Source organism: Phascolarctos cinereus, unplaced genomic scaffold (genome assembly GCF_003287225.1).
Source record: "Phascolarctos cinereus isolate Bilbo 61053 unplaced genomic scaffold, phaCin_HiC Scaffold_4;HRSCAF=312, whole genome shotgun sequence".
In the NCBI taxonomy this organism is placed as follows: Eukaryota; Metazoa; Chordata; class Mammalia; order Diprotodontia; family Phascolarctidae; genus Phascolarctos; species Phascolarctos cinereus.
In genome coordinates this window covers 496,550,785-497,127,500 of record NW_027555847.1, presented here as the reverse complement: position 1 = coordinate 497,127,500, position 576,716 = coordinate 496,550,785, and the positions used below count along the sequence as shown (strand labels likewise).

Below are 576,716 nucleotides of genomic sequence, written 5' to 3'. Positions count from 1 at the left end.
GGCCACCTGCCTCCTGTCACACTGATTACCTGAGGAAGTGCTGGACTCCCTTAAGGGCCAACTGAGTTTAGTGGAAAACAAGAGGTTGACAAAAGAAGGAGCAGAGGGAGCCCTGAAGGAGCTCTCCTAGCTCAATAAGACAGGCAAGGCTGTTCCAAAAGCAAAGCCTTTCATTGTTCCCAAGGAGCTCCACTTTAAAGAATTAAGTACATCAGACATTGAGGAATGTGCTGGAATGAAAGAAGTTGCTGGCATTACCTGAATAGTTCTTAAATGTTAAGGTCACAGTGCCCTAGAGAATTATCTCATGATGTATGGCTATTGAGGTCTCAAGTCAATTGGGATGTATCTGAGCTAAGAAGAATAGTCCTCTCTATCTCTCAGACACACACTCCTTCAATGCCTTTTTATTCCACCAAGTGCTTAGTGATAGGTTCCCTGTGATGTGAATGGTGCATACTATGCTAACCGTAGGCTCCAATAACTAAGGCAGGCAAGCAGCCAAGAATGATTTCCCACATGGAGTTCTTCAGGGGATAGCAATCAGTCTTTGGTTACCATTTTCTTCACAACTGGGATTATCTTAAAAGTAAATGTGTTCTAGTGGCAACATGGACAATGTTTAGATTACCTTTCACAGGCTCCTTAACATGCTAAATAGTTGTGCTCTCCCTTATTCCCCTCAATCCCAACCCAAACTCCTTTGGGCATATTTTTCCCAACAGCCTAATCAGATGTCCTTCTAATATGGTCTGGCACATTCCCTTTGTTCTCAAAGCTTTACTGTCAATAATTAGAGTGATTTGATAGCCTCAGTATCTGCTGAACAATCCTGCCACTCCATGGCAAAGATAGTACGTCAGTCCCATCAATGGTCTGCCTTCAGTTTCCCATAGCACATTCAATGGAGGGTTCACTCTGCTAAACTCAAAGACAGACAGGTTAAGTTCATAGTACACTCTGCCTAGATCTTAGCTCACAGCTTTACGTCACTGGAAGTTTCTAGATCCTCCACTTAGAAAGCTAAAATCACCACTACCCTTGCATGAACCCAGGGTCAAATGATGGGTGATGTTATCACCTTCAGCTTCCCCCTATGGACAAGAGAGGAAGACACCAGAGTGTGTGAAAACACAGGAAAAAGGGGTTGGGGGGGAAGAGTCAGGCTGGCTGCCACTAGGCCATATATGATCTATGTAGAGGTTGACATAGAGAAATGCTTTTGAGAAATCCCCCTTTGGTAGTGTGGAAGAAACTTTACATCTTTCCTAAAATCATTTGCTGAGCTATTGGTGCTCTGCCACAACAGTTTCCATCAGTAGAAAGGACAGCTGGGAATTTGGGCATGAAAATATCACTTTAGGCTCTGTTGGCTATGAATTACAGCAGACGGGAATCTCAAATAGCCCGAGTTACTCTTCTTAATGAAGTATCTGATTTGAAGAGGAAAGTGAAAACCCACGACACCAATCTAATGGACACGTATTCTGAGCCTCATTTTCCTCCTTGTCACCATGGGGCTAATACTGGTATTAGCTACCTCATAGAGTAGTTGTAAGGAAAACACTTGGCAAAGCTGGAATTTACAAAGTGCTTTCTGCATCACAGCAACACTGAGTTGAAGAGTAAAAATATTATTATCCCCATCTTAAAATGAAATAACTGAAGTCAAGAGGCACTAAGTGATTTACTCGTGGCTCTACACTTGGTGTCAGAGAAAGGATTTGGACTCTAATTCGATGATCGTAGGTCCAAGGCTCTGCTATGCCCCAGTGATTTCAGATGATGCAAAAGGAATTTCAATATGGACACAAGATCTTTACTGCCACTGTCAGGAACTGCCCATTGTAGGGAGTCACCACACTGTAGCGAGTCACCACACTGTAGCAGCCTCTGCCAGGATCTGCCAGATGGAGTTATAGGTAGGTAATTCTGCAATACCCTAAGCTTCCCACACTTGTCTGGCCATGACCTGTGAAATCAGTCATTAAGTCTTATAACAACAGAAAGCATGTATTTGTTCCTATTGAGAGAGAGGAGAGAAAAGAGTATTATGCAATTGAAATAGCCCCAGATTTTTAGTTAGATAAATTGGGTCCAAATCCTAGTGTAACCAGGCTTTGCACATGTTCAGATCACCTAAGATGGAGGCACATATGTGGGTGATGAAAGAGATCTGTTTCAGGAAAAGATATCCTGCATTTCCCAACCACATGGGTGGTAGCAACGAACCTCTTTCCATTGGTTGTGCAGCCAAGCTGGGTCAGTCTCTCTCTCTCTCTCTCTCTCTCTCTCTCTCTCTCTCTCTCTCTCTCTCTCTCTCTCTCTGTGTGTGTGTGTGTGTGTGTGTGTGTCTTTTCCCAACTCTCTTGAAGGAAATAAGCTTTTTTTAAACACCTTCTATGTGCCAGGCACTGTTCTAAGCACTTTACAAATATTATTTCACTTGATTCTCACCCCAAGCCTCACTCACCTACCTGAGAGGGAGAAATTATTATATTTTATAAATTAGTAAACTGAGGCAGATAGCGATTGAGTGACTGGCTCAGAGTCATATAGTTGATGTGCCTGAGACCAAATCTGAACTCAGATCTCCCTGAGTCCAGGTCTGATGCTTTATGCACTGTGTCATTTGGCTGCATCCCCTTCCAGGGGGTGAAGGTCTTGTTTGCTCACAGCATTGGTACCATACCCCAAGCTGGGTATGCGGGAAGGACTACCCCACGCCTTGGATCCTGTGGTCTCCCAAGGTGGGCTTGAGCTTTTGGTCTGTTCAATTTTTCCTTTCCACTTCTAGGAGCAGGAGGTAGAGTCCTTAGAATTTGAACCATGGTGGCCTTAGAAGTGAGAATCCAGTCTGGATGTTGCTGCCAGCCCAGCAGAGGAGCTCTGCAAAGCCAGAGTACTGGGAATTGAACCCAGGGGCCTTTGGAATTGGAACATGGGGTGAGGTGAGGTTGACGCTATATAAGAAATAAGCTAAAATGTGAACCTAATGCCTCTCCACTTCCCAGAGACTGAAACAGAGGGGAGAGGAGAGGTGGATTATGCCTCCTGGTGTTGGGAAGGGGATGTTTGTATGGTTTTTGTTGTTATTCTTTTAAAGTAAATATCCTTTGCAAAGCTAATCTAACTGTTTAGTGGTTAAAAGGAACTAGTGTACTAGAGACCCTTAAAATTGAGGAGCCATAATCAGTGAAAGATTGAGCCAATGGAAGAGACTAAATACCCTCCAAATCTCTTCAGAGTCCTGAAGAAACATGGAAGGGGTGCAATGTAACATGCATGGCGTTCAGGTGGCAGGGTACCAGAATAATCACTCTTATATCAGCATTGCCATTAAGTAGTGTATCACCCTGCATAAGTCATATGACTTCTCAGAGCCTCCATTTCCTCATTTGTGAAATAAGGGATTTGACAAGGTTTTGGGAAACTGACCTCTGCAGGCAGAAAGCAGTTTTTGCACATTATCTGTGGGCTGCTAGGTGGTACAGTGGGTAGAGTGCTGGACCTGGAGCTTAAAACTAGCCTCAGACTATTACCAGCTGTGTGACCCTGGGTAAGTCATTCAACCTCTGCTGCCCCTCACTTTCCTTATCTGTAAAATGAACATAATAATAGTGTTTACTTCCCAGGATTGTTATGAGAATAAAATGAGATAATATTTGTAAAGCACTTTGCAAACCTTAAAGTGCCACATCAGTGCTAACTATCATTATTATCATCATCATCATTATTAACATTATAATTATCAATATCATCATCATTATTAAATATACTCCAGGCTGACAGCTTTGTTCTTACTATCTATATTTGGACATGAAATATTGCAGGCTGTTATACCACATCAAAGGATAAAATGAAACCACTTTCATGTCTAGCTTCCTAAAGCAATGGTAGTCAGATATTTGGTGCTAGAAGAATGGATTTCCAGTATGATGGAATGTTTCAGACATGCTCATTTTGGCTGTCTTACCTCCTTGGAGCTCTGAGAGGCTAGCAGGGGTGGGGAACCTGTGGCCTTGAGGCCACATATGGCCTACTAGGTCCTTGGGTGTGGCCTTTTGACTGAGTCCAAGTTTTACACAACACATCCTTTTGTTAAATTTTGTTCCAGAAGTTTGGATTCAGTCAAAAGGCCACACTTGAAGACCTGGAGGGCCACATGTGGCCTCGAAGCTACAGGTTCCCCACCCCTGGCTAGATATTAGCACAACCCCTTGATAATTTGCTTTTCGGATAATATATCAGAGGCATTGAGGTTTGATTTTGGGGTGGGGCAGTGATCATTTATTTTATTTGTATCAAAATATATTTCATTGATATGTCTTTGTATCACAGGCATTTCTAGGAAAATCGAAAACAAAGCTTGCTGTGTCCCAGATTGTACCCTCCCTTGTGACACAGAAAAATAAGCAAAAACATCCAATGCAGTAATTGCATCTCACAGTGTATAAAACATTTTGTCCCAGCAGTAGTGCCTTGCATCATTGTTGCATTTCTTTATCTTTTCTCTGGGACTTTACATTAGAGCCTACATTTGCCCCAAGCAATTGCCTGCCAACCCATCTCATAGATACAAAATACTCAAATATATGACCGACCAAATGAAAGCCCCCAAGTAAATGTGAACCTGTTCCATTTACCAATAGTTAACTTTAAAATCCAGAAACAGGTTCAGGTAGGTAAGAATTAAATTAGAAATTCAGGTCAGGGACAAACCTTGTCACATTTCACTTTGTATGATCTCATGACCACCTGTGCCAGGAAAGTTCTCAGAGGAACAGCCAAGGAATAGGATTAGTCAGATTCTTTCTCTACTTTTCTTTCTCTTTCTGTTACCTCTTGAACCAATCATAACTCTAAAATAGCACAAAATTTTGATCTCGAAGTGGAAGTAACAGATAATACCTTGTTTCCCACCAATCACCAACCTAGATTCCTAAAAAGCAAGGAAAGATAGTTAACACACATCTGAGATGGAACTTTTCCTATGTTAAGTAGGGAAGGCGAGAAGCACTCTCGGGAGCTGGGACATTACCTCCCCAAAGTTTGCATAGATTTGCAGCCCTCCTCCTCTGTCTAGCTCCGGCAGTTATGATCATTTGTGCAAAATATCCTTTAATAAATCTCACTTGTACACACGAGTCTTTTCTTTGCTCTATGAATACCTCAAACAGCACACAATTATTCACAGAGAGGTCTTCGCCACCAAACGTAGGAACTGAAATATTTTGGAGAAAATTGATCATCTTCTCATTTTAAAACTCCTATAACTCACACAGAGAACACATTTGAAATGTTTTAGTGAGCAGCCATTATTTAGAGCTTCATGAGTTTTTTTTCTTTACATAGATCTCAACTGACTCAGTGATTACATTTATATGGTTATAATTATTGTGCTTATTATTCTTTGTTTTTGTTTATTTTACTATGCATCAGTTCACACACATCTTCTTATGTTTCTCTGAATTACTCAACTCTTACAGCCTAATAATACTCCGCAAACTTCATATGCCATAGCTTACTTGGATTTTTCCATGGTTTTTCTAGCCATTCCCCAATGATAAAAACTCACTTTATCCAAGGTTCCTTGCTACCACCAAGAGTGTTGCTATGAATATGTGAAAATAAACTGGAACTGTATTTCACCCTCTGACTTCTTGGAGGTTGGGGGTTGGTCAATAATGGGATCAGTGGGTCAAAGGACATAGACAGTCTAATTATTTTTTTTGGTGTTATTTCACATCCTATCCAGAATGATAAGGCCCATTCACAGTTCCATTAACAAGGTAAGTGCTCCTATCTTCCCACAGCAGCAAATATTCCCATTTTTTGGGTCACATTTGCCAATTTGCAGGCAGTGAGGTAAAATCTGTGGGGTATTTTAATCTGCATTTCTCTTATTCTTATTACTAAAGATTTAAAACATTTTCACATAGGTGCTCATAGTTTGCAATTCTTTTGAAAACTATTTATTCTGTTTGATCATTTATCCATTGAGAAATAATTGTTTATATTATATATTTACATCAATTTCCTTTGTATCTTGGAATCAGAACTTCTCTGTGATATTTGATACAAATATGTATCCCACTCTACAATTTCTCTTCTTATTCTACATTCATTGACTTTATTCATGCAAATGATTTTTAATTTTATTTCACCAAAATTTTCTTTGTCTCATAATCTTCTCTATCCCTTGTTTGTTTAATAATTATTCCCTTACTCATAGATCTCACTTCTCTTCTAATTACTTTATGATATGATCTTTCATATTCATATCATCTAACAACATGCATGTGCTATGAAATCTTCATCTAAACCTAGTTTCTGACAAACTTCTTTCTTATCTGGCCTGTTCTGCTTTTCTGCTTTTTAATTAATATGAAATAGTTTTGATAATTGCTATTTTACTTTAGACTTTGAGTTCTAGAAATGCTATGCCCTTTCATTGGCACTTTTTCTCATTATTTCCCTTGTATTCTAGACCTTTTATTTTTCCAAATGGATTTTATTATTTTTCCTAATACTATAAAGTATCCTTATAGCACTAAACCTATAAATTATTTTAGGTAGTGTTTTTGTTTTTGTCATATTGGTATAGCCAACTTTGAGCAGTGAATATCTAGTCAATTATTTGTCTTTTTTTATGTCTGCAAAGGCTGCTTTGCAGTTGCATCTATGTAAATTTGTGTGCTGGTTAACTACCACATTTTGGGGGCATTTTGAAATATTCTGAATATAATTTCATTTATTATCATTTTTTCCTGATTTTTGTTTATACTGAGAGAAATACTGATATTTTGTGTATTTTGTATTCTGCTGCCAGCTATTAAACATCTCAATTAGCTTCTTCACTAATTCTCTAGAATTTCCTAAGTGTGCCAACATTTCATCTGCAAACAAGGATAATTTTGTCTTTTCTTAATATGAGAGTTTAAGTACCTACATTTTGATTATAGATTTTAAAAGTTCATTCACTGATTTCAAAATGAGGTTAAAAAAGAAGAAAATGATAGGCCTTAGGGAGGAAGAGCCCCATTTTAATAATGTTTATAAAAATCAACAGGTATTATGAATATAATATTTTCACACTAAAGGTTTGTTTAACTCACCATATGACTTGGGAGCAAAGACAGAGCCCGAGTTTTCTTTCATGATGTTTGTTTTCTGTCTGAAATTCTTTAGAAAAGAAACCAGAGAGAATGGTGACAAAGGGCTTTGGGCCCTATATTTCAACAGAAGCTTTGCCATCACCTTCCTTTCTTAACCTCACATTTTCAAACTAAAAAAAAAAATTATGGGCTTTGGTTTGACCTGACATTTTCTGTCTGTTTGAAGTGGCTGCACAAGAAGTCAGTGTTAAGTGATGAGGCTACTGAAGCAAAATATTAGCAAACACCATCCTACAAAAATGCTTTATTTGTCTAACATTTTCCCTTACTTTCTTTCAAGCTGACAATCCAGTCAGACCTGTCATCTGCTCCCCTGACTCATCATCCATTTTCCTTCTACAAATTCTGATCCAACAGTGTACCTGGCATTGAGCAAGTATTTCCATTGTACCTAGCCATTAGTTACCCTGGTGCTTACGTGGTTAGTCCTTACATGGATCAGATTAACATCTTTCTTGCTATGCTTACAAATACATATTCAAGATTACCAGGTATGGCTGGAGTAGAAATGAACATAGGATATTGTATCCTCAGAAATGTAAGTGATAACACCAAAGTAGAAAAGGAAAGAATAATTTTCTCTTCCAGATTTCTGAATCTCTGATTCACTGTGCTATTTCCTAATCAATCTCAAGCATTATTAAACACCAATTACATGTTAGGAGTGGAAGATACAAGAACAAAAGTAAAATATCTGTCCTCAAGGAATATGCTTTTCTTTTTTTCTGGTGTGGCAATTAGGGTTAAGCGACTTGCCCAGAGTTACACAGCTAGTGAGTAGTTTTTTTTGTTTGTTTGTTTTTGTTTTTTTTTTTTTTAATGTGTCTAAGGCTGAATTTGAACTTAGGTCCTCCTGACTCCAGAGCTGGTGCTCTATCCACTGTGCCACCTACCTGCCCCAAAGAAATATGCGTGCTTTATACTATATACTAGCTTAATTTAGTATCCTCAGCCATTATTTAAAAAAAAAAATTAAACAGAAAAAAAAGAAACCCAATGCATTAAGGACCTGTGATTTTGTTAATGTGGGTATTCTATCCACCGATAGAATTCACCTTGAACGCGTATGCTCTAAAAGTTACTGTAGATTCAGAGATGTACAGAGAATTACCTATTGGACAGAAGCACGATTTTAAAAACCTTGTTGCTTCTTGTTTTATATCACTTTTTGTGTATATAATTCACCCATCTCTATCATAAGTGAACCCTTCTTTGTTACAAAACAAAGCAGATAAGCAAAGCCATCCAAAGTGAAAGAACCTGACTGTGCAATCTGCCACTCTACCAAAAGCAAGGAGGTGTTATATCATCTCTTCCCTGTGGTCAAAATGGGTCAATTATTAAGCACTGGGCTTCAGAGACAGGATTTGAACACCAATATTCCTGATTGTTGTTGGTGCAGTGGATAGAGTACTGGGCCTAGAGTCAAGAAAACTCATCTTCATGAGTTCAAATCTGGCCTCAGACACATCACTAGCTGTGTGACCCTGGGCAAATCACTTACCCCTATTTGCCTTAGTTTCTTCATCTGTAAAATGAGGTGGAGAAGGAAATGGCAAACCACTTTAATATTTTCCCCAAGAAAACCCCAAATGAAGTCACAAAGAGCTGGAGTCACAGCTGAAATGACTAAACAATTCCTGATTCTAAGCAAGGAATCTCTCTATACACTGCCTCAAAGTAAATACAAATAAACCCAACTGTGACAGAGGAGGGATGAATGGTTATGTAGTATTTTTGTGTAATGTATGCACACACTACATGTCTTTGCCTTAAAATTAGAGCCATTATGTAAAGTGTTTTCAATATAAAAATAATAAAAGAATGAAACTGGTTTGAGAAAATGGGAGGATTTTTTTTGTAGTTGCAGTTAATAAACATACCAGAACCTATATCTACAAATGAGGTCGCTCCCCTTCAAAGTAATCACCTTGATAAGCTCTGATTGCTGCAGTGATGGATATTGCTTGACAAATTTTGGGGACTCTTTCTGGACTAACTTCAAAATTTGAATCTTAATCACTTTTATATCCTTAAAATGGGCAAATCTTCATCTTTTCTGGGTCAAATGAGTTTTCAGAACTAATCAAAAGGCATTTGGAGGCAAGTCTGGTGAATAAAGTAGATTATCAAATTGGGCAATACTATTTGGGATTCAAAAGTGGGTATAACCATAAAGTAATGAACCTGATCTTAGGTGCTTTATAGTTTGACTGTAACAAGAACATCAAAGTGAGAATTAGAACAGAATGTGAATGATGAAAAACATTGATTGAATAAATGTGTAGCATCTCAGGAGGACTACCTTGAACAAGTTATATGTGTGTATATATAAATGTATACATATTTGCCCACACAAATATACATACATACATGCAATATACATAAATATACATTTATACATGTAGGTATGTATGCGTATATACATTTACATATATACAGCTATTGGGGAAATTTGTTTTGCTTCACTGTGCATGTTTGTTATAAGAAATTAACATTTGTTCTTTTTTTTTTCCAACAGAGTAGGAAACAAGGATATATGCTAATATTTTTATAATAGAAAGGTGGAACAGAAGTAGCATAGCATAAACTTTCAGATGAGGTCATTTTATTATGAATTTTATTTAAGTATTTTACCTTGTTTCAAGGGACTGAAAAAATCCATCTTATTCTATTATAGTCATACTTCTCATTGAGATTGACATATTTTACAGTGTTTTGGTTTTTTGCTGCAATGTTGTTTTCTTTAATTTTTTATTGACACGTGGTTTGTATATCACCATCATTTGCAAATATATCTCTCCTCCCTCACTTCCTTAAAAAACAATCTCTATTTAATGGCACGAAATTTTAGTTCTTAGAGCATGTACAGTATACTTTGCCTGTTTAAAATTCAACAATTGGAGGATTGGGAACCTGCTTCCAGAAATCCAAAATGGAGGGGTCCTTTCCCCAACTTCAGGGGATAGGCAGGTAGGATCTGATTGTTTCTTTTTTAAACAGTGTAGTGATTAAAAACAAAACAAAACAAACAAATCTTTTAATTGACTTCTAAACCAGAACCAAGTATAAAAATTTTTATGTCTTGTTCTATTCCATGTTAACTTTAAAATGAGAACTGCTGGGGCCCCCAGCTTGGGGAGAAGCATCTGACCTTATTGCCCACCCTGTCCCCACATGAAAATGAATCCAAAGTGCCCATGTTCCTTCAGTCTTTTTAAAGGAGCTAGCCCAGCTAAGCAAGGAAGTACTTATTAATTGACTATGCCACATTCAGAAGTGAACTTGGTAGAGTCTCTGAAAAGAAAAAAAAAGGCATCCCAAGGCCAGAAGTGGCCCCTTAGCCACACGTCTTCCCTCTAACAGTGCGTTAGTACTTTTATTCTTCAAGCCTGAGCCCACTCTCCCTAGAGAGGAAGTGTGAGTAAAAGGTACAATGTGCCCCAGTTTGGAGAGATATTTTTTATAACTTCTGTCCTTGTTATACCTTTTCATTAACTGGCCCTTTGTAAAAGCCAATAACTACTTTATTGATATGGGGAAGAGTAGATTGGAAGAAATACTCAGAGACCTGAGGGGACCAACTTATCAATAGGAATGGGAATTAGGAGAGTGAGCCTAGAGGAATGCTATATTTGTAACAAAAAGAGAAAAGAGAAGGAGAAAGTCGTTAAGTCAAACTAAGCAACATATCAACAGAATCTGGCAACATAGGAATGCTCTATGGGGTTGGTTATTTATAACTCTCAACCTTAGGTTAGTTTAAAATTACGTAATTAACTAAATAGTGTTGTTATTCCCCAGCTAATGTGTTTTCATCCACTGACAATACTAACTGATTGCTGGTTACATTATTAGTGTTGGACATATTATTTTCCTTAGCTACGAAATGTGTAGTAACTTTATTCAGACAGTGGCCATAGTCACTACCTATAAGGTTTGTCAGGGTGGGAGTTGCCAACATGTCTTATGGCTGAATGGTTGGAATGAGTTCACTGTCCAGCAACACGATTATCCTACTATGGAATGTCTTGGACCTCCCTTTTCTGCCAACAAACATCTCTTCAGGCATTGATGTCTATACCCAACCTGAAGTTTCCTCTAATTCCTTATCCTACTCCTAGATGTTTAAATGTCTTGCTATATCAGTAAATTCTACACAAGTGTTCTAAGTTCCATCAACAACAATCTGTGATTTCAAGTTATCCTTTTGTCTCTGTGCATAGGAGGTGGCAGTGGTGGACAGGGGAGCAACAGTTGTTCTCAAAGTTCAGGCCAACTCAATGGAGAGGGGAGACCTACCAAGGACCTTCTGCTTGTTTTCCCAACTCTGCTGTTATTAAAGGTCTTTAGATACTTTGTTTCATCCTTCAGTAATCACTGAGCTGGGTGATGACATTTCATCTTGGATGTCTAGAGGCTTGTTAGCAAAGACCCTGTCACAGCAAAGGATCACAGTATTTTTGTGCTGGGTCCTCAGGGCCCTGATCTCAACCATATAGCTGGACTCGGCAGCAGATTCTACATGGTCTAACATGACAAGCAGCTGGATCTCAAGCCAACCAGTGGGAAGTTATTTTCTTAGACTGAATAGCATTTTTCAGAGCAGAACACAAGAAACTGGTTGGGTTTTCCCCCACTGTCACTGATAACAACTCAACTTTCAGAAAGGAAAAGGTTCGGTTTTCCATGTAAACTAAAAATGACTACTCAGTGAAGACAGAACTTAGCAGTGGTATCTGCCCAGCTTATCTTTGCTGAATGCAGTGTGCTTTGAAAGCAGCAGCCTTATTGAAAAAAAAAACAGTGGAAAAGGAAAGGAAAAAGCCTAAGACCATAAATAGATGGGCTGGTATTTAAAATAATTTCATAAGAAGCAGTCTGTAAGGAATCTTGTCTGCAGAGCCCATTTTCCAACTTTCCTGGGAATTTCTGGCCTGCTGCAGAACAATCCTAGAGTCTCTGAGAATTGTAAATCACTAAGTGAGTAATAGAATGCTGTGGCTTTAAACCAGTGTTTGATAGACTTGTAACTATCTAGGAAATGGCAGGTTTTGTTTCTTGCCAAAGCAGGTTTCTGCCTTATTAGCAATAAGAGAAGTGCTATTGAAAGTTTTAAGGGACAGCTCCTCTATTACTTCGATAAAGAAGAATGCCCACCAGTCAGAAAGGTCTCCAGGCCTCCTTTTTCTTTTTTTTTTGGTAGTGATTGGTTTGTGACAGTTTAAGCCACCAGGGAAAATGAACAGCACATTATAACTTCATGTCTGGGAGAATTGGTTGACATTTCTGCAAGTATTTCGAACTTCTAGGGCTTTCATGTCAAATGATGTCTCCATGAGTGAATATGGAAGAAGGATTTTAAGAGTCACATTATTTAATATGTTGATTTTTGTTTATATAATCTAAATTTGATTAGAGTTACAAGCAGATTAAGGAAATAGAGGTAGAAATGGTAGTCTTTGCTACACAAACTCAGCAAGATTTCCAATCTTGAGTAATCTAATAATGTGCTCTCTCTCTCTCTCTCTCTCTCTCTCTCTCTCTCTCTCTCTCTCTCTCTCTCTCTCTCTCTCTCTCTTTCTCTTCTCTGTGTGTGTGTGTGTGTGTGTGTGTTGTGTGTGTGTGTGTAATGTGCATGTATGTTTGGGGTGGAGGTGCTTCTGCTGTTTATGAAGTCTGCCAATAAAAGGAAACGTAAATCACACTTGACTTGTCAAAAAGAGCAAAGGATTTTGTTTGGTTGCAATAAATGTTCACTGATTGATTGAGGAATGACCTTCCTTTTTGTACTTGGAGCAAGAATGGAAGAGGAAGAATAAGCATTTATTAAGCACTTACTTGCTGGAGAAGGAAATTTCCCAGAAAACCACATATGGGGTCAAAAACAGTAAAACACCACTGAAACAGCTAAACAACAAGCACCTGTTATGAGCCATGTACTTTGTTAAGTGTTTTACATATATTATCTCATTTGAAATAATTTGAAAATTATACTTTCAAATCACCATTCACCCTAGAATCAATGTAGCAGAAAGGTATGCATATAGTTTCCAGCACCTACACCCACCCACCACCTTAAAAATGAGGCTGGAAGAAGCTGAGAGATGGAAGAAGGCAGAGTGAGAGAAATATGCTCTTGGTGAAGGAGTGAGGACAGCAAGAGAGAAGAAAAAAGCAGGTTGTTTTGTTTTGTTTTTATCCTCACTTTCCTCTGTGGAGATTACAATAACAGATTAGAAGATTCCATAGGGACTCACCAGTCTGCCCCCAGCAGAGATAAAGGGGGGAGGGAAGGAAGGGAAGGAGGGAAGAGAGAAAGAGAGAGAGAGAGAGAGAGAGAGAGAGAGAGAGAGAGAGAGAGAGAGAGACAGAGAGACAGACAGACAGACAGACAGACAGACAGACAGACAGACAGACAGACAGACAGAGAGAGGGAGAGAGAGGGAGAGAGAGAGAGAGAGACTGGCAGAGTCTGTGCTTTACAGCATGGACATTAACAGAAAGTCAGAAAGTTGTGGAGAGAAAAAAAACTTGCCATTGCCACCTCTCTCTGATCCAGGGCAAGGAGATAGAATTTGTGGGCAGGGTCTCTACCAAAAAAAACTATAAATGACTCTGGGGAATCTCTAATCATCTGTTAGCTGCTCAGTAAAGTATTTTTTTGTTTTGTTTTCCTCCTTTTCATGAAACCTTATGATATATATTGTGAATGTCATGCCAATAAGAAGCAAGGGATCTAGCCTTAGGGTATTGGGGGTGGCAGAAAGAGGATCCATTAGGACACCAATTCCAGAATTTCTGGAAGGAGGTCATGAGCCAAGAGAGAGAAAATCTCTGATGTCTATCTGACCATGTGTGTTATGAAAAAGTCTCTGACACATGAGTAGAATACAACTGGAGAGGGAAAGACAGGAACAATAGAGATATTGCTAGCAAAGGAAACTAGGCTTTCTGGGACTATTACTGGAGTGCTTGGCAGGAACAGTACAATCCTAGACTAGTAGAGCAGCATAATGCTATTTTTCTTTTTACTATTAGGGAATAATTTAAGAAGTGTAATCTTTTTTTTTTTAAATCTGGGCTTGTGATTTCATCAGTGTAGAGAAATCCAAGTGTAGATAAGCAGATGAGCAACTCATTTCTAATATAGTTTTGACCTTTCTGGATGGGGCACAGAGGTTCCAATGACTTGCTCTTGGTCATACAACCAGCAAGTGTCAGAGGGACAGCTCAAATGTACATCTTCCTGACTCCAAGGCTGGTCCCCTATAATGACTCTCTGAATTGCTTTATTATAATTCTAAATAGTAAGACTACAGTAGTACATAGAGAAAAATTTAGGAATAAGCTAAACTCTTCCTTTTTACATATCATCTAACTAGTTTTGTCCCAGTACCCTGTTTACAAATGATTAGAACACCTTCCTTAACATTAGGACAATACATGTTTAAAACAGAAATGGCACAAAAACACTGAAATACCTTACTCAGTCAAGGTTAATATATCTATGACTCATTTAAATTATACTTCTAAACAAAGTCTCAAGAAAATAGAAAAAAAACACAGTTAGGTTTCAGTATTCTATCATAATCATAAATTTGAAAAAATGTATAAAACGTTTCAGGTTGCTTCAGTAAGCCTTCACCGTCAACTGAAAAAGAACAGCATTGTAGCATAGTAGAATGATACCTTAGAGTTGAATACAAATAAGAAGACAAGGATTTGAGTCCCAGCTCTACTGTTAAATAGCTGTGTGACTTTGGACAAGTCACTTAACCTCACTGATCTTTGTCTATTTAACAGAAAAAAAAAGACATTGAATTAGATGATCCCTAAAGTGCTTGTCACTCTCACGGTATCTAAATCTAAGTAATATTTTCTACAAATTCCACATTAACACCATCATCACCCTTGAGTAAGTACCAAATCCTTCTGCCTTAGTCTGCCTCTGACAATGGTTATCAGCATGTTGAAACAGTCATCAAGAAGAAGAAAGAATTTCACTTGCACCTACATTGAGAGATAGATAGCATTTGTGAACACAGCACACAGTTCAGTCCACCTAATACATTTAGTATTTATTCTGCTCAAAAACCCAAAAGGAAACTTGGACGTGAAGTTGGCAAGATCTGTCTCTTCTTCAAATACTGAAGTGTTTTAAAATGTGTTTATCTAACAAAATGGCATATTCTAAACTACTGCTCTATTCTCCCCAGCATCTGAAATTGGGTTTCTTTGTCAGGACACTGTTTGGTGAATTCTAAACATGGTACCCTCAGTGTATTCAGTAGACCTGATGAAAGCATTTCATATTCAGTGAGGATCTCAGCCTGAACCTAAGGTGGCAAAATCAATTCATTGAAGATTTGATAGCTGTCCGAGTGCTCACTGCTTAGATGAAGATAATTGTCCCCACATGCATTCCTGTACTTTTTGGACAAGACAAAATAGGTATCACTCAGTAACTCATTTTTCAATGGTAATTGTAAATAGATTGGGTGATATATAAAAATGACAGGCTCTATTTTGTATTGGTCTTCAATCATTGCCTTTGTCAACTCTTCTTCCCCCTTCTTTTTTGGCCTTTTTCTCTATTCCTCTCAAATTGTTTTTGTTTGGACAATCTCCACAGGGGGATGTACTTAGGGTCTAATTTTTGCATCGAATGATAAATGTAAATGGAAGGACCAGAGGCTCTAAGAACTGAAATATTCACATGACTGGGTGTAGATAAGCTGCTACACAAATAACCAAACTTGTAAGATGAAAATGGAGGGGTGGTATTACTGTTTTTAAAATTACAATCGGGGAGGCAATAAATGCTTCTGGTAGCCGAGGCTGCCAATAGCAATTTGTAAGATCAGAGATATATCAAATCCCTGGGCTAATTTCCCAAACTAGTCCTTATATGGTGACTAGAGATGTGTCTCTCTGTGTGTGTATCCTTGTGCTGTCTATTCTTGGAAATGATGTGCATTCAGTGCTTTGAGTTGCTTGAGGTCTTAGGTCTTGGGTATAGTAGGGATAGGTATAGCAGCCTGTAAGCCACATGTGGTCTTCTAGGTCCTCAAGTGTGGCCTTTTAACTAATTTCATCAAAGGGCCACACTTGAGACCTTCAGGGCCGCATGTTTTTGTGGCCTTGGGGCCACAGGTTTCCTACCGCTGGATAGAGTATGTAAGAGTGCTTGGTACCCATGAATCTGATTCACAAAATCAGTGACAACTTGACCATATTTTCTGGCTCCTGCTATATTGTTTCAGGCTTATCTGAGTGAGAGCTATGAGATGCTAAGAGGTCGTACAGGTTTTTCACATTAGATAATTGATTATATCTTATACCCTGATAATTGGTTATATCTTGTACTCTGAAGGGGGTAGAGGAAAGATTCACAGTATATTTGGATATATAATATTTAACTTACCCCAGTGTAAACAGATGAGACTCTACAAGTATATCAAATAGATTTAAGTTTAAGTTTAGTTTATTTTCCTCCTCTTTCATTGATGTCACTGGAGGTAAAGAAGTATTCTTTAGAGACAGTCAGCATTTAAGTACAGAAAACAGTCCTCCTTCCTTTGTATAAATATTACCCTAATCAAGGACATTGTAATCATCTGATAAAAATGCAGAGCTTGACAAAACATATAGTTCATAGAAAATAGAATCCTAAAATTGTTTTTAAAAGAACAAATTATAAAAAGAGATCTAGACATCTTAACTATCATTTATATAGTGTTTTAAGGTTTGGTAAGCACTTTGCAAGCATCTCATTTTATTTCTGACAATATCCCTGGGATAAAGGTGCTATTATTATCTTTATTCTACAGATGAGGAAACTGAGGCAAGTAAAGGTTATGTGACTTTCTCAAGGCCACACAAATGGATTTGAACTCAGAAATTTGATAAAGAGCACCAGAAAGTGAATGCAACCAGAGGTTACATTAAGAGAAGCATAGTGACCAGAATGAGAGAAGTAATGAGTCTCATGGTATTCTTTCTCAGTCAGACCACAACTGAATTCTATGCTCAATTCTGGGCATCCCATTTTAGAAAGAATATTGGCAAACTGAAGAGTGTCCAGAAAAGACTTCTGGTTGTTGACAGGAAAAGTCCATTTATCCCCTTTTCCCAACAAGCACCCCAGCACAGACGTGAAAGGCAACAAGATAAAGCAGTGATCAGTAAGACTAAAACTAGGTTCATGTCCCACCTATGGCACATGCTAGCTGGGTACCTGATCAAATCACTTAACTTAGCATAGTGCCTGTCACACAGCAGGCACTTAGTAAATGTGTCTGATTGATTGACTGATTGATAAAGGGAAACACCAGCAAATTCCTTTATGTAGTCCAGGACTGCACAGGAAGATGGCCAGAGGCTAGCCCCGCTTCCGGTTAAAAAAAAAAAAGCCTTTATTTGCTGAAAAGAGCACCATCTTTGGTAAACAAGATCTAAGTCAGCAGCATCTCAGCCCTGGCCTATTGCGCCCTGGGATTTAGGGTGAAGGGAGTTGGGATGGAAAATCAGGCCCTGTAGGTCACTTCAAAGGAAAACAAGGACAAGGTAGGGCACATGCCTAGGGGCTCTCCAGGAGGGCTAAAATCAGTGGTCCTGACCAAGCCACAGCAATAGACAGAGCCAACTCCAGGTGGATGAATGCCCAGGAAGGGAAACAGCACAATGCATGGACAGAAAATGCAGGAAGCCCTCTAAGAGGCTTGAGATCACCTCACAGCTATGACATTTGGTTGAAACTTTTAAATACTGCAGCCTGGGAAGGAGCCTACCCCTGGTGGGCTACTGGGCATGGAAGAGACAGAAACTGAGACAAAGCCACCATTGGCATTAGATAGTACTGACATGAAGTCTACACATACCCTGAGTAAGTATGTTAAAGGTGGAGAGGAGTGGTGTGAAACCAGAATTCAAGGGCAGAAGCCAAGGATTGTTGTACGGCATAGTCTCATCCTAGCCACCCCTTCCAGAATTGCAGAGCTTGACTCATCCAGACTGAAAAGAAGATGGATCTAAGCAGAGCCTACCCACTTTATCCAAAAGTAGAGGAGAGAACAGAGCTAGTCGTTAGCACAGCCCCAATCTAGTAACTGAGACTGAAATTATGATTATAAAGAAGAAAACTCTAAATACTGTGAAGAATTACTATGGCTTAAGAAAAGTCCAAGAAGGAAACACAGAAGAGAGTAAATCCGCAATAAATTTAAGGAGAGGCTCAGAAAAAAAAAAAAGAATTGCTTGACCAAGACTGGAGGGAATAAATGAAGTAAGATGTTTGTAATGAAATTAAAGCTATTGTTTACATATTGAAAGACAGAAATAGTTTTGCACAAATGAAATCATTACAGTCATAATTAGAAGGGAAAGAGCTAATTAGCAGGTGCGGAGGAAACTTTGTATTAAATTTATCGGCTAAAGTTCTGATATCCTAGTCAGCACTTCAACTGTGGGTCGAGACCCTATATGAAGTTGCAAAAAAATTGGCAATAGCAAAAAGCTTCTGAACACACAACAACCAAAAATTAATTAGAAGTCAAATGTGTAATGAATCCAAAGTATTTCTGGCAGCACTTGCCCACGTAACATCACACAACTTCACTGCAGCCTTGGTTCTGAACACAAAACATGTGCACTTTGCACTGTGCGTGCCCTCCAGCCATGCAACGACAACGAACACTGCCAAAACCAAAAAGGGGTCTCCAGTGGAAAAAGTTTAAGAAGCCCTGTCCTAGATGCATAGAGGATTGTGAGGCAGGATGATGCAGTGGGCACAGACCTGGCCTTAGAGCCAAGAAGATTTCAGTCCCTGCCTTACCTGTGATATGCTGGTTGTACAACTGGGCAAATCAATTAACCTAACGTTCTAGGCAATTCTCTAAGATTATAAATTGCATAAAAACAATTTGCCAGTCAGCATTGATAGTGGGATTTTCCTCAGCAAGAAATTTCCTATGCCAGTGAAAAATCAAAGCTGTAGTCCTTATCCAATATAGGAAATTGATAAAAAATATATAAAAACAGAAGCCAATATCCAAGTGATAAATTGTCAAAGAATATGGACAGAAGTTTTTCTTTCAAAAGAATAATTGCAAACTAACAACAATATGAAAAATGTTCTAAATCACTAGTATAAGAACACAAAATAAAACAGCTCTGAGGTTCTATTTCACACAACTAGATTGGCACAGATGACAAAAAAACAGATTTTAATAATTGGTGAGGGGTTATGGAAGGACAGGTAAACTAATACAATTCAGGAAAATAATTCAAAACTATTCCCAAAAAGTCACTCTGCATATCCTTGGACTCAGATATATCACTACTGGTCTTGTACCCTAAGAAATAAAAAGACTCATGCACAAAATTATTTGTAGAAGTACTTTTTGTAACAAAGAACTAGAAACAAAGAGGATGTCCATCAATTGGGGCAATTGATAATTTGAGAGAGAGATAATTTGGGATAATGGATAAACAAATTAATGAGGCAAAGTTACTTCAAGCTGCAAAAGAAGTATTAAGTGGCATCCTCTGGCCTGGGAGACTTAACTCAAGGTGCCCTGGCTGTGTCACTGTCCTGGACCACAACAAACTCCAATCAAGACTCCAAAAGGCTGATGATACAGCATGGTCCAGTCTCTTGGTAAAGAGACAGTAGACAAGAAGTACATATACATCGTTAGATATAACCGTGGGTGAATTTGTATTGCCCACCTATACTCATTTGTTATGAGGGAGATGTGGTATTCAGGGGGAAAGTTTTGAGGAAAATTGGTGGGCAGTGATGATGATGTCAAAAAAGAAGGAAAGAAAGAGAAGAGAATTTATGAAACATTTGAAAATACAAAAAAGAGGTGGAATTTCAGAAAGAGACACCAGCAAGAAGCTTCTTGTTATTGTTCAGTCATGACTGACTCTTTGTGATCCTGTCTGAGGGTTTTCTTGGCAAAGATATTTAAGTGGCTTGCCATTTCCTTCTCCAGGTCATTTTACAGATGAGGAAACTGAGGCAAACAGGAGACTTGCCTAAGGTCACATAGTAAGTGTCTGAGGTCAAATTCGAACTCAGGTTGTCCTGATTCCAAGCCCAACACTCTATCGTCTGTGCACCAATAAGAAGCACAATGGTGTTAATATCATGTTAAACTTAGTGTACACCGTAATAGAAATTTATGATTTAATATACAGTCCTTTTTCTGTTACCTGTATGTTGAAATGTTCGTGTATGTTGATGTTGGTTAGATTCATAAGAAAAAAAAATAATTATTTTTAAAAAAAAATGTTTTAAGTCTCCTCAGGAGGACAAGCAGCATAATGAAGAAACTTGGGATGTTTAACAAGGTCGAGAAGAGTTGTGTTGGGGGTGGGGAGAAGGGAGAGCATGGTAGGAGCAATATCCTAACCCCCACTCCCATGGAAATTAGACTAATTTTCCTTAAAAAATATTGAAACCATGCTTGAGACTTGACTGGCTCAGTGGTCTAAAAGCTAGGCACCTAAGTACAAAAAGCCACAAGAAGGTCTATTTACTCTCTGGTGCTTGGCTGCTGGACCATGGCTTCTCCCTACTGAACCAACTTCCTGTGACCCTAGTGTCTATCCTTTCTGAATGTCTTTCTGCTATGGCTAAGTAAATCTCCTCAGGGGATCCTGGCTTGAGTGAAACCCAGCCTGGAGCAAGGAAGGAGGTGAGGAGTAATAAGATAGCCATCTTAGAGTGTTTGAAATACTCTAATAAGAATAAGGAAGTAGACATTTGGTAGGCCCCAAAGGACAGATTCAGAAATAATGGGTGGAATTTTCAGAGAAGCAAATTTTGGTTTGAAATTAGAGCTATACCAAATTAGAGCTATACCAAAAGGCAAATAGAATGGCCAGCCTCAAGAAATAATAGTCTCCAGATAAGGCCTAGATGACTAGATGAATTCTTATTTAAGTACAAACTTTCATTCTGAACAATTCTAAGATAAAACATAAAGGATTACTTTTAAAGAGAAATTTACAGTGGAATCCTAAATTAGGTATTACTAACATAAAAAGGAATGTGTCAGCTTGTGAGGACAAATGTTTATCTATACACGTTAGTTGATTGTTATAGAAGAATTTTATCTTATGTGTGACAAAGTTGACAAACAGTATATTGTTTTTCTAGCCAGAACAGGGAAATTTAGAATGTGTGAAGAGATGTCCAGTGAATCACACTGACACTTAGAAAGAGGTTACTTTCCCATCCAGGTTCTTTCCAAGTCCTACATAGAAAAGATCATAAGATCATAGATTTAAAACTGAAGGATATCTTAAGAAGTCAGCTAACACTTTATAGATGATAAAAATGAGGTCCATAGAAGTTAAGCAACTTGACCAAGGTCATACAGGTAGTGTCAGAGCAAGAACTGTACCCAGGCCTTCCTTCTGACTCCAGTTACAAACACTTGTAGCACGTGACTCATGGATTCCAGCATTAACGAAGTTCAGTATTAGGAAATAGTTCCTGATCTTTACCTCGTTTTTTAAAATTAAGTATTCTATTGATGTCTAAACATCTCTATCATTTCCTAATACAGTTATTCTTTCCACATCACAACTTTTCTACTCACAGTTTCAATATATCACAGGTTGGCATAAGAAATTAAATGGGAATTTTTGGGGAAGTCACAAAAAACACATGAAGGTCAGCAGCTGACACAGAAAAGTTTAGGAAATCAGAAATGCATAAAATACATGTATTTTATCTTCTAATATTTCATCTTCCAATACCATAATAATTCAGACCTCTTCTCTGGTAAGAAAGGAGGGCCAAAAAGATTTAGACGGATTTTCCAGATCACAGGGGTTCTATACCCACCAGTATAGCTCTTACTTATAACAAAATACAACTAAGCAAAACGTCAATTAAGTGGTTGGGTCTGACAACATATGTCCCATTCCATACCTATAATTGACCTTATCTCTCTATTGAAAAAGAATTCACCATCGATGTTCTGGAGTAAAGATGGTCATCATATTGATTAGCTTTCTGATATCTTTCAGAATGGTTTTCTGATATATATGGTTGTAGTTCTTATATAGATCACCTTCTTTTTTCTACTTACCTCAGCCTGTCAATTCATAAAAGTCTTCCAAACTGTCTCTGAATTGTTCATATTTTTTTCTTACAGTACAATAATATTTCATTATATTTCTATACCACAATTTGTTTGATTATTCCCCAACTGATGGGATTCATTCTGTTCATGCCTTTATAGGGGATAGGGATTAAAGTTATAATTTAGTTGACAGAGTGAACTCACAGATGAAGAAACTACATCTACCAATGAAGGTCACAAACTTTGCAAGTTAGAGCCTAAGAGATCTGCCTAAGCAGATTTGGTGATTTGTCCAGGCTTACATAACCACTGTATGTTAAAGACTAAACATGAACTCAGTTCTCCATGACTCCTCAGACAACACTCTACATCATCTTCAATTTTTTCCACAAAAAGTGCTCATATAAAAAAAAATCTGTATATGTTGTCCTTGTAGCATAGATCTAGTAGTTTAACCCTCATATTTTTGTCAGGATCAGTTTTATTCATAGGCAGAATAAGTAGTTGTATTTGTGGTACAATTTGAGGGTCTTGGGGAAAGGTCACCTATTTAAATATACACCCATGTTGAACCCTGGTCCTTCCATTTCCTATTTTGCTCATTCTTTAAAATAAAGCTCTACAGATTTCCATTTAAATGGCAGGTTCCTCCTCTTCATGAATTCTTTTTTCTTATAGCACTCTCTTTCCTTTCTAAATCCCATAACCCTGACTGTTTATATCATACATTTTGTCACTTAATCTTACCCTTTATTGCACTCTAATTAATTCATGATGTAAGTTTTGGCTCCTGAATTATAATTGTAAATTCCTTGAAAGAAAGTACCATGCGGAGATAATAAAGTGCTTGGGAACCTTTAACTGTTACATAAATGTCAGTTATCATCATCATCACCATCACCACCACAGTGCTAGGGAGAAAGTGTTTGGCTGTTGGTTTGTCTTGAAATGAGCTGGGTAGATTGATAATGCTTTAAACCTTTATCAGCCATGTAGTTTAAATCATGAGATTGGTGTGGAATTCACCTAGCAGACACCTGAAAAAATAGGATACAAGACAGATAACTTTTGCTTGGGTGAAAGCAGAAAGCACCAAAAAGTTACCATAATCAGAGAGTGATGATAGTTAAACTGTAGGAACAGGAATGCAGCATTTAATGCAGGCAATAGCATGTCCCCTAATCTGAGGCTACGTGGAGGCAGCATATAAAGACACGCACAGTTTCAGAGCCTCTGGGTAATGCTCCTAAACCAGCCTTTATACTGTGGTTGTAGACATGATGATTTTGGACAGATGGAGAAAAAGAGAGTCAGGTGTATCATCTCTCTGGCAGAATCATGCCACTCTGGGGAGTGTGGATGCCTGGTTGATTTTCCCCATGTGTCTGTATCTCTGTGTTCGCCAGATCATAGAATCTCAAAGTAGTTAAATAAACTGGAGAAACTTTTTTCCCCATAAATGTTTGTTCATTTACCTATATACCAACCCTACACCCAACTCAATCTCCTAGGCTTAAATAAACATCGATGTTACTTTCTATGCTATTTATTAACAGTGTAACAAGCAATAAAGCAAAATTATAACTCTTTACAATGCATCAGCTGTGAGAAAGAGCATAGCCAAAGTGACCTTTAACCATCATTTCAGCTACCGACTTCTCAATTTTCCAAACTCAGCCCTAACATTAAATTTTCTCAGTATACCAATTAAAATCTCTTTTCAAAAATTCTCTTTCATGTTTCTGTGCAAGATAAGGGTTAAACTCAATTCTCTCAGAAAATAAATTACCTTAGTTCTCTTTCTCTGTCCTCACTTCAGCCATCGCAGTTAATAGTCTATCTAGAACCACAGTTAAAACTCTCTATCTCCTCACTTACTCCTCACAGAGTGACAGTTAAACTGTCACTCCAAGATTCCATTGCCTCTTAAAGATAAAGTAACAACATCTACAATCTCTACGGGAGAGGCTATTGAAGCTGGTGTTGTAGTAAGAAGGGACCTCAGAAGCCATTTAGTCCAAACTTTAACTAAATATTGGGATCCGTTATAGCATTACTGACAAGTAGTTATCCAGATTCTGCTTAGACACCTCCAGAGAGAGGAAATTCACTTTGCTGTAAGGGCCCTAATAGCTTCATCCTCAACAATCCCATTGAGTACTTCCCTATTTGGTCAGAAATGCCTATAACCATGGCTCATGGAACATGGCTTTCAAATATACTTGACATGCTTCTTAAAGTCTGGTTAGACCAGTCCTATCTTTCTTCTCTCTTATTTTCATAAATTGCTATTGTTCTTTCGCATTAACAATAGAGACAGTGACCACAGATGTAGGCCTAATGAAGGGGTATATTGGTTTTCAAAAGCTGATCATTAAATTTTCAGTGAGAACATTTATTTACACCCTGGAAATTGACAAGTGCTATAAATCAAGGTTTGATTTTTTTTTGATTGTTTAAAATCAAGAAAGTGATGAAGAAAATACTTACAATGTTAAATATCATGTGTGTTGTGTATTTTTTTCAATGAGTGAGGGAGAGGGGGACTGCTTGTTAGACATTTACCAGGGCAACCCTGGTTCAATGTTCTGAGAATAAATTCTGGGGCTACATCAAAAGTCCCAGAAAGGAAATTTTTAGTAATTTAAAAATAAACAAAATTCTAGCCAAAACTGCCTTTTCTTTTTGAAATGCAGCTAGCTGTTCCCCTCTCTACCACGATCCCACACACATATCTACGAATAATTAGGTGACATCAAAGGTGATCTAGTTATTCATCTGTGATATAACTTACTAAAATTTCTAACTAACGAATTTGAGAGTTGGAAGGGACCTCAGAGGTCATCTAATTCAAAGAGAAGCCTAACTATAACATGCTTGAAGGCTTCCAGTGAAGATGACCCCATAATCTCACAAAGCAAGTTATTGGCTACATAAGCAACTTCTCTGTCCCCTTCCAATACTCAGGAGTAGACTAGTAATGAATCCTTGGGGAGAATGAGTTGAAGGAAAGGGGAAAATATTCTCTGCCTCCTCCTTTATCATCCTATTATTTTAATCTTTCCCTTTGGGGCTTTCTTTTTTCCCACTGTAGATGCAAATAATAACACATGGCACCTGATTCAGCAGGATGCTGAAAAGATTGATCACCTTCTAGCATTTAAAAATCCTCAGAGAAACATGCTGGGCACATTCTAAATAAAAGATAATGACAGCTTGGATTCTATCAAGGATTGGCTGTTACATTAAAATGTTTGCTTCAGGTTTCTCTATAATTTTTTTTTTTTTGCTATACCTGATCATAGAGGTATCATAAACTAGGGATTAGGGCAACTTACCCAATGCTGTTCACATTCCCAGTGATTTTCTTCTCATCTGTGGAAGTTTGTGCTCCCTTCCCCCAGGAGTCAGAAAGACCTGAGTCCCATCTATGATACATACTTGCTGGTGATTGGGGCAGCTCACTGAACTTGTCTGTGCACCACACTGCTAAATGACTATATGTTTTAAAGCAGGCGCTGATGTGGCCTAGGAAAAGGAATTTTCCCATTGGGAATCCCTTATGCTAATTAGTCTGTTCCAAAAAATAAAATCACATTGACTTAATACATGAATAATTTATAAAATTTATAAAATAACTTATAAAAGTACCTTTCACAAAACAACCCTGTGCAGTGGGTAGATCAAGTATTATTGTCTGCATTCAACAGATGGAGAAATTTGAGCTCAGAGAGGACAAGCAGCTTGCTCATAATAAAGTGATGTAAGGGTAGTTTACAAGGCTCATAGGTAGCAGAGCAGGAATTCGAACCCAGGGCTTTTGAATGATGCAGTTCTCTGGTGTTCCACCATACATGTTGAAACGTTCATTGGTTTGCACCACAATCATTTTATTGCCAATAACAGTTGTTGCACATCCTTTTAGTTGTTCTTACCTACCCTCCCAACTATAATCTACCCTCATGAACTTGAGGACGTGATCATAAGTATTTTAATAGTAATTTACCTAGTTATCTTGACTTACTTTCTCCAACTTGGTTCAGAACCTGAGAACATTTGAAGGTAACGCAGTTCTGGGTATTCAGTTGCTCACAGTGCTGAGGCAAAGAAGAGCATTTAGGATCATAGATCTGAAGCTAGAGGGACCCTAGAGGCCATCTGGTCCAACCCCTCCCCCACATTTTACAGATGAGGAAAGAAAAGTCCAGGGAGGTTAAGTGATTTGCCTGAAGTCATACTGTTCAATTTGGCCCCCAACTCCTGAGCCCATGGTCTTTCCATTAGCCCATTTGAGATGCGCATAAATGAACAGCAACAGAAAATGATCAGCTACATTCCCAAAAGAATTCGTTTTTGTCCTCTCATGCCTTATCCCACTACAGAAACATGATCATACAAAAGACTGAAAGGACAATGCATGGGCCATGTTCTTTTCCAGGCAGAGTGAGGGCTATGAAATGTCTGTATTGTCAGATTTGCATTATTGTTTGGTAACTGTCCCTTCCTTTATGTGTTCATCAATGCTCATTGCTTACCCAACCACTTCAGAACTCAGATGGAGCTCTTGGCTTGGCTTACTTCAAGCAATACTAGTTTCTCCTCAGTGTCATCTCTGTTTTTGACCTGACTCATCTATCTTCCATTGTGGTCACAAGCTACGGCAAACCTTCATCTTATTTGTGGGAAGACTTTTTTTTTCCAACAGACATTTTATCAGAAGAATCAAGGGCAGCCCTTCTCAGCTATTTAGCCAAAAAAACTTCTTCTTCCACACTCTACAGGTACACAGCACGCCTCTCTCATTCTTGAACAAAAGAAGGAAAGATGGAACTGCACATACGCCATCTCCATCCTTATTCTCAATGTAGAGGTACTAGCTACACATTCAAGAAATTGTTACTAAATATATATTATTTACAGAGCTCCCCTGATATCTCTTACAGGTTTAAATAAAGCATAGTCCCTGCCCTCAAGGAGTTTACAGTATAGGGAGATGACTTCTAATGGGTTAATTAATTAAATACTTCTCAGATACAAATGGGAAAAGAAACCAGTGACTGAAGAGTAGGGAAGGGATTGGGGAGGGGAGAGGAAGAGTGGCTATTATTTCTTAATTATTTTTATGATGGTTCCTAAGGCACTGTTCTCAAATGTTGTCTTCCTTAAGATAGTTCTGCCTTACTTACCAGTTTCCTCACAGTTCCTTCCTTTATTTTATCTATATTAAGATAAACCATTTTGTGTAGCTGCCTTAACATCTGATAGGTTCAATGCAACATTGGTACTGGGTGATAAGCAAGGGTACCAATAAATATAAAATGCTCGTGTTTTTTTTTCTCTTGCCCTATATTTTCTGGATTAACAAAGGTATATCAAAGCATAGTGGAGAATTTCTTAGAAAATAAACAGCACCAAACAATATTCTGATAAGCTAAACTTATAGCTAGACTTTCCTTCAAAATATATAAAGATTTGGAGTTAGGCTTTTTGTGTTTTGTAGGAGATGTTGGGGGAGTCATTGGTTTCTCTCAATTTTTGAAAAAAAAAACTTGTATTCATTTGGAGTGAATCCAAAAACCAATTCCGGGATGTAACTTCTATGATATATTTCCCCAGGAAACTTCAGCCACCAAGAGTTGGGTAAAAAGAAATAAAGTGCAAACAAGATTAGAAGGGAAGCAGAAAAGAAATAATTTTTACAGCCAGTATCTCCGATAAAGGCCTCATTTCTAAAATATATAGAGAACTGAGTCAAATTTATAAGAATGTAAGTCATTCCCCAATTGATAAATGGTCAAAGGATATGAACAGGCAATTTTCAGATGAAGAAATTAAAGCTATCTACGGTCATATGAAAATATGCTCTAAATCACTATTGATTAGAGAAATGCAAATCAAAACAACTCTGAGGTACCATATGTTAGATTGGCTAACATGACAAAACAGGAAAATGATAAATGTTGGAGAAGAGATGGAAAAATTGGAACACTAATGCATTGTTGGTGGAATTGTGAACTGATCCAACCATTCTGGAACTGCCCAAAGGGCTATAAAACTACATACTCTATGATCCAGTAATACCACTTCTAGGTATGTATCCCAAAGAGATCACAAAAATGGGAAAAGGACCCCCATGTAAAAAATATAACAGCTGTTTTTGTGGTGATCAAGAACTGGAAACTGAGAGGATGCCCATCAATTGGGGAATGGCTGAATAAGCTGTGGTATATGAAAGCAACGGAATACTCTTGTTCCATAAGAAATGATGAGCAAGTGGATATCAGAAAAACCTGGAAAGACTTACATGAACTGATGCTGAATGAAGTGAGCAGAATCAGAACACTGTACACAGTAACAGCAACATTATGCAATGAACATCTTTGATAGACTTAGTTCTTCTCAGCATTGCAATGACCTAAGACAATTCCGAAAAACTCATGATGGAAAATGCTGTCCACATCCAGAGAAAGAACTATGGAATCTGAATGCAGAACAAAGCACACTATTTTCTCTTTCTCTTTTTTACTTTTTCATGGTTTTTCTCTCTGGTTCTAATTCTCCTTTACAACATGCCTAAAGTGGAAATATGTTTAATATGATTGTACATGTATGGCCTACATCATATTACACACCATCTTGGGGAGAGGGAAAAATTTAGAACTCAAAATCTTCTAAAAGTGTGCATTGAAAACTAAAAAATGACTAAATAAATTTAAAAAATAAAATAAAAAGAGATAAGATTCCCTGCAAAGCAGAGGGATGTTCGACCCATCAGCAAAATTCAATATTTTGGAGCTAGTTGTTATTTCCCCTTTTATTCAGCATTCAAAAAACATTGAATACCTACTATGTGCTTGGCTATGCACCAGATGCTGAGCATAGGGACAAAAGTGAGCAAGTATTTCCCCCCAAGAAGCTTGCATTCTACTAGTGGAGACACAACATGCATATAGTTAAGTCAATATACAAAATAAACACAACATGATTTTGGTGGGAGGGACTAATAAGGACAATTAAGAAAAGCCATTTGAAGAAAATAGAACTCTAGCCGTATCTTGAAGGGAGCTAAGAGTTCCAAGAGATGGAAATGAGTAAGGAGAGCATTCTAGGCATATGTGACAGTGTGCAAAAGCCAACATGGATGAGAATGGAAACCTGCTACCCCTTTCAAACTATAGCAGCTGCTGCTCTGCTTTTTATAGAAATGTCCCAGAAGGGACAATCATATAGATTAGGAAGCTTTATTATCCCAGATCACCCATTAGTCTTGTTTTCCATGAAAAGGAAGTGAACACCATGTGAGGCCTTTGCTTCCTACTTCTCCATTAAATTACCATAGTCATCATTGACCATAGTCATCTTTGAGTATTCCATCAATTGGAACATTCTACATGGTGATTGGAAACAAACATAAAGCATGGAATGGATGCCAATGGGCTCTATCTTTGGCTTCTAATTAGCTACATGCTAGAGATCACAAGCATTTGCTAATTATTGACAGGCACACATTCCAGTTATTGAATACTATAAATCATGCAATTATAAATTTTGTCATTACCTCTGGAATTCCTTTAACCTTTACCTCTGTCCATCTGTTGAGTTGATGATTCCCACAATTTCACATCTTTTTCCCACCCTGATACAGCCTTGAAAACCACGGAGCTCTCCTGCTTTACTCCTTAGTGATTTTAATCCTTCTCATTATTTGGTGGTTTCTACTACTGTCCCAGCCTTCCCCAAATTGGAGTATTGGCAAGGAGAGACAAATTCCATTCAGTTGCTTGAAAAGGACTGTGTTACATCATATGGATGCTGTTGTTATTGCTTGTCCTTCATTTTCAAAGAGAACCATGACATCCCAGGATGATGTCTTGACTTGTGAGTGAATTGGATTTAAGTGCAGCAGAGTTGAACAAAGTCATCAGCCTCACTTTCTCTTCCTGAGTCATCAAAGTCCAGTGATAGGACAAAAGTCAAGATGACTGGTGATGACCTGGAATGCAGTGGATAACCTTGATATCTTCCACATCTGACAAAGCTTCACATGCTCCACAGTGCCTGCTTCAGCCACCTTCACGTCCATTAGAACAAATTGTTCTCATTCACCCATTCTGCTGGGGGAAGACTTCACATGCTTGGGATAGACACTCCCCTAACTCACCAACAAGTATGAGGGCCATTGGTTACCCTCAACCTGGTTTAGCTCATTTGCTGAGATAGTTTACTGGGATGTGATTGCTGGGCATACTGTAGCTTCTTGGAGCCACAGGTGAGAGTTGAGTGCCAGTTGGACACCAAAAGTGAATGAATAGTGCTGAAAAGGGCTCAGGAAAGCTGTCATATCAGAGGTGCTAGTCCTTCTTGACACCCCATATACTCCCACATGCATACTGTAACATTGATACAATAGCACTGAGGCATTTTTAAGAAGTGAATTTCAGGGGTAAAAAATTCTTTTACTTAATATGTAAATGTGGCTCAGGAATGGGACCAATAAAAATAATATATGAGTTTTCCAGGGCCATCAGTCATCTAGGTTTTGAACAATTTTTAGAAGTATTTTAGTATGAATAAGTTGGAGAAATACAACCATAGAGATGTTGCTGATATAAACTTTACTTGTGAAATCTTGTTGATTTTAGAAAAATAGATGGCTAAAAATTTTTCAGGAAAATTAGTGTGGAAAAAAGAAAGAATTTGTGCTGGACATAAATGATGCTGAAATATGTAAACAAAGAACCAAGAGTTTCATCAAAACACAACCTTCATCAGGAAGATGACCTTAAACAAACAGGAGAATACCATCTTATTCTTTTATGCTTCCATACTGCAACGGAACTTTCATAGATGTGGGTACTTCATTCAATGATACAGAATGCCTGTTCTCTCAGTTCACGTAGAGATGAGCAAATGACTTAACCTGTCTTTGCTTCAGTTTCCTCACCTATAAAATGAGGATAATAATAGTGCCTACCTCACAGGGTCAAATCAAATGAGACAGTACTTGTAAAGTGTTTGACACAGTACCTGTCACGTAATAGATGCTGTATAAATGTTAGCTATCATTATTATCATTATTATTGTATATCTTATGTTGATATGCCTGGAGGATGGTTCCCATATCTATCTCAGTACCCCTAAATTAAACTGGGTCCTTAGCCTCACCCATAAGCAAGCTATCTGTGGATACCGATTATGGATGATCCAAGGTCAGGATGGGGCATCCTATAATGACCCAAAATTGAATGAGTTATGTATGACTCAATTCAGTAGTAAACTTTTGAAGCCAGAAGTAATCTGCACCATTTGTCTAGTTTTCACCTGTCATATTTCAGTTAAACCAGCTTAGCCCAATATTATATACCTCAAGTCTTTTATGATTCTCCCTCCCAAGTGCATGTCCTGCTTCCCAAACTCCCATATGTTTAATTATTTATTTTCTGTATATTTAACCTGTATATACTTATATATGTACTTATTGTGCAGATATTATATTAGAAATTCCTTTTGATGGGACAGCTAGGTGACACAGTAGATAGAGCACCGGCCCTGGAGTCAGGAGGACGTGAATCCAAATCTGGCCTCAGACACTTGACACTTACTAGCTGTGTGACCGTGGGCAAGTCACTCAACCCCATTGGTTAGGGGGAAAAATACTTTTTAAGTAAGGATTGGTTCATTCTTTGAATACTTAGCCCTGTGTCTGGTACATAGTAGGTGCTTAATAAATGTTTGTTTGTTGCTTGCTTGATAGATTGAAGTCATCTTACTAGGTACAGCTTATAGTCTAACAGACTCAGACTCTTACTCGCTGTGTGATACTGGAAAAGTTACCTAATTTCTGTCGGCCTAGGAGGCAGCTAGGTGTCTTAGTGGATATAGTGTCAGGCCTGAGGTCAGAAAGACATGAGCTCAAATCTGGCCTTAAGTTACTTAATCTCTGTTTACTTTAGTCCACTGGAGAAGGAAATGGCAAAATAGACCAGTATCTTTGCCAAGAAAATTGCACAGACAGCATTGGCATGCTATGGTCCAAAGGGCCACAAAGAGTCAGACACAAATGAACAACATAATCAGAGCAAACATCAAGCCTGCCACTCTTTAACTGAAGTGCTCTTCTTTTAATTCTTAGATCTGGACAATGCCACCATTAGAGGTAGGTGTGATCAAGTGGAAAAGATACTTGATTTGACTCAATTAGAAGATCTGGGTTCAGGTAATGACACTAATATTGTTAAGTCTTTGGGGCAGCTAGGTGGTACAGTGGATAGAGCACTGGCTCTGGAGTCAGGAGGACCTGAGTTCAAATCCAGCCTCAGACACATAACACTTGCTAGCTGTGTGACTCTGGGCAAGTTACTTAACCCTATTGCCTAGCTCTAAAGAAAAAAAGTATTTTTAAGTATATTTCCTTACCTGTAAGATGGAGCAATAAGCAAAACTGGTCCTGCCTTAATGAGCAGGATCATTGTGAGGATCAAATGAGATCATGAATAACTACTATTTGAATAGCACTTGACAGTTTACAAAATTATTTCCTATAAATTATTCAACTTAGTGGTTTATAATAAATTGAACAGGAGGCAGACATTGTCCTAGATCACATTTGGGAAATCATAAAGCATTTGTAATAATCCCAAGCTTTCAGCTGACACAAAAGCCCATTTTTCAATCAGCAGCACTCTTCAGGTGATGTGGTATATACGGCAGTGATGCCTGAACACCGTAACTCAGAAAATAACCATTTACAAATATCTGGGCCTGGAGTCTGAAAGACCTGAGTTCAAATCCAGGTTCTGTCACTTACTAGCTATGTGATGCTGAGAAGTCTGCCTCAGTTTCCTCATCTTTAAAATAGAAACAATAACAGCACTTACCTCCCAGGGTTGTTGTGGAGATAAAATGAGATAATACTCATAAAGCACTTTACAAACCTTAAAGCAATAAATAAATGCTAGTCATCATCATCATTACTATTATCTTATTTAATCCTCACAATTGTGTAAAGTAGATATCATAGGTAGTATTATCCTCATTTTACAGATGAGGAAACTGAAACATAGAAAGTTTAAGCAACTTTCCCTTGGTCATATAGCAAGTGACAATTGGAGGCAAGATTTGAACCCGTTTCTCCCTGGTACCAAGTCAATGTTCTGTCCATTTCATCATGTTGCCTCTCAGAAAAAGAAAATCTCAGGTGACTCAAAAGGTAATAGAAAGGAAGGCTGCACAATAGTGATGTTTTCAGTCCTGTCTGGCTCTTCATGACTCCATTTGGGGTTTTCTTGGCAAAGATATTGGAGTGGTTTCCCATTTCCTTCTTCAGCTCATTCTACAGATGAGGAAGCTGAGGCACATAGGGTTAAATGACTTGCCCAGGGTTACCCAGTGAGTGTCTGTGGCCAGATTTGAACTCACAAAGATGAGTCATCTTGACACTCTATCCACTGCATCACCAGCTGCCCCTGTAATAGTGACATATGTGCAAGTATTATTGTAAAATACATCATTGAATACATACAGAACCAGGAAAATAAAGTGACCTAGGCATGGAGTGAAGGGGGTGGTGGTGCATAATTGTCAGACAGATTAGGTATTACATGGTTTTTTCAACAAAATATTAAAAGAACTAGAGGAAGTCTTCCAGAGCATTGGTTAAATCCATTACGTGGGAAGATATGGAAAAGAATTGCTTAGCATAGTAAAGCTTGCAAGGAGTGTAATCTGTACTAATAGATGGAGTACCCACATGCAGGACAGCCCAGTTTCACTAAAACATAGGAGTAAGGAGTGATTTTTAGCTTTTTATTATTAACTAAATCTTTGTAGAATTACTACCTTTATGATTAATACATCGTAAAATAGATAGATACATAGATAGATAGATGATAACGACTGTTTTAGAGGCCACACAACATAGTTGATAGAAAGAAAGCTAGCTTTGGAAAAAAGAGGGCCTTGGTTAAGTACAGCCTCTGACAAATATTGTGAGACCTTGGACAAGTCACTTGACACCTGAGTGGCCCATATAACTCTCTACAACTATGAGTCATCCACAAATTACTGATTTTTATTGTTAGAGGTAGTTTTCTACATACTAGGAGCTCTATATACTGATGTAATAACAGGACCTCCCTAACCACCACTCCCAACACATAATAAAAGATCAGAAAATGCATTTGTAAAATGTTAGAGCAGAAAGGCATTGCTGCTAGTGTCTTCTTCTAAAAAAAAAGAAACCATATATTTATGTAATTATTTTGTGCAAACGTACATGCACATTATCTCCCCTGATAACTGATCAACAAGAATTTAAATGCTTACTCTGTGCAAGGCAACTGACTTCAAAGAGCTCACATTGTGGCATGAAAGCTCTTTGAGGACATGAAATGTTTCTTTTTGTCTTTGAATCCCCAGTGCCTAGCACAGTGTTTGACCCAGAGCAGGCTCTTAGTAAATAGTTGTTGATTGAATGGTTGACTGAAGGGATCTGACAAATCATCTGTTTTATAGAAGACAAAACTGAATGAGAAGCAGAGAAGTAGTGGGACTTTTCCAAGGTTACCCGTCTAGCTACGTGATATATCTTTAAGTAGAAAGAGTAGAAGACCATCTGAGGGCTATTCCATTCAGGCTGTGCTGTCATTAAAGCAATTTCAGTTGCAATCCTGAGTGGTTTCATATCTGAAATCAAAGGGAAATCCTTCATGACAAGAAAATGCCAACTGGGGTGGAGAATGAAGGCAGTTTGGATTAAACAGGTAGTCCATAAGCCAAAGCTGTCCTGCTGTGTCTTCGGTGGCGAAGAGTAGATGGAAAGGGTATCCTTTTAGTCTTCAGTCCTGCCATAATACGAGAGCTCAGACTGCATGCTGCAATCAGTTCAACGCAAAGCAGTGCACTTGCTGTGGACACTTTATTCCTGCTGTGGGCACTTTATTCCTCCATGCCTCCTCATTGTTTTCTTATGTGGTGGTTGGAAGAAGAATTGCTGGTGAGTTCATTAACTCATTCCCTTATGACCTCAAGGTGAAGAGTTTCCCCATCTGCTGATTGTGATGCCCCATGCTCATTTCTAACTAGTATTCCCCACTTGCGTTTTTATCAACAGCTTTATGTCAGAGTTGTCATTACTTTCTTCTTTTTATATTTGATGTTAAGGACCAGTTTTAAAACACTTCCCTGTACAGCTCAGCTTCTTCAAAATCACTGTTAAATTGGACTTTAAATTGAAAGTTGCCTACTGTCTTCTTTATTTTCCTCTTGACCTTCTCTCACCCCTCTCCAACACTGACCACCATCAATCCCAAATATGATTGAATAAGCCCTTCCTGATTTCTCGTTTGCTTCCCTTTGGTGATTTACCATTTGTTCAGACCAGATAAGGATCATTACCATACTCGTTATCATCATCAACAAATGATTCCTGAACCCTAATGTGAAGGTAAACATGGACTAATGGATGGAGCACTGAAGAGAGCTTCAAAGAACACATACTCTATTAATTATAAGTTGCCTGATGTTGAGTGAGTTGTATAATTTCTTAAGATACCTGGATTCCAACTCTCTAAATGTAAACGATATCAAAGGTTAGCTTGCAAGGAATTCTATGAGAAATATAGGTGAAGTCTTTAAAGCTCCTTAGGAATAAATACAATATCAACAGGAGATGTAAGCTGTTTGTATATTTGCATCATTTCTTCCATTTCCATTCCAGACCCTAATTCTAGGTCCAGCCAGCACCATTTAAGAAAATAAAATTTTTTTAAAATGTCCAGATCTGTGCTTTTCGTGGCATGGAGAACTCCAAGGAACTTCACCAACTCATCTATTACTCACAATCTTAGAGAGTTTCCGGGGACAGTGAAAAGTCGCGTAATTTGCTCTGGTACAAACTTAGTACGTGTGAGAAGCATTACTTGAACCCAGCATTTCCTGATTCTATAACCAGTCCTCTATGCTAATGACAATGTATGAAAAATTTAGCCTAACAGCTTGAGGGTTTGGTATCTACATGATGTCAAATAATTGGTTCGAATGAATTTTCCCACTGATTTAAGCAGCTGTTTGATCAATTTGACCGATTGATTCCTGGTGTCAGGTGGACCACCTTCAATAGTCAGGAAACATAAACAACACCAATGGGTAGTCTTCTGTTTCCAAAACAATTAATATTGTTTAATTACTATATCAGGCAGTTTGTATCAAATGGCAAACTAGTCAGTAATTTAATCAAATCACTTAAAAAATCAGTTAATGGATTATTAGCCTAAAATATGGGTCATTTTAAACTTTATAGCCCATTATTTTTATGTTTTTTTATAGATATAAGGATCCAGCCTTTTTTCAACATTTTCATTTTTCAATACTTACGATGCAGTGCTCACCAGGTACTTAAATTCCTCTACATTAACTTTGTTCTGAAACATGTGCCCACACAGCTTTGTGATTCCATAGCTTCACTATCAAACTTGAGGTCATTGACCTCGAGGTTTCCCATAACCTTCACTTCATTTAATGATTCTCTCCACTTCAAGGGAGCATCTCCATTTTTCAGAGTAGTTTCTTTGTATAAAGCCAGAGCCACTTTGATGCTTAACTTTTTGTTGCCCAAGTAAATTTTATATCATTCTTAGCTTGATTTCTGACATTCTTGTTCTCTATGTTTCTCCATCTCCACCTTATATTTTCACCTAGGCAAGGTATATATATATATATATATATATATACACACATCTCCGCCATATATCATTGGGATATGATAGAGGGAGAGGAGGAGCAGGAAGGAGGAAGGGAAAGAAGGAAGGAAGGAAGGAAGGAAGGAAGGAAGGAAGGAAGGAAGGAAGGAAGGAAGGAAGGAAGGAAGGAAGGAAGGAAGGAAGGGATTTGTGCTGCCCAACTAGAACTGGCCAGTAGAGCATTTACTATTACTCACAGGTTGTTGTTCATCATTCTTCAACAGGACCATGACATCAGAAAGGAGATGTCATGGCTTGCAAGAGAATTGGATTTAAGGGAGGGAGCACTGTGCAAAGTCACCAGCCTCACTCTCTCCTTGAGAACCATCTGGGTCCAGGGGCAAGATATAAATCAGGACAACTGCAGATGGCCCTGGATGCAGTGGGAGGCCTTAGTCTTTTTGAGCTAAGGTCTTTCCCAGTTCTCAGTTTGTCTGAGGCAATGCCCATTCAGTGATTAAGTCTAGGTAAAAATGAGGCAAAGAATGGCTTCTTTTACCTAGTCAAAAAAATCAGTGTGAGAGGGGAAGACCCAGGATTTCTGGCCAAAATAGAAACAATTGCTATTTACACTCAATCTGAGCATCAGAATCCAAACAATGACCAAGTAAAGCTTGGTCTGGGACCATTTGGCCTGTTGGCCAATCAATGAGAGCCAGAGTGATTTGGGTTTAAGGCACAGTCAATAAAAAATAAATCCAGCCTATAAACCTCAAGATATCTTGCTAGGTTTCAGTGATCAAAATTTATATTGCCTTGGGCAAAGCACCCATCCTATCCTTACTTGTGAGTAACAACAACAACAATCACTTGGATCAGCAGATAACAAACAATGTAGTCAGTACTATCTTCTATTCTGGGTTTAGGGTTTCCCCATATCCCAGTTTTATAACTAATGGAAATGATGGAGTCTTATATAAATATGTATGATAATATGATATAGTTCTACTAAGTTTCCTCACCTTTTCCCAACACATGAGTCTCCTCATGTTCTCAAAACGTACATTCCAGGGGAAATTGCAGCAATATCTAAAATCTTTACTGCTAGCCTGAATAGCTGATTCCCTTCTTCCTTTCCTATCCTCATAAACTGGGAGAGACAACCTAGAAGGAAACCTGAAGGTCCTCTTTTCCTTAAGCCTTGTGCAAATCTTAAGCAGCCATTGTCAACAATACACTGACACATTCCAATATGCTGATAGCTATGTGAGGTCACATTAGGAAGAGAGATATAGAAATATAGTGAAGTAGAGAAAGTACAAATTTAGAAGCTTGGCTGGGGGAAGGGAAGCAGTGGGCATCAGGCAGCAAGCAATGTGCTAGACCTGTGAGGAGAGGTGGGAGAGGTAGGTCAGGAAGACCTCAGTTCAAATCTGACTTCAGACACTTATTAACCATGCAATCTTGGACAAGTCATTTAACCTCTGTCTGCCTCAGTTTCCTCCTCTGTAAAATGAGCTTAATAATAGTACCTATGTCACAGGTTTATTGTGAGGATAAAATGAGATATTATTTATTAAGTGTTCTGTAAACCTTAAAGCATTGTATAAATGTGGACTATTATTATCAGCAAGCAGCTAAAAGAGGTCCCTGCAGCTGGTACTTCCTCCAATATGCACCAACCCTGTCCCCCCATCCCACCCCCAACATCAAGAGCCTAAAGCTGGTGATCTTCCCTGGCTGCTGATTTTTGCACATTAAAAACAAGTTATCATTGAGAAACTGGAAGACTCACAGCAGCCAAAGGGACCAAAAATCTCCTCACTTGTAATATTGTATATTGTGGCTCATCTTCTAAGGAAGGGAATGTGTCTTTTTCAAGAAACTAACCCTAAGTGTGGGTCCGTGGAACAATGTCATATGTGGTTTCCCTGGCGAGGGGAACGATCTGCTTCCATACAAAAGCAGAATTAAGTAATCAGGAGAAAAGCCTGTATTAGGAAGAGTAACTACTGATGAGATCAGACACAGGCTAATCTAATTTAACTATTTTGTGATACTTTAGCTCTTAAGCATCCTCTGGGCCTTTTCCATTAATACTATACCTAGGGGAGAACTATTACTTTAAGAACCAGCTGCCTGATTTATCTCTCCTAGATCCCATCCAGGCTGGCTATCACTTCCCAGCCAATGTTCCCTCTCAACTGAAGTAAAAATAAATAAACAAGCAAACAAATAGATAAGTAAGTGAATGAATATATTTACTTACATACACATATGTATGTTTGTGTATATATATATGTGTATATATATATGTATGCGTGTATACATACAAATGTGTGTGTGTGTGTGTGTGTGTATAAAATCTGTTCAAAGGCCACAGAAATTTCACATACAGCCCAAGACTATTGGGATAAATCTCAGGAGCCCTAAGACCCCAAAGCCCAGAAGCCACTCCCAAAGTCCATTACTGTCTCTAAACCTTATACTATGTTCATTTGTCTGGCAATTTTCTATCCTTCAGTCTTGCTATATCTGCTCTTAAAGGAGAAGGCAGGAATGTCTATGCCCTTTCTGCCCCAGTATGGGAAGTTATTCCATTTCTCTGAATATATTTATTTATATTGAATGTATTTATCTCCTTCATTGTTCGGGCTGATTGAATTTCTGTGGCAGCTTCTTCTGTATTTAAGCTCGACTCAAACTGATCCAAGTCTGTTACTCTGAGGATAAAACCACAGCAATCCCCAAAGGAACTATTTGCACTGATCATATTCTTTTCCCTATAGAAATTGTTAAATAGTATACATTCCTTCACTGCATGACCATGGTGCTTTTTAGTCCATCTTCATGATGGGGCTAAAGTGAGTGGGGCAAAATAGGCGGCCTACTATCTCATTATGTCACTCTTAATTATTGTAGTTTGTCCTACTGGTTTGGTAATATTTGGGGGTAAATTGTCATACAACTCATCTGATATTACTCTTCTCCTCAACCCTTAACCCACAAATATTAGTATATGAATTATGAAAAAGATCCAGCTAGATTCTGAAATGTTGTAAAAGATTGTATTAGGCATCATTCAGTGTCACTTCTTCCTTTACCAACTCTTTTTCCTTCCTCTCTGCATCTGTGCTGAGCTTACTAAATTGCATGAATGCATACTTTTGAATCACTAACCTTTTGTTCCATAACATACCCTTCTTGATTATAACAAAAATTGTAACTCTTTGCCAACTCAAGTTAAAACTGCCTTAGTTAGAGATAATACCTTCTTTTACATGAGGATGAAGCATGAAGCCAGTTATTAAAACTGTCTTTTTCCTTCTGAAGATTTGGGAATTTTAAACTACTAACAGGTAGAACACATGATTATGAGCCTAGGTTTAGATCTGTCCTTGAATAAACATGTAAGTTAGGGCAAACTAGTCTTCTTAGATGCTATATTGAGAACTGCTATGAATGACTCAGTATCCTCTTATGGGAATATATCTGATAATGTTACAAGGGCACTTATAAGGATTTAATTCAATTCAACAAACATTCACTAAGTATGTCCTCTGTACAGGGCATTATACTACTATGAGCTCAGTGACATACAATGGCTAGGTCATAGGATCAGAGATTTAGAGATGAAAGGGACCTTAAAAGTTACCTAGTTCAAGACATGGCCACACTTATGAAATGAAATATTTATTTCATTTTATTAGGAGAAAATGACATTTATTCCTATAAATTCATAGAATGGAACCAAACTACTAAATGTTGGGGATGAGGGAAAGAGTGGTCAGGATTAACTAAGGATAATGAAACTCCTTGGAGACTTCTAGATTTCTATCCATGACCTGGGTAATGAAACTTAGGACAGTTTTCCTAAATTTACAATAGAAAGAATGGCACTTTGGAGAATTGAATTTTCATTCAACGTTAGAGGTCCGACTGTTCTAAGGCTATGGAAGTTTTTGAAAAAGAATCTCCTCCAGATTCGGGTACAACTGGAAGTCACCTCTAAAGGACTCCTGGAGCGGACAGCTCCTAGAGGGCACATCGGCATGCCATAAAGAGCTATGAGTGAAAAATTAGTGAACAACATTGATACTTAATAAATGTTGAGTTGAATTGCTCTAACACCAAAACAATGAAATTGAGTAGTGACAGGAAGGGAGAAAACAAAAAGTTGAAAACAAACAAAAAAATAGGAACAGCACCTGAGAAAGAAGATAGAAAACTATTTTAAAATGCAACTAAAAATACCTGGGAACCATGGTAAGCTACAATCTGAGTATCAGTCAGTGATGTCATGTTCTAGCTTAGAAGGATGTAGAACAACTAATTAACCTCCACGACAGGAACTTGGCATGAAGAAACATGATCCTCTCATTATACTCAGCAATGGCTAGATTCTTGTTCAAACATTGGGTATATTTCTAGGCTTAAGCCTAATTCTAGATTTAAGAGCAGTCAAAAAGAGTTCAAAAAGGAAACATAAAAACAAGGCAGTAAGAAAACAAGCATTTATTAAGCATCTACTATGTGCCACGCACTGTGCTCAGTACTTTACAATATTATCTTATTTGATCCCCACAACAACCTTGGGAGGTAGAAGCTGTTATTATCTCCATTTTCCAGCTGAGGAAACTGAGCATATAGAGTCAACAAACCTCTGTTAAGTGACTTGCTCAGAGTTATACAACTAGTAAGTATTTGAGGCTGGATTTGAACTCATGTCTTCCTCACTCTAGGCCCAGTAGTCTATGGTGCCACCAGCTAGTCTAAGCAGCATAATACCTTGAGCAAGTGATTTTACTTCTCTGAGAATCATTTTCCTCATCTTTAAAACAAATTGATGGGACTCTATCGTCTCTAAAATCATTTCTAGCTCAGATATTTGATGAATCTATGATTAAAGTTCTCATTAATTACATCTATGAGGAAAGAACAAGGATGCTTTGGACTGGGAAAGAGAAGGATAAAGAGAAAGTAACGGACTTCAAGCATATAAGAATTATTATGTCAAAGATGATAATCATCTATTTTTTTCTAAGAACTGACCTAATAACTGTATGGGCAAGCTGCAGCACCAGAAATTTGGTAGGCTGTAAGGAGAAATTGTCTTTTGAAGTTGGTTACATCGTCCTTCAATTCTACGAGTTCTTACCTCAAGTTTTTTTTAATATGTAAAATAGAAATATGAATTATGACTTCAAAAGCCTTGGAGAAATGCTTTATAAAGGTTGGCTCCTGTGAAATTGCCTTAACTAAAAAAAAAAGTAAATGAGGCAATCTAAATTATAAATACTTGGAGAACTTTAAAGTAAACGTATTATACAACTATACAATTTCACTATATTAGTTTTCATCTTTATTACTAAGACTCTCAACAGAACTACCAAATTTCTCTACCATCATTCTTCTTTTTTTTAGGGTATACTTGAGATCAAGAGACCCTTCAAGTATGTCATCAGTGTTAACCTTTTAATTTATTTGACCAGATTCTTAAAGTTGTTTAATATTTACTGAGTTGCTTTTCACTTTTTTGCTGGCTTTTCACTGCCCTGAAATGAGCAGAAACATTTTAAAATTCTGCCATGTGCCATAAAACCCTTTGGCATCTTTCCAAGCCCTTAATTCCTCCCCAAAACATCAGTGGCTCATTGGAACATTCTACCATCCCGTAAATGAGAATTAGGTCATACTTCATTCTTCTACAATTTTTCTTAGATTTCATCTTCTTGGCATTCAATTACCATGACTTATTCAGTAATCATTCTATAACATATTCAAGAGAAAGAACAATGGGGTGGCTAGGTAGCTAGAATCATAGACATATGAAATTTTAGAGATGGAAAGGACTTAAAAGACTGTCCTTTCCAAACTCCTTCATTTTATAAATAAGAACACTGAGCTAACATGGTGAATTCACATCCAAGGTCACAGGGTAATTTAGTTGTAGAACGGGGATTAGAACAGGGACAGCTAGATGGCTCAGTGATTAGAACACTGGGCTTGGAATCAGGAAGACTCATCTCCCTGAGTTCAAATATAGTCTCAGACACATACTAGCTGTGTGACCCTGGGCAAGTCACTTACCCCTGTTTGACTCAGTTTCCTTATCTGTAAAATATGAAGGAAATGGCAAAAATCCCCAAATGGGGTCACAGAGAGTTGGATACAACTGAGAAAACAATTAACAGCAAAGAGACCAGAATGCAGATTTCCTGTCTCTCAGGCTAGACCTCCCCCTTCACTGCACGCCCTAACAGAACCATGCTGTTGGAGATTCATAAAGAAAGTCAGAAAGACAAGGAGATAAGGATTAAAGAGAATTAGGACACTAAATAACAGCTACTTCCTGAAAAGTATGCTTGATTCACTAAAATATGATAACCTTATAAAAATCAGAAAACTTGATTACAATAATACTTTGGAGTTACAAAGCTCTCTGTATAAAATAGCTTATCTGATCTTCACAACAACCATGTGAGGTATTTCATGGGAGTATTATTTTGCATTTTACAGAGAGGAAACTGATCCCAGATAACTTGGTTAACAAAAGTGACAGAATTGGAATTCAAACCCATTTTACTCACTCTCTTGATCATTTTTTTTCTTCCAGTGATCAGTTTACTGTCTCATTTCTTACTCTATTTGAGAGGGGGGAAAACAAAATAAAATGAGTTACTTAGCTCACCTTTTCCCAGGCTTAGATACTTCATGCTACAAATTACTAAATGTCAGAAGGGAGAATAAAGCTAGAAAAACTCTTGAAAAAACTGAGGGAAATGGGTTGAGGGCAAAAGTCACAACAATAAAGCCATTTCTGCAGCATCCACTTATTAGAAAGCAAAGTAAACCTGATACTATATGCTGGCTTCCTCCTTGTTAAACATTCATGCTGGAAACACCTTATCTACAGTCAGGATGTGACCCTGCTGCGGGGGGGGGAGAAAGGGAGTAGGGCATTGGCTTATTAATCTGTCTGATGCACTATAAGACAAAACTTTAGGAAAGCATTGCTGCAGAGATTCTGAGAATCTGTTCCCCTGAGCAATCTGGTTCTCCAAATGTTGAACTACCTTGAAGGAGAACTGAGAGGCCCAGGAGAGAACCAGAAAAGAGAATGAATTAGCTTGTTCTCTACCATGCAGAGGCATGTAAATAAAAATCAAAAGTGGCCTTTTATGCTGCTGACATTATGGTATGTGAAGCCACTTGGTCTAATATATTAAGAGGATTAGCACTAAAGCTGCAGTGAACTTTAAAATGGTTCAACCAAGCTTGTGAGTTTTTCAGTTTTAAATGGGCACTCAGCAAGACATCTGTGATCATTAGGAATTTGGCAGTCCTAGGTATTCTCTCTCATACTCTGAAGCAAAGCCAACCCCCCCTAGGTACCAATTCTGTGGCTTCTCTATTCATTTTAGGAGAAAACTAAAAGAAGGGGCTGGATCACCAAGGAGGTCAATTCTCTGTGAAAGCCAGAATCTAAAATATGGATCTTTTCATGCTTCACTCAAAACTCACATGGCTTAAGCTTGTCAATAAAAATATATCGGTGCTTTTTTGCATGACTTCAAGAGATCTGTATCCCCTACTGAAAGCAAATGTGGCTTAGAAATGGAACACAGAAACTCCCTGGCTGGACTAACAGGGGGCAACTCACACTCAGACTAGACTTCATATCTATTAACTATAAGGGACCCATTTGGAAGCCCAGCTTGCCAAAGAAATGAGAAGCACTGGATGGATTCACCCATCCCAGGGAAAGTGACTGAGACTTTCATGAAATCTCAGTATGGTAACAGGACAGCAAATGAACACTAATTGAAGCCACCAATGTTAGAAGTTTAAGCTTGAGAGAATTGTCAGTGAGGGAGATAGCTGCACAGAGCAAACATTCAGAGATATGGAATCATGTGGATGTTGTACTGCATTGTTCAATTTTCCTAGGGATGTTTGGCATCTCCTCAACATAGCTACGGAGTCAATGTATGACTCATTGTCCTAGCAAAAGTAGATTTTAGGGCAGTTATAGGTAGAAAGTTGAGAGAGAGGAAAGAGAATAAGGATAGAGGGAGAAGGAAATGGAGAGGGAGAAGGAGAAGGAGAGGAAGGGAGGGAGAAAAAGAGAGAGAGAGAGAGAGAGAGAGAGAGAGAGAGAGAGAGAAGAGAGAGAGAGAGAGAGAGAGAGAAAAGAATGAAGGAAAGAAGGGAAAAAAGAAGGAAAAAGAAAGAAAGAGAAAGGAAGGAAGGAGAAAGAAGAGAGCAAATGAATGAATGAACGAAAAAAGCAATTATTGGGCACTCACTATCTGCAAAGCATTGTACTAAGTGTTATGAATACAGAGAGAAAAGTAAGACAGAGAGAGAGAGAGAGAGAGTGAGAGAAGCAATTCTAGATCTAGATTTCATGGAGCCCTTTGTTGCATGATGTCAAAGACTTTGAAACCAGACCATAAGAAGTACAGTGTTGAAGGAGCATCTGGGGAAAATAATTCCATGTGACTCTCTTGGGTCTACTCTGAAGCTCAAGCTTTAGCTTCAAGGGTGTAGGATGACAACATCCACTCTCTGTCTCCCTCAAGCAAATCTCCAGATGAAAAAAATATACAGCCCACATAAGAATTTGAACCACTTTTATGCCACAGTTGCTGCAAACAGGAGCTGAGAATTTCTAGGCAATTCCTGGCCCACCAGAAAACATTTTTAAAAACTAACGAAATTTGTCAGGAAAGGGGAGAAACCTCATGGATTCAGAAATGATTCTTCTTTTCAACAAAGGAAGAGCAATTCAAATGATTTGTGGTAACAGAACAAACAAAAGGGAAAGTGAATTGATACAAGAAGCCAGGCCAGGATTGAACTGAAAACAACGAGGCTGAGTATTTATATATCCTTTTGGTCTTTTGCCACAACAAATCTAATAACTCTGTTGTGTCCATTTTCTACCATTCTATGTTCATTCACCCCTACTTAATGCATGAGGAAAGCAAGTTGGTTTGACAAAAATAGCAAATCAGCTGTTGATGTGGAATTTCCCTCCATTGGAAAATATTTTGTGTTTTTAATAAACCATAACTTCTCAGCAGAAGAAGACATTATTCAGGAACAATGGTGTGGACTGGAATATTTGCACTTACCACAGATGTATTTCCATTTATAATGATGTCATGCAAAGAGCATTGGGGGTAGAGGGGAAGGCGGCACATAGTCTGTGCAAAAGAGAACACCCCTAGAGCAGAAAGACACAATGAGACTGTAGGCCTGAGCTGGGTCCAATTGTAGTTACCCTGACTCTTCTGGGATATTTTAAGCAAGGCTTTTATTATCCAAAGTCCCCAAACAGATTTTTAAAAGCATATTTCCCAGAAGTTCCTAGAAATAGAGAAACCTGTTCAGGTCCCTCAGATCCCAATTGTGCAGACAACAGTATTCTGGAAAAGAGTTTAAGTGTTGCCTCATCATTCTGTGAATTCAACTTTCCCTTTCTATGTTTACTTTGGCGGTGACATCATTACAAAGGAGGCTGGAGACTTGATATTGTTTGTTTAGTTGGTTTTGGTCTGGACTTGTGATTTTATGGTTGAAGGGAACTGTTCATGTAGAAAGCGCTTTTACTAAAGCCAATTAAGTAACTGCTCTGTAATTTACAGTCTTAGAGAATACTCCCATATTTAGTATGTATCAAAAACAGGATGTAAACCCAGGTCTTTCTGTCTCTGAAGCTAGCCTTCTATTTACTGGACTATGCCACCTCTGGTACAAATTATAATATAGGCACACTATATATATAAAGAGAGATGTAGATATAAATGGATATAGATATGGATATAGTATATAGGTTTAGATACAGTGTTTATATACATATATACATATTATAAACTCCATGATGACAGGGACCTTGAGTCTGTACACGTATCATGTACAGATAGAATATTTGTTAAGCGTTTACTACCTAACAGGCACTGTGCTAAGTGCTAGAAATAAAAACAAAACCAAGTACAGTTCTTGCCCTCAAGGAAATAATATTCTAATGGAAAAAGATAACATATAAAGGAGAGCTGGAAAGTATATGGGGGTGGGGATTGAGGAGGTGAAGGATAGAGATAGACAAGCGATAGCATGCCTAGAGATGTCCTGGAAATTCAGTGGAAGCTCATATCCTAGCAAGACAATACCTGTTAAATCCCAGGGTAGCTCCAAGGACAGAGTCCAGTTCTCAGACAGAGAGGGAATGAGGATATAGCCTGAATGGAATGAAATATATGGATGGAGATGTCCAGGAAATCTATACATATGCATGCTAAAACATATATATTTATACATTCATTTCAAAGAGGAATTAAATTCCATTAAAGGAGTAAGGTCTATATTCCGGGGTTGTCTATACTTGGACTAATAAAATTCCTAATTCAATCCATGCCTCCTCCTTATTAATTGTTCCTGTTTGGGCATTAGAAGAGAAAGGCCAAATCTCTTTCTGTAAAAACCATCACCATAATGTTTGTAGCAAGTGCAAATTAGCCTAAGGTTATACATTCAGGACCTGCAAAAGCCAGATAATTTCATTTTGTTCCATAGTAATAGACTTCTACCTCAAGGCTTATCTGATTATAATAAGTTACAGAGAAGGGGGGAGAGAATGTAGGAAATCTATCAGTCTTACTAGGAAAAGTACCACCAATCCTATGATCTAATGATGAGTTATGAGTCAGTAGTATCATCTTAAAAGACAGCTCTTGGTCTGGGTGTTAAATTTTTATTTAATTACCTTTGTGTCTCATCAGTTTCATAAAAGTTTAAAAGACTTTCTTTTGTAACCATAACTAACACCATTAATTTAATTTAATTCAATTTAGCAAACGTTTATAATTAACTGTGTGCAGAGCCCTGGGTTACATACTTGAGGAGGTACAAAGATTAGGACAGACTCAAGGTCCCTGTCATCATGGAGTTTATAATTTAGTCAAGCCTTAATTAAATATTAATCCCCTTTGCTTATCTGTAGCCTGAGAGCCTTTATAATTGTTTCTTGGAGCTATCCTTTATCCATTTTAGAGTCATTACACCAGATTAAAGCATTACTACAAAGGCATCAAATTTTTAATTGAGACCTGTATTCAAGTCCCAGTTCTAATAGTCACTAGCTATGTGACACAGGCAAAGAAGTGCTGATAAATGTTTAACAACTGGCTCTCTGGCAAGGGGGGAAGGAGAGGAATGTATGCACGACACACTTTTAAGGTTAATCTGCATTATTAGCATTTACTCTATCTCATAAATCTTAATCAGAAAAATGATAAATCAAGCCCTAATTTGTAGTGTTTGCTGATTTCTGAGGTGTAAATGCTCACACTGAAAATTTAACAGTCACATGCTGGTTCAAAAATACTCCTGGACTCAGAGTAAGACATTTACTTCTATGACCCTCAGAACTTCACATCTGCAAAAAGTTCATCATTTTGGCACTGTCCACCAATGACAGCAGTTGGGAAAGAAGTACTTTCTTAACCAAAAGTACTATATATGTGTAGTTCTTATTAGTATTTCTTCTCTGCCCAACCCAACTGATGTTTGTTCTAAAGACAATCTACTAAAACACAGAGTCTATGTCTTGCTTAACTTGAAGTTAGACACAGGACAAAAACTGCTGCTAGTGATATAGGATCTTCCTCCCTTTCTCCCCTCATAGCTGTCATCATTTCTAGGCTCCATCAAAGGACACCATATAAAGAAGACTGGCATGTCAAGATCAATCTTTCTCCAGAGACACTCCTTGCCTGAACATTGACTGGCAGTGCATTTGGAAAACTTTACCTCTGAGACCAATTATCTCTCTTCTACAATGTATTCAGCCTTCACCAGTCTGGCTTCTGGAACCAGCTGCTTTCTATGAGGCCATATATAGGTATGGTTTGGCTCACAGATGTGATTATTTAAATGGACTAAAGTCTCTACTTTAAAAAAAAAATAGGTATCTTTATTAACCCTCTGGGAACATAATCCCTGGGCCCTTTTTCATATTAAGAAAATCATTGTAAAATTACAGAAATGGGTAACTTATTATGAACCTTAGTCTTCAACTTATTCCCTAGCCTTAATCACTGAATGGGCATTGCCTCAGTCAAACTGAGATCTGTTAAGGACCTTAGCTTAAAAAGGCCAAGGTTTCCCATTGCATCCAGGGCTATCTGCAGTCGACCTGCTCTATATGTTGTAACTGGACCCAGATGGCTGTGGAGGAGAAAGTGAGGCTGGTGACTTTGCACAGCCCTCTCTTATTTAAATCCAATTTACTTCCATGTCATGGCATCACCTCCCTGATATCATGGTCCTCTTCAAGAACAAAGACAAACAACAGCTTGAATGAGATACCCATTCTTCATTCAAAAAACATGGTGACACCTGAACATACACCACTACCACTCCACTTAATTCTTAGAAGTAGGTAAAACTAGTAAAAGCCTTCTTAACATACCATGTTGTGTTTAGAACTCATTAAAGAGTTTTGTTCTCCAACTAGCTTCGTGTGTGTGTGTATGTGTGTGTGTGTGTGTGTGTGTGTGTGTGTGTGTGTGCTGTGTGTGTTGTGTTGGTAGGTAGGGGAATGTTATTCCTTCAATTTCTACCTTCGTTAATCGATCAACAACTAATCTGAAGCACCTGATATGTGCTAGACAATTTGCTAGGCACTGGGGGTCCAAATACAAAGAATGAAACAATGGTTAACGAAGATCAATTACAAACATTCAATTCAATATCTGTTGAGTATCCACAACATACAAGGATTTAAAATCCATTGTGGTTCCTCAAGAAACTTAGAACCTGGGAAGAAATATAGCACACACACACACACACACACACACACACACACAGAGAGAGAGAGAGAGAGAGAGAGAGAGAGAGAGAGAGAGAGACAGAGAGACAGAGAGAGAGAGAGAGACAGAAAGAACAAACTATAAAATAAAATATAATGGGATAAGTACATAAGAAAGGCACAATCAAGTGTTCTAGGAGCTCAGGGAAAAGACTATTTTGGTGGGTTTTGTTGGGATAGGTCTCTATGTAGTCCACTATGTATTCTAGTTACAAAAATAAATCATTTATTTTTCAAGAACATAAACTGATAGAGCATCATAGAAAACAACAAATTAGAGAAATCTAATCAATCAGGCTACATTTATCATGAGGTTAATGGAGTCTTGTTCTGGGTGTGAGGTGGGAAGAGGACACTGTCGTTCTTCCTACCTGATCTCCTAGAGCAGTGAGGCTCTAATTAAGATACTGGGGGATAAACTGCCCTGCCCTGGCACAATTATGCCCACAGTGGAACTATACTCCGTTCTGTACCACCTATGGGGTAAAACCACTTGAAAGGGGAGGGTTGGTGCTAAGAATAATCCTCCTGTAAGTATATTGTACCAAGAAGGATCAACCCATTGCCCAATGAGTTTAACATTAGCAATTGTATCCCCACCCCACTCCTGTCCAAGAGACAGCGAAACAGGTTATAGCTAGATAGGATTCTCATGAAAAAGGAATTCTATTTCCTTTCCCCCACCAACATACTCATCACTTATGAATTTGTTGCCATCAGTAAAAGTGGCATGAAACAACAATACTTTCTATTCATATTGATCATTAAAGGTCAAAGTGCTTTTTAAATTACTGCACATCTTCAAGATAATTCATCTATGTAACAATCTTATCAAGTAAAGAGAAGCTAGTATTATTCTTATTTCATAGATATGAAGACCAAGAAACTGAGGGACAATGAGGTTAGGTTGGTTAGAGATACCTTGAGCTGGCATACAGAACAGAAGTTCACTCCTCCTTATGCACTAACCATTATAGTTATGATTTCTTTTTATGTATTTTATGAATTTTGTTAGAATCTACCAGGACAGAAGACAATAAGAGCCTTGCCCAGATACCCTGTTTACCTGAATGATAAACTTTATATTTTCTTTTGACTTTCTGGTCTCAAAAGTATCAATTTAATTCATCACAATTTAATTCCTTGCCTATATTACGTTGAGTTCCAACAGTACCGATATATTATATGTTTGTGTTGTCCAAAAGCAAAGCACCACTTTATATAGATATGTTTGTAGGATTTTGATACAAAAGAGCAAAAAGGATGTTGTTCTCTTTCTTTTTTTGGTTTTAAACTTTGCTTGGCTGGGTTTGGCTCCTTCATCTGAATGTCTAATCAGGAAGCCTTCATCCCTCAAGGGTTTTCATTTAGCACTGTTACATAGCAAGCAAGTGTTTTCTTTTTAAAATTTCCATGACACCAACATAATGCCTGATCACAAAACGTGATGGAAATGGTGAGAAAAAAATTAGTTCTTGGTGGGGTAGGAGGAGGGGTTGGGAAGAGGATTGAAATGTATTATGGGTACCAATTAGCAAAAACCTGGGCTAACTGTGCACCTCAGAAGCAGGATCAAAAATGAATGGATCTCTACAAAATGGCAGAAATGACTGCTTCCTCAAAATCATTCATTTGGCCATAATGAAAGAAGAGAAGTTTGAACCCGAAGAGCAGCATTGTTTAGCAGGAAAACTTACCCTGCTAATACCAATTCAAGCACTGAAGTGTAAGAGAGAATCCTAGCAAGAGAAATGTTGGGTTTCAGATGTCTTGTATTCAATCTCCGCCAGCCCAAACCATCTGCCTGCCACTCATTCTTCCTCAGGAATTAAGATTCTAATAACTTCAGGATTGACACACTAGATCAAACCAACAGCCAACTTCATCCTGCATAGCTCTAAAAAGAGGGGGTTGGGATAAAAGGCCTCTAGGTCTCTTTCAGCTTCAAATCTATGATTCTACGATCCTTTATCATCTCTAACAACAGCACTGACAGTTTGTAGGGGCTTCCAGTTGTCTTCCATATTGTCAAATTCCAGAGTTTAGGAATGCAACTCAAACATCTTTAGTTTCTTTTAATAATGTTTTGAATTAGGAAGCACAGTGAAGAAACACAATAATGAGATTTAACATTTTTGGTGATCAAGTATACTTAAAAGGTCTGTAGTAAGGGGAAGTTAAACCCCTTTAAGAGTATGTTTCCACAGAAAGAGCACAAAATTTGAAGTTCAAAGACCTGGGTTCAAAACCTGTTTATGCTCTTGTGAGACCTTGGACATATCATTTAAATAATTTGAGCCTCAGTTACCTCACCTATAAATTTAGGAGTTCACACTAAGTCCTTCCAGCAAAAATACTATAATATGATTTGAACCACCTATGGCCTTCATAAGGCCTAGTTAAGGCCTTATATGCAATATTTGCTCAAAACAATAATTCAAAAAGATTGAGTAAGTATTTATCTCGAGCCTTGATAACAGAAAAACTGTCATACTGTTTGGAGGAAAGAAGCCTGCATTTTCTACTTCTCACCTGAAAAAGGACATGTCATAACTCAAAAGGATTTTAGAGACATGAAAGTGATCTAGCTAAACTAAGATAAGTGGAGGAATAATGGACATTTCTCTCTAACTAAAAAAAAAAAAGGAAAGTCAGTAAGGAAACTGGAAGTATAGATTGTCTTTAATTTGAATAAGTTTTCACTCCAAGTTTCTTCAATACTCTGCTCCCTTACTAACAAGTGGCACCCTTTTATGAGTTAGAGTTATGAGTTAGAAGGGAAGCAATCTGCCCATATAGAGCTTGATCCCAGATGTCCTTAGCATTATGTTTTAACTCAGCCTAGTCAGGACAATGATAGACTAGGACAAACAGAATACACATTCCTATACCTGACTACCAGTATTTCTTCCAGCCCTAGTGGTAGGGAAGACATTTATGGGTCAAGGGAAAAGTAGTTTCTGCAACTAGTTTGAAGCCTCCAATGGGAGCAAAGTAACAAGGTAATTAGGCAGAGGGTAGGGGATAGAAGTTGCAGATTTGCCTTAAATGAACAGAGTACTTTCCAAGAAACCAGGGGGGTTTGCTACTCAGGGGAAAGCAGTCACTCTGAGATCGAAAAGGTTTCTTGGTCTGATAGAAAATTTCCCCATAGCTCATTCATCTCATCTGCCTGGTCAACTGAAAACAGTTGACATAGATGGCAACAATGGCAGGACTTGACAAAGAAATGATGGTGGAAATGGAAGACGATGGGGGATAGACAGGGTAACAGAAAAGGATGATCTAGGAAGAAGGACATATGGCAGAAGGGTAAAGAGCACAGAGCTAAAGTAGGAAAAATGACAGCTGCTTCTATTCACCTATAATAATAGTAACCATTCTTTATATATCCCAAGCCCTTTACATATACTATCTCATGTTTGCCTTATAATAACCCTGTGAAATAGGTATTACTATCCCCAGGGGTATTGTCAGTCTCAAATGAAATAAAAGATGTAAAGCATTTTGTAAACCTTAAAGCACCATATATTATATGTTATTATATTATTATTTATTATTATTATTAGCCTATAGTCGCCAGACCTCCAGTCTGGTGGCGACTTCACTTGCTGAGCCTTCTGCTGCACTTTTTCTGAACTCAAACAATATATAAAGAACAATACTGGGGAGTATTGATAATTTTTTTAACAACAAGGCTCTCAGGAAAAGAGAAATATGTGAGGTTAAATCTGCATCATTAATACATTCTTGAGTCTCCACAATGAATTAAACAATAAATAAAGCCCTGATTTGCAGGATTGCTGATTTCTGATCTGTAAATGCTCACAATGAAATGTTAACAATCAGTCCTCTCCAGTGAGTTAGAGCTGGCTCCAGCACACCTCTGGCTTTCCCCATTTTATAAATGAGGAAACTGAGTCTCAAAGAGATCAAATGACTTGCTTATGATTTCATTACTTAGTAGCAGCAGAGGCAGTATTTAAACCAAGGTCCAATGTTCTATCTATTATGAAGCACTGTCTAATCTATGAAAGGGGCTTGATTCTAATAACCTAACTTGTAAGACCACTTGCAAAAAAAATGTTTATTTTTTCTCTACTAGCTATTGGATATGTCTATCTAATATTCTCCCTCAGCCCCAGCTGCTTCTCATTTTCTTTGCTCCTTCCTGCTGTGGGCGAGGAAGTGGGAAGGAGAACACAGACTAACGAGGATCCAGCTGTCACTCATATAGTTATTTCCCTGGTACTGGGCAAGACATCTCTGATTCACATAACAAAGTCATTTGCACACAATTTTTTAATTCCACCAGGCCCTGCCTCATTACTAATGTGGAACTGACAGCCTCACTGGTTTCATAGAGCTCCTCCTGTCTCTTCAGTGGAGCAAAGCTTTGAAGATGCCATAGGTATATCTGACCAGAGGGGTGAAGATCTTCTCAGGCCAATTCCTTTCTAAGACACTGACATCCACATAATTTTCTTCATACAACTTTGTAGAAAACCAGTCTGACTACCTCTCAAGAAGACATCTTTTATTCAGTACAATTATTTTTTCTTGAGTACAAGAAATGGTACCATTTTGTAAAATAGTTTTGAAATAGCGTTGTACAGCAAATCTCATATATGATACAATGATATTAAACGACAATATAATCTAAAGATATTAAATGTTAACTAAATTAAGTGAATGCTTTATAAAAATGTTTGTTCTCAACTCTAGTACTTACCAACCATGTGACCATGGACAAATCATTTTTCTAAGTGTCATCTTTTAAAAAGGCATAAAATCTGTACTATTTACCTCACAGTGTTGGTGTAAGGAAAATGTAAACCTTAAGGACATAATATTTTATTATGAAATATCATTATATATTTACATATAATATATTTATATAATACATTATATATTCATCATATATTTATTTTCATCATTATATAACCACATAATGAGTTGTCTTCTTGTGATTATTTATTATCATTATATTTATTAAACAGAAAGATCATCTGATATTATAATCACAGAACTGTAAAAAAGTGGAAAAGACTTTAGAAATCATCTCTGACTCCAGTTTCCAAGTGCATTATGCTAAAATTGAAGCACAGAGAACAATGACTTGCTTAAAGTAACTGCTTTTAGCACCACAGGATTTCCTTGTCTTTAAACAGTCAGCTCAGCTAGAATGCCCTAAAGCAGCAGTTCTCAAATTTTTTGGTCTCATGACCCCTTCACATTCTTAAAAATTGAGGACCCTAAAGAGTTTTTGTTAATGTGGGATTTATCTATCAATATTTACTGTATTAGACATTAAACTTGATAAAATTTAAATATGTATTAATTCATTAATAATAAGGATAATATATCTATTATATGATCATACAAAACAACATTTATGAAAAATAGCCATAATTTCCAAAACAAAAATATTTAGTGACATTGCATTTTTTTCAAAGCTCTTTAATGTCTTACAATAGAAAACAGCTGGATTCTCATATATGTTTCTACATTTAATTTGTTACAATATGTTGATTTGGTTGAAGTACATGAAGAAAATCATACAGGTATGCAAGTTGGAAAACGCAGGAGTGTTTTAATAGGCAAATAATGCCTTATATAAGTAGAAAATAGTTTTGATGAAAATAGTTTCAACATCAAGACCCCTCCTGAACAAGACTCAGGGACTTCTCACTGCCTGTGAACCACATCTTATGAAGCACTGCTCTACAGGAGAAATAAGCACCATCCTATTGCCCGTATGACAGTTATTTTTTTAGATGGTGGAGGGCACAGTGTAGATCAATGATGGCCAACCAACAAGAGGTCAATTTCTTTACTGTCTCTAATTCTAACCTTTACCAATAGCATATGGCCACCCCCAGACATACTATCCCTGAAAACTCTGTTCAGGTGCCTGATATCATTAGAATTTGCCCCACTTGCCAAGCAGATGTAACTTTATCCTGTCAATCATTACTTATGGTGTAAATTGTAAGACTGAGACTGTATATTTTATGCAAAGTTTGATGATCTGCTTTAACTCATGCTCAGTGTAACTGGAAGTTTAAATATTCTAATGTTGATTGAAGAGGGTAGCATGACAGATCATGCCAAGTTTTATTTATTTGTACCTTCTGGTTTTCACTGTTTTGTTAAGCTTCTTGCAGTTCAGTTCAAAGGATGACAAACCCACTGCATACACAAGAAGGAAAATGCTGGTCTTGACTAGCAGATAGATTTGGTTGATTGAAAAGTTAATTCAATGATACAAGCCTTCATTCACTTGGCCCCCTGAATGTGCACAGAATATTTCTCTGACCATTTTCCCCATTGTCAGAGTGGATAACTTGAGCTCCAGGCATCTAATCATCTTCCCTAACCCTTTGCCTTCTTGTCCTACTCTCTGAAAAAAAGAAAGCATCTCACCTGTCTGAGACAGGGATCCTGCCTACATGCTAATTAGATCAGAGCTGTGCTTTTTTTTTTTTTGCTAGGCTTTGCTCTGGGCATATCTTTTTCTCCCACCACTATCTAAATTCCTCTCAGTTACAAAAATTCAGTATCCTTGAATTCTTTTTGCTAAGGCATTTAACATTGCCTGAGCTGAAAGCTGATCTTGTGTGGATTGGGTGATGGAAGAGGAGAGAGGGAATGGGAAAGAGAGATGAGTTGTAAAAGATGGAGGTTTTGTTGCTTAGAGACTGAAACGACCATCTCATTACCCCAGTTTCCAGTCCACTGGCCTGTAGAATAAGAGTTCTTTGGGTCACTCTCAGTTCTGGGGCACCAGCTGGGTTCCTTGCTCTACCCTTTCAGTTGCTGGGCTGTTTACTACTCTTGAGACATTTTTTTACCCAGATAAGAAGAAACCAGGACTTCATGTTTTTCAGTGAAGCGCATACACATAGTCTGGGTTTATGTGTTTGTTATGACTGAAATGAGAATGATCACCAAAAACCAAAATAAAACAAACAAATAAAAACTCTAGCTCCCCTGTACCTGTACCTCAATTATGGATTATTTACTAAGATCTCATCTTAATATATGCAAGAGCTTCCAAGATACCCTGGTGTTAGCAAATGAGATAGCTCACAAGGTGATTTATCATTATTACAGGTCATTAGTTCTTTCCATGTTTAAACTTGCCCTTTCTCTAGTCCATGCCTTTGCTGTGGTGTTAGGGTCATGAACAAACACAGAAAGCTGGGCTTTATTAAGAAGGTATTCTTCAGATCTTGTTTATGCCTGCTACAAATTATATGGCCAAAAAGCGACAAATGAGAATGAAGAAACTTAATGAGACAAGTTCGACTGATATCTGGGTTGAGGTGAAAGGGGGTGGGTAGGAAGGATTCTTTCTAATATATGAAGTTATAATACAATGCAAACATTAAACTTTATTCCTCTGTTGACATTTCCCCGATAAAGCTTCATTTTTTTTTTTTACTGGGAGACTTGAATATCAATCATCCTTAATAGGGAGGAAATGAAACTGTTTTGTGGCTCTTGTCACTTTCATAATAATGCCCTATCCAAGGAACAGTGGAGCATATATGCTCCATCTAGCACTAGGGTAGGAAAATGTTACTGCACTGCCCTCTGATGGTGCTAGCCTTCCATGCATCCAAGGACAGGACAGTTTAGGTTGAACTGTTGAAGTACCATTTCCATCAGCCCCATCAGAGATAAAAAATGAACATTCCATAGGAGAAGAAAGAGTCGCTACTATAGACTGCAAGCTTGAGTCATCATCTAAGAATACTGGGTATTTTAAGAGGAAGCTGCCTCATGTAATTTGTGTAACAGATCCTAGGTCCATGAGGACATTGATTGGTAGAGCCAGTATGAGGTATCTTCATTGAAACAAAATGGATCCTCTTGGGAAGGAAGCAAGACAGAGAGTGGTTTTCTGTTCCTTTAAACTTCCTAAAGCACTCTTTTTGTTGTTGTTGTTGTTCTTTCAAGCTGGTAGAGTCATTACTCTGAACCACTTAATCTTTTCTCAGTAGTTTCCTTATGCTAGCTCACTTAGTGTCGTTCTCAGAACCACTGAAACTCTGTCCAAAGTTAAAGTCGGCATCTTCGTCCACACTGACAGTTTGAGCTTCCAGATTCCCTCCTTACAGGCCAGCATTTTAATTGACTCCAAAAGACCCAGAGGAGAGGCAGAGGAAGCATTAGGTCTTGGCTGCATTCGGCATATTTTCCAGCTCTCTGGCCTGACCTCCCACTGCCCCTGAAGTTTGACAGGGAAAGGAAACAGCTTCATAATTACGACTGAGCTAAAATAAGGAGGAGACTTCTCCCACACAGCCTAGGGAGGACATGCATCAAAACCAAGTGATCAAGTCCCATAAATATTAATAATGCTGTTTAAAGTGACGGGGGGGTAGAGGTGGGGAGGGGGGCGGCTCTCCGCCACACCTCAACCCAGCAGCTTGTAGAACACAGCTGCTGCTTGCTGTCTTGGAGTTCCATTTATAAATAATTAAAATGTTGTGTGGGAAATTACCACCCTGCCCGTGAAAGCTCTCATTGTGTGGGTGCCCATCAAAGGGGGAATCCCAAATTAGTGTGAAGTGGGAGAAGATGGGGTGGGCTGTGTTATTTGGGTACATATGTGCTTGTGTGTGTGTGTTGTGTGTGTGTGTGTGTGTGTGTGTACACACTCATGATTAAAAGGAGGCTGGGGGAGGAGGAGAACACTGGTCCATTTGCTGCTTCAGTTTCTTTAAGAGACTAATCTAGGTCAAAGCATTGGCTTTAACCCTTGTCTATTATGCTTTCTCCTAACTGGGAAAACCAGATGGGAGTGGGGAAGTCAAATGAGAAATAGGAAATGGTAGGACCAGATCCAGGGACAGAAAGGCATGCTTTGAATAGCTGAGGACAATTTCAGTTCATACAAAAACATACATTACCAAATGAGGGGGTTAGGATGGAAGTGAAAGTAGATTGGAAACAATGAAAGAAGAAAAGCTCAGTAATTGTATCATGGCAGAAATAACAGGGTCTAAAATGAAATCAGGTTTCACATGACATAAACTCCTACACGTTAGTTGAAATGGCAATTTTTTTCTTATCCTTTTGTTTTTCCTAGAGGTAACAACCATCAGCCTGTGTGTGGTTAACAGCTGCCAAAAGCAGACTGAGTTACTCTGCTTTGCAGATTTTGAAATTTCTCTACTCATCTCCCAGAAACAGACTACATCTATTCTGAATGGGAGTTTGACAGGAAATTTATTAATAAATAACATCTTACAAATACTAAAAAGAAAAGATATTGATGAAACTTGTTTTTAAAAGTTTGGTTCAAGAGATCTAAAACTATGATTTTTTTTTTGTTTCCTATTTTAAAATTTCCTATATTCATCTTTTTTAAAAAAAAAAGAAGCTCATTCAAAGTAAGTTTGCTTTTTTCCTTTCATTCATTATTTGAATCATTCATCTAAGAAATATTTATCTAATGCTTCTTATGATATGCAGATCATCTAGGTGGCACAGTGGATAGAGTGCAGGGCCTAGAGTCAGAAGACTCATCCTCCTGAGTTCAGATATGGTCTTAGACATTTGTTATCTGTGTGATAGTATCTGGGCAAGTCACTTAACCTTATTTGCCTTGGTTTTCTCCTCTGTAAAATGAGCAGGAGAATGAAATGGCAAACTACTCTAGTATCTTTGCCAAGAAAACCCCAAATGGGGTCACAAAGAGTCAGGCAAAAACGACTCAGACAACAACTGAAACACCTCTATACAAGAGACTTGGGAATACATACATGTATCACATACACATATGTATACATGCATAGATGTGTGTGTTCATATGTGCTTGTGTGTGTGTATGTGTGTGTGTGTGTGCGTGTGTGTGTGTGTGTGTGTGTAAAACAGTCAATGTCCTCAAGGAATGTACAAACTGGACAATTTTTTTTAAACAAGGAATAATTGGTATCTCTACTTTAATGTTTATAGTTATACCTAATTAAAAATTTTAGACATCTCATTTCCCATAGACTATCCAGATGCTATAGAATTACAATTATGATCATTGCTAGGATAACTTGCTATAGAGATTACACCAATTTTTTAAAGAATGTCCAAAAAAAGGGTACTGCTTTATTAACAACTCAAATTTATATATTGCTTTAAGGTTTACAAAGCCCTTTGTCCAAAACAACACTGTGAAGTAGTTAGTGCAAATATAACATTTTAAAGATGAGAAAACTAAAGTTCATATAAACTCTCACAGCAAATAAAAATGAATTTGAAGCCAGGTCTTCTGACTCAAAGTTCAACATTCTTTCCCTGGAATAAATTATCTATAATGAGAGTCAGAGACCCCAGCCTAGCCAGATATGCTACATGGGAGAAATAGAGTAACATAGTAAATAAGAACATTCTCAAGCTTTCCTGAAAAATATGAAAGATCAGCATTTTAATCCTGATTTTGACTCTTTCTAGTTATGTAATGAGTAAGCTACTGTACCTCATCTTGAAAGTGAAAAGAATATTATCTATATACCCCAACAAGGTTGTTTTAAAGCCCAAATGAGATAGTATATGTAACCCCTTTGTGCATTTATATATGTATTCTTTCTGTGTATATGGGATCATAGGATCAAGTTAGAGCTGTAATTCAATGATTTCAGTCACGTCCAATTCTTTGTGACCGCATTTGGGGTTTTCTGGGCTGAGATACTGGAGTAGTTTGCAATTTCCTTCTCCGGCTCATTTTGCAGATGAGGAACTGAAGCAAACAGCATTATGTGACTTGCCCAGGGTCACACAGCTAGTAAGTATCTGAGGCCAGTTGAACTCAAGAAGATGAGTCTTCCTAACTCTAGGCCCAACATTCTATTTGCTGAACCACCTAGCTGCCCATAGAAGGGACCTAAAAGAATGATCTCCTTTTCTAAAGAAGGAAACTAAAGACCCAACAAGAGGTGAAGTGCCTTGCCCAAGGGAACATAGATATCAAGTGGTCAAGTGGCAGAAGTGAATTTGAACTCTGAAATTCTCTGATTCCAAATCCATTTTTTTTTTTTGCCCACCATACCACACTGGCTTCCACAAGTTGGTTCCACTCAGGAGATCATAAGCATTGTTTTGTTTTTGTTCCTGTATTCCCAGCACCTAGCATGCTGCAGGTGCTCAATAAAAGTTTCTTGAATTTCACTGAATTCAACTTTAAAGTGTTATATAAATAGCATTGATTATTTTATTACAAAAATCTATATTTGACCAACTTACAAACCTCCATTTTTTCAATAACAGAAAGTTAGTTATAAAGAATTCTGGAACAATGATGAATTTGATTATTTCACAAAAATCACAGAACCCATGACTTGTCTTGGACCATGTCCCAAGATGAGTAATAGAAAAAAGGTCCTCAAGCATATTTCCAGGAAACATAAAACTTAGAACAGAGAGAATTTTTAGAACTCAACCTAGTCCAACATTTTTGTTGTACAGATGAGGAAAGTGAGGTAGAGAAGGATTGAACTACCCAAGGTCACACAGGTAGTGATTAGACAAGTCGGTGATTAAGTGATTCAGTTTTCTGAAATTGCTGAAATAAGTTTGCACTATGATGAGACAGCTGCTATCACCAAAACAAATCTCATTTGCATCAACTCACATACTAACTTGGAGCTGGACTCAGTAACTGAGTTAAACATTTGTGCTACCAATCCTTCCTCTCAGAGTTCAGACAGACTGTTTAGCTGACACATTTCTAGGTTTCTTCACATTTCTATGTCCCATGAAAACCATGGGGGTGGTACGCATTCTTTCCTTGTATTCAGCCTTCCTTGAGACCAGGAGCTGCATTTTGTGACATGTTGTGGGAGGTGAGGGTGTTGTATCTAGACAGGCAGCTGTGTAGTACTTAGACAAATGTTTCTGTCTATAGAGTTTGTTCAACATAGGAACATAGAGGCAGAACCCTAAAAATTTAGAATCCCATGGAACTCTTGAAGTGAAAGGGACCTTGGAGGGCATCTAATCAGACATTCTGCAAAATATAGAAGGAATCATCCCTAAAATATCCCTGAGAGGTTCTTAAAGTTGAGAGGCCTGGGCTGGAACCCTAGTTCCAATATTTATTAGCTGTATGGTTATGTCACTTAATCTCTGACAGGCTGGTTTTTTGACAGAATACAAACTTTTTGATAATAGAGATTGTTTCATATATCCATTTATCCCCAACACCTAGTACACTGTCTGGCACATAGTCAGCATTTAATAAGTGCTTGCTAAATGACTGGTTTGAGCCTCAGTTAGTACTTATACTATATACTTTACAGGGATGTCCTCAGGAAATTCTTCCAAGGACCTTAAAGCAACATAAATGTGAGCTATTATTATGATGATAATTATTGTTTTTCTCAACCCTTCTCTACAACATATCCAGGGATGAAGAACTTGCCACCTCAAAAGCAAGACCAAGGGTGCAGGGTTGGGGTTATGGGGAATAGAGAGGGAAGAGGAAGGAAGGAAGGAGATAATTCTATTTTTTTTTAGGCAATTGGGGTTAAGTGACTTGCCTACGGTCACACAGCTAGTAAGTGTTAAGTGCTTGGTCTGAGACCAGATTTGAACTCAGATCCTCCTGACTTCAGGGCCGGTGCTCTATCCACTGTGCCACCTAGCTGCCCCTGAAGGGAATAATTCTAAAAGAAAGTTCTTGTTTGTTTTGATTCAAAATCTGCCAACTTGCAACTTCCAACCCATTCTTCCTAATTCAACTTTCTGGAACTAAATACAAAGACTCTCTTCCATGTGGAGTACTTTTTAATACTGAAGGAAAGCAAAACCTGTCCCTCTCCTCACCTCGGCCTGCCAAACATCAGCACTTTCTTTAGTCATACTTCCTACAATAGGGTTTTGTAATCACCATCTTGATCACTCTCCCCTAGGTGTACCTTGTTAAGTCATTGCTTTTTTCAAAAATAGAGGGACCATAACTGATCACAATACTCTAGATATGCTATGAGTACTCCAAGGGAGACAATCATCTACTACAATGAAACTATAATCTCCCTTTGTCAGGGCAATTATTGCTGCTATGGGGAAAGGGTTTTGTAAACCTGAAAGCATTCTATAAATATGAGTTATTATTATTATTATTGCTACTATTAATGCAACCTAAAGTTTCATTAGTGTTTTGTATCTACTCAATGAATTTGTTGATTCATTCAACATTTACTTTGTGTCTTTTATGTGCAAGATGCTGTGCTATGTGCAGAGGGAACAAAATAAAGAAGACGTCCTCAAGGCAAGGAAAACAATACATCCATGAACAAAAAGGAGTGAGTGATTTAATGAATAAAAAATGTTTATTAAGTGCCAAGCACAGGACACATAGTAATAATCCTACAAAGTATAATACAAATGGGTTATGATAAGTGGATTAAAGAATTATGAAAAAACACTAGGAGAGTTCAGAAGGAGAGGATTGTGTCTGGCTCAGGATATCAGGGGCAGCTTCGTGGAGGAGGAAGAGACATGGGATGTAGACTTCGAAGAAAAGATGGGACTTCATTTGGGTTTGGGGGTAGGTATACAAGGTTTATGGGAGTACAAGAACAAAGACACTTGGGTGGAAGAGCCCAGGAACTATCTAGGTAATGGATGTTCAGTTTGATCAGTGCTTAGGATAAGTGAAGGGAAGGAAACTGGTTAGAGGATTCATTAGGGGAGCCTGATTAATTTAATGAGTTTCAAGTAATAAGGCCATTATTTGGGATTATGTGTCTACCTCCTTACGGAAAGTTTGGATATGGCTGTTGCCACTTTCCTTAAGAAAACTGAGGACATCTCTTAGGCCTGGGTACTTGACCCATTCAGACTTTATTGAAGATAAATAATCAAATCACAACTTTCAGGAATGATTTGATTAGCTCAGTTACTGTATATTGGAGCCACCCTTTTAAATTGCATTTAGAAAGACAGAGCATTCGGGGGCCTTTCAGGAAGTCAGGGCAAAAGAACTGAGGGAGAGCAGACTTGGATCCCAGTGAGTGTGGGATACAGTCTTTGTATCTGCACTCTCCCACACCTGGAACATCTGGAACATCTGGCAGCCTTGGAAAGACAGAGGGAGAAGCATGTTGCAATTGCAAATGTTCTCAAATATATGTTCCAGTGAGATGTGGTGGTATGGTTTCTCAAATATGTGGCCCTAGAAGAGAACTGGGCCAAATGACTCAACTTCCTGGGTAAAGAAGAGGAAGTTTTAGTGATGAAGTCCTGGAAAGTTTCTGAACCCAACATTCTAGAGAGGGAAGAAAGTATTCTTTGACAGTGCAAGACTTGGAAGAAATACAAATATAGACATTGTCTTGAATACAGAAGCATTGTATCATTTTATGAGATATTGTATTTTATGATTTTTTACATTTTCTGCAGAGTGAAATGAAGTTTCTCCTATGTCTGATATGCATGTTTCCTTGAATATTTACATGGGCTCTGGCACCCTAAGTCTTTGGAGGCCCAGATAAGAGTTATATTTAGGAATTCTGGGAGGAACCACATAGAGATGATTTGAAGGCACCTTCCAGAGTCAATGTAAACCCAGTGCAGGTCCATGAAAGTCCAGAGCTTGGGAGCTGAACCATAGATTATACTTGACTTAAAGCTAGAAAAGTAAACAGACTGGGATGGATCCTGAATGCCAGGCTAATTCAATTCAATTCAACAAACATTTTTTAAACCTACATACAAGACTCTGTCCATCCATTCAACCCATTTATAAACATTTATTAAGCACATACTGTGTACCAGACACTGTGCTAAGTGCTGTAATAAAAAGGACAGTCCTGGCCCTCAAAAAGCTTGCAATCCAAGGGGGTGAGACAACACACAAAAGAAAACACTGTGTTAAGTGGTAATTAGCACAATGAATAGAGCATTGCACCTAGAGTTAGGGAGACCAGAAGTAAAATCCCGCCTCAGATACTTCCTAGTTGAGCGACCTGCATGACTGACAAGCTCTGTTAGCCTAAGATTCCTCATCTGTACAATGGGGATAATAACAGCAGTCAGTCAACTAGCATTTATTAAGCACTTACTATGTGTCAGGCACTGTGCTAACTGCTGTGGTTATGAAGAAAGGCAAAAAATCATACCTATCTTGTGAAGATCAAATAATATGACATATTTAAAGAATTCTGAAAATCTTGAATTCTTTATAAATGTTAGCTACTGTTGTTTTTATTAAGAAACACTGAAGGTACAAAGACAAAAATGAAAAAAAAAAGATCCTGCTCTCAAGAAGCAGGTGACCTGATACTAGATGCTACACACATAAACAGATATATAAATACAAAATAATATGAAGAACGAGAACCCTGTCTTTTTTTCTAGTTTAACTTTTTTTTAGTTTAGCCCTTGTTGTAATAGAGGGAAGAGAAAAATAACACTCCAAGAAAACTGTAGGAAGTGAGAGCCCAAGGATTACAGGGTATCAGGGCAGCCTGAAGAAAAAGGATGGGGCCTCCTCAGTTATAGAAGGAATAGTTATGACAAAAAAAAAACTACAAACATGTAAGAGTCCTCCACAGTTAGTCATGGTGATTGCATTGGTGGTCATGCCACTGTGGGAGCCAGACTGCTCCCTGGATTCTCTCAGTTGCAGCATCACAGAAGAAAAAGTGAGAGTCATTTGTGTTGACTCAGCATTTGCCATGGACAAGATGCCAAAGCGTGTCCTGAAAGAAGCATGATGTTCTCATCACCAAATTTCTCCTCATAGATGGATTTGTTACCAGTGCCATTGTAATATAAAAGGTCACCATCCTGGTGTTAAAACCCAGGCTGCAGGGTTTGGATTTTACTTAGTGATTGCTAACTACTGGCATTTATATAGTACTTTCAGGTTTGCTAAGTACTTTACATATGTTATATCACTTAATCCTCAAAACCACCCTCTGAGGTAGGTGCTAATATAATCTCCATTTTACAGATGAGGAAACTGAGGAAGAAAAGTTAAGTGACTTGCCTGGGGTTAAACAGCTAGTAAAGGTCTGAGGCAAGATTCAAACTCAGGTCTTCCTGACTCCAAGTCCAATGTTCTATTGACTGTGCTACCTGGCTGACAATAAATAGACTATGGGGAGGCATTAGAAGTTATGGAGCAGTGGGGTAATGGGATCTAAATTCTGCAACAGAAAGAATATTTTAGCCCTGGATGCAAAGAATAGATTGGATAAGGGAAAGATAGAAGGGATAGCTATTAAAAAATACTAGGTAAAGAAGAGAGGGGGAAAGGCCCTGAACTGGATGGTGCCAGCAAGAATAAAAAGAATGAAAGGAACAAGAAAGATATAGTGAAGGCAGAATCAATTCCAAGGTTTCAAGCCTGGATGACTAGGAGAATGGTAGTGTCATTAACAGAAATAGGAAAGTCAAGAGGAGGAACAGATTTTCAGGGAAAGATGAGTTCATTTTTCAAAATGTTGAGTTTCAAGTGTCATCAAGATATCCAGAGAGATATTTCCAGTAGGTAGTTATACATGTGGGTCTGGAACTCAGGAAAAGGGTCAGAGTAGAAATATAAGTTTAGAATTTTTTTTTTTACAAAGAGGTAATAGTTGGAGTGGAATGAGTGGTTGAGAGAGACAGAATAAAACAGAAAAAAGGACAGAGCTTGGAAAATGGTCACATTTAGACTGTGGGAAAGGAAAATACATAGAACAAAGGAGTGAGAATGAAAAATTAGACAGGGAGGCAGAGAAACAGGACAGTTGTGGCATCATCTCTGACTACAAGATCACGCATTAGAATGTGGTGGCCAGATGTCAGAAGCAACAAAGAGATGGAGGAGGAAGAAGACTGAGAATAGGTCTGTGGATTTGGTGAATAGGAGGTAAATCATTAACAGCCTTCAAGAGGACACATTTAATAGAATAATGGAGATGGAAACTAAATCACAAGAGGGTAAACAGTGAGTGTTACGACAGGGTAGAAAATGGGTATAGATTACTCTTACCAGAAGTTTGGTGGTAAAAGGGAGGGAAGAAACTGTACAGCAGCTGAAAGGTTTAAAAAGGGTTAGAAAAAATCCAATTTGGGTATGTTCAAATGTGGAGGTGTGCCTGTAGGCAGAGGAGGAACCAGTAAAGAGGGAAAGATTGAAGTTGACAGAGAGACAGAGGGAGATCCAGGTCCTGGAGGAGGTGGGTGGGTTTGAAATAAAGCACACAAAGTGAACAAGCCAGGCTTGGGTGGTAGGAGGAACATTTCTTCCTCTGAAACTGGGGTGGGGGGGGAGGAAGGTAGTACATCTGTGGAAAAATTAAATTCTGAGGCAAGTTGTGGAAGCTTATTTCTGATAGGCTCAATCTTATCAGTAAAATACGATTCAAAGGTAACTGCTAATGGTGAGAAGAGAAGAAGTGGGAGCCTTAAGAGAGGAGAAAGGTCTAGAACAACCACTGTGAGGAATGTGATAGAAAATCAATGACATAATAAAAGGCTATCCATGTATTAGTAGGGGTCTGGTTAAGGTTAAATGCCAGATATAGCATATTATTGACTCATACTGAGTTTGCAGTCAAGTAAAACCTTTTTTTCTCATGAACTACTATTAAGACAAGCCTTCTCTACCTTCTACTTGTGCAGTTGTTTTGTTTTGTTTTACTTTTAATCTAAAAGCATTATTTTGAATTTATTCCTATCTAGGAGGCAGTGCACGTCCTGGAGTTAGGAAGACTTGAGTTTCAAATGTGACCTCAGACACTTACTAGCTGTGGGACCCTAGGTAAGTCACTTAACCTCTGGCAAACTACTCCAGTATCTTTGCCAAGAAAACCCCATAGACAGTGTCATCACAAAGAATCAGACATGATTGAACCACTGAACAACAACATTCCTATCTAAATCCACATTGTTAGATTTGGCTCACAGTTCATAGAATTACAGAATCTTAGAGCTGGAAGAGGTCTCAGAGGCTACATAGTGTAACCCACGCTTGAACAAAAAATACTCTACAATGCCCCCTGAAACTGATCATCAGGTCTCTACTCGAAGACCTCCAGAGATATGAAACTTACTACCTTATGCCAGCCAGTAGTGTGCTACTAAATGTTTAACAACCAGCTTTTGGGGGGGGGATTGAATAGTAAACATTTTTCCATTGCTTTCTTAATTCTAGATATCAACAAAATAATAAATCAAATACTGATTTGGCACATTTTTTGTTTTCCAAGGTGTAATTGCAAAGACTGAAAATTTAACAATGGGCTCTCCAGGGCACCATCCTGACCTACATTTGAACAAATATGGTTGTTAGGAAAGCATCTCTATATTAAGCCTCAGCCTCTCCATAATAACATCTAATTTAACATTCATTAGATCCCTACTCAGTGTGAAGGTCTTCGCAAGATACTGGAGATAAAAAGATAGACATGTCTCTACCTCTGGACTCAAGGAATTTATAATCCAGAGGTTAATAATCTTGGCTCTATTTCTTATTTTTCTAGATTTCAACAAACTATGCCCCAGTATACAGGGTACTACCCCCACCCCTTCCTTTGTTGTTTAACTCCTTTTTGTGTCTTCTCTCATTAGAAAGTAAGCTACCTGAGGGTAGGGACTATCTTTTTTGCTTGTGTAACACAACTAATACACTTGTATTTGTATCTCTAGTGCTTAGCACAAAGCCTAGGACACAGAGAGCATTTAAATGATTGTGGCCTTCCCTTCTTTTGCCTTGCCTTCCTGCCTTGCAAAAAGTAGAGTGGAGGAGGGAGAGGGGAGATAGGTACACGAATAGCTATTACAAAGAGAAACATCTGCCAAGTTCAAAGGAAAGTACCGAGCAAAGTAGTATGAGAAATTGAAGGTGGGATGTGGAGGGAGCAAGGAAGGCCTTCTTGGCCGGGTGACTCCTGACATTAGCTTTAAAGAAAAGGGAAGAAGTGAGGAAATTTTCACGTCAAACATAAGGAGATATTGTGGGGGAAAGGTAGAACAGGTTGGGCAAGAAGAGATAATAAAGAGCCAACAGTCTGTAAGCAATTATTAAGTGCTTACTATGTGCCAGGCACTGGGCTAAGCCCTGAGAATACAAATACAAGCAAAAGGAAAGATAGTCTTTGGCCTCAAGGGGCTTACATTCTAATGGGGGAAGAAAAGCTGAAAAGCTAGTGGGAGACATGGTTGGCTTGCAAGCCCTCCTTAAATGGAGGTTTTGGATGGAGCTATCCAGTCAGAAGGACAGGCTACAGAGGCAGAGAGTACTTCCTATGTGTGAATTCCAGGGTCATCTTCCAGGTACAGTCAGTTGAGAAATGAGTTGTGCAGTTTGATTGGAATAAGGGAAAGAATATGAGCTAAGGCTGGAAGGTTAGCCTGAAAATAACATTGTGAAAGACTTACAATGCCAAGAGAATGAGTTTATCCATTTAATTTAGTAGGCAAAGAGGAGCCACTGAAGATTATTTAGTCACATGATGTAATCAGAGTGATGTCACAAGCAAATTATTTGACCCTAACTGGGCAAGTCACTTTATCTCTCCCAACCTCAGTTTTTACATCTATAAAATGGGAATAGTACTAGCACCTAATTCACAGGATAAAGGAAAGGATGAAATGAAGTAATCTATGCAAACCTTCAAGTTCTATACAGATGCTAATTATTATGTTTGTTGTTGTTATTATTATTATTACTTAGACAGGGGTAGGGTAAAGGAAGGTTGGAGAGGGGAGAGTTAGAGGTAGGTAGACACTTTGTATAATGCTTCAGACAGAATATTAGTCGGGAAACCTGGAATCCTGGCTTTTATTGATGGCCACTGTGTGACAATGGGCAAATCATTTAATCTCTCTGAGCTTCATTTTCCTTATTTCTAAAACAGGTATAATGACAACTGCACTACCTTTCTCACTGGGTTCTGATAGGGAAAGTTCTTGGCAAACCTTGCATTTCTAAATAACAAGAGTTACCATCATCTCTTTACTTTTCAGTCCAATGGTCTTTTCTAAGTCTCCATCCATTTTGAACTTTCTGCAGTTTGACATTGCTGATTACCCTTTTATCCTGCAGACCCTCTTTGCTGGGTTTTTGTAATCCTGCTCTCGTGATTCTCCTCTTCATTGTCTGATTGCTTCCTCTTAGTCTCCTTTGCAAGATTATTTTCCATCCTGTGCCTCTACATATATATGGAGTGCTTCCAACAGCTCTCTCCAGTTTTCCTCTCTCTCTCTCTCTCTCTCTCTCTCTCTCTCTCTCTCTCTCTCTCTCTCTCTCTCTCTCTCTCTCTCTCTCTCTCTCTCTCCTCTCTCTCTCTCAGATTTTCCCAGATTCATCAGCTCCCAAGTTTCAACTATCAACTGTAAGCAGATGATCCCCAGATCTACATATCTAGCCCCCATCTTTCTACTAAGCATCAAACCCACATCACCAACTGCCTGATGGGTAATTTTACCTGAATATGCCAATCTCAAACTCAGCATATCCAAAGTAGAAGTTATTATCTTTCTGCCCACTCCTCTAAACTTTCCTATTTCCATCCAGGACACTACCATTTTTATAGCACCCCAAGGGGGCTGGTCAGGAAATTTGGCATATGCTTAGGCTACTGTTACCCACCATCCACTACTCATCAAATGCCCCTTCCCTCAACACACACACACACACACACACACATACACACACACACACACACACACACACACACACACACACAAAACCCTTTAATATATACAGCATTATCAAGGATGATTCAGGTGTCAGAAAATCGTGGCATCATAGAAGCTCAGTTGGAAGCTAACTCAGAAGCCATGTACCCCAAACAAAACAAAATCCCCTCTACATTTCATACCATCTCCTAAGGCAGCTCTAACTCTTAGTTTTTCTTAGGTCAAGCCTACATTTGCCTCTTCCAATCTACCACACTTTGATTTTGTCATGGAGTTACAAGCATAATTCTAAATCCCTCCTCCATAGGCCAGCCCTTCAAATACCTGAAGACAGTGATCATGCTTCACTTAAGTCTTCTGTTTCTCAGATTAAACATCCTAATTCATCCAAGCGATCTTTCTGGGGATACAAAGTCCTTTGCTATATTCTAGGTGCTGCTCTCTACATGCACTCTACATATACTAATGCCCTTTCTAAAGTATAGTGCCTGAAATAAACACTTAGACTGAAGATAAGGTCTGACCCGGTCAGAGCAAAGTAGAATTATCATCCCCTGGACTCTGTCTTTTACTTAATACAGCATAAGATTACATTTGTTTTTATTGACTTCTATGCTGTACTACGTAGGTAGCTAGGTGACACAGTGGATAGAGCACCAGACCTGAAGTCAGGAAGACCTGAGTTCAAGTGTGACCTCAGACACTTACTAGCTGTGTGACTTAAGCAAGTTACTTAATAACCCTGTTTGCCTCAGTTTCCTCATCTGTAAAATGAGCTGGAGAAGGAAATGGTAAACTACTCTGAAATCTCTGCCAAGAAAATCTCAAATGGGGTCATGAAGAATCCAACACAACTGAGCAATAAAAATTCTATACTATTGACTTGTATTGAGTTTCCAGTCCACTAAAACCACACATCCTTTTCAGATGAATCTGCGACTTAGCTATACTTCTCCCATCTTGTACTTGTACTTGTATTTTTATTTCAATCTGAGTATAAGACTTTATATTCATTCCTACTAATCTTCCTCATTAGATTTGGCTACCATTCTAGCCTTTAATGAATGAATAAATAAAAAGCCTTTTCTAAGCATTCACTCTGTGCAAAGTACTGTGCTAAATACTAAGGATACAGGCAGAAAAGCAAGATAATCTTTGCTCTCAAGGATATCATATTCCACTACAAGATAATACACACAGGATGTTCCTGTTGCAAGTCAGATGGAAAGATCCTACAATCCTTAGAGTATAGCAGCAAAGCCAATAGTACTTTATCTTCTTTAATATCATTTCCATTGATTAAAAGAGTATGCATTTTCTGATGTTGAATCATTGGACCCGGCTAAGGACTTTGTTGGTGAAAACTTCTCCAGGTCTTCAGTAGTGGTGGTTGTCGAGAAGCCCAGAGTCACATTACCTGCAGAGCTACTTACCAGGGCACATTGATGAAGGCTGGAAGGGTGGGGCAGAAAACAATGCCATTTGTCCAGCCAGGGAGAATGAGAGTTTGGGGGGAGGGGAAGAGGCACTGCTATTCCCAGTGCTCCTGGGCTTTCCTGTGCATCAGTGATAGTTGGTCAGCAGTTGGCATCTGTGATATTGAGGAGGGAAAGTTTATTCTATGAAGGTGTTGTTCTCCTTGATGGCACCTACAGGGGCCAGGGTGGAAGCAGGGCTGGTGGTCTAATGGTACTACTATTCCCATCATTCTTGAGGCCATGAGTCTGTGCTATTTCCTGCAAGATCTGAAGGGAAAAGGAAAGGAAACAAGCATTTATTAAGTACCTACTATGTGCTAGGCACAGTGCTAAGCACATTATAAATATCTTATTTGATCTTCATGGCTACCCTGTGAGTTGTGTTATTATTATTCCCATTTTACAGTTGAGGAAACTGAGGCAACCACAAAGTGATTTGCCCAGTGGCACATAGCTATTAAGTATCTGAGCCTGGATTTGAAATCAGGACTTCCTGACTCTAGGCTTAGAACCCTAGGTGGTAATCGTGGTTTCACACATGCCATCTCTTGTCTTCCTCAGAGTTTTTGGTACTTCAGCTATGCTGACTTTTCAGATCTTTTTCTTTTTTTTTTCTTAGAGAAATAAAACTTTATTTGCAAAAGACAAGGTAATGCCCATTTTCCTTTTACATAATGATTCAGCACCACATGTATGCTGGGTGTTCTGACAGTACGCTACATCATCTTCTCACGTTTCAGTTCCTAATTTCTGGAGTTGATCCAAGAGGAGTGACGACTGCCTCCCCTGCTAAAGCTCCTTTGCCACGCCAGTAGGTCTTTTTCAAATGACATTATGGCATGTCTTAACTATTCCTCCTAGTTGTGGGTTTTTTGTTTTCTCTTTCTGTTGTCATTTGCAAATTTGATAAGTATGCTATCTCTGAGTTTAGCCAAAACATTGATAAAACTATTAAACAGGACAGGGTCAAATAGATCCTTCCATTTCACTAGAGGATTTACTTCAAGTTTATACTAAACTATTAATGACAACTCTTTGTGAGTTCAATCATTCAATAAGTTCCTAATCTATTTAATTGTATTTTATTCTTGGTCACAATTCTACATATTTTCTATGAGACTAGCATGAGAGACTTTACCAATGCTCTGTAAACTCTCTATAAACTCTATGCCTGCATTATTCCATTAATTTATCAGCCTAGTAGATCTGTCAAAATAAGGAAATAAAATTGGTCTGGCATGATCCGTTCTTAATGAAGTCATGACCTCTTTATTTTTAGATTCTCATTAACTATAAACTTTTAATAATATATACTTTCCAGAATTTTGTCAGGATTCACACTCAAGTTCACTAGATGACAGTATACAGACTGAGTTCTGGGCCATTTAAAAAAAATTGACAAATTTGCCTAATCCTATGGAACCTTCTACAAGAAGCTACTCCCAGTATTCTTTAATGCTAATACCTTCCCCCCGAGATTACCTGCAATTTGTCCAGATGTATCTTGTCTACACATTACTGTTTACAAGTTGACTCCTCCACTAGGCTATGGATTCCTCAAAAGCAGGGGCTGGTTTTTTTGTTTGTTTGTTTTGTGTTGTTTTAGTTTGGTTTATTTAGTTGATTTGTTGGGTTTGTTGCTGCTGTTTTGGTTTGGTTTCATTGATCTTTTTTTGTTGTTTTTGTTCTGTTTTGTTTTTGCCTTTCTTTGTCTCTCCAGCACTTAACCCAATGCCTGCATGGAACAGAGGCATTTAATGAAAACACTTAACGAATGCTCGTTGACGTGTTGCCTTAACTTGAATTGCCTACCTCACCAGTTCTCCACAGTCTTTTGACAGCTCTACACTTGCCATTACTTTTAGTACCTGAAGGATATGATACATCAGGGTCAAGGGATGTGAATTCATGAAAGGAATCTTCTTCATCTGAGGTTGATTTTTGCAATTTTTGTTCAGCTATTTCTAATTCGAAGATCATTTTCCCTGGCAAAGAAAACCAAAGCAAAATATAAGCTGAGCAACTCAGCCCTTTTTGTTAGCATTATCCAGTCTGTACCTAACACCAGTCCTATTTCTTCTTTGAAACTACTTTTTTTCTCCAATATAGATTAAAAAAAAACTTTTTGTTAACTTTTGTTCTCTTCACCAGCTTCAGCTCATTCTGTGATGAATGGTAGTAGTACCATTCTTACAGTAATATGCCATTTTTGTATTTTTCTTCTCTGACCTATCTTCATTTCTATCTTGTTTCCCTGTCTTTTAAAAATGTTAAGTTGCTTGATGAATTCTCTGAGCACCAACATCAGTATCTTAATATAACCTCTCCCTCTCTCCACTCCACTATTCCTTCTTGCTGAAATGGTTTCTCCCTCTAAACACAGAATCCCATTCCTGAGACCTTCCCATCCTTCTTAGGCTGACATCTCTGGTAGTATAAAGGTGTTGCTGTGCAAATACTACTAGCACTTTAATGTAATGATTGACTCCAAAGTGAGGCAGACGGCTGTTTGCAAGCCTGTTTGTTCAAAGACCTCCAGGATAACCAGTTTGCCCCTTCTCCCTTGGAGGCCATATTTTATATTGTTGCAAAAACCACCAGCTTCCCTAGTAACTTAGACTATCTGTGGTCCCACTATGCCCTGGCATCATTCATTTAACATAACATCTATTCCAGTTACCCCACAGAGAAACTCAAGATCCAGTCAGTCAAAAGCATTCCTTAAGTACCCTACTGTGTCACCATACTAAGATACAAAGATACAAAGAAAGGCTACCCAGGCCCTTTGGCAGTCAAAGGGCTACACTTGAGGACCCAGAGGGCCACATGTGGCCTCGAGACTGCCTGTTCCCCAACCCTACTGGACAATCTCTGCTTTCACAGAGCTCGGAGTCCTAATTCCGCTTCCTGACCTTATCCTATTGATATAACCAGCTTTCCAGTGCACAGAACAGCCAGCAGCTGACCTGACCACACATTATGCAGTGAGGAAAAGAGACTAGTCATGCAGAGGGTCTGGGGATTTCACTTAAGGATGGTGATTCAAGATCAAGAGGGAGAAATAATGGCTGAAAGAGTCTGTCTCCATATTCAATTAAATTGTTCAATCATAACTATACCCTTGCACTCCACCTGCCAATAATAAGCCAAAAGGCTCAACCAGAGTTGTATGCAGCATAGCCAGGAAGCAGGTGAACAGAATCAGACGTTGTTGCTAATGACATAACTGTAAAGGAGGAGGAGAGAGAGGAGGGCATAGCAGCTGGATCAGGAACTGGTCCTTATTCTCAGAATTCTCTGACAGACTTGATTGCAATTCTTTGAGCAGTCAGGAGCATGAAAACTGACGGGAGTCTTTGAGCCTAATTATGAAACCATGATGGTTATTGGCAAAGTCTAGCATTAAGGACACTTGCAGGTCTCAGTGGTAGTGACTAAATTTAGGCATCTGAACTAAATGTAAGAAATCTTGGATTTACCTATAGGCTGTCTGAAACTAGAAGAAGCTAAGGGCATGCAGCCCAAGTAGTAGTTGTATTATGTTTTATGGCATTTTTTTTACTTTGGGGGTCACATATAAATGCTATACACAGTTAAAATATGCTTGTAAGATTGACAACATTACAGTATGTTTCCATGACCAGGGGTTCCTTGAAATAAACCACACCAGGGAGAAAAATTGAGTTTTTCCAGTGGTCCTTGGCTCAAGTCAAGGTTCTAATTAGATAAATCTACATTGCATAACTGTCTAGAGCCCTACAATGGACAAAAAGGCAGGGCTGTGGAATAAAGGTAGGAACAATCTGAGGACCATTTTATATATAAAGTTAAACTCAAACTACAATTAGGTGCATAAATCAGATTTGGTTCCACCATAAAGTAGTTTAAAAGCCTCAGGTTAAAGATTAAACTCTCCTGATAAACGACCAGAACCTTAATTTTTGCATTACCTGATGCCTGTGCCCTTGAATTATCAACTCTGCACATAGCATTAAAAAGGCCAGACAAAATCATTTTGTGGTTTCTTTTGAATGTAAAAAGAGGACAAAAAGAAGCTTTTAGAGAGTACTATTCTTTAAAACTACAATCTTTGACAATAGCCCTTCCTGTCCCAGAATGTGTCAGTACAAAATGTCTGAGTTCTGAAACTCATCAGGTCAAAATGTTATCACACAAGCAGATTCCTTGCTCTTCTGGGAGGGACTTACCTTTCCTTGGCTTCTGTCTATATTCAACCTCAGTGCTACATCTATAGGATCATAGGATTTAGTACTAGGGGAAACCTTAGAAATCTGTCCAACTCTCTTATTTTACAGGACAGGAAACTGAGACCTAGAGAGATTAAAGTGATTTACTCTGAGTCACGTGGTCCAAAGTAGTAAAGCCAGATTCACAAACCGTGTTTTCTGACTGAAAATCCTGTGCTGTTCCCATTACATAACCCAGAGCTTCTCAGGCCAAAATGTATATGCAGAATATTTTTAAATAGGTGAAATTATCTCTCTTAAGAAGTAAGTGTCATAAAATCAGGATCTTGGAATACACAGACTAGAGACTCAAGATTTATGAATATGAAAATGTTCAGGATAATTGTATGGTATGCTTTCTAAAAGTTTTATCATATCTAGAATATCTTGGATTTTGCCACCACCAAAGAAAGATAATTCAACAATAACAAATAAAAGTACTAATTATAACTAGCATTTATTTAGCTCTTTAAGGTTTACAAAGCATCTTACATGTCATCTCATTTGATTTTCACAATAACCTTATAAGGTAGGTGCTATTGTTATCTCCATTTTACAAATGAGGAAACTGTATCCAAAAGGACTGGTCCTTTTTTTAAATTTTTTTTTTTTACAGATGAGGAAACTGAGGTCTTAAGCGACTTGTTCAAGATCACAATTTTAGGAATTTCCAACAGAACCTTCCATTTGTTAAGGCAAATTCATGTCATGTCACATCCCTTGCAGCATCTGTAAGCGCTCAGGGCACACTAAAACTAAATTTTCATTCTTTTTTCCTCCATTTCCTTTATTATAGTTTCCAATCCTGAAGCTAGAGAGCAGAAATACACATGACACAATAGGCACTGGAAAAAAACAGGAGGAGAGCAAGAGATGGAAGAAAAGGAGTGACAGCAGTCCAGAGGAGGAGAGAGATTAAACTAATTTTCTTTTCCACACAGGTACTGTTTAAATCTTTTTTTATTGATGACTGATTACTACAAAGTTTCACTATTTTTTCTACAGAATGTTTGTGAACAAAAGATTCACTTTGTCCAGTCCCATAAGTACAAAGACTGAATAGATTTCACTGAAATTTTCTCCCCAAGTTCACTTCTGAAGTTGAATTGAAGCAATAAATATATCGGCCCAGCTGTTCTGACATAGAAAACAACAGAAAGATAATGATGGGAATGTGGCTTTGAATTTCACCAGACTGCTTAGGATTCATTGTGGCATTCACAGTAGTAAACAAGGCACCAAAAGAGTAGCTTGATGATGTAGGAAAGACATACAGCTTTAGCCACCAAATTAACAATGAAAAGTCAGTTCTGTAGAGAACCTGGGATACAGCCCAACCCTTAGGTTGGATACCAGCAAAACAGATTTGAGATTCTTCCTGGGGAGGAGACAACTGGATGATCAGGGGGAAACAAAACAGTTTGTTTCAAAATTACCTTGGAATAAACATTCTTTGTTATCAAAGGATGAAACAGTAGAGCCACAGATTTGTGGTGAGAATTTATTCAGTAAGGGTTAGCTCAAGAAGAGAAGAATAGAAATGGTTGTTAGTGATTTCTTGCTCGGGTATTAAGGAAGCTATTTGTCAACCTGATAACAATGGACAAATCTGGTGTCTTCCTAAAGCAGGTATCCAAGACATAGCAAAGAACTTCTGAAAACACATCAACATGGATGACAACTACCTACTTATGGTGATTCACATAATCTGACATTCACATAAAATTACAGTCAGAGGAACCTAAAAAGTATTTCCAATGGTTATGAAGTTTTGGGCAAGAAACTAAAGACTACAGGGGCACAGGTCATGTTTTCCTTACTGGTGCCCATTGACAGCAAGTGATACAGAAGAAAAAATAATAATAATTTAATATGTAAACAGCTGGCCAATATGGTGGTGATTGAAAATGAGATTTGGATTTCTATGGAATAGACAATAAAGGCTTGTAAGACTATATTTGCCAGGTGCTTTGCATATCTAATCAAAAGGGATTTCAACTACATAGAATAAGGGGAGAAAGAAAGTTCCATGTGTACATCCCTCAGATTAAATGTCATAGAAGGTGGCAATGAAGAAGAAGTAAAATAGAAGGTGAGACACCCAGAAGTTCTTAGGATGCAAAATCCAAGAAAAGTGCTAGTGGTAAAACTCACAATATCAAGAGTCTATGAACAAATGTCCATAGTTTAGACAAGAATAAAAAAAAATGGAACCACAGGATCTAATTCCTAGAAGCAGCTATGTGGGGCAGTTGGGTCTGGAGACAGGAAGTTGGGTCTGGTTGGGTCTGGAGTTGGGAAAACCTGAGTTCAAATATGACCTCAGACACTTACTAGGTATGTGATTGCAGGAAAATCACTTAACCTCTGTTTGCCTCAGTTCTCCTGGCTATAAAATGGAGATAATAATAGCACCTATCTCCCAGGACTGCTGTGAGGATCAAATGAGACAACTGTAAAGTGCTTAGCACAGTGCCTGGCACATAGCAAGCTCTATGTAAATGTTAGCTATAATAATAAAAATAATAATTCAAAAATGGAAATTTGACCTCACAGGTGGCAATGAGATGTGGTAGGATTGGTAGGATAAAACCTATTTCTAAATCAAGGCTTTAAATGGGCATATTTTGTTCAAAAGAAACAGACTAGGTAAAGAGAGAGGGTCAAGTTAATACTCTGTGTTAAGCAGTCATATTCATGTGAGGAAACCCAAGGACAAGGGGAAAACATGACATAGATGAGAAGGAGAAAAAGAAATGATTTTGTCATTGGAGTGTACTACAGACCACCAGGACATAAAGAGGAAATAGATGAGGAGTTTGGGAATTTGACCAGAAATCTGACACAGAAGCATGATGCAATGATGGGGGATTTCAGTTATTCAGATATCTGCTAGAGCACCATCCCTTTCCTTCCTTCCTTCCTTCCTTCCTTCCTTCCTTCCTTCCTTCCTTCCTTCCTTCCTCTCTCTCTCTCTCTCTCTTCTCTCTCTCTCTCTCTCTCTCTCTCTCTCCCTAAAATACAGAACGATTAATAATCTCTTGACTTGCTTTAGTGATAATTTCATCATTTAAAAGGTGGAGGAAATAAGAATGAGAAATTCTATTCTAGATCTTATTCTCAGTAATAGGGAAGAACTCATTTTGGGGAATAATAAGAATCTGGGAGGGAGTGGCTACACACCCCTATAATTTGTGATAAAGAAAAAGAAAAAATCCTGTCATAGACTGACAAGTACCCTAGATTTCTGAAAGCAGATTTCAAAGAGTTAAGAAAAAAGATAGATATGATCTCACTGAATAAAATTCTAAAGGCAAAGATGAGAGATATTTAAGAATGTAATTCTGAAGATACAAAGAAACACAATTCTAATGAGAATGAAAAATGAGATTTGTCTGAACAGATCTGTGTGGATGCTCAAGTATGCAACTCAGAATTTTTTTAAATGTACAGGAGATGCCAGCAAAGCCAGACAACAGAGGATGAATATAAGAGCATGGCCCAGTAGTGTAAAGATTATATCAGGAATACTAAAGCTCAGAATGAGCTGAAGCTGTTGAGGAAAGCTAAAGATTAAAACAAGGAGAAAAAGAAGACTCAAAGAAGAGGTTAGACCTTAGCTTGGGATAGGCAGAATGATAACTGACAAGAGAAAATATGGCTATAGATTGGACATAATTTAATTAAATCAAGCTCGTTAGATTTATTAATGCTTCAATGACAACTTGGCAAGAGGCCTCCTGTAGAGTACCCTTGTTATTTGCTCTCTGTCCTGTTCTATTTAAATTTTTTATTAATGACTTGAATAAAGGCAAAGACAGCTAACACATTGCATGACAAGTTAGGATCCAAAAGAATCTTGACAGGCTAACTTCAGGCTGAATCACATCAAATAAAATTCATTGAGGATAAATGTAAAGTTTTATACTTGGGTATAAACAATCAACTTCACAAATACAAGATGAGAAACAAATGGTTAGACAGTAGATTTTTAAAAAAAAAAGATCTGGGGGTTTCAGTGGATTGAAAGTTTAATATGGCTTAAGTATGAAATGAGGCAGGCAAAAAATACTACTGTGATTCTGGACTGAATTAAGAGAGCAATAGCTTCTAGTAACGTGGAGGTAACAATCCAACTATACTCTGCTCTAAACAGACCTTATCTGTGTATGATAAATCCCCTGAAGGGGTCACATATTCAAAGTCACGCTATTCAAAGTTATGCTTATGTAAAATGTGGCAGTTGATTTTAGCTCAGTGGAAATATTGAATAGGAATAATTTGTTATTCCCACAAATTGGTACCTAGCTGTGTTATATTTAGTTTTAGATGCTGTGATTGAAGAAGGATATTGATAAACTGGAGAATGTCCAGAGTAGAGTTACCTGGATAGTGAAAGACCTTGAGTCTTTATCATATTTCACATTAGAAAGAGGAACTGGAGACATATTGAGAAGAAAAAAACTCAAGGAGCACATGATAGTGGTCTTCAAGTATTTGAAGGCCTGTCATGTAAAGAAGGAATTATTTCTTTTTTCCGTTAGCTCCAGGAGCAATAGTCTTCATAACTTCCTAGGAATGAGATCTGAGAAAAAAAATGAGCTGCCTTGAGAGGTAGTGGGTTAACCCTCCTTGGAAGTCTTCAGGTAGGGGCTAGATGGACACTTATCTGGTTTGTTATAGTGGTGTTTTATTTTGCGGCTACTGAGGTCCCTCAACTCTCAAATTTTGTGATTCTGTCATTGCCACAGAAAAGTTTATCAAGTATCAAGGTCTTTTATTGGTTCACATTCCTTAAATCCATAGGTCATGAGTCCTCACTAATATGCTTATCTCTAATAGTTAGCCAGAGAGCATAGTAAATGTAAACAAAGGCATCTATTGAAATAAAATAGTAAGACAAATTATAATAATATATTCCCTCCTCAAACCTGGCGTATACTATCACACAAACATATATACCACATCAGGGAAAAATGGGTTTGAATAGTGCATACACATTGAGGGGCATACAACAAGGGAAAACACATGGCCAGGACAAAGACTTGTAAGGGCAATTTATTTCTTTAATGCTACAGGCAAACATGCCATCTATGCCATCTAGGATGTCATCATGCTGTTCCCACCAAGGTCATGCTAGAGATTGTTTTACTGAATATTGCCCTGCTGGATACCACTCCATTGAATATGAAATCTCCACCAGATGCTTCTTCCCTGATCTGATGGATCTTGCTACTATGGACGCTCTTCCATTGGACGTTGTTCTGCTGGATGCTACCCCATTGGACGTATGGTCTCTTCCAAATGCTACCAGGCATTTAGAATGTCCCCACTGGATATACGACTGTGAAACTTTTCTCTGTTTCTAGCATTTGACTTCAGCCAATGTCTTTTACTATGGTGCTCTTTCTTCTTCATGAGAAGAGTAGGCCCAGTAATATCCTTTTAGTTCAAAAGTGAAAGGTGTCTTTTTTATGGCTCTTTTAGAAAAAAAAAAAACACCACCCTTGCCTCAGCCATAGGTTTAGCAATAGCTCTCCCCAGAAATGAAAACAACAAGAAAATATATTTCCATTTTCCCCACCTTTATGAAGTATCTAGTCTATTTCCTTGTAGAGTCTTGGCTAGCAGGCTGTCTGCCCTCAGTAGATTATCTGCTCCCTAGGCACCAAGCTCATTAATACACCAAACAGAGTCATACCTGTTGTTGTGGTGCAGCCTTCATTTTTGAAGAGGACCAATGATGTCTTCAGGATGATGCCTTGGCTTGCACATGAATTGCATACAAGTGAGGCAGAGTTGCACAAAGTCATCCACCTCACTCTCTCTCCCTGAGTCATCAAAGTTCAATGGCAAGACAAAAATCAAGATTAACTGGTGATGTCCCAGAATGCAATGGATGATTTTGGGGTCTTCAATGGTCAGAACCAGGCTCTAAGGGCTCCACAGCACCTGTTTCAGTCGCCTTCGTGGCCATTAGAACAAATTGTTCTCATTGACCCATTCTACCAGGCGAAGTCTTCACATAATTGGGGTAGATATCCCCCCAACACACAGACATGACTGAGACCTGTCAGTTACCCTCAAGCTGGTTTAGCCTATCTGCCGAGATGGTTTTACCAGGGTGTGGCCACTGAGCATGCTATAGCTTCTTGGAACCACAGGTTTGAGCTGGGTGATAGGTAGATTCCAAAGGTAAATGAGCAGCCCTGAAAGGAGGCTTTTTAAGTCCTCACACCAGAGGTGCTACTCCTTCCTTAACACTCCCCACTCCCACCCCACAGTGGATAAAATACAGGGCCTGGAGTCAGAAAGATTCATCTTCGTATGTTCAAATATGGCCTCAGACACATACTAGCTGCGTGATCCCGGGCAAATCACTTAACCCTGCTTGCTTCAGTTTCCTCGTCTGTAAAATGAGCTGGAGAAGAAAATGGCAAACCACTGCAGTCCTACTAATTTCCTTGAGCTTGCTAATTTCCTGAGGCTTACTCTTTTCTTTAGACTAAACTTCTTTGGCACTGGGTTTGTTCCTTCCATGGGTAACCTTATTCTAACTTCTGGTGAGCATTCCATATAACTGCCAGTTATAGTCTCTGAATGCTTAGGATAAACCTAGGTGTCAACCATGTGGGAGCACTCACCCAATAACTACCACAGAGCTCTTGAATTTGATTTTTTTTTTCAATTCCAAATCCTTTTTGTTCTCCCTATATTATAGATTAGCAGGCTAAGGGAAAGGTAGAGACAAAGTTACACTGGGGACAATGTCATTGACTCTCCTACTTGCTTAATCACATATGTAACCTTTTATATGCAAGTGTGCACATGTATAGTCAAAACATAAAAGAGCTTTCAGGTCACCATTCCATAAAGTTAATTTGTTTTGTTTTTAATGTATCCACAAGGAAAACTGACATAAACAAACATTTTCCTACATTCAGGTATTATGGAATGCTGCTTATGGCTCCAATTTAGACATTTTATCATTTATTAATAGGTCTAAAGGAGGTGAATTGAATTGTACTTAGCTATAAACAATTTATCTTTTTATTTGCCATGCTAGGTTTTCTTACTGCATTTCCTTGTTAATCTTTAAAAATGCTTATAATTCAGACTAACTGAAAACCCAATCAGGTTTCGTTTGAGATTTGGGATTTAGAACCTCCATCAATATGTCCTGTAGAAGAGCTAGGGCACCAACAAGCAGCTCCCAACATACAAAAGAAAGAAAAGAAGAAATCTCAGCAGCCCAGACAGTTTAAGAGCAATTTTTTTTTTCAGTTACAAAAAGAGACATTTTCAGACCTCTAATTGCTCCAAATTTATCTGCTAAAGAGTCATTATGTTCCATTTTTAACCCCTTTCTGACATTAGTAACTAATGCTGTAATTGAACTGTGTCATCATTGATCTCCATTCAAAAGCCTTAAAAAAAAGTCCTGTTTTTCCCGTTCATTATGGTTGCTCTACTCTCTCACTAACCACTCCAGTGCCTGCAGACATGGAGTAGGCATATAACCAGGGAAAAATTGTTTCCTCCATAGCTTAATGCAGTAGATGACAAAAAAAAAAAACCTGTCCTTTAGAATCAGTTTTGCTATTTCTGTGTGCAGAGTAATGAGTGGGATAGATGGTCAGACCACCGCATTGTTGAAGTACTTTCACTATTTTACCTTTTTACCAGATTTTTTTGTAACAGAAATAAACAACAAAAAAAACTTGCCTATATTTATGAGAATCTTATTCCTATTTTTCAGAACATAACATCAATCTCATCACAACTGTTCCTTAAGGGATGTGAAATTTGCATAAGATAATAATGTATTATGATGCAAAGGAGAGGAGAAAATGGGGCCTAGAATTACAGGTGGCCATCAAGACAGTTCTCTGATACTCCCAGTTGTGCTAGGAATTTAGCAGGGCCTACAGAGCACCAGTCCAACCTTTGATAAGGGCAAATGGCAATTGTGATTCAATGGTTTTCAAGATATCCAAAATATTTAGCTTTAGCTCCAGTACCACAAATGAAAGGTCATTTTTCATCCAGGTAACATGTTATCTAGATGAGCCTTGTTTTTACCATTACTTGTAAATATAGTAGATGTAGGGGGTCTTAGAGATAGAATTTCTTCTGCTCTCAGCAACTATAACAGGTACTAGCAATACCCAATAATTCCTCTGCCATGTAAATAATTCTGGGACAGTTGGGGTGCTGAGACACCTATTTGTTAACCTGGTATCCATCACTTCCCTGATCCCTTGGTCCTCTTTGAGAACAAAGGACAAACAAAACAACAATAACATGAGGTCTTCTGATTTCCTGGGGCACATGTCTAGGATGTGATAAAACTTACCTAAACTTGTCAAACATGATGGCAATTTCTGATCATTCATGTGGGGGCAAAAGATAACATCAGAAGGGCCCTAGAAATTATTTCTAAAGATTACGAAGTCTTAGACAAGAAACTAAAAATCTCAGGGGCACACATGATGTTCCTATCACTGCTACTGTTGGAAGGCAAATGCTTCGGCAGAGGACAACTTCGGTTAAGAAGATAATCTCTGAGAGGATTTATAGGCCATGACTTCAAATTGAAAGAAATAAAAAGTAAGCTCTTCTTGTACAGGATTTGAATATGTATCTAATGAGGACTGATTAAAATATATGTATTTGCTTAAAGTCTAGAAAATCTAATCATAAGAGCCTTAAATCGAAAAGGTCAGGGTGGAGGGTGGGAGAGACTTCCTACTTTTATCAACCAAGCTAGATACCATAGAAAACAGCTAAAATGTAGGGGGTAGGGGGGAAATCATAGCAATAGAGAAGATCATTAATTTATAGAGAACAAAATCTAATAATTGAATTGTCAATAACACTTATGTCCTCAGGTGACTATACACAAACCTACAAATTGTATGGATTTCAAGGTGAAATGCATTCAATGGGGCAAATGTGATTCTGTAAGTATCATTGAAATTTTCTGGGATGGGACACATGACTGGAATATGGCTGCAGAATGGTATACTTTATTCACAAACAACAGATTTGATGAGGGGTGGGAGGGTAACATTTTCTATTAAGAAGGGTTTACCCATATGATGAAATTCACAGTCAAAGCAGGGAAGCAGAGAGAACTTTTATGTGAAAGTCAATGGAGATTAAAAACAGAAGCAATATTGGTATGAAAGTATACTATACAACCCCTTGAAAGAAGGAGGAAATACATGAGGAGTTTTAGAAATAGATCACAGTCTTATACAGAAGCATGGTGCTTAAGTGATCCAGGGGCTTCAATTATCTGGATGTCTGTCTGCTACAGCTCTATCTATCTCTCTCTGCCTCTTTTTCCATCTGGCTCTGGCTCTCTATGTCTCCCAGTCTGCCTATCTCTCTCTTCTCCTCTGTCTCTTTCCCTCATCAAGCAGATAAGCAAAAAAATGTGCTGGTCTTAATGATAGTTTCATCTTTTAAAAGGTGGGAAAAGCAAAGAGGAGAATTACTATTTTCAACCTGATTCTCACCCACAGATAGGAACTGGCTGCCAAATGAAATGAGTCACTTTAGTTGGAGGGGTGGGGTTAGTGCCCATTCCATCTTAGACTTTGTGAGAGAGGAGAAAAAAGCCAGCCACAATCTAACCTGCCCCCCAGATTAAGGGAAAACAAAATTCAAAGGGTTCAGGAAAAGACTAAGTAGGATCTTACTACTTAAAGCTATACAAAGAAAGTTAGATCAGGTGGGGTGAGGATTCTCAGTAATAAAATTCCAAAGAGGCAAAAAGAAACAATTTTGACCAGGATGAAAAGCATGGCATAGTGGAAAAAATGCTGGGTTTAAAGTCAGATGACCTGGACACCTGGGTTTGAATCCTTAATTTGTATTAAGTTTACAAGTCACTTAACCTCTCAATTTCTTTATCTATAAACAAAGGGTGTTGGGCTAGATAACCTTTTAAAGTCAACTCCAACTCTATCTTTATGGGCCTATGAGTTGCCTAAAGAGACCAATGTGTATTTATGGGAAACTCAGTGACAAAAGGATTTTTTAAAAACTTGTACAAAGATTAAAGCAAGAACACTTAACAGAAGAATGTCCAGTCCTATAAGAATAATGTCAGGAACACGAAAGTTCATAATAAGAGGAAGAAAACAAAGAGGATTTCTTTTTGCTCTGTTGTTGGAAGAGAAGAATCATAGAAGGGATTAAACCCTTCTTGGGGATGAGACAGACCATGATAATGAACCTCAGAAAGAAGTGAGAAAGACTAAATTCTTGTTTTGTTTCTATTTTTCATTTCAAAGGGGAATAATGCTTAGATTGTAAAGGATAGAACCAAATGTTTAATCCCAAATTAAAACCCAAGATAAGCAGAGAGATAAACAGTAAGAAAACCCCTAGCTGGCCTTGATAAATTCAAGTCACCAGGCCCAGCTTCTTAAAGTACTGGCAGATATAATGCAGATAGACAGAGAGAAAGAAAGAAAGAAAGAGAGAGAGAAAGAGAGAGAGAAAGAGAAAGAGAGAAAGAAAGAAAAGAAAGAAAGAAAGAAAGAAAGAAAGAAAGAAAGAAAGAAAGAAAGAAAGAAAGAAAGAAAGAAAGAAAGAGAAAGAAAGAAAAAGAAAGAAAAGAAAGAAGGAAAGGAAAAAGACACATAGAAGATAAATAGATAATAGCATTTAATGATTGTTTACTTTGCTTCCAGGCACTGTGCTAAGTGACTGGGATACAAATACAAGCAAGCAAGATATTCTCTGTCCTCAAGGTTTTGTCTATATTCTAATGGAAGAAATAGCACATAATGTAAAGATGAAACAAGAAGTAAGGAGGGAAACTTAAGCTAGTATCCTTCCTGAAAAAACAGTAATAGTTAGCACTGGTGTAGTGTCTATTATGGGCCAGACACCATTCTGAGCACTTTATAGATATTATCTCATTTGCTCCTCTGGACCAAATGGATCCCCAAATGAAAGGTTGGTGCTATTATTTATTCTCATTTTACAGTTGAGTAAACTGAGGCAAATGGAGGCCAAGTGATTTGCCCAAAGTCACATAGTTTCTCCAGGGTGTCAAGGAAGAAAAGAGAGTGGATTGAGGATTGCTGATCCATTTCAGAGATTTTGGAAGACTATGGAGAATGGGAGAGCACTGGAGAAAGGAAAATGATGTCCCAATTAAAAAAAAAATAAGAGAATGGAATGTGCAAAATAAAAGCCAGCAAACCTGACAGAACTTCACAGACTGATGGTTCCTCGGTGGAGACCTAGTCCAAACTGCACCTGTAAAAAAAAAATACCTTCTACTGGGACATCTGGATGGTGCAGTGGATACAGTGCCGGGCCTGGATTCAGGAGGACCTGAGTTCAAGTCCGGCCTCAGACACACAGCACTCACTAGCTGTGTGACTCTGGGCAAGTCACTTAACCCCGATTGCCTCACTTAAAAAATATACTCTGTATTCAACAAATAGTTACCCAATATCTATACAAAGACCTCTAGTGAGGGGAAACTCGTTATTCCTGAACAAGCCATTTCACTTTTGGACATATCTAATTCTTAAGAAGTTTCTCCTTAGATCAAACTTTTATAACTTCTGGCCATTTATTTTTCTACTTCTGCCTTCTGGAACTAAGCAGAATAAGTCTGACCCCTTTCCTTGTGAGAACCCCACAAATTCTTGAAAGCAGCCATCATATACCCCCTAAATCTTCTCTTCTTCAAGGCAAAACATTCCCAGGACCTTCAACCAAACCTCATACAGCATCAATTCAAGATCTCTCTCTCTCTGTCTCTGATCACAGATGATCAATGTTCTACCTAAAATGGAATGCTCAAAATTGAATACAATATTCTAGATATGGCCCGACTAAGGCAGAACATAGCCTGGGCTCTAATCTCCCTATTCCTATAACATGCATCATTAATGTATATTGAATTGGATCAAATTATTGATTGCAGACTGCCGTCCAGGCATCTTATCTATACTGAACACACCCAGAGGGCAAAAACAAGAAGAATTAAATTTCCTAAACATTGCTACCCATTAAATAGAGCTCTCCATTCCTATTGATGGGAGAGCTTACATTCTACTCTCCAGCAAAAACAGTGACACATTTTGAAATGCCTTTTAAGCCTCAGGAGGATGTATATGAATTTAATCTCTAAATTCCATCTGCTTCAAATAATAATACTTTTTTTCAAAGTGTTTAAGAAAAATCCATTATGTCAATGCTAGTAGGCAGTACTTTCGGATTCAATTCCTGGCAAAACACTAGTTTTATCAAAAGGATAGTTAGTAAACATCTAGAAAAGTAAATGATGATTACAAAAAGTCAGTATGCCCATTCTTATTGTGTATAGCTCAGTTTTTAAGAAGTGTTGTTGGGTGTTTTTGTTTGTTTGTTTTTCTTTAATATATAAACCCTAAATTTCCTACCCATTCTTTCCAGTTCTGCCCTCTGGCGCCAAGCAAAAGCAGTCTTGTCCCTTTTCCTTTCTTCAAATACTTGAAAACAAATTTTCATATCAATCCCCATCCAAGGCTTCTCTTTTACAGGCTAAACATCCTCATTTCCCTCAATTTTTTTTCCTATGGTATAAATTCTGGAATGTTACCTGTCCCAGAGGCTCTTTGAGCCTCATAACACAATAGTCACATGAAGTACATAGTTCAAATACGAAGTTCAGATGAATGAAATAAGATAAAAGGTAAAAACCCTTCATGAATTGTAAATCACAAGTAAATTGTTTTTGCTACTGATAATTAGCTAATAATAAAAGCTAGCATTTACATAGCACTTCAAGGTTACAAAGTGCTTTACGACTATTACCTCATTTGATCTTCACAACAATCCAAAGAGGCTGGCACTGCTATTATCTCCACTCTACTGCCTTACCTAACTGCCAAACTGGCCTCAGCCTTAGGATTGCAGGGCTCCACCACTCAGCTAGACGATTTGGAGCTATTGACTAAAGTTTATTTCAATCTAAAGAAGGGTATACCCATAAAACTATTCAGTTACACATGAAAGAATTTTAACTTTTTTTTCCTTATTAGCCCACAGATGGATACCAAAAAGATGTTTTTGACTAAAATGTCTGCCTCAGACACAGCTTTAATGCAACACCTTCAGTAAGATCCTTAACTCTTGCTAACTCCCTTTCAGTGAATATCAGTCAAGAATTCAATCTCTTTATGTTTCAGTTTCCTGGTCTAAAAGATGGTAAAAACCAAAATCTTTCCACAGGCAGTCCTTGGTGGGGAGTTACAAACTCTAGTGATTGACATATGTTATGATCATATGACACATTTTTCCATGGCCTCTTTATCATAAAGAAATTCAAACTCAGATACTTTGAGAGGGTGTCTATTCTGTTAGTTCAAACTGTTATTTATTATGCCCAAGAGTTATAAAACTGTGTATCCTCTCTGACCCAGCAATATCACTAGTAGGTCTGTTTCTCAAGGTGATCAAGGGAAAAAGGGAAAGACCCTACGTATTCTAAAATACTTATAGCACCTTTCTTTGTGGTCGCAAAGAATTGGAAATTGAGGGGATGCCCATCAATTGGAGAATGGCTAAACAAGTTGTGGTATGTGATTGTAATGGAACACTATTGTGCCATAAGAAATGATGAGCTGATTGATTTTAGAACAAAAAAATATGTTGAAAGACTTACATGAAATACTTAAAAGTGAAATGAGCAGAGCCAAGACTACATTATATACAGCAACAGCAATATTGTTCAAAGAATAATTATAAGCAACCAAGTTAATCTGATACTGTAAATACTCAGATCAACTATATAGGACCTATAAAGGAAGATTCTATCCCCCTCCAGAGAAAGGTTTTGCATATATTTATAAATCTGCACCAAAAGATGGCCTTCTCTAGTGTAGGATGGGAAAGAAGGGAGGGAGGTAGTTCTCAACTTAAAATGTAACAAAAATAAAGAGAAAAAATGTTTTAAAAACCCCTGTTATTTAGCTTTCATGGAATATTTAAATAGAAGAGGATTTTTTTTTGTAAATACAAATGAAAATACTGAAAGTGCTAAGTATATTCATGGAGTAGATTGATATTTTCCATGAAATTACATTAACATGCTTTGACCTATGTAGCAGCACCATAATTAAAACTGTTGACATTTCCATTTTAAATAAAGTCATAGAAATCTCCTTGGAGCTACAACTTGGCATTTGAAAATTCAACACAGCAATCCAAAAACGCTAGGGCAACAATATTTTAGAAAGCTTTACCAGCGGTCAAGTACTAATGGGTTAGGCTCTTAGGAGTTCTCCTGTCCATCCTATTGCCCCCATACCCCAAATACATACCTGCCCTCTTACAATATATTCGCTCCATTGTGTACCATATCTTCCCTGAACAGCCTCATGATATGGGCAACATACTTTTTTAAGTTCAATAACCATCAAAGAAAAGAATGTTTAGTAAGTTTCCTGCTTGAGTCCCTGGCAGTCTGCCTCATCTGTCAGTGTGTCTAGTCACTTAGGACACTCTTTTGAGACAGACAAGACCCAGAAGCTTTTTCTTTATAAACCAACCTAAGCCAAGGACTTAACAAAACTCAGCAGGGTGATGAAGACTAATGAGAATGCATGGAACAGATCTAATCTGAGCTTCTCAAAGTTTATTTTTGAAGGCCAAAGCACAGGAATCATTTTAGTTTGTTTTTAAGCAGGAACAAATTAGAACAGTTATATCGAGCTGTTAAATAGGATGTGAGTGCTCAGGACATTTCATTTGACAAAGATTAGTATATCATTTTATGTCATAATCACACATCATAATTATAGATTCTAATTTAATTGTGTGATTGCACATATTTATTTACTCTAGGAAATGTAATGTATATACAATAATTAGACACCATAACAAGCCAAAAAGCTAAGCTTAGTGGGAAGCAAGGGCTCCTAAAAGAGAACGTTAAAAGATCAAGTATGCGCTTTAAAAAGGGGGAGGGGAGCTTTTCAGAATTAAAGAGTGATTATAGCTAGATCATTGCTCTCTCTCCACCGCACTGGATAGCAGAGCTTTCGGCAAAAAAAAAGAAAACCATAGGAAGAAGTTTTAAGCCTGAATTATCTTTGCAGTTCAGCCAATAATCAGCACGTGCCTGATGATGTTTTTCTAGTCCCCTTCTTTATAGAAATAGAATTATTTGAGTGCTTATTAATCTGTAACTGATACCTATCTCTGTCTTTTCATGAGATTTTTTTTTTTTAGCCTTAGTATTTTTCAATTCATTCCTGGTACTGAAAACCACAGGTTTTTGAAAGTCTATTCCTATTTTAAACATATGAAGGCTTTTTTTTTAACATGCTGATTTTCCAAGAAGATAATTAAATCCAAAGAAATTAGTGAGTTTTTTCCCCCTTGATTAGTCACTATAGCAGAAGTACAAGCATATCACTGTATTCTTACTCTAGCCCAATCCAATGGATTTTTAAAAAAATAAAATTATAGATATGCCTCCACTTTTACAAAATCCAATATATCATGTGAATATCTGAACTTGTAAGACAGATATATTAGTGTGGTCATTACAAAAGAGTCCTTTACAAGAAAGAATTTATATCAGGTTTGCTTTAAGTAGTCAATCTTTCCGCTTATGACACAATATGCAAATTTTTATTTAGATTTTAGCTTTGGAGGAATCCATCCATTGCATAACATAAACCATGTGTCATGCCTTCCCCTTCTCATTCCAGAGAACTAAGATCCGTCTCATTTACTAATAGACATTTCTGCAAAGAATTTCCTCCAAGGAGGTAGAAGGGCAGTGTTAACATCTCAGCTGTTCACTTTTTGGTTGGTCCCTACCCTGAATTGTTGGGAATGGTGGTCCTTTTCCTTTACAACTTCCAATCCATCCTAGCTTTGGGGTACCTGGGTTTTCCAAATTCTCCTAGACTATATGAAATGCTAACTTTTTTCCCCCTTAGTACAGCAGGACAAAGGTTCAGTTTATCAGAAACCAGCAACCGCAGTCATCCCTCTGCATTTGAGGTTTCACATTCAAGGTTTTAGTTATTGGTGGGTTGGTCATCAATAATTAAATGGAAATTTCTGGCGATTTTGTGGCATATTTTAGAAAATAGCAGAAGATGCATGTATGTAAGGAAAACTTTTTTTAAAAAATTCAACAAGTCATGAATGCATACATACTGTATATTATTAATCTATTTTATCATTTACTACCACAAGTATATAGATACATACATACATCAAAGTTAAACGTTCAAAATTTCAGTGCGCTAAAGAGCTACAGATGATACACTGTCTTTGGGAAACCCTCTTGGTCTCTGTACCAGCCAGACTCAGTCGTGAGATTTTGTCCCACAGTAATCCTTGCATCCCACGCTTTTTGTAGGAAAAAGAAACCCATAAAGCCATTGCTATAGCTTTGCCTATACTGTGAAGAATCTGCATAATGTGGAAGTCACTAATCTCTCTCACATAGACACTGCAACTTTTTTTTATGGTTGTGGTGTCTTGTTTTACTTGCTTTGTATGTTTAAAAAATGTGATAAAAATTATTAAAAAATAAAGGTTTGGGGTGGGGCCTAGAGTTATTTGGCTCTTTCACATTCATTGGGATCCTGTGCCCCAAACCCTGGAAAATGTCAAGGGGTGACTAGATGACAAAGTACAATAAAACAGTTTACAGAATATGGGATTGTTGTTATTGTTGTTTTTGTTTTGTTTTGTTTTGTTTTTAGGTAGCACAGAAATCTCATACTTCAGAAGACTGAGGTAGAAGTGAAAGTCCATTATATTTGGTTCATGGTAGAAGTGAAAGTCCATTGCATTTGGAAGCAGAAGACCTTGACTTAAATCCAGAGTCTCTTACACACTTCTTTAGTCTCTCCCAAATGCCAAATGCACTGGTTGGATTCCAGATCTATAATGTCCCTTCTATCTTAAATACTGTAATGTTCGATCTATATCTTTAATCTACCAACGGACAATGACCAGCACAGCTTCCTAGGGATCATTTCTGTTCCCTTTTATTTAGTACCTTTAAACCTGTTTTCTTTATGTATGGTCCATACACCATGTATTTGACTGTCCCCTATCAGCACCTCCATAAAAGTTCTCTCTCTTATCCATTTCAAACATAGATCTTCCACCAAATTATGGTTCTGCTTCTATTTAGCCATTTCAACTCCACCAACAGTCATAAGTGCTTAGTGGTAACTGTTGTATGCAACATAGAAAGAAAAGGGATGGAATTTGCAGCTCAAACCCAGACTCAGATCCTTTTATGCTTGTTTATTTATTATTACCACCAAAGGTGCAGCACATGATTAATATTTCTTAATTGGGTCTCTAAAAGCTTCCAATTCATTCTCATTTTGTCCCCAAGTAGAAGGTGCAAACATATTCCTGTCATTCATATTAAAGGGTTAATTCCAATTTGGTCTTCTATTAGTAGGCAACAGACATTTTATAAACACTTCAGTGAGTTAGAGAACATGTTTGGAGAAAATGCTTAATTAGGCAATCTTGTGAATTTTGACATTCTTCTTCATGGTTCAGAGAATGTTTTCTTGCTGACACATGTCTTCAACAGATTGATGAAACATAAAGTATTATTTTCCAAATACTATAAATAGCATTTCAGGGTCTGAGTGGGGTAAGAAATATATATTTTTTTCTATAATAATCACATTTTTTCATTAATAATTATTTGAGAATCTTATAAAATGGAAGTTGCACTGAAATGTACTGCTCATAAAAAAAATGCTGTCTAAAAATGACTAAATTTAAAAAATCTTCACTTTGGTTGTAGAACCAGCTTGGGGCAGAAACATCTGGCTTCAGAAAGAATGGTCTGGTTCTTCCCATTCCTAAAAGTCATGCATAGAAATAATATATATGAAACACTTTGCAAACCTCAAAGCACTAAAGAAATGTCAGCTGTTTCCACCACTATTGCTATTACGGAGATTATTCTCAGATGATTTTAGGATAATTGCTGACTTGGTTATGAGTCCCTTTCTGATAGTGAATGCAATACCATTGACAAATTATATAGGTCACTGAAAAATTATCACATGGTAACTTTGGCTTAAAACGGAGCTGAGTTTCATCATCTTTCATTTTCTTTTTTGCAATATGTATGCTATAGAAAATATATTCATAGGAATGACCAGCATGGCAGTATAATTCTCAGCAGTGCATCTGCTTCATCAGAGGTCAGATTTGGAAAAAGGATTAGTGTTTGGCTTTAAGAGTTGTGTATGTGTCATGTTCCCCTAGAAATCCAGGCACACATAGGCCCAGGGTCACATAAAGCCAGTTCTAAGTACCAGGATAGAGTTGCTTTCTCAGCTTTATTGAGCCATAGACCTAATGAAATGAGTGAACAAAACTGAAGAGAACTGAAAACCACCATCATTATTGTTTGACTAAGTGATCTCTATGCACAGTGACTAGCAAAAAGCCAGGCCAGAGGCACTTAATAATTGTTTGTTGAATTGTTACAATTAATGCACTCTTATGAAGACACAGGTACTCAGATAGGCTTTTCTTATTCAGAAATTTGGACCTGTTGCTGAAATAAAACTCTCTAGATGTGAACTAATTGCCATAAATGACAAGTCTACTATTTTCTACAAATTAAAAAAAATATTAACCCATATCTTTAATTTCCTTCTTGCTAGAGTAGAGCAAGTTCTGGATTGAAAGTTGCAGGATCTGGGTTCAAATTTTGCTTCAACCATTTACAACCAGAAGGGCATGGGGCAGATCACTTCATCTCTCTGGCCTTCAGTTTCCTCATCTGGAAAATGAGGGAGTTGGATTCAAGGCTTCTAACTTGCCTTCTAGAAAGCTTGGTGACGCAGTGCATAGAGCACAGGGCTTAGAATCAGAAAGACTCATCATCATGAGTTCAAATCCAGTCTCCGACACTTATTAGCGGTGTGACCCTGGACAAATCACTTAACCCTGTTTGCCTCAGTTTCCTCATCTGAAAAATAAGCTGGAGAAGGAAATGGCCAACCACTCCAGTACCTTTGTCAAGAAAACTCCAAATGAAGTCATGAAGAATGAACATGCCTGAATAATAAAATATGCCTTCCAGCTCCAAATCTATAAACCTGTGATCCTTCCCAGACATCTTGTTTAAAACAAAAATCATCTGCCAGAAATTGAAAAACATTTATTTTTAAAGTAACTTGCTGCCTTCAGGAGTCTATTTTCTTCTAACAGTTTAATGACATTGTATAGCCCAAACTTGACTTTAAGAAAGAAAGCAGCTCATATTTCCATCTTGGAGCTGTGTGGTTCACTGACCTTGACTGAAATCTCCAACTTCAGTAGTTCAGTTTTAATAATCTGGAAACACAATGAACATATTGGAAAGATTATTTTCTCCTCTCTCACAAGCCAATTGAAAGTGCTTTATTCATAACATTTAATTTTACACTAAAAAATAGTGTAATAAAGTTAAAGCCCTCTAGACATCAGGGGGTGCACTTGACTGTCACACCCCTCACTTTTAGAAAGCTAGTGCAAAAATGATTGATGGGAATACAAAGAAGTGTTGATATTTGAAAGACATTGAAGTTACTCAGATACTAAGGCCACAATCTCCTCAGTAAAACAGAAGGCAAAATTGTTAGTTGATCATTATTAGAGAGCAGAAGGGAAGGAGGGAATAGAAAATTTTTGGAGTTGCAAACGTAGAACACAAGAGTTAATTCAAGAGCTACTGTTACAACTATATGGAAGTCAATCTCCTAGGCACATCTATGCAAAGAAACAAAGCATCTCTACTCAGGCCCACAGTTAAGTGGTCTCAGAGCAAAGAGAAGATATGCCAAAAATGTAGCTACCTTAAAAGAAGGTTCCAGGTAAGAAAGGCTGTATGGGATAGGACGTTTACAGGAGTAATAGAACATTAGATTTGGAGTCAGAGGACAAAGTTTGAGGGCCAATTCTGCTAATTACTACCTGTATGATCTAGGACAAGACATTTAACTTCTCTAGCTCTTGCCCCTAAGACAGGCAAGAAAGAAGATTTCAAGTAGGAAGCATAGTAAAGTGGGGAAAGCACTGGATTTGAAATAATGAAGATTTGGTTTCCTCTACTTTTTACTACTCTTGAAACCTCAAGCTAGTCACTTGACATCTTCAGTAAAGACTCTGTTTCTTCATTAGTAAAATGAGAGGTTTCAACTAGATGTCTGAGGTCCCATCTAATCCTAAATCTTTGAACCTGTGATCCATCTAGCACTATATCCTATGATGCCATGAGCTAAGTGGTTAAGAACAATTGATGATCTGATGAACAAATTACTCTTTGTGGGAAAGAAGGCTCTGGCCAACCTGTGTCCCAAGAGAAAATCAGAGCACATCCTGGATCAAGCCACATTTCACCAAAGTAGCAAGACCAGCAGAATAGTCAAGAAGTTGGAAATGCATCTGAAGTAATAGCTTAAACTGAGCAAATAGCTCCTAGTCAGGGAGAACACACAAGGAGGAAAGCGTTGAGTATCAGCAAAGATCTGTCTTATGTAACCTCCTTATGTGAGATAAGGGGGGAGGTAACACTACCTCCACCTCCCTCCTTGCTCTGCTACAGTGGGCTTGAACTATCCCTGCCCCCAAGCTTATAATCCATAGGAAATAGGAGCACAAATATAAGAAAAATAGAAAGATTACCAAGCAATCATTAGAGCCCTTCTAAGGTTAGATAGTATACATACATAGTGGACCCAAACATTTCTTTAAGTGTCTCTTTATATTTTGGAAGAAACGATTATTTTCTAAAAGAATTTGTTCTTTTTTTTAAAGAACTAAACTGCAATTCTGATAACTGTATTTCATTATACTTGGTTTCCTTTGTATTCCCTCTATGTGTTTAAAAAAATCTTTCTGAGAAAGGTCCATAGGCAAAATCAGGCTGTCAAAATGGGTCCATGACACACAAAAAGATTAAAAACTCCTGCTCAGGAAAGAGTTCTGGGCATGTACCCCCTTGTAATATATTATATGTCTAGATTGTAAGTGTCTGCCTGTATATGACTTTAAGTCATTTTGGGGGTGTGAGGCCTAGGACAAATATCTCAATTTGCTGTACCCCATTTATATTTCCTATTTTCCCTGAATTTTGGTGCAAGAAAGAGTTTATATAATGATGCTCTTAACCTTTTTTGGGTCATGATGGCCCTCTGGCCATCTGATGAAGACTATGAATCCCTTCTCAAGATAATGTTTTTAAATGCATAAAATAAAATACATGCGATTACAAAAGAAACCAAATATATTGAAATATAGTTATCACAATGTTTTTTTAAAAGCCAAGTACATGGACCCCAGATTAAGAATCCTTGGTTTATAGTTTGAGGAGATATATATATATGTATGTGTGTGTGTGTGTGTGTGTATGTATGTATGTATGTATATGTGTATATGTATATATATATATATATATATATATATATGTATATATGAAAATATCATTAGGGAAGTGATAATAGCAGAGAAGTCGGTGAAAATCTATTCCACATGCTCCTGCCAGTTTTATAAACAGATGGGGTTTCTTAATTCCTAGTCTCTATTTAAATATACACTCACATGATTAAGAAGGCCTGGGACATTTTTTGAATCAAAACAGGAATTTCAAAAAAGGACTGGTGTCAGCCTACGTTAATGTGAAATTTGTCCTTTATCTCTAATTAAAAATACACTCACACAAAACCCACAGTTCCCTTTCAATTGCTGTCAGGATTGATTCTCTATTAAATTTCATGAAAACTTCAACTTTAGAGCAACGAGTCAAGAAACCAAAACTTAGAATTCTATAAAGCCTTCAGAATTAAATATAACATCTACCTATGTTTGCCTTCAAAGCAATCTATTGGATACTGAAATCCCTTTTCTATAAGGAGGAAGCATTTATTAGGCAAAAACTACATGCCAGGCACTGTGCTAAAGACTTTGCAAATATTATCTAATTTGAACCTCACAACCCTGGGAGGTAGGGGCTTTTATTATTCCTATTTTGCAAATGAGAAAACTGAAGCAGGCAGACATTAAGTGACTTGCCCAGGGTCACATAGCTAGCAAGTGTCTGAGATCAAATCTGAACTCCGGTCTTCCTGCCCCCAGGCCCAGTGCTTTATCCACCCTACCACCAGCTACCTGTAGGTAGACACAAGTCTGAATGTTATTTCTGTACCCCTAAAGATAGATTATTTTTAAAAAATTAAAGGCAACTGAGAGATCTCACATTTTAAAATAGTTAATGATTCATCCTTAATCATGCTTCCCCTACCCTGATTTATATTTCCTTCGCATACTGAGGGATTTTGTGTTTACTTATGTAGGCACATGTTATATGCACACGCCAGTAGAATTTAAGATCTTTGAAGGAATCTATCAATCCACATACATTTATTTATTTAGGGCTTCCTATGTGCTGGGTCCTGTGCTAAACACTGGGGAAAACAAAGACAAAAATGAAACAACTCCTGCCTTCAAGAAGTTTATATTCCACCCAGGAAGACTATATACATATATAAGTATATACATGACACATACCAAATGAAGACTGAGTATTTTGGGAAAGAGGGCACAGGCAGGTGGGGGTAACAGGGAAGGCTTAATGTAAAAGATGGTATATTACTTGAATCTTGACGGAAACCAGGTAAGGACAGATCACATTGCAGGTGTGGGGGTCAGCCAGTGCCACGGACTGGCGAAAGTGGGTGCAGAACAGCAAATAGGCCAGTAGGCCCAGATTGCAAGGGACCAGGAGAGGTGTAAAAGGTAGGGGGTAGGAGGAGGCCAGAATGTGAAGAGATTTAAATGTCAACCCAAGGAGTTTTCATTTTATCCTAGAGGCAGTCACTGGAGTTTATTGAGGGAAGAAGGGAGGGCAGGAGAAGAGAGTTAGATGGCATGAAAAGACCAGCCTGACCTTTGGCAAAATCGCTTTGGAGGCTGTGTAGGGGATGGATTAGAATAGGAAGAGACTTAAGGTGGGAAAAGTACAGTCAGTTCTGGTCTGACACACATAAGCATTACTAAAAATTACTGCACAATGCAAAATCAGGCAATAATATCCACAGGGCTTATGGGGAAAATTGGGTCAGGGTACAACACTTCTAGGGTAACTAGGTGGCACAATGAATAAAGAGCCAAGCCTGGAGTCAGGAAGACCTCAGTTCAGTTCTGGCCTCACACACTTACTAGCTGTGTGTCCCTAGGCAAGTCTCTTAACCATGCTTGCCTCAGTTTCCTCATCTGTAAAATGAGCTGGAGAAGAAAATGGCAAACCACTCCAGCATCTTTGCCAAGAAAACCCCAAAAGGGGTCACCAAGAGTCAGACATGACTGAAAAAGACAAAACAACAAGACCAACACTTCCAGCTGTAGATGTCTCTTCTATTTTTACAGTGTGATCTCTGATGGTCCCCAGTGTGGACTGATTTATGTCTGTTTCTCAGGAGATATCACATATTTTCTCATTTCTTTCAAAATGCTTTATTATTTCAAGCTTCTCCTTGATTCTCAAAGCTTTCTTTCTACACACACTGCTTGGTCTTTTGGAACCAGGACGCTTAGGCGTGCTTGGGATGTTGTATGAGTGTTTTTTTTTTCATATGGAAAAGTTCACAAATGCAAAAGATTAGAAAAACACAATCTGGTGGGATGACACACACAGTGAACTAAGGTAGTTGGTAAAGGTTTGAAGTATGTGTGCATTTTGCATTTTCTTGTTCAGTTCACTTCAGCTGGACACAATGCTCTACACTGTGTTCAACTAATGTTTCTCATGGAAGAAATCATGCATAAGCAAATACAAAGTTTGCATTAGGCTCAAATTATTCCTTGATATATCAATTGTGTTGGAACAAATTAGTGTATTAAAAAAAAAAAGCACCATAGCAGAACTGACTGTACTGTTCTGGTTTTGTCCTTATGTGTTTGTACAGTGCTTTGTATGTGGCAAGTGCTTAATAAATGTTTACAGAATTGAACTGAATTCAATATATGTATGTTTGGTCCAACTATTATTATGCAATACTTAATAAGGGAAAGGGGTGACAAGTGGTTAATGGAAAGGAGGGAAGGAAGGAAGGAAGGAAGGAAGGAAGGAAGGAAGGAAGGAAGGAAGGAAGGAAGGAAGGAAGGAAGGAAGAAAGGAGAGAGAGTTCCTGCCCTTGAGATGCTCATATTCTAATGAAGGAATACAATACTTAAAAGGGAGCTTAAAGGGGGTGGGGGACAGGAGATAAGCAGAAGAGGGGATGGTAAAGAAGTCCTAAAAGTCAGGGATAGAGCCAGGTAAGGAGTGAAGGAGTGAACATGGCTGGCCTGGGCACTTCCTTATAATCAAAGCTCTGGAATAAACTGTTCAATCAGAGGAAGAGGCCACAGGATCAGGAGAACCTTTCAGGCTAAGAAAGCCAATGGAACATAGTGGAAAAATCCACTATGAATCAGGATGGAGACAGGGGAGGAGCAGCCATAAATGCTACATTTTTCCCTCCGCTTCCATTTCTCATTCGCTCAGTAAGTGTCAAGTGCTCCAAAGCTATCCTCTGGACTTTCCTTTCTATCCTTCACATCTTCTTTCCTTTCCTTCTTATTACCAGAAACAATTAAAAGGGAATTGATAGGAGGAGTCTATAATTAACTATGAAAGGTCTATGACCAGGTTTAGAGGGTGGGGAGGGAAGGAAAGGGAATGGAAAACAACCATTAACCACTCCAGCTTTTTTTTCTGCCTGTGCCACTACTTTAAAATGTGCTGTAACTATTAACTTCTGACCTAGAAGAGATAGGTCCTGATTAGTGCAAATCCCATGAAGTGGTTGGATACATTCAAATAGTAACTATTCAAAGTTATGATTAGGTAAAATGTGTTAATCGATTCGAGTTCAATTGAAATACACAGTATAAATTTGAATAATATGACCACTTCACAGGATTCATTGTTTACATGGAGGATGTAGCTGTATTATAAATTAGTTGTCAGCAAAAATTATTTCAAACTGATTAGAAAAGGGAAACATATTGCAGTAGTACCTACTAGATAATTAAGAACCAGAAGAAACTGAAAGTAGTAGCCCGCTTTTGTTAAACCAAAGAAAATAAGGGGGGAGAAAGGGAGGTATACCTTTTTTTTAACCAAAACTTCTGAGAAAATATTTAAGTAATTTAGCAGAATTATAGTTAGTGCAAAATCTTACACCAAAAATTCAAAATGTTATGTCCAAACTGAATATAAAAAAAAAATCTGCATTATAAAACAACTAGAAGATAATGATGCTGGAATCATAGACATAGATTTAAATGGGACCTTAGATACCATCTAATCCAATCAACCCCCTCATTTTACAGATGAGGAAACTGAAGCCTGAAGGGGTTAAATGACATTTCCAAGATCACACAGGTGGTAATTTTTTTTCTTTTGAACATTTTTATTGTTTTCATCTTGCTGAACTACTTTTTTAATTTTTTTAAAATTTTTAATATGTGTTTTTAAAACTTTGAGTTACAAATTTTCTCCCTTCCTCTCTCCCTACCCTCATTGAAAAGGCAAGTATCTCAATATAGGTTATAGATACATAGTCACGTAAAACACTTCCATGGTGGTCATGTTGTGAAAAACTAAGTATATTTCCCTTCATCCTATCCTACCCCCATTTATTCTATTCTCTCTTTTGACCTTGTCCCCCCTCAGAAGTGTTTGCTTCTGATTATCCCCTCCCCCAATCTTCCCTCCCCTCTATCAATCCCCTGCTCTCTTGTCCCCTTCTCCCCTTATTTTCCTATAGGATAAGATAGATTTCCATACCCATTGTGTATGTTATTCCCTCCTTAAGCCAAATCCTGTGAGAATAAGATTCACTCATTCCCCCTCACCTTCCCCCATTTCCCCTCTACTGTAAAAGCCTTTTCTTGTCTGTTTCATGTGAGATAATTTACCCCATTCTCCTTCTCCCTTTCTCCTTCTTCCAGTATAATCCTCTCTCACCCCTTAATTTTATTTTCCAGATATCACCCCTTCATCTTCAACTCATCCTATGCCCTCTATCTATCTATCTATCTATCTACATATATATATATATATATATGTATATATATATATATATATATATATATATATATATATATATATATACATACATATAATTTTTCCCTTCCACTACCCTAATACTGACAAAGGACTCATGAGTTACAAATATCATCTTTCCATGCAGGAATGTAAACAGTTCAACCTTAGTAAGTCTCTTATGATTTCTCTTTCCTGTTTACCTCTTCCATGTTTCACTTGAGTCTTGTATTTGAAAGTCAAATTTTCTATTCAGCTCTGGTCTTTTACTCAGGAATGCTTGAAAGTCCTCTGTTTCATTGAATGACCATTTTTTACCCTGAAGGATTATACTCAGTTTTTCTGGGCAGGTGATTCTTGGTTGTAATCCTATCTCCTTTGCCCTCCAGAATATCACACTCCATGCCCTGGGGTCCCTTAATGTAGAAGCTGCTAAATCTTGTCTTATCCTGACTGTGTTTCCACAATTCTTGAAATGTTTCTGCCTGCAATATTTTCTCCTTGACTTGGGAATTCTGGAATTTGGCTACAATATTCCTAGGAGTTTTTCTTTGGGGATCTTTTTCAGGAGGTGAATTTTTTTAAAAGGCAGAGTTTGAATTCAGATCCTCTGACCCCAAAGTGAAAATTTCCCCCCACTCCCACTGTACTGTGCATAATTAATACTAGGGGAGAATTTTAAACCAAACAAGAGGTAGAAGATATCACAAAAGACAAATCAGATAAGTCTGATTACATAAAATTAAGAAAATTTAGTACAAATAAAACTAATGGAGATATTTTTTTAAATGAAAACTATATAGTAGGAAAAGTTGCATCAAATAGCAATGATAAAATTCTGATATTGAAGATACAGGAAATTTATATAAATGTATAAAAGAGCAAGAGTCATTCTACTTTAGACATAACTACAATTTATAAACTGGCAAAAAAAATGTCACCAAATTGGTGGGGGTGGGAGAGCAATCAGTGTTGGAGGGACAATGAAAATAAAGGCACATAAACACACTCTGTGTGGTATCAGTAACTGATCAAAAACCATTCAGGATGTCAATTAAGAATTAGGTGAAAGATGACTAAATTATCCATATTCTTTGACTAATCAACACTCCTTCCTACTGAGCATACAACTCCCAAAGAAGTCAAAGACAGAAACAAATGTTCAATATATCAAAATATACATATATTCTTTGTGGTAGCAAAGAACTGGAAATAAAGTGGGTATCCATCAATTGGGGAATGGCTTGCGGGGAAAAACTATGATAAATTAATATCATGGAATATAGTTGTCCAATGAAATGACAAAATATTAATAGCAAACTTTGTTTTAAGTTTTATAAAAATATTTTGCATATCTCATTAGATTCCCACACTGACTATGTGAGAGGTGCTATTATTATCTTTTTTTTTTACTGATGAGGAAATTGAGGCTGAGAGTTTAAGTACTTTGTCTTCCAGATTCTAAATGTAACATCCAATCCATTATACTTCTGAGACTATAAATTTGAGAGGTTCAGAGAAACCTAAGGAGATGGCCAGCAGTACAGTACAGTGGAGAGAGTACTGTAATTGTAGTCAGAAGACCTGGGTTCAAATACCTGCCTTGGATTTTTACTACCTGTGTGACAATGGGCAGGTCAGTAACCTCCCTGGGCCTCAGTTTCCTGGCTTGTAAAATGACAAGTTTGGACTAGTTGGCATCAAGGTCCCTTCCATCTCTAAATCTCTAATCCTATGATCTATATTAACTGATGCAGAGTAGATTAAGTAGAAACAAAAGAACATATCCAATGACTATAGTAATGCAAATGAAAAGATCACTAATTGGAAACTGAATTCTGAGTAACTGGAAAAACAATGATGGATCCCATAGAAAAGAGAATAAAATAAATCTACCTTCTCTTAGCAAAGAGGTAAGGGACTACTAGAGCAGAAAGTTATTTACATCATCAGAGGTAGTTGCTACAGTAAATATTTTTGTTTAATAATTTTTCTCAGTTATTAGAAAGGATTTAAACTATATACAGGGAAAAGGTTTGCTTTTGTGTTTTTTCTTCCCAGAAGTGACTGGCTGTGGTGATGAAAGACATCAAGAAAAAGTGTTTTTTAAAAATAAATGTAAAAATAAACAAAAAAGAAAAGAAAAGATGCTCTGGGTATATGGCAAGAGTTAGGGACAACCTGTGGACAGTCATACTGCACAGGTGCCCTCGAGATTTCGTGGGAAAATGGGAAAGACTCCCAGCATATTGGTTGTATGGACCCTTCCTTCCTGTACCAAACTCATGAAAAAAAAAAGAGATAAACTTGTATAGAATAGCCATGCACAGATAGGTTGTGATCTGTACTCTTGGGACAAAAACTCACTTTGATGAGACCACTGGAGCAGAAACGTCAATGTCCTCCAGCCACACTCAGGCTATAGAACCCCTGAGTACACTCCTGAGTGTGGGCCAAACCAGCTTAAATTGTAATTCAGAAGGTTTAACAAAATAAGTAAAAACGCAATACAACCTAGTTAATGTTAATTTGTGCTTTTCCATGTCAGTGTGCCACCAGAAGAGCCTTTTCTATATTAGTTGGACAACACTGCTTTCCGGATTGGGAGAATGCAGACATAGCCATAAATAGGATGGTATTCTATAAAATGTTAGACATGGAATCCTTTTAGAACTTTTTTATTGGCAGTAGGCTAGAGGATGAAATAAAAAATGGATATTCAATCTGGCCTCAGACACCTTACACTCACTAGCTGTGTGACCTTGGATAAGTCACTTAACCCCATTGCCTCTCCAAAAACAAACAAAAAAGAAATGGATATTCAGCAAACACTGATGAAGAAAAGATTTGCCACCCAATGACAGTGCTTACTCAGCCAGACGCCTGCAGTTAAGCAAAGTAATTATTCTTGAGAACACCAACCTCATATTTCTATAGTGATATCCTCAACCAAATCACTAGTGCTTAGTCTTAGCATTAACAATAGTAATGGCTAACATTTACATAGTGCTTACTCTGTGCCAGACACTGCGCTGAGTGCTTTACAATTATTAATCTCATTTGATCCTTAATGAAGACCTTGAGAGGTAGGTACTGTTATTATTCCCATTTTATAGATGAGGAAAGTGGGGCAAACAGAGGTTAAGTGACTTGCCTAGGGTAACAAAGCTAATAAGTGTCTGAGGGCTGATAAAACCAGAGTTAGAAGAAATGAAGAATCAGTAAACTACAAGGATATCTAATATTTAATTTGTGTATATGCATATGATATATGTACCCACATATATGTATATCTATCTATCTATCTATCTATCTATCTATCTATCTATATATATATATATATATATGCTTTCTTTTGTATTAGAACATAAGCTCCTTGAGGGCAGATATTAATTTACTTTTTGTCTTTGTGTCTCTGGAGCCTAGTACAGTGACTGGGACACAGAAGGTTCTTATTAAAAGTTTCTCGGTTAACGGAGTCAACAGAGGCTCCTATTGTAGGCAACCAGTGTAAAGGAAGCCAGTCAGTGTGATGAGAGAAATAGCTCGCCTCTTAGACAACCTAAAATCTCAGGTTCCATGAGTATTTTCCTATCATTTGTCCTCCACTGTCAAAGACTAAACATTTTGGTTTTATGACTATATTGTCTCTGAGAATTATCCCACTCCATTTCTGGCCAGCTACATTTCAACTTTGTATTTCTCCCAAATACATAACTGTTAAAAGCAATGTCCCATTTGGCTGTCAAAGGGAAAACATTTTAACTACTCTGGGCTTTCAGAGTTAGTTTGCACTTGCCACCCCCCCTCCAAGTTATCCATGTTTCTCATGGCACAGTGGAAAGCGTGTTGAATTTTAAATCAGAGATGCTCTCTCTGCTCTGTTATTTACTCCTCTGAAAGTCACTTAACCATCAGGACCTCAGTTTCCTCAACTGTAAAACGAGAGGATTCAGGGATATTGCCTCAAAGGTCTGATCCAGATCCAATTCCAAGATTCTGTGACTCAGTTCAGACTTTGAATATGTATTGTTGTCTTCTCATGAGAAAGCAGTCACTTCAGAGAGGATGCTTCCTGCTCTGGAAGCAGGGAGAAAATAAAGCTAGTCTTGTACAAGATTTTTATTTTTATCTCCCTTACAATTGGTGCTCTCCAGAATACATTGTCCTATTTTACCAGATCTGGGCCTGCTGTACTCAAGTAAATCATGGAAAATATGCCCAGTTTCCAAGTCTTTCCAAAGCATACATGTCTTCCCTTTTCTCTTTATGCCTGTTTGTTCTCCATTACAATTCCCTTCAGCACTTTACAATTGTGGGTACCAAACCTGAAACACACTAGGCTGTTGGAGTGCCTGACCCCAAACTGTCTCACATAGGCACTATGTTGCCCTTGCAATGCCATAAAAATATAATATCGATGCCCCCAATAAATGAAACACTAACTGCCTCTGGGTAGAAAAAGGCAAGGGAACAGAGAATCTACTATACCTACATGGAAAAAAAAAATGCTTTCAGGGAGAGGATGTGAAAATTAGATATGCAGCCTCCTTCAGATTAGTTTTTCACAATAATTAAATGTGAGATGATAAAGGGAAAAAAATGTCAGCTCCCATGGAGCTAAAGTACCTAACAACTTAATTTACCAGGAAAGAAACTTTTGCTACCTCTGTTTGAATTGCAACTGACAGCTGCAGAATCTGATATGAGCCCATCATTCATCTGGCTTTTTGAGGAGGCAACTCACACTGGGATGGCCATGAGTGTTACATAAGGACAGGATGCTTAGGTCAATGGTCCAACCAGCCAGCCTGTGACTTCTGTAATTTATAGAAGAGAAACTCAGGAAACAACAGTCAGATACTGTCCTCTATAAAAGATCTTAAGGGCATCTCTTTTACTTCTTGAGAAATTAAAGACAGTAACAGATATCACATTGTCTTCCCAACTAGGGAGGGACAATTCAACAAAATGGGCCTGTGTTGGAAATAGGAAAAGCTGTGAAATTATCAGAATCAAAATTCCTCTGTGATGTGTCAATGGGCTTGCATGATTCTTAGAAACTCTCAGACCAAAAAGCCAAAAAGGAGAATTAGAGAGAGTGAGACTGATTTTTGTGATGGAGTCTTTTTTTTTTTTTTGCAGGGTGCAGGATATTCACATATAATTTTCTTGCACAAGTTTTAGAGTCAACACCGAAGTCCTCAGTGTTGCTTTCAAGGATTTTAATACTTTAAAAACAAAAAGTAACAGATCTTATATTTCTACATCTATCTAGATTTCAAAGTAACTAATCTGGGAGTCTCTGGGAGTCCACCTGATTTAAACCTTGTTGTTTATATCCTAGAACAAATAACAGATTTGGACCCTCTGAGTAGTGAAATTCAATCAATGAAACCAATTAAATATGTCAAGATGACCTTTCTGTCCTATATCAGCATCACCTGACCAGCAGGAAGCAGGTCTCTCTGAGTCAAGTTTGATGAAATGCCTGTAAATTAACTTCCTTATCAACATAAAACAAGACTCTGTGGCAGTGGGGAGTAGTTAGAGAAAGAAGAGGAAGAACACCCATAAAAATAAAACAGTTACAGTTAATATTTGATTATAAGATTAAATGGGAAAAATGACAGAGAAAGCCTTCTACTGCATCTTTCTCTGTAATCTGAAAGCTGAATGGCATATCTTCTAATTACATCCTTTCTTCTATCATTTCTCCCTGCCTTGGGTGAAAATAATGGATTGTAAGAAGATATGTTCATAATGCTCTGCCTAAAATCTAGAATATCTCTAGTGGCTAAGGATGTTTAACTAAACCCACCATAAAGATTCAGGGGACAAGAAGCAAAGAGGATTGAGTGAACCAATTCGACCTTCAGGGCTTTGCTGATTTTATATACATTCGATCCTTGTTTTGTTGTTACCTAAGCCTCTGGATTAAAGTGGCATATGAAGTTCTCGTAGAATTGATGTATGAGGCAAATTGTTTTCTTCCCCTGGATAAGCTGAGAGTTTACTCTGAAATGGAGAAGAGCACAAAGTCTAAAAGCCACGGCCATGTCCTGAATAGTGCCTGTAAACATTTACGTAACTTAACATTAGATGTTGCTTCCTAGATAGACACAAAGGTACAGAGATAGACTGAATAGTTTATTCCAAATGGAAGAGGCAGGAAGACTGTGGAGAATCTTCAAATATGCTGTATCCTACTGCAGGAGAGTCACAAGTGGATGTGATGTAACTAATAACTAGTAACTAAGGGGAAATGCTGCACTGCGCTCAGTAGATGATGGCTGTTTTCAAATACATCATGTTAACCTTGCTCATGGGGACAGAGTAGATATTAAGGAATGAGTGAGGAGTGTTTTCCAAATACTCTGAATGTTCTTTAGGAATCTAATATGATTTCTCCCAAATAGGTCTGGGTCAAAAGGATACACACACACACACACACACACACACACACACACACAGACTTAGGAGGTATCGGAGAGTCCTCACACAGCAGAAATATGATTCTTTGAGCATCAGGGTCTCAAACCTAGAAGAGACCTTAGAAATTATTCAATTCAACCAGGTCATTTTTCAAATGATATTCAAAAGCTTCTCCAAGGTTTTATTGGTCTGATAAAGACCTTCAGATATCCAATCCAGGAAGATTAATGTTGGAGAAGAACCTCAACTGAAGTTAACTAAAGCATTAAAGTCTGTGCAACATTACCACCACAGAGAACTGATTCAATGCCTTATGGAACAGATGTGACTTTAGCTTTTGAAAGTGAGGCCACAGAAGCATAAAATCAAATAGGTTCCACCAAGTTGGAAAGGTTCTGAGTATAGTCATAGTAACAGACTAGACAACACAATTACAAGGAAGCTCATCACCAGCACATTAGCTACTCAACAATATGTTTTGACCATGGTAATCCATGAAACAAAGAGAAATTCAAAATGGCCATCAGTTACTACACAGCCACCCTTACGCTTCTTTGGCAATAGAAAAAGAGGGGACTGAAAGGGGGCACAGGGTATTAATAATCACACAGTTTTTAATGGGTAAATCTATTACTGGAAGAACTGGATTATACCAATCTTGGTATCCTGAAATGGTATTTCTAAATATGTATTTCTAAAATGAAACAAAAAATAAAAGGAAGTTACGTCCAAATGAAAGGAAGATTGATAATTCTCCTTGGAGAAGCAAACAAAGAAGGCATTAGCTCATTTATCCATGCATCCAAAGGCAAGAAGAAATATAATTTCATAGGCTGTTTGGTTATCTGCTCATAATATGTATTTGTAAAAGGAGTGCTATGAAAATAATCAGAACTTATGCTCCCAACTTCTGCAGAAAATGAAGATTGATACAAATTTTACAAAAACTTGAGAATGACCTCCATTCCAAATCACCATATACTTTCATAGTCAATGACTTTAATGCAAAGGTAGGATTATGTAATGATGGTTTAAAAATGTTAGAAAATAAAGATTAAGAACTTGGAATGAAGGAGGCCAAAGACCTGTACACTATATGGAAGCCACATGAATATTTTCTCCAAGAAAAGAATTTGAAATTGCGGGACGGAGTACTAAATAACATCATAAAAAAATTAAATTGATTGTATTTTAAAAGACAGGAAATGGCTTATGACTGACATGGGATTCATTCCAGAATCAGTTGTCTGTATACAGATAGGCCACTGAATAAGAACAAAGCTCAAAGAAAGAATAAAAATGAGAAAAAAAGATATAGCAGACAGTTAAAACAATTTGAACCTGACCTACTCAAATAAGTTTATGATGCCAACCAATTGGATATGGATGGAAGAAAGGATAATAACACTTATTGCACTAATTTCAAATAGAAGTTTAACTCATATAAACCAGCTGACATAAAACTGAGCAAGAGAGCAGTTACTTGCCAAGCAAAATGATATAGCTGCCAAAGGCCACATAGGTCAAAATATAAATTCATTTGTAAACTCTTTTGGAGGAAAATGTTAGAAGATTATGAGCAGCATTGCCTTATGAAACAGAAAGAAGCAAGGGAGAATAAAACCAGTTTAAAGAAAATTTGGCAAGACACCCAACTAATTAGAAAGACACCAAGGGCATTTAAGGACTAAACTAGAAGGACAACGAACAGAAGAAATATTTAAAAGATTTGCAGAAATTTTTACAACAAATACTTTTCAGCATCAAGGATTATAGGATTACATATTTTAGGGTTAGGAGAGATCTTCGGAGAACATCAAGTCTAAATATCTCATTTTACAGGCAAGGAAACTAAGGTACAGAGACTTTAAATTACTTAGTAAGTACTCAAATTACTTGCCCAGGTACTAAGTGTTTGAGGCAACTTATAAGCCTGTCTATGTCAATTGACAAAGTATATGAAGGATGAGATGTGTACAAGGTCATAGAAAATATATCTAATCTCATTAATACAAAAAAAGTGACTGAAAGAACATGGATGACTACTGTTCTTTATGCCTGCTTTCACATCCCTACATGACTTATTAAGCAAGGAATCTAAACATACTATTTAGGGCATTTAAGGTCATATTTAAGGTCACTGGTAAGGAACAAGCCAGCTTTCACAAATAAATCACAATAGACAACATCGTTAGCACTACACAATTGAGAAAAAAGATGTAGAGAATATAACATTGCACTGTGGCTATTGTTTATTAACCATTAAATGAAGAATAACTGTTGCCCCTATTGCAACATGCACTTAGACAACCTACAACCTAGGAAGATTATCCATCAGTCTCTTCTCTCTCTCTCTCTCTCTCTCTCTCCTCTCTCTCTCTCTCTCTCTCTCTCTCTCTCTCTCTCTCTCTCTCCCCCCATCTGTCTCTCTCTCTCTGTCACACACACACACACACACACACACACACACACACACACAGACACACACACACACACACACATACATATCATGAACAGGTACTACCAATTGACAATGAGCTGGATACAGGAATAAACAGTCAGTCAATAAACATTTATAAGTGCCTGCTATGTGCCAGGTTCTGTGCTAAGCACTGGATATAGAAAGCAAAGGAAAAACAGTCCATTTCCTCAGGAGAACTCACAGTCTAATGGACGAGACTGCATGCAAACAACTATGTATGTATGTATGTGTGTGTATGCATACATACACACAAATATACATATACACGTATATATACAGACATATACACACAAATATACATATACACGTATATATACAGACATATACATATACACGTATATATACAGACATATACATATACACGTATATATACACACATATACACACAAATATACCTATACACGTATATATACAGACATAGACATATACACGTATATATACAGACATATACATATACATATACACGTATATATACACACTATATACACAAATATACATTACACAGTATATATACAGACATAGACATATACTTATAACACAATATACATAACATATACCGTATATATCAGACATAGACATATACACGTATATAACACAAATGTACATATACACGTATATATACACAATATACAAACAATATACATATACACGTATATATACAGACATACATATAACGTATGTACAGACATATACATATACACGTATTATACCACATATAAATATACATATACACGTATATATACAGACATAGACATACGTATATATACAGATATATTCACGTATATATACACATAACACACAAATATACATATACACGTATATAACAGACATATACATATACACGTATATATACACACATATACACACAAATATACATATACACTATATATACAGACATATACATATACACGTATATATACACACAAATGTACATATACAATATATACACATATACACAAATATACTACACACAAATATACATATACACGTATATATACAGACATAGACATATACACGTATATATACAGACATATACATATACACGTATATATACACACATATACACACAAATATACATATACACGTATATATACAGACATAGACATATACACGTATATATACAGACATATACATATACACGTATATATACACACATATACACACAAATATACATATACACGTATATATACAGACATAGACATATACACGTATATATACACACATATACACACAAATATACATATACACGTATATATACAGACATATACATATACACGTATATATACACACATATACACACAAATATACATATACACGTATATATATATATACACATACACATATGAGAAATTGGAAGTAATATCAGAGGGAAGGTACTAGCATCAAGGTAGGGCAAGAGAGGCTTCTTGAAGGAGAGATTTTAGCTAAGACTTGAAGGAAGCCAGGGAATCTGGGAAGGAGAGAATTCCAGGCATGATGGGAGAGGAGGGACAGCCAGTGACAAGGTATGCTGTCAGAAGGTAGAGCACATTGCGTGAGGAACAGTGAAGAGGCCAGTATCACTGGATCAGGGCATATAAAGGGAAGTAAAGTGGATAGAGGCGGCTCAGTGGATAGAGAGCTAGGCCTGGAGTCAGGAAGACCAGAGTTCAAATTTGGCCTCAGATACTTACTGGTCACGTGACCTTGGGAAAGTCACTTAACCCTATTTGCCTCAGTTTCCTCATCTGTAAAACAAGCAGGAGAAGGAAATGGCAAACCACTCCAGTATCTTTGCCAAGAAGCCCCAAAAGGGGTCACAAAGAGTTGGACATAACCGGAAAACAACTAACAAAAGTAAAGGGTAAAAAAGGAAGGGGCTAGGTTATGAAGAGACATAAAATCCAAACAGAATATTTCATATTTGATCCTGGAGTTAGCAAGGAGCCACTGTACTTGAGTGGCATGGTCAGAACTACGCTTTAGAAAGATCACTTTGGTAGCTGGGATGGACTTGAATAGGGAAAAATTTGAGACAGAAAAACCAGAGGCTATTGCAACAGTCCATCTATAAGGTGGTGAGGGCCTGGACCAGGGTGGTGGCAGGGTCAGAGGAGAGAAGGTGATTTATATAAGAGATGCTATAAAATTAGAAAACATTGAACTTGGCCACAGATTGCCTATGAGACACAGATTGTCTACAGAGAGGTCAAGAATCATGAAGATTGAGAAAAAGTTATTAAGAGAAAGAGTGGCTGGCCTGTATTGCCTTTGAGAAATTCCAAAACTCCTTTAATGACCCTATACTTCTTGAAACAAAAGACCATCTTTTTAATACCAATATTCTACCTATAATGTTGCATGATTACATATCATAAAACATTACCATTTCTGAAGAATTAAAATTATCATTTTTAAGAAGGCAATGGAAAAGCACATGGTGGGCATAAGGAAGCTAGAACACATAACTTGTAAGAAACTTCAAAGAAGAACCAGGATAAAGAACGTCATTAAAAAAAATGCATGATCAAAAAAAAAGAAGAAAGACTTCAAATGAGCAGAGCAAGATACCAAATGAACAGGCTGTGTACTCTAATGGGGTTCTTGTGGTTTCAGGAGAAATTGAGGGAGGTTCGCAGCACATGAGGTGCATCCTCTATGACTTTATGGGAGGATATGGACATGAGTCACTGAGGATGGATAGACATGGATGAATTGCAATATGAATTGTTGAAGGGAACATTTTCACTGATGAGTGCAGAGATCCGCTTAAGTATTTTTATATTAAATACCAATTACTGAAATACCAGTGCTCTAACCGTCTCTGATTATGCTCATCTTTCTCCTATTTGTTTGTAGGCAGCTGATAAAACTGGAACCTCTGTATCACTGTCCTCGGCTGGGCTACAGGTCATAGGCATGCATAGAATGTAGGTGGGGTGTGACCGCTCATTAAGAAGGCAAGGGTAAACTTTCACAAGTTCCACACCTGCTTATGCTGGAGGTTTAGAGTTAACTGAGGAAAGGAAAAAAGAAAAAAAAAGAAAGATGAATGCTACTAGAGAGTTTGGTTTGTTTGGTTTTTTTAACTGTTTTTGAGGAGTATATTTTGTAGGAGGAGGCTGTTGGGAGGTTTGGTAGATGTTGCCTTTTGTGAAAATATAAACAAGTTATCTCAAAACTCTTATCCAGTTTCAAGTTGATTTTGGTGGTGGCTGAGAATTGGAAATTGAGAGGATGCCCATCAACTGGGGAATGGCTAAACAAGCTGTGGTATATGATTGTGATTGAATATTATTGTACTATAAGAAATGATAAGCAGGATGATTTCAGGAAAACCTGGAAAGACTTACATGAACTGATGCAAGGTGAAATGAGCAGATGCAGGAGAACATTGTACAGAGTAATAGCAATATCGCATGATGAAGAACTGTGAATCACTTAGCTATTTTCAGCAATACAATGATCCAAGACAATCCCAAAGGACAAATGATGAAGCATATTCTCTGCCTCCAGAGAAAGAACTGATACTGTCTGGATACAGACTGAAGCATACTATTTTTCACTTTCTTTCTTTCATTATTTTTTTATTTGAATCTTGTACAAGATGACTAATATGGAACTGGTTTACATGATTGTGTATGTATAAACTATATTGGATTACTTACTGTGTCTGGGAGGGGATGGGGAAGGAGGAAAGAAAGGATAGAATTTGGAACTCAAAACTTTTTTAAAAAGTTTAAAAATGGTTTTAACATGTAATTGGGGAAAAATAAAATATTATTTAAAAAGTTTCAAGCTGCACTAAGACTTTTGGGAAATCCTGCATGCCAACAAAAAAAAATAGTAATAAATTGCAATAAATCAATGGCTGAGATCTTTAGGGAACAGGTGCTTTTGAATGACTTCCCACATGTGTCCATGTTCACCCATATTACAGATGTATTCCTGAGGAACTCTTCTGGCATTCTAGGCTATGTTACAAACTGCCTTAAGTTTTGGGCACAGAAACTACTAATGGACTTAAGCCATGATGATTCTGGGGCATAAGGTCGACTACAGATGCATCTCCAACAATACTTTCTGCCAGTCAGCCATTCCCATTTCCTTGGATACGCCTATCTCAGAGGTTGTAATATTTTGGCAAGCAGAAGCTTGAAGAACACACCCACCTTTAGTTTGGAGGAAGACAGGTAAGATTTATTTTCTCAGTATAATTTTCTCCCTTGATGGACTGTTGTTGTCAGCAGCAGTAAGCATATAGTAAATCTGAGGTACATGCTTTGCTTCTCTCTTTTTTCTGAGGATAGCTCACCACAGGAGCTCAGTTGATCTTTTTTTTCTTGTACATCAAGAGCAATATGTGACAATTATTTATATTTTCCTTTCATTTAGAAATGAAAATAGTTCCAAAATCCTACAGGAGTCTTTGATATGCAAATGTAGGTCTAAACTCTAGAACTGTGAAGTATCATACAAAGTTACAACTTTTTGCTTCCAATCTTTAAATGAAGACAAGTTTTCCAATAGTTTACATCACTGGTTGTTGTTCAGTTGTTCAGCTATGTCTGACTCTTCATGACCCTATAGACCACAGCACACCAGGACCTTCTATCCTCCACTATCTCTTGAAGTCTGTCAAAGATAATGTTCATTGTTTCCATGAAATTTTCTATGCAAATCATCCTCTGCCATCCCCTTTTCCTTTTGCCTTCAGTCTTTCCCAACACTGGGGTCTTTTTTAATGGGCCTCATCTTCTCATATGGCCAAAATATTTAAGCTCCAGCTTTAGTATTTGACCTTCCACTGAATAGCATGAATTAACTTCTTTATGTATTGACTGATTTGATCTCCTTGCTATCCAAGGGACTCTCAAGTCTTCTCTAGTACCACAATTCAAAAGCATCGATTCTGCAGCATCCAACTTTCCTCATAGTCCAACTCACAGCCATACATTGCTACTGGAAAAATCATAGTTTTGACTGTACAGACCTTCACTAGCAAGGTGATGTCTCTGCTTTTTAGTATGCTGTCCAAATTTACCATAGCAAGGAGCAAACATCTTTTAATTTCATGGCTGTAGTCACCTTCTGCAGTGATCTTTGAGCCCAAGAATATAAAATCTGACACTGCTTGCATTTCTTCTCCCTTTACTTGCCAGGAGGTTATAGGAGCAGTTGCCATGATCTTAGCTTTTTTGATGTTAAGCTTCAAGTAAGTTTCTCTACACTCCTCTTTCACCCTCATGAAAAGGCTTAATTTTTCTTCGTTTTCTGCCATCAATATGGTATCATCTGCATATCTGATAGTGTTCATATTTCTTCTGGCAACCTTAATCCCAGCTTTTGATTCATCCAGCTGGCATTTCACATGATGTACTCCGCATATAAGTTAAATAAATGAGGTGACAATGTAAAGCCTTTTTTCCAATCTTAAACCAATCAGTTGTTCCCTCAAAGTATTAGCGCACACATGTTTATCTTTAAACTTTAAGGTTCGGTTTTCAAATACAGAGAGCTTCCAATGAAATGTATACAATGTAAACATGTAAGCTAATGGCCCGAGTTATGGAAATATATTTATGAAATTGAGATGTCTATCAATTTATATAGAGCTATTCCTGAAATTTCCATTGCCATTCAAAAGTTATCAGTTTATTTCCTTTTCATTCTTTGAGAACAGAGCTGCCTCACTTCTTGATTTATGGAGGTTAAATTTAGAATCAGCATTAGTTATATTTTTCTGATTCCTTTTTAAAATTTCAAATGATTGGTATAAAATGTTATTTAATAAAGTGTGGTTAAATTCAAAATAAAATTTCAAATGAAATTCTTTTGTGTCTTAGTTGGGGGGCTAGCATGGTTGATATAGTTCTAGAACAGAAAGTCTTAACCTTTTTTGTTTGTTGCATGGCACTCTTTGGCAGTCTGGTGAAACTTCTGAAACTGTTCTCAGGGTTAATTCATAATGGAAGGAAATGATAAATTTTAGGTAGCAGTAACTGGAAAACGGTATCTAACTTTTTCCCTATCTGCGTTCATAGATCCCCAGAAATCTATCCACAAGCCCAAGTGTATGAACCTCAGGTTAAAATTCTCTTTTTAGAAGGAATAAGACAGTGCTGTGAAAATAACAACAGAGAGGCAGTCAGTATGATGGAATGAGAGGTCACAATTTTGCCATAGTTCCCCCAAAACCTCCTTCACAATGAACTACAAAGCACACTAGATAGAATGCTGATTGGAAAGCCAAGAAAAAGTCACAGGGCATCATTGTTTAAGCCCAAGGCAACTTAGACATTCAGACAGAGAGGTCTTCAAACCCTGGAGCAGGGGCTGAGAGCTCAGTGGAGCAGCCTCATGGCAGAAAGCAGAAGCTGTATCAAGCTACGGTGCCCCTACAGGTAGGGAACAGCCCAGTGCCCAGGAAGAACAAGGGCAATGAACACCTGAGCACAAAGAGATCCCAGGAAACCCCGGGGTTGTCACTGGGAACAGACACTATCTGGCAACTCCATGGACCATTACTCCATTCCAGGTCATAGGTCTAGGGAAGAGAGAAATGGTGTGGGTTGCGAGGGAGTGGGGATACCTGTGTAAGGAACAAGGAACAAGTTCCACAAACATAGCTAGGTGACTTTGAGCCCAAGAGCAGAGTTGGCACTCAGTTCTAACCTTTAGCCTTGTAAATTAGCCTGCAGTAGAGCAAACCAGAGTAGGTGACCAAAGTGAGGCAGAAGTTTAATGGATCTGAAACTGCAGATCAATTAACAAACGTCCAAGCAAGCTGTGACTGAGTATAGCAGCAGTCTATGGCAACTCAATCACACACAAGCTAACGAACCCAAACTGGGTCAGGAATTTGTAGACCTCAGGCAAAGAGGGCAGTGAATAGACTTCTCCCTGGATCACAGCACTTTGGAAGCATCAGAAACTCGCAGGACCCCAGATTGAGAAGCAGAAGTACACAAAAGAAGCTCAGGCCAGAGATCTCACACACATACACACACACATACACACACACACACACACGTGGGTAGAGCTCAAAGAAGTCCAAAGTCAAGAAGTAGGCTGGAAACACGAGAAAAACAAACAAGCAAATAAGAACAAAACACACACACACACACACACACAAAGCTAATATGGGGACAGGAAAGCTTAGGACACAAACACAAAAGAAGATCATGACTTGAAAACAAGTACAAGCAAAAGCCTCAAAGAAGAATAAAGCTTAGACACAAGCCCAATGATAACTCCTAGAAAAATTCAAGGAAGAACTAAAGAGATTTTTTTAAGTGAAAAAAAAAGTAGTGGAAGAAAAATTGGGAAAAGAAATTAGAGCTATGAAATGGATAAATGTAAATTGGATAATTTTGATTATATTAAATTTAAAAAGTTTTATACAAATTAAAGCAATGCAGCTAAAATCAGATGAAAAGCAGGAAATTGGGGGGGAAGATCTTTGCTGAGAATTTCTCTAATAAAGGCTTCATCTCTCACATATAAAGGGAACTGAACCAAATTTATGAAAATAAGAGCCATTCCCCAATTAAAAAATGTTCAAGGGATATGAACCGGCATTTTTCAAAGTAGAAATTAAAATTATCAATAATCATTTAAAATGCTCTAAACATTAATAATTAGACAAATGTAAATTAAACAACTCTGAGGTACCACCTCGTACCCAACAGATTGGTAAGATGACAGAAAAGGAAACTAAAAAATGCTGTAGAGGATGGATGTGGGAAATAAGTACATTAATCACTGCTGTTAGAGTTATGAACTGGTCCAACGTTTCTGAAAAACAATTTGAAACTATACTTAAAAGGCTATTAAATTGCACATACCCTCTGACCCATCAATATCACTACTAGATCTATACCTCAAAGAAATCAAAGAAGGAAAAAGGGCCCATGTGTACAAAAATATTTATAGTAGCTCATAGTATCATGGCAAAGACTTGAAGACTGAGGGGATGCCCATCAGTTGGGAAATGGATGAACAAATTTTGGTATATGAATGGGATGGAATACTATTGTGCTCTAAGAAATGATGAAGGGGCATAGTTTCAGAAAAACCTGGGAAAACTTATATGAATAGGTGCAAAGTGAAGTTAATAGCAAACCAGGAGAAAACTTTACACAGTAACTGCAATATTTTAAATATAATCACCTCTGAAAGACTTAGTAACTCTGATCAACACAAGGACCCACCATAATTTCAAAGGACTCATAATGAAAAAATGTTGTTCACCTCCAGATAGAAAATTAAGAGAACAGATTCAGAGTACAAATTGGAAGGTATTTTTTTCCTTCCTTTCTTTTTCTTTTCCCTCCCTCCCACACCCCAGAACATGACTAATGTGGAAATTTGTTTTGCGTGACTTCATTTTTGTATTTCTTGCCTTCTCAAAAGTTGAGGGAGAGAGATAATTTGAAACTGAAAATAAAATAAAATTTATTATTCTTTAAAAGAAACAACGCCACATTTGGAGTCAAAGAACGTAGGTTCAAATCCTGGCTTTGCCACTTCCCTTTGTGACCCTTAAGTAAGGCACCCTATCTCTCTAAACCTTAGTTTCCACATCTTTAGAAAAGTATAGTTGTACTTAAATTACCCTTCCAGCTCTAAAGCTATGATCCTGTCATGTAAATGTATACTGGGAAACAAAGCTTGGTGAAAACTCCCTTTGGGAGTAAATGGCTTAACCAATTAGCTGGTCTTCAAAACTGTTATTGTCAGACCCCTAGATTCTTGTTATGAAAGTGTTGATGCCAAGTTAAGTGAAGACTGGTATAGAGGACCAAAGTCTAAGGTAACAAACCAGGCTGGCAGAATGAAACAATTAAAGTCCTGAGTATGAGGTTCTATGAGCTGAGCTCATAGAAATCATAGGTATCATAAGATTTAGAGCTAGGAAGGATTTTGGAAGTTATCTCATCTAATTACCTCACTTTACAGATTGGGAAGGGTGAAATAAAAGGGGAAAGAAATAAGCACTTTTATAGTGTCTAGTACATGGCAGGCACTATGCTAAGTTGTTTGTTTGTTTGTTTGTTTTTTTAACAAATATTATCTCATTTGATTCTTACAACAACCCTGGGAGGTCAGTGCTATTATGATCACCATTTTGCAATTGAAGAAACTGAAGTAAATGGGGGGTGAGTGACTAGCTCAGGGTCACACAGCTAGTAAGTGTCTGAGGCCAGCTTTGAACTCAGGTTCAACCACCAGCTGATATCCCAAGAAGGGAAGTAACTTATCCAGTGTCACACAGGTATGCAGAGACTAGATACAAATTCTGATCCTCCTGGTCCTCCTATATAATTATGAGTAAAACCAATAAGGAGGAGCTTCTAAAGAAATCAATGTGGCTACACAAGTAACTCTCTCTAATGAGCCTGGATATTTAAAAAAGATGTTTACTAAAGGCAGGAGAGGTATATATATATAAAACCCCAAGAGAACACAAAAAAATGGGCAAATGACCTGTCAGAAATGACAAAGCACCTTCTGATCTGTGGGAAAATGATGAAGAAAATGAAAAGAGATTTTTAACTATGTTTATAATTGGAATGATGTTATGATGAGGACGGGTCTAGACCCCCAAAAAAGGAAAAAACCTGGACTTTCCCACATGGCCAATCTCTGGCTTTCGCCTGAGGCTATAATTCTATCAACTGGCCTTTCATTATTCCCTATGCCCAATCTCCCAATTCTGTTACCTAGCCCTCTGCTGTCTATTACCTCCAAATGGCCCTGACCACTTCCCACCCTTAATCCTATTTAGATTCTCTTCTTCTTTGGCCATGTGGCCCAGGTTCCAGGGGTTCTGCACCCCAGCATACTGGCTGTTCCCATCTAGATGCTCCTTAGACCCCTCCTCCAGTCACCCCAAACTACTTGGCCACTCTTATATCCCTCCCACAATCTTTCTGTACATAAGGCCCATCTTGTCTCCATTAAGGTGCTCAGATTCTTTAAATCTGTCCCACTTGCATTAGCTGTACAAATGCTTAGATTCCTTAAGAGTCTGCCCAATATGACAGATATGCTAATAAACCTTGTCTTTAGCTGAAAGAAGGGTTGGGTCAAATTCATTTGGGCAGGACCCACTTGTTGTGATTTTGGGGTACCAGCACCCCTAAACCCCTAAACTTCAACAGTTGTAAGGTTAACAAGTAATAGAGATAAAACAGAACTACTCAGTTGCTATTTCTGTTCTATGAATTTCATCAAAGAGAATCATATTTAATCTGGAAAGGAGAGAAGAAACTCTTAAATGGAACTGAAACTTGAGCTAAGAGAGGAGACAATAAGAGAATACTTAACTGGCTTAAATGGGTTCAAACCTCCAGGCCTAGAAAAACAAAATGTATACTAGGATTCTGAAAGAGTCTTGAAATTGCTATGAGTAATCTTTGGGGAATCGTGGTCAAAGGCAGAAATGTCTGAAGAGAGGAGAAGAAAAGAAGAAATATATAAATTCTAGAAACAGGAGTGGTTGCTGCTGTTCAGTCACTTTAGTTGTACCCAGCTTTTCATGACCCATTTGGGGTTTTCTTGGCAAAGATACTGGAGTGGTTTGCCATTTCCTTCTCCAGCTCATTTTACAGATGAGGAAACTGAGTCAAACAGGGTTAAGTGACTCAGCCAGGTAAATGTCTGAGGTCAGCTTTGAACTCAGGAAGATGACTCTTTTTGACTTCAGGCCTAGCACTCTATCCACTATGGTACCTAGAAACAGGAGACCTGTGATCATATCCAATCAGATGACAAGTTTCATCAGTTTTACTTCAATAACATCTTTCCCATCCATTCCCTTCTCTCTGAGACTCACATTGTCACTACTTTTGTCCAAGCCCTCCTTATCATTCACCTGGAATATTCTAACTATTTGGTTCTGTGCCACTAGCTGCTCATTTCTACAATCCATCCTCCACAAAGCTGCTAGAATATTCTTCCTAATGCCAGGTCTGACCATGTCACTTCTCCATGCAACAATCTTCAATGATATAAGTACTGGATATAAAGTACAGACCTCTTGGGCTGACATTTAAAGCCCTCCACAGTCTAGCCCTAACCTACATTTCTAGGAATGTCTCATATTACTACCCCTGGGGCACTCTACATTCTAGTCCAACAGAACTCATAACTATTCCCCCAAATCAGCATTCCATCTCTATCTCCTGTGTGTCTTTGGTTAGTATGCCCCTTGCCTGGCAATACTCTTTCGTCTTAATGCTTTGGAATATATTTCTTCCTTCAAAGTTCAACTCACTTTACCTCCTCCTACCCAAAACTACCCTTTCTCAAATTATCTCGCATTTAGTATCTCTGTCTATGTTAAACCATGTTTCCCCTCCCACCTGATCCCATCTCTATTCCACCCCAAAATAGGACATATGTTTTTTTTAAGAGCAGGGACTGTTTCATTTTTGTCTTTGAATTCCCAACACTTAGTCTTGCATATAGCAGGTGCTTCACTGAATTGAATTAGGGGGAACAGAAGAATAAATCATGTTAATCTTACCTCATTTCCTTTTTTAATGTGGTTACAAGCCTGGAAGGGCAAGAAAATGCTGAAAACATATGAATGCTTTGCTAAAATCAAAATACACTAATTCTCTATTGAGAATCTTCTGAACAAGGTGGAGAAATGTGGGCTCACTGATAATAACTAGTTGAATAACCTGTGGCTGTGACACCACATGTGGCCCTCTAGGTCCTCAAGTGCAGCCCTTTGGCTGTATCCAAACTTCACAGAACAAATTCCCTTAATAAAAGGATTTGTTCTGGAAAACTTAGACTCAGTCAAAAGGCCACACCCAAGGACCTAGAAGGCCCCGTGTGGCCTTGAGGCTGCAGGTTCCCCCCACCTGGACTATACCAAACAGTAGGCTGAAGTGAACCTAGAGGGAGGTCCCTACTTGACCTATAGGAGCATGAAACTCAGGGTGAAAAGACCTTTATTTACAGCTAGTCCCATTCCATCATTTTACAAGTGAGGAAATTGAGACCCACCTCTTCAACATTTTCATCAATGACTTGAATTACTTGAATGAAGCCTCAGAGAATATTTTTATCAAGTTTTCATATATAAATAGCTAATATATAATATATAAATATATAAACAACATATCTATTCCATAAGTAATGCATTTATTTATGAATAACATATTAATATTATATAATATTAGATTATTAGATTATATTAGATAATGAAGATATTAATATATCTTAAATATATAATAAATAATATAGCTAATACTTGGGACAATAAAATCAAGACATGGAAAGATCTCTTCTCTTATATTACATAATTTTACTTAGCTGAGTATATGTTGCTGCCCCAAGTCCAGAAAAAAAATAAATTCAGATGGGGTAAATATAAATTCCAGACTTTCACAGAGTCACACAGCTAGGAAGTCTTCGAGACTGGATTTGCATCCAGGTTTCCCTGACTCCAGGTCCAGGTACTATCCACCATTGTATCACCTGGCTGCTTCTAGAGTTTTGTAGATGTTTCTGAGAATCATACTTTTAGAAATCTATTGACAAATGTTAATGTGCACAGAGAAGAGCAATCATGAGGAATGAAGGAAGGAACCAGGCATATTCAGCCTATAAAAACTAGGTCTTTGAGGAGAAATAAGAGATGTCTTTCTGACTTTCAGTATTTGAAGAGTTGCCATTTGAAGAAGGGATTATATTTACTCTATGTAACTCCAAAGGTGAGAACTAGGACTAGGAAGAGGAACAGATTTTGGTTCAGTAATAGAAAGGACTTTCTAACAATTAAAACCATTCACAAATAGAATGGACTGTCTTATCGATCAATAAGCTCTCCATAACTGAAATAATTCAGGTAGAAAATGGATATAATCTCTCAGGGATGTAGTAGAAGGGATTCCTGCACTGGGTGAGAGGTTGGACTAAATGATCTCTAAGGTACATTCAGACTCAAAATTATATGGTTTCATTATTTATCTCCGGCCTTCAGTTCTGTCAGGATTCACAACTTTAGAACAATATTATCAAATAATTCTGCTTATTTGTCATTCCACAACTTGTTCTACCAGGTAAATATCTGTAGGAGGAATTCTACATGTTAATACTGTAAATAGTATACCTGATTAATCATGAGCTATGGCTGTAGCAGAGGAAGAATAAAGAGGCATTTAATGCCCAGGTTTGAAGGAAAGCAGTGGAGTTAAGTGTTAGAAAGCATTTTCAGAGCATCTCAGGGCAAGAGAAATAGATGAATGTGAAATATAGGGACAGAGGATTTTGAAAATACCACAGGATAAAAGAATTAGATGCAAATAAGTTGTTCTAAACAATATAAGATAAAGGAATGTCCTTTGCCCATTTTAGAGGGGAAAAAAGTGAGATATCATACAAATTTTGGCATTTTCTGAAAGACTGACTAGTGCATTAGATTATGAAGTACTTTCCTCCTCATTGGGCTTCAGTTAGAGAGCCTTTCAAGAGGAAGACTCCCAAAGGCCTCCAGGATGAATATAAATATTTGCAGCATCAGTCCAAGCGGCTTTTACTGGCCCCATACCCATGACTCAGTCTCCACACATTCTTACTTTAGAAAGCACAAAGGATTCTGTTTGTCTTTCACTTCAGAAATCCTAGAAGAAACTTTATTGAGGGCAGCTTGGGTTAGTGCTGGAAAATGCATCAGTTGAGTGAAACTTACTTTAAGAAAAAATAGACCAGTGACCCATTCTTCTCTGCTCAGTCCTAAGAAGCCCCTTTGGCATCCCAAAAGCATCCAGTATGCTACAAGGCCACAGTAGGCAGCTTGTATAAGGAAAGAAAATGCTTTGGCCTCTTTCCTTGCCTTTATGCTTAGTTTGAGATAGAGTGACTTTGTTGGTATTACAGCAGTGTGTTTATAAATGATGTATGAAATGAAATCCCCTTGCCCAAAGCACAAAGAGAATATCATCAAGGAGCCTCATAAGATCCAGTATTCATCTCCCAAACATCCATGTAAAATCAAAAATTCAGTTCCCACTCTACCCTACCCCTCTCCTTCTCCCTCTCCCTCTCCCTCCCTCTCTATCTCTGTCTCTCTCACTGTCTCTCTTTCCCTCTCTCTCTCTCTTTCACACCCCCACACACTCACAAAACTCCCTCAAAAGTACAACTATTTTATCTAAACACTAACAACATTTTAAAACTGTATTTATCTCTTCTCTCCTTAGTCCCTTTAAGAAACCGGTTGTACTGACCCTTTGGGAGAAAATTCCTTTCATACATAATAATAAGCTCCTCAATTCCATAAGAGGTACTCTGCCCTTTCTTCTCACAAGTATTTTCAAATTGTATGGTAAAAAGAATGAGGCAAAAATGGAAATATCATTGTATATTGCCATTTGATCCTTTGGTATATTTTGTGGATATATTGAATCTCTCACTTGTCTGGCGGTGTCTGGTCAAGCATCCAATCTTTACTCCAAATTTAATTAAGCCAGTAGCTTACCTATACAGAGAATGATATGTGCTTTATAGCTTTCAAATGGAGAAAGAAGGCACAGAGGGCTTATGACTAATATCAGGTCGCCCAACAAGTTGGTGCTAGAGACAGAAATTTAAAATTGCTTCACTGAATTCCTTCTCCCAGCCACTAGATAGAATCATGCACTTCAGGTGATGTAGGATCTGATCAACAAGGAGAAAGTCTACCCTTTGGCCCTGGTGCTTTCCTTTTGAAGGTACTGCAGGGCCTAGCCTTGTGGGTCATTATAGCCTACTAATACAGAAATGAGTTACTGAACAATTCAGGTTTCAGGGAAAGAAAATCCCAACTTTTCAACAGGGCTTGTTTGTCACTGAGAATTTGTCATCAGCTTTTCATATCATTTGCTCTGACAGGTCCCTTAGAACCTAACACAATTGTTAATATGCACATCTACCCTTTCTTCCCACCTCCAAATGCCAGCAGACAAGTATCTACATTAAAAGAAAAAAACTTACATTTTAAAAACATAGGTATTATCAAACCTGCTGATAGGTAGAATCATTTGGATAGCTGAAGGAATTCTAGGTTTTTACCTGAATGTTTGACACTGCGTGGATGACTACACCAAGACTCTCACAAGATGCTGCTGGTCTTTCCATAAAGAATTTGGTTATAAAAACTCACAGTTTGAAAAGTAATATAACTTTTATTATCACACCTCCACCTCTTGGAATCTATATTTTCTTTCACAACTCAGCTCAAGAGCCAACTTTTTCACGAAGCCTTCCCTCTTCTTCCTACTTTTTGGTTACTTATCCCATAAAGTTACCTTTCTGGGTTTTATATATAGCTACCTATGTGCATGCTGTTTATCCTATCATATTAAAAGCTCCTTGAGGACAGAAACTGTTTTGTTTATTGGTTTTCTGTCCTCACCCAGTCTAGTGCCTGGTCTGTAGGGGGTACTTTAAAAATACATGTTGATTGGTTGATTTAATCCAATTGGGGCAAATATTAGAGGCAATTCTCTAAAACTATAAGCTGATAACGTATTGGCAAAGGGAGTTTTTTCATCTGGAGTTCCCTATGCCAATGAAATCCCACGACCCCCCACCCTAAGCCCCCAAAAAGTTGGTAACAGATCTTATCTCTATTTTGCAGTTAGGAAACTGATACTCTGAGTGGTGAAGTGACTTAATATAGTGTGAAATTTGTATAGTGCTTCAGGGTTTGCCTTTACATATATTATCTCATTTGACTTGTCCAAGGCCATACAACTAGTATGAGTAGCAAATCCAAGATTCATACCTGTGTCTTCTGACCCCAATTTCAACTTTCTTTCCACTACACTCCAGTTTACATCACACCATATACATACATGCATATACATATATACTCACATACATTCACAAACACATGCACACACATACACCTTTTTATTGAACCTGGAATGATGGGTCATCTTTTGCTTTACACACCATTAAAAACTATTATTTCCTGCAAGTGATTATTTCTGAGTCACATATTACCCAGTAACTCATGTGAGGTCAGAAGTAAATAAGAGGGAAAAAATGGCAGCTTTTCAGTAAGCGGTGCCACTTCTTTAATTAGGAAGACCCTCCATGACCAGTCTTGGGTTTTCTTTGGCAGTTAATGGCCCAAAAAACATGAAGTCAATTTCGATAAATGCCCAGAGCAGTAAAGATCTATTTTCCTCAATTCAGAGGAACCTCAGAAAACTATTAAGACATATAAAGAATGCCAACTGAAATATGAGAATATTACGTAAACGTATCAGGGCACTTATTTCAGAGAGTAGTCAATTCACAGCAACTATCCTCACCTCTATTTTCGGGGGGGGGGGGAACACCAACTGTGAAGCCATCAGCATCTCTCACCAACCTGCCAAAAATATTGGACAATCTTTGGGTACCTGGAAAGGATGCTAACAGCAGTGTTGCTCTGTAATTGTTTCAGAGACAATGAGCTGTGATCACTTTGCACTAGGTCCCCACCTCGGCTGCTTATCTTGAGACTCACTGACTTTATTCAGAGGTTGAGAATTCTAAGAGGCTTTCAATAAGTTGGCATGATAAGGCTCTGGTTTATCTTTCATCTATAAAAAATAATTCAACTCATATGTTGGACACTGCCATTTCTATTTTGGGTTCTGAGATCAGTTTTCTTATTCATTAAAATAAACCTGGAAGTCAAATCTCCCAGCAGAATCCAGATGTTTAAAGCATGTACATGAGAGGAAGGATGGTTTCTCCATGTCCATCTTCACGTCCATATGCTTTGATGTTGAAATTGACTTGGTGAGGATTTAATCATACCTGGGGAAACATGTGTTTGGGCTCCTTTTAAAATGAATCATTTTGACAAGCTAGGAGATGACTGCAGTTTAGATGACTTTACATATGTCACTGAAACCAAAATGTGCTCACTCCCTCTCAATTGGACAGTAAGCTAAGTTGAAAAGATTCCCTAGTTTATAATCTTTGGCATCCTATAATTGGGCAGGAAATTGGCATAATTTGAAGGCTATAGAGATCAAGAATTCTTTGTGAGCTTAAGAACCATTTTACTCTGAATATAAAAATGTGCTTCTATTCATTTTTCCCGGGTAAACTCACAATAGTGTTTGAACATCTGAAACTGATATCAATGAATTTTAATTTCTGCACCATTAAATGGGCAACAAGCTGGTTTGGGATGATGAAAATATGAGCTGGAAGATAACAGCACCATATGGAATGATGATTATATAATGAACCAGGAAACCAAATCTGAATGAGTCAGGGCTGTTTAAAAACACAAAACATGGTTCTACAAACCCTCTTTGAATCGGCTGCACTGCACAAGTGGTAAAAGAATGCTACCCTTCAAACTTGGCATTATTGCCTCAGCTCAGTAAGTCTTATAATGTCCCTAAATTGTTCCCTAAGGGATGCAGGCAGCTCTTATTAACTTCAAAGAAAACCATATAAAAGTTAACCCTCTCTTTTCAATAAAGGGCTGAGATATATCTTTTTGTGACTCATGCTATTTTTAGCCTGGATGTCATGATTTATAGGACTATAGTATCATAGATCCAGAGCTGAAAAAGATTATGAAGGTCATCTACTCCAATCCCCTCCTTTTACAGATGAAGAAACTGAGCCCAAGGAGGAGATGGTAGATGAAAACAAATGGCATACATTGTTCTTTATTCCACTGTCAATGTAAAAAAAAAATTAGACTTTTAAAATAATTATTGCTATCTTCTGTTTTTATATTCCCTCAGTTCCTGAATCTGTTCTTTCTCTTCCCTTCCTTGGCAAGCCAACCCTAATAACAAAGGATAAAAAAGAAAAAGAAAGAAAGAAAAAGCAGTTAAGCAAAATTAACCAATGCATCAATCAAGTCTGATGGTGTATGTAGTATTCCATGCCCACAGGCGCTCACCTCTGCACATAAGGCAAAAGGGTACATTTCCTCATCTCTTCTCTAGGTCCAGGCACTAAGACTTTTGGGACACCTGTATAAAACTGTGGCATAAAAGAAAAAGTGACAATGAGCCATATTATCTCAGTGCATAAACTTCTCCAAGGAAATAAATATTAGATGCCTTTGGAGAAGAGAAACATGAATAATTCCAGGACAATGAAGAATGGAAAGGCAAAAAAAAAAGGAAGGAAAGGAGGAAGGAAGGAAGAAGGAAGGAAGGAAGGAAAGAAGGAAAGAAGAGGAAGAGGGAGGGAAAAACTAATAGAAAAATTTATTAAGCATTTAATGTGTGCAAATCACTGTACCACACCCTGGGAATACAAATAGGAAAACAAGACAATCTCTGCTCTCAAAGAACTCCCATTTAGGAGGGTTCCGTTACAAAACAAATAGAAAAGACTATTGATATTTCGATCAAATCTTCTCCTAATCACTCCATATGGATATATCTATCAATGAAGCATAATCAAAATCTTTTCTAAAAATGTGCCTATTCACTCAATTCAGGAGGAACATTCAAAACTATATAGGGGGCACAGGGGCCTTCCTAAATAAAGTCCCAAACAAACAATTACCTTAATTAGATCTTGTACTTTCTGAACTTTTTTAGTTAACTATGTGACCATTAAAATGCATTGCTATGGACAATCATTATGAAAACCTGCCTCTTCTCATATGCTCATCATGTCCACATGAATACTGTATAGGAAAAGAAAGAAGATAGTCCTAGAAGCTGAGAAATGCAGACACCAGTAACTAACCTCTTTGTCCTGCCCCACAAAGGACTGTCATCCTTAGATGCCTGGTGTCAGCCAGGAAGCTCTGGTTGGTTAGTACCTAGCCACCAATTTCTACAAACAGGACTGGGGAAAAGAAAAGAAAACACTGACTTACAATGATTTATCAAGCATGGCAGAAGAGTCAAAAGCATTTCATTTTCTTGCAGATATTTTACCAAAGAAGATTTTAGACAGTATCTAAAATCATTTAAAGAGAACAATGGGAAAGGAAAGGAAGAGTAGAAGGAATAGGAAGGAAATGATGATGAAAATAAGGATGAAGAAGCCAAATTAAAAAAAAAAAGCTTTATAATTGACCTTGCCTCTGGGCCTAGTGCCTGTCTCTGAACCTAATGGCTGTTCTACTAAAGCGAGTGCAGAGGGCCGCTAGATGGCACAGTGGATAAAACACCAGCCCTGGAGTCAGGAAGAGCTGAGTTCAAAGCCAGCCTCAGACACACAAGCTGTGTGACCTTAGGTAAGTCACTTAACCCTGATTGACTTTCCCCCTAAAAAGTAAAAATTAAAAAATAAAGTGAGCACAGAGCTGTTGAATATTTAACTCCTTGACTTTTCTAGATCTCCAGATAGATTGTATTCTTTCATAAGTAGGCTTTTATATTCAATGCATCTATCTATTCCATGCATAGCCAAAAAAGTGAATAACAAAAATAAAAGCCTTTAAACTGTTTGGCCTACATTACATTTGAAAATCACTAAGCTGCTTAGAGTTCTTCCAGTACCATCTTTGTGGTTTCAGAGATCTACATTTTCAAGGAAACCAAAAGATGAACTACTCAAGCCTTTTCATTATTATATATTTAAAGCTCTAGTTACACTAAATATTAATAGCCGATGTAAATTAATTATTTACATGCTTGAAATTATTTTACTTGTGGACCATACTAATTTTTAGTTAAATTTACAGAAGATTCATTTCTTTATAGCAAGAAAATAATCTTTAACTGTGGATGATTTTTCCATTCTGTATTTTTGATTGTACAACATTTTTTTGATAAAATATCTTCTAACTCAAAGAAAAATGCATATTTATTTAATGATTGAAAGAATGAACAAATGCATCTCACATTTTTAGTACCATCTGTGGCAGGTACTTAGCAACCCTAGTTTAATTTCCCAAGTTATACATGGTAACATATACCTCTGTAAGAAATCTTCAAAATGTTTTAAATATAGAATTGCCATATACCATGAGATTTTCAGGGGTGCAAGAGAAATACAATCAGAAAAATGGTTTGAAAGCAAAATATGTTCACTAATCATACATAGGGTTGGAACCAAAATAAAATATCAGACATGCAAACACATAGCAATTAGGAAAATGCTAGTGATATTTTGTTATTTCCCTGGTAGTTTCATCAATTAAAGATTTTTTGCACTATCATAAAAAAATCCATTTGGACATCATGGATACATCAGGTACAAGAGATAGCTAATCAGATCTTAAGAATAGTCTTTGAAATTATCCTTATGATGTCCTTTAGGAAAAAGTAGTTCATAACAAAATCCTATAAGGAAATTAGAATAAGTATCCAGATACTATAATGGGAATAATTAGAGGTATGCTGATTATTAAATATTTACTGCATACAACAATAGTACCAAACATATTATGAGACATGGTCTAGGCTTACTGAGCTAAAATTCCAAATTCTAAATGGCAAGAAGCCATATGGGAAATTTATTAAAAAAATGCATTTAGAGGGTTGCAAAATTTAACAATGTAATATCCAATAAAAATATTGTTATTATAATAACTTGTTCAGTCATTTTCAGTCATATCCAACTCTTCCTGACCCCATCTGGTGTTTTCTTAGCAAAGATACTAGAGTGTTTTGTCATTTCCTTCTCCGGCTCATTTTATAGATATGGAAACTGAGGCAAACAGGGTTAAGTGACTTGACCAGAGTCACACTGCTAATAAGTGTCTGAGGCCCGATTTGAACTCAGGAAGATAAGTCTTCCTGACTCTAAGCCTTGCACTCTATCCACTGCACCACCTAGCTGCATTTGTATTAACACTTTAAGGTTTGCAAAATGTTTTACAAATACTTCATGTGATCTTCACAACAACCTTAGGAGACAGATGCTGTTATTATCCCCATTTTATAAAAGAGGAAACTGAGGCAGAGATCCAATGATTTTCCAAGAGTCACATATCTAGTATCTGATGACAGATTTGACTCCAACTTCGACATTTTATCCATTGAATCACCTAGTTATGTTATCGAGAAATGAATTAATATAATATGAGAGAACACTGGACTTAAAAGTCAAAAGAGCTGGGTTTGGATATCAGCTTTGTGACTGACAAGTTATCTTTGGCAAGTCACTTAACTGTTCAGTTTCCTCCTCTGTCTGAAGGAGGTTGGGAGTCGAACTTGGACTTACTGACCTCTCAGGTCCCTCCCAGCCTAATATTCTGTGATTCTGATTAACAAACATGGATTCAAATATATTCATAGAAACAAAAAAGCAAATGGCCTTAGATCAAATTCCCAACTCATCAAAATGTGTGTTGGAAAGGCAGCATAAAGCTGCTCTGTTCCTCATCATGTTTTATAAACAAGGGCAAATTAATACTAAGCTACCTCAAATGGCTGTTGCTATGAGAGAAAATAAAGAAATGAAAGATATTGTTGACTAATTGTCATGTGAAACTTGCTGTTCAAAGGACTCAGAAGGATGGATTCATGAGATGAGGATCCCTCTCAAAGACAGCATGGGATAGACAAAGAAACACTGCATGGCGTGCCAGTTGAGAGATCAAGGTTCTCTTTTGAATTCTACCACCAACTAACCATGTACCATTGGGTCACTCTCTGGACCTCAATTACCTTATCTGTAAAGTGAGGGGTTGTTCTAGATGACCTCTAAGCTCTAATATTATATGATCTAGAGAAGGATAGCAGAAGTCACTTGAGGGCAAATGCAGCACAATGACCTGAACAATGACCTCGAGATCCCTGAGCCTCAGCTTCTTCAAACCTAATCCTATTTTGGGATTAATGTGTTTCTGCAAGAAAGCTGGGGTGGAGTGGAGAAATGGGGTTTCATTATCGCATCCATAAAATTAGAAGAAAAAAAGGTTAATGACTCCTCAGTCTTGTGAAAAATAACTCCAAATAATTGAAGAATATTTTAATTAATGTAAATATGTGCTAGAAAAATGAGTGAGATTTTAAGGTTGAAGGGATGTTTGGTGAGAGACTAAAATTTATTTGTTGAGAAGAAAGTTCTTCAAAAGGACACATAAGTGTGATTCTTAAAGATTAAATTAACAGAAATTTCTGTAGTACCTTAAAGTTTGCAAAGTACTTTATATACATTAGCTCCCTTGATTCTTGCAACATTTTGCTTGTGCAGATACTACTACTACTATTACAGGTATGCTTTGGACAACCACTAGTACAAGGGACTAGTGCTAGAAACAGAAGGGAAACCTCTTCCAGGTCTCATCAAGGTAATTTTTTTCTTTTCTTTTTTTTTCTTTCTTCATTCTTTCTCTTTTTTTCTTCTTCCTTCCTTTTCCCCTTCCTTTTTTCTTCTTTCCTCTCTTTTTCTTCCTTCCTTACTTTCTTTTTCTTTCTTTCTTCCTTTCTTTCATCCTTCTTCCTTTCTTTTCTTTCTTTCTTCCTTTCTTTTTCTTCCTTCTAACAAGCACTTATTAAACACCTACCACGTACCAAACATTGCACCATGCCTTGGAGATACAAATACAAAATAAATAGTCCTTGCCTATGAGGTCTTGCCTTAAATTCTATTGGGAGAAAACATGTAAGCAGAAAATTAAGTATAAGATATACGCAAAATGGATACGATGTCATTTTGGGTAAGGAAGGCACTAGCAAGTGAGGAAACTGGGGTTCCTGAGAAAGGTGGAACCTGAGTTGAGCTTTGATTACTTCAGGGATTCTATGAAGCAAAGAACAGCTAGTTCAAAGATGGAAAAAATGAAATGTCATGTATGGGGAATAGTAAGTGGCCCATTGGTTAGAACATGAGACAGCATGTAGAAGGGACTGATGTACAATAAGTCTGGAAGGTGGACTAGACCCAGGCATGAAAGGCTTTAAATGCTATTCACTAACAAAGGGATTTGCATTTTATCCTAGGGCTAGGCGGAGCTACCAGGATTCTTAGAGCAGGAAAGGAATATCATCAACCTTGAATTTTAGGAATATGTTCTTGGTAGCTGGGTAGGGGAGGCATTGGAGAGTGGGGAAGTGGTGAAGAAAAGAGGTAAGGAGGACTTGAACATAGATGGTGGCCAGGTGAGTAGCATGAAGGGTGTGACATGTCACTCAACACTGCACAGAGTACACCAAAGATGGTCTGATAATGGCAGAGTGCAGTAGGATCATCATCTTCCTAGTCCTGGACACCATGGTTCTCTCAATACAATAGATTACGTTAGCTTTTAGTGGTGCCAGGTAATACTATTGATTCTTATTGAGATTGCTGCACACTAAACCCCAAGATCATTTTTTAGAGCAATTGCTACCTAGCCCTCCCTCACCTAAATTGTATTTATCAGTTTGTTTGTTTACTTAAATGTATGACATTGCATTTACTCCTCTGAAATTTCATCATATTATATTTGGCCCTAAGTTTTAGACATTTAAGAGTGCTAACTTGATCACCCAGTAAAGACCAGAACCTATGCTTCTCCCTGTAGACAGGGGCTACAGTGCCTGGGGGCACCCTGGTGTTCAGGGGCTTGAGTACTGTTGCTCCACAGGCCTCTCATGTGCCTGGCTCCTAACAGGCCGATGGATGAAGGGAGTTGTCATGGCTAGAGCAGGAACAAGACTGAAGAGGGTTTCTTGAAGGCTAAGTCTCTGTTTGAAGGTGGAACAAAAACCACACATCTTTCTCCCCCAGTGGTTCCTGGCACAGAGTGCATCCTTGAGGGAATATTTAAAGATTGTAGGGGCCACCCCCAACCTAGGAGGTAGCATGGTATGTGAGGACAAGCAGTCAGAGAGAATTTGGTTCAAATCCTGCCTCAGGTATTTTCTAGCTGTATAACCCTAGAAAATCCATTTAGCTTTTCTGGGCCTCAGTTTCTTCATTTACAAAACAAGCAAAATGAAGAAATTGAAATAGATGATGTTCAAGGCCCCTTCCAACTCTAAATCTATCATCTTATGACCTTATATTTTACCTTTGGGAGGAAATAAGGTACAGTGGAAAGAGTATTAAGACTTGTGGTCAGAGGACATGGGTTCAAATCCTGGTTTTGCCACTTACTACCTGTATGAATTTAGAGAAGTCACTTCACTTATACAGGCCTCAATTTTCTTATCTGCAAATTAAGAAACTTGGATAAGGTGAACTCAAAAGTCCCTTCTATCTCAAAATTTATGATACCATGACAGTATTATTAGCAGAATGTTATCTTATTATATGTGATTTGAGTATTATTATTAAAATTATAATAAAATCCTCATTATATTTGAATAAAATAATGAGCTAAAAATGTGGGAATGCACAACATTTTTTTACAGTAAGTAAAAATGGACAGGCGTTGCTACATAAAGTTTGGAAAACATTGCCCTAAAGTTCCTATCATTTCCATTCCAATGAACTCTTGGGGAGCTTAAGATCCAGAATAAAATGTTGGGTTCTTCTACCTTTGAATAAGGAAATTATCATTAAAGCACCTGAAGAAAGTATTATCTTTTCTGCTTTGGGGATAGAAAGAGCTCAAGCTGGTGTCTAGATATGGAAGTCATAGACATTTTTATGCTCTACTTTTATGCTAGACAAGCAGTCTGATTCCCTGTTTCATCTCTGTCTAGCTGCTCTACAGTACTCTGTTGACAACATTCTTCGATCTTTACTCAGTTTTTTTCTACCAAACTTCCCTCATCTGGTTTCTAGATTTCCCCAGATGATTAGATCTTCTTAAACTACATGACTTCTCTGGCCCTTTTCATCTTTTTTCTGTTTCTTATGAATAATGTATATGCTTACTGAACCATATCATAGTCATGGGGTCTCATCCTATCAAATCTCAATACCTATTGAGAGTAAATCTATCTTTTTTACATTAGCATCTCTAATGAACAAATAAACAAAGAAGCATGCATTATGCACTTACTATGGGGCAAAACACCTTACTAAGCAAATCTTAGCTGAGTTCCACACTAAAGTTACCTAAATGTAACCCTTTGACATACATGATAAAACATCAAGCTAAAAATGACTGAACCTTCTACTTAGAATTACTACTTTGAGTGAAAGCATTAATGTAAAAAATTATTACATTTTTGTGTGTATGTCAGTATACATATTTTTTTTCTTTGAGGGACAATCCATGAATATACTAACTTGAGTTAGTTAGACTGATTATGAACATCAGGAGAGGCATACAACAGAGAGATATATGTTCATTCAATGTTTTTTTCCGGTGTGATGGAGGAAATCCTGTGCAGAATTCTTATCAGTGATAAAATTCTCCAATTGTTCCTGTTTAAAGATGATTTCATAGATCACTTTAAACCTTGGGACACTATCAAGTCTCCTCAAAGAGAGATCAAAGGTAATTAGGAAGAAAATAGCCGGCTCTAAACCAATAAAAGCAAAATTGATTAAAAGTATATTAAAGATAACGTTACACAAATTGGACAAGTAACTTATTGAATTCATCTGTCAACATGCGTATATAGGACAGGCACTGCATTTGTATGATAAAATAGGCCAACGATTGAATAGGAGAATGAGGAGATCACAAGAATTCATATTTGAGAAATTATGGAGTGCTTTCAAATGGTCTCAATCTCTTTACTGCCACAAAACCCTCCCTATTGATCACTAGTATCCTTCTTGTGATGGTTTAAGACTCCAAACCACAGAAAACACAAAAAGACACGGAAGGAAAAAATTATAGATGATTTAAAGTGAAAAGGCAGTCACATGATGAGTATATGTTAACTGCAGCATGTTACCAAGGCTGGTTTATATGTGAAGTGGTATAAAAGTCATCATTGAGGACATATATGACCATGCACTAAGTTTAAAACATAACAGAGAATAGAATCATAGATTTAAGGCTGGAAGGTACCTTAGAGCAATGGTGTCAAATTCAAATGGAAAAGTATCACTGTGGGTCCATACTGACTTAGAAAATCACAAATTAATGTTATCTATGTTATATTTTATTTTGTCAAATATTTCTTAATTATAATCTAATACTCCAGTAGGAGTTTTATGACTCTGCTTTAGAAAATATTAAGTCCTCTCCCCCTAATTTTATAGAGAATAAAAGTAGGCACAAAGAGGTTAAATTACTACCTTCATCACTGTTGGAACAGATTGTTCTCATCCACCCATTCCACCAGAGAAAGCCTTTACATACTTGGGATAAACATCCTCCTAACTCATTGACAGGTTTGAGGCCTGAGGGTTACTCTCAACCTGGTTTAGCTCGGCTGCCTAAACAATTTACCAGGGTGTGGCAGCTGCCCATACTACAGCTTCTTGGAGCCTCAGGTGAGAGTTGGGCAATCAAGTGGAAACCAAAGGTGGATGAGCTGCCCTAAAAAGGGCTCTCAGCAAGCCATCACCCCAGAAATATTAGTCTTCCTAAAACAAACAAACAAAATAAAACTGGATACACATAAAGGAAAGGTAGGCAGTAGACAAAGTATGTCCTAAACATACTGAAAACCTCCTCTTAAATAAATATTTACTGTATTGACTTGATATTTGTTTCTGTAGAAATATTAATATATTTCCCTCCTTTCCAGACTCCAGAGAAAAGCCCTTTGTAAAGGTGGGTGATAGATGAGATGTTAAAAGGCTTTTTGATGGGAAATGAATTAAGGATGGTAACATCTCCCCACCAACCTGAAGAGATTGGCGGCTAACACTTGTCCTTCTCCACTGAGGAAAGATTAAGATATGCATGGAATGGAGAAGATTTCTTTGTTTAACTCTGGAGCATTGAGTGAGTGATCTAGGAATGGGACATAACTTAGTTAATCAGTTCTAGAATAAAAATAGCATTTTAAGATTTTTTTCCTTGTTCAAGACTCCAATAGATGCCATTTGAAATCTTGAGGCAGAGAGTTATGTTGAAAGATGTTGGGAACTCTAACAGTTTGGTAATACCTCTCTCCAATCTAGAAATGACTTAAGTATAGATTAATAAGTTAAATAAACTGTTTCTGGAAGGCCCCAAATCATGGTAAAGCATAGTATTAGCACAAATTTTTTTGTTGGCTACCACAGTGATGGGATGGGGAAGAATCTGAGTAAGTTGGGCATGTATGAGGAAACTTGGATGGAAGAAGATGGAACAGAAATTTTAAAAAATTAACATTCCCAGCATTTATTGCTTCATTCTTAGGCATATAAGCGATTTTCTGTGGAATTAAAATATGAGGGACCTAAATTTGCTCATATATTTAAGGTCAATTCTCTCTTCTGTGAACAATAGGAGAGTGGGAAAGCCAGTATGATCTACTGGGACTACCTCTGCAAACTTCATAAAGTAAACTCTCCTGTAGCACACAGATGGAGCTGGTACCTCTACCAAATCCTTCTTATTTCACCACCCATTTCATCTTATTTGATGCAAATGAGAAAGGACAAAGCCACGTGGCTGTGGAGTATATGCCATGGTATATCCCAATTCCCCTTATTTTTTTTTTTTTGGTTAGGCAGTGGGGTTAAGTGACTTGCCCAGAGTTATACAGCTAGTAAGTGTTATATGTCTGAGGTTGGATTTGAACTCAGGTCCTCCTGAATCCAAGGCCAGTGCTCTAACCCTTAATTTTTTTTAACTAAGAAAAGGTTGTTGTTGTTATTGTTGCTGCTGCTGCTGTGGTTTTTCTCAGTTGCCTGAACCATTAGAAACATAGTTATATAATGCTGAGCAGTTGCAGAGGATAACTAGACGTAAGCACACTACCAGGAGGGAGGCAGTTATCAGCCTATGTAGTGTGACTTCAGGGATTTTATTAGGATGCGAATACTCCTGTTAGAGGTAAGGCTCATAAGCAGTTGTTCACTGTGGTTTCATATTGATGAGAAAAGCATTTGAGAGCAAGACATGATAGGATGAATAAATGAATGAATGAGTGAAAAAGTGTTTATTCAAAAATCTACTCTATGACACCCAACAAGCTGGGTCCTATAGGCACACATACAAAAATGAGACAATCTTTGCCCTCAAGAACTTTACTTTCTATTGTTGCTGTTGAGTCATTTTTCAGTTGTGTCCCACTCTTCATGACCCCAATTTGGGTTTTTCTTGGTAAAGATACTGGAGTGATTTTCCATTTTCTTCTCCAGCTCATTTTACAGATGAGGAAACTGAGTCAAACAAGGTTAAGTAACTTGCCCAGGGTCACACAGATAGTAAGTGTCTAAAGCCTAGTTTGAACTAAGGAAGTTGAGTCTTCTTGACTCCAGGCCTTGAACTGTATGCATTGTGCCACCTAGCTGCCCATTCTATCATACATTCTATTAGAAGGAGCCAACATCTATATCTATATCTATATCTATATCTATATCTATATCTATATCTATATCTATATCTATATCTATATCTATATCTATTATATCTATATATGTCTGTATCTGTATCTATATCTATGATCTATGTCTATATCTATATCTATATCTATATGCCAGATGGAATGTAAAACATTGTCTGTGGCTGGCTAATTATGATAGGTTTCCATTCATCCACTAGTTAGGACAGCTCAAAGGGTAGAGTTTTAAGGTAGAGTAGATTAATTTGTATACCAAGTGGGGCATGGTCGGTGGAGATGAGGTCTAGTGGGAGACCTGGGATGGTAGGAAGGAAGATAGAGTGGGCATCAGTAAATATGATGGCAAGATGCCAGGAGAGAATCTGGTTTCAGATGGCTGAATAGTAGGAGGGAAAGAGAATATTAGAATAGGAAAGCACTAGGCACAAAAAGTGGGGTGGCCCCACCCAGGGGAAAAACAGCCACTCTAATTCTATAGTCACAATTTATTCCTGGTCTCATGTCTTGAGAAAATCCCATGGGAGATGCCCCTCCTTTGCTCAGCTTAAGGTGGGTAGAACCAAACCACTAGCAATATACAATTTTTCAAACTGGCCAATTTTGTTCTCCACCAGTTTGCAAAGTCTCCACATGTTAGATACAAAAGTCCTGGTATGAGTAAATGCTGAACTAATAGTTGAGGACTGAAACTGTAGAAGCTGTGAGATTTGTGACAAGCAGTAATGAAAATGTCAGATGCCACATGGATGAGGAACTTGGTGAATAAGAAACACATGTTATTTAACAATCTGCCACCAAGTGAACAAAAACCAGCTGAAATCAAGCTAGAGACAGCCAAAGACGAAATGCTGAAATCATTAAAGAGTAACGAAGTGATTGGCTCACATGCAGTAGATTAGTTAACACCAAGCTTGCTGCAGAAGGCAGCTGTAGACATTCCTGCACGAAGTTTATCTCACACTTTCATTTTCTCACTAAGTCTCATCACCGACTTTGCATGCTTGGCCTTAGAGCCCAAAGGACTTGGGAACATAATTGCAACACAAAACTTGAGTTTTACAAGCAAACAATGAAAATTTTCAACAAATGCACAGTGAACTCTTTATAAGAATAGGGTGAACAAGACCAGTGAAGCACCTAATAGAATACCATCCACTCCACAAATTTGCCATGGCATCTTTCATATTTTTCTCTACTGCACAGAACCATGAATGTGCCAGGTTGCCAACATAAAAGTGAAATGAGGTTACTGATAAAATCACACCAATGTTTAAAGTTGCAAAAGTCAATTGTCTGAATGTTGATGATTGACTGTATTCATAAGAGTAGGACAGTTTGGCCGATTTACAACGTGCTGTACAGGGAGAAACCATAGTGAGCATATTTTGGCTTATTGATTTTGTTTAATCCTAGTGGGAGAAGCCAGAATCTGTTGAGAATAAAGGATGAATTGATTAATGCTTGGGTGTTTCTGTCAGCTTGGGGTAACAAAAGCAGAACCTTCAAGTACCTCTTCACATGTTGAGTAGGTACCCAACAGGGAATCATCTCTGGGGAAGAGTACACAATACACAATGATCTTCCTGCCCAATGAAAAAGAATGGTGTTGACCGAAGCATGATTATGCTCCTTCGCTCCCAATAAAGCAATAAGCATTTAGAAGGCATATACTCTGTGTCAAGTGCTGTGCTAGGCACTAGGGATACAAAGACAAAAATCAAACAATCTTTGCCCTCAAAGAGCTTCCTTTCTATTGGGGGAAGCAATATGTACTCATATAAGTATGTAAAAATAAGTATATTTAAAAAACATACAACACAAATACGAGGTTATTTGGGAGGAGGGAGGAATTTTCAACTAGGGAAATTAGGAAAGGCCTCATAGAAAGTGGTAGTCGAGCTGAGTTTTGAAGAGAACTAAGAAGACTTAGAAGCATAAGGAGGAGGAAGGAGGAGAAAGGAGGGAGGAGAGACTACCTTCCACACATGGGAGATCACCTGTTGCAAAGCTTCAGAGATAACTGCTGAAATACCATGCATGAGGGAGAGCAAGTCAGTTTGGTGGAGCTGAAGAGTTGTGAAGGGGACTAATGTATCGTAAGGCTAGAAAGAGAGACTGCAGCCTCACTGACCAGCTTTTTCTTTTTTCATCAGGAAGAAGGTGGCTGAACTCTTTCTGTCTTCTCTTTTTGTCTCTACATTTCCTTTCTTACTTGAATTTAGTCAAGCTTGGGGAAACAGATTTCTCTTTGTGGGGAGAGGGAAGGTTCTCAATACTTAGCTGCGTGAATTCCTGGGAGACTTAATCCCACCAGAAAAAATCAGTCTTTCTCTGAAGGAGAGGCAACTAGAGACTCTTATAAGAAATTATGTAGACACAGAGATTTCAGATTGAAAAGGCAAGCAAAGCATACCTGAGTTTGAATTGAGTGCTTAGTGGCTCTTCCAGGACCATCATTTAAGTTTTGCTTTCAGTTGGGATTTGAATAGAGTCAATTTAGCAAGAATGAGAGAGACACTTAAAATGCAGAATAAAGGGGCCAGCTACATCTGGTGTCGAGTGCAACCAGGCTTCACTGTGTGCTCTGACTCCCTTGTCTACCAAGGTAGACAGTTCATCTGAGGCAGGTGTGTGGGTAATGTCCAATCAGTGATGAGATTTCCCTTGAGCAAGAATCTATGCAATAGGTTAAAATCATTTCCCCCCTAATACCTTTCCTTTCTTCCCAAGAGAATGGATATTTAATCCAGAGGTGTTTTTCCTTCTGTTTCTTAAAATAGTTTACTTGCTGTTTTAGTTAGTACCAAAGCTGGCTAACCATTGTTCGTTGTGTCCCTCATTATCTAAACCTGCAGCAGTGGGGAACCTGCAGCCTTGAGGCCACATGTGGCCCTCTAGGTCCTCAAGTGTGGCCTTTTAACTGAATCCAAACTTCACAAAACAAATCTCCTTAATAAAAGGATTTGGTCTATAAAACTTGGACTCAGTCAAAAGGCCAAACTTGAAGACCTAGAGGGCCATAGGTTCCCTACCCCTGAAGGGGGAGGACAGATTGAAAGGGGCAGTAAATGGCCTGTGATACATAGAGGTAAAGGGATAGAAATTAAGACCTTCTATCCAATGCACAGATACTCTCCTGGCTGAGAACTTGAGTCAAATTAGATTCTTATTGATGCTGATGACAGTAAATTTTATTGGGTAGCAAACAGGGTGACAAAACATGTGATACAGACTATTTTAACCTAGGCAGTATCTGAGCCCTGAGTTAGTAGTAACCTTAATTGGTGGAAGCAGCTGGGTGAGTAAAGACTAATAGATGTTCCCCTCAGAGACAGGCACATCAGAAAGCATCACTCTTTACACTGTTCTCTCCAGGATCACTGGCCTCATCTGACTCTGAGTGAGGGGCAGAATGAAGACACTGATGAAAGAAAAGTCACATCCTCAGGGATGCTGGAGGGAGCAATTAGGAAAGAGTGGTTTCCCCACCTACACAAGGGTAGGGAACCCTCCAAGAGGGAGTAGTTAGTATTATGTTATCTTCAACACTTCCAACCTTATGCCTAGTTATATTTATATTGTTATATTTGTACCATTAGGTGAATTACCTGTCATTTCACTGTTCATAGGACCAGATAGGTTGACTAAGTTTACAGAAAGTGGAGGTGACCCAGAGAACCATTTAAGTAAGAATGTGGAGACAAAAATCACCCCAAACAACTAAAAGAGAAACTGAGGGAGAGCTCTGAACTAAAGCATTTTATTAAAGGGATCTGGCCCCCTCTAATGAAGTGGACCCCAGACCTTCCTCACAATCTCAGGTATCCCCTCTTTCTAGTGCCTTATTTTTATAAGGCTTAATACCAGATTTATTACCTGAATACTCTAAAGCAGCTATACAAAATACAGAATCCCATTGGTTGACATGTGACACACAAATGTCATACATAAAAGCTAATCTAAGCAAAAGATTATATGTCAGCAGGGTCATGGGTTGGTAAAGCAAGGAATATCTCTATTGACTAGGTGGCCACAGGATGGATGGGCTCCTCCTTAGGTTGGGCAAGAGGAGATAGTACAAGCTATACGTGTACTCCAAGAACATATTAGGGGTGAGGAAATGGACTTTCGGCCACCCATGCTTGGTTTGGTCATGGAATCTGAGCAAAACAGAATACAGAAATCTGTGTCAGCACTCTTGTGGTTACACAAGTAGGCTCCATAGCTGGTAAATAAGTAATGAACATTACATTAAAGTTTGAGGCCTGTCATAGAGCCCTCCTATTAGAATCTATATTCCTACATGACAACAAAAAATGGATTAATATTTTGCTTATTCTAATGCCTTTATTAGATGACTAAGTATGTATTACTAGATAAGTATTTTGAAATAATTGCTAGCAATCATTATCCCTTTCAGAATCATAATGAACCAACAAATACGGATTAGATTTTGAGCAGGGACACTCAATGAATCATCTTTCTCAAGAGTAGGTGATCAAGTATCTGTGTCTTATTGGAGAAAAGGGTTGACAAAAGGTTATCAATAAAATGGACTCAGATGGGTAAGAATGCATTTTTCCTGCAGTCTGAAGGTATCAATACTTAAATCATTTATACAGAAATATTTGAGATTGCATTTGGAAAGACGATCATAAAATCATACAGCTATAAGAAAGCCTACCAATTATAATAGCCAGAAAATGAGGCCCAAAGAGATGTTGCCTATGGTCATATAGGTAATCAATAGCACAGCTTAGATGAAAACTCAGATTAATGCTAACCAAGTATTTTCCCCTCCACTATATCACATGAAAGGGTAAAGAATAGTAGAGGGAAGAAGAAAGACCAATGATTCCTGAAGTCAGAGGATCATCAGTTTATAGCTAGAACGGTCCTTAGATAGCAACTGATATATCTACTCTTCATTTTACAGTCAAAGAAACTGAGGGTTGGGTTCCACTTCCAGGAGCCAAGACGGAGGAGTAAGAAGTAAGTCACTCTCACCTTCCCTTATTGACCTCTGAAGACCCAGAAAACATTGCCCCGAGAAAATCCCTGGAACAGGTGAACCAGCAGAAAGATGGGGTACAGCAGTCTTGTAGCCCAGGAAGCTTGGGGGATTAATAGGAGAGGCCTCTCTCACTCTAGAAGAGGGAAAGCAGTACAGAACCAGGAGGTGTCCAAGGAAGCTAGTGGAAAGCCCTTCCTCAGCATACCAGGAGGAGATTCTGAATCCCAGGGTGGTGGAGCAGGCAAGCACCAACACCAGGACTCCCAAGTGTCTCAGTATAGGCAGGGAAACCAGCTCAGAAAACCACCATGTGCCACAGCATTCTCCAGCAACAAGTCCCCCAGTGCCTCAGTAAAATTCTGGGAAGCACAACTCTAAGAGGTAAAACTACAGGCTCAGAAACATCCTACAGCAGCAGAACATACTGGTGAAGGCCTGGGTGAGCAGGAGCCAAAGAAAGGAGAGCCAGGCCCAAGTGAGCGGGCATCCTCCAGGGGGCAGACTCCCCACCCATACCCTGAGAGCTCCAGTGTTGCTGATTCCAGCCCAACACCAAGTAAGCTGCCAGAACCCTACAGCCTCCAAACTGCCAGCACCTGGGGCCCCAGCACACAAAGCCAGGGACCAGGCCCCAGGCTCCCAGCACAAGAAGTTTGAGTCAGTGCCCCATGCTCCCCAGCAGGAAAGCTCAATTTTTTTAAAGATCAGGAAATAAGTCAACACCATGAGCAAAAAGAAATGGACAATGACTATAGAGTCTTACTATGGGGAAAGGGAAGATCAAGGCAGAAATTCAGAAGAGTACAATATTGTCAACATACCCACATCTGAAACCTCAAAAGGGAATATGTACTGTTGTGAAGCCCAAAAAAGGCTTCTTGGAAGAACTCAAGAAGGATTTTTAAAAGTCAAGTAAGAGGGGCAGCTAGGTGGTGCAGTGGATAGAGCACTGGCCTTGAAATCAGGAGGACCTGAGTTCACTCTGGCCTCAGACCAAACACTTGACACTCACTAGCTGTGTGACCCTGGGCAAGTCACTTAACCCTAATTGCCTAAAAACAAAACAAAACAAAACAAAAAGTCAAGTAAGAGAGGTAGAAGAAAAATTGGGGAAAGAAATGAGAGGTATGCAAGAGGAAGTCAATAACTTGGAAAAGGAAGGAAAAAAAAACTGTAGAAAACAAGTCCTTAAAAAATACAATTGGCCAACTGGAAAAAAAGTGCACTGAAGAAAACAACTCCTTAAAAAGCAGAACTGGCCAAATGGAAAAACTCACTGAGAAGAACTCCCTAAAAAGTAAAATGGGCCAAATGGAGAAGGAGGTACAAAATCGAACAAAAGAAAACAATTTGTTAAAAATTAGAATTGGGCAAGTGGAAGCTGATGACTCTATGAGAGAGCAAGAATCAGTCAAACAGAAACAAAAGAATGAAAAAATAGATCAAAAGGTAAAATACTTTACTGGTAAAACAACGGATCTAGAAAATAGGTCCAGGAGAGATAATTTAAAAATTATTGGTGTACCTGAAAACCACAATAAAAAAAGAGCCTGGAGACCATCTTTCAGGAAATCATCAAGAAAAACTGCCCTGAGGTCCTAGAACCAGAGAGTAAAATAGTCATAGAAAGAATCTACCGATTACCTCCTGAAAGAGATCCCAGATTGAAAACCCAAGGAATATATAGCCAAATTCCAAAATTGCCAGGTCAAAGAGAAAATACTGCAATCAGTGGGAAAGAAACCATTTAAATATAATGGAACCACAGTCAGGATTACACAGGACCTTGCAGCTTCTACATTAAAAGATCATAGGGCATGGAATATGATATTCCATAAGGCAAAGGAGCTTGGATTACAACCAAGGATCAACTACCTAGCAAAAATGAGCATAATCTTTCAGGGGAGGACATGGTCATTCAATGAAATAAGAGACTTACAAACTTTCCTGATAATAACACCAGAGCTCAACAGAAAATTTGATCTACCTAAAACCTTCAGCAAGCATCATATGTGTAATGGGGACAAACTAGAAGATTGGGGGTGAAACAAGGATGTCCATTATCACCACTGTTATTCAATATTGTGCTGGAAACATTAGCTTTATAAGTAAGAGAAGAAAAAGAAATTGAAGGCATTAGAATAGGCAAAGAAGAAACAAAGCTATCACTCTTTGCAGATGATATGATGATATACTTAGAGAATCAAGTAAAAAACTACTTGAAATAATAAACAACTTTAGCAAAGTTGCAGGTTATAAAACAAACCCACATAAGTTATTGGCATTTCTATATATTACCAACAAAGCCCAACAGCAACAGATAGAGAAATTCCATTCCATTCCATTACAGTAGACGTTATTAAATATTTAGGAGTCTACCTACTGAAACAAACCCAGGAACTATATGAACATAATTACAAAACACTTTTCACACAAATAAAGTCAGATTTAAATGGGAAAACATCAGTTGCTCATGGCTAAGCCAAGCTAATATAACAAAAATGACAATTCTACCTAAGCTAATTTACTTATTCAGTGCCATACCAAACTGCCGAAAATTATTTTGTAGAGCTAGAAAAAATAATAACAAGATTCATTTGAAAGAACAAAAGGTCCAGAATATCAAGGGAACTAATGAAAAGAAATGTTAGGGAAGGTGGCCCAGCCACACCAGATCTTTAAAATGTATTATAAAGCAGCAATAATCAAAACTACTAGGTATTGGCTAAGAAACAGAGTGGTGGGGGCAGCTAGGTGGCACAGTGGATAGAGCTCTGGCCTTGAAGTCAGGAGGACCTGAGTTCAAATCCAGCCTCAGACACTTGACACTTACTAGCTGTGTGACCCTGGGCAAGTCACTTAACCCTGATTGCCCCACCATAAAGCAAAAAGAAAAAAAAGTAAAAGAAATAGAGTGGTGGATCAGTGGAATAGGTAGGTATGCAAGACACAGTAGCCAATGACTATAGTAATCTACTGTTTGATAAACCCAAAGATCCCAGCTTCTGCAATGAGAACTCACTATACGACAAAAACTGCTGGGAAAACTGGAAAAAAGTATGGTGGAAACTAGGAATAGACCAAAATCTTACACCATATACCAAAATAAAGTTAAAATGGGTCCATGATTTAGATATAAAGGCTGATACTATAAGCAAACTGGGAGAGCAAGGAATAGTTTACCTGTCAGATTTATGGAAAACAGAAGAATTGCTGACCAAACAAGAGATAGAGAACATTATGAAATGCAAAATGGATAATTTTGATTACAAAAGAAACTGAGGGTTATAGAGATTAAATCACCTGTCCAAAGTCACACAAGTCATAAATACAGAGGTGGATTTGAACCCAGGTCCTTTGTCTCTTTCCACAGCACTATATAGTTTGGGTTCTAATCCTGATTCTGCAATTTACTAGCTGGGGGATTTAAGCAAAGTTTTATTTCCATTTCGGGGCCTCAGTTTCCTCATCTAGAAAATGAGCAGGTTGGACTTGAGGATCTGTAAGGCAGATAAGTGGTGCAGTGGGTAGAGCACTAGATCTGGAGTAAAGAAGACCTGAGACCAGATCTGGCCTTGGACACTCACTAGCTGTGTTACCCTGGGCCAGGGTAACTTCTGTTTGCCTAAGTGTCCTTATCTCAGGATAATAATAGCATCTACCTCCCAGGGTTGCTGTGAGGATCAAATGAGATAAAGCACTTAGCACAGTGCAGGGCACATAATGTCGTTGCTATTTGTCCTTTGTTTTCAAAGAAGACCAATGATATCACAGTGTTGGAGTCCCAGGTGGATAAAAGAGTGGATGGCAGGTAATGTGTGGACTTGCATATGAATTTGACTTAAGTGAGACAGATTTGGCAGAATTGTCAGCCTCATTCTCTCTTCCAGTCATTGAAATCCAATGGCAAGATAAAAGTCAAGAAAAGTGGTGAAGGTCCCAGATTCGGTAGATGACCCGAAGTGATCAAGTTCAGACATGGAACAAAATTGTTCTCATCTCCACAATCTGCCACAAGAAACCTTCACGTGCTAAGGGAAGCATTCCCCTAACTCACCAATAGTTTTGAGGCCTGTCAATGCCCTCACCTTTGTTTAGCCCATCTGCCAAGATGGTTTTAACCAGGGTGTCACCACTGTATATGCTACAGCTTCTTGGAGCCACAGGTAAGTTAGGTGACAGGTGAACAGCAAAAATGGATGACAGCCCTGAAAGGGCTCAGCAAACTCTCTCACCAGAGGTACTGGTCCTCCCTGAACACCCCATACACCATAAACAAGTGGTAATTTACTGACTAATAAACAAGGCATTATTTTCTTTGATCTAGTGTAAATGCCTGTGCTAACAAGGATTCATTCTTCTCTTTGTAATAATTTAAGCATCCTTCTTTGTTAAATGAGGACTTTCCCCCTCTATCTGCTGCACTTGCTCATGGTAAAACTGCTTTGTAAAAGCACATCTCATCTTTGTTAATCTCTGGAGAGAACATATGCGTGTGTCTATACATTTATGCACATATATACCCATATATGTATACATCTGTGACTATATACATATTTAATGCATATGGATATATATCGCATGTATGTGCTATGTGTGTATGTGTGTTTCATCTGTGGATGTCTCACACACACACATGTTCATCACTTACTGATGGTGTGTGTCACACGCTTGAAGGAATAAATTGGGAAGCGTGGGAAAAGTGAGTTCTGGGGAAAGTCGATTTTTTTTATTATGGATATACTTAATTTGAATTGTTGATAGGACAGCCTAGGACAGATGTTTAGCTGACAATTTCTGATGCAGAATTAAAATTCAGGAGAGACATTAAGGCCTTGTAAGTAAATTTAGAATCACCTGTTTGGAGATAATTAAATCTATATTGGTGGAATAAGATAACTAAGGAAAGTATGTAGAAAGAAGCAAGTAACTTTGGAGAAGACCTCTGATTATCTAACAGGAGGTAGAAGACTGAAAAATGAACATTTTTTTTGACAGGCAAGATCCAAAGGTAGAGAAGAATATGTCGACAGAAGGGACTTGTCAACAACATAAAAACATGGGAGAAGTCAAAGAATATGAAGAATAAAGAAAAAAGCCATTGGTTTTTAGCAGTTGAAAATGTTGGGCATGTTGGGGAAACTACTTTTTTGCAAGGGATGGTGACAGAAGCTTGATTGCCAGGTGTTGAGAAGTAGTTGTGGAAGCAGCATGCACAGTGATTGTTTCTAGGAATTTAAAAATGAAAGGGAGGTGCTGCTAGAATTTTCAGAGCTCTTCCTAGCTACTGCTCAAATAAGCCAGCAAAATGAATACAGACAGGTAAACTACAGTTTATTCAATGGCACATAATAAGTAATATATAAATGTTAGCTATTATTATTATCATTCTTGTCTTCCAACTATTAAGTCTATACAATGGGACATTTAATTTTGAGTGAATTTGGCTATATACTAAGACACAGAAAACATATATTCTAGGAATGATCATTTCTCAAAACAACTAAATATATATATATATACATTTTTAAATAAGTTATATCTACATACATATATATATTTACATCACTTATACTTCCCACTATATTCCTTTCCCTACCACCTCCCAGAAAGCCACCCCTTATAATAAGTAATGTTAAGGGGGCGGGGAGAAAAGGACCAACAATGTTTGAGCAAAATTAACATAATAAAAAGGGACAATTATAAAGTGTTGCACACCCATGATTTTCCCACCTCTTTGAGAAAAAGTAGAGTGACTGTATTCACAGATGTCTCTTTGAGGACATAACTTGGTTGTTATAATTTCACAACATTCCGTTTCAACAGTATATCGATACAATGTAAATTCCATTTTATATCATTGCAGTCATTTTATGTAAATTATTCTCCTGGTTCTGTTACTTCACTTTGCATCAATTCACATAAGAATTTCCACGTTTCTTACAGCACAGTAATTCTCCATTATATTCATCAACCACAGTTTGTTTAAATATTACCCAAGTAGCCTGGGATTTAAGTCATTATATCAAAGCAGGACCTACCTTTCATCAGACATGGTGATAAAGGTGCACTTGCTTGCTTTTAATGACTTTTAGCAGGTATCTCCTCAGGGCATAGAAAAGTGTCTTCTCTACCTCCATGTGCACTTATGGAAGAATTAGAAAGTATCATGAACTTTCAGATAAGGTTACAATCATAGATTATTCTTCCTCACTGGCCCTTGCCAGGATAAATTTAGTAACTCCTCCATCCATGCAAGCTAAGCTAGCTCTTCCTTAAAAGGTATTGAAAGATGCCTCAAGACTTGACTGATTCAGAGGACTGAAGATTCAGACTACTGATGTTACTTCAGCACCAACAGCACAAAACAGCCATAAGGGCCTCCCAAGGCTTTGTTCATGTACCATGATGGGAACTCAAGCAAGAAAGCTTCACTCAGTTGAGTCAGCTCAAGGTGTCCTAATGTCTATCTTTGTTTTATATTCTGCTATATATCGCTAGGTGAATTTCCTTTTGTTAAGTGTTGAATGATCTATGAATGTTTCACTTTGTTCCAATATCAATCATAGACTAACAGGAAATTAGTCTGAATCGGGCCCAGACCAGAATACTTACTTTGGGACTTCCCACTGGCTCAGGTTCAGAGGTGGCTGCAACAGGAAAATAAGATCATGATCTATCAAGTTAAGCCACTAGATGTTTGAAAAACAAAAGCACGGCAGCTTTGCTCAATTAATACAGAAGTCTTCTGAGACCCAGTCCTCCCAACTTACCCATGCTAAAGTGGCATTTCCTAAATCGCCTTTCCTTTTGTCCAATGAAAAAGGAATTTATGAGGAAAAGTTAGTAATGGAAAGCACTTTAAGATCAGCTCAGTTTAAGTCCTGTTTTTCTTTTGTATTAATGCTTTTTTTAAAATATCACAACTATTTAATGGTACAAAATTTTCAAAGATAAAAACAACAGTTGAAATGCAAAAAAGCTATTGAATCATCTAGACAAGCCTGACTTTTGACTAAGGTCTGACAGAACAGAAATTGCACATTGTGGAGGTGCGAGACCCAAACTTTAACCTTGTCTTTGTATAGGAAATGTAAGATGTCACCTTTGAATTCCATGCCTTCAACCCAAAATGACTGTGACATGAGGAATAATAGTTTTTCTTTGACATTTGCTCTCACATCATAACTTCAGATGTGTGGATTCAACCTTTAAAAGGGGTTGATGAGGATGAGGGGGATAGGAAGACGCAATACAACCTGATATTTATGCACGCTGCCACCAGGAGGGAAATGCCTTGCTCCTATAGTCTAAAGTCAGATAAGTCTGTGGGTATGTTCAGTGAAGGCTGAGATTATTCTGTTTCCTCACTTTTAGTATCAAAATATAGTTATTATGAAAATATTAAGTGTACCATACGATTCACATTTCTGAGTAACTCTTTTTTAAAAATTCCCATGCATCACTTGGTATATGTGCACCATAATCAAGATTATGCTGTAGCCACACAGCCCCTAATGGGAAGCAGCCAGCAGCCAATGGAATGCTGAACTAGGAGATAAGCAACCAAGCACAAATATAGGAAGAAAGATCAGCACAGCAGGTATTACTGGACTAATATATACCATGTTTTCCATCCTACTCTCTCCCCTCCTCAACATGGGTTGGGCTCATGCCTCCTCCTCCCTATCCTCAACATGGCTTAGTTTTTCTAAAAAGCAATAATGCTGTCCCCAAGACCCATCTCCTACCTTTCTGTAACTTCCTGGTAGGGTCTGGCCATACTGGCTTCTTGGTCACTTAGTTAGGAGTCCTGGACCCTTCAACTTGGTGGTATGTCTGAAGATTACAGGAGTCACCACATCCTGTCCTGCTGAAAATATGTTCACTTGGATGGGGTTGGGGGGACGGGAGGGTGGAGGGCAGGCTGTGTCTATATACTAACTTTGTTGATTATCCTTGCTATACTAGGGCTAATAAACTTGCTTTTCTTAACTGTTCAATGACTTACCAGTGATTTACTTTGTCCCAACATTACTTTGAACTCAGTAATAACAGTAATAATAGCTAACATTTATACAGCACTTTAAGATTTACAAAGCACTTTACAAATATCTCAGGTTTTTTTTCCTGAAACAACCCTGAGAGGTAGATATTATTATGATAATGATGATGATCCTCATTTTACAGATGAGGAAACTGAGGCTTACAGGGGTTAAGTGACTTGCCCAAAGTCCAATGACTAGTAAGTGTTGCAGATGAAATTTAAACTGAGGTTTTCCTGACTTTCCACTATGCCACCTAGGAACCAAAGACTAGAAGGATATGATGATCTGAGGATCAAAAAGGCATAGAACAAATTAGCTATTATTGTGAACCTCTATCTGTCTGTACTGCAACTGCAAGTCATATAGTCTTTTTTAGGTCCAGGGGTCAAGATCTACCACCTAATAATACCAAGTCACATAGAGTAGACCATAAGTTGGAAAAATTATAGGGTGAGTTTTGTTGCATTTTTTGTTTTATTTTGTTTTATTTTTTACTTTCTGTGGGCTCTGGTACAAGTTCTTTCTTTTTGTTGCATAAATAAGTCTTTTTTTCCAGGAAACAAAAAAATCTAGACACAGAAGTTCTCAGGGTTTCCCTGAGAAAAAAGACACAATCTAGAAAAAAAAATCAGAAAAAGCAACACCAGAATAGTACCTAGGCTTCACGTTAGGGAGGACCACAGGTCATTTCCCTGAGACTCAAAGCTGAAACCTCCTTCACTTGTCTTCCTCATTAGAATATGAGCTCCTTAGGAGTATGCACTGACCTGCTTTTCTGTTTGTTTCCCCAGGACTTTGCACATGGTAAGCACTTAATACTTTTCTTGTCATTCATTCATGTCCTCAAGTTGCTGCCACAAGATCTGTTGCTTACTGGTCACACGTGGAGTGTAGTCTCTGCTGGGTGTACGTAATGGGCTGCCTCTGGGAAACACAATGTCCGGGGCAATCAATTTCTGCCAGGTGTTGCTTCATACTAGTGTCCTGTAATCACTGCTTGATGGTGCTTCACTGGTTCCATGGCTGGTGCTTGTTATTATTAGGCAAAATTCTACTGGCCACAAAGTGAGATAATTTTTCTCTGTTTCCAGCTTCTGGCTTCAACTGGAATCCTCAGCTGAGGTGCCACCTCTTCCTCATATGAAGGCAATTTTACCCAAACTAATTTATATATTCAGTACTATCCCAATTAAATTACCCAAAATATGTTTTTACTGAATTAGAAAAAAAACCAATAAAATTAATCTGGAAAAACAAAGGCAAGAATATCAAAGGAAATAGTGGGAAAAAATGTAAAGGAATGGTTTAGCAGTATCAGATCTTAAACTATGTTATAAGGCAGTAATTATCAAAACTATCTGGTACCGGCTAATAGAAAGGTAGATCAATGGAATAGAGCAGACATACAATTTACAGCAGCAAATAAACACAATAATCTTGAATTTGGCAAACATAAAGACAAAATTTGAGGATAAGAATTCATTATTTGATAAAAAATTATTGGGAAAATTGCAAAGCAGTATGGCAGAAGCTGGGCATAGACCAATATCTTATACCATTTACCAAGATAAGGTCAAAATGGATACATGACATAGATATAAAGAGAGATTTTATAAGAAAATTAGAACATGGAACATATTACTTATCAGACTTATAGATAAGTGAGTAATTTTTGAATAAACAAGAAATAGAGAGCAAAGTTAGGTATAAAATGAATAATTTCAATTACATTAAATTAAAAAGGTTTTGTACAAATAAAACAAATGTAACCAAGATCAAAAGGAAAGCAGAACTGGGGGGAAATTTTATAGACAGTTTCTCAGATAAAGGGCTTATATAAAAAATGAATTAAAAACTTTGTCAAATTTATGAGAGTATGAGTCATTCCCCAATTGATAAATGGTCAAAGGATATAAAAAGGCAATTTTCCAATGAAGAAATTGAAACAATTTATAGTCATATGAAAAAAAGTCTGTAAATCATTATTAATTAGATAAATGAAAATTAAAATGACCTTGAGATATCATTTCGCACCTACCAGATTGGCAAAAATGATAGAAGGGAAAAGTGGCAAATGTTGGAGGGGATGTGGAAAAATTGGGATACTAATTCATTGTTGGTGGAATTGTGAATTGATCCAACCATTTGAAGAGCAATCTGGAATTATGTCCAAAGAGTTACTAAATTACCTATACCATTTGACCCAGCAATACCACTATTTTATCTATTTCCAAAAATGATTAGGGAAAAAGGAAAAGAACCTATATGTTCTAAAATGTTTATAGTAGCTCTCTCTGGCAAAGAAGTGGAAATTTCAGGATGCCCATCAATTGGGGAATGGATGAACAAGTTATGGTATATTATTGTGATAGAATATTACTCTGTGTGTGTATATGTGCATGTGTGTATATATATGTATATGTATATGTATATGTATATGTATATGTATATGTATATGTATATGTATATGTATATGTATATGTATATGTATATGTATATGTATATGTATATGTATATGTATATGTATATGTATATGTATATGTATATGTATATATATGCATATGTATATATGTATAGATATATATGTATAAATATATATATTTATGTACATAAATATATGTATATTTATATACACGTACATTTATATCTAATGGCCTCCAGGAAGGGGGTGGGGAGTTGAGGGAAGGGGAAAAAAAAGAAATTTACATGATAATTTTGTTGTATATTTGAAAGAAATAGCAAATTGTACATAGTAGATTTGCAGTTTCACATGCAATCATCTTTTTTATTGTACTATGTTATGGAAATGCTTATTTTATTCCATAAATTATATTTTTTAAAAGACGAGAAGAAGAAAAACGATTATATCTCTCATATTAATAACCAGTTAAAATCAGAGGAATCCAGGCTTTTTTCTCCCTGTTACTTCATTCAAAGTTCAGTCTTTCAAGGAGATTTCTGACCTTGCCCTAAAATTTACCCCAACTAGACCATCTTATCTAGGTGGAATTCTTACCCTACCCAACTAGAAAACCTTACAAAGAGTATCTAATCTAATTCTGGCCCATTGTGTTCTACTCAGAGGGGCTTGGGTGGGCTTTGTCTAGGTTGCCCAAGGTTGGGGGTGGTCTGGCTAGAGAGGAGTAGGAGTCATGTCCCCCAGGGGCTCATTAGAATAGATCCATCTCTCATTGTAATGCTAATTCTCTCAATAATTGTTAACCAATTAGAGTTGATTTCCACCTGTCAGGAATACCCACTCTTCCAAGAGCATATAAGTGTTGAGAGGCTTCCATAATTCATCTTTGCTTTACAAGAGAAAGCTAAATGACCATTCTTTTATTAATTATTCATTAACCATAATTAATAAAGTGATTAATTATCCAGAAATTATGTCTCTCAGACTTTTCATACTTCATAAGAATATGCTCAGCCCTCTTTCTTTTAGCAGAAATCTCAGAGATTTTCAGCTATTGCTCTTTTAGTTCATTCTTCCTCAAATCTGTCATGTGTCCCCCCTCCTGCCCCTCTAAGCTGAGAATCTTTTCACACATTTCCCTGAATTAATCAAGGCTATTTGCCAAGAGATATTGTTTATCCCTTACCCCTTCTTCATATCACTCAGATACCTTCCACAACCATCTCCTCCTTCACTCCTATTTTTTTCCCCTTTTACAACTCAATCCCTTGAGAAGGCCATCCACTTTCTTTCTTCTCACTTTCCTCTTAACTTATTGAGGCTTCCAGCCTCATCATTCTACTAAAACATCTCTCTCCAAAATTAATAACAATCTCTTAATTGACAAATCTGGTGATCTTTTCTCAGTTCTCATCCTTGTACTCTGTAGCCTTTAACACTCTTAATCACCCTCTTCCCTTTGATACTCATTTCTCTAGGTTTTCCTGAAACTTCTCTCTCCTGGTTCTCTTCCTACCTGTCTGACTGTTCCTTCTAAGTTTCCTTTATTGGGTCATCATCGAGGCCATGCCTGCGTGAAAGTAGTAGACAAAGCCCTTCATCCTCCTGATGAATCCCAGAGATTGACTTCAGTAAGGATCCTGAGGTAAATAGCTTCCAGTGAGTACCCTTTCAATTCCCTTCCCTTAATATCCTTTACCAAAACAACTTGGTATTGCATTGTGCATTTCTTTCATGTTTGTATAACACAAAGCCCCTCCCGAATTCTCCTCTTTAGAAACAGCACTATTTCAAGACAAACTGACTTCAGTTATTTTTTTTGTAAGTAAGCTTAAGGATACAGCTGCAGTACCTTCAGTACCTCTTATCAGTACCAAAAAACTTAGCTGCTGAAGGCAGAGGATTCCAGAATCCTGGTAAAATTCTTCTCCCTGTCTGGCCCAATGGACAGATTTCTTTGATTTTAAGATCAGATTTGTGAGACTCAGATGACAAACACATATCTGTCTTTTATTTGTTGTTCAGTTGTTTTCAGTTGCGTCCAACTGTTGCTGTCTAGGAGTGTTGGGAGCCCTGAAAGGCAAGGGTACAGGGCAGGAGTCTGCCTCAAAAGAATTCAACAACTCATGCCTTCTTTCAGTCCAAGCAGCAAGTTTATTAAGACACCAGTTGGGGTGAGCAAGATTCCTAGTGAGTCTGCCATATTTATGATGCCAATAAAAGTGGACCAGATTTTTAAAATCTATGCATTTGATGAAGATAAAATTGGTACTTTTTTACAGAAAGAATGTGGGAAGATCTAGATGGGATCTAAGAGTAGCAAGTAGGCTGGAGTGGGCCAGTTGTAGATAATGAGGGCCACAATGAAAGGGCAGTTAAAAGGATTATTGACTGAGATGGGCTGGGTACATCAGGGGAATGCCAGGGATCTGGGTTCAGGGGCTGGGTTCCTGAAATTTGTGGGAAAGTTCAGGGCCTTTTAGGGGTCCACCATTAGCACCCCATCACAACACTTCATGACCTCATTTTGGGGTTATCTTGACAAAGATACTAAAGTGGTTTGCCATTTCCTTCTCCGGTTCATTTTACAGATGAGGAAACTGAGGCAAACAGGGGTAAGTGATTTGCCCAAGGTCACACAGCTAGTAAGTGTCTGAGGCCAGATTTGAACTCAGGAAGATGAGTCTTCCTGACTCCAGGCCCAGCGCTCTATTCACTGTCCCACCTAGCTTTCCTATCTTTTATATATAAAAATATAGCTTGTTCTCTAACAAATATGTTATTCTTTTTGTATAACCACCTGTATTTTATAGTCACTGAATAGTCACCTTCCTTTTCTTTGTTTCATACACTGTTACTTTGAATAAGGTTTACCTTGTGAATGCTGCCCCAAAATTTGTATACATGGAGGCTAATGTCAGACGCCAAGTAGATTGCGATCCATTTTGCAATTTGCCCCACCAAAATAAATAACAACTAACCCCTTATTGTTACTATCCCAGCCCAACCTTAAGCCTGGTAAGTGATGACTGTCTTGGGTGGCCCCAAAATTCCACCACACCTAAATATGAGTGATTCCCTAGGTTCTATCCTAAGCTGTCTTCTCTCCATACACTATTTTGCTTATTGATCTCACCAGCTCCCATGGATTCAATTATCATCTCTATACAGATAATTCTCAGATCTATTTATCCAACTCAAATCTCTCTCCTGACTCCCAATTCTACATGTCCAAAAATGAACTCATTATCTTTCTCAGATAAACTTCCCCTTTCCTTATTACTGTGAAGGGTACCAACATCCTCCCTATCATCTGGTCTCACAATACAAATGTCATCCTGGACTCCTCACTTTCTCTCACTACCATCCCCCACCCTATATCTAATCTGTTGCCAAGTCCTCTCAATTTTATCCTCATTATCTCTAATGCTCCCACCATCCTGGTGCAAGCCCTCATCACCTCACGTCTGGACTATTGCATAGCTTAATGGTCTGGCTCCCTGCCACAAACTTCTCCCCACCCTAATCCAGTCTTCACTCAGCTGTCAGACTGATTTCCCTAAAAAGCAGGTTTCACAATGTTACCCTGGACTATAACCTCTGGGATCAAATAAAAATTTCTACTTGGTATTCAAAGCCATTCATGACCTGGCCCTTTCCAGCCTTCTCACACATGATGCAAGTGCTCTGGCATCCAGTAATCCTGGCCCCCCTACTGTTCCTCAGACAAAACACTCCATCCCTTGACTCCAGGCTTTTTAACTGACTGTACCGGAATGCCTGGAATTCTCTCCTTCTTCATCTTTATTTCCTGGTTTCCCTGACTTCCTTCATGTTTTAGCTAAAATCCCACCACCAAGATTATCTCCCATTTATCCTTCATGCATCTTATTTGTACATAGTGTTTACATGTTGTCTCTCCCATTAGACTGTGAGCTACTTGAGAGCAGGAATTGTTTCCTGCTTTTCTACGTATGCCTAGTGCAGGGGTGGGGAACCTGTGGCCTCCAGGCCACATGCAGCTCACAGAACAAATCTGTTCTGTGAAGTTTGGATTTAGTCAAAGGGCCTCACTTGAGGACCTAGAGGGCCATATGTGGCCTGGAGGCCGCAGATTCCCCACCCCTGCCCTAGTGCTTAGCACAGAGCCTGGTACACAGTAGGCACTTAGTAAAACTTGCTGACTTGACTTGTTGGCTTAGAAAAGCAGAGGCCATCGCAAACCCAGTAATCTGACTTGATGGCTTTTCACCTCAAAAAAGAGTTTGGTCTATTGTCATAACCTTAGCTAAAATGAAAGGTTACCTTTCAGAGATTTCTCATCACAAGCACAAAGTTCTTTGGAACACAGAATAACCTCTGACCAGGTGGCACTTCTAGATTTACCTATTTTTAAATCTCGACTTTCTACTTGGTATCAGAAACCTCACTCTGATTTAGAGTTAGAAATTCTTTGTGGCTCCCTCCTTAATGTATTATTGCTAAACTGAACCCAGTCAGGTCAGTTTAGAGGATGCCCTTTTCACAGACCACCAAGAGCTCTCTGAGTCTAAGGGCCTTCCGATATTTCAAACCCCAAATTCTTTCTGTCTCCCATACAAAGGAATGGTAAAGAGAAACACTGTTGTCTTACACTTCCACATATGTCTCTTTGTCTGTGTGGTCAGCAACAGGCCATAGGCCTGAGGATTTTAACTCTGAGGTAGTCTGTCAACAACTACCCTATTTACACAGAGATTTGCTCTCAGGAGGTAAAGAAAAGTTAATCTATTTTCCAAGAACTGCACCCCCTTTAATAACTACTTCCTTTCAAGTCTAGGTCCCCTAGACCTTTGCTTAGTGCAAATATTGAAAGGCTCTACTAAGTGTAGCTGGCAATTGAGTTCATTTATCTCCTATGCCCAGGGCTCAGGGTGGACATCTGTGAGAATACTTGGGGACAGTTGCAAGTGGAACAGTATGCATATCACTTAATGCTACAAAGCAGTGATTAACAATAGAGACAGGTTTACCAGAGTAAGTAAATTCTATTCCCATCAAGGTCTGAGTTACTCCTCTTTACTTATCAGGAATCTTTGTCACAGATAGGGAAAAAAAGAGAAAATAAGAGGAAATTATTCAGGAGTATATGATTTTGGAATTCAATTCAATACAGTTCTATACTCCTAAGACAGCACAACACATGAATTTAATGTATATTTCTCCAAACAACCATTAATGCCAGATAGTACATGCACTGGAAAACTTGGTAACAAAGGAAATACAAATGAAACAAAATTAAATAAGAAACAGTGGACAAAATTGAATGTGTAATGGGCCTGAGGAGGAAGGAACTTCTGAAATTAAATACAGGTGACTCGGTGGCAAATAGAAAACTCTGGACAGTCTAACAATTCTTTTGCACTCTAAAATAATTTACTCGAAAGCAAAATATTCAGAAGCAACAAATGACATTTAATTAAGACAAAAGAAAAAGATAGAGAAGAAAGTAAAGCAGGAAGTCAAACATTCATTATTTCAGTGAAATCTGCCATGGGTCAGGATATCAACACATGAGGAACAGACAAAAGGAGACAGAGGCAGAAGACATAAAGCAAGAAGAAAAGAAAAAGAAAGCCAGATGGAAAAAAAAATAGCGCTTTGAAAAATCATAACTCATGTTGGTTCAATTTTACAGATCTTCCAGAGATCATCATACCTTTATTATTCTTGTCTGAGATTTGTAATCTTATGCTAAATTTGGACATAGAACCTATGAGAAGTGTGGGACAGTACAAAGCAGTTCCAACACCATGAAAAACAATCTTTTACTACTGAAATGTTGGTGTAAACATGAAAATTTTACATACATTACAAACATTTCTGAAGGGTACCATTGACTCAGGAGACTGTGTAGTCAATGAGAGGAATATTGGAGTGCCTCACCATTTATGAGAAATACCACTTCTATATGGGCTCTGCATTAGCCATCCTTTTGAGACTACATATCTCCCCATTCTAGGCTTTGCTTGTCATCAATAATTAGAGGGTATCTTGTTGAGGACTATCTAGGATTCAAAACATTGGACTTCGGGTTTTTGTACAATTTCTGTGAACCTTGATATAATTGTGTTTTCCTCATGCTTCTAATGTTTTGCTTTGTTGTCAAGGGCTATAGAATCAATAAGTGGAAATAAATGAAAACAAGTGAACACAAAATCAGACAAGGGCAGCGCCAGCACACCAACCTTTCAAAAGATACTCCCTGAACTAGCAGCCTCTGCATTGCAGGAGAATCAGCAAGAGAAAGGAGTTCCTTGGCAGGGTGAGATGCTTGTGTTGAAGTTAAAACAATTGTCAGGAATGCATTAAGAAATAATTTCCTCCTTAAAACCATAATAATATATAGTGTGTTGCAGAGACTTTGGAGAATAAGGGAGAGAAGGAAACAAAATCCCATCTTAATTTCATCAAGGATTTGCTAAATTTAGGCTACAGCTATGGATGGTAAATAAGCTGCTCATACTTGAGTTCAGCCCTTGTTGCAAATTTTCTGGATGAAATAAAGCATAGAACGTCCACCCAGAGCCTAGTAAAGCTGCTAGTGGCACAATGGGTAATATGTTGGATCTAGTGTCAGGAAAGCCTACGCTCATATCCAGCCTTACACACTTACTAGCTGTGGGATTCTGGTCAAATCACTTAGTCTATTTCAGCCTCAATTTCCTCATCTGTAAAATGGTGATATACTAATGACACCTACCTCACAGGATTATTGTGAGAATCAAATGAGATAATCTAAGTAGAGCACTTTTAAAATCTTAAGTTGCTTTATAATTGCTAGCTATTAGTTGTCGTAGTAGTCCTGCCTTTAATCCATTGAACAAAATACCATATCCCCATTCTAATCTCTCTTCTACACAGCTGCTAATTGATATTCCTAAAGCACGTCACTATCCTGCTCAAGAAGTTTCAATGGCTCCCTATTGCTCTTAAGATTAAAATACCAACTCCTCTACTTGTCATTTAAAGTCTTTTGTGATCTGGCGCCAATATAACTTTCCAAACTAATTATACATTATTTCCTTTCATATGCTTTCTGTCCCAACCAAACTAGTCTAGCTGTTCCCTACATACAATTTTACACCTGCTGTTTCTGTACCTTTTTATATGTGACTCATTGCTTAGGCACTCCCCTACCCTCAATGAACCAGGGTTGTACAGACTAGGTATGATTTTGGAGAACTGACCCTAAGTGTTTCGGTTTCTTTCCTTGGCTCTTTGTCTGCACCTGGAATTCATCCAGAAAAATCTCCTAAAGAATGCTTAGTAAGTATAGCTTACATGTAGATTGCCCCCAAAGTAGGCCAAAGGGTCCCCACATTCACTTCAGTACATAATCTATAGCATGGGTATCAGATATATGACATAGCCTTTATTTTATCCACCACAGGAAAGCCGTAAATCACAAAGGACTAACTTGTGACCATGTGCAGAAACATCAGGCAAAGTAACTCACTAGACAGCCCCCCACCCCCAAAGTACAGACACTTTAGGGTACTCCTGAGCAAATACTCCCCTTTTGCCTCGCGCCCACACTGTCTGAGCAACTCTTGGCCACAGTGGATTGTGCAAGGTGCAATCTCCTTGTTCCTGTCTTCCTCTGCAAGGTGGAGGTCATTTCCTCCAGTCACCCTGACCTATATCTGGCCACTGGACCCAGATGGCTCCAGAGGAGAGAGTGAGGCTGGTGACTTTGCACAGCCCTCCCTCACTTAAATCCAATTCACTTGCATCACCTTCCTGATGTCATCATCATCTCCAAGAACAAAGGACAAATAACAACAATGTTTCTCTTCAACACCTACTACATGCCAGGTACTGCACTAGGTTCTGGGGATACAAGTACAAAGAATTAAACAATCCTTGCCCTCAATGAGCTTACATTCTAATGGGGGAGATAACAATAAATAAATACATGTATGTTCTATACCTATATACATATACAAATACAAATATATTCAAAGTGAATAAATACAAGAATTGTCGTTGGGAAAGAAGGCACCAGTAATTTGAAGAGATCAGGAGAGGATGCATACAAGAGATGGTGCTTGTATCCTCATCTATAAGTTGCAGCTTAAAAAAAGAGAATCACACTACGAGGTAGAATCAGTCAGTCGACAGTATTTATTAAGCATCTATTATGTGTCAGGCACTATGCTAAGCATTGGGGATACAAAAATAGGCAAAAGACAGGCTTTATTCTCAAGAAGCGTACAGTCTAAGGGGTACAACAATATGCAAACTATGTACAAACGAGATATAGAATTATATAGGATAAATTGGAGGTAATCAATAGAGGGAAGGCACTAGCATCACAGAGAATTAAGAGATTTTCTCTGGGACTTGAAAGAAGGCAGGGGAGCCAGCACACAAAGAAGCGGAAGGAGCGGATTCCAGGCATAGGGGACAGCCAGTAAAAAAAATATCTTTAGTCAGAAGATGGAGTATCTTATTTGAGGAATAGTAAGGAGGCCAAAGTCACTAGATTGCAGAGTATATGGGAGTGAGGTGTAAGAAAACTGGAAGATGAAGTGGTTATAATATATAATTATATCACCATTACTGTCACCATCATCATCATCATCATCATCATCATCATCATCATCATCATCATCATCATCCCCTATGTCTGCAGTACTCTCTTCTGCCCCTTGCCTCTTAGAACCCATTTTTTTCCCTTCAGGTCTCAGTTCAAATACTATTACTGGCATGAGACCTTTCCTGATCACCTCAGTGTTAGTGTTCTTCACAAACACTCAACTTCAGTAGATTTACATTTATTTATCCATGTACACTCTAACTGTGGAGATAACTAAGGTTTCACCCTGGACCTTCATCTGTCCATATACTGTTTCTTTATGAGATAGTGTCAGCTTCTGTCAGTTTAATTATAATTTCTATGAAGCTAATGCTCAGAACTATATGTCCTACCCTAGTCTCTCCTATGAACTTCAATCCTGTATTACCATGCCCCACTGAATACCCCACTGGCATCATAGAGTCAACACGTCCAAAACAGAAGTCATTAGTTCCTCCCACATGCACATGCATACACACACACTCACACACACACACACACACACACACACACACACACACACACACACATTTTCTTAACTTACCTATTTTTGTTGAAGCTCTCACCATGCATCCATGCCCTCAGTCTAGTAACTTGGGACTGATCCTCAACACTTCATGCTCATTCACCCCTTAAATCTGGTAATTTGCCAAGCCTTACTGATTCTAATTTCACAACATATTTTTCATCCATCCCCCCATCTCTCTATTCATGTGGTCACCACACTACTTCAGGGCCTCATCTCCTGGACTATTACAATTACTTCCTACAGTAATTTTTCTTCCCATACCCAGTCTCTCCCCTTTTCAATCTATTTTCCACACAGCTTACAAAGTAATATTCATAAAGCACAGATCTGATCACATCATTCACCAGATCAAAAAATTCCTCCAACATAATCCCAGTAACATGACCCTGACATAGTGATGGTCATTTTGGTCCTCTTTGAACATGAAGGATAACCACCAATTGCTAGATTAACATAACTTACATTCTCCTCCGGTCTTCACCATATTGTGAAGGTCGGCACTAGCCTACCTTTCCAGACTATTACTCATATGTACCTCTCATACACTCCATGTTCCTATCAAACTGGCCTACTTGCTATTCCCTTCTCCATTATCCATCTTTGCATAGGCTTTTCCCTCCATGTCTGGAGTGCACTCCTTTGTTACCTGTTCTTCGTAGAAGCCCTGTATTTTTGTCAATGCCCTACTCAAATGTCAACTCCTACCTGAGGATTTTCCTGGTTTCCTCAGCTACCAGTGCCTCCCAGAAATTATTATATCTTTACCTATATGTGTACACAGACTATTTAATTTTGTCTTTGTATCCCTAACACCAAGTACAGAGTCTGACCCCTAGCAGGTGCTTAATAAATGCTTGATTAATTGATCTTTTCTCGCAGTAATATGCAATCTCCTTATAAGCAGGAATAGTTTCATTTTTGCCTGTGTAAATTCAGTGGCAACCCTATAGTAGATTGCAGGGTAAAGCATAAATACTTGTTGGATCCAACTGAATTGACTGCTCAGATATAAAATTCATTACAACCCCAAATTATCATTCATTTTGAAACTTTTTATTAAGCACCTACTGTGTGTGTGCAAGGCATTGTGCAATGTGCAGCAGTCTAGATAAGGGACCTGGTTCATTGCCCTTGGGGAGCTAAATCATAGTCGGATTAAATCCCTGGCAAATCAAAGCTGTGAGATACAACTGCCATCCATCTTCCTCAGCCAATATAGCTAAAGTTGTTCCCCTTGACAAATTACATTTTTGTGAGAATCCTAAGGTCCTAAGTAGCAGTGAAGTAAGGAATTGTAGCAATAGGATGACTGCTTCCAAAATATGGTTCAGAAAGGCAAGGCTTAGAGGTTTCAGAGGGTAGGGAGAGGTAGAGAAAATGGGTAGATTGGAGGAATGTACACTAAGTTCCCTAAAACTGAACTAAAAGCCCAATAGGCTTTTTTATGGTTATGATATGGATCAAGCAGGATCCCACAACAAGGAAAGGGAATAGGGACCCTAGACCTGCTGTTACAGATCAAGATTGGGGGACTGGTGGTGATTCATGCTGAGGGAAGAGCCTGGGGGAACTGGCAGCTACTCAGTGTTATGTTAGTAAATGTTTAAAAATCAGCTCACTTAACAATTGGCTGGTAGGAGCCGGCTTCAGCATAATCCTGGTAATTGATATTCAGACTTCCCAATAGTGGGAAATGGGACTTTGAGCTATTACTTCAGGCCTTCAGGTGGGGTGATTCAAGGTATTTGAATGTCTCCAGCAGCTTCTTCATTTAACAGGGCAGGAAGCTACAGAAATCCTTACAGTGGTCATCCAGTGTCAAGCACAAAGACCTTCAATAATGAAAATCTCATGACCTTCCAGGGCAAGACATTCTACCATTGTGCAGTGAGGCAGCTGGTCATTTTGAGATTCGGATGTTTGGGGTGCTGGGACCCCAAAATCACGACATGAAGGTCCTGCCCAAATGAATTTGACCCAAGCCTTCTTTCATCCAAAGACAAGAGTTATTAAAGATCAGCCATATAGGCCAGACTCTTAAGGAATCTAAACATTTGTGATGCTTGTAAAGGCAAGTAGTCATGAGGAAGTCTTAGCTGCTAAATGGCAGCCAGGATGGATGTTATATACAGAAAAGACTATGGGAGGGATCTAGGAGTGGCCAAGTAGTTTGGGGTGACTGGAGGAGGGTCTGAGGGAAGGGGTGTCTTGATGGGAGTGACTGGTAAGCTGTGGTGACTGAGGGAGGATCCTGGGAGAATCTTGATGGGAGTGACTGGGAGGTTGAATGGGGTCTAGATCAAAATGGGAAGTATAAACAGGTGGCCATCCTGCCAGTAATAGACTAAACTAATAAACCAAATAAACTAAAATAGGGCTAAACTCAATTAGGGTAACAAAGAATTGGGAGTTTGGGCATAGCCAATAAGGAAAGGCCAGTTGATAGGATTATAGCCTCAGAAGACAGCTAGGCTTCCTTGACCAGGTAAAAGAGTTCAAGTAAAGTTCAAGGAAGGGGCTTTTGGGGGCCTGTCTTGGACCCATACTGCATCAGTCATACAGGATAAAGTTACAGAATTGCAGTCAAGAAAACATGGGTTTGAATCCTGTCTCAGATATCTACTGTGTACAAGTTAATTAACCTCTAAATACAATTTTGTTATTTGTAAAATGAAGGGATTGAACTTAAATCTAATGATCATAATTACCTATTTATCATTATATTGAGCTAACTTTTGTCTTCGGGTAACTTCAATTCCTTGATCCTAGTTTTGCCTTCTGGGTCGAGCAAAACTATTCAGATGCCTCTATAAGATTATAACTTTCTAATATGTGAAGCCAGATCATGATGCACACTCCACAGTCTTCCGTGGTGTTCATGAAAATATCAAGAATTAACTCAAATGCATAATTGCAATATCACAGCCAAAACCTTGCTTGCTTCTCTTAGTTGTTGTGGTGGTGGTTTTCTATGTGTTGTAGCCTGATAGACAAGCCAATTATTATTCAGATTTGAATTAAGACTTGAAGGAAGTGAATATGTGAAGACTAATAGAGAGGAAAGTGAGACTTGTTAGAAGAATACATAGAACAAATGCCATTCAAGAGCCTCTTTCCCCTGTGGATTTAGTCAGGGCAGATCCTGTGCATACAGTTGTTTAATGGAGTTTAATACATCGAATAGCAAATACAATTCATTAATCATGACAGCCTATTTGCATTTTAAAGTAGACAGTTTTGCATGTATAATTATAAAAAAAAATACAAGTAAAGTTTGATCATTTAAACTCTAAACTAAAGACCAAGCCATTGTGCTTGCTTGCCTTTTCTATTTGCATCATTGGTAAACTGCCTTCTGCTGTTTATATTTTATCCAACTCTCTAAAATAAGTAGTAACAAATTTGCTAAAGCATCTTCAATAATTCCCCCAAGCCAAAAAAAAAATACAGAACAAAATGAAATTTGCTCTTTGAAAGATACATCTGGAATATAATTTATCCAGACTGCCTCTATTAATATGTTCATGACTGTGCTGACAATGGTGTTAATAATATCATTCTGCACATCTTTCATTATGAAATGAGCCCTAGATGATGGTCATGGTAGATCATGGATAGCGAGAAGGTGGGAAACCATGAGAAAGCTCTGATTTGGGGTATGGCATTCCAGACAGGTGTCAGGCCTTCCAGATTGGGGCCTAGGCGTGAAGGAATGAGAATGTATCTTATTCTCCCTCACACAAATGGGAATACATCTGGAGCATATTCTTTCTCATAAATGAAGTAAAGTTTTTCCTTTCCTTTCCTCTCCTCCCTTCTCCTCTCCTCTCTTTTCCTTTTCCTTTTTTTTTTTTAGTAGAGACAAGGGTACTTTATTTACAATATACCATACCTTTTGAGAGAAATAATTATTTCTCTCCTATATTAATGGCTGGTTACTGAATTAGGACTAAGGTTTTTCCCCTTCCTTTCCTCATTTAGAAAGCAGCCCCTATAAGTTATTCAGGCAGCCATTGAAATTCAGGGTTCATGATGAAAAGAAATCTTCGGCGAAACTGACCCAATGGAAAACTCAGATCTGATCAAAAGGTAAAAAAATTTTACTAAAAAAATTTACTAAAAATTTACTAAAAGAAAAAATTTTATTTTAGGTAAATTGATGGATTCCAGTCCATTATGTTTTACTGATACAGGTCTGAGTAGAAGTATCTTTCTCCTTTTGTTTAGATTACCCTAGATGGGGCTGTATGGTTATAGACCAAGATCAGAGTCACATTCCCCACATGCCCTCATTAGAATAATCCCACCTCTCATTATAATATTCATTCCCTCATTACTTGTTAACCAATTAGAGTTGATTTCCATGTTCTAGAGCACCTACTCTTCCAAGGGCATACAAACATTCAGTGAGTTCCATAAGGAGTCTTTGGCATTTAAGAGTGCTACTGACCCCTTTTATTAATTATCTGCTAGCATGATTAATAAATGATTAATTACCCACAAACTATATCTTTCAAACTTTTTATAGGTCATACTTTTCTACCCATGGAGACTGGCCCTGATGGAAGTCATAATGTCTATAACATCAAAACAAATGACTGCAACTGATGGATATAGTCAAATAACCTGTGTACTCAGTGAAAAACAGTCTAAGCTGCTGTTGGATTTATTTTTAACATTTTACAACTGGCTATTTTGGCAACATGCAGAAGAGTTCTTTGTTATACACACACGCATGTGCACGTGCACACACACACACACACACACACACACACACACACACACACCTCTAAACATGCTCTACTCAGACATACCAACTTGGCCACTAGCTAGACCTGTCCTTACTATATTCATTTATATTCTTCTGGACTCTCTGAGAGATTATATACTATTGATAACTATTCTATTCTACATTCACATTCTTCTTTAAAATATATTTGTATTCATTTCATTAAATATTTCCCAATTATACATTCTTTCTTTTAACATTCATTTTTTAAAATTTTGAGTTCCAAATTCTCTGCCTCCTTTCCAGCCCCTCCTTCCCTCTCTTCCTTTCCTCTCCCTTAAGAAGGCAAGCAATTCTACATTCACATTCTTTTTCTTTTTTTTGGTAATTGGGGTTAAGTGACTTGCCCAGGGTCATACAGCTATTAACTGTCAAATGTTTGGTCTGAGGCCAGATTTGAACTCAGGTTCTCCTGACTTCAGGGCCAGTGTTCTATCCACTGCCCCACGTACCTGCCTCATACATTCATATTCTTAAGAAACTTTGTTTTTTTCTGACAATTTCCAGGAAATAGAGAAGAATGCAACATTTTTTTCTCCCAAAGAGGGAAGGTATCATAAACAGCTTTATCTTAAAAGTAACTAGTTTGTTTGTTTTTCAACAATCTTATCATGCCTCCCTTGTATTCAGTTTAAATGTCACACAACAGCATCTATAAGTGGGCAATTGTCAGTGACCTTTCTATTATGTCTAAAGAGCTCTAAGAACTTTTCCCTTGCCTATTCAAAGACAGAGGTGGAAAAAGACTTACGCCCCCACTCTTTCACTGCTAGATGCCCCTGCCAGCCATGCCTAGTAACACCATTCCCTGGTGTGTGACATCACAGATGCAGTCAGTAAATATTGATAGCTGTGGCAAATCATACAGAATTCTTTCAGCCCTAAGCCAAAATTCAAAGGAATTGTAAAATAACTCTCTTTTTAATATGTTTTCTATGAATAGCTACAGAAAATGGTAACCTTGACCCAGAGGCCAGTAGATTCATAAATAATACAAAAGAACCATTTAGCCATAATATAAACATGTGTCCTAAAGTGTTAAAATATATATATGAACAATTTACACTGCATTGTAGATGAACCAAAGAAAATGTTAGATAATTAAATGCTAATGATTCAAGCTGGGTGCTTACACTTTGGATTACTTGTTTAATTGTGTTAGCATTTAAATGGTCAGCTTTGAAGTTAACAAACAGCCTATTAAGATGCATCAGGGGAGTCCTCAGTTTGTGTATGTGAATATGTGTGTGTATGTGTGTGTGTGTGTGTGTGTGTGTGTGTGTGTGTGTGTGTGTGTGTGTGTGTGTGTGTGTGTTTCAACCACTGTTTTAATCTGGCTGGCTGCGGGCTCAATAAAATAAAAAAGAAGGGACTTAACTCTGGAAGGCTATTTTTGTAAATAAGAGGGATGGACCTTTTAAAAGTAAATAAATAAATACTCAAGGTCTTGAGAGCCTGGATGTGGGAAAGACTAAATTTACTATTTTTCTTTCTTTCTTTCTTCTTTTTATCCCTCAGACATGGAGATTTATATTGTCCCGTCCTGATTGCTTCAATGCAAATTTTCTGTTTCCAAGCAATTGCCTGGTGTGGTACTCCAACCATTTCAGCATCTCTCCCAGTCATTATGCTGGACTTTCTGGGATTAATACCTAAATCCTCTCCTGTGGCAGTTTAAGTAAGAGGAAGAATTGAGGTGCAAAATGCTCAAAAATTCCTGAAGGCATTGTCTATAGAAAGGAGGGCAATAATTAGGAGAGAATGTGAATGGGGCTTGTACATTCTTTCACGATAATGGGCTCCTGCTGCTAAAAGAATGCCAAGCCCAAGCCAGGGCCCATTTATGGAAAATAAATGTTTCAGGGAGAGAGGCCAAGACATTTTCTTTCAAATCACCCAAGTCAATCCCATGCTTAAGTCCTATTATTAAGTCACTTTATCTGGAAGATGTTCTGGCAGAAGAGGTTATAAGGAACTTATTTTCTGAGTGTCTGCAGAAGAAATGCTTTATTAGCTGGTTTTGACCAGCTAACTTGGCATAGTTTTTAACATGGCCCTACCTAGACTTCTATGCATAAAGTGATGTTAACTGGTTGGTTTTAATGCATTACACTAACACAGAAGAGAACTACAACAAAAGCTTCTTGACTGGTCTCCTTGCCTCCAATCCATTCACCTCTGCCAAGGAGTAGTCACCTTCCCAATGCCAAGGTGTAGTCATCTTCCTTTTTAAATAAGCATTTATTAAGCCCCTATTATGTGCCAGGCACTGTACCAATCACAATTGGTATCGCATTTTGTCCTGCTCTTTTCACTACTCCACACAAAACCTTTGCTACTAAATTGTAACTGAGTCTTATAATTTGGCACCAGCCCATCTTTGCAGATGTATGTCACAGAACTTCATTGTAGGAATTCTATATTTCAGTTAGATAAGACAATTGAAAGAGAAACTGCTCCGCCCACCCCACCCCCATTCTCTATATCTGGGACTGCTTCTCCAATCTGCCATCTCTATCAGTTCAGTATTTCTTGGGCCATCTCAGGGCCTCCCTCCCTCATTAAGCTTCACTAGACCATAAGTAGGGCAGCTTAGGTTTGTCAAGAAAACTCCAAATGGGGTCACAGAGAGTTGGCTATGACTGAAAAATGACTGAACAACACCTAAAAGGCCAGAAATAATCCCTTCCTATAGATTTCTCATTTGTTTGTCTCTGTCCTGTTTCCTTTAAATTATAGGATCATAAGATCACAGATTTAGAAATGAAAGGGCCCTAAAAATAGAGGCTTTAAAAATAATAGCTAATGAGAGCCAGTATTTATATTGTACTTTAAGGTTTGCTAAGCGCTTTGCTGCTATCTCTTTTTATCCTCACAATAACTGTTGAGGTTTAAGGGATTAGGGGTGCTGGGACCCCAAAATCACAACACACAGGACCTGCCCAAATGAATTTGACTCAAGACTTCTTTCAGCCAGAGACAAGGTTTATTAAAGATCCACCATATTGGGCAGACTCTCAAGGAATTTTAAGCATTTGTATAGCTAATGCAAGCAGGCCAGATTCTAAGAATCTGAGCACCTTAATGGTAGCCAGATGGACCTTATATATATAGAAAGACTGTAGGAGGGATCCAGGAGTGGCCAAGTAGTTTCAGGTGACTGAAGGAGGGATCTAAAGAGGATTTGAATGGGAGTGGCCAGTATGCTGGGGTAAACAGGAGGCCTGGAACCTGGACAATGTAGCCTTGGGAGAATGGAGTCTAGATAGGATTAAGGGTAGGAAGTGGCTGGGGGCCATCTAGAGGTAAATTAGGCTTTGGGGATAATGAAAGGCCAGTTGATAGGATTATACCTTCAGGTGAAAACCAGAGATTTGGCCTTGTGGGAAAGTCCAAGGTTTTTCCTTTTTGGGGTCCAGATCCCACCCTCATCATAACCATGGAAGGTAGGTGCTATTATTTTCTCCATTTAATATATGAGGAAACTGTGGCAGACTGAGGTTAAATGAATTGCCCAGCATCGCACAGATACTTTCAGAGGCTGGTTTTGAACTCAAATATTTCTGACTTCAGATCCACTGTTCTATCCATGTCTTCATTTTTCAAATAAGGACATTGAGGTCCAAAGAGCTAAGTTCATTGCCCAAAGTCACACAGGTATCATATTCTAATATGCATGTTCTTCTTATTTCCCTAATAGGATGGGTTTTATTCACCTTTGTATTCCTAACAAATAATACAATGGCCTACAATGTGCTTAAGATATGTAAGCTTAATTGAATTGAACAGTAGGTTACTGGAGAAGTTGACTTTGTTTTGTAATCTTGCTTCATTTTTTAAAAGAACAGATGATATCGCAGGTGATGTCTTGACTTACATGTGAATTGTATTTAAGTGATGCAGAGTTGCACAAAGTCATCAGCCTCACTCTCTCCTCCAGAGTCATCAAAGTCCAGTGGCAGGACAAACGGTCAAGATAACTGGCATGGCCTGGGATTCAGTGGATGACCTTGGCATCTTCAATATCTGACCAAGCTCTAAGCATTCCACAGAGTCTGCCTCAGCCTCATTCATGACTGCTAGAACAAATTATCTTCATCCACCCATTCTACTGAGGGATGCTTGGAGTAGGTTTGAGATCTGTCAGTTACCCTCAACCTAGTTTATTTAGCCCATCTGCCAAGATGGTTTTACTGGGGCATGGCCACTGAGCATGCTACAGCTTCTTGGAGCCATACATTTGAGTTGGGTGAAAGGTGAACACTAGAAGTTGGATAAGCAGCCTGGAAATGGGCATGGCAGCCTTCACATCAGAGATGTTAGTCCTCCCTGCACACACCATACACCTCATTGTCAGCCCTACTGTTCGAGATAATGGAGTGTCATGTTGTTGTCTTTGCTTAGTCAAAAAAACCAACTCTGGCCTTTTATCAGTCTCTTTTCCTAGGCCTGTGAGGTACCTTTACATTTATTTGCAATTTTGTAAAAAAAAAAAACATGACTATAATGCTGAGGTTTACAGATCAAGAGCAGAAGGTTTTTTGCTGTGTTTGTTTGTTCTGCCAGTCTCATACTGCACTCATCCTCAAAAGGAAACATTTTGAACTTGATAGTATTGTGAATTGTAAAGGATATATTAGGGTATGTCTGGATGGCCAAAAATGAAAATATGTCAGTGATAATTGATTCAATTTTTTTTTTACTATTAGAAACTAAAAGAAATCAATGATTAAATCAATTTTAAGAAAAAGTCAAATGATCAGAGTTCAATGTCATGCCCTAGAGGGCTTTTAAGTCAGCCATTCTGAATTTTAAAGTGAAATTCCATAATTTTATATAGAATTAACTCAGGCTTGGAAAGTAACATGGAAACTGAGGGTAGATGTCAAAAATTATATGAAGAAAAAGAAAGGAAGTTAAAGTAAGGTAATGGAGATTTAGAAATAAATATTAACAGTGTATTTTAGAGTATATTTGAACTCTAATTAGTTTATAAATATAAATATTAGTAGTTAGCATGAATTTTATACTTATTTTACAAAGAATATACCTTGCCTAGGCTTAGGAGACTTAATAAGGCTCTCCCTAGTCTCTAAAAAAACCAATAATAACTTATCTGTTGATTTCCCTTCAGTTATCTTAAAAAGTTGCATAATAATGTTTTCTTCCACCTTTAGCCAGAACAATAGGCCTCGTTAGAGGGGACCGTGAAGGCCAGTACTAGACTGAGATGTTTTCTGTTACTGATAGGTCTGTGTCTTTTAAATTCAAAACATACCTGTTTTTCCACCATTTGCAATTAGTCTCAAATCCTGCCTGTGAGAAGAATGTGTGAATATTTCGGTCAGTCTTCAAGAGTGATAAGGGACCTGCTATAGATATGCTTACACAACACAAGATACACAAGTGACCTTAGATTGGCAGCTCTTCCAGGGCAGGGACTATATTTTACCTTTCTTTGTATTTCCAGGGCTTAGCATAGTGACTGGCACATAGCACGTGCTTTAATAAATACTTATTGACTGACTGACCTGACTAGACCCAAATTAATGGGAAGGTTAAAAGGAGAGGATGTGCACCCAGAGCTAATCAGGGGCCTTGTGGCATCTCTAGCCCTTTCCTCTCTGGATTTCTTCTTAGACTGGCATTCTGCTTTTTGTTGTTGTTGTTCCTGTCTCTTTCTCTTTAACTTTGCCATGTGTGTGACATCATGTCAAGTCATAATAACAGCTAGCATTTATCTAGATTTTTAAGCTTGGCAAAAAGCAAAAACTTGACATATGTTATATCCTTTGAGTCTCACAGCAATCCTGTGAGGTAGGTATCCAAGACACAGTATCACTACCCCTATTTTACAGAGAAGGACACTGAAGATTGTAGAGTTAGGTTAACTGCCCGTGGTCTGCTTGGTCTGTCTGTCTGTCTGTCTGCTGTCTATTTTTCTTTCACACCTGATCTCACATAGGGTTGTGTGCTGGTATGCACCCATGTAACACACACACACACACACACACACACACACACACACACAGAGTTAGACATGAGATTCAAACCACACCAAGTTGTTCCTGACTCCAAGTCTTATACTCTACCCACTAGGACATGTTGCCTGTCAGGTACCAACGTGCCATCAAGCTGTACACTTATTTGAAGGAAACTTCACGTTCCTTACAGGGATTGTGAAGTTTGCATACCACATTTTCAATACATTTACAAGTTTCTGTTGAACATGAATTTTCCCCCAAAGCCCATGTGCCGGCAAGTCCTCATCAAATACTCCCTCTCTTTCTAAAAGTTGTGCCTGTTTTGTTGAGTGAGCTTCAGCTCAACACAGCACCTTATCAGCCACCTGCTGAAAGGGTCTAAGAATGGCTGTGTAGGAAAATATTTCTTTCCTGAAATACTGTCATAAGAAACGAATGTAGAATATAGAGTGATGTTTCTAACAGAACAAGTGAAATGAAGTGAATTCCTACTAAGATGGACTTATTTTTTAATAGATATAGAATTGGATTATTCAAAGAGCTGATGAATGGGGTGGGGGAGAAACATCCCAAAATTTTAGAGTAAGATATTTTGTTTGTGGCAAAAGCATGATTCTCCAATATTATTATAAAGGCATCACCTCTCAATTATACATATTAATTAAGAAAGACATCATAATGACTCTCAAATGACACTAGGTAGATTGTATGGGCATGGATAGTGGGAAATACTCCAAAGTCAGGTTAAAAATTCTAAATAACATTCCCTATTACTGCCTTCATTAGTCTAAGTAGCAGAAAAAAGATGTGAGTGCGCAGCTAGAGGATAGTTTCAAGATTACCAGCCTCTCAGGAAGCAAATAGCATGATAAATACTGATATTTAAAAGTTTGGGCGCAAAACTTCATCTTGCTTCATAGAAAAGTGCTTCAGTTTGCATAGGTCCTTAAGTCTGACAGGTTTTCCCTGTTTAAGAAGCAGCAGGAATGAGACTGAACTTGATCCAACCCTCCATTAAAGGATGGCTTAGGTTGAGAGAGTCGAACTGTCTGATAATGAAAGCTATGAATTCCTATTTCAGTCTGGCTTCCTTGCTTACCAACCACTCATGCTTGTCTCTATGTTGTGATCTCTCCTCAGCCGCTGTAGCTGGCTGCCCTCCTGTGTATCCTGACCTATCTTGAATTTCTCAGCTCTGTTTCTGCTGTCTCCACGGGCCTTGTGATTCCTATGTACCCTCTCTCTGGTTTGATTCTCTCCCTCATTCTGGGATTACTGCTTCTTGCCAGCAATGACTAAGAGAAGAGCCCCCCCCCCCGGGATTGTCACAGGACAATCTATTTCCTTTACCTTTATACAGATGGACGATGGAGGCATCCTTGAACTCCCGGGGGATAACCTCCTCTTGCCACATAACTTAGAAAATTTCAGTCAGCTTTTGTATGAGCAATGGACCCCCTACCTTGTAAATCTCAGCTGGAATAGAATCAGCACCAGGTGCTTTGCCACATGAAAGAAGCCTAATGGCATTCAAAACTTTTTCTTCAGCTAGAACTTCACCTAGGGAGGGATTGACTTTAACATGAGGTAAATGGCAAATGGCCTCAGCATCGATAGATGATGGTCTGTTGAGAATACTATGGAAGTGTTCAGCCCATCTCTCTAGAATTATGTCCTTATCACTAATCAATGTGGCTCCATCAGCATTGAGTAGATGAGATGCACCACAGTTCTTTGGCCTGTAGATAGCCTTCAGGGCATCATAAAAGTACTTTGGATTGTTCCTATCAGCATAAACCTGAATTTCCTCTGCCTTCTTACTGAGCAAGAAACCTGCATCTCTCTAAGCTTTGCTTGTACTTTATTTATTTATTTACTTTAGTGAGGCAATCAGGGTTAAGTGACTTGCATAGGGTCACACAGCTAGTAAGTATCATGTGCCTAAGTCCAGATTTGAACTCAGGTCCTCCTGACTCCAATGCCAGAGCTCTATCTACTGCGCCACCTAGCTGCCCCATGTACTTTATTTTTGATGGAATTGAATGCTGCCTTCTTAGAGATGGATGAACTATCCTACTGGAAAACCCTATGGAGTTCTTGTTTTTTCATTTAGTAGCTTCTGAATTTCCCCATCATTTTCATCAAACCAATCTTGATGTTTTCAAGTGTTCTGACCCAGAGGAGCAAATGCAACTATACACCAAATCTCTGAAAGCTGACCACTCCTTTTCTGTTCCATTATTGCCAACTGTATGTTGGCAGAATCCTCCTTAATAGGCTGATCCTTCACTTGGAAGATGGTCATCTACCTAAGAGCCAGTGTGGCTTCAGAAAGGGCTGAGGAACAGTCAATATGGTGTTTGCTGCCAAACAACTCCAGGAGAAATGCCAGGAGCAGAACAGAGGTCTGTACACAACATTTGTAGATCTGACTAAGGCCTTTGATACTGTCAGTCATCAGGGCTTATGGAAAATTATGTCAAAATTTGGTTGCCTGGAGAAGTTCATCAGCATTGTACGTCAATTTCATGACAGCATGCTTGCCTGAGTTCTGGATAATGGACAACATTCTCATGCTTTCCCAGACACCAATGGAGTGAAGTAAGGCTGTGTGCTTGCTTCCATGCTTTTTAGCATGATGTTTTCATGTTATCAAATGCTTTCAATGAGGATGAACATGGCATCAAGGTCAGCTATAGCACTTATGGTAAATTCTTCAACTTGAAAAGGCTATAAGCCAAGACCAAAGTGGAGGGAGTATTGGTGCATGATTTTCTGTTTGCAGATGATTGTATACTCAGTGCAGCCTCTGAAGCTGAGATGCAACAAAGTATGGATTGACTCTTTGCTGCTTGTATTGATTTTGGCCTAACAATTAACACCAAGAAAGCACAGGTGCTCCATCAGTCACTACCACACCATCCATACATGGAACTATCAGTTACAGTAAATAGAGAAGTTTTGAATGCTGTGGATAAGTTCACTTACCCTGGTAGTGTACTTTCCAGGGATGTACACATTGATAATGAAGTTGAGGCATGCATTGCCAGAGCTAGCTCAGTATTTGGGAGGCTCCAAAGGAAAGTATGAGAGAGAATAGGTATAGATTGACCACCAACTGAAGGTCTATAGAGCTGTTGTGCTGACCTCATTGTTGTATGCCTATGAAACCTGGACAGTATACCAGCGCCATGCCAGGAAACTGAATCACTTCCATTTGAATTGTCTTAGGAAGATTCTGATCACCTGGCAGGATAAGATACCAGACACTGAGGTCCTTTCTTGAGCTAAACTGCCAAGGATTCAAACCCTTGTTCAGAGAGAGCAACTCCAATGGGCTGCCCACGTTGTTTGAATGTAAAATGTACACTTGCCAAAAAAGACTATTTTATGGAGAACTTACACAGGGCAAGCCTTCACATGGTGGTCAGGAAAAGTGATACAAGGACTCTCTCAAGGTCTGTCTTGCTGCCTGACAACTCCAGCAGAAATTCCAGGAGCAGAACAGAGGTCTGTATACAACATTTGTAGATCTGACAAAGGCCTTTGATAGTCAGTCATGATGGCTTATGAGAAATCATATCATGCTTTCCCAGTCACCAATGGAGTGAAACAAGACTGTCTGCTTGCTCCCATGCTTTTTAGCATGGTGTTTTTAGTCATGTTGTCAAATGCTTTCAATGACGATGAACATGGCATCAAGGTCCTCTTCCAGAATGAAGGACAACAACCAAGCAACCAGGGATTACTGCTTTGTAATATTTCCTCCTGTTGTTGTTTGCATTGCTTCTGAAAGACAACCAATGATATCACAAGGGTGATGTATTGACTTGCATTCGAATTGGGTTTAAGTGAGGCAGAGCTGCTCAAAGTCATCAGCCTCACTCTCTCCCTCAGAGTCATCGGATTCCAGTGATAAGAGTCAAGAAGACCGGCAATGGCTCAAGAAACAGTGGGTGCTCTTGTCCTTTTTAAATGAAGGTCTTTCCCAAGTCTCCGTTTGTCTGAGGCAATGTTCATTCAATGACTGAGGGTTAGGTAAGAATTGAGACAAAAGATGGACCAGTTTACCATCACAGAAGTATCAATGTATGAAGGGAAGACTCTCAGAGTTTCTAGCCAGAACAGAAGACAATTGCTATTTGCACTCACTCTTGGCCATGAAAACCAAACAATGAGCAACAAAGGCTTGGGCTGGGTCCTATTACTGGGTATTCAATGAAAGCCGAGTGATTTGGGTTTAAAGTCAGAGTCCAGTAGATACATTTGAATCACAATGGGCTTTTTTAAAGCCTGTTTTACCAGAGCTGTACTTCAAGAAATCATAAATGAAAGGTGCACAGGACAAACCGTAAATTGTCCCAACTTTTTTAGAAAAATAATAATAATAAAAATAAGTAGATTTTTAAAAACTAGCCTGCAAACCCCAAAATATACAATATAAACAACCAAAAGTTGTATTCCTTTGGACAGAGCACCCACATGTAAGAGTATGACACCTCAACTGAAGAGAGGTAAGGAGAAGGAGAAAGAGAAATAAGAATAGCAGCATTCCCCAACTCAGAGTGGTAGAGTGGGGCCCCAGAAGACAGCTGCTATTACTCACAGATGGTTTTTCATCCTGTTTCCCCACTTTACTCAAAATCTCTTACCATCATTATTCTAAACCTTTTTAAATATCAGGAATCACTTTTAATTAAAAAAAAACAAAAAGCCTATTGCTTCCACCTAAGAGTTGTATTATTAATACTCATTAATTGAGAAAATACATGATGACAAAAAGCTCTATGTATTCAGTGATTCTGTCAGCTGAATGTATTTTTTTAAGCAGCATACACTTGAAAAAATTATAATGTGAATATACGTGAAACATATTAATTATTCAGTATGCACAAGGTATGTTTGCTTGTTTACTATAACGAATCACACTCCATATTTTATTGGCACTAAATAGAGATCAAAAGACAATCCTCAACGCACACATGGATTCAAGAAACCCTTACAATAACTCTGCAATGAGAATTGGGAATTTTGTGCTTGGGAACTTTTGTGTCCTTACAAGGAACATATTCTGTATATCTTAAATCTCCTAGTACCCAATTAGCAAGGTGTTGGACACATAGCGAATATTCGACATTTACGGATATGAATTAAATTGAATCACTTAGGATATGAAGAAAAACCATTGTGACATAAGCTATTGTACATATATCTGTGAACAATATGTATATTATATGTATATTTCTTAGTAGAAAAAAATCATTTTTCATTCTATGTAATGGTGGACTTTTGGGCTTACTTCACTCTGCACATGCTGCCTGATTTTTTCAACTCTATTAACAAGATGCCCCTCCCAGGTTAAGCTCATCACTTCTAATCTCATCACCATGTTGCTAACTCAAGCCTTGACTAGATACCTCCTCTTCCCTCTGTTTGGAGGGCTGGAGGTCACAATACTGGCTTCTTATCAATGCCTTCTTTATAAAGGGCAGAAACTGAACCTTTCAGCACACTACCCTGTGCACATCTGCTGCTCTATCTGGTTTCAAATCCATGGACTAAGATATCCCCACACTGGATACGCCTCGATCTTCCCCCAACTCTTTCCTTCCTCCTTTTGTGTGTGGTCTCTCCTGTTAGTTTCTAAGCTACTTGAGGTCAGAGGCTCTCTTTCTTTCTATTAATCATATCCCTAGCACTTAGCACATGGTAGTTATTGGATTGAATTTTTCATCTGTTATAGCAGCAGATGGAGTTTTAGTGATAAAGCTTATTATAGGATGGTAACCTTTCACTTTTCACTCATTACCTGACCAAGAATGAGCAGTCCTCTTAAGAAAGTTCCTTTTACTAACAACTTTTTAAATTATCTAATTCAACTAAATAATTTCATTCTCTAGTTTTCCATTCATATTTTTACTTCTCATGAAGCATAGACTATTAGAACTACTCACTGTTTCCATTTATACAAATATACCTCCAGTGTAATGCTTGCCAAAGCCTCAGTTAAGAAAGTTGTTTGGATAAATTGAATCAAAACAAGCATATATTAAGCACCTTCTATGCTCAAAGTATAGGGCAACTAGGTAGCACAGTGGATAGAGTACCAGGCCCGTAGTGAGAAAGATCTGAGTTCAAATCCAGTCCCAGATATTTACTAGCTGTGTGACCCTGAACAAGTCACTTAACGGTTTATCTCAGTTTCCTCATCTGTAGAATAAGCTGGAAAAGGAAATGGCAAGCCATTCCAGTTTTGCCACGAAAACCCCAAATGGGGTCACAAAGAGTCAGACACAACTGAATAACGACAACATGTGCAAGGTACTAAGATGGGAGGTTGAGATTCAAAGGCTTCTCCTGCCTTCAGAGACATTACATTCTGGAGAGGGAAGTTTACATGTCAATCAATAAACATTTACTAAATGTTTATTTAATTCTATGTGCCAGGCACTGTGCTAAGCACTGGGGATACAAAAAGAGGCAAAAGACAATCCTTGCCATTAAAGAGCTCCCAATCTTATGGAAGAAGAAAACAAGCAAACAAATAGGTACAAATGAGGAAATAATGAAGACAGGAAAGGCACCAGAATTGAGAGGGGTTGGGAAAGGCTTCCAGTAAAAGAAGGGATTTTAATGTAAAACAAGAATCTACTCAGGAAAGGTGCATCATTTGATTTCCTATCTTTACACTGCTTGGCCAGTGAAACCACATTCAATGGACTCCCTGAATTTAGTCTCCACGTATTTTAACTTCATAGAGAGCTGAGATCTCTATGTGTTCAAAAACCCATTGCTTGCCTCAATATGACATTAGCCTGAATAACAAGAGAATGAGATAATAAGGCAATAAAGAGGCAATTTTCATCTCAATTTCTACTCTTCCACAAACTTAGTAAAAATCTTCTAAGTGCAGTATGAGCTGGAAAGTCATTGCATGTCATTTTCCAAGGTCTCTCATGGCCTATCTGTAGCTACTGAATCATGAATTTTATAAAACATCAGAGCTCAGAGTTAGCACTTCAGAACTGTAACAACATTTTCCACTCACAGTTGCATTATTCTGTGGAGTATGTAATATGCCTCTTAATTATGGGAAAAGCATATAGCAACAATATAGAGCTTGAATGGCAGCTTGCTACCTTTCCCCCAATTTGGCCTATCTCCCAGAATTTGCCATAGTAATGGTCATTTTGAGAGCTGTGGCTGTCTATTTCTACATTTTCATACTATGCAGAAGACATACTGGGTTATCTGACTTGATTTATGTAAACACTGGCTTGACCATTTGGAGAATGGACTATTTTTAAAACATGTCCATATTTGAGGTCAGGGATCATTTCATGTTTTTTCTCATTTTCTTCTCAAAAGTTTCCTTTTGCCCAGGACCCATTAAGTCCAGTTTACTACAACATAGGTATCTTTGGTTCCCATTCTTTGTCTCTGACCTACCATCCCTGTCCCCAACACACACACACACACACACACACACACACACACAACACACACACACACCACATTCATCAATGAAGTGACACGCTTCATTGTAATACAATACCAAGGAATTTCAATGTAGGTCACAATGCTTAATCTAATTGTATAATGTTTTTAAATTATGATTTTGAAAAAGGCAATATGAGGTAGTAAACAAAAAGCTGGATTTAGGGAGAACTGGATTCATATCTTATCTCTGACACTTACTAGCCATATGACCAAGTAAGCAAGTCATTTAACACTGAGCCTTAGTTTTCTCATTTTTAAAAATAATAATAGCAATAAGATTTACCTCAGAGAACTGTCATAAAGCTCAAATAAGATAATAAATGTAAAAGTGCTTTGAAAACTCTAAAGTGCTACACAAATGTTAGTGTTATGATTAAAAACCATTCTGAAATATTAGAAAATGAATAATTATAGAAAAACTTACCTGAAAATTACACTGATCTGTTTTGCTCTGGAATGTAATGAAATATATTTTTATTACTCTCTGAGATGCAAAGAAGAAACCACTACCAAGTGCTCAGAAGCTTCTTGCAAATCCACACAGTCACCCTGAATGTTAGTGTTCACACCTCAGTCTCTGAACAGCTGAAAAAATATGTAAAGTCAGAACTAAACTGACAGGTCCCGGTTGACTATTTATCTAAGAAGACTTCTGTGCATTGTTTATTCCAACAAGAAGAAAATAACAAAATGTTTGGCTGAGGAAATTTGACACAGATGCATTTTGCTTCTGATGAGAGTATGGAGGAAAACTGATATTAAAGGCTAAAACTTCTCATCATTTAAAGAAATCCCCTTCCCAAAAATCTTACAGTATTAAACAATGAATGGGTTATAATGTTTACTTGTCCTCAGAAAGTGTGTCATGAGAAACATGACAATATTCTTTCCTTTCAATACATATGATCTTTAAATTACTCTCCATTCCTCCCCCTTCTCTTTAGTCATTCCCATTAGGACTAGCCTTGTTCAGTACTTCAGTCATAGCTGACTCTTCATGGCCCCTCTTTGTGGCCCTGTGGACCATAGCACACCAATACCGTCAATGGGGTTTTCTTGATAAAGATACTAGAATGGTTTGCCATTTCCTTCTCCAGAAAATTAGCCTTTGTGTGGAACAAATAATCAATCTATTTAAAACTATCTATCCCATTTGCCACATCATTCTTATCATTAATGTCATTGCTTCCTGACTTATCATCTTAAAGTGCATTATTATTTCATTATATACAAAGTGTATATATATCAAAATTATTAGTGCATTTTTAAGTTATTAAAGCTGTTCATTTTAAAGTGTACCAAGACTTTTGGGATGTGCTGTAGAACAATAGATGAAAAAAAACTTATTATTGGAAGGTAGGAATATCTATTTCTTTTCACATCTATTTGCTTCCCCCTTCGTGTTTCAACTACAAGTGTTCTTAGGAGTGTCTAACTTAGCTGTATTTCATACCAAACTTTTTATAGGGGCAGTTAGGTGGCACAGTGGATAGAGCACTGGCCCTGAAGTCAGGAGGACCTGAGTTCAAATCTGACCTCAGATCAAATACTTGACACTTACTAGCTATGTGACCCTGGGCAAGTCACTTAACCCCAATTGCCTAAAAAGAAAAAACCTTTTGTAGAACCACCTTCTGTTCGAATAGTTTCTGATATTTTGTGAGAGAAAATTCCAGTTAACTTCTATTCTTTTCAGAATTCAATTCAAACTCAACTATGCTTCACAGAAAGTATATAATAACCTTTAAACAAGCTACATAGAATTCATGGAATAATATATACATGTATACACATATATAGCAATATTTGCATAACATATATAATATGTATTTTTCCGCATATATGTGTATGAAATATATATACACACATCAGATGAAATAATCAAGAACTTTAAATAACCTTTTAATTGTAATTTTATTTGTAAGTTAATTGAATTTTTCTCCCAATGGTAGAATAACCAATCTTCCTTTGAAATTAATTTCTATGAAAAGAGAATTCTTTGCCTTTATACCTGTATGGACCTACTTTCCTTACACCATTCCCCCACCAAATAACTCTCCCATTATTTTCTACAGAGCTATGATCCTACAAATGTCAGTCCTGAGAGGTAATGTTGACTGCTACCCCTTATAATATCTTTCCAAATTTGCTCATGCATTTTTATCTCTACTCCCTAAGCCCTATCAGAGGCACCAGTGAACTTTTCTTTAGATAATTGCCACTAAGAACTACCACCAGATATATTTTTTCTCCTCTAAAAATCATAAAAAAAAACTCCTTAAAGCTCACAATATAAATTTTCACACAAAATGAGGAAGCACAAAGCTTTTCAAAATGTTTTTACATTCTGTGCATGGGTGTCCCCATTGGCAAATTAAACTATATTCATAACCAACTACACTTCTTTCTTCTTTTGCTTTCAAGTAGATTATTTAAAAATTCAATTATACCTTTTACTGACACCACTGTGATCAGGTAATGTGGTACTGATTATAAGATAGCTACTCAAAATAAAATGGCATGCTTAGTTTAAAAATAAACACATTCTCTGGATGAGCCCTCCTTGCTGGGGAAGCAGAGGAGTGTGGGGGTTGGAGTTATGAGGGTGAGGGTTAGGAGAGATTTATAAGAAGCAATTAAATAGAGCACTGTTTTAGATTCTCTAGTAATAATAGGGCATAAGCCTGGGTCCCATGGGGAGTCAGAAAGGAGTCAGGCCTCTGGGGAAGAACTGAACGGAGTATAAGTGAATTTCTAAGTAGAACTGTTTTTCTAAGTGTGAATACACACATACACACACATACAACGTAAAGCTATATAATTATATAGCATAGATGCTATAATATGTTTAACTCTCTCTCCAAAATATGTTATTGCAATTTACCCAGAAGACTCTCCCCAGATCTCCTCATTAAGAAAACAACCGAGAATTCTCCACATATTCTATCATCTATATCCATTTTCTGCTTTCTCAATACTCTCCAATGGATAAAAATCCAACAAAATATCAGCTGTCTTGTAACTAATTCCTCACAGAGCTCTTTGCCGGGCAGTCAAAATGCCAAAGCCCCTTGACTGCTTGAAACATGCTTCATGTACCTTTGACAACTTCTTGCTACTACTGCCTCCATGGAGACAGAGATACAAGGGAAAGAGACATTCCCTTCTACTGGGGCTACTCATCTGGGAAACAAAAGGAACGTTCAATGATGGGAAGGAGGGAGCAGAGGAGGTTCCAACAATTCAATTATTTGGGGAATGGTGGAACGATCTGTGGGATACCATAGTAATAGATTGTGACAATGGAATTAAGAATAATAATATGAGAAATATAAAAAAACTAATCTGCATTGAAAAATCTCCAATAAAATGCTATACCTAAGCCTCATAATAGCATTGATAGGTATTGTTCTGTAATTACATCAGGAGGAACCTCACTGATAAAATCATACATCCATTAAGTATTAAAGCATAACATTGGAAATGAGGGAAGAAAAGGAAAAAGCACACACAGATAAGTAAATTGAGGCAGAAGTTAAATAATTTGCCCAGGGTCACCCTGGTAGTAAGTATCTAAGACTAGATTTGAACTTGGGACTTTTTGACTCTAGGCCAAGTGTGTAAGATCCACTGTGCCACTCCTGATTCTGAAAAGTTAAAATTTTATTTGCATAATACATGGTAAGATACCCAAGAAATCCAAAGGTCACAAGAAAATTAATTAAAAAGATAAATTAATTCAGCAAGGTTGCAGAATAGAAGATAAACCCAATTCACTTTAATTAAAAAAAAAAACTATCCTCTCCCAATGTATGTGAGGTACTAGGAATACCTAGACAAAATATAATCATTTGTACCTTCAAGGAGCTTAGAATCTACTGGGAGAAGGCACTAATGCTAGTATTATATCATACTTACTTATAAATACTATTTCCTCTTATTAGATAGTAAGCTTTTTGAGGCCTAGTACCACCAGATATAATTCTTTCCTTTTGTAGGCATTTAATAAATGTTTGTTAAACTGATTGTTTAAATTCAATGTTATTTAAAATGATGATTGACTAAAATGAATACTTAATTCTTTTTTCTTTTTTTTTTTTTGGTGAAATAATTGGGGTTGTGACTTGCCCAGAGTCACGGTTAATAAGTGTCATGTGTCTGAGGCCACATTTGAACTCAGGTCCTCCTGACTCCAGGACCAGGATTCTATTTACTGTGCCATCTAGTTGCCTTCTGAGTACATAATTGTTGAGGAAAATTTCATTTCAAGAACAAACATGTGAAACTACAAGATTACACCTATGCATAGGAAATTTTAACACTAATGTGGAAAATTCAAGACAGTTTTACAACATAAAATGGAATCTCTGAGCTGGATTGGGACAGAGGTGCTAGCTAGTCCAACCTGTACATGAAGAATACACTGAACACAATACCTGAAAACTAGTCATTCATTATTTTTTAAACTCCACCTAGGAAAACTTACCACCTCCCTGAATTCCCAGGTTACCACTGGATAGCTGTAACTGTTGGCCACTTCCTTCTACAGAAGGGAAACTGACCTCCCTGAGGCTTTGACTCACTGTTTCTAGTTCTTCCCTCTGGGTACACACAGAAGAAGCCTAATCCCTCTTGTACATGCCAGCCCTTCAACTACTTGAAGACAACTATATAATTTTCTTAAGACTTTTCCAGACTAAACACCCAGAGAAATAGAGAAAGGTCAGAAATTCATTTTCCAAAAAGCAGAAAGAAAGCAGCCTTTTTTGGCTATTGATGAAATAATTGGCTATTCCTATTCTCTAAAGACCAGGTTTAAAGAGGATCATAATTGGATTGACCATCAGGCAACGAATGTTTTGGGTCACAAAAACTCATTAAAATATCTACTAAAACACACAGGAGGTGTGATCTGTATCAAGCACCTACAATGAAGAAATATTGAGTCATTTGAAGTGTACAAGTAAGAAGCCAATCACTCCTTCTGGAATGTGTTCATGAAAAGTTACATATTAATCAAAAATTTTAAGTTAGACAAAAGTTCACCAGTGTTTACATGATCAGTCACTATAAGATTGCTTAGCCTTCACTTCTTATTGAACTTAAATCAATTAATGACTCTTAATATCCCCTTGGTAGAATATAAGAGCCTCAAGGATAGAGGCTGTTTGAATTTTGTCTTTGTGTCTCTAGCTCTTACCAAGGTATCTCATAAATAATAGGTTCTTAAAAATTCTTATTGAACTGAATCAAATCTTTTTTCTGTCTCTCAGTAATCTAATTTCTTTGGCAAGTAGAGATCTATGCACAAAAATTTAAATGGAACAGAAGAGTTTCCATTTAAAGGACTACTTGTTAATCATATTTTGAACTTAAAAGACATATTAAAATATTCAAGAAATATGTACTACTGACTCATCATTATAAATTACATTTGTTTAGCACTTTTATTTTTATTTATTTTTTATTCTTTTGTTTAGGCAATGGGGTTAAGTGACTTGCCCAGGGTCACACAGCTAGTAAGTGTCAAGTGTCTGAGGCCATATTTGAAATTAGGTCTTCCTGAATCCAGGGCTGGTGCTCTATCCACTTAGCTGCCCCACACTTTTATATTTTTAAACAGGACTTTCCATCGATTATCTCAATCAGTCCTCCCAATAATCTGTCAGGGAGATAGTACCCATTTTCCAGATGAGGTAACTAAGGCTTGAGTCTCACAGGTTACATGACCTTTTTGTTATCCAGTCAGGGCTCTAAAGTGAAAAGCTTTGTTAGTATCTCATGCTTCCTTTCACGGTCAGGGTAGAGTCATGCTCTAATTTATCTCTCCCCTATATCACTAGGCCTTAAGTTCTTTCTCAGTTAAGGGTATCCTTACTCATCTCTAGTGCAAATCATCCACCCATTCACTGCGAGTGCTTAATTAATATTTCATAATTTCAATGTTGACATTCAAGTTTCAATCATCCCTCTCAAAGGTGTTGCCTTTTTTTCTTTTTAAACAACTTTGAAAATTGTCATTGTTGGAATTTCAACTAACAGATTTTTTTTCCAGGAGTGAGAAGGAAATTGTATGTGAGAAAAAAAATGTGACAGGGAGGGTGTAAGAATCTGTTTTAACTAAGTAGAAAGACAAATTAGAAACTGGTGATAGAAGATATAGATAGAACAACATGATATTAAATTGGCAGCAGCCTTCTAAGTCTTTGGTCAAATAATGCCCTTCCTGAACTTAAAAGATACGTGATGTGGTTCACTCATTTGCCACCAGTGAAAGTGGAAGCATCTAAATTCAAATCAGGTGAATGTATTCAAGACTAGCATAAGAGTCACAGGTGAATGGGGATTTATATTACCCCAGTGTGAACTCGGCCAACATAACAACACCAGAGAAAACCATAAAAACAAGACTGGACATCACTGCAACACCTGCATTTTTATTGCTATTTCTACCCCCAATGATCCCAAAGCATTTTACTTGCTTTGCAGGAAAGGTTCAATCAGTCACCCTTGAAATGCTGCTATCTTTAGAGTGAACTCAGGGAAGCCATCACATTTGTAACACCCAACTCAAAAGAAATGAGGGAAAACATCAACTTCTTCCAGAAAACCTGCAAGTATTTTAGGCAGACCATATTTGGTGATAAAATAAGTTTAAAAAGAGGTTAGTCCATGATTTGGAATCAGTGTCCTCTTAACTTTTCCCAGACGAAGGGATGGAAAACAGAGGTTTATATGTTTTGTTTAAAAAATATGGGGAGAGATCATTTTAAAATACAGAATTCCACTCTTGTGGACCCTCTCCCAGCCCTTACTAAGTTACTGATTTATAATCAGATCAGAGGGAGAAGCCCTGCTCAAATTCCTAGAAGTACTTATACTGCATCTCACCAAGAGAGTCTGGGCATCTGCCATCCAGGTGCTGGCAAGGTCTGAATGTGTCTAATTTATGAATCTAATGAGACTGTAGCACAGAATGATATAACTCTAGGGTACCCTAAGCACTTGGCTCCTCTTTCATTGCATGGATATCCTGGCATTGTCTTCTTCACTGATATTATCCTAAAAATATCATATGCTCGACATCTGGGACATGTCCCCATTTTTTTTCATATTCCTATCTTTCAAGGCAGAGCCAGCATATGTGATGAGATTCTTCTAAGTGGCTGTGTAATTCAATTTGAATTTGAAGGATGGTAGGAAACCATATTAGCCATAGTTGATGAGGCTGATTTCTCCCCAGTGACTGTTGCTGTCTAAAGGATACCACAACTAGCAGCCCCCTTCTAAAAAAGTAAAACATTCCATCAGTCAATTGTTTTGTCCATCAACCGATCAATTTGACTAATTTTTCCCCTGCTCAACTGAATGATTTGTTTTTGACAGAATTTATAGATCGTAGGCAATGACTAAATGCATTCCTGGCTGTAAATCAGAAAGGTAGGGTCTGAAAGAGTTAATCTGCCTCCCTAAGCACCTGACAACACCAGGAGGGTTCCTAGAACCTCAATGCCTTTCCAGTAGGAGCTGGATTTTATCTAGTGAAAGTTGGTCAGGCACTCTCATACAATGAAAGAAAAGAAAAATCCAGGATGGTGTGAATGAACATAGGATATAGAAATCAGGGCTAAAAGAGCCCTTAGAGGTCATTCAATCTAACCTCTCATTTCTACAGATAAAGAAATAAATGTCCAGAAAGATTGATTAAGTGACCCATTCTCACATGGGTCATTAGAGGTTGAGCCAGGATCAAAGGCAAACCCTGTGTCTCCAAATCCAGAATTCTTTTACATTATACGATGTTCATAAGTAACTGGAAATAAACAGAACCAATAACTCTTAGTTTTCCACATTGCTAGATAAACATTGGATATGCATGCTATTCTTCTTAAGACTTTTTTACCTCAGTTACCTAAGCATGACAATATTCATTAAACTAGTGTCCTGGGTCAAGTACTGAGGGGGACTGACGGCTTCACAAAGAACAACTTATCTCCAAAATATGGCTGGCTGCCTTGAACCAGGCAAGGGAATGCTACTAATTCGGCCCCTAAGCCCTGCTGGCAAAACACCAGTTTTACTAATGGAAAGTCAGTCACATTATCTTTACAGATGAAAGACAGCACATTTGTAACCCTGCAATATGCATGCTGTGGTATCAAGATATTATAGAAACCTCTCTGAGTAAAGGTGGGAAATGCCTTCCTTAATGACTAGCCATATGAGCTTAAAGGTTAAGTAGCAATGATAGCAAGCTTGACTTTCCAACCCAGAGTTGGGTGCTTTCCAGGTTTTTGTGGCTGGAGAGAATATCTACACACATACAACAAGCCTACAAGGAACAGTCCTCTGAACTGATCCTTGGGTATTTCTCTCATCTCAGGGAACTTATCCAGGTAAACAAGTAGGGGTTTATCAGGAAGCAGACACTGTAGGGCACAGCTGCCCCATAGAAAGTAAATGAACACACACAAACATGCATACATACATATACACATATATGCACAATGAAAACCATACCTCTGTGTAATCGCAGTCTATAGAGTGGGCTGACACATGGAGAGACTAAGAAGGAAACAGGAGAGTTGCAGGCTTGGAAAAAAAAACAGTCATGCAAGGACACACTAGAGAATGTTTTCATCAGCTATAATCAGCATTAGTCTGAGCTGCTGAGAATTGGGCTGCCTCCCTAGCTCCACTCTGCTGAGAGTAATTATAGTATAGAGTAGCAACCCTGAACAATTTCATAGCCAAGATAGCCACGTAAGATCATGCATGGCAACAAGGAAATCCTTGTAGGACATTTGAGATCTCTCTCTCTCTCTCTCTCTCTCTCTCTCTCTCTCACATGAGTTTTAGTATGTGTCTTTGGGTCAGCCCATTTGGTATTTACATAAGAGAAAATACTTCCCATTAGAGCCAGGATGCATGTGGACAGAGATGGCTATTCTGCACCTGTCTGTGGTTAACAGGGAAGAGAAACTAACTCTCTCTCTCTGGTCAAATTGCTAAAGATGATGACTACTGATAAAAACTAGACCCAGACTAAGTTAATCAGGCTCTTGTCTATGGTGCTGCTCTGAGGCTTCTTCTGTTTCCTCTCTCAAGAGAAAACATCAAGGGAAACCTATCCTGCCCTCTTGATGTTTCCGGCATGGATAGGCCTTTCCAAGTTAGTTTTGCTGGGCTGGTCTAAATGGTGCAACTCTTAGAACAGGCCAGGAAGCTCAGGCCACAACAATACAGTTAGCTACATGACAGATTTCATCATAGTACAGTGAGAACAGCGGCTCTGGAGTTAAAGGACTTGTTTTAAAACACCACTTCTGATGCTTACTACTTTAATGTCCCTGGGTAAGTCCCTTAGCTTACATGGGCCTCAGCTATCCTCTTGCAACCTTTCTGATACCTGTTGTGAATGCAGTTGTCCCAGTAATCATGGGGACATGACCCTAGGAAAGGGACAGTACCCTTTGTGTTCCCTGAGCCACAAAACCCTGGATGAAACTGGGGTAACATCAACTGTGTGGGCCACCAACATCCTCTCAGTTCAATATGCAGCTAAGTGGTGTAGTGTACAAAGTGTTGGAATCAGAAAGACCTGAGTTCAAATCCTGCCTCGGACACTAGCTGTGTGACACTGGAAAATTCACTTAGGTCTTTTTCACTATCAACAAAATGGGGATAATATTACTACCTTATGAGGTTGTTGTATAGATCAAATGAGATAATATATGTAAAGTTCTTTCCAAACTTTAAAGTGCTACACAAACACTCATCATTATTATCTACTATAGTAGGTCTGGGTCACTGTTGTATAACAATTTCTATTCTACTTTTAGAGCTTAGTGGACATATGGTAGAGTTAATAGTCCCCCGGGCCACTGACTATGAGTTAGTCACTAAACTTGCCTAACCTTGCCTAAAGCTAAGAACAAACCCTAAGTCATGCTGAAGCAATGGGAAGAGGCTTCAGAAGAGGGCACCTATTTTTCAAGGCAGATGGAAGATGAATTTATCAGAATAAAGGTAGCAGCCATCACAATATCAGTAATTAGTATTCAGAGTCTCCAACCACAGAGATGGTAACGTTTTCCCATCCTGAACTAATTAATCTATACCACAACTCTGGGCTGCCATTATTTAAGATCTTTCCCTTTCTGCATGTAGGGTGACCTGCCTGGACCCCTAAATGTGCTATTGACAACTGAGTCAGTTCAGTGGTCATTAATAGTCTCTTTGCTTCGATGTCCTCATTAGTGAATGTAGATATGCTCTCAGCTCTCCACCTACCTCAGAGTTAGGAAAGGATCCAAAAAAAAAAAAAAAGAATTCAACATAACCAATTCGTGGTCCAGGGTTGTATTGAGAAAATGATGACAGTTTAATGGTCGGATAAAAGCTAAGGGAAAAGAGAAAGTTAAAAAGGACTGGAGTTGGGGGGAAGGCAGGGAAACAAATGTTTCCTTTTTAGGAAGAGAAAACAATGGGACAAATTCATTTTGAGGTAAAATTCTGACAGACTGTTCAAGGATGCTTCATTCTCAGCCTTTCTCCCAGCCTTCCCTCACTGCTTGCCTGCCCCTGGCCATTAAGCCCTCATGATACTCTCTTGAGCACGGGTTAAGAGGGAAACAGCAGAAGGGAAAAGAACACAACCAAAAAAAAATTAGTTATATATTTTATTTCTGGTTCAAGGGTGGGGATAGTCTGGGCACACTGACTGCTCTGGGATTTGCTAAGCCTATAGCCCGAAGAATCTCAGGCCTTTTCCTCTCTATCCCTCACAGAAGCCCTCCTCTACATTCTAGAGGGATTAAATACATGCTGTGCCTGTAGCAAGGGCATCCTAGCTAAGTTTACCATCAGCTGGTATTACCAAGATTCTGAACAGGCCAGGAATTTCATAAATACACCAACGAGCTTCAGGCTCAGTAGAAAATGATTACATTAAAAAAACAACCCACATCCAGCCACCTGCCAATCCAATTATAAAAACTATAGGAGTTTTACTATGAGACTTAAATGAATAGGATTAACACAAAAAATTTCTCAGTTTAGGTAAACTCAATTTGTAGGCAAGTACCTACAGTATCCGTATTCTGCACTTGGTGGCACTACCCTCTCCTCAACCCTCTCGCCCACTACTTTCATGCTCATTTTTCTCCTTTTCAAAATACATTCTTATGCCCTTCATTTACCAAAGCATAAGTCCTAGACTCATACAATTTAAGAGCTAGATAGGGACTTAGTGACCTAATTAACAATATAAAGTATTGCCCCTCCTAAAAGTATTCACTTCTTAACATGGACCACGGAAAGCTCTCCCACTGCATCCTGGGTCATGGCCAGTCATCTTGACTTACATCTTGCCACTGGACTCTGATGACTCTGGAGGAGAGAGGGAAGCTGATGATTTTGCACAGCCCTGCCTCACTTAAATTCATTGCAGATCAAGACATCACCCTCATTGGTCCTCTTTGAGAATGAAGCACAAGAAGATCAGAGTTACAGAATCTCAGGGCTGGAAGACACCTTGGAAGCCATCAAGTACAACTTGTTCCCAAATAGGATTTCTCTCTATAATATCCTTGATATGTAAACTTTCAGCTCTTGCTATAAGACCTCTAGCGAAAAAGAACCAGGGGCATATTAGAGCCAGCTCTTAGCTTACAAGAGCTGATTGCTAAATACTCAATACTAACATTTACACCAAATGCTACACACCAGAGCTTAATTTATTGTTTTGTTGATTGTTTAGATTTAAGAAACTAATTGAGAAAATGTTAAACAGCAGATTACACTTAGATGTCCTTGTTTGTTTTTTCAAAAAGCTGGTTGTTAAATATTTATCAGCACACACCTGGAAGGAACCCACAATCTCCTTCAGGTGGTCCATTTTACTTTTAGATCTAGTTGATAAAAGCTCAGTGCTAAAAGGGATGATTTTTTTAGTGGTAGAATTTTAGAATCAGAGATTCAGGATGATTTGGAGGGGTGGCTGTTAAGAGATAAGGGAAGAGTGAATTAAGAAGTTCTCAGAACTCTTAAAATTATAATACTAAGCAGTTGCTTATTCTGCTTATGAATAATTCTAATCCTGTTTGTAGAAATCTTCTTTGTATTTTTAAAAAATAACTTTATTGATATCTCTTGTTTCAAATATCATGTTTCCTGTGATTCAGTTTATCCCTTATATCAAAAAAATAAAAAAGAAAAAGAAACTGGAAAATTCAGCTAAACTTACCAATACAGACAGATAAAGATGGCAGGGGAGTAGGAGGAAGCAACACAGGCCAAATCGCTCCCACAATTACTCTAGCAAACATCAAGGAAAAAATACCAGACCAGGGAGTGATCAAAAAATCCAAGAGAAAACCATTGTGGGCCCTTTTTTTAAGCCCATGTGAGCAAAGAAGAAAGTCAGAGGCCTATGGGCATCATTAGAAAGCAGATCCAAACAAGAAGGCCTGTGTAGAGCCTTTCACAATCGGGAGTAGGCTGAGACCTCTTGCTGCAGAACAAGGAGCTAGAAGACAGATCCAATTTGGATGGGGCCTGAGGCTACAGATTACGCAGAGCCCAGGAATAGGAGCCAGCTGACAGCTGTGCTGTTCTCGCTCTTGCAGCAAAATCTCTGATCCAGTGTAGCCTGAGGTTGGGATCTCTTTCTACAGAAACAGAAGCAAGAGACAATTGTGTGGCTCTGACAGTAAAGCTGAAGCAGCCCACATATCAGGGACTGGGCCTATAGCTGAGTAGTCAGGGTGGGGAGCTGGGACCAAGGGGGACCCTGAAGTTCTAAGAGTCTGACTCCACAGAGCATTCCAGCTAGCTAACAGGGGTTGGGGCCAGCAGTAATCTATCAGAGCTCCAACCAGGAGCAAGCCTGCAGACGTGTCCCCCATACCTAAACTGATGGGGATGGTATCTGAATCCCTAAAAGGAAAAGACCATGTCTTTGGGATCTGGACTCCAAAAAAGAAAATCCCTGGACTTCTCTCAGATCTCCCGCATTTGCCTGAGGCTGTAATCCACTCAACTGGCCTTTCTTCCTAGCTACTCCCAATCTCCCAGTTCTGTTCTGTTACCTCCCAATTGACCCTGGCCACTTCCCACCCTTAATCCTATCTATTCTTGGCCCCAGGTGTTCTATTCCCCTTAGTTTACTGGCCATTCCCATGCATATCCTCTTTAGACTCCTCCTCCAGTCACCTGAAACTACTTGGCCACTCCTAGATCCCTCCCACAGTGTTTCTGTATACAAGGTCCATCTCCTCTCCATTAAGGTGCTCAGATTCTTATCATCTGTAGCTCAGTAATGTTCAGATTCCTTAAGAGTCTAGCCAAAGTGGTGAATATTGTAATAAACCTTGTCTTGGCTGAAAGAAGGCTTGCATCGAATTCATTTGGGCAGGACCTGTATGTTGTGATTTTGGGCTCCCAGCACCCCTAAACCTGAACTTGCAAAGCTCAAACTAATACGATGGTATCCAGACTTCACTCCTATATAAGACACTGAAAACTTGGAAGTCCCTGTCCCAAGCCACCCTGAGATTCTGGAATATCACAGCACTCAGAGTTGGAGAAAATAGCAGTAGGATCCCAAAGAATACAGGTAAGTACTAAACAAGGACCTTCTCTCTGGAAGTGTGTAAAGCCTGGCTTTAACACAAAGTTCTAATTCATCAGAAATGACATTGGAAGGATGAGTAAACAAAGAAGACAGCCACCATAAAGAATAACTATGGAGCTATGAATATCCAAGGCACAAACCCAGTAGAATAAAATAACTCCAAAACACCTATATGCCAAATGTCAAAAAGAACGAAAACTCCATTTAATTCTAAAGTTTGAGGGGAAATACAAATCAATATCCATAGTGTCTTAGGGAGATGTGTTAGGAGCTGGTTATACTAGGAAGGATAGGTGGCTTAATGACTTGAGTTGAGGACAGGCTTCTAGGAGTTTTAATTCATTCATTCATTAATTCACATAATGTATTTAGTATGTTCTTATTCTATATAACTCATTGTATTAGGTGCTGGGGGAAGTTTAAGGATAATAAAACCTGTTCCTGCCTCTACGATTTTCTTTCCAGTGACCACTCTGTGATAAACTCCCTGTACCTCAGTTTCCACATCTGATAATACTTACCTGTCATCTGGGGCTGTCATGAAGCTAATGAGCCAGTGTCTGCAAAGCATATGAAGACCTTCACATGAAAGATGTTACAGAAGGCCACTGAATTAAGCCTGGCATTTGCTTCAGTTATACTATCCCTCAATTATTATAGAAGGGAAATTATTTCCATGTAGGTCTCATCAGTTTTGACTGCCATAAATCTTAAAACCAGAAGAAATTTTAACTTTAAAATGTAAATCTATCTAATTAAAGATAAAGGTTGTAGAACTGAAGAAGGCCAAAGGCTCTGGTAATATCCGGTCTCAAACATTAGAGATAAGATGAAATGCTTATTCTCCAATATAGTAGTCCCTAGCAAACCTACAGTCTCCTTATAAACACGTGGACAAAAACCTCATCAGCTCTCCAAATTAGATGAACTGATTAAATCTGTTATTTATTTTCTCTGGCTACATTTGGACTTCCTGCTCAAACTACTGTCTGGGCATCATCCTCACTCTCCTCCCCACAGGAACCTTGAACTCAGCCCCAAGAACTACCTTGGGCTCTGCCTGTTGAGATGTTGCCTTATCTTGCTTTGAAACGAGGTATCTATCTCATTTCCATTTCCAGAACTCCTGCTCCAAGCACCTTGTCATTTTTCTAGCTACCCTTTGTGTGTGGCTTTCTCCAATTCTTGAGGTAAGGGACTATCTACCATTTATATCCCCAGTGCTTTATAAATTTATTCTCCCTCTTTCTCACTGTCTCTGTCTCCGTATCTATATCTCTCTTTCTCTCTCATATTTCATGAGGGGAAGGGATTAGGAAGTTTTCTTAAATCTTTCTAAATTTCATCACGAAAAAAATGCTAGTATTCACCCCTCACCTCTAGCACATGTCTTTGGGAAAGTTAAAAAAAAATTATTTAAGCTGTTTAATGTTCAGTGTGAAATATAACCAATTTCATTATTTGTGAAGAGAAAAATTCAATGAAATTAAGCATTTTTTTAAATAAGCCTGCTTTCTAGTTTTAGCAGATTAAAAGGAGATAAACAAAACCTTTTTTGAAAGTTCCCCACCCTCCTCACCCAACCCAAGGTGTTATGTTTCTCTACATTTTTGCATTTTCATTTCACACTTCAAATAAATTTTTTTTTCCATAAAGGCCAGTATAAAAACCAGAACAGCTATCACAAGAAAAGTGCCATTAACGTTAACATTTATGTAGTCACTAAACAGTTATTAGTCAGTCATCCTAGCATCAGTCAAAAAAGCCAGGCTTTCTGGCTCACTCTAAGAAATGCATCATAGGCTAATTACATAAGCAAGTTGTGAGAACAAGACAGTTGAACAGTAACCAGAGAAGAAGGTAACATAAGAGGATTTGTGGTCAGAAAGGATTGAGAGAGAGAGAGAGAGAGAGAGAGAGAGAGAGAAAGGAGGGAGGAAGGGAGAGACAGAAACAGAGGAGAGAGAGAAAGAAGAAGACAGAGAGACAGAGACAGAGAGAGAACACACAAAATGCCTATTGTCATGCAGGGAATAGACTCCACCCTTCTTTTTCTTTTGCTAGCCAAATACATGATTCCCAACCCTTCTCCTCGTGCCTACCCAGAAAAAGGTTGTCATCAGAACTAAGGTATTCATTTGAGTACTAATTACATCTCAGTCAATCATTTCCAAATACACAGCTAGTTCATGTTTTTCATTTAGCCTCTAACAATATAGACTGTATTTGAAAATCCATATTATTATTGTAAAAAACTAGTTTTCTGGCATTTAAATAATTGGAGAAAACCAGTGAATTTTAGGGTCAAAACAACAACAACAACAAAATGCCTACAATTGTTGTTGGAATTCTCTTGAGAACCATTAAGAACGGTCGGTGAAGAAGGCATTTATCCTTGGGGACTGTGTCTGCTTCTTTGTATATTTTTAACTTCAAAGTTTAGTGGAAAGGGTGAGACTAATGTTCTAGCGTGTTAATGGTTGATGTCTGAGACCATATATTTCTTTTCTCATTTTGGACTAGTGGAAGATATTGGGAGAAGAGGGCGCATTGTATCTATTTTTTCATGTCATTATTGCATGAAAGTGCCACTACCATAGTAGTTTACTCTCCAGCTATGCTTTTCTAACTAAAAGGATTTTTTATAGTGAACATCTACATTTTCAAAGGCTCAGTCAGTTCCCCTTTTTGCTTATAACATATGCATAGAATTTAGCATCCATGAGACTTTTACATTTTTTTCTCTTTCAGTTTGAAGTTCATCAAAGAATTGTGGTTTTTACTAAGAAGGAAGTCTCTCCTCATCCCCCTTAGAATCAGTTCAATAACAGAAACATTTATAAAGCACCTACTATGTACAGGACTTTATCCAAGGCTCTGGGGAGACTGACAAAAACTGAAATAAGTAAATAAAAAATACAAAATCAAAGTAATTTCAAGAGGTAATTAGCACAAGCAGCTAAGGGCCTCAGGAAAGGTCTTTAGTAGGAAGGAACCATGTTTCAAAAGAAGTTAGAAATTATAATAGGCTGAGGTGAGAAAGGAATACATGCCCATCACTGGGACCAACTTGAGCAGCCACATAGATGCTAACTATGGAATATCACATATGGGGAATAGCTGGTAGGATAGTGTGACTGAACTCCACAAAAGAGAATAATTATGAAATAAGACTAGAATGGTAGGTGGGAGCTAGGTTGTTAAAGGCTTTAAATGCCATCTGGGGATTGTGTATTTTTTGAGATAAGGATAATACAACATATCTTTCAGTGTCATGGACTGTAATTGTTTTTTGTGTTTGCATCTCAAGTAACTAGCATGTCATCTTATCCATACTATTCGCTTAATAAATTCTTGTTGAATTGAATTGAATTGACCAGGACCCATATTAATCTCAGAAAGAAAAGAGTTTCATGCCTACATATTCTTGGTCATGTCTGCTCCATAACTGATGATAAATGATTACTATCTAAAGATCCAGAGGTGCCTAAAAACTCCAGCACTCAATCAATAATGCCTTCATACTTGGCACATGTGAAAGCTGAAATTTGCAACTGTAGTTTCAACTGCTCTTGGATTAGCTCGATATCACTATCTGGCCAAGACTCCCAGACTATCTAGAACTTTTGCTCAAGAAAAATCACTTTATTTTAACTTTGATCTTTCCAGGTTTCTTTGGATTCCACTACAGTTTCCCAGATGCCCTAAGTCCAGAGTTTTCAATCAATCAACAACTTATTATGCTCCTACAATGGTGCAGGCACTGAGCTATGCTGTCTGTCTTCTTCAAGTATTTCTACTATTGTCCCTCACTTATTTTATTCTACCCAGAAACATTGAAGGGAGGCATTTGAAATGCTAAAGATGTATTCCTTACTCTTCTATTACAAACTACATTCAAGAGCTGAATGAGTGGGCCAAAGTGGGAAAACTTAAAATTTGAGTCATACTTTGTTAGGAACCTACCTGTGATATGGGAGGGAAATGGCATAACTTACCTCTTTTGAGTCAATAAAATTACTCAGAACAGCAATTGAAAGTAAATAGGTCTCCTTTTATTGAGCACTTATACATATAAAATATGTTATGTCATATGGGATAGGACTGGAGATACAATTTCATTAGAATAGGGAAACCTGGGGTAAGGAAAATCCCTCTACAAGTACAAGTTGGTACCTTCTCTGCAAGTTACAGTATTAAAAAGTAGCCCATACTATTGACAGGTTAAGTAACTTACCTAGTGTCATATGCTTAGTATGTCTCAGAAGTGACTTGAATGTGATCTTTCTGGTTTTAAACCCAGCTCTCTATCAACTATACCACGATGTCTCCCATAGTATAAAAAAGCATAGCAGAGCATAGCACATTATACATTAGTGTGTATTTGATATCTATATCAATATAGAAGCACATCTCTAAGCTGTAGAGAAGATGCTGATTTATATTGGTAAAGGAATTTCCTCACCATGTGCTCTATAAATCAATAAAATCATATTTTGAATCTGTATGTTTATGTGAGTATGAGTATTTGTACATACATATACATATGTATATATAAACACACATAAGCTAACATATCACTCATGTGCATTTAAATAATTATATATATCATATATGCTACATATAACAATCATACTATATACTGCTATATTAGAATATATTAATATGTGTGTATACATATAGATAAAGTAAACATATATGCATGTGGAGTGGTAAATCAAGCATGAGACTTGGAAATCACAAAGACTCATCTTCCTGAGTTCAAATCTGGCCTCAAAAACTACTAGCTATGTAACCCTGGGCAAGTCACTTTTCCCTGCTTGCCTCAGTTCTTCATCTGTAAAAATGAGCTGGAGAAAGAAATGGCAAACCACTCCAGTATCCTTGCCAAGAAAACCCCAAAGCCCAAATGGATTCACAAAGAGTCGTATAGTGCTGACACAACTGAACAGAACATATATGTATACTTGTGTGTATATATACACACAAATACATGCACACATACATATATACACACATGCATGTATAGTCTGTAATTTACCTGTCTATGCTGTCTTGGTAACAAAGGTTAATATGTGCATAGGAAAGGGGGCAGGATAGGAAGAATCAATGATTTCATTGAAATAGGTAGCAACTAGGCTAGAAAACTCCTTCTAATCTTCTAATGTAGCCTAGTACCTTATAATCTACAATTTGTGGTCTTAGACTGCTGCCTAGAGAACTGAGAAGTTGCTTGGCCAGGTTACCCAGCCAATTTGTGTTTAGGATGCTTCCCTCATACTAAAACGTGAAATCTGTGTGGCATCAGAATTTCCAAGGCCACATAACCTGTATAGCTCTGTCAAGAGAAGGGGGAAAATTATCTAGTACCTACCTGGGTTTAGAAGGCCTTACACTACCTTCCATCTATGATCCTAGGATGGCTACTGCTGTTAAATCCCTCTTGCAAGTGCAAAACTCTTTGAAAAATTATCCCTTTAAGGTACAATTGATTTTACCATAAATAAGTCCTGGAGGGAACACTCTGCTCTTTGCCAAGATGACCAGTGTGCATGGTGTTCATGTTCTTTCACACAGCAATATTTGATAGGGCTGAGCATTAGCTGGAAAACGTAATTTGCTCAGTGAAGGATGCTCATTCCTTCCCTCTGATTACTCTGTACTCACAATATGAATGTACCAGTCTCCTGCAACTTGGCCTCAGATGGTGCTGATGTTATGCCTTTCACACGTTATTTATCAGACTGGTAATTATGTTTATAAGAAGAAGAAGATATTAAGTCCAAACAGCTATATCGATATAATGCTAGCTATTTTCCCATTCCACCCTTCTTCTACTTTGGCCCTGTACAAAATTCCTAACTGAGCAATTACAAGAACTGTCTTATAAGATTCAATGAAACTTCCCTGGGTACCAGACATATCTTATTCTTTCCTTTGATGGGTTTTATTCTATGATAGTGCAATCACTATAGTAGTTTAATCTACATCAGCAAGACTTCAATTGAAAGGACATTTGCACTCATTGCTTCCTGCTATCACTTCTGGTGAAGTCAGGATTTTGTCAGGGAGTTTTTGGAAGAGGACTATGGTTTATATACACACAAAAATGCGCTAAAATAAAGTGTCATTTGGCCTCAGAGTGAGCCATGGAGTGCAGCCAGTCTCCATCTATTTCATGCCTATTTACTATTGTTTCTTTTGAGCATAAAAGGAAGAAAAATATGAAATGGCCCTCAATCTCATATGGCCTTCTTCTGCTTCTGAGTGATGGAAAGGGGTTGAAAAGGGGGCAGAGGGAGCTGAGAATCACAGTTTTTAGACCATCTATAAACATTAACTTAGCTATTGGTTCTCTAAATGGGAGATCCATTTCCAATGACCAATGAGTTGACATAGTGCTAGAGGTACCGAATCATATTAATCTAGACAGTCTTATTATAAATGAAACCATAAGAGAAAAGGAACTTGTAGCTGAATAAAAGGAGAGTTCACAGGTTCTCCTTGGAGAAAAAGAAAAGGAAATTGGCAGCATTGGTCCAAAGGGAATATGAAATATAATTTTTTGGACACATAGTCTTCTTGTATTGCCATGCTTCATGAAGTGCATTTTGCAAAAACCAAAAATATTACGATGATAATTACAGATCATGTGCCAACGTTTGTGGAATAGGATGAAGACGGAGAGAAATTCTATGAAAAACTTGATGGGTTGAGGGATGTGAATAAACAATTTTCAAAGAAAGAGATAAGAACCTACTAACCACCATATTTAAATCAACCAACATATTTAAATGCTCCAAATTACTAATAATAGCATACATTAAAACAACTCTAAGGAATTATCTTATACCCATCAAATTCTCAAAGTTGATAAAAGTTAAAGAAAGTTCATGTTCGAATAGCGCAGAGTAGATTAGTTATACACAATTGTTAGAGGTATCGATTGGTCCAAACATCCTGGGAAACAATGTAGAATCACTCAAGAAAATGTAATAAATTTTTCTTACCCAATGACCCAGTTATCATTCTGAAGTGGTTTGAAAAGTTCAGGGACCCCTAAAGAACTGAAGTACAGGACAGGTTCTTCTGGAATGAATTCATGGAGGACTCAAGTATTCTTTAAGGCAAGTTGGCAAAGGTTAGTATAACACTAATATGGTGAGCAGAGCTCCTTAGGGAACTTGCAACCTAACAGGAATGATGCTAAAGCTTCATATAGGAAAAATAGTAGATTATGTGCCAAGTATGCTACTTAGGTGATAATACACAACCTTAGTCACAGGTATTATTTACTACTGGAAACCAGGGAGGGGGGTTTCTAAGTAGTGTATTTTTGGTTTGTTGTGTCTGTGACAAGATAGCTTTGGGAAATGATGTCCATAACTTGATCTCTGGATTGTACATGATAACTGTGGGAATCAATCTGATAATTTTGTTAATACAAGATAGTACAAAGGGAATTCTACAGAGGTCAGCTTGTTCTTGTAATAGGGATAGTTTGCCTTACTGTGCCCAGTCAGGAGTTATTGCCAGAGAGGGGGTCTTGGGCTGGGAAGAAAACCGTCAGGGATAGTGTTTTGAGGCTAGGGAAAAATATGATCTTGGAAGTGGGGTCCAAGTACAGGTACTCAAGCACTCCATCAATTATAATAGGTATGTACGTCAAGGAAGCCAGTAATGTCCCACATATTCCAAAATAGTCATAGTAGCACACTTCATAGTAGTTAATATCTGAAAACAAAGAAGGTACCTATTAATTGGGCATATCATGGTATGTAAACGTACTAAAAGAGTACCATGATGTAAGGAATGATGAAAATGAAGAATTCAAAGAAATGTGAGAAAACTATGAACAGTTCAAATAAAGCAGGAGAAAAATATAGACAACGATTATAATAGTGTAAATAAAGGTGATTCTAAATGAGAACAGAATTCTCAGATCAAATGCAAACAGCACATTGGGCCCAGATGACTGGTGTTGGAATATATTTAGTTCGTTGAATAGATAGGCAGTAAACTACAGAGGTAGGATGTTACATGTTTTTTTAGACATGGTTGCAGTATTGAATAGTTTTTTAGAACTTCTACTATTGGGGAGAGGAGTTGTTGGGTTGTAACTACGATGAATGTACTGACAAAAGTCACTAAATAATTTTTAAAAAATCTATAATATACCCTCTCCCTGCAAAAAAGTAACTTGATAAGATCCACTCATTTAAATTAATACTTAGTGATTTCAGTGTAAAGGTTAATATAACAAAGTATGAAAATAAATATGTTGGAATATACGGCTCAGGATTATGAAACAGAAGAGATCTTATAGACTATACAGAGGGCCTTTGCCTATACATTGCAGGTATCCTCATTGAATATATCAGAAGGGAAGAATAAGGCTTTCAGAAATTATTATCTGTAGCAGACACCATTTTTACAGTCAAACAACTGACTGCATGGTGAAAATAATATCACATCCCGCTTTCTTCAAGAAAAAAGTTGGGAGCCAGTAAACATGACAAACACATAACAATAATCTCCTTCCTGTCCCCGCTGAAAAAAAAAAACCTAACCCATGATGTTTATTGCATATTAGATAGAAGGTCAATGATTAACAAAGGGGAAATCATTCCTCAATGAATTACCTTTGTACAGTCAGACTTGTTAGAGCAAAGATTAAAAAAAACAAAATTAGAATAAAATTGCAAAGAAATTACAAAGCATAATTAAAACATTTCCAACCTGACCTATTTGAAATACTTATTGATGCCCCAGCTGGAAAAGGTATGAAAGAAAAGGCCTCAACAAACTACCATCCTCCTAAGGAAGTTTAACAGAAGCAAAAACACCTAGACATAACTTCAATCAGCTTCCGGCTGACTTTTGGGAAGGTACGGCAGCCACGGACAACAATGACTTAGAATTTAAAACCAATTTTAAAATTTTATGGAAGACAGCAGATGACTATGAAAAATATCACTCCAGAACAGAATAAGAAGTGGTGGAGGGAGAAAACAAATTAACAGATAATGTGACAGGAGACGCAATGAAGTCTGATAACCTCAAGAGCATAAATTTTTATTATATGCCAGGCACTGTGCTAACCACTGGGGATTCAGAAAGAGGCAAAAGACAGTCCCTGCCCTCATGAAGCCTACAATCCAATGCGGGGGGACAACCAGCAAACAAATATATTTCTGTTGTTCGATTGTTTTCAGTCATGTCCGACTATAATTTTATCACTGGAAATGACATTAAAGAAGAGGCATTAACATCCTCTTTACTTCTATACCCCAATGAAAATGGGACTGTTCTTCTGATTTGTAGCTGAAACTTTCTATATATGTTTTCTCTGCCATTTGAATGTGAGAGAAGGGACTGTCCTATCTTTCTATTTATATCCCTAGAGCTTAGCATAGTGCTTTGTATACACTAAGTGCTTAATAAAAAGTTTATTAATTAATTCATTCGTATCTTAGACTGACACTACAGATGGACATTTAACAAGGCTAACTGAATAGGAAAAAGGAGAGTTGCATTCGAAGAACCGCACAATTCTTTAAACAACTTCAAGCTTCTCTCTGAAATTGGCCAGCCTTCTTTTTCAACACCAACATTCTTGGAACAACGTTACATAATTTCTGAAAAATTAGAGATTTTGGTCACCCAAAGAGCAAGAGCAAGACACGTGGCTGGTATGAATATTTTGTCATATAATTCCAGTTAAGAAATAGACATCAGAAGAGATTAAAGAGATACACATTAAAGAGATATCATTAAGGAGATAAATGTAAAACCAGATTTTGGAGGGAGGTGCAGTCATGTAGCACAAGTGAGACGTAACAGATGTATCTTCTGTATCCTCCATTGGTATCCAGGTAATGTCAAGAGATCGAGAGGAAGGCCTCCAACAAACTGGGAGGAACCCCTAGGGGATATTGAGAAGATGACCTGTGACAGACTTCCATAAGAGGAGAAAATAAGGATGGTTTGTAATCTATTCTAGTTTAGAGGGAAGACCTACATTGATCAGATTACTGATGTCCAATGTCACTGTCCTCAACCTGTCAGATAAATAGAATCAGTGGCATTGCTACAATTTTTGTATCTACAATTATACAGTACACACAGTAAGTATATATTGTCTATTGCATTACATGCTATTGTGTTGTGAATTATTGTTGAGTAGAAGCAGCTGGAGGTGAGCTGCACCTCGCAGATCCTGTCTTTAGTCCAATAACCCTTTTAATCCCACACATCTGAGAACAGGACTTCCTAATATTATTCCTAAATAATCAGATATTTCAGCTCACTTTGGGGCTTTTGCTCTAGCCTAGACTTAACCCAGATCTGTGCTCTAATTTTTTTTTTACTTTCACTTCAGACATTTTAGTGCAGACTCATAGAGCAAATATTATGAGGCATATTGAAGCTTTTATGCAATTCAACTAATTGCTTAACTCAAGACTTTAAGTGCAATAGACTCTTTTGTTAACATTAATGCATTATACTAACTGAGAGTGGGAGAAAGTAAAAAAGCAAACCCTGTTACTCTTGGAAGCAAAATGGAAATGGGAAAAGAAGGGAGACGGGTTTTCTATTGCTTTTGGTAAAAGCCATGTGGGCAGAGGCAAGGTGGTAAGGAACAAACATGAGAGTAGAATGTGAATTCAACTGAAAAGCACTGGTTCTGAAGTCAGAGGACCTGGTTCAAATTCTGTGTCTGCTACTCACTACCTAAGAGATATTGGACCACTCACTTAGTCTCTCTGGGTCTCAGTTTCTTCAATCACAGGATGTTGGAGTTGCTCTTTATGACTTCTGAAGTCCATTCCAGCATTAGATCTAGGAACCTTCAAACCAAAACATTTTATTTACTCAATCCTTTTCCCTACTCTGAAGTGAAAAAAAATGTAACTCCTTTGGAATTGGCAAAGAATTTCATAATTTCTTTTATTTAAAAATTATAAAAAAGAATCTTTCCATTGAAATTTGACAGTGTTTGTAATTTTCCCAAGGGAGAATGTTAAACCTCCCTTAAAAAGCTATTTAAAACATTCTGACTCTTCCATTCATATTTTCTTTGTTCAGAGTCTGATGCAAAGAAAAACAGCAGGCAAAAGACACTCTTAGAAAGTCGCTAAGTACTTTAATTTGAACAGTCAGATTTTTGAACTCTGGGGAGGAGATAATGTTTTACCCTTCCAATTGTAAGGCTACAGAAAGTCCTTGAAATCAACAAATATTTATTTTATAGGTGCAGAAGAAATTGAGTTTCAGTTTCCTCAACTGTAAAATGGGAATAATAATGTCACTTACTTCATAAGGATGCTGTGAGGAAGAAATGATAGTATATATAACATTCTTTGCAAACCTTAATGCACTATATAAAGTCTAGATATCATTATTATCTAAGCTAGGCATATGCCCCAATTTTTTTTTTAAAGAAACGTCCTACTGTATAGATACTGTGCTGTGTAGCACCACTTTTTGTAGTGTTGAGGAACTAGAAACAAAGTATATGCTAATCAATTGAGGAATACCCAAACAAGTTATATTCCTTGAACCTAATGAAATACTAATGCACTGTACAATGAACAGGATGACAATAGAGAAACATGAGAAGACTTAGATGAATAGATGAAAAGTGAAAACAGAGGGAATAGGAAAAGCTGTTAATAGGGAAACTGAGACCCAGACAGATTAAGTGAGTGGTCCAATATCTCATAGGTAGCAAGCTGTTACATTTACAAAAACGTAAATGGAAAGAACAGCAACAACAACAAAAAAATGAAATTGAATTATGTGAAATTATAATGATGAAGATTGGCCTCATGAAAAGATATAAGAATACACTTCTCTCTTTCTTATAAGAAATGGTTTGCTGAGAGGGAAAGGAGAGACCACTGTATTGAGAAATCTAAGTGATATAAAAACAAAAGCTACCAATAAAAATTAAAAACTAGAATAGAAAAGAAATTAAGTATCTAAATATTTAATTACTCATCTTTTCAATCTGGCACTATGATTTCATCAGTATAAGGAATTCCAATGTGGAAATCTCTTTTACTTCATCTGTAACTCAGGCATAGAATTTCCAGGAACCCTCAGAAGTTTAGCGACTTATCTATGATCAAGCAGCTAGTACATTTCAGGAGCATGACTTAAACTCATGTTCCCCACTCCAAGGATGTCTCTCCCCTCCAGGCTAACCCTCATTACTTATCTTATTATAGACTATTTGATTATTTTCTCTTTCATTGCAAGACCACACCATTCTCCCTACTGTAGATCTGTTACATAGGCACTGTTTCTTTGGAGAGAACTCAATGCAAACTACTTAAAGTCTTGAATGACTGACTACTTTTCTAAAATTGCCCAGTTCTAGGCCATAGCTTTAAAGTTACTTGAAAACATTAATTTGGTTTTGTGACAAAGTAGAGGGTAACTTTTCAATGTGCTAGAGTTGCTACTAAGTGGTTGTTTGTCCTTTATTTTCAAAAAGGGCTAATGACATCACAGGGTGGTGTCTTGATTTACATGTGAATTGGATTTCAGTGAGGCAGAGTTGCACAAAGTGGTCAGCCTCACTGTCTCTTCCAGAGTCATTGAAGTCCAGTGGCAAAACTAAAGTCAAGACAACTGGTGATGGCCCAGGATACAGTGAATGACCTTGGCATCTTCAAAGTCTCCAAGTACACCAAGGCACCTGCTTCAGCCACCTTCATAGCCACCTTCATGGCCACTGGGACAAATTGCTCTCAACTGCCCATTCCTCTAGGGGAAGTCTTCATGTGCTTAGAGTGGACACTACCCTAAATCATGATGGGTTTGAGGCCTGTCAGTTACCTCAATCTGGCTTAAATTGTCTGTCAAGACAGGTTACTGGGGTTACTAGTCTCCTTTGAACATCCTGTACACCACATCTTAAATGTATGCACCAGTCATTTCAGTAGTCAGTGACAAAAAAAAGTGAAATCAGAGAGAATAGGACAAGAATATACATGCCTACAATAATATAAATGGAAAGAATAGCAACAACAAAAAATGAATCTGAATTATGCAAAATTAAAGACCAAGATATAACCCCCTTCTCAACTAAGTACTTAAATCTACATAAATACTATTCATGGAATTTAGAGACAAATGAATTCTCACTTTAAGTGATTAGCATTCATAACAGGCCCATGAGGGCAGGTGGAACCTAAAATGGGAAAGGAAAGAGTAAATATATCCATGTGAGATATATCCACTTTTGAAATTATATCTATATTCAGAAAAATCTGCTTAGCAAAATAACCCACCTGCAGGTTTCAAAAACAAGAGGGCCTTTTTGAGTCTAAAAAAAAGACTCATTATAGTATGTCTATTTTTAATATTTCATGGATTCATGATATAATCCAGTCTTTCTATACTTTAGAGTATGGTTTTGCCCAACCATAAACTTTTGTCACCAAGTAACCGATTTCTTATCAATAAAACTCTTTAAATTTAGTTTGGATAGACCTTAGAGGGTGGACTTTCAAGTATCAATGGACTGATACTTGAAATCCTTTTAACTTGGTAAGTCCTACCAGAGTTCATACTACATTGGAGTACGGGCCTTGGAGAAGGAAAAAAGGAAAGGAAGAAGGAAGAAAGGAAAAAAAGCATTTATTAAGTGCTTATTATATGCCAGGCACTGTGCTTTATGGTATTATTTCATTTGAGCTCCACAACATCCCCAGAAGGTAGGTGTTATTATTATACACATTTCATAGTTGAGGAAACTGAGAAAACAAAGGTTAAGTGACTGGCTCAGGGTCACACAGACAGCAAAGTTGGATTTGAACTCAGCTTTTCCTGACTCCAGGCTCAGTGCTGTATTCACTACTCTACCTAGCTGCCAAGGTCATCCATGTCAACAGTGAGTTGTTGAAGTAGGCCTTTAGTTGCTTTAATTCACATGTAGTGCTAATATTAGTAATTTTAACATGCAAAAAATGTCATCTGTATATAATGTAAGGAATTATTTTCTTCAGTGAGCTTTTGGACCTCCTTTTCCATTTGCCCAATTCTGCTTTTTAAGGCATTCTTCTCCTCATTGGTTTTTTGGACCTCTTTTACCATTTGGCCTAGTCTGTTTTTCAAGGTATTATTTTCTTCAGTATTTTTTCGTGCTCCTTTGCCAAGCTGTTGACTCATTTTTCATGATTTTCTTGCATCACTCTCATTTCTCTTCTCAATTTTTCCTCTACCCGTCTTACTTGATTTTTAAAATCCTTTTTGAGCTCTTCCCTGGTCTGAGACCAATTCACATTTTTCTTGGAGGCTTTGGATGTAGGAACAAAGACTCTGTTGTCTTCTTCTGAGTGTGTGTTTTGACCTTCCTTGTCACCATAGTAAATTTCTACCGTCAGAGTTTGTTTTTGTTTTCTATTGTTTGCTCATTTTCCCAGTCTATTACCTGACTTTTTTAACTCTTTGTTAAAGTAGGACTCCGTTTTCAGGGTGGAGAGTGTGAATTGTCCCAAGCTTCAGGGGTTTTGTGCAGCTGTTTTCAGAGACACTTCTAGGAAGCTATAAGTTTTCAGTTCTTCCAAACTGGTATGATCTAAGGAGAAGTGTTTACTATTCTCTTGGCCTGTACTCTGGTCTGTGAGTGATCACAAGCCCTGGAACTATGAGGAGGGGTCCCCCTTCCACTGTGGCCACAAGCTCTGCTGTGTTAGTGCTCCTCTTGACCCTGGGACTACCACCCAGGACTGCAACCTGGATCCGAGTATGTGCAAAATAACAGAGTTTTGCCTCAGTGCTAGCAAAAAGACCTTTGTAATCTCCTTCTGACCAGTTGTTCAGCCACCTTACCTAAGTCTATGGGCTGAGAGGTCCAGAAGCAGCTGTTGCTGCTGACACTATTAATTCAGTCACTCCCAAGGCCTGTTCCTGATTTTCTGGGGCTGGGGCTGGGGCTGTGTTGGCACAGCCTGTTATGGACCGTGCTACACTCTCCCCCAGATGCAACAGACTGTTCCTGCTGACCTTGCAAGTTGTCTTTAGTATCTGCAGGCCGAGAAGTCTGGAAACTGCCACTGCTGCCAGTGATTCAGTCACCCTAAGGCCTGCTCCAGGTTTGCTGAGATCCAGTCTACACTGGTGCTGCTTACACTGGACTGCACTCCTCTCTTACTCTGGTGCAACAGACCTTTCCTGCTGACCTTCCAAGTTGTGTTGGCCTGGAAATTTGTTTAGAGTTCTTTTTAAAAGGTATTTGGAGGGGGTTTGGGGGAGAGCTCAGGTGAGTCCCTGCCTTTACTCAGCCATCTTGGCTCCACCAGATCCAAACATTCTGGAGAACAATTTGGAATTATGCCCAAATGGCTTTAAAACTGTGCATATCCTTTGAACCAGCAATACCACTGTATCCCAAGGAGATTTTTTTAAAAATTAAAAGGACTTATATGTACAAAAATGTTTATAGCAGCTCTTTTTGTGGTGGCAAAGAACTGTAAATTTAGGGGATGCTCAGCAATTAGGGAATGAATTCACAGGTTGCATATGATTGTGATGGAATACTATTGTGCTATAAGAAATGATGAGCAGGACAGTTTAAGAAAAACCTGGAAAGACTTAAATGAACTGATGCAAAGTGAAGTGAGCAGAACCAGGAGAACATCATACACAGTAATAGCAATATTTTATGATTTGAATGACTTAGCTATTCTCAGCAATACAATGACTCAAGACAATTCCCAAGAATTTATGATGAAAAAATGTTATCCACCTCCAGAGAAAGAACTGATAGAGCCTGAATGCTTTTTTAACTTCATTTTTTCTTCTTTTTTTTGCTCTGTGTTTTCTTTGGCAACATGGCTAATATGGAAATATGTTTTGCGTGATTAAACACGTTTAATGTATATCAAATTGCTTACCTTCTTAAAGAAAGGGAAGGCAAGGGAAGAACAGAGAAAACTTGAAACTCAAAATTTTTAAAAGACAAATGTTAAAGAGGCAGAACCAAGATAGTGGAGTAAAAGGGCAGGGTCCGTGCCTTAATTTTGTATGTTTCTCAGCAGACTGTTGCAATCAATGTGCAACACTCAAAAACTGAAGAGTCTGAATGAAAACAAATTCAAACCAACTCCTTTACCTAGCGAAATGCCTGGCATTTAATAGTTGTTTAACAAATCTTCATTGACTTAACATCTTTACCATTTCACTGTTAACTAAAAGAAGTAGTGAATATAAGATCCTGTTGTGCTTAATGTTTGTTGATAATGGGGGGAAATTGATAGGGTAGAGCAAAACACTACTTCTCAGGATCTTTTTTAACAAAGCTTCTCCCATCTAATCACTAAAAGCATTCAAGATTCTTTGAAATATATAATAAGAACAACTCTTTTCTATGACATTCAGAACATCAGGCCAGGCATAAAACAGGGAAATACATACTCACAACAGGGGTTCATCACTGTGATAGAGGAGACCTAGAAAAAAGTCCAAGTTGATGAGGGATTTCCTATAGGTGTTGAGGTCTCCCAGATGCTTCTGTTTGCAGATTGCATTAGGCTAATCACATAATGCTTTGGAATATTGGAGAACCTCCCAGAAAAGAGCTATAATAATTCAAAGGAGATTGTCCTAATCATTCACACAGGAAAGATGAAAAGGATAAAGAATATCTATTGCCAAGATTATAATGTGCATTTGGATGGACAATTTATGAATAATCATCAGGAAATATATCTGAGAGAGAAAGTACAAATGGACAAGTTGGTCTCAGAGTTGAACAGGACGAAACTGGCCTGGATTGACTGAGAAATCACGAAGTTACTTACTGATCCCAAGCTTTCCAGGAAAGTAAAACTTGTGTTGCTCTATGGCAGTAAGACATGGAATATAAGTAACTGAAGAATTAAAAATAAATCTCACAGAGGGCAATAGAGAAGCCCAAGGTGGACATGATCATGTTACAACATATAACCAGTGCAGAACTCCAAAGAAGAGGTGTAAAACGCATATAATAGGAAAAAAAAATAGATTGGCCAGGTGATGAAGGAAACAGAAGACAGATGGACAACCAGAGTAATGCACTGGTTCTTTTGAGATGTCAGGAAAAAGCAAGGAAGGCCTTCTGCATGTCATGTGTCTCACCACTCTCTGGTGATTTTATGGGTTGACAAGGACAAGAATTATACTAGATGGGCAAGCATGAAGGGATTGTGATCACCATCATCAAAGGAAACTTCTAGAATGATTACATCATAGATCTATTTGAATATTCTTGTATCCCCCAGCACCTAGAAGTACTTTGCATTAGAAGGTACTCAATATACATATACATATAAGTGTGGTGTGTGTGTGTGTGTGTGTGTGTGTGTGTATGTTTTTTTGAGAAAATAGTCCATGGTTTCTTGTTACTGCAAGAGGTCTTTTGTGTTGTTCAGTCATGTCTGACTCTTTGAGACCCTGTTTGGGGCTTTCTTGGCAAAGATACTGGAGTGGTTTGCCATTTTGCTCTCCAGCTCATTTTATAGATAACTGAGGCAAACAGGGTTAAGTGACTTGCCCATAATCACACACACAGCTACTAAGTGTCTGAGGCCAGATTTGAACTCAGGTCGTCCTGACTCCAGGCCTGGCACTGTACCCACTGTGCCACCTTCTACCACAGGTCACTTGCTTAAAAAAAATCTTCTTCTTCTTCTTCTTCTCCTCCTCCTCCTCCTCCTGAATTGCTAGTCCAATTCAATAATATTCCTTCTAGGGCTGGGCAGCTGCATTTAGAATGATGTGTTTATGGCCTTAACTAGGGAGTATGCATACCATTGCACAGTTGAGTCAATGAGGATTTGTTAAGTGCCTATTAAATGCCAGGCATTTTGCTAAGTGAAGGAGTTGGTTTGGATTTGTTTTCATTCAAACTCTTCAGTTTTTGAGTGCTGAGTATTATTGAAAGTTGGTCAAGTAAAAAACTACAAAATTTTATTTTAATATTATGTATATTTTCTATGCACAAATATTACCTTACTTAATACCTAAATATCTTCTAGGATATATTAAAGGAAATTAAAATGTTAACAATTCCAGAATCTTAAGATGAAAATGAATGCTAAGAGTTCCTCTGGGGGCTATACACAACAGTACCGACTATATTCTCATTAAGAGGGCTCTTATTCCCTCCTGCTTCAAAAGAGAAAAAAAAACACAAATAAACAATAAAAAAAAATGAAAAAGCTCCCTTTACTTATTCCTTCTTTCTAGTCTAAGGACATGTCTGGCTGTCTGGAAGCTTCTCTCCTCCCATCATTGCAACCCAACTACTATGACCAATAATGTTGGTGTGCAAAGCTACCTTTAAGCATCGTGGGATGCTTATACCCTATCACAGTTAGGCATGATGTATCTTATTTTAGGATCTTAATCTCAGGATTTTCCGAAGCCAAATGTCCTTTTTAAGACTTGTGTTTAAATCTATTCACTTCTTTAAATAGCCTTTCACCAAATTATAGACATGTTTGGTCACCTTAAGTGAGATGTCCCCAAATGTAGCTCCAGGTATAAGTACCTGAACAAGAAATATACTTGGTGATTACCTATCCAGCTATAAACATCTATGATTCTACTAAAAAAATTTTGGATTTTGTAGTAATGTTTTCCACTACCAGTAGTCTTCTCAGCAGCATTAACTGTATGTCATTTGTAGTTGCTATAGTCACTAGGATAAGCCTTTGATGCAGATGCCAATTGTGCCAAGGGCCTTAAAGAAATGAAGCAGTAGGCCTCATGAGAATCGGGCAATGGATAGAAGATTTCCTCATTTGTAAAAAAAAAAAAAAGGATGGACTAGATACTCAGCTATAAAATTTTATGAATCTATGGAATAATATTTGAAGTATTCTGTTTCTCTTTTCTATTCTGTTTTCAGTTTGGGTTTGAATAGAATCTGCATTTTTGTGGGAATTGAGTGTTTTTTGCATCAAGTGAGACGGAGAGAAAGGAATGGTCACTAGAGGGATGTGGAGAGTATCAAACATGTAATCCCCAACAATATACATTTGTAAGCCTCTTAAAAAATATTTACAAGGTATGTGAGTATGTGCGTATATCATGGTTATGGTTAAAGTGTTCTTTTACCATTTTATCATATATTACCATTTTACCATATTATCATAGCAGGATATATGACTACTAAAGAGCAAAATCTTCATGAAGGTCTTTTGGGACATCAAAAGGCTGTTTCAAAAGAAAAAAAAGCAGGATGCTAATATAAACACAAATATACTTGATGCCTTTGATGATCTCAATAAATATCTTTTCTCTCAGTGAGAGTCTCTAAATTTGACAAGTTGCTAGCTAAACAAGCAGTCCAACTAAGAACATAAATGCAAACAGAGGTCCAGCTTACTAACTTACTAATCCCTGATGGACATTAACCAGTTCGTGGTCAGATGGAGCAGATATATGGTAAAAGCCACAAGTACTTTTTCATATGGGCTTAATCTTATTTCATCATGTTCTAAACATAATCTTAGCAATGGAAAAAAAAAAACCTCTTCCTAGTGTTCATGCAGAGAGCAGATGGCTTTCAGTTCCTATCTGAGTATGGGGCTAGGTCTCAACTCCCCGCATGACATCACTCTTCCCAGGGAGCAGCACACCAGGTGCGTGCCATGTTCGTATCAGTTTCCACAGAGATCCCTATGTGCTTTTTTGCCACATTTGAATAAAGGAGCCCTTCCCTGACTTTGCATTAGTATAATCTCTTTTTCCTCCTTCCATTTGCATCTGTATGAGAGCAAATAAACACATGGGAAAAGGCATGAACTGGAACATGTAGTGCTTGGTGAGTGGTGATGTCTCAACACGAGAACTAGCTCAATCCTCTTTTATGCCTTGGTTTTGTAACATTTGTTTCATCAGAATTTTTCTGAGGTAGCTTAAGGTAGACAAAGAATAGGCAGAAGATAAAGAGAGAAGGAAAAATATCTGGAACTAAACAACTAGGAATTTCTTATATAGACCTAGATCTAGTGTGTCCTACTGTGTTTTGAATTTATCTTCACTGAAATCCATGTTGATAATTGTTCCTTCTCAATCTTGTTAGGATTACTTTGAACCTTCAAATAACAAACCAGTAAGTAGATGACAGCTAAAAACTCAGTTAATTTTATATCTATTTGTTATTATTATTTAGAGAGGCAGCATGGCGTAATGGATAAAACTAACCTTAGAGCCAGGAAAACCTGAGTTCAAGTCCTTGTATTGGTCCAGGCGACTCTCCAAGACTCTGAGTTGCCAAGAACATGTCAACCCATACATTGTTAGAGGTTATGTCCTCATCTTGAAATTCCCTATGCTAATGAAGTAACAGGTACAGTCTCTATCCCTATCTATTGTTCAGCCATGATGATGCTAAGCCATGGTGGAATCAGTACTGTTTCCTAAAACTTACTACCTCTCCTGGATGATGGAGTGGACTGCCCTTTAGTTGCCAATATAAGAGATAGATGTTTTGAGATTTTAAAAGTATTATGTGTGATAACTGCAGCATTTGTATTTTATATGTGAATCTTTCAGCTCTACTATCTAGGATAGTAGATCTCAAAGATCCCTTTGATCTATTTAGTTTCATATCAAAACAGATTCACCCAGAGGTCTACATATGCTAAATGACCAAGTGCTTCCTTCTGTTTCTTATAAGCAATGTAGACAGTTAAACTTTGGTTTTTCAATGACTCCGTGTTTTCTACCGTGTGAGTACTCCTTCTAGTATAAAAAGCAGTTCCTCCACCATCAGAAGTCTTTCGGTTAATGTTTAACAATTGGCTTTCTGGAAGAAAATGTATGCATGACGCAGTTTTCAGATTAGTCTGAGTTATTAACATTTTCTGCATTACTTTTGTAAGTCTAGACAATTAAGAAAACAATAAAAAGCCCTGATTTGTAGCATTTGTTGATTTCTGAGGTATAAAGGCTGATACTGAAAATTAATCAATCACTGAGAGCTGATAGAAGTCAGCTCCAGCCCACCACTACTCCATACCTTCTCATTGTAGACAAATCTTGTATACGTTGCTCCAACAATACTCCATAGAAGATCCATGCAATGTACCAAAGGCCATTCTCTGGTCTTTTTAAAAATTTTTTATTAATTTATTTTTATTTATCAACAATCGCTTCCATAAACTTTTGAGTTTAAAATTTTTCTGCTCCTTCCTCCCCCCTCCCTTCTCAAGACGGCGCACAATCTGATATAGGCTTTACACATACATTCCTATTAAACATATTTTCACATTAGACATGTTGTAAGGAAGAATTAGAACCAACAGAAGAAACCACAAGAAAGAGAAAACAAAACAAAACAGAAGGAAGAAAATAGCAAATAGTATGCTTCACTCTGCATTCAAACTCCATGGTTCTTTCTTTGGATGGGGATAGCGTTTCTGGTCTTTTTTTTAAATATTATATGAGTACCAGTACTACATTCAGGCTGTCCATTTATTATCCCTCAATTTTACCCACTTACTCTTTTTTCAGCAGAGCTGCAACTAGGGTCAGGGTATCAGGTCTGGTACCTAGTGTGCTGAAATACAAAGGAGGTTTACAGCCTTGCATTCCTACATCAGCCTAGAAAGAACTGCACTTAACACCTAGGTAACAAGAATAATTAGTTAAAATCACAAGCAGATGGCTGTGTTTCCACCTTCATCACCACACCCCAGGTGAATCTCTCCCTAGCTTGTTACTTCCCTCCACTCACAACCCTCATACCACCAACATCATTTAAGAATGTGTGTTCTGCCCCGTTCCTTGGGCACATTTTGTGCAACCTGCTTGGGAAGCAAAAAATTGCTAGGTAAGTATGAGCTTTGCAGACATTTATATCCCTAATGATACCTTTTATGCCACTTCTTATGCACGAGTCGTTATTGGTAGCATACTGACACCCACCACACATTTTAGCATTATACTTCAGGTTGCCTGCAGTTTTGATTCTTCACAGATCACAGTGCTTCCCGAGTAGCAACCCAATACCATAACCAGGAAATTATTCAGTACTTAAATTGATCTATGATTTTATCTATGTGATTGTTTCTATCAAAGATACAGATTACATTCTATACACGTGTGTTTTGCTATATAGTACACGTGTGTGTATATGTGCATGCATCTAGGCAGCGCACGAGATAAAGCACCAGACCCAGAGTCAAGATGATCTGAGCTCAAATTTGGTAAGAGACAACTTACTAGCAGTAGGACCCTGGGCAAGTCATTTAATCCTTCCTTGCCTCAATTTTCTCATCTATAAAATGAGGATAATAATAACACCTACCTCTTATAGTTGTCCTGAGGATAAAATGAGATAATATTTGTAGAGCACTATGAAAACCTTAAAGTGCATATGTATGTATTTATGTAACATAAATATAAATATATGATTATATATATATATATATATATAATTCTGTGTATATGTATATATGTACACAGAAAATTAATTTGCTTAAAAATTTATGTTCTTTAAGGAAATCTGCTTTTATCATTTTACCTAAAATTTCAATAAAAGTACCATGTGTTCTGTGGTCAGACTGGAAGTTAATTTGAGATAAAGCAATTCAGACAATATTCACAATTCTCAGTTTAGTATGAGTTGACCTTCTCTGGATTAAGCATCACTATGGCTTCTCTTACTAATCTTGTCCACTACCCAGATTTCAACTGATAATCAAAAAGTCTGTACATTAGGATCTAAACACACAATGCTTTACTTGATCAAAAATCAAGCTCACAGCTCATCTAGCTCCATGTTCTTGTTGAATTTGATAGTGTTTTTCCTTCAGATAAATTCAATCCTTTACTAATAACCATTCTTTCCAAATCAGCAAATAAGAATAACTTCATTTAGAAAAGGAAAGAGAGAGAGCTAATTAGATAAACATGATATTCCCTCTGCCCAGATCTAATTGCTTTCTTAAACTTCAAAGATATTTATTTGGACATTTTATAAAGAGCCAGATAATTGTCTTCTCACCCTCAGAAAAATGAAAACAAAATAGCAAATTTTCGATTCTTAGTCTCTTACCATGTGCTTCCAGCATGTAGCAAGGCTGCCGTAAACTAAGATGAATTCCATGTTTTATACTCACATTTTAGTTTATTATAAGCAGCAGAGCAGTTGCCCATTTGCACTGGTGAAGGGAGTCTTCCTCACCTAGAGTTCTCCACTCTCCACCCCCCGGCCCCCAATCCATTGTTTCACAGGAGACTACATAATTTCTAATTGCAGACCAGGGAGAGGTATCCTGGTAATGTCCTTGCAAAGCATTTTCCCTCCACTACTTCCCTCTTCTCAGGGAAAAAAAAAAAAGATGAAGAAATAGACAGGTGCATGTAAGTTGGAATTGGTTTGTAGCTGACCTCTCTGAGCTAATGACAGAGGCAGAGCAGAACCTGTAGGTCTATTATGCAGTTTGGAATGTCAGTTAGAGCTGTACATTCTGAAGCCACTACATAGTCCTTGGCTGGCCTGAGACAATAGCTCAGGGGATACCTTCAAGTACCACCACATAGATTGACAGCTCCAGATTGGAAGCAGTCAGTAGCAGGAGTCCAAGTCAATAAATCAGGCAACAAATAAATCCTGGATTTAAAAAGGCCAAGGCCAAGCAACTCAACTGAGAAATGTTTCCTCAGCTGTAAAATGGGGATAATAATACCTGTGCTTTCTCCAAGGGATGTTGGAAGGATTAGGTAATGTTTGGAGAGTGGTTTAATCTTCTTATATTTAAAAAACAAGATCCTATGGAAGCAAAAAGTATTTTTTTGGTCTCAATAGACATCTAGGAGCAGAAATTTTTGTTGCTGTTTTGTTTTGAGAGAGAATGAGGTATTTAAAGGAATTTTATTTGCAGATCTTATGAGAAAAAAATAAAATTAGGTCTGCATGATTATATTTATCTAAAACTTGTTAACTTTTCTTCCACAGTTTATCTAAGTCACAGAATAGGAGGGAAAAGATAACAGCTGGTATTGGCTAGGAATTATTGTGCTAATTAAAATTGAGATGTAGATACTGGCAGCTAGTAGTGTGTAAGTATACCTGTCCTATCCACCGAGAAGGATTTAAAATCCACTTAGTACAATCAGCACATCAATATTCAGGTGTTTTATTATAAGCCAGCTAGGTTGCAGGGAGATGGATACCTCTTTTTCCAGCTTGGAAGGAAGCTAGGTTAATAACTACAGTATATAATAATCATCACACAATAGGTAGTTTGTGTATGGGTGACACTTTGATTGAAGTCAATGTCAATTCCAAGGCCAAAATATATTACATGAGGTCTAGAAGCTAGCTCATGGACTCATAGGAATACCTGTGTGTATGTTGAGTGTGTGTGTGTGTTAAATGGATGTTACGGTCCTTGCTCTCATTATGATCACATAAATGAAGGACAGTTAAGCCTTAGTTGGCTCATTCCACCATGGCAACACAGAACCATGAAACAATTTTTTAAAGGAACTAATTAAGGAGAGTCCCTGAAGAGAAGCCAGTTTTGATAGATTCCAACAGTCATGCAACTAAATAATCAATCATCACAGGGTTAGGAGGAGAGCAATACTTCTCACAATTGCATCTGATCTTTAAAAGCAATATGGTTTCTTGAAACAAACCACCCAAAATGCCCTTTCATAGACATATGTGCTCACAAAGTATTCAGCCTGGAAATTAAGCTTCCTTTTATTCGGTATAAGATTTCAATTGATTATTTAATTTATTAATTCCATCTTTTCTAAGTTGTTTATTAATATTAGTACAGCATAGTTCTGTGGTTTATTAGCATAGCAAACTCCAAGTGGGGTAACACACTTGAAATGTAAATTGGCACCAGCTCTACACTTATAGCTTTGAGAGTTACCTGGGATAAAGAGGTTAAGTGATTTGCTTAGGGTCACACAGCCAGCAAATGTAGAATCAGGACTTGAACCCATGTCTTCCTGAATCTGAAGTTGAATCTCTTTCCATTGTCTCTCTCTCTCTCTCTCTCTCTTTCTCTCTCTCTCTCTCTCTCCCCCTTTATCTTCTCCCTTCTGCACATATATATGTGTGTGTGTGTGTGTGTGTGTGCGTGCATACAAACATATACATATGTATGTATGTATATATACACAATCTTATAAACAAAGACAGACGGGATGTACAAGCACCAGAGATTTCTGGCATTTCTCATTTCTATTACAACTGTGTACATACGGTAGCCAAGTGATAATTTTAGATTGTTATACATTCACAATATCTTTAAGATAAAATTAAAGTTATATTAATGATAAAACAGAAATACTTATAGTATAAAACATATATAGGCATATATGTTTTATCATTTATATTCTATAGGAATATTTGGTCTATATAAATGTATACAGGATAAACACATATATGTGTGTTTGTCCAATAGATATATTTATTATAATTATTTTTATCAAAAATATAAGTTTAATTTTTATCAAGGATATTTGCGAATGTGGTATAATGATCTAAAATTGTCACTTGGCTACTGAATGTACACAGTTGATAACAGAAATGAGAAATGTCAGAAACTTCTGATGTTTATACATTCCTTCCATCTTTGTTTATAAGTCTGTGGAAACACAGTGAGGTTAGCATTCATGGCTATTGGCCAATCGGTTTGAATTAGATATAATCTATACTCATCTTTCAAGAAGTAATTGGCAAGGATAGCATAGATAAGTAAGTCCACAGATCATTCCAAATCTTATTTTAGCCATTAATTTTAATCTCTTTTCTCATTAAGCTTTACCAGAACAGAAAACAAGGAGGAAACTTGGCAAATTTTATTTTTAACTCTTTTCTCTTTCTTGGCCCACTTTCCATTTAAAATAATTAATGAGTAGTGCTGCAAAATTATTCTGTCAACAAGCTTTTGTTAAGTACTGCGTTACAGATACCATACTATGTGCTACAGATATAAATTCAAAAAATGAAGCAATTCCTATACTCAAGGACTTTATATCCTAACTGAATAAACAACAATTAATAAACAGTTAATCATACAAATAAAACTATCAAAGAATAATTTTACAGGTGTAGAAAAAAAATAATAACAAAATTCATCTGGAAGAACAAAAGGTCCAGAATCTCAAGGGATTCAATGAAAAAAATGTGAAGGCAGACTAACTACCAGATTTCAAACTATATTACAAAGTGACGATCATCAAAACAATCTGGTACTGGCTAAGAAATAGAGTAGTAATTCAGTGGAATAGATTAGGTACACAATCATAGTAGTAAATGACCATAGTAATATAATATCTGACAAATCCAAAGATCTAAGCTTTTGGGGCAAGAACTTATGATATGACAAAAATTGTTAGAAAAACTGAAAAGTAATTTGGCAGAAACTAGGCATAGACCAACATCTCACACTGTATACCAAAATAAAGTCCAAATGGGTACATGATTTAGACATAAAAGGTGATATCATAAGTAAGTTAGAGGAGCATGGAAAAAATTACCTGTCAGATATATATAGATAAGGGAAGTTTGTGACCAAACTAGAGATAGAGAATGTCACAAGTAAAACAAAATAATTTGATTACATGAAATTAAGAAGGCTTACATAAGTAAAACCAATGCAGCCAAAATTAGAAGGAATGCAGGAACCTAGAAAAAATTTTAGAACAAATTTTTCTGATAAAGGCCTCATTTCTCAAATATATAGGAAATGAGGCTAAATTTAGAAAAATAAGAGTAATTTCCCAATTGATAAATGGTCAAAAGATATGTACAAGCAGTTTTCAGAAGATATCAAAGCTATTAATAGTCACATAAAAATGCTCTAAGTTGCTATTGATTAGAGAAATGCAAATTAAAACTATTCTGAGGTACCACCTCACACTTGTCAGATTTTCTAATATGACAGAAAAAGAAAATTATGAATGCTGGAGGGGATATAAGAATAGAGGCAAACTAATGCTCTTTTGGTGGAGTTGTGAACTGATCCAACAATTCTGAAGAACAATTTGGAACTATACCCAAAAGGCTACAAATGCATGCCCTAGCAATACCACAATTTAGGTCTATATCCCAAAGAGATCAAAGGAAAGGGAAAAGACTTATATGTAGAAAAATATTTATAGCAACATTTTTGTGGTTTCGAAGAATTGGAAATTGAGGGGATGCCCATCAGTTGGGGAATGGCTAAACAAGTTGTGGTGCATGATTATGGTGGAATACTCTTGTGCTATAAAAATGATGAGCAGTATGATTTCAGAAAACCTGGGAAGATTTAAGTGAGCAGAGAACCAGGAGAATATTGTATGCAGTAAGAGCAATATTGTATGGTGACCAACTGAGAAAGACTTAGCTACTCTGTTTAAGACAATGATGCGAGACAATTCCAAAGGATCTGTGATAAAAAAAAAATGTTACCCGTCTCCAGAGAGCAAACAGATGAACTCTGAATGCAAATCGAAACTATTTTTTTTGCCTTTTTTTGGCAATATGGCTAATATGAAAATATGTTTTGCGTGACTTCACATGTATAATTGATATTATATTGCTTACCTTCTTCATGGGTCAGAGAGGAGCAGGAAGGAGGAAGGGAATTTGGAACTGAAAATTTTTTAGAAAGGAATGTTTAATATATGTAAATAATTGGGAAAAACAGTCAATCAACAAACATTTATTGTTTGTTATATATGTGCTTGTTATATAGTATGCCTACTATGTGTGAGGCACTGTACTAAGTGATAGAGACACCAAGAAAGGTTAAAAAAAAACAGGCTTCTCTTTAATGAGAGACAATATGAAAAGAACTGTGTACGAACAAGTTACATGCAAGAAAAATTGGAGAGGATTAGCAAAGGGAAGCCAAGAGTATTTACGGGGATTGGGAAAGTCTTTTTGTAGAAGGTGGAATTTTAGCTGAGACTGAAAAGCAGCCAATGAAGTCAGGAGGTGGAGATTAAGAGGCAGCAGAGCTCCAGGAATGTGGACAGCAAATGAAAATGCTTAAACTGGGAGATGAAGTGTCTAGTTCAAATAACAGCAAGACAGCCTTGGATTGTAGAGTGTGTGGGGAGGAAGAAGTAAGAAGACTTGAAAGATAGGAAAAGGCCAGCTTAGAGGGAGGGTGGGTTTAAAAGTCAAACAAATGATTTTATATTTGATCCTGACGGCATTAGGGAGCCACTGGAGTTGACTGGATGGAGGTAGGTGTGGTGTGGAGGAGTGACATGGTCACACTTGTACTTTTGGAAGATCAATCTGACAATTAAGTGGAGGATGAACTGAAGTGGGTAGAGAGTTGAAGCAAGGAGACCAACTCGAAGGCTATTGCAGCAGTCTAGGCAGAAAATGATGAGGGCTGGAATCAGAGCGGTGGCAGTAGCACCTAGTATGTGCCCGTCACTGTGCTAAGCACTGGAGACTCAAGTACAGCTAATGAAACATTCCCTACTTTCCATGAGTTTACATTCTAACTGGGGAGAGAAGTACATATAAAAATATACAGCATAAATGTAAAGTCAATAAATACATACATACACAAATAAACAAAGTGAACAAATAAATAATGAATGAATAAATAGATGAGTGAATGAATATGTAAATTAATACTAGATAGAACAGAGAGGAAGCATCAGCATTTGAGAAAACCAGTGAAAAGCTCAATGTAGAAAATGGAGAGTGAGCTGTGTCTTAAAGGAAGAGAGGTAAGAATGGAGCACATTCTAGGCACAAGGAACAGCCAGTGTAAAGGTATATATGGTACATAGAGTGTCTTGTAAAAGGAACAGAGAGAAGGCCAGTCTGGCTGGATTATAGAGTACACAGAAAAGGAAGTAATATATAACAAGACTGGAAAGATAGATCTGGGGTGAGTAATTTTTTGCAAGCCAAACAGAGGAGTTTATGTTTTATCCTCAAGGCAATGGGGAGTCACTGGACTTGATTGAGTAGAGGAGTGATATAATCAGATTTGTGATTAAGGAAAATCACTTCAGCAGCAACATGTAGGATGGAAAGCAATAGCAAGAGACTTGAGGAAGGGAGATGAATTAGGAAACTATTGACTAATCATTCTAGGGCAGTGGTGATGAGGGCCCAAATTAAGGTGATAGTGGTCTTGTGAGCTGAGAGAAGAATCTGATATGAAAGGTAGAAATAGCAAGATTTGGCAACTGATTATCTATGTGGAGTATGGGAACATACTTCTTCCTGTCTCTTCCTCAGGAATTCCACAGGAATTGCTTCCTCAGATGATTGCTGCAAAGGCTGTACTAGAGTAGTGGTCCCTTACGTCTGAATATATAGATGTTTGAATCATCTATATAGAAATGATAATAATATCCATGAAAACGGAGAAAGTCATCAAGAGAGTATAGAGAGAGAAGAAAAGGTAGCCTAGAATAGAGCTTTGGGCTGCATCCACCGTTGGGGATCAACATATGGGTGATTAGCTAGCTGAGGAGACTGAGAAGGCTTATGTAGATAGGAAGAAAACCAGAAGAGAGTAGTATCATGAAAACTCACAGAAGTCCGAGTATCTGGGAGAGAGTGGTCAGCAGTGTCAAACATAGCAAAAGGGTGAAAAAAAGGATGAAGACAAAAAGATCATCCTATTTAGCAATTAAGAGATTTTTGGTGACTTAGGAGAAAGAAATTTCATTTAACTGATGTAGTTGAAAGCCAGGCTACATGAGACTGAGGAGTGAGTGAGAGGAGAGAATGGGGAGGAAATGAAGGTATATAGTTTTCTACTAGTTTGGCTATTGGAAAAAGGAGGAGAGATAGAGGATGATAACCTAAGGATGTGGTAGGGTCTAGTGAAGTGTTCTAATGATGAGAGAGACTTGGGCATATTTGATGGCAATAGGGGAAGAACCTGTAGATGCGGAAATGTTGGAGAGTAGAGAGAAAGATAGTAATTGAAGCTATAATATGCTGGAGAAGATGGAGGACAACGAATCAAGGGTACAGGTAAAAAAAGCAATTCTTGGCGAGGAGGAGGGAAACCTTATTGTCAGACACTGGGAGGAAAGAAGAGTGAGGGCTTAGGCAGGAGAAGAGAAGAAGGAGGCCAGGGTAAATGAGCCCAGTTTTTGTTTTTGTCTTTCAGAAAGGTAAGTGGTGAAGGTCTCAGCTGAAAGAAGGAAAAGAGGAAGAGACTTGAAGAAAAGAGGTTTGAAATAGCTTCTGTAGGGACAAAGATAGAGAATCAACTAATGAGGAACAAAAGGATTGCCTTGATGCAGTGAGGGCCTAGTTGAATTTGAATAACATGAATTTATGAAGAATTAATCGTCATGGTTGTGTGATTTTCTTCCAAGCATAGACGATGATGTACAACTGAACTGCCTCACTATAGGTGAGTGTGGAACGTATGGAAAGAGGAAAATGATGTCAAGAGAGAAATAATGCTTAAGAAAATATCAAGGGGTGGAGAACTGGGAGTGGAGATGAGGGCTAAGAATAGGTGTAGGAGGTGTAAAGCATAGAGAGAGATGAGATGATAGGACATTATGGTCAGAAAGAGGAGTGTCAGAGATTTTTTTTATGGGAAAAGTGAAATACTCATGAATATGGCTGAAATGACGTGTAGAATGAGGGCATGGGATTTAAACAGATTTAGGGATTGAAGATAAGAGACTTTGGTAGAGTATCAACATGGACGTTGAAGTCCCCTGGTATAAGGACATGAATTGTGGAGGACAGGAGTATAGTCAGACACTGAACTCCTTGAGAAAGGAGAGAGAAGGACCTGAGGGCTGACATACAATAGCCTGGATACAATAGATCTGGACTGGGCAAAAATGTTCCATTGGATGAACCTCAAAGGAGGAGACACTGCTGAATGATGTGGTAAAGAGAGAATCCAGAAATAGCAGAAAGGATTGAAGAGTATTCCTGCTTTCCTTCCAGAACTGTTGGGTCAGGGGTGGGGAGCCTGCAGCCTCAAGCCCACAAGTTTGGATTCAGTCAAAAGGCTGCACTTGACCTAGAGGGCCACATGTAGCCTCAAGGCCACAGGTTCCCCACCCCTAGTTTAAGCATTTGAGTAAAGGCAGAGCTAGTGCTAGAGAGGATGGTCTGGGAAGCAGTATTGTCAAGAAAACATCAAGTGTCATCGAGGGCTAAGAGAAAGGAGTGTTAAGAGAAAGAGGTCCAGAATAAAAGGAAGTTTGTTCACTACGGAATGGAAATTCCAAAGTGTACTGTGGAAGGAATAGGCAGAATTACAGTGGAAAATTGGTGACACAAGGTTAAAAAGAGTAATGAAACAATCAGAGGTGAGGGCTAGAGACAATGTTAAGTCTAAGTATCTGGGGATTCATTAATGCTGATAGAGAAATAAGTGGTAGAAGCATGTTATCTATAAGGGTAATAGTAGGTGGCCAATGAATAATAAAGTTTACAGTTTCCAAGAGATATTCCTTTTTTAATTTTATTTTTCTAAAACTTAAATATATAATAAGAAAAGAAAAATAAACATAAATTTAAATATCAAAACTTCAATACAAAATAAGCAAGGAAAAAAAAACGTCATGTGCGTAGCAGAACGTAAGAGAGGATTCAAAATATATCCAATAAATATCCCAAGAAAGCCTATGTAATAAATACTATGCAATGCATTGAGAGTTGTCCGTCTTTTCTTTGCTTCCTTATAAGTTTTCTTTTGTTCTCTGCTGTGCGCTTCTTGTTTTGTTCTTTTTCTCCCTCCCACCTCACCCCCCACCCAGAATTAAGCATGGATATATTTTTATGTAGATATAGATATATACATACATATATACACATACATACATAAATCCATACACATATAAACATATAACTTTGCCTAACTAATTCTACTCATGATCTTTGTTTTATGTTTAAGCATCTCTCTTATTTCCTATCCCTCCTGACTCCTCTACTTTACTTGTACCCACTACTTTGCCCTCCTATTACTTAACCTACCTCCCCAAAGATCCCTCCCTTATCCTCCCATTCACATTAATCTAAACACCCTTCTATACCCCACCTTAACCTATTCCTTCACTCTCCCCTCTAGAGATCCTGCCCTTATGCTCTTCCCCCTCCCTATCCCCTTAGCATTTTATTTCTTTCAGAATTTAGATGACTTTTATACTCTTCTACATATATATGTATTATGCCCCTCCAAGAGGTATTCATGAGAGACAAGGAGTACAGGGCTTTAGTTACTTCCTTCTGCTCCTCCAGGGTTACTGGGAGAAGGTTGTGAGCAGATGGGGCTACATCCAGATACCCTTGACCAGCAGAAGGCCCTGGGCAGGACCTTAGAAAGAAAAAAAGGGCAGGAAGCAGAAGGGAAAGGACCTTAAACAAGACTAAATTGCCTAGATAATAAAAAGTGGATAATATTGTACCTGAAAATTGTCTAGATAATAGCCCCCTGAAATATGAATAGAGAGGAAAGCAAAGAAGAGATATACCGGGAAGAACATGATATTTGGAGTCAAAGGACCTTATCTGTGAAAAAGGAATAACAGTGCTTCTACTAACACATAGATTTGTTGTGAGGAAATTACTTTTTAAAATTTAAAGAGCTACAGAAATCTCAATTGCAGCTATTGTTATATCATCATCTGTCTTTTCTTCTTGAACAAGAGGCAGCATGATAGAGTGGAAAAAAGAAGGGATTTGGAGTCAGCTTATTACTCATGTGACCATGAGAAAGCTTCTTAACTTTTCTGTGCCTCAGTTTCTCACCTCTAAAAGGAGGAGATTGAACTAGATAAACATTTCACAATATTTTTTTTGTTCTGGTGAAATCCTTTCAACAACTGCAACAATCAAAAATGTGTTGTAAACCCCCAGAGTAATTTAATATACTACTCATCTTATTCATAAGTAATTATTTGTAGTGTGAACCCAAAATCCCACGAACCCACAAACCCTAATCTGAAACAGACAAATGAAAGAGACCAATGAAATTAATTTCTCTCAAGGTGGCTTGACATGCATTGCATGGGAGATCAGTCCAAAACTGGGCCTCCCAAGTGGGATTCAGAATTGACTTGGTTTGGGATTTGGGGACACAGCATGATATGCCCTTCAGAGAGTAGGACTGGCATCCCAAGGGGGTGCCAATCAACTGTGATTGGTCAACATACTAGGAAGTGAGTGGATTCCTTAGATCACTCGTCCACAGGGGGCAATATCACCTGCCATCAAAGGAAATACCACCCCCAGTCTTGGAGTCTATCTCCACCCAAACCTGAGTAGGATAATTCAGGCCTAGGTTGGAGTTTGACCAAAATAAGAAGATTCAATGCAATCTCATTATCAGAGATGTCCTTCTGAAGAACTTTGGTCAGAAGGCTGGCAAGGTGGATTGGTGGGGGGCGGGGAGCTCTGAATCTCCAAGACACAGATTAACAAGAGAAATTATTTTTAACAGTAGTTTAAGGTACTATTAAAGAATTTCAGTGCAAACCCTTTGGACCATCATTGCAGATCCTCAAGTGGTTCAAGAACTACTAAATGGGAACCACTGGACTATGTCAGTGGCTATCTGGTGAAGTCAATAGACCCATTCTCAGAATAATAATTTGTTGTGTTTTGTTTTAGTTTGTGATTGAAGGAAATGGTACATTTCAATTAAAGATTAATGAAAATAAAAAGATATATATTTTCCCATCCAAGTTCCTGTTCTCCCTGAAATCTGTCCATGGACATTTTGGGGTCTGTAGACTCATGGTTAAGAACCTCTAACCTAGTTAGTTTCTAAGATGCCTTTCAGTTCTAAACCTATCATGAGGAGAATTGTGATTACATTCCACATGGCCGTTTGATAATCATTTATTCTGTCCCTGTAATGTGGTAGGCACTTTGCTACCTGTCTGGGATACAAAAACACAATTAAAATAGACCCTGGCTTCACGAAACTTACATTTTCTGAGAGAAAATTGGCCAGAGAGAGTCAGTCATGTGGGAAATGTTAACTTTTCAATGTTAGGCAAATCAAAATTTTTATTAAATGAATTTTTATAAGTTTTCTATAGATTGGTTTCTCATTGTTTAATTTTAGAGTGAAATAGGAGAGGTATATTAACTCTACTAAGGTTACCTGTATCATGAAATCAGAATGCCCAGAGAGTGTCATAATTAAATTCAATTGTCACGATTATATTTAACTGTTAGAGGCAGCCAGTGGTGAAGTGGATGCAGCACTGGGTCTGGAATCATGATAACCAGAGTTCAAATCTGGCCTCAGACATTTACTAGCTGTGGAACTCTGGGCATGTCTCTTCATCTCACTTTGTCACAGTTACCTTCACTGTAAAATGGGGATAACAATAGCACCTACTTCACAGGGTTGTTGTAAAGATCAAATGGGATAATTGTAAAAAGCACTTAGCACAGTGCATGACATATAGTAGGCATTGTATAAATGTTTATTCCATTCCTTTTCTTTCCCTGTAGGGTTCTCAGTACAGGACACCATGAGCTTTTACCTAAACATTCATTGACCCATTTATTTAGAATGATCACTACTATAAAATAACATCCATTCCAGGGGCAATCAAGTATTTCTCAGAAAAGGGAAACTAGTGCTTTTCTTTGTAGTGCAGGTATCTCTTAACTAGCTACAATGTGTAGTTTGTTCATCTTTTTTTAATGACAGAGACTTCTGGGAATGAGTGACTGTAATTTGGGAACTACTGAGAGAAAAACCTGTTTGGTGGCATAGAATAATCATGTTGCATTTACACAATCAAATCACATACCTTTCTTTTCCTCAATCTCTCAGGAAAAAAGCAAAAAGGGGTGGTTAGCCAAGAAATTTCCTATGGATTTTTGCTCCTCAACTTTGCCTGGCACAAAAGCATGAAAAAGATGAAAAATGGTGCTATCAGAAGAAAATATTTATTGCTTGAAATCTTTGGCATATGAAGAGCTGAACACATCAGGGGGAACACAGATATAAGTGACAGTCACAAAGGTCTAATTTAAAAGATTTCTATCTCAAAAATCAGGAATTTTATATGTCAGTTTAGTTGGAAATCCCATTCTTTTTTAGAAATAAAATGCCAGTGTCTCTTCTCTTCAGTGAAATAGAGAAATAACAGTCTCTTAAAACTAGATTCTCTATAATCATGCCTATTTAAATGAGTCTCCTTGAGTACAGCTGTGAATACATGCTGTTTTGTAAGGAGGGATAAAAATGCTATTTCTTGTTAATGAATAATTTATGACATTTAATTTCTCTTACATTTACAGAAATCATTGTGGTTATAAGAGTCATAATAGGAGAGACATTTGGCAATTCATAACTAAAAAATGGCCAAAATGGCTACTTGCTCCCTTCAATTTCTACCCTCACTTTTGGATCACACCCTGAAAACCAAAATAACTACTATTAAGAAAGGCTTGGAGATGGTTTTTGTTTTGTTTTGTTTTGTTTTGTTTTCCCCCTTGGGAATGAGTAGCCTTTCGTTTCTGAATTGGACATGGAGAGAGTTCATGTAAGCGAGGAGAATTTGACTTGTGTTTGTCCCATCTATTTTGCTTTGAAAATGTCACTATAATGTTGAAATCACTCAGGGAAGATGGGGGAGGGATAGGGAGCATTGGGGTTACACCTAATGCCCATGTCATTATACCACATAAGTGATCGACTACCCCACTAATACAGAAGGCCCGTCCTAATTTGTGAACGTGGAATGCAGATTCAGAATGAAGACATCTGACTCAAATAAAATGCTGCACTAATATAAGCCCCTCTTCTTACCCACAAAATTATTGCTTAGCTTCGGATCCATATAATTAGCTCTCTTTAGGGATGCTGGGTCTACCCTCTCTGCTGTTTCCTCATCCAAACCACATTCACTGTAGGACAGAAGCCAAATATAGCATTTCAGTTCCAACTCTGCTATCATCCTATTCTGGAGCCTCAGATATCCATTTAAACTGTCTGTGTGTCTGGGAAGTAGCAATGGAGTTTTTGTTATATGCAAAAAAAAATACAGAAACAGGTTTTAATGACTTCAGATGCCTTATAAATAAAAAGCACTATGAGAATGGGGATGTGTGTAATATCTTTTAAGTAGTTTTTCCCTATAGATTTTTTTTGCCCATTTCATGGGTGATGATTGACAAAAAAGCACCACTAAATACCCACTCTTCTTAGTAAGGATAGGCCACAAGATTTTTCACATCATTCAAATCTGTGGACATGTGTGCTGTACTAGCAAAGCCTTTCAAAACCCAAGAGTAAGAGAATTGTCATAAAGGACAATATTAAATATGCGTCTGAGCTGAAAAGGAGGTAGGCCAGTCACAGAGACAGAATAAATAAAGAGATGGGCAGCCTATATAATACATTATTACCCTAAGGATGCTAGAAGAATCAGGGGCAGGTTCTAGTACATTTCATAAAGCATAGAATTGTAGGTTAAGAGCTAGAAGCAAGCCCACAATCTGTCTAGTCCAATTCTATCATTTTACAGACGCAGACACAGGTAAAGTAATTTGCTCAAGGTCATGCAGGTGGTAAGGGGCAGAGCTGGGTTTTGAATCCAGAACCCCTGTTTCCAAATTCATTATTCTTTTCGTTGCACTATGCTTCCTATCAAAGACCAACTCTCCTAAAAGAGAAACTTGAAGCTTAAATTAAAAAGCCTAATGTTTTATTGACTGAGCTATCTGAGCTTCTAACTCTTCCAGAGAGGATCCAAAGACATGGAGAAGAGCTATATGGGATAAGAAAACAGCCAAGTAGCACAGCAGTTAGAATGCATGACTTGGAGTCAGGAAGACCTTAATTCATATCTGCCTCAGATGCTTGCTAACTGTATGACCCTGGGCAAGCCACTTAAACCTGCTTTAGCTTCAATTTTCTCGTGTGTAAAAGGGGACAGCTAAGTGATGTAGTGGGTAGAGCCCTGGGCTTCAGACACTAACTGTGTGACCCTGGGCAAGTCATTTCACTCTGTCTCAATTCCTCATTTGTAAAATGAACTGGAGAAGGAAATGGCAAACCACTCTAGTCTTTTTACCAAGAAAACCCCAAAACGTGGTCACAAAGAGTTGAACATGACTGAAACAACTTAACAGTGGCAACAAATGATCCTGGGAAAATCGCCAAACTTCTCTCATCCTCAGTTTTCCGATTTGTAAAATAGGAATGATAATAGCACCTACTTCACAGCATTTCAGGGGCAGCTAGGTGGCACAGTGATAGAGTGCTGGGCCTAGAGTCATGAAGACTCTTTCTGAGTTCAAATCTAGCCTCAGAAGCTTACTAGCTGTGTGACCTTGAACAAGTCACTTAACCCTGCTTTCCTCAGTTTTCTCACCTACAGAATGATCTGGGGAAGGAAATGGCAAATCGCTCCGCTATCTTTGCCAAGGAAAGCCCCAAATTGGGTCATAAAGAGGTCAGACACAAGTGAAATGGTTCAACAACAACGACGATGACAACAAATGGGGATATTAAAAGAACCTACTTCCCAGGGTTGTTGTGAAGATCAAATTTTTATATATGTGTGTGTGTGTGTGTGCACGTGTGTGTGCAAGTGTGTGTGTGCGTGTACACACATGTATATATGTATATGTATACATGTATGTATATATAATCATATATAATATTTATTATTATATCTAGTTTATTATATATATATATGTATAAAATGCTTTGCAAACCTTAAAATGCTATATAAATGATAGCTGTTAAGTCAGTTTACCAATCTGAGCTCCAGTTTCCTCATCCATAAAATAATGATGTTAGACTAGGTGATCTTTAAGGCACCTCCATGTTTAAATCTATGATCCCTTGATCCAAATATGTAACTGATAAATATGTTGGCTTAATATGAAAAGTCCAAAAAACATATTGCTAGGTTTTGGGGCTTTGGGTTTATTGTTGTTGGTTTTTCTGTTTTGTTTTGTTTTGCCCAAAAGGATTTCTTGATTAAAAACTTCAGCTTACACATCCCAAGAATGGGAACCACACAACTTAGAGGTTCCAACCATCTTCTTATTTTAGAATCCTTACAACAATTATATCTTGTACCCTCTTGTGGATGGGATGGGTAGATTTTTTTTTTCAATGAGTCTAAATGTAGCACTTCAAAAGTATACCATCTCAAAAAACCCAAATCCTGCCCAAGACAACTGATTTATAGCAACAAATTGTTGAGTACTTCCATGCTGATTCCTATTGAAAAGCACTACTTTCTCAACAGTTTTGTTTTAGTATGTGGGAGAAGATCATTCATCCATTCAACAGATTTTTAAGTAACTAATGTGTGCAGAGATCACTGAGCTAAGTGCTGGTTGTGAAAAGAGTTTTAGTTAAGGCATAATTCAAATCCTTAACCTCACAAAGCTCTCGGGTTTTGTACTTTTCCACAATCAAAAAGTTTTCATTTAGTCAACAGCTTGTTTTTTTTTTAATGACTCTTTATAGTTGACTGAATTCAACTACTGTATTTCCCCAAACCACTTGGTGTATACAGACAGAGAATAAATTAAACATGTCAAGGTCTAAAAGAAACAGTACCTATATTCATACATTTATTCATTAAATTAACCTCAAATGCCTAAAAACTACTTATCACTATACTAGATACTATAAGGAGGCATAATTCTACATTCAAGGCATTTATAGACTGCTAGAAGAAGACAAAATAAGTTGCCTAAATGTTTAAATATTTACAGTGTTGAATATTGACATAAACATCTGCTTGTGAAAAGGGATTGAAGAAAGAAAAGGCTGAGTCCCACGAATCCCAGTACTTTTCTTGGAAACAGACCCTGATAAAAAGGACAGGGGTGTAACTTGATCCTTGAATCGAAGTGGAGGAAACATCATTCAAAGCAAGGGTCATTTTGTGAGAGAAAACAGGTCTATAATGAGCATGGAGTGTTTGGGACTTTGCCCCAGGTGCCTATGTAGGAGGAGCTGTGGTTCTCCTTCAAGGGGCACACTTCTCTCTGACCATACCCCCTCTAATCTGCTTTGGTTTGACCTACCCCTTCCCAGGCTTTCATATTGCCATGTCCTTCCCTCCAACCCCACCAAGATCTGCCTCACTCTCCTCTACTGGTTCTGGATCCATGCTGGGACAGATTGTCTGAGCTTCTCTGCCTGGCCACAGAATGTCCAGAGCAGCAGCAACAGAGTATTGCTTTGAAGGCTACCTCCCCTGTATCGCCTCCCTCCAAGTTCCCTTCTACTCTGCCTTCCCTTTCTATTTTATCTCTGGGATACTACTCTATTATTCAACTCCCTTTCATCTGAGGTGACTTCCTCTCACTTTCATTCTTTCCATCTTCTGTTGTTGTTTTTGCTGTAGTTCAGTCATTTCAGTAATGGCTGACATTTCATGACCCCATTTAGGGTTTTCTTGTCAAAGATACTGGATTACCATTTCCTTCTCCAGCTAATTTTATAGATGAGAAACTGATACCAACATGGTTAAGTGAGTTGCCCAGGGTCACACAGCTAGTGAGTGACTGAGGCTAGATTTGAACTCAGGAAGATGGGTCATCCTAACTTCAGGCCTGGCACGCTGTGCATTATGATGCCACCTAGCTGACCTCATCTTCTGGTGCTTACTGAAAAAATAGCTTTCTCAAGAAATCATCTCTTTTGGAACCTTTGTTAAGGCTGACTGAACCTATTATACCCCTTGACACATATGGCCAGAGAAGGAGCTGCCACATTTCTTACCACCCAATGCCACTTTCAGACCCTCCTTCTGCTACCATTACTCAATAAGTATTCGACTCTTAAAATGCATTCTAGCTGGTCTAGATCTTTCTTCCTCTCAAATATGGACTTCTGGCTCATTCTCCTTCCTACCCATTAGGTTCAGAATTTGTCTCATGTTCTTCTTCTCTCCTCCAGGCCTTGTCACCTTCAATGTCATGTCCTTCTAATTCCTTAACTTCCCTTACTCCCACAGCTTTTGTTTTCATTCTCCCTCAGACATGCATAGCAGTGATTATACCATAACATCTCACCTTCCGTTCCTCCAGTTCAAATGAATTTCTTTCAAGTGATAGTATTTTCAATCACGTGTTTAGTAGAAAATACCTCTACAAGCTCCATCTTTCCAAATCCATTATCCTTTCCTGCATTTTTATGCTAACACAAATCAGTATAGGGTTTTTTAATTATTATGGTAGTTCAGTGCTTTGTCCCTAATAGGCACCTAATGAATGATGAATCAATCAATAACATTTATTAAGCACTTACTATGTGTTAGGCATTGTGCTAAGTTCTGGGGATGTAAAAAGAGATGAAAGACACTGCCCTCAAAGAGCTTACACTATAGTGAAGGGGACAACATGAAAAGAAATATATATAAACCAAGCTATATACACAATAAATGGGAAATAATTAAGAGGGAAGGCATTGGAATTAAGATTTGGGGAAGGCATCCTGTAGAAAGTGGGATTTTAGTTGAGACTTAAAGGAAGCCAGAAAGATCAGTAGTTAGAGCACTCCAGTCATGGGACATAGCCAGAAAAAATGCCTGGAGCCTAGAGATGGATTGCCTTGTTTGTGAAACAGCCAGGAGGCTCGTGTCACTGGACCAAAGAATATGTGTTGGGGAGTAAGGTGTAAAAACACTGGAAAGGTAAAAGGGAGCTAGGTTATGAAGGACTTTGAATTCCAAACAAAACATTTTTTATTTGATCCTGGAGGCAATAGGGAGCCATAGAGCTTATTGGGGAGGTGGTGGGAGTGACATGGTTCTACCTCTGCTTTAGGAAAATCACCTTCATGGCTAAATGGAGAATGGATTGAAGTGGAGAGTGAGTTGAACTGGGCAGACTCACTAGCAGACTGTAGCAATAGTTATGGTGTGAGGTGATGAGAGCCTGCACTACAGTGGTGGCAGTGTCAGAGGAAAGAAGAGGCATATACACAAGAGATGCTGCAACGGTATGATCAACACTTTGGACAGGGGGTGAGAGGTAGTGAGGAATCCAGGTTGTGAGTCTGAGGGATTGGAAGGGTAGTGTTGCCCCTCTATGGTACTAGGGAAGGTAAGAGGCAGGGAGAGTTTAGGGGGAAAGATATTATTTTCTGTTTTGGACATATTGAGTTTAATATTTCTACAGAATATCCAGTCTGAGATGTCTGAAAGGCAATTGGAAAATGTGAGATTGGAGGTCAACAGAAAGATTAGAGCAAGAAAGATAGATTTCAGAATCATAAGCATTGGGATGGTAATTAAATCCGTGGGAGCTGATGCGAACACCAAGTGAAATAGCATTGAGGGAAAAGAGGAGAGGCCCAGGACAGAAAGATGCCTGTGATTACACACCTATGATTAGAAGGCATGGTCTGGAAGAGGATCCAACAAAGGAGACTGCAAAGAATTGGTCAGACAGAAAGGAGGAGAATCAGGAGAGAGTGGTGCCCTGAAAACGTAGAGAGTAATCAACAACGTCAAAGGCTGCAGAGAAGTCAAGGAGACTGAGGACTGAAAAAAGACCACTGGATTTGGCAGCTAAGAGATCATTAATAACTTTGGAGAGAGAGAGGCTTTGGTAGATAAGGTAAAAAGCCATATTACAAGGGATTAAGAAGCAAGTAAGAGGAGGGAAAATGGAGATACCTATTATAGATGGCTTTCTTGAGGAGTTTAGCTACAAAGGGCAGAAGAGATATAGAATGATAGTGAGGGTGGAGGATCAAGTGAGCAGAACATGAGGAGACGTAGGCATGTTTATAGGCAGTACGGAATAAGCCATTGGAAAGGGAGAGATTGAAAATAAGTGAAAGAGTAGGAATGGCAGAAGGCGAAATCTGTTGGAGGAGATGGGATTGAATAGGAATGAGTAGATGGAATAAAAAAAGTAGAGGAGTTACCTCGGTAAGGAATAAGGCAACTTCATCAAGTGAAACAACAGTAAAGGATGAGAAAATGGTACAGGCACCTGATAGATGAGAAAGAGGGGAAAAGAGAGTTCCCAATAAATGGCCTCAATTTTTTTCAATAGAATATAAGGGAAGGGTCTCACCTAAGAGAATGGGGAAGGAGTGTCATGAAAGCTTTGAGCAGGGATAAAAATGTTTGGCAGAGCCACTACGGAGAGGGGGATAATGAGTTCATCAGGAAGGTATAGTAGTATTACCTAGCAACAGTGAGGGCCCAGCTGAGGTTATGTAACATAAATTTGTAGAATTTATGTCAGTCAGAATGGTTGTATGATTTTTCTCTACCTTCATTCAACAGTACATGTGTATGAGCAAAAGAGACAAATGGTGGCAGTAATCCAAGGCTGAGACTTGGCTGGGCATAATCAGTGATATGATGAAGGGGCTACGGATTCAAAAGAGGAAGATAGGGTAGAGCTGAATTGTTTCACCAAGGGGTCAAGTTGGGGAGAAGAGGAGATAGTGGCTAGTGCAAGGGGAGATGGTTATGGAAAAGAATTGAGGGGTTAAGGGACAGGAGGGAACAAAGAGTAAGGTTTTGTAAGGGAAGGCAGAGGGAAAAGAGAAAATTTAATAGATTATGGTCAGATTACAGGATTTCAGAATTTTTAAATAAGATGTCACATTTGTGTGTGATGACAATATCAAAGATACGACCATCTTTGGGTGTGGCTGAGGTTGAGTGGAGAAGTAGGTCACAGGAAATGTATAGGCTAAGGAACTGACTGGTTAGGGCATTTAAGAGAGAATCAATGTGGACAGGGGTTGGGAAAGAGAGAAAAATTGTGAATTAGATACCAAATCATTGGAAAAAAGGGGAATGATTTGGTGATCCACAGACAACAGCTATCAGGATTTTGATTGGGTGGTAGATATGAAATGATCCTCAAAGGAAAAGAGGTTACTGAGTAATGTAGGAAGGGGGAGAACCTGGAAGTGGCAATGGGGAGCAAGAAGTATTCCTGTGTACCTGCCTTGACCAGTAAACTGAGAAGAATCAGTGAAGGCATAGCCAGTACTGGAAAGGGTGGTTAGGGAGGCTGTGTCATCACGGGGAAGCCAGGTTTCAGTAAGAGTTAGTGGATGGAAAAAAAAAAGAAATAAGATGAAAGAGAGTTTGTTGTTTATGGAACAGGCATTCCAGAGGGGAGAGTGGAAGGGCAGGGTAGACTTAGGTTGAAACTTTGGGGTGGGAGAGTTGTGGGAGAGGGGAATAAAAAGAATCAGATGGGGGTGGTATGGAATGGGGTTTGGATGGTAACCTACAGGGGTTTAAAGTCACTGGTATGTGACAGATAGGACCAGATGTAAGTGTTCATCACTGAGGGGAGGGTACTACTCTCCTAAACTCAACAGACAGGTGCAGCAGGAGATGGGAGGTCTAAAGAAAAAGGGAAGATTGCTCTTCTTTGCACTAGAGATTTTCCACATCCCAGTTGGGGTATTGGGCTGGTAGCAGGAGGTAAAAGTTGCCTTGTGCTGGCACAGATGAAAGTGGTTGCTTTGGGACAGATGGAAGATGGCTGGCTTGGCCTTCAGCAGCATTTTCTTAGGGGATAACATGTGCCCAGGAGGAGATGGAAGGCTCAAAGCACTAGCAAATTATGAATAAATGGTAAGCTATGGATGCATTCTTTATTGTGCCTTCAATTGAGTTACATAGAATTATCAAGGTCATAGACAAGAAGTTAAAATTGAAGCGACAAATATGGATGCAGACCATCCCAGAACAAAGGGATCAAAATATGCTCTTATCTTTACCTATCCAAACACTAAATGCATTTTGGAAATTACAAAAAAAAATTTATACATATATATTAGAAATTATATATATACATTTTTTTTTTAGTTTTCAAAGGTTAGCCAGTTTTTGAATAGGTAAAGATATGAGTATATATATATTCAGATATGAAGATTTGAAAGATATGTATCTGAATAATTTAAAATTACAAGAGCTTCTTATATAGGTCACTTTTGAATCTACTTAAGTTTTAAAATGTGAAATTGCAAAAGAAAGTGAGATAGAGAAGGACCTAGACAGTGGCCAAGACGGGGACCAAGATAGAGACAGATACAGAAAGATACAGAGACACAAGAGAAGAGGGGGGAAAAAAGAGAAAAGAGAGAGAGGAAATAAAGGAGGGGAGGGAAAAGGAGAAGAGGGAGAGGAAAAGAAGAGGTTGTTGAGCACACTTTAATGTGCATTCTTTAAAACAACAGCTCTCAAAGTGTGGTCCAAGAACTCCAGACGGTCTCCAAGATCCTTTCAGGGGATTCATGAGATCAAAACTAATTTCATAAAAAGAAGTTTTTTTATAAAGAGAAGTATAACTAAGAAGTTGTTTTTCCATTAAAATACTCTTCCCTTTTCCAAATACATATCTGTGAGGCCAGATTTTCTTCATTAACCTAAACCAAATACGTTAGTTATTTTTCATAAAATTATGTTTGTTAATGTGTAATATATATGTGAGATTGACAGTTAAAAATAATTAAGAAATAAATATTTTAACTTTTCATCGGTCTTAACTTCTAATTTGATAAATATTTATAGATATAACCCACATTACAAAAAAAAAACTCTTTGAGGTACTGAATAATTTCTAGGCATGTAAAGGGGCCTTGAGACCAAAAAATTTGAGAAATTCTATAAAAATTTGGGAGAATTCTAAAATTTTGTAATCTTCCTATTTTCTCATCTTTCCTTAATCTTACCCCTAGCCTACCAAACTCAGTAACTCTATAGTCCGTAACTCCTAGCCTTGCCTCTGATGAGACCTGCCCTAGATGTGGCTTGATGAGGGTACAATACTTCAGCTGCCTTTTTCATATTGAACACTATGCTTCTTTTAATGTAGGCTAGGATAACATTAATTTGTTTGGTTGCTATATTCCCCTATTCCATAGAATTACAGAGTTGGAAGAGAACTCAGAAACCATCTAGTAGCTAACTAAACAAGAGTCCCCCTCTAACATTCCTGACAAGGAATCCATCCAGTTCCTTCAGCTGAAGCTTGTCTACTATGGCCCTCAGTCTCCTTACCATCTTTGAGATGTGTTAAAGCTTATTTATGTCCTTCTGAAAATGTGGCACCCAGAACTTAATACAGTGTTAATGATACTGGGGATTGGAGTTAAAAATAAAGTCCCACCTCTGCCTTATGGTAACTCTTGAATCTACTGTGCCTCTCAAATATGTTCCAAGACTCCTTGGACCTTTTTGGTCCTGATCTTGGTGAATCCACAAAATAGTTGCATAGTTTTGCATAGAAAAGGGTATTTAATGGGGACCATAATATAGATGATAGTGAAATTTTTATCTCATTAACAAACATATCAATCTAGTATAATTTGAACTACTAGACTCATGGAAAGGGAATCATTAACTCAACAACATAGAAGTCTACAAATAATAACAAATTTAATAAGTATAGAATTCTTAGCAATACTCCTAAATAGATATATGACATAATTATTTCCATAAAGAAGATGGCACTGGATTATCTCTCCTAGATCCAGTTGGACATAATCTGCAATGAACTCATAAAGTGCAGAACAAAAGCAGGGAAAGGGTGAAGAGAATGACTACAAAGCAGGCTTCAGCTATTTGGTTCTCAAAGAAGAAAGAACACAAAGCAGGTCTAGGGCAGAAAGCAAGATGGGAATGGATAAAGGCCCAGAACTCTTCTGAACCCCCAGAAGGAGTTGGAAGAGAAGTGGGAAGAGACAGACAGACAAACAGACAGAGGGAGAGGAAAAGGGAGAGAGAGCTAGGAAGCAAGGGCAAGGGGAAAATTCTACTAGAAAGACCTATCTATCACTTCCCACCAATCTTAATCACCTATCCCATCTCAGCAATTTGGAAGAGAATGTAACCTTTATTAAATGGAGATCCACAAATTTCCTCCAGCTACACTGTACTGATTCAAGAGGGACATGTCCTATGTCTACTATAGGAATCTATCCACTTGCTGTAGGGCTAATATTTAGCAGTGCTTCTCTGATGCTTCTTTCCTTCTACCCATAACATGGGATAGGCCCTGACCCCACTGCTTTCTCTCCTCCACCAGTGATTAGCCTTCCCTAAAAGGAGACAAAGATGTCCGTTGAATTTGATTGATTCTTGCTGTCCAAGAGCAGTTTCCTGATTACCCAAAGGCAACAAAAATACTAACCACAGTTGAGGCCCTCTGAGTTGGTGGAGTTCTGAATAGTCACAATGTCCTTACCCATATATGGCACTGATGATCAAACAAATTTCCATATGGAGACAAGAGGGCTGAGTCCAGAGAAACCAGTGCCTCTGTATTTTTGCTGCATATCCTTGTGGTTAAGGCAAAATAAAACTCTTTTTTGTTAACCGTTCAGTGACCTCTAAGGGACTCATTTCATCCAAATATGGTGCCTGAACTGAGAAAGTATTGGTGTTAGAGCCATTTCCAACACCTCCCAATCCAGGATTCATTTGGGACCATCACTACTGGCTGGAGCTAGGTGGAAGAATGGGCCATCCTACCTTTTTTCATTTATATTCAAACAACAAGAAGATAATAGCTGCTAGCTGAGATATTTCAAGAGCTAATGACTCCGGGGATACCACATAATAATAATATCCTAGATGTGACCTGATGAGGGTACAATACTTCAGCTGCCTCTCTCATATTGAACACTAGGCTTCTTTTCATGTAAGCTAGGATAGCATTAATTTGTTTGGTTGTCGTGTTCCATTGTTTGCATTTTTAAAAATATATTTATTTATTTTTCCATGATTCTTTTTTTGACCCATTCATTACTTAAAATAGCATTATTTATCCTCGATCTGTGTCCTTTTCTCAGATTCCCTTTATTGATTACAAATTTATGTTATTATAGTTTTTAAACACATTAATATTTCTGCCCTTGTATTTATTTATGACTTTTTATGCTAAACATGTTGTCAAGTTTTGCCAAGGTACTATTCTGTGCTGAAAAAATAAGTGTACTCCTAAACTTCCCATGCAATTATTGTAAAATGTCTAGCACATTTACTTGTTTTCTATTCAAATTAGAATTCAACATTCTATCCGTATCCTTAATTCTTTTCTTATTTATTTTACTATTAGTTTAAAAGAGGAATGTTGAAATAAATAATTGTTGTCTTGCTATTTGGGAATTCTTATAATCTAGTTTGATTTTCCATTAAGTACTTAAACATGATGACATTCAGCCATATATATTTAATATTGACATTTTCATTATCTTTTGTGCCTTTTTGCATAACATACTTTCTACCTCTCTTGACAATATCTATTTTTATTGTTGCCTTACCTGTGATCACAATGACTACTCTTTCTATTTGGGATCTTGCTACCACATGAGAAATTTAACTATGAATTTTTATGTTTTAAATATTTTGTTCATATACAGGAAATTATTGGGTTTTGATTCCTACTTTATTTTTCCACTCTCCTTTATTTGGATGAGTATATTCCATTCACATTGATAAATTTGTTTTTCATCAAATGTTATTATACTTTTCCTTATTTCTTTCCTTCTCTTAAAACCAGAACTAGGTTTAACTCATAGATCTCAAGAAGATCCAAAACATATTCAAACTGAATATAAAAGATCACATCTTTCAAATGATTAGAAGATAATAGGAGGTACTTTTTACAACTGTAGGGGAGAGGGAAGGGGAGGAAGTAGTTATTAACCAAACAAGGGATATAGAGGTGATCATAAAAGCAAAATAAGCAATTTAATTAATACAAATTTAATTGTATAAACAAAATCAATTAAAATCAAACAAAAGGAGAAATTGTCAAGTTGGGGGGAAAAAAAACCTTTGACGAATGAAAGAAAAAGCACCTTTTAGGCACCTAACTGTCCTAAGCACTAGAGATGCAATAACACTGTTTCTGCTTTCAAGAAGCTCCTATTCTAATAGGAAAACAACATATGTAGAAGGTTGCAGTGATAAGTCGGATAGGAAGGTACCATGTTTCTTAGAGTGCAGCAGCAAAGCAGATGGTAATACCTCTTCTTTAATTTCATTTCCACTGATGCTGAACAATTTGGAAGTGCCAAGAACTTCTGTGGTAAGAGCTATCTTTTTCTGGGTTTTCAGTAACTATGACTACAACACATGTTGAAATAGTTGGGGAGTTGAGGGGTGCAATGGAGAAAGAGTTGCTTCTCAGGATGTGATGGATGCAGGGACTAGACTGGAAGGATGAATTATGGGGATTTAGAGGAGGCAAAGCTAGGGAGAGAGGTGATGCCACTTCCAGGACTCTTGGGATTACCTACTGGCTGGTGGAGGTTGGCTGGCATTTGTGTTGATGGTGGCTAAGAAGGTAGACTCTCTTATCTGCAATAATTTTCCCCTACAATTATGACTGTGGATACCAGGCTAGATACAGGGCTTGTGGTCTAAGGGCATTGCAATTCCCAAGGTATTGGATTCAAGTTTCTGGGATGTCTCCATTAAGATCTGAAGGGAAGTGTTTTTCAGTGTTCGTGATGGTTTAGTTTGCCTGACACATGCTGCCTTCATGTATCCTTCGTATCAAACATCACTGATATTCCTGATATGTAGGGAATTGATCCAAATATAATGAAGAACATTTGCCAATAGCTGCTCAACAGTTTCTAAAAGTTGAATCTCAAATTATGAGTAACCATGGGAAAGCGTGGTCCAAATGACTAATAATAACATAAATACAAGTCTAACCTTCTGCCTCACACTCAGTTAATTGTCAATGATGACAAGAAATGAAACTCAATATTGGGGGTAGGGCTATAAAAAAACAAGCATAGTAATACATTGATAGAGTAGTAAATTGGCCCAAATGTTCTGAAAATAATTTGGAATTATATGAGAAAAGTGACTGAACTATTCATTCCCTTCTTGCCCAGGAATCTTACTATTGAGCATAAACTTGAAGGAGGTAAAAAATAGAAATAAAGTCTCCATAGCAAAGAATTGAAAACAAAGTGGATATCCATCAATTAAGGAAAGGCAAACAAAATATGGTATTTGAAAGTAATGGAATATCATCTTACAATAAGAAATGATGAATATGAGATATTTAGAGAAATATAGATACATTGATGAAAATCAAAATCAGAATATACACGACTATAATAATATACATTAAAAGAATACTAAGGGGAATGGAACCTTGACTAATTGTAATAACCAATCTTCTTCCTAGAGCACAATGAAAGACACCTCATTCCTTGTGTCAGAAATGGGGACTACAGAGGCATCTTCCACTTTGTCAGATTCACTCACGATGCTGCTTGTTTTTGCTTAGTTGCTTTTTGTTACAAGTAAGGGTTAAATCTGGGGAGATTGGGAGCAGGATGTTGACATCCAAGAATGTGCTATGATAACAGAAAATATCACTAAAACCTACCAAAAATAGCACTTTGTTTCGACTAGGGAAATCGGATCCTTATCTCCTTCCTTCTTCCACCCTTCCAGCTCAAACCAAAATCTTCCTCTCCTTACCTCTTCTTATCATTTTCGAAATCATTTGTCCATAAATATAGCTGGTTTGGTTTGATTGGCTTGGTGATATTTCCTCCTTGAATGCACTCTCAGGATTCAGATACCCTGCCTCCACCTCCTTGTTCCAGCTTTGTCATCTCCTTATTTTATTTTACTTTTACAACTATAATATTTTAAACTTTTTAAAAATCTATCCTTCCTGGGCCAGGCAAGGATGAAATTCATGAGATTTTCTCTAAGCTCAAATATCTTTCACCTCTGGCATCCTAATTAAAAGAAATACCAAGTTCTTATCTTCACCTCTCTTCACCTTTTCCAGACTATTTCTTTTCTGAATACCCTAGCCCAGAGTTTTTCTTTCTTTGTTCTCTCAAAAAACTTTAGATAAGGTCAGCTTATCACCTAGCTCTTCAGGTCTTTTAAAGCTTTCTTTTTTTTTAACCTTTCTTAAGTTTCTTTTGTTGACTACATTCATACTTAAAAGACTCTCTCCAATTCTTTCTTTCTACTTTTTCCAAAAGGAATTCTTGAGAACATCAGTTCTGTGTGAGACCTTTTTACCCTCTTCTGTCTGTGTGCAAATATATATACAGTATATATTTCTCTAATAAGGGTTTGGTATCCAAGATATACAAACAACGTATAATACAATATACATATAGTTACACACAAGTATGTGTATATCATGGGTACTATGTACACATAGATGCATGCATCTATATATATATATATATATATATATATATACACACAAATATATGTGTTAGTATGTATCCATAATACATGTACACATATGTACATACACACATACATGTTTGTATATCTTGGAAACTAAACCCTTACTAGAGAAATACAATAACAAGACTTTTTTTTTCCATTTGACCATTTCCCTTCTTGTGCTAGGTGCATTAATTTTGTTTGCTTAAATATTTTTCCATTTCATGTCATTATAGTTATCCATTGTCTCTTCTAATTCTGTTCTGTCCCTTGTTTGGTTAAGAATACATCTTGTCATGCTATGAGGGGTATATAATTTGCTTCTTTTTAATGTTTTTTTTTGCAGTATGACCTTTGTTCTTTAAGTGTGTTTTTTGTAAGCAATGAATTGTACAGTTTTGAATTCTCTTCCCTTGATGCAGAATGAATGGACTCTCTAAGCACCAAATCACTACAGATTATATCCATTGTAATGCCCATCTCCCTTTATAAAACATCTCTCTTCCTCCACGTGTTCATCACTAATGTTCCCTCTCACCACTAAAACAGGATTTACCCTCTTTCTGCCTCTTTTTCCATTCCTCCCTTTGTCACCTCACCAGTTCTCCTAGAGCTTCTCTTCTTCCTGAGACTCTGCAGGAGTTATTTTTGTTCCCCATTGTTAATCTTTTACTTGATTAATAAACATCACATATTCTCTATCTTCTTCCTCTCTCCTTTTATTCAGCCTCTCATTCTGCAATTGAGTCCCACAAAAAAATGTTTGACTCACCAGTAGACTGAGTGACCTGAGTTTTAGTCCATGATGTTTCAAGCTTGCCTCTGTGGGATCACTTCTATTTGGGTCACTAGGTGGCACAGTGGATGGAGTGTTGAGCCAAGAGTGAGGAAGACCTGAGTTCAAGTATGGCCTCAGACGTGTAATAGCTCTGTCACTTAACCTCTCAGTTTCTTCATCTGTAAAATGGGGATGGAGCAGCTAGTGGCACAGTGAATTGAGTGCTGGGCCTAGCGTCAGGAAGATGCATCAAATGAGGTCAAATTTGGCCTCAGGCACTTACTAGCTATGTGACACTGGGCAAGTCATTTAACCCTGTTTGCTTCAGTTTCCACATATGTAATATGAGCCGGGGGAAGGAAATGGCAAACCACTCTAGTAGCATTGCCAAGAAAATCCCAAATGGGGTCACAAAGAGTTGGACACAACTGAAAACGACTGAATGACAACAAAATGAGCATAATAACAGAAATTGCTTCCCAAGGATGTTGTGAGGATCAAATGAAATAAAAATTGCAAAGACCTTAGCACAGTGCCTGGTATGTAGTAAGCTCACTGTATTAGCCCTTACTATTTTAATCACCATCATTATTATTATTATTTGCCTTCCATTTTGTCCATATCTACTTGTGTACTTTTAGAAAGAAATCTCTCCTAGTGGTCCCTCCATTGTTATTTTGTTGCTGTCCTTGGTTGCTGCACCTGTTTCTCTTTCTTCTATTTCTATTGTCTGAGGTGTTTGAATAGTCAATAATTTGTTCGGGTCTGGTTTTATTTCTAAGAATGCTTTGAATACCTCTTTTTATTGAATATATGTCTTTTTCCACTAATGGGTAGGCTCAGGCTTGCAAGATATATCACTTAGGGGTGCATTTGGAAGTCTCTTGCTCCTCAGAATACATTATTCCATTCCCTCCTATAATTTCTGATGGATATACAATAGTCCTGTGTTACTCAGATTTCCTTTCCTTTATATTTGAAAGTCCTTCTGTTGGTCGCTTGTGGACTTTGTTGTTTGTCAGCAGAATTGTTATATCTAACGATTGTATGTCTTGGAGTTTGCAGCATGGAATATTTTTCTTTGGAAGTAATCTGCAGATTCTTTCATCTAGCACTTTGTTTTCTGTGTTCAGAAGTCCTGGGTAGTTTTTTTTTTAATGTTATTTCTTTCATTGTGATATACAAGGTTTTTGAATTGTTGTATGCTTCTGATCAACCTGTAAACCTTAAGTTGTCTCTACACATCCTATCTTTGAAAACAATATGTTTTGTTTGTGTGGAGATCATGTTTCTTTTTAACATTATTGGGTTTTTAATCCTTTTTTGCCTATTTTCCTTCCCTGCTGTGCATTTATTTGCATTCCTGATCAGTTATTCTTTTTTGTTTCTTTAGTAAGACCTGATCTGATCTGATCTTATCCAATCCAGCCAGTAAACATTTATTACCTACTATGTTCTGAGGGGGGTGAAATCAATCACGGCTTCAGTTAGTAGCATGGTGGTGAATTTAGAAGTGATGACTTATGCTGGGAAGGGCATCTTGTTCTATGGAGTTGAAACCAGGCAGGACAAAAGATGTAAAATGAACTTGCTAACGTGACTCCAAATTTTCCTATTCTGCCAATTATTTCTGTTGTAAAGGCCAAAGATCTACTTTCAAATTTTGTATTTCTCTTTTAAACCATTCAGAAACATTCTGTTATTGTTCATACATTTTGGAGAATCCACATGCCTCATTAGGTGGTGGTTCATTTTCCTTTGTCATCTAATATACACAGATACATACATACATATATATATATATATATATATATATACCCCTACACAAATGTGTATATATTTACATATACATACACATGTTTTCACAATACACACATGTGTTTATATATTAATATATGTGGACGTGTGAATGTGTGTATATACACATATATGTATACATACATACATACATACATACACACATACATACATACATACATACATACACACACATTCATGTAGCTGACTTGGAGGTCATATTTTCTTATCTCATTAATATTGCCCCTGTTACTTTACCTGCTTATGCTCAAAGTCTTTAACTGAGGTTTATTCTTCCTGAAATCTTTTGGTAATTTCAGTCTTTTCCCCTTATTGCTCATTTCTAACTTCTTCCCCTTTGATTACAGCTTTCTCTGGACCCTGAGTTTAAAGGGGTCTCAATCTCCTCCCAAAATGGGCAATTCAAGTTTCAACAGCCTCAGACTTTACTCCAGTTTCTTCTAATCCTAGTTAGGCACTGAGCTTTTCTCCTCAGTCTTAGTGGAGTGCTATACAGGTACCTATGCTGGTGCCATGCTTCTGTTCCTCAGTTCTCTGACAGTTAGTTCCATCAGCACAAGACTCTGCCTTTTGTTTTACTACACCACTCAGAATAGGGGAGGTTAGAACTGAGTTTTGTTGTAAGCCTCAGGGATGGTTGGTATAGCCCTGATAGAGTTTGGTGAACTGTGGGAAAGGGGGTGCTGGGTGAGCTTGTGAGGAGTTAGGAGGAGACTGGCCCTCACTGCTATTCGTTCCTTGGGTTTGTTGGCCTTTTTGGTGTCTTAAGCCATGGGGGCAGGTGAAATTGCTTTATCTCTTACACATAATTCCTGTTTTCTAGAGGTTTGAGAGTTTGGGAGAGCTGGAAAAAATGTCTAGTCCTACATCTTGTTGGACACACGGCCTGGAAGTCATATTCAATTATTTTTAGTATGTTTCAAGAGAGGCCACTTTTTTAATATTATCTATTATTATTATTAATAACATCATCATTGTCATCATCCTCTTTTTAGAAAAATGTATTTACTAAGCAGATATGGCAAGAATAGTTGTTTAAAAAAAATTTCCTTAAACCAGTGTTACAGTCTTGCTTTTTACATATGAAGTCTCTGTGCTCAAATTTAGAAAGCATATACAGCCAATGGATAAACTCACATCTCCTGTTTACCAGAAGTCTATTTCTCCTTTTGTGGGGTCCTCAAGAATTTCCTCTGAGGTGTACCTCCCTGCTGGCTTCTGAGGTTAGGTACCTCTGTAGAGTCCTGATTCTGCCTTTCTTCTGTATATCTAGGTTGTCATTGCTGAATTTTCAGCTCACCAGTGCAGATGCTACTGGCAGCCACTATTGCTCTGGAGGCACTGCTTTTGGCTCCAAGGGATACCAAACTTTCTGACCTTTCAAAATTCACAAGATCCTTACTCAGTTAAAGTGGGAAGGGGAGAGAAACTTGATCTTCACCTCTAGCAATTACCTCTCAGCAGTCACTCACCTGCTAGGTGGTGCAGTGGATAGAGCACTGGGCCTGAAATCAGAAGGCTCCTATGAGTTCAAATCCAGCCTCAGACATTTACTAACTATATGACCCTGGGAAAGTCACTTAACCCTATTTGTCTTAGTTCCTCACCTGTAAAATGAGTTGGAGAAGGAAATGGCAAACCACTTCAGTATCTTTGCCAATAAAATCTTAAATGAGGTCATTATGAGTCTGAAATGACTCAAAAATAACAACAGTCCATCTGGATTTGGTAGATTTGATCACTGCTCAACTATCACTGCTGGAATATTTGATTCTGAGCTGACTTATGTGTTTTACATAGGTCCTTCTACATATGTGTCTGATTTCAACAGCCAGTCACAAGACATATCCTATGTGGTATCATCTACCTTTATCTAATGATCAAAGCATTTCACTGGTCCTCTGTTGGATTAGATTTGTTTGTATTCAGTTTATATATTTGATTGACTCACTCTAGAAGTCTGGGCCTTATCTGTTTACATTAATTGGGGTTAAGTGACTTGCCCAGGGTCACACAGCTAGTAAGTGTCAAGTGTCTGAGGCCGGATTGGAACTCAGGTCCTCCTGAGTCCAAGGCTCGAGCTCTATCCACTGCACCACCTAGCTGCCCCAAGACATCTTGAAGAAGATGTTCAGTATACATCTTAAACTCAATGTGTCCAAAACAGAACTCTTTATCTTTCCTTCAAATCCTCTCTCCTCCTAGCTTTCCTACTGAAAAGGGTAACAACATCATCCCAGGCCCTCAGGCTCACAACCTACACATCCTCCTCAACTCCTCACTCTCTCTTACCCCTAATCTGTTGCCAAGGCTTCTTAATTTCACCTTTGCAACTTTTTATGTATATGCCTCCTTCTCTCCTCTGACATCACCACTTTAATACAGTCACTCATCACCTCACAGCGGGAATGTTGTAATAATTTGCTAGTGGGTCTGCCTGCCTCAAATCTCTTTACACTGTAACCCACCCTCCATTCAGTCACCAAAGTGATTTTCCTAAAACATAAGTTTAACCACATTACCTCCCTACTTAGTAAACTACAATGGCTCCCTATTGCCTCCAGGATCAAATAGAAAATCCTCCATTTGGTGTTCAAAACCCTTTTAAAAAATATTTATTTTTAGCATTCTTTTCTTTTTAAATTTTGAGTTCCAAGTTCAAGCACTAAGAAGGCAAGCAATATGATGTTGTACATCAAATAATGCAAAACATATTTATATATTAGCCTTATTTCTTTAAAGCAAGAAAAATAAAGAGTGACAAAATTATATTTCAATTTGCAATCAGAGTTCATCAGTTCTCTTTCTGGAGATGGACAGCATTTTTTCATCATGTATCCTTTAGACTTGTCTTATCATTGTATTGATCACAGTAACACAGTCTTTCACGGTTGATCACCATTACAACATTACTGTTACTGTGCACAATGATCTCCAGGTTCTTCTCACTTCACTTTGCTTATACAGGTCTTGCTGTGTTTTTTGAAACCACTCCCCTCCCAGGCTATTATTGCAATAGCCTATTGATTGAGTTCCTTGATTCGAGTCTTTCCCCAATCTAGTCCACCTTCTACATAGTTGTCAGGTTGAGCTTCCTAAAGCATAAGTCTGACCATGTCACCAGTGCTCTGTCTAATGAGCCACCTAGCTGTCTCCACCTGGAACATAGTAGATGCTTAATAAATGTTTTGTTGACTTACCTATTTAAAAAAAAATAATGGGAAACTGAGTTTCTACAAAGTCTCACAGTTATCTATCTTCCCAGAAGACCCATTCATCCATGTCTTTTGGGGATTGAGGGGGGGGGTTGTAGAATCAATAAATTAGGTCATGTCTGTAAAGTGTTTGGCACCTGAGAAGATAAGAAATGTTATTGTGTCCTATTAGTTTTCATTGTTTTCCTTAAAATGTCTGTACAAGTAAGCCATCCTATAGCTGAAATCAATCCATAAATACTTAATAACACCATTCTTTGCTATCGCAAAGGGAAGTCTATTTCATCAGAGCAGCATAATTTAAATCATGCTGAATTTCACAGCTTTCCTCCACCAAATCCACTTTTGCACTAAAACTAAACAAGATAAATTATAGCCCCAAAGGTATTTTTTCTGAGAAAATTATTAAGGAATGAAAACTAGAGGTTTACGTACAATAGCCCCTACAATTTTATCTGGGGCATCACTACTGCAGCCCCTAAAATTAGTTTTTTAGAGAGGTATGATTCTTGTACCCAGGGCTTAATTTTAACACTGTGTATGCTATGTAATTGTCTAGAGCATAAGAATAAACAATTAGATCATTTCATGTGCATTCTTAATTTAGTTCTAAATTAATCAAAGATTTTTGGTACCTAGAGTATCAATACTTAACTGCAGCATGAATTCTGCTTTCTTTTTAGCATTCTTAAGGGGATACTTAAAAAATGAAGGTACAAATGTCAAAGAATATTTGCACATTGCAGGAGCTAGCCCAGGGTCCTTGGGGCTATCTTTTGTGGTTACACAATGAAATTTGTTGTGTGTTCCTAATTAGGTGGCAACCATGAAACACAGATCAGCTTTCACCTCCAACTGCATCTGCAAAGGAAAAGAAAAGTTGCTCTTGATGCCCAGATCAGGTACCACTTGATTTCCATGAATCTCTTCTCCAATGTCTTAAGCCCTGATATTGCAGGAGCTGTCTTCTGTACTTTTTATACACTACATTTCAGTATAATTGTTTATCTATCTGATTTTACAGGTCAGCCTAGAGGCTTGCTAGTTTTCTAGACTGCCAAACTGGTCTTTTCTGGGGCTGTCTGTTAATTACATTCCTGATCTGAGTTCTGCAAGTTCCTGACCCAGGTTTGGGTTTATTGGCTTATGCATGGTTGAGTCTCAGCAGACTGCTGCTGGACTCAGCCTACTGGGAGGTTCTTCAGGTTGGCAGTGACTGAGCTGTTGACTCCCCTTTGGTCTGGAACTACTGTCCTAGTTATTCTGCTACAGACTTAGATACTGGGCTAAAGGCCAGAACTGAGTGCCCGTTGCTCTGCTCCTAGACTCAGAGTCACACTGCTGCATTTTTGGACATCGTTCCTTGCTCAGTACCCAGTTAGGGTGAGCCCATGGTCCCTTTAGACCTCTCTTATCCACCATGAATTCACAACCCATAACTGGGCAATGGACATCAGAGCCAACAGCACCCAACCAATCCTTCATTCCTGTTCAGGGATCCCCTTGGATCTCCTTTTGCCCCAGTGCTTCCTGACTTGGCCCTCTGTCTGTCCCTGAGCATTGGCATGCTCCCCACTTCAGCTGCCACGTTGAATACTCCTGGACATCTCCTATATCAGTATTCAAAGACTCTTCTCTTTCTCTATCTCTGTCTCTCTCTCTCTGTCTCTCTCTCTCCCTTCCTAAACTGCAGTAGGCTGGAAAAATGATTCACTGTGAAGTTTTCTTGGTTTTTCCAATCAGAATTTGGTCTGGCCAGTTTTCTAGATTGTTGTAAAGGTGTTGTGCTGGGTGAGCTAGGCAAAAATTCTTCCTCTGACTCTGCCATCTTCTATATCTTTCTTTATATCCCCTAGTCCCTGCCTTAGTGTTTTATATCTAAGAATTGCTTGATAAATGCTTTCCATTTAATTAAACTGATGTCTCATCAGTTTCCATAGTTTGGTAACCATTGGTTCTCACTACTTCCAACTTTAGATTCATTTCTACACCATCCCTAGGGATGCACCCTTGTGCATAGCCTGGAAATTAAAAGGCACCTAGGGTTCAAAATGCAGAGTCTTTTTCATCTCAATTAGTCTCCTTCCAAGTCAGAAAGGAGAAAATAACTAGCACAATAAAAAAGATTTTCGCACAAAATTTCTCTTTTTTGACATTACATCAATGAATTCATTTCTTCCAGAATCAGGAAAATATCAAATAAATATGAAAATGTCCAAGTCTAAGTGGTGTCAAAAGAACGTTGAAAATTGAATATGATTAAAGCTTCCTTTCAGTATCCCTCTCTCTCCCATCTCCCCTTCCCAAAGTGTATATTCTACAACCATGGAGTTGTTTGTTCATTAAATTAATTCTGGAATATGATTTTAGCCTCTCATATGAATTAAGATGTTTGCATTTGTTAGTTATTTTTAACATTCTTTTCTTTTTAAATTTTGAGTTCCAAATTATCTCCTTCCCTCCCATCCCTCTCCCACCCACTGAGAGGGCAAGCAAAATGAAATCAATTAATTGTACATATGAAAATCATGTAAAACATATTTCCATATTAGCCATATGACAAAAAATAAAATGAAATAATTTTAATTCAATTTGTATTTGGAGTTCATCAATTCTCTCTCTCTGGAGGTGGATAGCATTTTTTTTCATCATGAATCATTTGGAATTATTTTGGGACATTGTATTGATCAATGTAGCCAAGTCTTTCACAGTTGATTATCATCACAACGTCGCTATTACTGTGCATAATGATCTTCTGGTTTTCACTTCAAGTACATGTAAGACTTCAGTACGTATAAGACTTGCTATGTTTTTTTTTCTGAAATCACTTGATCATTTCTTATTATACAATCGTACTACATCACAATCATTTGCCACAACTTGTTCAGCCATTCCTCAACTGACAAGCAGCCTCTCAGTTTCCACATCTTTGCCATCACAAAAAGAACTGCTATAAATATTTTTCTACACGTAAGCCCTTTTCCATTTTCTTCCATCTCTTTGGGGTACAGATTTGGAAGTAGTATTGCTGGGTCAAAGGGTATGCATAGTTTTATAACCTTTTTGTAATTGTTGCAAATTGTTCTCTGGAATGGTTGGACCAGGTATTGTGTACCTAATCTATTCCATTGATCCACCACTCTATTTCTTAGCCAATACTAGATTATTTGGATAATTACTACTCTGTAATATGGTTTGATATGTGGTACAGCTAAACCACCTTCTTCCACATTTTTTCTTTGGTCCCCTTGATATTCTTGACCATTTATTCCTCCAGATTAATTTCATTATTTTTTTTCTAGCTCTATAAAACATTTTTGGTAGTTTGATTGTCATGGCACTGAGTAAGTAAATTAGTTTTGGTAGAATTATTTTTAATATATTGGCTCAGTCTAGCCATGAGCAGTTAACATTTTTCCAATTGTTTAGATCTGATTTTATTTGTGTAAAAAGTGTTTTGTAATTGTGTTCATATAGTTCCTGGGCTTATCTTGGCATGTAAACTCTCAAGTATTTTATCCTGTCTACAATTTTGTATATGGGATTTCTCTATCTCTTACTGTTGGACTTTGCTGAGAATAAATAGAAATGCTGACTATTTATGTGAGCTTATTTTATATCCTGCAACTCTGTTAAAGTTATTAATTATTTTCACTAGTTTTTTTTTAGTTGGTTCACTAGGATTTTCCAAGTATGCTATCATATTATCTGCAAAGAATGATAGTTTTGTTTCCTCATTTGGTTTCCTCATTGCCTATTCCAATTCCTTCCATTTATTTTTCTTCTCTTTTTGCTATAGCTAGCATTTCTAGTACAATATTGAGTAAGTAGTGATAATGGGAATCCTTGCTTCACCCCTGTTCTTATTGAGAAGGCTTTTAGTTTATCCTTACTACAGATAACTCTTGCTTATAGTTTTAGATAGATTTATCATTTTGAGGAATGCTCCCTTTATTCCTATGCTCTCTAGTGTTTTTAATAGGAATGGGTACTGTGTTTTGTCAAAAGTTTTTTCTGCATCTATTGAGATAATTATATGATTTCTGTTGGTTATATTATTGATATGGTCAATTACGCTGATAGTTTTCCTAATATTGAACCAGCCCTGCATTCCTGGTATGATCCCACCTGGTCATAGTGCGTGATTTTCGTGATACACTGCTGGAATATCCTTACTAGTATTTTATTTACAATTTTTGCATTAATATTCATTAATGAAATTTGTATATAGTTTTCTTTCTCTGTTTTTGCTCTTACTGTTTTTTGGGAAAACCCCAATAAAATGGTTAAACCATTAATTAATTTGATTTTTAAGAAATAACAGTATCAAAAATGAAAAGGGTGAGTTCACCCTTTTTAGTTATCAGCACCATATTTGTATCATAAAAGGAATTTGGTGGGACTTCTTCTTTGTTTCTTTTCCCAAATAATTTATATAGTATTGGAATTAATTGTTCTTCAAATGTTTGATAGAATTAACTTGTGAATCCACCTGGCCCTGGGCATTTTTTTCTTAGGGAGCTAATTGATTGCTTGTTTAATTTCTTTTTCTAAGTTAGGGCTATTTAAGTATTCTATTTCCTCTTCTGTTATTCTGGGCAATTTATATTTTTGTAAATATTTATCCATTTCACTTAATTTGTTAGGTTTATTGGCACATAAGTGGGCAAAATAACTCCTAATAATTGTGTTAGTTTCATCTTCATTGGTGGTGAACTCACCCTTTTCATTTTTGATACTATTATTTCTTAAAAATCAAATTAATTAATGGCTCAACCATTTTATTGGGGTTTTCCCAAAAAAACAGCTTCTAGTTTTATTTATTAGTTCAATGGTTTTCTTACTTTCAAATTGATTAATCTCTCCTTTGATTATCAGAATTTCCTGTATGCTCTTTAATTGGGGAATGTTCTCTTTCCCCTTTTTTTTTTAGTTGCATACCAATTCATTAATCTCTTCTTTCTCTATTTTACTGATGTAAGCATTTAGAGATATAATTTTTCCCCTAAGTACTACTTTGGCTATGTCGCATAAATTTTGATATGTTGTCTCATTTGTTGTCATTTTTTTTTTGTAAAACTATTGGTTGTTTCTATGATTTGTTCTTTGTCTCACTCATTCTTCAGGACAGATTATTTAGTTTTCCAATTAATTTTAATCTGTGTTTCCATAGCCCTTTGTTGAATGTAAATTTATTTTATTATGAAAAGGACAAATTTAATATTTCTGCTTTTTAACATTTAGCATGAGGTTTTTATGTCCTCATGCATGGTCAATTTTTGTGTAGGTGTCATATGCCACTGAGAAAATGATATATTCCCTTCAATTCCCATTCAATTTTCTCCAGAGGTCTATCATATCTAACTTTTCTAAAATTCTATTCTCCTTATCTTCTTTCTTGGGTTTTTTTTTATTGTTGTTGTTGTTGTTAGATTTGTCTAATTCTGAAAGGGGAAAGTTGAGGTCCCCCATTAGGATAGTTTTACTGGCTATTTCTTCTTGTAACTTATTTAACTTTTCCTTTAAGAATCTGGATGCATATGTGCTTAGTATTGCTATTACTTCATTGTCTATGATACCTTTTAGCAAGATATAGTTTTCTTCCTTGTCTCTTTCAATTAGATATATTTTTGCTTTTGCTTTGTCTAAGATCACAATTGCTACTCCTGCTTTTTTTTACTTCAGCTGAAGCATAATAGATTTTGTTCAAGCCCTTTGTTTTTATTCTTTTTGTCTCTCTGCTTCAAGTGTGTTGGGTTTTTTTAAACAACATATTGTGGGATTCTTGTTTTTAATCCACCCTGCTGTCTGCTTCCATTTTATTGGGTGAGTTTATCCCATTCACATTCTTCATTATGATTATTAACTATGTATTTCCCTCCATCTTGCTCTCTCTCTCTCTCTCTCTCTCTCTCTCTCTCTCTCTCTCTCTCTCTCTCTCTCTCTCTCTCCTTTCACCCTGCTGCTCTTCAAAAGTGTTTTGTTTCTGATCACCACCTCCCCCAATCTGCCCTCCATTCTATCAGCCCCTAACCCCTTGTCTGATTCCCTACTTGTTCAGTTTCTCTGTAGGGCAAGATAGATGTCTATGCTCAACTAAGTATGTATGTTATTTTCTCTTTGGGCAAATTCTGATGAAAGATTCAAGTGTTGCCCACCCCATCCTCATCCTCCCCTCCATTGCAAAATCTCTTTCACGCCTATTTTATGTGAGACAATTTACCTCATTCTTCTTCTCCCTTCCCCCTTCTCCCAGTGCCTCCCTCTTTCTCATCCTTTAACTTTATTTTCTTGGCCATCATCCCATCATAGTCAACTCACATCCATGCCCTTTGTCTATATACACTCCTTCCAACTTCCCTAACAGTGATAAAGTCTTAGGAGTTACAAATATCAACCCATGTAAGAATGTAAATAGTTTAACCTTATTGAATTCCTTACAATTTCTCTTTTGTGTTTATCTTTTTATGCTTCTCCTGAGACTTTTATTTGAAAGTCAGATTTTCTATTCAGCTCTGGTCTTTTCATCAGGAATTCTTAAAAGTCCTCAATTTCATTAAATTTCCATTTTATACCTTGAAGGATTATACTCAGTTTTGCTGAGTAGGTGATTCTTGGTTGTTATCTTGGCTCCTTTGCCCTCCAGAATATCATCTTCTACCCTACCCCATCCCCTGCAATTTTTTAATGTGGAAGCTGCTAAATTTTGTGTTATTCTGACTCTGGTTCCACAGTACTTGAATTTTTTCTTTCTGGCTGTTTGCAATATTTTTTTTTCACCCGTGAGCTCTAGAATTTGATTATAATATTCCTGGAATTTTAATGTTGGGATTGCTTTCAGAGATTTGTAAGGTTTAGAGAAAGGGTAGGTAGAACCACATGGCTTAAAATTCTACAAAGCAATTCAGTCCAGTAGAGATAGAACACTCTTCAGAATGAAATTCTGATAATATCAAGAGAAACAATACCAATTGCCAGGGAAAAAGTCTGATGCGGAAGCACTAGAAACTCATTGATCAGCTTGGATTTTAAAAACACATGAACACAAAATGAAAACAAAAGCAAGTAATGGAGGATCAATACAAAAATGTAGCATAATATATAAGAATTGAAAGAAGATATTTAAAGCTCAGAATTACCTGAGGCCAATAAGGACTGTTAGAGACAACAACAATAAAAATCTTTGAACTTATGTGGGGAAAAGAGGAATTTAAAAAAGGATGGGGCAATTTCTAATATCAGTTGGGATGATGAAAATAGATGTTAGAAAGTAAAGCTTCTTTTGCTTCTGATTTCTCTTACAAAGAGCATAATCTTTAGCCTGGAAAGGACTAAACAAAAATGAATATTACGGAGCTGGTACAAAAATGGACATGACGGTTAAAAAAAAGTATCTAGCTATCTTTGATGAGTTCAAGTCAGCACAACTCTGGTAACTACATCTTGAGTATTGGAACACCTGGCAAATGGAATTACCGAGCCATTTTCAAAGATCTTTGAAAAAACTGTGGCAAATGGCAAAGGTGCCATAGGACTGGATTAGGCCCAATGTTAATCCAATTTTTTTTTGAAAAAGGGAGGTTCTTCATTCTATAGGCCAGCAGACTTGACATTGATTCCCGACAAAGTTCTAGAACTTATTAATTGTTAGTTAGTAAACATCTTAAAAGGAAGAAGTAACCACAGAGCACCAGCGTGGCTTTATCAAAAACAGGTCAAGCCAGGCTCATTTAATTTCCTTTTTTTGTGAAAGTGTTCTAATATAAACATAGAAAAATGCTGTATATGTTATTTGCCTAGATTCTAGAAAAGAATTTAACAGTGTTTCATGCTATTCTTGCTATTTAAGATGGTGAGATATGGGCTAAATTACAGTGTAGTCAATAAGCTACAATCCTGATTGAATGACTAGATCCAAATCAAAGTTGTTAATGGTTTGATATAAACTTAGAAGATCTTTAGTACACAAAGGTCTTGATAATTGAGATAACCACTGGGCTAACTATAATACATTTTAAATAGTAAAATACTAAATTTAGTCAACATAATAACATGTCTTAAATGGGTTTCACAAAATCATTTTCACCGGTACAAAATGGGAGAGTCAGGTCCAATTAGAATTTTTTCTGAGAAAGACCTGAGTGATTTAGTAAGCAGAAAATTCAATGATTCAACAGTGTCATCTTCAGACAAACAAAATGTTATAAAATGTTAGGTTTTATTAGTAAAGACATGGTTTCTAGAATTTTGCAGCAAGAGTCCAATGTACTCTGCCCCGTGCCTACCATATATAAAATATGAGAGCATGATGTCTAGGGTTTTATCACATTTCAAGGAAAGCATCAATTAGTTGAGAGAGAATCCTGGAGAAGGTGACCAGGATAGTCAATAAGGATTTATTAAGTGCCTCCTATGAGTCATACACTATGCTAAATGTTAGGATACAAAGTGGTATGTGGATAATGGTATTTTCTGTTATGTTTTATTTTGTTTTTTAGGCATTCCATTAAGAATTGGAGGACAAATATAATCTGTCAGCAAAAAAAAAAGGTGGCAGAGTCTCTTTTTTGTTTTTGTTTTTTGTTTTAAGTATGAGAAATGGCCATTTTTGTAGTAAGCAGGGAAGGAACAAGTAGATAAGGAAAGATTGAAGATGAGGGCGGTAATTGTGAAGGGAATCTGTACAGCATCCAAGAACATGTAGAGAAATCGAACTTGGTAAGAAGAAGGGTCATTTTATCATCAGAGTAAAAGAACATAGAATGAGAGAAAATATCAAGATGTTTTGAGACATAAAGACGAAGAAAAGAGGACATTCATTGCTTCCATTTTCTCAGCATAATATGGGTAAAGATCTTTAGTTAAGAGGGTAGGAATAGGCAGCAATGTGGAAGCTTGAGAAAAAGGAAAAGGTCTGGAATGACCACTATAGAAAACATGGTAGAGAATCCATTAGGGAAAGTAAAATAGTTCCCACAGAACTATTGTGTAAGGACACAACTAATATTAAATAATGTAATATTAATTATTAATTAATCTAATAATAAAATTTGCATTGGAATCTGTCTACATAGTTGTGTAACTTCCTCCAGCTCCATTCAGTAGCATATAAATAGGAGCAGAGGAGGCAGATGATGGGAGTAATCCAGGGTTAGGGTTTGGCAAGGTGTGAGAGACAAGAGGGCAAGAGAGTATGAGGTAGGTTGGAGTTGAATTGCTTAACTAAATAGTTGATATTGGAAAGTCTGACAGAACTGTTGTTACAGTGTAATGATAATAGGTATGGTGTCTATGGCATGTCCATATCCAACATCTAGGACTTCACACTTTTCACCTAGGCCTGTGGACACCTATTTCATATCTGGGTTGGTTGACTTATTCCAACCTGCTTTCATACTAATGAGACCAGGTTTCCTAAGAAGGATACTATCACATGGTTACACTCAGAATCTCTCAGAGCCCTTGCAGTAACCCTGTTGAGGGCAAATATATTCTCCTTACTCACCAGCTTACCTATTGAACCCTAACTGATACATCTCTATTTAACCAAACTAGCTACTTATAGTCATCTCACTTTTAAATCTTAGATATAACCATTTACTTAGCAATAAGGCCAATAGAAACACTAACATTCCTGGTACTCATATATTAAGTAAGTGAATGAAGAACAAAATGTAACACAATCCATAACTAAACCTGTGTCACACTCTCCTGCTAGTACATTCAGTATCTACAGGGGAGAATAGGCAAGCATATAAAGGCATATAATCTGTGCGCTTGGGCTAACTCACAACTTTGAACTGCAGGTTTTTATTTCGTTGGCCCATTCAGGAATATTTGTGCCACACAAAACCACTTCTCTAGTAACTATGTGTTAGTTCTTCCTGCTTTTCACCTGGACTAATCTTCTCTTCCAAATTAAAATTGGCATAACATCCATAAGCTCTTTCCACTTATAATAGCCCTTAAAAGGGGGTTGAGATGAAAAGCTTATCTAACTGGCTATTTCTGGGATATACAGACCAAACCAGACCCCACAGTCTATTTTACTTAGCTTTGTATATTCAATATCTTCCCACCTTCTTTTCCTGTGACTGGAGGGATGGGGTTGGAGCACTAAACTCTTCCCTAAATTTTCCTTTATAGAGGGCAGGGATGTGAACTTTCCCACTCACTCTGTTCTTCCCATCTGCAACTGTACAGTTATCCTTTCCACATCACAATTTTCCCCATCATAGTTTTGATATATCTCGAGTTGGCATAAGATACTAAATGAGAAATATTTTTGGGGGGAGCAGTTTTGCAAAAGCCAGTGTACAACACAGAAAAAGCATTTTTACTTAACATTGACCTGCATATAGCCTATGACCAAATACTCAACCCAAACTTTACAGTACAGTACTGTAAACATCCCATAAAGGAAAAAGAAAAAAATTAGACTTCTTCTCTGGTACAAAGGGAGGGCCAAAACATTTTATGTGGCTTTTCTAGATCTCAGAGGCACCATGCTCCCAACTCTCAAGATGAGGAAGGGTTAACTGTACTTGGTTTGAACTCCATCTGGTGACCCTCCCCCCCCTTCCAGCTTCCTTCCATGTTTTGTCTTCCACTAGAGGATTGTAAGCTTCTTTAGGGCAGAGATTGCCTTTCTTTTTCTTATTTGTATCCCTGGGATTAGGTGTGGCATGTAATAGGTGTTTAATAAATGTTATATTGAGTTGAATTATTTATTCAAGATGATATTGTGTCATACAATAAGAACCACTGAGCTCCCAGGAAACAGCTCTGTTTGACTTTTTGGATAAGGGAGATCAGCCTAACTAACTCTTCTTATAAAGAAAAGTAAAGCATTTTTCTTTTTCTTTGTTTTCCTTCTCAAACTAACTATTGTTGTTCAGTCATATCATATCCAACTCTTCATGACCCCATTTGGGTTTTTTTCAGCAAAGATACCAGAGTGATTTGCCATTTCATTCTGCAGCTCATTTTATAGATGAAGAAACTGAGGCAAACAGGGTTAAGTGTCTTGCTCAGGGTCACATGAGTAATAAGAGTCTGAGGCCAAATTTGAACTCAGGACTTGTTGACTCCAAGCCTGACACTCTATGCACTGTGCCACCTAGCTGCCCTCAAACTAGAGGGGGCACAAAATGTCAAGATATTTCTGAAAGACTTTACCTACCTTAAACCATAGATGGTGCTAAAGAGCACTTGCAATCTTTCTTCAGCCAATCAGGATCTTGGAGCCAAAGTCCTCTTATCTGCTATTGATGCTGTTGTCTTTGAAGATATCCCAAACAGCTGAGCATTCTTTTTCCGCCATTATCTAATCTCCAGCTTCAGTCTCCTGCCTCCTATTTCTTAAACCTTTCACTTACATATATCACATATCTTTCACTTAATTAGAGTCTCCTGGCATTCAGTGAGTCACTTTTCACATAAACATATCAACTCACCAAATTTCCCATATGATATGATATGATATGATATGATATGATATGATATGATATGATAGGCCATGGAGGGAAGGCCTTACCATCAGGGAGAATTTTTTAAAGCTTCTTGTAGAAGGTGAGCTTTTACCTGAGACTTGAAGGAAGCCAGGGAAGTAAGAAAAAGGAGGTGGATAGGGAAAGAGTTCCAGGAATAGTAGACAGCCAGTGAAAAATGCATTTAATTAGAATCAGGTGTAAAGTACCACAAGGAGGCCAATATCACTGCATTTCAGAGTATGTGGAGTTGAGTAAGTTGTAAGTCTTTTTCCCCATCATATCTCAGTCTCCAAATGGATATGTGATTTCTCATTTTTAAAGTTTTGCTCTCTTTGGTCTTGAACCAGCTATATGCAAATGAGCTGACATACCACAATACCTAACTGCTCAAGAGTTCTCAACAGTCTTTCATTTAATTTTTTTACCTTAAAAATGTTTGTACTAATTTTTCTCCAGATTTTAATAAATAAAAGGTTTTTTCCTTTGTCCTATTTAACAAATTGTTCATATATAAAACATCAACCTCTATCTTTCATAAGGTGATCTAACCACTTATAGTTATGTCACTGTTTTCCATCCTCAAATGCTTAAATTCCATTGTTTCTAACCCTATCTTGCCACATAAAAGAGTGGTTAGACTTTCATTTGGCTCCAGAGGGCAGAATTTTGAAAAATGACATAAAGCAAAACCAGAACAATTTAATACCATAACATTAATATTATAAAAATAAATATTTTAAAGACTTTTATAAATTGAAGAATGAAATGAACAGAACTAGGAGAACAAGTCATAGAGTAACAACACTGTAAAAACAAACAACTTTGTTTTTACAATAAACAACTTTGAAAACTATAGGAACTACGATCAATACAATGACCATCCATGATTTTGGAGGATCAATGTTGAAACATGGTATCGATGACAGAGAGGTGAAAGATTTAGGGTTCAGAATGAGAAGTATGTATTTTGTATACAATCATTGAGGGGATTTGATTTGCTTAACTATGCATATTTATTAGAATAATTTTGTGGGGGTTTTTCTTCCAATGGGATGAAGGGTTACAAAAGACCTTTTATGAATTAGGAATAATTGGGAATAATCTATAAATATTTGTAATTTAAAAACAAAACATATCAATTAAGTCAAATAGATGGAGGGAAAAAAGAAATGGCAAAAAGTTACAAAGAGGCAGATTCAGGCTGATTGTAAGGAAAAATTCCCTAAAATGGAATAGGTTGCCTCAGGAGGTAATGATTTCCATCTCCCGGGAGGTTTTTAAGCATAGGTTGGGTAACCACTTGTCAGGTATATTGTTGAGGTAAGGGTGGGTATTTTTGTCCAGGTAAAGACTGTACTAGATAGCCCCTGAGTTCTCTTCTAGCTTTCGGATTCTGTGAATCAGGATGTAGAGGAACAAAAGATGGTCAGATGAGAGAGTGACTCAGTGATGGCAGAGATAGAGCAGGAAAGTCGCCATTGAAAGAATAAATGGGAGACTTGCATCATTTGGCTTATTTCTTTGTTCGTTATTCTCTACAGATGTTTTCCTCTACAAATAGTTAATTCTTTATTTTATAGGGTAAGATGATCCATTTAAAAACAATTATCCATGCTCTCTCTTTCTGCTCATTCCATTTCATAGTCTACATGGGAACATTTTTCAACTTGTCATGACATCTGCCCAAGAATGGGCAGAGAAATGAGATGAGAACATCAATTCTGTCAATTCTGCTAAGTAAAAATAACTGGGAAACAAATCATTTTAGGAAATTTTAGGGGGAAGGTTATCTATGTGTTCTTTTCGCTTTCAACAATGATAGGGAACAGGCTTCATTTTAAGTCTTCTCTACACATGATATGACTAAAAATGCCTGGACTCACAAAACTGTAAGAAAGCAGGGAGCCAAAATGCTTTTTGGCATTTAAAGAAAGTACTACCTGGAGGTGAAACTGAATGATCTAATGAATCTTTTCCAGTCTTAGTAACCAAGACTATATTACCCCACTGCTGACAGAACGCTTGTTCTTTGATTTGTGAAATACAGATCTGGAGGAATTTGTTTCAGAGAACAATGTGCTTGCTGGAATGTAACTCATTGGAGAATATGCACAAATTAAAATCCCTCTGTCTCCTTGGCCTCAGTAAGGCTCTCACAGATGTCTGAGCTATTGAATGTTCTATGTTTAGGGAGCTTTGTACTAAATCACCAAGCAACTCTGTTTCTAATGGTGAGGGCATCAGGCACAGGCCCACAGGGCATCAACTCAACTATTCAGGACTTAGGCACAATTCAGCTAGAATGCATGCCCATAACCTACCCAGAGGGGTTGTCATTAGCAAAACTGATCATGCTTTTAACAATGAGAAAGTGTGTTACTTTAAAACGTTCGCTGAAGAAAAGTGGAGAAGCATGCTTTGCAAGTATTCTTTTCACTGGCCACCTTGAGGTAAAAGGACAGAATCTCCTTTTTTGAAAAGAGTCATAAAATAGTACTAAAGATAACTGACATATCATTCCCCCAGAAAAGACTGACTGCATGTGTTCATCCCTGTTAATCACTTTTATCTCCATGATAAAAGGCACATATGTACATTATCCTTATGAATATTTGATAGGCTGGAACCTCTTTGTTTAATTAAAAATGGAAACCTTTTCAACAATGGGCTTTCAAGGGGTTAGGGTAGCTAGAGGCTTTTTCAGTTAAAAATAGCTAAAGTAAGGCCCTGAAACACAAGAGAGAAAACTGTGGAAAAATGGACTAATGTGCAAGGAAGCAAATTCTGGCTTTTATAAAGAAAACCTGCTAAAGATTGGAGCCATCTGAAAACTGAAATATGCTGTCTCTGGAAATAATGGGTTACATCATCCTAGAAGTCTTCACATAAAGGCTGTTAGGGATGGTATAGAGGGCTTTTTTTTTTGTTCCAGAACAGGTCAGAATAAAGATCTCTGAGGTCCTCTTGGAGATTCTGTGTGCTCAAGAGTGACAAAGGTATATTGGGTTGTCCTAACATATGCTCTATGATTGACAGTCAGGGCACATTTTCAAAAGATATTCAGAGAAAAGGACACATCAGTCTCTTTGTATCATGGCTCCTCTAATGCATAGGTTCCCAAAGTGGGCAATACTGCCCCCTGGGGGTTGCCAGAATGATCCAGGGGGTGGTAGTAGCCTTGGGTGCAATTGAGGGACATTGGATAAAGGGGTGGTGGAAGCGTAAGGAAAGAAGAGAAGAAAATTTTGAAAAACTGTTCATACATGTTTCATCTATTGTGTAACAGAGTTAAAGTCATAGTGATTACATTATTTTCCAACTAAACACACAAAATGCAAGTTATAACCAATCAGTGGTCAAATCTGCTGACAAGTCTTAACAAGTAAGTGTTGGCAGGCAAGCTTGTTGTGCATTGTCAGGAAGTCTAGCATGCATCAGCAAGAATATGTGTGTGTAATGACTTGTTTACAATATGATATTATACAGTTACATGGTGCAATATTGTGTTATCTAAACTTCAATGCAGGAAAAAAATCCACAAATTTACAATAAATTATTAAATTTAAGATGTGTCATTTTTTAAAGATATTTTATATTTTTTGAAGTGACACAAATTTCAAAAAGTCTATTAAAGGTTTAAAGAAAGTAGATTTCCAGGGGAGGGCACTGAGTAATTTTCTAAAGGGGGCAGTAGGCCAAATAAGTTTAGGAACCTCTAATGAGCTCTTCCACCATACTAAACTACAGGTTACCTGAGGGCACAAACATTAATTCAAACTTGGTGTCATCCCCAAAGCCTACCATAGTGCTTTATACAGAACAGGCATTTAATAAACTAGTATCAGAATAAATTGGGGAATAGATGTATCTTCACAAGTAATGAAAGAACTCTCAAAAAAATGTAGGGAGATGCCATTTGACATAATTTCAAAATAAGAGGAAAAAGAATGGCTTTAGCTGCATAATTTTCAATTCAATTCAACAAATAAGCATTTAGGTCCCTATTATTTACAAGGCTTTGTCCAAAGTGTTGGGAATACAAAGACAAAAATAAATCATTTCTTGCCCTTGAGTAACTTCTATACTGCTGGAAAAATCTTGGAAATAATTTACTAAAATCATTTGGTTCACTAAATTTCCATTTAGCCTGTTGTATTAACCGTGTTTATGTTTACCAATATTCATCCCTTTCAAAGAGCATAGTGGCCTAGTGGATCAAGTGTTGGGCCTGGAGTCAGGAAGACCTGAGTTCAAATCTAATCTCACACAGTAGCTATGTGCTAGCTGTGTAAGTCATTTCAACTTCTGTTTGGCTCAGTTTCCTCAACTATAAAATGGGGATATTAACAGCACTAACCTTGCAAGACTGTTATGAAGATCAAAGGAGACAATTGTAATAAACACTTAGCAGAGTGCTTGGCATATAATAGGTTCTATTATAAATCCTTAGTCCCTTCTCCTTCCTTTCCTTCAAATATCCTTCCACTTCTACTCATCCCTTCTTTTTTCTATTATTTCATATCATTAGGTTAAAAGGAAGAAAGCCTTTGACTAATAGCAAACACTCCAGAGTAGGAGAACAGAGAGCCAGCACTGAAAATATGTTCTGTTGGGCTTTTTTTTCATCCTTTTGGATTCTAGGTATTCTAGATCATGGAGACAGATGAAGTTCTTTTATCTTTGGCACAAAATTTCTGTTTTGGAGAGGCTGAGAAGTTGTAAGGATCAGAGATAATGTCTAGTCCTCCATCTTATTGTTCACATGTATGTGAACAGAAGTGGAGCTTACATTCTAACAGGGGAGAGATCACGTGAACAACTGTAGTTAGAAAGCTCAGGTTCACTGTCCCAGAACCAGGCAAGTCACATCTCCTTCAGGTTTCTAGCATTGCCTGAGAGCTTTGGGCATTGTCTCTCTTCCCTAATGCTCTCAGGTTGAGTCTAGAGGCCAGTGACTAGTGCCTCAGTTCCATTTAACTACTTAACCTTGGTAGCTTTTACAAAAGGATATTTATTTGAAGATATAGCAAGAACAAAGTATAAATATTTCCTCTAATAACTTGGGGTAGACCCTTCTTATACCACTTTCTTCTCTGGAGATCGTGGGCTCCATTTAGACTCAGTTCCTACCTAACATTGGTCTCCCCAAGTTCATGTTCAGAGGCAGCAGAGGAGCTCTTGTCTCTGCTACAGCTTAGCTGGGGACCAGAAGGACATTCCTGAAGATCATTTCTTGCTCCTCTAGGCATCAATGCTTCACTGGCTATTAATCTGAAAAATGCTAGAATGCAAAGGAAGGTTCCGATCCTTTTGAAGGGCTTTAAAAGCTAAACAGGGGGCAGCTAGTGGTACAGTGGATACAGCACCGGCCCTGAAGTCAGGAGGACTTGAGTTCAAATCTGACCTCAGACCAAACACTTGATACTTACTAGCTGTGTGACCCTGGGCAAGTCACTTAACCCCAATTGCCTTAAAAAAAAAAAGCTAAATAGAAGGTTTTAAGGTTTTATTTTTAATCCTTGAGGTAATAGGCAGCCACTGGAATTTATTGAGTAGGGGAGTGACATAATCAGATGTGGCTTTAAAAAGATGACTTTGGCACCTGAGTGGACAAGGGACTGGAATGAGAGAGAGACTTAAGGAAGGGAGACTAACCAGCAGGCCATTGTAATGACCCAAGCATGGGGTATTGAGGGATAATACTGTCATATATCTCAAAAGATGTTGCAAAAGTAGAACTGGCAGAATTTGGCAACAGATTTTAATATCTAATATACACATACACATATATACATATATACATATATACATATATATACAGATATATACATATATATCTGTATATGTGTGTATATATAAATACAGATATAGATATAGATATAGATATAGACGTAGATGTAGACAGACATAGACATAGACATAGACATAGACATAGACATAGACATAGACATAGACATAGACATAGATATAGTTATAGATATAGATATAGATATAGATATAGATATAGATATAGATATAGATATAGATATATCTAGCAGAGAGTGGGGAGGTGGTGTGATAGAGAAAGGAGTCAAACATAACACCTAAGTTGAAGTAACAGGGAAGTTAGGAAGAAGGAATGGGTTTTTTTGAGGGGGAGGGAAGATAATGAGTTCTCTTTTGGACATGTTGAATTTAGAATGTCTATAAGATATCCAGTTAAAGCCATCAGTTGGTGATGTAAGTCCTAAAGTCAGGGGGGAGATTAGATCTGGATAAATATATTAGAGAGTCATTTACATAGAGATAATCATTGAATCCATGGGAGCTAATAATCTCACAAAGAGAAATAGTATAGAGAGAATATAGAAGAAAGGCAGAGACAGATCATTGGGGGCAACTACAGTTAGTGAAATTGCTTTGGATGAAGATCAAGCAAAGGATACTGAGGAGGAGCAGTCAGACAGGTAGAAGAACCAGGAGACATCAGTGTCACAAAGGCCTGGGCAGGAAAGGGTATCCAGAAGAGAATGACCAACAGTGTCAAAGACGGCAAAGAGACTGAGACTCTGTGCCTTGTTCTCGGTTTGGTCCTCACTGCTTTTAGGTACACTGCATATGAATCAGTAGGAATATTCACAGTCGTTTTATCATCTCATAGTTTCCATATGTGAAGGACATCCACAAGCCTTCCTGAGAAGTTAAACAATCATAGGTTTTCAAACTTGTAAGGGGCTTGAGCAGCCATGCAGTTCAACCCACGTCTGAAAATGAATCCCAACCTCAAAATGCCAAATAAATGGTCACCATCCTTTGCTTAAATGCCTCCAATGAGAGTGAATCCATTAATTCCCTGGGGGAAACTATATGTTTTTGCATAGCTCTAATAATTGAGAAGTTTTTGCCTTATATCAAGCCTACATTGTCATTCGCAGCTGCCAATTAGTGCTTAGCTCTGCCTGCTGGGGCCTAACCAAACAAGTCTCATTTCTATTGTAGCACTTATCAAAGTGGCTGGCACATAGTAAGCACTTAATATATGTTTGTTGATTGATTGATATGAACTCTATATTGTATATAGAGTCATGCATATGTGAAGTCAGGAACAGCTAGATGGCACAGTGCCAGTCCTGGAGTCAGAAAAAATTATCTTCCTGAGTTCAAATCCGGCCTCTGACACTTATTAGCTGTGTGACCCTGAGTAAGTCACTTGATCTCTGTCTCAGTTTCCTCAACTGTAAAATAGGCATAATAATAACACCCACTTCTCAGGGCTATTGTGAAGATCAAATGAAATAACACCTGTAAAGCGCTCTGCAAATTTAAATGTGATATATAAATGTTAGATATTATTGTTCTTTAGAGACAACAAATTGAAAGAGACAGAAACAGTCAGCAATAAGGAAGACAGCTCAAGAAGTGTCAGGTCATATATACCCTAAGGGCACGATCTATTTCTTCCACATAAAAAATACTATTTGAATCCCCCAAGGGAATCTTCAGTGTTCTTTTCCCCCATCAAGCCTTCTGTGTTTACAAACCCCATTTCGCCTTTCTTGGATTTAAGACCTGCGCTGGACCTAATGGTGTTTTCATCTTCTTGCCTGCTTCCTTTCCCTTTTTCTGCTGATGGTAAACTTGTACCAGCAAAACATTGCCCTGAAGCCCTTGTGTGGCTGTAGTACTGAAGCTGGGCATATTCCCAGTAGGCAGTTGGAAGCAAGAAAGGGAGTCCTACAGGATCAACCATTGGGAGAATGCCTGTGCACTGCACCCTGGGGGGATTTATCAAAACAGTCTCATCAGAATCAGTTTGCCCCTTTGCTTTTTTTGTCTGGATTGGATAAAACGATTTCAATGAAATTATTTTATGCAATCTTTCTTGCATCATTTGCTTTGTTGCATGACTGGAAATCTTATTAGGTCAGCTCCCCAAATACCTCAGTGTGGCTTATGCTTTCACATCAACCTACCTGAAATGGTCTGCACAGTCAGAGTTTCACAAAGTAAGTAGCTGAATTGGGAATGGAGTTCCTGACTCTTTAGTTTGTATTTTCCTGAAGGCTCCTAATTTTTAGTTTTCAATAAAACTCTCCTGGCTAATTAGTAGATTAGAGGACACAAGACAGGATAAAAACCTTCCCAAAAGCAGCTGAAGGTTAAAGGGGATGAGGTATGCTACCTATCTCTCTCAGAGGTCAAAAAGTTGGGTTTTTTCCTTCTTTCTTTCTTCCTTCCTCCCTTCCCTCCTTCCTTTCTTTCTCTAGTTCTTTCTTTCTTCCTTTCTTTCTTTTGTTCTTTCTTCCTTCTTTCCTTTTTTTCCAGAATGTGTTATTTGCTAACGATAGACCTTTACAATGAATCTCCACCCTTGGAGATTAAAAGACTCCCAGGAATGTACAAATAACAATAATCAGATCAGAAACTGTTAAATGCATCAGGAAGATAAACTCAATGAGAAACCTTCGGAGAGACCTAGATAAGCATTGCATCAGAGTGAAAATGTCAAAGGTAGGGAGACACATTTGCTCTGAAAGCTATTTCGTTTTTTCCCTCATAATAGAGAAAACTAAAGTACTGATTAGAAACAGGAAAAACATGTGGATTTCAAACAGAAATATGTCTCCCACTGAAGGAATATCTGTCTGATAGACTGTTTATCTCTGGAGTTTTTTGGCTTCCTTTGAGCCCTGAGTGTCTGGCCACTTGGGGGATCTGTCTCACTCTGTGGTATGGCAGCTATCCTTATGTTAACCATGTAGAGATACTGAGACCTTTAAAAACATCATGCTGCAGCAACTAAAAACCAAACTCGGAAGCTGACAGCAAAAATGTTATTTAGAAGACAGTAAGTCAGTTAACCCTGTTTGCCTCACTTTCTCATCTGTAAAATGAACTGGAGAAGGACATGGCAAATCACTCCAGTATCTCTGCCAAGAAAACCCCAAATGAGGTCATGAAGAGCCAGACACGACTGAAACAACTGAACAATAACAACAAAAATATTACTTTCCACTAAGTGGAAAGCAAAGGACCTTCTCTGGAATACTCTCAATCTCAAAGTGAAGTTTTGGTACTTGACTTGTCAAGTCCCAAGAATTACTCATATTTATAAGCATTTCAAGGATTAAAAAATTTCTAGGTCAGTGATCACAGTAAGACAATTAACCTTTCTAGAGATGGTTGACTAGATATCCTCCAAAGTCCTTTCAAGTTCTAAATATGTGATATTATAATGCTAAATCCTTGTTTCACAATAAGTTTGTAAGGTAGGCAGCATAAATAACATTCTTATCTTACAGATGAGGAAACTGAGGCTCAGAGAATTCAGATACCAAGTGTTAGAGCTACTGACTGGCTTGATCCCAAAGTTGGTGCTCTGTTCACTGCAACGTGCTATCTCTCGATAATTCACATTTATGTATACATTTAAGGTTAGACACAAAAATATACATTGTCCTATTTGGGCAGCATTGGTTAAGTGTGAAAGGTAGAACATGTAGGCACACTGTTTCAGAAGCTACCATCTCCAGCCCACACCTTTTTGTTTTTAATGTAGTCCCTAAAAGGTCCATTTTTACCTAGCAACAGCAATATAGCATGATTTCATGGTGCAGGTGAATGTTAGCCATTCATTTTGGCATCAAACTACCTGAGACCTTTGAATCCTTGAACACCTAACTTATTCCCAGATGATTACTTCCTATTTCCCATAACCTTCCCTGTGACATTGCCATATGGTTGGTTTTCCTTTTGTGATGATCAACACCATAAATGTCCCATTATAGTAAATTTTTAGGGATTCAGTCATGCTCTGAAAGTCTGTTAGATATGCAAACCAGTTTGCTCAATCAATTCTAGGATTTCTGTAAAGGCTAAAGATTAGAGTCTTGGCTATGACTTTAATCAGCTTCATGATGGGACAAATGTTCACTGCTGGTTAAACCCCCAGCATACTTCTTTGTGCCCTTAAGCTAATCAGAGCTTAAGTGATATCCCTGACACAAAGAATGAGGTTCTGACCAACCATAGAGAGCATTTCAATTTAAAACTAGTCTCATCTGAGGCAATGTAAAGACACATTGCATTAAAAAGGAATGATCTTAAATAGGCCTTCTGGTATTTCAGGGTACAGTATTAGGTTTGATAACTCTTAGATCTCCATGACCGTAATATCAATTGGCTTGCATTTTAGGATAACACACATTTGGCAGTAATGCATTTCAGTAGTGAACATGATATCAGTGAAGGAAAGGAACAGTTGGAAAATTTGCCTTTGGATAGAATTTTTAGAACAGAAAATGGATGGAAGTGCTCATTGGCACATCCTGAGAATATTCTCCCTGCAGTAAGTCTCAGGATACCCAATTAAGATAAACTTAAATCATGCAAATATTGATCTAGTTAAATTTGCCAGAGGTAAGTTTTATTATCAAAGTACTTTATATCAAATACCAATGAATTGTGGAAATTTTTATTTTTGTTAAGGGAGACAGGAATTGAGAATGGCATTTAATTTTTCTTATATGATTTCCATTAATCATTGACTTGAAATTTAGCTCATTTTATTAATAATTCAATTTAGTAAATTGGACTTCTTTGAGAAAAATGACATTGTACTATCCTCAAGGAACAACAATGTCATTTGAAAGAATACTTATGTTATTCATGTTCTACATGACCATAGGTGTTCACTCTGTCTTCATTCTACATCTAAGAATTTTTCTTTTTAGTCTCTGCTCAGGTGTAATCTCCTCCAGGAAGTCTTCCCTGATACACCGTCCTTTCTCATTTGTAATCCTCTCTCTCTTTTCAAATTACTTTGCATTTACTCATTGGAATATAGGTGATATCCTCCCAATACCATATACTGCCCTTAAGAACATTTTTGTTTTCCCATCACCACCAATACCTAGCACAGTTCTATGCACATAGTAGGCAAGAGGTGTATGTTGATTTCATATATTGCTTTCCCTACTCGATGGTCCCTATAGTTGTTATGTTGCATTATTCCTCTCCTTTTGGCTTTCTTTAGTGTTCCATTGCCTTTCTTCTTTCCACTGTATTCTTTATATTATTCTTCATATGCATCAATACCCACTTCTTTCCTCATTGTGTATAGCTTTTATCCTTCTAGGGTCCATCACTGCAAATATGATGCAAAATGGCGTCATTTCCCTGTATTACTTTTCAGCAGTTACTTCATGTTTTTATCTGGGTAAAGAAAGCATATCATCCAGACTATCACAAACAATTATTAGAATAACCTATCTGGCTTGTCTATTAAAGAATTCATGCAGATACTCTTCAAAAGACAAATGAATCATACACAAAGAGGAAAGAAGACTGGATTACTTATGGGGAAGTATAGACCTCCTTTAATGTTCTCAGATTTCTACTTGAAACAATGGACCATCTTTTAAATATCATGTTCTACTGTCATTTTTATAAGGCCACAAATCATAGAGTGAGTCAGCATTTATTAAGTGCTTACTACATGCCAGGCACAGCGCTAAGCATTAAGGTTACAAAGAAAGACAAAAACATGGTTTCTGACCCACATGTACAAAAATCTTTATAGTAGCTCTTTTCGTGGTGGCAAAGAATTGGAAAGTGAGGAGATTCCCATCAACTGGGGAGTGGCTGAATAAATTGTGGTATATGAATGTAATGGAATACTATTGTGCTATAAAAAATGATGAACAGGCAAACTTCAAAAAGACTTGGAAAGATTTACGTGAATTGATGCACGGTGAAATGAGCAGAACCAGGAGAACATTGTACACAGTAACAACCACATTATGGGATGACTGACTTTGATAGACTTGGCTCTTCACAGCAATGCAAGAATCTAAGACAACTCCAAAAGATTCATGATGGAAATTGCTATCCACACCCAGAGAAAGAAATAGGAGTCTGAATGCAGATGGAAGCATACTATTTGCTCTCTTTTTCCTTTGTTGTTTTGTTTTATTGCTTCATTCTCATGGTTCCTCCCATTAGTTCTAATTGTTCTTTCCATCATGACTAATGAGAAAATGTGCTTAACATGAATATACATGTAGAGACTCTATTGGATTGTACACTGTCAGGGGCAAGGAGAAAGAAGTGGGAGGGGAAAAAATTTAAAACTCAAAATCTTATGGAAGTGAATGTTGAAAACTAAAAATAAATTAAGTTAAAAAAAAAGGTGAGTGACAGATCATATACAAAAAAATGTGGTTCCTGCTCTAAAGGAACTCACATTCTAATTAGGGATACAGCACACACACACACACAAAAAATTGTATATACATGATATATATAATGTTAAGTGGAAGGTTATCTCAGGTGGAAGGCACTAGCAGTGGGGATGGGGCATTAGGGGAAAGTACTGGGTAGAAGGGGACCAGAAGTGGCCTCCATGACCTCTGTGACTGGAAAAGTCTTTGAAGAATTCAAATGAGTATCCAAGAGCAAAGGAGTGGTGCATGGTGAACAAGAACAGTTACAAACTGTAACAGTAAAGGAAGTATGAAGAAATCCAGAATAACGGATGCCCTCAAAGAAATAAATGATAGAAAAACATAGGCTGGGCATGTTGTGGTAATGAATGATAATTATTGGATGACATTGTGTGTTCCACTGGTATACTTGTGATAACCATAAAAAATGAGAAAGGCTCCCTATATGATGTGGGGGCTTTATGGGAGGATATGGAGGCATGGATGGGTTACAATGTGTGTGACTAAAAAGAATAATCACAATAATAATGAAATAATAATAATAATAGCTAGAATGTATGTAGAACTTTAAGGTTGACAAAGGGAGATAGATATATGTGTGTGTGTATCTATATCTCTCTATATAATCTCTTTTAGTCCTCAAAACAACCAACAATCCTATATAGTAGATGCAATTTTACTCATTTTACAGATGAGAAAACTGAGGCTGAGAGAGATTACATGATTTGCCCAGGTTCATACAACTAGTAACCAAAGCAGAATTCAAACTCAGGTCTTCATCACTATGAAATCCACTGTGTCACCAAACTGCCTCAATAAAATGAATTACAGATCCATTTGAGTTTAAAAAAAATTGATAAAGAAGAAGTATTTTCTCAAAAAGATTTCATACTGGAGAAATCAATTACTTGATTTAAATGTCAAAGCAAAGACATACTCTTAAATATGTGTGTGTCTATAAGTACTTACTGAACAATTGAGAATTTCCTTACAATTTCTTCCCTGCCCTCTATTTATTGTCAATTTAAGGTATATGATATATACCATGTAATAAAGGCATATGTGAAGCTAAATGAAAGTCCAGCAATTAACATGAACCATTATGCAATATTCAACATAAGGAAAGAGAAAAGAACAAACTGCAACATTATTATAACTTCTTATTATCTTCCCAGTAAAGACATTCAATCAGTAAACAAGAATTTATTCCACGTCTACTATATACCAGGCACTGTGTAAAAGTCTGTTTCCTGAACAGTGAAAGAAGTAGTGTGTCAATCAACTCTAGCACTTCATGTATGTGCCATACATACTCTAATGGTTCATGCTTGTTTGTGGCTAAGAGATAAATAAAGATGACATTTTTAGGGAGTTGATCCATTCTTTCAAAATTATAAAGACAAATCCTTAAAGACAAACATTCACCACAGACTTTGGTGGGACAGGAATAATAAACTTAATTTAACCCTTCTAATTTTCAACGTAATAAAATCCTTCAGGTGGGGCTCAAACACTGCATCCAATACATATGTTGGTGAGTAATACCACATGTGTGATTTATATACCTTAATTCTGGATGCAGGTAATTTCCCCAAGAAAGACCTATTGCTGTTCTCTACCTTGTTAACCTGTAACCTAAAAGCTGCTCCGATAACAAAAAGACCACCCAGTATAGATGACACTTTCTCAGTGAGTAATATCAAATACAAGGTCTGATTCAAATTAAATCCTTTGCAGGATTGTTCTATAACACAATTTCCATTCCATTCTCTTTCTAGGGCATGTTCTTATTTTTTTCCTCCTTTACTTTGCACATAAGGAACTTATTTGTGGGGTTACAGAGAGCCCTTATTTCTAGGACCTTCCTTTTGTACCTTTGCTTCTCTCTACCTCAAAGTTGGTCCAAAGAGTATTCTATAAAACCTAAATGGATTTTAATAGTGACAACTTTAGCAAGAGCTTATTTTTCAAGGGATGGTTTGAAAAATCTCATAAGTTAATGTAAGTACCATATTGTTGTTGTTATTATTGAAAATTCCCTCAAATTCAGGTATTCTGGGCCCAGATATAGATAGAACTGGATAGGTGTAAGTTAACCATATAGTCCTACAATATCACCAACCAGGACTGTTGCAGGCAAGGAAACTATGATGTAGACCTGGGGCAGTAAAGCTAACTTTGCCCCTGGGCAGACCAATTTGGGATCCAGCTACTGGGCCTTTGCACAAGTGGACTATAAAAGTAGTTTCTGAGATGTTAGCAGGAAGCTCCTGAGACACCATCCAGGGAACTTCCCGGCTGATTGCTTTTTAACCTTCTTACAGCCAACTTTTATTTGTTTTTATCCTCTGCACTCCTTTTAAACTGCCTTGAGAATTGCTTCTACCTGAGGGTTGGAATATGATTTTAGCAGAAGGACTGTTTGTTTAAACCCTCTGGCTTTGAGTGATCCATTGCACCAAATGCAGGGGAGTGACTCTGACATTAGGCATCTGTCCTTCTCTCTCTTCCCCTGCAGATGAGTTTCTATTCAAGTGCCCTGATGACCGTGGTTGTTCCATTGCTAACATAAATTTTGGCTTGAAGGAATCATCTTTTCCTGGAGTAGGAAGCAATTTAAGCCTCTATAGCATCAGTCCATGACTTGTCTTCATCTGGCTGTCAACTATGTTGAATTACGTATAATGATAAATTGATGCGAATTGCTGTCCATAAGGAAAAGAATTGACATTGTCAGTCTTATTTCATCTAGGTCCTCAGGTTGTAAAACCTTTTGAATGGAGGAGAAAGGACTTTTTTCTTCCTTCCTTTTTTTTTTCTTTTTGGTCTTATTGAGCCACTGGGTTTTAGAAATTTCTTTTCATTTTGATAACAGGTATAGTGAAAACCACTTAGCAGGTCTTAAAGCACAGTTTTAAATACAGTTGTGAAAAGCAGCATTTTTCCCTACTTGAAAGGCAACAAATAATGATATCTCTTTGACACTTCCAACCTCAGTCTTACTTTTTGTCCATTATTTAAATACTTATAAATGGTTGCTGTTGGGTATTCCATAGGACTTGCTCTAGAGAGATCTGGTACAAATTTAAACCAGCATTTCTACTTCAAACTTCAAAAGAGCTGGCACTTACCCAAGAACAGGGAAATGGAAGCCAATAAAAGGAGAGATTGCTCCTTTCTCCTCAATGCCTGTATGAGCAAGTGCTATTAACAGTAATGGTAGCTACTCATTCGCATTGAGAGGACAATATATGAGTAAGTGCTCTCCAATCACATGTAGGATTTGGTTGTTCCTAATGTCCTGATTTATATAGTGCCTTATTCACTGTGTAACAATATCAGTCTCTGAAGTGCATCCCATAATTACACCAGCGGTAACCATTTTATATTTGTTTACAAAAATAACAGCAGTAGGGAGCTGAAATACAATTTCATATAGAAAAAACTCTCCAAAAATGGTTAGGTGTTTCATTTTATTGTGGCAGAAACTACAGGTCCTAATAGCTTACATTTTTGCAGTCACACAAGGTCAGACAGAGAGTCATCACTTGTCTTGATTTTCAAAATGTATTGCTCATGAAATTATTGGAATTGTACTGGCCTTCAACTCTACTCAAGGGTCCAGAGTATAATAGTAAAAGTACAACAACAGTTTATTTAACCAACAGTGTTTGGGAATAAGGAATTCTGGCTAATTGAATATCCTGGTGACCTAATTTGCTGACTTATTTATGAAATGAGACTTCCTGAGGGTGTGGGTACCAGTCTTGGCCAGAAATCCATGTCTCATTTACCTAGGATATCCTCTTTCAGGTACACAATTATATTCATGTATCATTTGAAGAGAAAAGATGTTATAAACCACAAATGTTCAATTTAGCATTCAGCACATCAACCATAGCATGACACTGTTTGAAAGTGGTATTATGTCACATAATGTAAAATGTGATTAGAGGTAAGTGGTCAGAGAGAGCAAATCTTTCCCTGACTCATCACACAGGCAGAAGGTTCAGAAGTCCATGAGAAATGAGGGGAGGAATAAGTACTGGGTCTCTGATTTCATTTGTGTAAGAAACACCCCATGAGGAAGTTGCTTCTATTAATGCAGGTTTGGCAGCTACTCCATAAATTTATATGGTCTTACAGAATTGCCTAGAGGAGAGCACTGAGAAGCTGTTACTTCCCCAGAGTCACATAGTCAGTATGTGTCTGATGGGGACTTAAACCCAAGTTATCCTGCTCTAAGGTCAGCTCTATCTGCTATGCTATATGCCTCCCAAAAATAAGCTTAATTAAAAATGCAAAAAGCCAAAAAGCATGATTCTGGGGAAAAAAAATGGAACAATTTGAAAATATTAACTCAGTTTTCTTCTTCGGAGGGGGTTTCAAGATTCAGACCAATTTGCCAGTACTCTTGTTTTTATGGTCCAGCAGAAAGAGTACTAGACTTGCAGTCAGAAGACTGAAGTTCAGTTTCCATCTGTCACTTTCTACCTTGGCGATCTTGGCTAAGTAACATAACTAGGCCTTGGTGTCCTCATGGGTAAAAGGAAGGGACAGGACTAGATAAACCAAGTCAACAAGTCTTTGTAAAGTGCCAAGTACTGTGCCTCTTCCAGCTCTAAATCTATTGTCCTGTGCTCTATAATCCTCTAATCTGGACTTCTAAAAAGGTTTCCTATTTTATCTCAAGGTTTCACATGGACATCTCTGGGATCTTCAAAGAAGAGGAGGGCCTCTTTCTCACTTCTTTCTGGGACTTCCAAGTTCACCACAATGTGTGGGAAGTTAAATGAGTAAATAGGTTTTAGGGTTAATCCAAGTACTATTTATTCCTTTTTCTTTACTTACCAAGGAAGAATCAGACTTTATTTAAATCAATATAATTCCTGTTCTGAAAGAATATTTGAATTGACAGTGATCCAAATCCATAACTACTATATATCGGTATTTATTATACGTGGAAATTAAGAGTATTAGTCCATTGAGCATATTGGGTTACAGATATTGTAATGCATAAAATCCTTTTATTGCAACCAAGTCATAATTAAAGTAGTATTACTGAAGATGAAACTATTACAGAGTATTCTAGTTATTCCATTAAAATATTAAAGAATTATTCTTGCCAGGTGCCATATAAGTCATGTTCAGCTCATTAGGTGAGAAGTCTGGGCTGTTCAACTTAGTTGCTGAAGTCATGGTGTCAATGAAGTCAAAGTCAAAATGAAGATTTATAGATCAATCAATTTTGTCCAGGAAAAAAAGCATTCTAAAGATCATACATTACATTCCTAATCTTGTCTATTCCTCTTATGAATTCATCCCCTTACTCATGCTGGGGACTGTGTGAAAGTATGTGGAGGGATGGGGCCTGATCCAACACTGTCACTTGTGGGAAAAAAATATATGTAAATACTCCTTCCTTGATGGTAATTTAGTAGTATCATCTTCACAAATGTCAGATAGTACTTAAAAACTGACCCAGACTAAATCTTGATCAACTGAATCTATATCAGGATAATTATTGTCATTATCTGGCATAGTAAGTATTGAAAGAGCCTTGTCTATGTGCAAATATGGGAAGAAACTAGCAGTTTTCTAGTCATACAAGATTAGTAGATGATTCAAATGATTTATTCATGAAGCTACATGTTATTTCTGCAATGTGGCTATTGTTTTGATAGAATCTATTTTTCAAGAACTAATTGTCTGTGTTGATTAGCTCATTTTGGTTCCTTACTAGCATGCTATGCACACTAAAAACAGATGTCTTGAGAGGAAGAATGTGTTTTCAGGGTTAACATTCATTTTGACTATGGCTATATCAACTCTGAAAGCCTCACATATTATGGAATACTCAGGATCCCTAAAAATAAACTTCAAACATACTGAATTAAATTATTATCAAATTACCAAATTAGTAGCAGAAGTTTTCTGGAAACAGAAATTTTATTTTGTCATTTTTATGTTAATTTGATGTTAATTTCATGTTAATTTGATAATTATTAAACATATATGTTATATATGTATAATTATAAGTTGATAATTGTTAGTAAGTTCAAAATTTTTTAAAGAAATCCAATCTTTCAAGACACCTGTTTTGTACCTTTAATAGTGGAATTAGAAGTTAACAGCATGGTTTCAGCATCACTGCTATTTCTCTTGAAGATTTGCGTCAATTCTTATCTAATCCTTTGCAAACTCCATTTGGTTTCACACACTCTTTGGTTTTGTTTCCATCAGGTATTAACAGGTGCCAGAAGGGTAGCTGTGACTGAATGGACTAGCTGCTTCAGGATTCAAGTGTCCCAGAAACACAGATAGATAGTGTAAGTTGAATACAGAACACTACTAGTTCATCAACATAAGTAAAACTGTTTATAAACTTTTTTAACAAGGGTGGTTAAACTAAGTCCAGAAAAAAGATTGCAAATGAATAATACCTATGGTAATAATTAATAAAGAAACTAAAGAAAAGCTCTCTAGGACTAAAATACATAAATCGAATTAAAACCTCTCTTTATTAATGATGTCCTTTACTTGTTTCAGTCATATTAAAAATTATTTTACACAAATATTATGGAGCACATTCCAAGTTCAGGATTTCATGTACTTATTCATTTGATCTACTACTCTTGGACCAGTTTGTTCTCCCATCGGCTTCTTCGTCCAGCTGATTAAGCTGGCAATGCTGTCCATCAACAATAATTCCATCTCCCTTCCTCTGCCTTTGACAGGATTGTAACAGCAATCACTATGTCACTTATGTTATGACACTCAGATTTCCCCTTTAACCCAGTACAGCTTCCATTAACTTACCTAGGCTAAATAGATTTCTTTTCTCTTAGAATCAGTCTACAAGCCCAGAGCTTTCTACTCCTTGACATTGCTGAGCTTTTGCTTCATAGATCTTTTCCAACTGTCATCTTTCTCAGCAGCCTCAGCCAGAATTCTCCCTTCTGCCATAAAACACAATTCCACTATAAAATGATACCTCCTGCAAAAGGTCATACACCGTTTTCCACTACACTTTTAACAAACAGCACATAACTATGTGCATAACAACTGATCAGCACCTACCTATTTAGCACGTACTATGTGGGGATACAAAGGCAATTAAACAGTTAATTAAACAATCCTTGTTCTTCTAGAGTTTACATTCCATTGGGAGGAACATTCCATTGGTGGCACAGTGCATAGAGCCCTGGGCCTGAAGACAGGAAGAATTGAGTTCAAATGTGGCCTCAGTCCCTTACTAATTGTAAGACCCTGGGCAAATCACTTAAGCTGTTTACCTCAATTTCCTCATCTGTAAAGTGGAGATAACAATAGCACCTACCTTCCAGGGTTGTTGTGAGGATCAAATGAAACAATAATTTAAAGTGCTTAGCATAGTGATAGGCACACAGTAAGTGCTATATAAATGTTAGTTATTTGTATCCTATACATAAGCATATATGGAATAGATACAAAATAGATGCAAGATCAGGAAAGACTTCATGTAGAGACCGGCCCTCGAGTTGAGCACTGAAGAAAGCCAAGCATTCTGTGAGGCAGAGGTGAGGAAGGAGCATGAGAGATTGCCAATGTAAAGGCACAGAGATGAGAGATCGCTGGACCATAGTGTAGAAAGGGAAGTAATGTATAATGAAAGATAGTCTTTTAAGATAGGTTGAGGCCAAGTTTTCAAGGGCTTTAAAAGCCCTTTCAAGGGCAGCTCTGGCACAGTGGACAGAGTACTGGGCCTGGAGTCAGGAAGACTCATATTCAAATCTGGACTCAGACACTTACTAGCTGTGTGACCCTGGGCAAGTCACTTAACCCTGTTTTCCTCAATTTCTTCATCTGTAAAATGAGCTGGAGAAGGAAATGACAAGCCATGTCTCTACCAAGAAAACCACAAATGAGGTCAAGAAAAGTTGAACCCAACTGAATAAAAAGTCAAAAAAACCTTTATATTTTATTCTAGAGGCTTTTGCCCCTAGGAGTCATCAGAGTTTTTAGAGTAAGGGAATGACATGGTTACATCTGTATTTAAGGGAAATTATCTTGGCGGATTAAATTTAACAACTGTTTATTAAATGCTTACTATGGGCAAGGCATTGGTATCATTTGTACAAAAACAAAATGAAAAACAGCCCCTACTCTCAAGGAACTTACATGCTTTCTAGGAATACTTCAGTCATATTAATTTAAGTAAATACAGTAAAATAACACAAAACTTAGATTTATGTTAACTAGCCACAGAGTTTTTAGGGGAATATGGGGTGTAAGATGTGACTCTTAGAAAACAAGTGGGGGGGCGGAGTCAAGATAGCAGAGTAAAAGCAGGGACTTGCTTGAGCTCTCCCCCAAATCTCTCCAAATAGCTGTAAAAGGGGGCTCTAAACAAATTCTAGAGCAGCAGAACCCACAAAAAGACAGAGTGAAGCAAAATTCCATCCCAAAACAACCTGGATGGTTGATTGGAAAGGTCTGTTATTCCAGGCTGGGAGAGGAGCACAGTTCAGACTGAGCCACACAGGAAAAGACAGGACTTCAGCAAACCTGGAGCAGGCCTCAGTAGACTGAATCAAGGGAAGCTGTGGCAGTTTCCAGACTTCTCAACCCACAAATGCCAAAGACAACTTAAAAGGTCAGTAGGAAAGGTATATCAGACTGCAGTGAGAGAGAAGCTCAGTCCCAGCGAAGCCTCAGGACAGCAGCTGCTTCCAGAGCTATCTGTCGACTCACAGACAGTGGGGGGATCAAGTGTCTGATCAGATGGGAATCGCAGGGATCTCTTTGCTGATGCTAAGACAAGATTCTCTTGCTTTGCCCGGGCTTGGATCTTAGTCGCAGTCTTGGTGGCGGTTCTGAGGTGAAGAGGAACTCTGGCAGGGTAGAGCTTGTGGCAGCAGTGCATAAGGAATCCTCCTCATAGTTCCAAAGCAGAAAAGAGTGCTTGTCATCACTCATGGACCAGAACACAGGCCAGAAAGGAGTAAACACCTCACCTTTGATTATACCACCTTGAAAGAACTGAAAATTTATAGATCCCTAGAAGTATCTCTGAAAATAACTGCACAAAACTCCGGAAGCTTGGGAAAGTACATTCTCCATACTGGAAGCAGACCCTTACCTTAACAAAGAGTTTAAAACTCAAATAATTGGCTGGGAACATGAGAAAACAGCACAAAAAAGTCAGACCATTGAATCTTTCTTTGGTGACAAAGAAGATCAAAACATACAACCAGAAGAAGACAACAAAGACCAAAGCCTCCAAGAATAATATGAATCAGTCCCAGGCCATGGAAGAGCTTAAAAAAGAATTTTGAGAAGCAAGTAAGAGAAGTAGAAAAAAAACTGGGAAGAGAAATGAGAGTAATGCAAGAAAATCATGAAAAGCTAGTCAACAGCTTGCTAAAGAAAACCTAAAAAATAGTGAAGAAAATAGAACCTTAAAAATAGCCTAACCCAAATGGCAAAAAAGGTCCAAAAACCCAATAAGGAGAAGAATGCCTTAAAATTGGCACTGAGTTCACAAGATTTTGATACATTCTTTAATTCTCTATCATGAAATCATACTTTTATCACAATGACTACTAAAGCCTACCTTTGACAAACAGTCCATTTTTTCCCAATCTTGACTAGATTATAGCCCATATGTTTTCATTAAGGCTTAAATCAAGCATTCTTTGAGATTTAAATTAGGGAAGATAGATCCATATCTTGGATAAATATCCTAACTTTTTTTGAAGTAGGGCATGGTTCAGGGTCATTTGCAGCATTCCAAGGGCATTTGGGAATTTCTGTAACACTGGAACAATTCTACTGCTCAGTATATCACTATAGCCAGTTTATCATCCCCTCAATGGAGACAAGACTTTTTGGAAGAAAGAAATCCCCAAAACATTTTTGGGTAGATGTTTTATAATTGGATAAAGATGCTCAGATCTTACAGGTTCCCCTGGATTTTTTTTACAATAGCTTTAATGTAAACACACTTGAGCTTTTAGTGTTGCTGCCATGGGAAGCTAAGTGGCAGAGTAAATAAAGTACCAGGCCTGGAGTCAGGAAAACCTGAGTTCAAATCTGGTTTCAGACACTTGCTAGCTGTGTGAACCTGCATAAGTCATCTAAACTTTGTTTGCTTCAGTTTCCTCAACTGTAAAATGGGGATAATAATAGCACACAACTCCTAGAGGTGTGTGAGGATCAAATGAGATAATAATTGGAAAGTGTCTAGTATAGTGCTTACCACATAGTAAGCACTATAGACATTTTAGCTATCATTATTATTGTTGTTGAACAAAAAATGCTTATTAGTAAAAGTTACCTTTATCCAATCATTAGTACTCAACCTTTTTATTGTTTTACCTATGACAAATATTTTTCTTTATAACAATAAATCTTATTTTAACTAGTCTTTGTGATGTTCTATATTTAAGAAACTTTTATTACTCTGTAGAAGACTCAGGTTTCCTTTAAAGTTTCCATGTTCCTGTAAAGATCTTTGCTTGTTTTTCTGAAGATTAATTAATTAGTGGCGATAGTTTGTTAGTTACTGGCATTTTGGTATTATTTTCCACCATATTTTCCTTTGTGCTTCATTGCAGCTGATGCTGTTTCATTGCGGGCTCGAATGATTCTTAAAAGGCTTGAGTTCTTTATATGAATAGCTACTACAATATCTCTAAGAGTCATGATGTGGTCTTTAAGAACTATAACTTTTGCATGTTTCCTTGAGTAGTATCCATTCTGAAAAACCACAAACTTAAAAAAAATAAAAGAGCAGTGGAACATATGTATGATACAAAGTCTAATATTTAAATAAAGGAAAACCAGCTAAAGGCGAGGAAATCTGCTCTACTGAGTTTCACCTGGTCACAGTCAGATGTTCTGAGTCAGCCTACTATCAGCAGAAGCACATGCCTGACCACTGTTTTCACAAAATGAAATCATATCAAAATTATGGCTTTTCCCGAATAATTTCCCCATCATTGTAAGTACTGAATTTAAACCCAGTTCTTCCTGACTCTGAATCTCATGACACATCCACACCATCACGCTGCCTCTCAGTTTTTACTCCTGTTTCTGCCCACCAGGGTCAAGCAAAATAAGTCTAATACTTATTAGAAATGACAGTACTTAAACTACATGAAGACAGCTATCATTTTTTTCCCTTAATTCTCTTCTCCGGGCTAAATATTCCTCCTTTCTTCATTTGACCCTAAAATGGCATGAGCAGTTTGGTCTGTCACCATCTTGATGGCTTTCCTTTAAAAGCTCTACAGCTTGTCAATGTCCTCCCTAAAATATGACTCCCAGAACTGATAAAATATGGACTGACCAGGGTAGAAGAGTGACTTTCAATTCCCTGGTCCTGTGCATGATGTGTCTCATAGCTAATGGACCCTAAGATTACGTTAGAATTTTCAAATGAAAAGGGTTTATAGTAACAACATTTTGATGACATCTTAATGTGATGTGTGTGCCTTTGGTTTAAAGATGGGAACAGAAGTAGAGACACATATCCTTTATGCTCTGTAGTCTTGTTGCATAATTCCCATGGGTTTTGGCTCTTCAAGGTTGGTTTCATTTTTTAAGATGTTTGAATTAACCAAGCCATTCTAACAGAAACTGTCAAAAATGGCATTAAAACCACATATCTTGGATTTATCCAAACAACAACAAAATCACTGTCAGCTGTGCTTAGAATTCCCAATGCCATTTTGATCACTATGCCAGTTATATTTGGAAGAGAGCTTATCTGGAACAGTTTAGTCTTTATTTACTTGTGGGCTCAGTGTTCTAATTTAACCATTACCACTAAGCAACAGAGAACTGGATTGGAGCTATCAATATCCTCTAGCCAATTAACCCATATTTTTCATTACCATTGGTAAGGACTAGATATGAATCTATAACACAGAGTTAAAGTTAATTTCAACCTATTATTACTGGATGATCTAGTTCTCATTATTTTATAAAATGTGATAGGAGAGACTAAAAGAATGTATACTATACTTATTTTCTTGGGAAAAAAAATTATCTTATTTTTAACAAGTCATAGAATTTTTGAGGTAGGAAATGGATATATTATTGTGTGCTTTAAGCCAAGTAGCAAACACCAAACCAGAGCTTACAATCTTAAAGTCTAAAAGAGTTTATTTTTTGGTATTATTATTTAGTTATATACTAGATGAGTACTTGTATTCATTCAAATGAGAAATACACAGTAAAGTAATACTCTCTGCTTCCAGAGGGTGGGATGGTTATACAGGAAGGGAAAATAAGGGATAAATAGCGGACAGTATATATACGCCAAGCCTAACCATGCAACGTTGAACATCTGGAGGAAGGCTCCTAGAACTCTGGGTGGACCCCTGACAGAGGATTTATGGAAGGACATGGGCAACAGTCACACAGGATGAGAAGGAATGATAGGCTGCTATCTACATCACTGGTAAGATTACCTACATTAGTGAGATCAAAAATCCAACAAGTGTCAATTTTTTGGTTGAAATGATTTCACCCTAAGATTGAAATTCCATCAGTTTTTAAATATTTTAAATATTTGCTCTCCAGAACAATTAATACAATACAAGGTCTGAAAGTTCACTGAAATCTGTTGTCTTGGGTCATTGAAAATGGGTCTGTAAACATGTTATGATAATCAAAGTGGTCACTCATATGAGAGGGACAAAAGCACTATTCCAAGATTACCACAGAACAAGCTATCTTTAAATATTCAAAAGGCTTCATAAAAGTGGTTATGGGCAGCTGCACTTAAATATAAAGATACATCCAACTTCTTGATGCTGTAGTACCATTCAACAAGCTTTAACACTCAGCACTAGACTAAGTAACAGAGAGGAGACAAAGAAACGGGAAGTGTGTTTTCCACACAACCTCCACTAGCAACTTGGTACTTTCAGTTACCAAGAAAATGTACTTCTTAATCACTACTGATCAAAAATCTTCCATGTTCCCCATTGCCTATGGAAATCCAAATTAATGCCTTAGCCTTGCATTCAAGGATCTTGGCAATCTGCCTTCCGCACACCTTTTCAACCACGCTATTCTCCATTATGCGACTTGTTCCAAGACTCTACCTCTTTGTGTTTCTGCTCAGGGCAGTTCCCTATACCTGAAATGCTTCCCTCCTCCCCCACTCATGACTCTACTTGTTCTTCAAGACCTCCCTCAGATGTCACCCTATCAAATTATTATCAAATGAGATATTTGTGAAACACTTAGCATAGTACCTGCTACATGATAGTTCCTTAATAAATGCTTATTCCCTTCCCCAAATCTTCTGGGGTCTTCCTTGATTCAGGTTCTGTTTTCCCTTGGAGCTCTCATGGAACTTTATAACTATCTAATACAGTTATAATAATCTATTTGATGTTATAGTTACTTGTGTTCATTCTGTATTTATTAGATTAGGTAAGTCCTTGAAGAAAGGGATCCTGTCTTATTTATCTTCAATTTCTCCCAGTGCCTACATTAGAATCTTTCACATACTAGGACATTTATCAATATCTGTCAAATTAATATGAAAACAAAATATTTATTAAGGAATTTTAGACATTGTTTTATATTTTGAATAAACATTTGTCAATCATTTAATTAACTATAGATGCATTAATACATATTTATTTTCTTTATGGATATTTGTATACTTGAGCTTATAAGAAGAGAAACTGAGGAAGAAGTACATTACAGGTATGTGGGCAGTGGGGACAGAGACCCAGAGTTAGGAGAAAAAAATGTCCTGTTTCAGGTCAAGTCATTTCAGCAGCCCATCAGTCAATAACAAGCATTTGTTAAACACCTGCTCTATGCTAGGCATTGTGCTAAGTGCTAGAAAAAGCAAAAAAGCCCTTGCCTTCATGGAGCTTTCAGTCTAATGGATATGGCATGCAAAGAACTACGTATGAACAAGCTGTGTCCAGGATGAATTGGAGATATACTCTAAGGAAGGTGCGAAAATTAAGGATGATTAGGACAGGTTTCTTGCAGAGAAGCCAGGAAAGCCAGAAGGCAGAAATGACATGAGAGAGCATTCTAGACAGGGAGAGACAGGGAAAATGCACGGAGTCAGGAGATAGAGAGTTTTGTGCAAGGAACATCCAAGAGGCCAGTGACACTGAAGGAGGGAATTGGAAAGTGTGTGGAGGGGAGTAAAGTGTAAGAGGATTGGAAAGGTAGGAGAGGGCCAGGTCATGAAGGGCTATAAAAGTCAATGGATTTTTCATTGGATCCTGGAAATAATAGGGGAGCCACTAGAGTTTATTGAGTAGGATGGGGTATGGGTTGTGACATGGTCAGACCTGTGCTTGAAGAAGATCACTTTGTGAGCTGATGAATGAAGTGGGTTTGAGATCTGAGTCAGAGAAAGCAATGAGAAGGCTATTGAAGAATAGCAAATTGTCCAGTTTGGCTGGAATATGGAATCGTGAAGGTGATTAATGTCTAGCAAGCCTAGATGTGGAAATGGAGTTTATAAAGCTTTTTTGAGCTGGGGAATGAAATGGTCAACCTTGTTCTTTAGGTACATCCATTTAGTAGTTATATATATAAAAAAGAAGAGAATCAGTTAAGGAAGGGAGATAAATTAGGGAGGGGGTTAGGGGAGCATGACAAGGGCTTGAAGTGTTGTGGTTCTTATGTGAGTAGAGAAAAGAGGAGAGTTTCAAGATGTGGTAGAATAGACAAAAGTAGGTAGCTGATTCCCCTCCTGAATCACTGCTTTGTCATGGCAGAGGGGCTTGCATAGCTCAATGAAAGTATGAGCTATGTCAGGTAGGGTTACCAAAGATAGGTCATAGCAGAGAGTTCTGACAAAAGGTGATCCACTGGAGAAGGAAATGGCAAACCCCTCCACTATCTTTGCCAAGAAAACATCACGGTCAGTATTAAAATGACAAAAGAGATGATACCCGAAGATAAGCACCTCAGGTTGGAAGGTATTCAACACTTACTCGGGAGGAGCAGAGGACAACTTCGAGTAGCTCCTGTACTAATGAAATGACTGAGGCAAAGCCAAAAGGAAGCTCAGCTGTGAATGCATCTGGTGAGGAAAGGAAAGTCCAATGCTGGGAAGATCAATATTGCATAGGAACCTGGAATGTAAGCTCTATGAACCAAGGTAAGCCGGATGTGGTCAGGCAGGAGATGGAAAGATCAAACACCAACATCTGGGTGTCAATGAACTTAAATGGACAGGAATGGGTAAATTTAATTCAGGTGATCACTATGTATACTATTGGGGCAAGAATCCCTTAGAAGAGACGGAGTAGCCCTTCTAGCCAATAAAAGGGTGAGAAAAAAGTACTAGGGTGTAATCTCAAAAATGATATCTGTTCAAATGCAAGGCAAATCATTCAAGATCCCAGTAACACAAGTCTATGTTCCAACCACTGATGCTGAAGAGACCGTCAATCAGTTCTATGATTACTTACAATATCTTGTAGAAATAACTCCAAAAAAAGACGTCATATTCATCATAGAGGTTTGGAAAGCTAAAGAAGGAAATCAAAAGATAACTAAAAGACCTGGAGCTAACTGTGGCCTAGATCGCAAGCTTCTTATTGCAAAATTCAGACTTAAATTGAAAAAAGTTCATACCATATAGGTATGAACTAAATAACATTCCTTATGGATATGAAGTAGAAGTGATGAATAGATTTAAGGGATTAGATCTGGTTGATAGAGTGCCTGAAAAAACTATGGACAGAGGTTTACAAGAGGCAGCAACAAAAAACATTCCAAAGAAAAAGAAAAGCAAGAAAGTGAAGTGGCTGTCCAATGAGGTTTTACAAATAGGTAAGGAAAGAAGGAAAATGAAAAGGAAAGGAGAAAGGGAAAGATATATCCAACTGAATGCAGAATTCCTGAGACTAGCAAAGAGAAACGAGAAAGTTTTCTTAAATGAGCAATGCAAAGAAATAGAAGGAAATAATAGAATGGGAAAGACAAGAGATTTCTTTAAGAAAATTAGAGCCATCAAGGGAACATTTCACACAAAAATGGGCATGATCAAAGACAAAAATGTATGGATTTATCAGAAGCATAAGAGATTAAGAAGAAATCCCAAGAATGTACAGAAGAACTAGACAAAAAAAGACAAAAAAAGAACTGGGCAACTAGGTGTCCCAGTGGATAGAGGACCAGCCCTGGAATCAGGAGGACCTGAGTCCAAATCCAATCTCAGGCCAGACACTTGACACTTACTAACTGTGTGACCCTGGGCAAGTCACTTAACCCCATTACCTAGCAAAAACAAATAAACCAAAAAAAGATCTTTACATTACTTATAACCACAATGGTGTGGTTACTGATTTAGAGCCAGCCAACCTGGAGGTCAAATGGGCCTTAGGAAGTATTGATAACAATAAGGTGATAGAATTCCAGCCACATTATTTAAAATCCTAAAAGATGATGCTGTTCTGGTGCTGCACTCAATACGACAGCAAATTTGGAAAACTCAACCATGGCCACTGGATTGGAAAAGATCAGTTTACATTCCAATTCTAAAGAATGACCGTGCCAGAGAATGTTCAAATTCCCGAACAAGTGTGCTCATATCACATGCCAGCAAGGCTATGCTTAAGATTCTGCTAGCTAAACTTCAGGAATATGTGAACCAAGAATTAGCAGAAGAGCAGGCTGGTTTTTGAAGGAGCAGAGGAACTGAAGACCACACTGACAACATTTGCTGCATAATGGAGAAAGCAAAGGTGTTCCAGAAAAAACTACCATCTACTTCTGCTTTATTGACTACAATAAAGCTTTTGACTGGATCACAACAAAATGTGGCAAGTCCTCAAAGAGATTGGTGCACCAGATCATCTTACTTGTCTCCTGAGGAAATTGTACACAGGCCAAGAAGCAACAGTTAGAACCAAACATGGAACAACTGATTGGTTTAGGGTTAGAAAAGGAGTGTAACAAGGCTGTATAGTGTCACCTTATTTATTTAACTTATAAGCAGAGTACATACTGCAAAATACCAAGCTGGGTAAATCAAGATTGCCGGGAGAAATATCAACAATCTCAGATATGGAGATGATACCACTTTTATGGAAAAAAAGAGAAATTAAGAAGCTTCTTGATGAGGTTGAAAGAGAGAGTGTAAAAGCTGGCTTGAAGTTTGACATTAAAAAAAAAAACAACTAAGATCTTGGCAACTGGTCCCATCACTTCCTGGCAAACAGAGGGAGAAGAAATGGAAGCACTGTCAAATTTTATATACTTGGGCTCAAAGATCATTGCAGATGGTGCCTGTAGCCATGAAATTAAAAGAAGTTTGCTCCTTGGAAGAAAAACTATGGCAAATCTGGACAGCATACTAAAAAGCAGAGACATCATCTTGCCAACAAAGTTTCATGTGGTCAAATCGGTGGTTTTTCCAGTAGCAATGTATGGCTATGAGAGTTGGACCATAAAGAAAGCAGAATACTGCAGCATTGACACTTTTGAATTGTGCCTGGAGAAGATTTTTGAGTCCCTTGAATAGCAAGGAGATCAAAGCAGTCAATACTTAAGGAAATTAATTCAAACTATTCACTGGAAGGTCAAATACTGAAGGTGAGGCTGAAATACTTTGGCCATATAATGAGAAGATAGGACTCCTTGGAAAACACCCTGAAGTTGGGAAAGATAGAAGGCAAAATGAAAAGGGGACAGCAGAGAATGAAATGGATAGATAGTGTCTTGGAAGCAACAAACATGAGCTTGGACAGACTTTGGAAGATAGTGGAGGGGCTGGGTGTCCTAAGTTCCATGAGGTCACAAAGAGTCAAACATATTTGAAGGATCAAGAGACAATAAAACAAAAGGTAGTTGATTGGGTGTGAGGCAGGGCAGTGAGAAAGAGTAAAAAGTCAAATATGACTGAGCTCACAATCCTGGTTGACTGGAAAGGCTGCAGTATCTTTGACAGAAAGAGAATAGTTAGGAAGAGAGGGCTTAGAAGAATATAATTATTTGGGTGGGTATTAAAAATGTCTTACTTATTAATGTTACTTATCGATCTATGCTAAATATTCATTGCATATGTGTTCAGAAATAAAATCCATCTCAGAATGTCCAGCTCTGACACTGAATTTCTTAAGTGGTAAAAAAAGGTAAAGACAGTCTTCTCAAATCTCTGGGCTTAAAACTAGTCTTTTCCATTAAAGCAAAGCAAAACAAAACATTGAAATCTTTTGTTTTTATATCAGTTTCATTTCCAAATATAACCTTTTCCATTTACCTTCCTGGAGAGTTATCTCTTCCAACAAAGAATATGAAAGAAAGAAAAAAATGTCAACTCAGCAAAACTAACACATCGACTGAGTCTGACAGCACATATCATCTTTCATACTCAGGGGCTCCCACCTCTTCAAAGAACAAAAGGAGTTGTTTTTTCTCTTTATACTCAGGATGGTGATTGTTTCAGTTGTTTTCAATTGTTCCTCCTAATTTTGACTCCTCCCTCTTAAGTCATTCCACATATTCAACTGGTTGCCAAATCTTATGTTTTTTACATGTACAACATCTCTTTTAACTGTCTGCTCTTCCTTCACATGGCCATCGTCCCAGTTCAGGCTCTCATTTATCACCTAGAACATTACTACAGCCTCCTCTTTGGTTTCCCTGTCTCAAGTTTCTCCCTACTTTTCACTTCATTCACCACACTGCTGCCAAAATGGTTTTCCTAAAAGCACAGATCAACCCCCTGCTCAATAAACTCCAGTATCTCCCTATTACTTCTAGGATCAAATACAAACATCTTTGCTTGCCTTTTTTTTTTTGGCTAAACAATGGGGTTAAGTGACTTGCCTAGAGTCACACAGCTAGTGTCAAGTGTCTGAGGCTGGATTTGAACTCAGGTCCTCCTGACTCCAAGGCCAGTGTTCTATACACTGCACCACCCACCTTCCCCTTTGCTTGACTTTTAAAGCTCTTCATTATTCTGTCTCCAAATTCTTGTGCATCATAACATACTACTTTTTTTATATATTCTTTTTTAGATATATTTTTATATATTTTATCTTTTTATATATTTTTTATATATTCTTTACTGGTCAAGACTGGTCATCTTGTCATTCCTCACACAAAGCACTCAATTTCCCAATTCTGTGCCTTTGTACATGAAATCTGTATGATATATACATATATGTGTGTGTGTATACACATACACACATACATACATATATACAGGCACACACATTCAGTGCATGGGATGCACTCCATTTTGACATGTCCCTTTTTTTTAATTCCTTGTTTCCTAAGAACTTTCCTGATTTCCCTAGCTGCTAATCCCTCCTCAACAAATTACATTTTATTTATTCTTCATTTACTTGGCATATAATTTCATGTGGGCAAGTTTTCTGTCTCTATAGAAAAGCAGGGACTATATCCCAAGTACTTAAGGGCAGCTAGGTTGCACAGTGGTTAGAACACCAGGCTTGACATCAGAAAGTCTCATCCTCATAAGTTCAAGTGTCTGACATTTGCTAGCTGTGTGACCCTAGGCAAGTCACTTCACTCTGCCTCAGTTTCCTCATCTATCAAATGAGCTAGAGAAGGAAATGGCAAATCACTCTAGTATCTTTGCCAAGAAAACCCCAAAATGGAGTCATGGAGAGTCAGATACAATCAAAACAACCCCTAGTGCATAGCACATAGCAAACAATGCATGTTTGTTGATTAACTGATCAATAACCAATACATGATATACATTTAACCAAACTTCTTCTAATACATTGGTAATGTTCTCCAGTTGTAATGAGTGATTTAATAATGATATGATACTGGGTTCTTTTAAAGAATATGTTTTGGATTATTTAAAAATTAATACATTTGGTTCCATATTACACACATCCATTTATTAAAGTTTAATGTTGTATGATGATATTTTTTAAACCCTACATGAACATTCTAAATGAATGAAAATATTAAGCAGCAAAATACCAGAGAGGAAATAGATAAGTAGATACATCTGGTGAAGAAGACCAAAATCGATGACAGTTTTAAAGTAGCCATGGTATTATATCTGCATTTATCAAGACCATAGGGCAAAATCTCAAATTAATGAAGCCTAACATTTTCTGGATTTGTCAGATGATAACCTTCTATGGGAAGCTATCTCCAGGGCATTTAATCATTTGCTTCATATTCCTCTGGCTGGTAGCCCCTGGATATTCTTGCTGAATTTATCAAATGGCATCTGGCTTCCAGAGTTAGGGTAAACTAGCCTAGACCTAAATATTTTCACAGCATAGTGCCAAGCAAAGAGGAGTGCATGCGTGAGTGTGTCTGTGTGTGTGTGTGCGCGTGCTTGTAGGACAAAATCAATACCTTATTCATTGAGATTTTAGGCATATATTTTTGAAATTTTGTAAAGTTAATTTTAGGGGTAAATATAATTGTCATCCCTGGCCCAAGGCCCTTTAAGGACTCAGGACTCTTGTAGATTTATTTGATCAGTGAGGCCTGATTCTCTAGAGGTTAGGTTCTGTTTCTGGCTCTGCCCCTATTCTAGAGTAAAACTCCAAGAAAATCTTCACCACACAGCTTAGATATGGTGGCCTATATGGAGAGTTACCTCATATATGGGTAATTGTGTTCCTTTCCACAAAGGTACTCAATGTACAATATGGGTATTGAGTGTAGGACTACTCCACTACAAAGGATTCATAAGTAAGCATAAATACAGAAAGTGTAAAATACTCAAATATCCCTTTACCTTCCTATTGTCCCCTTGTCACACATGTCTTCCCAAACCCTAATAAACACTTGATATGAGACTGCTGAACAGGTATTCCCATTCCCCTTAGACATACCTTGTTTAAGCAACTCACAGCAGCTATCATGGATGGTTGGCAAGGTCCTGATCTCCTGGCATCTTGTGGCATGGCTTTAGTCTTTCGGCTATAGAATCCTTTTATCCACTGAGAAATATGTTCCAAAAAAAAAAAACCTCACTGAGATTTTTGTCAAAAATTTTTGTCAAAAAGAAAAATTTCACTGGCCTGAGAGGCCAGTGTTGATCAAACTCAGAGACTGAGGTACCACCCTACCCCCAAATTTGGAGATGTCCATTCTCTGGATCATTAGTCTAAAACCTATGCTGACAAAAGGAAATAGAAAGGCAGAGATAGCCAGGAATTGGAGGTCTATAAAGCTAGACTTAGGCTTGCCTGGGCAAGCACAAACCATTTGCCACTGCTAAGTGTTTCTCTTACAAAAAGACACTTTCTGCTTGGGGTTGGGGGGAGGGGAGGTGGAAGGGTGGAGGAAGGGTGTTAGAAAGATTCCCCACCCCACTATTAAACAACTTGGAACAACTTAATATGTTTGATTAAATATCATGTAATACATTTACTAAAATTTAATGTGCCTTCAAGTCCAATGGGAAAAGGGTTAAAAGATGGAGCTGTTTTACAGTTTACTCTGTGTGTGTGTATGTGTGTGTGTGTGTGTGTCCAGGGGTCCTCTGCCGAGAGTTTCTAGTCCTGGGCCTCCACCAACTAAGCGGCACCTCCAGGCAATGAGGACAAATCAGAAAAATTCCCTTATGTCCTTTCAGCAAGGGACTAGGCACAGGGGAACCTCCACATGTGGCCTTCTAGGTCATTGGGTGTGGCCTTTTGACTGAGTCCAAGTTTTACAGAACAAATCCTTTTATTAAGAGTATTTGTTCTGGGAAGTACTTGAGGACCTAGAGGCCACATGTGGCCTTGAGGCCAAGGGTTCCCCACCCCTGCACTAGGGAATATGTCTTACTCGGTGTAAGAAGTCCCTTTTTAGGCCCTCAATTCCATCAAATTAATTGTGATACTCGTGAAATTGACCAGTTTCTCCTGATCAGCTTCCATTAGATACATACACACAACATAAACATATATGTATAAATATATATAATATTTATTACATAAAGGACACAATCCTTTTTATAGGTAGCTGCCGACAAAAGGTAGAGCAAGAAATAAGCAATTATTTAACTAATTTGAACAAATAAAGGGGGGAAAAATTACCTCATCAAGTCAGATATATACATGAGTGAATAAAGAGAGCATGTATGCTACAATCTCAAGGGTTCATATGAATGTTTGGACTGAAATACTGGCAATAACACTTACAAAATAACAGCCTAAATTGGAACCCAATGATGGGGAAATTAAAATGCCTCCCTAAAGAAAGAGAAAGAGAAAACTGGACATTTGTCAACTGTTAAGTCTCATTTCCATTTCCAGCGGAATCAGTTATAAAAAGAAAAATCTTCAAATACCTTGGGATAAGCAGTAGTGGCTTAATGAATGAGCAACATGTCCCCAAGCACATGGAAGCTGCACTATGCTGGCAATGTACCGGGGGCCTTATATTTTCAGCGCACTAAGCAGGCCCCTTGTGGCAAGGAAGTGCAACTGCACCTTCCAAGAGCGCCGTACAACTAGAGAACAGTGTAGGTACCAGCGCAATTTGGCTCATTAAATTAAGAGAAAATGGCATCACTGTTCAAAAGATCGAATCACACAACAAACGCATACAAGTATTGCAGTAAATACATCCAAATAGGCCAAATTATTCACTAATGGAATCTCAAAAAGTAATTTTAATTTGCATTAGATATGAAATGGTCCAGGGACCTTCCAGGCCCATGTTTACATGACAGACTATTGAACTGAAACTGTTCAGGAAGACACACAGTCATGTGCCCTGTTACAAAAGGGGAGACAAGCTCATTTGCCAGATTTTCTTCTTGGGCTTTAGAAAGACAATTCTGTTTGAATCACTCCCTAGAACTTCTGGCATTTGAATATTGAGGTACTGAAGCGAAAAGTCCATGGAGGAACATGAGGCTAGTAAACAGGAGAAGGCTTTGTTCAGTCTATAGTTGGAATCATATCTGTATTGAACCTCGTGGCCAAGACAGCATGAAAGCTCTTAAGATTAAGGAAGGGGGAAACCTCTGAGTTTAAAACATAGATAATTCTCCAAATCTAATGAATAATGAAAACAAGGCAATGCTATTTAACACACAGTCCTGAGCAACTAACTACATTATAAACAGTAAGACAATGCTCCAGAAAAGCTAAAATAGCCATGTGCATAAAATGTTCCTGTTTATCCTCTTCTACTGTGTAACATGTATTATAGAACAAATATTTAATATCAAAGTTATTTAGTAGGTGGGAAATGATGCCACTTTAATATGCTTGTTGACTGACCTACTGACAACATAAACACTAAGAAAAGTATTAAACACATTCCAAGAATCAACATTCTTCAATATGATTTTTTCCTTTTATAGTAATTTATATTATAGTCTTTTGTCACACTGGACAGAAGATATTGTCTGTTTTATATTTGTGTGGAAAAGGGTCTAACAGAAGGAATATAAAGCAGAAGCAGATTGATGCTCCTCAAACAAGCTGATTCTGTGACTGCAAATGGTAGATAAAGAAGTAGAAGGGAAGTTCAAGCTCATACGAGCCAAAGAGCTCAAAAAAACTGAGGCCCAAGGAGGCTATGACCTCATCCAAAGTCATGAGGCAGAGACAGGCCTTGAATTTGTTCAGGTACTTCTTCCTCCAAATCCAGTATTCTTGTCAGTGAACCATATTTCTAAAAGATTTAATTGAATGAAAAAAGTGTTTTTTTTAATTAAAAGAATTGTAATTGAATTCAACTAGTTTATTTCAAATAGGCTTCTATGTGTAGTGTCTTTAATGGTCTGCACATTCTATCAGAGGGGAAAAAACAAAAACAAATTTAAAGAAAGCCTAGAGATCCAGCTAAGTAAAGTCACCTCAAGGACACTTAAGGATGAAACTAGAAGGAAAACAAATAGACAAATGGTAAAAATCTGTAAGGCCTTTAAAAATAAATGCCTTTCACCATCGAGGATGTTGAAACTGAAACATTTAAGTTTTAACATCACAGTGTTGGACTTGTTTCTTGAGGAAGTAGAAACGGCACTGAAAGAAATAAAAATGGAAAAAGTAATTCAACAAATCCAATTATAATCAGAGTAGGTCTGCGCTGGAGGAAATAAAATTCTAAAGACAGTGAGGGACTGATTCTCCTAAGACAAGAGAAGAAACCAAGGGCATTGAAATAACTTCAGCCTTTTATTCCCCTGGAAGCCATTCAACCAATATCAACAATTGCTGAACAATATGCCTTCTTCCTTATTTACATAACGTTGTGTGAGTGAAAACTTTACATTGAATGAGTCTTCTCTGATGATATATGGTGAATAGACCAGACTTTTCTCATTGACATTATACAGCAAATCCTGCCTTTACATACAACTGACTAAAAGGTGTAGAAAATAGAAAGTTCCAATGTACTTGTTTATTGACCGTTTGAAAACAAAGTAACTTTATTCAATAGAACAAAATACCATCTTACAGGAAGCTCCAAAAGAAATGTCTCCCAAACATGAATCAAAATCGTACATGATCCTTTGAAAGATGTAAAACACAAAAAACCCCCCACAAAACTTTGTTTTATAATCCTCTGATCATTACAAGTAAAGCAGAAAACAGGACAATGTGCATTTGCCAAAGGTCTTCAGCACTGTCATGGAGGAAGTCCAGAGTAAAGTCCAAGAGGAAAAAGGAATCCTAATTCCCTTTGAAATGAGGTCCTTTAGATGCTTCTTTTAGTAGATGGCATTGTACTAACTGAACCAAGCCACAGAACGCTGTTAAGTCTGTAATTATTCAAAAGTTTTCCCTAACTATGCACCCAGAAAAAACAAAGTAAATGAAAAATACCTGTTGTCCAGACTATAACATTTATTTGGATGAAAAACCATATTGAATTTATTAGAACTTGGGCAAACGCTGCAAATAGAAAATGAATTGAGCCTAGAATGAAACATGGCAGGGTGAGTGATAGAGATTGCCTTTGGAAGACTATACAAGCTTCTCTGAAACAAAAACTCACCTTTTTAAAAAAAAATACCAGTATTCTTCCAGGGATGTTATATGGCTATGAACAAAAGGACTAGAGTTGAATGACATGCCAAAAGCAATGGAGAGGTATGTGTTGGGTGTGAAGAAGTCATAATACATCAAATATGAGGAATTATATAGAAGTGGTATAAAGGACTGCATTGGAGGAATATATGATTAAAAAATTCTAGGCTGGTCACATAGCAAGTGTTAATCAAAGTGGGTTACACAAGAGTGAGGGATAACCAACAGATGGCTCAGATATTCCAGTGATATCCACACAATGTCAAGAGAACGTGCATGAGAAGTGGGATTATGCCCCAGAAATGGGATTGTGACAGGTCACGGACCATAGTCACACTGTATGGACAAGGGTAGAGGGAATGAAGACAGTGAGGACATTTCTTCATCTACATAAATATTAAGGTCCATAAACCATCTATCTGGAAGTAGTTATTCTGGGACTCATCCTTGAGTGAGTGTACTATGTTCTTCATTTCACTAAAGTAAGCTTTCCCTCCACATGTCTGTCTATATTACATATATGTAATTACTGGGGATTTGTTTGCCTAACCAGGGGAATAAACCTTCACTTCATGTTAGGCAATGAGATATTTTCTGACTATAAAGATGAATATTATTTCCCTCTCATTTTAGAATTTGTGGAAAGTATAGGAGAAACATCCAGATATGGGCTCTCTCCCCTCCACGCCTACTTCAGAAAAAAAAAATTATCAAGATAAAATGTGTATTTCCAAAGTTATTCAACCCTAATTGACTTAATCCAAATTTACAAATTTATTATTCTTAGCAATGTAAAACCAAAAGATATTTTAAAGTCACCAATAGTTTTCAGACTTTAAGAACTATCCCAGCATCAACTTCTCAACTACCAAAATCTTCACTAAGTTGGCCAACATGAAAAATATGTGGATTTTACTTTTTTTCCCTAACAACCTCAGGATCATAATGCAGGTAGCCATATAATGGAACATTTGGTTTTCAAAACAATGAGTTGATTGCTGTAGAGAATTTTTTTAAAAACTGACTTTTCCTGAATTAAAACTTTTATGAATTATGATGTCTTTTTGAGAACTCTTGTTTCTAAAGCTTGTTTTGGCTTGAGAACATTCCTTCCCACTGGTCATAGCAATGACAATCCATTAACCTGTATCTGATAAAATGAGATAGTGTATAAGCCACTTTGCAGACTTTAAAGGGCCATATAAATGTCAGTTATTATCATCACTTGTTGGAAGCAGGCTTTCTATTTCTCTTTTTGAACTGGCTTAATTCCCTGAGTTTAATATTTTAGAACAGACATATGGAACAGTTCCACGAAGGCATAGAATAGATAGAAATCACTCAATACATGAAAGCCATCATGCACACACATTGGAAGTTATGGAAAATTCTATCTCGTTTTCAGTGTGACTGTATTCTTGCCTTTTATATCGTGTAAGCAAATTTCTAATTGTTGTAGCCCCAATATATACTGTAGAATTTAAGTAATGGAGCTGTAAATACAGCAGCTCCAGTGTAACTATTGTCCCTGAACAGAAGATGTAAGCATTTAGAGGCTGCCTGGTGGCTAGCAGCTTGTTAACAATTTTTTAAAACCATTATCATGGTTATCAAGTGTTGTTTTACCAATTTTTTTGTTAACTTTTGTGCCTGCTTAGAAATCTGAAATTATCATGAGGTTCACAATGTCCTTTCATAAATGAGGGCAGTTACTTAGGAAGGAAACATAATATGATGAATATGGTAGGGCTTCATGCAAGTACAGCTGTAACACATTAGGAGTGCTCTAGGTCAGCGTATTGCCAAAGATCTCTGATGTAATCAGTAGGAGTATATACTTTGTCAATGGGAGAGAAGAACTTGTAGTAGTTGGTTTTTCAAGCTGCAGTGGTCAAAAAATACATCACCTGGTAACCAACCATCTAGAAATGATGCATCCAGTCTTATGTTGCTTTCTGAAGACAGACACAATTTGTTGCTGGGACCATAATGGAAATGTTTCCTACTGGACAGGACCTTCTAGGGTTGGCCATAGAGGATCCAGATCATCTCCATGTAATGATTAGCCTTCTACATGGGACTTTACAGGAGGCTAAATATCACATGGTCTAGAAGCATACATTCAGTTACGAACATTACTTAATACTCATATTTTTATAATTATTTAGAATATAAATGAAGGACTTGAAACAATTATATATAAACTAGATTTAGTATGCATATACATACAAATCACAACAGTTAAGGGAAAAAACCCTCAAAATATGAATGTTTTATCTACATCATGTCAATTAGATTCCATTCACTAAATGTTTACAAAGAATCTACTAAGGAGTTTGCTAGACATTTGGAGAGATATAAAGATAAATAAAATGGTTCTTGCCCTCACGGAGCTTACAGTCTAATTAGTTCAGATATGACACATACAGAAAAAACTCTTTCAAGTGAGAATGAGAGAAGTATATAAAAGTAATAAATCAAGTGTTGCTTAAGGTCTAAGAAAGCAATGTCTTTGGTGGGATCAGAAAAGGTGTCAAAGTATTCTACATTATATTTGCGTAAGCAAGGGTAGTAATGAGGGAAAACTAAAATGTGAATATTAAAGGGGATGAGTAGCTCCATGCAAGTAAATCTATGAAAAAATCTGGTATAAGTAATCACAATGGAGAAAATGAATGTTAGTTAGCAAGTATTAGCTCATGCAAAACCAAGAAACCTTCCCTGATCAATCAACTACCTATTACTACTTCTTTATTCTGCATTACTTTATCAATTTGTGCAAGAAATCTGTATTTATAAGGCACAAACTGTCATTAGATTGATTTGTGTTTTCTATTTGTTTGATACATCTAAGTCCTATATTCCCAACTAGACAGAAGACAGAAATTCTTTTCTATGCTGTTTCACTACTCCTCAGCAACGTGTTGTGCAAAATATACAGTGAATAAATGCTCACTGAATGAATAAAATAATAAATGGAATTTTAATTATAAAATTTAATTCAGTTTCATCATGAGAATTCCCAGATGGATATTGTAGAAGATGATCATTAGGAAAAATTAAAAAGAAAAAATATTAAAAACAAGTATGAACCATAGAGTAAATAGAAACCTCATCAGTTTCACAGCCTAATCTATGGTCTATCTTATTTCAAATGAACATTTATCTTAAGAAAAGTTAGAACTTATGATGAACTACATATTAGAAAAACAGGAGTTCCATTAAATTACGTAACAGCATTCTTTTATGATTTGGAAGGATGTACATAAAGAATGTATATCAAATCACAAAGATATCTAGTTAAATGATCCATTTAGTATGCAATTACTTAATTACGTTTACCATGATGACAAGAGTAGTGACAAATTCAGTAAAAAAAATCAGCTAAGGCTGGTCTTGTGACTTATATAGACAAAATAATTGGCCAATCAAATTTTTCAGAATTAACCCTGTTCTTTCCATTACTTCCAGTTGCCAGGACTTGCTTGTCCTCACTGTTACATCTTCACTATTGTTCTAATGCTGTAGGACAGTGTTAATATCTCATTAGTATCAATTCTGCAAACAACTTGGATATACTTAAACGTAAGAGTCTTTAAAAAACATTGAACTAAGTTGACCATTCTTAAGTTGGTGCCTTTCTAGCACAGATTGTGAGTGACTTTTCTTCCATACTGATAATACAATCCAAAGCTGTTTCTCTTTGGTCTGTATGTAGTCACAAAGAAGGGTTTGAGTTTCTATTTTTTTCATAGTGCTAAAATGAGTAAACACTTCATTACTATTATTTGAAATTGCAGCATTAGGTATTTTTTTGGGTGGCACTCAAAATTATTCAAGTGGAAAAGAAAAAATTCAAACCAGTCACCAGATCCAAAATTAGCATTTTATTCAGAACGCTGGGGTCAGAGGTGTATCATTTATATTCTGGTACACAATACAGAGGCAAAGCTGTTGTCAGAAGTCTCTCCAGTTTAAAAGCTTTTTTTTTTTTTTTGTTTTTTTAAACACACACTTAGTAGTGCCACCAGTGTCAGGCCACCCCTTTCTTTTTTTGGTACAAATTATGTAAAACATTTGTGCTAAGAACTTTTCTCCCTCCCCAAACCAAAAAAAAAAATTAAAAATTAAAATTAAAAATAAAATTAAAATTAAAAAATTAAAAATTGAGTATTCTAACTACAGCTCAACAATTGAATCAAATGTCACTTGTTTTAAACCTGTTTTGTAAATATTTTATCCGTAACGAAAGATATAAACATGCAAAAACCTGAATCCATAGTCCAAATAATACATACACATGTTCTGAAGTTCTGCACTTCTCCATAGACTATGCCAATAAAACATTATGTACACATACGATTTTTACAGTGAAGTGGAAAAAAACACAAGAAATAAAAAAAAAGTGTACATGGATTAAGACCAAAATGTGTCTAACATTCTAGCTTAGGAAAAAATTCAATTCTGCTACAAATCGGTGATATGAAAACTCCCTTTATTTGCAACCAGCTGCGTAAGTTTTAGAATTTTAGTGAAAAAAAAAATCTAAAGTCTAAAACTAGAAGTAATGTACATTTCTCAAGCTCATGGTCTCCTCCCCCAAGGTAATAAAATCATTCCATGAGGTTTTTCTTTTTTTTTTTTTTAATTCTGTATTTTAATAAAAGCAAATGCGATGTAACAAAAGCATGTTGAAGCATATCATGGTTTAACTTACTGCTTCTACCCCAACATATTTTGTCTCTTTTACTTATCATTTCAGAAATCAGTACCATTAAAGCCTTAAACATAAAACTAATTCCGATCTGAAAAAGGTACAAAAAGGCACATAAAATCCCAGTGCTTCTGTACTGTAAAATTCAAGTGTAACTGAGCTCAATATTTTTTTTCCAAACAGTATTGGATCACTGATATTCCCACTGAGCCCCAATGGGTTTGCAGCCTATGCCAAAGCCTTCAGCAAGCACTTGTGCTAGTAGACTACAAGGTTAAAGCCTAGCTTCTGTATGCTTTTTTTTGTTTTGTTTTGTTTTTTTGGGGAATATCAGTTGAAATGTTTGTACTTGTCCAAAAACCAAGTTCATTCTGTAGTTCAGTCGTCACCACCACCGTACATATCGGCAAGTTTCTTGAAGCGTGGGCCCCAGTCATTGAGGTAATCATAGTCCTGCTCACCACCACTACTTGAAGAGTTAAGGGAGCTCAAAGATCCAGCAGTGGAACCACTGCCTTCATAGTCAAAGACTAGCAGGGAGTCATAGGGTGGAGCTGTGGGGTCATTGTCAGCAGCTTTGAGTCCCTGAGAGAAACGGGGGGGGGGGGGGGAAGAAAGATAAATATGAAGTTACACATTCTAAAAATGCTTTAATATCAAGAAAGCAACATCAATATCATAATCCTATTCCTTTGACATCAACATAACATTGATGTTTTCTGTTGACAACATCAATTGTTAAAAGACAACTGATATTGTCAAAACACAATATCTATCAATTGTTAAGACATTATCAATATCACATTCAATTCCTTTTGTGAAATCTGTATTTTCTAGGTGTCAGGTGAAAACTACCACCTTTTTCAAAATACTTGCTTCATGCTGATGCTAAAAATTAGGCATCTTTGTTATTTCTTTAAAATATGTAGAGCAAGTACTTCTTATTTACCCTTCCTGGTTCAATTTGTCCCCCCCAAAATCTAAAATATCAGCCTCCATTAGGAAATCCAGCCTCAGTGCTCAATTGGCAAAGTCAGCTAACTTCTTCCCTAGTTTCCATAAATGAGGATGATAATAATAACACTTCTCTCCCAGGACTGGGAGAATCAAATGAGATAGTATTTGTGAAGTACTCAGCATAGTGCCTAGAACATTGTGGGAAAAAGTGACTAGGTAAGCTGAGCTAAGGCATTGTAGAAAAGAAAAGAATTATACAATGGGGCATTTGTTTTAAGTAGGCATTTAAATATCAATTAATTAGAGTAGGATTCTTACCAAAATATTTGTTTATTGAACAATTTTTTTTCTTAATTTCTAATTGGACCAAAAGAAAATTGTGAAATGGATCCTCTAAAATGCACATTGAGCTGATTTTAGTCTCCCTCCTTTCTGCTTAACCCAGAGCAATATTACTATGCCCTTGAATTTTAGGAAAAATATGTATATTCAGTTCCCAAGAAAAACAAGGAAGGAATAAAGAAGAAAAAACACATCGTTTGCTCTACTTTGTACCACAACCAGGAGATGCCCTCTTTTCTCTCATTTGGGTCTTGGCTGGCTGCAGCTGATATTTCTTTTCTCTATGTCTTCCATGGTAATGAATTATGTAACTGAGTTCCATATTTTTTCACAATTAAAGAGAAATCTAAATATTTTATCATTTTTAATCCTTAAGCAGTCTTACTTCTACAATTATTCTGTGAGCAATAGTGTATTTATCCTAACCTCACTCTTCCAAAATATAGCTTTGTCCAAACATTTTTAAGAAAATCATCAATCCATTCCTTTTTTTAAAAATCATTTTCTTTTGAGAACTCGCCAATTTATTTATAAGATCAACTGAGCAGGAAGAGTGAAAGAGAAAATTAATGGAAGAACTCAAACCCTGGGAGACTGATCTTGATTATATATGAAATTATCTGAACCTAAGGCATTTAAAAATTAACTATAATTTAAAATACAAATATTTGTAGATTTAAGTATCTTTATATGAATACACAAGTACATACATATTAATAAGTTTCATAATGATACACGAGCCACAAACTGGAAAAGGTACATACGTTAATGTGTTTATGTACATACACATACATAAACATAACATAAAACTTTCCCTAAATAATGGTTTTACACACACACACACACACACACACACACACACACACTCTCTCTCTCACTCTCTCTCTCTCTCTCTCTCTCTCTCTCTCTCTTAAAGACAGATTTTTTAAAATTCTAATGATACTGTCCCAGATGTCCCTACTTCATCTCCTGTCTACACGTCTCTGTGTCAGGATCATATTCCTTGAAATGTCCACCCTCTGAACAAAGGCAATTGTAGATAATAAGCAACAACAGTCTGGCCTCAGGCAAACAAAACAGAAGTATCCACTACTGATTTTCTAGTGGTCTCCAGATATCTCTTTCCAAGTTCCCCAAACATCTAATTTAAGCACAACTTTTCTGCAAGAGTAGATGACAGCACTGTCTATAATACAAAGTATTTGAATAGCTAGTGGTACAGTGGATAGAGTGCTGGGTCTAAAATTAGGAAGACCTGAGTTCAAATCCAGCCTCAGTGCTCAATGGGCAAAGTGACTTAATTTCTTCCTCAGTTTCCTCAACTGTAAAATGGGGATGATAATAATAGCACTTGCCTCCCAGGATTGTGAGGATCAAATGAAACAGTATTTGTAAAGTGCTTAGCATATGCCTAGAACACAGAAGATGCTTAACATACATTTATTTCCTTCCTTGAGGTATAACAAGCTTATAGTGAAAACTGTTATGTTACAAAGAACTGCCTAAATGTACTGATCAAAATTTAATTTCTCAATAGCATATTGAATTCCCAGCACCTAGCCTAGTACCTTTCACATAGCAGGTATTTAATAAATGCTTATGGAACTGAATCTTTCGAGAAAAGAGCTTTTATAAAATTAGAAATTAACATTTCTTTCTACGTAAGCAATCTAATTATAAACTGACCATACACGGCTATAAAAGCCGTCCTGAACAAGAGTCAAAACAGATCTGGGAAATTCTTGATAAGAAAGATGAGGCCTCAGATCACCAAAGGAAACAATGATATGTTTTGGTTCTAAGTAAAACCAGCTGAACTGCAGGATCCCTTTGACTAAAAGTGAACTTTTTGTCTCCTTCAAACTCTTACATCAGTGCTTCCCTCAGGCATTTTTACACTTTTCTTTGTATTGTTGCTATGTAGCTAGCATTTTTCTTTGCCTCCTGGTGCTCTCTGCTCCCCAATACTCTCTCTTTGCTTCAGTCAAAGCACATAATTCGCTAATTTCTGATTCCATGACATTCTACCATGTGGAATACTTCTCAGCTCTCTCCACTAAGCCATATATGGCAACAGAATCATCTTCTCCTCCAAACATGCCTTTTCCAATTAGTTTTACTCGAGAGCAGGCTTGCACAACCTGCAGTACGTAGGCCGCTTGTGGTATACCAAAGGATTTCAGGCAGCCCGTGAAAAATGTATAGGAAATCTTTCGGCATGCTGCAAGATTGCAGGTATATTCTACCCCTCCGTGTTTAGTGAATTGTTTGAACATGAATACTTGAGAGTAAATATAAAAACCAATATCAAATTAGAACAATAGATAAAGATGGTATTGAGACTCTGCAATTATAATGGCTCAAATACGGTGGAATTTTTGAAAATGTGTTGACTGAAAAAAAGGAACTGGACATCTTAAAAAAAAGTTTTATTAATGCCTTTTAATTTTATATTAGTCATTTCCAGATACACACCTATAACCACACCCTCTCCCCCCAACACACACATACAAGAGAATGAGGCCTTGCTGGCAGCAAAGTAATAAATTAAGATGGCTATGAAAAATCAACCAACACATTAATTGTGCCTGACTGCATTTGCTATATGACATATTCACAGTCTCTCTCCTTTCCAACAAAAGGAGAAAGAAGCATTTTCTCCTCTCTTCTTTTGCATCAAGACTGGTCCTTATAATTACCCTGTGATCAACTTCATTTGGTTATTCTCTTCATTTACATCATTGTAGTCATTGGGTCTATTTGTTTTCCTTCTTAATTTACTCTGTATCATTTCCTACAAATCTTTCCCTATTTCTCTAAATTCTTCATATTTGACATTTATTATGATACAACAACATTCAATTACATTAACATACCAACATTTATTGTTTGCTATTCCCCAATTCACCAACATCTGTTTTGTTTTTAGGTATCTGCTAAGACAGGAAATACTTCTCTGAATACTTCTGGCTATATGGAGCCTTTCAATGACCTCCTTGGGGCACATGCTTAGCAGTGGGATCTTTGGGTCAGAGTATAAAGAATCCAGTCATTTTTTTCCCCCCACATAATTCTGAATTGCTTGCCAGGATAGTTTGATCATTTTATGTCTACATTTAAGTGTATTCATATTTCTGTTTTTCTGCAGCCTTTTAAATACTGAACATTTAAGTCTTTTTTTTTTAATCTTAGCTGCTCTGAGGGGTGTAAGGTGAAATGCAGGGCAGTTTCAACTCGCTTGTTTATACTTTTGATTCTGATCTCTTGTCATTACTATGTTATTAGTGACTTGCAGCTCATTTTCTATGATTGCTAATGGTTTGCAAATCTTTTTTTGAGAAGACTTTGTTCATATCTTGTAATCATTTATCTACTGATGAATGGCACTTGTATTAATTAGCCATAAAATTTGGAAATATCTCATAAATGGATTTTTACTCAAGTGAGTGTTATCTTTTTACTCTACTTGCACTGATTTTGTTTGTGTAAAGCTTTTGAATTTCATGGAACCAAATTTGTCTGTTTAATCTTATGTGATGTCCCTTTTTTCCTTAAAAGTTCTTCACCTTATCATAATTGCCATTTTTAACGACCTAATCTTTTATATTTAGGACAAGTAGCCATTTGAAACTTTCACAAACAACAACAAAAACAATTTCTTTTTCTTCCTCATTCCTTCTCCTTCATTTTTCCCCTTCTTTATCATCAAAATGTTTACAGTAGTCTATGCCAAATGCTGTGTCTTCCTCAAGTAGTTTATGTTTTGGGGTTTAATGAATGCTAGGTTATGCCTATAGTACCTTCAAGCATAATGTAGTTTCCTGGACTATATTCTGGTAGGACCACTGTAATTCTAATTTTCTTTTCAATATCTCATTTTTATTCTTTACATGCCTTTAATTTTAAGTTGTCTCAGTTACAACAAATTTTTCTTCTTATCCATTGTCATTTTCTCTCATTCTACTGGACTAAACGTTAATCCATTTACATATGGTTATGCTTGTTAGGATTATAGTTTCTACCATTTATTTCTTTTGTAATGCCTTTTACCTTCTCTTTGAAGTTACCACTGTCCGTAATTTGACAGTAATCCATTCTTACAGACTTAGCTCTGCTATCCATTCCTGTTTACCCATCCTATCTCCCAACTCCTACCTCTTTTTGACCCTCCCCTTTCTCTATCCAAATAAGTGTGTGGCTCAAAATCCTTCCTTCATTGTCTAACCTTATAATTTATGTCATGCTCTTCTAAGTGCCCTCTTCCAAGAAGCCTTCCTTTACTCTGAACTGCTTTTTAACCTCTGATCTTTTTTGTTCTCTTTTATTCTATGTCTATCATGAAAGGCTGAGTTTCTGAAGTAACACATTTGAGCTTTATTACTCTATGTCTTATTATTCTATGCTAGTGAGTTCACAGTCCTTTCCCTCTTCTTTCTTGTGTGCATGTTTATTTTATGGCATGCCTCGTTTTTAGAAATATCAATTCATGAAAGAGGCAGGAAAGTGTGTGTGTGTGTGTGTGTGTGTGTGTGTGTGTGTGTGTGTGTGTGTGTGTGTGTGTGTGAGGGTCACTTTTTATCCTGAGTCATGAGGTTTAGACCTACTGCCCTTATTATGATCATTCAACTTTTCCTAAGGCCAATATATCCTACTTTGGGATTATATTCACCCTACTGCTCTGGGAGCTGGCAACCCCTGGGTATCCATACATCCCTTCTTCTGGGGTGTTTGATGCAGTCCTGGAAAGCACAAACATTAATCAAGAGCAGATCCCACCCCTAGACAAAGCCCATTATCAGCCCCTTCTTCCCTTCAATGGAAATATTCTTTATCTGTACACTTTCAATTGCCCTTCCCACCTATTACTCTTACCCACACTATCCCAAGCCCTTCCCCAAGATTTTAGAGAAGATTACAAAATTACTGCTTTCTGTTCACCTTCAGGCACAGTGGGAGTACATAAACAGCTCCTCTATTTTCTGTCTCCTCTTTTTACACTCAAAGGACTTCTATTATTATATTGTGAGCTCCTCTAGGACAGGAACTGTCTTGCCTCTTCTTGTATCCCCAGTATTTAGCACAGTGCATGTCACATAGGAGACACTTAATTGATGCTTATTGACTGATTACTATTTAAACCCTTGATAAGTATTATCAGAATAATGCTGATGCACTTATAGGGGAACATGGGACTTTGTCCATTTAATATTATTTCAGTTTTTCCTTCTCTTCTGACTCTAAGATTCCATTAAGTGTTTAAATCCTTAGATCTTTTTTGTCTCTTTGTTATTTCTTTCAACCCTTGATCCATTCTAATAAATCTTAGAAAACTGAGAAAACTGATTCCATTGCTGTCTTTTCTTGATAGATATACATATATACTTTCCATGTACTTTTCTGATAGGAAGTTTTAGTACAGTGAGTATCCTGCTAGCATATGTTAAGACTCAAATGCTTGTCTTTTATTGAATGTCCATTTTTTCACAAATAATTAGGCTCAGCTCTAAAGGATAATGTTCTATGAATTTAGGTACTTGGTTTTTTGGAATATCCCAACCCAATATTTTCTTTCATTTCTCATGGCTATGGTATAATCCTGAGCTAACCAAATGATTTCCCTTCATAGCTGAAGGTTTTTTCCCTGGTAGCTTACAAAATTTATTATATTGCACTAAATTCTATAATTACCCAAAAGATGCCATGGAGTTTTAACCATATAGCATTTGTATCTAGCAGCAATCCATGGATGTGACTAATTAGTACTTTATCTTCTGTAGTCTGAGCCATGCGTGCGTGTGTGTGTGTGTGTGTGTGTGTGTGTGTGTGTGTGTGTGTGTGTGTATGTTTTATTTTATCTTGCAGTGGGGAAACATATACCACAGTGGCTAAAGAACTGGCTCTGAAACCAGGCAAATGTGTATTCAAGACCTATCTTTGACACATACTTTATGACCCTGGTCAATTCACTTAACTTCACAGCAATCTAGGCACCTCTCTCAGACTAAGATGGCAAAGGAGATATTGACCTGCACTGAAAGTTGTCTCTCTCCTTCCCCCATTCCAGGGCAGGAGCTATCCAGATTATTTCTTGTAGCATACTGTTTAAGTTTTAATATTTGACCATTGTTCTGGGAAATTAATGACCCTTAAGTTAACTCTGTGTGCCTGACCTTCAAAATCAGCAGCTTTGGCTTGTAGAATAATTATGTGTACTTTCAAAACGATCTGTCGCTCCTCTTTGATCATTCTCCTCCCACCCCCACTTCTGAATTTCTGAGTTTCAAATGTGCATCTCTTTTTGAGAGCCCTGGCTACTTTGGAGAGATCACTCATTATGTTTTCTAAGTCGTTCATTTACTCTTTCACTTATTTGTTACTGGTTTTCTTATCTAATGTTTACTCTAGTATCTTCTCTTTAAAAAATTGTTTTTCTTTTGATTCTGGGGTTTCTTCTTTTTTGTTCTATGATTTCATGGATATCTATAGAATTCTTTTCATTAGGGATTTTTTGTTTGCTTTTCTTCAAAGTACACAATACTTATAAAATTTTGACCATTTGGGGGGAACTCTTACTCGTCTGTCTCTCTCTGAGTTTCATTAATGGTTTATTTGCTTGGGAGCGAGGCTTGGATCCAATATCTCTTGAACTTCTTTTTTTTTAAAAAGCATTTGCCTTGTATTCCTAATGTCTTGGCTCTCTCATCCTGTCTCCCTGTTTGGCCATATATCTTTGCACTGCTCTGACTGGAATTTTTCTCCTTCAGATTCCTTGAATTGGGACAGCTAGGTGGCACAGTGGATAGAGTGTTGGCCTGGAGGCAGGAAGAACTGAGTTCTAATCTAACCTCAGACACTAGCTGTAAGACCCTGGGCAGGTCACTTAACCCTCTTTGACCCAGCCTCCTGATCTGTAAAATGAGCTGGAAAAGTAAATGGCAAACCACTTCAGTATTTTTGTCATGGAAACTTCCCAAAAAGAGGTCATGAAGAATTGGACATGACTGAAAAATAACTAAAAGACAAACACATGGCCTCCTTGAGTTAGGGGACGCTGGAATTTGGGTGGGCCTGTTACCTCAATAATTTCCATGAAAACACTAATTAGAGCTAAGTTTCCAACCTTCTTCCCTTGAGAACAGAAGTGCCTTCCTCCTCTAGCTGGCTCTGTCCTGCTCATCTTCTCTCTGCCCTCCCCATTTTATTCCCTTTCCTTTGTGTGACTAGACAAAAATTAATGTTTTCTTCCTCTTATGAGGTATGGGTGCTACAGCCTGAGTCACTGGGGGCTGAGAGAAAGCAACACACTCCGTTTATGACTGGGGCACAGGATGTGCTAGAGGTGAGGTAGATTAGTGAAGGCTTTACATATTTCTGTTTTCCATTCTACTTGGCTTTATGTTGCATCATGTTTCCCATCTTTTTGGTTCAATTTTAATTATTCTAGATTATGTCTTGTATTTCTTCCTTTTTGGATTATTAGTTTGGAGAAGTTAAATTAATTAGTAGTCCAATCTCTTGTTGATTATGTGCCTGAACACCACCTTTTAAAGTGTAACCAATGTAAAAACAATTGCCATAACGAAGAAGACAAGAGTGCCCATAAATAGCCAGCATTTATCTAGCACTTTACATATAGTATTACGTTTCAACTCTGAGAGGTATGTGCTGGTATTATCCCTATTTTACAGATAAGGAAACTGAGGCTAAGACAAGTTAAGTGATTTCCCCAGAGTCACATACAACTAGTAAGTGTCTGAAGCTATATTTGAACTTCGGTCTTCTTGACTGCAAAGCCAATACTATCCACTGGGACACCTAGCTACCCAGAAACTGCTTAAGCCAGTAAAAGCTAATTCCTTGCAAAAGCAAAACATGACAGCCAAAGGAACTGTATGCTGAACAAGCTAACTTGCATAAAATTACACAGAAAGATGATGAGGGATTAAAAGTAGTACTACCTCAGACGAGAACAAAATGAAGTGAATAGTTCAAAAAAAAATCTTGCATAAAGCTTGACGTGGGACTCATATAAACCATGTTATCCTGAGGGTGATTCTAGAAGAAACTTGGAATAGGACAACAAACAGATGTGAAACGAAACTGATCTGCTATCATTTCTTTAGCAGTCTATTCTTAGCACTTAATGGCAAAGAAATGATCACATACAGATTCTAATATTTCAATACCTGATGTGCTGCTATAAAAAGAAATGGAAATGGGACTCAAGAAAGTGAAGACAGGGAACGTTTCTGAATATGAATAAATTCATAAAAGAAGAAATCTCTGTTGGAAGAGAAACAATTTTAAAAGGATTCAGGGATCATTTTTCAAGGTAATTCTAAGAGGGAGTAAATAAAAAAAAATGGTGAATGGAGAATGTCTATTGACTAAGTCATGAAGAAAATGCATAACCTACTGAGTTAGTTCTTCACATATACATTTGGAATTCTATTTGTAGAATGAACCCAACATTGAACAAGAAGAATAGAGGGCTGGAATGTACCTGAGAGCTTTCAAAATGGCTCAATGTCATTTTCACCTCCAAAACCACACCTTTGAAACATTATTTTTGCGGGAGCTATGATTTCATTTGTGTATGATGCTCTTGGTGAAGAACTCCCTGTACCAATGTAGACCAGAACCTGCTATGCAACTTATAGTCTTAGCTGTCTGGTTTACTGAAAGGTTAAATGATTTGCCCAAGGCCACACAGCCAATATATATCAGATACAACTAGAACCCAAGTCTTACTGACTCCAAGGCAATCTCTGTATCCACTATATCACAGTGCCTCTCTTATTAATGTTAGCATTCTCCTAGTATTGCTAGATGGTTATGAATTCTGAAACACTGATCTCAAGAAAATAAAAATTATAGGCAATTTAAATGGTTATAGAAAGACATATGCATACATGTATATATACATATACACATGTATATATACATACACACATTACACATACAAGCATATACATGTATATAATATATATATACATATATATGCAAAAGTGTATGGATGTATATATAAATGTCCATGTGTGTATGTATACAGAAATGGGGGGTAGGCTGGGAAGCAGGGGGAAGCTCAGTGAGGGAAAGGACCTTAGAGAGCATTTTGTCCAATCAACTACCTATTTTTTTTTTTGTTTTACAGCTAAGGAAGCTGGGATGTTGTGCATTGCCAAGATGACCTGAATCAAAGTTATATAAAAGGCATAACTGAGGCTATGCATAGCTATAACATGAGGTAGACAGGTTAGGCATTGACAGCACAGGCTAACAGACGAACAATCTGTTTATTCGCAAAATATTACTCCTTTCAAAGGAAGGCCTCCAATATGGTGGGTGGATCCTCTATGGAGGATTATGGAAAGACATGGGCAAGAAAAGTCCAGAATGAGATATGGGTTATTAGTTTTATCAGTGAGCAAAGTCCATCCTACTGTGATCGTGATCCCTCCCCCCAAAAAAACCCCAAAATTAAAATACTCAAGGGAAAGAGGCCCAAGTGGAGCTGGAATAGGAAATAGTTGGATTCCTTTGCTACAGAAGAGAAAATATACAGTCTCTTTCGATGCTTAGCTATGCATAGAAGCTTAGTCTGGCTACTAGTGTAGAATGCAAAGCAAACCCAAATAATCTAGTACAGAATGAGGCAACAACCTGAGTCTGGCTGGGATAAAATTACCATGCATCAAATAGGCCAAGGCTCTGGGTTGTCCAAAGTGGATCTAGACCTTGTGACCCTTCACTCATAAGGAAAGGGGCCCATACCATTGGGGGATGAATCAATCTTAAGAGTGAGCTAAAAGAAACCACTTCATAGGAATGGCCAGAACAGACAGATGGAAAGGGAAAGAGAAAGGAAGAGATGGCTAGGAAGGAAAGAGAAAGAGAGAGACAGACAGATAGACACACATACACATGCAGAGACAGAAAAAGACAAGAGAACTTTCCAGGGGCCAGAGGAAGAAACTTCCATGACAGGGTTCAGGGAGACAAATTCCTGAAACTTGGGAGGGGACAACTGTGGAATTAATTCTAAAAACATCCTTTCTCAGTAAGAGTTTGAGGCCTGAGTAGACGGAAGGCACCTTTTTTATAGACCATGGAGAGCAGGTCAAGGTGAAGTAATCCATAAAGATTGAGGTGGGTAGGAAGGGGGAGGATTGATGGTGGAAATGACTCCCTTAAGCCTCAGACTTCAGTACTTTTAACTAGGAGGATGGGAGAGTAAGTAATGGGGAGTGACAGCTTTGATAAGCCAAATGGGAGAAAAAAAGTTACTATCAAGACTATGGTTGAGGGGAAAGAAGCTGGACAGGAGAGAGCTAATGAGTGGAGGCTGAGAACTATGCTATGTAGTAATTATAACTATAGTTACAGTTCTAGCTTATAGTTATAATGAGTAACTATAAGCATGTCTGCAACCTGCAAATCTGTAAACCTTTCATCTGTTACTATAGCTTCCTCTCATTTCCCATTACAAACATCTTACAAGTTAGTAGTGTACTATTAGTGAAACGCTAAGAAAAAAGTTGAGGGAAAGTAAGAAACAGATATCTTTTTCTCTTGCAAAGAAAGTTTCTGTGAATTAGGGAACCCTGGAAATCCTGGGAGAGTCATGACAGCTCTAAACCTGAAGGGATCACTATAGAGCTGAGACCAGGGATTTTAAAGAAAGAATATTTTTTAAACAATGAATGTAATTACAGTGCTTTTGTAGATGTGACAAAAAAATCTATGAGAATACTAGAAATAAAAAGAATGGAATTATAGGGTTCCACAGCACTGCTGCACTCTGTGGCACCAAAAGAACAAAAAAGAATTTACCCCCGAGTCAGACAAGTCTGAAATTAAAAAAAAGAAATAGTTTAATTTACTCTGGGAAAGGATTATGTGGCTTTGGATGAACTGCTGCTACTGCTGAAAATCACTCTATAGACAGAGGTCTGAATATATGTATGCCTTGTGTGCTGAGACATGCTAATGCAGAGTCTGTAAAAATCACATACAACTGAATGTAAGAGACTAGAAGATGTTTTCAAGAGGTGATACTAGAATTCCTATTTATTTCAACAAGGGAATTTTGTACTGTTGGTCTAAGCACAAAAACTTTATTCAGCCTTCTACATAAATCACATACTCTTATCTAGCATGTGTTTCTATGATGTAGGTAAGAATCCAGGTTTAAAACAAAAGGTAACCTTTCCACATCACTGTGGAATTTTACTGGTGGTCACTAACTTAAGATGAGCTAAATTCTTCTTCCCCCCTTTCCCACACACTCTGGAAATCATAAATTTCTACTTCTATTAAAGGAATCACAGCATTCTAGAGCTATAAGGATTCCTAGAGACTATCCAATCCTCTCATTTTACAGGAGCACCTGAGGCCAGAGTGGCCAAGAGATCTGCCCAAGATTTAGCAGTCAGCTACTGACTGGGAGGGCTTGGATGAGACTCGACCTTTTGATGCCAGGGTTCTGTGGACTGTATCAGAGTTGCTTCTCAGTGCTATAATCCAAGGCACATAACTAATTCTAAGTTGCTAACTGTAATGACAATGCTTTCCCTATAATTTTGAAGTTAAATTCAGCTATTTTCAAATATAACTAGTTAAGTTTTACTAGTAGGAGGAAAAGATGAAACTCATGTAGGTTTCAGTATAGAAAATTTTATCTAGGCAAGATTACTATAAGCAGGCAAAATATTTGTAAAGTATTTGCTGGAAGTTTGTACTTTAGTAGAAATATATGATTTAAAAACAAAAGGGGTGTGAAATATACTCTTAGGGGGGTTAACAAAAACTGTTGCACTAAGAGAAAATAAATTTGTATCAGCTTCCTCTACATTCTAAAAATCATTCTCTAAAATTTCAAAGTAAAATGAATGTCAACTGATAATACTGAAAAAAAACCCGCTTGTTTTACCTTACATATTTATTACATCGCAAACAATACACTACCTCAAGAATCATGATTACATGTCCAATTAAGCATACTGTGCAATACTCTTACAAAATCACTGTAATTACAATCATTATCATAATGTTCTTCCTTTACTAGACAGTACTAGATTATAACAGCTAGGTGACATAGTAGATGAAGTGCCAGGCCTAGAATCAGGAAGACCTGAGTTCAAATCCAGCCTCAGATACTTAATAGCTGTGTGACCCTGGGCAAGTCACTTTACCCTGTTTGCCTCAGTTTCCTCATCTGTAAAATGAGCTGGAGAAGGAAATGGCAAAGCCACTCCAGTATCTTTGCCAGGAAAACCTCAAATGGGGTCAGGAAGAGTTGGACACAACTGAAACTACTGAACAAACTAGATGAAATCATTTAAGTCACAGGTGAATAAATACGTAGCCATTTTCAGACGACTCACTTCTATGGGTGCCTTTAACAAAACACTAACATTCATCTATTCATTTATGCAGGCAAGAAAAATCAACAAATATGAAAGGCTTTTTCTAGAAGCATCTAAAGGAAGCTCAGAAGGACTCTGACTGCAAAAAGATTTGTTAAGTAGACAGTCCCCTACTAATAATGGGTTTGTTAGTATTTTAAAAATCTGTTGAGTAAAAAGCAACTCTATAAAAGCTAGTTAAATTCCAAGATTAGACAATTTAATGGATAATGTATCTGAAGTACTAATAGTATTGTTCTAATTAGGACTAGCTGTAATGTATTCCATTACATCGAGGAGGAAACTAAATTCAACTTGAGATTGCATGGTTGATTGTATAGACAGATTGTACTATTAGCCCCTGTAACTTATGTTTACATACCTATGCCTAAGACCATTTATATTCTAAATTTTTAAAAATGCCTTTAATTTATTGGAAACATTATTTCATAATAACCCACGAAACATATTTTAAAAAGCCTAGGGAAAAGCCTCTCATGCTCTAGATGGATCCAGCCAAGTGGCACAGCGGACAGACCTCTCCCTGAAATCAGGCAGACCCGAGTTCAAATCTGGCCTCAGACTAAATTTTTCACATTTCATTGGTAATTCACCTAAATCATGCCATACTTCTCTATTCATCATGTTCACTGTATTTTACAGTGTAATAATATTCTACTACATTCATGTAACACCACTTATGTAGTCATTTCTCAGTCAATGGGCATCTACTTTGTTTCAAGTTCTTTGCTAACTCATAAAAAAGGGGTGCTATAAATGTTAGTGTATATAGGGTCTTACTTTTTGTTACTGATCTCTCTAGGGTATGTACCTAGCAATAGAATCATTGATTTAAAGGGTATGAATATTTCAATCATTTTCTTTGGGCAATTCTAGACTGCTTTTCAAGAATGGTTGTACTAATTCACAACTCCACCAACAATGAATGACTAGGCCTGTCTTTTCACAATATCTCCAACAGGGATTATTTCCTTTGTTATCATCACTAATATGCTAGAAGTGAAGCGAAGCCTTAGCATTGTTTTTATTTGCAATCTTGAATTATTAATGGCTGTTAATGATTTGCAATTTATCTCTTGAGAAATACACTTTGACTACTTATCTATTGGAGAATGGCTTCCTACCCTGAAACTCTAACAGATAAATTTAGGCGAATGCAGTCAACTCTAAATTAAAGTTTTACTACACACCTTAAGTACAAAAGCTGGAAGAATTCTTGGGTAGCAGTGAAAGGAAAAAAAATTTTTCATAGTGAAAATCAGATCTGTTATAGTCAGTGAAAACTAGCCTCCTCTCACACAGGTTCTTAAAACTCCTCAAATAAACTTTTAAGTATTTATGCACTTACATACCAGCTAATTTGTCTGCCCTTCTCACTAATCTTATTTGATGAGACTTTGTTCTTTTTGCAAGTACAAATTTCTACTATCCTTAGAATCTGAAGGGTGATATGTAAGAAACTCAAAATGAACTTATCTCATTAAATTAATCTGTGCTAATAGGTGAATTTAGAAATATGATAATTTTGTTAGTCTATTACTTGGAATCCAGGGAATTCTTGGAGATCCTGCAACTAGGACTGATATCACACTGTAACTGTAATCAATACAATGTATGAGAGTTAATTGATCTTTTCTTAACCTATTTTTATTAAATTAGACTGCTATTACTAAGTCAATATGTTTTTCCTCTTTAAAGCGATCTATGATTTTTTTTGTATAGGTAGCCCCAGGCCAATGCAAATCACAATCTTCTATACCTTAGTAAGCAATTTCATGACTTGCTATGGCTCCCCAAAATATCATCACATTGTTAACGAGTCTCTCCAAATTCATGGTTGTTCTTTGGATGAAAGACACACAGGCTATTCCTAGGACTGTACTCTAAGCTTTTATAGTTCGTAATCATAGCCTATAAGAACTCAAAATCCTTAAAGTTGAGGACTTTTGTGAAGGTTGTGTTTGTTTCTAACAAAAGATAAACTTAAGAAATTAAGTAATTAACAAACTATGAGATTGAATCCCTAACCTTCAATAGCCCAGACATCTTAGTTTTAGCATAAAAGAAAGTTTCTAAGGAAATGTTACCTCATTAATGAAATCACCAATGTCCCCAGGATGAGGAGCTGCTGATCTGACTGGATACTGAGGTTCTGCATGAATAGGCCTCTCATCTAGTCGTCTGATCCCAACAGGTTTGATTGCATCAGGTTCCACTGTATCAGGTTGCTGGAGCTGGCTTAAGTCATAGTCCTGAAAAATACAAAATCAAAAAGGCATGTCCACTGAGATTTTTTTAAAAATACAGAAAAAAAAAATGAAGATGGAAAATGGAAACCTTTATCCTACATATACCAGCAACTCATAAAAATGACTGAAACTTAGCATAATGGAAAACCCGCCACTACGATTTCTCCATGTTATGATTAAATATTTCTTTCACACAGCTCCTTCTTCTGTGTTTTTCATTTCCACGGTCTGTGCCCCATCTGCTTTACAATGTTGCTCATCAATTTTCCACTAGGAAACAGCAGAGATATGAGGTAGCAAGCACTATGAAATGACTAAAACTGCCTAGAAAATATAGATGTAAAGTACAAGGCAAAGATTCTAAAAGGGTCTGGTCAAGTTTCCTGCCACCCCCCACCCTAATAACAAATAGGACTAGCTCTAAGGCAAAAACAGGTACAAAATACAATGTAATTTAAATTCTTCTTTAAGTATTATAAATTTATGTACATTATTTTGAAATTGTGGATAAATTAATCATAAAATGTTGTTATCTATATAGGAACCAATATGTTTATTAAATATTTTATTTCATCAGTACATAATGTGGATTTTGCCATTTCTTACATTTGTTGTCATGCCTTACACTTTCAGGGGAGAATATATTAATTCTCATTTTGTTTAAGACTAAAATTGACTGTGTTCAGTTTACAGTTATGCCTTTTGTAACCCAATGGCTTAGATTTTCTATGGGCTAAGCACTTTATACAAGAAAGTACCTAAATCAACCTCTTAGCCAACCACACTTTAATTTGTCAGAAAAATTGACTGTTTTGTCTGATAAAATCCAAGCCAAGACCTGTGAAGAAAACAGAAGCAGCATAGACGGGTGTCTCAGCATCCGGTTCAGTTTCTATTTCAGCAGCCAAATGAGCGATATGCAGGTAAATCAACTGCCAGCAACATAAAGCTTCACCAATATTTTAGTCTTAAGCAAATATTTTCAGTGCTCAAACCAGAATTATAACACTGCAAAATGATATGTCTAGAACACCATAGCATCATCCTCCTAACTTTGGACATTTCCAGAAATTCAGTTGTATTCTATGCTATCCAAGTGTCCATATCCAATCTAGCCTGAAAATTTTTCACAAGACCATTAAGATGAAAAAAAAAATTACAAGAGTTACAATGAGAGTCTTTATACTTCCAACTCTAATACACACAAATTCCTGTCTCTCAGCATACATGCTCAAACATAAATCCTATTCTACTTGGGAGAGTGAGGTCATACTTTCTGGACTCCTCCATCTCTCAAAACCCTGTGACTTCCTTATTCTTATTTTTCTTCTTTGAACCAATCTCTGATAGCTAGATGACCCGCTTCCTAGTCAAGGTCAATCTCTCTACTCCTGCCCTAAAACATCAAGAAGTTCTACTTTAGGAAACTTGATCTATCATCAAATTCTCTCTCATTTTCATTTTCTCACTTACATACACACTCTCTCTGACACTCAAACTTTCCCTTTTGCTGTCTTCCTCTTCACGGACACACAAACTCTCATTCTCTCTTACCCCTTTATGTTATTTTCTCATCCAATATCTTTCCTCCATTTCACTGTTAAACTTATAGAAGCTGTCTATACTCACTGCCTCCACTGTTCATTTACTCCTCAACTCACTACAATCTGATAACACTACCTCAACTGTGAACTTAGTGTCTACAGACTACAGTTCCCAAAACACTGAACAGCAGTCATGTCTGACCCTTCATGACCCCACTTGGGGTTTTCTTGACAAAGACACTGAAGCAGTTTGCTATTTCCTTCTCTAACTCATCTTACAGAAGAGAAAACTGAAGCAAATAGGATTAAATGTCTTGCCCAGGGTTACAGAGATACTAAGTGCCTGAGGCCTCATTTGAATTCAGGTCTTCCTGACTCCAGGTCTAGCGCTCTATCTACTGTGCCACCTAGCTGCCCCATTAGGGCCTTAATAATGTCTGTTGAATTGAACCCATTAAATGCCAAATATGGTCTTCTTTTTTCAGTTCTTATTCTCCTTCACCTTTATGCACCACTTGACACTTGTACTCACTGAAAAGGTTAAAAGGATCTATTACATCTACAGCATACTATCCTTTCCACATCGCAGTGGTTAGGAGTATGGCATCCCCATGATCTGGAAAATTTGTGTAAAATTTGTATAGAGCCTTAAGATTTTATTTTGTTTTTAATAAATTAATCTATTAGGTTCTCACAATAACTAAGATAAATCGACATAATAATAACTTCCCAACACAAAAGATGAGAAAACTGAGACACAAACATCTGAGAAGTTCAGACATTTGTTAAGTGTCAAAGCCAAGACCTGGTCAAGTATATATTCCATTACACCAGGAATGCCTCTCATTACACAATGCAGGATTTGGTCTAGAGACATTTTTAATGCACACAATTGATTTAATTCCTTTCAATATATATTTTATTTCATAACTATAAAGAATACTGTATGTAACTGCCAAATGTATGTGACAACAAATGAAGATTTCCCTACAACTGGGAAATTGCCCCTAAAGTACACAGAGGGCAGGGTCATTGTTTCTTGGATTACCTGCAGTGTGCCTAGCACTGTATAGAAAGTGCTCAAAAAATAATTATCAACAACTATTTGATTGTGCCAATAATGATTCACTGACTTTTAAATATCACAATCTGTTCTGTTACTGATGCTTGATGCACAAGCACGACTACTTTAAAAACTGATTTAATCAAACTGCACTATAGAAAACTAGAAACCAGGACAGAGTGTATTTTTTACACTCCTTATGCTGTAGTCTTCTTATATTGATCCCAAATATGAGATACACGCGTGTGTGTGTGTGTGTGTGTGTGTGTGTGTGTGTGTGTGTAAATGATTCTACACCCATCCATCAGTAAAGACCCCACCCTATAGTCAAGTTTCTATCTCATGAAAGGTGGTCAACCTACTTGAACCTCTTAATTTACAAAGCTTTAAAATCACATGATGTTAATCATACACTATTCAAGAAAAGACAAATTGCAACATGCAGGGTAAGAATTATATACAGAATTACAGGGAAAACAGAGCCCTCAAGAGTTCATCAAGTCCATGGTTTTGCTCCCAAGGAAAACTGTCATAACAAAACTGTCCAACATTTTTTTGCCTGGTTTATAAAAGAGAAAATCTCTGGAGATAGTGAATGCCTTAAAATATTCTTGGGCATATGTTGCAATGCCTTGCAACCTTTACAACTGGTTTAAATTTCTTAAAATCATCCTTTTTGAATGAAAGCTCCAGTAAAAACAAGTAGTCTAGATTAATGAAAAGAACACTAAATTCAGAATCAGCAATCCTGAGACCAAGTCTTGCATTACCCTTTACATGGCACATTGCTATTAAGTCATGTAACCTTACTAAGCTTCAGCTTCTTCATCTATAAAATGAGTCTAAGGATAACTGTATTATCTGTCTGTCTGGAAGAAAGCACTTTGTAAACTTGATAGTGCTAAAGGATTCGATTTACTGCATGAGGTAGTATTAACTAATGCTCAGAATGTATGAATGAATGAAAATCACTTATTAAGTCCATACAATGCCAAGCCCTTAGATAAATTCTGGGGATACAAATACAAAAAGGAGACAGTCCCTGGGGCACAAAGCAGTGACTTGCCCAGGGTGACAAAGCACCTTCTTATTTTTTAAAAATTAAAAATAATTTATTTTTTCCAATTACATGTAAATATAATTCCTAATATTCATTAAAAAAAAAAACTGAGTTCCAAATTTTCTCCCTTCCTCTTTCACCTCCCCTCCCTTGAGACAGAAAGCAATTTGATATGGGTTATATACATTTAATCAAGCAAAACATATTTCCATATTTTTCATGTTGTGAAAGAAGATACAGATACAAAGAAGAAAAAAATAAAGTGGAAGTAATATGCTTTGATCTGCATTCAGACTCCAACAGTTCTTTCTCTGGAGGTGGATAGCATTTTTCATCACAAATCTTTTGGAACTATCTTGGATCACTGTATTGCTGAGAACAGCTAAATCATTCACAGTTAATCATTTTACATTATTGCTGTTACCGTGTACAACATTCTCCTGGTTCTGTTCACTTCACTTTACATCAGTTCAGGTAAGTCTTTCCAGGTTTTTCTGAAATCATCTTGCTCGTCATTTCTTGTATTTCAATAGTATTCCATTACAATCATACCGCAGCTTGTTCAGTCATTTCCCAATTGATGGGGATCCCCTCAATTTCCAATGTTTTTGCCACCACAAGAAGAGATGCTATAAATATTTTTGTACAAAGAGGTCCTTTTCCCTTTTTTTAAAAATTTCTTTGGGATATGTTCCTTATTTTATGAAGCAAAAAGACCCTTTTTATAAAAAGAATTGATGGGAAAGTTTTTAAGGCAGTTTGGCAAAGTTTAGACAAATTTTAAATTAAATACCAATATAAGTCTAAAACAGGTATGCAATTTGAATATAAAAGGGTCTTATCATAAAAAATCAGATATGAACCAGAACAAGTACCTTTCGCAGCTATATCATAACTATACTATGTCCTCCCCCCCCGGGCAATTTGACAAGATGAGAATCCACAGACCTTGGTTGGATGTGGGGTTGAATCTAACTCCCATGGAGTTCGATATGTTGCCCTAGCCCCTGGATTAGGAGACATAGGAAATTCTGATTGATGCTCAGCAGGTCTGGCTGCTTCCTGATATCTGGCCTAATGAGAGTCATAAAGATGGACTCTTTTTTCTTTATTTTTAACATTTAAAAATTTTTGAGTTTCAAATTCTCTCACCCCTCCCCCACCTACTGAGAAGGCAAGCAATATGATATCCATCATACATGTAAAGTCATGCAAAACATATTTCTATATTAGCCATGTTACCTAAAAAAAAAAAACCTCCTCCCCCAAGAAAAAAAAAAAACAAACCAACCAAAAACCCGAGTGAAAAAAATATGTTTCACTATGCACTCAAACTTCATCAGTTTTCTCTCCAGAAGCTGACATCATTTTTCAGTCCTTCAGGACTATCTTGGATCACTGTAATGATTAAAGTAGTTAAGTCTTTCATAGTTGAACATTGTTAGAATACTGCTGTTCTATGTACAATGTTCTCCTGGTTATAATCATTTAACTTTGCATTAGTTCACATAAGTCTTCCCAGGTTTTTCTGAAACCATCCCCCACTCATCATTTCTTACAGCACAGCTACCTCCCTTGTGAACTATACGCATCCAGTATATGAAACAGTCAACCCTTTCAAGTCCTCTTCCTCTTCATATAGTCTATCTTGAGCTTCTAGAGCAGAGGATAGGAAAGAGGGTGTGTGTGTGTTTGGGGGGGACGGGACAGCTATCTTTCTTTTTCCACTTCATGAACAGAAAATGGAAAGTTTCATGAGAAGCACATGGCAAGTGAACTATGCTTGTCCAGGATAGTTTGAGAAGGGAATTTCTGAACTTCTAGTTCCTAACTGTCTTCCTCTTCTTTTGTTTCCTTTTTTGACCATATTGTCAGACATTAGTGATTCTGATAAAAGGTATTTCCAACTTTGTGGATTGTATCTTGTGGTTAATCCTCCTCATTCTACCTCCATAATACTTTATCTTCATTTACATGGCCCCCACACCAATTCAGACCCTTGCCACCTCTCAACTGGACTCAACTCTCAATAATCTAACATTATAATAGGCTCCTCATTGGTCTCCCTGCCTCAAGTCTCTTCCGCTTTCAATTTCCACTCAGCCATTGAAGTAATGCTTTGGACGTAATGTAAAGGACATTTTATCATGGTACTCCCTTGCTTACCAAGGATCAGTGGCTCCCCACTACCCCTGGGATAAAATACAAATCTCTCCATCTTGCATTAAGTTCTTCACAGCTAGTTCTAAATGACCTTTCCTGCCTTATTATATAATACTGCCCCTTATGCCCCTTCCATTTAGCCAAATTATCCTTCTTGCAGTCCCTCACATGATACTACATTTTCCATCTCTAAGCTCTTGCACAGACTGTTTCCCATGCCTAGGATGGATTCCTCCTTACCTTTACATCTTAGAAATCCTAGTTTCTTTCAAAGTTTAACTCAACTGTCACCTACTATATGATGCCTCTCCAGATCCCTCAGCTACTAGTGCCTCTTCCTTAAATTACCTTGTATTTAGCATGTGTGTACTTATATGTGTCTGGGTTCTATGTGTGTTTTCCACCTGCAGAATGTGAGATTCTTGAGACCATAGACTGTGCCAATTAAAAGGTTCAAGAAACAGTTTCTGGGTAATTTAATCATTTTATTAATAAAGCCAGAATATTATTAATAAAAAGATGGTCATTTGGCCATCTCTCTTAGACCAAAGACAATCATGGTGATGTGCTCACAGTTTATATACCCTTCAAAGAATAGGTGTTCAATGAGGGGCTGAGAGTGACATATCATATTTGGACAGAGAAACTATCTCTATACTCAGGCCATCCCCAGCCCTGGGGTATCTAAACAAAAGGATCGGTCTCCTTTGTTGTCTCCCAAGCTTGAATAGATTAGATTAAATTTCTGGTGAGGTTGGGTGGGGTCTGACCAAGATTGAGGAGAGTTAATTCAATCTCATTAGCAGTAATGTCCTTTAAAAGACTGAAATTTTAAAATCAGGACTTTAGAAGAAGGGGAGAGCTCTGAATCTCCCCAAATTATTGGTTATTGATAATCATTTCTCTCAGACTATCTCACCGTTACCTTTATTTTCCCAAAGACCAGAAAAGTGTCTGGCATATAGAAGGTACTTAATAAATACGTCTTTTTTTTTTTTACTTGAGAGTTCCTAAGAGAGTGAGAATTGTCAAGAGTTCCTGAGTTTGAGAGTCCAGCACTGGACTCTCAGAAGGTGATTTCCCCATTGGCATACAATATGGAGAAAAAAGAAGACTGCCCAGAAGCTGGAATTTCTTTCTTCTCCATACTGTCATCAACATGGCAGGATACTGGGACCTCGTCAATCTTTCATGATGTCATTGAGAGTTGTTTGGACACTGCAGGTCCAAGGTGAACGGAAATAATTTGTTTACCATTCCCACAGAATGTTTATCATTCTTAACATGTTGTTACTGTTTCCTAGTAAATCCAATGGGCTATTAAGAGTGTTTTAGTTTCAGTGAATGTCCATGGGCTATGGTGAACTCTTTCAATCTTTTCCATTTCCTGCGCTGGACATCAAAAGCTGCCCCATACCCAATACCCATACTATAGACTTAGTACCTTTACAGGCAGGAACTCCTGCTACCCACATTGTGAAAACCCTAGAAATGAGCTATACCTAAGCTTTATTTTATATATCATCCCTGTATGGTGAGGGCTAAACCAAAAGCCTTTGTGGTCAATCCCCCATGATTGAACCAGGTCTGTGGGAACTCATGTTCTTAGGTAACCTGGACCACACAAAACACTAATCCAAACAAAGGATAAAGGAGATCACAGAAATTAAATCATCTTGGCTACATAAATTTACAAGCTTTTGCATGAATAAAATCAATGAAGACAATTAGAGGAGAAATCATATGATAGGAAAATCCTTTCATAAAATATCATCAATAAAAGCCTGGTACAAAAAAAAAATACAAGGAATTGACATAATTATGAGACCAGAAGTCATTGTCTAATAAATTTTCAAAGGATATGGCTGACTCATTGCCCAATAGATAAAAATGGTTAAAGGAAATGATTACATTTTCAAAAGAAGAATTACACACTACAAATGACCACATGAAAACATTGTGCCAAATCAACTAATAGTAAGAGAAGGAATAGGCATTGGGTCTATATAGGAACATTTTAGGTGATTAAATTCTATCAATGCATGTCTCCAGCTTTTCCTACAAGTCTCTGGGTTGCTTAGACTTCTTTGAGATTAAACTAGTGATCTGTCCAGGCTGACAGAACCATTACTGAGAATAGCTCTCTAGTCACTATGTCATGCTACCTCTAGATGGAGAAATATAAAACAACTCTTAGATCTAAGGTTACCTCATGCAAAATTGGAAGAATAAAAAGAAAACAATTAATACAGAAAGGACTAGGAGGAGATAGGCATGCATTCATGGTGAAGCTATTAAGCATTGTTACCTTACTAAAATTCATTTTGTAATGATACAAAAAAAAGTGACAACTCTATACTCTATAATTCAATGGTGCCACTCCTGGCATATACCTTAAGGAAGTCAAAGACAGAAACAAACGTTCAATACCAAGCAATATTCAAAGCAGCACCCTTTGTGTTATTAAAGAACTGGAAATAAATTTGATGACTATCAGGGAATGGAAGAAAAACAACAACAAAAACCATGCTACATAAATGTAATGTTCCATAAGGAATTACACAAATGAGCAAATAAGTAAGAAATATGGTAAAATTTGTATAGATGGATGCAGAGCAAAATAAGCAGAACCAAGAGACCAACATACACAATGATTGTTAACAGTATAAATGAAATGATTATTAAAAGGTGGCTGAATTCTTACTAATGGAATACTCTATCAAGATCCCAGAGCAAAGATAATGAAACATACTTCCTTGCTCATAGGGAGTTGGGGGGAAGAGAGGGAAACTGCTGAGCAGAATACTATATACACTGTCAGACAGCCTCTGTAATTGATATTTTTACCGAATTGTTTTTCTTTGTCACAAGGAATGATCCACTCTAGAAGGCAGCAGGAAATCAGAGAATCCAAGACTTAAAGAGCTTAGAATGGGACTTACAAGTCATCTACTCTAACCTTCTCATGTCAGAAATGTGGAAATTGAGTCCCTGGGGAGGTTAAGTGACTTGCTCAAAGTCTCAGTTAATTAGTACTGAACTCAGGTCCTTTGATTCCAGAGTCAGTGTTCTTTCCACTTCTCCAGTGACAGAAGGCAAAGGCCATCAAAAAAATAGATATATAATGCTATCCTTATGTGAGAATAAACTAGAATTCAGTTCTTTAAGGGGTGGGGTAAGTTTTATTTATTAATTTATGGGTTTGGGGGCAATGCAGTAAGCCTAAATAGAGTTAAGATAAAGGGTTTTGTTGTTGTACAGTTGTTTCAGTCATGTCTGACTCTTTGTGACCCCATTTGGGGTTTTCTTGGCAAAGAGACTGGAGTGGTCTGCCATTTCCTTCTCCAGCTCATTTACAGATGAGGAAACTGAGGCAAATAGGGTTAAATGCTTGCCCAGGGTCACACAGCTAGTAAGTATCTGAGGCTGGATTTGAACTTAGGTCTTCCTGATTCCAGACATGGTGTTTGATCTCACTGCACCATCTAGCTGCCCTAAGATAAAGGGTAGCAGCTAAGTTTACTTGTATAATTAAAAAGAACCACTCATTTGCTATAATTTATGCCAAGTGGTACCGTTAATCTGCCTTAGAAAATCTGGTTAGCATTAATATGCTACAATGGGCATATACTTAAGTTCTGGTCTCTTGAGCAAAAATCTGTTAGAGTGCCCCTTCATCCACTGCTAACTCCTTTTGAGGACGATTTCATGCTTCCACGCTTGCCACAGCACTGAATGAGCAGAATGCTCTTATGCTACCTGAGGAGAATTTGCACCTGTTCCTCCAAATAAAAATGCAGTTGCATTTAGTTTTCATTCTACATCAAGAAGGCAGTAACAATTATGTAAAACTGTGTCAATACCCATCCTTAACACAACTGAAACCTGATGAACTGAGACCTAGGGTAAGTGCCACTAGAAAAGTGAAAAGAGTCTTTTCAGAGATTCAAAGAATAGTAATACATTTCTCCAAGCAAGAAAATATCACCTCAAACAGTTTTTCCCTCATGGGGATAATCACTTAAATATTTAAAATTACATACAATATTTAGATTATTCTTCACTTTAAAAATCCTCTAATGTTATGGGTTGTGAAACAGATATAATGAGAGGGAAGTACATGGAAATAATCCGTGGAAGAAAACTATTCCCCTTGCTATCTGCAAAGAAAAGGAATGTCTGGAAAAGCTCCAAGAAGCAAGAGAGAAGAGCCAGAAGAACCTTTGCACACTGCCCTTCACAGCTTAGCACATGAAAATAAATGATCATAATTTTTAAAAATGATTCCGTTTATATGACACTTTCAACTGCTTCTCACAACAATCCTGGGAGGTAAGTAGTGAGAAGATAGCAATATGTTATCACTCTAAGGCTGCCAACAATGTCATGGGCCCTCATGGCTTTATCCAAATGAGATTATGACCCGATTACCAGTGCTAAATTAAATGTACCTATAATAATGACTTTCTACGCAGTAGCTGGAATTCCCAGTATGAAGAACAGTAAGTCAATTTGGCTACAATAGGGAAGTGAATGAAAAAGAAATAATATGAAAGAAATCTGGAAAGTTAGGAGGAAGTCATATTAGCAAGGGCTTTAAATGTCAGATGGAAGGACTTGTATTTTATTAAGACAACAGGGAACCACACATATTCAGAGCCTACTTTGAGCAAAACACTGTGCTAAGTGGTGAGGATACAGAGAGAATGAAACAATCCTAATCACAAGGAATTTAAAGAGTTAGAGATAGTCTAAAGATATAGATACTCCTTGCTACAAAGAAAAGTTGAGTTTCAGAAAAGCTGTCTTCAGCAATTTTATATACCAGAACTCCTTCTCCATTGAATCCCACTGTAAAATATAAATATACATTCTTCAGGATTTTTTTTGTCTTCCGACATAACATTCCACTAAGAATCTTTTAAATCTACTAAGCAAATCTTTTAAAAGGGGAAAATCAATAATAATAAAATATTAACTAATTTATAATTTAAAATGTTACTTTAAAACATTGAAACTGAAAAACTAGTCACATAGCACTAGATGGGAAGAGTCCTGCTTATTGACCCACTCATTAAATGACCATGGGTGACAAAGATACCTTGCTCTTTAATTTTCTCATGGAGATGACCATGTGAGATTTCTGTTTCAGTTCAGCTGCACAGTATTTCACACTTGTTTGTTATTTCTTTTCTACAACAACATTAGGAGTTGAATGATTTTGACCAGTTGTTATACTTAAACTATACAAAGGTATATTAAAACACATCTAACATTTGTTTGGGTTTCAATATGACATCTTGAGAAAATAAATATTAACTGACAAAATTTTAATGTGTTTTCTATAAATTTTAGTGGTTTTGATGAAATTTTGAGTAGGCACTGAAGGTATTGTGACATTACATAAGGTTAAATCTACCACCACCTTAGAACAAACAACCCCAGACCCCCACTCCCCAGCTAATCACATTTTCAAACGGTCAGACATTCTGTAAGTTTTAAAGTATCTCAACTTGGCATGTGGATAGAAATCTCTTATTTCTAGAGAGAGTACCATATATTTCTAGCTGGTTGACTGGTCATCCTTGATTATTCTTTCTCTTTTGTTTTAGAGCCCAGTATTTGCCACATCTTCCCCAGTCTAATTTGACCATAATTTCACATCCTGTCCCCCATCTCCACTCCAGATGTCATTACCTTAATTCAGGCCCTCACTGATCTCATACTTGGATTTATACAATTGTCTCCTAATTCATCTCTACACTTCCAACCTCTCTCTTCTTTAATCTATTTTTCACATGCGTGTTAACATAATCTTAGAACCTGGGCCTGACCATGTGACTCCCTGTTCAAAAATCTTCACTGGCTCCTTAGGTTCTCCAGAATGATGTGCAAACTCATCATCAGTCTGACATTTAAATCCCTCTACAATGTTGTTCCTGAAATAGATATGTTTATTACAAACATATTTTATGCTATTCCTCTTTATACACTCTATGACATTGAGAGCAAGCTGTTCCATTAGTTCTTTTTTGAATTCAGCTTTCCATCTTCAAGTTCTGTACCTTTGCACAAGGTTGTCCCCCATCCTTGGAATTCACTGCCTCTCCCTCTCTCTATCTCTCAGAAGAGCTCCTCCCAGGATCTGCTTGGGTTCTATTTCCCAGGCAAAGTCTTTGTTATCCCACAATGGTAAAGGCTTTCTCAATCCTCAAATTATCCCAGAATTAATTACTATACACTTGTCTTATATCTTTCTAGTAGAATATATGTTCCCTGGGAGCAGAACTGGTTTCATTTTTGCCTTAGTATCCTTACATAGTGCCTTACAAATAAAAGATGGTTAATAAATATTTGCTGGACTGAATTCACAGAGATCAAAGTAATCAGTGCATGATACAATTAACAGAAACACCACCTGCTCATTTGTACATAGGAAGCACTACCTAATGGGATTAATGACTGGGAAGTGAATACTTCCATGTCTAAAAATTTTGCTTCTGTAAAACATCTTCTCCAGCAAAGCAGAGGTTATTCATAATGTAGCATAAAATTACATCACTCCCTCTTGCTGATGTTGAGATTTAAATTAAGGTGAACTGAGGTATAAAGTCCTGAGCACATTCAAAAATACCAATAAATCGAATGTACTCTGAATTTTATGTCTCAGTTTACCTTAATTTCAGTCTCAACACTGATATGTACATATTGTCCCATGGTGTCTGAAACAGTGCCATCCATTCAACAATTGCTTAAAATGTATTTTTTATTAGCTAGTGACGACTGTTTTTCATAGCATTGATCACAAGCAAATGAATGAAAAAGGCAGGCAGGACAGCATTACTTCCCTTTATCAAATGTATTATTTTTCACACCTTTTATCCAATCTCTTGACGAAAGACAAGCTAATGAATGGACTATTAGTTTAGGAGACTCTATAGTTGAGCCTTTGATGTTTCAATTATGACATATGTTTATCACTGGCTTCAAATTTTTATTACCACCACTATTGTCATAAAAATAAGTATTTGTATAATGGCATTCTAAAAACTCTTAAACCCAATTTAGTCAGCCTGGACTTAATAAGTAAGATTTGATAAAAATAACTGATGTCAAATTTTATTCTGTAATAAGTAACAAAATGATCAAGGAAAAAGTCATGTATTTTGTGAAACAGAGATCAAAGTATTTTCCAATTTATTATTCACTGAAACTTTTTTTCATTACTATCAATATTGCTATTTTAGTAACTAAGACATTTAATAGGTATTATAAGATGATTCACCTATATTCTTCTAGTCCATCTTGCACTAGCTGTACTTGTTTCCATTCCTAGTCTTGACATCACGGTCTCAATTTTATGTTTGTTATTCGCTACTCCAGAGCTCCTTACCTCCTTATCTTCTGTTTTTCCTGACCTACCAATCTGTATCATTCCACTACTTGGTGCTCTCGTTCCCAGGTAGCCAAGCATCACACGACACTGTCACAAAATCAAGCTGATTTCATCCACTATAAATATATGCTGCATAATCTTAAATGTGCCTTGTCTAGTGCTCGATGATCCTTCTACTCGTGTTTGACTACCTACACATCTCATTCCCTATACTAAACATTTTGAACCTTATTTATTGCCCTATCTCATATTCTTAACTAAATCCTTAGCTCCCCACATTTAAAGTTGATAACTTAGCTTCCTATTTTGATGAGAAAAAAATAGAACCACCACAAGCTTTATCACCTCTGCCTCACTTTATTTCTCAACACTTCCAGGAGTGAAGATTTAGAACTAAAAGGAAACTCAGGGGTCACATGATCATGGATTTAGAGTCAGAAGGGACCTCAGAGGTCAAGTCCAACCTCTTTTTTATCAATGAGGAAACTGACGCCCAGAGAGGTGAAGTGATTTGCCCAGGATCGATCACGTAACTGTTAAGTAACTGAGACAGGATTCCAATCCATGCATTCCTCATTCTAAGGCCACTGATTTATGCACTGAGAGATTCTGTTACTCTTAACTTTTTTGTATCACCACTTATGCTGTCCTCTTTTCTTTCTAGTCAGAGAAGAAAAAGTATCTACTCCTCCTCTTGCCACTAATGCTCATCCCCCTGTTTAGACCTTTGATCTCATTTTATCCCAGCTCCTCAGGGACCCTGGGTCAACCATTACCCTTTCATCTCCTCATGCATCTTCAAACTCTTCTTTTCCACCAACTCTTTCCATGTTCCTATAAATATAAAATTTTGCCAATGCTTGAAAAAGGGGAAAAAAAGCCTCTTTGACCTTTCAGTCCCATCAAACTACTATCCCATCCTTCCCCCACCTTTGCTATCAATTTAAAAAAAGTTGTCTATAGCCAATACTTGTGCTTGCCCTCGTTATCAGCTCCTTGCATCCTAGCTTTCATTACACGAACACTCAACTGAAATATCTCTTAAAGGTTAGCAGTAACCTTCTAAATAACCAAGCCCAGTAGCACATGTTTCAGTCATCTAATGCGACCTTTTGATACTGCTGATCATCACTTCCTATTCGTATATTCTTTTCTCCTTTGGCTTTATGAACACAATTTTCCTTCTATCTCTCTGCTTCTTCTCTTTTTCTATGAGATCTCTTTCCTATCCCTTTAAGGTGGGTGTTCCCCAGGATTCTGTCCTTGGTCCTTGTCTCTTTTTTCCCTACCTTTGGCAAGTACATTAATTTTCATGGCTCCAACTATCCTATCTATCCAAATAAGTACATATCTAGCCCTAGTTCTGCCTTCTTGGGACATCCAGAAACAAGCATAAACCTTCTTTCACAGGACAGGTGATTACTCACACTTATGGAACCATTACTGTTCCTAGGGCATCACCGTCCTTACCAACTAACTAGACTACTAGGATAATTTTCTAATAGGGCGATACTCTCCCTCACCACCAATCCCCTAGCTCCCTTTTTATAAGACTGCCAAACTAATTTTTCTTACTCATCGATTTGGTAATGGCTCTCCCCAGTCTTCAAATCTTTATTAGCTCCCTACTGCCTATTGAATAAACCTAAAATAGTTAATTGGGTCTGTGAAAGCATGATATTATATGAAACAATGCCTTAAGGGAAAATTCATTCCATAGAAACACAGGACTTAGGAGGTCAGCAGAATGGCACAACAGAGTTTCGAACTGCTACGCTGGGATATGTTTTATTTTTAATGTGTTAATGACGTTCTGAGATTACAAAATGATGCTGGTGTGGGAAATATGATATGGTGTATGCCTGCAAAGTAGTCCTTCACAGCCTAATCCTTTCCTATTTTTCCAGTCTATTTACATTTGCCCTCTACATAGTCTCCAAAGCAGCGACACTAGCTTCCTTGCTATTCTTCACACATGACACTCCATGTCTCCAACTCTGTGCCTTTTCAGTGGTAGTCTCTCAGACCCAGGATACTCTCCCTCCTCATTTCGGCCTTCTGACCTCCTTCAAGACAGTTTGAATCACAATTCCTGCAAGAGGTAATTCTGAGTTCTCTGCTCCTTGCCCCACGGTAAGGCATTTCCTGGACTGCCTTGTACACAGAGTATTATTCGTGGATAGTCTCCCACTTTAAAATGGAAGCTCCTTGAATGACAACTATGTACAAACAAGATATACAGAGGATAAACTGAGGCTTGTCTCAGAGGGAAGTTACTTACATTAAGGAGAACCTGGAAAGCTTTAACTATGGAGAAGTTAACATTACCTTAAATAACATGTGGCCAGCTAAGGGATATTACACCCTGGAAAAATTGCATTGCTCTGGAAACTTCTAAGATAAAAACTGAGATTCAAGTTTCTATCCAAATGATCATCCTATGGATACTCCATAGAAACAAAGTCTACTTTTAAAGCAGTAGTATCTATCATAGCTTGGGCCTACGAGGTTGGTTGCTTCTGTTGAGTCTGAACCTGCAGTAAGGCCCAGAGCCAGCTAAGGTTGTGTTGGAGCCTGGCTTCATTCTCTTATAATCTAATAAGCTATTAGAAAAACAACAGTTTTAGTCTCTGCAGGCAAACCTAATGTCTCCACAAGTACCAGCTCTTAAGGCTCACCCCATACTCAAAGAGACCTTTGTAGATGGTGTCTTTGGTCCTGCAAAGTGAGAGTTCAAAGCCTTAGAATGCACTAGATCAAGGTCCAGGCATTAAGAAGATCTTGCCATAAGAGGCCACTGTCATTTAAAGTCTCAGTGGATCAAGAGAAACAAAGACAAGTTTTTTTACCTTAGGAGGTATCGGGTATGCCTTGGATGGTTCAAAAGTACAGGTGGGGAAAATTTCAATGAATTCGGAGGCATTAGAGGCTTTAGGGACAAAGACATTTATAGAAAGTCCTTGAGAAGAATTCTATTGGGAAGTCTTATAAATAGGTGCTCGAGTGCCCTAAAACTGACCACCCATACACATTAAAAACCTACTTTAGTATGGTTACAATATAACATAGGCATTGCTACTACTATTCTATGACACCAAGATTGAAAATGGATCCAATTGTATCAGGAAAACAATTTGAGAAAGTTCACTTCAAAAGTAATATATTAAATGATACCCAGTTAGACAGCAAAGGTTAATGAAGCCACCTGAGAATCAAAGTGCTCACAGAACTCAAGTGTCACATTGGCACCAAAAAGAACAAAGAATAATGTTTTGTATAACTTGACCTTTTTTAAAAAACTTACTGAAAGGAATATAGACAGAAAATGGCAAGTTAGACCCCATTCAATGTCTGGTTAACTCCTTTACTTTGTCATGTATTGAACCATACTGTACTCAAATCTATTTCTCCTAACAATTCTAAGAGACAGAAATATATAAAGTCCATTTAGGGAAAAGAAAAGAAAATTAGTTTAAATTCAGTTAGAAACTAATATTTCCTGATATATGCCATGTTTCATTCAAGCATGAGAAAGGAAAAACCAAATCCATAAATGAAGAAAAACTGACAGAATGGAATAAAAACCACCAAATATAATTTAAAATGAATGAAACCACACATACTGAAACTGATAAAAAAGATACCTTACCAAGAAAAGGAAACCTGAACAAGAAGAAAGGTACCTCTGTTCTACTTCAGTGGTTAACACAGAATATATCCTATATTGTGTAGAAGAGTCAAGTTTTTCATTTTATCAGGCAGAAACTTTTTTCTCCCACTGATGCTTAAAATGTTCGTTGGCAAGCACAAAAATGACTATGTGTGTATCTTGGCATTGGTGATGCCTCATTTTAAACATGTGGCAATAGCTCAGTGAGTGAGGTTTTGAAAACTATAACTATGAAATGACCCTGAGTTACAAAATAAGCTGGTGGTTTAAGTTCTGGCTAGAATGAAACCACTTCATTGGCTTGGAACGCTGGACTAAAAAAACAAAACAAACAAATAAAAAAAGAAATCAAAGGATAACAAAATAAGTTCACTCACTTTTGAGAGTCTCTTGTCCTGGTGACACCTTTTATTCAGCTGAACTTTTTAAATGGTATCAATGACTTCCACAAGACTATTTAGAATTGCAAAGAAGTTTGGGTTTGGGTGATTAAAAAAAAAAAGAATAAAAAACTTGTTTTTTCTTCATCTGCAAATACCAGCTTCTAAATCTATTACCCTTTGGAGGATATCTTACTTCTATTTTGAACTTTTTCAGTCTATTTGCTAGGCTTCAAAATAAAGGGGAAAGTAAAGTCAGAAGACCTAGTATCAAATCCTACATCAACTTGTATGACCTTAGGTTAGTCATTTTCACCTTCATAGGCCATGGCTTCCCCATCTGTAAAATGAAAGGGACTGGTCTAGCTGGCCTCTAAGGTCCTTTCCAGATCCAAAGTTATCATCCTTTGCCTATTTCCAATCCAATTTGTACGTTTTTTGCAATATAAAGTTGCTCTGATGTAAACAATACCGTCCCAAAAAACTCTGTGATTATGAAACTCTCATTATAAAGAGTCTGCTAAAATTCTATGGGAGTACTAAAAATAAAAGTTATAGAATAACTTCAGAATGTTGTATAGACAAGTTACAGTGTAACTTCAGAATATAAAATAGACAAAAAGATCTTAAAATTAAAAAAAAAAAACCCAGCAAATAACACCTAGATTAGAGAAGGAAACTGAATGGAAGTGAGTGCTGAGTGAAGATGTGTACTATAAGAGACATCACAGAAAAATTAATAATACCATAAAAAGTTTTAGGAGGGCAGGAGCAGAAAGAAATAAAGGCAAAAGAAAGTATTTTTTTCTGTACAAATAAAAAAAGATCTCAAGCCTCTCTCTGAAATAAAACCCCATCTCTTTAACCCAAAGTTTTTTCTACTAATGCTATATGGCTATGATTCATGAAACAAGGATATTAATCAACAAAAGGGGAAGAATAAATATAGATTAGAGACAAATTTACATACCCTGGGAAAATAAAATGGTAGACAAATATCTAAAGATATGAAAATAAGTTACCTTTTTTCTTAACAAAAGGATATTAGTATATAGTCTTTCATAAGTATACAAAATAAAGATACGTATATCAGCTAGATCCCATCAGATTAAAACTATCTGTTTTTTATGAGAGATTGCAATCCAGACCTATGATTCTACTGCTATAAAGGACTGCTAGCGTGGAGACACCTCTGGAAATTCAGATCAGTAATTTTTCTTCAACATACAGTTCGAGAGTTGCTGGGGTCACTCAGAAGTTAAGCACGATACTTACGGCCACACAGCCAGTATGTGTCAGAGGCAGGACCTGAAGCCATATCTTCTTGACTATAAGATACCATAGTGCTTCTCATATCCTGTCTAATGATTCAAACAGGGAAAGAAAGTCTTCCTATCCATGAAAATCTAATATATTTTATACATACATATAACCTAGTCTCCCATATACAAAGACATGCAAGATAAAAATGTGTTTTAACAGACAGATCTCCCACAGTTCTACTCTGATCATTTTTAAAATGTTATTACTATCTTTTATTTTTGTCATATTCAATTTATACTATATTCCCCCTTCACTTCCAGAGAGTCATTTCTTACAATAAAGAAAAAGAAAACAAACAAAAGAAAAGAAAACCTCAAACTTTCAGCAAATCTGATGATTCTCTTAATCCAGTCCAAGATCTCATCAGCCTTTTTGGTTCTCATCACAGTGCTGACTCATACTGAGTTTGCAGTCCATTTAAACTACCACATCTTTTTTCAGACCAACTGCTATCTAATTTGTGCCTAATACATATTATATTCGAGGAGCTTTTTTTAAAAATACCTTAATTTAAGACTTTATATCTATCCCCAGTGAATTTCATGTGATTCAACCCAATTCTCTAATCTGTCAAGATACTTTTGGATCCTGACTTGTCACCTAATGGGTTAGCTTTCTGTACCAGATTTATGTCATCTCCAAATTTGATAAGCATACCATCCATACCTTTATCCAAGTAATTGATAAAAATGTTTACACAGGGCTAAGCACAGCTACCTGGGCTAAAAAACAGTATGCCTCCTGACATGCTGACTTTAAACCACTAACAATTACTCTCTGAGTCCTGCCAGTCCAACATTGTGGATCTAATTGGATTACTGTCTAGTCCATATCTCTTCACATTCTCCCCAAGAATAGCAAGAGATATGTTAGTAACGGCTTTGATAAAAGCCAGAGAAAATTAATCTACAGCACTCCCTTCATCTATTAACTTCGTAATCTTGTCAAAAAGGAAAATGGAATTAGTCTGGAATGCACTATTCTTGACGAAGTCAGGCTGGATCACTTTTAATCACCATTTTCTTTTCTATATATTCATCAACCATCTCCTCAATGATCTGTTGTAGAATTTTCCCTAGAAACCAAAATGAAGCTTTATCATCTAGAATGTGTAGTTTCTATTCTCCCTTTTTTTGTTAGACTTACGATATTTGATTTTCTCCAATTCTTTGGTATCCTTCTTTAATCCTTTATTACCAACAACCTACTGGAAATCTCCTCTTGGATGATTAATAAGTTATCTCAAATTCAACATATCTAAAATAAAATTCATTGTATTTTCCCTCAAACCCATCATCCATTCTCCAACCTTTCTCGAATCTACTGATGGCCATACTCACCACACTTCTTAAGATCCCAGTCTGCAACTCCTCTAGAATTATTCTTGAGATTTCCCTCTCTCACAACCCCCATATCCCATCAATTGCCAAATATTGTCAACACTCTACAATACCTCTTCTATCTGTCACCTTCTTTCTAACCACTCATAAAGCCTTTCCCTTGGTTCAGGCCCTTATCATCTTTCAACTGGTCCATTAAAACAGCCTATTAATTGGTTTTTCTGCCTTTAGTTTTGTTCCTCCTCCAATTTGTCCTGAGAAATTGATATTCCTATAGCACAACTACATGGAGAATGGACAGGAGAGACTTGAGGCAGGAAGACCAATTAGAAGGCTATTGCAACAGCCCAGGAAAGAGGTGAGGGGTCTTTCTGATCATTCTCTTTCCCAAAATTAATTTGTATTACTCTGAATGCATTTTTTATTCACTATATATTTCCTATTTATCTTGTACACAGCTTATTTGTACATTGCTTGCATGTTGTCTCCTCTATAAGGCAGTGAGCTCCTCAAGAGCAGGTACTTTCTTTTATCCTTCTTTGTTTTCCCCAGCACTTAGCACAATGGCTGGCACATATAGTAGGCATATAATAAATGTTTACTGGCTGACTTTGTATGGCCAGAAGAAACACAATGCTCTATTAGGGCAGGGATTTCTTTGTCAAGTCAATAAGCATTTATTAAGTGTCTACTATGTGCCTGGCAGTGTGTGAAACCTGGGGATACAAACAAAGCTTTGTGATTGTTTTTATATCCCTAGTGTTTAGCACAGGGTCTTACACATAGTGGGTTCTTAGTAAATGTTTATTGAATTAAATTGGATTGAAATATAGTCAGAACATAATTATTCAAATTGGACTTAGCCTAGTGTATCATAATTTCCTGAGCATTTAGAAATTGTTGATGCCTATGTATGGATAAGAACACTAATGTCCTTCTTTGACATGGCAATAATTTAAATGAAACATACAATCATCCCCAAATAAACACAAATCATGCATTTAATATGGATGAAGTGAATTCACAGACTGATATAAAGGAAATTTCAGGATGCTCTTGAATTTTGTCATCATTTCCCACATCTCTAATGATGTATAATGAAAACTATATGATGTCATTATATTTTAAATTATACTATGCCTCTCACCTGGTCTTCTTCTCCACCACCTTCCTCATCATACTTCAAAATATTGTCTCTTACATCATCTTCTGGGTCTATCAAAAGCTGTTTGGCTTGGCGTTCCTTATCACGACGTTTCATCCATACAACAAACATTAATACCAAAACTAGTAGGAAAATGGAGGGAAAATATAATAGGAGTATCATTTCTAGATCCAAAAACTTTTATCAGGTTTTTAAGACAAAATTTTTTTAGTGACACCCATATTCATTAATTAATTTAATGTTCACAGCCAATCAAGCAGTCCTCATTTTATAGCCGAGGAAACAATTATTCACTGAAATTACATGAGTTGCCCATGGCCACATGTCTAAAGAAGCTAGAAGAACTTAGATCTTTCCTCTCTACCATACTGCCTTTCCTGTTCAAATTTAATTTACAAATGTTGATTAGTTGACTTGAAAATAATTAGTACACATGTTGGAATACCTTTAGGACTATCACAATTCATACTTCACATTATTTTATGCCAGGCCAAGGACCTGTAATTCTCCAAAGGGGTTGATGTTACATAAAATCTCCAATGTACTTTCCATTTTAGTTTGCTAAAAATCATTGATTAAAATTCTCCCTTAAATTGATCTCACACTTTGTCACAATCCATCCTCTGTCTAAGCTTTCATTTCAAGCTAAAGCCTATGTGTTCACATTTCAGTTGGAAATGAAATCTCTCCCTGACTCTACATCTAGGAACAAGCCTTTGTAAAAAACCTAAGGAGATCATTTTACATCCTGAAGAAAAAAAATTTAATGACCACTATTTTAGCATATTTTTACTATTGGTCATAAAAATAAATATCTTTCTTTTAAAGCCAGGTACATGATTTCATTTGGCATTGTTCTGTTGGTAAATCTAATGTGAATGGATTATGAGTATAACACAGAGGTTAAAAATTACAGTCAAAAGTGTAGGACATACAAGCCCCTTCCCCCACCCCCCATATAGCAATTGCTTGGGAAAAAGGGATGAAATGTAAAGTTACCAGACCACTTGTAAATGAAGAACATAAAGGAAATAACTGACATTTTCAAAAGTGATTGGTGCATAACATGTTCACACAATAAACCAAGTCCCACTACAACTCTACAATAAAACACAGAGCCTAGGCAATTTATTTTTTTAAACCTCCATACTTAGAAGTGGCACCAAAAGTACCTTCCAATGACTAATTTCCTGCATTCCACTGAACTGATGACTGGAAAGTAACTGTAAAAAGGCACTCTTTTAATCTAATTTCATTATAAAGACAGGCACTTAGTTGAACCATGTCATATTTTCTATTATCAATTTCAATAGGTGTGTGTATATATAAGTGTGTGTGTATATATGTATATGTGTGTATACAGGCATATATACACATAATGTATATATGTAAAAAAAACTTTTATGAAGCACTTCAGAAACACACACTGGTCCTTTTATAATTGGTTCAGGTTGTTTACTGATTTTTATGTGAAGGAAAGCAAAATGGAAGTAACATAGCTATTTTCTTAAATTATAAAATAAATGCTATAATATCCAACCCATAATATAAGTGCTAAAAAGTTAGGGATGTTGAACACATGAGTGAGTGTGTGTGTGTGTGTGTGTGTGTGTGTGTGTGTGTGTGTGTGTGTATCACATAAAAATTTCAGCACCTAGCACTTTGGTACAAAAGTTTTAGACAGTTCTGAAAATTTTAACTTTTTTTCCCCCCCAAATTTAGACCTCACTCTCTCAGATGTGATGGCAGAGAAAATGTGCAGGGAACTAGAACAGGTATCTTTGAATGAAACCACCTTTTGCCAGATAACTTTTAAAATCATAGTTGCTTTTGTAATTTAAAATCCTTATTTTAGATGTAGAGCTATGCACTTTAAGAGTTATATACTTACTGAGTAAGATGATGATACAAAGTAGAATCGCAATAATAGCACCTGTTCCAAGTCCAGCACCCACAATTCGATCAACATCAGTACAATCTCCATTCGAGTCACACTGGCAAACTTTCACTCGAAGAACAGAAGTGTTAGATTTGGGAGGATTTCCTGAATCAGTGATTATTATTGGAACTTCATAGATACCAGCCTCAAGAAATTTTATTTTTAAATTGAGCTGAGCAAAATCACCTATTTTAAAAAGAAAAAAATGCTATGAGTTTAATGCACTATATGTACAAAAAAAAAAAGAATCCACAATCTATGTTAAGCAAAGCTAAATTTACACAAAGATTGATTACAGCCCTGAAGGTAGTAGGATTATTTTTCTCCCCATTTTTGGTTTCCTAAAAATATTCTAGTAGTACTTTATTTGAAGGTATTTTGAAACATTATCTTATATCACAGGCCATCACTGGCAAAAACTCATTACCTAGTGCCCAGACTTCTAATGTTTAGCTTTTCCTTATTTAGTTAGACAAGTTCTCCCTAGAACTTTATTGGGAGCCTTTTTGTCTTGGTAACACCTAGTAGAGATTCTGTGCCATGGCTATATTCTTTGAGATACCATAGTCCTTGAGAGCAGTTTTGACTTATTTTAAACCTGATATACTGGTTAAGATATTTTTAATCACAGAAGATTTAAGGACAAAATAAAGATTTCTCTATTCTAAAAACCTCTTGTCCCATACATATACATCCAAGCAATTAACTAGCTTTTACCATTAAGCCGAGTGATGGTCCAATTCCTCTTGATACTTGGGGGAGACAAAGGAAGATCAAAAGCAAATGGTCCAGCATTTGGATCAATGTCATAATCAAGTGCTGTGATGTTAATTGAATTGGGGTCTGGAGTTTCACAGGTCTCTGCCTCTTGAGGTAACACTTGGGGAGCATTGTCATTAATGTCAAGTAAATAAATTTGCAGTGTGCCAGTTCCACTCATAGGAGGAATTCCTTGGAGAGGAAATAAAGACAAAACAATTTAATGATGATAATAATAATGATAAAAACCAAACTGCTGATAAATTTTGCAACTACTGTAAAGCATTTAAAACCTCTAGCTTCTTGTCCTTATAACTATGCAGCCTTTCGAAAACTCCCATGCCCCGCCCTGTACTTGGGCTGGATGCTATCGGGCACTTGGTCTCTTGCTTGCCTCACTCAGGGGGAAGACTGAGCCCTCCCTGCTGTTCTGGAATATAAAGTGACCATTACTACCAACAATGCACTGCAGCCTCATGCAACCACTGCAGTATCTAGCAAGTTTCTAGCATTGTGTGAAGATGTAGTGAGGAACAGAAAAGGAGGTAAACAAATGACCCCTGCAAAAGCAAGATACAGCTGCATAAAACCAATGAGAGTTCATTTTTAAAAACAAAATGTAAAACTTTCCCCAATCTCACCTATGCCCCCTTAGTTGAGGTCATTTCCTCTCTCATTAAATTTTCCTACCTTTCGCCTTTGCTCCTATCACACTCTACCATGTATTATACTTTATTTGCATATCTTCTCCCCAACTCCCTGGAAGGTTACATTTTTGAGGGTAGAGTCTGCTTTTATTGCTGGTTGTTTTTTCAGCTTACTATCATTATGGTTTAGAACAATGTAGGTGGGGTTTAAGGATGGCTGAATCAAAGTATGAACTAGTTTAGAACAGATTAAATAATCATGTATCTTAATACAGGGAAGTACCTCAAAAAACTTATCTGGTCCAGAGTCCTGCCTTCAGGCAGGATATATGACTGACCCATGTCTGTAGAGTTGGTAACCAGCTAAGGAAGTTTAAAGAGATGAAGTTCCATATACAGTTCAATGAATGAGGTGATCATTGTTGGCTGGGGTTGATCTGAGAACATTTTCATGGAGAGGATAAACTGCCCTGAGAAACAAAGGATCTGAACCAAAATTCAGAAGACAGCCACTGTGTATGACAATAACTGGTATGAATAGAAAAGGAAATGATCTCTCAGGTGGGCAGCATGTTTTAGGTACCTGTCCAACTGAAGCAAAGATGGGTTGACAAAGTGTGAAAGAAAAAGGTGAAGCCAGCTGACAAATGCATTTATCCCAGAATCAATGTGACAAGCTGGAAGCTACCTCAGCCACCACCTAATCCAGATCCAACGTGAAAGGTATCCTCCCTATCACACACCTAACTAGTCTATCCAGGCTTGGCTCTAAGGATTCCAAGGAGAGGGAAATCACTACGTTCTACTTGGGGACAGCTCCAACTGTTAGCAAGATTTTACTGGCATCGAGCCTAAATGTGCCTCTGCGACTTCTATCTATGTCTCCTGGTCCTGATCTCTGGGACCAACGAGGTAAAAAAAACACCAAACAAACCAAAAAAACCCAAACCTAATCCCTTTTTCACATACCAGCCCTTCAAACATGTGAACGATGCAGCTACTATGTTACCTTCAGAGTCTTTTCTTCCCCACACTTAAGCATCTCCAGTTCCTCCAACCCAACCAATCCTCACAGATCATGGACTCAAGGCCTTTGCCATCCTATCCTCATCACCCTGCTCTGGGAATTCTCCATTCCACTGCCCTTCCTAAACCATGGCATCCAGAACTGAGCTCCAGGTAAAGTCTGATGATGGTACTGCCCTATGGGACCATCAGCTTTTCATTTCTAGAAGTTGCTATGCTTCTCTCAATTTCTAGGTTGAAGAATTTTAAGCTATTCTATCTTCCCTATACCACATAGTGTTGGTTAGAAGTGAGAGTTTGCTGGATGAATAATCCATCGAGAAACTTTTTTTTAGAGCACACACAAACTTTTAAGGTGTTTTAAATCTTATACACACAGGGAGATAGATGCCCAATAAATATAATTATCAATAATAATGACATAAATTTAAAACATACATACATATATACAACATACACACATACATATATAACATCCCAAAAGTCTAGGTGCACTTTTATGCTTCAGAAGCTTAAAACTGTACTAAAATTTTTGGGATATTCTGCTTGTATGTATATATGTATATGCACATATGTGCATGTGCATATGTACATACATACACTTGTACCCAAATACACAAATATATAATAGAATCACTCACACACACATAAACATTAGAAACTAAGTGAAGCCTTGAGGCATCCTTTTCTCAGTGAAACATGACTTCTAGCATACAGAGTTTATAATTCTAATGCATGGATACAGCGGTTGCTGGCGGAATTTTTTTTTTTTGGGGGGGTGTATACTAAGTGGTTCATGATTTTAAAAATCAAAACTCCAAACTTTATAACATACATGTATGGTTCTACAAATCCATGGAAAGTACTGTGTGTATTTACGTATACATAAGTGGGTATACCCCCCCTTTGTGTGTAATGTGTGGGTATATAAACACACATAGAAAGAGTGAGAAAGACGTATGTAAAAAAGAGCCTTAAAAGTAGAAAAAAATTCTCTTACCTTTTGTATCTGACCATCCTATTTCAATTAACCACATATAACCATGAACTCATAAGAGAGAAAAATAAAAATGTCCCAAGCACCAAATTAAGGCATGCATGTCTTAACCTACACATACACCCCCATAATCCTTCTATATGAATATATCTGAAGATCTACAGTTTTTCATTCCAAAGAGGACAGAAAGCTATCTCTTACTCATAGACAATATAAAACAAGGGTAGACACTTCCTTTGCCGACTGGCACATGGATTCCCTCTTGACAGGTCACAGCAGAAACTGTTCCAATTGAAGTTGTCACTGAAACTTATTTTTGAACACCAACTTACATGGCAGCAGGGCCAAGAAATATCAGTTACACTGGATCTGTCATCAAGGAGATTTGCTATAAAAAGTAATCTATCTGAAACGTATTACACATTCTTTAGGAGAGTTCCTGGAAACGGTTCTTCCTGAAAGTTATGGTGGGATTGTTTTTTATAACTGTGCATAGACTAATAAAGTCTAAGAGAAACAGATTTTTTTAAAATCATGGAACTCCAACCTTTCCAGTTTTTAAAACCCAAGGTTTACTGTTGTGGTGGTGGTTGTCCCTTGTTTTCAAATGGCTCTGCAGAGTACAATTCTGTAATGGTTAAACTGTCAGGAACAAACATATTATCAAATTCAGACAACTTAACTATTTTGAACCTGGTTTTGATGCCCAAACACCAAAAAAAGGCTGACTGTCAACCAAACTAGCTATAATCAATCATGTGCACTAAAGTCCATATACTGAAACAAAAGAAGGAGACCACAGGGCCTCACTAAGGATTTCTTATTGCTGGTTTGGGCACCTAGGTGGCACAGTAGATAGACTGCCAGGGCTGGAGTCAGGAAGACTCATCTTTTTGAGTTCAAATCTGGCCCAAGACACTTACTAGCTGTGTAACCCTGGGAAAATCACTTAACCCTGTTTGCCTCAGTTTCCTCATCTTTATAGATACAGAGTGGGTTGCCATTTCCTTCTCCAGCTTATTATAAAATAATTATAAAATAATAAAATATTATTTTATAATAAGCTGGAGAAGGAAATGGCAACCCACTCTGCTCACGAAGAGACGGACACAACTGAAATGACTAAACAACAAGAACAACATTGTTAGCCTGGTCCATGATTTTTAACAACCTTATATGATGCAGTGTTAGGTTCACATCCCAATTCTTACAACTCAGGTCATTCTCTAAAGACTAGGACTATAAATTTTAGATGAGTTAGTACCTAAAGAAGAGCGAAGAAGTTCCCACATGGAAGAAATCACAAGCCTTGGAAGTATTAATATATTCTCACAAGCTTAAAAACACCCTGAAGACTGAAATGTCTTATTTATTTTTATGTTCTTTCTCTACTTCCTTTCCCTCCCTTCTCACCCAATAGCTAAGGCAGTATCTTGTACATAATAATTAGGTCCTTAACAAATGGTTGAAAGAATGACATCTGGTCATCTGGTCAGAACAGAAACAGCAAAACAGAAAGCTGGGGCTGCTAGAGGCTGACACAGCAGCAAAAAAAGACAAGTGATAACAAAGCAGAAGGGGAAAAAAAAGAAAGCTACACAAAATGCAAAAACATGAACTCAAAAAGCACCTAACTTTGAGGTCATTTAGCATAGCATACTACCTTCGTAATTTTATGACTGCTCCCCATCTATAATGCAAATATATTTCTTTGGAAGAGTTAAGAATAAAAAAAATAAATAGAAACGGTCTCTGACCAATCCAAACAGTCAGAACTCTGATGAGAAGAGCCCATTAGGCTCCAATTCAAAGACAGGACTAAGTCTCAGTTTGTTGGTACTCTAGAATAAAGTAAACATTTATTCCTTTAAAGCGTATCATATTTCTTTAACACAGAGTATGTTAGTACCCCCTAACAAGTGCTGTTACCATGCTTTTGGCCTGTTTGTCAGATCCTTGGATAAGCTCTAGTCAGAGCTCATTTACTCTTATTTTATATGCAATTATAGCCATCTTGGTAATCTGGTTTTCAAACTGATGTCAAATTAGAGATAGAAAATTAGAAGAGGAGAGACAACAAACTGATAAAGCAAGCCTACAATTTCATGATAGCCAAGGAGGAGAATATAAAAACAGACAAAATTATTAAAAAATCACAGCAGTCTGAGATTATTTAATTTACGGTCAAACAGCCTGCATATGTGAGCAGAACCTGTACTGCAATATAGCACTATAGATAAGATAGACTGATCTGTATCTATGTATGTGGGGGGGGGGTATGTATCTATTCTGCAGTTCATTTACAGATGAGGAAACAGAAGCAAACAGGGTGAAGTGACTTGCTCACGGTCACACAATTAGTAAATTGTTAGAAGCTGGATTTGAACTCAGATCTTCCCAAATCTAGGCCCAGCACTCTAAAAACTGCGCTCCCTACCCGCCCTTATATGTATACAGCTATACCTTCCACATTGTGGGGGTTAGGGTCCCAGTGCCCCCATGATCTGGAAAATCTGTCTAAAATTTTTTGTCCCGTCCTTTACACTAGAGAAGAAGTCTGATTTTTTTTTCTTTTATGGATGTTTATGGTATTAAAAGATAAACTATGTTGATATTACATAACACTATACACATATTTTATGCATTTTCTGAGTTTGTAAATTTTTTCTGGCCTTTCCATGTCATCTGTGGCTTTTACAAAATTCCCCCAAAATTCCCATTTAATTTCTTATGCCAACCCACACTATAGCAAAACCACAATGGGAAAAGTCATGATGTGGAAGGGATAACTGTATCTGTATAAATATTTGCATGTGTATACAGACAGATACACATATACATACACACATGTATGTGTGTGTGTGTGTGTATGTATGTACGTATGTACGTATGTATGTTGTTATTGTTGTTATTGAGTTGTTTTAATCATGTCTGATGCTCTGAGCCCGTTTAGGGTTTTCATGGTAAAGATACTAAAATGGTTCGCCATTTCCTTTTCCAGCTCATTTTACAGATGAGGAACCGAAGCAAACAAAGTTAAGTGACTTGCCCAGGGCAACCAGCTAGCAAACGTCTGAGGTCGAATTTGAATTCAGATTTTCCTGACTCCAGGGCCATCTAGAATACTTTATCTATTATTTTCTAAAGGCATTATAGATATTTTATCTACTGTACCACTTAGTTGCATATGCATGTATGCATATATATATATATATGCATGTATGCATATATATATATATATACATATATATATATGTATGTATGTATTCATAATTATGATACTGAAAAATCAAGGTCAGATTGTATTCATACTTATTTTGTAATTCAGAAGGCACATAATTCTGAAATATTCTTTAGGCAAGATGGAACATTCTATTACCAAGAGAACTGTTTCCCTTATCTCAGATACTCATAAATCTCGACCACCTCATACCTTGAGGACATTGGATAAATGTGGCATCACTCATTAAAAAAATGGAAACTTTAGAAGACATACTAAAATATTTACCATTGTCAGAAGCTAGAAAAGTAGCATTGTACATGTTGTTTTTCACACTTGGTGCTTCTCTATCCAAAACAGCTATTGTGGTTATCTGCCCATTAACAGGATCTATTTTTAGCCAATTGGCAGGATCGTATAATTTTGTATATCTGTAAAGAGAAAAAAATTAAATTTTAGTTGCTTTATTATCATTTAAAAACACACAAAAAATTTTACTTCCAATTATTAACTTCATTAATTTATATTTCTATGGTTCATGAACACAAGCGTAGGGTTGTTAGAGAAAGATCTTCCAGGGTAATGACAAAGGGTGACAGATGATAGTAAGTGAAGTTTGCTGAATTCATTTTATATCAAACAAGAGAAGCAAGATTGGTGTTAAGTTCCTCTTATGTAGCAGTCACGGGGATGCCCTATTATAAATTGGACAGATCAAGTTTTATGATCTTTTTTACTCATTTCTGCCATGTTATAGAGACAAAATTCTAGAAAAAGTCATGCAAATTATCACTGGCTTGAAGGTCAATAAGAAGAGAATTATCATAAAAGATAGAACCCCTCTTTAAAACAAAGTCTTAAAGTCCCTGTCATTCACCACACCTTTTATTATCACTAAGACCATATCACACTGAGGCTTCATGGTATGAATTTTCAGTCTTACTTCTATTCTTGTAAGTCATTCACTGTACAATGGGCAATAGAATCTTAGATCTTAGAATCCTTCACATTATTAGAGTCAGGTCAAGATCAATCAATAAACATTTGTTTAGTGTTTGCTATGTGCCCAGCACTGGGCTAGGTGCCAGGGACAGAAAGACCAAAGTGAAACAATCTCTGCCCTTTATGAGCCTACACTCTATCTGGAAAGGTAATAAATAACTACAAGGCAATTTGGGCAGGAAGTGCAACAGCAGTTAAGGAAGGGAGAGGAAGAATCAAAGAAGACTTCATACAGAACATGGAACAAGAACCTAACCTATACATCTATGTATTGACTATTTCCCTAGCTATTAATTATCACCTTCACTTGAGCAGAGGAAGAGGAGACAATGAATTGGTCAATAACGCCATTCGATGGTAATATTTGTTGAAGATTAAGTCTGGGAAGAAATTTACAACTAGCCTATTAGATAAAATGGTGGCTTGTGAGGTTTCAAACTAAAAAAAATGTTTTTAGGATTGTCTATGGATCCCATTCATCAAGGCTACTCTTATCCTTTACCACCGTTGTGTCTGCTCATTAGGATAGATAATTAGGACTTTGTTGCAGCTGGACCTCTTTTGTGATAAGCATTCTAAGTTCAATAACCATTTTCCCAAACACTTCAAAAATAATTCGTTCTTACATCCTGGTTTTGACAAGATGTGTTTTTTTTTCCTTTCTCATTGATGTGAAGTTTCTTGAGTTCCCATTGTTCTCCAGCCCCTGCCATAAACCTCTTTCTCAGTGTTATTTAGCATTAAAGTCCAGACTAGGTCATTCAAACCCATTTTAAAAAAAAAAGAGAAGAAAAAGGTGAAAAAGGGTGAAAATATATAATTGTGTAGCAGAGGCTTAATTGGCTCATATGGACAATCCCAAGGAAGACAGAACTTTTTAGCTAGAAGAAAACTAGTGCTTGTCCATTCCCTCTCCCCCGCAAAGAATCAACACAAATGAAATTACACACTGCTAACTCATAAGATGTCTTTCCTACTGAAAATTTATTACTATTTAAATTGTGATACCTTAGTACATAAAATACCTTTATGTACTGTTTTTTACATATAAGGATTAAAAAAAAACCAGGATAAAATAAATATGAAGTGATTAAGAAAAAAAAAAGACCAGCTCTAAGCTAAACCCTGTACCTAATATTTTGCTGCATGTATCGATCTGGATCCTGAGCAGTGAATGTTGTTAACATGGTACCAGCACGAAGTCCTTCCTCATGGCGCACGAGCTTGGGATTTGGGGTGAAATAAGGATTCTCATTTACATCAATCACTGTAACAGACACAGTAGCTGTTGACTGTGGTGGGTGCTGAATGCCCTTGGCTAACGGCACTTGGTTTTCTGCAGCTACAGTAAGTACAAACATCCTATTTGTCTCAAAGTCAATTGGCTGGCAAAAGAGAAAGGAAAGCACCATTAGTAAGCGTATGCATGGAGAACAAATATTTTAATTTTGCAATTCATTTCTGTATCATACTCATCTATAAAATGTGAAAGCACAATTATTTTCTCTTCTATATGCCATTTACTGATGATACCTCAAAAAGTGAAAAATACAAAGATCAATATCTGAGGCAGTTTTCTATTTGGAAAAAAAAATCATCAGTATCTGCCTCATTTATAAATCCTAAACCTTTCAAATATTCATGGATATGAATTTATAATTATAATTATTTAACACAATAATGATAAACTTAAGAAGCAGCATGCATATATATTAGCCTTTTAGAGGTACAAAATACATCATACAGGCAGAGTACTTTACATAAGAGACAGCCAGGTGGTAAAGCGGAATGTGCTTGGAGTCAGGAATAACCGAGTTCAAATCCAGCCTCAGACACTTCATAGATCTTTAATCCTGGGCAAGGGAATTAACTTCTCTTTGCCTCAGTTTCCTCAGCTATAAAATGGGCATAATAATGCCAGGGCTGTTATGAGGATCAAATGTTATAACAACTATAAATAACCCTTAGCACAGTGCTTGGCACATTCCCTTCCCTTTCTGTATCTCATCCAATCCTCACAACAGCTCTGGGAGGCAGGAAGTACAAGTGGTACATAGTAGTCAAGTACTTGTCAAGGTCATATAGTTGATGGCAAAGCTGAAGCTCAAATTCAGATCTTCTGACTCCCAGTCTAATCCTCTTATCACATGACCTCTCTAAAGAAGAAAATGAAAGAAAGCATTTGGTGGGATGAATGATCAGTTGGTTTCTGCAATCATGGTAGAAAAATCAAATCCACAGGTAATCTTAAACACTAATTTTAGCCATTCAATCAAATCGGTGAGGTTGGCTATTAAACAAGTTGATGACAAGTAGTCAAATGAAATGATTCAAGTTTCACCTCTTTTAATTTCCCTTGACTATCCTCTATTGGAGGTGCAAATGAGCAATGAGATGGAATAATGAAGAGAAGCCTGGATAACCTAACCTAGATAATTTCCAGTCCAAAAATAATCAAAGAATGAGAATATGAGGAATCCAAATGGTCAGCTATCACAACATGAGTCAGTAACTGAGAGGCAAATGACCCTCCTCTATCTACACAATCATATGGCCCACAGACAACATCTAATGGTTAATTATTTTATTCAAGACAGAAAATAAGGTAAAAAGTAAGATAATGAATATTTCATGTTTTGAGAGTTAAGAATTTCACTTCTGAGTAGAGAACTCAGATTTCTATAAGGAAAAAATTCTACTTTCCTCTAATTTAGATCTTTGGCATTTTATAATGTAGTACTTGCTTTTGAATGTAGTCACTATCTGGCCTTAGTACATAAAGGAAGGGATGGAGAAAGAAGGTACTCTCAATGGGAAGGCAGAAGAGAAGGGACTGAACTTTAAAAACCTTTCAAATTATAGATATATATATTTATCATCAGTTAAAGAGCTGTCCCCCTTCTCCTTAGTACTAAATTGGCTGCCAATTAAGGACTCTAAAAACTGTTCTTTTGAAGGCTTTACAATAAAATTAAAAACTATGATACTTTGCCCAAACTGTTTTCTGAAGAGCAGCTACCTATCTGTCTCTCCACTCAATTCAAATCATCCTGTGACATCCTCTGGCTTGTTCATCACATGCCAAAAGTCTAACAATCACCCATTTTGGCATGGGTTTGAGTCATCATTCCCAAGAGTTTTAAAATGATTGTGAAAAATGAAATCTGAAAATCTTCAACCAGAACAAGAGGTAATAACGTGGTTCAGCTAGTACTATCTTGTAAAATGGTAAAACAGTCTAAATTAATTTAAAAAAATAACACTTATTTATAATCATGAAATTTGACAATGTACCAATTTAACTGACATCAAATAACAGACAACCAATACCATTTTATGTGAAGGTTAGGTTATCAAAACAGCAAAAGGGAAAATCACATACTCAAAATTTCCCTCAAAAAGTCCTTAAATCAATCACACAATACAATGACCTTTTAAAAAAAGCAGTCTGTTCAGAAAGATGATGGAGCTAAGATGGTAGATTTGGAAACAATATAAATTTTATTTTTCACTACACAGACAGGTAGGATCAGATGGATGAACACAAGAAGAGGCAAAAACTTAGCTGCAAAAAAACCAATTGAGGCAGCTAGGGGGCACAGTGGAAAAATGTCCTGGAGTAAAGAGCATCTGAGTTCAAATCTATCCTCAGATACTTCCTAGCTATGTAACCCTGGGCAAGTCACTTAACCTCGACTGCCTCAAAAACCAAAACAAAACAAAGCAAAAATCTAATGAATGGGGGAAATTGTCTCATAAGGACATACACACATTAAGTGGAATGATAGGCCACTGACACTACAGAGTCAGTCAGTCAAGTAGTATTTATTTCAAGTACATGCTAGCTAGAGATACAATGAAAAGCAAAAAAAACCCAAGCCTTTTCTTTGAGGAACTCACCATCTAATGGGAGAGATAGCATGCAGCAAACAGCTATCCATATAAAAGATATATACAGGATAAATTTGGGATAAGCCCAGAGGGAAGGCACTAAGATTAATGAAGACTGGGAAAGACTTTTTGCAGAAGGTGGGACATCAGTCAAGACCTGAAGGAAGCCAGGAGGCAGGGACTTAAAGGGGGAACAGTCAGTGAAATGCTAAGAACTACAAGATGGAGTGTCCTGAGTGAGGAACAGCAATGAGGCAAACATCACTAATTTGCAGAGTACACGGAGGAGAGTAAGGTGTAAGGTAGGAAGGAGTCAAGTTTTTTTGTTTTGTTTTGTTTTTTGGCTAGGCAATGAGGTTAAGTGACTTGCCCAGGGTCACACATCTAGTAAATGTCAACTGGATTTGAACTCAGATCCTTCTGACTCCAGGGCCGGTGCTCTATCTACTGAGCCACCTAGCTGCCCCAAAAGAGCCAAGTGTTGAAGAACTTTAAAGAGGATTTCATTATTTCATTCATAAGGTTAATGGGAAAATTAATGGAAAATAGTTTGTTGAATAGGGTAGGGGACATGATAAGATCTGTGTTTTAGGAAGATCGATTTGATTAGAGTGGAAAGAAACTTGGGGCGGGGAAACCAACCAGAAGGCTATTGCAATAGTCCAGAGGTGAGATGGTGAGGGCCTTCACCACAGTGTCAGCCATGTCAGGGGAGGGGAAAAGAGGCCTAAATGATGACACGTTACAAAGTAAAATCAAGAGTCTCTGGCAACTGATGTGGATATGGGGAGCTGAGAGAGATTAATGAGAAGTCAAAGATGATACCCAGGTTGTAAGCCTGGGTAACTGGGAGGATGGTGGTACCTTCAGCAGTAATAGGGAAGTTAAGAAGATAATGTGTACAGTTTTAGAAATACTGAGAAGTTTAAGATGTCTACAGGACATGCAGCTTGAGTCAGGCAGTTGGGGGGGGGAGGTCAGGAGATTGGGAGAAAGATTATAAGGTTCGATAAGTATATCTGAAAGTCATCTGCATAAAGATAATAAATTAAATCCTGGAAGCTGATGAGATCACCAAGTGAAATAGTAGAGAGAAGAGATGCCCGGACAGATACTTGAGGGACACCTCCAGTTAATGGGTATGGCACTGAAGAAGATCCAGCAAAGGAGATAGATAAGAAGTGTTCAGACAAATAAGAGGAGAACCAGGAGGGAGCAGTGTCACGAAAATCTAGAAAGGAGAGAGTCTCAAGAAGAGGCTGACTGACAGTATCAAAAGGTGCAGAAAGGTCAAGAAGAATGAGGACTGAGTAAAGACAATTAAATCTGTCAATTAAGACATCATAAGAAACTTTGGAGAAAGGAGTTTCACTGAAATAATAAGGTTAGAAGCCAAACTAAGAGACAGCTAAAAAGAGGGAGAAGATAGGATATAGAAGCACCTATTAGAGATGGATTTTTCAGAGTTTAGTCACACAAGAAAAGAGATATAGGATGATAGCAAACAGAAAGTAAGGGACATAGGAGACATAAGCATGTCTGTAGGCAGTAGGGAAGTATCCAATGATTAGAAATTAGGGAATAAGTAGGGGTGATTGGGGGTGGGGGTGTCAAACTGCAAGAGATGTAATGGGATCATCTGTGAATGAAGAGGGGCTTACCCTGGGAAGAAGGGCTACCCCTTCATGTAAAAATGAGAGTGAAAGAGGAGGAAATGGCAGAAAGAATATGAGTAACATAAGATGAGGAACAGGAGAGAGAAGGGAGCACTCTAGTAATTATCTTTTTTTTTTTCCCAGTGAAATATGAAGCAAGATTCTTAGCCGAGAAAGGAGCAGAGAGGACTATGGGAGGTTTAAGGCAGGGTCTAAAGGCATTGAAAAACCACCATGGTGACTCAGAGAGCAAATCAATTAGGGAGGCATATAAAGTGCTATGCTGCAGTGAGGGCCCAGTTAAGATGAAGTAACATAAATCTGTAGACAATCTGTTCGGTATAGTTTTGAGATTTTTCCAGCTTCATTCAGTAGCACATGAGGAATGAAAGCAGTGGTTTGTGGGGAGTGATACAACACTGATGTTTGGCAGGGCAAGATCTTCAATAGGATAAAGGGACAAGGGATTTGGGAGAACAGTGCAGTGTAGAGTTGAACTGATTCAACAAAGGGTCAAGGTGGGAACAGGAAGAGAGTGTAGTCACAGCTAGGGTACAACTGAAGAGTAGAAGGATTGAAGAACAAATTTGGAGTTGTATGGTGCAGGGGGGAGGTGGAATGACAGTAGATTATAATATGGCAAATGAATTCAGAATTCATGAACATGGACACAGCAGACTCATGGGTGATGTCAAGGTAAAGAGTACAACCATCTCTGTGAATAGTTGTGGTGGGGTAGAAAAGAAGTAGGTCATGGGAAACGACTAAGTTGAGGAATAGAGAGGTTAGAGTGTTTGAGGAGGTATCAATACGTTGAAATCTAATATGAGGACAGCTGGAGATGAAAGAAGAACTGTGAGCTAAGCACTGAATTAACTGAGGAAGGAAAGAGAAAAAGTCCTAGGGGTCTACAGACAACAGCTACAAGAATCTCGATTGGGTGATAAATATGAATTGAATAAGCCTCAAAGGAGGGTAATAATGGGACAAAGGGAGGACCTGGAATTGGCATCATGACCAGCTGGTCAAAATTTTAAGTGAAAGTGTAGCCAAGCCTGGAATGGGTAGACAGGAGGGAGCCAGGTCTTAGTGAACACAAGAAGATGGAAGGAAAAAGGAGTAAGAAAGGAAAAGGTTTAATTTGTTACCTATGAAGAAGGCATTCCAGAGAGTACAGTGGACGGGGTGGGAGGCTTGAGAGGGGGAGGTTGAAGGGAGTGGGTTAGGGAATGTATCGAGCAGAAATAAGGTAACAGTGAGTGAGAGCTGGAGAAATGGATTTGAACAATGGCAGATGAGGATTTGGAATGAATGGGATCAATACTTAAATTGTTACTTCTCTTTCTCTCACATAGCAGAATTTGCATAAGTTAAATATAAGTAGGGTATGACTCCATCACATGACAAACTTTCTTTGTGTGTTTGTGTACACACACACACACACACACACACACACACACACACACACACACACATATATGTTGCTGTGAGATTCAAGACAGGTGACAGATTCCTTAGGATTCATTCAAAAATTAAATCATTTTCCAGTGTGGCCTTTATACACACATTATACCCAAATATTAATGAAATGGACTAGTGCTTACCTTCGCAACTGTTACTAAGCCATCATTACTGTTTGGATCAGTTTGAATAATAAAGCGCCCTGTGGGATCTCCCCCAGTGATCCTATACACTGCATTCCAAGCAGGCGTATGAGGCTGGTCTTTGTCTGTCACAGTTAAATTTGCAACGATAACATCTACTCTGTTTTCAGGGACTTCACCATAGAACTACAAAAAGAAACAATTCCCAGTCAAAAATTAATGACCTAGATAAATGAAGGACAACATGTAAAATATCACCCAAATTTTGCAGGACAATCAATTCTTGATAACACAAACTAATGGAGGGAATCCACAGTGCAGATAATAAAAATAAATAATTTATACTTGACTTCCAAAGACAAGATGACATTTTAATTGGTTGATTTACTTTCCTAATTGACTTTTATTTAAACTTACATTAAAAATCAGTGACGGTGTTATGAATATATAACTACTTAACTTCAGAGAGAATGGTCTGGTAGAGTGTTAAGCAATGAGGAGTTGGCTGAGAAGGAAGGCAGCCTGGACTTCAAATTTCACTGTTAGTAATTATATTAAAAAGTGGACAATGAAGAAATAATTCTCAAGTACGAGCTGAAGAACTGTGGGGTCTGATCAAAGTCAGGGAGTTGATTTTGCCTGAAAAATACTTTGCTTCATTTAAAGGGGACAAAATCTGATGGGCCCCCATTTCTAAGATGCTACATGGGCATGTAACTAACTGGTCTACCTGGAACCTACCAGAAAACTGATGCTTTCAACATTATTTAAAGATATGGTAATAAAGAATATCATTGCTACTTCCAGGGAACAAGAAAATTCCAAATATAGTGAATGCATTTACAACACGTAGCAAAGTTTCTCAGTAATGGTTCTGCAAACATAAACTTCTTTGAATATCAAACTCTACTTACAGTCATAGCAGTGAACTCAGGAGGGTTGTCATTGACATCTGTGATTGTGATGACAGCCGTTGCTGTGTTTGAAAGACCATATGTTGGGTTTCCTTCCATGTCTGTGGCTTGGATTATTAACGTATACTGTTGTACTTTCTAAAAACACATAAGGATGCCAATATAAGTTAGACAACCTGAGTCTTCAAGGTGATATGTATTCTATATAGTGAATATATGGTCTTACACAGTGAGTTTATGGTCTTATTCACTCTTGTTAACAACACTTGAATTGCCTCAAGTGGTGTTTGTATTGTTATAAATATACCTCCATTCCTTGATGCACAGCATATATGAGGAGGAAAGCATCATGTACCTGTGTGAAGACCAGATAATCCTGAACTTCACTTTGCCTTTGCTTTCACGAGGTTTCCCTCTATTTGCAATTTACCAAAACCAGGAGCAACCAACAAAATCAATTTATTTCAATTTCATTTTCTAGTCTACCATTTCAAGGCCTAGATGTAGTTGACAACACTAATGATGATAACCCAAAAGCCATAAAGTGAGGAAGAAAAAAGAAAAATATGGACAGGGTGTAAGATATGTCTGGAGTAGATCAAATGCTTTTTCCAATCTTTCTTAGTACATATTACTTATAGCTACAAATAGGTCACATAGCTTTCAAAGGAGTCAAAATTAAATTAGTGGCTCACCTTTCTCTTTATTATCTGTGCCACTACAGAGAAATTACTCTTAATTGCCTAGTAAATGATTGGAGTTATTTGGCTAGGGATGCAAATGATCATGATTTAAAGGGAGTCTGTAGTTTTCAGAACTTGTAATGAAGTTTAAAATTAGAAATGAACTGAACCTCAACATATCCAGGGGAAACCTAAAGACCTGTAAGTGATCTATCAGGTCACTGGTATACCTGCCAAAGCTTCCTGTTAGGAAGACAGAGCAGTATGGATTCTGTGATGTAAGAAGCAGAAAATTACAAGTCAGATTAATTTGGGACCTAGTCTCAGCTCAGTGTCTTACTAGTCATATGAATTTGGCCAAAATATTTCACCTCTTTGGGCCTCTGTAAAAATAAGGTGGTGGACCTCAATGATCTGTAAGTTTATCCATCCAGTTCTAAAATTCAATAAGTCTATTCCTAAAAGTAGAGCTGAAACGTCTGAATTCCCTGGAGCTCTGTAAACTGGCAAGGGAAAACTACAGGAAATTTCATCATTTTCATAATACCCAAGCATTTCAAACAACATAACTCCCCTTTCCATTCAGTCTAAATTCAAACTGCAAATTTCAGCACCCTATTTCTTCATGCATTTGCCACATTGAGTCCCATTCTCAAGGTACAGTTATAGCTCTGTCAGAAGAGACCCAAATGCAACACTGGTTTTAGATGTCATTGGGGCAGGGAGAAGAAGAGGATAATTCAAAACTCATAGACTAAGTTCTTAAGTCATCTGCCCACCCAAAAGTCTGTCTGTGTTACTTCAATGTTTTTCGAAGGAAAGGAAATGCCCATTTTGTTCATGTAAGTAAGACAGGAACACAGCTGGCTGAGCCACTTTCATTTTTCTTAACCCGTAACATCTCACTATAATGCTTACGTAGGTTAAAACATTTCTCAACGGCTTCCTTTTCCAATCCAGAGTGCCGTTTCAGCTTAGTGCTCTCATGGTTAGTGAAAGATTATTGCAGGGAATTCAGTTCAGCCTCCCAGCTGAAAACCATGAAGATAAGCATTTGTTATGACTTTGAAATGTCACTTTTGTTAGCTGTTATTTGCAGCAACAGAAGAGAATTCTCAGAAAAAAAGAAAATATATGAAGTGTTAAAAAAAAAACATTAAAAAGTCCAAACTTCTTGCTAGATGGAGACAATGGAGACATAGTGTATTGCTACTTACTTTGTAAAGAATCTTTGAAGGGAGTGGATTTTTTTTTAATACCACAAAATATTACCTTTTTTTTAAAGAGAGAACTAAGCAGTGGTAAGTAGCCACTCAGATTTTAACCTCCTTTCAAATCCTGACATTTCAATTTAGTAAGCTATAAAAGGACACTTTCTTTACAAAAGAATGTACCCTCAAAATTTCTTATGCTTTGTTTAGGAGTGTGCTAATAAATGTTTAACAACTGGTTCTCAAAAAAAAAAGTATGCTCAATACACTTTTAAGTTTAAGTTGCATTATTAACATTTCCCCCATCACTTTCTTAAGTCTAGACCATTAACAAAACAATGCATCAAACCCTGATTTGTAGTGTTTGCTAATTAAAGTCCAAGGCAGGAGTGGGGAACCTGTGGCCTCCAGGCCACATGTGGCCCTCTAGGTCCTCGGGTGCAGCCCTTTGACTGAATCCAAACTTCACAGAACAAATCCCCTTAATAAAAGGATTTGCTCTGTAAAACTTGGACTCAGTCAGAAGGCTGCGCCCAAGGCTCTAGAGGGCTACATATGGCCTCAAGGCCGCAAGCTTCCTAACCCTGGTCCAAGATATAAAATCTTACACTGAAAATTTAACAATTGGCTTGAAAGCTCAGTCTGAGCTGTCTCCAGAACAACATCATTTGTTGGACAATCTCCTCTTTCTCTAAATGCATTACAAGATGTTCTTTAATTCAAGGGGTCTGTCCATTGGTCTTTAAATACTATATTCTACACTAACAATTCAAAACAAATTATATAATTTAGGGAGATGGCAATTGATTTTGAAAAAGCTATCACTGCTCTAAGTATAGCAAAAATAGATGCCTGGCTGATATCTTTGTATCACCAAGAGTAAAAATAAAGCCATATGGCTGTTCAGAACTTAAGTTCTAGTTGACAACATCTCCAGAGCACTCAGGGACATGGGGAAACTTTTTCCCTCACATCACATCTAGCCTGGTGATTTTAGGTTTAAAGGAGCTAAAGCATAGACTTTTCCCTATAATAGAAATCTACTGAAAATAGTACAATCATTAAGAGTTCTACCTGTTAGAATTATGTATCCTGGGAAAATGACACTGAAATTGCTTTTGAGAAAGATGAAACTGATTTCTTTAAAAAAAAAATCAAAGAATCTCCATTAGGCTGGAAAAAAGTCTTAACATGTCAACCAACTTATGTATCCCCCTTGTCTTCAACATGGATTGCCATAAATGATCAAAGATGGGTGAGAATTTTGTTTCAATACTGGAATATCAGAGAAGAATTTATAATGTTCCTTAACATAACATTCCTTTCAAGAAATTCTTTTCATACCTAGCCAAGTTCTATAACTTCAGTTGTTCAGTCTCACCTCCTTTCTGGTTTTGGTAATGACTTGTTACCAAATACCCTGTGATAAAAGTCCCACTGCAGCCTTCTATTCTCCGAACCACGTAATTTGATTCCCTTTAATCCTTTCTTCTACTTTCCAACATGCTTCCAGTTTTAGAACTGACCGGTGATGAGACAATACGATGTAAAATAAAGATCACTGAACTTGTATTTAGGAGATTTGGGTTCAGTTTTGGCTGTTCGATTAACTATGTGGCCTTGAGAGCACAGTATTGAAATTCTCTGGGCCTCAGTTTCCTTATCTGTACCTTGACGTCATTAGATTACACGACCTTCCAAGGGTCTCTTCCAACATTAAAATTCTGATTCATCATAAGATTATATTGTGATTAAAGAAGCTAGAATCTTATGTCTGTATGTTAAAACCAAAGACTATCTATGAAGAACAGAAATACATTAAAACTCGTGAGATTAAGATAGATGGCTAACCCTATTAGCTGGCATTTGAGAGAAAATAACTAAGAATATGATTTTTAAAGTGTCATTCTGCCTATGTTTATCAACTAAAACAGTATTTCTCACAAGAAAACAGGTAAAATGTCATACTGATTTAAAATAACAGAACTGCAAGGAATATTACAAAATCTAAATGCATTTCAACAATTTCTAACACAAAGACATTCTTCAAAAAAGAATCTTCAGCACTTTGATGTTAATAGGTACAATTTAATAGGCATATATTTTACATTAAATGTTCCTCTAAGTTTAGCAGTGAACACTGTAATTCTTATGGATTCCTATTACTTTATAAATTTCTCTAGCACTCATTTTTTTGTGTGTATATATTATATATATATAATTGAAATTGTAAAATTTTTATCTCATCCAGTTCAAATCAATGCTACTATGTCAATTAAAAAAGTCCGTGAAATCCAAATTCTTGATATTCTTAACAGTTATAAACCATTCTATTTTAAGGAGATTTTGTGTGATACATTCCATATGAAAAATTGATTTATCTATCATATTTTATTTACTGACATTTTGATAAATAAATGTTGATAATTTGTATTCATAATGACCCAAGTCTCTATAATCCTAAAGTACTTTTGAATCATCAACTCTGTTAAATGATATAATAGCTAGTTATATTATTTGTATTTTATTCACTGAAATGCTAGCAATTCATTTTGACAAATATTTAACAAGTACCTACTATAACCTCAAGACTGTGCAAGATTTTTTAGCAGGTGAGAAGGGAGTTCCAAAATAAGAATAAGACATAGCCTTGCCTTCAAAGAGAGGGAAGAGCTGGGTAGACAAGAGAAAAAAGCTAGTTATGTTCTACCTTGTATCGTTCTTTAAGTAAAAAAGCGAATAATACAGATAATAAATATTAAAGTCCAAAAAATCAAGAGATCAATTTGGGGGCCTGAGTGGCAAAGAAAAAGAGCAACAGCAGTTGTGGAACTAGAGGTGGACCTTGAAAAAAGGAACGATTTCGGAAGGGGAAAAAGCAGAAGACTATTCTATACAGAAAAAAAAATATATGAACAAATTACCAGAGACGGATTTTATTTGTGTGCTTTTTGGCAAGGTAATGAGGATACTGGGTGGGTTAGGATTGAAGGTTCACATATCCATGTTCATATACTATCTACATATAGATAAGTAGATATGTGTATATAAATGTGTGTATATGTATGTGTGTCTATATCGATATATACAGATATGTGTATATGGGTATGTATAGAACATTTCAATTAACCATAATACTCATTTCTTGATACTAGGGATTTTTTGCAATGATATCTCAATGCTTTCAAATGTAAGCTACAGTAAGAATTTTCAAAAATGTTATAGGATTACACAAAAACATCCACCCAAGCTAAAAACGTGCCTTTGCTTTGATTACTTTGACAATCTACAACTTGTATTGTGGGAAGGGAAAAGACTACTAAGTGGAATGAACAAAATAGTAGTTTTCAAAACTTATTACTGAAGTCAAAAAGCAAATTCCAATACTGTAGTTATTCTTCTCTGAAATAAATCAGATATAAAATACTCTCATACTGTGCACTGTCACAAAATATCAAGAAATGACTTTAAAATTCATCTTAAACATTAAAATGCTAAAAACGGCCCCTAATTTCTCACTATTTTAAATTTTACTATCATTTTTACTTTAATTCATCATAGCACACCCTATCCAAAAACCCAAACACAACAAGTTTAAACACAGAAAGATTAACATAGATGTTATAAGAAATGCACTTTAAATATAAAATTATCTATAGGTTGGCATATAGATTTTTACTCATTTAAACATTTTAACCTTGGAAAAGAAGAGAAAGAATGTCAAAAGGCAAACACTTAGTTAAACTGGCATTTTAGATCCTGTGAAAAGAAGCGAACTTTTAGAATAAAATAGGTTTGGGTCAGCTTACTTCTCTATCCAGTCCAGCTGCCACCGTGATAATATCTCCAGTTTCATTGTTGATTGTAAACATGTTGGGTGAAGAGCTGCTTGGAGCCTGGGACAGGATTCTGTACCTCAGCATTCCGTTGAGGGTATTTGGATCATCAGCATCAATTGCAGTCACTGTCATCACGTAAGTTCCTAAAGGCAGAACAGATGTCAGAGAAATAGTTAATTCCAGTTAACCAGGATTGCAGGAAATCTATGGCCTTCAGCTGCGCACACCAATTTACTTCCTTTGAGAAATCTTAATTTTTATCCTTACTTAAACTTTTTTAACTCTTTAATAAGGACATAAATGGAAAGTACTGCATTAGTTTAAAAAATGCAACTTTATTTATGTCTTTGAGAAACTGCTTTACAAGATAGCAACATTCTTAAAAGCTTCTGTGCACTCTTACCTTTCCTCAGGCAATCTTAAAAAAAAAAAGGCCAAATTTATTATCTGTTCATCAAGGACTTAGAATTGGAAGGGACTTTAGAGATCATCTAAACCAGAGATGTCAAACTCAGGACTCCTCCAAACCAGATTAAAATGAAATTGGGAAATATTTAACAAAATAAATAAAGATACAATAGAACACAGATATTGTTCGTGTGTAGTTCTCTATGTTAATACGAGCCCCCCAGGGATCCTTCTGTAGGGTTTAGTGGCCCCTATTTCTATTTCAGTTTGACACCACTGATTTAGACCAACCATTTCATTTTACACATGAGGAAATTGTGTCCCAGAGAGTTTAAGTAACTAATACTAGGGGTATTACACGAGTCTTTTTTACTCTAAACTCAGCGTTCTTTCTTATGTACCATATCCCATCATCAAAAGGAAATGAAATAAGTACTATGAGTTTTATACCCATTTTATAGATGAAACAAATTCTGAGAGGTAAATGACTTGCCCAGGGTCACAGAGTTGTTTAAAAAATCTACAACACAAATATAAACAATAAGTGTGCAAGATCTAGTGGTAAGTCTATGTCTGTACAAATAAAAAAACAATGAAACATTTTAAAAATAATGAGTTAAGTTTTTTTTCCCTAAACAAGGCTTAACATCCTGAAATATGAACACATATAAAGAAATCATGAATGATTTTTTTTCTCCTTTACATCCATGTTTTAAAAGGGGTTATTTTAAGCTAAACTTTAAAAAAATCTCATTAAAGTAGTGCATTTGAAAAAAAGGACAGCAGTTTTATTTAAGTTTCAGGTATGCCTTATACATTTTTTCTTTTTTCAGTAGCTGAACCATCCAATTTTAAAATGTACTATATCCTAATTAGTAAGAAGTAAGTCATCATCTAAGTACTCTGAACCAGATTACACAGGCAGCAATATTTAGAATAGACTTCAATTTAAGAGTCATGTGTCATAGTTCTTTTAAAGTAAGACTCAGAGGGTAAATGTTTGTTGAAAGAATGAATGGAATAAATAAGACAGTTTTCCAAAACTCCAGAAGGTACCGGTAGCTCATTTATGTACCCACATTTTTTTTCATGTTAGCACTAGGGGAGAAAAAACATAGGGGAGTTCATGTCAATCATGACTAGCTGGAAATGGAATTATCTGAAAAGAGGTAAATTAAGAGAGACCAGCTGATTTAAACTTATTTAAAAATAATCCCATTATAGTCAACTTTTGATTAACATGTTAATAGAGAAGGGAATAAGCCTTTATTAAGTACCTCCTATATTTGTTAGGCATTATGCCAATTACTTTACAAATATTATGTCATTTGATCTTCACAACAACCAAGGTAAGTGCTATTTTTGTACCCATTTTATAGTTAGGGAAACTGAGGCAGACAAACGTTAAGCAATTTTTCCAGAGTCACAAAACTAGGAAGCATCTGTGGCTGGATTTGAATTCAGATCTTTCTGACTCTTAAGCCCAGGATTCCATCCACTACTGCCTCTACTGAAACAGGAGCAACACAGAAAATCCAAAATAACATTTCATCAAAGACTTTATTTTTGTTTATGGAGTCTATTTATATTTAAAAACTGAAATATCTAATTTATTTCTATATCTCAATTCAAATAAATAACAAAGCTATTATGAGAACTGATCTAAGCTAACTTCTTATATTTCCTCTTAACTCCAAGTTTTCTATAGACTCTTTACTCTATTGAGGGAGTTACAAAGGGCCAGAAATTGGACTTTGGCAAAGTACCAGCTGAAAGCATATTCGATTCTCTCTACGAAGCAGTCAGCTTTTCTCCAAGGCAGTCAAATTATTAATTTCTTTGCTTGAAAAATGAGGAAAGCACTTTGTACATTTTAAAGCATTATAAAAATACGAGTTATTATCATTCTGTTCCTGCTAAGGTAGAATAGGGAGAGATTCAGGTGGTCAATGAAGGACTCTTTCAAGTAACAAACATAAGACATCTGAAATCTTACTCAAATTTTGCACAAACAAGTTTATCAGTGTATTAGTGGCTGATGAGCTGGGTTTACTATCAATTATTCTAGAGGATTCAAAAGTGATACGTGATGAGGTCACTCAAAGAACACCTAGTAACAGCCTCTTGTTAACTAAACAACTGCGTAAGCAAGAAAGCAAATGCATAACATACTATCTAGGTATCTTTATGTGTGGTGTAATTTTTAAAGTAATGGTGGAAGCTCACCTTGAGCAGGTTATTATTAACCTCTACGGTTTCTTGTAACTTGCTGATGCTACAGGAATGATATTATTGAAATGATGAATGATAGTATCAGAATTCAGAGAAGGAAAAAATCATGCTGACCCGGTATAATCATATTTTTTTGGTTTATTTTCTAACACATATATTACCCCTCCTGATTACATCTATTTGTGCCCAAAGCATCCAGAATAGAGAAAAATAAAATTAGACACCTGTAACCTATAAAACACTTTATAAGTCACCTCTTAATCAAACAGCATTTTCTTGATGAAAGCAAAACACCAATCTTTTCAGGTACCTGGTTTTGATCCTTCAGGAACTGTTCCATTCCAAACCTGGTGTAAGAATTCTGGTCTATTATCATTCATATCAATGACATTGATGACAATATCAATAGGATTCTCTACTTGATTTCCATTTATATCTACTGCATGTGCCCTCAGCTGTAAGAGCAATTAGAAAACAAAACAATTTCACTAAACTTAAACAAAACTAGTGACCAGACCAAAATATTATGTTGTAAAAATACTGTGAATCCATAGCAAAAATGAAAAAAAAAATTTCCCATCAACTTTTCATCATATTAATATAGCAGATTTAGTAACAATAAAGCTTTAGGGTTCTATGTTTTTTTAAAAGGTATCAAATATTTTGTGTAATGGAAAATGTACAAGCAGGAATAAGAATTTGGAGAGAAAATGTTTTCATGGTACACAAAAATATTTTAAGTCTTAGGTACTTCTTTTGCTCAAAAAACATCTTATAACATGTACTTTGCTATTAAAATTTGGAAATGTTCAGTTCAAAATACAAATATACCGGATATTTGTGATTTCATCATGGCAGGGAAGATTAGGTATTAGAACTCCCTTCACCAAGGCAAATTACAATCTGTCAACAACTTAGTAGTTATGGTCATAAATCTGGAACTGGAAGAAGTTTAAGAGAAGTCCAATGACTTGTCCAAGGTCACCCAAGTAATAAGCAATAGAACTAGGATTCTCTTGATTCTAAAACCAGCTCTTGGCCCTGCCTCATACTAAAATAAATTCTAGGGATATGCCAAAGGTACTAGTGTCAGAAGTGGCATTTAAGGCCTGGTCTTCCTAATTCCAAGCCCTGCACTCTATCCACTCACTATACAACACTGCCTCCAATGGGAAATTTAATAGACACAATTGTAATTGAGTATTACAACTCTGAAAACCAAATCTTAGCAGAAAATAGTGAAAATTAAAGTACACTGTTCAATAAAAAAGTGAAGCAGGTTATCTACAATTACCAGTCACCAAATAGCTTACATGAAAACGTGCTATTTGTTCCCGATCCAAAGGCTTTGTCACTGACAGCTGACCAGAGATAGGGTTGATTATGAAGATACCAGTTGGAGGTTGGTCAGCTCCTGGTCCAGTCACACTGTATCGCAGTGAAAGATTTTTATCTCTATCAGATCTAATCTAGGGATCAGAAAGACAATCACATTAAACCAGGAAGAGACTAAATGAGCTCATTATCAAAGTATACTATGTGAGCTTTCATGCCCTTTTCTAGGTATAAAATTACTCTTTTCCTTCTTTTTTCTTTCTTCACTCTTTTTTCACTCTTTCTTCTTCACACCCTTTCTTTCTCTCTTCTTTACTGTCTTTTTCACTCTTTCTCCTACTTTCTTTCTTTCATACCATATCTTCACAGAAAATTCACCTACATTGAAACTCTTCATATTTGTTCTCTTTCTCTGTACCCCATTGTTAGACTTTGAAAAAAGATGCCAATTTTCACAAGGAAGATTAGGACAGTATTAACTTCTAAGAGAACTCTACCCAGAAGTAGTGTAATAATAGTACAACTTTATAAGTTTATGGTTTTTCAAAAGTGCCACCTCCCTTTCTAGAGGTTTCTTAGATGTAATTTTTAAACTCAGAAATGGGTTATATTTCTTCATCATAAGATTTTAAATGATTTGGACACAGTTGTTTGTCCATGATACTTGTTTCAAGTATCATCATTTGTAAGCTCATCAACATTCTTGCTTAAGCTGGAAGTAAAGATTCTATGCACATCTGTGATACTGACATTTACTGAATCACTGATCATTGAAGAAGAATTTATTAAGTGAGTCAACAAACATTTATTAAGCACCCACTATGAGTCAGGCATTGTGCTAAGCACTGGAAACATTAAAAAAAAATTTAAAGGCAGAAGACGGTCCTGAAGACAAGGAGCTCCCAATCTAACAGAGCACCTACTATTTTCTAGGCATTGTAATTAGGTGCCTAGGATATAAGTACAAAGAATGAGGAAAAAACCCCCAAACCCTCAAGTATCTTACCTTCTAATGGGAGAGAGAAGTACATAGATAGCTATGGAAAGCATACATATAAGGAAAATAAATGCTAACTCATATAAGATAGTTAAAAACAGAGCAGTGTAAGAGGGAGGGAACTAGTAGTTGGGACAGGGTGTGTGTGTGTGTGTGTGTGTGTGTGTGTGTGTGTGTGTGTGTGTGTGTGTGTGTGTGTGTGTGTGTGATCAGAAAAGGCTTCATTCAGAAGAAGGTTCCTGAGATGCATCTTAAAGGAACAGAAGGACTCTATGATCTCAAGGTAAGGAGAGAGTGTATACCAGGCATGAGGGATGGCCAGTACAAAGACACAGGCACTGAAGAGGGAGGGCTTGTGTGAAAAACAGGGAGAAGACCAGTTTGGCTGTATTGTACAATGCAGCAGGGAGAGTCATATATGACCAATGAGGCTGGAAAGCTAGGTTGGGGCCTGTACTGGTCTATATAGGGTTTTAAAAGGTAAACAGAAGAGTTTAAAATGTCACCCGAAAGACAATGGGAAACCACTAGAGTTGAGTAGAGAGTCACAAGGTTGGATCTGCATTCAGGAAAACTACTTTGGCAGCACTGTCTAGGACAGACTGGAGTAAAGAAAGGCTTCAGAGGGAAAAATCAGCTATGAGGTCATTACAAAAATATTACAGTAAGAGCTGTTGGGCCTGATAGAGGTGCAAGTGGAAAAAGGGGGTGGAATGCAATTGATGTTGGGAAATAAAAACAAAAAGTTCTGTCAATATCCCTTATACACTGTATCTGGGATTTAGAAAAGGATTTTGAAATCTTTTAGAAGTGTCAAACCAACTTTCGGTCCCTATTTGTGCATGTGAGCAGAATGAAATTGGGAAGGTGATTTTTCCTTCTGGGTTACAAGGAGGTACTAAAAAAAACCAAAAACATTTTATGCCAAATTAAGGAACTCATTGGGCTTAACAAACTCCAGCCAGAAAATGCAAACACTCTTGGGAGGATTGAGACTAATCACAAGGGGGCACCTGGAGGTAGGAGAGAGCTTTGCAAAGGGAAATGGCAGAACACCAAAGATAAACTTCACTGACTTGGTATTTCTGCTCAGGGTTCATCTAGGGAGAAAATCACAAGCAGTTGACGTATGTTTTAGACAGGACTCTAGACATAAAACTGATATGTAAAATTATTTCATATGTAGGTTTGTGTGTTGACACAGTAATAGAATGGATTCAAAAAAAAAAGCACAAATGATTTACCAATAATCAGTGCCTTTAATAATCACGAACAGAAAAGTTGAAGGTTTTCTTTTCTTTTTTTTTTCTTTTTGGCTACGCAATGGGGTTAAGTGACTTGCCCAGGGTCACACAGCTAGTGAGTGTTATGTGTCTGAGGCCGGATTTGAACTCAGGTACTCCTGACTCCAGGGCCAGCGCTCTATCCACTATGCCATGAAGGTTTTATTTTCAAATCAATTTAACAAGTATTTGTTAATCACCTACTAAGTGCCAAATACTATATGCTAGGCTGTGTGTGTGTGTGTGTGTGTGTGTGTGTGTGTGTGGACAAAATGAAAACAAAACAAAATGAAAACACTTGCTTTCAAGGAGATTACATTCTATTAAGGGGAAATGACATATATACATATGCAAGGAAGTGCTGTGAACATTTACATTCCAGAAATCAGCAAACAATACAAATTAGAGCTTGAATTTTTTTTTTCATTGTCTAGACTTAAGTGGCAGAGAAAATGCTAATAATGCAGATGAAACTTAAAAGTTATGTCATGCTACTAAACATTTAACCAGCATACCCTTACATATAAATGAATACAAAATACATAATAAAATAATTTGGGGGTATAACAATTTGGGAGATAAAGAAAAACCTCGCGAAGAAGAGGCATCTGAACTGAGCCTTGAACGAAAAGAATTAGACAGAGGTGAGAAGGCAGAGCATGAGAGACAGCCTGTGCAAATGTTCAAAAGCAAGAGACAGGAAAAATGTTATGTATAGAAAACAGTAACATAGATTAGGTATGGAAAAGTAATGTGAAATAAATCTGGAAAGTCAGGATAGAGCCAGAATGAGAAGGGTGTAAAACACCAAAAAATGAAGTTTACACTTTAACGAATACAGTATTACTCATTTCTGAGCCAGGGACTTTCTTTGAATAAATGGGTCAGTACTTTTTGCAAAGATGAAAATATGTGCAATTTTTTGTACCCACTGTAATTCACGCACAATAATTAAAAAGCAAACTTTAACTGCTATACAAAGCTTCCTTTGACATACACTCAAATACACCACCACCTGAATTTTATCAATCACCTGTTCCTCAATCTATTTCCCAAGTAGAAAGGGTAGGGATCCTAGTGTAAGGAACTTGACTTTGACAGAGATGAATAATGCAAGATGGATAAACTGTATATATACAAAATATTTTGAGAAGGGAGAGAGTATAAGTAACTACAGGAATCAGGGAAGGCTTTCTGTAGGAAGCAGAACTGGAGAACTGGAGAAGCTACGGCTTCTGAAAAGCAAGGTGAGGATACAGTGCACCCTGTCCAAAAATACAGAGGTTAAAACATGGAAAGTCAAGCTCAAGAAGATCAACCAGTTTAACATGACTGGAACACAGAGTGCATCTGTAGGGGAGTAAAGTCTTGAGAGCAGTCTGGAAAGGTAGGCTGGAGCCAGATTATGATGAGCAAAGGCATGTATGTTTTATCAATAAAGGGAATGGGGAGCCACTAGAAAAGCTTGACTAGGGGCTTGATAAAATGCCTCAATTTCTGTTTTGGAGGGAAAACGACTGATTAGTTAGAAGACAAATCCTTTAAAAATGCAGCAAGGGAGCATATTGCCACGGTCTATAGACCGCTCCTCTCACCCCAAACAAAAACAAAATTAAAACAGAAGCTTAAGTCTTTTCCACAAAATTGTCAATCTTGCTCTAAAATTTTGCTAACTTACCCTAACTAGCTCCTGAGGAAAAGGCCCTCTTGAGTTTTCTGGCAAGTTGATTGGAGGAATGACCCAGTCTCTCTTCTGTCTTTGTAGATAGCCATTATGATTTGATAACTGCCTTGGAAATACAATTTCTTCAACTTCTTGAGGTTCCTTTGCATTAAAAAAGATTGAAATTAAGTAACATGTTGCTATGGATATTAATGGAAATAATATCTTCAGATATAGCAGTATTATCACATAACTGTGACTTTATGACAAAATATATTGGCTAGACAAAAAGAGGCATCCAATTTTGCCAAGGAGTAAGAAAAGGAAAATCCTTTTCTCTCTAAAGCCCTATAAAAACAGTAAAAGTAAAACAAACACAAAATGACAACAATAAATAAACAAGAGTTAGGAGCATGCTGCTGATTTGATTTGAAAGCTGAATCACAAGCCATTTATTCTGTGCCACAAATGTGTAAACTAGTTTCTGTTTCAATAAACCAACTAGATAGGACTTAATATTGAGCAATATTGAGCAATGTAATTGTTCCCCTTTATATATTCCTCATTAGTTGGAACCACAGTTCAGGTAATGTGCTACTGTACATTAAATTTAAATCTTGGTGTGCTAAAATATAATTTGAGTTCCAAGAGAAGTTTAATACATACTGGTAAGGAATGTCTCAAATATTTATGACCCTATTAAATCCCACAGAATTAATGCTGTAATTATTCTAAACCTATGTCAGCCATGATGGATGCTATAGATGACCCACTTTTCACACTAGACATTAATCTCTGTGGGGTGCCAACATTTTCTTTCTGTTTCTTTCTGTATCTGCAGACATTTTAGCCATTATCACTTGCTGCTTCTGTGAAAGTATGTACATTAGTTGGCTAGCACAAACCTTCTCAACAAAAACATATCTTTTCAAGCCATCAGTTAGTAGCTTCCTTTTCCTCCAATAAAACAATGTCACTTAACAAATATTTAATGCAATTAGAGTCAACTTAAGACATCTCGTCATTGTCATGTGGGATAGCAAAGGTTAATTCTTACCTATTTGTATAAGTATAATACATACATAAATGCATAATAAATAATCTCTCCACATAAGTAGTTTTTCAGCCCTCCTTAAAAATCCTGGAATTTAGAATGTTTGGGGGGAGGTGGTGGTATCTCCCCTCCTCATTTTTTCTAAATAAAACTAAAAGAAACTGTATTCAGTAAAACATTATCATAACACTCTAGTGAAGGAGTTATTTATTTAACTGATGGGCTACAATTAAGTTATTTTATCTTGATTCATAACAGTTTCCACCAGAGGGAGTATAGCTTTCCTAAAAGTCTAGTTGGTATTATAAATAATTCACACTCTCCAATTTGATTATTAAGGAACAAGACAAAACCAATACTCCTTGCCAGGAATGTCTTCCTGCTTCTGCTGTAAATCTGCAATTCCCATCTAATAAACTTGATGGATGATACCTTGCAAAGAATTGTTTATTTTGTGGTTATATTTAACTGCTAGAATAAATACTGTAATGCTTTCAAGAAATTTAAAAATAAAGAAACAACTACTTGTAATTTAAATATAGCTATAAATCTCAAAAGGCAAACAAATATTTTGAATACAACTTTTATATGCTTAAAAATTAGCCTAAATGTATTGCAAGCTAAAATAAAGTGCTATGAAATTTTGTTGAGGCAACTCCAGTCTGAAATTTATTTAAGTATTAGTACTCCATTAGTATGAGATAAGTGGAAGAAGTCCAAGTTATACTTTTTAAAATCAGATTTTAAGATAGAATCACCAAGGATGATTTGCAAAGAGTACCTTCACCAGGCTGTCAGTGATTGTCGGATTAAGGCTAAGTTTCACTGCCATTTGCCACTTTTCCTGAGTTTCTTTGTCCTGGGCATATATCAGGAATTTAGCATGCTCTGTAGCAAGTGGAAAACTCCTTGCTGCGTAGACCACTCCATCTTCATCCACCTTAAAATCTCCTGGTTCGCTGCTTTCATAGTGTACTTTCCTTTTTCCATTGCAGTTGCTAAAGTTCACTGTAATACAAACCAAAAATAGAAGAACAATTACACTGTAGGCAGTACGGCTAAAATCTATACATGTATTCAGTTTAGTTTTTGAAAAAATGTAATTCAGCTTCCTTCTCCCTCAAATAATATTTAACTGTTGTCTAGCCAGAGGCAAAGGATTCAATGGATAGAGTACTGGGCCTGGAGTCAGCAAGACCCAAATTCAAATCCAGCCCTAGACACTGACCAGTTGTCTGCCTCAGTTCCCTCAACTGTAAAATGAGAATAATAATACCACCTACCTCCCCCAGGGTTGTTGTGAAGCTCAAATAAGATAATATCTGTAAAAGCACTTGGCATGGTGTCTGCGCATAACAGATGCTATACATAAATGCACATTCATGACCTTCTCTCTAAAAATTAAACTCTAGCATTTCTTAATTTAATTTGTCTAATTCAGAAAATATTCTCATGCTCACCACTGGCACACCCAAGAACCATGCATAAATGAGATAATTCACCTTTAAGTATACATACTACTATAAATCTTCATTAATGGCTAGCTGAGACTTTTATCATTTCATTCCTACGTAGTTTTAACTGTCTCCTAACTGTTTTTCTTCTAGTCTTTCCTTGCTCTGGCATGCATGGTATATAAAGGACAAATTAATCTTCCTGTAACATCACTTTCATCTTGTCACACCACTCCCTACTGATAGACCCATAATGAATCCCAACTGCTTATCAATCAAATCAAGCCTAAACTTCTCAGATTGGCTTTCATATTATGTCCCAATCCTTCCCCGAGCATCCTTGTTACTATTTCCAAGAAAAATGATCTTTTGTGATTGGGCTCATCACCTCATTGTCCTTTATACAATGCTCACTCTCTTATTTTTCATTCCCCCAGTGCTTAGAATGGACAGACCAAAACCCAAATACATTTAGGCTAACGAACTTCAAGGCTCATCCAATTTCCACAATACAACATCAGTTGATTAAACTTTGAGAAGCAAGGTATCAAGGAATTAATTTAATATCTATGTGTTATCATCAAGGGTTACAGATACAAAGGATGATTGATGACTTCCCTTCTTTCCCTCAGAAAAGTTTAGAGGCTACTAACAATTTACTAGGGTCTAAATGAACTCATAATGTGAGTTATCAATATAAATATGGCAAATTACATTTTAATCTGAAAGACATCAGAAGTCAAGCCATGGAAAATTTCATAAATGCATCTACAGGGTAGAGAAAGGGTATACATCATAATTTTTCACACACATACTACACAGCCCCCAATTTGGACACTGTCACAATCCCAGAGTGTCACCCTTCACCGTAAGACGCAATTCTACATTACACAGTGCATGAAATAATGCAAACCTTTAAATTTTACATATGTGTGTGTGTATGTGTATATATAACTCATTATTCCCTAAAACAAAAATCTAGAGGGATGGTTTTCTAGTAACTAATCGTACCTTAACTGAATGTGCTATAAAATACTGAAGTTTAATTTGGTAAATTAAAACTATATTGAGGAGTGGGATGAGGCATGAAGGACTGGCAGAAGAGATGAAGATCCCAGTGCTAATGAGCAAAAGACAGCTCTATTGAGCCCTCACCGTCTGGTTTAGATACAAACGTCAGAGTGAAGTAGGATGAGAAGGAGGCAATTCTTTGAAACAAACTCATTTGCAAATAAGGAAGAAAAAAATGGCCCTTTTTTCCTCCCTACACAGGGGTCGATGCTGGGTGAGCCCCTCCCACAACTGGTCTGAATGCTAAATATTCCACCTCAGTGAGTCAGACACTGGGAAAACACTTGGAGAAAACTGTGTCATGCATGCCAAGTCATTTGAAAGTAAATTAGGTTTTCCATCCACTAACTCTAACCTATAATCAATGGGGAATGATTTAAATATTCTTTAATGTTATTATGTGGGTGTTTCACTTCAGCTAGTCCTAATTCAGTTGAACTTTAAAGATAAATTAATACTGAATTACAGTCTAGATTTTTATATAATTTCTAATAATTCTCTTCCACTGATCACATAAACAGCCAAGTCAAACACGTGATTCAGAAATTAATCTAGCAAGCTAATAACTTCTAACAAATCTTTTCCTTTCTTAAGGCAGCTAGGTGGCACAGTGGCTAGAATACCAAGCCTGGAATCAAGTCCATCTGAGTTCAAATTCAGTCTCAGACACACTTACTAGCTGTGTGTGACCCAGTAATTTAGTTTCTGTTTGCCTCAGTTTCCTCATATGCCAAATGGTGGTGATAACAGTAGCACCTACTTCCCAGGATTACTGTGAGGACCAAACAAGATAATAATTGTAAAGAGCACTTCAGCCCAGTGCCTGGCACTTAGTACGTGCTATGTGCTATAGTAGGTACTATATAAATGTTAGTTGTTTTTTCACTTCATTCCTCTCTCCTACAAAAAGAAAATTCACTATTCTTATGCTTGCTCATACATACATGCATACATACACATATACACACACATATGCATATACATATATAATTTATGAAATGTTTCCTAACTAGCTCTTTAAGGCTTTCATATACCTGCATCACAGTTCCATGTAGTAGAAGTTCTCATATTCAAGCTAAAACCATATCCTTTTCCCCTCAAACATTTGCAAATAAATCCACCTTAGCAGGAATTTGAATTTTTCTATATCAGCTTTATTAGACACTGTTGAATAAATTAATATCTACCATTTTTAAAGGACAATGGCTACATATTCTTTCACCAATGATGGGGATTTCTAAGGAAGTTTTTCTAAACTTTGTCACTTTTCACCTTGTCACTGTGACTGAGCCTGGTGACTCATAATTTTTCCAAATGTGAAGGGTCAGTATGTGCCTATTATATCCTAGATACTGTTTTGAGTATTGGAGATACCAAGACCCAAATCCCTTCTCTCAAGGAGCTAATATTCTCTTGAGAAAAACAAGTGTACACATAAAAGAATAAAAAAAAAAATAGGAGGGAGACATGGGACCAAGAGCAGAATCATATACAAAGAAGCTTGAGTTGCACCATTGAAAGAAGGAGAGGGGGCAGCTAAGTGGTACAGTGGATAGAGCACTGGCCTGAAGTCAGGAGGACCCAAGTTCAAATCCGGCCTCAGACCAAACATTTGACACTTACTAGCTGTGTGACCCTGAGCAAGTCACTTAACCCCAACTGCCTAACCAAAAAAAAAAAAAGGGAGGCAAAAAAGAAAAAAAGGAAGGAGTGCAAAAAAAGTGAAAATAGGGGGAAAAAAGTTATATAATCCTTCAGTAAAACAGAGAATTCAGTGCCTAAAATATTAGAATAATAAAATCTGAATTAAAATCTGTTAAATGGCTTATGTAAGAAAACTTTAATTAAGTAATCTACTCAAACTACATTTTCAGTTAGTCTCCATTCCCTGAATAGCTGGCTTATGAAACTGCATTAAATTTCATTAAGAAGACTAACATAAAAATAAGAACAGATATGATTTATGACATATCTAGAAACAAAAACCTCAATTTTACCTACAAAGTTATTTAGCAAAATTAACCAGTGTACATAGAACCTTTATATGATATGGGAGGGTTATGGAGAGGTTGGTATTTTATAGCTGGTAGTGAAGAAATACAGATAATTAAGTCATCTGTCACTCTGTCTCAGACAGTCCCTTGACCACTGAGGGGTTAAGTGACTTGCCTAGAGTTTGATACACAGAATGAGTAACATGCAAGAACCAAACCCAACCCAACTCTTCCTGACTCCAAAGCTGGCTCCCTATTAATTACGCCACGCTGCCTCTATGAAATATATTAGCAATTAAAAACACTATTTCATGAAATGTATAAATGTTATTCTTTAGAATTGTACATATACAAGTATGATTTATACTTTATGTTTGAGTTTTTTTTTTAAACAGCCCATTCAGAAATGTTTTCAGGAACTTGTAAAATATTTCTGAACATGATGATAATGAATGACCAAGACCTACAGAGATTATTAATTTTATACAGCATAGTTGATTTTTCATTGCAATGACCAAAATAATTACTATATTTTTGAGAACACATGCTAGTAAATCAAATTTTCAGTAATTTTAAAGGAAATTATTTTCCTTTCCCCTTTCACTGAGAATATTTGTCTCACTAAATTGAGTGTTTTACAATATTTTCCCCAATGGATTTTAACAGAATTATAGTTTAGTTAAAAATGTTAGGTAGGGTGAGGGTTGGGAACCAATATGGAATAGTGGAGTGAGCCCTGAATTTGAAATCACAGGACCTGGGTTCAAATTCGTATTCTGTTTCTTACAATCTGTGTGACTTCTGGAAAATTTACTTAACCTCTAGGTGTCAGCTTTCTCATCTGGAAAATAAAAGAGATTAGACTATATGATCACTACTATATTACAAAGGTCTAGACTAAATTATCCAACCCCAGACAGAAATTAAATAAGTAAATCCTCACCCTTGATGTCCTCTTAACACTTTTTTCACTGTTAAAAGGATATTTAAATATTCTACCTCATCACTACTTTGAAGATGCCTGTATTTTCTCATGCTCCAAATCACCATTCAACAAGTTAATTGACAACTTGGGCAGAATTTTCACACTATTAAAAATAGGCCAGAATAATGGTTTCTTTAGCTGTCCCAGAACATAGGGGTCAAGTGTAAGGCAAAGGAATTTGAATGAGAACAACCTAAAATAAATGATCAAGATTACCTTTGGTGTCCAAAAGTACCATGAACCAAATATCTTAGAAAATTCAGTTTGAGTAATACTACTCTACAGTATTAGGGCAAATAGGTGGCCCAGTGAATACACCTCAAGTCAGAAGACTCATCTGGCCCCACTTACTAGCTGTGTGACCCTGGGCAAATCTCTTTACCCTGTTTGTCTCTGTTTCCTCGCCTGTAAAATGAGGTGAAGAAGAAAATGGCAAACCACTGCCGTCTCTTTTAATCCCAAATGGAGTCACAAAGAATTGAACACAACTGAAAAAAGACTAAACACAACAAACACATTATGGAATCTAATCAATTAAAAGTGATCAAAATAATATCAGGTCTCAACTGTGTTACCCACTCTCCTGTTAACACTCTCACTGTCAACAAAACAGTAAAAAACAGTTATTAAGCATTTGTTATGTGCAGAGCACTGGGGCTAGACCTGGTGGTGGGAATATACAAAGTTCAGACAAGACATGGTATCTGCTCTCAAGGAGTTTACAATCCAGTAGGAAGATATGATACTCAAAAATCAATAAAACGTTAGATAATTCAAGATCTTTACAGAGGAGAACAAAGTGTTTTGTGTAGGTGAGAGCTGGGGGAAAAGATGGGAAATTCATCTAAAGGATGATTTAAGTTTTCGACAAAAGGAATTCCTAGCACAGGAAACAAAATAACTAATATTTGTATGGATTTTCAAGCTCTGAAATTTTTTATATTTTTTTCTCATATTATCCCCACAACAACTGTATTTTACAAATCAAGAAATCAAAAATAAAAGACATTATATGGCCATAAGCACACCATAGGTAGGGTTTGAACTCAAGTCTTCCTGTTGTTAAGTCTAATTTTCTTAGCTAGGAGATATGGATACTTAGGAGGAAACAAGTTTGTATGATGGATAGTTAAGTATCCAGTCATGCTCAAATACAGGATAATCAGCAAAAACCAGCAAGGGATAAGGCTAAAAAATGTAGGGTGGCACCAGATTGTTGAAGCCTTTGAATGTCAGGCTATTTTGTTCATTTTGTTAATTAGATAAGCAGCTGAAGGATTTGGAGCATAGGAGTGGCATGATCAGATTCATAAATAAGGAAGATTACTCTGGCACTGATAGCAAGGATGGAACCTGAACAGCCCAGGCAGATGTTAATGACAGTATTTCAAGTTTCTACACTCAGCTCAAATACCAATTCCTCCATGAAGGCTTCTTTGATTCTTTGAGAGAGTGTAGAAAGAGAGAGGAGGGGGGGCTAGATGCCAGAGATCTTAAAGAAGTAAATAAAAGGAGATCAAAGTGGTGATAGTAACTAATTGGGAATGTGAAGAAAAAGAAGTGTTGAGAATAATGTATAATTCCAACCATAAATATGTAAAAAAATTCACACAAAAATAAATAAAATCGTGCCAAACTCACAGATTAAAATACTCAAAAAGCAATAACAAAATAATTCTTGAAAGTCTCTGCACCTTCCACAGAAACAACTACAGTGATCAACTTTTAAAACAGAGTGTGTGTAATACATTATAGACACAATTATTTTCTCTCTCTGGGGAAGAATATGTGAAGGTCATCTGAACAAGAGACACAATCCCAACTGAAATATTAAAGGAAAAAAATATTAACTACATCTTTTCTTTCTAAAGGTAAGATTCCCTCCCACACCCCCAATCAACATAGCAGCAGGGATGACATAAAAGAATGATTATGCCACCAAAATAATATGAAGTTCACATATTCAACAACACAGTAATGTGATGAATCAACTTTCTTACATTAAATTGTTGGAGAAACAGAAGGGTTATTGCCACTTTCCCTAATATGCATTCTAATAACTCCAAATTTTAAAGCTGCTACCCACTTCATTGAAATTCTTCCTCCAGGCATCTGTATGTTATGAAATTCAAAGAAATACCCCACTTTTGACAGAACCGAGCTAAAAATATATAAAATTGTCAGTGCCCAGGAAGAACTATTCTCTTTGCACAAAGAGTGCCCATTAACAAATTATACTGAAGTATCGCTTTCCATAATTAAATTTCTTTGACAGAGCACAGGTTGTTGCGTAGCTGCTTTTCCCCAGCTGCATGGCTATTAGTCTTTGAAATTCGATTCAGCTGTGCTTGCTTCATTTTTCAGTCTACTTTGATGTCAATGGAGGGAATCCTGATTTTCAAAGTTCCTCTTAAAGTATGAGCTAATAAGAGTCTTATGCAACAGGGAAAGGATCATTTGGAAGCAGTTCCCTCTTATCCTCACAGACATCACCACGAAAAAAAAATGGAATCCCATGCCTAATTCAATTCCAGCAGTCCCATCCTGACCAGTCCCAGCATAACTTGAAAGAGTTAATGTCTTTATGAGTGTTTAATTTACTGTGTGACATGTCAGAAGAGAAGGGGGGAAAAAAGGCATTTGGTATTTATGGAAAACTTTACTAAATTTGATCATATTATCTAAAAATTACCCCCAACCTTTCTACAACATTAAGCCTGAAATTGTATAGAAGTACAGTTATTATGGAGCTATTTTTATAGACCTTTCATGTATACATCTCTTCAATCATAAAATTAAATGAAATAAGTTTACCACCATTACAAAGGAAATCTCATCAGTTCAAATTAAAGTGTATTCAGTTAATGAAACGTTTCATAAATGGCTTTGCTGACTAGGAAAATAAGGTAACACAAGAATCATGGCAAGGTCCTTAGTATGAAAAGGACCAAACACTGAGTTTCAGTGTTTACCATTTTACTGAGAAAAAAAAAAAGATGAGTTTATTCTAGATAAAAAGTAGTGTTCTTAACCCTTTGAAGACAATCACAATAGAGCATAAGAACTAAATTCTTAAAAGTTAAAGGTTCTCAATTTTTCCTTTTAATAGGGTCCAAGGAGTTAGAAAGACTCAGGTTTAATCCTCACTTCTGATACATACTGACTACAAGATCCTAGGTAAGTCAATCTCTCAATGCTCTAGGCCAGAAGTGTCAAACACACTGAGATTCTCAACATTCTCCAGTAGGCTGAACCAGATTAAAATGTAATTAGGAAATTTTTTTTAAAAAAATAGTAAAAAATACAATAAAACACAAATAACATTACATTTTAAAATTAAATCAATATGTGGCCTACAGGGATCTAAAATATATGGATTAGTGGCATTATTTCTATTTGAGTTCGACACTACTGCTCTGGGCAATTCTCAGACTATAAATTGTAGAGGATGTGTGCCAACCTACGTTGGTGAAGAGAATTTTTGTACCAATGGATTGAAATGTCCAGTCTTTATCCACTGTGCCTTCAAGTGAGTAAATGAACATTATAGGTAATTCTGTATCAGGCCTATAAGGCACAGGCAAATACAGAAACTGCTGTCTACACTGAAGCAAAAATAAACAAAACCTAAAATCAGCAGAAAAAGTACAAGATATCAATCACTTGACTCCTGAAATATTTGCCTAGGCATTCTATACATTAATGACAAATGTTTAGAGAGCATATATCAGATGCCAAGCTACAACGAATTTAGTGCTTTAGAAATTCTTTTTTTTTAATTCAGCCAAAGACAAGGTTTATTAAGCATCAGCCATATTGACCAGGCTCTTCAGGAGTCTGAACATTTATGACATTCATAAGGATGAGCATACATGAGGAAGTGTTAGCCCCTAAATGGCGGCCGGGATGGATCTTATACAGAAAGACTATGGGAGGGATCTAGGAGTAGCCAAGTAGTTTGAGGTGGCTGGAGGAGGGGCTGGGAGAAGGGGTGTCTTGATGGGAGTGGCCAGTAAACTGGGGTGACTGGTGGGTCCAGGGAGACAGTGACTGGGACAACGGAGGGCTAGGCCTAATTAGGGTAACAAAGAATTAGGAGATTGGGCATTGGTGATAAGGAAAGGCCAGTAGAGTGGATTATAGCCTCAGGCAACTGTTAGAGACTTCCTCAACCAAGTAAGGGAGTTTTTAAAGATTTCTTAATGAAAGAGTGAGTTACAATCTAACATCTTTCTCCTCTTAAGAGAAACTGAGTAACCAAATCAATTACACAAAATCTGTTTAAATATTCATTAAGACAATAAAACAATTAAAAATATTCTATTAATTAATACTTCTATTAATAGAATAATTAAAACTATTAAAAACGAGTATTTATGAAAGGAAACCAAAAATAAGATGGATAACCACCTGGACCACAAGAGGAGTTTGTATCTGGTCCTAGAGATGACAAGGGTCCCACTAGAATTGACTGGGGACCTATAGGGGAGAAATGTATGCTACACGGTCAGTCCAGCACTCTATATAGATCACTGTGGCAGCTTAGTGGAGGATAGATTAGACCAAGGAAAGACTTGAGGCGGAAGACCAATTAAAAGGTTATAATAATAGTTCCAGTGGGCATCTAGCAGGTGCAGTGAATAGAGGCCCAGTCCTGGAGTGAGGAACTCGAGTTCCAATCTGGCCTCAGATTCTTACTAGCTGTGTGACCCCGGGCCAATCATTTGACCCTGTTAGTCTCAGTTTCTTTATTTGTAAAAATGAGCTGGAGAAGGAAATGGCAAACCATTCCTGTACCTCTGCCAAGAAAATCCCAAATGGGGTCATGAACAGTTTCAGACACAAGTGAAATGAGTGAACAAACAACAAGAAGAGAGTAAGGAGGGAAAGGATAGGTACCTAGCACAGATGCATTTCTCAAATTTAGCTGAGAAGGTGAAACAGGGCAATGGTGTCAAGGATGGTAGGAAGAAGTGAGGATTTTTTTTCCCCCAAGGATGAGAGACAGGATGCTTGTATGCAACAAGAAAGGAGCCAATAGATAAAAATATAATGATGATGGTAAGAGAGTTAAAGTTCTTAAAGGGGCAATCTGCTGGAGAAGATGGAAGGCAAAGGGATCAAGGATACAGGCAGACAGGCTGGCTTAGGCAAAGAACAGGGCTGCCTCTTTATATGAGATGAGTGAAAAAGCATATAAGCAGAAGATGCCTGAAAAAGTACGATGAGGAAGAACATGGAAGGAGACGCTCTCAGCTAACGGCCTCAGTTTGTTTTTTGGGTTTTTTTTATGGTGGGGGGCAGGGGAGGGAGGAATAAAGGTCTTTAGCTGAGAGGTCAGAAGTAGAAGGACAATGAAACGTGAGATGAGAAGGTTGGGAACAGTCTCTGTGGACAGTATCTGAATAGTGTAGGAATTAACAGAATGTTTTGCCCTACTGCAATTAGCGACCACTGAGATTATACAGTACATAAATTTGGAGTGGAGTCTATCAGCACAGTTTTGTGCAAGAAAAGTGACAAAATATTATTTCTACTGGGATATTTCATTTTGCACAAGCACTTCAAGGACACTTGTGTAGTACTACTCATTCTGAGTGACAACGCTTATCGTTAGATCCGATTTTGTGCTCACTAGGTTCTTATTGTTATGTTCAGAAATGCTGTGACTTCCAGATAACTGCCATTGATAGACTCTTTTAAAAAGACTCTTTCTAAAAAGAGCTCCTTACTATCTGAATGTTATGCTTGGCAAACATCTGCTAATGTACACTCATTGACAGATGTTTTACAAATACTTTTATTGGTTCAAGAAAATATAATAAGCCTTGTCTTCCTTATTAGATGATGTTTCCTTTTACAGAAAGACTAAATTTGAAACTTGTAGTTCTCAGTTCTCATTAACTATGCTGGATTGAATGAAATTAATTGACAAATATTGTGCAATTATGGGTTTCTCTGATGTCTTCTATGCAAACGAGTATTTGGAAACATCTTGGGTCTGGCAGCAGTCAGCTTTTCTCAGAGAGGACCATTATGTATATGATCAACATTACTTGATTTTTTCCTAATTCAATGATTTTTTCAAAATTTTTATTTAGCCTGTTTGTAGGATAACTTTGCTCTAACATATTAGATGAGCAGATTGGCTCCCACATGATCAATTTGCCGCATACCATGGCAGAGGAGTTAAAGTACTTTCGTGGACCTGTGATTCATTGGTGCTGAACACAACTCTTTCCCCTTTCTAGAGTTTCCCCATAAATCTTCCATGGAGTATTTACCAATGTGATAGAGGTCTTCTGGTTCTTTGAGCCCCTATGAAATAACTATGCACCACTTGTTTGTCCATTTGTGATTCTTACCATTCCATTCAGTGCCTCCTTCCTCTTTAATACCTTTATGCCGTTTTCAAGTGCTAACTGTCTCTATTAACATATTTCAGCCTCCTTATACTTACCATGCATCTTACCATTGCCATTTGGGTTGTAGTTTCAATTTTTATAAGGTCATAGTGTTTAATGATTGGTAGTCACATAGTGGAATAATGATGTTAAAGTGTTGAACCTTCAGGCGCAGAGAAACAGTGTTGGGCAATCTAGGTTCAAATACAACCTCTGACACATATAAGCTGCGTTGGCCCTGAGGTATAGTGAGAGTGTAGCTATTTAGGTTTACAGTTGATTAGACAACCACCATATTTAAAAGTTATCAATGGATCTATGGCAAGCTAAAGAGGGGTATAAGTCAGGGGCCACATGACTCCGAATTTGGGCTTGTCTAATCAAGGGATATTATAAAAATATGCAGATGACATAGAGATGGATGATATAGCTTGAAGGTCGACAAACTGCAGTTATGTCCAAAAAAGCATGATCATGATGAGATTCAGAAATCACAACAGATGAGGAATAGTTGAAAGAACTGGGAATATTTAATTTAAAGCAAAGTATGGGGGGATAGATCTGACCACTATCTTTAAATATGCTAAGGTGTGCTATGTAGAAGAAGCAGAATGTATATTCTGTGTTGCTCTGGAAGCCAGGAGTAAGATCAAACACATCAAAGTTCCAAATATAAGAATAAAAATAATACCACATTATGTTTTTATAGTGCTTTATAGCTTAAAAATGCTTTCACATGAATTATCTTTAATTTATCTATGTTTAAGCCTAAAAACAGACCCTGTATGGTAGCACAGGGCTGATCTTTAACAGCTGGTATAATTGACCTCCAGAGATGTTAAAGTGACCTGTCCAAGATCATACAGCTAACACATTCCAGAGGGGCTAGGGCTTAAACCCAGTCTTCTGACTTCAAGTTTAGTGTCCTTTCCACTACATGCTCCTGGCCTCTGTAAACATAGTAAATTAACTTCAGTAATTATGACTGTCCAGACAACAAATCATCTGAAGTGATTATTCTAAACCACCAGTTATATAATCTGCCTCTTTTATTAACTGTACCTTAACCATATTTAAAATGTAATGCAGTTTAAATATTTAACTATAATTAAATTCTAGTCTAACTATTTAAACTCTGAATTACATGATGCAATTAAGAAAGTCCTCTCCATTTTTTAGCATAACTTATTTTATACCTTCTAATTTGATCAGAACCTCAAACAGATAAAATGATAAATCAACTCTATTTTTTTAATAAAAATTTATTTCTGAGTAATTCAGTTTCCAAAAAACAAACAGACCCTAATTGGGTGGCCTTAATGAAACAGATGGGGCAGCTAGGTGGTACAGTGGATAGAATGTCAGGCCTGGAGTCAGGAAGACAAGTCTTCCTGAGTTCAAATCTGTCCTCTGATACTTATTAGCCGTGTGACCCTGGGCAAGTCACTTAACCCTATTTGCATCAGTTTCCTCCTCTGTAAAATGAGGTGGAGAAGGAAATGGCAAACCATTCCAATATCTTTGCCAAAAAAACCCAAAATGGGGTCACAAAGAGTTGGACACTACTGAAAATAACTGAACAAAATGAAATAGAAATATGTAATGGATCTACTTCAAAAAAGACCTCGTCTTTTGACAGTGTCTAAAACAAAAAAACCAAACAAAAATGGCATCACTTTTGAAACAAATCATGTGGCTTGCCAGTATTTGTGTAGATTATTAGCTATCACCAGAATGAGAGAAAATTTATGTATATAGAAAAATAGAACACACTTAGTATTTATTGTTTCCAGCACACATGGTTGCAGATTTTTAGGTCCATGCTTAACTAAACTTCCAAGTATCTCCAACACCTGGGGATTTCATTTTTTAATAGAAACAGAATTGTTTTCTAAGATTTGAGAGTTTCTAAGAGAACCATTTTATTTGATAAGTGCCTCTGTTACAGCCTTAAGGCTTTGCACATAATTTTACAGTGTATAAGAAATCATTTCAACTTGGTCTTGACAAATAATAAAAAGATTCTTTGATTACTACTAAGCGAGCAACAATATTGTTCATCTTTTTCCATTTTGCCTTCTCAAGTCTTCATGACCGGATCCATACCCCTCCCTTTTTTGGTCTTAAGTGACTTGCTGTTGATTAGGAGACAAAAACTGCTTTCCATATGGCCCATTCTAATGATAATATAGAAGTGAACTTTCGTAAAATATGAACCCTTAGCACACTAACTCACTGTTGATAGAGCAATGAATTGGTGAAACAGTTTGAGGCAGTGTAAGGAAAGCAATATGGAAATTATGCAAATTAAATGGCTACAATGGCCACACCCTTTGACGCAGAGATCCTACTGCTATATCCCACAGAGATCACTGACAAAAAGAAAGGCTCCAAAAACATCAAAATATTCACAGCAGCACTTTTCTGCTACAGCAAGAAATTGGAAAGAAAGTATCTGCCCACTGATTTAGGAATGGATAAACAAGTTGTGGTAGTGAAGGTGAATGGAATATCCATCTTTTGTGAGAAACGATGAATGGATAAATACGGAGAAGCATGGAAAGACTTATATACACTGATGCAAAACAAAGGACAGCACCAAGCAAAGCAATAAATGAAGTAGGACCAAGAAAAATAATATGCACAATGACTACAAAAGTATAAATGAAAATAACAATAACCATAAAAAAAATTAAAAAGGGATGTTGCAAAGTCATTATTCTTGTTGTCAAGTCGTGACCCCATTTGGTGTTGTCTTGGCAAAGATACTGGAGTGCTTTGCCAATTCTTTCTCCAGCTCATTTTACAAATGAGGAAGCTGAGGCAAATGCCTTGCCCAGGATCACATGGCTATCTCTCATACCTAGAATGCTCTTACCCTTCTACCTCCTACACTTAATTGCCTTGAGTCTCAGCTAAAATCCCAGCTTATTCAAGAAGCCCTTCTTTCCATTTTCCAATGAATATCTTGTTATATACAAGCTGTTGCATGTTGTCTTCCTGTTTGCCTCAGTTCTTCATCTGTAAAATGATCTGGAGAAGGAAATGGCAAACCATTCCAATATTTTTGCCAAGAAAACCCAAACTGGGGTCACAGAGAGTTGGACACTACTGAAAATAACTGAACAAAATGAAATAGAAGTATGTAATGGATCTACTTCAAAAAAGACCTCGTCTTTTGACAGTGTCTAAAACAGAAAAACAAAAACAAAAACAAAATGGCATTACTTTTGAAACAAATCGTGTGGCTTGCCAGTATTTGTGTAGATTATCCATGTGAGTACCCTGAGATCTCCAATTGTTGTTGCCTTTCTTTCATCCCCTGGGCTTACCAAAGTACCTGACACATAGCAAGCTCTTAATAAATGCTTTTTGACTGACTGAACAAGACTGGTCCCAAAGAAGAGATACGAGAAAATACCTCTCCCTACTCCTTTGAAGAGATTAAAGATCCATGGCTGTTAACTATTTTATATAAGGTCATAACTTTTCAATGTATGGATGAGTTTTCCTCAATTTTTCCTCCTTTTTTTATTTTTAATTCTTTGCTATAAAAGACAGCTGGGGGTGATTGACAAGGAAATTTAGGTGATATAATGGCAAAAGTCATTGATAAAAATTATTAAGCTGTTAAGGATAGTGGTAAATGTAGAGTGAATACACATTTTAAAAAATGGAAGCAATAGCGAAAGAAAGAAAATTGAAGTATTTTTTTACTCTGTTAATAGACCATGTTGTAGTATAGTACTACAGTACTTATAAGAAAATGCTTAGAGATTATTGAGAAATGATAACCCTAAATAAATGGTCAACTCTCACATGCATATTAAATGACACTTCTATTAGCTGACCCCAAAGGAAGACAACTTGATAGCATAGTGACAGATTTAGCTGAATTCAATGCCTTCTTAAAGACCACTATAGCCTGCCTAAAATGTTGGCATTAACACCTATATATTGGTCAAGCTGCTCAATATTAAATGATAATAGTAATTCTATTTATTTGTAAAAGGAAGATCATCTGAGTCAAGGCCAAATGACCAGGAAGAAATATAATAATGGAAGCTAGGTGGCGCAGTGGGCATAGCAGTAGCCCTGGAGTCAGAAGGACTTGAATTCAAATGTGACCTCAGACACTTACAAGCTGTATAACCTTGGGCAAGTCACTTAACTCCAACTTCCTCAAAAAAAAAAAAAAGATAGATATGTGTGTATATAAAATTTTCCCAGTAACTACACAATAGAAATGTAACTAGAATATCAAACATGATCTATGAAAGAAAATAAAAGTTTGATTTTGTGGGATTCTCATGAACAACAAAAATAAAATCCTTGCAGAAGAGTAAGAAAAAATTTGGCCACGGACGGAATGTTCTCTATGGATGGGCCAGCAACAAGCCTGGAACACCTTCTAAAGTTTTTGAGATTGAACAGGATACACAAAAGTTAAGAGCATGCAAACAGTTGAAAAGCTACAGTCATCAGAATGATTGCCATCTCTAGCACTATCCAGAATGATGCAGGCAACAAAGCCTAAACCATCCACTGAAGTACTATGAAAATAAAGTCAGTTCCCAACTCACAAACAAGTTCATTTCTAAGTCAGTCGTTTGGAACTTGGAGCATATTTTCCTACAAAACGACTGCTAAAAATGGTGGATGGGTTCCCATTGGGCCAGAGAAGCCTAATTAACTCACGGTTCTGTTAATGCTCATTTATTCTTCCCCTTTGATGTGACCCAACTACTAATACTGCTTAATGGGGTCCTCCTCCTGATCATTCTGCTTCCCTTTCCCTGAAATTGTTTAAGCTATATTCTGAGTGAAAATAGGTGTTTGTGATCTGAAATCCTAAATATAATTTATGACATCATTTCCAAGGGAAAACATGTTCTGTGACATATAGTTCAGGGAATACTTATGCCCTCTGTCATAGCTGTAGCAGCTGCTGGCCCCAGAGTGTTAGGAAAAGAAAAATTCTGGGAATATTTCTGCCTCCAGTTGAGAAGCCATTCTAGCTGTCCAAGGAGAAAGGAACACAGTGAATTAGGGAATACTCTTGCCTCTCCAGGGCTCTTTGGGGACAACTTACTACCCATCTGTCCCACAAACTAGGCTGCCTCAGCCCCATGGAATAGACATTCATAGAAAAAGACAGGAGCAGAACGAAGAGAATGTTTGTGTTAACAATTACAATAATAAAGTGTAGAAACCTTGCACATATATAAGGCTTTGTTATTTTTTCCAGTCATTTCAGTTGTATCAAACTCTTTCTGATCCCATTTGGGATTCTCTTAGCAAAGATACTACACTGACTTGTAATTTCCTTCTCTGGTTCATTTTACAGATCAAGGAACTGAGGCAAATGGGGTTAAGTGACCTGCTCAGGGTCACACAGTGTCTAAGGATGGATTTGAACTCAGGTCTTCCTGATTCCAGGCCTGGCACTCTATCCACTATGCCAATTAGCTGCCCACAAAATACTTAAAAGTTTTGCAAATGCTTTTTACACACAATAAGTGTGAGATGGGTACCATTTTAGGGATACATCCATTTTATGGATGGAGAAAAGGAACCTCTCCCTCTCCAAAAAAAACTTATCACAAAGACGGTAGGTGTCAATATATCCAAGACTATGACTCAAGCCTCTTGATTGCTAAACTATGGTTCCTCTCCAAACTTAAGCATAGACACATGTTTCTCAGGCAAAAGAGTAGAATTCACAGAATTTTTTTAAATTGCCTTCAGTTAGATTAATTTAGCCACTAGAAATATATTTAGACTTGATTTACAAACTGCCTATTATGCATTTCAAGATGGATATCCCAAACACGTCCAAAACAGATCTCATTGTCTTCTCCCCACACCCACACTTCTTCTGTACTGCACCAACTATCCTTCTCATTAAACAGGTTTGCAACAGTGCCATTGTCCTTGACTCCTCACTCTTATCTATCTGCTCCACAATCTTTCCCCAACCTCATCATTTCTATCTTGCAGCATCGCTTCCATACATCCCCTTCTCTCCATTTATTTTCTCTACAGATTCCACCATCCTTTAGGCCTTCATCACCTTCACCTGGATGATTATGGTAACTTCCTAATTGACCTGTCTCAAATTTCTCCCTACTCCACTCCATCCTCCACATAGCACTCAAAGAAATTTCACAAACATACCAGTCTGACCATTTTATCCCCACACACCCTTTTTGTGTCTAGGATCAAATTTAAACTACTCAATTAGTCATTCAACACTTCACAAACAAACAAACAACATTCTTCACAACCTGCCCTGTAATGGTTACTTGATATATAAAATCAAGTAAGATAATATCTGCAAAGCACTTAGCACAATGTCTGGAACATAGTAGATGCTTAATAAACACTTGTCCCCTTCCCTCCCCCCTCATTGATCAAAGGGAGGAAAAATTTTAAATAATCAGATTGATTCTCTATTATGTTTTAATTGATGCTATTTACAGCTAATTGATTTTGTCCTTTAACTACCTAAGTCATGGTTCGTCTCTGAGTTTAGTTCAGAAATACAGGTGCCCTGTAATGAGTTAAGTTTAGAACTCCAGTTTTCCAGCCAATCACTGTTCTATTCTCACCTCAAGGAAATCTGTTATTCTTGAGGGATGTGGGTGGACACCAGGTCTTGTCCAGTATCTATACCATCAAGTTATCCTTCAAGGATGTCTGCTTGTTATCCAAAGAAGACTCTTTCGCTATCTCTGACTCTGCAGGTAGACTCAAACAATGAACCTTAGTCACAGTAGGAAAGAAGGGGGTTGTTGCTAGCCTCTCATTCCCAATTTCCAACCAATCACATTGTTCGCCCATGTCTCAATTTTGTAACCAATCATATTGATTTTGCTATTCATATTATCAAGATCTTTTAACCAATCATAACTTGCTCCTCACCTATGAAGTTCTGTTCTTTGTTCTGTACTCTCCAAAATTATAAATAAAAAGAGAGGTGCTCCCTTCATTCTGGGTCTTAATTTGCCAAGGAAGCTGATAACCTGTTTTATTGGTAAATTCATGCTTTACCAATAAATTGATCATGCTTGGAAGTGTGTGCTTCAGTTTACCTTAGTTTAACTGTCATATCCCCATATTTGTGTTGTTTCGCCATTAGAGTATAAGCTCCTTGAGAACACAGACTGATTTTTACAATTTACAAATAAAAAATGGAGGCCCAGGAAGCCTAGGCAACTTGTACAAAGTTATAAAAGCAGTGAGCCAGGATCTAGAACACTGCCATATAGGCAATATTGATATTTACAATTTATATCGTCTATCATGTCTATTTCTGTCTACTATGTTTATCAATACTTATAGTAAATCCACTGGTAAAATCCAAACAAAATAATTCAGAGAATAAAAGCTTCAATTTCCACATCTGCAAAATGAGGGGCATAGATTAGATGAAGAGTTCTTAACCTTTTTTTGTGCCATGGATCCCTTTGGCCATCTGCAGAAGGCAATGGACCCTTTCTGAGAGTGTCTATAAATACATAAAATAAAATACATAGCAGGAAAAAGAAACCACATATACTGAAATGTACTCATCAAACTATATTAAAAAAATTCATAGACTCTAGGTTAAGAACCATGGACTAAATGGTCTCTTTAGTACCTCCAACACTAAAATCTTGTGATTTCATATGATCCCATAATGATTTTTAATTTTATCTAATGGGTGTCAGAGATGATGGCACTGCAAATTGGCATGATTCAAAAAAGTATTGTTTGACTAGTAAGGCAAGGGAAAGGACCATAACAGTAAGTGACTAGAAGATGGATTTCTTCAAAAGCCGTTCTTGGCAGATAAAACTTGAGTACAGCTGTTGTTCATATTAAAAACTTGGAAGAAATATGCTGATTCTAGGGCAAATGTCCCTGGGCAAGTACCACAAAGGCTAGAAATACTAAGGAAAAAAAAGGCAGGAAAGCCAACTACAGAGAAAAATCTCACTGAAGAGCCTGTAACATAGCCAGACGAGAACCTTGCTGCCACACTTCGCAAAGAAAGTTAGCAACAAGAGACAGAGAACTGAGGGTCTTACTTTCAGCCAATATGGAAGGCAATGGAGATGTTCCAGTGACCTGCTGTGATTGTGCTATGTTAGCATTTTCCCAAAACCAATTAAGCACTACATGTGTGCAAAGTGCAGTTGATGGCCCTGCTGGAGGAGAAGGCAAAAGGACTGAAATAAAACCTCTCTACTTCAGTTTCTCTGACAGAATGAAGAATTCTTTGAAGAAATGGAAGAAATTTTTCAAGATGTCTGAGTGGGCTCAAAGCCTCAAACTGCTTTGCTGGCTACATATACATAAGAAATATAGATACATGGCTAGGCAGGAAAGGAAACAACGACCTTGTTCGTTAGGCTTTGGTCTATGCCACCTCTATCCTCTGCATAATTAAGCTTACAACAAAGTGGAGATTGGGTTTTACAACTGGAGAAATCCAAATCCCAGAGCTCTTGGTAGTTGCTAAGCATATAACGAATGATGACCAGATATAGTTCAACCTCCAGCAATAAAAATCAGGAGGCAAACCGAATGTCCATCCTAAGCAAGCTGAGGTTGGGCAGAGAGGCAAGACCAAGGAATCACTACACAGATCACAATGCAGTCAGTTCTAAAGAGAGATCTGAAACTGAAAGTACTAACTATTTAGCTAGGAGTAAGCCTTCTCTGAGTTCTACAGGATTTGGCCCTGGGGATCAAACAACCTTCTCTGAGGAAAAGAGGTCCTCTAGCCAAGTGTCTGAAATGAGTAGGACATATATAATCTTAAATGAAAAGGCAGGTAAGGTCCAGCCCCCCATTCCCTACTCAAACCCCAGAGGACTTCTGCTAGTCTATGGTAAAGCGACACAGGACTGCCTTTCTAAAAGGGTTGTTTTCTAAAAACCTCAGGACTTGAAACTAAGAAATCATGTCTAACCCTACTCTTCCAAGGAGGAAGATAAAGCAACAGACAGTAACACCATTGAAGCCAGAAAATAAAAGCCATCAAAAGTGCCTCAACACAAGCCCATCAAGGCCATACCTAACCTCAGTAGCTCAAGACTACAAGTTATTCAAAGTGATAACTCGGTTGTCACTTGTGTATTTATTGATGTATTTATTTTGTGCTAAGTATGAGTAATGAACTGGGTAAACGGGAGACCTTTAACACAAGGAAGTAAATTTGACTTCAAACATATCACTGAGATGGGGGTGGGGGGAATATAACTCATGACTGGGATGTAATATGGGCATGACATTTGAAAAGAAACAGTTCAGATAGAAGAGGCAACAGACTGGTAGTGTATAGAAAACCTATAACAATCAGAAGGAGAAAACCTGCAATAGTCTCTCAGTGATCAATGATAGTGGTAATAGATATTTTATTATAGTAGAAGGCTATCACAGATTGCCCAGCTAGAAGGCAGAAATGGATAATGAATGAACCCTGGCTCAGCTTCTTATCACCTATGTGACCTTGAATTAGTAACTTAGTCTCTCCAGTCCTCACTTTCCTCAGCTATAAAATGACAGCATTGAAATCAATGATCTCTAAGGCTACTTGAAGCTCTAAAATCAATTCAATCAACTCTAGAGGCTCTCTAATCTTTCATTATCAAATTTAAATCTTCTGTTTGGCATTCAAAGCTCTTTACAATGCAGCCTCTTCCTACCTTTCTAGTCTGTTTATATTTTACTTCACTCACTCCTACCTTCAATTTTTGACCTGGTGACATTGGCCTCCTTTGTGGTTCCGTGCACAAGACACCCCCATCTCCTGCTTCTACGCATTTTCACTAGCTGTCCTCTATGCCTGGAATCCTCAAGATTCATTTCAGATCTAAAAATTAGTTTACGAAGAAGTTGAATGTTTCCCATTTTCATATTTTACACATTAAGAATGATTACTATCATGAGGACTTTTAGTGCCTTAAAAAAAAACAAACTATTCAAAGCACATACAATATCACATAACGCATTTCTACAATGAGATTGATTCCAAAAGTCACACATGAAAATCAATCTCATTATATTATAGTCACACCTCATATGAAATGTAATGCAACAAACAGGCACTAAATGTACACTTTCATATTGAGTGTGATAAAGAATTGGCCAGCTATTGAATGAGGTGAATTTTTCACAAAGATATGAATGATACAAAGGAAACTCAAAGAAGGCCACTTTTAATCTCATGTATTGTGCAAGTAGTTGTCAGTAAGTCAATAAGGTCTTAATATTGTAGTTACTCTATACTTTGTCTGCTACTCCATCTATTAGGTGAATTAGTACTCTGAGTTACTGACCTGGCACAATTATATTGATAAAAATACTTTTGTTTCATTTGTGTCTGGCAGCAGAGTAGAGGAGGAAAAGCACTAGATGAGGACCCAACAGTTCTACTTTCTTGTTCTAACTGGTGCAAACTACTTCTGTGACCCTGAGCAAGTGTGCATTAATGTCTCTGGGTCTAGGAAGAAATAATAGGTAAGATTCCTCTATGTGTGATGGCATGTTTGGTGACGTTATCCAGCTGCCTCCTTGTGATACGAATTTGACTGTTGGTATTTATCATAAGGCATCCTTCCCCATGACCCAAATGAATACTACTATCAAAGGAACTCAACTGTCTCAATCTTGATATTCTCTCTATAAAGGAAAATGGAAGAAGTAAGGAGGTTTCAAATAAATGGAGGCAGCTAAGTGGTATAGTGGATAGAGTGCTTGGCCTAGAATCATGAAAACTCAAGATCAAATCTGTTGTGTGACTCTGGGGGTAAGTCAATTAAGTATTTTCCTCAATTGTAAAATGGAGATAATAATAGTACCCATCTGCCAGAGTTATTTTAAGGATCAAACACTTAGCACAATCCCAGCATATAGTAAGTACTTAATAAATTCTTGTTCCTTTCCCCCATTCTCCAAAGGCAGAAGCATAATTTCATGGGATATCTGATCATCTCATATCACAGTTCTCATGATCAATTTTTACAAAAATAGAACACTATGAGAATGATCCCAGTTTATATATCACTGGTTGTTGCAGAGGATGAAGTGATAAAGTCTACAAATAGAAGGTCAACAGGACCCTCCAACATAAATCAAAAAAACACTTTAATACATGAAGGTGACTTCAAGGCAAAGTTGATAATAGGTGAAGATGCAAGAAATACATTGAAGCAGAATAAGGAGTGATGGAAGGTAAAAACCTGCAGACTAAATAGATGTTTTAACAAAAGACAAAATACTTTCTCAGGAAAAAAGTAACTGAGAGATGCTTGACTTGACAAGGACTACCACTAAAAAAAAATTAATTATGTTTAACAAAAAAGAAATGACTTTTTACGGATGTGGAAGTCATTACTGGATCACATACGAACAGTCAAAATACCAATTTGTGAGAAGCAAGGTCAAAACTAGTATACAGCTAGAAAAAAAAGGAGAAAAAATATAACACATAATTGAAGCTTAAGAAGATACAGATAATGAAAAACGAGCAAAGGAGAGAGGACAGACACAAACTATAATAATTTCATGTATATACAGTTAAAAAAGTAAAAATGACTGCCACACAGAGGGCAATGGAAAGATGAATGGTGGGTGTGAGCAGGCTGTAACTAATATAACAAATAAGAAACTGGGGAGAAGAAATAGAGAAAAGGATGTCATCAGAGAAATACATGAGTGGAAAAAGAATCTGATCACAAAGCAAAAATGAACGTTAACAGATGGACAGACTGACTCAATGTGAGGAGTAAGCAAGAAAAACCTCCAGCTCACTGGATTGAGCCCTGGTGATTTGTAAATGTATGAGAGAGCATGGAATACAGTTACACAGGATGCTCAGGCATGGATGGGTTACCATCTACAGCACTAGAGGGAACATACAAATGGATAGGATCACATATCCATTTGAACATTTGAGACCAGTACTATAAATCTTTTGAACAGACTTAGGAGGACACAAAAGAAAATTGCTTTTCTTAATCTATGAAACATATTGAGCTATAAGGAACAAAGGAAAAATCTTGCTTTAAAAAGTCTACCTTAAACTGTTTTCTTTCAAAATTATTAGATATAAGTCCCAAACAAAACTTACGCCACAAATAACACCTCTCTATAATTATAGATGAAAAGTAACAGTGATAGGTATACTTGCAATGAGACTTAAGAAAGCATTGAAGTTACTCAATTATCACTTTCCCTTTCAATAGGCTTTTTCTTTAAAATGGATTAAAGAAAGAATTGAAATGTGAAAATCTCTAAGTGGTTTGTTTAAAAAACACACAGCATCATCAGAATCTGTCATCATAAAAGGTAAAAGAAACAAGCTATTCAATTTAAAATTAAAATGTGTCCAGACAGAGTAGCAAACTTTTCTCCTAAGACACTAAAGTTGTTTTAGCCTGAAAATGCCAAGAAGTAAAACTTTAAAGATCAAATGAATCCCCAATAGAAATTTACAAGTTTCAAATGTTACTCATCCATGTCTTTATGTAAATAAAGGCTTTCCATGAGCCAAATAAACATGAAATTTTTAAAAGAAACAACATGTGCCCAATAAGCACTGGTCTAACTGTGGAAAATAAAATTATATACTATCAAATATATTATTACTAATCTCTCTCCAGTGGTCAACTGCATGAATGAAAGCCAAGAAAGACTGATGGATAAATCTTCAGGCAAGTAAAATAAAAGTCCAACTCAATTTCTGTTGAAAATTGAAGGCTGAAAAAGTCAAAGAAGTAATTTTTCTAGGCACAGTCTGATTCCCTAAATTATTTAATGAAGAAGCCTGCAATTTGAAAACACCTGTATTTCATTCTGCTTTCAATTAAAATCTAAAAGTCTTCACTTTTAGTTCCCAATGATCAGAATTCTCCCCTCCTCCTATTTTCTACAATTCTTTAGCAATCTTTTCTTTCTTATACCCTCTACTTCTGAGAACTCTTCCATGTGTATTAATCTACTGTTATAAATACACAGCATTAATGAATACCTGATAAAAACAAAGAATCTAGATGGTGATTCCAAATTTCATTTCTATAGATGTCAATAAGATTCTGTAAAATGACAGATTTAGTAAATTTAACTTTCATTTTTTGACCTACAAGTTTATACAATCACTTTATTTGAAGATAAAATTTAATTTAATAGATGACTGGGTTCATGCAAGGTGGGCACAGTTTAGAGGAAAAATAACTAAGTATGTCTAGGTCAAAACTCCTACATGTGATTAATTTAATATTTAAGCAACCAGTTAAATGAAAGATCCTAATGAAAGGTTTTAAAAAGGGAAATGAAAATGTTCTTTTATCTTTTATATTCAAATCAATGTGGACTAATGTTCTATTTATGAGAAAAATTCATATACAAAAACCCAAACTTGCAAATAACAGCATGATTATATTGTAAAATATATACATTTTTATGTAAGTATTGCTGAAGAGTTTCTTTACCTAAGAGTTTTCTTACTACATTTGAGTATTTGTTCACTACCTACTGGATGGAGGAAGAAACCTGAGAAACTTAAAATATACAAAATTTAGGAGCCAACATTAGCTAAAGATCAGTCATAAATGAGAACAGCGACACAGTGAAACGAAAGCATACATGAAATCGCTTGGAAAATATACTGTGATTGACCCTACAAAACTTTAGTTTAAAAATGACTTGAGAAACATGACAATGCATAAAGAGAAGACACTTATAATTTGTCACCAAGTATCCAAAACAAGGCACAAGAGCAGGTAAGTACGCTGCTTTGAAATTCAGGCATGAAATACTTTCTAGACATTTTATACCACTTAAGAAGCTTTACTGAAGAAAGAAGGCAAAAGAGGAAATAAAGCTTTCTAATATTCAAATCTTTTAGGACCCTAGTTGTAAGTTTTCTGTACAGTTGTTTGAGTTTCATTTTGCAAGTGTAAAATTTCATTTAGACCAACATTTCTAGCTGAAAAAAATTTTAAATGCTGAGCTAAAATGTGCTTTGTAAGTAAAGCTCCCCATTTGAGGCTGTTTTGTTTGCTTTCCATGTTGAATAAATCAGTAGGGGAGCAAATAAATGAGGCAATTTTGGTTACCTGTATCAGAAGGGGAAAGTACAATACTGCTCATGCTTTAAATTCTCAGTGCAAGACATGCAAAGTTTTTCAATAAAACATGTCGCCTTGTTTCCATTTCCCATAAGCCCTCTTGTTTATTGAACAAAGTCATAATAGGTATGCGTGAATGAAAATAGGGATAAAGTTCTTTCTAGTTGCTGGAAATGCCTATGCAGCTTTTCAAAACTGGAATCCTGGCCATCAGCAAAATACAGATCTGGTGGCTCAAATAGAGCCCATATTACATCTGATTCACTGATCCCTTTCAAAGTCTTGCCCCTACTACTGGGTAACACAAAATCATTCTGAGTGCCAGCATTCCTTTTGTTCCCTTTGTAAAATAAAATACAGCACATGAGACTCAATTCTTAACAATAAAAAGGACTAAATAGTAATCTCATTTCAACCCATCTTAGCAATATATATTGTAGGCAGTCTTCGATGAGTTCCTATCTATCATTTTCTATTTTTTAATAAACTGTTGTTAAGTTGGGACCATCCTGCAAAGAGAGTTCTGCTGGAGTTTTTCTTACTGCAATTAGTTGGCTAAAAACTCATAATCTGCACACATGATGTACTCAGTGGCACATAATATGTTTATAACATATTCATTTTTTTTTAGAGTTGGTAGCTTACAAACATAAAACACAGTGAAAGAAACAAGATTAAAAATCTAGGTTGTATACTTCGAGTATACATTACACCAATGAGAATAAACTATGTTCTCTCTCTTTTTCTCTTGCGCGCTCTCTCTTTTACACACACACCCCAATAACAAACCCAATTCAACTGCCAAACCAGAGAAAATTATAAATATGTAAAAAAAAAAATTAAAAAATAAATAAAAACAAAACCCATGACTTGACTTTTAACTAGAAAACGAAATTGTGGAGTGGTATAAAATACATGACTGGCAGAATGATATTGTGATTAACATAGATGGAAAAGTGAGAAGTTAGTTTCTAGTTTGAGGGGGCAAGATAATGATTTAGGTTTCATGTCTCAAATTTCTGAATATTAACCTTGTTCTTTATCCACTTTTCCTAAGAGTTGGAGGTCTACAAATGGCTATCCTGTGGTAATGGAGCAGTCTGGGATAACAAACAGCACAGTATAATAATGGATGGGGTCTTGAAATTAGGGTCAGTAAGACCTGGGTCTAAATCCTATTTAATTTCCTCATCTGTAAATGGAGATAACAATATTCATAACACCATCTCAGGGGTTGTAGCGAAGATAAAATTGTGATAATGTATAAAACAATTTTCAAAACACATAGCACTAGAGTAAAGTTACATCATCATTATCATCATTGGTGTTGTTATTGTTTGACTAATCCAATCAATTACAATGGGCTTCTCTTATGTATCCATACCTGTCTCAGATCTAGGCTGTTCCCTTATAGAAGAGATGGATAACAAGAACATCCTCAGAGAAGAAAATATGTCAAAATTATAGTACATTTCTGGCTCATATTCACCTTATCATTCATTGTAATTGAACTGTTTTCTCCTCTACTATGTTATGTTTACCCAGTCTTTCCCTGTATTCTACTGACATACATCTTTTTATTGTGTAAGTACACTAACTAAAACTTATTTCTAGTGAAACTCATCTTTAATTTGATATTGTATTTTTATCTCTACAACTCTTTGGAGAGAGAATAGAACACTCAATTTAGTGGCAATATGAACTATTAAAAACTAATGAGATGGATTTCTATAAACAACATATGCAACCAATCTCATTACTTTATAGCACATATACAAATAATGACCTTAGTTTACAACAGAGTCAAGTGTAAAGGGATGCATTCTAGACTTAGGAACTAGAATATCTGTGAAAACTTGGTTTTTCTCTTGTTTCTGCCATTTACCAACTATGTGGCCTTGGGAAAATCATTACTGAATTTCTCTGAGACCAAGTTTCTTCACCTATAAACTGGTGGTAGTAATACTTTTCAGTATCTACCTAAATGAGTTGCTGTGAGGATCACACAAAATATTCTATTTAAAACACCCTGTAACCAGGAAGTAATACATGTATTTGTAGATGTAAATATATCTGTATCTATCTATATATACATCTACAGAAATAGCTGTATCTATATTTATGTACAGATCTATCTATATATAGGTAGAAATACATAAATACACATATATACACACAAACACACATAATATAATCAGGTTTTTTGAAAAGACTGACAACCCTACAGGTGAAGGGAGAGGCACACGAGGCCTTCATGAATTCTGAGAACTATAGTTCTAGAATTATATTTTCCCCTCTGTCTGGGCCTGTCACTTAGTGGATTGTAGCTCTAAATAAAATAAAAATGGCAGCAGCAGCAGCAGTAGAACAATGGTAATCAACAAGAGGAAAGCGCTTGCAAAAACACTTTTAACAGCTGAGTAGTGCAGGCTGGCTCTAGCAGCCAAAGCCTCTAGTTTACAGAACAAAGAATTTAGATGGGTCTAGCAGCCAAGCCTCTATCTTATAGAACAAAGAATTCAGATGGAGTAGTTGGAATAAACTGACAATGTTCCTGGTGAACTGTCACTAGGGATGAAAGCAAAAGTATAAAAGACTCAACTTCCTTCCCCAGTGCTTACTGCCAGCAAGTATGGTCTATGTGTTTTCCTCTATTTTGTTAAGCCATTTCTATTTCCTGATTTTGTTTCACAGAAAACCTATGATCATTCAAGATTGCTTTGTGTTGTATATGGGTTAAGTAATCCTGTGCAAGCAGAAGGGCAAATGGAGGCAGCCAGTGACTAACTTGATATAAACAGAATAAAACTAGGTCATAGAATTTAACCTCTGCTCAGAAATACAGCACTTCATCATGGCTTGGGAACTCAGCTGATTAAAAATCATAAGGTTCTGATTATCAATTTATTTATAAGTTCCTAAACAGCAAAGAAGGATAGCCCAATAAATTGGGACCGTTTCACCTTTAGATTAAAATGAGTTGTGACCAGAGACAATTGTGGCTTAGAGCCACAAGTACTGCAGGGAAAACTCTAGCCACCAACAGAAAGGGAATAGAAAAATGTCATCTAGAAAGAATCTTCCCTCCCACGTTCCTACATTCGGGAATGAGGAGACTATATCACCAGCAAGCAGCATTGCAAAACAAAATTTGGCCAGGTGAAGGCTATTTCGTCTCCCCTCTCCCAACCCATCCTCCAATATAGGATTATGACAGGGATGATTTATTCTAGACCACACCTCTTCCTCTAAGCTCACTACAAGTGTGACATTCCTAATCCATGCTACTTCTTTTCATTTGGTGAGAGGGGTAGTTTTGGGTAGAAATGTGACTTGCCCATCTTGTAGAAGAGGGAGTCCCTAATGAGGAACTTCTACCAACACAGATCAATACTGTCTCTAAAACATAGCATGACATTGGTATCCAGGACACTGAGAAATCCAGTCCTACTGAGGTTCAAACAAGTTCTGCCCGGTATGACAGTCAGTATATGTCAGAACTAGGACTTTAGGTTTTTTCAATGCTGAAGTCATTTCTTGGGCCATTTTGCCAGAGTGCTTCTCATTGTATGAACATGAACTAAAATGATTCCTATTATAAGAGAGTAATATGTCAGATCTACTGAATTCTGATAGCAAAGAGTTCATTCATGAAAATTATTCATGTTTTTGTGCCTTTTAGACTCAATTAAACTAATTAAGTTCCTTACAAGTAAAGATTGTTCTATTTTTGTATTTGCATTCTTAATGTCTAGCACAGAACCTGGCACATAGTATGCACCTAAAAAAACACTTGTTGGTTAATGCTTTACCAATCAAATATTCTCCAAGGTTGTGTCAAAAAGTATCAGTGACTATTTTTCTACTAATTTTTTAATCACTAAAAGTGTTTTTTTTTAATGTGCTACAATTCTCACAATAAGTAACCTTGAACAAATATTTGGATGACAAAGGCCAATGTTAATTTTTACAGAGTTGATTGGCAGAATATCTGCTTAAAAAACACAGGATAAAAGACTTCTCTATCAAAGCTAACAGACACTCCAGTATGGGCCTGATTTCTATTATATGGATGTAAGGCATGAACTTTGCACTTTAGGAAGTTTGACCAGTTTTATATGCAAGCAAGGCAATCACGACAGCATGTCTAAAAAATCAAGATAAGGAATCAGATGGGTCACTGCCTAAAGAATGTCATACTCAGGGGAAACATTATGCCAGTAGTTTAACCAACTTTAAAATGAGCAAACATTCTTCATGCACAAAGGATGTGAGGATCCCCCAAATTAATTTTCCTATGCAGCTCTATGACATAAATTGTGTTCTTGGACATTACATTAAATGATACAGATTTTTTTCCTCTAAAGGTAAATTTAGGAGTCAGTAAGAAAAATGTACTAAAAAAAGGATATCGTTCAGCTATTTGAAGAATATCACAGAATAGAAGCAGGAAAACAATGAAAAGAGGGAAACAGTGGAATGCCAATATAACTTCTATAGCAACCTTTTGGCACTGGGTTGAAGACTGTTCTCACGTTGAAACATTCATACTTTAGACTGCTTAAAAAGAAAAAAAAAAAACTGGGACAATCCATTTATTCAGTGTTACTGAGAAAAGGGCCCGAAGTAAAACAAATCTGAAGATTAAAAATTAACTATGAATTGATAATTATCTCCATGTGATTAACATTGAAATAAATATTGTCAAAGTTATAAAAACATAATCTTTGTCTTTTGATAAAATCTAAAATCAATTTCTTTTATTTCAGGAGATACATATGTGTATATGTATATATATATATATATATATATACACACACATATATTGCTATTTAGAACCTATACTTGTATTTTTACTTTAAAACATAATGTCAGGGATTCAAGCATCACAAACACATAAATTTTACAAACAAAACCTCAATTTCAACATAATTCTCATTTGAGAGAGAGAAGAGGTTTGGATTTTTATAATTTTTTTTAAACTTCAAAGCCTTGACTCAGACTCAGGTCTCAGTTGTGACTGGAAGGCAATGTGAAAAGATGGTCAGTCAGCAACCTTCATGTACCTCTAGTGGATGTGTCCTTGACAACAACAAAAAAATGCCATCACAGTTGTAGGCAATGCTGTTGGCAGGCTCAAGGAGATTACGCATGGAATTAGCCTAGTGATCAATCTAACTTCTCTGTCTTGCAGATAATTCTTTCTTAATAGGGTTAAGCATCATTGCAAGAAGCATGGAGGATCCTCAATAATGTTACCGTTATACCTGTTCTATGGATAAATGGAAAACTTCTCTTCTTAGCATTAACCATCTGGTATCCTTCTGACTTCTATAGTTTTAAGTCCAGCTCAGTTGTTTTTCAGTTGCGTCCAACTCTGTGACCCCATTTGGGATTTTCTTGGCAAAGATACTGGAGCAGTTTGCCATTTCTTCTCCAATTCATTTTACAGATGAGGAAATTGAGGCAAACAAGGGTAAGTGATTTGCCCAGGATTACACAGTTAGTAAGTGTCTGAGGATGGATTTGAACTCAGGTAGAGAATCTTCCTGACTCCCAGCCCAGTGCTCTATCCATTGTGCCACCTAGCTGTCTCTAATTTAAGTATTTTCTTCCAATTCACATGAAATGTTCAAATGTCCTTAGTATCATTACAGTGAAAATGAAATCAAGTCCACGTTAGGAAAAATAAATAAAATGTAAAGTTATCTTCAGGAAAAAAGACCAGAGTTAACCCAATATCTTCTATTACTCACATTTTAAAAAAAATTAAAATAGTAAAGTATATTATATTAATATTTTTACTACAACCAATATTGTTTTAGAAACTTAGCAGATCAAAAAGGCAGACATTGCCATCCATTTACAGTTGGTCAAATAACCTTCTAAAATTACTAATATATGAGCTAGAAAGGACGCTAGAGTCCAACCAGTATAAACAACTGTTTCTTCCCATCATTTTTCAGTTGAAGAAACCAAGGCCCAGAAAGCTTGTGACCCTTCCAAGCTCACACAGTCAATACTCAGTGCCAGAACTGGGACTACAACTCAGATGACCTGAGTTGATATCCTATGGCCTCCAAGCAAGTCACTGAATGGCAAAGATCTCCATTTGGACAGGCCTAGCTGATGATCTACTCAAGTGAGATGAGGCTTAAAAAGATGCCTTTAGAAAAGCTTTCTATTGCTTCCTGTGCTAAAACTTGAGCCTGGTAAAAATGCCAGTCATCATCAGCAGGCTATAGATTTTATTTAAATCAAGTCAATTTAAGACAAAGTAAATTCATACCCGAAAAGAATGTTTTCCTACAATAAGCTATTTTTTATAGTTCAATGCAACTTCACAGTCCAGACGATTCATTAAAAAAAAAACTGCGGTGCATTTTTGGAGGTCTACAGTTTTAAATTATTTCTATTACTTTAGCAAGTATAGAAGAAAAATGAGTTGGTAATTTTATTAAAAAGCTAACAAAAACATGAAGGTATGGAAAAAGGAACCCATTTCAATTAAATGAATTATTACAGTTACGAGAAATATTTGTTATTTAGTACTAAGATAGATGCATTATTATTAAATACTAAAATTCTCTTATCCAACTAAAACAAGATATGTACTCTGCAATAAGTCAATCTATAAGCATTTACTGAGCATTTGCTATGTGTAAGCTACGTACTAGAAATTCAAAGAGAAAAGCAGAACAATCACCGCCTTCCAACAAGGGAGAAAACAGGTACATATAGAGGTATATATGAAAATATACAAAAATGGATAGAAGGTAACTTTGTGGGGGACAAGTATCAGGAACAAGAGTGAAAGGGGACATGAAGATGAGGGATCCTCCCCAGAAGATAGTACTTGAATTGAGTCTTGATGGAAATTAGGACTTCCAAGGACCAGAGATGAGGAGGACGTTATTCTAGGAGTAGGGGACAGCCAGTGCAAAGACACAAAAACTAGAGAAGAAGCATGGCTTGTGAACAAATACGTATAATTAGACAAAAAGAGCATATGCATTTAAATTTTTTAAAATTATTTTAGCCATAAATGTACATTTTTAAATGAAATAATTTTTAAGCCAGTCCAACATGGGAAATACTACATTATGCCTTTAATTTCAATAAAAATGAGCTTTCCAGTTCTAAAACTATCAAATGGACCATTTCAAAGAATTAAAATGCTCTTTCCTTAACTGCAGAAAAAGCTAATAAAATGAAGAATGGTGCAGTAGGAATAGCCATGATCAGTTTTGAGTCCCAAACCTGCCATTAGCTAGCTATGTGCCCATGGAGAAGTGATATTCTACTGTTTAGGATTTGGAACCGTTACCATTGTGTGCTGGGATCAGTTTCTGGTCAGGGAAAACAGTATTATGAATGGTGGAGGAAATGAAAAACTAGGCTGGAGTCAAAGGATCTCTTTTCTGCCATCAATTAGCTAGATGACCTAGGACGAATTCCTTATTCTTGCAGTTCTCACAAAGTAAGTGAGGGTAGGAGAGAAACGGTGATCTCTAAGGTGCCTTCCAACTGTAAAGTTTTACAATCCTTAAGCCCTATGATTAAACATCAAAACCTCAATATCCTTTTCTGTAAAATTGGGGATACCCTATTTATCTCAAAAGATTGTTGTACAGATCAATCAGATAGCATATATAAAAACTAGAGGGAACAAAGAATTATTACTTAAGCAGGATTTGATGAAATCTAGGTGCTTTACCTGTATGTCTACAAAGTTCAGTATAATGACCCTGAGGCACTACAAAAATCTTCAATCATCAAAGATTAAATTGTGCTCATTACAGTCTTCTTATGAAGTAGAACAGTGTCTAATACATTCTACTAGGACTCTCAAGGGGCCAGAAGATTCACTTATCCAGAATAACCCATCCTGCAACCTTCTGACTGAGATAAATGATAAAATTAATCTGTGTTAATATCCTCATCACACAATATCCCTAAATAGGATATATATAAATACTACCTTATTAAACAATAAATTTTAAAAGAGATGAATCTCTGAATTCTGCAGAGTGGACAGTCAAAGAGCTTAGTGTCACACTGGGACCATACAGTAATGCCATTATAGAATCCGAATTTTAGGGACCTTTGAGATCATCTAGTTGAAGGAACTCACAGCTTGCCTGTGCATTTCTTTAAATTCCTAGTGCAGTTCTGTAACAAAGGAATGAACCTGTATTTCTGTGCTGACTAATCTCATTACTGTGCATACTCCTTTAAGTACTTTTAATCATGATCAGCTAAATCTGGCAGAAGGAGGCAAAGCTCAGGCCTACAGGGCTCATTCTTCCCCCACTGCCCAATGGGATTCAAATTGCGTCTCCTTTCCTTACCTATTGTTTTAATTCATCAAGCCATAGTTCTCATCTCTTTTTAATCATCATTCCTTACTGTCCCATACCTCATATATCCTGAAGTTCTCCCTGATTTCTAAGATGGTAATAAGCCAAACTAAGAAGTTCATTGGACTAATATGCTTATGAGAGAAAATTAGAAGTTCTTCATTGTTTACTCTCAATCCTACAGGCTACATTTGCATTATATGAAGGACTTTTAAGGATGATAAATTGGATTAGCTGGTATAAAAGTCAAATAGTCAGAGGGCAACAGAATTATACTCATAAGATTTAGAACTGGAAAGGACCTTAGAAACCACTATCATCTGGTTAAACTGTGTCATTTCCTAAGAAAAGAAAGAAAACATTTGGCCATACTGTTTCACAATCCATCAGGTTAGGCCACCTTGTTTATCAATCAGAGCTCTTTTGGGATTGGAGGTGAGGAGGTATGTCATGGGGCTGCTCATATGAATGAAATGTGTATCAAATTAATTGCTTTTAACTCTGAATGAGTATTATGTTTTTTGTATTGACTGACTTCCCTCGACTTTCCTTTAACTATGTAATTCAGCCTCTTGATTACTAGCTTTCTATCTGGTTTCCATGACTTGTCCTACCAATAGAAGAAGGAACGAATGCTGACTTTGTAGTCAAAAGACCTGGGTCTGAATCCAACCTCTGACGCTTACCACCTGCATTGCCTTGGCCAAATCACAACCCACCTGAATGGGTCTCAGTTTCTTCATCAGCAAAATAAGGGGGTTGGACTCTATAGTCTCTGAGACCCCTTCTGACTCTAGAGCTAAAATCTTTTTCTGTCTTTCCTATCTATTACAGCCAGATGACTTAATATCTCAATGATTTATGATTCAGTTAATGCAGCTGTTTCCCTATACTGACAGAAATTGAACTCTCTGAGTTAATAGTCAGTTACCTGACTGACACTTAGGGCACTTTTAGGGCTAGGAAACTGATTGCCCATCAGTCAATCTGGCTACGTTCTTCCAAAAATTCAGGTTTCAGACAACAAACATGTAATCCAACAATGAATCCATAATAAGAAGTCTTTCCATCTTGACAGACCCTGACAGAATTTAGGTCTTGCTGGCATAGCCTTAGGAAACCCAACCTCACTTCTACTCCACAGTGAGAAGTAGAAGACAACTTGAATGAAGGCAGTAAAATCCTATACTCAACGTAAACTACAAATGGTTTGAGAACAGGGGGCACAGAAACAGAATTTTATTAAGGTTAATCATACCTTTTACTGGAGTCTCTTACTATTCTACCACCTACAATTAAAATTCCTTGAAACTTACTCTACTTTCCTTCCAATTTTATCTCCCATTACTCCTTTCCTATGTGAGTCTTCAATTCCAGGTCATCTGCCCCTCTAAACTGCTTTGCACAATTTTACCTCCAAACGCGGGCTTATATATGCCCCTTATCTGGAATTTCACAGGATTTAAAGCTGAAAGGGATCCTCGAGCTCACATATTTAATTCAATCAATATTTACTAAGTTTGTACTTTGTGCAAGATGGTGCTAAGTACACTACACCACTATCCTCTTTTTACAGATAAAACTAGGAGCCAAAAAGGTTAAATGATTTGTCCAGGGTCAAAAAGAAGTAGATGAACTAAAATTTGAACTCAAGTCTTCTGGCTCACTTTTTTTTTTTAAACTTACTTTACTTCACTGCTTTACTTCATCACAGTATCTCAGAAGACACATGCATCTTTTCAATCCTTTAAGACTTTCTCTTACCAGCTAGTCCAAATTGACCTATTCTTCTGAACTCCTATGTCATCTGCTACCCATACGATTTATTTGGTGGTTTAACATATAATATGTATGCACATATATACACTTACAGTCTATACATCTATATAGAGTTTCTTTTGTCCCACTTAGCTAAATTCATTGAGGTAAGGGAAAATGTTCTATTCTCACAGTGTAGGAAAAGATATAGGCAAATTGGAAAATATCTCATATATAGTCATTATTTAAATAATTTTACAAAAGCAAAATTATGAACGATTACTATAAAATGATTATCTAGCATCTGTAGTATCTACCACTCATTGATTTCCAGAAATTTAACAAAGAATCACGTAACATTTTCCAGGAGGAGGGGACCTTAGAGATCATCCATAATACAAATTCTTCACTTTAGAGATGAAGAAGCTGAATGCCAAGAAGGTAGAGAGTTTGCCCAAGGTTGCATGGCCAGTTTGTGAGAAAGCCCAAGCTAAAACACAAAATAACCTGACCCCTAATCCTATGTAAGTTCTACTACAATATGCTGTCATGCCTCCAAGAAAACTTGAAGAAAAGTCAGACACCAAATTCTCTTTATAGCTATAGTTGTAAAATAATAATGGTGGTGATGATGATGATATTGCTTTGACATTGTCCTTATTAATAATAATAATAATACTGCTTTGAAATTGTCCTTATTGTCTTTATGGCAGTTTCATGAAAGTCAACATGATGGCAGAATCATCCTCATTAAAGTTATAATGATATTAATCATTCTAACTTCTGAAACCAAAGAAGTTAATATCAACCACTGCAAATGGAAGTAAGATGAAAACAACAGGGAGATTGAAATAATAGTATCTGGAATACTGTGGAAAACTGAAAAGATACTAGGAATTATGGTGATGGAGATAAGGCGTTAAGGAGCTACTGAGTATGTTTTTAAATTTGGAGAAACTGTGGAATCAATAATCTATTTTACAAAATCAATCGATCCCAGAAAATGATGACGTTATACAATCTCCACTTTATGAAAGACACCTGACAGGCAAACCAGACAATATTAGGATTTTATTAAAGAAAGTAAAATCCATGGCTCAAACTGCAGTTGGGATAGAATCAGAACAATGCAGCATATAACCACAAACATAGCATAACAATGGTAAACCTGAATCATCCCCCATACCCCAAAAAGAAGGTTTATAACATCAGAGAAACTCTGACTTGGAAACAACCAATAAGGAAATCTATTCCAACCCACATTTCAATACTTCGTTACTTCAAATCATCAGCTATTTCAAATACTTTACATTTTTAGCTCACAGGCCATACAAAAACAAATAGCTTAGGCTCCTCTGGCATAACTTTTGAGACCCCAGATTCACCTTTTGGAAACAATAAGACTTAAAAGAAGAGCTTTAGGAGATGAACAAAGTCCATCCATTACTACAAAGAAATCCCTTGTTTTATTGCCTGACAAGTAGTCATTGAGCTTTCACTTGAAATCCTCAAGTTAGGGGAAATTCACTGCCTTCTAGGGCAATCCATTACACTCTTAGTTCTAATTTTATATTATATCTTACATAAACTTAACATAAGGAAGTTTGTCCTTATGTAAAACTAAAATCTGGCTCAGCAGATTCATACACTTCTAACCATTTTTATATCTAGTGCCAAAGAAAACTAGTCTGATTCCTCTTAAGTGTACATCCTTTTGAATAACAGATACCTTGCCCCAGCTAAGTTCCTTTTCTTCTAAGCTGAATAACCCCAGTTCCTTCAAATAATCATTGTATAGCATGATTAAGATTAAAGCATGATTCATATTCAGAGTATTCTCTAAATATTAAGTCAGGGAAGTATGTTAATAAAAGATAAACATTTCCATCGATACAAGGTATGAAACAAATGTCATGAAAAGCATTAAGAGAGAACTAAGGCAAATTAAAGAAGCTATACTTGGGATGGGGAGAAACATGGATGTGCTCTTAAACCAAAATTTGGAATTTATTACATGATACAGTAACATCAAATTGATGAAAAAAAGTAAGCATTATAAACATCATAACATAAATTTAACTGAGGTCAGATTTCCTTATTTAATAGACAACTTTCTATATTTCTATTATGCGGCTTTTAAGTTGCTTATAGCCCTGACTTCAAAGATTCAGCGCATCTTTGTGAAACTGGCTTAGAGAACAATTACTTCAGTAAAAGGATCTAATTGCTCAAATGATTATTTTATAAGATTACTTCTTTATTTAAACATGAAATAGTAAAACAAGTAAGAAGACATGCAAAAAATATGAAAGCAGGCAACAGGAAAATTAAAATTTTGACATATGAAATAGGCTAAGACAAGAAGCAATTTAAATGTTAAAGACTTTTTAAGAGAATGTCTAACACTACCAAGTCAAATTAGAACATAATATAAAATTCTGTGCCAAGAAAATACACTACAAATTTGCAGAATGTATTCAAGGTAACAGATCTCTTATAAAACTGATCATTGCAGAACTGAGTGAATGTGGTATAATTTAACCACTGAAATTCAGTCCAGACACGAAAACATAGAGGAAAATGAACAGACATTTTGATGGCTTTTTAAGATGTGTTATCTACTCTGTTTGTAATAAATGAACTTTTTTTTTTGGTGGCAGTGGGACTTTACAAACTACAAAATACCAATTTTGCTTGTGTTGGATTAGGGGTAATGGATGAAAATGTCAGGAAGTATGATTGATTATAGCCCAGCTAAATTTCTCCTTTTAGAAGAGTCTTGAGCAAGAAACACAACATTACCTTTGTGAAATCTAGTAGGAGAGAAGAAAAAAAATACATAGGCCTAGAGACTCATGTATTACAGTAGATATGCTGGACGCCAAAAGAACTAAGTGATGTATTCCCAGAGGAACTTTTTTTTTAAGTTACACATCTGTTTAGGCCTTGTGACCTGTTGTGCTCCAGTCACTTTGCAAATAGATTCTCATCACTTCTACAAGGAAGCAATGTCATCACCCTCTGAGGATTTTTTTGTTAAGTGTAGGAAATGCAAGTTAGAATTCAAATCCTAGCAACAAAATAGAAATGAGAGAAGGATGAAAGTTAGATACATACCATTGGGAGCCTTGGCACGCTACTGACTGCTCACCAACAAAAACATGAATAATTTTCCTTAAGTCATGCTACAGTTCTGATAGAGTTGGGACCAGACACAAGTAGGACATGATCACTTAAGTATTCAGAGTTTAGCTGATGGACTTCTGTGATTTTAGATTACCATCCACTATAAGGAAATTATAAATCCTTAAAATGCACAAAATGTCTGGTTTTTTTTAACCTCAATTTATCTAGGCTTAAACTTGGAGGAAATATCTGGACATTTTTCTTTTGCCTCTTATTGTTTCAATAAAGTAGTCTGCTTCCACCTGGAATTTATGGACAGACACCTTATTAAGATTTATATCAGCTAGGGAGCATCTTTGCCAAATATATTTCACCAATGTGGCAGTAACTCTGGTTGGTCTTTCAGAATACTTTTATCACTATGGAAAAAAAAGGTTTAATTAACATGTGGCTGTGCACAGACACACAAAAGTTGGTGACGAAATACCTAGATTCTTTAAATGTGCAAGCCCAATACATTCATGATGATATTTCTCCATGACATGAAGCCATGTACAGTAAACATTATCAGGGGCTCTGTAAACTATGACATGAATCTGAATGTATGCAAACCTTACTTAAAGTTCTAACTAAATGCAAATCTCATTACTTTAGAAAAAGACGAACGTTCTCACAGAAACAATACACCGAATTTCTGCTGAAACAAAAAAGGCAGACCATGAAATAGCAGCCTGTCATCAAACATTGAGAGTTTGGTTTTCATCAATAGCAGCTGAAATAGCCCTGCCCTCCCACTTCTGTCTGAGCAAATCAACAATGCCATCTGCATGCAAGCATGAAGATAAACCGTGTCAATCCACTTGCTACATACCAGCACTATATTCAAAGGAACTACAAATGGCCATTTAGGGACTTTCACTCCCTGAACCTAACAGATCCGCCCAGCTATTGGACATTCAGAAAAAGACAAAGTAATTTAAACTTTTTTTAAAAAAGGACATATATATTCTGTTGGTGTCATATCATCAACAGGAGAAATTTCCAGCCAAAGGATTTCTGATTGATTTGTTTGGGGTCACACTGAGATAAAAAGAAAAGTTTGAAAAATAAGTACTTAAAACAGGTGAGTGGCAAATCTGAATAGTGAGGTGAATGAATACATTTTGAAAGCCTGCTCTGTGAGGGTATAACAGAAATGTGGCGGGGGCCTCTAGTACTGCCAGCAAAGAGTCAACATTGGCCACATGGTGATTTCCAATTCTTCCCTTACTACTGCAAACATGTTCTTAAAAGTTCTGTCTTCTGTGGGGAATACAACTTCTTACACAGAGATGAAATGAACAGCACAAATATGCACAATGGAAGCCACAAGGGAGAATTAAGCCCCAGAGAGTAAATTGATTAAACATAGGTTTAAAAACATTCACAATGGATTATTCTTGATACATGGAGAAAAAGTAGTTTCAAATTTATTACATAACCCTTATTCATCTGGAATAACAGATTCCAAAAGACTGAAAGGGAGCAAATTAGATTATCTCATGATTAAATACAAAAATAAAATTATGATAAATTAAAATTATTCTTTAAAGTGGGATTCTTCATTTTTGATTTTCACAACCAAGAGATGAGGAAATAGGCTCACAAAGGTGAAATAATTTTCAAGGATTAAATACACCTTGATTAAAGGTGGGACAAGGGGTAGAACTCAGGTCTTCTGACCTCAATCTAATACTCTTTCCATTATACTGGGCTGCCTGTCTTTTATTTTACTGAACCACACACACATTGGTACAATGGAAAGAGAACTGGTCCTTCTCGCATGACCCTGGGCAAAGCACTTACCCCCTCCCCTCAAGGAAGGAAGGAACTGTATTAACTGCTTTACAGATATTATTTCATTTAATCCTCACAACAACCCTAGAAGATAGGTGCTATTGTTATTCCCATTTTACAGTTAAGAAACTGAGGCAGAAAGGGGTTAAGTGACTTGTCCAGAGTCATCCAGCTAATAAGTGTCTGAAGCCAGAATGAACTTTAGGTCTTCCTGACCCCAGGCCCCATATTCTAACCACTACATCATTTAGCTTCTTCCTCATTAGGAATTTCCTATATCAAAGAAATCAAAGGTCTAGACCAAATGGAAATGGTGCTATGTGAAATGTTATATGAGTCAGTTAATGATGACATGATTTAACATGTCTCAAAGAAAATAGTTTTTAAATCGTCTTCTGCTTGTACGAATTATATCTGTAAGCTAGATAATTAGGCACAAAGCTAAAAATATCAATTACTATAGTAATGACAAGTAAAACTTAAGCAATATTTTAGTTGTTATGCAATGCCCCTTCTATTTATTCTCCAAAGACTATACAGAATTTCAGTTAGAAGGATGATTGGTGGGAAGCCCTGGATGGAGAGACCATCTGCCCTCATGAGGCCTCTGTTGGTACAATGCTCTCAAAGAGAGTTTAAGTTTCCAGGGCTCTGCATATCACGTACCCATAAAGGTGAGCTAGTTCCTTCAATCTCCCCAGGGACAACTGTCCTAACATGAACTTAGTCTTAACAGAAACGAAAAGGAAAACAAGGAAATTTTAAAATATTAATCTACATTTTCAACCTGTGAGAACTCCTAACTCTGCTACTTACTACTTGTGTTAACTTGGGTAAATTACTTAAAGTGGTTCTACTAGATGGCCTTGAAGGTCCCTTTCAGTTCTAAATCTATGATCTTATGGTAGGAAAGACGGTGAAAAGTAATTGCTATAAACCTCAAGGAAAGGAATTATGCATTAGATACAGAAACACTAAAGCTGAATTCGCAAAACAAGAAGACAGTAGTACCACACAAGGTAGAAATCTCATGAAATATTTATCTCATGAAATAATATCAGATAATTGAAATACTCATCGTCTCCACATGTAATCCATGTCCAGTACCAGTTGAATCCTGCTCAAGCAACCGGCATGTGTGTGCTTCCATGGATGACGCTGAGAGTCCTTGCCCAGTGTCCTAATGGAAGTGACTTAGTCTAAATACCTCTGACCTGATAAGAGGTGGAAAACACTGAATATGTTTTAGTCACCAGAAGAAAATGGAACACAACTGAGAGTATGGATGGAAAATATACAGCCTAGAGCTAAGGAGAAGGGGGAGGGGCTAGAAGGATCATAGAAAAAACTAGACAAAGGATCCTATTCCATTAAGCCTGGTATCAACTTCATGAACCACCAAGTGCATTTATTGAAATCCCTCTCTTCCTTCAAGGCCCCAGTTCTAGTTCTTCCACAAAGTCTTCTGTCTTTCTGTTCTTTTTTTTTTGTTGTTGTTGTTGTTGTCATTGTCGTTGGCTGAAACAAAATCCTCTGTTTGGTTCTTCAAGGCCTCCATAATCTATCTTCTCCTCTATCAGTCTTCTTACATCTTATTACTCTCTATGTACCCTATGATCCACTGAGACTGGCATTCTTTCATAAGACTTTCTTCATTTTCGCTGGCTGTCTCCCATAACTGAAATTCCCTCTTTCTTTATCTCTACCTCCTGGTTTCCTTCAAATCTACGGTAAGATCCTACCTTCTGACAAGAAGCTTTTCCCATCCCTCTCAATTTGAGGGCCTTACCTGTATTATCTTCATCTATCCTGTACATACACAGTGTGTGTGTACACACACACACATACATACATATCCTGATTATACATAGTTCTTTGAATGTGTTTCCCCCTCTTGATCATAAGCTCCTTGAGGAGAGAGACTGGTTTTACCTTTGTGGTATTTCCAGGACTTAGAACAACAGCTGGTGGTTATTCCTTCTACATCACAGAGGTTAGAGGCATGGCACCCCCACAATCTGAAAAACCTCAAATTTTTTTTGACCCTCCCTTTGTACCAGAGAAGAACTCTGAATTATTATGGTATTAAAAGATAAAATATGTTGATATTACATAATACTAGATGTATATTTTATGCATTTCTAAGTTTCTAAACTCTTTTTCTGTGTCATCTGCTGGCCTTCACATGTCATCCACAAAACCTCCGTCATCCACAAAACTCTCCAAAATTCTCATTTAATTTCTTATGCTGACCCATGGTATATCAAAACTGTGATGGGAAAAGTCGCAACGTAGAAGAGATAATTGTAGTACACTCTTAAATACATGATTGTTGACTTGGCTTAAGAGTAACCCTTCCCTTTCAAAAGTCTTTTTCAAATGTCATGTTTCCTTTGCACTTCATATACTACTATATCACAATTACTTGTGTAAATGTCTTTTCTCCCCTTTAGAGTGTATGTACCCTGACAGCAGCGTCTATTCCTCAATATCTAGCATCCTTGAGCATAGTCAGTGCACGTGTTTGCTTAAAGTCCAAACTCATCAGTCTGGCATTCAAGGACGATCACAAGAATTTGCAACATGACTTTCCAGCCTGTGTCACAGGAATCTGCCTTTCGTGTACTATATGATAAAAGTGAATAAATCTACTTGCTCTTTCTGGCATATTTCCCATTTTCTTTCATGTAATGCCTTTGCTAGCTCCAGTCACTGCACGTAAAATGCTTCTCTCCCCACCTCTCTCTAACTGCTGATATCTAACCCATTCAAAAAAAAAAAATGCAGATCAATTACCATCCCTGAGAAGCCTTTCTTAATCCCTCCTACCAGGAATTATTCTTTATCTCCACCTACTGACACTCATAATATCTGGGTTTTATATTTATGAATTTAACGTGTTCTTCATATTTTAATTCAATGACTCCATAAACATTTACTGTGCATCCACTATGTGCCAAAGAATGTGCTTGGAATAAAAAGATGAAGAAGCATAAATAAGCAGGTACTATGCAGTAAACACTGAGCTGGGTACTTGGGATACAAAGACAAAAATAATTCCTGCCCTCACCGAGCTTTCATTCCATAAAGAGACAACAAACAGATGATATGTACACAAATAAGAATATGAGTAACATGTACAAAATAAATACAAGATAAGTTGGTAGCCAAGGCATTAACATTTGAGGGAATCATCAATTAAGGTTTCATGCAAAAATGGGCACTTGAACATAGTTCTGAAGGGAACAGGGGATTAAAAAGATGGAGGCGAGGTAGGAGAACGTGGTGGGGTGGGGCAGCTAATGCAAAAACAGAGGTGCAAAGTCTTGTTCTATATATGAGCAAGAAGTCAAGTCTGGCTAGACTGCAGAGTGTACCAAAGGGAGTAGTGTATAATCAGACAAGTCAGATAGGGAAAAGCTTTAAAAGGCAGCAACAGTTGGTTAGCCATTAGAGGTTACTGAATAGGAAAGTGATATAGTGAGACTTGCACTTTAGGTGGCAATGTGGAGGGCAGATTAAGAGAAGAGACAAAGCAGGGAGACTAATTAGGAGGTTATTGCAGTGGTCCAAGAAAAAGGAAATGAGAGTCTGAACTAGAAAACTAACTATGTGAGTAGAGAAGAAGGGGTGGATGCAAGAAATATTCTTGAGGTAGAAATAACAAAATTTGGCAACTGATTGATGACAGAGGGTTCAAAGTTAGCGTTAAGTCAAGAATAACACCAAGGCGGGGTAACTGAAATAATGGTGCCATCCTCAATGGAAATAGGGATGATCAGATGGGAGATAGCGTGGAGGGGGAAAGAGAATGAGTTCATTTTTAGACATGTTGAGTTTGAGACACCTATGGAATATCCAGTTTGAAATAGTTAATAGGCAGTTGAAGCTGCCAGACTAAAGATAGAGACTAGGATTAGCTATTTAGATATTTGAGTCAACCTGCATAAAAATGACAATTAAATCCATGTGAGCTGAGAAGGTCAACAAGTGAGAAAGGGTGGAGACAGAAGAACCTAAAAGAGCAGAACACCTTGGGACATTCCTACATAAAGTTTAAGATAAACCTGCAAAGGAGACAGAGAAAGGATGCCATAAAGGTAGGAGGAGAATCAAGAGAGAGAGAGAGCCATGTCATGAAAATTTTAGACAAGAATATCTAAGAGGAGATGATGGTTAAAGTGTCAAACTCTAGAGAGAAAAGGATGAAGATACAGAAAAGGCCATCAGATTTGAAAATTGGTTAATTTTGGAAAGAGCAGTTTCAATTGAATGATGAGGTCCAAAGTCAGACTGCAAAGGGCTGAGGAGTAGTAAGGAGAGAAAAAGGCTACAAAGTACAGACCACTTTTTCTAGAAGTTTGGTGAGGAAAGGCAGGGCAGGTAGCAAATAAAAGCTTAAGGGAATGGCTATATCTAGTGAAGGGCTTTTTTGTCTGTTTGTTTGTTTTTGGCAATTGGGGTTAAGTGACTTGCCCAGGGTCACTGTAAGTGTCAAGTGTTTGGTCTGAGGCTGGATTTGAACTCAGGTCCTCCTGACTTCAGGGCCGGTGCTCTACCCACTTTGCCACCTAGCTGCCTTGAAGGCTTTTTTTAAGGATGAGAGAGACATGCCTGAATTGGTAGGCAACAGAAAGGCAGAGATTAAAGGTGATAAAGAATAAGGTGTTAATTATGGGGACAATCTGCTGAAGAAGATGGGAAGGTATGGGATGAAGGTTACACAGACCCTATTCACATACAGTGCATTTCTTATGTTCTAAATAGGAAGTACCAAACAGTAGCAAATGAAAGGAGAATTGTCATAACCTTGATATATCACTCATATTTCCTTTCATCAAATATAGCCACTAGTTGTTTCTTAAGAAAACCATTAAAATATTTTAAAGGAAGAAAACATTGTGCAGTAAAATATTTAAAGACAAAAAAGTTGACTTTGGAAAATATTAACATACTTGTCTACAAAGAGAAAAGAACAATCAACTTTTCCATCCCAAGATATTGGCTTAATATAAGTAAAAAAAAAAACTAATCGCTATTTTCAATCTGCTAAGATATTAAATTCAAATCAACAAGAGCTTTATGAAGCCTTTCTTTTGTCTGTTTTTATTATTTTGATAGTGCACTGCAGCTGAATGCTAATTATAGTCTCAAGGTCCGTATAATTATGGAACTGGATGGTAGGACTGTTGATTTCGTGAAACAGGACAGACACATGAAATAAATGATTTAATGTGCAGCTAACTGCGTGATGTAGGGCAGCTACTATATTATTATGGAATTGCAAAGTAGAATAAAGGGGATAATTCCTGACTCACTCCTTTTGCAATAATATTTTATTAATAAACACCAAAAAATGATAGAGTGAAGCAAAATCAAAGACCAAATGAATTTTTTGAAAGATACAGAAAAGATAACAAAGGGTTTTAAAAAACCACCTCATTTCCTTTGGAAAAATAAATCATTTTGCGATTTAAATAATGGGACAGTGCTCCTATGCCTTCTCTGGCCTTTTCCTTTTACCTTTTATTCTTTCCTTTACGTGTCAGCTTTTAAAATTCTGTTTGTTTCATAATTGAAAAAAATCATGTATAAGAGTACTACAAAAACAGCAAACTAGAGCTAAATACTATATTTCATAAATATTTATGTTAAATATTGAGCCCCTATATCTCTGAATTGAAATAATAACTGCTAGGGGGGAGGGGGAAGAAAAAGGATTTAAAAATCAAAGAAAACAGAAAAAAAATTGTCTGTGGCCCAAAGAATAAAATAGAGAAATACATTCAGGACAGAATGAATAGAATCCTATTATTGGTATTTGGGATAATGAAAAGGAAGGGTAACAGCAACTACGCAGAGCTTTTGTTTTTAAAGGAATGCTAGGGAATATAGGAGTTGGTCTTTCTCTACACGAACAAAGAATGGAAGACTTCTGGCCCTTTATTTATTGAGGCACACATCTACAAATATCACTGACTGGTCTCCCCCGTTGTAGTGAGCACCAAAAGCTTCATTAACACATCCTAATAAAACTTTTCACTAGTGCTGGTTCTTTCATCTACATGCAAAATTCAATGTCAGCAGGAGTCCTAGAGCTTCAGGAAGCCCAAGAGTGAAGCCTAAATGTATTAATGGTCTGCAGCAGGGTGTCTAAAGAGGCAAATTTAGTTAGAGTAGATCTGAAAGAGTAAATGGGTATGCAAAATTTCACACCATCAGGAACTGGGTTTGACAGGCTGGAGGAGAGCAGACATGGAACAAAAGTCTACCAGGTTTTCAATTTTGTTCTCAGTAAAATTTCATACTGTTATCAATAATTATTCATCCCAGACATCCTAAAAACAAAATTGTAACAACATATATGACATACATTAAGCTATGTATAATACCACTAGCTTAGCAAAGGAAACATGACTTATATTAACCAATCAATCAGTAAGAGAGGAAGGAACCAGAAAGGAGGATAAACATTTGTTAAGTACCTACTGTGTGCCAGGCACCGTGCTAAGTGCTTTACAAATATTATCTCATTTGATCCTCATGACAAACCTTCAACATACAATTACCCTCATCTTACAACCAAGCAAACTGAGGCAAACACAGGTTAAATGATTTTTCCAGGGTCATACAACTAGCAAATGTCTGAGATAGGATTTGAGCTCAGGTCTTCCTTACTCAAGGCCAAGCATTCTACCTGTTTCACCACCAGCTTTATTTACCAAGCATCCATTATTGTATGCTGTGTTTAGGTGCTAGGGATGCATGACAAGAATAAACAATCCCTGCTCTCCAGGAGCTTACATTTTATCAAGGGAGACAATACAAACATTAAAATATGTGTGTACATTATATACATGCATATATATATACTCTACATGTATATATGTAAGCATGTGTACATATACAGTATGCACATGTGTGCATTTATATAATTTATACGTATATACACACATACATATGTTGTGTATTATAAGTATGTATCAGTATACTGCATTATGTGTACATATACTGTATTCTTTGTATAGATACATATATATGTAGATTGCAAAATATACATATATAAACTCATGAATGTTTATACATGTGTGAATATACGTATATGTACATATACGTAAGTATACATATGCGCCAACAAATAAAAAAGCAAGTATACAAGGGAGTTTAAGGAGGGAGGACAGTAGCATTGATAGGGAAAAGAAGAAAGGCTTCCTGCAAGAGATAAGCTCTAGCTGAGTCTTGAAGGAAGCAAAGGGTTCCACAAAGAGGAAGTGATGAATGTTAATTTTTTTATTAGTCGGAATTGTTTCATTCACTACATCTGTATCCTCAACAATTTCCAGAGGAGTGCCTAGCACATAAATGCCTGTTGACTAATTGGAGCATATATTTCAGGAATGGGTGACTATCAGAGCAAAGGCATAAACCAAGGAGATAGTATGCAATATAGATATTTTATATACATTTCAGTTGAAAATATGGAAAGTGCTTATAATTATGAAAGGTGGTAAAAAAAATAATTTGTATTACCTGAAATATGTACATCATTAGATCTAGAAGAATGATGAAGAAATTCAGTTCCAAGAAGAAATGATTTGCCAAAGGTCACTCATACATCTAGTTAGTTACAGAAATATGATTCAAAATAAAGTTACTTCAAATGTCCAGTGATCTTTTTACTCTGCCTCACTGCTATTCTCAATATGCCATTTCTAAAAGGAGGCAGCTATTATCTGATATTAGCAGAGTTTTTCCCATTAGTTTTCATTCCTTGACTCTCCAAAATCCTAATTTTTTTCCAAGAGGCTCCATGGAGAAAACACATACCAAAGCAGAAGTAGTAGAATGCTAGGGGTGGGAGAAAAAGCAGTGCTGTAGCTATTTTGGTGGACCTTTGAAAGGTATTCTTCATTAAGTGATTAAAGGCAAAGAAGATAACAGGACAAAGTAAATAAAATAAGATGGAACACAGAAGCCAAGGAAAAACGGGAGTAGACACAAAGGTGGAAGAGTGTATGGCTTAAAGTACTTTTCAAAGATATGACAGGAGAAGAGAGAGGAAGAGGCTGCGGTCACCTCTCCTTAAATATTAAGAAACTTGTTCTCCAGAATAACCCAGCCCTGAAGTTCCCTGCACCAATAGCTGAGAAAAGGATCCCTTACATAATATGAACGGTGAACAAGCCTTCGCTTGAAGAAATCAAACGACAGAAAACTCTCTCCAGGTAATCCATTATATTTTTGGATACCTTTAATTGTTGATGAGTTCTTATTCAAATCAAGTCTAAAATTATGACCCTAAAACCTCCACCCACTGTTCGTAGTTCTGGCTTATGGGACCAAATGGAACTAGCCTATTTTTTTACATGAATGCCTTTCAAATATTTGAAGACAGCAATCATATGCTCCCTAAATCTTCTCTTCTCCCGACTAAACATCCCCAGTTCCTGACATAAACTCAAACCCTTTTTACTAACCAAACGGCCTCCTCTTCAGCTTATTACTGTCAATCCTAAAATGTGGCATCTAGAAGTACACACAATACTCCAGATGTGTTCTGACCAGAGAGTATAAGACGTTTTCTCTATTTCTGGACACTATATGTCTCTTAACAGTAGCCTAAGATAATGTTAACTTTCTCAGCTGACATATCAAATGATTAAATACATACATACATACATACATACATACATAGACAGATAGACACATAGATACTGCAAAGTAATGGAGAGAGGTAAGGTAGGTAAGTCCTAAGAATCGGGAATGGAGCCAGGAGAGAACTAAAGGAGAGTGAATAAGTAAGCATGGCTGGCTTGGACACTTCTCAAAATACATTTTGGAGATTGGGTTTGGAGTTAATGAAAACCCCAAGTCTCTTTCGGATGAACTGCAGTCAGGCTTAGAAAACTGCAGCAGTGGTGATAAAAATGCTCTTATGAGGGACTGCTAAAAACAACAACAAAAAGCAAAACCAAAACAACAACAAAAAAAAAGAAGTAATGCATATCCCACCTAGACCCATGTAATTCTTTCATTTTAAACAGGACAGCTTCCATGTGCTAGTTTACTGCATATTTTCTTAGAATTCAGCTGCCAAGGATGCTTAGGTCCTGGAGGTAGTGAGCATTTAACGATAGACTGAGGGTGTAAAGTATCCAGATAGACCTTTTTGGCATCAAATCCCACAAAGAAAGCTCCACAGGAAGTTTCTTTTGGAGGAAAAGGTGGCATAGTATATAGAATGCCAGGCCTGGAATCTGGAAGGCCTGAGTTCAAATGCAGACTCAGCCATTTATTAGCTATGTGACCTTGAGAGAAAGTAGTTTAAACTCTGTTTGCCTCAACTTCCTATCTATAAAATGGGGATGATGATGATGATGACGACAATAAATAACAGTACCTAACTCAAAGAACTGCTGTGAGGATCAAATAAGATAATAATTATAAAGCACTTAGCACAGTGTATGGCACATAGTAGGCACTATATAAATATTAACTGTAACTATTGTCATTATTATTATTACTAATTAGTCAAATTCTCCTATCCCTGAATGATTTCTGAAGACTTTTTCTATACCAGTTCATGACACAAGAGCCTCTAATTATAATGGTTCAATTAATCATTCCCTAAAACTACTATGTAAAGAATTCTTAAAGCGTTCCTTTGTTTTGAAGTCAGAAGAATTCAGTTCATATCTTGGCTTTGTACTCCCTGGGAGACCATAAGCAAGCCACTTCACGTTTATAGACCTCAATTTTCTCATCTGTAAAATGTAAGCACTGGTCTAGATGACCTCTGAGGTCCTGGCTAACTCTAAATCCTAAGATCCTAGGACCTTGCTATCTAGAATTAAAGAAATACACCATGATTCATTAGTTTAGGTAAGGCTAAGATAAAGACAAGAATTTTGATTGACAAAAAGCATTCACAAATGTAGTTCAAAAAGCAGTAAGCATCAAGAATGAAAGGGAGGTAGATAACAAACACACACACACACACACACCCCATTAAAATAAAACTGTCACATTTTTCTAATGTATATTTCTTGCTTTAGATGTTAAGGCCCTCTTCTTTTGAGATATGAAACAAATAACCCTTTTTTGCTGTATACTTTACATTTATTACATCAATATAGTTCTGCCTTACTTTTCCAAGAAAATCTTCCTTTTCTTCTAGTTCCTCAGAAAGACAAGCATATAATTAAAATGATTTTTACTAATTCTCTTTTTTGTTGAGGTGTCATGGAGAAGTTGGACTACTCTACTATCTGTATAATGATTTCATTACATTTAAGATGAATCCAAGTTTACAAGAGAAATTTCCCTATTGAAGAGTGTGGAAGAAATCTTCAGATTATAAAAATAATTTTATCATCTCTGTTTGAAATCTTTTAATGTAGTCACATTTAGCATTTAGAGCCATGCTCAATTTTTAGAAGTAATTAATGTATGCCTCCATTCTGAAAAAAAGATTGAATCTCACCTACTGGAAGTCAGTAAAAATGAATTTCATGTAAAATTAAATAGAACCTCCCAAAAGTAACAATTAAAATAACTGTAGGAAGGAAATTATTATTCCCTTTGACTTCCTCTTTTCATTAAAAACAAAACAAAAAGACAAAAAGTAGTGCTGTATTTCAAAAACAAAATATTAACACTTGCACATTAACGTTTAGATTACAAATTGTGGATGCTTTCTCTAACACTGGTAATCAGTTATTCATTTGCAGAAATCTTCACAAAATTGATAATAAAGTAAATATTTGCAAATACATTTTAAGGCTTCTATTATTGAATACAGAGGAAGAGAGAAGGGGAGGGACAAAGGGAGGGGAAGGAATAAGAAAAGAAGGGAAAGGGGGAGGGAGAGGGAGAGAGAGCACTTATCATTACCAGTTTAAAAGCCAAAATGCCAAAGATGTTAAGCAAAAAGGTACACTTTGATTAATTAGATGGGCTTATCGCTTGGTAATTTTTCCATATTAAATGTATCCAGTGGAAAACCAGGCAAACCCGCAAACTAAGTGCACAATTAGAATTTAGCTATCCTACATTATAGTGAGGATGACATTGTCTTTTGAGACCAATGTGGAAATCCTTGGCATTACATGTTGAGAACACAATTCTCAACTCCTCAGAAGCCACTGGACCATTCTCTTAGTAATGAATCAAGTAAATCAATGCAGTTTACCCTCCAGATTACCACAGGTTCCCAAAATAAGCAATACCGCTCCCCTGGGGGGCTCTGTAGTAATGGGTGGCAGTAGTAGCTTTGGGTGCAACCAGGGGGCATTGAATAAAAATAAGGGGGCAATGGAAGCATGAGGAAAGAAGAGAAGAAAATTTTGAAAAATGATTCGTACATGTTTCATCTGTTGTGTAACAGAATTAAAGCCATAGTGATTACATTATTTTCCAAATAAACGCACAAAATTCAAGTTATAACTAATCAGTGTTCAAGTCCACTGACAGGTCTTAATAAGCAAGTGTTGGCAGGTGAGCATGCTGCTATATATAGTCAGGAAATCCAGCATGCACCAGCAGGAATATGTACATATAATGACTTATTTACAATATGATACTATGTGGTTACATGAAGCAATATTGCATCATCGAAATTTCAATGCAGGAAGAATACACAAATTTACAACAAATTGTTAAATTTAACATGTGTTATCTTTTTAAAAAGGTATTTTATAATTTTTTTTTGAAATGAAAAAAGTTTCAAAAAAACTTAAAGGGTTAAAGAAAGTAGATTTGGGGGGGGGAGGGCTCTGAGGAATTTTTTTTTTAAAAGGGGGCAGTAGGCCAAATAAGTTTGAGAATCTCTGCTCTAGACCAAAGATACTAAATAGCAGTCCAAAGCAATGGAAATCAAAGGGTTACAGATTTTTAAAAGGAAATATTTAACATAAAAATGCCAGCAGGATACGGCCATGCTTCTCTTGATAATTTAAGAAGATAATTTATCATAATTCCTTAAGTGTTTGAGATCCCAAACAGTAAGTGACCTTGAGATTCAAAGATGGTAGCTGGTGATGCAGTAGATAGTGTGCTAGGCCTGGAGTTGGAAAGATCTGAGTTCAAATCTTGTCTCAGACATTTATTAGTTTGTGACCCTGGAAAGTCACATAACCTTTCTTTAAAAAAACATTTTTTAAAAAACATCTTTTTAAAAAAAAATCACAGATAAACTTTTTTTTCTTACATCAAGGAAATGTTGTTTAAGCAGGAACATCACGTCCCATCTATCTTCTTTAAGTTCCACAAGATCTAGCATAGTGAACTATAATTCATGGATACTTATAATTGGTTTCTTGATATTTCATAAACGAGTTAAAACTGACAGCACAGAGTAAGAATGACCCAATAGATAACCTCATTTTATAAATTCTTTGATGTTTATATAGGCCTGGAGAAGGACCTAGGCTGTCATTCCAGATTAGCCTACCTAAACTGAGAAAGGATCACAACCACTGGGTTCAACAGATGGTGATGCTTTTTAAACCAGAGAAATTCTGCAAATCATCTATGAAAGCAAGAAGCGGGGGGGGGGGCGCCTTATGATTAGGTAGAAGGATTATACATAGAGAAATCACAAATTCTTGAATCATCAAAGTGATATGTTTATATACAATATTTTAAACATTCCATGACCTTTCATTTCAGCTCTAAAACTTCCAACTCTTTTATAAATCAAATCATGATGTAGTTTTTCAAAGGCTTCATCCAACTTAAGTTAGTTTCTGGTTTTATGAACAAAAAATTAAATAACTTAAAGTTAAGTACTGTGAATTCCTTGGGATAATACATCATAATATTAATATTTGTGTCAGAATTTTTACTGCTTTATATGTTTCTAGAAAACAACAAAAATTTGCTTATTTGTTATTTAAAAATTTTAATAATATAGTTATCACTCAAAGTCACTGGCAAAAACTAAATGAAAAACCTTCCCAAAGTGTCCTAATGGTTTTGCAAGTATTTCTTTGTATTCATTCTGTATTGAGGAGGGGAAAAACAACCACAACCACAACGACAACACACACACACACACACACACACACACACACACACACATCAAGCAAAAACAATAAATCCACATAGAGACACAAAGAATAATAGCCCTTCCTTATTCTTCAAATCTGTTAAGTTTAGTCAGTCAAGCTCAGTCTTGACAAGAAGGCTCTAGCTGTCTTCAGGTAGGCATAGACACGAACAGGTCGCCAAGTGGCACTGGATTATTGCTTTTCAGGCTCAACGTTATTAACATGCACAACCATGAGACAAACCACCCTATTCACAAACACAAAGAATGCTCTAGACACTTCACCAATCCCTAGATAGGCAGTATGTAAGTGAAAAACCTAAAAAAGCAAGCTGAATCGCTATAGATACCTACCAACACACAATCACACTAGCAGAGAAGAAACACACATAAGTTCCTAGACAAATTTAAGGTCAAGCATCATCAAGTAGAAACACAAATAGTACTTACAGTCAAAGTAGAACATGAAAAGCAGAAAAAAATGGATAATAAAAACATCATCATCTGGCATGGTGCATGATTTTAAGATTCGTCTTAGCTTCAACTTATACAGTCCATAGCACTATTCTTCACATATGAAGGAAACAGTAAATGGTGCTAGGAGGTCATAAACTGGACTGTGCTAAGACATTACATTCTTCTACTAGAGAATAAACTCCATGAAGGCAAGGACCATATTTATATATCTTTGGATTGCAATACTGCTATTCCCTCCCCCACTCCCCAGTCTACTACAAAACAGGTAGTCAACTTGATCAATAGCTCAAAAATGCCCTGAGGCAAAATTTAACCTCATCAACACAGAAAAAAGAGTCTTGTGGACAAGATAGAAAAATGTGGATTGACCCACAATGAGTTGTAATGGATATCTGTACTTAAAAAACAGCAAGTGTTGATTCATGTTAACACACAGGGCAGAGCTCTTCTTCCTATTAAGAAGTTGTATTATAAACCTGAATGAAAATTTGTAGAATGCATAAATGTGGTGGAATAACTACTATAGTGTATAAAAATCTTCTTTTTTCCTGCTTTTTGGTGAGGCAATCGAGGTTAAGTGACTTGCCTGGGGTCACATAGCTCTTGAAGGTCATGTGTCTGAGGCCACACTGGAACTCGGGTCCTCCTGACTCCGGGGCCAGTGCTCTATCCACTGCACCACCTAGCTGCCCCGACAAAATTATTTTAAAGAAAGATTCTGAGGGGCTCTAGAGGGGGCCAAGTAAGCAAGACTAATATCGATAATTATAAAATCAGTTTTCACGCTTTTTCTTTAAATCAGTTACACCATACAAGAGAGAAGAGTCCTAACTTTAGCCTTAGTTGACACAGGAAAAACAAAAAAACAGTTTAGGGGTTTTACTTCACTGTGATATGATAATAGGATATGGATACTTGAAATATCTAATGCTTTCTGAGAACGCATGAAGTTCAAGTTCAACAACAAAGAAGATAATGCTACACTGATGAGAGCACATCTTTATTATGTTCAGTTCTTGATCCTACATTTTAAGAGGGGAAGTGACAAACTGAAGTGCCACCAGGCAATTAAAATGGTCAGGGGCTTAAAAATTATATCACATGAGGAAGAGCTGAAGATATTTAGCCGGGGGGAGAAAGAAGTATACAGAGAACACAGCAAATACAATACAGGTTGGATTGATGTTTATAGGTCCTAAAGAAAAAACTAGGGCCGATGAATTGAAATTATCCAAATAGGAAGCAGATTTTGGCTAAATAAACTTTCTTTTATTTTATTTTTTTAATTTTAGTCAATTGGGGTTAAGTGACTTGCCCAAGGTCATACAGCTAATAAGCGTCAGTTGTTTGGTCTGAGGCCGGATTTGAACTCAGTTCCTCCCAACTTCTGGTGCTCTATCCACTAAGTCATTTAGATGCCCCCTAAAAAAACTTTCTAAATAATTAGGGATGATAAAAAATGGAATAGGCTACCTCTAAGCTGGTGGTCATGAGCTGTCTACCATTGGAAGAGTTAAAAATAAATTAAGTGCCCATCTACAAAAAATATTGTGTGTGGGGGGGGGGGGGTGTCCTGAAATTGGTAAAAGGCTTGATTAGGTGCCTTATGAGGTGCCTTCTAACTCTAAAGTTTTCTGAGCATCTGAGAAATCTTCATTCTTTTCTGGAGAGTCAGGGTGACAGTTACTACTTTCTAAAAGCACATTTCATACTTTTGAAGAGAGAGCTGTCCAAGCTCTCCATTCCTGTAAGAAACAGAGGGGTTATGCCTGTTGGTGAATTTGACAATCACCACATGTAAAGCACTAGAGGGGATGGTTCTCTGTGCTTCTGACAGAAGCAAGGCACCTGCCTCTGTCAGACACATCTGACTGAAAAAAGCAGGTTCATCTGTGGGATAATATGTGTCACAAAACAGTACTATGAAAAATTTAGTCTTTATGTCAAACACTATTCATATAAAAAAATGAACACAGTGCAATTTAAACAATCCTATGTGGATTTCTAGCTGTACAGTAATAACCAAAACAAGATCCCCGTTATATCTGATAAATGTTCATGTTCATGGAATAATGTGGTCTCTTATTTAATAGGCATCAATCCAGTACAGGGCGAGTTGCGTGTATTTGTAACCTCTAGCTGTTGCTGTGGAGGGAAGAGTGTACGTGTGTACACACACACACACACACACACACACACACACACACACACACACACACTCTCTCTCTCTCTCTCTCTCTCTCTCTCTCTCTCTCTCTCTCTCTCTCTCCCTCCTTCTCTCTCTCTCCCCCTCTCTCCCTCTATCCTTTCTCCTTGGGGGTGAGGATGATCTCTGATTCTGCTCTTCACCAGGGAGTGGAAACTGCCCAAACTGCCCTCATTCACAGCAACCTATACTGCTATAACACCTAGCTGCTAAAATTTATATAGCGCTTACTTATGCCAGACCCTGTGCTAAGCACATTACAATTATTATCTCATTTGGTTCTCACAATAACCCTACGGGAGATTTTACTGTTGAGGAAACTGAGACAAACAGAGGTTAAGTGACTTGCCCAAGGTCACAGAGCTTATCTAAGGGTGGATTTGAATTCAGTTCTTCCTGAATGTAGGCAAAGCACTCTACCCATTGCACCAAACTACCTCCGTATTTAATTATGTTAATCAAACATAATAAATAATAAAATATACTGATAAAAAAACAGTTCCCAGGATGGATGTTTCCTCTAATTACTGCCTAGAGACTGAACCTCTTATCTTACATTTTGTGTAAGTCCTAGAGAACACTTCCCTTTACCCTTGTACTATTGAAGCCGGATAAAACATACAGTATATTTACAACTTTCACTGAGAAAATATATAGTTCAAAGAAAATTGCATTAAGGTGATGGTTCTCAGAATTATTTTAATCACAAATATGTCCTATATCTTACCCTTCCTCCCCCCAAATCATCAAACTGGGCAGGGTGATTAGTCTCTTCTACCTCAACATCTTATAGGTACTGCCACAATCAAATAATTATTGGGACCTCTGGTCTTTTCCTGAACATGGGTCGATTTGAAAAGATGAGAGGATGGTGTGGAAAGAGCATAAGAAGCTGGCTTCTACCAAAAACTGTAGAACTTTGTAGCCCTTTGTTACTTTTCACCATCTTGCCTGAACAAAGTAACCTGGTTTTTAAAACTCAGTAAATCAGAATTTACTTAATAAGCACATATTTTGCAATCACCAAGTAGAATGTAAGCTCCTTGAGGGCAGAGAATATTACTTTTTGTCTTCATATTCCTCCTGCCCATAGCAAACTGCTTTGAACAGCAGAAGTATTTAATAAATGTTCCATTGAGTTGAAAACAAATTTAAATATTACAAAGGAAAAGAGAAAGCAAAGACAGCAAAAGAATGCAAGCAATAGCAAGGAACAACATGACCCACGGTTGTCACTTATCTTTCCTTTGCAACAAAGGATTGACATGAATCATACCTACAGATTTCCTTTAACCATCATTATTGCTACCTTTATAAAAAATAGTTAAGTTTTCCTTCCTCTTCCTGCCAATTACATTCCCCTTTAAAAATGGCCAAGAAAAGCTATAGGCCTATTTTATTTTTTAAAACTTTTTAAAATTTTTTAATTAATTTATTTTGAATTATCAACAATCACTTCCATAAGCTTTTGAGTTTAAAATTTTTCTCCCCCTCCCTCCCCACCTCCCTCTCCAAGACAGCGTGCAATCTGATATAGGCTATACATATATATATTCCTATTAAACATATTTTCACATTAGTGATGTAGTGATGTTGCAGGTAAGAATTAGAACCAATAGGAGGAACCACCAGAAAGAGGAAACAAAACACAACAGAACAAAAAAAAATAGCAAATAGTATGCTTTGATCTGTATTCAAACTCCCTAGTTCTTTCTTTGGATGTCGATGTTGTACACATTTTCCATTATGAGGCCTTTGGAGATGTCTTAGATCCTTGTATTGCTGAGAAGGTTAAGTCTATCAATATTAGTCACCATACAACGTGGCTGTTACTGTGTACAATGTTCTCCTGGTTCTGCTCATTTCACTCAGCATCAGATGACCATACAAGTCTTTCTAGGTTTTTCTGAAGTCCACCCGTTCATCATTTCTTATAACGCAATAGTATTCCATTACATTCTTATATCCCAACTTGCTCAGCCATTCCCCAATTGATGGGCATCCTCTCAATTTCCAATTCTTTACCACCACAAAAAGAGCTGCCATAAATATTTTTGTACATGTAGGTCCTTTTCCCATTTGCATGATCTCTCTGGGATATAGCCCTAGAAGTGCTACTGATGGGTCAAAGGGTAAAAACTTTTAAAAATTAAGAACAGGGGCAGCTAGGTTGCACAGTGGATAGAGCACTGGCCCTGGAGTCAGGAGGACCTGAGTTCAAATCCAGCCTCAAACACATAACACTCACTAGCTGTGTGGCTCTGGGCAAGTCACTTAACCCCAACTGCCTCACCAAAAACAAACAAATAAAATAAAATAAAATAAAATAAATAAAAATTAAGAACAAAAACCACTTGAAAATGTCTACCAAAAGCACATTATTAAAGTGTCATGATAAATAAATGTGTATAATGAAAGTAGGAACTGGGTTCTAAATTACTGATAACTTCATTTTTCTGGCATCCAGAGTACTGACTATATTCAATAAATTATATAACATAAAGCAGAGATTACCATATTTTATCCATCTCCTAGAAAGAGCTGCATGTCCTTCACCATTAAAAAAAAGTCTTTTGTTTTACACGAAACATGGGATATAAGATGTGACTAAGATTCTAGATATTTTGCTCTATTACTGAAACTGCTTAGAATTCAATTTCATAATGATTTCATGGAGATTCAAGAGATAGAACAACTGTTTCTCTTCTAACCCTCCCCCCAAAAAAATTCCACACTGGAAAAATTATGTTCCATGCAATTTTCAGTTATAGCATGAAAAAGGTTTTCTTAGGTTTCATAATACTTTCATTTACTTTATTTAATGATCATTTATAATTTATAATTAATTAGTAATTTGTTTATTACTTATTTATGAATTTATCCATTCATTCATTTGCTGTGTTACCATATTCAAAATAAGTTACTCAGTAAAAGGCTTATTTTTTCACACTTAAAATTTGTTTTAAAACCACTATTGATCATATAACAACAATATAACAGATTCAAAATAACTGATGAACAAATATTCTAGATCTAAAGCTAGAAGGGACCTCAAAGGCCATCTAATGCAAACTGCTCATTTTACAATGAAGAAACTGAAGCCAAGGGTCTTAAACAGTAGTTATAGACAGAGGTGTATTTTGAATCCATGACTTCTGACACTAGAACCAGTTTTCTTTCTACTGTACCATCCTTACACTCAAAAAATATGAGATAAAAGATCATTAAAATCTGACGAATTTAAACTCTTACTGGTTTTATAGAAAAGGGGTAATCTCTGCGTGTGTGTGTGTCCCCAAAGTTACCACCTGTCAAGTGTTAGTAGTTTCAATATACTATATGAATGGTAACATTTTCAATTAATTGCATTTTAAATAGATATGTATAACTGGAAAGCATTACAACTTTGTCAATGAGATTCATTATGCCTGTAATTTTCATTATATTTACTTGAGACCTCTAGTACAAACAAATCTTCCTAATGGCCCAATTAGTAAATAAAGTATTTATTGCCTCAATAAACTTACCACAAGTTTTGCTGACCAAAAGTTTCTTTTTATTTTAAATCAAGTTACACTATAATTCATGTGACACATTTCATTTCCTTTCGAAGAGACTCACAACCATCAGAGTTCACATACATTGAAACCTTTTAAAAGTTTGACACACAGATCTATCTAATATCATATTTCAAAGTTTTTCCTCTCGGGCAAAACAAAAAAAAAATCAATAAAAATCTAGTCCCATGCACTTGGTTGTCTTTCTTTGAAAAATTAGAGTCAAGAATAGAAAGCCCAAGAATACTAAGGGCATTTAGGTTCTGTGCACCTATCATCTTTCTATCTAGACTTCTTCAGAGCCCTATTGTATTCAGTCTTGCATACCACAACATCTAATATAGTACCTTACATATCGAACTTCTAAGAAACAAAGGAAAAGAAACAAAGCAAGTTGATTATTGCTGCTATACCTCTTCTATATAGTAACTGAAAGGTTTACATAAGTCATTAAAAAAAGAAGTATGATGCAGTGGAAATCAATCAACATCAATTCATTAAATGCCAAATATGTGCCAGGTACTGTGTCAGGCACTTGACTACAAAGTAAGAGACTGTACTCTCATGGATCAGAGTGAAATTCCACAGGAGGTAACAAAATGTAACTCTCTGAGCAAATACATATACATGCACATATACATATTTATAGAATTAATTTAATTAATTCTAATTAATTTCCTAGGTTGGGGGTACTTACACAGGACTGAGGATGTGACTTCAAATCCGGACTTTATCCTGTGCAAATAACTTATACTAACTCAGTTTTGTCATTTGCAAAAAAGAAGTAGTTGCAACTAAATAACCTCTAAATATACTGTATGACAACAACAATAATAGCATTGATACAGTACTTAAAGGTGTAAAAAGTGCTTTATGTGTTTATATGGGTTATGGTGTTTGCTACTTTAAATGACCCTGCAAGATAGGTGCTATTATCATCCTCATTTTATTTTATTTTGCTTTTTGGTGAGGCAACCAGGGTTAAGTGACTTGCCCAGGGTCACACAGCTAGTAAGTGTCAAGTGTCTGGGGCCACATTTGAACTCAGGTCCTCCTGACTCCCCGGGCCAGTACTCCATCTACGGCAGCACCTAGCTGCCCCCTATTATACTCATTTTACAGACAGCAAGTGAATGATATCCCTCAGCATCATTTATCCTAAGGTGACACCACTAGTAAACAATGTCTGAGGGAGAATTTGAACACAAGTCTTCCTGATTCCAGGTCCAGCACTCTACTGCACCACCCAAATACCTATATGATCTGTGGTAATTTTGTACTGAGTTAAGGAAAATAATAATTTAAAACTTTCAAGTTTGATATTAATTCCCCACATAGAAACAGTAAATGAAAGTTGAAGTTTATCTGTTTGTGAAACTGTTCAAGAAGTATTATATCATATGACCCATTTTGTTCATCATTTCCTTTTCAGTTAGCATAGGTATGAGGAAACTTTCTGCTCTCCCAATCCATACAGTCAATTTGACATGTCAACAGATTTCAAAGCTAAATTCTTGAAATCAGCTTCCTAGCTATCTATCCATGGATGGATACATACAGCATCACACAGCTGAGAGGGCCCTCAACAGATCATGGGGCTAAGCTTCATGCCTAAAAAAAAAGCCACCTCTAAACTGTACAAGATAAATGGTTGTCCAGTCTAAAGACCTCTAGGGAGAAAAATTTCATAAACTCTCTGTGTAAAATCTTACAGTGTTTAACCAGCCATATTGTCAAAAAATTCTGTCTAACAATCTAAATTTCCTTCAACTCAGCTTAAGCCTATTTCTTCATGTGCTCTTCAACAGAGATAAAGAACAATGTGTACAGTAACATCTTCACTGAGCTAAAGACATGTATTAGCCTTTTTTCTCCCCAATAAATTATCTAAATTTATTAAAATTTTGCTTCTAGAATCTACCTCCACCTTTAAATAGTTTTTTTTTTTATTCTTCTCTAAGCAATCTTAATCTTGTCTGTTCCTTCTCAAAACACGGAGACACAACTAGGAATCAATACTACATAGTGGCCAGGTACATTAAACATAGGCAAGTGTTTGCTTCATTTTCTATTCTTCATGTCTTCATCTTGCTTCCCTCCTTCAATTTTTGCAGCATGACACTGAAGCCAGCTTTTCAACTAAAGTTTCCTGCCGTACTTGGGCACTAAAGTCATCAGCTATTCTATAAGTTATTCATATGCACTTGCCCCATACTCAAGTGTGCTCACTGTCTCTCATTGCCCCCTTTTTAAAAGGAAATGATTTATTTAATATGAGAAAAACACTATATTTCCTTTCCTACCTGGAAGAAGCAAATCATTTTCAAAACCATACTTTCTAGTCAAAGGTATCAAATGGCATAAAGATCAGCAGTCCTGGTGCAATGTCAAAGGTAGAAAGGGACTATTACAGAGAGAAGCATGTCAACTGTGACACTGACCTTAGAACGGAATAAAGAGCATATTCCTGAGGCAATGTTCCGTGATAGAGGCCTGAAAAGGGGAACTCAAAGCATAATTCTAAGAGCAGACAAAAGATGAAGCAGCACATAGGAACTTCCCCCTTTTTTTTTTTTGAAGAAAGTAAATCTCTTCCAGGAAAAAAAAAATGTCACACAACCATAATGAATGGCATTTCTCAAAGTATAGTCCAAGGACTTTAGGAGTCTTTGACTTATAAAGTGTTCCTCTGGGAACACAAAATGTGGCTAAGAAAAAGGGAGAAGCTTGGATGTGGGGATCATATTCAAAAGGGTATAAAGACAACACTGAAAGATAAGGTAGAAATGAATAGAAAACCTGATACATGTGAAAATGAAAATACTTGTTATAGGTCATTAAGGCAAAGCAAATAATTATGAGGCATAAAAATGAGGGCACATGATTTAATCAAATCATGGTGGTTCTGCAAATTATCAACCACTAGAGGCCATGTTCCACCAAATAGGCAAACAGGAATTTCAGGTCCACTTCTTCTACCAACTTGGAATTATGCATGTAAATATTTTAAAGACAACACTAATAAGAAAAATATGAATAAAAATCTGAAATTATACCTTGTGAGTAGCTTGCCACTTGAAATTATGAAACCATGGTATTTGGTGCGTTTGACTAGCTCAATTTATGAATTCTAAAGTTATTACCATGCAAATCATTGAAGAATTAAATCATTTCAAATGCAACAATGAGGAAAGATGGTGCATGGAGAAGGAGTTTAGATATGGTACTGACTAGTGGATAGATAGGTGGTCTTGGGGTCAGAAAGACCTGACTTTAAATCCTGCCTCTGATAATTACTAGTAGTACGACCACAGGAAAGACAATTAACCCAAGCTTCAGTTCCCTGAGAAATAAATATAGCAATCTCACACAGATGTCATGAAGCTAAAATGAGATGCTGTTAATAAAGTATTTTGTAAAACTTAAACTATTTGTCATAGAGCCAGAGGACCTAAATTCCTTCCCAACTCAGTCACTTAATTCCTCATCTATAAAATTAAGAGATTGAACAAGATGATGATAATAATAATAGCTAATATTTATATAGTGACTACTGTGGTCCAGGAATTGTATAAAACGCTTAACAATTATTATCTCATCTGATCCCCACAACAATCCTATAAGGTAGATGCTATTATTATTCTCATTTTACAGATGAGGAAACTGAGGCAAACAGAGGTTAATTGATTTGCTCAAGGTCACACAGTTGATAATGTATCTGAGGCCAGATTTGAACTCAGTTCTTCCAGATTCTAGACCCAGCACTCTATCCACTGTGCCACCTAGAAATCTCTGAAGTCCCCGCTAGTTCTAACATAAGACCTTCTGTCACTTGTTACTACAACGTACCAATCTTTGAAAATAACAATATTTTCACTATTTTACAGATTTACTTCATCCTAACTATGCAATTATAGAATATCAGAGCTAAAAAGAACAAAAGGATGATCTTAATATAGGGGTTCTTCACTTCTTTTGTGGCAATTTGGTGAAGCCTAAGCATCTCTTCTGTTTTTAAAATGCGTATAAAAAAGTATGAGTATAAAGGAAACCAATTATATTGAAATATAGTCAACAGAGTCAACAAGAATTTATTAAGCACCTACTATATATGGCATGCAATGTAATAAGTGCTAATTATCAAAATAAAAAGTAAAATAAAATAAACTGTGTAGAAGGTCGGCTTTGGGGAGTTGGAGGGCTTAGGCCAGCCCAGGTCTTACCTGTAGCTTGTTTACTAAGCCCGACAGCTGTGAAACTCAGGATGTCGGCTCACCAACCCCTGTTCTGTCTCTTGAGAACAGGACACAGGAAGGGAAGAAACGGATAGGGTACAGGACAGGATGAAGGAAAGAAAGTATCAGACAAGGTACAAGGAAGTAAGGAAATCACTTCATTAGATTTGTACTTTTCATGAAGAATAATGTTACTATTGCTTGATCCAGTACTAAGCCTGAGCCCTCAGATCAATAAACAGAGTTTGTTCTTCTCTGCTCTCACCTGGCCCGTGATTCTTTCTCTCTTCACACTCTGTCGGCATCAGACTATGGCAGGGGATGCTGGCACTCCCGGCAAAACTGGCTCAGGGCCCTAGGATAAGAAACCTTCCAACTTTGCCCTTCCTTTAACAGTTAAGAACCATGAGGCATGAGAAGTTGTGTGGACTTGCCCAGAGCCCACAGCCAGCAGTAGAGTTAGAATGAGACTTCCAGGTCAGTGCATTTTCTGTGGTGTCACACTGCTTCACCTGAGTAACATTATGTGATTTATAGCTAAACCATGACTAATTAAAGCACATTCACACAAAACTAATTTTGAATTTCCATAGGAAAGTCTTTATCATGTTTTTATTCCTTCTATTGCGCCTTCCTTTTGATAAGACTGAAAAATTCATACTTCGATTTGGAGCATGGTCTGATTCATATTAACTGTCACCTTGTGAAATTATCATTTTGATGATTTTAAGTATAAGTACATATGATAAACACTAACCTAGGGTATATTAACCTGTGTACAGCTCCATGAACATAGCAGACATTTAACAAATGCTTGTTGGAGGTTCAGTAAATTTGAAGCCAAAAGACTTCCATTTAAATGCCAGTTCTGCTAGTCTTAGCAAAAGTGACCTCAGGCAAATTACTTTCCCTCTCTGACCTTCAGTATCCTCATCAGAAAATGGGGATAGGGACAACTAGGTAGCACAGTGGATAGCTTGCAGGGTCTGGAGTCAGGAAAACTCATCTCTCATCTTCCTGAGTTCAAATTCGGCCTCAGAAGCTCACTAGTTATGTGACCCTGGGCAAGTCACTTCACCCTGTTAGCCCCAGTTTCCTTATCTATAAAATGAGCTGGACAAAGAAACTGCAAACCACTCCAGTATCTTTGCCCAGAAAACCCCAAATGGGGTCATGAAGAGTTGGACATGACCGAAAAATGACTAAAAAATGGGGATAACATTTTATTACCTACCTCCTAGCATTCTTATGAAGATCACAGCAGAATATAAGTAACTTGCTTTATAACCATCAATCAATCAACACTTATATTAAGTACCTACTATGTGCCAGGCATTATATTGGGCTCAAGAAACAAAGACAAAAATCAAACATCAAATGAAATAAAGTATACAAAGTGCTCTGTAAACCATAAAGTTCTACATAAATGTTAAATCTTATTATTCAAAGAGCTTACATCCTCTAAGAGGAGGTTACAGGTACACATAAAAGTAGAACTATAATTTCGGAGGAGAGCTATTATCACATGTATAACAAAGCAATAATAGTGAAAAATGGTTGCACCATGCATTGACATAGAAGCTATAATCTGAGTAAGTTCTTTGTTTACCAAATAAAACCTTTTAAATGATGTATTTGATTTGCTATATCACAAGAATGGAAGACAAGAATAGAAGGCTTCATTACCTAATTTTCCTATTTAACTATCAACTTCTCAATTAGCACAATAACATGTCTCACTACATAAAGTTAATGTCCTAATGAAGTCTCACTAGGAGCTGCAGGGAGGAAAAAAAAAACACCTTACATTAACTAATTGGCCTGGATTAGAAATATTTACTACTAGACATTATAAAGTCTCTGCCCTCTATGTGACATTTTTGGTGAAAAGAAATGCCTGAGATAGCAAACCTGTCACTTCTACTGAATACCGCCATAAAAACAGTACACCCTGACACGGTCATATAATAAGTGTTGACTAGCAGAACTAAAATGAAAATGCACATTTTTTATTCAGGTATTTGTCACTTATGTCCAATTTAATCATACCAAAATCTGACAAATATTTTACACATATAGCACCCTTCTTAAAAGTTGTTAGAGTTATCTAGTACATTATCTCATTAACCCTTACTGGACTTTTTTTCCCTTAAAGGCAATTATAAAATGTTGTACCATACATTTTATTTTAAGCCACACACAGATTTCTTTTACATTTATCCTCTTTACCTTACTCAACTATTGCTTCTTGATTATGAGAGACCTAGTACTGATGATTCAATTCTTCACTTACTCCTTATAAGGAAGCCAGGTTCACTTACTCCATAAAAGGAAAAAAAGAGAAGACTGTCATGGAGACAGGGTCAAAGAAGATCATGGTCAGGGAAGGCTTCATGGAACAGGTGGGATTTGAGTTGGCACCAGATTTCAAAGAATAAGTAAGAATTGCAACGTGTAACTGGTGGATAAAGTTGATGGTGAAGGAAATTCCAGATGGAAGGAATTGTAAGATCAAAAGCTTTTAAGCCCTAGGGGAGTCATAAAGGGATGGAGGTGATCCAGTGAAAAGCAATATAGATGAGTTTGATGGAAACATGGAATAAATGAAGGGAAGTAGTTGGAGCAGGAGCTGAAAAGCAGATAAATCATGAAGAACCATTAATTACAGATGAAGAAATCTATATTTTACTAAAGTTTTAAATCTGTAAAGATTTTAAGTTTAACAAAAAAATAAAGTCAGAATAAATTACTTTTGTATACATGCAGCAAAGTAAGTACACTGCAAAGTCGAGATTCTTGTCCTTAAATTGAAATCCAAGGACCCCCAAGGAGTCTGTGGATTAAATTTAGGGGAAATTTTGGAGGATTTCACAATCCTGTGAGGTTGATGTTATTAATATCCCCATAAAATTATTGATATATTATATGTGGACTTGGATGGAAGAAAAAAGTTACATCTTTATTTTTACTAACTTTTTGATTTCCTTTGTATTTGTTTTGTGTACTTAAAAACATTATTCAGAGAAAAGACAAAGAGTCCCATGACATACAATGTAAGAACCCAGGTTGAAAGGGAATTCTTGTGGGGGGCAAGGGCTGAACAAGATGACTTCCCTTTCCCCTTTTCTAAATTCTACAACCATTTTATATTCCTCCATTACTTTATGGCCTTAGGTCCTGTCCAAATAATCTAGACCAAAAAGATCTAAAGACATATTGCAAGAAGCTTAAGGAAAGTAACCATCTTTGCCTAATTAAGTAGTCAGGCTGATGTAGCTTCCTGGGGGAAAGAATCCTGTGTTTTGTTTTTTTTTTAAAGAGGAAAAGTCTGATGCTATTCATGTGGTTTTGCAGAGTTAACTATTGCAGGAATGGAGACTATCTCCATAAACCATAAGGTAATGCCTTTCTCCCCTTTTCCCTTGACCCCCCAAAGTGTGTTTCACCTGAAAAGTAAGAAATTATAAGACTGGCTTGTTTTAATTTCCTCATCTTTTCTTTCCCATTCACACTCCCTCAGCTGGTGGTACCACTGAGAAGTGTGGGGGAAAAGCCTCCAAGGCAAGTGGTTAAATGAAACACTCAAGAAAAGCAAAGGGTTGGAATCAACCAAAAGCAGAAAAATCAATACGTAACTTCACTCAGTTTTGAAGATCTCCTTACTTTAAAGCTTTAGATTATAGTTTATGTCATGCTTCATCGTTCACAAAGTGATGTTTTCCTCACAAAAACCTTATCATACCAGGGAAGGAAGTGAATGTGATGGATACTGTGTAAAGAACAAAAATGAGAAAAACAGTAGCCTATTGTAGTACAGTGATAGACTTGGGAGGCCTGGGTTCTAATTCAGTCAGGAAAAAAAACATTTATTAAGCACCTGCTATGTGCCAGGTACTAGGCAAGGCAATGGGGGATACAAAGAAAGGAAAAAGAAAAAAAAATATCCCAAAAATACTTAAAACAAAACAAAACCCAGCCCCAGCTCTCAAGGAGCACAGACTCAAGGAGAAAATTAACATTCAAACAATTATGTAAAAACAAGCTGTATACAAAAGAGAAGAGGCCAGAATCAAGGAAGATGGAGAATGGCTTCTTGTAGAAGGTGGGATTTTAGTGGGAATTCTGTCTCTGTTCCTTAGTAAATGATCTATGACCTTGGGCCTCTGTTACTTTTTTCAACCACAGTTTTCTTATATGTAGAAGGAGGCTAATAATATCTGTCTCACGGGATGACTGTGAGGATCAGATGGAATAATCTCTTTCGTAAATTGCTTTACAGACTTTAAAGCACTAGATGAATGTCATTTGATGTTACAGTCCTACCTCTGCCTTTAGTACATGTGTTACTGGCCAAGTGACTTTACCCTCTCCTAGGCCTTGGTTTCTTCATCTGTAAAAGGAGGAGAAAGAACCAGAGGGCCGTTGGGATTATTTCTAGCTCTTGATCAAGGATCTCACAATTCTTACAATTCCTCATTCTTCCAAAAGTTGTTATAGAATGATATGATCATGCACACATTTGTTCTTACTTTGTAAGCAAGAGGATAAGGGAAGTAAGTAACGGAGAAATCTGCTGGTGTGTAAACAGCATAATGGGCAGCCTTTTATAAATGGCTTTAAAGTTCATAAAGCATTTCACATGTGTTATTTCAAATGACCCTGTGAGGTAGGTGTTATTAATATTCCCACTTTGACCATGAGGAAACTGAGGTAAACAGAGGCTAAGGACTTTCCCAGGATCACACAGCTAGCAAGTATCTGAGGCAGGATTTGAACAGCCAGGTGGCGTAGCGGAGAGAGCACCAGACCTGGAGAAATCTAGCTTCAGACACTTACTAGGTGTGTGACCCTGGGCAAGTCACTTAATCTTGTTTGCCTCAGTTTCCTCATCTATAAAATAAGGTGGAGAAGGGAATGGTAAGCCATTTCAATATCTTTGTCAAGAAAACCCCAAATGGGGAAATGTAGAGTTGGAATTACGACTGCTTTTAAGTCCACTGTACTACCTAGCTGCCTCTTAATGGAAACAGAAAGCTAAACTGTTCAGAGTCAATGCAGTATGGCCAAAAGAGCGATGATCTTAAACGTCAGGAAGACATGAGTTCGGATCCTATCTCTGACTCTAGCTGTGTGACCCTGGGCAAGTTACTTAACCTCTTTGGGATAAAGTTCCTTCATAGGAAAAATGAAGAAACTGGACTTAGTGACCTCTGAGGCCCCTTCTAGCTCTAAATCCTATAAACTCTTATGTTGTATCCATCACGTCAAAGAGAACACATACGACTAAGGGGAATTGAAACCCACAATAGAAGAAGAGACAGTAACAGTTGTTCAGTCGTGTCCAACTCTTCCGGACCCCACCTGGGGTTTTCTTGGCAAAGATGCTGGAGTGGCTTACTTTCCTTCAACTTATTTTCAGATGAGGAAAGTGAGGCGAACAGGATTAAGTGACTTGCCCAGGGTCAGACAGCTAGTATCTGAAGCCACATTTGAATTCAGGTCTTCTTGATTCTAATCTTGGCACTTTATCTACTGCCCCTATCCCCATTTTACAGAGAACATATGGAAGATCAGAGAGGGAAAGTAATTAACTTGAGGTCACTTTTGCTAATAACTGGCAGATTTGAATGCCTGACTTCAGGCCTGGCACTCTATCCACTATATCACCTAGCTGCTCCATTGTAACAATATATATAACCAGTATATAATTAAAATTATGTAGGTATGCACATACCTAATATTATAGTCGGTCTAAATTAAAATCTGTTATGCAAGAAGGTGGTTACTCCTTGACATAACCGGGGACATCCAGAGATGTCCTAAAATTTGGGCTGGAAATTGCTTTTCCTGAGAACAACCTATATGAATGGCATTCTGAAAAGACGCCTCACGTAGACATTTACCCATCCCCTACTCCACAATTCGTATTTTCTCACAGGTGTACCAATGGAATACTTAGGGATATATATGCACGAGTTCCATTTTAAGGTAGGAATAAGTCATAAGATCTTAGATTCAGATCTGGAAGGAACTCAGAAGCTCTCTTGTCCAAACTCCTCATTTTACAGTTGAGGAAACTGAGACTCGATAAAGACAAGTTATTTGTTGAACACCACAAAGATATCAGGGCAGAGATTTGAACTCGGGTCCTCCAACTCCATAGCCAGTGCTCTTCCCACTGTACTACATTATCATCTGTTTTGGATTATAGTGCTATTATTATAGTGTTGGATTTAGCAATCAACAGTACTACCCCTTCAGAAAACTGTCAGGCTTAGTTGCACAAACAACCTGAATCTGCCCTAGGTAGCCTCTAGGCAAATCAGCTATGAAGACTCCTCAGTGCAAGATTCAAATTATTAAATAGAAACTAATATTGTACAGTTCTTGGCCTCTAAGGCTCCTTCCAGCTTTAAATCTATGATCCAATGATCCATCCTATCAGCACTGTTTGTGTCATCTAACTAGCCAAAATTTAACCCTATTCATCATCTCCCTTGAGGGCTTATTAGCTGCTGGGTTAATTCACAAATGTCAGAAAAAATCTCTGCCACTTATGTGGCTTATAAACTATATCAAGAAACATGGAAAAGAAACTAGCTATTGTATATATACAAACCAATCTATGATTCTGAATTCTAGAAGAATTTTATGGTCTAGAAATCAGGGGTGGGGAACCTGAGGCCTTGAGGCACCATGTGTTCCTCTAGGTCCTCAAGTGCGGCCCACTGACTAAATCCAAACTTCACAGAAGAAATCTGGATTTGTTCTGTGAAGTTTGGATTCAGTCAAAGGGTGATTTGTTCTGTGAAAGGATTCAGTCAAAGGGGCCACACTTGAGGACCTAGAGGACCACATATGGCTGTAAGGCCACAGGTTACCTACCCCTGGTCTAGATATTACTGGCTCTGGCTTTTGGAAAAGCATCACCATCTAACACGTGCTGCTTAAGAGCTATCCCTGTCTTTTTCCATCTTGAGATATGTGTACCAGATGAAGATTGGACAAGGTACTTTGGAAAAGGCATTGACTCTTACACTATACTAACATCCTATTTATATCAACACAAGACTAAGGCCACTATAACACAAAGGGCACTAGATATGGTGCCAGGTGAAATGAGTTTGAATTCATCTCTACCCCTTATTAGGTATGTGAACTTGGGCAGCTCATATCAACTCTCCTAGCCTCAGCTTCCTTATTTGAAAACAGGGGAGTGAACATGATGACCTCTGTGGTCCCTCTAAGCTTTAAATTCTAAAATACCTATTAATATTTATCTTCTAAAAAAAAAACCCAAAACTGTTTCAATATTTAAAAATAAACATATAACCTTTCAAAATAATTGGTATCATTTAGAATCCTGTTTATTTTGTTTTATGCATTTAAAATCATTGTTTTGAGAAATCATCCACAGAATGCCAAAGGAGTCCATCTCTCTCTGTCTCTCTCTCTCTCTCACACGCACACAGAACTCCTGCTATAACATAATAGCAAATAGCATAAGTTCTTAGACTACTTCTTTTGAACTCCTCTACTTGCCTTTTCAAACATTATCCTTATATAGACATATTAACCTCTGTCTCATAAAATTTTGTTGGAAATTAATGAACTTCCATAACTAGAAGTAAGCCAAGCCTTGTGAGACTATTTTAATCTTCATCTAACATTAGAGAGAATTCATTCCTTCAAGCCCTTTGTGGTCAAAACATAGTGTAAAATTACAGGGAAAAAATGTGCCATATTTGTCCTAAAACAATGTTTTGAAATTTAAGAGGTTAGCACAAAACAAAGAATGCTTATAAATCCACCCTCAATAATAGTCACCATTTACTTATTTAGCTAATTAAATTAAGGTTTCCTGTTCATAAAACTATGCATGAAATCTAATGGTCCCTTTCCAGCTCTAAAATTCTCTGTGTCCATTTCATTTTTCTTTGGGCCTCAGCTTTTACATCTGTAAAATGAGCAAGTTGGGTTAAAAGACGTTTAATATGCCTACCACTCTAAAGTCTATAAATGTGATCATCTGCAAATAATTTCCAGGATTCCTATTTTGATTCTTTTAAACTCTTCAGGAGGATGGATTCAATTTCCCTGGTTTCCTTTTCTGTTAGGCCGCCTTTTCTTGTTCTGAAGTAAAAGGTCCTTTTATGTAATATTTTATCATCTTTAAGGTCTTTTGTTTCCTATCAAGAACAGACTGTGTACATCACAAAAATCTTCAGGATGTAATCAAGAAAAGAAGAAAAGAATTTACAACTCTGGAGTCATTTCCTGTCAAGATTCCAATCCTATGTAACTCTATGGGGAAGTTAACCATAGAGCACATAGGATGTGAATTTGGCCCATTATAAATGTATATTTTCGTACATACACAGCACTCACTGGGGTTTGCCTCAAGTTGAATGGCCCCTTGTATTCACTTACAGTTTCCCAGCCTATGCTCTCATCTCATTAGAATTTCTGAATCCACTGGTCTTGCAGAGTTCCCGTTACCTTCTTTTGTATCAAGCAACTAAAGATGGTAATTTACGTCTAATTAACGGAACTGAGTCATAATGAGCTCTTTTCTCTTAGACACTATTTGAATGTCCAAAATAACCAGCAAGATTGGGCTTTTAGTTCTGCTCCCGCTCAAGTTTTTGTACCACAGTGCTCTTATTCAGGCCCCCTGCTTTGCATACAGTCAGAGGGCTGGAGGTTATCCACATTGTGAAATTCTTAGGATAGCATGCAGAAAGTGATTTAATAGCATGCCACCAGATTGAATATTTTTGCTGAGCAGTTATACTTAAAACAGGCAAGTTATTGTCACATTCTTCTCACTGACTAGACTCTATACCTTTGAAATGATATCTTTGCTACTTCCTGAATTTGGTAGCATTCTTTATAAAATCAATTTCAATGCCAAAGAAACAAAAGACAAGTTAGATGCAAAGCACACAAAGGGATATGCATCTGTGTAAAGAAAAGCATGATAAGACAATTCTTCTAGTGATCCATGCTGATGGACAAAAATGTAATGATATAAATACAACAAGGCAGTCTAAGAAAGTAAAACTAAAGCTCAACATAAGCATATGCTCTCCAGGAAACAGCAATTCACTCCAAACACCATTAAATCAATACACACCAGAAGTAGCTCCTTGCTTTTCCCATCCTGGGCAGATATCTAAACTGCCCTTCATAAATATTTATATGCCAACATAAAAGGCATTGTTTTACGGTATTTGTCACTGTGTCCCAATTGCAAAAATTTTAGACTAGGGGTCTCTTAACCCAAAGTTCATGTTACCTAGCATTAAAAAAAAAAAAAAACCACCCATACTTTACCTCCCAAATACACCTATGTTGCTCACAGCCAACACACACACACACACACACTCACACACTCTCTCTCTCTCTCTTTCTCTCTCTCTCTCTCTCTCTCTCTCTCTCTCTCTCTCTCTCTCTCTCTCACTCACTCCCATATTCGTAGTACTAATGATGAGACAAAGAAGCTTGTGTTTACTTTAAAGCATAAAACAGCTATATATTTAAAATTAGCTCCCATTTTTCTACGGGAGCTGTTTTAAAAACCAGTGACCAAACTGCTTGTAAGAGCACTGGGAAAGGCAATGATAGCTGTGATCATACAAGACAAAAAGACAGGCAGAACAGGGGTACTAGCATTTACTTTTTTTCCTCAGAGAGGGCAAATTACATAGTTTAGAGATGAAGGAAAGAACCAGAGCAGATGTACCAGATTTGTCAAAATGGAAAGATGACTTAACACCCTATTACACAAATCGGCTAGTTGGTGAAAATATTAAATCTGACAGTAAATCGGAGGAAATAAAACACTGCCTTGACTAATTATTTTTAATTGGTGAATAGCTTCTAATTTATAATACTCTGCTGACAAATAATCCCAAGTGAAGGAAAAACCAGCAGCTGAGAGCAACAATTTGGTTCATTTACAAACGGGCCCTAAATGAACAACCATTTAAGGAGATTATCAGCCTACTAAATATTTGTCAATTGAAAGAGACATTTCATATAAATATATGTTATATACACAGTATGTATGTATGTGTGTGTGTATGTGTGTGGGTATAGGTGTGTGTGGATATATCCACACACACACATATATACTATATAACATACACACATAAATGCAGACATATACAGAGAGAGTTGGAGAGATAGAAACATGACAGATGATTGATAAATAAGGGATAAATAGGTAGATAAATGAAAGATATAGATACATGATTAATAAATGATAGATAATAGGTGATAGAGATGATAGGTAGATAGATTGATGATAGAAATACAGATAGATGATAGGTATTAGATGACTGATAAATGATAGACAGATGGCACTATAGGAATACAAAAAATCACAGCCTCAAGCAGTTTACATGTAAGCGGAGAGCCATGACGTACCTTTAAAAATAAAAAAAGTCCATAATTTTTTATTTTTGAATTTATTTTCTCTAATTATTATATAATAATGGTAAGGTTTTCAAGCTAATAATAATTATTAGTAGTAATCCAAATTAATAACTAACATTTATATAGCACTTTAAAATCTGCTAAATGATTTCATAACAATCTCACATGAATTACCTGAATTGTGTATTAATAGTGACCACAATCCCTAACTATCCCTAACCTCCCTTATTCTACTCTCAACTCTCCCTCCACCCAGCCACCTCCCCCCCCCCCCTCGCCTCACACACACTTCATCACTACTTTCTTTCTATAAAGCCCAGAGTCTAGTGAGGGTCTTGATCCAGGCTGTCCCTCCAAGGGACTAGTGGCACTCTGTGTATGTGTTCAAAAGGCTCTGGTAACAGCACAGGCAGTGTCGCTGGAAGGAGTTCCTGTTAGGACTTAGCATTTGTATGCATGAGCTATTCTTAAAACAAGTTCAGTTGTCCCTTCCACATCACGACTTTCCCTATATCATGGGTCAGAATAAGAAATTCAATGGGAATTTTGAGGGAGTTTTGTGGAAGCTGCAGAAGACATGAAAAGGCTAGCAGACGACACAGAGCCTATGACCAAATACTTAACCCAAATTTTACATTAAGATACTGTAAAACCCCATAAAAAAAAAGAATTCAGACTACTTCTCAGATACAAAGGGAGGGCCAAAAACATCTTACCTAGATATTCTATATCACGGGGGGGGGGGGGGCAGCACGCAGCGGCAATAACTGCCCTCCCAACCCCCGTAATATGGGAGGGATAACTGTAGTCATAATCTATTTTATTTGTTCATTCAACAAAAAGGCTTAAGTACTTACTATGTTCCAGGAATTATTTACAACTATCCTACAAAACTGACTTGCTCTGTGATTAGGGACAAGTTACATAACCTCTGAGTTTTAGTTTCCTCATCTGTAAAAACAGGGATAATGAAAACACTTACTTCACAGAGTTTAAAGATCAAACGAAGTAATGTGTAATACAGTAGAGTAGAGTACAGCAGAGCATCGTGTCAGTATTTTATTACTATAGGATTAATAGTAAACCATCTGCTAGTAGTACATAAAAGCTAACTAGCTAGCTAATATTATTCCTTCTAATTTTTTTTACAAAAATAATATAAGAAAATAAAAATCAACTGACTTTCACAATGTAACTATGAACAAAGTATCAATTTTCTGAAATTAACAGATGAAAAGTAATTTTAATGTACTTATTTTTATTCTGAATTTAAACACCAGATGAGATAAGCATTTCCATATACATGGTAAAATAATGTATGTCATTCTACATACATTAGATGTAATATAAATGGGATCTGTTATTCTATATATACATAGAATAACGTATAGGTGGATCACATGTGAAACTGTATGTCTCTGTTACGTATAGTTTGATTTTCTTTTAAAATATATAATAAATTCAACCTGTAGATTTTCAAAGCTGTCCTGCATGTTTGTCATTGTTTCTGGTCTTCCTTCTGTTCTTGGCTGTTCATTTAAAAAAAAATGCCTCAATGGTTTTTCTTACCTTTTTGCTTCCTTTTGTCCCCATTTCCACTTTCCCTCTGATTGACCCTTCCCTCCCCACCATGTGGGTGGAGGCACACAAAACTTGAACAAATATGCACAATCAAAATAAAACAAATTTTAACATTCAACGTGCCCGAAAGTACATTTCTTCTCTTTATCTTGAGTCCATCAGCTTTCCATCAAGAGTGGGAGTATGATGCACTTTATCATTCCTCTGACATCACTGCACTGATCAGAGTTTTCAAGTCTTTCAAAGTTGTTTTTCTTTATATTGTTGTTATTATAGAAATTATTCTTCTGGTTCTACTCACTTTATTATGAATCAGTTCATATAAGTCTTCCCAGGTTTCTCTAAAACTTATCTTTTCTTCTGACAATAATATTCTGCTACATTCAAATAAATTATGTATTTAAACATGAATTTGTTTAGCCATTCTCTAAGTGATAAGGCACCTCTTCAGTTTTCAGTTCTATGCTGCTACAGAAAGAGATACTAGAAATATTTTTTATACACTTAGGTTCTTTTTCTCTTTCTTGTTCTCTCTGGAGTGAAAACCTACCAGTGGTCTTGCTTGGGCAAAGGATATTATACACAGTATAGTTCCAGACTGTTTCCTAGAATGCCTTGAACAATTCACAGTTCTGCCAAACAATGCTTTCAGATTCCTGTCATCCTCCCAGGCCTCTTGTTTAGAGTAATCGGAATGTTTAAATGCAGCTATCTTCACAAGCAAGAACCATTACTGGAGTCAGTCATAAAGATAAGCAGTAATGCTAACAAGGAAGCCTACTAAATTAAATTACTTTAAATATGCATAGGCCATGTCTCTAAAGGGAGAAAATCAAACAAATTAGTCATTTGATTCTTAACATGAGACTAAGCAGTCAAAATTTCTATTTCTAATTTTTTCTTAGCACATACATGCCATGCCTGGTTAAATTTTTCAAATGCCATCTGACAAAATATGAGGAGCAGTGACCCAATAGGAAAGCTTTATTTTTAATGCCTCATTATAGCAACCTATCACTAAGAGGATTGAAGATGAGACTCTGGGATGAAACCATAGCATATCATTATGGTGACCACATTTTCCAAACTAAATCTCAGAACACATGGTCTGACCCAGGCTATTAATTAAAATTTTCCTTTTTTTCCAAAAATTGGAGCTATCCTGGAAAATCTGAATCACATGGTTGCCATAAATACCAATGAAAGTTTTCTTCCTCATTATCTTTCATGTATTTAATCCTACGCATGCTATCTTCCAGTTGTTCTTTTATATGGATTCAGGGCTAGAAAAATGCATATTATCAAATATTTTTCTTTCCATGCTGGCATGGCTGTTTATCAGTAATGGCCAGAGAGAGCAACCTACAAAGTAGACATAATTAGAAGTGGAATAACTCTCTAACTAAAGGCTTTAGACTAACCTCAAGTAAAAGACGCAGTCATGACAATCAATTCGTCAAGGAGCATTTATTAAGCACTTTCTATTTGCCCAGAACTGCGCCAGGTACTGGAGAAGCAAATACAAAGAATGAAGTCATCTAATACTCAACAATGGCATCTCTACTATACACAGCTGCTTGCTCTAAAAATCAAAGAATAATTTTCACATATATCAGTATAATAAAGACTGATAATCACATTTTTGGCCAAATTCACAAAAACAATTCTAATCATAAGTCAGTAGAGTTTAATCAATTAATTAACAAACACTTACTAAGTACCTACTACATTCCAGGCACTATACATAAGTGCTATAATTTTCTAAAATTATGGTCAATTTTAATATTATCATTATGATTTTATATGTTCAAGTGTAGCTTGTTTCATGTAATTAATTTGCTCCTGAAAAACTTCAATGTTGGATGAAAATATTATGAAGTAAGTCATATTTTAGGGACATATGTTTAATGGCAGCTGGGTGACATAACGGATTGAAAGCTGCACTTGGAGAAAGGAACACCCAAGTTCAAAATTATGTTTCACACATTTATCACAATTCTCTTGGTTAATGTGAAAGCTACCAGAAGACAAATCTACTAGATACTTCCCTTCCCAACAGCAAGTATTATAGTTCAATCCTCAAAGAGTTTTTCATATCTTTTGGCCGACACTGACTCCTTGACAGTCTAATCGCCTGCCACCTCTTCTTTAAGAGAAGTCATCTTGGGGCAGCTAGGTGGCACAGTAGCTACAGCACCGGCCCTGAAGTCAGGACGACCTGAGTTCAAATCTGGCTTCAGACCAAACACTTGACACTTACTAGCTGTGTGACCCTCAGCAAGTCACTTAACCCCAACTGCAAGAGAGAGAGAGAGAGAGAGAGAGAGAGAGAGAGAGAGAGAGAGAGAGAGAGAGAGAGAGAGAGAGAGAGAGAGAGAGAAGTCATCTTCCAAATGCACAGGTATGACCTTATCACTCCCTTACTGAACAAACTATAGTGCCTCCCCTGTTATTTCCAGAATCAAATATAAAATCCTCTCATTGGCTTTTAAAGCCCTTCAAAGTCCTCCTATATTTTACTCACTTCCTCATATTCTACTGTATAATCTTGTAACAGAGGCCTTCTTGTTCTTCATACACGATGCAGTTGTCCCCACGTCTGGAATGATCACCCTCTTCACCTTGACCTTGTGGTTTCCTTGTCTTCCTTCAAGACTCAGCTCAAATACTACTTAGTGCAAGAAGCCTTTCTCAGACCCACTTCTCACACTTCAATACATGCTATTGCCTCCCCTCTAATATTATCTCCAATTTGCTGTGTGTGTAGGTAATGTAACATCATGTAATTTAAATTTAAATATAAAAAACTCTACATATAACAGACAACTATGAATTACACGTAAAATATATTTATGTTATACACTTATACAAAATAAGTATTTACATATAAAATATGCACTTATATAAAATAAATTATAATATAGTTCTATTTTACAATATATTTATAATTAAATATGTGTTATATACATCATTCTTGCATGTTGTCTCCCCTATTAGAATGTGAGCTATTTGAGCACAGGGATTGTTTTTTGCATTTCTTTGTACATAAATCCTGGTTGAGATATGATTTATTAACTGAAGAGGTTCCAAATTTCTCTTACAACTTCAACTCTGAATCAAAAACACTCAAGTACACCACTACCATGGGGCCAAGTAGATTATCCTGGGCACCAATTTTAGTTGCCAAATGTTTGAGCAAGTTGTTCTGCTGGTCCTGTTTATCCTTAGCTTATAATTCAATTCACCCACATGATCTCAGATCCTCAGAAACACCTTTGCTCTCACCCCAATACCATGTGGACCCATCAGTTCTTAATGCAAGGTGTTCCGTAGTCTTGAAGTCCTTTGTAAGGAAACCTTCCTACCAATACCTTCCCTCTCAAGCTATCCATAGGTCACTACCTCCCTAGGAACAAAACTTGCCAAGTTCAGTATCCCAAGGGCAAAAGAGAAGAGGATTATAGTATATATTCAAAGTAACAAATCTCTTTGTCCCTCAGAACTTCTTCCAATAAATGGAGAAGACAGAACCCTCAGGGTTCTAGCCACTTCTTGTCTCTTCAGCCTCTAACTGGTAAGAGACCACAAATCTACCCAAGGGAACTCAATCAAGTTCTCCAAGGGATTTCTGCCAACTGTTCCTCAATTTACCACGAGGTACAGGAACACGAAAAAGTAGGTAGATAATGTAGTAAAGTGTAAGGCTCAGGGATATAACTGAGGCAAAGACTGAGTTTTAGTCTCAGATTTATTTAGTATCTATCTGCAAGACCTTGGGTAACTCACTACTTCTGAGCCTCAGTTTCCTCATCTGTAAAACAGAGATGATGCTACATAGATGAATAATGAATTCATGTGTAGATAAAGGACTATGTAACCCTAAATCAATATAAAGTAAATATACACAAGAAATAGAGGAGGTCCAAAGACTACCATGGGTTACACATACACATTTTCAAAGTATATCCTGGTCCTCTTTTGAGACATTTTTGATAAACTATAAACTGAAAATAAAAATTAACATTTTTATAATTTAAATTTTTAAAAAGTGCAAAATTCAGAAGCAAACTCCAGGACCTTCTCCTATATCTCAAGAAACTTCTTAACAATACTGTATCATAAGTGGTTTTCCACTACCATTCTTGCATGAAAGAATTTAATGAAAGTACAAAGAAAACACAGCACAAGGCAGATTCTCTCTTTTCTAACTTTTTTTTGGTTGTATAAGAGAAACTGGCACTATGCTCACATAACTGGTGTAACGGAAGAGCTATGGTTTGAGAGTGAGGAGATTTCAATTCTATTCCTGAATTCTCTCATTAACTAGCTGTACAGGATCATGGGTTTGTAAAGATAAAAAAGACCTCATATGCCCATTTTGCAGTTGTTGTTCAGTAGTTTCAGTCACACCTGACTTTTTTTGGGGGTGTGGTGGGGGGGTGGGCAGTGGGGGTTAAGTGATTTGCCCGGGTCACACAGCTAGCAAGAGTTATGTGTCTGAGGCCGAATTTGAACTCAGGTCCTCCTGAATCCAGGGCCAGTGCTCTATCCACTGCGCCACCTAGCTGCCCCCATGTTTGACTCTTTATGACCCTGTTTGAGATTTTCTTGGCAAAGGTATATTTGGAGTAGTTTGCCACTCCCTTCTCCAGCTTATCTTACAGATGATGAAACTGAGAACAGGGTCAAGTGACTTGCCCAGGATCACACAGCTAGTAAAAGTCAAGAGGCCAGATTTGAATCCAGGTTCATATGCCTATACCCACCACCTTAACTTACAGATAAGGAACCCGAGATGCATAGAGGTGATATCGCTAACCCAAGATCACACAGTTAGTAACAAGCAGCAGAACTCAAATTCAAACTGATCTCCTATATACCTGACCATGGGCCATTTAAAATATGCTATAAACTACATGACAGCTGTATTCTTATCTTCTTTAAATCACTGTTTCTCCAAGAATAACTAGGGCACTGTGCTATGCACCCAGAGTAGGTGCTTAAGATCTACTTGCTGAACACTAGCTGAATGAATCAATAAACTCTAGTATACTAGGCGCTACTATCTTCATATCTGCAAAACAGGATAAGCTAAGTGATCTTCAATCACCTTTTCCAACTCTAAATTTATTCAATTTCATAAAACTTACAAATATTCTCCCACTTTTTTTTTTAATGTAGCACATCATTTCTGTTAAAGGAGCAACTACCTTCTAACTTCTGCCTACTTGTAACTGGAACACCAGGATAGTAGACATTAAGACCTAAATTTCTTTATCCAACAGTAAAGTCACCTGAGGATTCTGAAAAAGCATTAGTCTCTACAAACTAATACCCAGCATTTAAACCCTTCAGGCTGTTCGCATTGATTTTTCATTTTTATTGCAAAGGTTGCTTTTCCTATATTTGTCGGCAGACAGTTGCCAAAATAAAAAGATTTAAATCTAGATATATGTTGATTTAAAGCAAAAATAAATATACACATTCAGATTATAGGCTTTCTATAACTCCCAACAGAGAGTTGCCAAGAGTAAGTTTCTTACTGAACTAACAACCTAGGGCACTGAGAGAGGAGCATTACATCGAGATGACAAATCTTACTTTCTCTATCACTTCTAACCCAAAAATCATTCCTTATATCTCTTGCTACACTCTCTCTCTCTCTCTCTCTCTCTCTCTCTCTCTCTCTCTCTCTCTCTCTCTCTCTCTCTCTCTCCATATATTTGTATATCTATAGATATAGATAGATATAGATATAGATCTCTAGCACATTTCTGGCATATAATAGGCACTTAATAAATGTTTACTGAATGACTGATATACATAATTCTTAAAGTTCAAATTGATATTTTAATTTAATATTAATATTTATTAATACCAGTACTTAATTTGCTAATATTTTGATTTAATATTAATTTGATATTTAGCTAAAGTTTAATTTTCACCACCAAGAACATAATGAAAAAATAATTGGGATTTTTTTTTTAAACAACCATTAGATACGTGTTCTTAACTTGGGGTTCATGAATCTGTTTTTTAAATATTTTGACAACTGTATTTCAATATAATTGGTTTTCTTTATAATCCCATGTATTTTATTTTATGCATTTCAAAACATTATTCTGAGAAGCTTCAGGTGACTGTCAAAGAGGTCCACAACACACAAAAAACATCAAAACCTCTGATTTAAACTGACTTTCTATAGTCCTTAGTTTGATTTTGTGAAGGTTTCACAATTCTTTGAACACTTGAAGGAAAGGTATAAGAGGCTTTTAGTCCCTTCTAGAGTACTCAAGGCAGAGGATGAAATAACATCTTGATGGAGATTACACCATTTGTTCTGATTACTAGCTTAACGGATTAATTTTTTAAAGTATAGTTTCCTTGAACTGAAGAGAAAGCTCTCCTAAAAAAAACCTTACAAATCAGTTATTCTCTTGAAAAGCCAGGCACTTGTAAAAGCAATTAACCAAATGGATATGGTGCTTGCATGTTTTCAGTAGGGTCTGCATGGGTCCTATTCTAGGCTCTAACAAACTATCTTTGTTTCCAAAGAAACTCTCAAGAGAGCTCTCTCCTTCCCTGATTAACTAACTAATTTAATAACTTATATTATAAAATACCCACTAACAGAAAACTAGTACTTTGATCTTTACAGCAGCTGAACAATGTCTAACTTTCTTAGTTTGGTGTTTGAGAAGAGATGTCGTTTCCTCATGTCCAGAGCTAAGTCAGACATCGTAATTTGCCAAATACGATGCCAAGCTAACACTAGCTATGTAAGAGTCCTTATTATCTGTTGGTATCTCTATTTTGTTTGAAAAAGCAACTGAAAGAAAATCTGGTAATTTTTTTACATGTATAAATGCTGTGTTATAACAATATGAAGAACCATGAGATGCGCAAATTTAGAGACATCACCTTCCTGTATGTTCATACAAACTCTTTGTGTCCGAACTGCAGTCGAGCCTGCCAAGCTCATATTGGTATAATCATCAGAGTCAGACACACTTTACATTGACCCTAACATCATGATGTCATTTTGGCCCTCTGATTATGAAGGACAACATTATAAAAATATGACTTAAAAAGCGTAACTACAGTTAGAATAACTTAATAATAAATGTTTAAAGCTGGTCTAATGTCATTACAATAGTTAGAAGTTCAATGTAATTAAATTGTATGCATTCTTCATATCAAAAGGCCCACAATTCAGACAAATAAAAAAGGAATAAATATTGATCAAAACAAAATTTACCCTAGCATTTATATGATTAAAAGCCATACGAGCAAAGAGTGACGTGCCACTTTGTAAATCAACTGTTATTTGGAAAAACATCAAAAAAGAGTTCATACTTTAAAAATTGCTATCAAAGGACATATTCGGTATTTCTCTTTTCAATTTTAAGCATTCTCATATAATTCTAGAAATAATTTAGTCCAGGGTTTCTTAACCTTTTTGTGTCATGGACCCTTTTAACAGTGCAGTAAGGACTATGGACCCATTCCAGAATCTTATTTTTAAAGCACATAAAAGACAGATATACAGGTTTACCAAGGAAACCAATTATATTTAAATAGCTGTCCAAATAATTTTTCAAATAAGTTCATGGGTCCCAGGTTAAGAATCCCTGATCTAATCCTATCTCCTGATTCCACAGTTGAGAAATTGGTAGAGCAAGTGATTTATCCAGGGTCACACAGCAGATACTGTGAAGTCAGAATGTTTAATGAATTACCAAGCACGTGATAAATTGTACAGATAACCCATCAGCCATTCCATTGTTCTTACTCAAAAAGTCTGGCTAAAACTGGCAGCCAGTCTTGAAAATACTCGTAGTATCATCTTTAAGACCATTTGCATAGGATTCTACAAAACCCATCTAGGTAAGTTAAATATGTCTAAGTGAAATTTCACCTTCTTGGAGACATGCACATGCTTTTGTAATGAAGTGACAAGTTGGGGAAACCATAACCATTTAAATTCAATGAACAGCTGCAGAGTTTCAAAGGTTTCTGTACTCTGCCCTTCTCCAATTCCCTTCTGTTGGCTATTCTGTCTGCTTTGTCAGACCTGATTAAGATGGATACGTCCTTGTTTATCTTTTGAAATTTAAGCAAATCAGAAAAACACTAGTCTAAACATTTCTAAACCATTAGTGAAGAACCTGACCACAGTTATCAAACAAATATACTGATTAGCAGGACCAGCACGTCAGAGCCTATCACACATCATCATGATGGGTGAGAGTTCCTCCTCTAAGCAAATCATATTCAAGGCTGAAAACTCAGATCTTTAAAGAATCCTAATTTTTCATGTAATTAATAAAATGTAAACCTATACTATTGCCAGGAAAGGAAATTATGGAATAATAAAAAACAAAAAAGCAATTCATAAATTTGAGTTTTTAAAGGATAAACATAAAAGAACAGGAACATAACCCATCAGTCCATGTCATGTCCAACCTGAATATAAATGACACAAGCACTGAGTGGTAGTGATGACGATGATGATTAATCAAATAGTGTTTTAAAGTGTATAAAACTCAGCACATATTACCTCATTTAAGCCTCACAATTATAATATGAAGTATCACATCCCCATTAAAAAAAGGGCATGGGAACAGAGGCCTCATTGAGGTTTCATGCTCACAGTATGTCCAAGAGGCAGGATCTGACTTCAGGTCTTCGTGACTCCGAGGTCAAGATTCAAGGAGTTGCTTTTTATGAAGCTCAAAAGTTTAGGGACTTATTGCACTCTCAAAACATCCCTTAATAAGTTTAAGATTTCTCCAGCATCTCAGGTTACCAAATTCTCTGTTTACTATCAGTTTCGGTATACAGTACTTCCTTTTATATTAATCCTAAAGATAATTCCTAATAGTTTCAAAGGATATATGACCAGGAACATGGTCACATCCTTCCAAGGACATCAATGTCTTATCTCCAGCCTGACCACATTTTGTGAAGTTATTAATGAGTTCCACATCGTTTGAACCATCTATAACCTTTTAGATACCTATCTGTGCCTAAGTTTCTTCATCTATCAAAGAAATGAATTAGATTATAAGATCTATAGGGACCTTTCCTGCTCAAACCTTCTATGATTCTCCAATTCTTTGTATTTACTCTTTAATAAAATGTTAACCATGGTCCATCCAAGTTCTCAACCTCAAAAAATTCTCAAATAAAAGCTCACCAGTTTCAATGCTATAGTAAGCATTTAAGTATTTACCACATCCATGGCATTATATGGGTCACTAAGAAGAATAAAACACGGCCCCTTCTCTCAAGGAATTTATATTGTTTGGAGCCATTGATAATTTGGTCTTTTTAATTGGTAATTTACTCACATCTCTGATGCCCTTTCAGGACTTTGCAGATAAATTTGCGGAATAAAATTCAAGCCTTTACAAGTACATTGTTTGTTTTGTGAGCTGCATAAAGTTACCAAGGTCTTCCTTGAAAACATTTCAACAAACCTGTCCAACCAGATTTCAAATTACAGAAAGAAAGCCAAGCTTGTAGGGAATGAAAAGCTAGGAATGAATGAATTAGTTGGTATACATGATTAGCTGTATTTCAAAGAGAAATAATTTAGGGATTATCCATTCTGTATTATTCTAGTCTCCTTTCCCTTCAAAAAGTATGGATGCTTAAACTTTCAATCTTGTTCCTTTAATACCAAAGATAATAACCTCATGGTAAGTTGAAATATTTTTCCCACTTACTACTATCACTGTAATTAAGAAATATATATGTGCATATATTGTACTAATGGACTGTACTCATTTCACACTTTTTACTGAAAATAAACCTGCTAAATGGAGATTAAGTGACTTCTAAAAAATATATTTGGAAAATCTAAACCTTTTTTTGAACCTTTATATCTTATAAGTTTCACTTGTGCTTATTTTGCAAATTCTTTTCCACATATCTTCAAAATATGTTGGCCTATACTTCATTTCCTAAACTTATCTACCTTTCTTCTACCACTATGCCCTTTTTTCCCCACACTCTCTCCTACTAAATAGCTTCCTCCTATTCCCATCTCCACCTGTTGAGTCCTTTAAAAACTCATCTCAAAGTCTATCTCTTCAATGAAACCCTCCCAAACTCTCTCCTAATTTTTCCCTAGTTTTTACTTCTCTTATGCACCAACCAAAGTCTCTGTGCTGTACTATGATTCATGTAATTTTAAACCATCTTTTAGTCCTTCAGGGCAAAAACTAGGCATTATTAATCTTTGTATACACCTATATTCTAACCCTGGTAACAGTATGTAGTTAAAAATTTGTTCAATTGAATTGAGAAAGGGAAACCCATGATGCCAATAGTAAGAGGGCATCTAATTGCTTTCAATGCATTCAACTCTCCAGGCCCTGATTCAAAATTCCATGGAATAGTACTGAAAGGATTTCTAGACCTGCTGTTTAAGTCACTGTCTACAATATGAGAAACCATGAAAAATGAAAGAGTTGCTGAGCTTCCAAAAGCCTGAAATTATCATGCCAATTTTAAAAGGGATTGGGGGTGGAAGGAAGGAGGAGCAGAAGTTAGAGAGAAACTAATTTGAGCTTCATAGAAGAAATAACTTTTTAAAACATATTGCTCATCCATGGAATGTGAACAAAAACAGAATGGGTAACTACCTGTCAGAGACTCTTGCATGGGATGGGCAATACGTTGAGGTCCCTTTCTACTCAAAGATTTTAGGAAATGATGTATCAATTCTAATAATATACTAAAACCTTTATAAAAAACAAGAAGCTCAATGAATCAATAAGCATTTATTAGCTCCCACTACGTGCCAGGCACTGTGATAGAATCTGGAAATAAGAAGAGTGAAACTGTCCCCCCTGCCCAAGCCAGGAAAACATAACATACAATAACTACACAATGTAAATGCAATGAATACACACACACACACACACACACAGACACACACACACACACACACACACACACACACACAAATAATGAAGAACAAGCATGACTCAAAAGAAGAGATATGAAAAGACACCCTCTCTTTATCATTTCGCAGAAGTGGGAAGTCCACAAGGGTTGGACATTGCCCATATTTTCAGACTTGTTTGATCTGGTAATCAGTTAATGCTGATTTTTCTTTTCATTTTTTCTTTTTGTCTTTAAAATAGATATTTGTTATATGGGATAGCTCTCTGGAAAGACAAGAAATATTGGAGAAAATTATGTAAAAAAATTTTAATATAAAAATGTCAAACTGTTATTTGTGTTATGTAATATAGATATAAATATATCAATAAAAACTTTTTTTTTTTTTGGAAAAAGAGAACTAGTCTGTCTCTGCCCTGAAGGAGCTTATTTCACTCTGTGAGGTAGCAGAAACAGTATCTGTTTTACATAGGCTAAGCTGGTTTCTTATGAAGGGGACAAGGAGGCTCTCTTCCAGACTTTGTTGGTCTAAGAAACTAAGGCTTGTAGCAATGGCCTGGATTCTTTGTTACCTGAGAAATAATAACAAGTTTAGGAGTTGGTGGCTCCTGATGCTTGGCGGAATTACCAATTGAAACTTTAAGAAAATGATGACGTAAAGATGATGTAATACTTAGCATTTTATATAGTGTTTAAAGTTTGTAAACAGCTTTATGTACATAATTGCACTTCATACTGCAACCTGGAGAGATGGGGATTATGGACACTGTTTACATTTTACAGATGAGGAAACAGATTCAGAGGGCTTAAATGACATAGAGATAATAAGTGTCAGAGGCAGAATTCAAACCCAGGTCTTTCCTGACTCCAAGTTCAGCACCGTAGCCACTAGACAGCAATCAGCACATCATAGAACCAACTTTCTCAGCACAATCTCATGAACCTTCTACAAATATTGTCCTGGGGTATAATTCATTCCTGAATGGTGACCTTGAGGGTCTGAAAGATCCCAAATTACAAAAAGTTTTAATTACATTCAATTTACTTCATTCCAGGATTGATTCTACAAGAATTTCAACAAAGTCATCCACACCTAAACCAGAATGCTCCAATCTCCAATCAGTTGACTGAGGTGTTAATACAAATAGACCCTTTCTCAAGACAGGAATACCCAAGTCAAGTGAATGCTGATGAACCTCATGGGCTGAGGGTGCGTGTATATATTTTGATCATGTTTGACTTCTGAACAGGCAGCTATATTTTGAAAACAAACAATTAAAATAGCAACAATCAATATTTGCTCTTATTTAGCAGCCATGCTTTAGAAAAGTGACAAGCACAGCATGCGAGCTACTCAATTAAGCAGGATCATTTTGTGGATAATGCAATTAGAAGTAAATAGAAATCCTGGTTTCCTTTTTTAGAACATTCAACCACTAATGTGGTAGGAGTATGCTAATCTACGAGACTGGGCAATTTTTATCTTATTTCTATGAGTACTATATTTTGGTGCAGTTTTACTTGATTTCATGGTTCAGCCACTACCTATTTTTAGAAATGGCCCTGGACTAAAGAGGCAGTGAGATAATTTTCCCTGGCAATCTGTAGTAATTCATTGCCTAATATAGAATAGTTCTGATTTGAAATATTTGAAAGGAAATTTTTTAAAAAGTAAAACTCCGATACTTTCGGTTCCATTCTCTATGTAATTAACTGAATTTATAAGCTTATACAAAGTATAAAGCACATAAAAAATGAGTGAATTCCAATTATTTAACTCCTTTTTAAAAATGTCAATTACAAAGAAATGACAATCGGGGCAGCTAGGTGGCGCAGTGGATAGAGCACCAGCCCTGAAGTCAGGAGGACCTGAGTTCAAATCCGGCCTCAGATCAAACACTTGACACTTACTAGGTGTGTGACCCTGGGCAAGTCACTTAACCCCAATTGCCTAAAAGCAAAAAATAAAAAAATAAAAATAAATGAAAATAAAAAAAGAAAGAAATGACAATCAAAATAAAATAGAGAAATCAAAATAAAAAATAGAAAAAGTAATAGCTATTTCCCCATCTCACTAATGACAATCCAGAATTCAACAATGGAAAAGATTTCTTTGTTAAATAGTCTAGTATTATTTTTCCTTGTAAATTGTGAAATCCCTCCAAGGTTAGTACAGAAATTTCATAAATATAATTTTCTGGACTTTGTGCTTATGGGGGATACATATAATATTCACATAAATAAGCAGAATTTGTAATAATACCTAACTATGATTTAACCTCTCCATTAAGCCCTCCATGGGATGCACTGAAAAATCTATTTGTTTTTTAATTTGAGTTATATGCAAAATAATTACAGTCATCTATTCTTTTCTCCTAGTGGAAGCTCTACTAAGCAATGAAATGTGTCTTCAAAACACACAAGAACACATTAAAAAGTAAAAGCAAAAGACCTGAGTAACTCAGCAGACTTATCATTAATCCTTGAATAATAATTTGGATTGGCCAGATTGAAAGTAATTCAAACACTATACACATATATGTACTGTGCACATACATATGTATACACATACTACATACACATATATGCATACATATAATAGATGTATTTGTATCTGAATCATACTGCTATGTACCATGTGTCTTCTGTTGTTTGTACATCAGGCCTTAAAGATCTGAAACAAACTGTATAGACATTATGTGGAGGGATTTTAAATGTTCTCTCTATTTGTAGCTATGCTGGAGACAATGCTCTGAAATTAGTTCTAAAAACAGGTCACAGTAGAAAGTATATTGGATTTAGAATCAGAGAACTGGGTTCATATCTTAACCTGACCAATTAACAGCTATATGATTTTGGGGAAATCACTTAACTCAATGGACCTCAGTTTCCTAATCTATAAAAGGAATGGATTAGATTAAATAACCAAAGGTTGCTTCCGTTTGTAATCAGGGGATTGGCCAATGAGGACCCAGTCCTTGAACCAGGTGCAGATATTTTCTGCTCATTGTTAATCCAACCTGTGGAAGCTTGTTTCAAGCACGATGACAGAGTTTTTGTACTATGTGGTGACAAAAAGTCTAAGTGGCTTCAGAGCCAAAAGAACTGCTGACTCATACAAAAAGATTAATAGATGCCATTCTCTCAACTTTTTTTTTTCCATCCTGGAGGCAAGAGAGGCAACAATTATTTTGAGTCCTCCATACAGGAAGCAACAGAAGGTGCCTTCTTCCCCAGCCACTTATTCTGTGTTTGGGAATGCATGGCACCTCTTTCCTTTGTATGTATTCTTTTCAGAACTTTGGCAAACTCTAAAAGGGGACAGGTAAGAATGGGAAATCTATCAGAGCCATTAGAAACATCCTACCAATAACCAGATCTGCAATAACCTGCCCGTAGCAGCAGTAGCAGCCAAGGTGATAAAGTGACAGTGTAAAAAATCAAGGAACCTACTTGACTCAGACTAGCAGTGAATGATCTCATCAATTAAACCATCATATCCAGCAAGAACAAAGAGACAACTAGTCCAACAGTAATGCAGGAGAAAACTTGGCGGAGGTGTCTCAAAGGAACAAAAGGACTGCTAGGGACAAGATTGGAAAGTTACCTTTTGGACCCAAAATGTTGACCTCACTACCTTTGTGCTTTAAATCTGAGCCCACTCTCCAAAGGAACTATGTGTATGTAGAGGAAAGAGTGCACTCTCAATTTGGGGGATGCTATACCTTCTCACTAAATGTCCTTTTGTAACAAGCTAAGTGATGTCAACTGGTTCATCAATATTGGGGAGATGCTAGATAAGTCCTTGTTAGTGCTATTATTAGAAGCCAAACCCCTTGGGGGGGTCTGACTCCCCTAGAGTCCTGAGGGGAGCAATAATCAGCCTCCCTCTGAGGCCCAAACCTGCCAGTTCAGTGCAAGATAGGAGAGTAAGAGCCCAAAAGATATATTATATCATGATTCTGTCTTCAATTTATATGAGTCTGCCATTGAGTTTCACCCATATTTATTAGTGGTTAACTACAATGAACTAGAAACATAGCCTACTAGTTGGATGGCATAATAGCCACAGACTTCCTAAATTTGAAAAACTTAGAACATTTTTGGAAAAGAGAAGAAATCAAAGTCACTTTTAAACATGGAATGGAAAGAAAGAACAAATTAGAAAAATCCTAGGAAACATCTAACTGTGATTTTATCAGTAACTCAGACTTCTAAAAATAACTACTACTTTTTATTCACACAGAGAACCATTTCTTTCTTGATGATACCTCAAAGACTTTAATCAATGGATAATCTGTCCTCATGGTGTGAGATTCTTGTCCACTTTTTTTTGTTTGTTTCATAAATACTTCATTGGCAATTCATCCAATATGCTAGACGCCTTCTTTTATTATTTCACAGAGAGTAGTAAAACACTCAGATTGTCCACTTCCTGTCTCCTGATATTTAAAAATGTAGCTGAGGGATGATAATTCGAAGTCAGTCAGTTGTTCATTGACTGTATCATCAGCCGGCTAGACAAAGGGAAACAATGCTGAGCATAACAATAGTCCATTAGCTGATGCCGTGTGTGTGTGTGTGTGTGTGTGTGTGTGTGTGTGTGTGCGTGCGCACGCGCGCGCACTGAGATAAAACAGCACAGGTCTATGTACTTAAGTAACTTACGGCTAAAAAACATCAAAGCTTGACAGATTGAAACTATCAAATTTGGCAAGGTAGGTTCTAATTATTTATAAAATACAGAGCACAATCCAAATACAGATATTGTACAATATTGTTGTGTTCGTGTTCATTCACGCTCACAAAGTGGTTATCAATTGTAGGGTTTCACTGTGCTTTTATTTTACATCATGAAAACTCCTGAAAGCAGCCGTAGTAAGTGAAAATAAGGGTGACTGGAGGGAAACCATTTGAAAGAAGTTTTACAAGAACACAAAAGAAAAACAAAATGAGATAGGGTTGGGGAAAGGGGCCATCCATAAACACTAAGAACCACCAGAACAGAAGAAGGGGGCAGTAAGAGCATGAGAAACATGACCAAGTGGTGCTGATAAGAACAAATGGTAATGGGGGGAAAAAGACATCAGAGAAGGAAATAGAGAAAACGGTCTTGTTTTTGATGTAGACAGAGAGGAGGTACAACTTATCTCATTATCCAAAAGATCATTTTGTATTTTATATTCAAATATTGTGGGAAGAAATGCACCTGGTTTTTGTATGGTATTCCATTCAGTAAAAAGAGCAATGTTCCTTTTTTAGGAACTGTAGCACATAGGCTCTGGGCTCATTTTCTTAGCTCCTACTTGAATTGACAAGTTGGCTACCTCCCCCCTTTGGGTTTTGGGGGTAACCCTGAGGGTTTGGGAGTATTTTAATACTACTGCTCTTGAGCCCTCACGCAGTGAGCCCCAATATGAAGCAACAATTACTAACATCTTCCAAATATCATTTAACCAATTAATATCAATCAGCTTTTACCGACGGATATTTACAGAAAAGTATCTCAAGAACCAAAGCATGGTAACCTCCCCAAAGAAGTAAGAACACATTTCTCGACCACTATTGTTGGTAGTCAAGCTAAGCTCAAACTTAAAGTGGCTGCTACCCAACGTCTCTCTCCATACCAAGTTCATCTCCGAACAAACTGATCTTTTTCTTGCCAGAAAGTGGGTCTTAGCCACCTAATCAATTCACTCCTGGGATGGATCAAGAAAGTTGCTCCTCAAGGCTTGGTACCTCACTAGGCTTGGCTACTTAACGTCTACTAGCTCCTGTGGCTGAGGAGGTGTGAGATGGATTCCCTAAACTTTCAAAGCTCACAAGATGGTATCCTAGCCCATTACATCTCTGATACTCATTCACAATAGAGACAGAAGTGCCATAGGTTCATAGCCACATAGTGCCCAGGTGAGGAGATAAAGCATAGCAGATGACATAGATATTACTTCTCCTGCCACCCAGAAGCCCACACTATCTTCCTCATTTAAAAGCCACAGGAGAGCAAGAAAGTTCATCCATATAAACACTTTTATTCAAACTCCATTTCAGCTCAGTAGCTAATTAAAAGGCTTTTCATCCTCATATCCTCATACTAAGCCCACAGGAAACAGAAGGTAACTTCCCATGTTATGAAGCTGAGAGAAGCCTTTCCATCTAACATTGCTAGAAGCTAGACCACAAGCCTTCACATGGATATGCAGTAGACAGAATATTTAGCATGCTCTGAGAACTGGATCCTCAATGGCTGGTCCAATCATTACAAAAGAAAATTAAATCCCTTATTATGTTACTTATAATAAATAACCCTAAAAGAAATAGGCTTTGTTTTATCAAAACAGATAATTGGCTCTATAACTAACTACCTTTCTCTATGACACCACTATACTCTCAGTCACCTTGGTTCCCAATCTAGATGTCATCCTCTTCTCCTAACTCTCATTCACCATATCCAATCTGTTGACAAATCCTGCGGTTTTTACATTTTTATTGTCTCTCACACATGCCCCCTTCTTTACTCTGGCACTTATCACTTCACGCCTGGCTAATGCTATCGTCTCTGATGGGTCTCCTGTCTTAAGACCCTACCCACTCCAATCCATCCTCCACTCATCAAACTGATCTTCCTAAGCATGAGTCTGATGATGTCACTTTTACCTCCACATTCAATAAACTTCACTGGCTCCCTTTGGCCTCCAACATCAAATCTAAAAACTTCTGTTTGGCAAGAAAGCCCTTCATAACCTGGCCCCTTCCTATCTTTCCAAACTTCTCATACCTTACTTCCCTCTCATTCTACAATCTCTCGACGCTGGACTCCCTGCTATTTCTCACACAAAGCACTCATCTCCTAAGGCAGAGCATTTTCACCAGCTGTCCTCCATGCCTGGAATGGAGGCTCTCCCTCCTTGATTCTGCCCCCTAGCTTTCCTGGCTTCCTTCAAGTGTCAGCTAAAGCCCCTTGTTCTGCAGCAGGCCTTTCCCCTTCATGCTAATGCCTTTTCTCTTACAGTGTGTTTAATTTATCTCATATAGATGGATAGATACACAGATAGATCTTGTTTGTTCATAGCTGTTAGCAGGTGGTCTTCACCATTAGATTGTGCATTCTTTGAGAGCAGGAATTATTTTTGCTATTCTTTGATACAGTACTCCTAGCACTTAGCAGTGCCAGACATATAGTAGGTGTTTAATAAATGCTCATTGTTGACCTGATAGTAAAATACTCAAATGGATCTTTGTTCTCATCTATTCGGGTATTCCCTCTAAAGATGTGGAAAGGGATCTGTTTTCACATACATCATGTGAAATGTTCTTCCTGGAGTTTGCCACAGCAGTCCACTAATATACTGGAAGCCTTGCTCATTTTTCTCTTGACATTTTGAGGGTATCAATGAAGCAATATTGCTGTCCACCCATTATCCCTGGCAGTGTGACCAGCCCATCTTTTCTTCCTATCCTACAATGTCTTGAGGATGTTCCTAATTTGTTCAATTCTTTGCCGATTATATGTAGCAGCCTTGCTCACACCCACAATGGGCTTATCCATGGCTTTCTGTGATATTCATTTGGTTTCATGACCCTCTGCCCTAAAAATGGATTTCGTATCCATATAGTATAACGGAAATAAATTTATCTTTTTCAAAGTTGTGAAGCGACTTGCATGCATATTCATTTTAAATGACCTACCAAAGTTTATTCTCCTTATAAAATCTCTTGACTTAACTATAACCATACCTATGACATCAACAAATATTTCATAACAATTTTGGATAATATCTTATCAATCTCATTCATTCATTTTAGATAGATATAGTTTAATTTAAAATAAAATGTTATATATGCCAGAAATGGCAGTTCTTGACCAATTAGGAAAAGCAGAAAAGGAAGAAAAAGGATAATGTTTAAGAGCAAACTTTTCTAGTAGATTGAAGATAAGATAGTGAGGGGAATGATGGTGGGGGACAATCTGCTGAAGAAGACAAGAAGAGATGGGATTCAAGGGTCTATGTAGAAGGGTTGATGTAGGCAAGCAGAAGGACCTGCAAGAGGGAACTGCATAACCCAAAGCTAACAACTATCTATGACAATCTGCCTTTTTTCCACCCAGTTAACAAGTTGTCTTCTTAAGAAGCTTTTGAACTGTATAAGGCTAAGCAGTGCTTTACCATGGCAAAGAACTTGTAATTAGATGACTTCATCAAAGTGAAAATCACTCAGGTCCTGGCATCTTTCCCCCAACATCCTGTATCAACTCCTCACTTACTGCCAGCACTAGCCAACAGTCACCACACATGACAGGATCACAGGTTCACAGATCACTGAGAAGACAACAGGTGGTCAGAGGTGGTGGTGAATAAGACAAGGGGTGGGGGAACACCCACATCTGCTTGTGGTAACATAATAGACCTCACATTTCCCACATCATCTTGGAAAAGACTTTTGAGAAATTATGCTCACTGACTCGTCATCCTGGAGTAAAGATACATCTTAGCACTGAACCATAATATGATTCCAATCTTGTGTTGTTTCCAGGGGAAAAGGGTGTTCTCAAAAAACTAAGAGTAGAAGGAGCCTCACTTTGTGAAAAAGACTATTGCCCTCATTATAAGCAAGTTCTTACAAGTTTAATTTCAGTATACTATTATTACTTCTATTTTACTAAATGGAAAAATTGAAGTTTAACAATACAGGGTAATTCTAAATTGCCTGAAGCATTCAAGGACTAAAACAGAAAGCAATGAAAGTAATAATGAATCATCACTATAAATTACCTTTTTTTCCCCTTCTTTATTAATTGGGAGAAGTGGAGGGTGAATCATCAAGTACTAGTTCCTCCATCATCAAACAATCTCACAGCTTCCAGTTTTTGTAACAAGTCTTACTAATGCAGACATCTCCTACATATACACTGTTAAAAGTTAAGTCAACCAATTTTAAGTCCAAAAGTAAGTTGTCAGACCAAAGCAAAGCAGCACAGTAGCTAGATCTACAGGCCTGGAGTTAGGAAAACCTGAATTCAAATCTGGCCTCACACACTTACTAGCTGTGAGACCTTGGGCAAGATTTTGCCTCAGATTCCTCATCTGTAAAATGAACTGGAGAAGCAAATGGCAAATCACTCCAGTATCTCTGCCACAAAAACACCAAATGGAGTCACAAAAAACTGGGCACAACTGCAAAGACTCACCACCAACAAGAAATGGCAAGAAGCAAAAGCTGAGTAGCTATTTCTATCAAATGAATCTGCGAATCATTTTTTTATTTTCTTTTGATTTTGGAGTCAACAGATAAGGTGCTTAATGCAAATTAAGTACTGCACTGCCTATATTCCACCACCTTAGATTCAAATTTATTTTCACAGCGGTTAGAGTTCTGAGTTGCAGTTTGCTGTTTTTCATGGGATAATGGAGCTGGAGACGAAGGATAGTGAGTGTATATAAGGTATACTTATCTGAGAAATATAAATGGAGATTGGGAGAAATATGATTCATAAAAATAAATTGTTAGTAAAAGGGACAGTCAATGCCTAGGAAATCTTAACACTGTAATTGAAAATATTTTTAAAATTTGAACAAAGATTCAGTTCCTCTCTGAAAAGTATAGACTCAGAAATATTCCTCCCTCTCTCTTTCTCCCCCTCCCATACACTAAAAGTTAATTATCCCAAGATTGCCTATAAATTACTATCATCAACAAATAGCTGCTAAAGTGTTTTTGATGTTTCAGGGAGATAATGCTAGGTGGTTCCTAAAGCAATGTCAAGCCATTAAGGTTATGGAATTTTGGAGAAGGAAGGGTGTTTAGAGACCCTCTCTATTTTAACCTCGTGTAACAGATTCAGAAATTACAGCCCAGAGGTCAAATAATTTGCTCAAGGCAGCGAAACTATAGAGTAATAAATCCAAGACTTAAATGGAGGTTTCCTGATGCCCACTATAGTATTCTTTCCATTATACATCCTGTCTCTTGGATTTATGGATTTTCCAATAGAAAAGGTTTTTTTTCTTTACAAAGAAACACTACAAAGCTGATAATTTTGCATTAGTATGATTCTTGACCATGTATTTCCTTAAAAATCTCTATAAGGTTTGTCCAATATACTAAAGAACTTCCTCTTATTATTTTCTTATTTCATAGATAACAGTGAAGCCCTGGAGCTTCAGCATCTGTATCCCTCTCACTAGGGCAACTAAGTGTTGCATTGGATAGAGCTCTAGGCCTAGAGTCAGGAAGACTCACCTTCCTAAGTTCAAATCTGGCCTCAGAAACATACTAGCTGTGACCCTGGGCAAGTCACTGTAAAATGAGCTGGAGAAGGAAATGGCAAATCACTCCAGTATCTTTGTAAGAAAATCCCAAATGGGGTCACAAAGAGTCAGACACAACTGAAACAACAACAATCCCTCGCACTGCAAGAGAAGCCCACTTGCCTGTCCTATTGTACCTATGATGTCTTTTCCACCATTTTATTTAATTATAAGCTACAGGAGACTTATAATGCCATATGACTTTCCATTGCACTACATTCGATTCCTCTAAAAGGCTGTTATTCTGTGATTCACAGACATAATAGTATCACTGAGAGAATACTGGTGCTAAAAAGTTACTTTTGCAGCAGCAGATACCCAAGTAGAAGTGTCTGTCATAACCAAAGAAGAGATAGAGAAGACAGTTGGAAAAAAAAGATTATTTTGATTAAAATCAACAAGCCTTTTGTAAAAACAAAATCAAAACAGCCACGATAAATAAGGAAAATGTCAATTAGGGAAATGTTTTTATATCAAATAGCTCTGCTTTACAAAACATACAGAGAATAAATATAAATATATAAGACCAAGAGTCATGCCCCAGTGGATAAATGATAAGAGATGAACAAACATTCTCAAAAGAATTATAACAACCACATAAAACATTGCTCCAAATCTCTAATAATAAGTGAAAGCGGTATCAAAACAACTCCTCAAATGTCTAAATCATTTGATTCAGAATTTCCACTACTAGGCATATATGCCAAGAAGGTAGAAGTTCCCACATATATCAAAATGTCCATAGCAACACTTTTTGCGGTATCAGTGGTCCTTCTCCTTGTCCTTGCATCCTAGAATCTCCTCCCATCTTCTTCAGAATATGGTACCATCATCCCCCTTACTCTATTATTTTCAATCTACTAGGCTCCTTCCCTGTTGCCTACAAACACGACCCTGTCTCACCTACTCTAAACCCTCACTTGATCTTACCACCCCCAATATCTATCTTACTATAGATCTCTTCCCTTCTTCAGCTTTACTCCTTGAGAAAACATTCTACATTTCCTTTCCTCCTACAACAATTTGGCTTGTAACCTCATCATTCATCAGAAACTACTCTCTCCAAAGTTATCAATGATCTCTTAAACATCACATTTAGTGGTCTTTTCCAAATCCTCATCTTTAGTAACCTCACTGTACCCTCTGACAATTCTAATCACCATTTCTCCATGGCCTCTAAGGCCCCTTCCCCAGCTCTGAATCCATGTTCCCTATGATTCCATGAACTGATAATAACTTTAAAATGTATTTATTTCTGCTACTGGAGATAAAAATTTGATTCCCACCCCCACCCTACAATGAAAAAGCTACCAACTTGTCAAGTAAAACTAACAGCACATTTTGTCCCCACAATTTTATGAAAGTCATGTTACCAAATAGTGAAATTCCTCAAAAATAAGCTATAAGGTCAAAAAGGCTGAGCAGCACATAGTTGGAAAATCCACAATCATCTCCTAAATAACCAAGGTATGACTACACTTTTAGCAGGGAAAACATATTTATCAAATAATGCTACTTTCAGGAACAAAAATGTATTTGCCACATTGCTTTAGTCAATAAAATTTACTATCCTTCTAAATAAAATTTTTAAAAAGAACACTTGCAAAAGCAATTTTTCTGCTGCTTTCTAAGAAAAACAAAATGAGTTTTACATATATCAGAATATGCCTGTAAAGAGTGAATTTTCTTTGGTCTACTTTGTTTCAAAAGGATTCAGTACAATTAAGTATAGGGGGAAAGTACTGGATTGGGAATCTAAAAAATCGGGTTCACCATCATTAACTCCTTGGGTGACCTTGGACAAGGTACAACCTCTGTGAAGCATAATCGTAAAAACAAGGAGCTGGACTACACAATCTCTGAGGTGCCTTTCAGCTCTCAATTTCTGTGATTCTATGAGAGAGAAAGTTCATAAATATTCCATAATCTTCCTTTTACCAAAATGTTACTTCCAAATATAGATAACCTTTCATGACACAAAGCAAATGTTATGACAAGGTATCTTTCAATTAATGCAAATTTTAAAGTTACTATTTAAAATAATTCAAAAATAGAGCACTCTCTATCAAGATGTTATGATTTCAGATATTTCAGAATACAACATAGGGACTGCATGCCAATCAGGATAAATCTAAATGAAGAAAAAAATTAAGAAAGATTTTCTGAAAGCTTTGTACAATTCCTCAAAACCAAATACACGTTTTTGACATTTTCAGAATAATTAATTTTTAAATTGAATACAGAAAAGCAGCAAGTGATTAGAACCCAGCTAATCAGAACCCTCAATCATGTTTAAATAAAAATTATGCTTTTGTACATTCAACTTTTATAGAGAAAGGCAAACAGAAAGTCTACATCAAGGATTCTATTAACACAAACTGCAATTCCTGTGGCATGTCTTCATGTAAACACTCGATCTATACCATAGAAACAACATACTGCAAAACAAAAATCTACCCTCTGAATAAGTACCCTGAAGTAATTTGTGTGAAGCAAAATCAAAGAAAGATGTAATTATATCACTGTACTGTATTTACTATGGGCAAAAATGTATACAGATACACTTTACATACATCTTCCATAACTTATTTTGAAAGGCAATGGAGTTTCTCGGCTAAAATTGATTTAACATAAATAAGCAGAATAAACCATTTCCTAAGTTCTAGCTAATCAAGGTCTTACTATAATATGAAAACCATATGAGTAAGGGAAAGACAAACATCAATTCCCCTTTAAAATATTGGCATGTCACTGTTCCACTACCAGGTTTATTTGCAAATTCCCCACTCTAGGAAATTCAAAGTGAGATTCTGAAAATTTCAATTTCCTGCCAGCATTCGGTCCACCTTATCAACCATGGAACAGCAAAGTGCTAGCATAACAGTTCCTGTTCTGTTTTATTCCAATTGATCATCTCCTTTTTTTTTTTCCTGAGGACAAGAAAAGAAAAAGAATCTACAAAGACTTGGCTATTGTTCATATCACTGAATCTATAGTCAATAAGACTGAAGATACTATCAAGATCTTAATATACCAAAAGACTGGGAATGTAAATATGACGTCAATTCCCTGAACTTGATCCTCCACCCCTAAGACCACATAAAGTTCCCATTTTACCAGGCATTGCCTTGTGTCTTGCAAAAGCAATGGTCTCCTAAAGAAAACTTACTAAATATTACACTGTAAAATAAACCAAAATCTACTCTTTAATGACCTTACAAAATTGGTTCCATCTTCAATTACTAATTTTTTTTAAGGCAATTAGGGTTAAGTGACTTGCCCAGGGTAACACAGCTAGGAAGTACCAAGTGTTTGGTCTGAGGCCATATTTGGACTCAGGTCCTCCTGACTTCACGGCCGGTGCTCTATTCACTTTGCCACCGACCTGCCCCCCTTCAATTACTACTTACATAATATAAAGAATGACTTTAACTTACACAATTATTTAATGGTCATTACAAAGGGATCGAGGCAGAAAAAGTTAGAATTAGCTAAATTACATAAAATTGGTAAAGTGGAATCCATTGCAAAAAAGAACACATACAAGATTCCTTACCAATTGTCTGTCAAATATTTTGTGAGTAGGAGACAAACAGAAAATAGTAAAGTATCTACATTTTCAGGTAACTGGAAAAGTTACAGATAGGAGAAGGGAGGGTGAAGATCTACTACCTTAGATGTTCATCAAAGATGTTAATCAAAGTTCTATCAAATCAAATTTTAAAAAAATCAAACCTACAGAAGCTCTCTTTTTTAAAAATGTTAAGTATTGGGCAGAGCAGCGCAAAAAGAGTCAGACTATATTATCTTACTTTGGTGAAAAAGAAGATCAAAATATACAACCAGAAGAAGACAACAAAGTCAAAGCTCCTACATCCAAAGCCTCCAAGAAAAATATGAATCAGTCCCAGGCCTTGGAAGAGCTCAAAAGGGATTTTGAGAAGCAAGTAAGGGAAGTAGAGGAAAAACTGGGAAGAGAAATGAGAGTGATGCAAGAAAATCACAAAAAACAAGTCAACAGCTTGCTAAAGGAGACCCAAAAAAATACTGAAGAAAATAACATCTTAAAAAATAACCTAACCCAAATGGCAAAAGAGGTCTAAAAAGCCAATGAGGAGAAGAATGCCCTAAAAAGAAAAATTGGCCAAATGGAAAAGGAAGTCCAAAAGATTACTGAAGAAAATACTTCCTTAAAAATTAGAATAGAGCAATTGGAAGCGTGACTTTATGAGAAATCAAGACACTGTAAACAAATCCAAAAGAATGAAAAATTAGAAAAATGTGAAATATCTCATTGGAAAAACAACTGACCTGGAAAATAGATCCAGGAGAGAATTTAAAAATTATTGGACTATCTGAAAGCCATGATCAAAAAAAGAGCCTAGACATCATCTTTCAAGAAATTATCAAGGAAAACTGCCCTGATATTTAGAACCAGAGGGCAAAATAGAAATTGAAAGAATCCACGATCTCCTCCTGAAAGAGATCCCCAAAGGAAAACTCCTAGGAATATAGCCAAATTCCAGAGTTCCCAGGTCAAGGAGAAAATATTACAAGCTGCCAAAGGAAACAATTCAAGTACTGTGGAAACACAATCAGGATAACACAAGATTTAGCAGCTTCTACATTAAAGGACTGCAGGGCATGGAATATAATATTCCAGGGCAAAGGAGATAGGATTACAACCAAGAATCACCTACCCAGCAAAACTGAGTATAATCCTTCAGGGAAAAAATGGTCATTCAGTGAAATAGAGGACTTTCAAGCATTCTTGATGAAAAGACCAGAGCTGAATAGAAAATTTGACTTTCAAATACAGGACTCAAGTGGAACATGAAGAGGTAAACAGGAAAGAGAAATCATAAGAGACTTATTAAGTTGAACTGTTTACATTCCTGCATGGAAAGATGATATTTATAACTCATGAGACCTTTGTCAGTATTAGGGTAGTTGGAGGAAAAAAATTATATGTATGATGATATAGATAGATAGATAGATAGATAGATAGATAGATAGATAGATAGATAGATAGATAGATAGAGGGCACAGGGTGAGTTGAAGATTAAGGGGTCATATCTGGAGAATAAAATTAAGGGATGAGAGAGGATTATACTCAGAGAAGAAAGGGAGAGGTAGAATGGGGTAAATTATCTCACAAAAAAAAACAGAAAAGTCTCTTACAGTGGAGGGAAACGGGGGAAGGTGAGAGGGAATGAGTGAATCTTATTCTCATAGGATTTGGCTTAAGGAGGAATAACATACACATTCAATTGGGTATGGAAATCTGTCTTACCCTACAGGAAAATGGGGGGAAGGGGAAGAGAGCAGGGGAGATAGAGAGGAGGGCAGATTGGGAAAGGGGTAATCAGAAGAAATACTTCTGAGGAGGGACAGGGAAAAAAGAATAGAATAAATGGGAGGGCAGGATAGGATTAAGGGAAACAGTTAGTTTTTCACAACATGTCTACTATGGAAGTGTTTTGCATAACTGCACATGTAACCTATATTGAGTTGCTTGCCTTTTCATGAGGGTGGGTGGGGAGGGAGGAAGAGAGAAAATTTGAAACCTAAAGTTTTTAAAACATATTTTTTTAAACAATGTTTTCACATGCTACTGGGAAATAAGAAATACAGGAAATGGGGTACAGAAGTCTATCCTGCCTACAGGAAAATAGAAGGGGAGGGGATAAGAGAAGGGGGAGAGATAGAAGAGAGGACAGACTAGGGAAGATATTCAGAATGCATGCCATCTTGGGGTGGGGTGAGGGGTGAGATGGGGTAAAAATTTGGAACTCAAAAACTTGTGGAAGTGAATGTTGAAAACTAAAAATAAATTTATATCAAAAAAAAGTTAAGTATTTTCTTTGATGGTCTTTTCTTACATATATTCTGGCCATCCAATTATCAAGAAGTTTATGTAAAGGTAACTCAAAATAGATAACTACTTGAAGACTCAATTTAAAAAAAAAATGAAACAATTTTTGGTGTGAAGATTTGAGTACAAAAACAGGGAATAATTCAAGGATTCACTGGACTCATCATTGGCTCAAAAATCAGCAAAGGCTACAATATGAGGCTTGATTTATTGTTTCATTGTTTCATCGATTGTCTAGACTTAAGAAAAGTAGAGTGATAATAATGAAGATCAAAAGGTAAACTGAGAGCTGGTTGTTAAACATTTACTATCACACTCTTCTAAGTTATAATATATGACAAAAATAGATAACCCTGGGATCTACTACAACACATAAAATTCGTCACAGTCTTAACCCTATCACCCGAGGGCTTCTGAAATGAGGAAGGGCTAAATAACAGAAATTATCATTTAAGAAAATACCAAAAGAACTGACCAGTTGATTAGAGCAGATCTAATATTACTAACTATGGCTGGCTGTACGAATTGATATTTAAGATGCCATCCTCCCTCTCCCTCAGCATTTAAGAGTAGTTCATTATAGTTGTAGTCTTTGGCCGGGTGGAGGGGGGGAGGTAAGCACAAAATCTTTATAGATCTTTAGGGAAGGTTAGGTTAGGGAACCCAGAAGGAAGTGTTAGAAATTCTACTGATGACAAAACAAGCATTTTTTTTTCCTTTTACAAGAAAGAGTGAAAGTTTTTATAATGCATTTTAATTAGGCAGCTTGCAAAAAGGAATCAGGTGAAGACTACTAATTAACACCTTCTAGCCACTCACACTTTGTAGTCTAGCAAAAGAAACACCCTCCCACTCCAGGCCATAAAAAACAAGGCTTCCTTCCTGAAGCTACTGACAAGATTTATCTTCAAAGAGCTTCTTGCTTACAATACAAATTTTCTCCTCTGTTACAAATTAAACCCAATTATCCAGCAAACTGTTTCCATAATAAAACTTGGTAGACAGAGAAAGCAGGAACCTTTCCATTCCTCCTCCCTCTTCCCCCCCCCACCCCCTTCATCTGAAAGCCTGCAGGTTTCAAGAAGTTTGAAAACTACCCATGCTTATGAGATTAACACATAGGTGTTCAGAGGGCATGACAAACCCTAAAAAGATAAATGGCCTCATTTTCTTTCAGTTCAAGCTTTTGAAGCAACTTCCCAGGGACTAAAAAAGTGCTGAAAACTCAGCTGGTTATTTTATTTTTGAATACTTAAAAAAAAAGGCTTTTAGGAAAGTTAATAATACAGTTCACCAAACATTAACTCTTTCTAGTCAATGGGATTTCAGTCACTGACATTTCCAGTCATTGCTGAAGGACAACCAGCAAATATCCAACTATACAGGTCCATCTGTTGAGATAGCAAACAGATGAAATGCAATCACACACACTTGGGACTGGGCCAATCTGCACGCATCCCATAGACTGGTGCTCAGTTTTTAATCACACAGCTGCTACAAGACATGTTTGGCGTCCATTTTAACACTCAATTGCTGCAATAGCCAAACACGGAATTTCAGAAAATCAAGTTTGTCCTAAACATCCAGTCTCAAAGCACAATTTGTGCAAGCCCAGTCACTATACGCAAATTTCAATGACATAATTACAAACTTTACTTCATATGCTTCTCTTTAGATTTTCAGTAGCCATTACTAAGAAGCCAAGTTATTCTGCCTTCAAAAATCTAAACTCAACTGGCAAAAGCCTCCATGGTTCAGCTGAATTATTTATATTCCTTGGGCAACATCTACAGATGCGAGTTGAATTTATGAGTTTCATTAGGCACCCTTCCTCCTCTCAAGTCTAACGTAAATTTTTTAAAAGACAGGGTTGAGATTTGGATAAATTAATGAGCTGGAAGAAGAGGTTATCTAAAGAAGCATTTGTCCTCCTCCACACCACCAAGTAGAGGAATTCCACAGTTGGCCTCCTCATCATTATCTGATAGGCAATAAGTGACCTAAACTGAGGGTAATTCTGCAAAAGATATATTATAAATATATATGTAGTAATAAATAATAACATCTATATAATACAAATTTATAAGGTGATTATCACAATTAAGAACACTGAAGCCAAGACTAAAACTTGGCTGAACAAGCAGGACCAACAGCATTCAGTCTATATATAATTCCTGAAAGCCTCTTAATTTTAATACAGTTAAGGGGACGCACTTAACTGGTTCCTATGTGAATAAGCAAAGTTTAGGGCCTACTCAATTTAACCATTCACATAATACAGTCTTTATCTAGATCATCAATCCCACACACCGCAGATCTAAAGACAAAACTTCTCCAGAAATTGCCTTAAATGAAACCAATTAACTTTGCAATATCCAACAGTAAAACACACAGGTATAGCCAGATATATTTAAATGGGTTTTAAAGGCATTGAAAAGTTGTAGCTATGATACGATGCTGTAAATTCAAATATCAGTTCCAAATATCCAGAACTAGGTTTCCTGTTAATTACTACTCTCATAGTCATCCATCTTTCATGGAGCTAAGTTGAGAAATGAATTGGAAGCAACACTTGTAGTCAAATTTTCTTTTTGTTTCAAGAGGAGCCATATGGAGAGAGTTAAACTCATTCTCTACATTTATACTGACATTCATACAAATTTCACATACTGACAATGCCTACTTAGCATTTAAATTTTTTGCTTACTTATCATTTGGGATACTAAAATATAAAGATTAGGATTGAAACAAATAGCGGGCAGGTAAATATGGTATTTATAAGTACTTGTTACGTGCCAGGCTGGGGATACAAAATAAGCAAGATCTTCCCTGCCCTCAAAGAGCATACATTCCAGTGGAGGAAGATGACATATAAAGGAGAGTTGGAAAGTAGCAAATACTAGCCAGGGAAGTGAGGGAGACCTAGATTCTGGCAAGATAAAGGGAAAGAGGAAGGATCAGCTGAAAGAGCCCAGAGTCAGTCCAGAAGTGGACTCCAAGCATTGAGCAAGCTTTGGGGAATCAGGGCACAGGGTAAAGCAAGACAAGAAGAAACAAAGCATAAATATTCACAAGACATGGAAACCTAGATTCTAATTCCTGTTCTCTCACTTACTAGGTCATGGCAAGTCACTTAGTACATATACAGAGGGGGCAGCTAGGTGGCACAGTGAATAGAGCACTGGCCCTGAAGTCAAGAAGACCTGACTTCAAATCACTTGATACTTACTAGCTGTGTGACCCTGGGCAAGTCACTTAACCCCAATTGCCTTACCAAAAAAAAATTAGTAATTGAAGATAACAAAAAAACAAAAAACAAAAACACAAATACAAGTAGGTTCAGGGTCTCAATGATCCTTACATGGATCTTGAATGTGAAAAATCATGGGGTTAAGTGGGAGGCCACAAATTCATCGATCTCTAAAATACCTTTACTCTAAAAATAAGCTTCTCTGTGATTCTTCCATTAGGTCATGAAGGGAAAGGGTCTCAGTGATGTAGAAGAACCAGGGATGAGCTCCAAGCTTAGCTCTTAGAAGGAAGTCTAGATACTTGCTACGCTCATACTCAAATCACTCCACATCTGGAGCCTTGCATCCAATCATGTGGATGGACGTGTACACATACATCCAATCCAATTAGCTGGCATGGGAACCATGTTAGACTTGGAATGGTGGCTAAGGTTGGATGCCAACAAAAACAAAAACTTCCTCCTCATCCCAGATTAGATGAGGTCCACATACCAAGTCAAGCAGATAAGCTCCAGTCATCCATAGTAAGTTTATCCTGATCCAGGGTTTGTTCACATTAAACATTAACCACTGACCCCCTAACCATAATTTGTATATACAAAAATCTCTGGTCAATCCAGGCTGTTCCCTAAGAGGCATTTTTATAGAATTCTTCTTTTTGTGGCCCTCAACATGTTCTGTTGAATTTCACAAGGATCGTAACAGACACTTTTTAACAAGAGAATCTCAATCCAGGTTTTGGTTTAGGGGAATTTACCAGTGTGACTGAGTATGCTGAATGCTCTTTGGAATCATGCCTGCATTAAACTAGAAGAAAGTGATTGCCAAATTAAATACTCTAATCTGTAAAGTTGCTATTGAACTCAAAGGGGATAAACACACAGAGGAATTATTTACATCATCCAAAGGCAAAGTCTCATTCCACATTCTTCTCAAATTTTCTTACGATCTATAAGTGTCCAGAATACAAAAAAAATTACTTGAAAAGAACCTGTATTAAAAAAAAGAAAGAAAGAAATGAAAAGGGGGCAGCTAGGTGGCGCAGTGGATAGAGTGCTGGCCCTGAAGACAGGAGGACCTGAGTTCAAACAGACCAAATACTTGACACTTACTAGCTGTGTGACCCTGGGCAAGTCGCTTAACCCCAATTGCCTAAAAAACCAAAAACAAACAAACAAAAACACCTATATTTACAAATGTATATGACTGTTTCCACCTTCCCACCCTTGTCCATATATACGTGTAGAAGGAGTGATCAAGTAGATCTGGGTCAGACTTACAAAGGTTAAAGGATAAGATCTTTGATCCTATATTGAAGGTTTCTCCCAGTGGAACCCATATATGCTTGAAATATATGTGCTTGACAACTCATTTGAGATTTTGTTCTTGGATTGAAAATCTCTCTTTAATGAAGTACAAAGGCCCACTAATATCACATTAAACAAGCCAAAGTCCTGGCATATGAGGATGACTGAGCAAATCAAGGCTAGTCAAGGGATAAGTGAGGACTGAAAAACTTTCCCAAAGAGGGAAACTGCACAAAGGCCAAGCACCTACAGAGAACCATATTTGCTCTACACAAGTGGTTAGCGTGTGGTTTCAGAAGAACCATATTTGGCCTTAGAGACTGTAGTGGTCTGAGACAATAGCATAGGAACAGATGAGTTGCCAAAGTTATTCTGAAACTAGGTTTCACGAGGAAAAGAAGAATTATCCCTAGACAAAGCAAGTTCCTGGCCCAATGGAGGTCTTCTGAAACCAGCAAGTGTCCTAGATGGTGAGTAGCAAGGGACAGAAACACCATATGCAACAACATACCTAGTCTTTGCCCTTCCTAAGTACCACGAGTTAAAAGAACCACAGGCACTCAGAGCTACAGGGGACACCAGAGGCCTCCTAATTCAACTCCCTCATTTTAAAGATGAGGAGACTGAGACCTAGGAGAAGTGAAGTGACTTGTCCAAAGATCTCACTATAATGAGGAATATACTTTATGAACCAGCAAGTCTTCTTTCTGAAAGTAACCTTCTTTTGCCACTTCTGCCCCCAGAATTATATCTATCCCTACCACTCTTAGATTCTTGGATACCATCCTAATTCATTGGAGGTCACAGCAACCCAAAGTCTCTTCCCAACTCATTTGGGCTGTGGTTCAGAATCACCTGATCTAATGGAGCCATCTTGGCAGAATTCCAACCCTTCCAGCTCTTGCTTCTTCCAGACTTCCATCCACTCAGATCCAAGGGAAAACCATCACGGCCTAATCCCACAACCTTCCCACCTCCATCTTTCATATTCCCTTCACACCAATCTAAGCAAGAAGTAATGAGGAGGGTCTCCTCAGAAGGATTTTTTTTTGGGGGGGGCAGGAGAGTTCTTATCCCTAGAACTGGGGGCTGGGAAGATGTTCTATATGTCCTCTCCCACTTGCATTTATAATCTGTTTTCTCATTGGAATAGGGTTATCGACCAATCAACCAACAAATATTTATTAAATACCTCACAAGTGCCAACCCTGGGAACTAAGAACACAAGGATAGAAACAAAACAGTCCCTGCCTTCAAGGAGATTAAATTCTATTGGAGGGACAACAGACACACACACACACACACACACACACACACACACAACTGTGTACAGAATAAATACAAGGTAATTTCAGGGAGAAGGCACTAGGAAGTGGCGGAGGGGAAGGGGATCAGGGAAGGCTTCATATAGGAGGTAGGTGGCATTTCAGCTGAACTCGGGAGTCAACTAAAGAATCTAAAAGGCAGATGTGAGGATTCCTCACCTTTTCATGTGAGGTATAAGAGAAAACTTGTCTAAAGGTATAGAGTCAAGAAATGAAAGAGCAGTGATCAGCTAAAGCAAGAAGGCTAGGGTGTGGAGGGAAGTAATATATAAAGACTGATTAGGGATTCCACATGACTGTTAATATTATTTTGCAGCCATATTATGAGTCAAACATAGCTAGCCCAGGAACCAACCCAGATTTATAACCCTGGCAAAATACATTACAAATTCCATAGTAACAACCACCCAACTAGCAAAGGAATTCCTGGGAGATGCCTCAATAGGCAGGCATTGCCTGTATAGATGTCTAAAAATCTTTAGGACTAAAAGCAATGCCTTCCTTTCTCTCAGAACCCCTTGGATTATTTCCCCAGGAAGGCTCACTTGAACCTAATTAATACTTATTGCTGAATTATTTGGCCAAGTCTGCCTTCCCTGACATGAAGCAGAAGAGCTAGAACCATCAGACAAAAGGGATCCTGTTCAAACTGTCATAAGAAAATGATCTACAGCCTTGGTCCTTACAGACAGAAAGGAAAAAAAAAAATCACCATAGGTGATTCCATTATGTTCAAGTCAGAGAAACAGAACTAAGACTTGTTTCTGGGTGGCTTTGCTGATTACTGGCATCTACCCATCACTTCCATTTCCCCCTATTATTTAGGGAAATGGAAGACTAAAAAACTTAAATCTAGAATTTGAAAAATAAGGGTTTGAGGTTTACTTTCTATCTATAAAATTATGTACTTCTGGAGTTGTAAAAAGTACATCCCTAATGTCATCTGTCTAACGAGTCCGGCTCTTATTCTTGCTAAGAAAGTATTACTGCCAACACTGGTAACCGGATGTTATCTTTTCTTCCTCTGAATGATTAACCAGGCATTTACATACTATAGTTCTGGATAAAATCATTTTGACAGAAGGATTTGTAGTAACATGAGCATACAAATAAAGGGACATGCGGTGTCCTTTCTTAAGATGAGAAGGGAAATGCAAAAAACCGACACTCTCATTATTTTATTTTCTTTTTTGAAAAGCTCCATGCTTGATACATGAAGAGAGAATAATCACACATTTTACTAATTCTACAGGGAAATATATCTCTCATTTGGAACATCTTTAGCTTTAAACGTTTACTTGCTTAAGTTTCAGCCCAAAGACTAACAACAGTACCCTACCACATTCTCCCACTGAATAAATGACTTCCTGAGAGTCCATTAGCACTCTGGGAGATGCGTAAAGGTTTTCGGACCACTAAAAGTAAATTAGCTCTGTAGGAGATTCAACCTGGAAATCTGACAGAAATGAGACTTAGATAACAATGAAAGGGAACGAGGAAAGTATATGGGATTGTAAAGGAAGTAGTCATTCAGCCAAGGTTGGAATCATATTCCTCTACACTCACCATAGAAAGTCACCAAAACAAAGATGGTTTGAATGTTATTAACCTTCTGGAACTCTGTCTTGAATTTCCCCAAAGAGGAGGAGGCGTTTGCTTAACTTTGTAGGGCAATTATGTGTCACAGTGGATAGATAGCTAGACCTGGAGTCAGAGAGATCTAAGGTCAAATTCAGCCTCAGACACTTTCTTGGCAATGTGACCCTTGGGCAAGTCTTACTTGCCTCAGTTTCCTCATCTGTGAAATGGGGATAACAACAGCTCCTACCCTCCCAAGGTTGTTGTGAGGATGAAACAAGATATTCATAAAGTGCTTTGCAAACAATAAAACACTAATAAAAATAATTGCTTAGTATTATTATTATTATTATTATTATTCCAATGAATCATTCATTTTTAACTAAGTCCAGAAGAGAGTGCAAAAGAATGATATGGAAAGATCCCAGCCTGGGAAAGCTTGCAATATTACTGGAAGAACATTTGTATATGTAACATATTTGAAGAACAGTACTAGCAGGTCCAAGACATTTCATTAGTGTGTGTATCCCAGGAATTTTTTTAAAAAGTGAACATTACCCCCTATTCAATCAAAAAAAAACCAATTATTTTTATTTATTTTTCCCCTTTCCAATGAACCCTACCTTCTCTAGAGAACTACATAGTCTTCCAGACTTGAGCACCACCTGTGGTTTAGCCTACTCCTTTTCTTAAGAGAAAGATTTAGCTTCGTACAGAGTCAATGTGGAAACCTCATGCAAAGGAAAGGTCACTGAGGTCACTGACCCTGGAATAAAGTAACCTGGGGTTCAAATCCCACCTTTACTATTCACTCTGACTGTGACCATGATCAAGTTAACTGAACTCCCCTAGGCCTCAATTTTCTCATCTGTAAAAAATGGGGGCACAGAACTAGTTACCTTTGGAGTCCCCTCCAGCTCTCTGGATCTATGATTTTCTTAAGCTGCTGACAAGGTCCAGGTCTGCTGCTGTACATGCTGTCTCTGTCCCTTGCTCTTCATCAGCTTCTCTCTCGCCAGGACTGTCTGGTCCTCCAACAGGGTCAGAAACTCGTTCTGATTAGGAACAATTCCTTTCCTCTCCGGGAGAGGTCCCAGAATTCTTTGAACCTGTCACTTATTAACCTCTCTGAGCAGCCTCAGTTCCCTCACCTCTAAAATAAGCTAGTTGGACTAAATGATCTTCCAATATCACTTTCTGCTCCTCATTCTACGATCTAGTGATGCTAAAGGCATTCTGATGGGAACGAGCAACACGAACAAAGGTTGCACAGACGTGGAGACCCAAGCTTTTAAAGGCTGGTTTCAAACCTAAGGCTTAGGGTTTAGAGACCAGAAGAGTCCTCTGGGAACTATCATCACAGAGCGTTCTCCAAATCTTAAAGAGCTTTCCCTTGACTGTTTATGGGCCTTTGGAAAAAAGCAGGTTTCTCTCAAGGAAAAACAATTGTATTTAAAAAAAAGATTTCTACTACCAGTTCTCACTTTAACAGTACAACATCTGCAATCTCAACTTCCCATTTTAAATGCTTGAACACCTTCCCACCCCCAACCCCCTCCCCATCCCATATAATTTGACATAGCGAAAGACAGGCAGGCACACACATAAATGGGAAGGGGAAAAAAGGTCATCTATTTGCACAATATCTTGAATTAAAACATACAACTAGTTATAATAGTTTTTATGAACATACCCTTTTGTACTTTTTTTTTCTGTTTGCTTTCTCATCTTCTATCAAATTTTAAATGGAATAAAGGAAATTTATATACACATACATTTATACTTCCGGAACATGTAACATATAATAAACTTTACTTCCCCTGCTGGGCGTTTTCCTTGGTTTTATCTTGCCTTTTAAATGTTATTTCACTTAAATTTTAAATAGAAGTGGTTTGGGGTTTTTTTTTTAAAGCAAATTAAAAACATGTGCATGTTCAGCAATACCCTCATCCACGTATACAAATGTTATTTTAGTACTGTATACTCAAAAAGCCTGCCTCAATTTTTGACCATCTCAAGACTTTCAAGACAGAAAAAAAGTAAATCTGTAAGATAAATGGATTGTGAGTACAAATATTTGTATAAACTAAAAAAGCCTAAACTACTTTTTATGTGACTTTTTTTTTTAACTTAAACTAACTGCCTCCCTACCCCACAATGTTCATTCTTTGCAGTCGGTAAGGAAACACTGAGTGTGGACTAATGCATACATTGTCAGACTCGGTTAATTCCTTTGGTTAGTTTTGCTGAACAGCTTTTTCTCCTCCTTCTCTTTCTTTATTATTCTTTGTTACAAGGGATGGTCTGCTGGGTTTAGGAGGAGGAAGAAATATATTCAGAAATGAAGGTGATAGAAAAATAAAAATAACAATAAAAGGGAAATTTATTTTTAAAACATTAAGCTAAATATATTTGAAACAAAAGTTATTCAAGTTTATACTCAATTCTTAGTTCTTTAAAAAAAATGACCCCTCCCATACATATTTTACATTACAATTACAAGATTGGAAGGGCATCATGACCTTAGCATTTAACTTTAACTGATAATAAATGTGCTGGACAATTAACTGCTAACAGCTAGGAATATATTTAGCGGATCTGAAAAGCACTATGAGTACATTGGAAGTATATGGAAAGTTTAGTCATCAGTAGATAAGGGGTGAGTCACACCCGTGTCACCAGTAGATAACTTGTCCAATTCCTCCCACAATCACTTCATGTCTCTGGGAGCTGTCTTATTTCATCTTCAGTTATGTGGACACAGACATTCATTGAACCAAACATAAAACCTGACTAGTTTGTGTACTCATCATCCTAAAAGCTGAAAAATTCCACAGTGATCTAAAGCGAGCAGGAAAGCACACACACGCTGACCTCAGCAGAGCTGAGGCCGAAGGGCCATTAAAAACGCCTGACATGGAAATTCCTCTGGATGAGGGGGCACTTAGGTGACGGGTTTTAGCTTAAGACCGTTAAGTTTATGTTTCATTTCACTTACATCTACAGAGACCCTTAGAGGAAAATAAGTGCTACTTGGGATAAACAGCTTTATAAAATGTACCCATTTGTAACTTTTTTCTGTTTGTCCTACTTGGCCCTTTCATCAATTTCTAAATGTAAATGTATCCAAGTTGAGATATGCCAAAATATTTATTAGCTTAGGAAATGCTCTCAGATTGGTCACTCAGATTTGCCATGGGGGAAGCTGAATGCCTGAGAGAGGATATGCACACAGATTTAATGTCTGAAGAACCACACATCAGAATCCCAGAAAAGAAGAAAATAAACAAAGACAACCAAAGCCTAATGTCAGTGACACCTTATCTTAATAAACTGCCCAGCAAAGAAGAGAAGTTTAATTGAATGAGGTCAGGGCAATTCTCCTAATGAAATTGAGAAGGAAATACAGGCAGTGGAATGTTGGGATCAGGGTGAGTCTCAAACTAAACATGAAGCAGGCAAATTGATTTTTTCCCCCTTTTTTCTTAGTAAATTCTGCCATGGATAAATAAAGAGAATACAGAAACCATAAGTTATTGTTGCATAACAGTACACATTCTTAAGGCCTTAGGAATACCAGGCTTACCATTTTAGCTACACAATTTAAATCAAAATGTGAGGAAACCATAGATAGTTCAGAGAAGAGGTGGCTCCTTAGACAAACAGTTAAACAGGGTTTCGACAAATGTCAAAAAGGCACCGACACTGTTAAGGAAGGAAAAGTAATAATAACAATTAACAGCAATAAATAATGGTTAACATTTATATAATATTCTGTAAGCTTTACCAGCAATATCTCATTCAATCCAGATTCACCTATGAAACTGAACTATAGTTATTACATTAAGTTCTAATGAGATTCTTACACTGAGAGTAGTGAATAGATCCAGAGGTGGGGATCCTTCAGCCTTGAAGCTAGCTATACATAGCCTTCCAGATCCTTGGGTATGGCCTTCTGACTGAGTCCAAATTTTACAGAACAAATCCTTTCATTAAGAGGATTTGTTCCCATGAAGTTTGGATTCGGTCAAAGGGCTGCACTTGAGGATCTCGAAGACCACACGTGAGGATGAAGGTTCCTCACCCTTGGTAGTCTCCACCCCCACTAAGGATGGCACCAGGAGGGCTTGACTTAAAACCATGACAAAGAGGAGTAGAAGAGACACACTGGAAACTTCCTAATAATTAAGGTGGAGTTGTCAAATGAGTCAGTGGGTTCCTACTCATTAAAAGTAACCAAGAAAAAGCTACAGTATGTTGTAGACAGGATTCTTCCTTGGTTTCCAACTAGAGTACAAGGCCTCTGACAACCTCTCAGTCCACGCTTCTGGGATTTCCTGACACTAAGTACTGGAGACACATAAGACTGATCTCACCATAGCTGTTTGTAATACATTCAGAGAAGAAAATGCTCTTCAAAGTGTAAACGAAAGTTATTTTGCTGGATGACTAAGTCTTGCCCAGCGACCAGGGCAAGAGACAATTCAAACTTTAGATGTCTCTTTAACCCCTTTGATTCTAAAACTACTGAAGCACCACTTCCTATAAAGGGTCAACTTCCTCCACCTACTGCAACAAGACAAAAAGGCTTAATTCATTCATTTAAATTTTGCTATTTGTCTTTAAATTCAATGTCATGGAGAGATGTCAAATACTAGTTTTTAATAATGACACCTCCTGTCAAGATATAATACAAAGTTACCATTTATCAAGATGTGGTATCAGGGAAAAATACAGATGTTATTATGTCATATAAGGCTTTAGTTAGAGATGTCTGAATTGTGAGGCCTGGCTCTGTTATTAACCTGTCATGACCTTATACATGCAACAACCTCTCTGACTCAATCTGTCCATCTCTTGGAAATGTAGATAATACCCCAAATTCATTTCACAGGGTTACCCTCCTAACAGATATATAAATTCTCATAAAATGTTTTTAAGTAAACAGTATCAAACATTTGGCTGCAGTCTCCTCAGCATAAGTAGATTTTAAAAATACATATGTATACCAACTACCTCAGGAAATTAGGGTACCACTAAATAATATACAGAGAGGTCCACAAACTTTATATAAGCCGTTGAGATCAAGAGTGAAGTTCACAGAGTAGAAGAGTCCTTGGGGAAAAAAAAAAAGAGGGAGTTTACTGGAAATACCCACAGAGGATACAGAGTGAGAAACAAGTTGCTTCAGATAGCAACTAGTTGGCTCAATTCCTTGATTATTCATTAAGTTATACTGTATTCAGAGCACTGGGTAGACCCTACGAACTATCATTTCACACTGAAATAAGACACTGGCCTTGGCCTCATGGTTACTTGTAGGAGGAACCATTGGATGGTAAAAGGAGAAGAAGGTTGATGTCAGATCATGTTGTGAATCTTGCCTCAGATATTTACTATCTAAAAGGGTGAGCAAGGGTGCTGCAACCTCTCAGAGCTTAAAAAAAAATGGTGACAATTACACTTGTCCTTATTGTGAGCAACGTGAAAACCTTAAACCTGACATATTGTTCTTGTTCCAGTACCAATTAGCTATTGGGGGGGGGGGGTTGAGTGTTTCATGGACAGTTAATCTACTAGAACCAGAGTCTGAGTTAGAATTGACATTAAAGAGCAGCTAGAGCAAAATTTTAATTTTACAGGAAGAAACTGAGGCCCAAAGACAAGACGTGACTTTGTGCAAGGAAACAATACCTTAAAATAAATGATATTCTAGTGTTCTGGATAAAGAAATTAGCATGGCTTCCAAAAGGCCATAATAGTACTCTTAAAAGAACTGACAACACTGAATGAAATATTAGGAGAGGGAAGATATAGAATGGCACCATTTGAAAGCTAAAAAAAATTACTCAAATTTAAGGGATAGAGGATTAGATGAATAATTATACCAATGACCTTGGTCAGTAACCCCTGATCCTAGGTTTTCATGGCTTCCTTTAAAAATGCAAATATGTTTGAATCATTTCCCACATTTCCAAAACTGAAAAGACACAGCTTACTTGAGTTACCAATATTTTAACAATTAATTTAATACAAAATCAAAGTAGCACATACTGAAGCCACTGAATGGGGAAGCAGTGGGTGTTCAAAGAGTGAGGTCTTGCCACACCATGAGATCAACTCTTTTAAAAAATTAAGCACAATTAATTTAAATTGAAAATTCACTCATTTTAAAATAGAATATATCCATATGGTTAGACAGCTAATGCAAGAAGATATGGCCACAGGAAAATTAAATGGCTGGGACAAATGCTTAGTACAAGCAGGTCATCCATTCCCCCTTCAGGGATAGCCACCTGGCACTTTATACAAGATAATTAATATGCAACAGTAAGTCAGTAACAAAAGAAGCAAAGCACTTCATTTCAGAAACATAAAAAAATTGTGCTAATTTTATTGTTCAATAACCATGAGAACTACATGGTCACAGTAACAAGAATATATGGTAATGCACATAATATAGGCAAAAAAATCTCTTTGAAAAATAAAAATCCATTCAGTCTCCCCTCCACACCCCAAATACTAGTGATACTGTTTCAAACCATAACAATACAATGGGTTTTAAGAGTGCTCACACCAATGGAGAGAATTATGTTCCATCTAGGTTTTTAAATGCAGTGTTGTAAAAAAAAATTACTGAATTCAGTAACTTAAAAGACTTGGATTTGAAATGTGCTTCAAACCAAGACAATAGGTATGGGACTACAGTCAGGTCCCTTAACCTCTATGGCACTCAATTTCCTCATTTATAAAATGGGCTTAATATCTTGCACTGACTGACATGGTTGGATCAAATTAGATGAACCTAAATAAATATATAAATGTCAACTATTATCCTTTTCCTGTACTCAGTGATTCCATTTTACCTCTAGGATCAAATATACACTCTTCTGACACTTAAAAGCTCTTCAAAATTTAGCTCATTCTAACCTACTTATCCAACCTTATACATTTCTTTCTTCATTTGCTATTTGGTTCCGCCACACTAGATTTCTTGCTGATTCTAACACAAGACATGAATAATGACGGCTAATAATAGCTAGCATTTATAAAGCATTTTAAGGATTGCAAAGTGCTTTAGAAATATCTCATTTTATCCTCACAACAACCCTAAGAAGTGGGTGCTATTGTTACCCCATCTTACAGTTGAGTTAATAAAGAAAGTGAGGGTAAATGACTTACCTAGGCCCACAAGTAAATTGTCTGAGGGCAGATTTGGAATCAGGTCTTCCTGACTCCAGGTCCAACACTATCCACTGTACCACTCAGCTGTTATCGCCATACTTTGACACAGGCTGTATACCTTGGCACAACATGCATACATCCTAAGCCTGCAATACACTCCCTTCTCATTGGTTCGTTCAAAGCTTAATTCAAAAGCCCTTCAAGCAAGCCACCAGTGATTCCTTGAAATATCTTGTATTTAGTATAAACAGAGCAGCTAGGTGGCACAGTGGAGAGAGCACTGGGTTTGGAATCAGGAAGATTCATCTTCATGAGTTCAAATCTGGCCTCAGATACTTTAGTAGCTGTGTGACCCTGGGCAAGTCACTTTAACCCCATTCCCTTTAAGTCCTCATCGAAAAAGGAGCTAGAGAAGGAAATGGCAAACCACTACAGTATCTTTGCCAAGAAAACCCCAAAATGAGGCCGTGGAAAATCAGATCTGATTGAAACAACTGAACAACATTTAGTATAAATATACTTATTGCAATTAATCAATAAGCATTTATTAATCACCTACTATGTGTCCTTCACTTTGATAAGGCTAGAAATACAAAACCAAAAATCAAACATGCCCTGACCCCCATATGCTTACATTCTATGTGTAGGTAGATAATGTGTGTATGTATGTATGTATGTATGTATGTATGCATGTATGTGAGCACACACAAGTAAAATCCATCCTTCTCTACTTTATCCTATACATAGCTGCCAAAGTGATTTTCCTAAATCAAAGCTCCACTCATGTCACTCCCCTACTCAAACTCCAATAAACTCCTTAATGATTCCTTGCTTGCAGGAGTAAATACAAAATCCTGTGTCTGGCATTCAAAGCCCTTTATAACCTAGCTCCCCTCCTACCTCTCCAGGCTTCTTATACCTTAACTCCCCAACACATATTCTTTAGTCCAGTCACACTGTCCTCCTAATTATTCCAGGAACAAGACATTCCATCTCTTGGCTCTGGGAATTTTTTCTGTCTTGTCCTCCATGCCTCTCTTCTCTGTTCCCATTGCTGATCTCTCTGGCTTCCTTTAAGTCCCAACTAAAATCTCACCTTCTACAGGAAGTCTTCTTCAACCTGTCTTAATTCCACTGCCTTCCCTCTGTTAATTATTTCCTTTTTATATTTTATAAAGCTTGTTTTGCATATATGTTTGTATTTTACCTCCTCTATTAGACTATAAGCTCCCTGTGGACAGGGACTGTCTTTTACCTGGTTTGGCACTCCAAGTGTTTAGTATAGTGTCTGGCACCTAGCAGTTAATTAATACAGGTCTATTGATTGCATGAATAGACACAAGGCAATCTGGGGAGACAGACACAAGTACCTGAGGTAATCAGGAAAGGTCTCATATAGAAAGTAGCATGTTGCCTCCCATACAGAAGGTGAGCTCCTCGAGGGGATGGTTTCATTTTTAACTATATCTCCAGGGCCTACTACATAATATGTCTTAATAAATGCTTTCTGATTCATTTCACAGGGATTTTTGATTCTTGGTACATCACACTTAGTTTATCATATGGACACTTTTGCAATGTATTAAAAAAAACCCAGCTTATTCACTAAAAACAAATTGCATTTACAATCACAAGCTACAGAAATTTATCTAAAAGGGCAAGGAAACAATATGCAAACAACCAAAGACAGATTTGGAAACATTGTATGTCCCAAGTCCTCTTCAGACAGGTTTATTTTTATGGAGAAAATTAATAGTATTGTGATAGTAAAACTCTTTTTAAATATTTTTAGAAAAGAACTATTTTTGCTGTTTTTACAAAATGACAGTGGTTCAGTAAAGATGCATTCACAGTGTTATGCATTCATAGAGCTGGAAGGGACTACTACAAGCATCTAATTCAATCCTCACCATTTTATAAATGGGGGAAACTGGGGCCCATGATGTTTCTTCTTGCCTAAGCTCTCCTGATTCTTAATCAAGTAATCTTTTCTATTTGCTTTGGTCCAATCCTGAGATTTCATTTGTGTGGAGAAAGCTTTGTGGGGAACTCTCTCCAAAATGCCTACTGGCTACTAATTCTGCAATTGACAGTCTCTAAGTTTCTATAGAGGTTAACTGATTAGCCATATGTCACATGGCCAATATGTGTCAGAAGCTGGCTTCCAATTTCCTGACTTTCGGGGCCAGCTTTCTGTCTACTTCCTCTTCTTCTGTTATACTTTAATATATGTTTCAATATATGAATATATCTGTGAATGTAGGCTATTTGAGAACTGGGATCTGTTTTTGTCTTTTATCTCAGGCAACTAGAAATGTACCTGGCACACAGTAGGCCCTTAATAAATACCTGTTGATTGATTAGTACCATTGAATGTGGGCTGCACTCCTTCAGTTAGAAAGGATCACAACCCATTATATGTTAATGTCCTTTGCAATTTGACTTTTGTTTATATAACTCAATTGAACAAACATCACTAAGCACCTAGGAAACAGTGGGCACTGGACTATGAAAGGGAGTCACAGACACAAAGCAAAAATTCCCAGCTCCCAGAAGCTTATATGTGGCTGGGGGATGGAAGAGGATATGGGAAGAAAGGGATTAGATTCAACAATTACATAGCTAAATGTAGTGGTGTACAAGTAAATTTGAGAAGGGGGGAAGGGAGGGAGCATGGTAAACTGGAAAGCTAGAGGGGGGAGGGCTCGGCTTCTCCAAGAAAGTGGGACCTGAACAGAGCTTTCAAAGATGACAAGATTAAAATTAGGGAGAACGGCATGTTATGTATGGCCCAGCACTATTTTCAAAAGATAATTTTTCAATATAATTGTCAAAGTAATATCAGTTTCCATTTTTTTGGCTTTCTCCCCCATACAGAATTACTCTAGGTGGTGGCAACTCAAGATCACTACAAGCCAGAAGGGTCCTTGGAGATCTTGTTGTCCAAAGGGTTTTTCACCTGGGATCCCCAGAAATTTTTTTTTAAACCTTAAAAATTATATTTCAATATACTTTGTTTCCATGGTAATCCTATGTATACAAATTTAAAAACATCATTTGGGGAAGGAATCCATAGGCACCACCAAAGTTGTCTAAGACACACATGCAAAAGGTAAAGAACCCCCAATCTAATCTAATTTTTTTTCAGACAAGGAAACTGAGGCCCAGAGAGGTTAATGATTTGTTCAGGGAGGACAAGGCTTATCTGTGTCTCAGTTTCCTCAAGATATAAAATGAGGGGAGGCAGCCACCTAGCTGCCACCTAGTTCAAACACATAACACTCACTAGCTGTGTAACCCTGGGCAAGTCACTTAACCCCACTGCCTAGTCAAAAAAAAAAAAGATATAAAATGAGGGCATTGGACTCAATGAGGTCCCTTGCTTTTCTAAATCTTGATCCTATCATACAGCAGCAGAAATGGAATACAAACCTAAATACTATGGTTCTAAGTGGAGTACTCCATCCACTCTGCATACTGAATCAAGTCATTTTTCAGTCATGTTTGACTTTAAGTGATCCCATTTGGGGTTTTTCTGGTAAAGATACTTGAGTCATTTGCTATTTCCTTCACAGCTCATATTACATGTGAGGAAACTGAGGCAAACAGGGTTATGTGACTTGCCCAGGGTCACACAGCTGGTAAATGTCTGAGGCCACATTTGAACTCAGGTCTTCCTGACTCTAGGCCTTGCATTCTGTCTACTATGCCATCTAGCTGCCTCCTCTGCCATATTGCCTCTCCACATAACAACTGTTATTATAGCTAGATATAAGGCAACTGAAACCAACATATATTTATACTAAAAAAAAAAATATGGCTCCTTCATTCCTTCTATAATGAGGAAGAATAGAGTACAGAACATGATAGCAAAGGGAAAGAAGAATTTGAGTATGAGGGAAACAAGGCAACTGAGTTGAAATGGTCACAGAATGATCTAAGGCATCCATACACCATAAGTTAGGTGCAATCTTCCATACTAATACATGTGGCCTTTAAGGTCATCAATATCATTTATCTCTTCTCAAATATAATTAATCAGGCAAAATAATCAACTTTAAACAGTACACTACTAACGGAAGAAACAAGATTGCTTTTATTACAAAAAGAAATGGAAAAAAAACTAAAGGAAGATAAAAGTAGGTGCACCAAGTTTTCTTTATTATTAAAAAGAATTTATTTTCAACTCTGATTACATTTTTTGTGCTGACTGCAGATTGTGAAGCAGTAATGAGCTCTTGCTCATTTTTGCTGTGTTTGGGATTTGGGGAATAAAAAAACCAAACAGTGCACCTAATGAAAGCTTAGCCAGTACATATGACTTAATGGTTATTGATGTATTACATTATTAAGTACCAAAATCAGACTTTTGTTTCCAAAGATGTCTCATAGCTAGAAAGAATGACAAGAAAGTTTTCTGACTCTAAAAAGAAAAATAAAATCCAAAATGAAATTTAAAAAAGAGAATGCGCATTATCCACAAAGCTCTTACTTTTTTAATAAAAAAATAAAAACCTAGTTGCATAAAATGGATAATTAAGTTTAATTAAATTCCATATGCCTCTGCTAGAATAAATGTTTTTACTTGCTGTCCGTAACATATTTACAGGGAGGTAGTACTACATGGGGGCAGCTAGGTGGCACAGTGGATAGAGCTGGGTCTGGAGTCAAGAAGACCTAAGTTCAAATACCACCTCAGACATTTGTTAGTTATATGAATCTAGGAAAGTCACTTCACCCTGTTTGTCTCAGTTTCCTCATCTGTAAAAAGAGCTGGAAAAGGAAATGCCATTCCAGTATCTTTGCCAAAAAACAAAACAGAACAAAATAAAAAACAAATAGGGTCATGAAGAGTCAGACACAACCGAACAATAACAAGAAGTTTGGTAGAGTAGAAGGGGTACTGAATTTAGAAACAAAAGACCTGGGCTAAAATGCTGGCTCTGCCATTTGACATGGGGCAAGTTACTTAATCTCTTGCACCTCAGGGTCCTCCTCTGTAAAAGGATATGCTTGAACTAGTTAACATCTAAGGTCCCTTCCAACTCTACCACAATGATCGTATGAATGGTCCTACATGGAAGGAAAGCAAAGGTACATTTGAACAGTCCATCGTCTCATACAAACTATCTCCCAACTTCATGCCTTTTTACTGGCTGCCCCAATATAGAAATATTTTCCCTTCTTATCTCAGCCTTGTAGCTTGCTTGGCTTTCTCAAGACTAAACTGAAATCTTACCTTCTGCAGGAGGCCTTTAAGGGTCTCTCTTTCTAGAGCTAATGCTTTCTCTCTGAGAGACCTTCCATTTACATAGTACGTATCTTGCATGTCATATAGTCATTTGCATGTGGTCTCCCCCATTACAATGTGAACTTCTTAAGGGAAGACTAACTTTTTGCCTTCCTTTGTATCCTCAGCGTTCAGCAGTGACCAGCACATAGTAACAAATATTTGTTGATTAATGAAAGACTTGATTTCCTCCTCTACTCAGTTTCCTTATTGACATCTATCTCAAAACAATCCCATCAGTCAGCCGTTTAAAATCAATTTGCTTAAACCAAGGATAATAGACCTGTGCCTTTCCATTATTTAAAAAAAAATTCCCATCACATCTGGTAAAATGATGCTCAGTGAGCACAGTAAATGCTGAACAGTGCTAATAACAAAGTTACATTTCTTCTACTTGGGTCTAGGACGCTAGGATCCAAGGTTTAGGGCTAAAAGGAACTTTGGACATCAACTATAGACCTAGGCTGACCCATTCATTTTACAGATGAGGAAAATGACTCCCAAAGAAGTTAAGTGACTTGCAAAAAGTTATGCAGGGAATAAATTTAAGAGCCAAGATGTGAACCCAGATCCTCTGACTCCAAATCCCATAGTCACTGGACCATACTGGATGTGAATATACTGTCAATTAAATGTCATCATAATTACAGTATCAAAGGTGACTTTTAAACTTGAAAAAAGAAATACAATTTTATCCATATGAGACACAGTCTACATGCTCTAAGGTAAGCAATTTACAACAGGCATCATACAGTTAGGCCCAGAATAATTCACAAACAAACTCTTTCCTCCCAATACTCTTTCCTTAGTCAAAGTGTTAAAAGATAAGTCAAGGTACAAATCTGACCACAAGATTCTATATGGAAAACCCTTCTTAAACAGCAAAATGTGGAATAAATGTGCAATTAAGTACTTGAATTCAAAAGTTTCATGAGCACAACTAATTTTTTTCCCAAAATGTTTCAGTTGTACAGTCATAGACTTTATTCAGTAAGCTAGTCAACAAGCATTTATTAAAGGCTTACTATAAGCCAAATGCTGTGCTCAGCACTGGAGGTGGAGATGAGGAAGAAGAGCATTCTAGGCATGGGAACAGCAAAAGCACGGTGATAGGAGATAGGGAAGTGGGAGGGGCAATACTGTATACAAGGAAGAGCGAGGAGACTATTATAGCTGGATGAAGTACAGGGTAGCAAGGGAGTAAAGCATAAAAAGACTGGGATAGCAGGAATGGGATGGGTCGCAAAGAGGTTTAAATGACAAATATGGGGGTTTACATTTAATCTTACGTATAATAGGGAGCCACTGTAGTTTAATGAGTAGGGGGAATAACACTGTCATACTCACACTTTAGAAAAATCACTTTAGCATCTAAGTAGAGGGCAGATTGGAATGCAGAGACTTGAGTCAGAGACACCAACTGGAAAGTTACTCAGTAGTCCAGACAAGAAGTGATAAGGGCCGGGTGAGTAAAGAGAATACACAACATGCCTGTGGACCACAGGAATTAATATTCTACCAAATACTGTATTTATGTATTGCCTGTGTATGTATCCTTAAACTAATACATGGTTCCCTTCACCCTGCCATTCCCCCCAAAAAAAACTCAGATGAAAAATTAAAAAAAAAAAGGAAATAAAAGGGGAAAAAATCTTATGCCCTCATATGGAAAACATGGCTATTTATCAACCCCAACTAGCACAGTCTAAATTTGAAACACTGAAGCAAAAGGATAAGAGAGAAAGCATTAAATACAGCATACAGGTCACCCTAGAATAAAGACACAGGAAACCTCTTCGTTCATTAATTTTTTATCTTACTATTGAAAAGTATTTTCTGTTTAGAAAATTAAAATCATTAAAAAGTTTGAATGTATCTCATAGAGAAAGCCCCTTTGGCCACATCTGTCAGCTTTTACTTTTGGAAGGAATCAGGATTTGCCCACAGGCACTGTGATGGCTTATAGCTAACAGGTTCATTATAAGTCAAGGATAAATAGAGAAATCCATGGAAACCACTATAAAACACTGATGCTACTTACTCTGTCAGATGATTCAGTTTCACATCAAGCATGCCAGTATTCAGAATGCTGTTTCACCAAATATCCAGCTTTCAATTAACTGGGAAGCCACACAAACTCTCAGCCTTCTTCCCTCTACCTAGACAATCTGCCTAACTATACTATTCTTTCAAGATTATCCATGTACAAATGTAAAAGTTTTCTTTGGAAAATATACTCTAGTAAACATAAGCAAAAGTACAACATAAGAAAAATGTATATTTATAGTTGTGCAGACCAAGGACATTTCAAAAGAAAAGTATGTCATGTATTATATTATTTTCAGAAAAAAAGGTTTTTCCCCCCTAATTAAAATTACATTGTACTTTGTTGTACATTTTATTGAACATCTATTTAACAAGCATTTATGAAGCATGTGTTATCAGCAATTCATTGCAAGATAGTATGCTTACCACCCTCAAGGAGGACAATCTAAGGAGAGAGACAAGGCCAAGAAACCCTACAGGGGAAGGTGGTAGGAGTATGATTATTCCCCTTTTACAGATGATTAAGCCACAAATTAGAATGAGAAGTACATAAGAATAAAAGGTACTACATTTCTTTTTAGAATATTACCAAGTCCTAATTCCAATAGATAAGAATTTCTCCCAAGTTAATTAATATTTTAAAAAGAATAAAGTTATAAGGCCAGGGAGATTTCTGTATTGTGGGGTTTAGGTTTACGTGGTGGCAATTCTGAATGTAATTTTATTAAATACAAATCTATGCAAAATGGCTAGATTTTAATTTCTAAGATTATGTTAATGAAGGTATAATTTCACAAGCAGTAAAATAAAATGAAAATAAGAGAGGCTAAGATCTGTAATGGTGAAGCTGTACTAAATAAATTGCTTTGAAAGGTACCTTATTTAGCTTTTCTTTCCTTCAAATTTCTGTGTCAGTGGTGCTGACACAAGTGTTTCTATAGAACATACAGAAAATGCACAAGAAGCCCCTTGATTGAAGCCTTAAATAAAACAGAAATTTCTTTTTAAGACAATTCATTTTTAGGCAGAAAATAATTTCTTATAGATGGGGAATGTCATTGTGTAAAACATATGATAGCCTGCTAGGAGCATTTTTGCTGCATTTTTATATACTGATCAAATCCTAATAGTGACCAAAATACCAAAGGAATACTTCACACAGTCAGACAAAATAAAATTCATCTGGAGGAGAAAAAGATGTAGAATATCAAGGGAAATAATGAAAAAAACGTAGGACAGGGGGAAAATAGCAACTCCACACCACAAACTACAAGTAGCAATCATCAAAATCATTTGGCGCTGGTCTGGAGCAGAGGAAAAAAAAAAGAAGCAGACCAAAAGAACAGAAGAAAATAGAAGAATTAGAAACAATTCAACTCAATAAGTTTACAGTACAATAAGGCTGAAAATGTAAATTACCTAGATTTACTCACTTGACAAAGACATTCTGGGAAAACTGGAAAGTAACATGGCAGAAATTATGCTTAGACCAACATCTTATACCATATTCATAAATTCAAAATGAGTACTTGACCTAAATATTTAAAGTCATACCATAAAAACTTTAGAAGAAACACAGATCATTACCTGTCACAACTGTGAGTAATGGATAAATTCTTAACCAAGTAAGGGACAGAGGTAATCGTAAAAGATGAAATAGATAATTTTGATTATATGAAACTGAAGAGGATCTGCACAAACAAAATAACTGTATCTAGGGGAAGAGAAACCACTGACTAGGGAAAAAAAAATCAAATATCTCAGATAACACCTTATCCTGGTCTTTTTCATCAATGGGTATCTCTATGTATAGAATACTGTACGTAATCTCAATTCTTTTCAGTGTATTGATTGATTTTACTAATTTAAAATAATATTTTCTTTTTAAAATTCATTTTCATCAAGGATGACTTCATGGGAGATGGGAAAAGGAGGGGCGCAGAGGGAAAAAATGTAGGCTATGTAGAAACAAAAAAAATCAGCAAAAATCTACTTTAAAAAGAAAATTTTTTTAAAAATCTGAGATATTGAGTCAGTTGTAGTAATAACACTAAAGGCGAAAGGCTGTATTTTAATGCTTGACATTTTAAGAAATGGCTGACCTGGCAATGCTCATTCCTAGAAATTCTGTTTAAGTGATAATAAAGCATTTATTTGAAAATGCTCTGAAAAGGCTAAGTAATCAAAATCATATTCACATCAACATTTGCTTTCCTGGGTTAGGACGTAAGTATTTTCAGCCTCAACACTACAGAAATGATATAAATAGGTTATTAAGAAGCTTGTCACAGTCCTACTAAACAATGCATAAAGATACCTCAAGGAAATCAACTTTTATCCATTCAGATTTGTGTACAAGCACTACGGTTGAAAAGAAACCTTTCTAATGAAGTTTCAGGCACCCCTATATTTTTCACTAGGTGTTAGTAACAAGAGAAGAGTCTTTCTTCCATATGACTTGCCAAGAAACATGAAAAATTGTATTCAATTCCATCTAGTAACAATCATCCCCTGCGTTCAGGCCACATACATGTTAACTAAGAAGGTGTCATTCTAATAATCCCCCATTTTCCTTTTTGAATGATAGGGGCTTCCACTGGCTTACTTTGAAATCAGGATCCTAAGTGTTAATTTTGAACAATCACTCCAAAGTAAAATTAGCCAAGTAAAAAAAGTGTCATTAATTTCATGGAATCCCTGGTATACATTCACAAATACATGCTTTTTAGACCCTGTTTAAAAGAGGATTAAAAGTGTGGCTCTGTATTTTGAATTTTTTTTTAAATCAAACATAATTTTTATTGTGCTTCATAACAGAAAAAGACACCTTCTCATCCCCTGCAGTGATCCGTGGCAGGGAATTGGAGCACAGACTTCATTACAGTGTATTGATCTCACTAAATAAAGGATTCTGAATCTATCGATCAGTTCCAACTAACCCCCTAACTGTTTGCATGATGTGCAGCCCTGGCTTACTAAAGAAGGAGTAACAGAAAGCATTTTTGTTCTCAAGCAACCAGACGGCAGGAGTGGTTTTCAGTTCATAGTAGATTAACATGATTAAAATAAGAGACAGCATTCAGGATGAGGAAAAGGGGTAAAAAAAGATGAATTGTTTTGCGGTTTCTCTGTTTGTAAAGGTCTCAAAGGTTTCTCAGTTTGATAAATGGTGGGATGATAAATCAAAGCTTTAACTGATCTTGAAAGCAATGTTTATTTTTAAGTATGCTACATTTTAAAGAATGGCAGCAGTTTAGTCTCGGTAATACAGGTACACTCATAAATACCAATGATATGTCTGATTTTTTCAAATTGGTTCTAAATATGCAGAATGTATTTTCCCCTGTCACTTTCAATATTATTGTAAAATGGTGGGGAGGGGAGAGGTGAACCCAAGATTAATTTCAAGGTTCATTTTGTACATCTGCTCATTTTCATTCCCATTTGGGAAGGACATGATTTTCTTTAGTCAAACCCAATTAAGCTAGGCTTTCATTTAAAGTAGGCCTGGATATACTGCAAATTGATCTTATTATAATAGAATATTGATGCCATCATTTACCATGGATTTTAATCCTAGAAAAAGAGAAACCACCCCTAGTCTTGATTTTCAGAATTAACACTGAGAATGTGATTCTTCAAACATTTATAGTCTGTCAAAGGGATCCCAATTTTTAAAAATTCAGAAACAGATTGAACATTTTTCCAACTGCCTGCTACCTACTGGTTCTCAACCTTTTTCCTAAAAGATAACCACTTCCATTCTCTCTAAAAGGAAAGGTGATCTCAGGTAATCCGCAGACCTGCAGCAGCAGAAAAAGCTGGGGCTCTGAAGTCAAAGTACGCCACTGGTGACACTCACCTCCTAGCTCTCAATGGAAATATGGGGGACTCCAGACACCTAGTGCTGAATATCAGACATGGATGGGTTATAACTATTTTTCTTTGAGACAAAGGAAGTTTTTTGTTATTTAACGTAGAGGCAATATTGGGAAATATATGTGGTGGGAGAAATGAAATAAAACATAAAAACATTTTTAAAAAAATAAAACAGTAGAATAATATCATAATCAAGTCCCACCCTAAAGTTGGAATTTGATGTAAAATCCTTTAGCCAAGCCCAGAGAGATCAGACCAGTTTATTCCCCCAGCCCAATCTGAGTCTTTTGTTTTATGATTCAAAAAGCAGCAGAGGGAGACGCTAAGGAACTTTACATATGCAGTTTACTAATTAGTGGTCCCTTTCACAAGAAAAGGGCACCAAATTAATTATTACATCTAGCCACTTCTGGAACAAGGGGGAAAAGGGGAGGAGATCTTAAATTTTATTTAAAAGTAACTGTACCACTGCTGATCTACTAGTCTCTTGAGAATGGGGAAGGGGTTGAGGAAAGGTAATTGAGGTCCTGAACCCCAGAGTTCCAGCTCCAAATCAATAATTCATAAACTCTTGAGAACTGGAAAATACCTCAGAGACCACTTAGTCCAGCCCATAAAGGAACACGAATCTCCTTTATAAGATCCCTACCACCCAGCCTCCCCTGGAAAAGTTCTACTGATGGGAAACTCAATACTTGCAGAAGGAAGGTAGTTTATTAAGTGTCTACTATATGCCTAAGTGCTTTACAAATATTACCTCATTTGACCCTCACAACAACTCTGAGAAATAGCTGCTATTATTGACCCAATTTTACAACTGAGGAAACTAAGGCAAACCGAGGTTTAAATGACTTGACCTGGGTCATACAGCTAGGATCTGAAGTGGGATTTGAACTAAGGTCTTCTTGACTCTGGGCCTAGCACTCTATTTACTGTGCCACCTAACTGCTTCAGAGAGGGGGGCCAATTCTACTTTGGGGCAGAACTAATTCACTCCTCCCCTAAGTCTTCTCTTCTCGAGGCTAAACACTCTCAGTTCCTTCAAATGGTCTTGTATGGCATCATTTCCAGTCCTCTTACCATCTTCATTACCTTCTTGGGGATTTTTCACAGCTTGCAGATGCCCTCCTTAATAAATGCTTTATGACTTGACTTGACTTCCTAAAAATGGTACCCAGAAACTGAAAACAACCCTCCAGCTATGTACTGACTACTAAAGTGGCACCATTGCCTTCCTCCTTCTGGATGCCATGACTCTTTTAATTCTGCCTGCTTGGATCACATGAGCCTTTGCCCATGCCATGTCAAACTACTACCTAATACTGAGCTTTCATTCCATTAAAGCCATCAGAGTTCTGTTTTTATTTTGTGGTAACTGTTTTTACATTTTTCTACATGAAATTGTCTAACTATAACGCCTTTATCTTGGACTTGTGAAGTTGATTTTTTGAACCCGAGTGAAGGACCTTACCTTTATCCTCACTACAGTTCCTCGTATCAGATAAGGTCAATCATGTAAGCCCATCAAGAGCTATTTGAATTCTGTCATGTAACATATAAGCACAATTTGAAGATATGTGGGTATAAAGCAAGTATCACAAGAGAGTCACAATAAGTTTTTGGTTTCCCAGTGCATATACACTATACTGTAGTCATTAAGTGTGCAATAGTATTCTGTCTAAAAAATACTGTATATACCTTAATTAAAAATACTTTGTTGCTAAAAAATGCTAACTATAATCTGAGCCTTCTGCAAGTTGTAATCATTTTGCTAGTAGAAGGCCTTAACTCAATGTTGAGAGCTGCTGACTGATCAGGGTGATGATTGCTGAAGGTTGGGGTGGCTGTGGCAATCAAAATAAAACAATGAAGCATGCCACATGGATTGACTCTTCCCTTCACTTAGAGGCCACTGTAGGATTATTAATTGGCCTAATCTCGATCTTACTGTGTCTCAGTGAATAGGGAGGCCAGAGGAGAAGGAGAAAAGACTGAATGGCAGGTTGGTGGAACAGTCAGGAACACACACAGCACTTATAGATTAAGTTCACCATTTTATGTGGACATAGTTCATGGCATCCCAAAACAATTATAAACGTTTTCTGGTAATAAATCTCTCCAGGGGAGAGGATGGACAGTATTGGTAAGGAGACTGGAGACTACACCATACCATGTGTACCTATAATATACTTAGATTTATCTTTCATGGCCAAAGAACTTGCCACCCAGTGGCCAGAGTATGACCTTCTCCACACAGAGCTAGAATAAGACCTCAGACAGCAGACAATAAGTTACATTCAAAAGCCCTTCTATCTGAGTTAGGACCTGCCAACAGTCTCTGTACTGTGTGAGCATGGTCTTTGAGAAGCCAGGATTACTTCTCTGTACTTGTTAGTAACTCCCAAACTCACTGGGGGATTGTCATCACTAGCAAGATGTTAAATTGGAGATCAGGGGATTGCTAGAGGGAAAAAAAAAATGCGTTGTTGGTAAATTTTAATACTGGCTCTCTACAAAAAAAAAAAAGTACACAGGAGACACTTTTTAAAGATTAATCTGTATTATTAATATAGTCTCCATCATTTCTCAAGTCTAGCCAATCAACAAACAATAAATCAAGCCTTGATTTGCAGGTTTGCCCATCTCTGAGGTTCACACTAAAAAAATCTAACAATCTGTTCCAGAGTAAATTTGAGCTGGCTCCAACACAATCCCATCTCAATTCCAGGATGGAAAGTCTTTCTTCTTTACTCTACCCATATTCTTCCTTCCCATTCTTCCTCCCCCAACCAAAACCTGAAACAAACAAACAAACAAAAATAAAACAAAACACTTCAAGGACACTGTGTGAGAGGCCTCTATATCCAAGATCTCTTAGGTATCCAAAATGCTACCCAATTATAGTCTCTATAATCTATTGACTATTTAAATCGGTAAAGATGGATTTTAAATTTTTAGAGCCTGACCCAAGAACTAATTTTGATAAACTATAGAGCTAATTTCTGCCCTGCAAAGTTGTTTCACCTGAAGCCATTTTAAAGTAAACAATTAACAGTTTCCAATGGGGTATACATGTCTTTTGATAATCTTTTTTAATAAAACCAGACCCCTAAATGTTGGAGGTCATTTAATTAAGCAAGTGGATTACTCAGATACTAGTGAAGTGATAATCCAACTTCAAACAGCTATTGCTACTTCTGCTGGTATAGAAAGTATATTTTCCTTCTTTGGACTAATTCTTAATTAATACAACTTGGGGATCAAAAAAAGCAGGAAAATTTACTTCTCTCATACAAACTTTTTACAAAGAGAGGAAATAATAACCAATAAATCAGATGTCTAGCTCAATTATTTTAAGTATCTCACATTAACTTAGCTGAAAATGTCAACTCACTTTCTAGTCCAAAATCTCATGTTTGTTATTAGTTACATATTCAAAAATATGTGACTTTTCATCTAAATAAAGCAGTTGTCTCTGATGTTAAAATATCCAATTAAACAATGTAATATAGCTTACTGATAGTTGTCAACTTGACCCAAAAAAATGCCCCAAATATCCACCAGTAGCTTACTGAATTACATCACAACCATTTACTTCAATTATCAAATAAAAGCATGTCATTTCCTAAGGTATGTATAAAAATGAATCCCAAAAAAGTCAAACTATGATTTAAAATGTATAATACACACTTTCTAAATGTGATACATTTACTTGAGTCATGATGAATTATCTATTAATGTTACATCAAACAATAAGAACATATTTTTGATAACCTACAAAAATCATGCCAACTTTTCTTCAGTTGAAATTCAAATCAAACCATCTCTGGCATAAAATTCAAAAAATCTATAGGACTCCTCTAAAGAATCAGTCTGGATTCCACTTAAAGATTAACACCTCTGTCTCTAAGATACAGTTTTCCTAAATCTCCCTTAGCAGATGGCAAATGCAATATTGGCACCCATACTTTAAGTAGTTTAGGAAATAGTGGCTATAGAGATGCAGATCTCTGAGCCTAAACAGAAACATTTCTTTTGCACTGCTTACTAAACTACCAAGTTTCTCACCCACTCACCTATTCAGAAATACAATTTATCTCTATGAACTGCTACAGAAAAATAAGCTTGTAGTCAATGTTTTAATAAGGAAAATGATTCCATTCTTGGAACACCCCTTACAATAAAAAAGTATCTCATGAAATGCGCAAATTTTATATTTCCTTCTGCATCTATTATAAGTTGTTTTCCCTAAAAGAATGAAGGTTCCCTGGAAGTAGGAATTGCTTTTATGTCTTTGTAACCCCAACACAGATAGTGCTAGATATGTTATTAACAATTATTTTCAATTGACTGACAATACTATAAGACTTGAACATACCTAAGGTCCCAATCAAAAGAGTTCAATAACTCTGAAAGTCCCCTATTGCCCTAATGAGTGGAGTCCTACAAGGTCAATAAAGGAAACACACATGTGTTGTAATTCCTTTTCTTGAGTTACTATATAAATGTTAAACTGATCAATTCCATGTTTTACAGTATTTTGAATTTCAATAGGTACACCCTTGATGATATCTAATTAAGGAAATGCTAGATTTAACAATGACCAAAGGTATTTTTTACAGCTTAAATTCTAACATATTAAGTTCCAAATATAGAGCAATCTGAAGTGACAAATATTTTAGGTATCTAATCAAAAGCATGATACCTGATCCCCATTTGCCATAGTCACCAACTCATGAGGCAAAATGAAATAATAAAACAGTAAGCAAACTATTGCCATTTAGTTACCGGTAGCTAAATGGCACAGTGGATAGAGTGCCGGGTCTGCAGTCAAGAAGACTTAACTTAAGTTCAAATACAGCCTCAGACACTTACTAGCTTTGTGACCCTGGGCAAGTCACTTAACCGTGTTTGTGTCTCAGTTTCCTCATCTATAAAATGAGGTGGAGAAGGAAACAGCAAGCCACTCTAGTACCTTTGCCAAGGAAACCCCAAATGGGGTCACACCCCAAATAGGGTCATGAAGAGTCAGACGCAAATGGAAAACGACTGACCGAACTAGCAATTGGCTTCGTAAACAGGTATTTCTTTGGGTAAACTCTAAAGATTGAAATGTTCACCTTTTCATATACAGTTTTTTTGGCCACACAATTTCACTGGTGAAGGAAAACTCTCGAGCGAAAAAAGAAAAAAATTCCCGTTACCAATTCAGATCCTCAATAGCTGTGTGAAGGAGTCCCAAGGAACTGCTTGAGCCACTCACTGAAATGTTATGAGACTTGCCCAAAGTCACAATGAGTATAGGAGGGAGGACTTTAGCTCAGGTCTTAACTCCAACACAGCTAGACACTTTGCCTTTCATCTTATTTTAACAATACCTAACCTTTCTAAAATTGTCCAAAATTTATTGAAACCGAATATAAAACTAACGCTAACTATTTAGCCTCAAATGCTCAAGTATGCAGGTATATTGGGAGAGCTTCCTTTATTTAATATCCTATCTCAAAATTCAACACATGCTGCAACAAGGCACAATTTAAATGCCAAAGATTTGGGATAGCGTAAATAACATTACTGTACAGATTACCCAACTGGGGTCTGAGGTTTACACTTGCCTTGCTCTTGTACACAACATGATACATCCTCCAAAAATGTCCCAAGTGCTTGACCCACTAGCTGGCAATTTTGAACACAATTTTTTGAATGTTTAAACGCTGAAAAGGAATTTAAACAAATTAAGTATATTCTTTGTACAAGGTGTAGTGCCAAAGGGGATACAAGAAGAAAAAAGTTTCATATAGAAAATAGGAAATAAATCTAGAAGTTAGGTGAGAGTAAGGCTGTGAAAAGTTTTAAATTCCAAGATCAATTTGTATTGTATCCTATAGGCAATAAGGATTCAAGGCAGATGAGACTTATAGTTGGTCCTATGACTTAGAAGTGTTAATTCAGAAGCTATAGGGAGAATGGACTGATAATAGAAGAGACAAAAATTAGGTAGAGGAATTAAGAGCTTTTCATGAGATTCCACACAAGTAGTGATATGGTCTCTAAGGTGGTAGACTTAAAAAGAGAGCAAAGAATGTTGTGGACAGTATTTAGAAAGGATGGGGATGTCTTCCATAGAAATAAGTCAGTTTGTATAAGCAAAAGGTTTAGGGGAAAAAGATATGATGTTCATTTTATATACATGGAATTTGAGGTGACTAAGGGCCATACAGGTGGAGATATCCAGCAAGTCTTTGGTGATATGGGACTAGAGGTCAGGAGGGCTTCATGTATCTATTTTAGCAGTTATCATCATAGAGATGACACTGGATCCATAGGAGCTGATGGTATAACAGAAATAAAAAGGAGGGAAGAGAGTACAGGTCAGTGGCATCAAGCAACAACAGCCAAACAATCATGCCTAGAAGGATTGCTGGGGATCTACTTGATAAATAGTCAATACACAGGATGACTGATTGCAACCTCCTTCAAAGACATAGCCACGTGATCACTGTGATCACATGGAAAGTCCCAACTTTGGTTGTTATTATTCAATCATGTCCAACTCTTAATGACCCCATTTGGAATTTTCTTGGCAAAGATACTGGAATAATTAGCCATTTCCTTCTCCAGTACATTTTACAGATGAGGAAACTGAGGCAAACAGGACAAAGCAACTTGCCCAGGGTCACATAGGTAGTATCTCATTTCTTCTAGCCTCACACTCTAGCCACAGCCTGCCACCTAGCTGTCCTGAAAGAGACTGGCTTTTATTTGTTTATTTTTAACTTAAGTCTTGCCTTCCCCACCCCCCACTGCACCCCCACTCTTGAATGGACCGCTTGATTTAATATTAACACCAGGAAGCTCTCTGGGAGCACAAAAGTATTGCAAATTTGATGAAATATCCAGCATTTGTACAGCAAGCCTTGTGTATTCAGTTCAGGTTAAGGTATGCTCCAGGCACAGAACAAAACTATTTGCATAGTTGTTTTGTTTTGTTTGCAAGGGAAAGTCAGTTTAGAAGTTAATTTAAAAACCTACCAGTAGATAGGTCATTTACATTATCTAGAATGTCATCACACTTAAATACACAGGTTTCCTCAGCATTCAGCTCCACACAAAACAATTAGCAAACAATTAGCAATTAGTTACACTTTTTTGCTCTGTGCCCAATCTTTTTTTTTCTTTTTTTTTAAGTCAATTAATGCTGCAGACCTTGGCCTTGCTCTTCTGTCAATCTTCTGGTTATAAATGCTAGGATTTTTAATTTGGCCTTTCAAAACTGCAAGGAATCAAAAACTGGTACCACCTAAATATAACTTCTTCCCTGGAAAATTTTATTTTCATCAGTTTAATTTCTGGAAAAAAAAATCACAGCTGTGTAAATTAAGAACCACACATAAACAAAACACAACCACCTGCATTTAAAAACCCTATACCTACATTTAAGCAAATGTGCTTTAATTATGTTAATTGTCATAGAATTTCATGAGATGCTTTCCTTGATACAGTTCATAAATATAAAATCCTGAGATAATTCATCAAACCTTTATATTTCTTAATATAAAAGGTCCAATCCGTGATTTGTAAAACTATACTCCAAGCTGAGGTTAAAAGTAAAAAACAACCAGTCATTTATTTTAAACTGATTGATGCAAATCTGTTTTCCCCATCTGTAAAATAAAGAGGTTGGTCTGGACTAGAATGATCTCTAAAATCTTTTCCAGTGATTCTATTAATCTAATTATGTGTCCTTCTGAAATTTTTTCCCATTGAAGTAGATACATTTAGACACCCATTCTCCTAGACTAGAGAAGTAATTTCAACTATTTCAACTTCTTGGTGGATCAAATAATCTGTAAGCACTATCCTCTACTCTCAAATCCCTTGGCCCGGCCCCGCCCCGCCCCCCCCATTGCTGATCCTCCCTTGCCAAAACCCTAACACTGGATTAATCTACCATCTGCCTCCTTTGTTCCTGGAACTGCTGCAGAAAAGAACTGAAGGAAATCACTAAGCCTTGTTGGCAGTGTTCACTACACATTTATATTATCTAATTTCACAACTGGGCTCTCACAGCAGCAAGGCAAACATCCTCTTTCTCCCTAATTGATCTGGTATCCCACTACTCTCTACAATGGTTGTTCCAAACCCTTTTCAAAACTTCTTGTATCTCCTTTCACAGCAGTCCCTACCCCATTCTAAGCTGAAGACCTTGCCTCACACTTCAACCCCCCCCAAAAAAATTGAGGGAATTACCTGAGAGCTCCTCCTTCTCTCCTCTTCCTTACATCACATCTTTCAGTCACTGATCTGCTCCTTCAACCCAGTCTGTGATGAAGTGGCTCTTGTCATTGCCAAGGCCAACTCCTTTCCACTCACTCTTGATCCTATCCCCTACCATCTTTTTCCAGAAGTCTACCCCTACTCTCCTATCTTCCATCTCTCCGTATCTCATGTATCCTTTTCCTGCAGACTATAAACATGGCAACATCATCCCCATCCTTGAAAAAAATCCTCACTTGATCCTACAATTTGAGATTCTCCTTGAGAAAACTATCTAAACTCTAAATATGATGCCTCCACTTGTCTCCTGTCTCTCTCCTAAACCCTCTGAAATCTTGCTTCCCACCTCATCATTCAGCAGAAGTCACACCCTCCAAATTTACCAGTGATCTCTCTCTTAACCTTTTTTAAAGGCCTTTTTTCATTCCTTATCCTTTTTGACATTGTTAATCACCACCCCTTCTCAAGATGAGGAAGGCAATGAAAGATCTTAACCAAAGAGTTTTTTCTGTTTGTTTTTTTGTTTCTATTTTAAGTTTGGTTACCACCCTTAATCAAATTTCCCTGGATCTTAGCTTTTGTTCTAGACCATTTTATACACTTTCCTAAAGGGACAAGTCTATACAATAAGGACTTTTCATTAGAGTTATTTTTCCGAGGAACTCACAAGGTAGTTTTTAATATTCTCCCAAACGAAATTTTGTTAAATATTTACAATTACATTTTAATCTGGTTTGAGCAGCACTGCTGCCTGCATGCAGCTGACACCTCTGATCCAGTCCAACCTCCTCATATTATGAACGAAGAAATTAAAAGACCAGAGATGTTAAGTAACATGCCCAGGAGTGCACACACACACAGTAAGTGTTAAGGGCAGGATTTTAACTCAGGAATCTAGTACTCTTACCTCCTACACCATAGAATGCCATGCCTTGGGAACAGTAAGCAAGCCAGTTTGGCTGCAATAGAGTACATGAAGGAGAAATGTGCAACAAGCCTGGAGTGTTACGACAGAACTGATTATGAGGAGCTTTAAAAGTCAGAGAAGTTTTTATTGTATGCTAGAGGCTGAGAGAAAGCTTTCAGAGTAGGGGAACACATGCCAAGATTTGTGCTTCAAGACTATTCATTCAGCATCATTTCAGAGGATGAAGTGGAGAGGGAAGAGAGGAAATGGAGAGGTCAGGGAGACCAATTGGGAGGGAAGATGTGGCAATAGTTTATAATAAATAAGTAATAATTATTAGTCTAGTTGTGATGAGGACCTGAACTGAGGAGGGAGGGGGCTGTGGTTGTAGCTGTGTGGTCAAGGGGACACAGATGCCAGACAGATGTGGAGGTACTGGTTAAGTCTTTAGTCTTCAGAGTCTCTACCAAGGGTTATTTGTCTCTATACTGAAGAGCTCTCCTAGTTTTATCTCCTTTTTATGACCATCTTCTCACCAGTATCAAAGTATCTGTCACATCTTACTGCTTTTGCTCCAATATCCTTCTGCTGTTTCCCACTATTCCTTCTCTTCTTCCCTCCTGCTCATATTTTCTTTCTCTGCAACTTGCAAGAATGGGAGGAAGGGAGAAAAGGAAGCAAGAGGGAGAGACTTCATTTATGACCATTAATAGCCAGAGTTCCTTTCCTTGCAACTGAAAAACCAATCACACTACATCCCTTGTGATTCCTATCTATAGTTATTTCCAGTCTCACTACCTAGAAGTGCTATTTAAAAAACAAAGAGCAAGATTCAGCACAATTACAGATTGTTGAGTTTCTATAAACCTTACTTCCAAAGGGAACATAAAAATCAGCTGTTGGTTTCTATCTCATCTTGGACAAACAATACTGAATGGTATTAATCTTACCTATTCCTGACCTCCTTTCTGCTGCAGTTTTTCAAACCATGGTTCTTCATTTTCCACAACTCAGATTAGTTTTGGGTTATTTTGGGTTTTGGTTTTTAATGCATTTGGTGAACTTTTTTTTCTACTACAATTTTGTTGAAGGGTTGAAAGGCATTACGTCTGAATCCATGTCCTTCCTCTTCTTACATCAACAAATTACACTCATCTTCATAGTGTGATAGTACATTTGCTCCCAAGTATAAAAATGGAATCTACCAGAAAGCAAGCAATATTATTTTTCTTAAACCAACATTATAGAAGACCTTAAATACCTCCATCTTTTGACAAAGAAAACGGGTCAGTCACAGCTAACCTATGAAGGTGACAAGAGGCTAACCTTAAAATGACACCATCTTTTCTGGAATCTGAGACTCCTTAAACACTCAGCTTGAGAAAAGCTCAACACAGGTTATCAGTGTGAAGACTATAACACATCAGTCACTGCCACAACAAGTTTTAACAAAAAATTTTAAATCTGATACGACCCTTCATGTCACAATAAAGTCTGAGAATCCTTAAGGAAAAAGCAAAATCTATCTTGGAGTGGACTTAACAGAGTTGTGTTCATTTAGGGAAATGGAAGGACAGGTAAATTGAGGAAGGGGGTAAAGAGTAGATAACTTTGTTTAAAAGGTAAAATGCACTAATTCTACAGAAGCTCAACTAAAATGTCTACTACATTCAATCGCTGCCTCCACCACAAAACATACTGCTGTCTCCCTTGCATCTTCTGTTGTTGCTTAGTTGCTGGTATCTGACTCTTCATGACCCCATTTGGAGTTTTCTTGGCAAAGATGTTGAAGCTGTTTGCCATTTGCTCATTTTACAGATGAGGAAACTAAGGCAAACAAGGTTTAAGTGACTTAACACACACATACACAGTCACACAGTGAGGGTCACACAGCTAGTATATGAGGCTAGATTTGAACTCAGGAAGATGTCTTCCTGACTTCAGGCCTAGCACTCTATCCATTGTGCCACCTAGCTGTCCCTCAATCTTTAGAGCCTTATTTTTTTTTTAAATCTGCACCTCTTCCCTACTCTGATCCCTATTGTCTTTTCAAAAAGACCATCTCTATCAAGCTAATGATCCAATAGGGATACCAATATTATTTTAAAGCCCGATATTAACTCCTTAACCTACATCTCTACTCCAGTTTAGATAAGCAGAAAGGCAACAGGCTAAGACAGGCTCTCCCCACAAGGTGACTGAGAGGTATCATTCCAGGAGTAAGGAAGTGATAGTCCACTGTACATTGCCCCAGGTAGGCAACATCTGGAGTACTGTGTTCAGTTCAATGCTGGGCACCACATTTTAGGGTGGAAATTGATAATAACAAGGAGAAAAAATAGGATAGTGAAGGGTCTCAAGCTTACGCATGAGGTCTAGCTGAGTAACTGGGGATGTTGAACCTGGAGAACTGAATGCTGGGGGGAGACCTGTTCCAAGTACTTAAGAGTTGTCCCTGGAAGAGAGATCATACTTGTTCTGTTTGGTTCTGGAGGGAAGAACCAGGAGAAGACAGTGGATGCTTCAAAGAGGAAAATTTTGGCTTACTGAAAAGAAAAACATCCTTATAATCAGTTGGTTCAAAGTGGAACAATTACCTCCAGAAATTGAGGGTAAGTTCTTTCTTGCTAGACATCTTATGTAAAAACTGATCAACTATTTGTCAGGTAATAGAAATTCTTTTTCATATATGGATTGGCAGGCTGGACCACTGAGGTCTCTTTCAACACTGAAGTCCTAGGACTCTCATTTGATTTTTACGCTATCCAACCACAACTGTCCTCCTGCATCACTCATTATTCTCTATCATTTATGTTATACCAGTGCATCCCCAAATATCAGTACTGAGGCTTGCACAAGCCCATGAAGATTTTTTTTTACCAGTCCAGAAAATCTTTACTATCAGAGGTCCTTACTTCTTAAAATTTACGAACTTAAAAGGCTCAATTTTTCCTTCATCTCATTCCTGGCTCCTAGTCCCCAATCCCTGGACCAATGAGATTTGCTGCTCTAGGAAAAGCAGTCTGTGGTAAAAAGTTCCAATATTTTGCAAGTTTTTAGTTTAGGTTGCTTAAACAGTTATCTTGGCCAGTGTCCTTCTCTTTAAAATGGAGCCAAATAACAGCCACCACTTACCCTACACCTACCTTAAGAAGCATTGTCAGAAAGCCCAAATATTTCGTCTTTGAAATGAACCTGAGAATGCTCTGAAATACTGTAAAGCACTATTCATTCTTTCAATGATTATAAACCTACTCTGAGAAGAAAACAGTGTTAAGTACTAGGAGCTTACAAGAATTGATAAAAAAAAAAACCCACTTCACATTGGATTTATAATATTGTAGGAGTCTGGTTTATGTCAACAAATGAACCATAATACATGCTACATACATAAATGGTACAAAGTGTTACATAAGGGCCAAGAGGGTATTACAGGGCAAACTCAAATATAATACTCACATTTCAAACACAATACCCACATTTCAAACAAGGGCAAGTGAGTGAACGGTAAAATAACTGACAAATAGCACAGTCAAAAGAAATAGCTGAAAATACTGATGGAAGAAAAATCAAGACTGAGGATACTTATATCTAAAGTTATCTTCATAGGGGTAATAGTTGAAACCTTGGAAGAAAAAGAAATAAAAAAGAAGCTTAATAGTCCCTGGACCTAGAGGATCTCCAAGGTCACTGATTCCAATCCATATATATGAGCTATCAATCATTAAACATTTATTAAGCACCTACTATGTCGCCTCTATAATATCGGCTGACCACTTCCCCCAGACCTCACTAGCTCTCAAGGCATCCTGCTCTCTACTTTGGGGTAGGGGTAGTTCAAATGATTAGAAAAACTTTCCCCTAATACAGGGTTGAAATCTTCCCTGAAGCAACAAACCACTGCTCATCTGGTTCTGCTCTATGGAGTAGAGCAAAACAAGTGTAATTCCTCTTGAGGTAAAAAATATTTTCCTAGTAATAATACTAATATATCTATTAAAATATTTCTCCTTTTTCCAACTACAGATCTAAGCAAGGCCAGATTTTCTTCATATAGTTTAAGCAAAACAATGTATCACAAAAGATTCAATGTAAAAGCCAATGAGAACTCAATTGCCTTCCATTAAGCCAGATATTAAAGAGATTTGCAAAACTACATAAAACAATGCCAATTCTTCTCATTAAATTTTTTAGTTTTGGAAAACAGTTACTTTTCATAAAATATTTCTGTTACTGTTATTTTAGTAAAGTATTAAATATATTTAAAGTTATCAATTTTAATTTCTAATATGATAAATACCAATAGATATAAACCACATAAGCAAAAGTTCTTTGGAATCCTCAATTATTTTCAAGAGCCTAAGGGTTACTGAGACCAGAAAGCTTTAGAATTAGGACCATAAATCCTTTCTCTTCCAATGCAAGACAGTATAGAAAAAGATACAGATCTATCCATAAGGTACCAGTATAAATTATAAGTAGAGGGCAAAGAGAAAAGACATGGAAAGATCAGTTAGCAGGTTACTGCAACAGCAAAAAAAAAAGTAAAGTATGCCTCCTACTTGTTTAAGTTACAAGAAAAACTGGCACTTTTAAAATTTATGAAATTTATTTTAGAATGGATGCCATTTTTAAAAAGAAGTATTTTTAATTCTTCCCCCCAAAATTTGGAGATGTGATGGTAGGACTAGTTTATTAAGAGCCTGCACCATGTACGCTGGAGTAATTCTGTTCCTTAAAATAACTAATTCAAGGGTTGAAGCTTCCTGGTGTTCTGACTATGAAAAAGCCACTAAAAGTTCCAGTTGCTTGCCAAGGATTCATAGAACTGTCCTGGTCAACAGGCAGGGAACTATGTTCAACTGAATCAAGGCTGCTTGTATCCTCACTGAATAAAATAGCCCCTCCCTATTCTATGTCCTTCAGCTCAGTTGTTTTCAGTTGTATCTAATACCTTGTGACCACATTGGAGGTTTTCTTGGCAGAGATACTGAAGTGGTTTCGCATTTCCTTCTCCAGCTCATTTTACAGATGAGGAAATTGAGGCAAATAGAGTTAAGTGATTTAATACAAGGTCACAAAGCCAGTAAGAGTCTGAGGTCACATTTGAACTCAGGAAGTCTTCCTGTCTCCAGGCCCAGCAATCTATCCATTGCACCACCTAGCTGCCCCGATGTCCTTTTCCTAACATGGCTAAATAAATTTCCTTCAGTTAACTGTCAGGTCTTCTACCAAGTATCTCTCACTTCATTACAATTACAAAAAGGAGGTACCAGACCAGCCTGGTCAAGCCTGGCCTACTATAAAAGACAACACTAATGTATTATTATTACTATATACACTCACGGTCCTAGTATCCACCCACAGTCATCAAGTAAATAAATACTGCTGTTCTCAACCTAATGGTCTACAAAGCAAATAGTCTAATAGCTGAGAAGTGACAAATTCCAATTACTTGTTGTCTCCAAAATTGTTACCACAAAGTGTATTTTAAAATCTATCAGACCCTAATTAGGACAGCTAAATGAACAACACTTAGGTTGAAACCTGGAGTGCCCAGAATCATCACAATCTACTATAAAACTGAGAGCAGATTTAATCTACTCATTTATCACATATGCGAATACTTCCTCCAAGAGGTAACTTTAATATATTTGTCTTCTACATCATTAGAGAAGATGACAAGTCAACAAAAGATGCCATGGCAGATCTAAATGACTGAGCTGAAAGAATAATTATATAAATATGCATATTATAGAAAATCAGCAGGATTTAATTTCACAATAGGAAGAAGAAATATTTCAGCTCTCTTGAGATTCTGCTCAGATCATTTCATGAAAGTGGGCTATTATTTTATTTTTTAAACCTCAGAAATTCTATGAAGAAACATTTATAGCTTCCAATTATTACCACAAATTAAGATCACTTTTCATCATCACCACCATCCCAGATAAGTATTCATTGTGCAGTTACAGAAACTTGGCCTTTGCACACTGCCTTGTACACTCAAGCAATATTTGTGGAATGACTAATTAAGACAACACACAAGAGACCCTTTAGAGTTTAGATCTCAACATATCTAGGTGGCAGAGAAGACACAACACTGGGCTTTGACATCAAAAAGTCCTGACTCTGAATCCTACCTCAGATACTAGTTGTGTGACCTCACCTCTCCCAGCCTCAGTTTCCTCATCTATAAAATGAGAAGAATAATAGCACCTCACAAGGTCATTGTGAGGTTCAAATAAGATAGTATATGTAAAGCATGCTGCAAACCTTAAATTGATATATAAATGTTAATTATATTGTTACTATAGTCTAAATTTTATGATAGATATCAAATTTGAAGTAATATGGGCTAATGAAGTAGATAAAGTGCTAGGCAGGCCATCATTAAAACCTAGTGTCAAGTCAGCTTCTGACAACACCCTGTGTGACCCCGAGCAAGCCTCTTCACTGCCAGGAGCCTCAAACAACTTCCCACGAATTACCTATTAAATTGTAGATTAAGATATCCATTGCTGGAAGCAGTTCTCTAGCAAAGGAAATCATAGGTTCTTATTCTATTTCCACTTAAAGTTAGAACATGCTAAATTATCCAGAAAATTGTTTACCTATCACATACATTCTTCATTTGTCTCCTTCTTTTCCCCTCATTTGCTTTGTTCTTCTTTTTATTTTTGTTGTTTAGTTATTCAATCATGTCCAACTTTTCATGATCCCATGGGCCATACCGCCCATGAGATTTTCTTGGCAAAGATACTGAAATGGTTTGCCATTTTCTTCTCCAGTGGAATAAGGCAGAGATTAAGTGACTTGACCAGGGTCATACAGCTAGTAAGTATCTGAGGCTATATTTGAACTCGGGTCTTCCTGACTCCAGGCCCGGCACTGTCTAGCCACTCTGCCACCTAGTTGTCTCCTTCACTGTTGACAACCTGTAATTTTATTGGAGAGCTTAGTAAAAATTTAGTCAGGGACCCTAAATACTTTTGGAAAAGGAGCTACTTTCATTTGTCCAAAGCCTTAGGATCTGATGGCAGGAATGGTGAGTAGTACTCACAGAACTCACACACAGAGGAGAGTAAGGGTCACTAACATGGGATGTATTTTCCTTTTCACTGGGAGAAAGGCAGAATAGTTGAGGGGAAAGTATGGCACTAAATATTAGCTTAGAAAGAATGAAAGAAACCAGAGGAAATAAAATGATGCTATACAGAAAGTATATTGGGGCTGGTTGGAAAGGCAGTCATGCCTTGAGGAGATCCACTCAGTCAGTTCAGAACCTGGGATTCCAGCAATAGGCTTTGGTGGGAGCAAATTCAGCCAAGTTCCTGTGAATGTATTACTCGGGGAGGCTGGGCATAACAAGGTGGGGGAACCTTTGTCTCCTACTCACCCCCTTTCCTTAGCCAGAAGATGACCTTGTAAACTTTGACAGTCAGTAGATTTTGGACTGTTCATGACAATCTTGTATCTGAATCCAGAGCAGAGAACAAACTAATACAGGGAAGAATAGCAGCTTTAGAATTTTACCAGGATCCCAGAATAAAGTTATGCTATACCTAAAGAAAGGGCAGCAAGGTGTCTCAGTGATAGAGTGCCTGGCCTGGAATCATGACTTCAAATCCAGCCTCAGATACTTACTAGCTGTGTGACCCTGGACAAGTCACTCAACCCTGTTTGCCTCAGTTTCCTCATCTGTAGAATGAGTTAGAGAAGGAAACGGCAAACCGTTTCAGTATCTTTGCCAAGAAAATCCCATATAGTCATGAAGAGTTAGATGACTGAAAAAATAAATAAATAAAAAGACTAAACAACAATATATACGCATGTATGCTCCTATGTGGAACACTGGTTAAAGTATGGGACTTTAGGAATTGGCATACATATTTATAATGCCAATAAAGACGCAAAGTAAACGATCACAGCACTATCAGCCAGAGAGAGAGAGAGTGCTAAATTCTAATTTCAAAAGAATAATCCTCCAAAATTTTACCCAGCAAGATAGGTTTTAATAATCTAAGAAAATGTAGATGTAACTAAAAGTAAAGAAACAAAAAACCAAACATGTTTTCTCCTTTGGTGAAATACTAATGTAAAACTGACCTGCTTTTCATTAGAATTAAATCAGGCATTAAAGCAAGAGAAGAATTTGGAAAGTTTCTGCTCCATGCAACTCCAAATTTAGAAAGTGAATTAATCAGCTGAGGTGGTGAACAGAGGTAAAGGAAAAGCTTGTAAAATAAAATGAATATAAAAAATAAACTGTGTAATATCATGTATCAAGACAACTCAAATGGAAGGAAAATTAAATTCTGATTGATACTGCTAGTTAAAGGGTAAGGTCTGAATAAATCCAGACAGATATACTCCATATTAATGAAAGGTTTTAGGCGGAGGCAAGACAGAGCTTTCAGAAAGAGTGACTGGCTCTTAGAGGGAGGCAGAAGGGAGGGAGACACTATCCTGGCGTGGAGCTGAATCTCATCAGAAGTAGTTGGCAGTCTCAATTTCATTCTTGACATAATGCACAGTACAACCTATGAATATTAGCATCAAAGACAAATCCACTGGGAAAGAAGGCTAGAACACGATGTATTTTTTTTCAAAACCAACAGCAAACTAAAGCATATAATAAAAAGAAAAAACCTCCTTTAAGACATAAGGAAAAGAAGAAGAAAAAAAAAGATCAAGCATTAACTGATTTACGTCCTATAGTCAACTGATTGAAATCCCAACCAAAATAATCTAAGAAACGCTTCAGAAACAATTAAAGCAGCATATTGGAGACTGAGAGAAAGAGATCTAATGGGGTGACATAGCATGTGCTTAGAAAGCAACAGTGGAATGCAAGTTAACTAAAGTGAACAGCACCATGATCAATCTGTGGGAAAACAGGCTGGCAAAAAGTCAGATGAATAAAAGGGTTGGGGGTTTTTTTGGTTTTTGGGTTTTTTTACAATTCTGGTTGTGTCTCATTGTTTCACATCTAATAGGTTCCAGAAAAGCAGTTCTGTGGGGGAGGGTGGAAGCAGGGAAATAGGGATGGGTGAATAAGTACAGTAGGCTTGAAAAAAGAGTCTAAAATTATATTTTCCATTTGACTTCAAAAACCTGTTGATCACCTTGGTTTGGGTAAGTATTTCCCATCCCACTACTTGCAACGATCATTTCCAGCAAAGTCTAGTGTTAGGCAAATCAGTGATCCTCAAGACATTAAAGATGATTTCTACTGGAGCAAGAGAGGATTTCTGAGATGGGACCTGAAGGTGAGGTGGCTTAAGCTTATCTGCCAGTTTGTATTCATATTGTTTAATGCAATCTTCTCTACTGTTTTTAACTCCTTCAGATTGGCATATCATTTCCTAGAAAAGCTAGTCTTATCTACAGAGATTTTACTATGAACTTCTTATTCCTGATCATTTATAAAAATTTTAGCTAAGACATCTTGATCTCTAGAGGGTAAATGTTGCTTTAAAAAATTTATCAATCTAGTTTTTTATATTCCTTGATCATCAGTGAAGTTATCTCATGGATTGGTCCTGAGGATGGTCTATGAGAACTTTTGTAAAAAGAGTCAAATAGCTACAAAAAGTAAAGTCCTTTAATTGGAGAAAAAAAATGTAAATTTCATAAAAACATGATAATCAAATCATAAGTATACAGTTTAACTTTAAAGGTTTGCAAAGTATTTTCTTCACCAAAAAACCCTATGAGATGGGTAGTGTAAATATTATTTTATCCATTTTGCACATGAAGAAATTAGGCTTCATGGAGATATAGGGGTGTGTTAATGTTCACCCAGCCCATGAAGTGGCAGAGTTAGGATCCAAACCCAATTTTCTTGGGTCTTAATTCAATATTGCTTCTGCCATACCACTTCCTGCTAGGAAGCCATGCATATGAAAAAAACTGGAGGAAGGGGGAATAACTCATTTATATGAGCTAACAGTGTCAGGCAGCTACTAAAAAAGCTAAGCATCTTAATTGTGACAGAAGCCCAGATCAGTCCCATTAATAATAGAGCCTCTGAACTAGTGTTCAGACAATATGTTCAGAGGTGCAGACTATATGTGCACTAGTGTGTTTGATTCTGCATTTCAATTAAAGAGTGATATTGACAAGTAAGCTATACGTAGAAAGAAAACCCAAATAGCAAAGCCATGGTGAACCTGAGGGTGTTTAACCTGAAGAAGTTAAGATTAAGGGAAATTGGAAAAAGGCAAGATGATAATTTGAGTAATCCAATTCTTTTAGATCCTTATTATTTTACAAAAATAATTCCTCTTATTCAGTCTTATGGCATTATTTCTGGAACCCAAGTCATGTCTAACTAAAGTATGACTGGCAAGAGTCTCATATGGGCAGCTGGCTCAACTAGATGGACAAAAGACATCCACAACTTTGATCTAGCAGCATATCATAGCAGAGAGAGCCCAGGATTTTGTGCAAGTATCTGTGTTCAAATCCTAGCTTCTTGACTTCCCTGTTAATTAGCTCCTTTCTATCCCATATATACAATATATACAAAGCTGCCCAGCTTTGTATATTTGTTTGCATGTTGCTTCAGACTGGAAACTCCTTGAGGGCAGGGAATATCCTTTGACTCTTTTTGTATCCCCCATACTTAGCATAGTGCCTGGGCACATACTAGGTGCTTGATGTTGACTGAGTTGAATTGAGCTTTTATTTGCCAAGTGACCTTATGCAAGTTAATTCTCATCTCTGGACCTCAATTTCCTCATATGTAAAATGAAGAAATTGTAGCAGATTATTTCTAAGGTTCCTTCCAACTATATATTCTACAGTCTTACACAGATATATTGATCATCAGGGCATCTCAGTGAAAGTTGGAACCAGTAAAATCCATCCGTGTAACTGGGAAAAAAAACAATAAAATCATCATCATATATGAATAGTAGACTGTGCGTGTGTGTGTGTGTGTGTGTGTGTAGTGGGGAGGAGGCAGGCCACAGCAAGCATCACAGGAATAAAATAATGAGTTTTAGAAATAAAATTAAGTATTTGAGGGTAATCAAAATTAAACTCATGACAAAGAATCTCAATTCTGGTTTTAGTCTCGGGCATATAAATTGTTTTTTCTCTTTTCACACAAGTTATAGGCAGAAAAGAGTATGAGAATAATTGCACGATGGCACACTTGAGATTCAATATGGCCACATTCCTCTCCTCTCCTTCTTCTTCAGGGATTGCTACCACCAACATCCATGGGAAGAGCCTCTGCGTTCTTAGTGGTTTCACCCACAATCAATTGGAAATCAGTACTAACACTTACAGTCTGGAAAGCCTTATAAATAAGATGCTCATAAGTGCATCTTTCAAATCTCACTAACACTTAAGAAAATATTCACACAATCAATAGAAGACCACCTTATCAGAAAGGAAAAATAAAAGCAAAATCCATGGTTTCATAACCCAGTTTAGCAAAGTCCTCTAATGTGGCATAACTGATTTAAAAAGCATTGCTTCCCATTTTCAGTAAAACACAGAATCTATAAAATGCCTGCTTGTCTACCTTCTGAAAGAGAAGCCAAAGTCCTAAAAAACCTAGTGACCCAACAAAAAGTATTTCACTTACCTAAAGATTGTACAGTGCAGCTTCCTCCTAGTATTAATGTACACAACCATCAATCTCAAAGGGGTCAATAAAAACAGCAGCCTATGGTTTATTTCCAAGAATATTTTCAGGAACCCATTCATGCTCACCAATGCTAGGTGGCTACATGATGATTATTTTCAACCAGATTGAAATTGCTTTTGATTAGTTTACTTGCTCAGCTGTCTATGCCTGTATATATCACTTGGGGCAAAATACAGGGAAATGCCATATTGGTACATTTACACAACAAACAGTTTGTGATTCTTTTAGCTACAATAAAGGTGCCTGTTATTATAAAGTGTTAAGAACATTGCAATTGAATGAAAACTTGTGTTATCAATTACTTTGGATTATTTTCAGGTCACTTTAAAATTCAGTGGAATACACACACACACACACACACACACACACACACACACACACACACACAAAACACCGTGTATCAATGTATACACACAGATACACAACTATCAGAATTCAGATTAAATTTCAAAGGTCTGGATTGTTCTGCTCGTGAAAGACTAAAATTTGTTAATAAAGGGAAGCAGTAAGTTTATAGGGTGGTTAGTTTTTCTCATCACTACCTGCGCCCAAAGATACCCTGTAGATCACCACTGTTCACTCTGCTGAGTAAACACATTAAAAAGAGAAGCTTTCTCTTCATCACACAAATAAATAAATAAATGTAAAAAACCTACCATGTCAAATCTCATCAACCTGGTCTCCTACAGAGCTAAGATAATAGAAAACAATTCTAGGTTAACAAGCTGTGTGACCTCAGGCAAGTTTGTGTTTCAACTTTCTTACTAAGGGAAAAAATGTGGATTGTACTAGGTAATCTTGAAGGGCTTTATCAAAACTCTTTGATACACCTCAATAGAGATATGGACACTCTTCCCGATGCTAAATGCAATCCCTGCATGCTTTCTCATCCTCTGCAAATGACTGTCCATGTTTTCCCCAGGAATCACCCAATATGTTGGAAAGTTTTGCTCTTGTGCATGAAGTTCCTCAAAAGTATCAACATAATACTCAGGTCTGTCCATCTGTTAACTCTCATTCCTGGTATATGACCAGTTTGCATCCTTTTCAAGTCATCTATTATCATCAATAATGTCTTTCATACCACTTCCTGCAAGCCAAGTTATGACCATTTACATGCTACAACCCGCTTATGCCCAATACATACATACATAGAAATCTACTTTCTATGATTTTACTGTGTATATTTCATCATAAATTAAATCATATTATATTGTAAGCAAACTTTATCATTTTACATGATCTTATTTCATCAATACAAGAACATATACTGAAATCACACTTTTTTTAACCTAAATTTAAAATATTTTTTCTAAGGTCTCATCTACCTTTAAAGGCAAGCATGCTTACAAAGTAAGCTGTGTTAGTGATCCCCAACATTCTCCTTCCCTCTCTCCCCATTTTTTGTCAGTAGAGATGGTACCAGCTCAATGGGCTTTCATTGAGTGACCATGTATAAGACATTGTGCTAAAAAAAAGGCAAAGGAGGACCTTGACTGAGTATTGGCCTACTGCTAGGAAATCAAGAGATTATGGTTGCCAAACACCTTTCATGTAGAAGCACATACCACATATCCAAGGTATTTGTTAGAAAGAGAAAACTCTTTGTATGGGAACTAAGTTCTAAGTAGCTGCTTAAAGAACAATGAGATTAAGTGACTTGCCCAGAGGTTATACGGCTAGAGTTAGGGTCATAATTTGAATTCAGGTTTTCCTCACTCAAAGTACAATTCTCCCCATTGCTTGTATTTAATAAATACTGTTATTAGCACAATAATAGTATCATTAAGAGAAAGATATGTTTCATATTATTATGAAATCACAGGCAAGATACTGATAGGCTGGCTCTCTATATACCAAAGGACTGTGTCTTTCCCTATATGTTTCAGGTCAAGAGCTCAGACTGCAGAATTACAACACTGTTAACCTAACAATTCATCCAGACCCCAAAGCACTGCAAACACTGTCCACAAGGAAAAGAATTCAATGAATTTAATTGTGCCACACTCATATCTGTTTCAACTGTATGAGCAAAGCCTCCCAGAAGAACTCAAAACACAAAACAAAATGTACGAGTGAAAACTTTAGAACCTTCCAAAGCAGTAATATTCCCCAAATCCTCTTACACCAGATATGCTATTCATTCTTAAAGGAAAGTTTCAGGCTTCACAAAAGCCTGAGTTGGGGAGTAGGTTTGCTCCTGGCCACAAATGTGTTTACTCATACACATACTCATTCTTTTAAAAACAGTATTTTGGATTTTTTCTTAAGATTTTGGTGCTCTTTAATATATTTTAAGAAACACAAAGAAAAGCTAATGATATATCATCTGACAAATAGCCTTATAAACACCAAAAGGCAGTTAAAGACTATGCAAACTGCAACTATAGACACTGGAAGGAATTCCAACCGAAACAATCACATAATTGCTCTATGGAGAGCAGGGGCTACAGACAAAGATCTTTTTTCCCTCCCAAGTTTTTATATTTCTAGCCCTAGGGGGAAAAGAAAAAGTAAGTCTTTTCTCCAGTTTGTGCTTAAGAGACCTTGGCACGAAGTTCCGCTCAATTCCTGTCACTGGCATTATCTAATAACCAGAAAATATGCTTTTTACAATGAGAGTATTTCAATATGACACTGTGATCAAACAAGTCAATGGCATGTAGTGACCAAAAAAGTGTACACACTTAGACATACCAAAATGTGGAGGAAGAATTAACCACTACAATAATTTTGTGGGAGACAAAAATCCAATCGGTGTCTCTTTTTCGCCTTGTCTGAACCATTACTGAGATAAGGCAATATAATGTGTGCTTCTGTCCCTTTCATAGTCTCTTGAAAATGCCACATGTTTTAGCCTCTAGGAAGAAGACATGTCGTTTCACAGACATTTAAAATTAAAAATAGACAGGGTGTTGATAACCTCCACTAAAGTCTTGAGCCTGATAATGGTCATATGGCACTGTAAAGGTGACCCTGAGTTTTTGAAGGGTCAGCCAAAGAAGCATATGCACTGGTAAGCTTACTAAATTGGAAAAGTCTGAACTATGGGTTTGAGGGCACCCTGGTATGGCTGCTGTCCCAACTGAGAAAAAGACTTATCAACCATTAACTTTGGCTACAAGCATTTTTGGACCACAGTTTAATTATGTGATCTGTGTCTGTGGCAATAGTACCCATAACAAAAAATTCACAGATCACTGGAAATATCAAAATGAGGATGTTGACAACTCTGAAAAAAATTGTCAGACAGAAAGAAAGCACCTCGGCATTTTAAATTTTGGCAGAAGCTCATCTTCAGTTAACGGCACATATGGATTGCTATTATAATAATAAAGATAGCTAAAATTTATATAGTACCTATCATATTGACAAGCGCTTTGCTGAGGATTTTACAAATGTTATCTCATTTGATCCTCACAGCAACTCTAGGAAGTAGGTGCTATTATTACCCCCATTTTACAGATGAGGAAACTGAGGCAGTCTGTTTTTGTTGTTTTATAAAGTAACTTGCCCAGATTCATACAGCTACTAAGTATCTGAGGCTGGATTTGAACTTGGGTCTTCCTGACTTCAAGCCCAGCGTTCTGTTATATTACCTACCTGCCCCCTCTATTTCCAAAGAGAAAACGATCCAAGAGACTGGGACCTTCTCACCTCCATAAAGACTATGATATATTGTATAAAATACAGAATTGGGACTCAGAGAACTTGGGTATCAAATTCAAATTCTGTTACTTATTATATGTGCAACCTTGGGCAAATAACCTCTCTCTGAGTCTTTAGTTTACTTATCTGTATGACAGGAGGAAGAGTGAGGGAGAATTGGATAACATGATCTCCAAAGTTCCCCTTCCAGCACTAAATCTATGATTTTATGAAAACTCTTTTTTATTTGGAGGGCAAGAGCAGCATTAGGTGGGGGGAAAATAAGGCCCAAACAAAAACTATGTGAGCAAGCATAAATCTTAACAGAACAATTGTAATTTACATTTTCTTCCGCCTTAAGAGTTTTCAAAGGATTTCCACTGACATTATCTCAAGTGACCCTGACAAAAACTCATTAAATATTCAATAGAGAAGGGACTACTAGAAAACACACACACACACACACACACACACACACACAGAGTCTGCCTCTGGTTCAAATTCTTCCAATCAATCAATAAGCATTTATTAAGCACCTACTACTATGAGCCAGGCACTAATGGATAGAAAGACAAAAATGAATGTATGTCTTTGAGGAAATTCCAATCTACAGTGGAGAAAAGTATACAAATAGAAGAGGCTATACTGTGGCTAACTCCAACCTACCAAAAGTTAAATTTTCTGGGTGGAAATTAACAAACACAAAAAATCAGGGACTGATTTATTGTTTTGCTGCTTGTCTAGACTTAAGTGTTAATAATGCAAATTAAACTTAAAAGTGTGTTCCTACTCAGGTGTTAAACATCTGCCAGAACACCTTCATAGGCAATATAAACATAGGCAAATATAAAATGTTAGGGCAAGGGCACTATCAGTTGGGGAAGATTAGAAAAGGCTTCATATAGAATATGAAACTAGAATTAAACACTGAAGGGAATAAGGGATTCTTAGAAATTGAGATGAGGAGGGAATGCCTTCCAGGTAGGAGAAATAGGCAGTTAAAAAGCAAGTGAGAAGAATAGTAAGGAGGCCAAGCCTGACTGGACCATAGAGTATTTAAAGGGAAGTCAATATACAGGCTAAGGGGCCAGATTGGGAAGAGCTTGAAATGCCAGTGTAAGTAAAAGGAAGCCTCTGGAGTTCACTGGGTAGAGGCCTTGGGAAAAACCACTTTGGCTGCTATGTGAAGGAGACATGTGAGGCTATTTCAATAATCCAAGTGAGAAGTGATAAGGGCCAGAACTAGGGGGCTGGGGACTTTCTACTGCACTATATACCACACTGACTCCTACTGTAAAGAGGGAGATGAAATAATTATCTGTGGCACAGTAGTTGAGAGGTGAGGAAAAGTCTTATATTTTGAAACTTCTCACAATCTAGGGTATCCTTAAGTAGTTAACTACTCAGATGTGTCAATTCTAAACACACATACATATACATACACATACATACACACACACACAAGAACAAAACTTCAAATAAGGGCATATGGCAGAGCCCTGTGAAAATCTAATTAGTTCTGGTTGCCACAGAATTTTATAAAAGCAATCCTATAAAGGAGTCTTAAAGATTTTTAACACTGATATGCAATTCAAGTTTAGATCAAACTACACCAACCAAGTCTCTCTTCTTTCAAGCTTCAATGGCTCATATTTTTATAATAAATAGGCCTATGAAAAAAAAAACCCATCATTAACTGAAGTCCCATCCCCCTGCAGTTAAATTTGAAGAAAAAACATCACTTGTTCATTTAAGGTACCTAGCTACACTTCAGATTTAAGGGGGTTTTTTGGTTTGTTTGGTTTTTTAAGATTTATAGGGAAAACTAAAACTGAATTGAATATATAATTAGATACGAATTGGATAATTAGATATGATATTAGTCTATATTAAAAATCATTAGTGCCACACCTCAATAAATTAACTAACAATTTCTACGAACTCTTATACTGTAGGGAAGTAGTTCAACCATGAATCTACATTTCAACTCCATTCAAAGTTGATGGTGTGCCTTTTTTTCATTAAGTAGCTCACTTTTACAATGCTATGTATTAATATGAATACTTTAAGAACTACTTCATCTTCTAGGAAAAGTTTAATTTTTGATTCAGCGTATTAAGTGGAACTTCGTTCAAATTAATTTAAAAACAAAAACCAAAAGTCTGAACAAAATGCTTGGCAATCTTCATTGCCTGTGATCCAGGATGTTTAGACTGAGACGCTTTCCCCAGGAGGACTGAGGAAGAGGGAGGATGTAGATACAGACAGCTAGAGTGACTAATGAATGACTTTCAATGATTTTAGCCTAGCCCCGACTCCAAAGGAATTCTATCAGGCCCTATGATTAACTTTTATCTGACCCAATCATGGTTGATGTATTCAATGACAAAAACCAAAAGTACCTCCTAACCATGCTCAAGGCTCTCAATGAGTCATTATGCTATCTTACAATGAAAGTCAGATAGCTAGCGGCTCTCATGGCACCTCTACTCCTATGGGGGCTCAGCAGACAACCTCTGCTTCCCAAGTAGTAGAAAATGGGCCCCTTCTACACTGCTCTTCTGGTCCAATATGCTGCCTGAGTCTCAGTAGAGCCAGAATATTATGATCCTCATACACTATTCTACTAAAGGTTATATGGAATACGCTGATGTGGGTTGGGCTTATACCATGAGCACTCTACTACTTGAAGTAATAGAAAGCATTCCTTCTTTGAGGGCCACCTCTTTGAACTGGGCATTTGAGTAACTACACAGTCTGCTTATGAAAATGACCTCTCAGGGAATGACCACATAACTATTCCCTATTGTATCCTCAAGTAACAGCCTGGAAGGAGCCCTTTAGTCTCCGTAGGTGACTTTTGACTTAGAACAAACTTGGGTCTCCCCATAGCAGACTCTGGTATTGCTTAAAGAAAGATATGCAAGAGAAGGCAGGAAATATTAAAATGACCCAAGAATAATGCTTCTAATTGAAGCCCATGACTGGCTAGCAGGCAGTCAACAAGTAAAAGAAAGAAAAAAGGCTTGGCATTGCCAATCACACTATCTATCTGTATACCCTCTCCACCTTCACAGGTAAAATAAGTATAGTCTGGACCTTTGTGAGTAATGTAGTTATCTTTCCAAAACAACAACAAAAAAAGACAAACAAACCGCAAACCCACAAGTTTACCTATCTTTGCTCCCCTAATAGGCAATTATTGCATGCTATCAAGTGCTGGGCTTGGGAGGATACCACTCATATCATTGTTTTAACTCTATTAAGTGCTTACATGTTAGAAGCTAACCTTGGAATCAAAAGACAGGGATTCAAGACCTGCCTCTGAAACACAGAGTAGTGTGACCAGGAGCAAATCACTCAACCTCGAAGTATCTCAAGCAACTTTCAGAGACAATAAATTATAGGGGAAGAGTCGCTAATCCACATATGGAAAGTGTTTCTACACCAAGAGTTCCTGACACTGATGAAATCACAGCTTCAGATTTAAGTAAGAAAAACAGATAGTCATATACTCATGCCTGGAGTTGTATTCTTCCCTACTTTATAAGAATTAGTATCATATGGCTCCAAGGCTCCCTTTCACAAATAACATAAATCATGTTACACCTTTCACGAGATTCTGCTAGTTCCCTATCTTCCCCTCAAAGGTCCTTGCACTGCGATAATGTCAGTGTCATAATATTTTTCATCCAGTTTTCCTTTGGGATAGATGATTGTCCTGTCCCAGAAGACCCAAAGTCACTCAGAATTTGAGGTAGTTGTCCTTCCTGCCACTATATGCTCAGTAATGGGGAGTATGGGATCCAGGGCGATACATAAGTTTCTGGTGATGATCTGGGTCTGGCTGTAGTTGTATCCACTAGTTTATGCAGCTGCTGCAATCTGTTCCTGTGTGTCCTTTCAATGAATCTCACTTCTCCCTATACCTGCAAGTTCTCTGACTCAAAGTCTTCTCCTGTACCCTGTGAAGCCAACCCAAGTTCTGATCATCCTACTATCAGGCTGATATGCCTTAAAACAATGATAACTAGATTAATGGCACAATTATCAGAAAATAAAATAGTAAACAGTTCAAAGTAAGACTTGTATTGCAAACCAAAATGCAGGCTATATGAAAGAATATTAGCAAGAGTACAGAAACCTTCCAATTATCTACTATAAGAGATTCATGAACTTATGATAAGGGCAGAATATGATCCCTACAGTCTCATTATAGTGACTAAAAAATTCACATTGGTTACTACAGTAGAAAGGATTTAGGGATTTTTTTAAATGACCAATTTGTTATAAAAAGCACAGAACATAAAAAAAAATATTTCTTTTCAAATGATACCATTGAGAAGAGGTTGTCCTTCATGCACACCCCTCGATAAGACTGCACTGTAAACATCTTCAGGAAATCCAGTCTTGCATAATGTGATTTCACCAGTTGCCTGTATTGGTGCCTGAAATACAAGATAAAATGTGTGTAATAATCGTAACCCCCTTCAACTAAGTAACATTCCACTTGGGGGAAAAAAAAAGAACTCATTTCTCTTCTGTCTTGTACAAACAACTCCTTTGTTTCTCAATGGCTACAATTAGAACTTTGAGGGCAAAGGGTTAATCTTTTTGATAACTGGAATGGAAAGAACAAATCCCACTTGTCTAGCAAGAGCTAAATACTACACATTCTGGATTCTTCTAACTATTGAACGTTTCAAGTAAAATGCTTATTGAAACTCAAGTGGAATCACAGGAGAAACAAAAACATCTCTCATGCTACAATAAACCTTGCATTAATCGCCATGAACTTATTTTTCAATAGTAGAAAGGAGAGACTTTTAACATTTACTTTTAGAGATTTTATTAGCCATCTAACACATTTGGTTATGGAAAGTTTCTCTGACTCTACTGTGTACATTGACAAAAGAGATGAAAATCTTCTATGAGAAAAGCAGTATCTACACAAACTCAAACTGGTCCCACAAAAATAACATAATTACCTTAATTTAGAAATATGACTGCAATAAATAAAACTAAAAGTCTAATTTTTCCAATTAAATATATACCTTTCTAAAATATACTTTATATGGTGCCATAGCAATATAATTTGATTTCTAACTTAATGAATCATACTGCATTTATGATGCTTGAGGGGAAATTCTCCTTAAAATTAGTAAACAAGCAGCCTTTTTTTGTTCTCACTTTTATTCTTTTCTCGTCTATTGTTCTTAACGTCCTAAATTGGCTTAGAAATCAAACCTCTAGTACATGCTGTTTCAGTCACCAATATGTAGCCACAATTTTTTTTTAGCCCACTTTGGCCCAAGGCTGTCTTTATTTAGTAAAATTCTGATAGGAATTTAAGTAACTGAAAGCACCGTGGTTTTTGTGGTTCATGTGATATATATGGATATGTGGCAGGTCTCAGCGAGTTATTTCACTTAAAACATTAAGTACATTTAAACGTCACACAAATTTAATTCGGGCACACATTACATTACCTATACTTATTTTGATTAGTAGAAGATTTAGCATATTGTAGGTACAGGCCTTCTATAAATTATAAAATGGGTTGTGTTGTAAAAGTTGATTTTCACATTGGTTGTTTGGAACTCAAAACACATTGTCCCCAACAGAAACAATGTTATATGCAGTGATTAGCTTTCCAGGCCAAATAGTAAAAGGCTGTTTAACTCATAATTTACCTGAAGAACAGCACTAATAAAGCATTGTGTGTTAATTCAATGACTGAATAATAGTGCTTCAATGGGAAAATGTAATTCTGAGTTCCAAATGAGGATGTTTGGGACGTAAATTCAGTCTTTATCTGGCCTCTGCCTCCATATGAAAGACAAACAAACACAAGGAAAGAAAAGTTGTGAAAATCTAAAAAGGGTTTAAGGGGAATAGAGAGGGGGAGGCAATGAGGAACAAGTAGGACAAAATATTCTCCTTCCTAATGGGTGGTCGGGAGTAGGGGGTAGAAGACAAATGGAGAACATATCAGCTGGCTGGCCTGCCAAGGTTTTTGGATCCCCTCTCAGCACACTGCTCGCTCCCCAGGGAAAACTGAAAAACAAAGACTAAGACTTTAAAGGTGAAGTAGAGGTAGCAAAGGGTGGTAGCCAAAGGCCCAGGGCAGGGTGCAGACACAAGAGAGATATGGGTGGCAGGCAAACCCCTAACAGTAGCAAGCCTAGGATGGCCATTCCCACCTGAGGGATACAAGTCAGGTGTGTCTGCAAATTGAGGACTGTCTCTGTTACTAATTAAAGGTTTGCATTTCCCAAAATATTCCCATTGTCAAAGAGAAAAATCAATTCTAAATTACTTTAAATCATATTATACTGCCTCTGTAAGTTTTACAATCATCTCAGAAAAACCAAAAACTTCTCCTAAGCCTGATTCCTCATCCATGAAATGGGGTATTATGAGAGTATCTACATCATAAGGACCAAATGAGGATGAAAGCAAAGAAAAATGCTAAATAAATTTCAGCTGTTAATATTATGAGCCCAGTGGATAAAGAGTTGGTTTTGAATCAGAAGACTAGATTCAAGGGCTGCTTTGACCCATAGAGACAATGGGACCCTACGCACCTTCCTTAAACTCCCCATGCAACTCTCAAACACTAAAATACAGAGCAACTGTTGATCTGTACTGGTTGAGACAGTGCTGTCACTGAGTTTCCTTATATGAATGAAATCATAGGCCTGTCCCCAAAATGCTCTGTTATCATTGTCATCATCATCATTAATAGTATTGCTCTAGATGTTACAAGGTCACTTAAATAACGACTGGCATCTATATAATATTACACATTTGTGTGGATTTAGAGCTAACAGGGCTAGAGAATCATATCTTCCAATACTCTCATTTTACAGATGAGAAAACTGAGGCCTGGAAAGGTTAAGTCACTTATTTGCACAAGGTATGCAGTAGTGAATAGTGAACTAGAAATTCAGCCTCTTGATCTAATACTTTTATATACTCTGCTAGAAGATGGGATCCAAGCCATCAAAGAGTGTAAAACCTAAGCATGAGGTGTCCCAGAAGTCTTAGGGTAGTTTCGAGCCTTAATAGCTTAAATATCAATTATTAATAGCTTAAAACTGCTCTAAGATTTTTGGGACATCCTTTATGAGACAAGAAAACTGATATTGACACAGAACTACACAAAAGGAGCAAATCCCCATTAAAAGAAAGTCTCGGTCTATATGAAAAAAACAGAAAATTCTCAATGTTGTAAGAATAGATGAACAGACTTAAAGGTCTATTTAGTAATGTTGGAGCCAAGGTCTACTTCATTATGAATAATTATCATCATTATTTTTTCATTAAAATTCTACTCTAAAATGCCATCGTGGCATAAAGATGACCCTGACATCTGAAAAGCTAATCAATCGGTCAAAAACCATTTATTAAGCACCTTTTATGTGTCATGCAATGCTAAATACTGTGCTCTCAGAGGAAGCTCACAGTCATATGGGGGAGACAAGCATAAGTAAGTGCAAATAAGAGATATATACAGGATATATAAATTGTAGGTAATCAACAGAAGGAAGGTACTACCACTAAGAGAGATTAGTAAAGTCTTCTTGTAGAAAGTGAGATGCTAGCAGTAACTTAAAGGAGGCCAGGAAGCATAGATGAGGAGAGAGCATTCCAGGCATGAGGGACAACTAGTAAAAATAGCCACAGTCAGGACGAAAGTCAGGAGATGGAATGTTTTGCTCAAGGAACAGAAAAGAAGCCAGTGTCTCTGGATTTCAGAGTACATGGGAGAGGGGGTGGTATATAAAGTGTAGCAAAACTAAATAGGTAGGAGAGACTCAAGTTATAAATGGCTTTACAAGACAAACAGAGGATTTATATTTGATCCTGGAAGTGACAGTGAGCTACTGGAGTTTATTGAATGGGGAGAGGTGGAAAGTGATATGGTAAGGCCTGTACTTCAGGGAGATCAATTTGAGAGCCGAGTAGAGGACTGGGGCAGAGGCAGAGAGATTTAAGGCAAGGAGACTGTAGTCCCAAACATGAGGCGATGAGGGCCTACATCAGAATGGTAGCATCAGAGGAGAGAAGAGGGCACATTTGCCAAAGATGTTATGGAAGTAAAATCAACAGCACTTGGTGACAGACTGGATACAAGAGGGTAATGTGTAATACGAGTGAGGATTTCTGGATGACACCTAGATTGTGAGCCTGGGGTAACCAGGAGGATGGTGGTGTCCTTTCACTTGGGCAAGCTGGTAAATCTTTAACAATTCCCTTCAAATGGAGTTGTGAAATGATCCAACCATTTTGGAGAACAATTTGGAACTATGCCCAAAGGGCTACAAAAATGTGCATACCCTTTGATCCAGCAATAGCACTTCTAGGGCTATATCCCAAAGAGATCAAACAAATGGGAAAAGGACCCACATGTACAAAAATATTTATAGCAGCTCTTTTTGTGGTGGCAAAGAATGGGAAATTGAGAGGATGCCCATCAATTGGGGAATGGCTGAGCAAGTTGTGGTATATGAATGTAATGGAATACTATTGTGCTATAAGAAAGGATGAACAGGCTGACTTCTGAAAAACCTGGAAAGACTTATATGGTCTGATGCTGACTGAAGTGAGCAGAACCAAGAGGACTTTGTACACAATAACAGCCACAGTACGCGATGACTAATATTGTTAAACTGAACCCTTCTCAGCATTACAAGGATCTAAGACCTCTCCAGAGGCCTTGGGATGGAAAATGCTGTCCACATCCAAAGAAAGAACTATGGAAGTCGAATCGCTATCACTTATTTTTACCTTCTGTTGAGTTTTGTTTCATCTTTCTGATGGTTCTTCCTATTGGTTTTAATTTTTACTTACAACTTCACTAATGTGAATATATTTAATAGGATTGTAAACGTAAAGCCTGTATCAGATTGTGCGCCGTCTTGGGGAGGGTGGGGGGGGAGGAAAGGGGAGAAAAATTTTCAACTCAAAAGCATACAGAAGTGATTGTTGATAAATCAAAATAAATTAATAAATTTTAAAAAAAAAACCCAAAAAAGTTTACAGAACACCCTTTTAAGTCTAATCTGCATTACTGTTATTTTTTCTATTACTTTCTTAGGTCCAGACAATCAATAATCATCAAATTAAGCCCTGATTTAAAGCATTTGCCCATTTCCATGAACGGGATTTAACCACCTGAACTGGCTCCAAAACTATACCTTTGCTTCTACGGGAAAGCTGAGAAGAGAAAAGGGTTTGGAGGGAAAGACCAGCTCACTTACGGATGTGCTGAGTCTAAGGTATGCAGGGGATATTCATTTGAAAATATCCAATAAGCAGTTGGACATTCAAACCAGGAAGGCAGGAAAAACGTTAGGCTTGGACAAGTAGATCTGAGAATCAATCATCAGCCTAGAGATGATAATTAAATCCATAGGAGCTGACAAGATCACCAAGCAAAACAGCACAGAGGGAGAAGAGACCAGAGAACAGAGTCCTGGGAGATATCCATTAGCAGGCATGGCTCGGACAAAGATCCAGCAAAGAATGAATAAGGGGTAACCAGACAGGTGGAAAGACAGCACAAGTTTTTCCTCATCCTGGCAAGATGGAAAGACCTTCACTATGGACCCAATGATGAACAGCATGTGAGAGGTTCATCACCAGAAGTTTGGTTAAATGTCAATAGATTTCAGAAGCCACAATTCATATAGTAGCACTGGAGAGAATGGAACCTATGTCAATAACAGAAGCGTCCAATACTGATAAAATCATATAATGCTTTAAGTATTAATATAGTTTTTATATTATCTTACAGCTTTCAAAATGATCTTACATAAATTATGTGAGCTCGTGGCAAGTGTCAGCTTTTTTTAAAATGATTTTAAAGTACAGAAAGGAGGTAGAGAAATGGGAAAAATATAAAAGTTTGGCAAAGAATGAGCAATATCCTGATAAATGATGAACATGGAGCATCCCCATCTCCTCTATACACACACTGCATTCCTCTCCAATCCACCAGCTTCCAAATTGATATTCCATGTTATTCCTGAAGAAGCTACTGTAGCTCTTACCTGCTGCATATAAGCGAAAATAAAAACTTCCCTGTTGGACAGACACTTAAAGCTGAATTTTCACAGTCTGGCTCCAGAACAGTTACACATTTCTTTATCTTACTCTTTACTCTAGTCAAACCAGATTACTTGCCAGTCACCATACAGTACCTGCTATTTCCTATCTCTGTGACTTTGCATGGACTGTCTTCCACTCTAAGCATCCTCCAATACTCGGGGTGCTCTCTCTTCCTTCAAATGTAATCTCAAGTCTTCAAGATGAACAAGGGCTACCCCTTTCAGACTCCCTTGTTAATACCTCCCTCCCATCACTGTGTATATATATGTATGTGTATACACAGATACATATATGCACATGCATATTTACCTAATTATATACACATAGTATATATTTAAATATATTGTGAATTTATTTAACAGAACAAGTTCTATCCCACTGGGACAGTATCATTTTTAAAATTTGTATCCCCAGCTCCTAGCACAGGAGATGGAAAACAGGAGTCACTTAATAAATGGTGTTGATTTTTGATAAATCCTTATTCCATAATACTCAAGGGGAAAAAACTTCTTTGGATGAGAACTTGCTTCTTTGAAGTCAAAAAAGAGGGGAAAGCTTTAAGACACAATCTATACACGGCTAAAAATTTTTTTTAAGTGCCCAAACCCTACAATTCTACATTTTGCTAAGTTTAAAGTTTTTCATATCCCTTTAACATCACTAAGATAACCAAGAAAGATCATGAACACAATGACAACACAACAATGGACATTTGTGTAGCCCTTTCAACTTTGAAAAGTGCTATACAAAACACCTCATCTGAGTCTCACAATCAACCTGAAGGTAGAAACTAGAAAGATATCCCCATTTTACAGATCAGAAAGCCAAGGCTCAGAAAGATCAAGTGATTTTATTTTCATTGGTCACTGAGCTAATAAATGACAAAAGTTAAATCTGAAGTCAAGCCTACTTCATTTCAAGTCGGCGACTCCAATGGGATGTAATTTTAATGACAGCACACAGAGTTCAAAAACTTCTTTAAATAACATTTTTCAGACTTTGCATTAATTCAGAAAAAGTTTTTCCCCACTTTAATTCACGTTTCTGTGGATCCATGTATCCATGTACAGGATTCCACAAGGTTCAAGTTGCTAGTCCTGGCAGTTCATATATTTCTTTAACATTCTTCATATTCACTTCTAAAACCCTGAGCTGCTTTTCTTCCCTTCCCATGGAAAATGTTCACAAAATATTAGATTTTGTTATTCATCCACAAACTGAACATTCCCACAAAGACTGACCCCTAGACTTTCCCCCAATTTTACATATTCTAACTTAAGTTTCTCCATTTGAATCCTTAGGTTTATCAGATACCAAATAAATTGAACTCACTTTCAGATACATGTATATAAACATAATAAAAAGGGGGGGGGGAAGGGACAGACAAAGAAAGATTATATTATTTTCCACAGGCATCCAGATTGTACAACGGAAAGAGGGCTGGGCCTATAGCCAAGAACACTCAAGTTCAAATCTTGCCTCAGGTGCAACCCTGGGAAAGTCACTCAACCTACTTCTGCCTCAACTTCCTCAACTGTAAAATGGGGATCATAATAGCCCCTACCTCATAGAGTTGTTGTAAGGATCAAATAAGATAACATTGTAAAAAATGCTTAGCACAGTGCTTGACACATGGTAGGCACTTAATAAATGCTTGTTCCCTTCTTTTCCTCTCCCCACCCCCACACTCTCAATATATTTTAATTAAAGACTTTTCTCCCTGATTCCTTTTATTTTAAGTTTAAAAAAAAGGCAACAGGGTTTTATGGCTAGAGAACTGGCCTCAAAGCCAGGAAAACCTAGGTTCGAATCCTACATATGACACATATGGACAGTGTTACCCTCGACTAGTCACTTTACATCTCAGAGCAATAGACAGCTTTATAAGACTATGAAATTGTGGAGAATGTACTGACCTGCCCTGGTAGACTCAAGTTTCCTTAGCTGGGAGTTCCCTATTCCAATGAAATGATTAAGTCCAGTCCCTAACCTTAAGATACTGGGAACATTTACGCCATCGTAGAGAAATTAATCCTCCTGCCCACTGTCTAACTGTGCCTTAACAACAAATTTGCTTTGTGAATTTAGGGTTACTGCTAAAGAACATACCAATACCGCTGCTGGGTCTATATCCCCAAGACATCAACAAAGGGGGGAGGGGGAAGGGACCTATTTGTACAAAATATTTATAGCAGCTCTTTTTGTGGGGGCTAAGAATTAGAAATTGAGAGGATGCCCATCAATTGGGGAATCAATGAACAAGCTATGGTATATGATTGTGATGGAATAGTATTGTGCTATAAGAAATGACAAGCAGGATGATTTCAGAAAAACCTGCAAAGACTTACATAGTGAAGTGAACAGAACCAGGAGAACATTGTACACACTAACCGCAATATTGTTCAATGAAGAACTATGAACGATTTAGCTATTCTCAGCAATACAATGATCCAAGACAACCACAAAGATCTAATGAATCATATTCTCTGCCTCCAGAGAAAGAACCGATATCATTTGAATAGACTGAAACATGCAATTTTCCACTTTCTTTCAATTTTTCTTTTATTCGAGTTCTTGTACAAAATGACTAATAAGGAAATGTTTTACATGATTGCACATGTATACCTTATAACTGATTATTTACCATCTCAAGGAGGGGGGACAGAAGGGAAGGAAGGATAGAATTTGAAACTCAAAACTTAAAATTAAATGTTAGAAACTGGTTTTAACATGTAATTGGCAAGAAAATGATACACATATACATATATGTATATATGTACGTATGTGTGTATATAGAAAGAGAAAGAGAGAGAACATGCCAAACTCAAAAAGCAGTAATCAACTTTTCCAAAGAAAATTAAGCAGTAATATACGTATTCCATGTATCATCAGCCAATATTTCACCAAACGTAAGTTTAATGGTCTCATTATTGGGGGTAAGTAAATCTATTATCCCTTTGTTGCTTCAGAAAGGGCTCTAACTCACTTTCCATAAATTTAAGCATTTATCAGAGAAAGTTTTTAAAGTGGCTAATTGATCAGCTGGTAATTGGGGTAATTTCAGGAATTGCCCAAGACCCCTGTCAGCACATTACTAATTCTTGCTTTTAATCCAATTTCTCTTCCAGTTACAATGTCCATATAATCAAATTTGGCAGACTCCCTACTGTCCATAGAGGGAGTTACATTTATGATGTTGGAAGCATCTCTATTAAGGCAATGCCTAAAGCACTGCTGCTACTCTTTCTGAGATTTCCTCTGGCTCTAAAACCCTTCTGATTTTACAACAATGCTCTGTGTTGCAGTGTGCACAAGTCCAAGCACATTTTTCAGCATCTTATCAAATTTTGACTCTGCTATTCATCTTCAAGGGCCTTAAATTGGCCCTCTTTAAGTTGACCTGCACAGCAGAAAATAGATTATACTTAAAAGATCTTCAGATGTGATGAGGTGCTCCTGGATCCCCAAGTTAACCTCACTGGTTAACAAGTCTTTGTGATCTAAACTTACAGTACATTAATTTTTAAAAGTATTACTGCTAATAAAAATAATCATATTTATATAGTGTCTACTGTGTGCCAAACACTTGCTAAGCACTTTAAAAATATTATCTCATTTGATCCTCACATCAACCCTTCAAGGTAGATGTTATTATTATCTCCATTTTATAGATGATGAAACTGAAGGAAACAGAGGTTAAGTGACCTTCCTGAGGTGATACAGCTAGTATGTGCCTGAGGCTGGATTTGAACTCAGGTTTTGCTGGCTCAGGGCCAAGTGCTTTATTCCTTGCACCACCTAGCTACATATAATTAAATATATAGCTCCCTAATTCACTATTCACCCTGCACTGACGTGCCTCACAGACATTCTGTTTTCTAAGGGCACAATCCTAGGCTATGGAGACTTTTTGGATGCCGCTTTCCAACAAGAAGTTAATCAACCATGCGCCCGGATCCTCAAAGAACATCACTGAGTAAAGGAGTTAAGCTTCTCCTTCAACTCAGGAGCTCTCAGACAGTACTGTGATTCTATTTAGCCTCAATAATGTCTTCCAGAAGAAAAGTGAGAAAACCAATGAGAACAGAAAGTGACAGCTCGGTACTCAATCTCTACTCCTGACAAGATTTTGGCCAGTGTCCTTTGGTCTACAAATTATGCATCATTAATTATGTGGCTTTATTATGAACAGTAATAAGTATGTTTGTTCTTTATCATATAGAATGTACTCTAACCTCCAGAAGATAATCAATCTCATAAAAGTATGATACCATCAGAAGGCCTGGGGACTTGATGGTTGGAAAAGTTAAGCTGATGAACTCATCAAGTTCCAAGGCCATTCCAATTAGCCTTGCCAATCATCCAGAAGTGATTATACCCTGTCAGACACATTCACTATCAGAGTGAAAAAGTGAAATATGGTTGTATAATGGTCCAGTTTTATCTTATTTCTTTTACACAGCAGTGTTCAAAGGTAACATCAAAGAATTTGATGCCTGGTGTTAGACTTTCTTTCCTGTTCTAGAAGAAACTCTTTCAACTAAATAGGTCACATGCCTTACCAACAATCTTCCCCAAAATCAACCAGAAATATCCTCACATATTCATAAAGATACACACTGAGCACATGAAGCTATAAATATTTAATAAATAGCTTGGGGTAGTGAATAGGGCACTGGACTTGAAAGACAGAAAGATTTGGGTTCAAATTCCATCTCAGACACTTACTAGACGTATGACATTGGGCAAATAATTTAACTTCTACTCAGGTTCCTCATCTGTTAAATAAGTAGGTTTGTCTTGATGACCTCTGACCAGCCAAATCTATGATCCTGTCATAATGCAGATATTGTACATTACTGATCAATTGCCAATCCTTCACCTGTCCTTGATGCCATCTCTCCTCCATGACCTTGTTGCATCAATCATCCTTTCTCTCTCCATGAATCTTCAATCTCTTCCTCTCTACTGGCTCCTTGTCCTCATCATAGTTGCAGATCTTCTTATTCACTTAAAAAAAAAAACTCCCTTGACCTCACTACCTCTTTCCACGAACTCCATCTCTACCACTCTGCTCAGATGACTTTCCCCAAAGGAAAATAGCCTTCTTATGAGATATGAGCCTCTTTATCGCCAAATTCAATGACTTTTCAGTCCTAGAACATACAAAACTATAAACTACTTTCACCTTTATCAATCTAACTCAATATTAAACATCTACTATGTGCAAGGCACTATATCCTATGTTGGGCACTGGAATTACAGCTTCAAAATGCTAGGAACTGGTAAGTCTATTTTTCCTACCTTCTTTTACATTTCATTTGCTCCACTTATACCCCTACCTTCACCTTTACCGTCAACTAAAGTGACTGCCCTGCCTATACACCCCCTGAAGCCACTAGTACCTGACCGACCATTTGCAGACTTAGTGCCTCAAACTCCAACTTTGGAACCAGTATGGGCTATCAGGCAGTGACCACACAAAGAACCAATGAATCCATATGTTAAAGTGGGCCTGGTGTGGGATAACAATCTCTTTGGTCCTCAGTTTCCTCATTTCTAAAGTGAGGGGATTAGATAACATGTTGTCGAAGGGCCTATCTAGGTTTAAATCTATAATTCTATGACCTTTGCTCTGATTTTATACTCTGGTTCTAGTAAATGGCCTCTCCGGGACTGGGCTCTCTAATCTGACCTCAAATCCCAACAGCTGTGTCTCTTTCTTATTCCTCCCCACCCCACTTCCTCATGCCAAAGTACTTTTCTTGGCAACCTGCTCCATACTCCAGTTTCTCTGGGACTGAGACGCTGCCTTGCTCTTGACCATCATCCAAGATCAAAGCTCCATCTCTTAAACTATAGGGTTACCTACGACCTGACACTCACAAACCTCCATGACACCAACAACCTTCATAGACCTTGGAAAACCTGCAACCAAAGTCAATTGGAATTCTGAGAACCTGTTTAGCTTTCCTATACATGCCCACTGCTATGACCAGTGAAAAGCAAACCAAAAAGCCTTTCCGGTCACCCTGTCCAAGCTATCCTTGATTTAGCTGATCTCAGTGCTCCTGGAGCCCAAGTTCTAATATCAACCACAGCTTTGTATCACAAAGTTCTATTCTACTGTCCTAGGATATCCTCAGTGACCTACTGCCCTTCCCTTCCTCTCCTCCTTCCCACATTAACCCCCTAAAATCATTCTTTCACAATCAGAGACGACCTTGAGCTTGATTTTTTTGGGAAGAAGGCAGAGGTGACAAAGAAAAGAAAATGAATTGTACCAAATTCAAGGAACTCCTAATATCACAGCCCTCACAACGAAGGTTCTTTGTAAAGCCTTCAAATATTTATATGCTGCAGTGGCTATTTTTGAAAAGAATGATCCCAGCTTTGAGTGCAGCCCTAAGGTCAATGGAATGGTTTTGAATGCTTCTGCTTGCTACAGGGAAATGTATTGAGAGAAAAAAAGCATCAGTTCAAATTTCCATTAGTAGATTTTTTTTTTTAAGGTGGGCCATCCAATTTATCCCTCAAAGGCTTTTTAATGCTAAGGCAGCAAGGAAAATTGTTAATTAAGTGTTCAATTAATATTTGGTATAGATAGCATACAGTTTTAGATATGTCAAATTTATGGTACAACAGAGTTGCAGTTTTATGTGATATAATTATGTATAGCACATTGGGGCTTTTGTATAATCTATATACAATATGTTTATTCCCATTTTATTGGGCTCTGAAAATAGTTTTACTACTAAAAAATACTATAGAGGCTTATCATTGTAATAAGCTTTGCTTTTATGAAATTGTGTTGGTCATATCTAGGATTTAATGTTAAGACATTCAACCCCTCTCCTACATAATACATGAAAATAGAATCTGCCATCCAGGATTGCATTGTAGCAAAAAGTAGGGACTCAACTCCAGCACAGAAAAGCAGACATTAATTACCTAATTATTTTAAGTAAAAGTAGCACATTAATGCACGCTGTTCTTATAATTAACGCTGGCTAATTAGCAGTAACCAACAACGTTCTTAGAGTCCACAAAAAGACGCATGATGGCATATCTGGAGGGACACTGGTAACTGTGGGTCACCAACACACTGAGCTCTAGCCTGCAATGGAGATCAGACAAAGTGGCCAAGTACATCCTTTGTCCAAGCTGTGATAACTTGAATTGGGCTTCTTTACCAGATCCTTTATCGGACCATAAATTTAGAGTTGGAAGGGACCTCAAGGGCCAACAAGTCAAACTACCTCATTTTACAGATTAGGAACTGAGGTCCAGATCAGTGTTATTTTCCCATGATTCTTACGTTAGGAAATTTGTTTTTTAAGTCCCAACAATAAGATCCTATAACACAGCCAATCTTGTATCATTGATGAATATTAGGAAGAAACATATTAAGTCCACTGATTATCTCAACCACAACTACACCAAACCCAAGTCCCAGGCTCCCTATCCACCTGGAATAAGGATAACATAAGGGTATTGAGAGACCCAATATGTTAGACTAAGACTAATTTGACCTGGCCTATGCTTACTGTAGTTGTATTACTATTAAGCTATCTCAATTAACTGCTTCTCGCATCCCCATACCTTGAGTTTTGCTTTCCTTTTTAAGTTTCTATTTAACTTCCCTTGGTTTCCCAAGTTCCTTGCCAGATAAGGCACGTTGCTCATTTCATGAATTTCTTCTGATCCCTTCCCTTCCCTTAAGGTTCCCAGTAAGAGATTGTTCTGGGACATGCCATGAAAGCACTGTCAGAATTTTTCCATCCAGATCTCCTTCAGAGTATAAAACCTCCTCTGATCCAAGTCATTCTGCACTTCAGGTAGAGGTCTTAAGTGCTTCTGTGAATTCCCAGGAATATATTACTGGGGCCCCAGTAGGTCTCTTTAATCAGGAATCTGGGGTTGGGGAAGATGCAAAGCTGTTGAGGCTGCTGATTCAGAGTCTGCTGTAGGCAGACCCAGTTGTTCACATGGCTACTGATAGAGAAAAATATTCACATAAACCTCAAAACACATCAGACCTTGAATTTGCAGAAGAATTTTTTTTTCCATCTGCTCTTACTAAAGAAAAACTACCCATTGTAAAAGAAGACATACAATATGAATACAGAATACATGGAAAACAGCCCTAGAGGGAAAGACATTACCCCAGTTGGGAGGATCCTGAAAGGCCTCCTGGAAGAAGTGTTGCTGGAGGCGAGTGTTAAAAGAAGCCAGAAGAATCTGAAGGAGCAAGAGCATGGGATACAGACAGTGCAAAGCAAAGGCAGAGACAAGAGATGGAGCATCACCTGTGACACAAGTAGGTCACTATGGCTGAATGATAGCCTTTGCATAGCAAAGGTCAAATTTATTAAGGACTTTCCTTACAACTTTAAAGCATATAATATAAAGATTAATATCTTCATTTCATAGCTAAGGAAACAGAGAAAGAAGTTAAGCATCTTTCCCAGAGTTCTACAGTTAGTATGTGTTAAAGCCAAGCCTTCTGACTCCATGGCTCTTTTTTCACTCTGCAATACTATGATTCAGGCGCTCAAAATAAGATCCCGGAACTATCAGTGGTCCATGAGGCCTGGGTATACGTGACAAGGTAATCACTGGTACTATTAATAATGACAATGTCTATGCAATATGTTTTTAAAAAAAACATACACATTACCATAAGTTTTATCTTATCAAAAGTGGTAGACTCTTCTATTAATTCTAGAGAATTTTATGTGTAACTGTTAAGAGTGTGGAGTGGAGGAGGCAGCCTGGCAGGCAGGAGGAGGTGGGCCCAGCAGACTTTGTTCTCCATTCCTCCCCCAACCAAAACAGTCCTGCTTTACATAAGAGAGTACAAATATTACTTTGGGGTCTTGGTTAAAAAGCTAGGTCTACTCACTAGCACAGTTAGCAAAATGGATAACAAAAGAGGCATCCAGCTAGCCAACCTCTTTATCGAGTAATCACAGTATCTACAAACCATTATAGAAGAACTGAGAGGATGAAAAATAAAGAGATGATAAAGTTCAAGCCCTTGAGATGTTTACAGCTTAGTTAAAAACAAAAACAGAGAGAAGAAAATTACTTAGGAACCTCTTAACTAACAGCAGCAAATGTAAATGCATCTAGTGAAGAGCCTTTAAGGGGAAAGAAGAGGGATAAAAGCTTTAATTCTGGTACCTAAAGTGGGGGAAAGGGGATGGATTCCAGGCAGAAGGATTGAATCAAACCTTATGAAAGCACTGAATCATAGAGCCAAAAAAGACGATTTTAGACAATATTAGTTCATGAGACCACAGTTTTGGAGCTGTATGGGCCCTCAGAGGTCATCATGTCCAATTATCTAATTTGGCAGATGAGATGAAATGGGGCCCAAAGAGAGTAAGTGATTTGTCCATAGTCACCGAGGCATAAGTAGCAAGCAGGTTTAGGATTTGAACACAGGTCTTCTGACTCCAAATCCCGTGTTCTTTTCTATGATAATTACCTCATTTTACAGGTGAGGAACCTGAGGCCCAGAAAGTCACAAAGCTGACAGACTGAAAATCAGATTTCTGACTTCAGATCAATTCTCTTATTAGTATAAGGCTCCCACTTAACAACTTTCTCATTTAGACTGCCTTTATTTGCCATCCTTCCTCTCTCAGGTACCTCATGCCCCCTACTAGTGTCACTTCCTCCCTAAAAGCAGACTGAATGAGCACCCAAAAAGGGACATGCCATAAACTGACTCATGGGCTTTGACATCTTAAAAGAAGCCATGATTTCTCATCAATGTCATACTCCCTCCACCAACACAGATTTAAAAACTCGCCTCTTGGTAGAATTCTTATGCTAGGATGATGGTTCAAGGATGCAATGTTCTTTTCCAGTTTAGTAGAAGAGGACCCACCAGAACCTGTGTTGGGCCAGCCTGGTAGGCCAGAACCCAGGAGTAACTCCACAACACAATGGAAGCATTGGATTAGGATTTTACTGGATAATGTTTACATATAAGCAATGTTTATACTTGAAAAAATAAAGGAGGTGAACTTGGTAATAGCACACATATAAATATAAGTAAATAAATACACACCATACCGGTGTTCATATCATATTTTCACTTAGAAATGGGGAGCAGGGATGGAGACTCAGAGAATCTGGACTACAGACTTAATGGACATGGTAGAGATGTGGAAACTCCTTTCAATTTACCAGTAACCTGTAATCTTAGAAAGCTGCATGGGGGAACAAAGATGCTATGACTCATCTATGGTCATATAAATTCAGTATTTGTCAGGATGTGAAACCACACGTTCTTGACTCCAAGGCTGGCCCTTTATTCGCTATATACCATGCTGTCTCTAAAACATATCTATTATTTAAAAACAAAAACAAAAAATTCTAGGTATCTTTTCAAAAATCTGTAAGAGCTACTCATATGCCTCTTGCAACTTTTAAAAACAGAATTCAAATAAAAACATACATTGTTGGGGCAGCTAGGTGGCACAGTGGATAGAACTCCAGCCTTGGAGTCAAGAGGACCTGAGTTCAAATGAGGCCTCAGACACTTGACACTTACTAGCTGTGTGACCTTGGGCAAGTCAATTAACCCAACTGCTCACCAAAAAAGCAAAAGAAAAATTGTTGTTATTGTTCATCCTTCATTTTCAAAGAAGACCAATGACATCACAGGGTGATATCTTAACTCATTCCTGAATTGGATTTAAGTGAGGCAGAGTTTCACAAAGTTGTCAGCCTCACTCTCTCTTGACCTGGTGATGGCCCAGGATGCAGTACAGCTTGGTCAGACATGGAAATAAACATACATATGCTATATGCAAGGAAATTTGCTAGGCTAAGGGATGCTCAGATAATAAGAAGCTGCTAGGAATCCCCACGCAGCTCACATACAGTTCCAAAGGGAAGAAAAAACAGCAACACAAAAAAAACCCCTCTAATACCAGCTAGAAATTAGTGTTTTCCCCAAAATACCCAAGCAACTCTGTAGTCTTAAGTTACATAACTTGGGGAAAATACACTGAATCTTTCAGACAAAAATACTTTTGAACAAAACTCTTTAAAATGTTTATTGCAGCTGAGTAAGTACCTTAAACGAGCTGCTAGGTGGAGCACTGGATAGAGTGCTCTGCTTAGAGTCAGGAAGATTCATCTTCCTGAATTCAAATCTGACCTCAGACATTTACTAGCTGTGAGATCCTAGGCAAGTCACTTAACCCCGTTTGCCTAAGTTTCCTCATCTGTAAAATAAGCTAGAGTAGAAAATGGCAAATCATTCCAGTATTTTTGCAAAGAAAACCCCAAATGGGCTCACTGAAACAACTCAACAAGATCAAAAAGTCACCTAAACGAGTTAACAAAGCTTTCAAAAACAGAACTGACCAGACCACAGCGAGGACCACAAACTTTGACCCTTAGAATTTACAGGAATATTGGAAAGAAAGGAAGTGGAAATAGGGTCAGTCTCCATTAAATGTGCAAATATCTCTTTGAAGCAGTATTTAAAAGATATTATGCAGACAATCCACAAATTTGTCTGTAGTTACCAAGGTATATGTCTTTAGAATAATCTATGTCAGAATATGTGACGATGGCATTATGTTCATTTTAAAATCACATACCAACTATAATTTCTGCTTATGACACTGTCCAAAAGGCATCTTTGTCCATGTATCAAGTGAAAAAGGTAAGGAGGAACTGTAAATCAAACTTCATGCTTACATTATTCAATGACCATAGCTCTGATATCACATAATAAAATCTTTTGCTTTGGGTGTGTCAGACTGCTTAATGCTTTTTAAAATAGAAAGTAAAACATACATCACAGAACTATAACACACTGTCTAAGTGAAATGCAAAAAAGTTGAGATTTTTGTTTAAACCATAATACAATTATATCCAAAAACCAAAAACCATAAGGGAGATAGGGAAACTGCCTTTTAAAGTATCCTTGAAACAAACAAATCCTGGGTGGTCAATTATGTTCAGAATCAGGCTTTTAAAAGTCTGTATCATTATGCATGGAATTCTTGAGTTACATGCTATATCTACTAAACAACCATTATAAACTGAAACAATGCCCCAGGAAACAAAGATCCTAGGACATGAATAGAGAGACTTCTTTATCCCTTCCCAAGAAACCCCTCAGATTTTCTTTAAAAAGAAACAAAGGGCTGTACTCTGCTCCCAAATACCAACTGCTGAAAAGTCCCAGTACAAAAGCCTAAACGGTTGATGGCATTGTAATCTTTAATGATGACTAACTCCTTAATGTCCTTTACGTTAAAAAAAATAAATAAATAACCCACACTATTTAGAGCCTTATTTAATAAGAAGTGGGTCACTATTAAGCTCTATCTGGGTATTAAGTAAAACTGAAAAGATTACAATCTATTATTTCCCAAATTTTAAGTCTCAAGACTTGAGGTCAAATGGGCATTTATGTTTCTACCCCATCCCACATTTTTATCTCTTCTCAAAGGTATAAGAGGAGACAACACACTGATCTTGCTCTTGACAGAAAAGTATTTCCAATGATACGAGAAATAGATAATTATCTATTTAAGAAAACTGCACTAAAAAGAACAAAGTGTTTGTAAAGCTGACCCTATAAACACGCAGGTGACACTGAGCCGTTAAAAATGTCCCCCGTGATCCACTACCTAAGACTTCCTTTCTAATTTTTCCCATTAGCCTTCCATGCCAACAGTCTTCTGTATTTTCCAATTATTAAACATTTCAGTCCACTTCCATTTCGAGGCTGCTAATAAACTGGCCCAAAGAAAGAGACCCTGGAATCCAGGATTAGAGAAATGAGTAACAGGAAGCAAAGAAGTGAGAGTGGACTGTGATCTGAGATGGATACCAGAAGGACATGGAAAGGTCCACACAGCACACTAGGCCTATTTACTTTACCAGAAAGTGTGAACTTCGTGCTATGAACATCAGTATTCAGCCTCCAGATAATGGAGACAGAATTTTTGAAGGACAGCGAACACAATCTAAAAAGCAGAAATAACAGAAATGTGCCCAGAGTGAGGTGCATTCCTGAATAAGTTGAATTCTTTTTTCAAGGCAACACAATTAACGATTTTTAATCATCTACTTCAAAGCATGCCTGATGTGTCCCCCAATCAAGGAGGACCTTTTGTTAAGAATCACAACCGTATCAAGGGTATCCACCCACTAACTGGGGATCAAATTACAAATAGCTCTAGACTTACTCAGGGGCAAACAAAACAGCTTGTGCACCTTCTCTTCCCCACCCCCACACACACTACCAACTTACAATTATAATACTTTATGGTTTGCAAACACTTTCTTCATAAAACTCCCACAATCTTCCTCCCATCCCTAAAATCCATACTATTACAGAATATGTACATATCCATGTTTGGTGTTTAATGTGTAGAGGTTTTGAGAGTGGAATTTAATTTTAAGAGAGATGCCCAATCAATTTGGGGAGGGAAAAAAATGAATTCAAATCATCCAAACATGAAAAGTAATACCATCAACACATTTCAAAATTTAGGACAGGATTCTCATTCATTTTTCTTTCCAATTAGGTATAGGAAAAATATATATCTGCTTCATAGAAACATATGAAGCGTGAATATTTACGAGCCCTTTATGAGGTAATTTTACATTTTAAGAGTTATTAGAAGAAGTTATTCTATTTTATTTGAGTCATTAACACATCATTACATTTTCCTCAGACTTGCTGGGTCACTACAGCTAATTCTGCAAGGTACTCCAGATTAAAAGAAAAAGCTTAACCTGAGTGAGTTCAAGTAACTAGCTATCTACCCAAAACCTAAAGGAGGCCTATTAACATATCAACTAACAAGGCACAAAATACTCTGGACAGCCTCATCACAGAATCAAAACAAAGCAAAGCAAGATTTCACAGTTGTTCAGAGCAACTCAAAGGTCAACTACATAAAAAGTCTATCAACTCAGGTACAAATTTAAACTTTCTAATGAAAACAACTCCAGCAATCTTTACCCAGGCTCAGGGCTGATAGATGATGCAAGGGATAGAGTATGGGGCCTGGAGTCAGGACGACTCCAGTTCCAATCTGGCCTTAGACACTAGCTGTGTGACCCTGGGAAAGTTACTTAACCTCGTTTGCCTCAATTTCTTCATCTGTAAAATAAACTGGAGATGGAAATGGCAAAATGCTCCAGTATCTTTGCCAAGAAAACCCCAACCAAATGGGGTGATTAAGAGTTAGACCCAGCTGAACAACAGCCCCCCCATCAGAGTCTCTTTTCCAGTTACTTAACACTATTGTCCTCAAAAATGAAAAAGAAAGTGTCACAAGAAAAATAAAAGGAAAAGGGAAGAGGAGATGGCAGTTAATATGTTTATCTTTGCTGAGTATCCTCCTCTGGCAATAAATGTTCTCATAAGGTGCATGGAATAATGAGTATTGAAAGTCAAACAATTCTTGAAATGCTCTAAATAGCAAGGGAAGGTAATTAAAATATAATGGGCAGAGTAGTCCTCACAAATACATCTTAAGATCATTAATATATAAGAGGCCTGCACTGGGTACTAAGAAAATAATTTGTATAAACTTACAATGTGTCTTGAGAAAGAGGAAAAACAATCATTTCACTTTCCCACTCTCTTTGCAGTAACTGCAATAATGATCAAAGATCCAAATAATTCTTAGGCTACATGTACGTGTACACACACACACACACACACACACACACACACACACACACACACAGTCCCTGTCTCCCTTCAAAAACTTGGGGAAAGACACAATACTTCCATTAATCAAACATTTAGAAATACCTACTGTGTGCAAACTAGCAATGCTAATATTTCTTCATACTTTAGGACTGACAAATTTATGAAAATCATAGAAATGAGCTGTTTGAGGAAAAGCCCTAACATAAGCAACAAATTCAAGTTTGTATTCTATTCACTCAACACCCCAAAATTAATACTGAATATAGTTTTCCTTACCTCCTTCAAGGTCTAGTTCTATAGTATTTATTAGAGATGGACAAATTTTGATGAGGAAAATCAAAAGAATGCAAAATTTCAGTCATCAATAAACATTTATTAAGTACCTACTATGCACCAGGCTGGCTGAGTATTTTTTAAATGTGGTACAGTAAATTAAGACAAGTACAGAGGGTAAGAACAGGTGCATAGCATATTACCAATGAAGAATTCTGTGTCAAAAGATTCTACAGAGCTGTAACAGCCTGTAAACGAGGTAAATTCATCGCTTAAAATAAAGGGTATCAAATGGATAGCAGGTCTACTTCACTGGTAGGTACCACCGATGCCATGAAAAATCAACAAGCCTCAAGAAGAAAGATCAGCAGATTAGGATGACCACATATAGAGAATTTATAAGAGGGCAAGGACAAAAACAACACAAGATCAGAAGGCAGTGATAGGCTGGGTTCTGTGGCTGGAGAAAGTGAGCCATTCAGGGATCAAAGCAAATCACAATCACCTTGTATTTATAAATAACACTTCTCTCTGCTTCACTCAAAAAAGACTTGGAAGATACAGTAAAATGAATGTTACTTCTTAATGTTGGAGGTGAATAAGACCACGATAACTCACCTGATTCAACAAATCAGTGGACACCTTGTTTGTATGTTATTAAAAAGACAACATGTAAAGCACTTCACACATTTTAAATTACCACATAAATGCTAGCTATTCTTAACAGCCAATCGCAGAACCCAGAACTTCTTTTGACTTCCATATGTACATTCTAACCATTATGCTCCAAATTCTTGGGATTTTTGTTTTTGCAAAGGTTTTTTACAAGGCAATTGGGATTAAGTGACTTGCCCAGGGTCATACAGCTAGTACGCGTCAAGTGTCTGGTCTGCATTTGAACTCAAGTCCTCCTGACCCCAGGGCTGCTGCTCTATCCACTGCTCCACCTAGCTGCCCCTATGCTCCAAATTCTTGAAACCATACACCTTAGCCCATACTTCTGCTATATCAATACAACAAAAGGATAGGGTGAATAGGGAAATAAAACTATAAACATATTAATGAATATAAACATACAACCAATCCAGTTTTTTTCTTCTGTTAGCAGCAGCTCTATTATGGAATAGATTCTTTTGTAATGTCAGCACTGAATATTCATGACTTTAATAATAACATGTTATTATTATGGACCCATCCATCACTATCTAGCCATGAATGCATCTAAGCCCACTTCCATAGTTCATCCTGCTCTACCACCTGGAGTGATTCTTCATATTACTGATAGCTTTCATGATGGTATATTCTTTTGTCAGTTATCATAGGATAAAAAGTCCAGAGATGAGGGGCAGCTAGGTTGCGCAGTGGGTAGAGCACCAGCCCTGGATTCAGGAGCACCCAAGTTCAAATCCAGCCTCAGACATTTGATACTTACTAGCTGTGTGACCCTGGGCAAGTCACTTAATCCCCACGCCTAACAACAACAAAAAAAAGACTCCAGAGATGGAAAGGACTTTAGAGGTGATCAAGCCCAATTCCCTCATTGTATGGATAAGGAAACTGAGTGCAGAGTGGGTAAGTGATTAACCCAGGGTCATACAGCTAAGATATGGGACCTGATGTAGGATTTTTTTAAATTTATTTTTAATTTATGGAACAAAACAAGCATTTCCTTAACACAATATAATAAAAAAGATGAGTACACATGTAACTGCAACTCTATTATGTACAACTGGGTATTCCTTTTAAATATATGATAAAGTTATGGTGCAATTTTTTTTCTTACCCCTTCCTTCCCCCCAGAGATGGCTACCATTAGACAAAAACAGGTGTATATATACATATATAAAATTATTCTATTCATACTTCTATTTATCAGTTCTTTCTCTGGATGCAGAGAGCATCTTTCTTCATATGTCCTTTATAGTTAATTTGGGTATTTTTTATAATAGAATGATATTCACTCAAAATCGTTTTTAAAGCAATACTGTTTTGATTTTTTTCATGGAAAAACTGCCTGTTTGTATCCTTTGACCATTTATCAATTGGAGAATGACTCGTATTCTTTTTGGGATTTGAAACTTGGTCCCCCTGACTCCAAGTTCAGTGCTGTAATGAACTACTAACTACTCTACTCCAGGTTGTCTCATCATCTCTCCCAGTCTCTTTCTTCCTCAAATGAAGTATTCTGAATTTCCTTATCCAGTTTTATCCTGGATCATTGCAGCTGCCTTTTTTGGAACTTTTCAGAACTTTATATTATTCAATCTAAAACTTAATGTCTTTGAAAAGGAGTCTGAGAGCTTCATGATCTTTTCCTTAGGTTGTTTCAGTTTTCAACAAGAATCGCTATTTACAGGATACAAAGGAATGGTCGAAAGATTGTTTTGCTCCTTAGTAATTTTATGTTTTCTCCACCACTGGGATGTTCTGATGCCTCAACAACTGGTCATTCCAGCAGAAAATATGCTCAGTAAGGTTTTATTAGCAAATTGGAAATGATCTGAGTAGGGGTTCAAGGACTAAGTCTAGAAAAGTTCAGCACTGAGACTGAACTTTTTCCAGTCAGTAACTTACCTAAGGAAACCACTTGATTTCAGGTAGAAAAGGCAGTTAGGGGGCTCTGAGGATAGAGCATTGGGCCTGGAGTCAAAGCATATCCAAGTTCAAATCTGGCTTACGCCAGATCACAGCTGTGTGATCTTGGACAAGTCTGCCTCAGTTTCCTCAACTGTAAAATGGAGATAATAATAGTACCTACCAGGTCTGTAGTGGGGATCAAATGAGATATCTGTAAAGTACTTAATACAGTGGCCTATAGTAGGTACTGAATAAATGCTCTTTCACTCCCTTCCTTTCTACTGGAATGGAAGGATTTTGACTTCATTGGTGGCAGGTATAACCATTCCAATTAAATGATGCATTTTTGAAGTAATGACATACTGAACTATAATTTTGTTTACATATGCTATTAAATACTCTTTCTCTCAAAAAACTCACCCGTCCTTCCAAAGAACTTTTTAAAAGCTGTCTTAAAAAAAAACTTCTTTTGATAAACAAACACACACCTTAAACTATCCAATCCAATTTAATCCTATCCAACTATCATTTATTAAGCAACTATATACAAGGAAGTGTGGTATGTACTAAGCATAAAAAGAAAACAAAAAATGGGCTTTCCCCTCAAGAGCTTATTTCTACTGATAGGATACAACACGTGAATACAAAGACAGACTTGATGATTTAAAGAGGAACAGATTAACAATTTAATGGAATCAGGAAATGCTTCAAGTAGGAGGGGGTGGCACATAAGCAGAGCCTTAAAGGAAGTTAGGGATTCTAAGAGGGCGTACTTTACAGGTAGAGCCTTGCAAATTACGGAGGCAGGAGATGGAATGCCATGTTCAAAGAACAGCAAGTGACTGCTGACAATAAAATCCAGAATTATCGCTCTGTTACTTTCCTATTTTAAGATCCTTTCTGATTTAATTGAAGATCCAAGAATTTTAAGTTCAAGAGCAACATTTTATTCTTTCTAAAATAAACAAAGACAACAGGCACTATCCTAAATAGTTACTATTGAAGTTGCTTTCCATGAATTAGAGAATCTCAGGGCCAAAAACAGCTTCCTTCAAGATTATCAAGTCCAAACCCCTAGTTTTAGGAATGAGGATACTGAAACACAGAAAAGAAGAATGATTTGTCCCAAGTCACCATAACTCAAACAGCCAGGATTACAACCCAGACCTCTAGACTCCCAGGCTGGTAGGAACTCTTCTACCACTTCACACTCACTACATAATTAGAGTAACTTACTCTCCCAAATACACTTGATGCCCCAGACACAACTATTAAGTTATTTGTTGAGCATCCTTTATGTCTCTTCCACCCCCACCCCCTACCCCACTGTGGTATGCCAAACAAACAGTTTTAAAAAAAAAGATCCCTGAGCTCAACATATACAAAAAAAAACCAACTAGAAAGAAATTAAATTCAACAAATATATGCTGAGCCCTACAATGTGAGAAGAGCTATGGAGGCAGTGGAATTTAGACTAAAAAAAAAAGTTTCTGCCTTTAAGGAGCTTATAGCTATTAGGAAAACACATCATGGATGTAAGCATGATAAAGAGTAAATTGAAGAGAAAAAGAGCTGAAACAATTAGGAGGGTATGATGGAAGGCTTCATAGCAGAGATGGCATCGCACATCAGTCTTGAAAGGAAGACAAAAACCCTGAGAGGCCTAGATGAGGAAAGAGTATATTCCAGATATGTGGGACAGCTAATGGAAATGTACGGAGGCAGGAGGTCCCAAGTCCTGAATTCAGAGAATTGTCAGTTAATTTTGGCCAGAACGTAGCAAACAGAATGGAAATAAGCCTTGAAAAAAGGGAAGTAAGAAACAATCCAAGAAAGACCTCCAACTTCAGGCTGAGAAATTTGTATTTTATCTCTCAGCAACTGGGAGTCACTGGGTTCTTGAGCAAGGGAGTAACATGGTCAGAGCTTTGCCACAGGAAGATTATTCTGCTATCTGATTGCAGAGGGCAGTCTGGAATCAGGAAAAACAATTAGAAGGCAGTCAAGGCAGAAGGTGATAAGGCAAAGTAAGTGGAGAGGACATGAATGGAAAATGTTATAAATATAATCAGTAATCCTTGGCAACTGATTGGAGACAGTAGGGTGGGGAGAGGATCAACAGATTGGGAACCTGTATGATTGGGAAGATTGTGATACCCTTAACACAAAGGGGTAATTTGGAAGTAGCCCTATCATGGGGCGTGCCTTGGAAAGAGTACATAATAAGTACATCGGCTAATATTATTTAACTTAAATTGTGTAAATACGACAACAATGCAAAACAAAGTTGTCATAAAATTGATTATCCTGGCACTTGTAATTTTAGAATCTAAATGATGGCATGGGATTACTAGTTATTGTTGGTTTTTGTTTTGTTTCATTTTCCTGATGATTTTTAGACCAATAAAAGATTCCTAGAATAGGCTACAGTTTATTATAGTTATGATAGACAGGAAATGCTTATTCAATTGATAAAAATAAAATTTTAGATCCTTCCACTTTCTAAAATGGTGGATAAAAGTCAGACAAGATTTTGTAATTAAACTTGACTACTATTTTGTATTTGAGCCAAAATTATACAAACATACACACACAATTTTATCTAGTTTAAAAGAGAATACCATAACATATATGTGTGTGTGTATGTGTGTGTGTGTATATATATCTCAAATACATATATGTATACCTCAAATATATATAGACCTTAAGTCTGTGTTGTTGTTGTTGTTTTTCAATCACACTAACTCTAACTTGAGAATATCCTCTTGAAAACAGGAAGGAGATTTGAGTCACTTTAGATCAAGAAAGGATTTTAAAGCAAGCTTAACTTTGCTTTAAGTCTTGACATTTCCTCATTAAAAATCCTAAAGCTTAATGAGGCACAACAACAGATTTAAGAATTTTAATGGAAAAAAAAAAGAAAATTAAGAGCATACAGTTGTAATGAACTATCATCAGAAATATGTTCCACGAGATGTTCAAGCTGTATACTTCCAAAATAATAACCGTTTAAAAAGAGTTTTCCTCTCTAATCCAGATCCAAACTTCCTCAGAGGAAACAAGTAGCTTTCAGGAAAGCAAAGACAACATCATACATTAACTTCTAAGTTTGCAATTAATTTAGTCTACATTTTAAAACAATTAACTCTTTCAAAAAATTATCTCCAAAGATTCAAGATCCTTCTATTGTCTTCTAAAAAATTAATTCCAGCCTATTTAGGCTCCACCACATGTAATGATCATATGTACGAAAGAAATTCGTGAGCAGATATATTCAATGCCTCCGAAGGGGAGAAAAGCATTTATGCTTATTCATACAAGTTAATTTTCCTTCCCTCCATATGCATATATAATATATAAATCAATAAAAAGTAAGTACCAATGTATATGTTTTATATTCAAAGTTTACAAGCTTATTATAGTCTAGATTTGCTCATCCTGACTCATTCTCCTGTTCCTAGGATTGTTTCATGGGACTGACAGAACTACAAAGCATGTTGATAATAAAAAGGGAAAATATTCTTTTTCTGATTTAAGAAAATATGCTTAGATTATACACTTAGGTTTCCAAAGAGATCATATAAGACAGAATATAAGCATACAGTAAAAAACAAAGGAACAATAGAAAAGAGTTTCATTTAATATCTCAGAAAAGCTTACTTCCTCCTAACCCTAAAGTACATTTAAATTAAAACAATGTAACTGAGCAATTAGAACAGCAGAGCTAGAGAAGAAAAAGAGGTTCCTCACTTAGTTATTGGGTCTGCAATGGGTTTCTTGGGGGGTGGGGCATAATCACAAACTTGTTTTAGAATTCAAAAGTCCCACGTTTAAAGGAAAACGAAGGCCATCTATTTGAAATGAAGCTGGTTAATTCTTCCTTTAACATGTGAAAATTGAAGTTCAAAGCTACATGTAACCCCACTTTGGACAAGTCAGTGCCCTAAGTGGGCAGTGATATTACATATATTTAAAAAGGGTAAGTTGAAATCAAATATCACAAAATGCAAAAACTTACACTTTATTTAAAAGCAATGCATACAAAACACTAACAAGAATGATTAAGGATCTCAAATGCTTAGAAAAGTTCAAATAAAACTGTTTAGTTAACTGTAAACACATTTAAAAAAAAATTCAACTGCTATTCCTTTATGCCACACTAATGTAGGTGATACGTCCAATTAATACTTAGGTACTCTATTTTCTTTGAAATGCATTCTCAGGCCTGCCCCAATAAAACAATTTTTAGCAGCAGTTACCTGATTTATGTGTTAAAGGCCACCCTTACCTTCCAGAGAGTGCTGTTATTTCCATGTATAAAATATAACATTAGCACAAAGCTATTTCTAATCTCAGATGCACAATACACATGGCACACCTGATCCTAAAACTTCTGTTGCATAAACTGAGCACACTGCCATTCCTAATGACCTTTCAAATAATTCAATGTTAACTGCCTGACTTAAACTACTCATGAGTTACAAAATTGTCAAGTTGCAGAAAAAGGTTAGGTGTGGTTTTACATGACAGACCACAAATGACAATTTCAGAAGACAAGAAACGAAACTTTGAGCAACTGAATATACTTTAGAGAAAAGTTTAAAGTGAATCCTTTACTTACTACATGCAGTGCTAGTTACTACATGTGGAATTTTAAAAATAATTTGAGGTCAGGGAGAAATGAAGTCTGGATTTTGAAACTGGTTTCATGATTCAGATTTATAAAGCTAATTTGTTCTAAACAGAACTTCCAATTTTGAAGTTTACTAACAACAAAACTCACTCCAAGAAAGATTTCCTAGGTATTTTTTTTGTTCTTAAAGAGGAAATTAGATTTCTCCAACCATAACTTACTTAGCAATACCCCAGATTGTGAATATCAACAAACAAATCAGCATGACCAGTTTCCTGTCCTAACTTCACACTTAGCTTTAAATTAAAACTGATTTCAGATAAAAAGCTAGTTGGAAGTAGCTGCTTGCTACAGGAATTCATGCCGGAAAGATTAAATGGTCTGTATATAGATGAAAAGAAGCATACACTGAGGTCTAAATACACAGAAAACTTAAAAAAAAAACTTCGAAATCTTAACTGTAAAAAAAAAAACCCAATAATCTGAAACATAAGGTATTTCACAAAGTTTGTTTTGTCTATTCAACGCCAAAACTAAGCTTCTTTTCTTCTCCAAGAATATATCTCCGGACAAATCCCATTTTTAAAGGGTGAAATAATTAAGTTTTAGAAGAAGAAAGAGTACAGTGCTGAAGCTTTTATGTTGTGAGGAGCCACTCTTAATAGCTTAACGACAGGGACAAATGGTCTCTTCCCCCTTCACTCCACCCCCCCACCATGAAAAGAAATCCCACCCTGAATTTACAGAGAACAAAAATTTGGAATTGATGTGTCTTGCCCTAGTCTAATAAGAAGAAAAAAAAAAAAGCTACTCCTTTATCCCCCACCCAGTATTGGGGAACCTGCGGAGGAAGACATCAGTAGGCTGGGAAAAGGAGGACTGGAGGGGAAGAACAAAAGGAGAGACCAAAGAGAAAGAAAAGAGAAGGAGGGGTCTTATCAAGAACTAGAAGCATGTGAAATGCACTAAGTGAAACGGGTTAGAGGACCGGCACAGGAAAAGAGAGGCAGGCGGAGGAACTGAGTGACCCCGGGTTAGCCTGCACCATGGACAGAGACTCCGCAAAAGACTAGCCCAGCCCACACCCCTCTAGAGGGCGGCTGCAGCTACAGCCAGCAACACCCTTGCCCCGGAGAAATAAAGAAGAGGCAGGAGGATTGTCCCGACTACTCTGTACGGTGCTCCCCAGCCCCCCTCCCCCAAGCAAGTCTGGTATCCCCGGAGGAGCCAGATCCTCTCTGCACTTTGGGGCAGAAAATGCCCCAACCCTAAAAGACCATTAAGAGGTGATGAGCGGTACCATCAGTCCTAGCACGGCAAACCTTCGGCGCTGTTCCCCACCCTCAACACACCTTGGGGGGTCCCACCCAGTTCTGACTTTCCCTTTGTGCAACAGAAGCCCCTTTTCTGTCCACTTCTCCAGGAGAAGGCTTTCCCTTCGCTCAGGACAAGCATATCCAGCCTCTTAACCTGGGTTCGGGACATCGCTGCTTGGGACCCGGATGGGGGGGGGGGCGCCAAGACTAAAGCTTTCTCTTTACCAGCCTCCTGGCTAAGCTGCGAGAGCACCCAGCGCCGGAGAGTCGGAGCTCCTGCCCCCGGAGAGGCGGCAGAAGAACGCTATCTATTCCCAGGATAGGATTAGAGGGGCAGTGGGGAGGGGCGGGCTGAACAGCTCAGTCTTAAGGGGACCAGGCAAGCCCAGCTCGACTAGCATAGAAAAAAGCACCGGGGGGGGGGGGTCCGAGGACAGGAGAGAAGTTAAGAAGCCCAAACCACAAAGCAAGAAAGGTAGCCTGGGAGAGAGGGCCGGGGTAAAGAGCAGGTGTTTACTGACTCAGATGATACCCCACAGAAGGCAGGGTATCTTCTGAGTCTCTTTACCCGGACCAAGTGTAGAGAGGAACGTGGGGAAGATTCAGGGGGAGTCCTAAAATGAATAGAATGTAGAGGGAGAAGGTCGGGGAAGGACCACATATCAAAGGACACAATCTTCCCCAGGCTAAGGTGTGCGGGAAAGGGGCGGTGGGTGCAAATGTATGAGAGGTGAGCCGGTACACTGTGGACCGGCGACGGGACCTATCCCTTCCCAGACTGGGCAAGGGTTTGCGGGATGAAGGTGGACACGGGTGCGAGTTTGTTTTTTGTTTTGTTTTGTTTTTCCTAGGGAGAGGTGGACAAGAGAAATTGCCCGAGTAAGTGAAAAGAGTACAGGAGACAACTCTGTGCGGGGACAAATCAAGCTGAAGGAGGGTGGAGGCTTCCCTGGGCACCAGGGATGGTTGTGGGTCAGAGTAGAGGCAAGTACCGCTTTGCTTCTGCGTCCCAAACATAGAGAGCAAAGATGGGGGAGTGGGGTAGGAGGGGGGGCCCAGAAGGAAGCTGGGGAATCCCTACCACAAACTACCTACCTCATTCTCAGAGAACAAAACAAAACACACAAATGGAGCAAAGTAAAAGAGAGCTACAAAGCGGAAAATTGCAAATGCACGGAAATTCCCCAACTACCCCTAGCGCTTTTTCCTAAAGATCCCCTAGTCCCCAGAGGGGCGCCCCGGTGACCCGCTTCAATCTCTTCATCCCCCTCCCCGGGCACTGCCAGAACAGCGGCTGCAAACAACCTGCTCTACCCACAACCTCCTACCCCTGCTCCTCCTCTTTCTCCTCATTTTCCCCGGCCCGCACTCACAGCTTCTCCCTCGCTACAGCAACGGTGCAGCAACCCCCGTTCCTCCCACCCCTTCCCGGGTGCATCGCCCTGCACCGGAGCAGCAGTGCGGGGGAACAAAGGGACCCAGAGCCTCCACCCGCCCACACCCCACCCTCCTTCCGTTCCCATCCTGTAGTCCGTCCCCGGGCCAGCTGGCCTGTCCGCGCCAGGCGCCCTTTACCTGGTGCAGGGCCGCCAGCAGCGCTAGCAGCGGCAGCAGGGTCCACGGCGCTCCCGCTATCCGGCACATGGAGGCGAAGAGGGGCCGAGGAGGAGCCGGAGGCGGCGGTGGCAGGAGCAGCGGCAGCAGCAGCAGCAGCGGAGAGAGAGACGACTCCAGGCAGTTTTCCACACACACATACACACACTCACACACACGCAACCCTCCCCCCCTTTCCCTTCCCCACCCCCACCCCCTTTCTCTTTCTCAACCTCTCCTCCCCGCCAATGGAGAGAGAGCGATGATGACAAATAGCGGAGCGAAGAGTCCGCGGGACTCGCACCAGGAGTAATAAAACAGAGCGAGAGATCAAGGGGATGGATGCAGGAAGGAGGGTCTGCGTGTGCCCCTGTGTGTATGTGTACAGGCAGCGGCGGCAGCAGCAGGAGCCGAGCAGCGGAGCCGGTTCCTCTCCCGCTCAGGCAGCCGCAGGGATGGGAAGCAGCAGCGGCGGCCGCGACGGTCCCCCTCCGGCCCGCTCTCCAGCGAGCTCCCCCTCCCCTCTTTTGCTTCTTTAGGATGCGGAGAAAGCAGCCGGGTGGACGGCGTTCCCAGGCTGCTCCGTCACGCCAGATTTCTTTCTTTCTTTTTCTCCTCTATGGGTACCCTCTCTTCACTGTTCCCCGGTGCAGCTAAAATGGAGAGGGAGAGACAAGCCAAGCCGGGAGGGATTTTAGGGCCCGGAGGCGGTGGGGCTGCGAGTACAAAGGGCAGTAAGTAGTAGTAGTAGGACCCAAGGCTGGTGCGCCGTGGTCCGCCTCCTCCGCGCCGTCGGATGTCGCCTCCTTTTCCTGGGTGCGGGGCGACTTATTTGGTTTCTCTCTTTTCTTTTTTTCCCTTTTCCCTGCGAGTTCAGGGAATTTTCTCTTTCTCTCTCTCTCTCTCTTCTCAAAGCGACCCTGGGAGAGGAAAGGAGGGGGACACAACCCTGCCACCGCTGCTAGCGCTGCTGCTGCTGGTGCTGCATACTCGCCCCTAAGACTGCCTCCCTTCTCCTTCACTTTCTCTATTGCTCACTCTCACGCTCTAGCTCCCTCCCCTCCTCCTTTTCCTCCTCCCAGCTTCTAGATCCTCCTCCCCCGACCCTCCCCCGCACCCCTCCCCCTACCACACACACATCCACGCACACCCTGCGAACTCCGCTTCAAGAAGGATCACAATACCAAGCCCCACTGCCTGCGTCTTCCCCTTATGCCAGGCTGCTGTTGCTGCCGCTTCCAGCTTCTCTTTCTCTGTCTCCCCCTCCCTCCTGCTCTTTCCCCCCCCCCCACCCCCACCCCTCCCTTGGCTGATTCTCCCTGCCGGCTGCGCGGCCAATCGGAGACTAACAACCAGCAGCAGTAGCCCAGCCCGGATCAACAGCAGCCGCCCACACCTCCGGCATTAACAACTCCGGGGTTTTTTTTTTCTATTTCTTTTTCTTTTTTCTTTCTTATTTTTTCTTTTTTCTTTCTTTTCTTGCTGCAGACTGAGGGAGATCACTGGAGGGAATGTATGGGGTGCGAGAAGGGAGGGCACCCGCCGAGGGCCAGACTTGCAGAAATAAAATTAAACTTGCGCAGTAACTTGGTTTGGTTTGTTGCAAGGGGCTATTATATTTAAAACGAAGGCTGGAGAATCTGGGGGAGGAAGAAATGCTTCCTCCGTAACCTAACACACGCACCTCCCTCTCCTTTTGTAATTCTTTCTAGATCTGTTATTTATGGGGGAGGGAGAAATACTGCAAACTACAGGCCGGTGCAAAACCAATCTTTGCCATTGTTGTCTGTGGCGATTGCAATGAGCCACCTGCTGGGAGGGGAGATTGAAGGCAGCGGCAGCCGCTTAGGCTCTGGGTTGGCTTTTGCACCTCTCCAGCTCCTACCCGGCAAGAGGTGTTATTGGAACGCTGGAAGTTTTTCTTGCATCTGCTTGAATTGGGGGGAGGGGAGGAGACGGGGGTTGCGCGAGTTTTGTTTTGTTTTGTTTTTAATTGAGGATAGCCAGTTTTATATTTCCAAATGCTTATTTGTTTGTAAGCAAATGTATGATTGACTTGGATTCCCAATAACAACAAAAAGGCGCCAGGAGGTACCTCCTGGACTCTCCGCAGATTCTGGTTTGTCTAACCTAGGGGAGAAAAAGGAAGTGAAAGAATAGACTGCGCCCGAAGTGAGTTTTCCCTCCTTCAAAGCGGTGTAGAGGCCTTGAGATGGATACTTGACAAGTTTGGATCTTGCAAACTTTTTAGGGTGGATTTCACTGGAGGAACTGATTGTTCAGAAAAACGTTTTTAAATTTAACAAGTAAAGAACAAATCCAAATTTAATGTGAATGTTTCTGTAAACATTTGGAACATTTATATTCGGTGTAGTTAAGGATGATATTTGCATTTGTTGTCTGTTTCTCTTGAGACCTGGAAATTTAATTTTTTTTTTAATTTCAATCTGCTGGTCACTTGGGAACAATGACAAACCTGTAGAAGTCATTACTAATTTATAATGATATATTTTAAATAAAATATTATTACAAAATTAGGCTCTTCAATATTAAATTTTAAAGATGTTTATATTCGGTTTTATTTTAAATAGTCATTTTAAAGCTATTTTTTAAAAAAATCTTTCCTCCTGGACTTTTTTTTTTACTTAAATGTTTTCAGCAATGTTATCTTAATGAAATTAAAAAGTTAAAGGCTAAACTGGTGATGCAATACTTGTGAGTCCTACCTTCTCTTTGTGTGTGTGGTTCCCCCCACCCATCTAGGTAAATTCATTTGAACACCCCATAGCCAACCTGCCAGACAATTGTTCTTAAAAATGAATACCACCAAATGGGTCCTTCTAAGTAAGGGTAGTTGGAAAAGCCCTTCCTTTAGTGAATGTACAGAGTTTTGGATTTAGGGTCATATCTGGGTTAGAATCCAGGCTCTACTCTTAAGTTTTCTAATACTCAATTTCCCCACCTGCAAAAGAAGTATTGTTTTTAGTTTATAATCTTAGAGAGTGAGAGAAATGAAAGTGTGTGTGTGTGTGTGTGTGTGTGTGTGTGTGTGTGTGTGTGTGCCTGCAAGGCTGGATTACAAAGGAAATCAAGTATATTGAAATCAAGATGTTATTTTTTTCCCCATCCAAATTCAATGGCCCCATATTAACAATCCCCATTCCAGAGAACTGCTTAGAAGCAATGAGAGGTTGTAACTTTGTTCTTGGTCTTCTAGAGCTCTGTGAAAGACAGGACTACAAGTGAAGTCTTCTAGACCCTGCCTCGCAAATTTATTTAGTTATACATAATAACAAGATGTGCAAATAGCTATTTAAGAATATCACTGGTTGTCCTTTTGATTCCAAAATGTCACTATCAGAGTTAGTTCCAGTTCCTAGGAATTGGATTTAAAAAGACCTAAAGTGGGATGAGCAGGCCTCATTATCTCAGTTATACAAATACCTCAGTCATTCGGACAAAGTCCTCAGCACAGCCGGGGCTTAAGGCAACCAATGGAATGTGTTGTCCTTTTCCCTCCCTATCCTAATGGTTAAACAAATCTCTTTTACTATTGATGACTATCCTTTACTACAGTTTGTTAGAGCTTCCTCCTCTGGAGGTCACCCCTAGCCTCAACAAACACCGAAGTCCCTTATAAATTAAACTCTTAAAATTCTGCCTCAATGTCAGTCAACCAAGAGTCTGCAATTCTAATAAACTTAGACTGCAGCTGTGTGAGGTAGGAACTACACGGTTATTTCTTCTGCCCAACCTGTCTGAGATTGCCCTCTGTAGTTCCCTAGACCTGAACTATTTTGCTAGCCTAATGACTTTCATTCTGATCACATGATCAGCCCAAGCTAGCTAATCTGCCAATGGGTTAGCCTTTGATCAGGAATCCTTGTCTTGGGAGCCTATTTGATGTTTAATGAGAGCAGATCTAGTGGTGAATGAAACTTGTTATAATCTGAATGCATGTCAGGAACAGGCCTGGTTTTAAATCTAAATAAATCGCTTGGTATTATTTAGTAGGACCACTAATTGCTGGGTACAGGTTGTGATTAAGCCCTCAAGTTTTTAGCAGCTGCGTATACCTAAGGCCATGTGGAAAACAGACCATCAGTGCCTTCTGTCCCTTGGGTGATAAAAATCATGGGCCCTGGTCATAGGACTTTATCACTTATATAGTGCTTTAATGTTTGCAAAGTGCTTTACAAATAGTATCTCATTTTATCCTCACAACGACCCTGGGGAGGTAAGCAATATTAGAATCCCTGTTTTACAGATGAGAACAAAGGTTGAGTGACTTGCCCAGGATCACACTGATATTAAGTGTCTAAGTCTGGATTTGAACTCAGGTCTTCCAAATTCCAGGCTTAGTGCTCTTCAAGGAAGAAACGATATAGACCATCTAGGCCAATCCTCTTGTTTTACAGACAAGGAAAATGAATGCCAGAGAAGGGAAATGACCAAAGTCACGTGGCTAGTTACTGCCAGGACCAGGCCCCTGGCCTTCTGACTTCCAGTCCAGTACTCTTTACATCATATTCTGGGACAGTTGGGCAGTGACTCAGGGAGGCAGACACTTGAAGAAAGAGATGATTACTCAACTAAACCTGCAAAAGAATTCCTCTCCCACCATTAGCAAGCCAAACAGTTACAATTCGTGTTTGGTGAAAACATGATTTCACCAAATATTTGTTAAAGTCTTACCAAGTACTAAACCCTGAAAATACAAAGACCAAAACAAATTTAAACACCAGAAGGAAAACAGTTTCTTCAACTTTAAATTTTAGAAAAGTGTCATAAGCAAATTGTTGAATTTTCTGTGGGAGCATTTACAACCTCAGAAATACAAATTAGGGCTTGATTTATTGTTTTGTTGATTGTTTTGATTTTTTAAAGTGAGGGAAAATATTAATGGATATTAAACTTAAAAGTACACATTTAGGTGGGAGAGGAAGGAGAGCTGGGAGGCCTTAGAGATCATCTTATACAAACTTCATTTCTTACAAAGAAAGAAGCTCAGGGCAAAGAGGAAAAGTGAATTGTGAATTATTACAGAGATTCCATGAAGGAATTTACACCAGAGCCTTGATGTTATTACTCCCTCCCAGTCCAGCTTGCTTTTCAATGCCCCACAAAACTCCCATGATTTCGCTTTTTATATGAATGTTGGTGACAGGAAGGAAATGGAATACGGACACAGAGAGGTTTACTCAGGGATATGACACTTTCTTTAGGATGTCTCACATATCCATGTATTCATGACATATGCATGTAAGGTTTGAATCCCCATTCTGCTATATGCTGGCTATGTGATCTTGCACAAACCACTCAACTTCTTTGAGGCTCAGTTTCCTTTTCTGTAAAATATTGGGGAGGAGTGGGGATAGAATGATCCAGATGATCCAGGCCTTTCCAACCCTAGGTCTGTGATCCCTTACCAAGTTTTGCCAACTCTAACCCATTTAACGCTTTTGTTTCAGGACAAGGGGACATCAGGTGATCCATGTCAGCAAATTATCGACTGTTTTTAAAGCTCCAGATCAGAGAAACAAAGATAAAGCTAAAACAGTCCCTTCCCTAAATACAAAAAAATCTATTGGAGAGACAGTAAATCCAGTAGCCCACACTCTCCCCTGTCATTCTACCCTAAAGATGATTTATGTCTAGTGGACTTGTGCACCCAAATCAAAGTTGGTCACGTTTGGGATACTTTGGTCCAATGCTTCTTAAACTCTGGGTCATGACCCACATGGGGTCATGTAACTGAATATGGGGATCGAGAAAAATTTGGCAACAGTGACAGGTTTCTGAACAAGCAACAACCAAAACTTAATTCAAAATCAAACACATAATGAATCCAAGGTGTTTCTGGCAATGCTTGCCCGTGTTGCGTTGTACAACTTCACCGCAGTCTTGGTTCTGAACACACAACACACATACTTTGTGCTGCGTATGCCTTCACCACTAAACACCAATGAACACTGCCAGAAACACCTCAGCTCAGATTTGAGACTATTATATGTTATGAATTGCAGTATTTTTACTGTACATAAAGAATCGTTAAATGAATTTTGGCTTGGAATTAGGGCAGGATTTCCAACAGTTTCTGAAATGACCCTAAACATACTTCTGCCATTTTGTACTATGTATTTATTCCAAGCAACTTTCTCAGCGTTGATGATTATAAAATCAAAATATCAATCAACTCTAAAAAAAGTTGGAGATGCTCCAGGTCCTGCCAAGAATTAATTCTTTATATGAAAATAAACAATCACATCCATCTCATTAGTATACACATTTGCTTTTGTCTTTAATAAATGGTAAAAGTCTATGTATACCAAAAAATTGTTTTAAAATAAATTTGTTGGGGGGCAGCTAGGTGGCGCAATGGATAGAGCACTGCAGTCAGGAGGTCCTGAGTTCAAATGTGTCTCAACACTTGACACTAGCTGTGTGACCCTGGGCAAGTCACTTAACCCCAATTGCCTAAAAAAAGAAAAATTTCTTTATAATTTATCATCAGTAAATGTTTGATTTGTATACGTATTTTATATACCTAGAGTTGCATAAAAATTTCTCAAAAGAAAAGAGGTCAAGAGTAGAAAAAGTTTAAGAAGCCCTGGTTTAGACTACTAGGCTTCTAAACTACATCATTGACTCTGGCCACCTTACTACTGCTGTCACCGTCCTTTTTCATATCCAAAGGGCCTAAGTAATTAATTCAGTCAAAAGATCTTGCCCAAGGTTTTCAATTTTCCATCCCATTAGTGCTTAATTCTGTATGCTTGCAAAGTACAGTACCAGGATTTAGTGATTGCTTTAAACTTGGAACTGCCTGTGAAGATTTTTGATGATTTCCTAAGCATCTTAATGCCATAATAATAATAAATATATAAAATGAGGAAAGGATGACATTTCACTGTGTGTATGTAGCCTAATACTAGATTAAAATCTTATCTCTTTAATGAACTTATATGAGTGCACTTTTATGTTTAAACATATTAGACAGTGCTTTTGTAGGTAACAAACTGAAAGTAAATGAAAAAGTAAAATTAGATATATCCAATTTGTATCTCCTCTAGTTTGGAGGAGTTGTTAGTATATTTTTCACATTTGGAGATGACATTCTTAATGCTCTTATGAAAATAATAAAATCATAAATGTTATATGTGTATATGCACATATTAGATGGCACAGTAGATAGAGTGCCAGGCCTGAAGTCAAATCTGGCCTCAAACGTTTACTAGGTGGGTGACCCTAAACAAGTCACTTTATTAACCCTGTTTGCCTTGGTTTCCTTATCTGTAAAATGAGCTAAAGATGGAAATGGCAAACCACTCCAGTATCTTTGCCAAGAAAACCCCAAAATGGGGTCATAGAGAGTTAGATGAGACTGAAACGACTGAATAAAAGCACAGATAAAGTTCGTGTATACACGCAGTGTATGCATTTTGTCTTGCCACTGGACTGATAACTGGAGGAGAAAGATGATGACTTTGCTTGGTTCTGTCGCACTTATATCTAATTGACCCACAAGTCAAGATATCACCCTTGTGATGTCGTTGGTCCTCTTTGAGAACAAAGGACGAATAACAACACATACTTATGTGTGTGAATATACACATATATCTATGTGTGGATGGAAAGACACACACACACACACGCACATGCACACGCATATATGACCACCACCACAGGGAGAAGGATAGAGTGCTGGGCCTGGAGTCAAGAAGACCGAGAGTTAGTTTCTGCTTTCAGACACTTACTAGCTGGGTGACCTTGGGCAAGTCACTTATCTCTGTTCGCCTCAGTTTCCTTAACTGTGAAATGGAGATAATAATAGCACCTACCTTGCAGAGTTGTTGTAAAGATCAAATGAGATAATATTTTTAAGAAGCAGTTAGCACAGTGCCTAACACAAAGTAGACTTTCTCCCTCTCTCTGTCTCTGTCTCTCTGTCTCTTTCTCTGTCTCTATCTCTTTCTTTGTCTCTCTGTCTCATACATACATACATACATACATACATATATATGTATGTGTATGTGTATGTGTATGCTTATTCCCTTCACTTCTCTTCCCTCTATATATGGCCAATTTAATAAGTTACTGGCATATATGTCTAGGTGCCTCAGAATTGAAGTGGTATAGAAGACCCTGTATGACAAAGGTAATCTTTCCAAATTAATAATAATAATAATAATAATGATAATAGCTAGTATTTATATATATATATATAAAATGCTTTACAAATATTTTATTTTATTCTCACAACAGTCAATTTCTATTAAAATCCCCATTTTACATATGAAGAAACTGAGGCAAACAGGTTACGTGACTTGCCCAGGGTATCATATAATTAAGAAGTGTCTGAGTCTGGATTTGTATGGAATTTAAAAACAGATTTAAAGTTTAAGTCTTAGACTTTAACCCAAAAGTTTAAATCACTCTACAGTAATACCCCAGTCAATTCAGAAATCAAATACCTACCTAAATAACCTACAAAAATCTTCACATTAGTAAAAAGTAATGTATATATTCTCTCATATCTGAAAAAGCTACCAATTAAGAAAACATAAAAGTATTCTAGAGTAATACACCTGTTACCATTCCTAACTAGGCACAGAAGCAAGAATTCTAACACAATTTTTATAAACTGAGAAGTCTTTCCACTGGTGATTTAAATAAGTATCACTGCAAATTTGTAACATTCTGATTGTCATCTATTTCTGATATATATTTCTAGAGCAGAGTCTGTAGAATAATCTTTACCAGTGATTGCCTAAGATCAGATGCATTTGTGGAAATATTGTCTCAGCAAAGAGATCTTCCTGAAGGTTCTTCCATGATATCATCAGTTTTGAGTCAGAAGTGACCCTTGAGGTCATCTAGTCCAACATACTCGTTTTGCAGGACCTTCAAAGTAATCTAGCCCAGCTCCTCCATTTTACAAATGAGGAAACTGAGATCCAAAGAGGTTAAGTGAGTTGTCCAAAGTCACACAAGGTATTCAGTGGCAGAGCTGGGATTCCCAGGTCTTTTGACTGAAAATCCAACTTGCTTTTTGCACTGTTACAGGCTGACTCCTCACTAGAAGCATGACTTCTCATAAGACAAGTACCTTGAATTAACATAATTAAAAGCTACAAAATTAAGTTTATTAAAGTCTGCAATGGTGAGACACTATACAGAGAGACACTATACAGAAAGAAAAAATAATACTGAAAAATGTTAACTTCTAGAACTGCCAAGAATTTCTTTTTCTTTTATTTTTTTTAAAGCTCCTCTGTACTTTAAAAACATGATTCTGGCTTGAGGAAACTTTTGAAGACCTTTGTTTCTGACACACAGATATCAGAGTTTGATGGAGAGCAGAAAAGAACTGTAGCTAATGTTACTTTTAAATGTAACTTTTCCTCATTTAAAGTCAGTGCAGAGTACAGAACATTGGCCATGGAGTGACCAGTCCTTGGTTCTATTCCCAGGGCTACCATTGATTGTATAATCTTGGGCAAGCTATATAGTAGATATATAAGACCACCTTGCATGAAGTCACATGTTGAGACCTAAGGAAATAGTGTCTACCAAGCATATTGAGTTTGTCAGAGTAAGACAGTAGAGAGATAAATGATGCTAAGACACAAAGGTATGTGTTCTATTTGATGCATATTTGGCTTTATGTCAAAAGACTAATCATATTATGATACAATCAACATACCACCAAATGCTTTATTATAGCTTATGTTTTAATGTTTTTCATTTTTCCTTCCTTAAATATCTCAAGTACATTATTTTTAGTTAAATGTATCTCAGTCATACTTAAAGATGCTATACTTAGACATCTATAACAATGCTCTCCAAGTTTTTTTGATCATATGCCCTGACAGTTAAAAAAAAAAGAGCATATTTCCCAGTATTTGTATATTTATTTATGTTATATACACATAACTATATACTAATAATTATAAACATTATACAACTTACACACACACAAATAGAAAGTTTAAAAGAATGAGATAAAGAGGAAATCATATTTGATCTAGAGTCAAGAGGTAGCCAAGAGGGTTTACTGAGTAGGAAAGTGACATGGTTAGACCTGTATTTCAGGAAAATCATTTTGGCAGTTGTGTGGAAAATGGATTGGAGTAGGGAAAAAATTTGGCAAGGAGAAAAATTGGAAGGCTGTTATAGTAGTCCAGGCAAAAAGTGATAAGGGCTTGAAATGAATTAGTGGCAATGAGAATGGAGATAAGGGAATAGATATGAAAAATGTGGAAATAGGATTTGGCAACTGATTTGCTGTGTCCAACAGAAAGTGCTTGTGCTCATGAACATGGCCACTGTTCCCTCATCCCTTTCTGTTTTTCCATAGTTGGAATCTTTCTCTCTATTTACCTTCCTCTGAGAATGTAGAGGGGGATGGGTTTCCTTGAAGAATAGAAAGACACCTGAAGGCACTTAAGGCAACTTCATCTAAAGGTAGCAACTCCTGCTTCCACTTAGCAAATCTCCTCCCACCACACTGTTGGCTTCTTTTCCTTTACCTAGAGGAATCCATGATGATATTGATACAGTTTGTTCTGTATCTGAATACTGGCTTCTGCCAAGTAGTTTGTGCTACATATCCACAACTTTCAGAATTTTGTGAACTTCATTTTCCAAGATCTACTGGACCTTGGTTTGTCTTGATGACATTCTGATCTACACCAGGAACGTTGTCTAACCTCCATGGTCTGTTCTAACACTTCTCTTTTACCATCAGTGGCTGTCTGCTAACCCATAATATAAAAGCCAGTTTTAGAAGGAAGAGATAAAGTTCCTACAGGGCTTATTAAACCATCAGAGAGGGGATGTCTTTCTTGGGAGCCAAGATTGTGGAGTAAAAGCAGGCACTTGCTTGAGCTCTCCCCAAACACTTCCAAATACTTGTGAAAAATGACTAAACAAATTCTACAGCATCAGAGCCCACAAAAAGACAGAGTGAAACAAATTTCCAGCCCAAGACAACCTGGATGGTTGATGAAAAAGGTCTGTTGCACCAGGCTGGGAGAGAAGCACAGTTCAGCATGGACTGCATTGGCAAAGAAGGGGACCCGGCAAACCTGGAGTAGGCCTCAGGTGACTGAATCAAGGGGAGCTGTGATGGTTTCCAGACTTACATATCCACAAACACCAAAGACAACTTAGAAGGTCAGTGGAAAAGGTCTGTTGGACCTTCATGAGAGAGCAATGTGGTATAACCCTGGTCCTAGCAGCCCCAGGGCAGTGGCCACAGCAGTAGCAGCTGCTTCCTGAGCTCTTGGCCCATAAATGGTGGAGAGGGGGGGATCAAGGGGGCTGATCAGAGGGGGATTGCAGGGATCTCTTTGATGGTGTTGAGGCAGGATTCTGTTGCTTTGCCCAAGTGTGGATCTAGGTCACAGTTCTGGATGGTGGTCCTGGGGCTAGAAGGGGCGCTGAGATGGTGGAGCTTGTGGTGGCGGTACAGAAGAAAATCCTCCTCACAGTTCCAAAGCAGAAAAGAGTGCTTGTGGTCACTCATAGACCAGAGCACAGGCCAGGAAAGTAATAAAGACCTCGCCTTTGATCGTGGCACCTTGGAAGAACTGAAAATTTACAAGTCTCTAGAAGTATCTCTGAAAACAGTTGCACAAAACCCCTGAAGCTTGGGACAGTATACCCTCCACACTAGAAGAGCCCTACCTTAACAAAGAGTTTAAAAGTCAAATAATTGGCTAGGATCATGAGCAAACAGTGCAAAAATAAGTCAGACCATAGAATCTTACTGTAGTGACAAAGATCAAAACATACAACCAGAAGAAAACAAAGTCAAAAGTCCTACATCCAAAGCCTCCAAGAAAAATATGAATTGGTCCCAGTCCATGGAAGAGCTCAAAAAGGATTTTGAGAAGCAAGTAAGAGAAGCAGAGGAAAAACTGGGAAGAGAAATGAGAGTGATGCAAGAAAATCATGAAAAACAAGTCAACAGCTTGCTAAAGGAGACCTCAAAAAATACTGACGAAAATAACAACTTAAAAAAATAGCCTAACCCAAATGGCAAAAGAGGTCCAAAAAATCAATGAAGAGAAGGATGCCTTCAAAAGCAGAATTAGCCAAATTGAAAAGGAAGTCCAAAAGCTCACTGAGGAAAATAATTCCTTAAAAATGAGAATGGATCACATGGAAGCTAATGACTTTGTGAGACATTAAGAAATTGTAAAACAAAACCAAAAGAATGAAAAAAATAGAAGACAGTGTGAAATATCTCATTGCAAAAACAACTGACCTTGAAAATAGATCCAGGAGAGATAACTTAAAAATTATTGGACTACCTGAAAGTCATGATCAAAAACAGAACCTACACATCATCTTTCAAGAAATTATCAAGGAAAACTGCCATGATATTCTAGAATCAGAGGGTAAAATAAAAATTGAAAGAATCCACTGATCACCTCCTGAAAGAGATCCCAAATGAAAAACTTCCAGAAATATTATAGCCAAATTCCAGAGTTCCCAAGTCAAGGAGAAAATATTGCCAGAAAGAAACAATTCAAGTATTGTGGAAACACAATCAGGATAACACAGTATTTAGTAGCTTCTACATTAAGGGCCAGAGAGCTTGGAATATGATA

At 37.3% G+C, this 576,716-nt stretch overlaps 1 protein-coding gene across 1 annotated transcript; it reads right to left on the bottom strand.

Moving 5' to 3' along the window:
• Window positions 1-304,488: 304,488 nt before the first annotated feature.
• Window positions 304,489-564,281, bottom strand: CDH2 (cadherin 2). The gene is made up of 16 exons (XM_020992563.2): window positions 564,079-564,281; window positions 533,215-533,326; window positions 375,551-375,777; window positions 373,731-373,877; window positions 369,751-369,906; window positions 368,748-368,892; window positions 365,768-365,940; window positions 360,065-360,202; window positions 359,151-359,336; window positions 353,132-353,385; window positions 351,287-351,429; window positions 345,067-345,300; window positions 344,302-344,535; window positions 342,393-342,532; window positions 321,145-321,309; window positions 304,489-305,915 (listed from the first exon to the last, which is right to left on the bottom strand). Exons 1-16 carry the CDS (start codon window positions 564,145-564,147, stop codon window positions 305,709-305,711), a joined length of 2,730 nt encoding a protein of 909 aa, XP_020848222.1. The 5' UTR covers window positions 564,148-564,281; the 3' UTR covers window positions 304,489-305,708.
• Between the last annotated feature and the right edge of the window lie 12,435 nt (window positions 564,282-576,716).

Excerpts from the sequence above, each read along its gene's own strand:
- CDH2 (XM_020992563.2), bottom strand. The coding sequence starts at position 564,147 with ATGTGCCGGATAGCGGGAGCGCCGTGGACCCTGCTGCCGCTGCTAGCG. Across the intron at positions 375,778-533,214 it reads AGGACAACCTCTTCTCAATG|TGAACTTTAGCAACTGCAAT; the intron begins GTATCATTTGAA and ends TTTGTATTACAG. Across the intron at positions 344,536-345,066 it reads GACCATCACTCGGCTTAATG|GTGATTTTGCTCAGCTCAAT; the intron begins GTAAAAGCTAGT and ends TTTTTAAAATAG.